This window comes from Delphinus delphis, chromosome 17 (assembly GCF_949987515.2).
Source record: "Delphinus delphis chromosome 17, mDelDel1.2, whole genome shotgun sequence".
NCBI lineage: Eukaryota > Metazoa > Chordata > Mammalia > Artiodactyla > Delphinidae > Delphinus > Delphinus delphis.
In genome coordinates, this window is record NC_082699.1 from 65,977,469 (window position 1) to 66,554,184 (window position 576,716).

The 576,716-nt window shown below is 43.4% G+C and overlaps 5 protein-coding genes and 1 long non-coding RNA gene across 11 annotated transcripts; 5 read left to right on the top strand and 1 right to left on the bottom strand.

Moving 5' to 3' along the window:
* Positions 1–34,376: 34,376 nt before the first annotated feature.
* On the top strand, positions 34,377–39,670 carry ZNF572 (zinc finger protein 572). Its single transcript, XM_060035304.1, has 2 exons — positions 34,377–34,455; positions 35,393–39,670. The coding sequence occupies exons 1-2, from the start codon at positions 34,377–34,379 to the stop codon at positions 36,901–36,903; spliced, it is 1,590 nt and encodes a 529-aa protein (XP_059891287.1). The 3' UTR covers positions 36,904–39,670.
* A 9,475-nt stretch (positions 39,671–49,145) lies between these two features.
* SQLE (squalene epoxidase) lies at positions 49,146–73,784 on the top strand. Its single transcript, XM_059995183.2, has 11 exons — positions 49,146–50,344; positions 53,852–54,104; positions 60,644–60,824; positions 62,302–62,398; positions 63,331–63,444; positions 63,525–63,696; positions 65,526–65,621; positions 70,019–70,161; positions 70,626–70,722; positions 72,391–72,478; positions 73,179–73,784. The coding sequence occupies exons 1-11, from the start codon at positions 50,054–50,056 to the stop codon at positions 73,369–73,371; spliced, it is 1,725 nt and encodes a 574-aa protein (XP_059851166.1). The 5' UTR covers positions 49,146–50,053; the 3' UTR covers positions 73,372–73,784.
* On the bottom strand, positions 72,441–128,185 carry WASHC5 (WASH complex subunit 5). Of its 4 annotated transcripts, none has more exons than XR_009516650.1 (30): positions 128,057–128,184; positions 122,464–122,774; positions 121,848–121,993; positions 121,083–121,167; positions 120,363–120,463; positions 118,140–118,332; positions 115,706–115,858; positions 114,115–114,228; positions 112,481–112,652; positions 107,955–108,082; positions 106,716–106,845; positions 102,752–102,864; positions 101,093–101,259; positions 100,940–101,015; positions 99,726–99,836; positions 98,628–98,768; positions 97,498–97,578; positions 93,886–93,987; positions 92,967–93,146; positions 91,576–91,700; positions 88,720–88,882; positions 88,233–88,335; positions 88,065–88,144; positions 85,577–85,680; positions 84,665–84,794; positions 83,117–83,213; positions 79,652–79,805; positions 78,751–78,838; positions 74,613–76,013; positions 72,441–72,549 (listed from the first exon to the last, which is right to left on the bottom strand). XR_009516650.1 is itself a non-coding variant. In XM_059995182.1 (30 exons), the coding sequence occupies exons 3-30, from the start codon at positions 122,647–122,649 to the stop codon at positions 75,957–75,959; spliced, it is 3,480 nt and encodes a 1,159-aa protein (XP_059851165.1). In that variant the 5' UTR covers positions 122,650–122,774; positions 127,657–127,823; positions 128,057–128,185; the 3' UTR covers positions 73,896–75,956. The 4 variants fall into 4 exon arrangements, 3 of the variants coding, with proteins under 3 accessions (XP_059851165.1, XP_059851164.1, XP_059851162.1); XM_059995182.1 differs by lacking the exon at positions 72,441–72,549 and adding an exon at positions 127,657–127,823 and having other exon boundaries at positions 73,896–76,013; positions 128,057–128,185; XM_059995181.1 differs by lacking the exon at positions 72,441–72,549 and adding an exon at positions 124,509–124,711 and having other exon boundaries at positions 73,896–76,013; positions 128,057–128,181.
* Positions 128,186–128,264: 79 nt separating this feature from the next.
* Positions 128,265–352,769, top strand: NSMCE2 (NSE2 (MMS21) homolog, SMC5-SMC6 complex SUMO ligase). Of its 3 annotated transcripts, XM_059995184.1 has the most exons (8): positions 128,267–128,401; positions 135,453–135,623; positions 177,093–177,199; positions 205,835–205,988; positions 247,225–247,305; positions 344,424–344,524; positions 344,936–345,042; positions 352,426–352,769. In XM_059995184.1, exons 2-8 carry the CDS (start codon positions 135,467–135,469, stop codon positions 352,538–352,540), a joined length of 822 nt encoding a protein of 273 aa, XP_059851167.1. In that variant the 5' UTR covers positions 128,267–128,401; positions 135,453–135,466; the 3' UTR covers positions 352,541–352,769. The 3 variants fall into 3 exon arrangements, with proteins under 3 accessions (XP_059851168.1, XP_059851167.1, XP_059851169.1); XM_059995186.1 differs by lacking the exon at positions 247,225–247,305 and having other exon boundaries at positions 128,268–128,401; XM_059995185.1 differs by lacking the exons at positions 247,225–247,305; positions 344,424–344,524; positions 344,936–345,042; positions 352,426–352,769 and adding exons at positions 215,377–215,411; positions 293,591–294,083 and having other exon boundaries at positions 128,265–128,401.
* Positions 352,770–366,184: 13,415 nt separating this feature from the next.
* LOC132440379 (uncharacterized) lies at positions 366,185–368,171 on the top strand. Its single transcript, XR_009522556.1, has 4 exons — positions 366,185–366,407; positions 367,521–367,641; positions 367,754–367,811; positions 368,051–368,171. It is a non-coding gene; the product is annotated as an uncharacterized lncRNA (long non-coding RNA).
* Positions 368,172–403,688: 35,517 nt separating this feature from the next.
* Positions 403,689–412,001, top strand: TRIB1 (tribbles pseudokinase 1). The gene is made up of 3 exons (XM_059995187.1): positions 403,689–404,917; positions 406,956–407,248; positions 409,784–412,001. Exons 1-3 carry the CDS (start codon positions 404,558–404,560, stop codon positions 410,247–410,249), a joined length of 1,119 nt encoding a protein of 372 aa, XP_059851170.1. The 5' UTR covers positions 403,689–404,557; the 3' UTR covers positions 410,250–412,001.
* Positions 412,002–576,716: the final 164,715 nt, after the last annotated feature.

Sequence of the window (576,716 nt, forward strand, 5' to 3'; positions counted from 1 at the left end):
CTTTGTCCCAAGCAAACTGCCTCGCCCCAGTTATTTCCTTATCAAGGACATCCTCATTCATGGTGACATGAAGGCTTCTTGGCAGGCACATTTATCCCCAGAGATGACCCCTTCATTAGAAGTCAAATTTAGATTGGCCCTCAATCACATGGGAGAAGTCAGCCATAGGGTTGGAGACCTTGAAAACTTGGCATTGAGTCATGTCCTGCGTCAGTCTTTCTTCTCCATTGACTGCAGAGACTCTTAGTGCCTGGGACAGACCTTTACATATAATAGTCACTCAGATACTTCAATTACTACGGATAGAAGTTTTTGATTTTAGGTATACACAGCAGTGTTCATAGTATGGTAACTTTTGTATAAGAAAGGGGGTAATAAATATAAGTAAATATGCATATAAGCATGTATAAACACATATTTGCTTATATTTCCAAAAAGAAACAATGAAAGGATAACCCCCAAACTAATGAAAACGGTTATCACAGAGGAAAGAGAGGGAACAGGGTAGAGAGATGAAATTGAAACTTCTTCGGCAGTACCAGTTTCAATGTTATGTTTTATATGATTAAAAAACAAAATTGAACTTAAAAAAAAAACCCAACTACCTGGCTACCTGTTTTGACTGTGGAACGATGTAAATGTTTTACATAAGTTTAAAAACTATTAAACAAGTAAAAAGCAATGTCTAAAAGCTGAAAACCGCTGAAATAAACAAACCTAACTATATATCAAGTTGCTGTCATAGTCACACAGAGAAAAGAGAGTAACTTCAGAAGACTGTAAACTCTGTTTTGGCTGTATATCCCTTGAGCAGTAGTCTTTAGCTTGGGGCACTTTTGCTCCTCCCCGTCCAGTGGATATTTGGCAATGTCTGGGGACATTTTTGGTTGTCACAACTGAAGGACTGCTACTGGCCTCTAAGTGGGTAGAGGGTAGGGGTTACGATGCACAGGGATATTCTTAAATAAAGATAAAGAATATATCGTAAAGGCAAAAAGAACTAAAAGTTGTCTTTTCAAGATCACCATATCAATGTTCTACTAACAATATAGGTGTTGAAATGTTTATAGGTACATTGTAAGATAAAGCACGTAAGTGATTATGTCATTGTCATTAGGTTTCAAGATTTTGAGCATAAAAGAAAGAGACACAAGTACAAAATCAGAGGCATTAAGTTAAAATGCTATAATCTAGATGCTACCAGAAAACTACTAGAGCTAATCAATGAATTTGGTAAAGTAGCAGGATACAAAATTAATGCACAGAAATCTCTGGCATTCCTATACACTAATGATGAAAAATCTGAAAGTGAAATCAAGAAAACACTCCCATTTACCATTGCAACAAAAAGAATAAAATATCTAGGAATAAACCTACCTAAGGAGACAAAAGACCTGTATGCAGAAAATTATAAGACACTGATGAAAGAAATTGAAGATGATACAAATAGATGGAGAGATATACCATGTTCTTGGATTGGAAGAATCAACATTGTGAAAATGACTCTGCTACCCAAAGCAATCTACAGATTCAATGCAATCCCTATCAAACTACCACTCTCATTTTTCACAGAACTAGAACAAAAAATTTCACAATTTGTATGGAAACACAAAAGAACCCGAATAGCCAAAGCAATCTTGAGAACAAAAAACGGAGCTGGAGGAATCAGGCTCCCTGACTTCAGACTATACTACAAAGCTTCTGTAATCAAGACAGTATGGTACTGGCACAAAACAGAAATATAGATCAACGGAAAAGGATAGAAAGCCCAGAGATAAACCCACGCACATATGGTCACCTTATCTTTGATAAAGGAGGCAGGAATGTACAGTGGAGAAAGGACAGCCTCTTCAATAAGTGGTGCTGGGAAAACTGGAGAGGTACATGGAAAGGTATGAGATTAGATCACTCCCTAACACCATACACAAAAATAAGCTCAAAATGGATTAAAGGCCTAAGGTTAAGGCCAGAAACTATCAAACTCTTAGAGGAAAACATAGGCAGAACACTCTATGACATAAATCACAGCAAGATCCTTTTTGACCCACTTCCTAGAGAAATGAAAATAAAACCAAAAATAAACAAATGGGACCTAATGAAACTTCAAAGCTTTTGCACAGCAAAGGAAACCATAAACAAGACCAAAAGACAACCCTCAGAATGGGAGAAAATATTTGCAAATGAAGCAACTGACAAAGGATTAATCTCCAAAATTTATAAGAAGCTCATGCAGCTCAATAACAAAAAACAAACAACCCAATCCAAAAATGGGCAGAAGACCTAAATAGACACTTCTCCAAAGAAGATATACAGACTGCCAACAAACACATGAAAGAATGCTCAACATCATTAATCATTAGAGAAATGCAAGTCAAAACTACAATGAGATATCATCTCACACCAGTCAGAATAGCCATCATCAAAAAATCTAGAAACAATAAATGCTGGAGAGGGTGTGGAGAAAAGGGAACACTCTTGCACTGTTGGTGGGAATGTGAATTGGTACAGCCACTATGGAGAACAGTATGGAGTTTCCTTAAAAAACTAAAAATAGAATTACCATATGACCCAGCAATCCCACTACTGGGCATATACCCTGAGAAAACCATAATTCAAAAAGAGTCATGTACCAAAATGTTCATTGCAGCTCTATTTACAATAGCCTGGAGATGGAAACAATCTAAGTGTCCATCATCGGATGAATGGATAAAGAAGATGTGGCACATATATACAATGGAATACTCAGCCATAAAAAGAAACGAAATTGAGCTATTTGTAATGAGGTGGATAGACCTAGAGTCTGTCATACAGAGTGAAGTAAGTCATAAAGAGAAAGACAAATACCGTATGCTAACACATATATATGGAATTTAAGAAAAAAAAATGTCATGAAGAACCTAGGGGTAAGACAGGAATAAAGACACAGACCTACTAGAGAATGGACTTGAGAATATGGGGAGGGGGAAGGGTAAGCTGTGACAAAGCGAGAGAGAGGCATGGACATATCTACACTACCAACTGTAAGGTAGATAGCTAGTGGGAAGCAGCCGCATAGCACAGGGAGATCAGCTCGGTGCTTTGTGATCACCTAGAGGGGTGGGATAGGGAGGGTGGGAGGGAGGGAGACGCAAGAGGGAAGAGATATGGGAACATATGTATATGTATAACTGATTCACTTTGTTATAAAGCAGAAACTAACGCACCATTGTAAAGCAATTATAGTCCAGTAAAGATATTAAAAAAAATAAAATAAAGAGATGAGGTTTTATAAAATATATATTTTCTTTAGAAAACATTTAATGTATAGAAAATACATCATTTTCCCTCCAAATCAAATAAATATCTATCATTGAGAAAAAAATGCTATAATCTTAAATGTTCCTATGCCTGGTGTCTCAGTGGTCCTTGGCTTTTCTGTCTCCACTGGGCAGCTCATCCTCCAGGGCCCCTCCAAAGTGGGTTTTGGGTTCACAGCAGAGTGGTCTCAGGGTGTAGACAAACTTCTTACAAAGTGGCTGGCATCCAAGAGGCAGACAGCAAAGCCCCCAGGCCAGTTACGACTATGCCTGAGCATGACCCAGCTTCTCTTCCACTGGGTTCTATTAGTCAAAGCAGCCCCAAGGCTTCCTGGTTTCAAGGAGGTGGTGAAACACGCTCCACCTCTTGATGGAGGGCCGGCAAGGTCGTGGCACAGAAGAGTGTGCAGGATGGGAGGTACTGTGTGGCCAACTTAAAAAAAACATGATCAATGATGACGAGGCAGGGCCCAGCCTCCCCACTGGTGGCTACAAACAGGGCTTCTGAATCCAGGCACCTCAAGGAATGGCAAATTCCCAACCCACTTGACTTGGAAATTGGTAAATTTCCAATCTACCTGACATTAGCTTATCAACCCATTCAGATTCATCAAGAATCTTCCTCAGGCTTCCCTGGTGGCACAGTGGTTAAGAATCCGCCTGCCAATGCAGGGGACACAGGTTCGAGCCCTGGTCCAGGAAGATCCCACAGGTCGTGGAGCAACTAAGCCTGTGTTCCACCATTACTGAGCCTGTGCTCTAGAGCCCGCGAGCCACAACTACTGAAGCCCGTGCGCCTAGAGCCCCTGCTCCACAACAAGAGAAGCCACCGCAGTGAGAAGCCCATGCACCACAACGAAGAGTAGCCCCCGCTCGCCGCAACTAGAGAAGGCCCGTGCGGCAACAAAGACCCAGAACTCTGAGTTACTCCTGATTTCCAGACACAACTCCATTTCCTCTGAGGGCAGTGTCGCGGACCTGAGAGAGGAAATCCACAGCAACCTGTGCACTGGAGGATGCTGAGCTTGGAAATCCCAAACCAGGAAATCCCCAAACCAGGTTTTCTTCCTGATCTGAATCCTCACGGTGAATGCTGCCTGCAGGCTGCTGATGAGGGGGAAGGGGCAGGGACAGAAAACCATCGCTCACAATGTCTCAGCGACTGTACTGCCCCTGCTCCACTCTGCTTTCTGGCCCACATCTGCCTCTCAGTCATCCCGCTGGTGGGAGTGGGGAGAGAAGACAAAACGCTGGAAAACAAGCAAGATGGGTACTCGGGGAACTCAGGAAAGGTGGGTGCAGGAAGGATGGTGGGATGGAGGGACACAACTTTAAAGGAACAATGTTGTCCAAGTGCTTTATCATCCCGGCAGCCACTCAACCCCGTGGAGACCAGCAACTTTGTCGGTGTAGTGCTCATGCTGGGAAAGTTCTAGGGATGAATATATGGGTGAAGGGAAGAGCCAGCTGGAGAAAGTGGGATCATTTGGGGGAGCGGAGGGACTGTCGACAGGTGTGGGGTGCAGGCCCAACACTCCCCAGTGGGGCTGGTGTGGAAGATGGCCGGCCTCTGCCCTTCACCCATATATTCACCTCCCTCCAGGGGTAAAAGCTTTAACTTTAGCCGTGCTTACTTCCTGCCAAGCCCAGCACCTCTCTTTCAGCCCCACACTCAGAGGCTCACCCCTGGCCCCGATCAGAGTAAGCACAGGAGCATGAGGGACTCTTTTGGAGAGGGAGGCAAAGAGAAGGCAGCTGAAGAGGAGAGAGGAGCTTCAGTGTGAGCTTCGTGCAGCTCGGGGGCAGGATCGGGGGCAGGACCGTGGGCAGGAACATAGCACACACAACTGGACCAGCGTCAGTTTTGGAGAGTGAATGGTGCTCTTTTGTCTCCATGTGGTTTCCACCCTGGCCTTCTCTGGCTCTCCCTAGTAACAGTGAACTCTTGGTAAGGGGAAGTTGAAGAGTTATAGCCTGAGTTTTAACAAATATTATTAAGTGAAACTAAAAGTAGTAGTTCCACCCACCCAGGTCCTGAAGAGCACTGTTGCCTTAGCTTGTGGCCAGATGTCCCGGGTATCTTTCATTTTTTGCTTGCCAGCTATACCTTCCCCTTTGCACCTGATAGCACCTCCCTCAGTTTCTTTTGGGAAGCTGACTCTTTTGCCCTTTATGTGGTCCTAGCCAGGTCCCCTAATCATGATGCTTTACGCTCTGGTACATAAATGACTCAGGCTAACCAAAGAGCTCCATCTCCTGGGCATAATGGCTGCTTCCATGTGGGCATGTGACATAATCTGGGTCAATCAGGAACTACCCTAAGATTTCATGCATGGATGCTGGAAGAGATCATGTGCAACCTCCTCCAAAAGCTGTCAGGACTCTATAAGCTTAGGAAAGTTGGTGAAACTTGCCTGAATGAGAATAAACCCAGAGGACTGCACAGCTGAGAGATGGGACAGTGAGAGAGGGAGAGGAATCTGACGACACATGTGAGTCCCTAGTGGGGACTCTAAGGAGCTTTAGCAGAAAACTAAGGCTTTGTCGCAAGCCTTTCTCAAGCACCGCTATCCAGAGTTCTCTGCCAGAGCTAAGGATGCTGCCTTTCCACTTAAGCTTCTTTGTTCTGCTGGATTCAGGACAGTTGCACTTAGATTGAGACACGGGGGCTAGGCAGAGCATGGGGGTCAGTAAACAAAGTGTTCAGGCTAAGCCTATGCTAAATCAGATCTTGGCTATAGTTATCTGCACATGAAGTGAATTGGAAGGAAATAGACTAAAGCCTACCTGGGGTTTCTTGGGGAATTTTATTGCCTGGGAAACTACCATTCTGCCCTTACAAAGCCCTTGACCCAGAAGCAGGTCTAGGCTCCAACCCCACACCTGCAGGAAGGAACTGTGTCCTCAAGAGGGACATGACCTTGAATGCTGTTTCACATGAACCAGGCAGATGCTTCCAAAGGGAAAAGTCAAAGGCCACGGAGCGTGTCAGCCAAGGGAGGTTCCCATGAAGAGCAGAACCAGGGTTGCCAGATGGACCCACCAAGCGACTCACTCACTGGCAGAGATGAGTCTTTCCAGTCCCTGCCTGGTATGATTTGATCATTGCTATGGCCCAGCGACTCGTGTGTTTTCTTTTCATCCCCCTTCTGAGTGGGACTTACTATTGCAGTTTTCCTCTTCCTCTGCAGCCATTGTCTATTGGGTGTTGGAAGAGTTGCAGGGAGATCACTTGTCTCTTCAAGTTGTTGTGACACCAGGAGCTACACCTGGCCCTGACTGCTTGTCACTCAGGAGCTCCTGGTCTTTGAGCTGAATCAAAACACTTGGGATTTGGGGCTTGTCTCCCTTAGACAAGGGGTAGATGTGTCTCTGTGTGAGGAGTGCCTGCAAACACTTGGTGACCAAAAGCATGGGTGGTGGCAGAACCCTTAGGCACCACCCAGTGCTAGTTCTTCCCTTCTTTTAGACTCATAAGAAGACTCTTGATTCTTGGGTGCCTGGCCAGCATACTTCCAGCCTCCCTTGCTGCTACGTGTGGTCAAGTTCCCAAACGAAAATGAGCGGAAATGATAAAAACAACTTCTGGGTCATGCCCTTAAAAGGAAGAGGCATATCTCCCTTCCCCTTCCCTTACCCCACCCTGCTGCTGGAATTCAGATGTACCTGGGAGCCATTTTGGACCATGCAGAGTAAGGGTGATCCTAGGAACAGCCGATTCTGTGTCCAAATTTCAGAACCTATAGAAACTCGGCTGACCAGAACAGAATCTTTTCATTTTTGAGGCTTTTATAAATTCAGCAACTCTGTCTGGGAAAGTATAGAAATCATATCCTATAAAAATTACTGTAATACTGGAAAGGTATAAAAGTGTTAGCCTTGGGAAGCTATAAAACTAAAAGTAAAGATTACAATGAAGAAAATAAACAAATTTAAATTCCTCGTATTAGCACTTTTACTACTGGTTTTAATAATGCAAGTGTATGCAGCTTTTCAGATGGGCTACCTATGGGCTACCAGTAAGATACCTTTCTTGTTCTCACTCTTGCTTTCCATCTCTCTGTAACATTCCTCATAGAATTAGCCAAATATACTGAATGTTATCGGAAGTCTGGGGCCATAAAGAGCTGGATATGTAGCTAAACACATCTGTAGTTCAGCTCTTACCCCCAGAACTCCCAAAAGAAATGTGTCCCTCCAGTACTATCTCCAGGGTAGGAGACTGACAGAGTTAAGGAGCTCATTTCCAAGGCACCACAGCCTCTGCTGTGGGAGTATATCATCATTTCAGGAAGAATGTATACCAACAATCCAGGCACTCAGTTGAAAATATGCTTGTAGACCTCCTCTTAGTTTGCGGTACGCGGGCCTCTCACTGCTGTGGCCTCTCCCGTTGCGGAGCACAGGCTCTGGACGTGCAGGCTCAGCGGCCATGGCTCACGGGCCCAGCCGCTCCGCGGCATGTGGGATCCTCCCGGACTGGGGCACGAACCCATGTCCCCTGCATCGGCAGGCGGACTCTCAACCACTGCGCCACCAGGGAAGCCCTCTTCTCTTAGTTTTTGAGCCATATATCAGCAGCAAGTCCGCTCCTTGTACAAGAGGAGGTGGAAACAGTAGTTTCCCTCACATCTATGAGTAGTATCTCCCCTCTGGCTTTCCAGTGTCTCAGAAAACATTTCCCTGGAGTATAATCATTTCTGTAATCAAAGTGACATGCTGTGCGTGTGCTGTCTCCTTCATAAGGTGTTTAGAGCACGTAAAAGAATCTGATTTACTAGATTCATAGTTTTAATTATTTGTTTATATAACAGCTTGATTACAAATTTGAAATCAATGTTTAAAAGTCAGGGGAAATTTAATGTTAATTTTTAATGCTTTAGTTGATTATGTGTAAATAGTGAATAAATATTTAGAAGTGTGAATGCTAAATATTAAAAGAAATGTTGTTTTAGAGGTTAATGAGTTAGTACATGCATTAAATAAAAGACAGCTGAACTTTTCTGTCTATTAATAGCCACGCAGACATTATTGCTATGCCTAGCCAAGAATAGGTGTTATAAAAGCTAGTTTATTAACTTTTGAATTTCAGTCTCCTTATCTGTACAGGCAAGGGGTTGGACTCCATCATTACTAAGGTTTCATCCATCTCTAAGATACTGTATTATTAAAATTCAGGAACTCTTTTGCTCATATTTATACCAGATTTTTACCATCCCAGAACAGTCAACCACACAGATACATGGAAGTCAGATCCTCCACAACAACTTACACCTCCAGCATGCCTTTCGTTCTTTTATAATATCACAGCTACCTCTGTGTAAATAGACTGTCAGCGTTTCGTCAAGGCACATGGCTCATTGATAGGTTTGCCAGGCACACTCACAATCAAAACTCAGCCAGTCTCGTGACCAGCTTCAGCACGTCTTGGCTGCTGTCAGTAAACTTCTTATTCTGTGCGCTAGCTTCCCACAGCAATGGAAGAGAACAGAACTGCCCACTTCTTCTGACATGTTCCATCAAATTTTTACAAAGGTTGAACATTTGAATAGTGCTTCACTGTTTACAGAGCAACTTCCCTTTCTCACAATTACCCTTGTTTTATAGATGAAGTAAAACTCAGAGAGGTCACATGACTCCTCAAAATCTCACAGCTAGTAAGTAGCAGGGCAGGACTCGGACCCATGTAAGTCTGACTTTAAGCCCAATGGCTTTTCCATAAAAATAGCCCCAACTGATAGCAACATCTGTGGACCACATAAGGTGGTCATGAAAGCTGTTTTCCCATTTGCTAAAATAGAAACACTGAGTAACACTCATTCCAGTATCTCCTCTCCACTATATTAGTTCTTGGCCAAGGTTGTCTTTAAAGGCTGGACAGAAGGAAAAAAAACACCTGTGGTTTCAATTAAAGTGTATCAATCAATAAAGAGAACTAAGAGGAACTCCAAAATGTTGGTGCCTTTCTGCCTGCTGCCTGTGCCTGGTGCTTAGCTCTGTTATAGCACCATGGAGGAGTGTATTTTTTCCTTCCAACTGTTAATTGCCAACTGCTAACTGCTAACTGACCAAGGTTGCCTTGCTGATATCACGCCTGGTCATGTGACCTGCTTTGGCCAATGAAATGGGAGCAGAAGTGATATGTACCAGGTACCAGCAGAAGCTTTGAAGAGCTACTCTCTTATTTCCACTCTCTCTCTTTTCCCTCTGTCATGAGATCAGCATCTTCTAGACACAGGCTTCTCCTACTAGCATGGTCCCATAATGAAGATGTGGAGCAGAGTTTTAGGCAACCTATAAAGATCAAGTAATGTGATAAACCCTATAGTTGATTTATAATGTTGTGTTAATTTCTGCTGTATAGCAAAGTGACTCAGTTATACATATATATGTTCTTTTTCATATTCTTTTCCATTATGGTGTATCACAGGATATTGAATATAATGCCCTGTGCTATACAGTAGGACCTTGTTGTTTATCCATCCTATATATACTAGTTTGCATCTACTAATCCCAAACTCCCAGTCTTTCCCTCCCTCACCCCCCCACCCCACCCCTTGACAACCACAAGTCTGTTCTCTATGTCTGTGAGTTTGTTTTGTAGGTATGTTCATTTGTGTCATATTTCAGCTTCCACATATAAATAATATCATACGGTATTTGTGTTTCTCTTTCTGACTTATTTTGGCAAGCCAGGATTTGAATGTTGAGATGGAATTCCACCTTTTAAGGTGGCTGAACAGCAGAAAGATACTACTTTCCCAAGGAGATGAGAAGCAGTGGCTGTTTTCTGTACACTTGTTCTAGGACAGGCTTGTGGCCAGAAGTGGGAATGAGCCTGGACAGTGAGGATGGGCACTGCCCAGTGTCCCAGCAGATGGCTGCCCTCCGATTCCAGAGCCTTGGCCAGCAGCCCATCTCTCTTCACGCCATGACCTATTTTTGCTCACTCACTTAGCTCTCTGGCCTATTTCTTTCCTGAAGAATTATTTCATAACCTTTGCTGAGTAACTACCACATGCTGAGCCTAGCATTCGTGAACTTGGAGATGGAAAAAAAAATGTATCTTCAAATGATGCAGAGCAATATTCTCAATCCAGGTAGAAAAATCAGAAGGAAAATTAAGAAGATTCTTGGACCTTCCCTTTCCCTTGCATTCAGGTTGGCTCCTTTTTACTTGGTATGCCTCAGATGGTGACAGTCAGAGGGCATCCTTACTTGGTATGCCTCAGATGGTGACAGATCATCAGCGATTGGGGGCCTGGATTGCTAGACCCGCTTTTCAGCTGGTTCCTCTGCATCCAGAAATTTCCACAACCTATTAGGTTAAAATCTTTCTCGACCCTGCTTTTCAGCGTTGCATCTTAAGTACGTCAAGCTGGTTTCCCATTGCCAATAAAACCCACTGTCCCTGCCGGGTCCTGCTGCCAAAATCAAAGAGTGAGTCAAAGAGTGTTGGTAAGTGATATAGAGGTGTTAATTTGGCAATGTGATTGGATACTGTTGGAAGAGCTGAGCTATAAGATGCTGGGACAGAGGGGCTGCCTATACAACTAAATGGGTGTCATTAGACGTAAAAGCTCCCTTTTTCTCTCCTTTCTGTTTCTCAAGTGCAAACCTGCTGGTTCTGGTGTTTCTTCCTTTTCTGTTTGTTTGTTTGTTTTGCTGTAGGCCTCCTACCCTACTCCTCAAGGTGTCTTATCTCTGGCTCCACCTTATTGCCTTATTCTCCAAAGAGAAATCCATGAATCTTAGGATTTTATAGAACGTAAGGTTAGAAAAACAGCAAACATAGGGAAGTTGAAAATCTCACAAATTTCTTATGGACATGGCCTCTTGTTGTTAGCTCTTGGCTCCCTCACAAATGTTGATTGGAAGCCCAGTTGGACCAGGACTCAGCTCTGAAGGTGGGGCTCACTCACAGTCACTCTCCTGGCCTGACTACCACCCTGGGATTTCAACATCCAAATCAGAATGTCTTACTCCCCCTGCTGGAAACTCCCCAGGCTTCCCGGTGCTTAGAGCAAGCTCTGCACTCCTTTACCTGGGCCTCCAGGCCCTTCAGGATTTGGATTCTGTTCCTCCAGCCTCATCTTTACCACTCTCCTCTTCATCCTGTACTCCACCCGATCTGGTCCTCTTGCTGTGCTTTGAACACCTCCAAGTCTCTGCACCACAGGAGCTTTGCACAGGCTAGTCCTTGTCCCTAGAACACTGCCATCTGTAAGGATGATTCCTTCTCATCTGTGGGTCTCAGCTGAGACAGCTAAATGCAATATGTGATTCTGAACTGGATTCTTTTGTTGGCATCACTGACATAACTTGAGTAGAGTTCTGAGAATTAGATAGTAGTCATTATCAATGTTAATGTCCTGATTTTAACACCTATATTTTGGTTATGTAGAAAAATTACTGAAAAATCATACTGACAAAGAGAGGTGATTGCGGTAGCTTGTCTCCAGCATGGCTGGCCACCACTAATTCTTTCTCCCCTATACATGCAAGCCAGAGTTGCAGCCTGCTCTCTTAAATGTGCTCCCTTAAATGTGTCCTGACTTATGACTGTTTTGATCAACAGAATACTACTGAAGTCAGGCTGTGTGACTTCTGAGGCTAGGTCCCAAGGAGTCTTGCAGCTTCTGCCTGTGTCTCTCAGAATGCTTGCTCTGAGGGAAGCCAACTGCTATGTAAGAAGTGTGAGTACCCTGAAACCACCATGCTGTGAGGAAGCCCAAGCTAGTCACATGGAAGGATCAGGTAGAAAAAGATGCCCTCTGACTGTCACCATCTGAGGCATACCAAGTAAGAACTGCCCCACTGAGCCCATCAGGCCCAGGACTCTGAAAGATAATAATAACTTGTTTTAACCACTATGTTTTGGGTTTGTTACACATTTGTATATAACAAGAACAGTGGTTATATTTGAATGGTAATGGAACTATGATATATATAAGCTTCTTGTTTCTCTCCCTCTCTCTCTTTTCTTCTTTTTTTGCATTAAGCATTTATTAAATTTATAATTAAAGAAAACACTTATTTTCCCCTAGCACTTTGGGTTAAGAGTAGCATTACCTAGTGTACCTCCCAAGATATGGCTGTATCCACTAGGCAGAATGAATTACTCACCGTGATATCCATAGTATCTAACACAATGGATGGATACAGCAGATGCTTCGTATTTGTTGAATAATTGATGTATGGGCAGCACATTGAATACATTCCTTCAGGATAAAAGGCTGTTTATTTATTCATCCATTTAGTTACTTAGAAAGATTTATGTTAGTCTGGCATCATGCTTTTTCTTTTTTTTACAATTAGTTCAATGCTCTCTTTAAAAGATCTCTTTAAAGGAGCTTAAAGACACCAAAAAGTGAGGCCATGTGTTTAAGGTATGATTTATCGTCTCTTCCCCCCTATACATTTATATCTCCATGTGATTTTCTCCTCTGCTTCCTTCTATAACTTCTACTCTATGTGGACATTTTGCCACCATACCTCTCCCTTTGTACATGTCTAAGAAAAGGTAGCACAAAAAAATAAAATTATAAACCAATCTCTTTTAGGAATAAAACTTAGATGAAATACCAACAGCTCAATTAAATCAATATATAAACAGACTAATACTTATGATCAAGTAGGATTAATTTCAAGAATACAAGGGTAACATAACATTAGAAAATTGGTTAATATTAATGAGTATGTTTCATAGATCAAAGGAGAAAAATGTGATCATCCTAATTTAAAAAAAAATTCTTAGTAAACTGTATCTTGAGGAATACTTCCTTAACATCATAAAAATTAATATTGAACACTTACTGGGATATAGTACAGTGCATTAAGTTTTAGGGACTAAAACATTAAATAAGACAAGTTTCTGCTTTCAAGAACGTGAAGCATGTACTATTGATCACAAAACATTACCAGTCTCCTTTTTCTGCAAGTGGACCTTTGATCTCATAACTGGGAATTAATCCAATAGATATATTTCAAATTAAGATATTTTCATAATGTTTACTGCAGTATAATTTTTAGTAACAAAATCTCTTAACCTTAATGTCCAATAATAGGGGGATAGTTATGGAAATTTCTTCATATTAGCTCAATGGAATATTATGCATTCATTAATAAGTTTCATTCAGTACCCACAATGTGCCAACAACCTACCACATAGACTAAATTAGTTCAAAGACAATGTAGTAATGTTGAACACTGTATATTGCAGTAAAACTAGTTGTAAAAAGTATAAGAGAGTTTCTCAGCATTTTGGATCAGATAATTCTTTGTTGGCGGGTGTGGGTTTGTCCTGTGCATTGCAGGTTGTTTAGCAACATCCCTGGCCTCTACCAGCAGGTCAGTAGCACACCCTCCTGCTTAGCTTTGACAACCAAAAATGTCTCCACACAGTGCCAAATGTCTCCCGGGGAGCAAATTTGCCTTTGATCAAGTATAATACATATTCAACATATAACACAATTTTCCATATATAGTTTTGTCTACAACTATATAAAAACCTATATGTAAATAAACAATGAGGGAATAATACTTGCTATGATTATTGATGGAATTCTGGTTGTAATTTCTTTTCTCAGACTTTCTAATTATTTTAGCAGTAGATACAGCCCTTTTTTTTTTTTTTTTTTTTTTTTTTATGGCTGTGTTGGGTCTTCGTTTCTATGCGAGGGCTTTCTCTAGTTGCGGCGAGTGGGGGCCACTCTTCATTGCGGTGTGCGGCCCTCTCACTGTCGTGGCCTCTCTTGTTGCGGAGCACAGGCTCCAGACGCGCAGGCTCAGTAATTGTGGCTCACGGGCCTAGTTGCTCCACGGCATGTGGGATCTTCCCAGACCAGGGCTCGAATCCATGTCCCCTGCATTGGCAGGCAGATTCTCAACCACTGAGCCACCAGGGAAGCCCAATACAGCCCATTTTTAAGATGTGCCTTTTGAACAGATTTAGGAAGAGCTTTCAGTCCAGGAACAGCAGTACTCGGTGGCAGTGCCAATTCACCTTGGTGGGTGGATGTGTGGTCTTAATTTCCCTTATGTATCCTCTGAGTTCTAGCACTCCACAAAGTGCCTTTGGCTAGCTGTACATCTCCCTACATGTGTGTATCAGGACCACCAATTTCTGCTTATAGCAGTTCCCAGATGACTTGGTCTATAATTTCTGGTGCACCTTTGATACCAGCTGTGATGGTTAGTTTTGTGTCAACTCAGTTGGGCTACAGGGTGTCTAGATATTTGGCCAAACATTTTTCTGGGTGTTTCTATGAGGGTAATTTTGGATAAGATTAACTTTTAAATCAATAGACTGAGTGAATCAGATTTCCCTCTATAATGTGTGTGGACCTCATCCAATCAGTTGAAGGCCTGAATTGAACAAAAAGGCTGACCCTCACCTGAGTAAGAGAGAATTCTCCTACCTGACAGACTTGAACTAGGACATTGGTGTTTTTCCCATCTTAGACCCAAACTGAAACTTGGACGCAAACTCGGGTCTTCCTAGGTTCCAGGTCTTTGGACTGAGACTGGAACTAAAGCATTGGCTCTTCTGGGTCTCCACCTTGCTGAATCCGTCTGCAGATCTTGGGACTTGTCAGCCATCAGGACCAGCAGGTGATAGTTACAGAGATAGATAGATAGATAGATAGATATAGATTTGTTATAATATAAGGAATTTATTTGTTTTATTTATTTATTTGCATACTATTTACATACTATCTCCTGTTTCTCTGGAGAACCCTGACTAATACACCAGCAAAGTTTCACCTCCAGGTCCAAACTGGGCCTTTCCAGAGAAGTCCAAACAAGATGTCACCAGCCTTGTAAATTCATCAGAATCAAACACGAGCCCCCAATAGTCTGGTTTCCATGTCTAATTCTCAAAAGGCTTTGACCTTGGGGGATTTCCCTGGTGGCGCAGTGGTTAAGAATCCGCCTGCCAATGCAGGGGACACGGGTTCGAGCCCTGGTCCAGGAAGATCCCACGTGCCACAGAGCAACTAAGCCTATGGCCACAGCTACTGAGCCTGCGCTCTATAGCCCACAAGCCACAACTACTGAGCCCGTGTGCTGCAACTACTGAGGCCTGCATGCTTAGAGCCCATGCTCCACAACAAGAGAAGCCACCGCAATGAGAAGCCCGCCCACTGCAATGAAGAGTAGCCCCTTCTCGCCACAACTAGAGAAAGCCCGGACGCAGCAACAAAGACGCAACGCAGCCAAAAATTAATTAATTAATTTTAAAAAAAGGCTCTGACCTTGGGCTGGCCCACCATGTTGCTTATCACTACTCAGATCTGACCTTTCTCAATGGGTGAACCCACACTAAGCCTTTGTGCTCAAGGGCAAAGGTAACCTTTCCCTTTGCTGCTTCTTTTACTCTAAAGACATGATTTTGGCAAACTGTCTACATATACCCTAGAAACAACCTCAACTTTCTTTTGTATTGATTTCACTTCTCCACTTTCAGTGTTGGAAAATGATGGAAATCGGCAATCAGCAAGAGACAGCAATGCCCTGCTGTGTGACTGAGAGAGGACAATTCTCTCCTAGCCCACTGAGCTTTTTTTTTTTTTTTTTTTAGAAATGCAGCAAAAATGTATTCTGACAGATGCCTTTGGCTCCCTTTGCAAACACAGCTATATAGAGTAGGCTCAAAAAAGTGACAGGGGGCTTCCCTGGTGGCGCAGCGGTTGAGAGTCCGCCTGCCGATGCAGGGGACACGGGTTCATGTCCCGGTCCGGGAGGATCCCACATGCCGCGGAGCGGCTGGGCCCGTGAGCCATGGCCGCTGAGCCTGCGCGTCCGGAGCCTGTGCTCCGCAACGGGAGAGGCCACAACAGTGAGAGGCCCGCATACCGCAAAAAAAAAGTGACAGGATGTTGCTTTAACTGCACTGGTGATGGAGAATGAGTTAGATAGGACACAGCATACACTGACACAACAATCACCCATCACAACTGTGGCCTTAGGATGCCCATGAGCTTTTGGAGGCAGGCAAACTTGCTTCAAGTTTCCATATATCTAAGTGTTCCCAGACTATGTGTCTTTGTGACACAGTAGGGAGTTGTTACCAACCCGTCTCCTTTGCCCACCTCACAGCAAGCCAAACGCTGAGATGCTGAAGTTCATAGCTGAGAAAGAGTTTATTCACAAGGCAGCCAAGAGACGAGACAGGAGAACAAGTCTCATATCCACCTCCCCGGCGAGGAACTTGAGATATTTATGGAATAAAGAAGCAGGCTGGTCTTAGGCACGGGGAAGGGGGATTGGAGGTAGGGAAAAGGTGAGGTAATTGGTGTCCTAAGCAGACATACCTGGGTTACATACTTCTTCATGGGACACATGTTCAAAATTAGAGGCACTTAGCATGATCTGAGGGTGAAGTTTTCAGCCCTCTGACTTCAAAAGGTCATTCATTGGACAGCTGCACAGGCCCAGTTTTGTGATCAGTGGGTCCAAGCAGTGTTGGCTGGCTGGAACTGGGCAGCAGCTGATTACAGGTTCCTGGAAAACAACTTAAGCCTCCTCCTGCCCCATTACTATAGTGACCCATACGTCAGAGGCATTGTCTATAAGGGTGGTTAAGAAGTCTGGTGACCTCTTTGACATAAATCACAGCAAGATCTTTTTTGACCCACCTCCTAGAGTAATGGAAATAAAATCAAAAATAAACAAATGAGACCTAATGAAACTTAAAAGCTTTTCCACAGCAAAGGAAACCATAAACAAGACAAAAAGACAACCCTCAGAATGGGAGAAAATATTTGCAAAGGAAGCAACTGAGAAAGGATTAATCTCCTCTTTCAGCTCATGCAGCTCAATATCAAAAAAAAAAGAAAAAAATAGACATTTCTCCAAAGAAGTTATACAGATTGCCAATAAACACATGAAAAAATGCTCAACATTACTAATCATTAGAGAAATGCAAATCAAAACCACAGTGAGGTTATCACCTCACACCAGTCAGAACGGCCATCATCAAAAAATCTACAAACAATAAATGCTAGAGAGGGTGTGGAGAAAAGGGAACCCTCTTGCACTGTTGGTGGGAATGTAAATTGATACAGCCACCATGGAGAACAGTATGGAAGTTCCTTAAAAAAGTAAAACTAAAACTACCATACGACCCAGCAATCCCACTACTGGGCACACACCCTGAGAAAACCATAATTCAAAAAAGTCATGCACCACAATGTTCATTGCAGCTCTATTTACAATAGCCAGGACATGGAAGCAACCCAAGTGTCCACTGACAGATGATTGGATAAAGAAGATGTGGCACATATATACAATGGAATATTACTCAGCCATGAAAAGGAACTAAACTGAGTTATTTGTAGTGAGGTGGATGGACCTAGAGTCTGTCATACAGAGTGATGTAACTCAGAGAAAAACAAATACCGTATGCTAACACATATATATGGAATCTACAAAAAGGGTACTGATGAACCTAGTGGCAGAGCAGGAATAAAGACACAGACGTAGAGAATGGACTTGAGGACCCGGGGAGGGGGAAGGGCAAGCTGGGTCGAAGTGAGAGAGTGGCATGGACATATAGACACTACCACATGTAAAATGGATGGCTAGTGGGAAGCTGCTGCATAGCACAGGGAGGTCAGCTCAATGCTTTGTGACGACCTAGAGGGGTGGGATAGGGAGAATGGGAGGGAGGCTCAAGAGGGAGGGGATGTGGGGATATATGTATACTTACAGCTGATTCACTTTGTTGTACAACAGAAACTAACACAACATTGTAAAGCAATTATACTCCAATAAAGATATTTTTTTAAAAAAGGAAGGATAAACTCAAAAAAAAAAGTCTGATGATATATTACTTAGGCTTCATGAAGCTCGGAGGGTATGCACTTAAAGAAAAGGAAAAACAAGTAAAGCAGGCTTAATTAGTAAAGGCAGGTTACAAGCAGAGTAGTTTTTAACAAGCTCTTCCATTATCTGCTGTTCTGTAAGACACACCTGAGGACTTCTGTTAAGGCACCAGCTTCTGTTAACCCTATGGGATATGGTTCCAAAGTCTGTACTTACATGCTAAAATTATGGGATCATAGGACTGAAGATATTGTTCTTAGCTGAACCCAAAGAATTCTGACCAGGGTCATGCTGTTGAAACAGGCTGGGTAACAATGGAACATAAACATAGCCAACCCATGCTTAATTTTCTTCTCTGTCAAATCTGGGCAACCTATTTTGTAGGGTGTTTGTGAGAATCAAATGAAATAATAATAACAGGGATAATAGAAAATACTTACATAGTACTTATTACATGCCAGGCACTGTTTTAAGCACTTTTACATGTATGAACTTATAGCAGTAGTAAAAAATTAAAAATTATAAAAGCATTCTGCAAAAGTAACATGGTTAGTATTAGAAGCATAATTACTAATCAGTGTTATCTTGCACTTTTGCATAAGTAACTATATCCAGAAGCAAGTTCTTGCCATAACAAATATTGCAGTGACCACTGAGATACTAATGGTGACCAGGAAACAAAATGATCTAGCCAGCCAGATGTGGCAGCCTATCCTCACTCTAGGAAGCCTCATGGCCTTAACCACATGCTAGAATCTGCCTTTCCCAGCAGAAGGGCACAGACACTGATAATACCCAAGCTGCTTGCTGCCCAGCTGTCAGACCATACGTTGTCCAGGTTGTCCTTTTTGACTGTTTTCACCAGCTCTTACTCTCTGTCCTGTAGAAGCCATGTCATCTTTCCTTTCTTTATTCTTCATTGCATCTCCCAAGTACTGGTCATCTTTCTTGAGCTTTGGGGTCCAAACTGATCAGACACAGTGGCACAAAACAAAGAGAGAACTGGTTTCTTATTGACCCAACCAGGTCTGTTTTTTGAACTGTGTTACTCAGAACTGAAAAGGCAGTAACTTTCAAAAAAAGATGAAGATTTATGTCTCTTGCTGAAGAAAAAAATGAGCAGGGCAGTGTGCAGTGTACCTGTCGCCTCTGCCTCTTCCCACTGATTAAGGTCAACATTCATCCAAGTATTCCTGAGACAGCCCTGGTTTCCAGTTATTGTCTCAGAATAATTATTCATAGAGCTTCTCTCACTTTCTGAAGTGTACTGGTTTGGGCAATAAATCATATGTTTACTTTATTGATGAACCACCGTGGAGTGCTGCATCCTGTTGTAGCGCGAGACATGCTAAGAGTAGGGGCTGGAAGACCAGGGCTCTAGACCCACCTACACCACTGGGCCATGGGCTTGGGCAACTCACTTACCCTCTCAGAACCTCAGTTTTCCTGTCTGCAAAATGGACATGGTTCCTGCTCTGTTCTCTTCGCAAACTTGCAATGAGGAATAGGTGGCATTTTGGTATGAAAGTACTTGATCAGCTTTGCACTACCACACAGATGAAAGTTCTTTTTATGATGACAATATAGATCAGATTATTTCATCCTGTTATCTAATACCTCACTAGGAGTTTTCTCCTTCATGCAGATGAAGAGAATCCATTTTAGAATAGGGACTGTCATAGGTAACAACTGACTTGTTCTGCACATGAACTTGACATTATGCAGGTGTCACATTGTAAAATGCCACACCCTTTGTGGATTTCCCCTCCCCCCTTTCCTCTCCCACCCTAATAAAGAGTCACCATGTAATTCATCCCAAAGGACATGGTTGATCTTTCTGGATACTAATAAACAAAGAACTTGATGGTCCCAATCCTTTGTGAAAATTCACATTCTTGGTCATTTGTCCTGATGTTTCCTAAGACATTTATTCTTTTGTGGCAAAGAAAAATCTCAACACCGATTGCCAAACGTTGGTGATCTGAATACACAGGATTTCCTGATGGAATTGTTTTCTGGTGCAGAATCCTATCTTCACCTTTTCACCCGTATGCGCTTCCCACAGAGATGGTGGACAAGGAGGTATGACTTCCTTCAGGGACATGACAGGCTTGTCTGGGCAGCTCCACTAGGACTTAGGACCCATGAGGTTCCACTATTGAGAAGGAGTCACCATTCATGGAATACATCCCCAGCTTTGCTTACCAGAAGCAGGCAGGCACCCAGGGCATCAGCTTTATTTTATCTGTACTTTCTGAACAATTAGTGGCCCAGTGCCATTAGAGATGTCGTTTGTCACACTATAAACTTTGCAAAAGGAAGCAAACATGGAGAGCAGAACAATGAACAGTAAGTCAGAGATGCTCCTTCCTTAGATCTTTCAGGATGCGATTTAATGAAGTCAGTTCTCAGGATTTCATCTACAAGTAGAGAAATCCAGTGAATGAATTCAAAAGCTTTAAAGATATCCTCTCAAGTTGAAGTGTTTCTTCTTCTCCTTCTTTAGATGTGAAAGAGAGATGAAGAGGAAAGAAAACGCATTCATTCATTCAATAAATATTTATTGAGCTTCCAGGTACGTTTTTGATGCTGGGAATACAGTAGTAATTAAATAGGCAAAGAACTGCCTCGTGCAGTTAACATTCTAGTCAAAGAGAAAGGGGAAAAGCAAAGAAACAAGTACAAAACAGAATGTCAGGTAACAGTAAGTGACTGGGGTGCAATTGTTAGACAGGGGTGCCAGGGAAGGACAGAGTGGGTAATAACTCCGTGCTTTGACTGAGTCCCAAACCAGGCCCTTGATATGCTAAAGGACTTTAAATAATCCTCTCTCAAAACAAGAGCTTGGTAAAGAACGCAATTATTGTCTTGCAGCAAAGTCTTATTTTTGAATGTCAAAAGCTAAATATTACCCCAGTCTGTCTCTTTGTAGTCCCTCAACAATAAGTCGTGATATCCCCCCCAAGCAGATGAATGGCTCAGGTGAACTGAAAAAAAAGGTAAAATGCATAAGCACGTGAATAATTTGCATAAGCACCCTCATAATTTCTAAGCTCCTACTGAGCCGCAGACACTATGCCAGCTCCTGACAGAACAATGTAAATAAGAAACGGTGCTTTGCCTCAAAGACAAGTCTCATGGAGTCATCTATAAGATGAAGAGCTGGGACCAGATCGGTGTTTCTGAACAGGATGCTTTTGCATTTGGGACAGGACAAATTTTTGGTGTGTAGAATCTACCATCCTGTACTGTGTAGGGCATTTAGCATTCCTATCCCTTGCATTCTTAGTTTGCTAGGGCTGCCATAACAAAATACCACAGACTGGATGGCTTAAACATCAGAAATTTATTTCTCACCATTCTGGAGTCTGCAAGTCCAAAACCAAGGTGTCAACAGGTTTGATTTCTCCTGAGGCCCCTCTCCTTGGCTTGCAGATGGCCATCTTCTTGCTATGTCCTCCCATGGCCTTTTCTTTGTACACTTGCATCCCTGGTATTTGTCCCTTCTTCTTATAAGGACGTTAGGATTAGGGTCCCACCTTTATGACCTCATTTAAATTACCTCCGTAAAGCCCTGTTTCCAAATACAGTCACATCAGGGGGGTTAGGGTTTCAAAGCATGAAATTTGAGGGGACACAATTCAGTTCATAGCAATTGGCCAACTAACTACTGGTAGCACCAACCAAAGATAGTCAAATATATTCTCACATATTCTCAAATGTCTTCTAGACTCCTAAGAGGAATTCCTGTTCTGTGTTCTACAATGCTGAGGATTTCCACATCTACTTTACATAGTTACAAATACCTGTTTGCCTGCCAATTTTGGCTCTCATTTTCTGATGACTGGGAGATGGTTCTCTGAGAAAAGTGCTTTCTTAACCAACTTCAGTAGAAATGTAATGCAGTACTTATATCATTAAGTAAAGCTGATAATATCAACTCTCTTTCAGAGTTTGCCAGCCCTAAATTCATATACTATTAAACACAGGCAGATAGACTTAAAGTGTTATTTATATAGTGCCTCCCTAGACTGAATACATTTTTTTTGACAAATGAATATCATAAAAGTCAATAGCATCTGTTTTGAGATCTAAAGCAAAAAGTATTTAATGAGGAGTGTAGAGGGAGGAAGAGTCTCAGGGGAATAAAATGTGAGTTCTAGATAGAAGGAGAAGACAAAGCATGACCCTCCGGCCAGCTGAAGTTAAGACATTAAACATGGTGACCAGGAAGTCTTTTGCATGTGATTTCCATATTAATACCAGCCCCATGTATCGAGTAGTTACAGTGCCAAGCGTGGTAATATGAACGTTCCATATATGCTCTTATTTGATTTAATATTGTTAAAAGCCAATTAAAATATAAGGATATTTCTGCAGCTCTTCACTCTTCCTCAACGTCCCCCTTCCCCCTCCATACACACACCTCTTGATCCAGTTTGGAGACAGAGATACCATGAATGAGAATGATGGTACACTGGCCTAGGAAAGTGACAGTGGGAGAGCTGAGAAGTGGACATATTTGAGACTCATTTAGGAGGTGGGATCAGCAGAATTTAGTGACTTTGGGTTGTTTACGGGCTAAGGGAAAATGAATAGTCCAAGATGGTGCCCGGGACAACTTTTTGCCAGGGGCTGGCATACACTGCAGAATAAAATACTGGAGAAGGAATGGGTTCAGGAATTCAAAAGAGATCTATAGGGCTGCCATTGGGCAGGAAAGATTTTGTTGAGGGCCTTCACTCCCTCTGCTTCCTAGGGGCTTTGTAATTATCTTAAGCTCTTTGTGTCAGTTTCCTCAAAATGCGAAAAGCTGGAATACTCATTCCTACATCATACAGGATGGTTGTGAGGATGAGGTGAGAGAACATACGTGACAGTGTCTGGGGCATGGAAGGCATTGATCAAATATTCTTCTTCACCTTCTTTCTTCCTGCCAACTCTGGGTCTGTGATTCTACAGATACCCTCGAGTACATCAGCATCTGTAGGGATGGGCTGAGACACAAAGGGTAAAATGCAGAGGCTGGATGAGGTAACATCTGGTATATTGGAAGATCAATCTGAAATTAGAGTTCAGGTGAAGAGTGGTATCCAAAAAGAGCAAGTGGAAAAATGTCCCAAAGAAATTATGCTGCTTTCACAGTTCTGACTGGTAACCACTCTGCTTTCCAGAATTTGGTGTATTTAGAAATGAATGAAGTACCCTTAGCCACAGACCAGGTTTCATAATGTGTACTCACACCTCAGATTTCCAAACGGTGTCCTCCTCTTCTAGGTTCCTGCATAATTTGAGACCAATTTTCCAGCTTTCTACACTGTACAGCTCTGTGGCTCTAAGAACTAGCGTGCACCTCCATAGCCAGGAATGAGGCCTGCTTCTTCTTGATCTTCTGTCTTCTGGAGGAAAATTGGTTTGCAGTAGGGTAGGGGCCAAGATGAGAACACTGCAGACAACTAACCGTAGAGAAAATCTAGCCAAAGAGGAGAGGTCAGACCCTTAATATTCTGGAGACTCTCTCTCTCTGTGTGTGTGTCTCTCTCTCTGCTTCTCCCTCTGTCTCTGTCTGTCTGTCTCTCTCTCCAGTATTTAATTCCAAATGGTTCATATTAGAAAGTATCCATGCTCATAATCCACTCAGGTTTATTTTTGTTAAATCTAATTGTTACAAATAGCACCTTATGTTTGCACAAATATTCTTTGAGATTACACAGGGATGGGTTAATCTGCAGCATAATTTATATTCTGTGGCAGGCTCACCAAACAGCTGCCTCTGGAGCCACCTGCTGACACAGTTTAGGATCCCGAGCATTTAATGTGACTAAGGAAAGAGTCATCCGGGCTAACATGAGAGAGGCACAATCTACACCCTGCTCTCTTGATCCCCTTGACTTACTGTAACACCAGAAGCAAATCCATACAGACATTTCTTTCCCCTCGCAACCCACACACCCAACCCTCCCACCCACCTTCAAAAAAGATGTTGCAATTTCCTTGGTATCTATTTCAATAAGGCAGTCCTCTGTAGTGGGAGTCTATGGTTCTTGGGCTTCCGATATCTTTGGTGCTCTGTGCCAGCTCCTACTCCTTCCCTAAGCTGAGTCTCTCCTCCATTAAACTCCACCTCAGAGGTGCTGAGGTACTTGGAGCAGTGATTGTTTCAGTAGAAAACCTCTGCACATACTCCCAGGCCAAATAATGCCAGGAGAAGTGGGAAGGGGAATGACAAAGAAAAGGAGCCAAAGATCTGCTGAAAGCACCAGAAAGCCCACCACTAAAAGTAATGAGGATAATCCTCAGGATGGAGAAGATGGTACCCAAGTTACTTTGGCTTAGAGTAGTTCAATTTCTTAGTAAAGAGTCACAAATCTTGTATGTGAGGCAAAGAATTTAATGATTAGGACATTACACTGCTACTCACCACATGGCTGTGTACCGTCTGCCAATCAGTGATTCCATCATTTAAAGCACCTTCTCTTTTAAAATGCAAATATCCCTGCAAAGGTTAAAACCTGACAGTGGACAATTTAGTGTGAGCTGTTCTGATCATACAATCAGATCAACACTGTATTAGTCAACAAAATACCATATACTCAGTGGTTATGGTTCTGGAGGTTGAAAGTCTGAGATCAGGGTGCCAGCGTGGTCCGGTTCTGGTGAGAGCTTTCTTCTTGGCCTGCAGGTGGCTGCCTTCTGACTGTGTCCTCACATGGTGTGGAGAGAGAGGGAGTGGGGTGGGGGGAGAGAGAGATATCAATCTTTGGTGTCTTATAAGGGCATTAATCCCATGAAGGTCCCATTCTCATGACCTCATCTCAACCTAGTTACTTCCTGAAGGCCCCATGGCCAAATACCATCACATTGGGGGTTATGGCTTCAACATACGAATGAAGCGGGGGGGCACAATTCACTCCATAGCAAGTACCAAGTTTATCTCTCAGGCACAGGAAAAGAGGAGAGAGGATTTTTTTCCCTGGTGGTGGTGGTGGTGGTGATGGTGATAGTGGTGGAGAATCAGCAGTGGTGGGACACTTTTCACCATCTTAGGCAAGCAGGAGGATGCAGGGAAAGAGGGTGGGATTTGTAGGCAGGAAGGTTCCTGTTGTATAACAAAGAATTTGGCTGGTCTTTGTCCCCAGATCCTGGGAGGGAGCCTCTAAATACTTGGAATTTCCCAAGTGATAGGCGTGTCCCCTTGGACCACACCTGAGTTTATGCTAATGAGGAAACTCCTGATAGGACCCTAGAGAGCTTATGCAAATGAGATGGTTCAGGGTGGGGTTTGGCACACTGAGGAAGACCAACTATGTGATTAGAGGGTTAGGGCTTTTAACCACATGATATCAGTACAACCTCAGAGAGGGGAAGGGGGCTGGAGATTGAGTTTAACCACATGAGCACTAATTTAATCTGTCATGCCTACATAATGAGAAGCCAATAAAACATCTGGACACTGAAGCTCAGACAAGCTTCCTTGGTTAACAATACTCTGTGTATTTTTACACACTGATGTGTCAGGAGGGTGATGTGTCCTGACTCCACGGAGAGAGAACACAGAAGCTCCATGTCTGGGGCCCTCCCAGAACCTCACCTTATGCATCTCTGCTTTTGGCAGGTTCTGATTTGTGTCCTTTTGCTATAATAAAACTGTAATAGCAAGTATAGCTCTTTCCTGAGTTCTGTAAGTCATTCTAGTGAATTATTGAAGCTGAGGGGATAGTGGGAACCCTAAACTTAGTCAGAAGTGCTGGTGACCCCCTAATTTGGGACTGGTGTCTTGAAATAAAGGCAGTTTTGTGGATGACTAAGCCCTTTACGTGTGAAGTTTGGCCTGACTTGTAATTATATTCTGTGTATTACAAGTGTCAGTGTTGCAACTCACCAAGCAAAAAATGGCCAATTACACTTGTAATTTTGCTGAAGGTCTCAATGGGGCAGTTGTTTCACTGGAAATGAGCCTGGGTTCAACTTAAAGGTGCCACTGATCACACCTGGCCATAAACATCAAACTCCCCTAAGAGAGCCTCCTTCCCCAGTCTGCCTCTCAGGTTAGTCATTTTCCCTTTCCCTTTCCTCTCCAACTCTGTACCACACCCAATGGGAGAGAAAAAATTTGATGAGAAGAAAAAAGGGAAGATATGGCCAAAGCCCTAACCCCTCTCCCCTACCCCATGCCTCCACTACTTTCACCCTCCACTGCTAGGTTACAATGTGTTGGCGACTGTGGTGTTAGTGGATTCCGTATCAAACAACAAGAGATCACAAATGTTCACAAGGATGCGAAAAAAAGGGGACCTTTTTACTTTGTTGATGAGAATGAAAACTCGTGGAAAACAGTATGGAGGTTCCTCAAGAAATTAAAAATAGAACTACCATTTGATCCAGCACCTCCACTTCTGGGTATATATCCAAAGTCAATGAAATCACTATCTTGAAGACATATCAGTACTTCCATGTTCATGGCAGACAGTTTTAACTGTTATTCTCATTGGTTCTGGTGCCTGGGAACAGCCACGGTTGAAGAAAGGCAGAAGCTCACTTGACTAGTCCCCTATATCAGCCAGCCAGGGGTCAGGGCAATCTATTCAAACTCCTGTTCAAGTTGACCCTCTCAGGAAGTCAACAGCAGGTAACACTAAATATTTGTTGAATAAATGAGTGAAAGAACAGAGGAAATAAGAGAAATGAGAGGAGAAATAAAAGAACTGGATAAGTTTTTCAAGCTTCAAAATAGGATATGCCCTCAATGCCTTCCAGATCTTGTATCCTAAGGAGTTAATTTAACCATTCAATATTCCCTGCCTCCTACTGTGCTGTGTGCTTGGAATATAAGAATGAGACAGGATTCCTGTGCTCAGAGAGCTCACCTGTTCACCTGGTTAAAGACATCTACACAGCCTGCTGCATCATAAGACAATATGGTAAGCAAATTCATTCATTTATTCATTCTTGAATCCATTTCAAGATGTTTACTGGATGCCATCCTCAAGAAGCTTGTAGCTATAGAAGAAAAGCCATTCTTTTCTGCTCCCCACATTCCTGCAGCCCCATAATATAAGAACTTCCATTTTTTTTTTGGAAATAGCAGAAAGTATCTTCTGCTCTTTATACCCCTGCCTCAATCCTTACCCCTTACTCATCTATGGGGTCAGGAAAAGCAACTTATTTGAGAGGTGAGATAGGGCAGAAAAGACTGAACATGTGTGTGTTGTTCAACCCACCATGGGCTAAGATTTTCCTGTTCATTTTTCACTTGCTCTCTGCTTCTTGTGCATATGATCAGTAACATTTCTGGGCAGGGTTTTTCTGCCTTGCAACTGGGAGAGTAAGCCCATCTAATGCACGGGAAGACATAGAAAACCTTGGACCCAAGGCCAAAGTCTTGGGTCCAAGAAAATACATGATAAAGAGGTCTTGGGAATCCCCAAATTTTACTGGCAGGAAACAGGCTATGAAAACTACTCAGCCACAAACATGGGCTACTGTTCAAGGGAACCAGAATATGACACCCCAAAATATGCCTCTTTGACATAAAAATTGTTTTAAGCTGAAGGCAGTTAAGAAAGAGCAAAGGTAAAAAAAAAGCTCTCTCTACGCCCCTCCTTTTCTGCTGAAAGGCAGGATATAAATTCTCCTTCACTGGAGATGACTCTAGACTCTTATCAGTACCAGAGGAATCTACAAACAAACCTTACTCCATTAGGTTCCTCCCATATATTTACTTTTTCACAGTTCGCTGCCCTTCGAAGCCTAAACTGCTTTCCTTTGTCTTATCATTTCTCTACTGATTTATTGTGCTTTGTTGAAGATGCTATGTAAGCCAGAGATCTACGCCATCTCTTTGAGTTACTCTTTCCTTGAGTCTCTCCCGTGTATATATGAAATGTACATATTAATAAACTTCTATTTATTTTTATTTTGTTAATCTGTTTGCTTTTTTGTTTTGTTTCATTTTTGTTTTTGTTACAGAGGGCCCAGCTGAGAACTTAGAAGGGGAGAAGAAAAATGTGTTTTTCCCCTCTCCTACACTGGCAACAAGATAATATCTAAATTTTAGGACCTTTCTGTTCAGTCTCATTTCTGGCCACCATGCTCTTCCTACTGAATGCCAAACTGTTTGTGGTTCTCAGAACACAGCTTGTTCTTTCACACCCCTGTGCCTTACTCTCCCCCACAATGTCACTGCTCCTGGCATCCCTACCCTCATCACTCTCCCCAACTCCCATCTGTCTGTGCAGAAAACGTCCACTCCTCATTTCAGCTCAAGTTTCATCTCCCAAGTTCAGCCTCCTCTGAGTCTGTGCCTTTCAGTCCCAGCTGACATATTACTTTCAGAAATCTTGAGGCTTTTGTTATGTCAACATATATTTCGCTCACACTATTAGACAAAAGCAACACCCACAAATCATGAAATAACCTGCTTCCACCTTGGCCTCTTTGATGGTTGCTGCGGGCAAGGCCCTAGAGACTCTTAGAGAGAAGCTCTTCAATACAAACCCTTAAGATCCTTAAAAGGTCTTTTGTAATTTGCTGACCCTTATTTAGACTATATTTTTTTCCCTAGGAGCACCTGATATTTGAACATTTCCCAGAAGCTATTTCTTAATTTTAACATGTTCTCCATCTGGAGAGGCTGAGATGAGAAAAGAAATTTTTTTCAAATGCAGCAGGTTCTAACTCCTGTATATTCAAGGGCTGGTACTTTTAACTTATCTCTCTTCTCTCACATTTTATCACAGGCAGCAAGAAGAGGCCATGTGGCACTTTTAATATTTTATCTTGAAATCTCTTTAGCTAGAACAAGGGTCAGCAAAATACTACTGATGGGTAGGCTGTCCATTTCTTTGTAACTAAAGTATTATTGGAACACACTGGTGCCTATTTGCCAATTTTGTAGACTCGTGCCTTCGTGAGGAGTTGAGTAGCTCCTCAGACTTGAAATAATTACTATCTGGCCCTTTACAAAATGAGTTTGCTGACTCCTGACCAAGATTGTTTAGTCCACTAGGTATATTTCTTATTTTCGATGTTGGCACAGATGACAGTGTTGCCAAATTTCTTCCACTACATAACAAGGACCTCTTTCCTCCATCTTCCACTTCTCCTCATTTCCCTTTAAACCCTCACTGACAATCTCCTCAAGATCCTTAGTCTTCCACTAACACTGCTCAAGGACCTTCCCTTTTCTGCTTGCCACCTGTTTCCATAGGCAATATCACATGTTTTGGGTTTTTGTTAAAAGTAGTACCACTCTTCAATGTACTAAATGTATTCTGATTGTCCATAGCTGCATAACAATTCATTCCAAAACCTAGGAGCTTTGAGTAAAAATAATCATTTTATGACTTCCTCTCATAGTTCTGGAGGAAGACTGGACTCTGCTGGTTGTTCTCACTTGGGGTCTCATGTGGTTGCGGTATGATGTTGGTTGGAGCTGAAGTCATTTAAAGTCTTTCTCACTCAAGCCAGAATAGCTTCACGTGGCTTCTCCAAGTGACCTGGGCTTCCTTGCAGCATGGTGGCTGGGTTCTAAGAGCAGGCATCGCAAGAGAATAAGAATAAGTCACATTTCGTCACTTCCCTCACACTCCACAGTTTGAGACAGTTGTACAGGATTACTCAGTTCAAGGAGAGGAGACACAGAAGCCATCACTGGATATAAGGAGTGTCAACATCACCTTGCAAAAATAACATGTAGTTTGGGATACACTGTGGTGACCATCTTGGGAAAATACAGTGCTACACACCCTGCTAGTCATCTACAAGAAATGTCATATTTCTCTACTTTTCCAAATCGTGGTTTGCCTTGGTGCACCCCACTGACAAGGGTTGGTGGAAAGTTCAAATTCACTCCTGTTCTTGTCTTCCTTTGGAGTTAAACTAGAGCTCTGAGTCTTTGTACAAACCGGAAATTTTGAGTAAAGTCTTTTTCTGTCCAGTGGTTGGTGTTGACAGATTGCCATGGCCAGAGTACTCAGTTAGAAGGCAAGCAGCACTGTTCATTCAGCACCTAACTCGGACTGTGGTGCTGGCCACAGCCACCTTACATGTATCACTCAGCCATCCTCCCATTGGGAATTCTGTCTCCAAGCTAGCCAAAGGTCTCTGCCACTCAGTGGAACTTCTATAAACTTTGTCCATGTGTCCCCAACCTTAAATCCATCTCTGTAGCTTCCTTACTAGTAGCTTTCATCCTTAGTTAGTTTCCATTGCAGAGAACAGAATCTCCTTGATTTGACATAAGGAGAAGATTTGCTATAACCATTAAATGGCTTTTGGAATCCTTGGGAGGGCTGAAGAAACAGATTGGGGGCTGAGTTTTCAGGAATGCCTCTCAAAACTGCTGCTTCGGGACTTCCTTGGCGGTCCAGTAGTTAAGACTCCCCCTTCCAATGCAGGGGGTGCAGGTTCGATCCCCGGTCGGGGAGCTAAGATCCCACATGCCTTGCTGCCAAAAAAACAAAACATAAAACAGAAGCAATATTGTAACAAATTCAAAAAAGATTTGAAAAATGGTCCATATCAAACAAAAACAAAAACCCTGCTGCTTCAGCTACTGCCATTACTTCAGATAAGTCTGGTAAATGTAATTTTAGCTTTCTGACTATATTAGTTTGCTTGGGCTGCCATAAAAAAAAAACCATAGGGGCTTCCCTGGTGGCGCAGTGGTTGAGAGTCCGCCTGCCGATGCAGGGCACATGGGTTCGTGCCCCGGTCCGGGAAGATCCCACATGCCGCGGAGCGGCTGGGCCCGTGAGCCATGGCTGCTGAGTCGGCCAGTCCGGAGCCTGTGCTCCGCAACGGGAGAGGGCACAACAGTGAGAGGCCCGCGTACCGCAAAAAAAAAAAAAAGGAAAACTGAAGGACTGTTTTGGTGTGGAGGTGGGAGAGTCAAGGGTTTTGTTGATAGTGTAAGGCAGGGGTCCCCAACCCCTGGGCGGCAGATGGGTACCGGTCAGTGGCCTTTTAGGAACTGGGCGGCACAGCAGGAGGTGAGAGGCAGGCGGACGAGCAAGCTTCCTCGGCTGCTCCCCATCGCTGCCATTATCGCCTGAACCATCCCTCCCCCCAACCCCGTGGACAAATTGTCTTCCACGAAACCAGTCCCTGGTGCCCAAAGGGTTGGGGACCACTGGTGTAAGGATCCCATGAAGGTGGGAAGTAAAGTGACTGGTAGTAGAGGGCTCATTTTCAGTGCCAAGCACCAAGGCTCTGTTGTGATAGGAAGGAAGGAAGAGATGGTTGCCGTGCGTACTTAGTAGACTTGCATGTTTGATGTGCGGGAGATGACGGCTTCTGTTTTCTCTGTAATGAAAGAGGAGAGTTTAACTGCTTCTCTAAGTGTTATTCATAATGTTGCCTCCTAAACTAATTGTTTTATATGTGGATGGATGCCTTAGCTCTCTCACTGTTTCACAGGTAGCTAAATATACCTCCTAGTTCACAGCAGTGGGAACACACAGAAGGCGCTTAAAATACTCGCTTCATTTTAATTCTAATGATGATGAGAAATCTAATGATGGCAAAGAAAAGTATAAGCTCCAGTTGGGCCCCTATGATAAGGCGCCTGATAAGCGTGAGGGATGAGAATCAGAGTTGGCAAAAGACAAAGGCCACAAGGAAGAGAAATCCACCAGGACGCTCCTTCTTGTCCGGTAACCTAAGGGTTAAGACCAACGAGAACGAGCCATCACTGTTTCCTAGAGAGGCCCCAGCAAGCCCGCTGGGGGAGATGGGGGTACTTCCTGTTTCTGTCTTCCGGGTTTGAGAGGTTAGGAACGTGGGTTGGTGGGGTCAGAAGCAGAGGGGTCGCTTAATTCCGGGACGGCTGGGCTTGCTGGGGATGCGGGGCGCCTTGTGTGTAACCCCCAGCACAGTGAGTTCCTTCTCGGGTGGAAGGGAGCCGAGGGCTGCGGGCCAGAGGAGCGAAGATGCGCCGCCCAGAAGAGGGATGTCAGTCCCGGAGAGGGATGCGGTTGCTGTGAGGGGCGAAGGCCCAGCCAGCATCTCTTGCTGCACGGGCAGCTGCGCCAGCCTCGCCTGCGGGGTCCCTTGAAGGACCGTGTCGACTGGAGATGATCTGCTCCCCTGGAGCTCACCCCGTAGTGCACCCCCGCCTGTGCTCCCTGCCAGCGCTTCTTAAAGCTAAGCTTCAGGCAGTGCATTTTCTTTGGAAGTCTTTTTAATCCAAAGCACTGCCCCATCGTAATCACCTCTTTGCTCTAGGAGAGTGAAAACAGCCTTTCTCTGTGGAGTGACATTTTTTAAAAATTATTTTAATTTTTTTTGGCTGTGTTGAGTTTTCATTGCTGAGCACGGGCTTTCTCTAGTTGCGGCCAGTGGGGGCTACTCTTAATTGCAGCGTGCGGGCTTCTCATTGCGTTGGCTTCTCTTGTTGCAGAGCACGGGCTCTGGGCGTGTGGGCTTCAGGAGTTGCAGCACGTGGGCTCAGTAGTTGTGGATCGCAGGTTCAGTAGTTGTGGCTCGCAGGCTCAGTTGCTCCGTGGCATGTGGGATCTTCACGGACCAGGTCCTGAACCCATGTTCCCTGCATTGGCAGGTGGATTCTTAACCACTGAGCCACCAGGGAAGTCCCTGGAATGACATATTTAGGACAGCCTCTTAATACCATTTATGGCCTTGAGTTTGCTACCCTTTTGCTGAGAAGAACCTGAGGGCTCTTCTGTTACCAAAATTAATAGTTTCTTAGCAGGGAAAATGGTAGCATGTGTATGTTACCCAGACTCTTGCTTCTTTTGTAAAGACTTTGATAGAAATACGTAACTCAGATGGCAAGACATATTACTCCATTTGAACAACTTTCCTTTTTTTTTTTTTGCATTCAGGTGTATGTTTTTTCCCCCACTTAAACACTGGGCATATTTGTAATTTAGACAAGTTTCTTTTAGACTGAGGGTGCTTAGAGAATGCCAGCTTCCTTTGGCATAAGGTCTAGGGATGTGAATTGGCTTTCTAAAAACACAGTCAATATAGGAATTCCCTGGTGGTCCAGTGGTTAGGGCTTGGCGATTTCACTGCTGGGGCCAGGTGTGGAGAGTGGTGGTGGAAGTCAATATATTCCAAAATAAAGATCCTGATCATTTGCAGGTTGGGGTTATGCCCAGCTCTGCTTTCTGCTCTAGTTGTTTACTGTATCAGATAAGAATGTTGAAGTCAGTGTCCAAACAGGTTTGGGACTGAATCCTGCTCTACTACTTTCTGGTTGTGTGTCCTTGGGAAAGTTTCGTAATGTCTATTTTGTTCACCTACAGCATGCTGGTATCTGTTTATACACTTCAGAGGGCTGTTGTAAGAATTAAATGAGACACGTGTAAGGTATTTAGTTCACTGCATGCCACATAATAGGCAGTAATAGGGTGAAAATGATAAGTACACCATCTTTTGTTTTCCAAATGTGTGCCTTCTTTTAAGCTCCCATTTTTCCTGAATTGTGCTATTCTTTATATCCTGAAATGCCAAGTCCATGTATAACTGCCTTCCAGTGAAAGGTCACATTTCCAGTCCCATAAAGGAGCTCAGGGATTGTAGTTGTGTCCAGAAGATAAAGTTTAGGCTGAAAAGGATATTGTGATTATGATAGAGAGGAAGAGGCAAGGAAGAGTTTCCTCGTTGGCCTCCCTTTTATGTTTAGAGATTATTGGCTATAGTTATTCTAGCCCTACCTTGTCTTAATTTCTTGTTACTAGTTAAGTAAATCCTAACTTTCTTTTGAAATTGACTTCAAAGGTTTCATCCTTCTGTCAAGGACCCACTTATTCTTTGTAAACTAAACAGGGTGCTTTCTCTTTAGCTGCTTCTTATACCTGCCTATTGATTCCTTAATGTCTTATTGTTGGTGCCTTTTCCAAAAAACTACTTCATTTTTTCAATTAAAAGTGTTTCTAAATTCCAAGTGGACAGTGAGTATTAGTATTCATTCTGTTTTTGAAGCTTGATCCTCAGACTTTAATGTGAAGGTTTAATTTTTAAATTATTTCCCTAGGAAAGGTAAATCAGGTAAACTCGTAATTCTAAATACTTGCATCTGAGATAAGATTTTCTAAAAGAATTTCTAAGGCCCATGTTTCTTATTTTTAGTATGGTCCACAGAACATTCTATGCTTACAGTTGTTATGTTGCAGTAGTTGGAGAGGAAAGAAGAAGAAGAAATGTTAACAAATGCCTTCAAGCATAACCTGTTTCCTTCCACAGGATTTCTGATCCCTAACCTGACTGTGAGTGACCATTGTGATGGAACAAGAGCAAAAACTGTTGGTCTCAGATTCTAATGGCTTCACAGAGAGGGAGAGTTTGAAAAGCACTTTTACAGGTGAGGGATCAAGAAGATCTGAATCCTTTGGAAATTCGTTATCCAATGCACTGTAGAATGTGTAGAAAGATCAGGGCATTAGAATGAGACAGACTTTAATTTGATTCCCTACTCTGTCACTTCCAAGCTATGAAAACTCCTACAGCCTCAGTTTTCTCATCCTTAAGAAAAGTGAATAATAATATCTGTCTCACATATTTTTTAGGATTAATGATACACTATATGTAAAGTTACTGTTCTTGCTAAGTAGTGGGTATCATTGTTATTTCTATGTTTGCTTAGGTTTAAAAAGAAATTTTTTTAATTAATTTATTTTTGGTTGCGTTGGGTCTTCGTTGTTGCACACGGGCTTCCTCTAGTTGCGGCGAGTGGGGGCTACTTTTCATTGCATTGCATGGGCTTCTCATTGTGGTGGCTTCTCTTGTTGCAGAGCACGGGCCCTAGTCGTGCAGGCTTAAGTAGTTGTGGTGCACGGGCTTAGTTGCTCCATGGCATGTGGAATCTTCCCAGACCAGGGCTCGAACCTGTGTCCCCTGCATTGGCAGGCGGATTCTTAACCACTGCACCACCAGGGAAGCCCCTGTTAACATGCTCAGATTTTAACTAAGGTTTTATCTAGTTTTCACCTCAGAGAGTGTTCTATTCATCTTCTCCCTTACTTTTTTCTATTAAGTCTTTATTTTTAGCTTGATATCCCTTGTGGCAATCGGTGAGAACTATTCAGATACCTTATTAGTGTTGTTGTAAGTACAAAACGTTCGTCTACTTGGTGAACACATAGAGTAAAAGAATTAAAACTAGCTATAAAAACTTTTTTTCATATAAAATAGTTTACGAGGTTTGAGTTTGTTATTCCCTCTCTTTCACCATGATTCAGAATTTCTTTCCCGTGGCAGAGACTAGCGAATGTGTTTAGACTATTTGTTTTTTCTTGCAGGAGATGAAAGTAAGAATAATTTGGAAACTGTTCAACACAGTAACTCTAAGGCAGATAAAGAGAGAGCCTCAAAATGGTCTAAAAGTGATGGCCCACAAAATTGTAAGCATGAGGACACAAAAAAAATGCCATTGACATGGTCCCAGGGACGTGAAACTGAGTGTGATGATTCCTGTGAGAATGATGGCAACTTGGAGAATCAGGGAAATTCTACAGGAAAAGAGGAGGAAAAACCCAATCACTGGGAATGGGACCCAGGACAACATACCAGGGCTGCCATCCAGCAGACTTCATCCTTTGGGGACAAACCTTACAAATGTTCTGAATGTTGGAAAAGCTTCAATAATAGTTCTCATCTTCGAACTCACCAGAGGACCCACTCAGGAGAAAAACCTTATAAATGTTCTGAGTGTGGGAAATGCTTCAGTAACAGCTCTCACCTGATTCAGCATCTGAGAACACACACAGGCGAGAAGCCCTATCAGTGTGGTGAATGTGGGAAAAGCTTCAGCAACACCTCCCATCTTATTATCCATGAAAGAACTCACACGGGAGAGAAACCCTATAAATGTCCTGAGTGTGGGAAGAGTTTCAGTAGCAGCTCTCACCTTATTCAGCATCACAGATCACATACAGGTGAAAAACCATATGAATGTCCGGTTTGTGGGAAATGCTTCAGCCACAGTTATGTCCTAGTAGAACATCAGAGGACCCACACTGGAGAAAAACCTTATAAGTGCCCCGACTGTGGGAAGAGTTTTAGTCAGAGTTCTAGTCTGATTCGCCACCAGCGGACACACACAGGTGAGAAGCCCTACAAATGTCCTGAGTGTGGAAAAAGCTTTGGTTGCAATTCTACTCTAATAAAGCATCAGAGAATACATACAGGAGAAAAACCCTATCAGTGTACAGAATGTGGGAAGAATTTCAGTCGAAGTTCAAACCTTATTACACACCGGAAGATGCACACAGGTGAGAAATCCTATGAAACGTCTGAATATGAAGAAAGTTTGAGTCAGAACTGCAGTGTGATAGACGAATGCCGAATCCAGCCAGGAGAGAAACCATATAAATGTTGTGAATGTGGAAAGAGTTTTGGCCTTAGCTCCCACCTCATAAGACATCAGAGAACACATACAGGAGAAAAACCTTACAGATGTTCTGAATGTTGGAAAACTTTTAGTCAGAGTTCCACCCTGGTGATTCACCAAAGGACGCACACAGGAGAGAAACCTTATAAATGTCCTGACTGTGGTGAGTGCTTCAGTCAAAGCTTTAACCTTATCAGGCATCGGAGGACCCATGTAGGAGAAAAACCTTACAAATGTACTGACTGTGAGAAATGCTTCAGCAGAAGTGCCTACCTCATTCAGCATCAGAAAATTCATATAGAAAAGTCTTCTGCATCTCCTGAAGTTGAAGATTTTCCTCATGACTGGACTTGGAAAAACTGTTCTGGGGAAATGGCTCTTATCTCTTCATTTTCAGTCCCAAATTCATCTCCCTCCTGAGTCCCAAAGTCTGTTTTGTTTCCTTTCTTTTCTTATCGGAGCATTACAATTAAGGTGTTCTCTGATCACAGGGTTATAAAATTTCTTTGGTTTGTTTGCCAAAACATTTGGGAAAAGTCAACCTCCCACCTTAGAGGTTGGGAAGACCCAGATCATCGGGTCATTGGATCTGCCCAGTGAGAGATACTGCCAATGATGGAGAGAAAGAAGAATATTTTTTATTTAAGGTAAGATAGGAATAGCTTCAAAGAAAAACATGGAGAGAAATCTTGGGAGTCTGAAGATGAGATTGTCATTGAATTTCCTTATTTCCTGTTGCCTGATTGGGTAGCAACAAATCATTTCTGTCCTCGGGGATTTACCCAGAGAAAGGTTCATTTTGAACAAATAATGTGATTTCCTGGCTATTTTGTTGGGTCTTAAGGAAGAAAAGACTAATTTTTTTTTTCTAATGTGTTTTTATTTGCTGAAAATTAACTTTTACAGTATCTGGAACTGCACTGCCTGGTACAATAGCCACTAGCCACGTATGGATATTTAAGTTTAAATTAAAATGAAATGAAATTTAAAATTGACTTCCGTAGTCACAGAAACCACTTGCTGAGTGCTCAGTAGCCAAACATGACTGGTGGCTGCTGTATTAAATATCACAAATAGTTCTTTCAAGATCATCATTCTTGACAGATCTAGTTCCTATAAGACTGTAAGAAACATGCTCTGGGGTTTCCGCTCTCCAAGAGGAATTTCAATATAGAATAGAAATGGTATAGAGTTGTTTTTATTTTTTTAACTTTGGCCACGCTGTGTGGCTTGTGGGATCTTAATTCCCTGACCAGGGATTGAACCTGCGTCCTCGGCAGTGAAAGTGTGGAATCCTAACCACTGGACTTCCAGGGAATTCCCTGGGATAGAGTTTTGAAGGTACTCAGGCCAAAAATTGGCTATTCTGATGATTGTATGTTTTATATTCAGCCATCTCAGTCATCTAGTGACGTGATCCCATTGTCTGGGCCAAAGCCAGATTAGGACGTAGGATTCTTGAATTCTATTTTAAGGTTTCCTGTCAAATGGTCCTTTCCCCTCAGTTTTACTATTCTATAAGTCCTCATCAGATCAGAAACTGGGTTCTTTTTCTAATAATTAACTCACTGAGTCTGAGCCAGTGTCCAGGGACAGTTTGCCATTGGAGCCCCAAATTCCTTAGTTCCAGCCTTGACAATTTTCTTTTGCCCTTTGGCTTATGTGGTGTGTGGATCTGGTAACTGAGACATAATCCTCCCTGCTCGTCTGTCCAATGGGAATGGTGCTTTGTAAAGTATTAAGATATTCCCTATGCCCCCACCTCCAGTTCTTCCTGCAGTGCAAAAGGTAGATGTACAGGAAGGTCAGGACTTGCCTAGGATTTCATCTTTTTTTTTGGAGTCAAAAATATATTTTATGAAGAATAGGTAGAGATGAATATTAGGAATGTGGAGCCAGAGGGGCCAATTACAGCTGCTGCAAAGGGCTATAGATACTGGTGGGTAGCTGAATTGCATGGGGATTATTTCTTTCGTGATTGTGGTGCTCCTGATACTGGTGAGGCAATTGTGTCTTTCTATATTGTGATAGGATTTAAAAATGAAGCAAAAGCTAACAATTAAAAGTATTCAAGAAGTCTTTGGGGGTGATTTTCTGCTTTCCGAAAGGGGGAGAATATTATTGGGCATCATTGGCTTTAATGTGACCCTTACCTAAGCATACTTTTACCTATGTGTGTTACGTAGTATTACCCAAATTGTCTTTAATATCTGAGGATAAGTGTTCATAGTATTTTTTACCACAGACAACTGAGTTTGATTAATGTTTGATAAGAGTTTGATTAACGATCAGTTGCAAGGCAGTAGCTGATGAGGTGGTGCGCAATCATCGATCCCAGTATGTATGGCAAGTAACCACTCTGAACCCGTTTCCTCATCTGTAAAGCAGAGATAATGCCTAGCTTGTGGGGTTTCGGTAAGGGTTAAATAAATGTTTGTAAAGCAGCTAGCCCAGTGCTTAAAATATAATGGGTCTAAATGTAATTGTTTATTATTAATGGAAACAAATTGAAAAATATCCTCCACACATTTCAGAAGCAGCAGTACAGCCCCAAGCTTTCCTACTTGGGGATTCTTTGTGACAAACCTCAGGAACTCTGAGGAATAAGGTAGTATAAAAACACAAGACTGTATTGTGTTTTAAGTTTGCAGACTGTTGAAAACACTTTTATTTGATTCAGCTAATTGAATTTTCTTGTTGTTCATGAAACAAAGGATTTTAAGTTTAAGTTAGGAAAGAACAAAACAGCAAGTTCAATTTCAGTTAATTTGCATCTGAAAGAGATTAACAGTTGGTACAATTTATGTCTTATCACCATCCCTACACTATGTTTTATGACTGCCCGCAATTATATAAAACCCACTCCACAAACCTCAAATATCTGTAGGAGCATAGACATTCACATTTTAGATGGGTTAAGATGGGCTTTATTAGTAAAACAATTTGTCAAGAATCATTGTCTCTTTGGATTAAAAATTAGGAAAGCAGAAGAGAGATTTGTCACTTACCATGGAGACTTTAACATAGTCAAATTTAATCCTATTTGATGCCTTTGCCTCACTTTCATTAATCAGCAAATACGTTCTTTGTTTAGCTCCCAAAGAAGTAAATATTCTGTATTCTCTATTTTTCTTGCCAGCACAAAGGATTCAACACCTGATTAAATAAAGCATTCTTTTTTACAAGTGATGTGTTTCATAGTTTCTTTTTAATTAAAAAGAAGACTCTTTCCTATATTCATTTTTTCGTACTCAGAGTGAGGGTTTGTATATTTTTTCCCTATAGTGGAGTGGGGAAATTCATGTTAATGCATATATTCACAAATATAGCAGGGAACTCACTCCCCAGCTGCTTTATAGCCTACAAGGAGGTATGCAAACGTATGTCTCTATTAAGTACCTGAGATAAAAGTTTGCTTCCATCATTCTAAGCCATTGAAGTTTGATCTACCAAATGGTCTTCTCCTTGGTGCTGTAGAAGTTTCCTTATTGATGGTGAGAGGTAGTAGAGTATGGTATGTGACAATTGCTCCTTATACATTAGTCCCACATATTCACCTTTGCCCATATCTCAGTTTCTGGTAATCATTGTAGTGATAAAACTCATTGCTTTTTATTCTGTATTTGAGTTTGTGTAATTCCTTTCAAGCAGCATAATCATTCATTCAACGAAAATTTACCTGATGCCTAATATGTGTCTAGCAGAGGTCAAATGACAGTAGGAGGGACAGATGTAAGGATAGGTTAATAGTAGGAAAATGTGCAGCTTTTCAGATGACTCCTTTCTCCTTGCCAACTCCTAAATTATATTTATTATGCTGAACCCTCCATCTTCAGATTTAATAATTTGATAATCTGAGGAACTAGAGGTAACTGTAGATTAAAGTGGGTTAGGTCTGCTCTGAAAATGCAAGCTTGGTGAAGTTTGACACAATACTTTGCACATAGTGGTGCTCAATAGTTACTGAGTGGGTGTCATGTGCTTATATGTTTTATGGTAATGTCCAAGAGTATGTCCTTCCAGGATGGGTGTTTCTACTAGACTGTCAACTCCTTGAGTCAGAGAATGGACTTCATTTTTTGTAATCCCAGAGCCTGACAAAAAGCCTGGCATGTGAAGTGTTTGTTGGTTTTGGTTGAAGGGTATTCACCAATGGATAAAGTCTACTGGATTAGGCTGTATAGTCTCAGTGTCCCCCTGGGCCCTATAACACCATTGCTTGCCCAGTTCACAGAGGCTGGGGCTGACTTGGAAATGAAAGTGACTGTCCTAGGAAGCTGGGCCTATCCTCACACTAACACTAGAGGACCCTAAAATGTCCCAATTGTTCAGAATCCTATGGAAGTAAGACCCTGGGCTTTTGATTCAGACTGTCTAGGAGGGGTTTAAAACTTGTTTCAAATTCATGTTTCAGTCACTTACTAGCTTTGTACTGTGTACTCACCTTGTAAGATTTGGTAAGCAGTGAATGAGGTGAGATACCTGACATAGAATAGGTGCTAAGGAAATGTTTTTCTTCCCTGTTCACCCTCATTTGCTCATAATTTTGCCAAGTGTAGGCTCTAGGCGTGGAAATGTTCAATCATTTTTCGGATTGATTGTTTCTATGTTTCTAAATTAAAGATATTAAGAACATTTAGTTCATGGCTTTGTTGTGAGGGTCAGTGAGATAATATATGTATAATATGCTTAGCAATGCTGATACCTAGTAATCACTCAATATTAGCTATTGTTACCATCATAAAGTGGCTCGAGACCACAATGGGTCTTTGGATTATCTTTGAAGTTAACCTCAGAGACAATCAAGTCAAGGCTAAGGATGGTCCAAATGCTTGCTTGTAAAGATAAAAGATGGAAACAGAATCTTGGTAATCATGACATAGTGGACACATAGTCACTTACAAGCAGAGGTAGCTTATGGGTGCTAAGATAGCTAGCTTGCTGATCTAACATTGCTTAATTGGTAAAATCAGTAGATATTCTAGGATCTGACACAGTGAGGGATGAAGTGGAAGCTTTGGTTGAAAAGGGATCATGATTAATTTTGACCCATGCTAAGTCATATGGATAAATGGTCAGATTAAAGAAAATATTGACTAGACTGACAAACACAGGTGAGAAAAATTTCCCCTTAAAAATAGCTTACTTTCTGATCATTAAATTGTACTTCTTTGTATATTTTACCATTAGCAAGTATTAATGTAGGAAATACATAAAAGTATGAAGACCAAAATACAAATGACCCATAATCATTTTCTCCAGAGATCATTCACCATGGAAGTTCTGGAATCTCCCAGTAACCTCTTTTCTGAGCATGTATCTGAATAAATATTTTTACAAAATGGATAATATGGACTATGTATATAGTATTGTCTTGATTTTTTCCTAATCATATAATTTTCCAACTAATTGTTTTAAATTAGTTATGAGGTTTTTAATGGCTTGATAATATTACACTGAATGATGTACCATAACAATTTAAGTGTTCTGACGTTGTATGTTTATATCGTTTCCTGTAATTTGCTATTAAAAATAATACTTTTTTGAATAGGTTTTTTTTGGCTGTTTTTGTTTTGGTATTGTGGTTGTGATTGTTTGGTTTTGCTTTTTTGCTTTTTGTTGGTGTACAAATCTTACTGTCCATCTCCTTTCTTAGAGTGAATTCCTAGAAGTAAGATTATTGAGTCAAAGGGCATAAACGTTTTTAAAGGTATATTACTTCATTGCTTTTCAGAAATATGTATCAATTAAAATTGCCCCAATGAAATAATTTTGTTAAACATCTTATGGAGGTAATGGGGGAGATAAACATGTAATTCAAGACAAATACATCTGATTGATGAAAACCTTTTTTTAAGGCAGCTTCTTTGGATATGGATAATCTTTTTCCTTTTTTTTTTTTTTTTCTCATCCCTCTTACCCTGTCTTGGGTTAGGATCAGCTGAGACTCACTTTGGGTTGAAACACTTTAAGAACTGCTTGGTGATATGAAACTGGAAATCAATTACAAGAAGAAAACTGGAAAAGTAAAAAACACCTCACAAACACATGGAGACTAGAAACATGCTACTAAACAATCAGTGGGTCAACAAAGAAATCAAAGAGACAGATGAAAATGGAAACACAACTTTCTGAAATCTATGGGACACAGCAAAGGCAGTTCTAAGGGAGAAGTTCATAAAGATACAGGTCTACCTCAAGAAACAAGAAAAATATCAATCTAAATTAACATTAAAGGAACTAGAAGAAGAGTAAGCAAAGCCTAAAGTTAGTAGAAGGAAGGAAATAATAAAGATCAGAGTGGAAATAGATGAAATAGAGACTAATAAAACAATAGAAAAGATCAGTGAAACTAAGAGTCGGTTCTTTGAAAAGAAACAAACTTGACATGTCTTTAGCGAGGCTCATCAAGAAAAAGAGAGAGCCTAAATAAATAAAATCAGAAATGAATGAGGAGAAATTACAACCAATACCACAGAAATACAAAGGATCATAACAGAATTCCTTGAACAATTATATGCCAACAAATTAGACAACAAAGAAGAAATGGATAAATCTCTGGAAATATATAATCTTCCAAGACTGACTCATGAGGAAATAGAAAATCTTAATAGACCAATTATTAGTAATGAAATTGAATCAGTAATATAAAAACTTCCAACAAGCAAAAGTCCAGGTCCAGATGGCTTCAAAGGTGAATTCTACCAAACATTTAAAGAAGAGCTATTACCTATCCTTCTCAAATTATTACAGAAAATTGAAGAGGAAGGAATATTTCCAAACTCATAGTACAAGGCCAGCATTACGCTGATACCAAAACCAAAGACATAACAAAAAAAGAAAATTACAGAGTAATATCCCTGATGAACATAGATGCAAAAATCCTCAACAAAGGGACTTCCCTGGTGGTGCAGTGGTTAAGAATCCACCTTCCAATGCAAGGGTTTGATCACTGGTCAGGGAACTAGATCCCACATGCATGCCACAACTAAGAGTTTGCAAGCCACAACTAAGGAGCCCACTGGTCTCAATTAAGGAGCACATGTGCCACAATGAATGAGCCAGTGAGCCTCAACTAAGGATACCACCTGCTGCAACTAAGAAATAAATAATTTTTAAAAATCCTCTACAAAATATTAGCAAACCAAATTCAACAATACTTTAAAAAGATCATACACCACGATCAAGTGGGATTCATTACAGTGATGCAAAAGTGGTTTAACATCCACAAGTCAGTCAACATGATACATCACATTAAGAAAACAAAGGATAAAAATCATGTGATCACCTCAATAGATGCAGAAAAAGCATTTGAAAAAATTTAACATCCATTTATGATAAAAACAAAGTGGATATGGAGGGAACATACCTCAACATAATAAAGGCCATATGTGACAGACCCACAGCTAACATCATACTCAACAGTGAAAAGCTGAAAGCTTTAAGAGCAGGAATGAGACAAGAATGCCCATGCTCATCACTTTTTATTAAACATAATGTTACAAGTCCTAGCCACAGCAATTAGTCAAAAAAAAAAAAAAAGGCATCCAGATTGGAAAGGAAAAAGTAAAACTGTCACTATTTGCAGAAGACATAATACTATATACAGAAAACCCCAAAGACCCCACCAAAAAAAACTATTAGAACTAGTAAATGAATTCTGTAAAGTTGCAGGATACAGTATTAATATACTGAAATCTATTGCATTTCTATGCACTAATAACAGACTATCAGAAAGAGAAATTAAGAAAATCCCATTTATAATTGCATCAAAAAGAATAAAATACCTAGGAATAAATTTAACCAAGGAGGTGAAAGACCTATGCTCTCAAAATTATAATGAGGAAAGAAAGGTAACACAAATAAATGGAAAGATATACCATGCTCATGTATTGGAAGAATCAATATCAATAAAATGTCCATACTACCCAAAGCAATCTACAAATTCAATGCAATCCCTATCAAAATACCAATGGCATTTTTCACAGTAGTAGAACAAATAATCCTAAAATTTCTGTGGAACAACAAAAGACCCCAAATAGCCAAGCAATCTTGAGAAAGAAGAGCAAAGTTGGAGGTATCATGCTCCCAGACCTGAAACTATACCACAAATTTATAGTAATCAAAACAGGATGGTATTGGCACTAGAACAGGCACATAGATCAATGAAGCAGAATAGAGAGCCCAGAAATTAACCCACACTCATATGGTCAATTAATCTATGACAAAGGAAGCAAGAATATACAATGGGGAAAAGACAGTCTCTTTGATAAATAGTGTTAGGAAAACAAGACAGCTACATGCAAAAGAATGAAATTGGACCTCTTTGTTACACCATACACAAAAAAAAGAAGAAGAAAAAAGAAAACAAATGGATTAAAGACTTAAAGGTACAAACTGAACCCATGAAACTCCATGAAGAAAACATAGTAATCTCTTTGACCTTGGTCTTAGCAATATATTTTTTTAAAATATGCCTCCTTAGGCAAGGGCAACAAAGTAAAAATTTAAAAATGGGACTACAGCAAACTAAAAAGCTTTAGCACAGAAAAGGAAATCACCAACAAAACAAAAAGGCAAACTCCTGAATGGGAGAAGATATTTGCAAATGATATATTTGATAAGGGGTTGATATCCAAAGTATACAAAGAACTCATACATCTCAACATCAAAAAAACAACAGCCCAATTTAAAAAAATGGGCACAGGACCTGAATAGACATTTTTTCTGAAGAAGACATACAGATAGCCAGCAGGCACATGAAAAGATGTTCAGTATCACTAATCATTAGGGTAATGCAAATCAAAACCACAATGAGATATCTCCTCACACCTGTTAGAATGGCTATTATCAAAAAGACAAGAAACAAATGTTGGTGAGGATGTGGAGAAAAAGGAACACTTGTGCACTGTTGGTGGGAGTGTAAATTGGTGCAGCCACTGTGGAAAATAGTGTGGAAGTTCCTCAATAAACTAAAAATAGAACTACCATGTAACCAGCAATTCAACTTCTGGGTATTTATCCCAAGAAAATGAAAAGATTTTCATCAGGGGCTTTGATTTGCCTGAACAGAAGAACTGCTTGAACCTTTATTGAAGCCATTTTGGTTTGCATAAGCAACCAAAGAGTTTGCCCAGAAGCTGGGCAAATCTGTGCAGAAGATCAAGAGTTTCACCAAGTCCTTGGATTTGCTGCAAATGACAAGATTTCATTCTTTTTTTATGGCTGAGTAATATTCCATTGCATATATACCACATCTTTATCCATTCACCTATCAATGGACCCTTAGGTTGTTTCCATATCTTGGCTATTGTAAATAGTGCTGCAGTGAACATAGGGGTACATATATCTTTTCAAATTAGTATTTTCACTTTTCTGGATGGATCTGGAGGGTATTATGCTAAGTGAAATACAGGCATACTTCATTTTGTTGTGCTTCACAGATAATTGCATTTTTTACTAATTGAATACTTGTGGCAACCTTTCATCAAGCAAATCTATCATCACCATTATTTCAACAGCATTTTCTCCCTTCATGTCACTGTGTCACATTTTGGTAATTCTCACAATATTTCAAACTTTTTCACTATTAATATATTTGCTTTGGTCATCTGTGATCTTTGATGTTACTGTTGCAAAAAGACTACAGAGATGATTAAATGACGGAATGAAAAGATCAAATGTGCTTTTTGTTTGTTTTAAAGGTTAACTGAATATTTACCTTAAAGGAGAAAAAAAAATGCATTCTAGTCAAACATTCCTAGATTCCTAAGCCAGATTTCCTGGGCTTGGATTCAGGCTCTGGTACGTATTAGCTACGTTACCAGTTCTCTGTACCTCAGTTTCCTTGTTTGTAAAATGGGGCTAAAAATAGTACCTGCCTGATAGTGTGGTTGTGAGGACAAAATTAGCTAATGTACAAAAAGAAGTTTTAGAATGCTGTGCATACTATAAAAGTGTCAGCTCTTGTCATGATTACGAAAGTATTATTACTTTCTGCCAGTAAGTGGGTGATTTTGTGTCATATTTTGTTGCCTTCACTTCAGGGTTGAGTGACAGATTTTTGTTTTGGAATCAGTGCAGCCAGGCCAACATTCAAACATACTTAAGTGATGGTTATATAGCATTTAATTCAGTTCAGAAAGTATAGGCATTCAGAACGTGCCTTATGCTAGGTATCACAAATGCTCTTCTTGCCCCCAGTTTGGAAGTGTATCTTTGACCGTACACAATGAAGAACGTGACTTTCAAAGGATTAAAAAGTTATCTACTTAGGGAATTCCTTGGTGGTCCAGTGGTTAGGACTATGCACTTCCACTGCAGTGGGCATGGGTTGGATCCCTGGTCAGGGAACTAAGATCCTGCGTGTCGTGGACAAAAAAAAAAAAAGTTACCTACTTAATATGAAAAAAATCCTCTTATGATAATCTCTAGTACAGGGTAATCAAGTAACAATCATCCTGGTCATAGTTGTATTCTCTTCTACAAGATTCAGCTGGCCAAGCTGTCTGTCATTTTAGCAGTATAGGAACTCACAGATACCAACAAGCAGTTTATTGAAGAATTATCTTCAGGAAAACGATTTCCCACACGTTAAATTGATTTTCCTTTCTTGAGTTGTTTTTAATTTGATGTGTATTTCAAGCAGCTGAATTTGTTACCAGTGAGGAATGTCAAGGAAAAAATCAAAGTTTTGGTTTTATAATGGGGAAAAGTTAAAGAAGTTATTGATTAAGAGTATTGGGGGGCTTCCCTGGTGGTGCAGTGGTTGAGAGTCCGCCTGCCTTTGCAGGGGACAAGGGTTCGTGCCCCGGTCCGGGAAGATCCCACATGCCGCGGAACGGCTGGGCCCGTGAGCTATGGCCGCTGGGCCTGCGCATCCGGAGCCTGTGCTCCGCAACGGGAGAGGGCACAACAGTGAGAGGCCCGCGTATCGCAAAAAAAAGTATTGGGGAAACACAAGATTTGGAGACCAGGAGTTTAACTTTTGGTTTCATCACTTATAAACTGATTTGGCCAAGCCACTTAACCTCTTTGTTTCATATTTGTTATTTTTTAAATCACAGTGGTTTTGAGTGTTAGATGATGCCTGTGAAAGCGTTTTGACACATAATTATTTCATTAGCAGATAAAACATAATATTTGGGGTAAAAAATGATAAGTACTACACTTACATAAACTCAGTAAACTGCAAGGAACTTTAGATTTCATGAAGACCTTGCCCTCTCCCTTCAGAGGCTGACTGATTTGACTTGTGCAAGGTCACAAAGCTGGTTAGTGGCAGCCAGAATATAGGTCTCCTGATACTAGTCACCTGGCCTTCCTGCTACACCACTGTCATTCATCATTCATTCATTCATTTTTATGGACGATAAATTAAACGCAAAATATTGTGCCAGGTGCTGTGGGTGATTCTGATTTATCAGATAGATCCTCCTTCTCTCAAGGAACATAGGAGCTAGTGGGGTAATAACCGTAAGTGTATAGTCAGAGATTGGGATGATAAGGTATGAATAAACTATTATGTGACCTGGTGAGGATCAATGGAGACTTGGTAGAAGAGGTGACAATTCAGTCGTGCTCCAAATGGCAGAAAGGATTTGTACATGTCTTAGGGTTTAAAATAGGCAGTCCGGGGTTACAATAAGGTGAGCAAAGGCCTCAGTAAATTCTAGGAAGTTTCATTTTTTCATAACAAGGGCCATCTCTCACCCTGCGAATCTTGTAGATTGTATTGTTCCCAACAGAATGCTTGCCCTGGAGACAATTCATGTAACTTGCCCGGTGGCCTTGCTTGATTCACTCCAGGACGAGTGAAGGGCTGCTTCCCGTTTCCATGGTTCCCTGCCCACCCACTTTCTCAGGGCACTTACGACACATCTCTATTTATTTTACTTCTTTGCCCCGCACCCTCCTCCCTGTTTCTGATGTTAAGAGAACAAGGGCTACGCGCACAGTGTATCTTCAGCCTGAGTACAGTGACAAGTGCACAGCTGCCCGACAATTTGGGGTGAAGGAAGGGAACACCTGGCATATCCTCTCCTTTCTTCCTCCAGCAAACGCCTGCCTACTCCTTCTAGATTCAGCTGTGAACGTCACGTTCTCCATGCACCTGTAGCTGTTTCTACCGCCTCCCAGCACACAGTAGGCACAGGACAGAAAGCCTGTGTCTGATTCCTCTCTGTGACACCTGGGCCTGGCAGGTAGTAAGCGTTCCACAAATGCTCGCCGGATGAATGGAGACCTTCCGACATTAGGCGGCGGATCTACGGCGGGGTTTCCTTGGAACCAGCTCCACCTCTTTCCGGGTAGAATCCCAGCGGCTGGGACCGCGGCACTCAGGGCATCACCCCCTCCAGCCATACTGCCTCCCGAGCCAGCCAATATCTTCCCATCCGCCCAACGGGCGGCGGGCCCCCATCCCCACGCCCCCACCCCACTCCACGCAACCTCGTCCCAGCTCCTCTCTGGGCGGCACCTCGCGGGCCGCGCCGCCTACGATTGGCCAAACACGGCATAGCGCCATCTCGGCCTACGGCGCGGTGCGCGCCGTCATTGGTTGGCGGAGGCGGAGGGCGGTGAAGGTGGGCGGGGCCCCGTCCTCTGGTCCCTGGCCCAGGCCTAGCCCATCCTCCGCGGAGGTGCACTGGGCCTGGCCAGCAACTAGGGCTCCAGGCGGTTACTCTGGTTACTGCCGAAGCGCCGCGCTGGAAGGCTGCCGCCGCCCGCGAGGGATGCTGGTGAGGAGTCCGTCGGGAGCCCCCGCCGCCGCCGCCGCCGCCGCCGCCCCCGCCGCCGCCGCCGCCGCCGCCGCCGCTGCCCTCTAAGGGTAGCGCTGTGGAAACTGCCGTGCAGCGGCTGGAAGGTTCGGGGGCTGGTGCCTCGGGAGCCGCGGTGAGGGGGAGGTCTCGAGGTAGGGGCTGCGCTTCCCTGCCCTAGAGCCGCAGTCTCCAGTCCGAGGCCATCTTTGGTGGGCTTAGGCGGTCCCGGCGAGAGAGGACGCTCACTCCTCACCGCCGCAGCCCTTGGCGCTTTCCTACCCGGCTGGGCCATCGCTGTCGGACGAGGCGAAGCCGCATTTTTCCCAACGCGAGATATTTCTTTGATGTTTCTCCCCCTGTTCCTCTTCTGAAAGGGCACCTGCTGCTGGTGAGAGAGAAGAGCAATTTTACTGCACGACGAGCCAGCAACAAAATTTAGAACATCATCCGGAATAGCCCCCAGGACCCTCCTCGCCTTCCAGGAAAAAAAAAGGGGGTGGGGAAATACATGGATTGCTTGAAAGGGGAGAGCCTGGTCGGAAGCTGTTGGAGCAGATTTTTAAATACTGTTTTTTAAATCCTGGAGAACGTTCCCCTCTTCTGATACTTTTATACTAACTTTATGTGATTTTGTAAATTAGTCCGATTTGAATTGTAATCCTGTGACGGTGTTTACTGGACTTTGGCCGGTCCCCCGTGCTACTTTTGGCAACACCTTTTGGGGAGAACATCTAAACACCAAAACCCTACCAGAAAAGATCGGATCTGAACATTGATTGACCCGGTGTCACCGAAGAAGCCTTTAAACCATGTGGACTTTTCTTGGCATTGCCACTTTCACCTATTTTTATAAGAAATGCGGAGACTTCGTCTCTCTGGCCAACAAGGAGCTCTTGCTGTGCGTGCTGGTGTTCCTGTCGCTGGGGCTGGTGCTGTCCTATCGCTGTCGCTACCGGAACGGGGCCCTCCTCGGGCGCCAGCAGAGCGGCTCCCAGTTCGCGGTCTTCTCGGATATTCTGTCAGCCTTGCCTTTCATTGGCTTCTTCTGGGCCAAATCCCCCCCTGGATCAGAAAATAAAGAGCAGCTCGGGTCTAGGAGGGTAGGTTGAATTCCAAGTGGGCAAATGAATGAGTGTGTTATATTAAAATTAGGACTGGGGTTACTCAAATGTAAATATTCTAATTTAAAGGGCGAAAGGCTGCAGGTTAGATACTGTGGTAGGAATTCTCATATAGCTGGGGTTTTTTTTTTTGTTTGTTTGTTTTAAAAGCTCTTGACTGTTCCTTGGCTAAATCCTTGAGGCTCTTAGGAATGATTGAAAAACCTTTGTTTCATTTAGTGTTGGTGGTGCCAATGCTAAATAAAATTGGTTTGATTATGGATGTTGATTTGATGATGAAAGTTGAAATGTTTGAATCACTAGGACAGAATCACCATCTGTGTTGGAAAAAAATATTTTTTTAATTTAAATCCTTTGGTAAGGATTATGTTTGAACCTGGGAAGAAAGAAACCCGCTGCAGGTTAAGTCTGTGGCTTATAAGAAGGGACAGCTGCCTGGGGAAAGTCACAGAACAGTGGCAAGAGCTGGCAGAGTAAAATGCTGTGTTTTAAAGTTTTAGGCAAAACACCCTCCCCTCCCCAAGTCTGCGGAGCCTTGAGTAAATCAAGGTCCTAAATCAAGAGACTAATGTGTGCAGTTCAGCCATGTTCCTAAATCAAAGGTGGGTCTTCAAATACACGTGAAGTTATGATGATCCCTGCAAAGACAGCAGAGGAGGACAGTGGTGGGAGATGAGGGGGGGAAGGTTGTTGAGGTCAGAACATTTCGGATTTGTTGCCCTTGGGTGTTTATACTTTTTCCCAAGAGCACTGGAGGATTCTAAGTATGGGAGTAATGATATTTGATTTTTACTTTTTAAGAAGCACATTCCAGTTTCTGTGTGGAGAATGGATTGTAGGAGTACAAGAGTGGAAGCAGGGATGTGGGGTGAGAGACTCCAGCAGTAGGCCAAGTAAGGGACGACTGTGACTTGACGTTAGGGTGCGTGGCCTACAGAATAATTCACTCTTTTTGGGCTCTGGATCCACATCACTTTCCTGTATCTGCAGTACAGATCAGCACGGTTTGCAGAAGAGGGGGGGCTTGGTTTAGAAGTTTTGCTTCACCACTGCTGACTGTGAGACCTTTGGCAAATTGCTTAGTTTCTGTAAGGATCCGTTGCCTCTTTTAGGTGGGAACAGCACTAACCTTGCTGGTAGTTATAGCGAATTGAATGAGTTAATGTTTGCAAAATGCCTGGTTCATAACTGTGATAAATAGTAGCTATTAACATTAGTCTAAAGGTAGTCTCCGTTAGGAACCTTTGGAGTGGTGCTGAATTCAGTGATAGGGTGGGTGTGGGTTGGAGGAATGGGAGGGGAGGGAAAGGGAATCTTAAATCCTCAAATTGACGTCTTTGGTGTCTTTGTCTGAGATAATGTCCCTCGAGGTCGCTGAGCACTAGTCCAGGTGGCTGGAATGTCGTTATACCACAGAGAAATTTGGGGGTAGGAAATCGGATTACCAGCAGTCACTATTGGTTCCACTCTGTGAACACCTCAGGCTTTCTGCTTATTTCCTAAATACCTGGGAATTGGTAGACTGTAATGAGTACTAAGTTCCCATTAGTGGGAGCTACTAATCTACTGACCAGGCTCTGAAAGACGTAACTTTCTCCAGAGTTCTCCTTCCAGGATTGTGTGTGTGTGTGTTTAACAGGGAAAATTTAGGAAGAATAACTAACAACAAATGGCTAAGATGACAAAAGGGGCTTTTCTTGCTCTCTGAACAGTAATTTAAATATAGACAGTTGCTCTGGCCATTAAGAAATACTGAGAGTAAGAGTAGACTCTATTGTGAAAAGATAATTTCTCTAAGAGAAATTATAAAAAAGTAGAATGGACAGGAAGGCCCCAGTCCATTATACAGGCTGAATGAATATTAGAATCACAGAGAATTAAAATTCTAAAGGATTTTAGGTTTTATCTCCTTCCTTTTTTATTAAAACCCTGTCAAAATGGCATTAAAACCCCATCAAAATTGCATTTAGTCTTAATCGATAAGGTCAGAGAACTCAAGGAAGATGGTTCCTTGCAACTCTGAATCTGAAATGTATTCATATTTGTGAATCCACATACCAAGAAAAAATACTTATTACAGTATTGAACTGGTACTTCCCTGGCGGTCCAGTGGTTAAGATTCTGTGCTTCCAATGCAGGGGACGAGGGTTCAGTCCCTGGTGCAGGAACTAAGATCACACATGTGCAGCACACACGGCTAAAAACAAAACAAAAAATATTGAATTATTCTTTAAAAAAAGAAGTAACAGGCACTGTTATGCTCAGTGGGCATACATCTCTCAAAACAGGCTTTTTCATCTTCTTATAATCAAAGTAAAGGTTTTTACTGTCAGCCCAACGAGTGATAGGTTTGTTTGTCCTTATTCCTAAACTGCAGGGCCACTTGTTTGACTAGGTTCTCTTAAGAGTATCAGGATAGGGGGAAAGGAAGGTAATTTAAATATATTCTTTTTTTTTTAAAAATATATTCTTATATGTAAGGACTAAAATTGTGAACAGGTCGAATCCCAAGGGACAGAATGAGTTATTCTCTTGGAATTTTACGATAAATATTCTCAATAGATCAATAGCCAGGATTTGACAGTCTTTTTGTTATATAAAAGTGATTTTAGATTAAGGTAGATTTTTCAGATGAAAATCCAGAGGGAGAAAATAGAGATGAATTGTTGAAATATCTACAGGGTGCTGAATAATTTGCAACATGAAGTCATATCAGAAATTGTGTATGGGATTCCCTGGTGGCGCAGTGGTTAAGAATCCGCCTGCCAATGGGACACGGGTTTGAGCCCTGGCCCGGGAAGATCCCACATGCCGCGGAGCAACTAAGCCCGTGCGCCACAACTACTAAGCCTGTGCTCTAGAGCCTGCAAGCCACAGCTACTGAGCCCGTGTGCCACAACTACTGAAGCCCGCACACCTAGAGCCCGTGCTCCACAACAAGAGAAGCCACTGCGATGAGGAGCCCGCGCACCGCAACGAAGAGTAGCCCCACTCACCACAGCTAGAGAAAGCCCGCGCGCAGCAATGAAGACCAAATGCAGCCAAAAATAAAATAAAATAAATAAATCAATTAAAAAAAAAGTTGTACATGATTTGCATCTGGTAGATGCTCAGTATATATTTGAAGCATTGAGTAATTAATGATAGAATTTTCCCTGTAAGTCTTTGAAGCCCCTTGTAAACATTTTTTATGTTTGGCCTATTATGGATTTATAAATATGTGACAGCATTTTCTAAATATGTCTGAATGATGGAATACACGTTTAATTTTATTGGGATATTATTATACGTTTTTGTTTAACCAATATTTTGATATCGTTTTTTATATATGATCTGGATTTAAAAACATAACAGTTCATTTGGTTTGATAATGTTTAGGGTATAGTTTTTACCTAAGATGCAAATGTCCAGTGTGTCTATATAGTAGTAGTATGATTTAAAGATAACAAATGTGGCTACATAATTCACTTTTTTTTTTTAAAACAGTGCAAAAAAGGAACCAGTATTTCAGAAACAACCTTAATAGGAGCAACTGCCTCTACGTTGATATCTTCTCAAAATGATCCAGAAATTATCATCGTGGGGTCTGGTGTACTCGGCTCTGCTTTGGCGGCAGTGCTTTCCAGAGATGGAAGAAAGGTGACGGTAATTGAGAGAGATTTAAAAGAGCCTGACAGGATACTCGGAGAATTTCTGCAGCCAGGCGGTTATCATGTCCTTAAAGACCTGGGTCTTGAAGGTAGGTTCATAGTGATTTTTAGGAGTTATGTGGCATAAGCAAGCACTCCTTGCTATGACTGGTAAAAAGGTATTCCATTTTATTTTCATGTATAAAAGTTACTCTATTCATTTACCAACAAATTTGCATGAAAATGAGAGCAAAGGAGAAAATAAGCATGAGGAAATATGAAGTAGCCTTAGTGAGATAAATGAAGTGGCTAAAACATTGTAATGGTCAAAATTGAAGACTGGAAAACCAGAATGAGGACATGAAATTTGGTGAAAGGTGAAGGGAACTATCATTTGTAGAGTGCATATGATGTACCTGTTATGGAACCTTTTTTTTAAAGCATCATTCATCCATTAACCCAGTGCTTTTTAAACACTACTCATTTAGGAAATACTTATATTTGCTGTATGCTTTGTATGAGGTGCTGTACTGGGTGCCAAGGCTATACCGGTGAACAAGACAGATCAGCTATCTACTCTTGGGAATCAAAGTATAAATCTAGGCCCAGGCTGTGAACTGAGAAGAGCTGGCTTGGTATGTAGGGTAGGCAGTACGTTGTAGTAATTACCAGCATTGGTTCTGGCACTAGATTGCCTGGGTTTGACTACCACCTCAGATACATAAAAAGCTGTGTGATCTTGGCTAAGTTACTTAACCTCCCGTGTATTCGTTTCCTCACCTGTAAAACTGGCACACTTAAAACAGTCCTTGTCTCATCGTTTAAGAGGATTAATTGAATTCATAAAGACAAAGCATTCAGAACAGTTCCTGGTATGTAGTAAGCACGATGTGAATGTTTGCTATTTTATTCAATGAACTGAAAAGGAGACCGATGTCGCCAGAAAGTATTGGGTAATGGGGAAAGGAGAGTGGCTTGAGATTAAGGTTGGAGAGGTAGGCAGCTGCCAGGTCATGCAGGGCTTTGAAGGCAGTGGAGCAGGAATATGACAGCATCCTGTTTACGCTTCTATAAAGGCTTCAGACCTTTGACAGCTACTCACAATGACAGACACACCTTACATCCTGACTCAGTACCTACAAACATACCTAAATCAGACTGAAATTTTACTTTTTAAATACTTGTCATGATTTTACCCAAGTATACAATTCACAGCTCGAAAGTCACTTCACAGTTTACCGCTGAGTCACATCCTGCAGTTTGTAGAAAGCTGTTTTAAAAGAATGTGTGGATATGGTGTGGTGAATAGCCTCCAAGACTGTGGTGGTGCGGTAGCAAGAGTCAACTCAAGGAGTCTGGTGGGAGCTCATTGCTAAGTCCAAATGACAGATGATGGTGATTTGGACTAGTATGGTAGAGAGGATGTAAAGAGAATTGGACAGATTCATGACCAAATTAAGAGGCAGGAATGGCATGATTTACTAAAGGATTGATGTGAGGTGTGAGAGAGGGGGTATTAAAAAGTGATTCCTAGGTTTTGATTTGAGCAACTCGTAGATGGCGGTGCTGTTTGCTGATAAGAAGACCTAGAGAGGAACAGGCACTGGGAGGAAGTTGGGAGACCTGTTGAGATATCCAAGTGGAGATGTCAAGTTGAATATATGAATCTCGAGTGCAGAGGAGTGAGTGATTTGAGCTGGCTGGAGTAGACATTTCAGAGATGTCAGCATATTGGTAATACATAAAAGCCACAGCAGTGATGGAGACCAGCTAAGGAGAGTGTGCAGGGAGAAAAGAGAGGACAGAATAAACCAAGTCCTGGGAAACTGATGTTCAGAGATTGGGTAAAAGAAGAGGAGCTTGCCAGGGAGACTGAGCGGGAGCCGGCAGAGTGGCAGAAAAGAGCCAGGAGAGTTTGGTGTCCTTAATCCAAGAGAGGAAAATGTTTCTAGCTGGAGGGGACGGGTACGTATCAGGAAAGGAAAGGAGCCATGCCATGGTTTGCTAATGAAGGGTCAGGTAAGATGAGTGTAGAGAAAGGGCCATTGGATTTGGCCATTTGGAGGTTGCTTGTGACATTGACGGTGTTTTGGTGGAGTTGTGTAGATGAAACCTAGACTGAAGTGAGTGGGAGATTAAAAAATTTGAGACTAGAGAACTACTCTCGAGGAGTTTTTCTCTAACAGAATACAGAAACGGTAGAGGTGAGATGCAGATGTGAGGATAAAGGAGGGTTTTTTTTTTAATTAATTTATATTTGGCTGCATTGGGTCTTTGTTGTGGTACGCGGGCTTCCCATTGTGGTGGCTTCTCTTGTTGCAGAGCACGGGCTCTAGGCGGTGGGCTTCAGTAGTTGTGGTGTGTGGGCTCAGTAGTTGTGGTGCACGGGCTTAGCTGCTCCGCGGCATGTGGGATCTTCCCAGACCAGGGCTCAAACCCGCGTCCCCTGAACTGGCAGGCGGATTCTTAGCCACTGCGCCACCAGGGAAGTCCCCAAAGGAGGGGTATTTTGATACTAGATAGAGCATGTTTGTGTGGTGACAGAGAAGGTAAAGTTGAGAGGGAGGCGACTAAAGGGGTTACATTCATTGCTTCATTTAACAAATATTTATTAAGCATTGGCCGTATTGTAAGTACTGTTCTGGGTGCTGAGGCTACAGTAGTGAACAAAACAAAGATTCCAGCCCTCATAGAGCACACATTCTAGTTGCTAGTGTAGAGGGTGGTGATAAAAGATGAATAAATACAATTTAGAGTATATATTATGGTTATAAGGGCTTTAGAGAAGAATCAGAAAAGGGACATAGGGAGTTGAGGGTGGCGTGTAATTTTAAATAATGAAGTGGGAGAAGGGAAAGGCTCGCTGAGAAGATGACATTTGAGTAAAGGACTGAAGGTGGTGAAGGAGTTAGGGCTACCTGGAGGAAAGGACTCTCTCTCCAGGCAGAGAGAGAATCAAGGGGAAAAGCCTGGTGGGAGGAGTGAGCCTGGCCTCTTTGAAGAGCAAGGAAGGAGAATCGTGTTGACTTGAGTGGTGTGAGTTATAGAGAAAAGGTCAGATGGGCAATGGGGGCTGGATTCCACTGTGGTCCACTATATGGATTTGGCTTTTACTCCAAAGGGAAGCCACTGGAGAATTTTAAGAAGAGGAGTTATTAGATTTCACATTTTAGAAGTATGATTAGAAATATTATTTTAAAATATTCTTGTTATTGTGTAGAAAAAAGAGTAGATCATAAAGTGGCAAGTCAGAAGCAGGGAGACCTGTTAGAGATTATTGCGGAATCAGTGAGAGTTGTTGGCTTGGACTAGGGTCGTAGCCGTAGAGGTGGGGGAAGTGGTCACATTCTGGGAACATATTTATCTTCGGAAGGAAGAGTCAGTAGGACCGGCTGATGGATCAGATGTGAGGGATGAGAGAAAGAGAGGAGTCATGGTATTTAAATGAGACTAGACGACATTGCCAAGAAGAGGTGCAGGACGACCCCTGGGGTACTGTAACGTATAGAGGTCAGTGAGGTGAGCCGGAGCCAAAAAAGACAACCGAGAAGGAGCAGGTGAGGAGGAAAAGCAAAAGACTGCAGGGCTCTGGACCCAAGTGGAGAGAGTGCATTGTGAGGAAGGGAGGTCCACCTCTGTCCTTTTAAGTTTCCTAACCACCACCCTTCATGAGATGGTCACTTGAGGCAGATGTGACAGTATCCTGAGACAGGATTTTGTTACCTTTATCGTTGAACATCAGGCAACTGGAAATGCCCTCAGACTAATGACTGGACTTAGAATCATTTAGAAATCCAGCCTCAGGGGATATGTCCAAGGTTGTGGCAGCAAACATCAATGGGTTCTTATGGGTAGTTCGTGTAAGGGTGAGGAGAGCCGTGCAAGAGGGAGGGGAGCCACTGAGGTATTTTAGCCAGTCCACGCATCATGCATACCTTTAGTATCATAGCAAGAGTCCTTTTTAACATTCATTATGCTATCAGTTCCCCCTCAGGTGTGATGAGCTATGGATAATAGAAGCCCTTGAAATAGTTACTTTTCGGAGTGTGGACTTTTAATATAATACTGACTGACCCATCCTGGTGTGTGGGTTTTTAATAAGTGAATTGATTGCCCTTTGGCTTAAGCTTAATATCTAGAACTCTTCAAATGAATACATTATAATTTAAATGCTGTATCTTTATAATAAGTCTCATTATCCAGTGGGGAACCTCCTCCTCACCTCACTTTCTTTAGGATTATCTTGACTTTTCTTGGCCTTTTTGCTTTTCTGTATATAAAATTTAGAATCAGGTTTCAATTCCCATGAAAACAAACCCTGTCAAGATTAAGACTGAAATAGCATTAAATGTCTAGCTCAGGTTTAGAAAAATTGTCTTGGACTTCCTATCCATGAATGTGGTATACTCTCCATTCAGTTAGGTCTTGAGTGTATTTAAATAAAATGTCATAAATTTTGTTTGTCTTTTGTTATATTTACTCCTTGACTCTGATTTATATTTGGACTTCCATAAGTGATACCTATTTTATTATGCACTGTATACTCATTTTGAGGTTCAGACTTCACACCAGGTCATGGTACAAAGTTATGATTGGATTTCTTATGGATGACTCCACCCATGGCCTATGGTAGATGGCTTACTTCCATGCCATGTCTCAGGGCGTTGAATTGATTTTTTCTGGTCTCTGTCGTATTGACAAGAAATTTACGTATGGTGCCAAGTTCCAACGTCCATTGCCTGTGGGGGCCCCTACCTCCTATCCAGGAGTGGCCCTTATAACTCCAGCCTTTTAGGCTTGTGGTTCTGATGCCCTTATGCTATTGCCTTTAAAACTTGCTCACTGGTTTGACTTTGAAGTTGCTTTTCATTTATTGCATATGCAGTTTTTTTGTTGGTTTTGTTTTTTAGCTTGCCTTTTCATAGAAAGCAATTCTGCATTTTTCAATGTGGAAGAGTTTTCCATGCCAGTTTATCTGATATGTTGATAGTAGTAGTCTAATATTGGAGCTATATGGTTAATAGTTAGTGACAGCTCTAAGTCCCATCACTGTCTTCAAAGTTATTAACTATCTAGTATTTGTGAAGCCTGAATTTCATTAAGGTTTAGGGTGCCATCTTCCTGCCTGCTTAAGGAAGTAAAAGTGCCAAAGTCTGTCATGTTTGATTTCATCAATAAAGTAGAAAGAGAGAGAAAGATTTTTCAAGAAATCTTAAATTAGACCTTGTTTATATACTTGACTTAGGATAATTTACCCAAGGAAAAATTTTACTGTGCTACTATATACTTTTCACATCGTCTATATACTTTTCACATTGTCTGTTGTGTTCTAAATTGGACAGTTTTAGCATTTAAAGTTCTTCCATAATATAATTTTGGCTTAAGAAAAACAAGCTATCTCAGTAGCTGACAAAACAAAAGTAGAAATACTAGATGGGCTTTAAACATTTAGGTCAGTAAAGACTGGCAAAGAGATCCAAAGTGAATACACTGCTAACTGGAAGCTTTTAGGATGTATGTGTACTTTTCTCTGAATGAATTTTAACTGGAATAATTTAGAAACCATACCAAAAAATTAACTTACTTTGGTCCTAGGTCAGATGTGTGACAAGTATTCATCCAGCTTGTCCCTGACTGGACTTTAAGTGTGACTAAAAAGCATATCAGAAACTGATTTCTTTTGATCTTAGCATAGATGTGTGATAAAAATTGTTTTATAAAAACAATTTTTAAAGTTTTAAATTTTAAAAGTTTTCCTTTCATCAGAAATGAAGTTATTTTAATGTACTTAATCCTAATATATTTTAATGTATTTAAATATATATTATGTGACTATTTTAATATACATGCTAAAGTCCACTTTTTCACAGAAACGTATTTCCAATACTGTTAACCATTCTTTAGCATAATTTTAAGCCTGTACATAGTATTTTCTCAGTTCATACTTAATAACATACTTTACCTAACTTAGATTCATATTTAGGTTGTTTACAGTTATTCTTATTAGAGGTAACACTGTGGTGAACCTGTTTTTGTATATACCTTTAATAATTATTAAAAATATGAATTATATCTTTAGGATGAATATCTTAGATGGATTACAAGACTAAAATTATTATATCAAAGGATGCTAACTTCTTCATGGTTCTTGATAATTATTGCTGTACTTATTTTCTAAAATGTTATTACTTTATAATATGACCAGTAATGTATAAATTTATCCATTTTATCTTTATCTCACTAGCAATTTTGAGAGATTTGGTGTCTTATTGTTTCAGTTTTATTTGATTTTTTTAAATCAAGTTTTGAACATTTTTCCTGATATGTTCAATGTTTCTGTACTGCTTAGTGTGAATCATCTATACACTTTTACCCATCATTGTTAGGGTCTTAATATTTTTCCTATGAATTTTAATGAATGAATTTTATATGTAAATATTTACCTTTTGTGATATTATGAATTTGCTAAGACTTGTCTTCCAGAAGCATTAAGATTTCTGAAATAGTTATAGTAATGTCCAGTTCTCCAGTTGGTATCATAGCTTTATGAACAAAGAAACTCATTTTCAATGGTCCATGTCCTCTTGGTGCCTAGTGTAACTCTGGGTATATTACAAAATTGATTTTTTTGACCTGAATTGTTTTGCAGATACAGTGGAAGGTATTGATGCCCAGGTTGTAAATGGCTACATAATTCATGATCAGGAGAGCAAATCAGAGGTTCAGATTCCTTTCCCTCTGTCAGAAAACAGTCATGTGCAGAGTGGAAGAGCTTTCCATCATGGAAGGTTCATCATGAGTCTCCGGAAAGCAGCTATGGCCGAGCCCAAGTAAGACTACAGCTTCAAATACATGATGTTAAAGAAACACATTTAAACTTGGCCTTCCTACAAATACTATTTTATACATTTTCATAAGTGTTTGGGTATGGGTTAGAACATAGCTATTATACTAAAATAAACCATAAGTTAGAAGAATGTTAGCTCTTCAATGCCTTTGTTAAGAGTATCATATAACCTTCCTTTGAATGACATAGAACTACTGAGAATTTTCCTTTGACTAAATATGTGATCTTTTATGTGGTTGGAATTTAGAGGATATAGTTGTTGTAATTAAGGTTTAAGTTCATATGTGCCCATTTGGGAGTTGGGGTTTGTGGTTATGGTACTTTTTATTAAAAGTCAGGTTAGAGAACTTCAAGAGAAGATCCCTGTTCCGTTCATATTAAGGACCTAGACTGACAGAACTGGCTGCTTCTCTCTCTCTTTTTATTGAGCTATAGTTGATGTACAATATTATGTAAGTTACAGGTGTATAGTATAATGATTCACAATTTTTAAAGGGCTTCTCTTAATTATTAACTTATATTTGTCTCTAGCCCTATGCATTATAATGGAGGTTTAAGTTTTAAACATGAGAACCCTCATGTCATTGGCAAAGGCTTAAGTGTTGACAAAGCAAGTGAAATGAGTGGATTATTCTTAGAACTGAAAGAATTTGATATCTATGGAAGTAGAATATGTTCATTGTAGAAAAATGGAAAAATACTCAGAAATATAAAGAAGATTGTAAAAATTATCCATGATCCTTCTAACTAGAAGTAACTACTCTGAATAATTTGGTAGATAAGTTCCAATTCCATGTATGAATTTGTGTGGGTATGTAAAATTTTTCTGCATGTATTTTATTTTTTAATGAATGAGATAAAACCTCATGTTACTTTTTAAAATGCTTTTAAAAAAATCATTACATTAGTAATATGTATTCCATTTTAAGAAATTAGAAAATTAAGGGCTTCCCTGGTGGCACAGTGGTTAAGAATCCGCCTGCCAATGCAGGGGACACGGATTCAAGCCCTGGTCTGGGAAGGTCCCACATGCCGCAGAGCAACTAAGCCCGTGCACCACAGCTAGTGAGCCTGCGTGCCACAACTACTGAAGCCCGCACGCCTAGAGCCCGTGCTCAGCAACAAGAGAAGCCACCGCAGTGAGAAGCCCACACACCTCAACGAAGAGTAGCCCCCGCTCGCCGCAACTACAGTAAGCCCGCGCACAGCAACGAAGACCCAACACAGCCAAAATTAAAATAAATTTTAAAAAAGAAAGAAATTAGAAAATTGAAACCACACCAATTCTAAAACCCGTTAATGATCCTTTTACTTTTCGTCATTCCAGACCTTTTTCTATGTACATGTGTGTCCAGTTTACATGGGTAAACTCAAGATAAGGAAAAGGGAATTTTTCATTCCTTATTTAAATTGTTCAGTTATGCTACCAGAGAATTTATTTCTGTTTATTTATCTTTTAGCACAAAGTTTATTGAGGGCACTGTGCTGCAGTTACTAGAAGAAGATGATGCTGTGATGGGAGTTCAGTACAGGGATAAAGAGACTGGAGACATCAAGGTGAGATATATCAAATATTAGCTCTTCCTAAGAGATTTTTATTTTCTTTTTCTCCTACTCCTTTAAAAAAGTAGGCTCACCAATTTATTATTCATCAGAGGGACCAAGATCTCAGCCCTCTGCACCAAACTGAACACATTGTTCTTTAGAGCACTTCAGAATGCCGTTCAAATAACTTCAGAAACAAACACCACGATTTTAACTGTATTAAAAACTGAAATGAGAAATGTACCCTAGGAGAGAAGCAGAGGGGAACTGGAAAATGCAAAAAGGAAGGATTCAGCATAAAAGAAATAAGTAGAATAAAATATTGTTTAAGTAAGAAAGGCAAAAAGTAAGAGAATGTCTGGGGAAATAGCAGAATAAAATAGTTTGCTCCTGTTGGTTTAGTAAAGAAGGGAAAGTCCAAGGCTTATCTGTTGATTCTTCCCAGCTGCTCCATAGGGTAACCACGTCCTAGGAATTATACTCTAATGGGGGCAATTACAAGATAATATAAATACATACATCTACATGTACAAAAATTCTTCTAAGCCCTAGCCACTAACTGAAAGCACTATGTGAAGTTAGAAAATTCTAGAATAAAAGAATGTGGTTAGTCCTTGGAATTTGTAATGAGATTCAATCCTCTATGGGCTGTGCTTGCTTTGTAGCAGTTTCCCCCAGTGTCCATCAAAGTAGCTTAATCTCAGATGGTTTGGATGGTAGGGCTTTGGAGGAAGGTGATCCTCAGGGACTCAAGGGGAAGGGTCTCTAAAGATTGGTCGTGCATTACCTTCAGCCCGTGTAACAGCTCCTTCAATAGCATTATCTTCAAATACTCTGTAATGCCCCATAATGTATTTAAATTTGTTCATGTACCTTTTAAAAGAATGTCCTTTTCACCGTGTACTTCTAACCATTTAGCTGAGTATTCTTTGTTTTTGTTGTAGGAACTCCATGCTCCATTGACCGTTGTTGCAGATGGACTTTTTTCCAAGTTCAGGAAAAACCTGGTCGCCAATAAAGTTTCCGTTTCTTCACATTTTGTTGGCTTCCTTATGAAGGTACCATAGGAATGCAATTGTAGGAAATAAAAGCAACTTGAAACTTGAAAATTATTAAAATATTTTATTTGTTTTTCTAGAATGCACCACAGTTTAAAGCAAATCATGCTGAACTTATTTTAGCTAATCCGAGTCCAGTTCTCATCTACCAGATTTCACCTAATGAAACTCGAGTACTTGTTGATGTCCGAGGAGAAATGCCAAGGAATTTAAGAGAATACATGACTGAAAACATTTACCCACAATTACCTGGTAAGAAATAGTATTTCACTGCCATTGTAATCTACTGTCTGCAAGCAAGTCTCACAAAAGGCCCTTCATTTCCAGTTCTCACTGAAGCTTTGTCTAAATTAGGCCAAAGATAAGGATGGCAGGTGAAAAATTCATCCAGTCAGCTACACTGGAGCTGAATGAACTATTTAAACTAGCACATAAAAAAATCTCCAAGTAAAAAAAATAGTTTCAATGTATTTTTTCTTAGTAATAATTAGTTTTCTGAATAATCATTAATAGTGGCATATATGGTATTTTTTAAGGTAGTCTGGATAGCAGTCTAGGTATGTGAATTCTTGAAATAGCTCTTACACTTAATTACTTCTTGTGCTTGGTTTTTGTAGAAATGATAGCTACCATATATTGAATGTCTACCATATAAGAGGTGTTTTACAAACATAATTGAATGTCTACACAACTACCCTATGAGGTAGGCATTATCATGATCCCCATTTTACAGATGAGGAAACTAAGATTCAGAGAGGTTACTTAGCTTCTCCAAATACAAACCTTTAGTAAGTGGCAGAGCCAAGGTGGAAAGCAGGTCTGTCTAGCTCATACATCTCTGACCTCAGAACATGAGGGCTATAAGGGGTCTTTCAGACATCTTTGTAAAACACTCATTAAAATTATTATTTTTTGAGAATAGGAAGATGTAAGAAAGAAATATAAACAAATTATTAAGAATATTGATAAAATTGAAGGGAAACCCTGCTTGCCAGTTATGATATGATTACAGTAATAGCACATTATCCTTGGTATGAGTACGTTTTATTTAAATATTATGTTTTTTAAGTTATTTTTTAAATTAAGCAAAGTTTTTTTTTGCAAAGTTATTTTTTAAACTAAGTGAAAGCACTCTTTAATAATTAATGGAATATTAACAGAAATTAAGGTATACATGGACCAATTTAGATTTTTAACAATGACATTTTCAGCACTTCAATACATTTTCACTCAGTTAAGGCATTTTTTAAGCTTTCAGATGGAAAGAATGAGTTATGCATATTTAGGAAAAGGATAGTTAATAATGTGATAGTTTTAGCATTTTTTTCTTTTATATAGATTTTTTCCCCCCAGTCCGAAACTTAGTTGCAGCAGACTGCCCTGTGTAATTTTATGCTCAAATTAGCTAAGTTATGGAAATTCTACTCATTGTAGGAAGGAATAGTTTCAGCATAGGCATTCTGCTCCTATATTCCCAGATTACGAATTGTATGAAAAGAAAGTTTATTTTCTATGCAGGTAGAAGCACAAAACTTTAAAACTGGGAAGTATCTCAGAGATAAGCTAATCCAACTGTTTCATTTCTAGATGAAGAAACTAAAGCTCAGAAAGGTAGTGCTCTATACACCTTACCCTTTTTCTACTGTACATACCCTCCTGCTGTTTGTGAATTGGTGGTATATTTCATCTGATCTTATAGAATATGGTGGTGACAGTAAATTAGGCGTTAAATATATGATACCTAGCATTTAACATTTGGAAGAGAGGTGGGTGGTTTTTCTCCCTGTCTCATCTCATCTGGATTTGCTTCACTTTTCCTGAAGTTTTCTGGTTCACCCAGCTCTATGTTTATCTACTTACATTAATTTTCTCTTAGATTCCTTAGTAATTCCTTAGCTTGAATAACTAGGTGCTTAATGAACAATTTTAGTAATAATTAGTTCTTGATTTTTCGCAAGGAATATATGTAACAACCATAACAGATGTGTAGCAGGTATTTGTTTATTCTTGATAAGAAAATGTGGTAACTTGAAATTGGAATGTTATAAACCATTTATTTGGTGGGGTGGGCTTTACTGCAGATCACCTCAAAGAACCATTCCTAGAAGCCACTCAGAATTCTCGTTTGAGGTCGATGCCAGCAAGCTTCCTCCCTTCTTCACCAGTAAACAAACAAGGTATTATTTTATTGGACTGATTTTATAAAAGATATTCCAAATATTCAGATTCATTACTCCAAATGACATGTATGTGGTACAATTTGTAACATGTGGTACGGAAACTTGATTACTGTGGATTAATGCATTAGTAATACCAAAATTAGTTTTGTATCTATTATTTAATATTCAGTACATATAGGTCACTGTTCTAGTTATTGGAGATACAACAGTTAATTAAATACAGTCCTTAATCTAGAGAAGGCAGTTTTCTAGTGAGAGATATAGATATAATTTCAGAACACTGATCATAAATGCTGTAATGAAAGCCCACTCATGGTACCCCAGATTCACTGCGAAGGGGTGGGGTGTACAAGGCAGGGAGGGGAGCCTGTGAACTGGGAAGGGTGATTAGGGAAGACATTGCTCTGGAAACAAAGCTGGACTTGGGGCACGGAGGGTGAGTGGGAGCTCATCAGGTGGACAGTGAGATGAGGGACTTTTTCTTTTTTTTTTGGCTGCGTTGGGTCTTCATTGCTGCCCACGGGCTTTCTCTAGTTGCGGCGAGCGGGAGCTGCTCTTTGTTGCGGTGCACGGGCTTCTCACTGCGGTGGCTTCTCTTGTGGAGCACGGGCTCTTGGCGCGCGGGCTTCAGTAGTTGCAGCACGTGGGCTCAGTAGTTGTGGCACGCAGGGTCAGTAGTTGTGGTGCACGGGCTTAGTTGCTCCGTGGCATGTGGGATCTTCCCGGACCAGGGATTGAACCCACGTCCCCTGCACTGGCAGGTGGATTCTTAACCACTGTGCCACCAGGGAGGTCTCGAGAGATGAGGAACTTCTAAGTAGGCAGAACAACATCTACAAAAGCTAGGATGGCCGAGAAATGGTGGCACTTAAGTGAACTCAAGGAGCTTCCTATGGCTGGAGCATAGGATAGGTGTCAGAGTGGTAGAAAGGTAAGATATTTATTTAAAGTTTAGTTTTAATCCTATAGACGATGGAAAGTCATTGAAAAGTTCTCTTTTATAATAGCTTTATTGAGATATAATTCACAAATCATATAGTTCACCCATTTAAAGTGTACAGTTCACTACTTTTTAGTATATTCATAGGTCTATGCAACCATCACCACAATTAATTTTAGAACATTTTTATCACACCAGAAAGAAACCCTGTACCCATTAGCAGTCACTCCTCTTTTCCTCCCAGTCCCCAGGCAACCATTAATTTACCTTCTGTCTCTATAGGTTTGCCTCTTCTGGATATTTCCTATAAATGGAATCATATAATATGATCCTTTGTAACTGGCTTCTTTGAGGTTCATCCATGTAACATGTATCAGTCCTTCATTTGCTTTTATGGCCAAGTAATATTCCATGTATGGATATGTCAGTACCACATTTTGACTATCCATTCATCAATTGGTAGACATTTGGGTTGTTTCTACTTTTGGTTCATACCTGTGTATGGGTTGTTGTGTGGACATTTATTTTTATTTTTCTTGGGTATATACCTAGGAGTTATTGCTGGGTCTTAGGGTAACTCTGTTGAATGCTTTGAGCAACTGCCAAACTGTTTTCCGAAGTGTCTAACCCATCTTACGTTTCCATGAACAATGTATGAGGGTTCCGATTTCTCCAGATCCTTGACATTGGTTATTATCTGCCTTTTTGCTCATAGTATCCTAGTAGATGTGAAGTGATATCTCACTGTGATTTTGATTTGTATTTCTCTGATGGATAATGATGTTGAACATATTTTCATGTGCTTATTGGCCATTTGTGTATCTTCTTTGGAGAAGTGTCTGTTCAGACTTTGCACATTTTTTAACTGGGTAAATTTTAAAAAATGTATTAAGTTCTAAGAATTCTTTATTCTAGATATAAATCCCTTATTAGATATGATTTGCAAAGTTTTTCTCTCATTCCATGGATTGTCATTTTGGTTTCCTTGATGGTGTTCTTTGAAGTTTTTAATTTTCATGAAGTCCAGTTTATCTGGTTTTTTCTTTTGTCACTTTTGATGTCATATGTAAAGTCTTTGCTCAACCCAAAGTCATGAAGATTTACTCCTATATTTTCTTCTACGAGTTTTATAGCTTTAGCTTTTACATGTAGGTGTTTTGATTCATTTGAGTTACATTTTATGTATGGTGTGAGGAAGGGGTTCAGCTTCTTTTGTATGTGGTTATCCAGTTGCACCAGCCCCATATGATGAAAAGACTATTCCCTATTGAAGTGCCTTGGCAGTCTTGTCAAAATTTGACTGTAAATGTTAAGAGTTTATTTCTTTCAACAGTATTTTGTAGTTTTCAGAGAGTAAGTTTCACATTTTTGTTAAATTTATTCCTAAGTATTTTACTCCTTTTCATGCTATTATAAGTGGACTTATTTTCATTTTAAGATTCTTCATTGCTAGTGTATAGAAAAACATTGACTTTTGCATATTTAACTTGTATCTTGAAGCCTTGCTGCATTCATTTATTAGTTCTAATAGTTCATTGAAAAGTTTTAAACAAGGTAGTGGCATGACTAGAGTTTTGTTTCAAAGATACTACTCTGATATGTTGTGGAAGGTGGTTTGGAGGAAAGTTCAGACTAAAGCCTATAGTAAGGCTATTTAATTATTCCATGTAAATGATGATGAAGGGCCTGAACTAGGGTGTGGCAATAAAAATGGAAGGTAGAGAATGGATTTGGGTAGCATCTAAGATGAAGAATGCATGAAACTCAGTGATTAATGGTAGTAAGAAACAGTGAGGTCTCTTGATGGATCCCAGGTTTCAGGCTTAGATAATTTTGCCACCTATTTGCTGACATCGGAAATATAGGGAAAAGTGTGTAAGTTTAGGGAAGTGTGGAGAGATGATGAGTTCACTTTTGGACATAGTGTGAAGGGCTGGGAGGTCATTTGAATGGCCAGGTGGAGCCCCACTGAAAACAGGAGTGTGGAGCCCTGAGGAGAGGTGTGAACGGGAGCTGTCGATATACTGTGGCTCCTGAACATAAACAGCTGTCATTTGCTATGGAGAAACATGCATCATAAACTACCAGTCGTATGAACAAACTATACTGCAAAGCACAATGAAAGCCAGTGCCAAACTGATATAAACAGCATGCTGTGAGAACATATCCTAGTTGGTGGGACTGGTAATGTTCCATGGAGAAAGAGGAATAAAAGCTGGTTATAGTTCGTGGTTTTTAGTGAAGGTGTTAGACTAATACATAAAAAACTTGGATTAATATTTAGAATATACCTTTTCATAAATTAATATATATTATGTGTATTCTATAATTAGTTATAAATGTAGTATATTGTGACATTACAGAAAAAAGTTATCCATAATTCTGCCACCTTGCCACTATTATTATGGTTGGCTATTTCTCTCAGAGACAAAATTAAATAAATACTTTGTTTAACTGTCCCTCTAAGTCATAGGTCATTAGCCAGGCTGACAACTGATGGGAACCTTAGTCAGGAGCTTGGTCAGGAGGTGTATCTCGAGTCAAAGTGCAGAGCTTTCTGCTTCCGTAGCTTTGTTTTTAAGGGGGCCTAATTTTCAGCTAAGATTCAATCAAGGCTTATTCTCCTAAATTAACTTCTGATGGTTTTGGAATATCTGCCTATTCCCTTGGAACCATACAGACATCTCTCTATAACATGCTGGCAGCAAATATTACTGTGAAACGTCAACGACCTCTTGATTTTTTTCCCTTGTGGAAGGCTTGCTGTTTATGCATGGATGCCTGTACATTCTTTGTTTTTTCGTGGAAGAGGCCTTATAAATATTTTGACATTGTTTGACTTAATCTTAGGGTCACATGTGAGCTTTTTTTTTTTTTAAAGAAGATGTTGGGGGTAGGAGTTTATTAATTATTTATTTATTTTTGGCTGTGTTGGGTCTTCGTTTCTGTGCGAGGGCTTTCTCTAGTTGCGGCGAGCGGGGGCCACTCTTCATCGCGGTGCGCGGGCCTCTCACTATCGTGGCCTCTCTTGTTGCGGAGCACGGGCTCCAGACGCGCAGGCTCAGTAGTTGTGGCTCACGGGCCTAGTTGCTCCACGGCATGTGGGATCGTCCCAGACCAGGGCTCGAACCCGTGTCCCCTGCATTAGCAGGCAGATTCTCAACCACTGCGCCACCAGGGAAGCCCATACATGTGAGCTTCTTGAGAGCAGGGACCATGTTCTTGTTCTCACTGTATCCCCAGGGTCTGGCACATATTAGTTACCCAATAAATATTAATTGAATCAACTCTTGAATTTTTGCCTGAATAAATTTTAGTCATGATTTAGTCCCTTGTATTTTCACATTCTCATTTACTAGCTCACATTCAAAATGTTTATAAATTACCAGAGTAGTCTTTTTGTCTTAAAGGATGCTCCAGGATGATGTTATAATCTACTTTCTCTCTTTTATAGGTGTTCTTCTTTTGGGAGATGCTTATAACATGAGGCATCCTCTTACTGGAGGAGGAATGACTGTTGTTTTTAATGATATAAAACTATGGAGAAAATTGCTAAAGGGTATCCCTGACCTTTATGATGATGCAGCTGTTTTCCAGGTAAGATATTATTCTTTGACAAAAATGTCACAAAACCGATTTTTTGGGGGGGGCCTAAGAGGAATGGGGCTTTGAAGGGGAGGTCTGTACCTAGGAGCCTGGTCCTTAGTAGTGATTCTTAAGCAGTCTTGTTCAGGATTAAGAACTTGACTTGTAACCTGTGAATCTTTTAGAATCTCTGTATTTGGATATTATATAACATTGGATTACATGGGCCACTTAGCTTCAGAGATGTAACTCATTGCTCTGGAGATTTTTTTTTTTGGTGGGTGTGTAAATGTTGAACAAGGCATAATTACTGTACAACAGTCCTCAGGATAACTATCAGTTTAGGGGATTATAAACATCAGTTTGTGCTCTCTCTCTCCCTCTCCCCCCTTACCCTTCCTTCCTTCTTCCCTCCCTCCCTCTCTCCCTTTCTTCCTTCCCTTTACCATATAATAAGTGATCTTTTTCCTTTTCAGGCCAAAAAATCATTCTATTGGACAAGAAAAACGTCTCATTCCTTTGTTGTGAATATCCTTGCTCAGGCTCTTTATGAATTATTTTCTGCCACAGATGGTAAGTGCAGATATCTTTAAAAGAATATTGCTGAAGTGCAGGGTTTTAGCACAGGAAGGGAACTTAATTACAAAAAAGTTAGTGATTAGGCCAGAACTAGAAATGTTTCCTGAGTTTGCTAACTTCCAAGTTGGTAGTCCTTTTTGACTCAGCCCTTGAGCAAGACTTTTTCTAATCATCATGTATCCACCACTTTGTGTGGAAGGCTGTTGCTTCCGGAGACAGCCTTAACAGCAATACCTCACTAATGTGTCATTATTCACCCCTCTGGTCCAAATCAGATGCATAAGATTGCGATGCAAATCTTATGCAAATGCATGAGACTGTGATGGAAGATCTTTCTGGCCATGAATTAAAAGGCAATATAGTTGTTAATCTTTTTCTTCCTGAACACTAGTTTCAATTTCTTTTCAAAGTTGTATTTTGTAAAATGAATATGAGCTTCATATCAAGCCTAGATTTTGTTAAAGTGCACAAGCAGAAATATTCCCACGCTTTTGTTTTTGTTTCCATATGAGGTGATGGTCAATCTATACGTTAAGGAAAACATGACTAAGCGGAAACAGTGGTAGAAATGGAGGAAAAGGCATCTGTGCCACCTCCCAACCATGGCCGTGTACAAATTAGTGAGTGGTAGGTTAGTAAAACTAGACCTTTAGGTTTTCAAGAATAAATATAACTTGAATCTCATTACCTCAGGTGTTTACAACAAAGCTATTTCTATGACCTGGCTGAGGCCCTAGTGGTCTATGCTTTGGTGATCTGATTACAAAGGATGATACAGTACAAATACTTCCTGCAGAGTCTCTAGCCATCGTTCTTGCTAAAAGAAAAGACAACTTACTGTGATATGCCAAGCAAATCTCTTTTGCTAGTTGAGCATGGAAGTTACAGTGGCTGGTTGGGCAAGAAAAGAACTAAATTTGGAGTGTTTCTAAGCTCTTCTTTCTAAGCTTTTCTAAGCTCTTGAGTTTCGTACATGATGAGTTTGAATCTGCTGACAAAACAACATTAAAAAAGTTATGAAATAGTGGAGGAGGAATGAGCTTTATTGGAGTAAAACGTTACCTGTTGTACCCTTTTTCATCTTTTGTGAAGAACAATCTAGACATACTTGAGAAGAACATTGGTTCTGTACTATTAAAAAGGTTATTGATTGATTATATTATGTTGTGAGGGTTTAATGAATTATTTTGAAAAGTATAAAAAATGTACACATATAAGGCATTATTACTCTTCACAGCTGTTCTTTTTACTTGATAATTTACTGCTCAGAGATATGGATCAGGCATCTTAGAGACTGGGAATCTGGTTTCTAGAACTGTGTTTTTATAAGAAAAGTGTTTACAAGAAAGTAGTTTGCATCATTTAATGAATTTACAACACAGTCAAGGAAATAGCTTTTAAATAACTAACTTCTAAGACCTGCATGTTTAGTAATTATTTACTAGCAGAAAAAGTTTATTCACACTTAAATTACTATGTGTAATGTGACTTATGAAATTTAAAGGAAATCTTGGGTTGCTGAAATGCCAGCACTAGATTTTTTAGAAATTATCTGTAAGGTGTAATAAATGTTACACATTCATTTTTTTCTGACATTTCATTAATACCCAACATAAATGTGTGGATAATTTGATCGGGAGTAATTTTTAACTTTTATTTTAGATTCCCTACATCAACTAAGAAAAGCGTGTTTTCTTTACTTCAAACTTGGTGGAGAATGTGTTGCTGGTCCAGTTGGGCTGCTTTCTGTGTAAGTTGTTTCGATGACACAGAGGAAACGGGTGTTCCAGGTTTTCTTAGGACAGTTGGGTTTATGAGTGACTGCAAGCGCCATTTTATAATCCAGTAGCATCCCAAACAAAACGTAGCCCAGAGAAATGAAAACAGGCAATAGTTAGTGCTGCATTTTTGTTCTAGGAAACAGGGTTGATTCTATGGGAACCATGATCAACAGAAGTTTATACTTAGAATTTAATTCTGTTGGGACTCATGAAACTCAGTAACAGTTCTGATGGTGCAGACATACGTAGAATTATTCTTGGAAAGTCTGCAAAATGAAATTCTTTAAGACTTTTCCCCTTCGTCTGCTATCTGAATGTCAACACTGTTATCTTTTGAAACATCTAGACTCAACAAGCCAGGCAATCCAGCTATTTCAGACCGAGATCTCAAGACTAGTGAGAGAAACAGCTCAAAACAGACAATTTAATAAACGAAGAGGAGGTACTGGCTTCTCTGACAGGGGTGAAGTCTAAGTAGTTTCTTGTAAGAAAAAAAAATTTTTTAATTTGTCCCTTAGTTGGCAGATGCAAGCTTATAAAGTCCCCTAAAATGTGGAGTGTGTGTTTACCTTTACAGATGATACATAATTGGAACCTCTTTATGAGTCAACTTTCATTTCCAGGTCTTACTTATATATATATACTTTTTATCTTTCCTATTTATTACAGATTGACTCCTAATCCTCTGGTTTTAATCGGACACTTCTTTGCCGTTGCAGCCTATGCCACATATTTTTGCTTTAAATCAGAACCTTGGATTACAAAACCCCGAGCCATTTTCAGTAGCGGTGCTGTATTGTACAGAGCGTGTTCTGTAATATTTCCTCTAATTTACTCAGAAATGAAGTACTTGGTTCATTAAGCTTAAAGGGGAACCATCTGTGAATGAATACTGGGAACTTGCCAAGTCTGAAGAGACTTGGAAGAGATGTACATAGCACAGTACTATACCTCTTTTAAAGTGGGAACTCTTGGACCAAGATTGGGATTAATTTGTTTTTGAAGTTATTTGTATATAAACATGTAAATATATACTTTAGTTTGCAATTTCAAATGAAGGGTACAATAAGATAGATATGTAAAAGAAATGATTGTTACCGTAAATTAGTGCTAACACTGAGGAACTGCAGTTTGTCTTTTGAATTCAGTATTTGGGATGAGTTATTGTGGGGCATGCAAATAAAATGAAGAACGAACTCTCATGTCTTTTTGCCTCGTGCTGTGGACTTCTTTACGTAACTTCATGAAAAAGAAACTAAAGTGGGATGGAAAATGCGGAGGGAAACCTATTCTGTTAAATAACTCCTGACGCTGGGGAAGTTGCCTTAATATCTCTGGACCTTATTTTCCTCATCTATCCACCTGTCTTTCCTCACTTATGCAATTGGATAAGGTTATTTTCTGAGTTCTTAGAAAATATCACATTTATATGGAAAGGCAATCGAGGGCTTTATATAAATTCCACTGTGTAACATTAATAAGCCAGGCTAGGCTTATTTCAAGAAACAGTGAATGAACAAATAAGCACTTGCAATATCTGGCATAATGCCTTAAAATCAGTCAGACTTTACTGAGGTTACAGTACATTTGAAGAGATTATGGACATTCAGAAGGGTATCATGAGACTTAAGTAAATCCCCAAATATCACTAAAGTAAATTGCTTCCATTAAAAGAGCAGTAAAATACAACCAGGAATTTTAAGTAACTACTTCAGATTCTAACGATTAGAGCTAAAATTTTATTTATAAAATAAAGCTTTTATAATTAACATTTCTCTTGTTCAACTTTTAAGTTGAAATTTTTTCAGTTGAGGAAATTTTTCACCAGCCAGATCACTTCGCCTTGTTTTAGCACAGTGTATGTGGACTCATTTGCTTGGTTTTGTGAAATTCCCCTCTGATAAATCATACACTTCAACTGTCTGGTTAAAAATACACTTTCTTAGATCTCACCATTTTATTAGCAGCTGGCTTTCTATGCGGGGAACATTTTCACAGAGAACTAAAGCTCTCATTTCATGCAGTTACTGCAGTGCATCTGATTACAAATGAGAAACAGCAAGATAGTTCTGAGAAGTGGACGTACGATGGCCACAGACTTACCGGCTGAGTTCACGTGTCAGCTTCGGTGGGTGAGACTCCCAAACTCCTTACATGCCAGGCAACTTGCAGTTCACTTTTAAAATTCCTCCCTGGGTTTCCACCAAGCTGGGCTGATAAGCCTTCTGCTTCCCTCTGCTGACTAGATGCTTTTTAAAATCCTTTCTACAATGATGGTGAAATGAAGCATATAAAGTCATTTTTTTTCTCTTCCAGTATCTTAGGATTTGAGACCTTCTGACAAAAGAAATAACTTATCATAAAATCAGAAAACTGAAGGGAACCAGAGAAATCATTAGCCCTGATTTTATAGATGATGCCAGTAGGCTACCTTGGGACAAAGTTTAACTAGTGGCAGAATCAGGACTCAAGCTTTGCCTCCTGACTACAAATTAATGCTGCTTTTCTTACTATCTGCTAACTGACTGTCAAGCACATTTCAGATACTGGGTGTTTTTTGTTTGTTTCTTTTGCTTGTACCTCTCCTCTCCAGAGGACATAGCTATACAGTCAGAGTTAAAACACCTTTCTTGCTCTTATCCAAATCGCCACAGGAGGATGGCAGCTCCTCTTTCAGGGTAATTTTCATTCAGAAGTGATTTAGGATTTTGGAGGATTTAAAAGCTAATGGCTAAGCTGTTATAAAAAAAAAAAAGGGAGTGGGGACTTGGGGTGGGGCTCAGGGCTTGCTGAGGAAGGAGCAGCTGAAGTTGGGGAGTCCTACAGAAGGGCTGCAGGGAACCCCCAAGGTATCTGGATTGGAAGAGGACATTGAGCCTCAGACATGAACAAACTTCCATGGTACGTGGTCCACGGATTGCATGGTCTCTGCATCTGCTACTAGTCTCTCTGGTCACCATGTGCCTGCCAGCCTGTCGTGGATGTGACCATGGACACAACACTGGACCTACCAGGCTCCTCTCTTACCTTCCAGACAAGGTTTTTTGCAGGGTGAATATGTGGTTTTTGAATCATAGGCAGAAGGATGACTTTGGGTACTGGCAGTACTATTTTACTGAAAATCTGGAGTTGCACAAATAGTTCTCTAGAACATAAAACTAAATGGATTTATACACAACAATTACACTCAGCATTTATAAGAGGCAGTACAAAATGTGTTCTGCTTCTACATGATATAAATTGTATATAATACCATGATTTAAACAATATTAATTAATTAGTTCCGTGAAATACATCTTACTCAGAACGTCTGACTTTTCCCACAATAAAGGGAAAAAATGCAGTTCTTTGAGCAGTCGGGTTTCTTTTCATTTCCAAGTTCATTTTAGTGACGGTGGGAAGATTTAAGGATAATCCTTCCACTGAAGACGCAGAAGTCAAAAAACGTCACAGGACTGTTCTGAACTCATCAAAAATGAAATTAGGCACGTGTGCTTCAGCAACCTAAAAAAAATAAGAGTTAACTTTCATAGTGTTATAAGAAGCAATTCAAATTTTTCCATATGAAAATTAATGACATGAAGACATCCTATGGAGCAAGGTGAATCACAGGGAAATACTGGGCCACTAATTGAAACCGCCACCTTCTGCTTCTGGTGTCCTACTGCTGGTGTCTAATTTCTTGGCACTGCTGACACCTGAAGGGATGCTATACAGCTCCCTGTCCCCCCACCCCCACCCCAGACGTGAGCTCCTTGGCTCTTAAAGGCACTTGGATCTGCAAGGATGCACATGCCTCTGGGAAGTACTAAGAAGTAGTCTCAGGTCACCTCATAATTAACTGATGGCCAACCTCAGTCACTTGCCAGAACGGGACATCTGGCAAGTGACTGAGGCCAGAGGAGGAAGACCCTCAAAGGCAGGCATTCCTTAATTGTGCTGGGGAAGCCCTCAGAGGGGTGGAACGGGGTAAATGGGGTGGAATGTAGAACTAGGTGATCTCCAAGCACTGGAAATTGGTAGTCTTTAAGAGCAGTATTTAATTTTTTTCTGACTATAAAGTTATCACCTGCTAATTAGAGAAAATTTAGCAAATGTAGAGAAGTATAAAAAAGGAATAATCTCTAATCTCAATTCCTTACGAGAAAACTAAAACTGCTAATTATTTTGTATCAAATTCTTCCAGTTTACACACACTCACACACACACTCAAAACTAGAATCACATAATTTTCTGTCCTTCTGCTAAATTTTATGTTCTGAATATCCTTACATGTACATCTTGGTGAACTTTTGCATATATACCCAGCAGGTAAATTTCTAGCAGTGGAATTGCTGGGATCAGTAAGATATTACAAAAGTTTTTTAAATAGATAAAGTCAAATTGCCCTCTCCAGAGATAAGCAAATTTACATTCCCATTGATAGTACTGCGAAGTCCCATTTCTTTGAAACTTTCCCAAGCACTGGGCGCCCAACATTTTACTTTTTACCCATTTTACTGTTACTTTGATTCATGTCCCTTTAACGTAAGGTTGAACATCTTCACAAATGTTTACTGGCCACTTGTATTTCTTTTCCTGAAAACTGCCTGTTTCCTGAAAACTCCTTTTTTTTTTTTTCGGTTGGATTGATTATCTTTTTCTTATTGATCTAGAAGAGCACACTATAAGTTAGAAAAAAAAAGTTCTTTTGTTAATAGTTTTCCCAATTTTTTAAAAAAAATTTTGAGACATCTGACAGAGAATTGTTTCATTACATTCAGCACTTATAAGAGATGAAATCTCTAAATCCTTTGTGGCTTCCTCCTTTGGTGTTATATATAGGATGTTCCGCTTTAGCCTAAGTTCTATGAATTTTTTTTTTTTTTCAGTACACGGGCCTCTCACTGTTGTGGCCGCTCCCGTTGTGGAGCACAGGCTCCAGACGCGCAGGCCCAGCGGCCATGGCTCACGGGCCCAGCCGCTCCGCGGCATGTGGGATCTTCCCGGACCAGGGCATGAACCTGTGTCCCCTGCATCGGCAGGCGGACTCAACCACTGCGCAACCAGGGAAGCCCAGTTCTATGAAATTTAAAAAAATTCTAACCCCCCTCCAAGTTATAAACATTATCTGGGATTTTGATTATAACTGCAATAAGATTATAAACTAGAAAGAACTAATACTTGAGTTTCCTCATTCAGAAATGTGGACTTCAAAATTTTATAGTTTTTTCCTAAATATTCTTTCATATCTCTTACAGAGTTTATTATTCTTGGCTATGTTATTTCCTTGCTAATTCTGTCAATAGGATCTTTTTCACATTATAGTTTTGAATTGGTTATTAGTGTATTCACTTTGTATATTATGTAATCAGCTTACTTTCTGAATTCTTATTGTTTTAATAGTTTTCCACAAGTTTCTATCGGGTATTCAAGGAAGACAAATTCATTCTCAATAAAACAAATCTGTCTTCTTTTCATGATGCATTTTAAATCTTTCATTTCCTATTCTATTGTCTGGAACCTGTACAACAAAAGCAGCAGTGAGCATCAGCATCACCATGTAACTCTTATCGTCCTGACCTTGATGAGAATGCCAGTAGCACTTAGAATTAAGTCTGACCTTGCTAGTTAATTTTAAAAGCGTCATCTTTGGTTTTTGTTATAAAAAAGTAACTTTGATTCCTAACCTACTAATTTTTCAAAATCAGAATGGCTTTTCAGCATCTATTGAAGGTTTTTTTATATTTCAGGGTCAAGCTCTCCACTCTCAACTAAAACTTACCAAAGTGGAATTACTACTGAGAAAATAAAAGAGTATCTTAGGAGGTGGAAAGTAATCTGTCATTTTTGGAAACGGTGGTTGTATAGCACTTCAACCATGGTGTGAACTTAGCCAAACTTGCTGTGGGAAGCAGGTTACTGTAGAGATGAAAAATGAAGCACACAATCATTCTCTACCCCGACCCCTTAAGGAATTCTCCCCTGGAGCTCATCTTAGCTCCTCCTCAACAGGCTGAGCTGCAGACCGGGGCAAGAAGAGGGAGGAAGCTGTGTTCAACCCTGTCTTCTCGCAAAGCACTGAACACGTGGAGGAGGAGGGAACATCTTAGAGCCGAGCCGGGGGTAGAGCAGGGCGAGGGGCTCAGAGGTGTCCACTGGGAATGAGCCTCTGGACTTCACTCCTCATGGGTCCAAGGCCATGCTTCATACCATCTTTCTACAAAAAGGGCATTAATATTGTTCTTTATCTACTGCTTACCCTCCTGGGTAGCTTTGTGTACCGAACATAATCCTCCAGAAACAGAAGGGCACCCACAACATCTGCAGGCATTTCTGGTATCTTCTGGCTGCAACAGAGAACAGTCTGGATCGGTTAACTGCTTTGTACACAGTGGACCCTCAGTCAAAATACTGAAAGACTAAAAAAACAACAGATGACTAAATGAAGCCAAAGTAGAGGCAAATCTACAGCACCTCCTCCTGAGTCACAGCAAGCCAGATCTTGCTGGCCTGTCTTCAGAACACAGCCCGGAGGATGGAATCAAACTTCTCTGAACGGCCTACACGGGGCTGCACCACATGGTGCCTGCTGATCCTTTAGGGTAGCGGAGAAGGAGACTCAGGACCCAGCATCTCATGCAAATAACTTGTTTCTATCCCAGAAAAGCCACATTTGGGGTGGGGGAGGGGAGAACTAAAGGTTTACAAGCTTTATATCACGTAGGAACTTCCGTGCAATTCGTTCCATTACACACCAGGAACTCGGGCTATGCTGCCCACGAGGTGCTCCCTGACACTCCACTGGAGGGTGGAGCCATCCCTGGGCAGTGGCCCAGTGGGAGGACACGGGCTCACTGAGGTCTGAGCACAGTGTCCAGGATGCAGAGGGGCAGGCCTGTACTTTCTCCCCACGGAGCTTGCTGATGGTGGTTATGACGCATTCACAGTGCGTGCTCCCAGGGCTCCTCGGCAGAGTGACTAAGGATGGGCACACCTTTAATTGCCCCAAACAAGGAGATGTGCCCCGACCTGCTTTACAGAGCCAGGTGAGCAGTCAGTTCCTGTCTCTACTAGGGGGATGATAAGAGGAATTTGCCATGCGAGGTTCCCAGCCCATTCTGTAACATCAATTCCATTTTTTCCTGGTTGGCCTTCTGTACCTTGTACACTGCTCCACTGTGGAGCGGATAAACTGGCCGATCAATGCCAGGAACTGTTCTGTGTACCGGGAATGAAACTGCTTCAGCAGGGTGAGCAGTCCCAGCACGAGTGGCGGCCAATCCACAGGGTCGGCAGGTTTTCGGCAGACCATGCCTGCAAGGACCGACAAATTACAAATTACCACCAAGCAAACTGCTTGCCTTAGGCAACATTCATTTAGTATGAATGTTCGTGAATGTCAAAATGTCTGGGGCCCATATCACCACTGGCAGATGATTACGTGAGGGAATGATAATCCAGGACTACATTTTGAATTAGGCCCAGGATTTGGTGGAGGCTTCTAGTGGTCTGAAGGATTCAACATCCTAAAATGGGTACTAATTTTTATAATTACCATCACTGTTTCTTCTGGATTATATAATTAATGGATGCAACTGTAGAAAATTTAAAGATATAGATAAACGTAAATGAGGAAATAAAAATTGCCTAGAATCGGCTTCTGTTAATGGCAGCATGGCATACTAAATACCTTGAAGTACTCTCTTAAATGAAAACATTCAAAATGCTGGATAAGATTTTAAAAGTATCTTTAAACACAAGGTTAAATGTTACACAAGAAAAGAACGTGCAGAAATCAGGACAGTCGAAGAAGGAAATATGTCAAGTGAATGAGTGCCAAAGCTGGCCTTTTCACTAAGGATTTCTGCCCAAATCTGGAGACCTTGACCTTCTGCCTGAATGGCTGTATGGGGAACAGGAGACAGACCACAATGTTGAAAACAAAACAAAACAAAAGGACGTGGGTTCGAGCCCTGGTCCGGGAAGATCCCACATGCTGTGGAGCAGCTAAGCCCGTGCGCCACAACTACTAAGCCTGTGCTCTAGCGCCCGTGAGCCACAACTAGTGAGCCCGCATGCCACAACTACTGAAGTCCGCACGCCTAGAGCCCATGCTCTGCAACAAGAGAAGCCACTGCAATGAGAAGCCCGTGCACCGCAACCAAGAGTAGCCCCTTCTCGCCACAACTAGAGAAAGCCCGTGCGCAGCAACAAAGACCCAACACAGCCAAAAATAAAAATAAATTAATTAATTTTTTAAAAAAGGCAACCAGCCCAATTTAAAAATAGGCAAAAGACTTGAACAGACACTTAACAAAGAAAAATATAAAGAAACAAACAAAAAAGATATAAAGAACGGCCAAAAAGCACTTGAAAAAGTGCTCAACATCATTAATCATCAGGGAAAGGCAAGTTAAAACTATAATGAGATACCATACACACTCATTAGAATGGTTCAAATTAAAAAGACTGAGATGGCCAAATGCTGATGGGCTGTAAAATGGTACAACCACTTTGCGAAAAGGATTGGCAGTTGATTAAAAGTTAAAACTGGTCAGACAGACCCGCAGATCCCATATTTGGGTTTTTGTGAAGACTGGAAAAACTTACTTAAGATGCCAAAACAAGTTACCTAACCCAGGCCTTGGCAATTCCAAATTACTCAATGCCCACTGCAAAAGACTCTAGCCATACTCAGAACATGGAGAAGTAATCCTTTCCAGGTGGAGAACAAAAGTGATGTTTACAACAAAAACTTCCTCTGAATGAGCACCACAGAGATTCTTCCTTAAAAGACCAAGGCAGGCGTGCGTTTCTCAGATCAGTCTTGAGAACAATGCTTACAAGGTTAAATAAATGTTTTTAGGGTCCACAAACATGCCGATGTTCCTTCCTCAGTCCTGCTTTTCTTTAATTTGATCCCCGACTTAACACATCAGCCTAATTCATGAAAAGTACTGTAGCCAGGGGACTTCTCTGGTGGTAGAGTGGGCACAATGCAGGGGGCACAGGTTTGATCCCTGGCCAGGGAACTAGATCCGCAACTAAGAAGTCAGCATGCCGCAACTAAGAAGTCAGCATGCCACAACTGAAGAGTCTGCATGCCGCAACTAAAAAGTTCCCACATGCCGCAATGAAGATCCCACGTGCTGCAACTAAGACCCAGATGGCCAAAATAAATAAATAAATATTAAAAAAAAAAAAAAGAACTGTAGTCAGGTATACATACATTTCTAAGACACTTAACAGTTTTGTTCTGTTTTGTTTAAAGATCTGGGAATTCTGATCTTCCACTATCACTATTTCACTGGAATAGTGACATATTTCCCATAAGGAGTTGTATAATCAAGGAGCCTGACCATAACCATACATGCAATGAAAGAAATATTACCTAAGAACGAGACCACTTAACAAACCGTCTTAATGAAAACAAGGTATCTTCATGCACTGACAATTCACCATTATAAAGAAGCATATATTCTTATTTTGTAATAACACAGGGACAAGAGAGGGAGGTCATGAATCTCTGAATCTTGAGATGAACTTTTAAGTCCATCTTGGGATGGTTCTTTACATTGATTTTGACCAACATACAGAAAAGGATCCAGCATCAGATAAGCATTTGCTCTGTGAGAGGTAATGTCATAGGTATTTTTGAAATCTGCTTGGCCTGAGAGGTTAAGTAACTTGGCCAAAGTCACACAGGTGATAAGTCATGAAGCCAGAATCCAAACACACACGTGTTCCCTCCCTCTTATGGCAAGGACTTACTGGGCGCCACCATGCCCTGCATTCTGTGGCTGTAACAGGTATTGTTATTGGGGCTGTGTCTGGAATCAAGGAATCTTTTTGAATGAGGGAATAAAAACCTTACAGAGAATCCACATCTTTATCCTAAAAAAAAACCTTTTGGAATAGGAAGGGAAATACTTGAAGGAAGAAATATATTTTGGAATTGCTGGTTAAAAAAAGTATATGGTTACATTCATGGAAAAGCTCTTACAATACTTTCAGAGTAAATTAAACTCTACAGCAGACTCTAAAAATCTCTACTTAGATATAAAGTTTGGAGACAGAGGAAATACCCGGGAATCTTATAAAAATGTTCAGGATAAAGTCAATGACAAAAAAACATTGGGTTATATCCTTGGACAGGACAAATATACTGATAGCCTTTGGTATCTATTGTTTGTATCAAGTATTTTCAAAAATAAAGTACTGGATATCCCTGGATTAGTCTCCTGTATGTAACCATATTTTTACTCTTCATACCAAAGTTCCAGATACACAGTAGGCCCATGACACTTGCTGAAAGAACATTAACCAAAAAGAAGTTTCTTTCCCACCATAATCAGCTCCTTAAAGAAGAGAGAGAAGCAAAGGTCCCACACATTTTACAAGTTGGATAATCAGCCACTGTAAATTAAAGGTGGATTATACTTGGTTGATATTAAATCCACCGTCTGCATCATATTTCAGAGGCCCAAAGACATGGATTTTATAAACACGCAATTAACTATGAAAGACCTCATGTGTGACATAGCATTCTATACCAAGAGCTGTTTGGTTAGATGTTAATCTACCGTTATTGTTCCTTACTGCAAAGAATAAATGTCATACAGTACCTAGGTTTTTGCTGTACTGAAGTTTTGGCAACTGGGCGATCAAAAATAGAAAGTTGACAACCGGGAAGTAGGGTAAGCGCTTTGTTGTTATGTATATCTGGAAAGAGAAGGGAAGAGATGGGCTCTTCACATCACACAATACCACAGAATACACTTTCAAAGGGAAGCTGCCATTTATTTGTTTGCTCTTCTGACTGCTGAAAACTAGGATGGTTCCATTAACTTGCTGCCTTCAGAGTTTTATTTACCACTGACCATTCCCCCACCAAACAGATACCCACTTGACAATTAGCCCTGTTGGGATGGGAACAATTTTGCTTAGATTAGCAGTTACCTCCCCCCTGAATCCTGTTAATGTCAGCAACAAAAGGAGGGGAGAAAAAGGCGATGAGCAAGAAAGTCAAGGCAAAGCTGGAAGGAGGGCAGAGGGAGGGAAAGAGAAAGAGGGAGAAAGAAAGAAGGAAAGACCCGCAGAGCAGTGCGTGGCGGCGTGTAAGCAGGAAGCAAGCAGACGTCTCTTTGTCCAGTGGCTTTCCCGCAGGCAATGCCACAGAGCGGTCTCTGGATGTAGCATCACCCCAGTTCACGGGGCAGAGAAGTACAGTCAGAACACACCCAGCCGTCTCCCTCCTCCCTGTTGGACCGGTTCCCTGGGAGGTGGGGTGGCATCCTGGCCAGGAGCGCCCGCTCTGGTCAGACTGCCAGGCTCCATTGCTGGCTAGTGTGGAGCCCTGGGAAGTTATCAACCTCTGAGCCTCAGGATCCTCCCCCAACAAGGGCACATTTAAGGGACTGCTTTGAGATCAAGTGACAGCACCCATCGTGGGGTTAACACAGTGCTTGGCACATAATTACAAAATGTTAGGTGCTACTTAGGTTCATAATTTTTTACCCCAAACCCAGGGGATTGTATAGATTTCAGAATTTCATATTACAATAAAGATTTTAGAAAGGTAATATAGAGTCTAGGGTAACAACCTGTAATGAAAGTTATCAGTATTTCGGCATCAAAACATGAAAATTCACAGGAGTATAAACAGCCGCAAGTCAGTTTGGGACAGGTTTTGGCACCAAGTGAGATCTGGCACCAACTTGTGGAAAAAACTTTCAGTTCTCAGAGGTTTATGGAGATCAGAATTGCAGAAAAGGACTTGTGGCCCCAGACTGTGATTGTGATTACTGTCAGCCACAGAGGGAAGTATCTTTGGGCAAGAAGGATCAATGCCACCATTTAGCTGCAGTTCAAATACCAACCCGCAGAGAAACCTAAAACACATCTCCTATAGATATAGCGCTTTTCACTTTTCAACGAGTTCTGACAAACACTGTATCACTTGATTCCCACAGCCCTGAATGAGGCAGGGACGGTGTGATTATCCTCATATTACACGTGGGAAACGGGAGCCCAGAAAGGGCAGGAACTCAAGAGAAGGGAGGTTCCAGGATGGGAACCAGGTCCTCCCAGTACCTGAGCACAGCAATCTGGGCCAGATGGCCTTAGGTACCACACTATCCCCCACCACACCGTCATATATTTTAATCGTTAACCTTGTTCAGTGGGTTGTGGATGCCAGCTGCCTCCAGGTAGGCTGTGATTTCATATAAGAGTGTGTTATCTTCTTTGGGGTAAGGAAGTGAAGGGTCCTGGTAGTGGGCTTCGATATCTGCTAGGAGAGCCCTAGATGAAGGTGAAGGAAAACAAAAACAAAAACAAAAACAACAGTGATAAACATTAGAGATAAAATGAATCTAGACAACAGTTAATACAAGCTATGATCTTCCAGGGATCCAGTGTCCTCACCTGTAAAACAAGGGCTTGATCCTTCTAATTCTCAATTTCCATACCTGTCATTGGTTACAAATGGAAAATTTGACCTAGAATTACATTATCTTTTGGAGTTCACCCAAATCAAATGCTTTCACCATTCAAAGTTTTATGAATTGACTGAACTGTTTTCACTACCTACTTTGTCAAAAGCACTGACTTTGTGACCAAGAAGCACAGATTATTTATCTTTAAGCAGGAGGCTCGAAAAGAGAGCAAGCTGAAGGAGAGGTAAAGGGTGTGGCTGTGCACCGGGATGCGTTCTCACAGCCACACCCAGGCAGCGGTTGCACCCGCCCTCAGAAGAATTAGTGACTCAGTCCTGTGGAAAGCCAGGAGTGGATTTTGGTAATAATTGCCTTCTCAGTCTGTGCAAGTACCTAGCATGGTGTCTGGTGTGTATTAAGTGATCAATATATGTTGGCTGAATAAATGAATCTATCAAAAAAAAGAAAAAAAAAAGAGAGACAGACCAAGACAGATTTGATTACCTATGGGAAGAAAGCCTGTAAATTCAGAGAGCCTTCTCACTCAAGAAGAACTTAAAAGAGCAGGTATTGAACAAGAAACTGGAATGCTAATCGATGATGAACAATCCAGGCCCACAGCTGGCTGTTTCAAATGCCGGCACTTACTTATTGAGATTCTCCAAAGCAGCTGCCAGATGTTTGGAGTCAAAACGACAAGAATAATTTAATTCATTGGCAATCTGTTGTCTCAGAATCTGCATCTGCCCAACCTGTGAACAAGCAAGAGAGAGAACAGGTAAACTACACAAGGATTTCAAACAGATAGCGAGGAGACAAACAAAAAGATGACGAGCTTTTATTGGAAGGATCACAACATTCTAAAGAAAAATTCAAGGATTTCCTGGACTGCCTTTATGGCTAAGGCCAGCATCATCCCTAACGGAGCAGAGGACCCTTCAAGAAATGTCTGGAGAGATTCCTGTACACCAACTTCAAAATAGCCCTGATGTCTAACAGTTTACAAAGTGATCCATTAATGCTCAATTGTCCATGGATTAAAGGTGTGTGTTTTGAAGCTCTATTTTTGATCTTTTGGAATAAATTCTCCATGTTCAGTACCCACTAATGAGAAGCCCTACTTCCTTTATTTGTCCTAAACTGAAATTTCTCAAGTCCTAAGGATGTCATTTCACTCTAATATTCGGTCAATATAAGCCTGTCTACATCACTCAGGATTACAGATCAAGAAATAATCTAGGTAATAAAATAATCTACATACAATCTTCCAAGAAGGCCCTTCTAACACTGATAACCCCGAATCCGGAGGTTCTTAACCTTTTGTTGGCACCTTGGACCTCTTAAGGAATCTAGCGAAGACTATGGACATTGTCTCAGAATAATTCTTTTGAATGTACGAAATAAAACATACAGGATAACAATGGAAGCCAATTGTAACAAAATGTAATTCGCAAGCTATTAAAAGAATGGATTTGTGACCTGGAGTTATGCTAACACAGTGGATCAACCATTGTAATTTCCAAGTAATGATGAGCATAAAGGATATTTGGAGGTATCCATGGCGACTGTCAGGTGTTAGGGAACTATCTTTGGGTCAGTTTGAGGTAAGAGTTCAGCTGGCTCTGACAAGTTCAATTTGTTGGTATCATAAAGTCAACAGTATACCCTAACTTTTTATGCAGTAAATTCCTTCTCTTTTCTAGAAAAGCTATCCCTAAAAGATTAGCAAAGGGGAGAGGAGGAATACGAAGGGAGGTTGTTTAGTAATGATGGCAACAATAAAGAAGAAATGAACACATTTCCTCTGAGTTGTTGGGAGCAGAGAAAGGAAAAAAAAGAGTGGTCTTCTCTAAGAGTGAAGAAAAGGTATCATTTAGATCAATGGACTTTATAACAGTTAAAAGTGTCAAACGACCTCAAATGTACTACCTTCGACCACTATTCTTATGAGGCTACTCTACTTATGTCAAGAAAATAAAAGTGAATCCAAAAAAATGCTATTTGTAAGTAAGAAACCTTTTATTAACAGAAAACTATTATTATTTAAAAATTAGAATAGGGCAAGGCCAAGAAAACAGTGGGTTCTTCCAGGCCACTCAAAAATGTCCCTCCAACCTTGTCTCTGCCCATATAATTCCTTGCTTAATTCTAGATAGTCTATGTCAAGGATTCCCTAGAAAATACCAATCTGGAAATGGAAACAGAAATAAATGCAGTTTTATGTAACTTGTTCTTATTTAAATAAGATACTGGAGAGGTTAACGAGCCTGGGAGGTGATAAGCTCATTCTACCTATTTGTTCGCCTATTAGAGAGCTCTGGACTGTCACTCTTTCTCTCTGTGATTTCTCTAGAGCTGCAATGACCAAGAGAGCAGCCACTGGCTGCCTGTGGTTGTTTAAATTTAAACAATTAAAATGAAATAAAATTTGAAATTCAGGTCCTCACTCCCCACAAGCCACGTTCTAAGCGTCCAACAGCTCCATGTGGATAGTGGCTGCTGTCACTGTTGAAAAGCACAAGTATTTCCATGCTGTTCCAGATTATTATGCCCATTTAGTGACTGCAGGTTCCCTAATTCAAGACAAAAAGACAAATTGGTCCTTGGGGGTTTTAATGTAAAGATCAGTGATTTAGACCCAAGACTTGGCTACTATTGAATTACCAGCAATTATTGATACAACTAACAGTGGTCCATAATAGTCACTGGGAAACCTCCAAAGCCTCTTCTAAGCATCTCTGTAATCTCTCTTGGCTTCCTACAGAGGTGAGACTCAGGCCAGTCCAGATGAGGGTGGCAAACTGACAGCAACTCATTAATGAACTTGTTACATAAGGATGGAGTATAGCTGAGGGAGGAAAACTTCTATTTCCTTCTGTGAAAGCACCTCTTGCCAAAAGTCATTTCAAAATGAAAGTTTTCTTCAGTGAAAGAAAAACAATGAATAGGCCAATGAAAAGCACAGTCAAGAACAGCCAAAGATCAAAAGAACTTAGAAATAATGACAAACTGAAATGTTGTGTTTTTGTTTTGATGGCCAAAGAAAGAAAAGTGGCTTTCTTTGGGCAACCAAGTTACAAGAAAATAATAATTAAAAAACCATAGCCTTGCTTCTCCCCTCTCTCCCACGACATACCTTCATGATAGCTTCCAGATAAGCGGTCCATATCTTCTGTGTTTTGGCAATGGCAGAAAAATAAATTTTATTCGAATTTGCTGAAAGGTTAAAATATGATTTTCTATTTAGTAACTTTGGAAAGGCTACAGTGTTCTCTCTACCTCAGCCTCGTTTTAGAACACTTACCTACAATGCTTTTTAGGGGGCTGATGGCATTCATGAGGGTTTTTAAAGTATCCTGCACAGTTCTGTCTCTCAAGATAATTTTCTGAAACATGCTGAGGAAATTCTAAAACAAGAAGGCATGATCGAAGAGCAAAACATAATGAATAAATACTCCAGTTAACTAAAATGCTATGCAGAACACAAACTAGCTGCATTCACACAACGCTACAAATAGGATGACGGGGAAGCAGCAACTTCCAGTTCCCATCAGAAACACCCGTTAGGAGGAGTTGCTGGTTTCCAAGATGAAATTCACAAGAACAGTCTACCCATAAAAATACTATGCTGGCCAAAGAAACTCCAGTTTATTCTCAGTTCTTATCTATTTAACAGGAGTCATATACACATGCCTGATATCAGTCTAGGAAAGCACGAAAGAAAGGTTAAACGAACTACTCTCTTCTCCGCCAGGGTAGCAGAAAACACGCACGAATGCCAAAAAGCTCACCTGTAACTCTTTGACAATCATGAAGCACAGAAGCCTGTCTAACCCATTCAGACCGAAAGTCCCCAAGGTGTTCTGGATTTCTGAGAAGAGGCGGCTGCTGGTCACCTCTTGATGGGTTTTCATATCATACCAAGTGTTCAGCTGGTCAATGTGGCATGTCATTCTAAAACAAAAACAAAACAAACTCAAAACCCAAAAGCAGCTCAGAATTCATCCTGAAGGGATGTGGGATGCAACAGGATTAGGGGCATTGGATAGGAAGAACAATGGTTTCATGATTTGTGCTTTAATAACCTCTGCATCTAGGCACCCAAGACATCTCACGGTGAACGTTCACTGGGCCAGGAAGGCAAAATTCAGTTAAATCACCTCTTCCTGCCCTTGCTATGTGACCAGTTGGACTGCTTCATTTCCACTGGGTTGGGCTGCTGTTTGGAGTCCTGTCTTGAGGACAAGGCTAGATTCGGCCATCAGCCTGGAAGGCTTTAGAGCCCTGTTGTCTCTCTGGAGGGTCTTTCTTTAAATATCCAGAGACTAGGGACAAAACACAGTCTTGTGTCATTTCCAATTAGGTAAGAAAGGAACTTCGAATCCTTGTGTCCTCACATCTGAGACTATGATGACAAAGCCATTTCCTCTTTCCTCCCAGTTCTGGTCATTGACCAGCGATTCCCTTTTAGACTCAGGAGTGTGACGATGGCAATGATAACAACCAACAATGTTTACCGAGCGCTTCCTATGTGTCAGGCACTGGGCCAAGACCTTTCCGTGTGCTCACACTTCATCCTCAGAATAGCTGTGATGTACGAGCTGTTTGACCTTCATTTTATAGATGAAATAACCGAGGCTTCCAATACCATACCCATAACCACCATTTTAATGGTTCTCAAATGTTGGCGTACGGACCTTAAATCACTGGTAGAGCATGTTAAAAAACAGACGCCCAGATCCCATTTCTGGAGAGTTGGATTGGGTAGGTCTGGGGTGGAGTCCCAGCCTCTACCTTCAACAGCCTCCACAAAATAATATGCCCTCAATCCTAAGAGCCAATACATATCTTTACTGAAATGAGGCTTGGCAGGGAATTAAAAGAGGCTCAGGAGCTAGGGAATTTTAAATTTGGAAGTAAATGGAAGAACAAGATGACTTCCAGAGCCACAGTCTACTTTCAGGCCTCAGTGTCCTGCTTCCAGCGCTCAGTGCTGGCACTTTGAATGTGTCAGTTGAGAGGCTCCCAATTTTGATGATGAAATCATATACGACATGGAAATCCCAATCATGCTTAATCCTTTCTGCCAGTATTAACACGGCACTAGGTGAGTCAGGCGGACAGTTTTCTAGGAGGGCTTCGGTGACCAACCCATGGGTGCCCAAGAGGAGTCACAGAGCGTTTCGGATCATTTACGCTTTCTGGCCCATGAGGCATAGACGGAACTCATTTCTGCTGAAGGTGACATCTGGTTTGTGAAGCTTCATAAGTTTCGAAGGACAAAATCAGCCTGAATTTGAAGGTAGTATAAAGAAGACGTGTGATACGGACATTCAACTTACACAAAACCAACTATGCACGCACAGCTGAACTGAAAAGAAGAGAAATCATCTTTCCGTGGGTAAGCACACCAGGCGGAATGGCTGAACAAGCACGACCCAGGGGTGAACATAAGACAGCAGGCAGGAGCCTGCTTTCCCCTTGGTTGGGCTTAGTACCAACTGCTTCATCAGAGGCTCAACTGAAAAAAAATGAGGAAAACTAGCTCAGCTGGACTTCTGAGACAGGCAGCGTCAAGCCTCCACTGTGGTGCCCACCTGAAATATTCTCAGGGCTGTTTTGATTATGAGATTTTCACCCATGTGACTGTATATAAACTGTAAGTCATGGCTGCAAGTCTGCCCTTGAATGACACATGCTTTAACAGTTGGGTTCCAGAGTCAGAGCACCCGATGTGTATTCTGGGTCCACTGTTTATTAACTTCTGGGCAAGTGATTGAGCTTTTCTGTGTCTCAGTTACTTTGATTTAACGTGGGACGAATAACAACGCCTACCCCTTAAGACTGCTGTGATGAGTAAGTGAAGGGATGTGTGCCAGGGGCTAGGAAGAGTGCACAAGGTGCGTGCTCAAGAAATGCTGGTCCTGGGACTTCCCTGGTGGCGCAGTGGATAAGACTCTGCGATCCCAATGCAGGGGGGGCCCAGGGTCGATCCCTCGTCAGGGAACTAGATCCTACGTGCACCGCAACTAAGAGTTCACATGTCGAAACTAAGGAGCTGGTGAGCCACAACTAAGGAGCCCGCATGCCGCAACTAAGGAGCCCACGTGCTGCAACTAAGGGGCCTGCCTGCCGCAACTAAGACCTGGTGCAACCAAATAAATAAATATTAAAAAAAAAATTCTGGTCCTTATGCAGAAGTGCCTGGGTGGGGCTAAGAAACAAGGAGGTCATCTTAAAAGGTCAGGGCATGAGCTGGCAAGTGCAAGAGCCAGTGACTGCAATGCAGGAGTGTGCCATAGGTACACAGGCACAGAGGAGCAATTTGGAATTTTAAAAGTTTTAATTAAACCAGAGAGTCCACAAACCCAAGTGAGTAAAATGTCAGCTGGAAAGCAAGAGAAGCAGACTAAAATAAGAGGTGGCCGAACAGACCTTATAATTGTTTTCATCTTATGTCTTTGGACTGGGGTCTCCTCAGTCACACTGAGGAAAACATGCAGTCTCGGAAAAAGTGAAGTTAACAAACCCATTAGAAAGGCTCTGATTGTGGCAGGAACAAGGGTGTGATCTAAGTAGATGTGATATACGTTTAGAGAGACACTGTCCATGGCGTTCAAAGCCCAGTGGAATTCAGATACACCTACTTTGGGTCCGTGATCCGCAAGATTTCTCTGCAGAGTCTACCAATAAATGTTACGGACTCATCCACAGGGGTAAACTTTGGTATTGGAATATGTGTGGACTGGTACATACTTTGCCAGTCTTGAATCTAGAAAAAAAAAAAAAAGAACCCCAAGAACATAAATATTTAGTACATCTTTGATAAGGTAACCTACTTATCCTTTCCTCACATAGTTTTACAAAGACAATGTTGCATGAACAGTGAATATAAATGCTCCTTGATTTTGAAGAAGAAATTTTTAAAATTGTATTAATAGCCTCTCAGAAATGCCACATATAATATATATAAAAAAAGAAATATCTGTGAAAAAGTGCAGTGATTGAGGAGAAGTGGAAAAAGACAAGAATTTCTGGCTTTCTGTCTTATAAGTTAACATGTATCAATGTAATAATAAAATCAAAAATATAAGGCTGGAAGATACATAATCTTTTGAAAATGTCACCTGAATCATGTCAGTCACCTAATTAAAAACTTGCAGAGTGGCTCCTTGTTAACTACCAACTAAAATCAATCTTCTCAGCTGTGACACTTAAGAATTTGGTGCTCAAGTAACCCAATAAAAAAACAGACATGGGGTTCCCCTGGTGGTGCAGTGCTTGGGAGTCTGCCTACCGATGCAGGGGACACGGGTTCGTGCCCCGGTCCGGGAAGATCCCACATGCCGCGGAGCGGCTGGGCCCGTGAGCCATGGCCGCTGGGCCTGCGCGTCCAGAGCCTGTGCTCCGCAATGGGGGAGGCCACAACAGTGAGAGGTCCGCGTACCGCAAAAAAAAAACAAAAACAAAAAAAAAACCCAAAAAAAACCCACAATGAGATGCCATTTACACACACTGGGATGGCTATAATTTAAAAAAAAAAAAAAGGTAATTAACAAGTGTTGGCGAGGATGTGGAAAAACTAGAACCCTCAGACACTACTGGTGGGAATGAACAAATGGTGCAGGTACTGTGGGAAACAGTTTGGTGGTTTATAAGTTAAATGCAGAATTACTAAATGACCCAGCAATTCTGCTCTTAGGCATACACTCTGATCAAACCCAGCTGACCTCCTAACTCTTTGGAACTCCTGATCACTCGAGTTATAACGACTACACTAGACAGCTTCATTCTGTAGCCATTTAATTAATTAAGTCTGCTTTCTCCTTAGGACAGTAAATTCCGAGAGGTGAGGTGTCATATAAACTTTTCTGTGACCCTCACAGCTTCTGAAGGTATTCGTGACTGGGTAGTGGTTACTGATTTTTAGTAACTATTGAAATAAACTTTGTTGTTGGCATTTCTGAGCTTTGGGGCACGTACGGGGCATGTGAGAAGTAACAAATAGAGTCAAGCATATTAAAATCTATTTAGATACCTTTGTTCTTAGGAAGTTATTACACTCTTGTTCCACATTGTAATTTATAATACGAGATACTTCTTCCTGCCAAATCTTCAGACCGTAAATGTTGACATAGTCCTGAATGTATTCAAAAGAACGATGGAACCCATCCATGGTAGCTCCCAGCTCTTTCAGCTTTGGCATCAGTTCACTTGGCTGTGCATAATAAGAAACAGAAACCTATTATATTGGCATAGACTGTCACCCCCTAATACCTACATTAGACTTTAAAGGATACCCCAAGTGAGAGACCGCAGTGATGGTTTGGGACAGCTCTGGAAATACTCATTTCCTACCTCATCTAGGAGGAATGGTAATTTATGCCAGACATCCAGCAAAGAATAGATTTCATTCATTTGGAAAGAAAGCCTCATATAAAAGAATATATAAAAACTGAATGTCAGTGATTTCTCTCATATCATTTGATGACTCTAATCTTAAGAGTTAAAACATTTTAAATTGAAGTTACTGATGTGAAAGGTACTCTAGATGTAAATTTCGGGCCTATTCTTTTTCTCTTGAGAAAAATGACCATATTCCCAGAAAGATCAAGCAAAAGAAAAAATTACAGCCTTTATAGTGCCAATCTGTTTTACGTTTAACAAATTCTTTTCACTATGAGAAGGAACCTGGAATCACAAACATCAGTTTAATTCTTAAACTTGGGGATCAACAGGTGAAGGAAAGGACTGGTTTTAAAAAGGATTTTCTTATAATATGAATGGATTATAATGTAGGATCAAAAAACATATCAATTGACTGTACTGAACATGATATAGTAGATATATGTTAGAAGGTAGGAAAGGTCTTGTTCATAACAGTTAAAAATGGTGTTCTAGAACATTTTGCAAGGCGAGTAGAGGGAAAGGACAGACCCACTTTGGTGATCTGGTACCTTGGCTCGAGGGTTGAAGATCAATCCCCTATGAAGAGCAAAAGCCACACGCTTAACCAGCTCCTTCCTTATTCCATCCTCCAGCAGTTGTTTTGGGTCCACCTAAGTGCAAATCGAAAAGCAATAAATTCCAGAAAGGAAAAGTTCAGTCCTGAAGAAATCGGAGGAAAGATAGTTTCCAGAGTCCGTAAGGGAGCACTTTCCTATCTCATTACTTGACAATCAGGATTTCTTTTTTGATTTTGTGCAGCTTGGATAGAATTATTAAAACCTGTCACCTCTGTAAGACTTGGTTTATCTCAGTAAAATTCATGATAATTTTACAACATGACATTTCAAAGATGGTGGGTATGGAAAGTTTTAAACTGCCTCACATTTTAATCATTTCATTAAAAGTTAAAAGTGCCTCTTCTCATCACAGGAGGAGGTGGGAGATTGAAGGGCCTGCATCTGAAGTCAGTGCACATGTCTCCTATGGAAGTTATCTGAGGGCACCTATAGTCATATGAGCAAAATCAAGTTTGGGGTTGGACCACTGAAGATTTAACAATTCTCTTTTCTTTCAGCATTCTTGGGATGCTGTTAGTAATTAGGAGATAAAACAGGAAAGCAACTCTGCTATCTAACTATATAGCTTATTTTGCTGATTCTTTTTTTCTGTAATGAGAAAGCTTTTGTTATTCCCTAAAAAAGTCTCCTGTCAAATCCATAAAACATCAAATAGTTTTAACACACTCCTTTGAATTCCCTAAGACTTGTTTCTTTTACTTTTAAATTTGTCAAGAGCTATTATTTTAAAAGTTATAAAGACAACTGATGTGTTCCATCTGGGTTTGATAATATTTAAATTTCAAGGAAGATAACTGGAATGAAAAAGTTGCTGAAAATACAAAAGCCAGAGGAACTTGTTGGACTACAGCGTGACCATGCAATCAGTAAGAGCCAGACTGTGTAGAGATAACAGGTCAAAGGCCCTGGGTTCTTCAATAGACAAATTGTAAGGAAAGAAAAGAATGAGGGAGAAATCTGAGGAGTAAATCAGCCTTAAAAGACGTATATTTTTTGAATTGCAAGACTGAACCAGAGTGTCCAGAAATTTATTTTTGGATAATAAAACTAAACAGAGAGACTAGGAGTAGGTCAAGGCCCATGAGGAGGATCCTGCGGTGGGAGCTGTGGCTGAATTATATCTCTGGGCTTGAGAGGTGGTGAGAATGAGTGGTCTTTACTTTATAATAACCGATCAAGCTACATAATTGTTTCTGTAGCTTTCAGCAACTGTGCTCTATTTTACAAGAGAAAGGTAAATTATAAATAAACATAGTCAATGAGAACAAAATCAAAGAAGTAACATTAAGTTTCCAAAGAAATATTCCTTATAAAAACAGATTTAGTGGAAAAGAGTTAAATGTTTTATGAATCTCATGGTCTTAAATGGCTCTACCCAATTCTTCCTAGACTTCCACCAATCTGTGGAGTGCTCCCAGGGAAGGGAAAGACCCCTTCACACAGCCCCTTCCTCGCAGTTCTGTCCACACCCCCTGTGGTTAACAACAGTTAATAGTTTTCATATGGATCCTCCAGACCGTCCTCTGTTAATTTATATACGTATTTGTCCTTAAATATATTTAATTTAAAAAACTATATGGGATCATAATACATACATATACATACACACACTGTTCTGCAATTGCTTTTTTCACTTTACGTTTTGGAAATCTCCTAGTGGCAAGTTACTTTTGAATGGCAGCAAAGCAATCCACAGTATGAATGCACCATGATATATTTAGCCATTCTCTTACTCATAAAATGTCTAGGTTATTTCTATTTTTTTGGCTACATCTAACAATGAACATTATATGTATATCCCTGTGTATATCTCACTTGTTTTAAGTCATATTAACTAAAGTGATTTTAAACTCTTTGTAAGGGTTTGAAATAGATCCTCAACATTCAAAGGTTAAAGATTAGTGAAAGCCACAGGATCCCACAAAAAGCCCTGAGTTGTTAAACTGGCAGAGACAGTCTACTAAGTTTGAATGAGGTCAAGATGATATTCCCTCTGCTTTTATTATCTGAAAGATTCTGGCAAAAGGCTTACATTTTTCTTAAGCAATCCTTTCTTTGATAATTATTGCTAATTACTAGGTTTTATTACATCCTACTGGTCACTTTGCATTTAAGACTAACCTGGTCCTAGGATTTATCATCATTTAAGGATGAGTTAGGAGTGATAACCTGTGTGTGTACTCTCTGAATATCAACTGAATTAAACTGGCACCAGGCCTCAAGCATGTTTAATAGAATCTATTAATATTCCAGGACTACAATGGTATTTCTTTAACACATTTCCAGAAACCACATGGTAAAGTTCTGTTTCTATTTAGGTTCATTTCCTATATTTTCTTGGATTTCATTAACACAAATGTTATATCGATGAAAATTTTTTTAAAAATCGGAAATGTTAAGATTTTGCTGATATCAGACAAATGGAAAAATAAATAAAAGCACCATGAACTGTGTGACTGGGTCACATCACATCACTAGTCATTTTAGGATTACAAATTAAAACAGCAATGAGATACCACCTTAGACCCCTTTGGAGAACAAAATTTAGGAAGTGGATAATGGCAAGTATTGGCAAAAATGGGGGAAGATACACAGGAAACAAGTCATGTGAGGAGGCACTCTGGCATTATTGAGACTAACTAAGTACAAATGTGCCCTAAGACTCAGTGACCCACTCCTGGGCAAGCAGATTTCAGAGCAATTCTTATACAGGTCTGTGCTAGGAACAGGTTCAGAGATGCTCATCTTGACACTGTTTATGATAACAGGAAGCACAGGTGTGAAAATGAGTGGCATAGGTGTCTGTGCCCTGGGGAACAGTTAAGTAAAATGTGGAATTCTCTGCAGCAGCAAGAAGTAACCAACTACCTGATCCACAGCAACATAAATTAACTTCAAAGCAGTAACTAGTGAGAAAAGTTGGAAAAAGAATGAGACTTAGAGAAGAATATGATTTAGATAAATCAAAACCATATGCATACATAAAATAACACCACTTGCTAAAAATAAGGATACTTGCATATTTATGGAAAGAAATCAAACATACAGAGTGGATGCTATGAGGCATGGGAATGGGCGTGGGCATCCAGGAGAAGAGAAGGAAAAAAAATAAGAGAGGAGCTTGCATGCCTCAGTGATGGCAATGGCCTGTGGTCAGAGGGGTACAATGATCTCAGCTCTCTGCACCTGGAGTGCGGTATAAAAATACTAAAAAGAAAGAAAGGCTGCAGGCAGGGAAGGGAGAAACAGTGACTGAGCGAGCTACTTTGCCTAAGGGAATTGAACTATTTTGTTTTCTTTGTTATTACAAAAATTCAATAAAACAGATTTTTGTTAGAGTTAAGGAACTCCTGGGTGTTATGAAAAATAAAGATTATAATGCTGTCTTTTCCTCTGTCAATGAGTAAAGTGAAGATGTGAAAGCTGCATGTGAAACAGCAAGAGGCATAAGATGGTAACACTACCCCACAGGATAAATTCTGCAATAATGCAAAGGACGAAGACTTACTACGGGGCCACAAAGGCCAGCATTAAGACCATTACCTTGATGATGCCGACCAAAGTTGTTTTCATCATTAAGATGCCTTCAGTAAAAATGGAAATAGCATGAGTAAGCTTGGCAACCTTTAACAAAGAAAAAGAGGTTAATGAAGTACTTCTCATAAACGACCCATCACTTCTATGGGAAGCTAAAATAATTGACTGACAGTTCTGGAATGGGCAAAGACAAGAGAAGCAGCGTGCAGCTTTAGGACACCTGTGTATACACGTCCTGGTCAGAAATGAGGTTCTGTGGTGTTGACCACTGTTAGACATACTGGGTGACTGAGTCAGAAGACGTTAAATCGTTCTTTACCCTTTGACCAATCATTTCCCCTTCTTTGGGCCTCAGCATTTCACGCATAAGATGAAAGCAGGACTCAGTGATATGGATGATCCCTTCCAAAAAGAAAAGGCTCAAGGGGATTCTGAGAAGGTAATCTCCTACTGCCATCCACATTCTTTTCAAACAACACCAGGAGACATTGGTAAGGTTGACTGAGGCTATACTTTTGAGTTAGAATCAATGTAGAAATTCTGAGCTTGACAATCTCAATTCCTGATGTAACTTTTGGAGCTGTGTCAGAGGATATGAAATTGATGCTTGTTATCACATTTTCAAATTTCACTTGATTTTATTTTTCACATCTTTAAGTTCAGGGAAAAAGAAAAGCAGAGGTGTTTTGGGAAGAACAATTTCTGAGGCTGCTTAACTGTGGAGCGGCCTTAAAAGTCTGGCTGCAAGAAGTGGTTCACGGAATATGGATTACTTTGAGCCACTGATTTTGTGTACAAAGCAGGAACCTGAATGGGAAAAGTCTAGGCAATGTAGCCCAAAGAGAAAAAAGGTTGATGTGCTGAGACTATTCAAAAGAAAAGTAACCAGCTGAGCTCTACTCCCTCTGAGAACATTCTGGCAGGCGAGGCCGTGAATGACACCAGGTCAAGTTAACGAATGAAGGTATAATTGCACTAAAATGGCAAAACCTGGTTATTGTTGAGAGTGTGGAAAAAGATCAATAAACCAGAATTGATCTGGTGGTCCTGGGGATATGGCAGGTGACACGGACCTGTGCTATTTCATGGTTTGGGGGTTTCAAAATCAAAAGGCAGAAGTCAAAGGGACACAGCACCTCATATCGTGGGCCAAGCTGGGCATAGTCCCTCAGCTTGTCCTTGTCCAGCCGGGTCGGCACTTCAATGATATCGTGGGTCTGAAGCTTTATGATCTTTAGAAGGGAAGTAAACATGCTTTCCGGAATGATTTGCAAAACCTTTAATGAAAGGGAAAAGAGAAAAAAACAAACGAACCTCTATTTTATTTCTTAGCTGGTAAATGGTATGATGACAGTAAGCACAGTGCCCGTGTATATGAACAGCCCTTCGTCTGCAGGAAGGGCTGCTAAGGGCCTCACAAGAGCTATTTTAACAACTGCTCTCAGGCACAGGGCTACTTTCCTTCAAACATTAATTGCTCACAGGATATAGAGCTAATTCTCATAGAAATGATGCAAAGGATGTATCATTTCCACATTACAAGTTTCTAAAAGGTTGAGGTTCAGAGATGTTAAGTAACTTGGCTGTAAAGCCCTCAGCTAGGATGTGACACAGGAAAATTTTGAATCCAGGCCTGTCTGGCTCTATGCTACACCATAAGTTGTTGAAGCAAGGACCAAAATGCTCCTGAAAACTTTGATTAAGTTCCAACTAGAATGTGCTGGATCTAGATCTGGCTCTTTTACCAACTATGACTTTGAAGAAGTCACCAAGATCTCTGTTTCTCCATCTCTACGCCTATAAAATGGGGGCTAATACCATCAGCATTTAAAAAATAGGTATGAAAGTTCTTTGAAAGTAAAAACACAGCTGCACACCCACAGTACTGGTAAGAATAAGTTTATTTTCAGGTATTGCAAATTTCTGGAATTAAATTAAGAATAAGGGAAAGGTATACAACACTACTATGTATAAAACAGATAAATAACAAGGACCTGCTGCAGGGAACTATATTCAATGTCTTGAAATAACCTATATATATGTAAAACTGAAGCACTTTCCTGTACACCTGAGGCTAACACAACATTGTAAATTAACTATACTTCAATTAAAAAAAAAAGGATAAGGGAAAGGAACACAGGTGTACTTTTTTCAGGGTCCCAAGCACATCGTTTGTATTTAAAACAGCAGTTAGTTTGCCATTAAAATAAACATCATCTTGATGCATTTCTTACCTTTCTCACATAGGACACCAATTCGCCAGAATAATATTGAGATACACTGAGAAGGTCAGGGCTATTTGCTTGATTAATACGAAGAAGGGGCAGGTCAAGGGCAGAGGCAAGCTGGAAGGAAAATAAGATGTATCTGTTTCTCTGTTTCAAAAAGTCCTAGAAATCTCTCTTTTTCCAGAAACAGTAACATACAACAAAACTCTTGGGCTTTGCCCAAAAGAGAGCAACTACTGAACTTCATCAGTGTCATTCACAGTTTCTGACAAGATACAATTTTTTAAAGCGACAGTCATCTGCTACGGCAGTGGTTCTCAAATTGTGGTCCCTGGACCAGCAGCAACAGCATCACCTGAAACCTTGTCAGAGATGCTGATTCTCTGCCCCACGCAGATTTACTTAATCAGAAACTCCGGGGCTGGGGCCCAGCAATCTGGGCTGTGACAAGCCTTCCAGGTGATTCTCCTGCATGCTCAAATTTGAGCCACTGAGCTACAGAAGGCAGCTACTCCTCTATGGAAATCAGACATTCTGATTGATGGACTACCATACTGAGTCTAATCTAAGATGACACGGCTTGTAAGAAGTGCCATTATTTTATGCACTGCTCAAAAAGAAAAAACATGCCGACAACTATGATATGCCATCAATTATACAACACATCCCAATTACAGAGATGTTAAAATATGAAAGTGCACCTCAGAATTGATATATATGGTAATTCCATCAGAAGACACTGAGTAAATTATTTGTTCATTTATCACGAAATGAAATTACCTTGAGAGAAGGGCCAATCTATGCCCGTGTTGTTTAACATTATTCCCTAACCTTTAGAGGAGATCCTAGATTGTAGCAGAGGCTCAACAAGAATTTTTTTAAATGAATAAAAGGATTTTATTCATGTCTAGGGAATAAAGGACCCATAGGACACACATTTTTAGTATCCTGTAAAACTTTAAAAAAATCTATTTCTTCATTTAAAAACAATTTTCTCTAAGACACTCTAACTTCTATTATTAATTCAAACTTTATTTCTGGCATCTTTTGCAACTATGCTCTCATGAAAAACTTCCTAACAATTTTCAGTCTATAAAAATACTTAAATTAACCAACTTTCTAAAAGGGTGAAATCTTGAACTGAATTAATGAATGAGGTAATAATGAAGGCCAACTCTTCCCTAGTAACTGAGAATGCAATCTCACTGTTATCTGCTTACCTTTAGGAATGTAGCTCTGAGTTTAGTGACCATGGATGGGTTTACCCTTATGCTCTCTTGCATGATAGATGTGAAACTGTAAAAAGAGATAAATAGTAAGGAAACATTCATAATGGCCTTCATTGAGGACAAATGCCAGGCTGTCCATGTTACCTGTCAATTAACTGCCAAGCAAAAGAAAGGTCCCCAACGATCTGCATTGTGATCAGGACCTCCTCTTTAATGTTAATGGTTCGGATCATTTGGTGGAGAAACTTGCGAGTATCAGCAAGAAATTGACACACTTGCAGATTTGATTCCAACTGGTGAAATTCTTGAACCTGAGTTACATAAACACACTGGATTTTAAAATTCTGAATGGCCTGTATAGTGTCCACTTTTCCTTGAAAACACTTCCAATAAAGCGCACTACTTACTAAGAATGTCTTGGCAAAATTTTAATTTCAAATTATAATTTCAGAAATGTATAAGCCAAGTCAGAAAACAATGCATAATTTCTGAGATTAGAAAATGTTCCACAATTTCTTATCCTGTACATATATGACGTAATAAGCAAATATTCCCATTTTCCATTTCAGTATCAATAAACATGTATTGAAAAATCCTTCTAAGTCTGAAAATTTGCAGGATTGTTAAAAAACAAAATAAGTCACATCACAACCAAGGTGCTGGCACTTGCACATCTTTAAGTTCTTTTGATGGGCTCTTTAAAACAAAATAATGATTCCACAGCGTTTTGACATTTTAAGTACATAATTCAAGGGGCCTGGGCTATATGTCAAAAGAAATAATGCAAAAGAGAAAAAGTATCAGAGATTTACAAAGTTGCTTATAGTGGTACTATAGACTAGAAAATCCAAAAAACAACCAAAATAGAAATAGCACAAGTGAGCAATTGTTCTGGAATAGCTAGGGAAACTGGCATGCTAACAATGGAGCATTATACTGTGTTGCTATAATAGTGGCCATCCTAAAATCCTTGCAAAAGTAAGAAAGAGCCTATAAGAAAGTCTTGCAAGTGAAAAAAGTCTTAATGTATACTTATATCAATTGGAAAGGGTTCCAGACGAGGATGGATGTTGTTTCATATAATCTATATGTTTATTGTTCTGATGCTTTTGTTTATTTTCCTGGTTAAACATACAATTAAACTTTTAAGAGTGTGGAGGTATAGGAATTCCCTGGTGGTTAGGATTTGGCGCTTTTACTGCTGTGGCCTGGGTTCAATCCCAGGTCGGGGAACTGAGATCCCGCAAGCCACGTGGTGTGGTCAAAATTTTAAAAATAAAAAAAAAAAAGGAGTGTGGAGGTATAATTCCTTTTTTTTGTACAATCATTTTTAAGTAGATAAAAGGAAACTTTTTTTCAGAAAAAATACATCACTTTAAAAGCATATGATCGTTATACAACTATTCTCATTTTTGTGTATCCATCCCTTTCCAGGTTTTCTCCCCAAGGCACACACTTTTTACAAACCTAAAAGTAGCGCATACAGTGCAATTTTGTTTTTGCTTTTACCTCCTTACCACAGTTTTCCCAATGTTTCTATACTGTCTTCATAATTTTTTTTCCAAGACTACATGTTCCTGCAAATTGAAGTATCATAATTTTTACTACCATTCTCTTTATTATTGTCATTTAATTATTTTCGCAATTTTAGGGCACTGCATATAATATTACAGTGAACACATTAATTTATATTGCTTTTGCTTCTGATAAAATATTCTCTTAATTTCCAGGAGCAGACTCCTGGGTAGGTCAAAAAATATGATTCATGATCCGAGAACTGTCATTTAAAAAGACTTGCCTTACCTCTTCCAAAGCCTGTATTAGTTGCACAGTTTTTCTGCCCGCAGCAGTAGAATCATCATAATTTAAAGACAATATTTGTTTTGAGATCTCTCTGAACCAAGCTTGAAGATTTTCTATTAATACAGAAACAAGAAAAGACTACTGAAATCCCAGAATTCCTGCAGTGGTGGCTTTGAATTTAATTAAGTAATCCTTTACAAATCTAGCTCTTAGTCACAGAGCTTTTACTATGTACCTAACATTGGTCTTAGGAATTTTCCAAACAATAACAACAAAAATGCCTCGGGCATGTGACCTAGTAGAAGAGATGAAACTTTCTATATAAATAGCTTAGTTTATAACACCTGGCAGAAAAGGGTTAAAGGCCCAAGTTTTGGGTGGGCCAAAAAGTGCCTTTGGTTTTTTAAGTAAAAATAAAAGACACATTTTTCATTTTCACCAAGAACTTTATTGAACAATGTAATCACACTTCTGTTCCACTACTTTCTGCCAATTTTCAGGCAACTTCACAATTCCATCTTCCCAGAACTTTCTATGTTTTTGAGCAAAGAACTGTTCCAGGTGCCTTTTACAGTCTTCCAGGGAACTGAAATTTTTTCCATTAAGAGAATTTTGTAAAGACCGAAATAAAGGGAAATCCAAAGGTGCAATGCCAGGTGAATACGGCAGATGAATCAGAACTTCCCAGCCAAGCTGTAACAGTTTTTGCCTGGTCATCAAAGAAACATATGGTCTTGAGTTATCCTGATGGAAGATTATGCGCTTTCTGTTGACTAATTCTGGACACTTTTCGTCGAGTGCCACATTCAGTTAGTCTAATTGGGAGCAGTACTTGCTGGCATTAATCATTTGGTTTTCCAGAAGGAGCTCATAATAGAAGACTCCCTTCCAATCCCACCATATACACAACATCACCTTCTTTGGATGAAGACCGGCCTTTGGTGTGGTTGGTGGTGGTTCATTTCGCTTGCCCCACGATCTCTTCCATTCCACATTATTATACAGTATCCACTTTTCATTGCCCATCACAATTTGTTTTAAAAACGGAACGTTTTCATTACATTTCAGTAGAGAATTGTATGTGGAAATATGGTCAAGAAAGTTCTTTTTGCTTCACTTATGTGGAACCCAAATATCAAAGCGATTCACATAACCAAGCTGGTGCAAATGACTTTCAACTTTTTTTGTTTTAAATTGATTTATTTTTGGCTGCCTTGAGTCTTCGTTGCTGCGCGTGGGCTTTCTCTAGTTGCGGTGAGCGGGGGCTACTCTTCGTTGTGGTGCACAGGCTTCTCACTGCGGTGGCTTCTCTTGTTGCGGAGCACGGGCTCTAGGAGCACGGGCTTCAGTAGTTGTGGCACATGGGCTCAGCAGTTGTGGCTAGCGGGCTCTAGAGTGCAGGCTCAGCAGTTGTGGCGCACGGGCTTAGCTGCTCTGTGGCATGTGGGATCTTCCCGGACCAGGGCTGGAACCCATGTCCCCTGCATTGGCAGGTGGATTCTTAAGCACTGCACCACCAGGGAAGCCCAGACTTTCAACTCTTGATTTGGATATTTTGAGTATGTCGGCTATCTCCCGTGTGGTAAAACGTTGATTGTTCTCAATTATTGTTTCCATTTGATTGCTATTGAACCAACTGGTCTACCTGACTGCGGAGCATCATCCAGAGAGAAATCTCCAGCACGGAACTCTGCAAACCACTTTTGACACGTTCGATCAGCCACAGTACCTTCTCCATAACTGCACAAACCTTTTTGTGCGTTTCAGTTGTGTTTTATACCTTTCTTGAAACATAATATGCCACAAATGTTGTTTTTCTTCCATCTTCAATATTAAAATGGCTATTCAAAAATTCACCAATTTGTATGTGTTTTTTTAAATGCATGCTGATGTGACAGGTGTCACATACAATCTAACAAAATTGTTTCAAATGAAGTTAAAGACAACTAAGTGCTACTAGAGCCACCTTACGGGAAAAACTGAACAAACCTTTTGGCCCACCCAATAAATGTTGTAAACTGATGTGTGCAAAGACAGTAGTGCAGGTGGGGAGGAGTCAGAAAGGAAGTGAAGGATGTGACACAGAGTTAAGAGGATGGGTAGAGGTCTGGACAGGCAGAGGGAGGGAGAGGGAAAATCTGTCCCTAGATGAAAAGACAGACATGAGCAGAGGCTTTGGGGCAAAATGACAATGGCGCGTCTTGGAGGGCAAAGAGGGACCAACATGCAGGAGAGTGAAGTGTGAGTGGTGAGTTGTGGGGAGTCTGAATGGATTAGGTGGCGCCATTTGCTAACCAGCCAGGCATTTCTCAAGGCAGAGATGGGGAAGGCCGTTAACATGCTCTGAGGACCCTCAGTGAATCAGGCCAAGTTTTAAGCTTAGTCTCATTTAATTTTCACAAAAATCTATGGAGTAGGAATTAAAAGCCATTTCTCAGATGAGGAAGCTGATGCCCAGAGATATTAAGAACCCTCTGCTGCGTCACACAGTTACTAAATGGAAGAGCCAGGACGTGCAAACCGTCAAAGGCTTCGCTCTTTTCACTTCACCAAGTTGATTCTGTAAAGGTTTTTTGTTTTATCAATGGAATGATTTCACTTTAATAAAAGCACTTAAGGGCTTATAATCTATTTTAAGAATTGACATAAAGAATTAGCTATAATTTTAAAGATTTTTTGTAGGACTGAGGGACAGCTATGGAGTAGCTAAAAGAACATAGGAGGTAATTAGTGAGATACAGGCTCTGGACCTTTGCTACCCTCGGCAAGTGATTATAAAATAATAAAGATGTTTATCTCACAGGGTTCTAAGGATCAAATGAGAAATATCTGTGAAAGTACTTCCTAACTGAAATATGCTATAGAGCCAAAAAAGTATAAGATATTGTTTTGAATAAGCTTTGAAACATTGCTGGTATTTATAAGAACTTAAAAGAGACTAGAATACAGATTAATGTGTCTGATTAGACAACTAATCTGGTTAGATTGGTCCTGGTGATTCTTTGTTTTTTAGATACAATATGCTGACCTGCAAAACATGTTGCCAATTTATATCACACCACTAAAAACTGCTCTAGTTTTTCCAATAGGAATATTAATGAAATTTGGACATATTTTTTGACCAGCAACAAATAAATCAAATACAATAGTCATAAGCTTGTATTAACAATAGTGAAGCTTTTTAAAATAAAAATCTATATTATTCATCAATTCTACTGTATAATTAACTTTATCGGAAATAAATTCGACAGTTAAAACAAATATTAAGCATCAAAAAAAATAATTTGTCACCTTAAAATTCAGAATGGCTTTTCAGGGGCAATTTGAAAGGATCCTATCTATAGGACAGGAGCCTTCAAAAATTTGAAGTGATACCACAATTTTCCTACAGATAAAATTTCCTAAAAGAGGCAAGATTAAAATTGTTAAAGTAAAACTTGAGCTATGTTGTTTCAAAACAGTCTGCAGGTCCCCACTTGTGCCACTAGATGGCAGATGCGTCAGTGAAGAAGAACCAAATAGGACTGAACACAAGACTCTTAAGATATCATTTATGTTAGCAGTTGGTAATATTCTTGGGTGAAGTATCCTGAGAAGATCATGAAAGTTATGCCCCCATCCCCATGCACATAAAATTACACACTAATGACACACCAGTTCTGCATACTATGGTGGTAGGGGGAGGATATGACTCTATAAAATACTATTGTATTTATGAACCGGAGTACAAGAACCCATGATTTAGCCCAACCTCTTACTTCAAAGATAAGAAACCTGAAGTCCAGAGAGAATATGAGATTGCCCAAGGGAGCACAAGGCTAGAGCAACCAAAACTAAACTTCTGATCTTCATTAGCAACATCCCAGCATACAATGAGGACACAGTAATGACTTTTTACTCTGCTAGTTTCTAATAATCTGTGTATACTTTTCAAACACACCAATAACTCCTCTTCAGCAATTACCATTTTTCTCCACTCTGGTTAGGGGTTTCACTCCTGAAAAGACATCAGCAAGCTCCGTCATCCGCTCTGAGCCCTCCTTCTTGTAATGTTCCCATTTGGCCTGCTTTTCTGAAAGCATTTGCTTGAACATCTGTTGAAGAGACAGAAGAGATTTACTGATTTAAGAGAAAATCCAGCTTAGGCAGTTTACTAAGAAAGCCTGAGCGAAACCCAATTTATTATAAAAATAGGTGCCTGACATCAGTCTGATGCCACCTCTTAAGCATTACTACTTTATACAAATTGGGGGGCAAAAGCTAGACCATCTCTAAGACAGTGGCTCTCAGACCAACTGAGGCAAGGCGAGTGTTGGTTCTGAATTGGCATTAATGTCTAGGGCTAGTTCCTGAGGCCACCTGATCCAAACCCCCAAAGTTACTTTTACAGAACCTGGACATTCCCAGGCGTCTGTGATTTTTATTATGTCCATAGAGGCTTTTTTAGGAGTAAGAGACCAAGCCCAGAATTTCCTTGACTGAACTCAAATCCTCAAGGTCCTTAGGTCAACCTTGTTAAAATGCAAACTACCACCCTACTTAGGCCCTTTCCAACAGGTTCTCGTGGCTTTTAAGATGAAGACTAACACCCCGCAAGGCCCAGCGCAGGCTGCCCACCTGTCAACCTCACTTCCTACCACCTTTCTCTTGCATTCTCTCCCCTGCAGCCAACTGGTCTCTCAGATCCTTGAACTGGCCAGGCTCTTCCCTACCCAAGAGGACTTAGACATAATCTGTCCTCTCGCTGGGATGTTCTTCATCATGCTCCCCCATCTTTGTCTTAGCTAACTAACAGGTTCCTTCCTCAGCTCCCTTCTGAAACTCTTGCTTCTCTTCTCAGGGAAGCTGTCAAAGCTAGGACAGGATCCTTTATTTTAGGTACCCAGAGACCTATGTTCCTCTCCTATAGAGCGTATACCTGCTTTTACTCATTTTCATTTGTGTAATTCTCTGATTACTGTCCGCATGCCTCATTAGACTGTAACTTCCACCATCTGGTGCATTTTTTCCTATCACTGTATCCCTAATGACAGTAGGCACTAAATGCTTGTTGTTTAATCCTGTTCTTTCCTATAAGAATGATCCCAGACAGCTAGAATCTGTAGCCTGAATCAGAGACACAGCTATAAAATCCTAATCTTTAAAAAAATTTTTAAGCATAAAAAAACTAAGACTTTGGTGATTATTCATTCAATATTTTTACCTCTTTGAGTATAAACTCAAATTGTGCAGTATCCAACAGCAATTGAAAGAGGATCTTGGGATTGTACCTAGAGTCTGTTAGAATCTGGTCCTTGATTTGACGAAGGCGTTTGTTGTTTGGGTCACAGGCTAGACATGGGAGAAAAAGAGTTTCCAATTTATTAAATGTGTAGAAAATATCTATAATAAATAAGATGAATTCTTAAATACTTTCATTTCCCTTTTAAGCATTTAAAAAGTAATAAGCAAAATGTATATCAATAATAGGTAGTAAAATAAATTATATTACACCTATGCTATGGAGTATGCACAACTGAACGGTTAAATATGACATTGAATCTGACATGGAATGTCATCGTGATGTATTGTTGAATGAAAAAAGCAAACTGAACACAGTGTTGCCAAATTTTTTAAGCGTTGTGTGGGTGGTTTATTATCGATTGTCCAATATGATGGGTCGAGCCTTTTGGCACCATTTCCTAAGTGCGTGGCCTCCTTGTGTCCTGTTTGAAGCTGCTTTTGTTTTAAGCATTGATCTCTGCCATTCAACTATGGACAGGTGTGCAGAAAAGATTTAACACAGCAGGCCCAAGACTGCCGTCTTCAAAAAGGCTTGTTGGCAAGGCCGGCTCTTGGTTGGCATTAGGGAATGTGGATTTTGGAAGAGTTCCCACCATGTTGAGAACTGGTAAGAATGGCCCACCATGCTTTAACTCTTTGTACAATGTGGTTTATTATGAACACCTGCTTTCCTCTGGGAGTTTGGAATTTTGTTACCTGCCAGGTAGAGGCTGCCTTGATGAGCCCCCAATAAAATCCTGGGCACTGAGTTTCTAATGAGTTTCCCTGGTTGGCAACATTTCACACATACTGCCACAACTCATTGCTAGGGGAATTAAATGCATCCTGTGTGACTCCATCAGGAGAGAACTCTTAAAAGCTTGTGCCTGGTTTCCTCTGGACTTCACCTCAGGCACCTTTTCCCTCTGCTGATTTTGCTTTCTATCTTTTTCCTGTTACAAACCATCGCCATAAATACTACTATATGCCGAGTCTAGTAAAGCATTGAACCTGGGGTGGTCTTGGGGACCACTGATACGACAGGGAAGCAGGGTTACCCACACAAAGATGTGGCACCTCCAAACAGGAAGAACCAGACCTGAGACCATTCTGCTCTTTGTAAAGGCATGACTGGCACTCAGAGCTTTCTGGATTATCCACCACCTAGACCCCTCTCAGCCAGAGAGCTTATGGCTACTAGGCCAAGTTCACAAAATTAGGCAGTGATGACCCAGGGATAAGACACCAGATGTCTTGATTCCCTGATCAGCATCTCAGTTGCCAAGCTAAATCATTTCAAATAAAATAAACATTATGTTTTAAAAGTATATAGGATAAAAAATACTGATATATGCTGAAATTGGTTTACGGGGTCAATTATTTATGTAAGAAAGAAAAATAAAATAGGATAAGGTAAAATGTTTACAAGTAAAAGCTACTTAGATTGCAAATAAAGTCAAAATAAAAACTTTAAGACAATAAACACTGTCAGAAAGTTCACAGCTGATAAGGTACAAGGACCCTGATAGTTGCTCTAATATCACCCGTGCTCATTCCTGCCTTCCAAGCCCTCCCATCAGCATCTTAGGAGGTCCGGCATGTACAGAACGACCATGCTTTCCGAGCACATGTCAGTGGTGTTTTTGGTGCTTCAGGCACGGTGAAGCCTGAGCAAGGCTATTTTACATATTGATTTCCAAGTTACTCCATCGGAAAGAGACTCATGACAACCTGGAGGAGGGCTCAGTTTTCATGGGAAACTGCAGAGTTCTGATTTACCATGCATTCTCCAGAACTCCCTAGGAAGAAATATATTGGCACTGATGACACTGATCACACAGAGACAATTTTTCAGCTTCTTGTTTGCCTAACTTAAAAAAAAAAAACAAACTTGGAAGGGGTTCCACTTGTCTTTATATTAACTCTAATTCAACAAGAAACCTTCTGATACTAATTTGCTTTCATTTTTGCACAGGAGACATCACTGTGCATTAACAATTAGCTGCAGAGAGTTAACAGGAGGGAATACGAGAAATCTGCGCCTTCCTTTCTGCACGCCATGGCCAAAACACCATGAAAGCTAAATAAGCAGTTACTTTCCCCACATATGACTCACAGCCAGATACACAAATCATTTGATTCTTGTAAACTCTGACCTTGTGCAATCAGGTCAGACAATTGCCAGCTCAGAAATGGAAACAGATGTGGCCGAAAAGCAGAGAACCTGGCAAGCCTAGGCTGTCCCTGGCAGGGGCACAAATCCAGGAGACCGCTGGCTTCCAGAATGTAGGCACGGCTGTCAGGCACAGTTGTCGAGAAGACAAAGAGGAGGCTGAGTCACTAGAAACCCACAGTTGCCTTTACGACAGGATAAAGAGAGGGCTCAAATTGTTTATATGCTTCAGAATGTAAGACTTTTGGTAAAGAAGATTACAAGCTGAGTCAACGTAGTAAAATCCTCAAATTAGGACTGGATTTCATGTTAAACATAAACTCGACTAATTAAAGACTAGTCCACTAGATGATTCGGCCCTGTATTCATGCTGAGAGTAAACTGGAGAGAGATCTAGGCCAAGAATTGAAATGATGAAAAAAACAAAACTGGAAAGCAGCATTTGTGGGAAAGATTTAAGAAGCTGGAGATTTCTGGTGTGAAGAGGGAAGGCTGAAGAGAAATTCCACATTTTCAAAGAGATGAAGGATGAAGAAGTCCACCTGCTGTTCTCACTGCTGACCACTCACAGGATGCGGAGACAGGCGGCAGCTAGAGGAAGCGTCAAGGGCATCTTGCCTGGACGGTTTGGGAGACGGGGCTACTGTGTTACCGAGGTAGGCTGCAAGATTATCTGGCGTGTGGACAGTTTTTCTTTGAGAGACACAGTCTTACTTGAAAGAACAAGGAGGTGTTGAAAGTGGGACCAGGGTAGGTGCTCCAGGAAAGTTAGCTGAGTGAAAAACAAAAAGCAGAGGCTTGGCTTTCCAGAGCTGCTAAATGACACCACTCTTAGGGGAAGGAGTGTGCAGCTCTGGAGGAGGGAACTCTTTAGTAATTAATATTGATCGAGCATTTACTAAGTATGAGGACTGGGTCAGCTCCGAATAAGCTCAGGTATTAGTCCAACCTACTTAATTTTGTACTATTAAACCAGGGGTTTTAAACTCATGGGTTTAGGGAATTCCCTGGCGGTCCAGTGGTTAGGACTCTGCAATTTCACTGCCACAGGCCCGGGTTCAGTCCCTGGTTGGGGAGCTAGGATTCTGAAAGCCGTGCGGCAGAAAAGCTCCTGAGTCTGATGGCTAATAGGGTCTCAGAGAGGGTCATGACCCAGAAAAGATTAAGACCCCATCTACCATAATTAAGCACCCGGGTCTAGTCAGTTCCTCAGCAAAATGCAGCCATGTTTCTCTGTCCTTCCAAAATCATACTTTTCTTCCATCATTTCCCCAGACTAGAATTTCTTCTGCTTTTTACTATAAAATCCTATCAAGGGCTAGTCAGTTCCTGTCTCCTCTGTGGAGCCTTGTTAGACCACCTCTGCCCTTCTACCCCAAGCAATGTTTCTCTTCTTCTCTGGGCTCCGGACTCAAATCCTACCAACTATTTTACACATCTGGCTGTTAGGTGCTGCCCTGGCCCTTGTATTAGTTTCCTATTGCAGCTGTAACAAATTACCATAAACTCAGTGGCCTAAAAATGACACAAATTTATTCTCTCACAGTTCCAGAGGTGAGAAATCGGAATGGGTTTCACTAGGCTAAAATCAAGGTAGCAGCAGGGCTGTGTTCTTTTTTGGAGGCTCCAGGGGAAAACAGTTTTTTTGTCTTTTCCAGCATCTAGAAGCTGCCTGTACTCCTTTGCTTGTGGCCCTTTCCATCTTTAAAGCCAGCAATGGTCTACTGAGTCTTTTTCATGATGCCATCTGTCTAGTTCTGACTCTTCTGCTTCCAGAAGAGTCCAGTTTAAGGATATCCCAGTTTAAGGACACTTGTAATTATGCTGGGCCCACTGGGATAATCTCCTTTCTTTAAGGTCAGCTAATTAGCAACATGAATTCCATCTGCAACTTGAATCCCCCTTTGCCATGTAATTTAACATGCCCACAGGTTCCAGGGACTAGACCATGGACATTTTTGGGAGGGTGGGGTGGGAAGCCATTATTCTGCCTACTACAGATCTGCAGCTATACTTTTTCATATGTAGACATCTGATCTCCTCAGTCTGACCAGTGACAAGCTCCTCAAACTTGGGAGGTAAATTTCCTCATATTCCCAAGCACCTAACAGGACCTGACACAGGGGCTGTTCAGGTGGGCCACTGCTTTATCCAAATTGACACAAAAATGACTAACTTAGAAAAGCAGCTTGATTCTCATTGGAGGGCTAAACCACTTTGCATCACGCAGCAGATCTGGGTTCGGACGGCTATATAGGGATGAATACAGATGGTCACACCTTTTCGTGTGTTACCTGAGTCTGCGGTATGAAGCATCAGCCATCGAATGGTGACATTGCAGTCTCTCAGGCAGTTCAGAAGCCTCGGGATGTTATCCAGAACCAGATCCTCCCTCAAACAACCTTCTTTCAGGAACTGCTGCGCTTGTGCGTGCGCCCTTTCGCTGACAGTAGCGTATCTGCTTGCCTGTGAAAAGAAAAAAAGACCTGAATTACATTTCAGAGAAAGAGAGAATCACTTATCTTGAAAGTGAATCACACTCAAAAGAATCCCTCGACAAATAGTAACATTTCTATATGAGACAAACAGCACACGGACTGTAGTTGATAAGGCTCAAAGGCAAGTGGCTTATTGGATATTTTTGAAAAGAGCACTGGACTTAGAATTGAGAGACTAACATCTAGAAATATTGGTGTGACTTTGGATTTAACCTCTGAGTACTGGTCTCTTCAAACGTAAACTGGAGAACTGGAGTCGCTGGCTCCTGGTGTCGCTTCTATTCGTAACTTGGATGGAAAGAGACACAAAGGCAGAAGCTAAATTGACCATTCTTCCTATTATTATCGACTAACAAGGCAGAGCAGAGCAGAAATACTCAAAAGGTGAGTTTCTACATATAAAAGCTTAACAAAAGAAATACATCTCAGCATATCAAAACTGACCAGCCTTTTTGGAAATTTGGTCATTCTGCTTTACCTAAAGCAAGAGTTAAATGGTAAACATCATCAACCTAGTCAGGTTAGTTTAAAACAACCACAAGATGTGGCACTGGAAGCCTCTGAAGAACTTCTTGCAATGTCATGAACGAGAAGATGTGATTTTTGGAAAGGAATTTCAGTCATGAAAAATTAACGCTCTGGGGCCAGTAAGTATGGGAGCGCCACTTTCTCTAATATATCTCTAGGGGATGTGCCAAAACTGAAATTATTTTGTGCATTATTTATGGAATTCAATTTGCTTGAATAAAACACGCTGAAGTTCCTTGAGTCAGTATTATTCTATGCACATTTGGAAACTCAAAAACTCAGACAGATAGGCTGAGGAAGATAATCACTGTTTAGAAATAGCAAGTATGCTCCCCAATAAAAAGATTTTATTTTGATTCTTCTGTTTACTCAGATATTTATTTCCTTTTGCCCTGGGTTCTCATCAGAGACAGAATATAGCCATTTCAACTTTAAGGAGATGCCTGTCTTTAGTCTTGTTGCTTACTTCACACACCCGAAATGATGAGCTTAAATTACAGTGAAAGGGTGTATTGTCCACATCCAGTTACCATCTTCAACACTCATCCTACTGATGAAAACATTAAAATTCTTGCTACTAGTGAAGGGAGCTCTGTCCATGAGGACAGTCTTTGAGCAGGAGTAAATGAAGTCACCTGGGGCCAGATGTCACACTGGTTCATTTTAGGGTGTTGACTCTTCCTCAGGATCCAAGTCTCCAATTTATACGGCCCACATAAGTTAAAATTCTACAATTACCTCTCTTATTCCGATGTGCAAAATTCACCTTTCATTAATCATTGCACTAAAATGTCTATGTGGGCATCTTCCAAATCGCTTAGGAAATCTCCTTAGCTCGTTTCCTACGCCATTAAAGCTGGTGTGCAGTTGTTTGAGAATCCTCCCGATTAGCCAGAACCTACCTGTTCTCTGACGTTTGAAAGGTCCAGGGTATTGTTTAAAGCAGTTTTTGCAGCTTTGTAGGGTTCCCAAGCATCTGCTAGATTAACTGTGATCCCCATGTAAATACTAATTACCTGAAAGAAAAGACAATCGTTCAGTATTTGTTAAATATCTACTCGCTTCAAGGCAAGGGGCTGGGAAAATACAAAGTTATAGAAGACATCACCCACTCCTTCAAGTTTAAATGCCGTTCCAGTGAAAAACCAAGATTTTCCAAATATACAGGGAAGTGGTTTTCCTTATGAGCACTTGGGAACAAGAGTGACTATTAAATGTTGCCATTCATGGGAAAATAACTAAAACAAGGTTTTCCTTTCAAACTGCTATGTGTAGGATTCCTTGGATGAACAAAAATGAAAGGGGAAAGAAAAGTAGATACTTTGACTGGAGCAGGGGTTTTCCCAAACATTTTCATCTCACCTTTATACTCTTAAAATCAAACTAAACTTGTCCCCCAAATTTCTGTGAGCAGAGTGGCATTGTGTTTCACATTCATTCTTTTTAAAATTATATGCAGTCCCTCTTTATCCCTATTAATATTCTCCTTTAAAACTCTTTATGGTCTAATATTTTCTCACTAGCTTTTTATTGGTTGGTATTTGGCTGGCATATCTTTTATTTTATTTATTTATTTTTAAAAATTCCTTTATTTTCAGCGTGCCAGGGTGCTTTTCCAGGAATGTATCTTGTAAGTATCATGTAATTGGACTTTGACCTTCCTTAATACTAAAAGTGTTTCTGAGTATAGCATTATGGACAGAACCTCTTTGTTACGCTTAGGCAAACGAAGCCAGACTCTCGGAACTTTCCTCTTGGCTACTCAACTCCCAGCACATGGGTATGATTCATTTGTGGATAGGAAGCATCATCTCCTAATTGTAGGCTGCTCTTCTCCCCAGTAAAGCTCCTCATTCAGGCCCCTCATAATAGCTGGTAAGAAGTGAAATAAAATCTGCTCCCTGAGGACGTGATCCAATTCACTGTCCTCTGTTAAAACCTCTACGTGCAAAGAAAACATTTCATACATATTAAGTACAATGTCAGTCTTAAACCTTTAAGAATTAATATTTTTAAGTGAAATAACGTTTAAAAAGTTACAAGCACATCCTTGCAGTAATGTAAACCTTGGCCCCATTAACATTAGCTTATAGATAAAACTTACTATAAATGTGCAATTCCTATTCACAAAGTGACAAGTTAGGTAAATTCTGCTAGCTTAGATTCATAAAATAGAAAAGAATAAAGAAATGCTTATGTAACTTAGTTGAATCTCAGTAGCTAAAGCGAGATACATTTTAACACGAGGTTTTACCTTGAGACTATCCATTTAAAGAAAAAAAACACAAATGGAAGCTTCAGGAAATTTTACTGACTGATTTATTCCTTCCTGATTTATAAAATTCTCGACAGGCTTAAAGTAATTTTACTTAAGTGAGTTTACGTTTCATTATTTCAACATTATGACCTTTGGATTACAGGCCAAAAGAATGGAAAAATCAGTTCTCCGGCAAGCTTATCATAGAGAAAAAAAAGACTAATAGCAATACTTGCCCAATTATCTGGAAAGTATTTATCCACTATCTCTCTCATTTTTGCTTGATGGGTATGAAGAATGGAAGGCTCAAAGTAGAGAATTACATACAACATGGCGGCCTGATTTGCCAGAGCTGTGCTCCGATGTTCTGGCAATGGATATGCTGAGACCTGCAAGACAGAGACCAGACCAGGAGAGGCAGATGTTAGCAACAGCTGAACTTACATGTGCCAAATAAATGACCTAGTTCTAGGACACATCAGCCTCTCAAAAGTCCGTGTCCTTTGAGGATCCCGGGCACTGGAAACAATTCTCGGATTATGGCATTGGGAACCAGGGCCTTCTTTCTTTATCTCTAGCCACATGACATTCTCTTGACTATCCTTGACTCTGCTGCAATTCTAACTCTTTTCCCTAAAAAAAGAAAAAAAATGTAACCCTGCGTCTCCCACTAGTTGTCCATTTCTGAGTCTCTCCCATCACAGACAAGCTCTTAGGACTGACAGATTCCACACTCACTGGTGCTCTCACCTCCTGTTTATTCTTCAACTCACTGACATTTGATCTCCACCATTACCTCAATGGAACTCCCTAGGGCCACTCATAACCTCACAGTCAGCTAGTTCAATGGACTCTTTTCAGCACTCTCACTTAAATTCTCTGAGGAATGAAATTCTCTCCTCCTCTGGTTTCCCAGACACCACTCTCTCTTCTCAGTCTGCATGCTTTGTGCTCTGCTTCTCTCTGTCTTTCATATGCTGCTGAGTCCCAGGGCTCCATTGCCTCATGTATTAGGAATCTCTGGCTCCACGTAGTACATGGCGCCTCGAGGACCATGAGCAGAAAGGGAGGAAATTATTACAAGGACAGACACAGCAATGCCTCATGGAGCCTGCGGGCAGGAATGTGGTCGGGTCCTGGGATGGGCCTGGAGCTTCGAACCAGAAAGCCTTCACTGTTTCTCCCCTGGATGTGTTTGCTCAACTTTTCTCTCTCTCCAGACTGTTCTCTATCACATGGCAGAATGAGGCTGCCCAAACTCCAAGTCTTGCATGTTGTGGGTAAACCCATGTCCAGAAATTGTTTCTCAGGCCCAATTCCAAATTACCTGGAGACAGGGAATCTGATCCATCTTGTGTCAAGTGACTGGCCCTGGTCCAATCAGCTAGGGACAGAGGAGGTGGAGGGTAGAGAGAGGGGTGGACACACAGCACAACCACAGCTCAACCCCGGTGTTAATAGAGGTCACAGGGCAAGGAGAAAATTGAAACACACTCCCTTGAGATATGGACAAAATGGACCGCCTAAGAGGCAGAAGAGTTAATAGAAGGGTTAATGAGAGGCAGTAAAGAAACAGCGTGGGCTTTGAAGTCATACAGGCCTGCATTCAAATTATGGTTCTGCTGCCTACTTATGTGATGTTGTGAAAATTATGTAAGCTCTCCAAGCCTTATTTTTCTCAACAGCAACATGAGAATAGTGCTGTCTATTTTGAAAGACTATTGTGAAAAATAGAGAAAACAGTATTTGAAAAAAACCTCCTATGATTCTGGTTCATGTTGAATTCTCAATAAATGGCAACAAATATTATGGAGACCTGGTATCTGCAGGTAGCTCCTCATTTTGAGTTGTCTTAAAAAACCAAACAAAACAAATAACAACCAAAAACTCTTTATTTACACTTAACATGTTCATACAAAAAACTAGCAGGCTACCTAAGAACTATACAGAACAGGTGTGCTCTGTAATAAATGATATCCAGTTATCACAGGTCCAACTCTTTACTCTCTTCTAGTAAGAAAAAATATATATAATACCTAAAATTATGTTTTCTTTAGGAAAATGAAGTCAAATGGTAACTTTCTCTGGTACCATTTTGAGTGAGTGAATGGTACACATACTAGAGAGGAAAGTGAGCCTTTCCAACCCTGCTCATGCTGCCTCATTTGCCTGGGCTGTCCGGATATCCCCTTTGTCACCTGTTGCAATCTTGCTGCCCCTGTCATGTGCCTCACAACACTCTGCACTTCCCCTAAGATAACACCCATCTGGCTTTACTGGAATTCTTTTGTCTGTCTTCTTTCTTCAGCTACAAGCTCTTTATGAGTAGGGACCAGGGCCTGCCTTCTTCAGCAATGGATCCCCAGCACCAAGCACACGGACAGCCACATACTGCACACTCAGCAATCATTTCTCAACTGAACGCCTAAAAGAATGCATCTTCTTTCCAAAAAAGCTCAAATCTCATCTCCTCCTTGAAATCTCTAATACTGCCCTAATTAATATCCCTCTTTCCTTAACAATTCCAAGGCACAACTCAGAAAGTTTTAAATAGTTTCTAGCTGCTTTTACTCTTCTGAGGAAGGAGAAAAGAAAGGAGCAATTGAGGAGGAAGGTGAAATCAGTCTTTTAAACTATTAGGACAGATTTAAAAATAGACTTAATCCCCACCTGGTTGTAAATATCATCAGATCTTAGCCGACCGATGACCATGCTGATGAAGGTCTCGTTGATAGGCACCCTCTGGAAGTAACTCTCAGGATAGTTGGGTGGTCTTTTGGCTCCTGGTTGGCTGGAATAACCTGTACTTCGAAGCAGCTTACAAATATCATCCATATTCGAATCAGCAGAAGATCGAGCAGCACTGAGCCGTGTTTACAATGGGAAATAAAGGGCCAAAGAAACCGCATATATTAGAAATGCAAAGTCCAGCAAAGCAGAAGAATTTCAGTATAACTTAACTTTATATAATTTTAGATATGACTGTAGGTCAACTTATATCCCTAAAATTCAAAATTATATTTTCAAAAAGCCTGTTGTAATATACCAAACTGATAAGATGGGTTCCTGTATGTATGTACAGTTTTATGTGAAGGTCCATGATCCGTTTCCCTAAAATCCTTGGGGCTGGATTTGTTTCAGAATACAGCGTTTTTCAAATATAAGAAAGTAATGATACATATATCATGTACGATATAATACTCCAGCAGGGTCTTAGATGGCATTCCATGATCAAGATATATTAATATTTCTACAATAAAATTTATGAACATTCACACAAGTGAGATAAATAAAGACTGTCTATAGCCTCATGTCTGCTCCAGTCAGGTGCTGACTCCAAAAGATTTCAAGTTAGGTCAGGTTTGCTGCCAACGTAGTTGCTCTGTATGCATGTTGTGCATGTGTGTATGTTCATATATTTTTGTCAGAGTTCTTTGGATTTCAAAACTGTGGATAAAGAATGTGAACCTGCACCAATTTTCATAAATTTAAACAATAATTTTTAAAAAGTCTATCAATTTCAAGTGGGATATACCAACTGTTTTCTTGGTAAGATGTACCTTCTACAGAGATTTAAGCAGAACATCTATGATTTTTCTGGTGGCTTGAAGTAGTAATCCCCCAAAGAGACTCAATCTTAGACTTGAAGATGACCTCCTATCTGATGTAAGAACCTCCTTTACTACTGCTCTGACTTGTAATTGTTCAGTGTCTCTTCAGTAGTGGATCCTCACATTCTAATGAATTAGCCATTATACCCTAAGGGACAAAGCCGGATTGTCAAAGCTGGGCTTGATTAGCAGATTTTTTTCTTCTTCTTCATGTTTTTTATGGTTTTTGTTTTTCCAGGTACTTTCAGAAATAGAGGCAAGACCATTCATAGCCCATTTTAAAAAACATGGATGGTCAAACTGATGTGAATGAATTACGCATGCTGGTGGATACTCTCCTCACATCCTGATAAAGCTAAAGGAACAGGCCAGCTGAGTAGCCTAATTTATTGCTGAGAAGGCGGCAGTACCAAGTGTGGCTGAAAATACAACATCCCCAAACAATCCCTCTCTGTTGAGGATCTGCCTTTTTGCCCTATTTATTTTGTCCTAATTTGTAAGTCTGAAAATGTTAATTCTAGCCTGCACATCTTTAGCCCAAGTTCCTGACTCCTGCTTATTGACTGTTTCTTCCCCGAATCTTGATTATTTCTGACATTGACCCTGTATCCAGATTCTGACTCATTTATTTAACAAATTGAAAACTGTACATTAGGGACTGAAATCACAGCTGGTTAAGGTGGGTCCTGTTTTTAAGACCCTGCTTCTTGAAGTCATAGCTCTGTAAAGACACATGTAACACATGGTTGGGATGTGCGTTACTGTTTGTTCTGTTTTTGGTTCTACATATACATGGGTAAGAATTCACTTTCAACCTGGCCCTGAATGATAACTTTTCAAAATGTATCAACCTGAAAATGATAACAGAAAACTCATTCATTTCCTTACATCTGCCAAGGAGTAGTATTTGAAAACTTAAAAAAAAAATTCATTAGACTGCCAAAATTCCCAAATTAATCTTTCAGGTAAGGAAAATTCACATTCCTTTTAAAAAAAAACTGAGGTATCATGATGGACATGATAAGCTATATATCGCTAATAATCTATAATAAATTACTCTATATATACTAGATTATATGACATATAATCTATTATAATGATGATATGAAACACAGATTGTTATATTTCTACATTATGTATTATACTTAGAAGTGATAAGAATCTTACACTTTTGCATTCTAGATCATATTGCTGCTGTTCACAATAAAAGGAGGATGGAAACCTACACTGTACTTTACCAATAGCAGTGCTTTTGGAGGGTGTAGTCTTAGCCCAGGGATACCTGTATCGATAGTAAGAAACGAGCATTCTCTCTCTGATTTCTCCTTCAATCTTTTGGTCGATGACCAGGAGCATAACTCCATATAAGTACAGTGCTTCACACTATGACGAGAAAAAGACAACAGCCAAGTTCACAGGAGTACACATGCTTATGGAGTGAAGCTGATAATGTGTAAAAGGATCACTCTGCTCTGGTTCCTCCTAAAAACTTTACATTACAAGGAGAATGCAGGTTCCCCCCAAAGGGTTCTCACCTTCTGTACAGAATGAGCTTCGAAAAGTTTATGCAAAATAAAGTTTAATTTACAATGACTATCTTTCAGTTGGTCTATTTTTCATATTTTGCTTGGGATACCAAAATGGAATCCCAACATTATGAATACATAATAAGTCATTCACTTATTTAACAAACATTTCTTAAGTGATCATGATGTACTAGGTACCAGGCTAGATGTCTGGGATGCAAAAGATAAAGAAGATAGGATTGTTACACTGAGGAAGCTCATAACCTGCACATAATCTTTATTCACTTGTAGCTCTGCTCAAAGTCTACTATGTTCTAAATTCAGACAAAGACCTGCCAGTTAGAAGATAATTATCAGTTTATTTTGCTTCTCCTTAAAGAAGGATACACTGTATGTATTTGTGACTTACAGGAAAAAAAGTAACGCTAAGTTTGACATTCTTGATTTTTAAATTTTAAGTGGTCACTACTACTTACTAGAAGTTGTTTTCCATCTTCATTGAGAAGCACCGTTTCTAAGGTTTGCTGAATATAAACACCTTCATTGAGATCATCTAGATATCTAGAAATGAAACCCCAGAGCAAGTTATTCATTGATAATAAAAATGTTAATATCTCTGAAGAAGGACAGTAAAGATTTTTAAAAGATTAGGCAAGATACCAGGCATTCTGGCCTTCAAATAGTTTGTGGCCATTCATGCTCTTAGGAATAGATTGGTGAGCAGGAACTCATAGTGATCAGGGCCACAGATTATTTATGGCCACTCCAAGTAAAAGGAATATTCCATAGTCCTGATTTACGAATTACAGATATCTTGGGAATAATGGCATAAAAACATGGACTAGTTTAAAAGCTAATGAATAATGAATTCTTATGGGCTAGAAGGAAGACAATATTGTCTGGTCAGGGATAAGAAGGAAGGCTATGGTTACCAACGCTACAAAAATAAGTTCCTTTTTTTTTCCACTTCTCATATATAATAAACTAAATTAGGATCAAGATTGAAAGCCAACTGACTTGGTACAAAGCAAGATGATTATAATCCTTAACAAGAGCAGGAAATAATATTAAAACTCTAAAATACTTAAGATGACTAGTGCCACAGGAAGGAAAAGATAATTATCCATGGTATGAGCTAGTAAATTTCTTAGTAACTCAGAAAGATATACACGTTCTAGTCCATCCCTTCTCCCTCTCCACTATTTACTATCAAAATAAGCTATGACTAAATTAGTCAATACCTGTTTAAGTCTACAATATATTTATGCACACTTTGAAATGCTAAATAAAATCTGGTCACAATTTCTGTGTTGTTTTCCCGAAACTCTTCATCTAAATCCTGTAGCTCTGGCTTAGCTTCCAGTTTGCTTTCCCATAATTCTGGACCCTAAGAAGAAAAACACATTTATGTGAAACATCAAGAAAAGAGTCACAAACCAATAGAATTATTGGTAACAATTTCAAAACAGTCTTTTAAAAATTTGTTCTTATGCCTCAAAAGGGATATCAAAAATTGAAAGCAGAGGAACAGAAAGTAATGAAGATCTCAGAAGCACAGATATAAAATCCCTTTGAAAGAAATGGACTTGAATTGCAACAATTGACATGCTTTTAAGTGTGGGGTACTTCAATGTGAAACACATTATACCAAAGTTATCTTTTTAAGATTTGATTATATTGTGTTAGGGCTTCCACACAGTATATTATTTTAAAGTTAGTTGATACTAAATTTGGTTGAAAAGCTTTTCTTTTTAACTCCTTCTCCATAATTACTTAACCTCTCAGAGTCTCCTGGTTTCCAAGGAAAGCATGCTTTTGTAGAAAAGACTGGTAAGAAAAGCTGTTGAGGAAGATTACCTTAAAATAGCTGAAATCAAATATGATATCTCCGTATTTCTGTTGATCAGCTCGGTCTTTTAACCTGAATACAGCAGGAATAAACTCAGAGAGCCTCAGAAGTTCAGCAATGATGGCATTGCCACAGGAAACAATTCTTAGGATTGCTTGGCCACAGAGGTTATTCTCAGCCAAAAAGTCCAACATCGTGAGGATAATCAACTACTCTGTGCCCGGCCACAGGAAAATGTGTAACTGGCTTCAGAGCTGGGGTCTGTAAATCATCAGATGAAACCAGGTCTGCAGATATACTGGCCGCTCCATTAAAGGACCTGTATCCCCCCCCCAAAAAAAGTATGAAAATCTCCATTTTTTTAAGGAACCACGTGAAACACACACACAATATTTTTCTTCCAAACTCACTGAAAAAAATTTGTAACACATAATGAGTTCTGATATGGAGGGAGGGCATTTAATTTCCACTCTTCATGTTTTCCTTGTAGAGGAACTTTGCTAAATTGCTACTCTTGGCCTCTTTCTCAACACTTTATTCACTTCTCTCCATGAGAAAAGACTTGATGTAGCTGATCCCTGAGCTTGTGAGAAGGTTCCAAGGTGCCCTACATTGGGAACAGATTATTAAATTTTCCTTACAGGAATTGTACCACTTCTTTTACCTTTGGGAAAAGATAACTATGTCCTAAAATCTACTAGAATTAGATGAGGGAACAACCTTTAAAAATGTTTTTTTCAGGGGATTCCCTGGCAGTGCAGTGGTTAGGACTCTGTGCTTTTACTGCTGAGGGCCTGGGTTCAATCCCTGGTTGGGAAACTAAGATCCCACAAGCTGCGCGGCACAGCCAAAAAAAAAAGAAAAAAAAAGTTTTTTTCATATGTCAAGTATGGGAGGTCCTGTTATTGAGACTAATATATGCCTGAGAAATGTGACAGGGTGACTCTAAAAGTAAGGACAACTATTTCATACTAAGCAGTGGAGAAGTTCTGATTAGGAATGTATCTTCAAATGATATCATCAAAACTTCTGACAATAAGTTTTATGCTTAACAAAATTGAGAGTAAAGTTGCAGAAACTCTGTACTCAATGGACAAACCAAGAACAAGTCAAAAGCTGGCTTCATCAAATCGTGATTTCGATAATACAGTGTTTTGTACTCCACAGTTGTCTTTCATAGTATGAGCTTTAAATGGGTAATTTTTGCAAAAAATTTCCAAGGCATCATGCATTTTTCCAGAGGGCCTCCCAATTCTTTTTCACCTCATTATCTTTTGAAGTGTTAATTGTGTCATCATCTTTGTTGCATTTCTCTCCTCTAATTGTTAATTTAGCTAGGTCATCATTTGTGAACTTCATGGAAGCCTAAATTATTTTTCAACTTCATAAAGGCCTGTGACTTCCCAACATTTGCACTTTCACTTGGCATTGGGATCCTGCTCTATCAACATGATGTCAACAATTAAGAAAACTGACCAAGAGACTTCCCTTGTAGTCCCGTGGTTAAGACTCTGTGCTCCCAGTGCAGGGGACACAGGTTCGATCCCTGCTTCGGGAACTAAGATCCCCACATGCTGCATGGCCTGGCCAAAAAAAAAAAAAAAAAAAGACTGACCAAAAAGAAAAGTAAGAATTTAATGACCAAATAGACAGCTTTGGACAAGGATAGCTGAATGAGGACTAATGTTACAAGTGGTCAGTTTATTAAGATGTTTACATCAATGCCACTTTTGAGTTCCTCTGTAGCCACAGCAAAACATTCCTCAATGCCTGTCACACATTTTTAAAGTTCACCCACGTGATGAGCTACCTACTGTAGGTATCTATTACCTGGAAGCTCTGTATAACCCTTCAGGGTTTTCTTTTTTCCTTTTGGAAGTTTCTATCATTGACTCACAATTTGGAAATGTCTTCATTTACTGGGATGCTGTGGCAGCAACTGCTGGCTCCTCAACAGTACTTCCCACTCACCTACTCCTTTCTTATTCTAGAGGACAAAACATTCAGATCCTCACTTTCCCTCCCTTGAAGCCAGGTTAGACATGCGACTCACTTGTGACCGATGAGATAGAAGAAGTCTATGGCAGAACTTTTAGGAAATGTTTTTTTTTCTCCAGCTACAAGGAGAGAGGCATGTCAAGAGAAATTTCTCTTGTTGCTCCGGCTATCCCCCTTCTTCTTGCCTTTGAGTGTGGTCCAATGAATATTTGATGCCTGAAGCTGCAGTAGCCACCTTGAGACCATGAGGTAACAGGCCTAAGAGAAAAAACGCCAAGAACCTGCAGACTGTGGTGCGGAAGGAAAGAATCTAAATTCTTATTGATGTTACTGATTCCTTGATTCAACTGTGGCACTACCTACCTCTGTAATCCTTGTTAAATGGACTGCTTTTATGGTTTACCTAATGTTAATTGGGTTCTGGATTATATGCAGGTGAAAGCATTTCCAATGATACAGATTCACTTACTCAACAAATATCTACCCAGTGCCTACTATGTGCCAAGCACTGTTTTAGGACCTGAGGCTACCGTAGTGACCACAACTAACTTCCTGCTTTCATGAAGCCTACATACTATTGGGAGTGGGAAAGAGATAAACAAATAAACATATTACATATCAGGCTTTGATAACGCTGTAAAGAAAAGCATGACAAAGGGATGGAGCGTGTGTTATTTTACATACAGGAGAGTGTAAAAGCCTCTCTGGTAAGATGATATTTGAGCAGAGGCCAGAGCAAGTGAGGGATCAAGCAGTAAGGGTATCTATAGCCCCTAAGATGGTCCCCAATGACCTCCACCTTCCTATTCATTCCCTGAGTGTGACTTACTGTCTCCCATCTAAGGAAGGGAATAGGGCAGATGTGAAAGATGCCATTTCTGAAATGAGATTGCAAAAAAGACTGTGACCTCTGGCTTGGGAGCCCTTTCCAGCGTGTGTGTCTTGGGAGAAGCAAGTTGTTAGGTTGTGAGACAGCCCTGTGGAGGAGCCCTTGGGACGATGGAGAAGTCTGCCAACCACCACTTGAGTGAGCTGGAAAATAGATCCCCCCAACCCCAGTTTGTGTTCACAGCACAGCAACCTCCCAAGAGCCCCTGAGCCAAAGGCACCCAGCTAAGCCACATAGCTGATTCCTGACCACAAATGTTAATAAGACAATAAATGCTTATTGTTTTATAGCCACTAGGTTTGAGGGTAATTTGTTAGTTTACTGATAGTGATCTAAGAGAAGGGCATTCCAGGAAGGGGTTACAAGTAAGTACTACAGGACAGAAGCAGAGATAGGGGAGGTGGAGTTGGGTCCCATAGCAGAGATTACTGAGAAGCCACTACAGTTGTCCACAACTCTCTCTCATGAGGGTTGTGTATAATACACATTAAGGCATAAATTAGTAACAACTGTGTTCAGTTTTCTCTGTGATGCTTGCTTGTTAAGACACGTTGATCTCTAATAGGCTGAATTTCAGATAATTTCATTCCATTTTTCCCACTGAAACGGACTGCCTTGGAAAATAAGACAAGTGAGAAAATAAAGGAAAATGAGAACAAAAGTCACCTGAAGTCCTCTGAAGACCACTAAACTAACCCAGGTCTCAGGAGGATGAAACTTTAGACTCAATTCAGAGGAGGTAAGGCTATGATGAACAGGTCTAACTGCTACCATTTGGGTATCAAGATAGGACAGACAACGTGGCCAAAGAGAAAACAGCTTAAAGCAAGTCAACATGACCTGCCTTCTTTCCCAACGAACAGACAGACAGATATACTCGGCGCCTGCACGCACGTGGTCAGGGAGGCTTAGGCCTGGGATAATGACTTAAGTCAAAATTCTTGTGTGTCCAAGTCTTATTTTAATCCTTTTTACCTAAGAGTTACACTGCAGGCAACTTTCAAAATATTATTTGGCTAAAGTCTTTGGTAAATAGCCTCACTGTTGGCTGAAAAACTGGTCCTAAAGAACAGAATCTAAGAAGCATAATTAAAGATGCCTAATCATGTTGCAGTGAACTCAGAGGTAGGTGGCTTTATAAAAGATGTTAAGACTTAGTTGAGATTAAAAAAAAAATTCACTCTAGAATGAGATGCAAATAAACATGGTAGAAGAAGCTATATTAAATCTTCCTTTTTTTTTAAATTGGGGTATAGTTGCTTTACAATGTTGTGTTAGTTTATGCTGTTCAGAGAAGTGACTCAGCTATATGTATACATATATCCCCTAACTCCCTCTTTTTTGGATTTCCTTCCCATTTAGGTCACCACAGAGCACTGAGTAGAGTTCCCTGTACTATATAGCAGGTTCTCATTAGTTATCTATGTTATACATATTATTGTATATATGTCAATCCTAATCTCCCAGTTCATCTCTCCCCCGCCCCCAACAAATCTTCCTTTTAGAGGTTCTGCTGGTGCTAGGGATGAAGACAACTCATAAAGACCAGCTTTCTCAGTAGAGGCTCTCTTACTATTTGACATGCAATGAAACCAGAGATCCCACTCAATTTCCTAATTTTGTTTTTACAAGGCACCCAGAAAAGTGGTTGTAACTTCATTTTCAAGAATTTGGTACGGAATTATGATTTTTAGTTTGGAAAGTAATCCTAGACAAAAGACAACATGCTTTCAAGAATAAAGCATGGCAACATCATACCAATTACCCAATGAGTACAGAACTGAATTCTGAAAATTAAATTGCCCTGGGAAGAACCAATCTTTATCCTACTCAGAGGACAAAAGAAGATTGATCTATTTTAATCCTTTTATAAAACCTCAGCTCCATAAAGAAAGAAGCACTGGTCTCCACCAATCCGTTATCAGGAACAAACTATAGCGGTTGTTGATCAAAAGGGACCGGCATATCTCTTCCAGAAAAGTTCTAAAATAAGCCTAATCACTCTAGTCTGAGAATCCTGAAAAAGAAAGAAAAACCGGAAGGTGTTCCCTGTTATGGGCAAAGGCAGTAAAGCCTCTCTCTCCCCCTTCTCCCAGCAACTCCTAGGCTGGAGGAAGCTCCACGCGCTTGGAATCAGTCAATCAGGAGACCCAGTTCCATTACCGGCTCTGTGTTTTTTAGTTTTTTTAACTGTACGACCACAGACAAATTAGGACCCTCGAAACCATTTTTTGAAATTCAAAGGACTTTGGCATGTCGTACATAGGTGGGGGAATTAAGGTGCAGAGAGGAGCAATGATTTGCCCAAACTCACAGCCCGTGGTAGAACTGGAATTCAAACCCGGGTCCGTCAGACCGTAGAAGTTTCCACCAACCACTCAGGTTTCTGGAGAGTAAATGGAGAAATGACGACGCCCACAGAACACTGCTCCCGGAAACTTGGAAGGCTCAGATGCAGACTAAGCAGCTGAACATCACTTCCTAAAGCGCCAAAGAGGTGTGGAAAATTGTTTCCACCTGAGTGGAGGAGATGCAGAGCCTGGACTGCAGCAGCAGCTCCAGGAAAACCCTCAGTCCTCCACGCCAGGCTCCCCCATCCAGACCCCACCCCATGCCGCAGAAGCCCCCACCAAGGCCAGCGCGGCCCAGCCCTGGGGCGGGGGAGGGGACGGAGGACGTGAAGGAGTGGGCGCGCGCACACCGCCCCTACTCACCTGTCACGCGGGCCGCGCCAGGGCGCACGCGCAGGGCCGGCGGTCGCACGCGGAGTCAGCGCCCCGGCCACCACCCCTCCGTCTCCGCAGGGGTTCCCTTCTACCCCCAGCCCTTATCCACAGCCGGCCAGACCCCGGCTTCCGCCCGGGGCTCCCTCAGCCGTCACATGACAAAAGGGCGGAGAGCGGGGCGGGGCGTCATGTGACCACTCGCCGGCGACGACTGATGACGCCTGAGCCCGCGCTCGCCGTTTCAGCGACAGGGGAAGGGAGTTAAGGAAGTAGTTGGGGGTCCTGGTGTGGGGAGTCTGGGCGCAGCCAGACGGAGCTACATCGGGCAGCCAGGTAAGGCAAGAGCGGAGCATGGCGATGGGGAGGGTGATGGGAGGTGCTGCCTCCCTCTCGGGCTCTTCGCCGGTGCCGCGAGCTACGGTCTGTGGACCTGTGTTATGGTCCTGGTTCTTTTCACGCCACAGCAATGAGGCTGGGGCGGTTTACCTCCCTCTCCAAGACGCCATCTCTCCATCCTTGGGCTCTATGTGTGTGGGGCAAAGATCACGAATTCTTTTTTTATTTTTTATTGAAATATAGTTGATTTACAATGTGTTAATTTCAGGTGTACAGCAAAGTGATTCAGGTAAATATATATGTATACTTATATATATATAGAGAGAGAGAGTGATTTAGGTAAATGTGTATATATATATTCTTTTTCAGATTCTTTTCCTTTATAGGTTATTAAGATATTGAATATAGGTTCCCGTGCTATACAGTAGGACCTTGTTTTGCCTATTTTATATATCGTAGTGTGAGATCACGAATTCTTGATCTAAATAAATCTGGTTTGAGCCGGCTTTCAAAGCAGGGCCTTGGGCAGATCGTTTAAATAAACTCTCTGGGCGTCAGTTTCCTTTTCTCTCCTATAAATGGTTGTGAGGATTAACCATAATGAGAACGAATTGTAGGGGCACCAGTTTATGGCTTGCCATAGGGAACCTAGAAATGGTGGTTTCCGTTATTGATGTAGCTCTGCCAAATCTTTATTGGTCACCTATTTTGTGTGAAGAGCTGTTCTATGTTATGTGGAATCTGTCAGAATTCTAGTTTAAGTTGCTCCCAGGGTGAAAGAGTGGCAGATATGGGAGCAAGTAGTTATGATGGTTTTTAAAATAGAACGGGGTGGGGGGGGGGGAGGGGGAGAGAGAGAGAGAGAGAGGGATAGTGGTAGCATGAAGGAGAGAACAAGCAACTGAGAGGGCTTCATAAAGATGTAACCTTGCATATTGGAAAAGAAGATACAGTTATGGCTGAACTTGTATAGGGCCCTGTGGATTTAAAGGAGGTCAGCACAGTATCTAAATTATTTGCTCTGTGCATACCACTTGTACAGAAAGATGAGAGGAGTATTTTTATTTTTATATTAGCTAATAATTGGCCTCACCTACAGAGAATCTTATAAACCTGCTCTGATCTGAATGTTTGTGTCCTCCTCCTACCCCCACCCCCCAATTCCTAAAGCCAGTGTGATGGTATTAAGAGGTAGAGCCTTTGGGAAGAGCTTAGGTCACGAGGATGGAGCCCTGCTAATAGGCTTAATACCTTTATAAAAGAGGCTCCAGAGAGCTCCCTTGCCCCTTCTACCATGTGAAGACACAGAGCTAGAAGGCCCTGGCCATGAATCACCAGAAGAGGGTCTTCACCAGAATGCGACTATGCTGGTGCCTTGACCTTTGGACTTCCCAACCTCCAGAACTGTGAGAAATGTTTTTGTCGTTTATACGTTACTGTGTCTGGTATTTTGTTACAGCGGCACCAACAGACAAAGACAAGGCCTGTTAGGGAAGGCAACATAACATGCTAGGGAAAAGCTCAGGAAGTGCATAACCTTGTTTTAAACTTTCTTTGAGACCATAGGTACAGAGAACAAAACAGTCACAGTTCCCTGGGGAAGGCTCCAAAGGGGGTTAGTTTAAACCAGGGTTTCTCAACCACTGCACTGTTGACATTTGGTGCCAAATAATTCTTTGCTGTGCGGGGCTGTCCTGTGAATTATGTACTTAGCTGTACTTAGTGGGAGAAATAGGGAAAAGTGCGTTTAGTCCATCTTTCACCTCCAGCCATTCTCTTTGCTCCTCGATCTGAGTCGTTCCTCTTGATAGTGCAGAATTAACAGACGAATGTTTTCCCCACCTCTCTGCAAGTGTAAAGTTTCACTGGAGTAATGTGAATTTTGCATTCATATAAGGATGGCTACCATGTAGCAGACACTTTACATTTATCCTGGATTACATTAATCCTTATATACACTGTGTCGTAGTCAGCTCAGGCTGCTATTAAAAGAATACCATAGACTGGTGGCTTAAACAACAGAAATTTATTTCTCACAGATTTGGAGACTGGAAGTTGGGGACCATGGTGCTGGTATGGTTGGATACTGGTGAGGGCTCTCTTCCTGGTTCGTAGACAGCCACCTTACTGTATCTTTTCATGGTGGACAGATAGAGCAAACCCTGGTGTCTCTTCCTCTTCTAATGACACTAATCCCATCATGAGGGCTCCCCCCTCATTTAAACTTAATCAACTCCCAAAGGCTCCATCTCTATATGTCATCACATTGGGAGTTAGGGTAAACATAAATTTGGGGGGGACAAAGTTACCTCAGTGTTCTCCATACTTGAATTATTTGGGGTGCTTCATAAAAATACAGTTTCCTCAGTGTCCACTAGAGACTGATTCAATAGGTCTGAGATAGTATCCATTAATAACTGTATTTTTAGTAAGTATTTCAACTGATTCTTAAGATCAGACAAGTTTGAGAAAACTACAAAATTTAATTTAGGGGACTTCCCTGGTGGCGTAGTGATTGAGAATCAGCCTGCCAATGCAAGGGACGCGGGTTCGAACCCTGGTCCAGGAAGATCCCACATGCCGCGGGGCAACTAAGCCCCCGCTCCACAACTACTGAGCCCGTGTGCCACAACTACTGAGCCTGTGCTCTAGAGCCCGCGCTCCACAACAAGAGAAGCCACCGTAATGAGAAGCCCGGGCACCACAACGAATAGTAGCCCCCATTCACCGCAACTAGAGAAAGCCCACGCACAACGACGAAGACCCAACGCAGCCAAAAATAAATAAATAATAAATAAATTTATTTTAAAAAATTTAATTTATTCTTATAATAATGCTGTGAGATAGATGTGATTATCTCCTTTTTACACGGGAGCTAACTGAAGATAGAGAAGTTAAGCAACTCAACCAGAGTGATGCAGTTTTAAGTGGGGTGGACAAGGTGGAATTTCCAGGCATTCGTGTCCAAGGTCAGTTCACTTATGCACTATTCTGTATTGCTGCTCACAGTATTGTATGATTAACTTGATGGTAATATTTGCTCTCATTGTAAAAGATTATATGCCAGACATTATTCTGAGTGTTTTGTTATACGTATGAACTCATTCAGTCCTCCCAGTAATCCTTGAAGTTGGCACTGGATCATGCCCATGTTGCAGAAAGGAAAAGTGAAGCATTGAGAGGTTAAATAACTTGCCTAAAGTTATTCAGCTACTTAATTGGCAAAATCAGGCTTCGAGCGCATGTAGTCTGGCTCCAGAGGCTACAGTGTTTAACCCCTACTAGAGTTTTTAGTCATTAACCCCTACTGGTATCACCTCCATATTCTACTCTATAATGTAACTAATGTTTATTTTTAATATAAACGTGTTTCATGTTATCTTTAAGTAAAATTAATATTCCAGGAAGATATATCATGTTCATACTGTGGCTTTACTCCATCTGGCTTACCCCCTGGTGTGTGTGTGTGTGTGTGTGTGTGTGTGTGTGTGTATACACTTTGATAATTGTGTTTCCAGAACAGTGCTATCCAATGCAGTAGCCATTAGGCACATGTGGCTATTTAAAATTTTTTTTGATTTTGCATTATTTTAATATAGCAAAGCATTGACAAGAATAATAAATAGGCAACTTATTTGATAAATTTGGTTTTATAAAAATATTTGTTGAACAGAGTTGCTTGAAAAGAGGCAAAAAGACAGTATGTAAAAATATTAGTGATGAAATATTTACATATATTTCAAAAATTAGAATAGAAAATATTCTCCATCTAGAAGCATTACTTCTGAGATTACCAGGTTCCCTGGCACCTGTAGTGTTTCACAATTTAAAAAAATCATGGTCTTCAGAGAAGAGTCATATGAAGGTGTCAACAGTTTCACATTCATATCATGACATGCAGTTTTGAAGAGAATCACGGGAAATTCTATGAAAAATTAAAATAATAAGACCACATTGAGATAATATATCTTCAGAAAAATACTAGTGTCATAGTATTAAAGACAGAGATGGCTAATAAACTGATTAATGAATGTAAATATGTACCAAGAATAACAGTTTCTTTTTTTTTTAAAGTTTTGGTAATCAATATAAAAAGATTTCTAAATCTGTTTTAATGCATGTAGATATATGTTACTATTAGTTTTTAAAAGTGTAGTTGACTTCCAATATGGCTATTTAAATCGATTAAAATTAAATAAAATTTAAAACTCAGTCACGCTAATCACATCAATAGTCATGCTATTATGACTCTCAGTAACCACTGCTAATCAATAGTCACACGTGCCTAATAGCTTCTGTATTGGACAGTGCAGATTATAGAAGATTTTTGTCATGGCAGAAAGTTCTATTAGACAGTGCTGCTCTAGACAATTTAGACTTACACTAGAATCAAGATTGACTAGAAAACTGAATTCTTGAACCATATCATTTGATCTTTGCAGGATTGTGTTTTTTGAGTAACAGTTGGTGTTACAATAGGTATACCCCCAAATCTAAATGGCTTTGCACAATTGAAGTTTTTTATTTCTTTCATGCATGGAGCCTGATTGGTGGGCAGTTTTCCTCCAAGCAGTGAAGTAGGAACCTAGGCTCCTTCCATTTGGTGGTTCTCTATCTTCAGTATGTGGCTTCTAAGGTCATTGCTTGCCTGTTTCAACCTGACAAATGGGAAAGAGTGTGGAGATAGAGTGCCATTTTCATGCATGGGGCTGGAAATGGCTTCTGTTTCACTGCCTTGAATTCAATCATACTGCCACACCTAACTGCAAGGAAGGCTGCAAACTGTGGTCTAGCTGTACGAGCAGGTTGAAGAGGAAATGGGTTTGGTGGGCACTGAGCTGGAATCTGCCACACGTGTCCTGTCCTTAGCTTACCTTGAGACATAATCTAAGAAACAGTCCTCAGAAGCTTACTATTACTGTATCGTAAGAATATTATTAAGGACATTTTTCAGTATGATTCTTATTATCTCATACGTGATGATCCGTGCTGCCTTGATTGCCATGGAAAGCCTTATTTTTCTTGAGTTCTTGGCGTACTTTATGGAGAAAGAGAATTCTGTAGTTTTCACTTTTTGTTTTGCTTGTCAGGAAATCTCATAGCCAAATTTGTATTTACAAATATAGTGCTGTGTAGAATCATAAAGAATCCTAAAGCTTATATGATTACATTCTAAATTTTCTCATGTACTTGGTTTTCCCTTTAATCTGTTTTTTGGTCCTGATTTTTATGAATTTACATATTTTCCATCTTATTGCATATGTTTGTGTTTATATTGTGTTAACCATCCCAACTTGTTTGGTGTAATAAAGTGAGATTGTAAATAAATACTGTCTTTCACCAAAACACACATATTCAAAACACCATTATTGTTGTTTTTTTAAAATTTTTTTTTATTGAGGTATAGTTGTTTTACAATGTCATGATAGTTTCTACTGTACAGTGAAGTAGAGTTCCCTGTGCTATACAGCAGGTTCTCATTAGTTATCTACTTTATACATATTAGTGTGTATATGTCAACCTCAGTCTCCCAGTTCATCCCACCCACCCCCCCACTGCTTCTCCCCTTGTCATTATTGGTTTTTCATTCATATACATGGTCATGTCTTCTCTCAGTGTGAAATTTTAACACCACAGAAACTCCCAGAAGATAACATAATGAGAACCCTTGTTCCATCATCTGGGTTTTAACATCTGTAACATTTTGCCATATTTGCTTCAGGTCTTGATTTTTAAGATCATTTAAAGAAAAAAAACAGATAAAGTTAAAGTCCCTGGACCTAAAAGGTCTACCTGGACCTTTATCCTTCATTAAGACCCTCTATGCTATGTTCCAAAAAATACTTGCTGAATATTTGTTAATTGAATGATTTGAATTGATGACGAGTTGTATTGTGGATGTTTGTAGTAGACGAACACCTCAAAAATAGAAATTAACATCTTAAACATCTTCTCTGTGACCTTCCCTTTTTATACCCTGTGTCATTTTTAATGAATCTAATGATTGACAGGCCTACTTGTTAAATGAATGGGTGAATTTAATGAAAAGGGACCAATAATTGAGAAACTCCTGTAGTAATCCAGTTGTGAGGTAAACATGGTGGCAGTGGAGAGGATTGGAAGGGCCACAGATACTAGGCAGCTCAGAGACAGTCAAGCAATCTGTCCATGGTCACTCAGCAGTACAGTGGCAGAACCTGAATTCATGCTGTATCAGTATGGTTATGAGAAAATACCTTTTTTGCTACCATACAGCCTTTCCTCTAAGCCTGTGTAAATTCTCTCCACTTTTCTGGATGGTTTCAGTGGACTGAATTTCAGGTGGTTTGTGAATTAAGCAAAGATGTCTTTTTGTAGGGAGCTTTACATAAGTAGTCCAAAGCTTAAAGAGTTGTTGATTGAAGATACAGATTAGGGAGTGTTTTAATATGAAGATAATAATTGAAACTATTACAGTGGGTGAGCTACCAGAAGATAAGAATTTACAGAAAAATTCTATTTTTTTCTTAAACAGAATCTGGGATCTCACCAAGTCTATAAATCTTAGAACCCAGAGGAACTGTCAGAAATAAAAGTTTTCTTATAGTTTTCAGAATTCAATATGTATATGTGTCAGATAAGTTAAAAATTACAGGTTTTCAAAATTCTCCCTTATTAAACTATTTTATTGCTACTATTTTCATTTTTTTGGAAGAATGCTTTATATGAGCAATGTACTTTTTCTGACACACTTATGTTTTAGGTTTTTAGGAACTGTGCCGTTGTTGAATTCTTCAGAGAATCAGGGAATCTTTTGGAAGAGGGTGTTCTCCCTCCTTTATATACTGAAGTACATCTTCTTTATTTATTGAAATTCATCTATTGTGTTTGGTGGCCCAGATGATGGGACAATGCTTTGATATCCTTTCAAGTGATATAGAATGTAGATAATTGTGTAGCACTTGTGGGATATTGGATACATTCATATGGATGTTTATAGTGGTTCTGTTTTCCTATGCAGTTATTATTCTTATTCATAAATTTTGTTTCATTGTGTTTGAAAACTTAGGTAATAATTTCAAGATGCCAGGGCGTTCCACTTCAAGTTCAGGTTCAACTGGTTTTATATCCTTCAGTGGTGTAGAATCTGCACTCTCCTCCTTGAAAAACTTCCAGTCCTGCATCAGCTCTGGAATGGACACAGCTTATAGTGTTGCTTTGGGTCTTGTGGAAACTCAGAGTAAGTAATAATTAAAATTTATTTCTTTTGTGTCTATTTTGATGTAACCCTGAGTGGTGGCATTGCTCTAGGGATGCAAGATACCGCTCACCTTTTGGGTAACCTTGGGACAATCATTTAATCCCTCTGGGCATCTGTTTTCTCATCTTCTTTTACATACCACATAGTGATGTACTGCGGATAAGATGAGATTGACTCATTCATATGTGTTCAGACCCCCATGAGCCACTAGAGACTGCACTAGAAATTTATGGGCTGAAACATGAAGGTATCTGACCTCAAGGAACATACAATCAAAAGTATGTGACATTTGTGGGACTTCCCTGGTGGCGCAGTGGTTAAGAATCTGCCTGCCAATGTGGGAGACATGGGTTCGATCCCTGGTCCAGGAAGATTCCACATGCTGCTGAGCAACTAAGCCTGTGCTTCACAACTACTAAGCCTGCACTCTAGAGCCTGTGAGCCACAACTACTGAGCCCACACACCGCAACTGCTGAAGCCTGAGTGCCTAGAGCACATGCTCCACAACAAGAGAAGCCACCGCAATGAGAAGCCTGCGCACTGCAACGAAGAGTAGCCCCTGCTCGCCGCAACTAGAGAAAGCCTGCGTCTAGCAACAAAGACCCAACACAGCCAAAAAAAAAAAAAGTATGTGACATTTGTGAACTGTACAGTATACAGCATTATGATAGTTATTTTCCAGTAATTGAACTATATTTTGTTCATGCTTAATTACTCAGTAGACAGACCAAGCCGATGCTAGGGGTACTGGTAAAAGAAGGCCTCTACAAAAGATGAGAAAAGTTCAGTCTTGCTGCACTTGACCACAATTTTTTGATGAGAAGATCTAGAAAGATGTTATTTGCTTTGTTTGGGTTAAATTTGTTTTTATTTTATATTATATATGGAAGCAGGGGAGCAACATAATCGTTTTGTTTTCCTTTTAATATCACTGTTTTTTCAGCAATTTGATGGTGATGTGCCTTGGTGTGATTTTCTTTATTTATTCTGCCTGGTGTTCTTCGAGCTTTATGGATTTGTAGGCTTACAGTTTTGATCAAATTTGGAAAAAAATTCTGCTGCTATTTCTCTCCCCTCTCTTCTCCTTCTGGGGCTCCAATTACATGTATGTTAGGCTGCTTGGTAATGCCTCATAAGTCACTGAGGCTCTGGTGATTTTTTTCAAGTCTTTTTTTCTCTCTGACTTTAGTATGAATAGTTTCTTTTGCTGTGTCTTCAAGTTCATTAGTCCTGTCTTCTCAAGTGTCTAATTGACTAAATCTATCCAGGGAATTTTTAATTTCAGAGACTGTATTTTTCAGCTCTAGAAGACATGAAAAAGAATTAAATGGAATCTTATTTCTCTCCTCATTATGCTCATGTTTTCCTCTGTATGCTTGAGCACATGGAGCGTATTTATAATAGCTACTTTAATATCCTGTCTGCTAATTCTGGCATCTCTGTTGCCACTTGTGTGTATTATGTTGTTGAGTTTGGGGATTTTGTCATCTTCTTTTAAAGAGTATTGACCTTTGTTTTGGTTGGCAGCTAAGTAATTTGTGGATTAGGCTGATCCATCCCAGACTTGTTGTTAAACTTCCTTAGGGCAGGTCTAGTGTAGCTTTACTTTAGGGCTACTTTAGCCTTGTTACAAAGCTTGCTCTTTGTGGAGTCTCTGTTGATTGCCCAGAGAGTTCAACGAAAAAGCTCTACTCTGCTGGATGGAATCTGAATGCCTTCCAGTCCTGCGTAAATTCTGGGAATTGTTCACTTCACAGCTCCCAGCAGTTGTTCCTCAGCAGCTTAGGATTCAGCATCAGACTCAAGGGGATCTCTGTGCAGATCCCTCATGGGCTTTCCCTGCATGCCCCCTTCTGTCTTGCAAAACGCCTGCTACTCATCCTCCCTGAACTCCAGTCTCTCTCTTCTCAGTCCTTTAAGACTGCTGTGCTCCTCTTGGATTCCTCCTCCATTTTGCAAGCAAGAGGGCAATTGGAGGACTTACCTCACTTGCTTTCCTTTTCGCAGGCATCCCAGTTCTGCTCTGCCTATTGTCCCACTGCCTGAAAGCCGTTGCTTCATATATTTTGTCCAGCCTTATAGTCACTCATGGCAGAAAGGCCAGTTCCATACTAGATATTCATTCACAGGTGGCAGCAGAAGTCACCCATCATCTTTAGTGGGTGGCCTCTAAGGGTCTTACCCCTGTCCAGCCTGATTTGTAGTCTCTTTTTGATGGTGTTGGATATTCGGCTTTGGTAGGTAGTCCTGGGTAAACTCATACTAAGATCTTAAATCATAAGAGAGAAGGGCTGGTACGTAACCTCCTGGAGGATTGTAGTCAGTTTTTTTCAGGATTTGCTTTGAAGGCTTCTTAGTATGTTTGATGCCGAGTTCATTTTTGTTTGTTTTTGTTTTATTTTTTTAAAATAAGTATATTTTGATGCAAAATGCAGCATCTGTTTCATTTAAAAAGAAATATAAGCATTGTTTTTTGAAAGATTCATGCTCTAAAGCAGGGATTGGCAAAGTTTTTCCATGAGGGGTCAGATAGCAAATGTTTTCAGTTTTGTGGGCCATGTGGTCTCTGTCGCAACTCCTCTGTTGCAGGTCTGACAATTATTATAAAAATAGTTTTGACCCTGTGGACCTTGTGGAAGGGTCTTGGGGACCACCTCCTGAGAACTGCTTATGAACCTGAATTGGAGTGCTTATGAGCAACACTTTGGTGACAGGAGAAACTCCCTACAGAGAGGATGCCTAGGGTGACCCCCACTGGAGTAATAGAGCAAGAGCTTGTTAGGAGAGCAGTTTTCTTGTGACGCCCGACTGAGGTGCCGTCTGAGGACCCAGAGAGTAGAAAAACACCTGGTATTTAAGTAAATTTGAAAGTAACTCAGCCTCTAACAGTAGATGAAAGACTTTTAGGAGACAGAGCCCATATTGCTACTTAATTGCAGGATTTGGAATCAGCCTGATACGGTCTCTAGTCCCAGTTCCAGCTTTAGTTCTATAACTTGCTCAAAGATAGGTAATTTCTTTGAACTTCTAATTTTTTATCTGTGAAATAGAGATAAAAATGCCCATTTTATAAGGTTGTTGGGGTTAATAAGATAGTATATGCAAAGTGCTGTTAGTGTAGTGTTTATTCAATAACTGTCAAAAAGTATAGGCAGCAATTAGAAATTTAAGGGTCAGAGCTTAGAAGAAGGGCCTGTGATGTGAAGAGGGGAGCAAAGGTGGATGAGTTTGGAGTCTATTTAAGGCTTTTGGTTTGCGTGCAGCTAAATCAGTAATTCATGTTAGCCAACACTACAATGATTAATAAAGGTTTCTTCCTTCAGGTTGTTTACAGTTTAGCTGGGAAGCAAGACATATACATGCTGTTCAAACATTAAGTGAACACTGAGGGCCTAAACATTGAACATTAAGGTCCTGAAAGAAGTTAGGACTTTATTATTGGATGGTTTAAAGTAGAGGAGGAATGTGGCAAGATCCAGGTCTAGAAAGATAACCTCATGGCAATACTGAGGATGCTGCGGAGGATGGAGATACCTCAAGTAGCTAATGAAGTTATTTCAGTAGCTCAGGTGGAAAAAGTAAGTTCAGCTAAGATATTATAGTTGAGGTGAAGAGGATTCGATTTGTGTGCTTTGTGTCTTATATTATGCCCCTACATTGAGATATAGGCAGGATAGTGTAATGTAAGAGTGCAGAGCTTTGTGTACAGAATGCCTGGGTTCTTGTCCCAGCTCCATCACTTATTATTTTTGTGTCCTTGGACAAGTTTTGTAACCTCTGTTTTAGATTTCTGATTTGTAAATGGCATTATTGTGGGGATTAAATGAGATAATACTTACAAATTACATAGAGCAGTCATTAATACTTAATAAGTGCTCAGTAAATGTTAGCTATCATTTAGTCATTTGGTTTGCATTTGAGTTGACTATTTTCTTGGGCAATAGTCCATGGACTGGGAGAAATTAAAGTGCAGAAGAGCAAGTGGGAAAGTCCATCAACTATCTTCAGAGCAGAAATACTCCCTTTTCTTCTTAGCCTTATAAGATTAGACACACTTTCTGTTGACCTTTCGGGTTGCCCAGTTTCATCACAAATTAGAATGAATTTTGACAAAATAGGTGGTAACAATCACTTGGGGATCATTTTCTCACTTTGCACTGTAATTCTCTTGTCACTATATTATTAAATTATTCGTGGAGGGGATTCCTGCTGCCGAGAACTTGGGTGGTGATGTGTTTCGTTTTGTTTCCTGTTGGTTGCATATTCCTATACAGGTGCTTGTCCCTATTCAACTTTCTAGCATATTTGAAATTATCACCTTTCCTCGTGTTACGATACAGCTTATGGTGTCTGGGCAATTAGACTCTTGCTGCCACCCTATCTATTAGTTTTTCTCTGAATTTATTGGTATTCTAGTAATTCTTTATTTGAACTAACTGGGAAATGAAATTTGTTACGTTAGGAGATTTTTCAGATAACCAGAGCTTATTTTTCAGATTTTAAAGTTTATTATGTACTTTTCTGTCTTCTTAAGCAGAATGTACTGACCTAATTTATCAGAGCTGTAGGTATCAACATCATCTTTAAGCAACTGAATTTTCATAAGCCCTTTAAGTTTAGTCAAGTAAATTTGAGGAATGGCCCTTCCCTAAAATGTTAGTGTACCTCAGGGTTGCGTCCTCTCGTCCTGCCTCTGTGTCAGGGTGTGTCTTCAGGTGGCCTTCAGAGGTTTGGTTAACATTCTGCGATTCCATGGAAAATGTATGTGCCTGAGGATTGACAGTTCTTATCAGATTCTTGCTGAATATTTGTGAGGAACGTTTGGAAGAAAAGAGTAAAAGGATGTATATTTAAATTGCCCAAGGGTCCAGTAGATGAGAAAACTGTTGGAGAGCTTCTGGATTTTACTCTCTATATTGCTTTTCTTTCTGTGACTTGCTGAAAGAAACAGAGCAGAGAGACTTCAGTTATTATGGTCAGGCAGGTAATTGGATGTTTGTTGAACTATTCTGAGGTACGGTGATGATAATGATGGCCATAATGATCAAAAGATGATAATAGCTGGATTGGTTACACACGTCAAATGTGTGCAGGCGCTGTGCTGTTTTCACAAGTGATATCTCACTTGGTCCTAACTAATCCTTCAAAGTAAGGACTGTTGTTATCCCCACTGGGTACATGAGCCACTGAGGCTTAGCGAAGTTAAGTGCTCTCCAAAGGTCACACAGTTACTAAGTAAGTGGTGGGAGTTGAGATTTGAGCATAAGGGACTTGACTGCAGTTTCTGCCCTTAACAATTACACTTTATTGAAAATTGATTGTGTTTGTCTAATGGCATTTGCAGCAATTGGATAATATTGAAATAACATTTAGTGGTATTTAGCTCAGAAAATTTTGGTTATTTTGTTGAGGTTAACATTATCTGATTTTTCTTTTTTGTCCCTCTTCTTCTTCCTTTCCTTCTCCCTTTTGAATTCCGAAATGAGGTTGCATGCTTTTTCTTAAACAGCCCATCAGCTTTTGTCCTATTCTGCTAGTGAAGTTCTCAATGACTTCCCTTGGACATTCACACGTTCCCTGGACTTTAGTGTCTTCTACTTGTAAAGGCAGAGTTGAGTCTGGTCGTGGAAGGAAGAAGCTGGGAACTTTTGGGGTCATTGTACTGACCGTAGTCTCTTTCTGGACTTGTTGTAATGTTAGGAAAATCAGTTCCTTTTTGGTTAAGTGATGGCTGTCAGGTGTCCTCTCCGTTGCAGCCAGTTGCAGTCCTGACTGATAGAAGTGATACAGTGAATTGATTGAATGATAGTCTGTTCTTTCATGTATCCAGAATTTGTATTCTCATTAAGAATCATCATCTTTTTAAACCCGATTCCTTTTTTTCTCACCTTGGTCTCCACCTAGGCAATAAACAGAGCTTTCACTTTGTGACAGTTACTTTAGAGTTAATGATGAATAAAGAACAGCCATCAGAGTTAAAAATTACATGGCCTTAGAAATTTGTGCTTCTCATGAATAACTGAACTTTCAGATTTGCAAACCTTAAGCATTCAGTTGAGTGCATACTTCTGAATCTGGAGGCTTCGGTGGGTAATATTCTAGTTTTTCCCCTGATATAAGGCATTCTAAAAATCTAAAAATTTGAGGGATAGAGAGAAAAAGAAAAAGAAAATTATGAACACCCATAACCCTATCACCCATCACCTAATTTTATGAAAAAGGAGTAATTATTTTACTTAAATCTTTTATGTTAAATTTATTTTGAAAATTACTTAATGGTTTGAGAAGCCAGCACGTACTGACCTCACATTCTCAAGACTTCTTTTCTTAGGAAGATCCACATTATGGATTTTCATTATGCTGTAATAAATTTCTCCATCTAGAGAACTGCTTCTTATAGCCAGGACTCTAGTTAAAGTGGGAAGGTTTCTTTTTGGCCTTGCTCTTATACTTTATTCCATAATTATGTTATTGAGTAGAAGCAGTAATTAGAAGAAAGTAATAATAGTGGGGTGGTGGCCACAAAGACAATAAAAATAACAACCATAAGAAGCCAATGTTTGTATTTCTTATATAGCTTTTAAAGCTGGAGTCAATTATAAAAGCAAAATGTTATTATAACTTAAATAAATGAAGGCCATTGAAAATTATGGTATCTGTAGTGTTAAAAGTATAAAGGCATTGCCTACAGAGTAGTAAAAATCCAGCTCTCTCAAAAAGCTCAGTTGTTTTGCCTATATCTTCATATTTCCCAGGTGTAAGGAAAAGCTGCACTGTTTCTACTCTGCCACTCACAGCGCTTGTGACACTTCTAGCTCCACTTCCCACTCCAAGCAATTCTCCAATTCTCCAACTGGGTGTCCTACAATTCAATTCAATTCTGATACTATTTACCTGGAGTTAGTGTCAGATCTCACAGGTTAAGCGCTCAGTCCCATGAGACTGCCCCCACTGCCCTTGGGTTCTATAATTTGCTAGAGCAGCTCACAGAACTCAGGGAAACAGTTTATCTACTAGATTACCGATTTATTATAAAAAACTACATCACAGGAACAGCCAGATGGAAGAGATGCAAAGGGCAAGGTAAGTGGGAAGGGGCGCGAGCTTCCATGCCCTCTCCAAGCTTGCCTCACTGCCAGCACCTCCGTGTGTTCACCGACCTGGAAGCTCTCTGAACCCTGCCCCTTTGGGTTTTTATGGAGGCGTCATTCAGTACCCACGCACGCGCAATTAGATCATTGGCCACTAGTGATTGAGTCAATCTCCAGCCCTCTAATCATGTGGTTGGCTTCCATGGCAACCAGCCCCCATCTTGAGGCTATCCAGATAACCCCTAGCCACCAGTCATCTCATTAGAATACAAAAAGACTTTGATCACTTTGATGATTCCAAGGGCTTTAGGGGCAGAGACCAAATATATATTTCTTCCTATTATGTCACACCAGGACTGTGTGTGTTTGTTCATTGTAGTGGCATTATTTGTAGACTCTACAGTTAATCAAGTGAAAAGAACTTCTGATGAAATACATTTTTGGAGGAGATTGAAATATGCTAACAAAAAGAATCACAGGGAAAATTTTCACAATGATGTATATATTAGGGCAGTGCAATAAAGTGAGAAAACAGCCTTGTAACATCTATTAAGGCCCACAAAAAGATTTACCAGAATAAAATTTCCTGTTCCTTTTCCTCAATCCCTCTTCTTTGTCATCAGCAGTATTCATATTGATAATCCATTAATGCCATTTTGAGGCTGAAAGGAACCTTAGCACTTAGGTATCTCTGATGCTTTTACTCACTGGTTCTTACTTCAAGGAATGGGAGCTTTTCAGAATGAGTGAGGTTTGTCAGCCTCTAGGGTTGGGCAGAGAATAGGAATGAGGAAGTGGGGGTGTGTGACAGCCCTCCATTCTGCTCCCTTACTGGTTATGAGTACAAAATGAGTACATTCCCTCTCTTCTTAACATTAATAAAATTTAGACTTGCTTTCAAATTGTGCTCAGGAAGTTGCCTGTGAGCACAGGATCTGAAAATCTGAGCATGTGTTTTGTCTGGCGCGATTAGGTGCTTGAAATTTAGAAGGGCAACATGTCCTCTTCTCAGAATCTCTAACCCTTTGCCCTGCTTGATTTTTCCCCCTACTACTTAACGTCACCCCACCTTCTCACATACTGTATCATTGGTATAGTTATTTGGTTTGTTGCCTGTCTGCCCTGTACGTAAGCACCGTGACTGCAGGGATTTTTGCCAGGTGCCTCTAATTCCCCCGCCCTCGCCCCTGCTGTTGCCTCTATCAGCACTTGGTATATAGAAGGCACTCAAGAAGTGAATGAATATATTTAAAACCTAGTAGGCAAATTAATATAAAAATTTCCTCTAATTGAGTATCTAGCTCATTTATATATGCACACAGGTTCATATCCATGGATCCATATATCCACTCCATCCCTGTATAGACCCCATCTGTATAGCCATATATGCATAGTGTATATACAGTAGTGGGTGGTTTTGCCCTCAGGGCACCTTTGGCAACGTCTGGAGACATTTCTGGTTGTCACAACTTAGAGGCAGGTGGTGAGTGTGCTACTGGTCTCTACCAGCCTCTAGGTGTTTAGGTGTCGCTAAATATCCCACAATGCATAGGACAGCCCCTGGGCAACATCCAGCCTGAAATGTCAGCAGTGCTGAGGCAGAGGAACTGTGATATACACATATGCACATACATGTTCATTAACTCTGGTAAAAGGAAAATATTGTTTTTCACCCAGAGAGGTTTTGAAATTTGCCTAGTAGAAAGCATAGGCAATACTAGGGGTTCTTCAGGTAAATAATACCTGAACTTTTATTGTATGTACTGCTTGCTGGAAGTTAGGGATTTTTCCCTGTTTTCAGAGGTTCTTCATGTTCTCCTTATATTTTATATTTCTTTTTTGTGTTTATTGTATTTCCCTGTCTGGTCTGTAAGGTCCTTGAGGGTAGGATTCATCTATAGTCATCCTCATACCCCACCTTCAGAGCCTGGCAGAGGGCTTTATACATTTTAGGTCGTCTGCAAATGCTTATTGATGAATCAGTCAATCAATCAGTCAAGTAATTAAGGAATTTGGGTGTTGGGTTGAAGCAGCCATAGGAGGAGAATTAACCCCACTCACAGAAATGGGCAAATGCCACAAATCAAGCTGTTCTCATCAACTGGAGAGCTGGTCTTTCAGGTTACCACCATGCCACGGGGCATTTCTCACATTGGAACATACTTGCATTTGGTAGATACGGTTGGTAAAAGACTCCAAAGGTTACAAAGCCTGAATGCTGGGGCAACTTCAAGGTCAGCCTTTTCCTCAGCTGGTGAGATTCCTGGTACTGTTGACTTGTGTCTTCGAAATATGTGTGAGATGTTGCTATTAAATGTATCACTACCATAATTGTATTGTTTAGTCTTGACCTGGGAACATGCCTCACCTTCTGATGTAAGCGTTTCTCAAAGTGTTGAAGTGGGTGAGGAAAAGAGCCGCCAGAGCTGACTATAGGCAGATACTATTAAATAAAGGTGCGTGCGGTGAAAATCACTGAAAGAGGTAGCCTTATCCTCACTCTACAGATGGGAAAATGAGGCTCACTGAATTGAAGTAACTTACCATAGGGCACACACCGAAGTGGCAGCCAGGGAATTTGAATTTGAAACCAGTTTGGCCTGATTTCAGCCCCTTGACCTAGATTAATCTGGCGCCCCTTTCTCTTTCTGATGGCCCTCAGTTGATGGCAGTAATCCTTTCTAGCTGTGATGTGAGAGGCATTTTTTGGGGTATATTTTCTCTACTTCTTATTGCAATTATATGAGGTTTTACATCTTTTTTTACAAATGAGAAAATTTTAAATTCAAAATATTAATTAGTGAACAGTTGAGCATTTGAACTGGCAAAGTAGTATGGCACTTAGCCCCATGCAGTGGCTCAGCACAGATTCGTCTTTGCAATGATAGTGACAACGAGGAAAGTTCTTTGTAACAAATCAGTTCCAAGATTTTTTTCTCGTGTTTAAAAAATTATTATTATTTACATTTTGCTTTTGACCCATCTTTCTGTGACATATTTTTATGAACTCACTTGTGGGTAGAGGGAAGGTTTGAAGAGAAAAAGGAAAGAAGAGTTTTGTCAGAAACTCATCCTATTGTGGGCATTTGCTCTTAAAATGTTAGAATTAAATAGTTGGTCTCTGTGGATATCTAAATTTATATCTTGAAAGGACAAAATCAAAATTAATCAATAGAGCAAGTCTTTGAAATTTCTTTATATTTTATGCCGCCGATATTAATGTCTGTGATGTTACCTGTCATATTGGAGGCTTGGTTTTGCATGGTTAGCCTCTCAGAGTTGATTTTTTTCTCTTAACTGGTAAGTTTGCCGTTTAAGCCATGGAGTAAGGGATGGTATATACTTAATTGTGACTGTGTGGACCAGTGGCCATACGGGGCATATATCTCATGACCCAGTTTTCTTACTTCAAGCATATAACTTTTTAATTATGAATAAATAGATATTTATTAAAAGGGTTTTTTTGGGCTTCCCTGGTGGCGCAGTGGTTGAGAGTCCGCCTGCCGATGCAGGGGACGTGGGTTCGAGCCCCGGTCCGGGAAAATCCCACGTGCCACGGAGCGGCTGGGCCCATGAGCCATGGCTGCTGAGCCCGTGCATCCGGAGCCTGTGCTCCACAACGGGAGAGGCCACAACAGTGAGAGGCCTGCAAACATCTAGGTGCATTATGGGACTTTTCTTACTCAACCTCAGTTTAAGTTGTTATTTAAAGTAACCAAGTTCTCCTCTAAGACCTAAATAGAAAATAAACAGTTTAGCAAGGAATCAAGAAAAAGATTTTTCTCTTTTCTCTTGATGACTTTATAACATAGTTGCACAGGAATCATTAGGGTAGGTGACTCAATTTAAAAATCACTAGTGTTCTACCTCCTTGGCTTTTCATGTGTTCCCCCTTTTCAGATGAGCCCCCTTAAATGCCATAACCTAATATCCTGATACCAATAAATGCCTTTTCTTTGTTTCACAGGGCTTTTTGCTTTTTTATTGTATTTTTGTTTTGTTAATGTGTTTGGTCTTTAGAAATTAGAAATTGAGCACTTTTGTTCATTGATGAACCTAAGTTTTAAAGACTTTGCACTTAATTTTTGTGTAAGGACTGATTAATCCAGTGGTTCTTAAACATGGGAGGGAACCACTTAGAGGGCTTGTTGAAACAGATTGCCGGGCCCCACTGCTAAAGTTTCAGTAGATCTAGAATGAGGCCAAAAATTTGCACTTCTAATGAGTTCTCTGGTGGCTGATGCTACTGGTTCAGGGACCACACTTTGAGAACCCTGGTCTAATCATTTCGCCTTTGACAGGAGAAACCTATGCCACTAGGTGGCACCAAAACACTTCTTATGAGGTAGCCACTGGGGCCTTACTGATCTGTGTGTGTTGATTGCGGGGTTCAGAATTGTGTAAGAAGTACAGTCACTACATTATTGGAATCTAGTAGCTTGGAGCCTGAATTATTCCATATATCTAAAAATACAAAAATTGTGCTGTTTCTATCAGACCAGAAAAACTGTAGGGCTATTAGGATCACAACATTTTAAGATCAGCTCTTCCAGGAATGAGGACTAGACCGCTCATTTCCACTAGCTTTATTTCTAGTTATCCCGGTTACTCAGTTCATTTACCAGCAATAGATGCAGGCCCTGTCACAAAATAGAAAGATACATCTCATATTTATTATTTATTATTCTGAGTTAGTGATCTTGATTTTTGTTGTTGATAACATTTAAAAGCCACTTTAAATTCTATCAGTGGGCCAAATGTATGGGGCACAATTTTGGGATATTAAAAAGTGTGAAATGTATTTTCCTCTCCTATTGACTTCCTTAGTCAGAAAGTTGAGTAGTTTCCTTTTTGAGAGCTACGGAGAGGAAAGTTTGAGCTGTTGTTGGCCTCACCTCACCTCACCTCACCTCACCTCCTGTTATGGTGCACTCTCACTCCGTAAATTTCCAACTATTCCAACACCTCCAGATTTTCTTTCTTCCCCAGACTGTAAAAACCTGAAGGTTGGCTTGGTTTCTGCACATGATGGAATGTGTGGAAATAATTGCTTGCTGTACTCTCCTGTTTGCTAAGCTCCCATCCACATTGGGATGTCCCTTTTTGAAATAGTAAATGAGTCATATGTTAGTTTTTAAAACAGAATACGTATAGTACCTAAATACTGCCAGGGTTTTTCTAGATGCTTGCGAATAATATTTGTGTTGATTCTATTTTTTCTTTTTCATTTCTTTTCTTTTCTTTTTTTTAAACCTTTGGAGCAGAGGCATGGGTTAGGTTTCAGTGACCTAATAGGTATGAAAATGACTACTACGGGAGAAACTGAAGTGGAGTCACTCGAACAGATTTTAAAATTAGACTAGCACTTTATCATATATCTTTGATCACTGAAAAGAATTAAGACTAGTTTAATTCTAGGCAAAGATGACAATTCATGGCAGAAGTAGCACAGGCTTTAGGATCGTTTTTGAAACATTAGATCCTTTTTAAAAGAAATAAAAGTTTGTCTTTCCCTAAGCAGAAAGGAACTTTTATTAGGTTGGTGATTAACAGGTGAAACCAATGTGATTATTCTAGAGATTTTTTTATTATCCAGACCTATTTCTCTCTCTTTCTGTACTTCATACCTGAAATTAAGTGTGTGTTCTGGGGGCTTCCCTGGTGGCGCAGTGGTTGAGAGTCCGCCTGCCAAAGTAGGGGACACGGGTTTGTGCCCCGGTCGGGGAAGATCCCACATGCCGCGGAGCCTGCACGTCCGGAGCCTGTGCTCCGCAATGGGAGAGGCCACAACAGTGAGAGGCCCGCGCACCCCCCCTGCCAAAAAAAAAAAAAAAAAATGTGTTCTGTATAAATGTAATGTGTTATTTGTATGTAGCAGCACTGTCCAATAAAAATATAATGTGAGCCACATGCATAATTTAAAATTTTCTACTATCCTTATTACAAAATGTGAGAAAAAAGAAGAGGAATTAATTTTAGTAATATATTATTTAATCTAATGTGTCTAAAATATTACCTCGACTTGTAATCGTTATGAAAATTGAGTTATTTTTATACTTACATTCTGTTCTCAGTCCGGACTAGCCTCATTTCATATGCTTAATAGCTACACGTGGGAAATGGCAGAGGGCGTTTCACTTTTCAGTGACTATCAGAGGAGGGCAAAAAATTGTAATGGTAGTTAAATCATTTAGTTTTGCAGCTTTTTAGCAGTTTTGGTGAATATTCACATTGAAACTTTGAACCAGTTGGTAAAACAAGATAATACTATCTATTGATTTCTTTTCCTTTTTTTTTTTTGTACTTGTCAGTCCTTTACCGCTGGCATGATTGGTATTTTAGGTTTTTCCCAAAATTGTTTAACCCCCTTAAAATCACTTACTTCTCCAGATCCTATTAATATTTGCCTCTTCTTGAAATGTCGCATCCCAATTTGACTCCATACCTACAGTACTTCCATATTTTGTAACTGATGTGGTAAATTAGTTTCTTGCTAGTGTTGAGCAAGCTAGAGAGGCTAAACCTCTTAACTTCAGCCAGAATATACTGGTTGCTGTAATCAATTAGGCCTGTCAGCAGTTGACCTTGGAAATGCTAATTTGCTTATCCCTGGGTTCTGCTTCAGGCACTGCCTTTCCCTCTGTGGGTGGGAGTTATGAACCCAGTTTGGAGAAGAACTAGAGGCCCTTGGGGCAAGCTCCAAACGGATGTGCTTCTTGCTTCACTTTTGCATGTGACCAAGTTGCAAGAGGCATTCCTTGCATGAATTTCTTTGAAGACCTTTTAAAGTCGGCACTTACGCCTAGACAGAAGTTGAGAGGAAGCTTCATTGACATTTGGATCTGCCCTTCCCCTGCATTCTAGCACCATCTGCCATAATGAAGTTGATTAAAAATGAATCCATTACTATTTCATTATATCCCTTGATGGGATTTTACTTATGATAAGTAACCTAGCTTTTTAATCCTTCCCAGTTAATTGTTCCATTTTTTATGGCTAAATAATATTCCACTCTTTGGATATACCACATTTTGTATATGCATTCATCAGTTGATAGACACTGGATTGTTATTATTAATAAATTATTATTCGGATGTTATTAAGAAATGCTACTCTGAACATTTGTGTACAAATTGGAATCTCATTGTGGTTTTGATTTGCATTTCCCTAATGGACAGTGATGTGAAGCTTCTTTTCATGTGCTTACTGGACATTTGTGTATCTTCTTTGGAGAAATGTCTATGCAGATCCTTTGCCCATTTCTGTTTTTGAGTTATAAGAGTCTTTATATATTCTAGATACAAGTCCATTATCAAATATATGATTTGTAATTTTTTCGCCTTCTGTGAGTTGTCTTTTTACTTTCTTGATAGTGTTCTTTGAAGCATAGAAGTTTTTTATTTGAGGAAGTCCAGTCATCTGTTTTTCCTTTGTTCCCCGTGTTTTTGGTGTCATACCTAAGAATCCATTGCCAAATCTAACGTCATGCAAATTTATTGCTAATTTTTTCCTAGGAGTTTTATAGCTCTAGCTATTATATTTAGATCATTTTGAATTAATTTTGTATATGGTTTAAGTTAGTGGTCCAATTTCATTCTTTTGCATGTGGCTATGCAGTTGTCCCAGCACCATTCCTTCCCCACTGAATAGTCTTGGTACCTCCTTGTTGAAAATCAGATGACCATTGACACACAAGTTTATTTTTGGACTCTCCATTAATTGTATTCCATTGATAGAATTCTGTATGCCTATCCTTATGCCTGTACCACACTGTCTTGTAGCTGTTGCTTTGTAGTAAGTTTTGAAGTTGAGAAGTGTAGTCCTCCAACTTTGCTCTTCTTTTTAAAAATTGTTTTGGGTCTTTGGGGTCTCTTGTAATTCTGTATGAATTTTAGGATCAGCCTGTCCGTTTCTAAAACGAAGCCAGCTGGGATTCTGATGAGATTGCATTTATTTAGATCTTATTTAAGTTCTTTCAACAGTGTTTTCAGAATATTAGTTGTACGTTTCTTCTGTTAATTTATTCTAAAACATTTTATTCTTTTTGATGCCATTGTAAATGGAATTACTTTCTTAATTTCATTTTCATATTCATTGCAAGTGTATAAAATCGAGCTTGTATCCTGCAACCTTGCTGAACTCGTGTGTGCGTGTGTGTGTGCGTATGTGTGTGTATTTTTTTTAGTGGATTCCTTAGGATTTTCTTCATGCAAGGTCACGTCATCTGTGAATAGAGATAGTTTTATTTTTTCCTTTCCAATCTATTAGCTTTTTATTTCTTTTTCTTGCCTGACGCTAGAACCTGCAGTAAGTTATTTACTGAATACAAGTGGCAGGAACAGACATCCTTATCTTGTTCCTAATCTTAGGGCAAAAGAAAAGTCTTTCATCATTAAGTGTAATGTTCTCTGGAGGACTCCCTTCCTCCTGCAGTGTCCTTGCAGCACCCTCTATTGAGAAAGGTTAACATTACGCTCACTGTAAGGAGAAATGCTTAAAGCAATTTCATTCATTATCACAGAGCATGTATAAAAAGATAAATTTTGGGCTTCCCTGGTGGCGCAGTGGTTGAGAGTCTGCCTGCCGATGCAGCGGACACGGGTTCGTGCCCCAGTCTGGGAAGATCCCACATGCCGCGGAGCAGCTGGGCGCATGAGCCATGGCCGCTGAGCCTGCGCGTCCGGAGCCTGTGCTCCACAACGGGAGAGGCCACAACAGTGAGAGGCCCACTTCAAATAAAAAAATAAAAAAATTAAAAAAATTAAAAAAAAGATAAATTTTGAGCTGAGAGGCAATAAATTGATTAACTGGCACAGCACACAAATAAGCAAGTGGAATAAAGCTTTAAAAGGGCTGTGATAGAAACCTGTGTGCAGGAATCAATGGGGGCATGATGGAGTTAATAGTAGATTCTAGCTGAGGACCTTTAGGAGAAATTTCATGCCGAAAATGATGACCAAAAGATGAATAGTGTCTCCTATAGAATGGGAGAGGGTATCTCTGAGGAAAGCAAAGGTGAGAAGTAGTCCAAAGAACTTGGTATCAAGATCTGTGAAGGATCTGGGGTTTTTACCCTACATGGACGCTATCAAGTTAGCCTGCCACAGTTTCATGGATGCTGGCGGAAGACAGGAGACTCCTAGGTAAGAGACAAAGGCCTTTCTTGTTGTACATCAAGCCATGTGAGTATTATGGTCCTGTAGGTTCACTCCCAATCCGAGTCCTTACAGGGGTGGTATGGAAGAGCCCAGGGCGATACTGTGGTGGGCTTGGGTTGGAGCTGAGGAACCTTGAGCTTGGGGAACCCAGATTTTTATAATGGGCAGTAAACCTGGCTGACTTTTGCTCTGGAGGAAGACATTATCTTTATTACACTGCCCTTTGCTTTGGAGGGAGACACTATCTAGTCTTCCAAAGCTTTGTTCATTATGCAAACATCCTTGAAAAGATAGGCTGGAACAAAAGGGCAGTGCATGCTTCTGCAAGATGTTCAGAGGTGTATGAGACCCGTGAAGAATTGTTTCCCAATGCCTGGCAGATTCAGGGAGATGCAAGTAGTTCAGACTGAAGATTATCTTCAGTTTGGGCCTTTCTAAGATTTTTACCACCATGTGTTATAGCTTTAGTACTATCACATCCAGAAGATGTCGTACATCTCACAATATAGTAATAAGGCCTTGGTTACTGCCAGGTTCCTTTCTTCTTTCCCTTTTTTCCCTAATGGGCAGCAAAATACTTTGGTTGGCTAGGCAGACTTTAAGGACCAGTTCTGGAATCAAGTAAACTGGGTTCAGGCTCGGCTATGCTAGTTAATAACATAGTGACTTTAGGTTTTGGTTTCCTCTTCTGTAAAATAGGGGATAATATTGTAAAATAGGAACTAATATCTAATGAATGTTTAATTATGTGCCCACAAACATCTCCCTTATTCCCACCTTATTTAGGGTTGATGTGAGAATTGAATAATATGTTTAAAGTGCTCTCCACAATGCTTGGCACGTAACACTCACATTTTATTGGTCAATTACCTTTTTTTATTAAACACATACTAACTCTTATTTTTATTTATTTATTTATTAGTATCAGCTATAGTTTTAATTCAGTCTCCAAAGAGTCCAAAGAGCTATTTTTATTAGATCTTTTTTTTTTTTAATTGAGGTGTAGTTGATTTACAATGTTGTGTTAGTTTGGGGTCAATTACTTTTTGACCAATACAAATAACAACCAAAAAATGTGGGTTTTTGTAGTTATTTGGGCCCTTTGCAGAGTAGAAAGGTGGATACTTTGGAGCTCTTGGTTGAGAATTAGTATTGTATAAAGTTAGTATTGTACAAATTTAATATTGTACAAATAGCCCTGAGTTAAAAATGCAAGTTCTGTTATCTACTAGCTGTCTAAGTTTGAACCAGTTACTTCATTTCTTTGAGCTTCCTTTTTTGTGTGTGTAAAATATGGCCAATATCTCCTTTTCCTAGTTCAAAACAGTTTATATGCTTTGTCATATGCCGGATCTACTTCTCACCTTGGCTGGTCAGCCTGTAAACACGTACTTCAACTATAAAGAGAATAAGTGAAAAAATGACTTTAAAGTATATACCTTCCTATTGGGATGGAGAATGGCACTGAGAGTGTGTGTTGAGTGAGGGCCAAGTGTGTTTGTGAGCGGGAGGGGGAGAGGGAGTATGGGCATTACCTTCTTAGTAGGAAAAAAGTGACATCTATGATGATTTCGGAAGCAGAAATGTGTTCTAGTTTCAGAAAAATTAGTATGGGATTTAATTTCAAGCAAAAAGGATCAGAGCTCCTTTGGGACAGACTAAAATAGACATTTAAACTAGTTACAAAGAAAGGTTATGTAAACTGTTACATAGAGGATGCAGTTTTTGTTAGTGCCCTCTACTCTCTTAGAATGGAGACTTCCAGAGTCCTTAGGTAGTTTTGGAGTTTGTTGAATTTGAAAGAATTGCCCTATATCTGCCTTATCTTTCCAAAGAGCACTATGCACTTGTGTTTAGATACTTACTAATTGGGAAGCGAAATACCAATACTAGTCCGGTAACGAATCCTACCAGATTCACATACCAAATTCCTATAATACCCAGAAGGCTTCTCATAGACCCAGAGGGCTGTCAGAGATTACCATGCAGGTCTAAGAGATGTTTCACATGCTCAACTGTGAAGCACTTTCTTTTCTTTACTGTTTTATTTTTTGGTTAACTGATTGTATGTTCCATTAATATTCCTCTCATTCAGGTATTTAATGAATGTTTGCATTTTCACTCCAATGATATTGTTTTTACATCTCATCCTTACCATTCTTGGCAATATCACCGGTGGGGGAACATCTCAAAACATAATCAAGGGCTTCCCTGGTGGCGCAGTGGTTGAGAGTCCGCCTGCCGATGCAGGGGACACGGGTTCGTGCCCCGGTCCGGGAAGATCCCACGTGCCACGGAGCGGCTGGGCCCGTGAGCCATGGCCGCTGAGCCTGCGCGTCCGGAGCCTGTGCTCCGCAACGGGAGAGGCCACAACAGTGAGAGGCCCGCGTACCGCAAAAAAAAAAAAAAAAAAAAAAAAAAAACCATAATCAAAATCCTTCACATAATCTGTCCCTCACATTTTAGTACAGTTATAGCACAAGTGGAACAGATGACTGCCGTGTGAATAGGGATTTTAATATACTTTTGTTCTATATTTAATGCTTTTAATTGGTCGCAATTGAGCACCACGGGAGTAGATTTCTCAAAAGAACCTTCAAAAAATACGTTTGCCCAGATTTGAATTATCAGTTAGAGTTTAACAGGTGACTGATTTAACTTCTCTTTTTCATTAAGAGTACATTTTAACTCTGGATCTGGAAAAGAAATGAGGTTTTAAGAGATAGGACAGGCACTCATACATTTATTAGAGGTATTGAGTATTTCTCATGTGCTGTATAACTACTCTCCAATGATGGCCCCCAGCAAGTCTTCCCATGCTGTGATTGCATGCTATTCCTCATATCAAGAGATGGAGCTTACTGGGGTAGTTTGTTAAGGAGCAAGAGATGAAATTGGTACCAGGAGTACAGTTTAAACCCACATTGGCATATGCCCTTATTGCTGTAAAACAAGCTACCTTGAAACTTAATGTGTTAAAACTGTAAACTTTCTTTTGTTACTGTCTCATGATTCAGTGGGTTGACTGAACTGGGCTGGGAGGTTCTTCTGCTCCATGTGAGGTCAGTTAAGATGACAGCCATTTGGGGGCTCGACTGGGTTAGAATTTGCAAGGTGGCTCCCTTACATGGCTGGCAGTTGGTTCTGACTGTTAGCTGGATGCTCAACTGGAGTTATTGACCAGAGCCTTAGGGTTCTCCTTCACGTAGCCTCTCCACATGGTTTGGGTTTCTTCCAGCACAGTAGCTGTTCCCAGGGGAAGGAAGCAGAAGCTGCCAGACCTGTTAAGATGTGGGCTCAGAAGTTCCAGAACATCACTTCTACTGTGTCTAATAAGTCAAAACAGTCACAGGACCAGCCTCAATTTATGGATAGAGAAAATAAACTCTACATATCAGTTAGGGGGTAGTGTTCATGTGAGGGCCGAAAGGATTAATACTTCCTGTGCTAGGTGTTGCCAATATAGCAGTGACTAAAATAGACCTGGCATTTGTGTACTGAGCAGAGGCTGGAGAGAATAGGAGAGGGCCAGAACAGGGGTAGAAGGCTCTCATAAGTCAAATTAGAGTTTGCACTTCTATCTTTCGGGCAGTGAGAAGCTGTTAAAAAGTTTTTAAAATCGGAATAAGATAATTTGTATTTTGCATTAATTCTCTGGCTATAATGTGGGAAATGGCTTCCTAGGAATGAGCCTAGAACAGGAGGCTGTTGGGGTCCCAGGCATTAGATAGTAGTGACTTGGACTAGGAAGGTGGCATGGGGTCTGGGCAGATTCATAAGAGACAAAGGAGGGATGATTGATGAAATTCAGTGATCTACTGAATATGGAGATTAAGGGAAAGGAAGGAGTCAACAATGATACTCAAATTTCTGACTGAAGCATCCCCGTTAAGAAAGGCCCGGTTTGGGCTTCCCTGGTGGCGCAGCAGTTGAGAGTCCGCCTGCCGATGCAGGGGACATGGGTTCGTGCCCCGGTCCGGGAAGATCCCACATGCCGCGGAGCGGCTGGGCCCGTGAGCCATGGCCGCTGAGCCTGCGTGTCCGGAGCCTGTTGCTCTGCAACGGGAGAGGCCACAACAGTGAGAGGCCCGTGTACCGCAAAAAAAAAAGAAAAGAAAAGAAAGGCCCAGTTTTCTAGCCTGGTGGCCATTATTTTGCTATTGCTGTGGGAACAACTTACCACAAACTTAGTGGCTTAAAACAACACAAATGTATTATCTTACAGAGCTGGAGGTTAGAAGTCTGCAATGGGTCTCCCTGGGCTAAAATCCAGCTGTCAGAAGGGCTGTGTTCCTTTGCGGAGGCTGTAGGGCAGAGTCATTTTCTCGTCTCTCTCAGTTTCTAGAGGCTGCTCATACTCCTTCCATCTTCCAGGTCAGCAATGGCCAGTCAGGTCTTTCTCATCCCACATCACTGTGACATTGACTCTCCTGCTTTTCTCTTTCACTAATAGAGACCCCTGTGATTATATTAGGTGCACCCAGAGTAACCCAAGATAATGTATCTCCCCATCTCAAGGTCAGTTGATTAGTAACCTTAATTCTCTCTTTGCACGTAACATACATACTGACAGGTTCTGGGGATTAGGAAATGGACATCTTTGGGGGGCTGTTATTCTGCCTCTGACAAATGGGAACTGGCAGACAAATTTTGGGGGGGAAATGAAGTCAGTTTTAGACATGTCTCCCGAGTAGAGATGACCAATAAGCAGTTGGTCTTTGAGTTCAAAGTAAAGGTAGGATTTGGAAATAGCCTACATGTGGGATTTGAAGCTATGAAATATATATTTGTTTCTGAGCATATGTTAACTGAAAAGAGGGCCTGGGCCAGCATTCTGGGGGGGTTGGTGCGAACAGATGAGATTGAGGAGGAGCTACTGGAGGGTTAGGAGCAAATCTAGCAGGATTTGGTTTCAAGGAGGTTGTTGTATCTTTGCCTGGAAAGGATCCTTAAACATCTCTTTTAACCTACTTCTATTACAGATCAGGAAACTGAGGCCCAGAGAGATGAAATAACATGTCTAAGATAGTTGAACTAGTTGACAGATTTGCTTCTTGATTCCTGCTTCAGTTTGCTTGCCACACTGCAACCTGAGTCTGTTTAATCTTTTTATTTTGAAGATGGTGTTGAGAAAAGATTCCGCCTGTGTGTGTGTGTATGTGTTTCGCTGGGATTCTGAATACCAAGAGAGAAAGTTGCAGTAATAATGTTATCTAGCTAATGCCTTAATTATATGCAAGTAAATTCTTTATACCAAATAACAACAGTTAAGAATTATTTTTTTAATCATGTAGACTTTTCTAAGTGTAGCTTCACCTCTTTGGGCAGTCTCTCTTTCACCTCATTTTGTGTGTACATGCTCGCTCTCTCTAAATAAACTTTTTATTTTGGAATAATTTTAGGTTTACGAAAAGTTGCAGATAGCGCAGAGAGTTCCCATATACACTCACCCAGGTCTCCCAGTTGTTAAGATCTTACATTTCCATGGTATGTTTGTCAGAACTAAGAAACAACATTGGTACATTACTATTGACTAAACCAAATAGGAAATTCCAGACTTTGTGGATTTCACTAAGTCTTTTTTCAAGACATTGTCCAGGATCCAGTCCTGGCTATCATATTGCATTTAGTCACCATTTGCATTTAGTCACCGTCTCCTTAGTCACTTCTTCATCTGTTTCTTTTTTTCATTTTTTCTTGGTTTTTATAACCTTGACAATTTTGAGGAATCCTGGTTAGATTTTCTGTAGAATGTCCCTCAATTTGGGTTTGTTATGATTAGATCTGGGTTATGTGGTTTTGGCAAGAAGACCACAGAAGTCTAGTGCCCTTCTCATCACATGATACCAGGGGATACATGTCATCAACATGATTTACTGGTGATACTGACCTTCATCACCTGGCCCCAGTAGTGTTTATCAGGTTTCTTTACTGCAAAGTTACTTTTTTTTTTTTCTCCTTCTACATACTGTTTTTTGGAAGCAAGTCTAACTCTACCCACACTCAAGCGGGGAGAGTTAAGCTCCACCTCCTAGAGGGACAAATAGCAACATAAATTATTTGGAATTCTTTTATAGAGAATTGTATTTTCCCTGTCCCAGCCCCCAAATCAGCTGTTTCTCCAAGGAGTTCTGGTTCCTTATATCGGAAAATGGTATTTAGAAACTAAGATCTGGGCTCTGGGTGTGCTTGTTGCTACCAGAATGTCACTGCTTCTAGGTCCTTTCAGCAGCAGAGTTAGGAAGTATATGTATGGATACTAACACATGTGTACACACATAACTGTCATTATTTCTGTATCTATCCATCTGCATTTATATTAAGGTAACCATGTGTTCATACTGACGTCTTCAACTCTAACCTGGTACCACGTGCTTAAATTGTAGTAGTATTCTTCCCTTGTTTATCTGTAACTTCCTTCTTCAATGTTAAGAGATCTGGTTCCCACTACCCACCATCCGTTTACTTATTTGTTTACCCCAATATACATGTAAAGCAGTTTCAGAATTATTAACCCATACCTCCATGATGGACAGCTTCATCAGCTAGCATACAATGCTTATGTACAGTTCTTCTTGTCTTTAGTGTTAACAGTTTTCAGTCAAAACACCGTTCAAGGTTACGTGGGTCAGCTCCTTTTCCCCCCCACTTCCTTCAGTGAGCTTATTATGTCAAACATTTGTAATACAGTTAAATTCCTTTGTCATAGTCTACATTCCATCCCAGGATGCTTCTGATCCCTGATTGTTGCTTTCTTGTTGTTTTTGTATGCATTAAGGTTTTGTGAGTTAAATTCATATAGGTTTTGACACTGCAGTCTCTGTCTGAAAATGTGTGCTATACTGAAGACATGTTTGCTGACAGTAGTGTTGGAAGTGTTATTCTGAGACCAGGGCTATGAATGAGACCGTAGTCACGTTTGTAGGTCAGCATCCAGGGTTAATGAGTCTACCGTGTTCAGAGGTCAGGAATAGCCTGTATATCAGGAGCCATCAATAGTCACAGGTTTGGAGGTGGTGGGGTTTAGAGGATTAGGCAGATCTCAAATACAAGGTAAAGAGTTATGTTATGTCATTGAATCAGGACACAGATATTGGAACTTAAAGTGATGGCAAATGGAATCTACATGAAAGGACCATATTAGGTGTATGTGGTACACAGCCAACAGGAGCAGCACTGTGGTAGCTGCTGTGAGTTCTGAAATGGAAAGAATGCTTGGAGATTTAAGTACTTGAAGGGAGACATTCTTTCTCTTTGAAACCCGTACAGAAATGTTTCTCAAACTGTAGTCCTCAGCAGCCTGTCTTAGAAACAACTGGGATGCTTATTTAAAATTGCAGAATTGGAGCTTCTGAAAGCAGAGCACGGGAATCTGTATTTTAAAAAAGTATCCCAAGCAATTCTGATACATCCTGAAGTTTGAGAACCTCTCCTCCTGTAGTGAGGGTGAGATGCCTTGCACAAAGTAGCTGTATACTTGTGTTTACAAAGTGAATTGCACATGAGTTCTCATGCCTTCTGATCAGAGAGCCAACTTCGCAAGTAATGTTAATACAAATACCTAATGCTTATTGAGTGTTCATTCTGTGCTAAGTGCTTTCAGAAGATTAGCTCATTTAAGTTGTATGGAGAAGATACTATTATTATCCTCTTAACAGAAGATTGATAAAATTAAGGTTTAGGAAGTTTGAATAACCTCCTCAAGATGACAAATAATTCTTAAGTGGTAGATTCAGAATTCATACCCAGGCATTCTGCCTCCAGAGTCCATGTTGTTAATGATGTTTGAAATCTCTGCTTTTAGGAGTTCATGCCAGCCATCCCCATAGTTTCAGAGATAAATTAACCCATCTAAGAAAGAATAAGAGACTGTTAAAGTCACACTACCATTTTGGTGCTTCAACAACTAAAAGTTTGCATGTGTTCATATTTTACTGTTTATATTCAGTGTTAGAGTTATATTCCTGAATCCTGAGAAGAGGCATGTATCCTAAAACAATTTTAAAACTGTTTAAAAATACTTAAAATAATTTGACAGTGTCACATGAATGTAAAAGTACAGTACACAGAGGATAAGAGTAAGATCACAGATGTATAGATTCTTAGACCTGAAATGGACCTTAAGGTCATCAACTCTCTCTTATAGTGAGGGAACTGAGACCCAGAAAGATGAAATTATTAACTCAAAGTCACTGAGCAAATTATCGACAGCCCCAGTTGTCCTGATTCAGTTCAAGACCATATCCACTTTCATTCTGTTTCTTGAGTATCTTTATGAAACAATTAAAAATTTTATAACTAGCATTATTTTTCAAGTACATTCCATTTAGATGAACCTAATTAAAAGTTGCACAGGTGTTCACTGGGGGTGACAATTCGTGGCTGAAATTAGAAGCAAATCTTGTAAATTTGCAAGGAATGTTGGATGCAGTTGCAAAAATAGATGTGAATAAATGACTGCGATATTTAAGTAGAAAAGTTTTTTGCGGTACGCGGGCCCCTCACCGCCGTGGACTCTCCCGCCGCGGAGCACAGGCTCCGGACGCGCAGGCGCAGCGGCCATGGCTCACGGGCCAAGCCGCTACGCGGCACGCGGGATCCCCCCGGACTGGGGCACGAACCCACGTCCCCTGCATCGGCAGGCGGACCCTCAACCACTGCGTCACCAGGGAAGCCCGAAAAGTTTGTTTTAAAACAAAGGCTTTTGTAGAATGCATTATTTATGGGATCTTACATTCAGTTCTAGTCTTCTAGCTTAATAAAGGGCCAAAAATAATTCAGGAGTATAAAAATAGGAAAACAGCTGGCTGAGTTATAGATTTGTTGAAAACATGGATTTGAAGTAACGTTTCCTTTTTTGTCTTAAAAATTCTTTGAATTCAGAAAGAATCTCAGAGAAAAGCAATTTATCATTTTAACTTTAAAACAAGGCTTCCCTGGTGGCGCAGTGGTTGAGAGTCCGCCTGCCAATGCAAGGGACACAGGTTCGTGCCCCAGTCCAGGAGGATCCCACATGCCACGGAGCGGCTGGGCCCGTGGGCCATGGCCACTGGGCCTGTGCGTCTGGAGCCTGTGCTCCGCAACGGGAGACGCTGCGGCAGTGAGAGGCCCGCGTACCGCAAAAAACAAAACAAAACAAAAAAACGTTAGAACAATGCATCTCAAATTTTACCAGGCTTCAGCATCACCTGGAGGGCTTGTTAAAATACAGATTGCTGGTCCCCTCCTCAGAGTTTCCAATTCAGTTGTCTGGTGTCAGACCTGAGAGTTTGCATTTCTGACAAGTTCCGGGGAGATGCTGATGCTGATGTCAGGCAACCACTCTTTGAGAACACTGAAGTCAAGAAAATGATTTACAATAAAAAGCAATCATACTCCAGTGAGGTAATTACAGACTAAAAGCTGGTCTCTTCGATATCTGTTACGTAAAAGATTTCTGTTGATTCATGTTTCTATATTTTACTAGTAAAACCATAACGATGACACTGAGAGACATAATGTTATGAGGTCCCTTCTGAGTCACTATGATAAAATTAAATTATATTAAATGTGGTTTAAATTATATGGTTAAGTGTACTTTTTTGGTAATACAGTTGTCTGAAAATTAGGAATCTGTGTGTGGAGTATATTAAGGGAATACTTTAGTCATTCCATATGCTCACCAACACTTGGTCTGGGTACTCTTTAGCCATTCTGTTAGATACGCAGTGGTATCTTACAGTGTTTTAATTTGCATTTCCCGGGTGACTGATACTGTTAAGTACCTTTTCGTGTGTTTATTTGGCGTTCATCTCTGGTGAAGCGTCTATTCAAATCTTGTTTCCAGTTGTTTGGAGCTGTTTTTTATTTTATTATTTTTTTTGAGTTTTGAGAGTTCTTTTTGTATTCTGAATACAGTTCTTTATCAGATATATGATTTGTGATACCTTCTCACAGTCTGAGCTCTTAACAGATTATTTTGAAGAGCAGAAGTTTTACGTTTTGATGGCATCCAGTTTATCAACTTGCTGTCGTATGGATTGTGCTTTTGGTTTTGTATCTAAGAAATCTTTGCCTAACCCAAGTTCCCAAAGATTTTCTTTATAATTTTTCTAAAAGGTTTATAGTTTTACATTTAAGTCTGTGATCCATTCTGACTAAATTTTTGTATGTGGTGTAAGGTAGGGGGTATAGATCAAAGTTTCTTTTCCTGGTTTTTTTCTTTTTGCATATGATAGCCAGTTGTCCCTGCATCATTTGTTGAAAAGACTATCCTTTCTCCACTAAATTGCATTTGCTTCTTTGTCAGATCGGTTGTCCATATATGTTGTATGTTTGTACTTCTGGACTCTGTTTTATTCTGTTGGTCAGTCTTTATCCCAATACCATGCTACCTGGATTACTAAAGCTTTATAACAAGTCTGGAAATTGGATAGTGTTAGTCCTCCAACTTTGTCGTTTTCAAGGTTCTTTTGGCTATTCTAGGTCCTTTGCATTTCCATATAGATTTTAGAATTAGTTTGTCAATTTCTACAAAAGGTCTGCAGAGATTTTGATATTGTGTGCCCTGCAGCCTGGAAACTCCCTCAAGATAGTAAGATGGGCCAACTATAGGTCTCATCTCATATGGTTCCAATCACTCTCCTTCCTTCTTCCTTGCATAAGTCTGTTGTCTTGCAAACCACTTTTCTTTTTTTTGTTGTTTTGTTTGTTTGTTTGTTTGTGGTACACGGGCCTCTCACTGTTGCGGCCTCTCCCATTGCGGAGCACAGGCTCTGGACGCGCAGGCTCAGCGGCCATGGCTCATGGCCCCAGCTGCTCCGTGGCATGTGGGATCTTCCCGGACCGGGGCATGAACCCATGTCCCCTGCATCGTCAGGCGGACTCTCAACCACTGCACCACCAGGGAAGCCCCTCATTTGTTTTTATTTTGAATTTTTTGGGTGTTTCAGGCAGGAGAATAAATTTGGTTCCCGTTATTCTATCTTGGCCAGAAGTGGAAGTACTATGGTAGACTTTTGATAAACAAGAGTAACGTCACTTGTACTTGAGAATTTGTTAACAATATGGGAAAAGGATTAGAGGGGAAAAGATATTGGAAAAGGAAATCATTAAGGAAGCAAACCAATAATATGAGAAAGAAACAATAAAGATTGAAATTAAGGCAGCTGTAGTTGGAAAGGAGATAATAGTTGACTTGAGCAGGCAGAATTGATCGAACTAGGGAACCAGTTAAATGTATTATGTGCTAAAGAGAGGAGTCAAGATGACTTCAGGGATTAGGTCTTGTATGTGGTTTATTTGAGTTTGGATGCAGAGACTGAGTGCCTGTATGTGGGATGTGATTGATTGGACCCTCCCATTTTATAAATACTACTGCAGCGTTGCAGAGCCACTTAGTTACTCATTTAATATTAATAGTTCTTTATTTCTTACTTTGCAGTTCATTGTAATTGTCATCCAGAAACCGATACAGTAGTGGGAGATAATTCCCATTACAGAAGTAGTTTACTTCATCCAGCAAAGAGTTCTCTGAGACATTTCTAGTCAGTTTAGGTGTTTATAGATTATTATTTCTTTGATAAAGAGGCTTTTTTTTTGAACTCTTGAATTTTATTTATTTTTTTATACAACAGGTTCTTTTTTTTTTTTAAGCAGGTTCTTATTAGTTATCCATTTTATACACGTGAGTGTATACATGTCAATCCCAATCTCCCAGTTCATCCCGCCACCACCACTTCTGTGACTTTCCCCCCTTGGTGTCCATACATTTGTTTTCTACATCTGTAGGCTTTTAAAGAAGGCAAGACAGAAACAGTATTTGGAGTCACTACTGATTTAAGTCAGGCAAAGTGAAAATAAAACATCTTAGAAATGATGAGATAAGTAATGAGAAAAATAAGAATGACCTTATAAAATCTCTGAGACATCTTTTCAGGATCTTGTACTACGCAGAGGTACAAACATAAGGAAAAATGCTGATTAGATGGGACAGTTACTATAATGCTTGTAGTAAATTATGATAGACTTATTTTCTGGAGCTGTCAGTGATTTAAGATTGATTTGCCATTGTTTTCATGAAATCAAATATATGTTACCTCCCAAAAATAATTAACATAGCAATTATCCTCCAACAGATAGGAATGTGGAATACAGTTGTTCCCTCTTGTGATTGTGGCCCTTCCACTCTTAAAGAAACGTTTCTCAGACGAAATACTTCTCATTTAGACCAACACTTGAGAGTTAGGTAAATGACAGAGATTACAGTCCCTGTCACCATAGGTCTTATGATCTAATAAACTTCTTATCATATCTCCTTGAACTTAAATTTATAGTTTTTGAGGACTTAATTTCTGTTTAATTAAAGTGTTCCTTAATTAACTTTCTATTTAAAAGTAGGCTGACCCCATTTGTAATTTTTTTCTTGGTTTAAATTTATTTGAAATGAGTACAGTGATATGCTGGTCTAAGGTAGTTGCTATTCATTAACCTTATTTTGAGTAGCCATCTCATTTTATGAACTTACTTGATGTTTTTGTTCTTGATCATCCTAGTTTCTCTCCACTCCCCCATCCCCTGTTTTGTTGTTGTTGTTTGGTTTTGTTTGTTTGTTTGTTTTTGACCAGAGCGACTGCCCTGATACAGTAGGGATGCTTTCTGCATAGATCTTAGGAAGGCATTCGGCAAAGTCTTATGACATGGAAATGGGTTATGCCAAAAGGATGATGATTACTGATGATAACTGCAGTTAGAGGAATGGACTCTGTTATTTAATCGACCCTGATTTGCATCTTCCCTCTGCAGCTTGTTACTTGTATGATGTTGCTTCAAGGTACTTAACCTCTCTGAGCCCATTTTTTTCCTTCCATCAAAGGAATGACAGTGTCTTATCCACAGTTATTGCAAGGATTGAATGAAATGATGCATGTAAATTGCTTAGCATAATGTCTGACACATAGTAAATGCTCAGTAAATGTTAGCTATTATTTTATTTAACTTCTTGGGAAAAAAACTAAGGTAAGGTTGTCAAATTTATGGATCACAGAAAATAGGGGAGGCTACCTGATATTTAGATGACATTTTGAAATTCAGAAAGACCTCCACCTCCTGAATAAAATGGAGTAACAGCTTTCAGAAACATGAAATTTGACAATCTTAAGTTTTGAATCTTTAATTGAAAAATTCAGTGGTACTAATATAGGAAGGGAGAGGTCTGGCTTAATAGCAGTTCCTGTTGAGTTTTTTGTTTTGTTTTTAATTGACAAGGTCAACCCAGGATCACAGTGGTACACATATAATAATAGTATTATCATAGTCTTAATTGGTTAGCCTGTGGCTGTAATTATCGTTTTTTTTATTCCGGAGTCCATCTTTAAAAAGAGACACTGGTACATGAAGCCTGTTTAAATGAAGGCAGTAACTTGAAGGAACTTGATGATCATTATTTATTCTGATGAAGCAAAGACTCGAAGAGTAGGAGATATTTAATAGCCACCTTCAATAGTCCTTCATATCTTCGAAGGACTGTGAGCTGGAAAAGTTGACTCTGTGGCCCAGCAGGTGGCTCTTCTGTAGCTCTGGAGTTGAGGACTGGGGTTCAAGTTCTACTGACATTGAGGCATGACTTCAGTGGCATCACTTAACTTCTCTGAGCCTCAATTTCCTCAACCGTAGAAAACAGAAAGTAAAATAACTCTACACGGAGGTTATGAGGTATAAATGAGTGAATGTGTGTGAAAGAGCAATTCAGATTTATTGTTGTCATTGCCTAGAATTATTCTAGGGAGGCCCTGAATCAGCTCTCTCTTTGGACCAACTCTAATAATTAGAACCGCTCAGCAGAGGAATAAGCTTTCCCATAATACCAAGAGCCAAACAAAGGCCACATAGTTATATCAGGGCTTTTTAGAAATTTTTGTGTAGAGTGGAAATTTGTAAGAGTTCCTTGAGGGAAGGTACAGTGTTTATCTTGTTCACTGCTCTCTCCAGGGCACCCAACACAGCGCCAGGCACATGGTCTGTGTTTCGTAGGTATTTGTTCAATGAGTGAATGGAAGTTCCCCCATTAACACTCATTGTATTCTTTGTTTAGCACTACTCTTTTCTTGTATTTAATGTCTGTGTTCTTTTCACAGCTGTTCTTCTTTGCCTTTATGTTATTTTAGAATGGATATTTTGACTAAATATCAAAGCATACTTTGACTAAACTGAAGCAGCCACTCATGGTTCTTTCTATTCAGGCACATTTACTGGCTACTAGGGCACAGAGAGAATACTGATATGATTTTCAGTGTCAGGCATTGTGAGATTTGTCTTTCTCCAAGGATGGCCATTTTAAATTTCTTATTTCTCTGTTTCTGTAAGTATCTTAATTTCTGTAGACCTTTTAAGAGAGAATGCCTTATACGTAGAATATTTCCATGGGATTGCATTCCCAGGCACCTCATAACAATGATTGTCTCTGGAGAGAGAATTTGGGGATTGGAGACACCACATTATTGTTCTGTTTGAATTTTTCAACCATGTGCTTAATTACTTTCTTAACTATATGCCCTATTACTTTGCAAAAGTGAAGTGACTCGATGACTCCATAATTCAATAGATACTAGACCATTTGAATAAGCTTTTCAGAGAATTTACGCTTATATCTCTTTGCTAAGTTTTTCATTGGGCAGTTTGTCTTTTTCTTGCCTCACTGTGTTTTTTATTTTTTTTAATAGATACTAGCTTAAGTGAAATAGGTTTGTATTGGGGAATATTGCAAAGTACACATAGTTAACAGTAAAATAGCATTCTTTTATTTAGGGTCCACTATGTTTAAGACATCCTGTTGGGTGCTTTACCTACATTCTCATTAAATGTTTTCAATGTTCACATGAGGTTTAAGCCTTACTTCCTTTGGTCTTTGCTGCCATAAATTCATGCCAGAGCTTTGATGTTGAACCAGAAGTCAAAGCCAGGCTTTGTTTCTTAAGCCTCCTGGGCCTTCAGCCCTCCCACTGTAACTAAAACATGGGCATAGTCAAGGATTTGAAAACCAGAGAGAAATGGCTGTCATTGAAATTAAATATGTTGGCTGGAATGCTGCTGTAAATACTGCTTGCTGCCTTGAATTCACTGTTTCTTTCCAGTCTGCCAGGGATTAGATAGGAACAAATGGACAGGAAGGGTATAGAAAAGGATTTAAATCATGTAAAAGACAGACTTGACCTTGAAGATTCGAGGGGCTTGTAATAGCTAGCCAAAAGAGGTCTGTGGATATGTTTTACAATGATTGATGCCCATAGCCTGAGATTCGTAGTGCTGTTGGTGACTGATAGAGACTAGATTGTATCCAGAGATTGAGTTCTAAGTTTAATTCTTTTTTTTTTTTTTAAATTTTATTTATTTATTTATGGCTGTGTTGGGTCTTCGTTTCTGTGCGAGGGCTTTCTCTAGTTGTGGCAAGCGAGGGCCACTCTTCATCGTGGTGCGCAGGCCTCTCGCTATCGCGGCCTCTCTTGTTGCGGAGCACAGGCTCCAGACGCGCAGGCTCAGTAGTTGTGGCTCACGGGCCCAGCTGCTCCGCAGCATGTGGGATCTTCCCAGACCAGGGCTCGAACCTGTGTCTCCTGCATTGGCAGGCAGATTCTCAACCACTGTGCCACCAGGGAAGCCCTATAAGTTTAATTCTTCATAGAATTTACTTCAAGCAATATTTTGAGTTATACCTTTACTATGGTGGTTTATACACATTCTAAGGAAATATCTATCTATATAATGAAAGATGGTCTCCATTGCTTTGGGGTAGAATTGTTTAAGTCAGTCAGTCAGTCTCTCCTTCACTTTCTCTCACTCTTAAAAGAAGGTAATGTTTAGGAGAATTTCTTTAGCCAGAGAACCGATTATTCATTATTCCATGACTGTTGCATGAAGTGCGTTTTACTTATTTCTATGTGGTAGTTCAGACACTACTGCACATGCCTTCCATGCTTCAGGCCAGACCTGAGGGCAATTCCTAAGTCTACCACTTACTAACTGTGTGACTTGGGACAAATGATTTAGCCCTAGGGAGCATCGGTTTCCTTATCTTGAAATGATGTTTACTAATACCGACTTCACGCTGTTGCGACAAAGGATGAGTAGTGAGTTCATCGTGCGTAGTCAGTGTGCAGTGAAGATTTAATCTATGCCCTCTCTGTTCATTCCCAGGGTTTTTGTTTGACCATTTAAACTGTAAATCAGCCTAGGTGGAGAGGACCCAGGGCATTTATTTAGCCTCTGCACAAGCCGGTAAACAACTAATGCACACTACCTTTCCAGACACATTCACCCCCTCACTTGTTAAACCTGTTAAACCTTCTGTGGGCAGGCTTAGCTACTCCTTCTTGCTTCTAAGCATTTTCCCCTCTGCCTGGCCTGTAGTAAGTGCTCAGTAAGCATTTGCTAGGTAAGTGAGTTTCTGGACAGTAGTGTGTGGGTGGGTAGGATAGCGGATTGTTGACAAAGCTTCTCATAGAGCGTTGCAGTCTTGTGAGTTTAACTTCATGCTTTGGTCTCTAGTTAGTAGAAACAGCTGAGAGAGTTAAAGAGATGATCTTCACTTGATTCTTTTTGGTTCTATGGGCAAAGTGCTTTCAGCATTTAGACGAACTACATTTGCAGAGTAGTTATCCATTCTGTAATAATTATAATGGCAGATAACATTTTGTCAGTGCATACTGTGGGCCAGGCCCTGTGCTGATCATTTTAGCTACATTTTCTCACTTAGTCATGTTGTGAGTTAGATACTGTCATTGCACCCATTATACAGAAGAGGAAACTGAGACTCCAAGTTACGTGCCAAAGACTACACAGCTAGCAAGTAACATAACCTAGATTTGAATGTAAATGGACTCCAGAGCTGGCTTTTTGAGTTACTGTATTATACAACTTCCCTCTTCTGTATGACTATGATAAGAAAATTGTATAGGGGATAAAGATGATTATAAAGGTCAATATTTCACAAAGATTTCCCCCATATTCACTGAGCTTATAAAAGAGCCAGTTGCTTCCTAGTTTGTGTCATAAACTGTTACACTTTTCACTATTATTTCTGGTGGGAGGCAGTTATATAATGTGGATTCAATTTTAATTTTACCACACTAATATCTGTGTGGAGGAATAATGGGGACTAAAGTACGGGGTAGTGAGAAGTAAGCAAGTTTCTATTAAATATTGCTCAAGCAGTGAATAAGTCATTAAATTTGACTTCTGATGAATATATAATGATTGCTTAATACTAGGCTGCCAGGAAAAACATACACACACCCACTCATAGAGGAAGGTGTGTGTGTAATATATATTGCTTGAGATAGTTGGAGCTATATTTTAAAAGTGGAAGGGGTTTTTTTTCCACAGAAGGAGGGAGAGGCAATATGCTTTATACTGCCATTTATTTGAGTTCATCCAAAAAGAAGAAATTTCTTGCTTATAAAATATAGAAGAATCAAGTTTTAATTTGAAGAGATTAGGAAATATTTATTCCCTGTTTCAGAAAGTAAAAATCTCCCTATGTGCCACCTATTCTAGGAAATTTAAAACATAAATCAGGCGATTCCTGGCCTCCTCTCCTTCCTTCCTCCTTTCCAAAACGGACACATATACTTTATGGCACTGAGAATTTATCAGATCCTTCTGAGTGTGTGATTCATGTGGAATTGGAGTCACAACCCCAGAAGAACACTAAATGACTGCTTTGTCTGAAAGGTTTGGTATATTACTAATAAAATGCATGGAGTTGAATTTATTCAACTATATATAATTGGTATTGTTCCTGTTCAGACATGCCTGTGTATGACTTTGTAGAATAAAAAACACCTGCTTCTGCGGTTTTTGTTTGGTTAGGACAAAATCTCAGGAAACAACTTGACCATGGGCAAAACTGCAGTTGAATCAGGGACAGAAAGTTGGAAAGAATAAGTAGATGAAATTTGTCTTGAGGGTGTGCCGCCTGAACACATACACCTGCACACGTGTCCTCGTTGTAAAGGTAAAGAGGGCTTATGGACCAAGAAGGCGTGAAGCGTCTGGTCCTATTCTGGAGCTTAGGGAGAATTCTGGAAAACGACCCTGTGGCTGAAATCATAGGCAACAGCAGAGCAAAGGAAAAAGACATCCAGTAGTGTAGAGAGGGAGCCTAGAGATAAAGCTGGGATGGACATGCTAGGGGAAGGAGGAGGACAGGTGTCTTCATCTTCATGTTTGTTTCACTGAAGGCAGTTCTGCTGGACTTGAAGGACGTTGAGGGAACTTATTTGGCTCTGGGTCCTGTGTGCTCCCGGACCTGCTTCAGCTGTGCTTCCCAAACCTTAGGGCTAGGCCTCAGGGAAGAGAATTTATTTCTCTCCAGTGCATGGCTTAGGCTGCTCCTCAGGACATCTGTGGCTTGGGAGGGGCCTTACTTAGAATAGTTGGTCAAGAAGCTGCATCTCTTAGTGGCATCAGTTACCTTCCATTCTTGCTGAACTGGTTGCTGGTATGGAAGAAAAGCTTGACTGGCCTGTTGACCATGCCCATCTGGACTTGGGGAAGCCAAGATAAAGAATCTTCTTTATCCCCATTTTTTAACCAGTAGCCAAGAAAGTGGCATTATGTGGAGCAAATAAGTTGGGAATAGACACTAGACAATCTTGGAACTCACCCTGGATAAACTCTCATGAGTCTGAACTGTGCTACATAAGAATTACCATATTGTTAAAGGCTTACTACCTATTGATACCTTGTTTAGCCACAGGGGACCTGAAATTTGTCTCACCTGAGTCTGCCTACATCTGTGAAAATAGCTAGTCTCCTCCCTTGCTCTCCTCTCTCAGACCTCCCTCTTCTCCCTCATTTTGCCCGTCTTTCACTTTTGAGACAACCCGCATTGATTGCTAGTTTCCATATAATTGTTTTGCTTTCGTAAGTGTTCCTGCCTCAGCCATTATCTTCCTCTCATTGAAGTCTCATGAATTTTAAGTTGAATTTGATTGCAACACTAAATCACCCATTTCTGCTTAATGTTCTTTATGTAACATGTACCTTTAATGCCTTATTCAGCACTTCAAAATGAAAGAATAGTAATAGTTCTCATATTGCTGTTAGTGCGTTCTGACATTGAATAACAGGTGACATGTCTAATGATCAGCGTGGCTGCCTAGATTGCATAATTACAGGTTTGTTTGACTTTAGGAGGATCATATGCAGGCCAACTGCATCCATTCAGATACTTCTTATGTTAGATAAATATCAGAGCACTTCAGTCTAAAAAGAGGTCCTCTTTCAGCGATTATCACTCTTTAGTTTTCTAGGGCTTGCCAATGAACAGGAAAAAACAAAATGAAACAGAAGCCATCCTTAAAGAATGGGTTTAATTCTGTGGCCCTTCCTGGTCTAAATGACACTTTGTAAGTTCTTCAGGTCCTGTTAGCAGCGCATGGTGTTTGGGATAGCGCTGAGCAGGGTCACTGGTACAGACAAGGCACGTTTGCCACGCTACTGGCATCCTTACAGAAGCAGTTATAATTGTTTAATACAAATCAAAGATTATCTGTGCCCTCTGGACTTAATTTGCTGGGGCAGGGGTTAGGGGGACATATTTCAGCGAGTTATTGAACTAACTTCTTGGAGCAGTTTCTTAATCGGTGTGCCAGATGTGTCACATCGGTCCCACCGAGTCTCCGAGCTCTCCCCAGGAGACCTCCCCACATATTTATTGGCTTGTAAATGAATGTTCAAGTGTATCACTTAGGTTCATTTGATTAACACAAGCAAGGATTGATTATAATAAATTAATGCTCCTTGAATGGCACATTGAAGAAAGGAGAATATTCCTAGACTCCCAGACCCTGCTTGGCCAGGGGAGGACAGTCAAAGACACGGGTAATAGAAATGGTTTTGACACTGGGCTCCACTCAGAAGTACCTCTGCATGTGAAGCCTTCCAGGGCTCTTCCCTTCCCCTGAAACAGTTCTCTGTTGCTGCCCTTGCATGGCTGCTACTTCCATCTCTGTTGTTGCTGGTGCTCTTGGCCTGGTACAGGTTGACTTGCCAGCTGCTAGAGCTGACTTAGTTATTCTCCTAGCATTCAGTGGGTGACTTGGTTACTTTTATACGCCTCCAGTTTGCCTTGCTGATGGGAAAGATCACTCTCTTCACCAGTGTTAAAACTTAGCAATCTTCTAAAAGGGGAAGATGATTTTCTTTTTGTTATCGGTTTCCTCTACTAAGGAATTTGGGAAAGCTTTTCCCAAATGTGATCGGACCGGGCCCAATCACATCTGAGTGGCTGGCCAGTGTCCTACTTGGAACAGACCACCGGGAGCTGAGATGAAGCTCAGGGCCATGACTTGCCCCCCAGTCCCCCCCACCCCAAGGGTTTGTTCCCTGGATATCCATGGAGGAGTTGGAGGTGCTTGTCCTTCTCACGTTTAAGCACCTTTTAGCACAGGAGGCTAGTGTACATACTTTGCAGCTAGAAGGTCTGAGTTGGAGGCCTAGCTCAGCCACTCACTACCGTTGTGTCCTTGAGCAGGTGACTTCAACTGCTTGGTGCTTTGGTTTTCTCATATATAAAGTGGAGCTAAAACTACCTTTCTCTTAATGCTGCTGTGAGGTTTAATGTAAACACAGTACGCTAAGTAGTCTTGGCTCATAATAAAGTGCTTACCAATTGTTAGGTACAGCTATTATTATTATGTATATATATTTTATCATTGCAGTTACTTTTTGGCTTGCAGAGGTGTGCTACAGTAATATTTGCCTCTCTGAGATTGGTCATTCTGTGAATTTTAACATCATTTTTGTAATCTCCCCCCCACACTCAGCGCTGGTGCCAACCTTTTTCCTGTGGAAAAATCACACTGAAAATAGGCAAATAAGTTTATATTACATGTCTTCTTTGCATTTTAATTCAATTGAATATCAGAGGCAGGACAATTTTTAGTTTGGTGAAAGTTTAATTTTCAAATTTATTATATGATGGCCATATAAGAATATTGAAGGAAGAGTTCCTATAGTTCTTTGTTGGATCCATCATTCTTGCCCTCAAATGGATTAAAGTCTGTTTGGAAAAATGAGACAAATTCATATAAGAAAACAAGATTGTTTATGTTTCAAAGTGCCAAAGTATCAAGTATAGTTGTTAAGATAAATTAAGTGAGATCCTTCTAGGCTGGCAGAGTTTAAAAGCAGGTAGGGCCTGAGCTCAGCCCTTGAAGGATGTGTAGGATTTGGTTGGTGTGGATTTTTAGGAGGGCTTTCCCTGTGAGAGTGGGAGAATTTTGGTAGTGGGATTATATACCGTGGAATAAAGGAGCAGGGAACCTCTAGCTGGTCAGTCTCTCTGCACCTCCCCAACGCCCCAGCCACTTTTTAGTCAACAGCCAGCTCCCTGTTGATGTGTTTATCCCTCTTTTCCTCCTGAGTTCTTCAGGGCTTTATTTAGCCTTTTTCATGCAACACTATGCTCTTTCCCCACCTCAGTTCTTTAGTGGAACAGGACACATTCCCTGTGCCTTCCTTTGCCTGGTATTTCTGAAACATGAACACAAATAACATACTTAGAAAGAGGCTTTATTGTAATAATAAGGGAGACAGGGGTTAACAACTACTTGATACGGATGTTCTCATGACCTCTCTTCCAGATGCCATTGTGGGAGTCTGTTGTCTTCCGTCTCTAGTCTCTCCAAACCCTTCTCCCCAGCAGATGAAAACATTGACTTGAGCCTGAAGTTATCTGACTGAGCATCACTTCCAGGTGTGGTGTGGCGTGGTTCTCGGTTCTTCTCAGGAGTAGCTTCCTGCTCTCTTCTGGTGTTTTCCCTTTGTCGCCTCAGGCTGCACTATTCATCACTTAGGTTCTTTAGCTTGTCCCAACATTCTTGGGCCCTGGAGCCTTAGCTGAGGCTGCATGTCCACAGTTGGCCTCCTCAGGTACTTCCCTTAGGCTTCCTGCCATCAAATACTGGCAGCCATCGCTCACGTTCTCCTTTGCAGGGAAGGTCTCCTTGGCCTTGTATTTGAAATTGTTATCTGGTTCAAGTCTGGCTATGTCTATGGACCTTGATAATGAGAATCATCATCCTGCTTACTCTGGAAACTTTAATGTCGAAGGCATATTTCTAAGTGCTTTAAAAAATTAACTCATTTAATTCCAGAGGGGGGTTGCCAACATTATGTCAATTCCTACTGATTTAAGCCCCTGACACATTTTTATTTCTCATACTTGAAAGACTTTTGCTGCTGATACATCCTTTAGTGAGTTTCTGTTTAGGTTGAAGTTGCCACTAATTATTGCACTTTTGATAAAGCAGTTTATGCTGTTAGTCTCTGCTCAGGTTACCAGCTTGACCCACTTTTTCAATGGTCCCAGTATCAGAATCTATTACACATAATATATACTGATTCCACTAAGAAAAGGAAAAACACACACACACACACATCATCATTTCCTTTAACTAGATAAGGTTTGTGTGAAACCAGGGGCCTATTTTTCTTTCTTTCTTCTTTTTTTCATTATTTTAAATGGGAAAAAATTAAATTACAGGCCAACCCCAAACCCCTAACCAATTTACTTAAATGTAACTATATACAGTAAAATGCCTGTATAAGTCACAACCCATCATTATTAGGATATAAATTGTTTAAAATTCTCTTCCTGATCATCAAGCAATTAATAGGATTTTTAACAAACATTTGTTGTATATATGGCAATAGATACACGTTGGTACCAGCAACAGCTAAGCAACATGTCTCTTTCATTGATGTTTGGAGATTTTCAAACGGTCTAACAATTTTTTATGGAATATGACTTGAGACCTTTCTCATATACCACTTTGTTAAAAATGTATTTAATTTGGGGAATGTAAATACAAATTTTTCTTATATAAACATTGCCCCTTCCCACTCCTCAAAAAAAAAAAAAAAAAGCTTATATTGAGGGATATGTATATTCTGTGAAGTCTGGGTGTTACCAGCCAAGAGATATTCTACCAGAAGCGTGTTAACCCAGAAGATATTTTATGGAGTGTGTTTATAATTGACTACTGTAAAACTAAAGCATAATTTAGAAGTCCAGGAAAATCATTTTTTAAAAGCCAGATGTAAGTGGGTTTTATATTATTTCATGACTTAGAGATGAACTGTTGTACTGTTCTTCAGAGTGGACAAGAAATACTGCCATTTGTCTGAGCCAAGTTATTTGAATGAAGAGTCTTTGAGTGTGTGCATCCCCTAATATGATTTAAGGACTCCAGTTTTATTTTCATTTCTTTCAGCTTTTTTAGTGTTAACGTTTTTATTATCCTGTGTTCTCTATCTTTTCCCGATCTATTATTAAATTGTGTGTCTAGAGCTTAAAAAAAAAGTTTAAAATCACTTTGAAGAATATTATCTTGCTTTTCCAATCTACTAGTTGCTTTCTATAGTCTCCTGTTTCCTGAGGGTCTTTTAATTTTTAAATATAGTAAGTATAGTTGTTTCATGCTCTGACTGATATCTGAAACATTTGGGAATCTGTTTCTGCTGATTTTTACTCTTTTTGGCTTGTTTTCTTGTGTTTTTCCTTGTAAGGTTTTTGTTTTGTTTTTATTTTTTGTCCCCTGTAATCTACTCATTATCCTTAACAATTATTTGTAGGGTTATTTGAGGCCTCAGATACAAGTGTCTTTTCCAGAGGGGAGTACGTGTGGGTACTTTCATTGTGAGACCACCTCCTACCAACATCAGAGCTCAGGTTCCCAGCACCACTCAGGTGAGGGGAACCCAGGCTGCAAACCCAGGCTGTGGCTTGTTGATACAGTTTTTCAGAAACATGTTTGTTTTCTCTCTCCCTCTTCCCTCTGTTCTGCTCAGTGGCCAAGGCCAACCTCCCTGCAGCCTGGAGGAGCAGAGTGGGATTACTTACGGTTCATCTTTATTCTGATGAGTGGGGACCCAGTTTACTGGGGGAGGGTATGCAACTTTGATTTCCTGTGTTCAGCTTCTCTTTTTTGGTTTTCCCTAATTTTGCCCTGGTTGTTTCTTACTATCTTGTGACCCTTTTGTTTTTAAGGAGATTACTCTTTTTCCTGTTTTATCCAATCATTTTACTTATTTATTTATTTTTATAAATTTATTTATTCATTTATTTCTGGCTGTGTTGGGTCTTGGTTGCTGCGTGCGGGCTTTCTCTAGTTGTGGTGAGCGGGGGGCTACTCCTCACTGCCGTGCACCGGCTTCTCATTGTTGTGGCTTCTCTTGTTGCAGAGCACGGGCTCTAGGTGCACGGGCTTCAGTAGTTGTGGCACATGGGCTCAGTAGTTGTGGCTCACAAGCTCTAGAGCGCAGGCTCAGTAGTTGTGGTGCACAGGCTTAGTTTCTCTGCGGCATGTGGGATCTTCCCCGACTAGGTCCCGAACCCGTGTCCCCTGCATTGGCAGGCGGATTCTTAACTACTGAGCCACCAGAGAAGCCCTCCAGTCATTTTAGTTGTCTTCAGTAGGAGGATTGGTCCACATAACCCAACCTACCATTACTAGAAGTGGAAATCTTCCTTATTTGATTTTTAACAATACTACAAGGTTCATGTGCAGATATATAAGTGGGCTGCTTCAATGGATGAGGGAACTGAGGCTGAGAAAAGTGTAGTGGTTGATTTAAGATTGTCCAGGTAGGTGGCACAGCCTGGAACTCCTGAGTCTGAGTCTACATTTCCACCTTTGAGACTTTTTCTACTGGGTGTCTTCTTCGAATTTTGAATGAAGCAGCCATATATTGAAGGCATTTTTTAAAATATGCAATACCTTTACAAAATCATTTAGATAGACCATTGATTGATAAATTATGTTGGTACAGCTTTTTCCAAATACGGCATTTTTTGTTGTTGTTGTTGTTGGGGGGTAGGAGTTTATTAATTTATTTAAATTTTTGCTGTGTTGGGTCTTCGTTTCTGTGCGAGGGCTTTCTCTAGTTGTGGCAAGCGGGAGCCGCTCTTCATCGCATTGCGCGGGCCTCTCACTATCGCGGCCTCTCGTTGCAGAGCACAGGCTCCAGACGCGCAGGCTCAGTAGTTGTGGCTCACGGGCCTGGTTGCTCCGCGGCATGTGGGATCCTCCCAGACCAGGGCTCGAATCCGTGTGTCCCGCACTAGCAGGCAGACTCTCAACCACTGCGCCACCAGGGAAGCCCCAAATATGGCATTTTAAATGGAAAATGATCATTGCTTTCCTTTCTTTTTCAGCTGAAGTGAGTAGTGAATACAGTATGGATAAGGCAATGGTTGAATTTGCAATGATGGATCGGGAACTAAACCATTATTTAAAGGCTGTTCAATCTACAATAAACCATGTAAGTTTATACCACTCACCTAGTTATATTTGGTTACAGCTCACTGACTTAGAAACACAAATCAAAATTCTTTTCTAACCTTTAATAATTTCTTATCCTTACTGTAGTAGCTATTAATCTCTTCTTAATCAGGAAGTTCATAGAATAGGAATCTTAAATATTTTCCCAGATAGGCCACCTAGGTTTAATTAGGATATTACATCTGTTTTAGATTTCCTTGCATTTTCTGGTCTCGAATTTTTTAGTCTAAGCCTCCTTCGAATGTGAGTAGTTTTTTATAAAATGCTACAAATTGCGTAGGACTTGTTTTTATTGTTATATTTGCTTAAGCATACAATTTAGACCAGGTTTAGTTACTCATTCTCCAGCTTTAACGAATATGCAGCTATTGCAAAATTCATAGAATCAGATAATAGGGAGAGGTTTTAGAGCAAGGTTACAAATAGAGAAGCGTGGCCTTTTGGTTTTTCCAGAAGCCAAACTTGTCTTTGTTGGCTCCAGCATGTCACAGGAACAACACATAAGGCAGTTAAGGTGGGAACATAGCAACATCCTTTTCAGCAGTACTGTGTTGAGCAAGAAATGAGCAGTATGATTGCAGTAATGTTTCTGAGAAGTGCTTTGTCCTCTGAGCAGTGGAAACTCCCCTTTGAACTGATTTCATATACCTGTGTAATAGGATGTCTTGTACTTCTGGTTTCTTTATTTGCTTTTTCTTACTTATATCTATGGGAAAATTCCAAAAATAAAATGCTTTACAAGATTGGCTACTATTCAGTGGGAGATAAATTTTTGAATATGGTTTAATACTTAAGCTATAGTTAAATGGGTATATATGTTCATGGTTATATGCAGTTTTTCTGTTCTTTTCTTTCTTTAAAATTTTTTTTCTGTTTTTTTTTTAATGGTTAATATTTATTAAGTGTAGCAGTTGTGACTAACTTAAGAATGTCTGCTTATATCCAAGTAATGCACTCATTCAACTTGTACATTTCTGGTGTTTCTAACCATTGTGACTGTCTTGGGACTGTGAATATTCCTTCCATAGGAAAATATGAAAATGATGTCATGTTAGATTCTTAAACTAGATAGCAAAGCACTTAGACCAGAGGTTTTCAACTCCAGCTGACCCCTAGAAACAGCCAGTCCCTACCCTACACTAAAGAGATTCTGATTTCATTGATCTGGAGAAGGATTGGGGCACCAGTATTTTTTAAAAACCCATTCTGTTATGTATCCAATGTTGAAAACCACTGCCTTAAAAGAACAAGGCTGACTTTATAGAATAAAGTGTGTTTGTTACCAAAGATCAGAGTTAGGCTTATTGTATAGATCAGTCCTGCCTTGACGCTTACATTCTATGGAGGTTATTTGATAGGCTTTTCTATCTTTAACCTTGATGTTTTGCAAATATAACAGCACGATGTACATTATAGATAAGAAAACAGATTTTGGAAGTTGAAGAACTTAATGTGGATTTTTTTTCTATTAAACCCTAGGATTCGCAGATATGTAAGGTATTTTTACGTGAAGAATTGGACTTTTCCCCCTTCAAAAAACTGAGTCATAAAAAAAGAAAAAGCAACCCTCACCCTCATGCACATTCAGTAGTTAATAGCATTTCTTTCATCCTGAGGCCTCATCCCATTACACCCACCCTACTAATCAGGAAAGAATATAATTGAAGTTTTATCCAGCTTTTCAGCTCTAACCTTACGCTAGAGTATGGAGTAACTTGGATTTAGTGATTCTAATGCTTGTCGGGAAGGTCCCTGGTCTTTAATAAGAGAACACATGTTTATTGCGTTTTTTTCTCATGCAAAGTTGTGCTCTCTATATAAGCTTGATATGAGACCAAGAATAGCAAATCATAGTTTAATAAGATTTCTAAGACCTAAAACCATATAGAGACATAGTGGGGATGTGACCATTATTTTAAGGGGAATATTTTACCCTCTTTATATACTGTGTACTCTTTACATAGTATGGACATTTATGGACATTGCTATCTTATTGCCTGTTTTGATGAGGAATAAAGAATGAACAGCAGATTCAGAGAGTCCAGAATGGTATAGCTGTTCTGTGCTATAGAAATAGCAGTGGTCTAGGGATCAGAAATTCTTCCAACCCTGGTGCTTCCATTTTCTAAGTTATGATCCTGGGTCAAGAAACTTAACCTCTTGGAATCTCGTGTTCTTCATCTATAAGGTTCTTGGCCTGCCTATTTCACAAGATTATTATGTGAATCAGATTAGATATTGTGTATCAAACACTTTGACATTCATAAAATTTGATGGAGATAAAGATACTATGTTATTACAAACCCAGATTTCCAAACATACTCCTGAGGAAGGTGGAACTGGATCTTTCTTAACGAGTACTTTGCTCACTTTATTTCAGGGCTTTGAAATAAAACTTTTATTGGCTTTGACCTGTCCTCCCTTGGAATTCAGGAATCATATAGGATTAGCTATAAGCTGGTAAAGTTTACAGTATGAGGTCTTTATGATCTCTAAAGCAAAGAAATTGTTTTAAGTCAGATTATTAGGAAAGAATACAGAAAATAGGAGCCCCTGTTGAATCTCGTTTCACTTCTGCTCTGTCATAGACTTTTAAGAGCTGCAGTACTTCCATTCCTGTATCATTTGCCAAGATTCTCATCCACCCCGTGGTCTTTCTGTTTATGAATTTTCACATAGTCATAGAAAGTTAAAAAAAAATTTGTCATCATCAAAGAGCATTAAAGTTTATCATTTAAATAAAGATCTCGCTCCTGCTCTCACCTTCACAGAATTCTGAAGGTTATACACCGCTGAAAAGGTTTTAGAAGTTTACTTTGGAACCTTAGATGTGGTTCAATTTACCAACAATCCCTGGGAAGTCCCTTTGGCATCCAACAGAAGCTCTCAGATTGCCTTTCTTTGTCCTTTAAGAAAATAGAGCTGCTAGAGCTGAAGAATAGAGCTGAAGACTTTATTTGGAATCAGTATTTATTTCAGCGCTCTGAAACTTAAAAAAAAAAAAAAATGGGACTTTGTCCCAGCTGTTTTGTAGAGGGAATATCATGCAGTGAGCACCTAAGGGGGGAAAAAAAATTCCCAGACAGTCTATAAGTTATTTATAAAAACTTCCAGGATAAGTGGGTTATATACCTGTCACAACTCTTTAAAACATGTAGAACCGTAAACAGAATTTCTGTATGAACTCTTTGGAGACTTTCAGTCATGAGACCACACGTGATGAAAGTGTTTTGAAAGGTATAAAATGGCACATAGATATGCTATGATACACTTACTTCTTTTATTGCTGTTACTGCTGAGGAAAAACTTCTCTCAGTTTCATGTTGAGAACAGAGTGATGTTCTGAACATTCTTTTGATGACCTAACGTTCCCTTCCTTGATTTCTAAGCTTTTACTATTTGAGTATCTTGAAGGGGCACATTCACTGAACAAATATTTTCTAAACATCCGTGTGCCAGGTTACTTCTAGGTGCAAGAAAGAGGAGGTCAATCAGCAAAGCCCATATGATCTCACCTTCAGAATGTCTGAAGCCTAGAGAGGGAGACAAACATTTAACAAAGAACAATACAGATGTTATTTAATGATTGTTGTGCTGTGTACTACAAAGGGAAAATAAAGTTTTCAAGGAGTTAATAACTCAGGGGGCATATCAGCTGGGAGGGGGGAGTGGGTTGGTGGTTAGGGGACTCCTTCCTGATGAAGTGATATTGAATCTAAGATGAAAGTCAAATGAGCCTCAACATGGGGATCATGATATATAACTTCCCTGTCTATGTGACTTTTGCATGAAATGGAAGCATCTTTTTTTTTTCCTCAGTGTCAGAGTTTCAGAGTGCCTTGATCAATCCAAAGGCTTAATTTGAGAAAATTAAGCCAGAGAAAGCCGATTTTTATACATAGAAAGTTTAAAGTCTATAGAGTAGTTGAGTAACCTACCTAAGGTTGGTCGAGGATTCATTCATCCACAGATGTGAGCGGCTACCATGTGCCAGGAACTGTGCTTATTAAAGCAAGTTATGGCAGTAGTTGATTTAAGAATAATTTCATTACCAGTATTCTGCTTCTCAAGCCAGTTCACTGGTCAAATGGGTTATCCCTCTTGAAGTGAGACTCTTTATCATGTATTGAATAAACAGTGGTAATACTGTGTATTTCTGGTTCTGGATTTATGTGGTGGTTTTAAACTAAACATGGAGTCCATCGTGGGCTTCAGATTCCAGAGGGTGGGCACCAGCTTAATTCAAGGAATCTTCAAATCTATTCTCAGGTATGTGTTTTTTCAAATAAGAGATGATAAAGCGTCCACCACTATCGTTGGGGTGGTCTTTGCAACTTTTTATAGTGTTAATTCTCATAGTGAGAAAGGATGGGCCCCCTGAAGCTAAATGACAAATGACCTAACAGGGTCAGATTAGTTGCAGATAATATTAGCAGTCAGTGGTAAAATATATATTTCCTGTGCTTTTTGATGAGCAGCCTAGTCCTAGAGTTTAGCAAAAATAACTAAAGCTTAGGATTCACATTATACTTTGCATTTTCTTTATCATGATACTTAATAGTGCAATTTTACTGCAACAAACTTCAAATCTTAAAAGAATTGTCACATTTTACCTGTATATGGTTCTTTTAGTAGGTGCTACCTTAGCATCTTACTTTATGGAAAATCCAGAGTGTTGTATTTTCTTCACCTTCCTCTATTACTCTGTTTTGGGCTACATGCATCTTAGAGATTATCTAAGATTTGGAAGCATTTGAATCAGATTGCTGCCACATATTTGTTGTGTGCGTGTGTGTTTTTTTAAATAAATTTATTTATTTTTATTTTTGGCTGCGTTGGGTCTTTGTTGCTGCATAGGCTTTCTCCAGTTGCGGTGAGCGGGGGCTGCTCTTCATTGCGGTACGTGGGCTTCTCATTGTGGTGGCTTCTCTTGTTGCAGAGCACGGGCTCTAGGCGCGTGGGCTTCACTAGTTGTGGCACGCGGGCTTAGTAGTTGTGGCTCACGGGCTCTAGAGCACAGGCTCAGTAGTGGTGGTGCACGGGCTTAGTTGCTCCTCGGCATGTGGGATCTTCCCGGACCAGGGCTCGAACCCGTGTCCCCTGCATTGGCAGGCGGATTCTTAATCACTGTGCTACCAGGGAAGTCCCTGTTGCGTTTTTTTAAATCAGTTTTTTATAACAGTTCCTACCAAAAGCGTAGGGAGGGAGGATATTTTTCTTCTTAACCTAACAGGGGCAGTTAGTTGCTGGATCGGTTTATTGTGTTGTTTCTTATAAATCTGTTCATGGATATGTCCTGTGTACTGTGACTTTTACTTGCTAAGCTAACCTGAACATTTAGTCTGCATTTTAAAAGTAGCGTGTTGAGAGTTAGCAGAGTGGAAGTATACCTCACGTAAGTTGTTGAAACCAACACAATCTCAGATATAATAAAAGAACAAGGTGGGTCAAAGGTATAGCTTACCTCAGCCTTGACATTATGCAACTAGTTTAGAATGTTTTTAATATCACTTCCCTATGCCTCTTCACCCTTCACCCTTCACCAACTGGTAAGCTTTGCCTTTTGTAAGTCTTATTTTAAAGTTACCTTAACATCTTCTGCTTTAACATGAAATCTTATGAGCTATCTTGTAAGTTGGGAGTTACTATTTTAGTTATACCAGATTTGGGGAGCATTTCTCACTTAGAAAGCTAAAAATTTATAGTATCGGAAGAAAGTTCCAGGGCAAAGGATGTGATTTATCGGCCATCACCATCTTCTGACTGCATCTAAGAATGCATCTCACATTGTGAATCATTGACAAAAGAGAAAGGAGGGTAAATTTGTTTGGGATTATGACAGTTGAGGACAGAAGATTCCTGAGCATGAGAGAAATGACTGTTGTCAGCAGAATAGCAAGAAGGTGAGAGAGGACAGTGGAATTAGTGAGAATCTCTTGGAGCCAAGTGGGAAAGTACTGTGGAATCCCCCTCTTCTCCACTGCCTGCCCTCCATGGTGGTGTGTGGTCTCTTAACACCTTTCCTGTCAAAGTTAACAGATGCTCCACATATAAGCCTTTTCATCTGTAGAAATATTGCCCAGATGTGGAAATTAACCAGGGAGGAAAAAAGTTGATGTAGGTATTCACTCTTCAGCCTCTTGGCCCTGGAATGTATGATTACTGGTAATTAATTTCTATTCCGTTCCTTTAGAACTCCCTCTGTAGTTATTCCGAAATTAAGGTTGTGTTTGGTAGCATTTTTTCTAATGCTAACAGAGAGAGTTAGGTCTGGATATAGTATTTCACTAATTGAGTTGTCTCTATAGGAAAGAATCCAGATATAAATCTCTTAGGTTACCAAGTGAAGTAGCTACTAATAGGTGAACATTCTGGTCTTGTGCCATATTAAGACTTCTTATCGTGGGTAGTTTATAGAAATCCATCTTCGTGTTTTGTAGGTACTAAGTGTTGGATTTTATTCATAATTATAAAAACGTTTACACTCTGCTGGGTCTTAATGAGCCTCTAATGCAGCATTTTCAGAAGTTTGCTCTGTAATACTAATTAATCACGATGTGAGTCAGTATAATAGGAAAAAAGGATTTTGTGGTCAAATAAGTTTGGGGAGTGCTTGATTAAAAGAATTTCCTTAAAGACTCCAAAGCCCTTAATATGCTTTTATGCACTGTGATTCTCCAAAGGAGGAATATTTAGTAATTTCCTAACCTTACTTGAAAACCTCTTTGGGGGAAGGACTGGAACTCTACAGAACCCAGTTTGGAAAACGCTTCTGTAGTCTCCATCCCTGTACCTTACAGAAGAGGCTAAAAGATGGATTCAGCAGTTTGTGGTAGAGTTTTTGTGACATCCAGGGAACTGGGGAGTATATCAAACCCCCTACCTAAAATAGACCTACAAGATGTTTCTATGCAGAAGATCAGGAAAGGGCCAGGCCTCTGAAAAGACTATGTGTTATTCCAACAGTGAAAGAGAGGAAAGAAAAGTTTTTTAAAACATTCAGTGGTTGCTTGGCTATGTCTCTTTGAAGCAAACAAGACCCCCGGTGTGGGGTATTGGTTCAGGAAAGTGGAAAGAAGGAAAAGTTTTCAAGGAAATGAAGAGAGGAGGGGATAGTTTAGGTAGAAAGGACGCAGCAGCAGTGTGGACAGAAAAAAGCATACAGACTTTGAAAGACCTGGTTCAGCACAACTCTCAATGCTTATTGAACACCTTGGCCTCAGTGGTACTGGGCAATTCTGGCAGGTAACTCCTTGAATTTTTTTTTTTTTTTTTTTTTTTTTGGCTGTGCCACGCGGCATGTGGGATCTTAGTTACCTGACCAGGGATCGAACCCACGCCCCCTGCAGTGGGAGCTCGGAGTCTTAACCACTGGACCGCCAGGGAAGTCCCACTTGAATTATTTAAATGATGTGAATGTTCTTTAATATAGCAAACTCCTGCTTATTTCTGACGTTGGGCATAGTCCGTATGTAGCATCAAACCCTTATTTTAGATAATCACTTGAGCCTCCTTCCATGTCAAACTTTTCACCGTACTTGATAAGTATTAAAGATCTTGAGATGTTGGCCATTCCCCACTATCTAGCAGTGGTGCTCATGGGCAGTGAAAGAGTGTAGGCTAACTGCAGAAGAGAGATGGGAAAATAGTTTGAACTACGGAATGGATCACCAAATGTTAAGATTCACTGTAAAATGAATGCATTTGCAGAGTGTGGAGTTGAAAGCAGTTGCTTGTTTATTAATCTCATAATTAAACTGTTCAGTTAGTGCCAATAGTATGCTTAGTCTAATGAAGGGACAAAAGCCTCTTGACATGTGTTTATAAAATAGCTACAAAATAGTACTAACAGTGAAATAGTTTGACACAGACAATAAAAACATGCTTAAGAAATTCAGAGTAAGGGAGAAGAGCCTTTGCTTAAATTCCGGCTTTTCTACCCTCTAACTCTGAGCCTCAATTTCTTCTTAAAGTGGGGGTGATAGAATATAGGTCAGAGAGTTCTGGAAACGATGAAAAGTGATAGCATGAAAGCACCTAAAACAGTTCTGTCAAGACTCGTTTATAAAGTTGCCCAGAGAGTTCTGTAAAGGAGAAGTCATTTCCTTTGATCAAATTTAAATAGTATCTGAAGAGGAAATTTGAGTTAAAATTTAGACAGTAGAGTAGGCTGCAGGAAACCGTTGGGAAAGAGCAGAGATGATTATGTCCTTGAGAGGTTGAAGGAAGGGCTTCTTTCCTTAGAAGGAGTCTTCTGGTAATGGGGGCAGAGAGGATGTTGGGGGGAAGTTGGTGCTCATACTGTTGTAAGCCAAAAGGATTGGGCAGAATATGGGGGAGCAGGCCAGTGAGATGCATGGCATTTGGCCAGTTGGATGTGAAGTCCCCTGATCAATAAGTCTACTTCTGTCTGCAGCAATGAGAAAGAGATTGCTCCCTTTAACATATGCTAGTTAGGGCTTCCCTGGTGGTGCAGTGGTTGAGAGTCTGCCTGCCGATGCAGGGGATGCAGGTTTGTGTCCCGATCCGGGAAGATCCCACATGCCACGGAGCGGCTGGGCCCGTGAGCCATGGCCGCTGAGCCTGCGCGTCCGGAGCCTGTGCTCCACAATGGGAGAGGCCACAACAGGGAGAGGCCCACGTACCGCAAAAAAAAAAAAAACATATGCTAGTTAATGGCAATGGAGGGGGAGCCACACTAGAGATACAGACCAGACAACTAAGTGAAAACTTTGGTAATTCACGAATAACATTTGATGTTTTCTAAAGTAAACAAAAATTACTTAAAGATGTAAGCAAGATAGTTCAATAAATAGCATAATTATATATACCCAAGTGCACAGAGAGAAATATTTCTTCACTTACATTTCCATCTTTAAATAATATTTTTTTATTAGTAGCACCCATTTGAACAAATATTGGGAGAGAAAAATGTGTTGGATTTACCCCTCTGATGTATCATATGCAAGTTGTCAGCTCTGTTTCAATTGTGTAATCTGTATGAATCGTTGACAAATGAAAGAAAAGAAAGTGTATAAATGGAGAGACTGTAAATGAATTTAATTTTTCAAGCCCTGTGTGAGTTTGCAGTTGTCCTGGTAAGGAAAGCTCTTTCATTCTGAAGTGGAGCCAGTGCCCAGTGAACTGTCATTGAGAGAATGGTGAGGATTTCTTTTCATTCTGTTTCTCCCTTAAAGCATCAAGCTTCTAGCAATAGTGACTTTCATTCTTTTGTGTCATGGCCAGCCTGATATTTTTAACCACTTGAACTTTCTGAAATTTCATTTCTTTTTGGGCTTTTTTTCCCCCTAATTTATTTTTATTTTTGGCTGCCCTGGGTCTTCATTGCTGCGCGCGCAGGCTTTCTCTAGCTGTGGCGAACGGGAGTTACTCTTCCTTGCGGGGCGCAGGCTTCTCATTGCAGTGGCTTCTCTTGTTGCGGAGCACGGGCTCTAGGTGCGCGGGCTTCAGTAGTTGTGGCTCGCGGTCTCTAGAGCGCAGGCTCAGTAGTCGTGGCGCAGGGGCTTAGCTGCTCCGTGGCATGTGGGGTTTTCCTGGACCAGGGATCAAACCCATGTCCCTTGCATTGGCAGACGGATTCTTAACCACTGCGCCACCAGGGAAGTCCCATCCTCTTTTTTTTTTTTAAGGGAAATTTGTGTTACATAATATAGGATTCTTTAAAATAGTGAAAATCCTTATGTGCTGTCCTCACCAAATCAATTTATTTCTTCTCTCCTTTATTTCATCTTAAAATAATCATTCAATTATCTTCTAATAGAAAATGATATTTTGGACTTCCCTGGTCGTCCAGTGGTTAAGAATCCACCTGGCAATGCAGGGGACACGGGTTCGATCCCTGGTCTGGGAAGATCCCACATGCTGTGGAGCGACAAAGCCCACGTGCCACAGCTACGGAGCCCACGTGCTGCAACTACTGAGCCCGCATGCTGCACAACGAAGAATAGACCCCACTCGCTGCAACTAGAGAAAGCCCGCGCACAGCAACGAAGACCCAGCACAGCCCCCCCCCCAAATTAGTTAATTAATTAATTAAAAAAGAAAATGATATTTAGAAAGACCAAGTCATTGTTACTTAAAATTTAAAACAGTAACCAGGAATAGTTTAATACGATTGCATCACATGACTGATTTCCAGACGTCCTGACTTGCTTGCTTTTTACTTTCTCCTTGGCTGACACGCAGGGGTCTCACATGCTTCAATGCCTTCCAGTTGTCTCATCTATTTGTGATTCTTGGAATGTTACTGGTAGTGAGGAGCAAACCCTCTCCACCCATCAGGTTACTCTCTGTCACCCTGAGGTTTATTTTAGCCCCTACCATGACACAGAAGCCAGTAAAACCACATGAAATGCTAAATCAGAGCTCTAAATGGACTAAATGCTGGGTGTATTCAGAGCATCCCTCTTACAAAATCAGAAATTAAATATGGCTCATGAGGTATAGTTACACAGTGTTTTAAAAAGCCTAAGCAAAAATATCATATGCTCAATTTTTTCTTAGAAGAAATAATTAACATATTACTTAAAGCACCTATAAATAATATAGATGAAATTAGAACATGTCATGCCACATTTTCTATAATAGTAATGGTATTGCTCTGCCAGAATGTGGAATGAAAATGTTTTGGCTTTGTAAGGTAAAGGGTGTATGATCCCATTACAATAGTAAATTGTTTGGTGTTACTGTTCAGTTTAATTATTGTGGTTTTTTCTACACCTATCTACTGAAAAGCTGTGTTGACCTTAAGCACGTTTGCAAAATGACCTAGTAATATCTGCACCTACCTATGACAGAGCAAGTTCTTGATTAAGAAATGAGATAACCTATGTGAAAGCACTTGAGAGGTAGAAGTGCTATATAAAGGCAAAGGCTCATTGTTCTGTCCTGTTAACTTTTAACTTCTTTCTCTTGTCTCGAGAATGTCCACCACATGCTGATTTAAACTGGTGAACTCTTCTAAACCTCCTAAATTCAGAATAAATGGTAGTAGGTGACTTGTGTTTTGTTTCCTCATGTTTATTTTCTCATGCCACAGCTTAAACTGGAAGGAAAAAATGTGTAAGTTTTACACTCACCTTTTGTCCTTAATTTAGTCATCCTTTTGGTAAATGCTTATTTCTGCCCCCCCCCCCGCCCGCCCCCTGGCCCCAAGAGTTTTGCAAAAATCTCATGTAACAGTTCAACAAGTGACTAATGTAGATTGGGCTTGCTTAGTCTCTGAGTCACTTTATTATGAAACACTTAAACTTGAACATCTATCTGTAACAATGAGGAAATAATATAAAACAATTTATACTTTCTGATCTTATGGTTTTAGTGACTAACTCATCAGGCAACAATGAAGAAGGAAATTAATGAAAATTCACAATGTCAGACGAAATTAGACAAAAAGGTCTCAGTAAATCATAATCACCTTCACTTCCTTTCCCCCTTTTCTCAACAGTTGATGTTTCATTGATAAGAGCGTTGGGCTGGGAAATAAAGATCTGACTTCTAATCCTTGTTCTGCCAGGCTATGACCTTGGACAAGTCACGGAAACTTCTGTGCTTCAGCTTCCTCATTTCTAAAATGAGGAATAATGCTATTTGCCCTACATACCTCACTGGGCAATTGTAGATAAAATCAGATTATAAATAGGAATGTGTTGTGATACTGCCCCCCCCCCCCAAAAAAGTGAAAGGTGGTATATGGTTATGATGTCCTGACTGTCCCCATCTGACATCTCATATCTGAATGGCCACAGGCCCAAAGCGTGAAAGAGACTGCCTGAATATGCCAAAGAGGATCAGAAGGGAGTCTCTGTTAGCTCTTGGAACTGGAAAGAAATAAGATACATTCCCAGTGTGTGGATTTCTGAATTGAATCATGAAATACAATTTCCCATAGAAATAACATTCAGTGGCTAGGTTTCCAGGCTAGCCAATTTTTAAAAAAATGATATAATCATAAATAGTTCATTGTGATCCAATTTCTATAAACTGTAACAAAGCCCGTTTGTGGTATTGGTTTCAGTTTGGTGTTTCAGATGTTCTGGAGGACCTAGCCTATTGGATGATAATGAATTCACTTCTCCTCTGGCTTCCCCAGTTACTTGATATTTGCCTACAGGCTGTTGATGGTTTACTTAAACCAGATTTGGAAATATCGGTCTCTACTTCAGTCCCCTGGCCCTTTGACTAAAAGAATCTGAAGCCAACTTTCTTTGCCCTGGGTAAGGGATGAGGAGCCTTCTGGGATCCCTGACCTCTTTAATGATCACAGTAACCTTTCAAGTTAGGTAAGGTGGATGATGGACTCTGAGCCTCAGGAAGGTTAAGGGTCATACGCAGGTCACATGCTTAGTCTTAAGAGGTGAGATTGAATCTTGGTTTTTTGATATGTCATTCAAGGCTCTCTTCATGACATCTCCATACCTCAAGACAGATGTAGTGGGACTTCCCTGGCAGTCCAGTGGTTAAGACTTTGCCTTCCAATGCAGGGGGTGCAGGTTCAATCCCTGGCGGGGGAGCTAAGATCCCACATGACTCAGGGCCAAAAAACCAAAACATAAAACAGAAGCAATATTGCAGCAAATTCAATAAAGACTTTAAAAATGGTCCACATCAAAAAAAAACAAAATCTTAAAAAAAAAAATATATATATATATATATATATATATACATATATAAAAGATGTAGTTCATTGAATTCACTTTGAATTGTAGTTTTAGTTGGGAGAAAGAGTGTTTTTGTGTAGTCTTGGTTATAAAATATGCTTATGATCTTATACATATCTAACTGTAAATTTCCCAAAGGTAAAATTTTAGTCAGTGAAAAAGACTCTTCACACTGATTTGACATGCATAGGGAGGGATTCTGTTAATATTAAAGAACTGCTTGAGGAAAAGAATATTGTTATATGGAACTGTTATATTAAAAGATGGAATAGTCAGTCTTTCCATAATAATAGTAAGCCTAGCTAACATTTCTCTAGTGCTTGCTATGTGCCGGGCATTGTTGAGGAACTTTTTTCTTCTTGCCAGCTTAGACTACAGATTTGCTCATGATTAGTTTTTAGAAGCAGGGAGGAAGAAGTCTCTCTGTGGAAGAAGGCAGTGAAATGGTCAGTAAGTGGCATGTCATGGAACATGTAAAGGATGTTTCACTGGGGTAGTGGAAATAATACTGCAGCTGGAATCAGAAGACGTAGCTTCATCCTTGCTCCTCCACTGCCTAGCTGTGTGACACTGTGCTAGTGACCTGTCCTCTTAGAACCTTCAGCTTCCTTATTTGTAAAAAGAGGATAATGATACCTCATGGGACTATTGCGAGGATTAAGTGTGATACTGTAGGTAAAGTTCTTAACTACGCGTGCCCTCACAGGAAGTGAGGTTTTATGTAGTAGGCATTGAGAGAATATTAATTGCTTCTTTTAATCTCCGTGCACAATGTGTTTGTGAATTTAAGTTGGAGAACAGACTATGAAACCTGGTTTATAAATTTTTAAATATCATCCAATTTAAAGATGGTATTTTCCTTTGACTGCTGCCTTCTTTAGTGCTTCAGGGTAACGTGCAGGGAATCAAGGAAAACAGGTTATGCCTAGAAGATCTGGGTTTTACAGGGTGGCCACCAAGTCTGGAAACATAGGTGAATATGCAATAAATGGCTTAATGATATAATATTATAGCCCACTATGAAATCGTATTGTCTCTGCCTTCAGACTTGGTGGCCACCTTGTAGTTTTAGCTTTGTTATCTGTTCGGTGTTCCATTCAAGGAAATTATTTACTCTCTCTGGCAGTGAGAATCAAATTATATAAATTATTCTCACGAGTGCTCTATGTACTATGAAGCACCTGTTTATTTTTTTCTTGTGGTACAGTGGCTTTTGATTAGATAAGATGGAGAGAATTCATTTTCATTTACTCAGGAAATTTTTCTCATAGGTGACAAAATGGAAGGTGAAAATCAGTTTGATAGCTTTAGTAGTGGGAAATAATTTCAAATGAAAGGAAGCCATATGAATTATAGAGAAGGCAACATCAGAGAATTTGATAGGTGGCTAGATGGGAATGAATGGAGTAGATAAAGGATAAGGAGCATTAATAAACCGCTGGATTATTAGTAATTCCACAGTCTTTACTGTGTCGGGTGAGATGTGATAACTGAGAGAACGATCCGGCCTTGTATCCTTGGATTGCCCTCATTCTGTGCTATGGATATGTGGTATGATACAAAGACAAGGGATTTGAAATCAAACTTACTGTTTATCAGAATGTTAGAAGATAACTTATGGATTTTTAAAAAATGTAAAAATAGATATTTTTACATTTAGATATAGATAGTTATAAGCAAAATAGATGTAAGCAAATAGATATAAGCAAAAATAGATATTTTGCTTCTTTCTTTTTCAGGCCCTATAGTCACATTAAATGGGTTTTCTGATGGAAACTTGGCAAGAACAGAGGGAAGAAAACAATTAGCATTTCTCTTTGGTTACAACAGAAATGGTGAATTTGTTCCTTTGGTTATTCAGATCCTCTAGTTCATGGAGGGAGTTACTGGAGGACCCAGGAAAGACATGGAACGTGAGAGAGAAGTTCTTCTTGTCCTCACGTCAGTGAGCGTGTGATGGGTTGGGTACTCCTCAATGGCCCAGGTGCCAAAGGCTGGTCTTCTGGTCTCGAATGCTCCACGAAACGGAGCACTGCTGCCCCGTTCTCCTCCCAGGTCTTTTGCTTTCTTCAGGAGAGAGAGCACCAAGTGTGTATATCCCTTCCCCTATCATCTCCCCTCCACACACACTCACACACACACAGACTGGAGCAAGAGATACTTCTTTCATTGTTCAGATTCTAAAGCAAAATAAGCTTCAGTATCACCAACCACTGCTGAGCTGAATGGAAAAGTTTATCTAAATGAGTATAAGAAAATCAAGATCCCCAGTAGTTAGGACTTTCCTTAGGAGCCTTGATTTTGATGGATGTAACAGAAAATAAGCAGGTAGGGGAGGGACTATATAATACAGGCTTTGTGCATTGAGAACTGCATTGAGAGAATTGCTAAGTCAGTCCTAAAGCAAAGAGGTTTTGAAAGGAATTATGCTAGAAGGGTGGGAATAGTTTAGATATGAAAAAAAAATCAGTGAAATTCATTTTTGTAAAGCACATGTTTTTCCCATTAGAGAAGCAAACATTGGGACCGTTTTCCCAGTTCCATGTCCTTGAGGAGGTGAGAGCAAGAAAGGGTAGAACCTTAATCCTTGACAGTAAAGTATACGCCATCTGGGAAACTTCTCCTTGACTATCATTTTGTCAGTGTTGAAACTAACCTGAAAGTCAGTTTGGTTGTCCAAAGGTCTCCTTAATCATGTACTTAGAATATTTCATTAGATAAACATTACCTGGCTTATCGTGTCAAAAACTGTTGGAAGAAATTTTGAAATCACTAATCGATAGATTTAGTTTCTACAGAGCATTTATTCGTTTATTTATTTGGGGACTGCTCCTGAGTTTAAGCCACCCTTCTTAAGAATATAACGTCTGTGTCACAAACTCATGACGATTGTGGTAAATATCGACACTGAACACAGTTCTTTGTGTAAATACTAAGGTATGCTTAAAAGGTCCCTTTGACAGGCTCTCAGGAATTTCTGCATTTATAAACTGCATTTAGTGCAGAGAAAGGAAACATTGGGAGAGGAGAGGAAGAAAAGGAAAAAGACTGTAGTTCTTTTCTCCCCGTTCCTGTTTTTCAAAATGCACAGTGCACTCCGAGGCCATTGGTTCCATGTGGCTTCAAGCTTTCAACCCCCTGTCTCCTTGTTACCTTGCCCTGCCTGTCTGACATCACATAAGACGTGGTGCACTGAGAATAGAGCTTTTTTTTCTTTTAAGTGCCTAGTGTGTTTAACACTGTACTAGGTACCTTGTATGCATCACCATGTATCCTCACAACAGCTGGGAACGGTGGGTACCATAACATTCTTGTCTTGTGTAGATGAGGAAGCTGAGGCTGAATGAGTTGAGGGAATGGCCCTAGGTTACAAACCTGGTGAAAAATCCAGAGGACATTGTTCAGTCATTCCCTTATTTGACTTTGCTATTATGGAGGACTCCCTCCTGTTCGAATTGTTATGTTCCCTTAACTTTCATGACAACACACGCCTGACTTTTCTTCTTGCTTCCGGCCACTTCTCCAGAGTCTGCCGGTGGACCCTGCTTCACCTCTCCAGCCATAAAATCTTGGTATTCCTACCTGTTCTTTGACTCTTTTGTCTTCTTTGCGCTCTCTTCTTGAGCTTTTAACTTGAATTACTGTCTTTGTGCTGCCGAGTCCCAAATCCATATTTCCATTCCAGAGCATGAGTCTGAGAATCACACACATGAATTCAATCATCTATTTGATCTCTCGCTTCAGTGTGCTTCTTAAATTCAGCAACTCAGAGAGTTTTCCCCTTGATTTTCTTCTGAGATTCTGTAACTGAGGAAATGGCGATATCCTCCCCCACAGTTGCCCACATCAGAAACCTGGTTATTATCCTCCCTTCTCCTAGCTCCTCATAGCTCGCATTCCATCACCAGATTTTACTGATTCTCAAATGAGGTTGCCTGCCTCATCCCCATTTTCACAATCTCCACTCTCCCATGAATAGTTTGCTGCATGAAGTTTTGCTTTCTTCTAGTATGTTTTCTAGCTAGTAGCCCAAAAACTGTTTCTAAATTGGAAATCTGATTATTTTGCCTGCCTTTTTCACAACTCTGCCCTCTTCACTTATTCCTTATTACTTTCAGGATTAAATTCAGACGTCTTTACCTGGTCTGTAACCCTGCTTAACTTGGTAGCCTCATTTTTTACCATTCTTTTATGCTAGTTCTTGGCATGTTCTCTTGCTTCTGGGCTTAGTACACATTATTCTTTCTGCTGGGAGTGCTCTTCTCTCACTTTCAAATAGGTAACTCCTTCCTGCCCTTCATAAACTTAGTCTAGCTCTTTTTCAACAGCCCTCCCTGACATCACCCGGTCTCTGTTCGCCAAATGTATCTTGTGCTCTCATAACACCAAACACTTAGTCGTTTTTCATAGCGTTTGTTAACTATAACCCTATCGTCTCTCCAAAACCATGTCTCAGATATACAGCTGTCTTCTTTTCATTCCCACTTCATTTCATTCCCATAGGCATTTCACTTTTAACCTTCCCAAACCAGCTGTTCCTCCAGACTTCCCCATCTCAGGAAATGGCAACTGTACCATTTCATCTAGAGAGGCCAAACCCAGAGTTGTCCTAAGTTCCTTAATGTGTCACAGCCCATATCCAGTTCATCAATAAAGCCTATTGTTTCTACCTTCAAAATATAGTTAGAATCTGACCACCTCTTGCTACTTGCTACGTCTTGCTACCCTAATGTGGGCCGTTGTCTCCTTTTGCCTAGATGAATGCAGTAGCCTACTAACTGGTCTGCTTCTAACTGGTCTCCTGCTTCTGCCCTTCCTCCCCTAAAATCTATTCTCATCATAATAGCCAGAGTGATCCTATAAAAAAGAAAACCAGGTCTTCTCACTCCTCTGCTCAAAACCTTCCCATCTCTCTTAGCCTAGAGGCTAAAGGCCCCACGTTGACCTCCCTGGCCTGGCCCCCTTACTCCATCTTCACTTCTGACCTCATCTCGTACCACTCCACCCTGCCCTTTTTAATTTTCTTCAGGTCTCTGTTCCAGTGTCATCTTTTCAGTGAAGCCTTCCCTAACCATCCATCATACAGGAACTCACCTACCCCACCCTGTTTAACTGTTCTCGATAGCACTTATTACCATCCAGCTAATTATATCTTTTCTGACTGTTTTTCTCAACTAGAACTAAAAGTCTGTGAGGGCAGAGCCTTGGTCTCTGTTTACCACTGTATTCCCAGCATCTAGCGCAGTGCATGACCCCTAGTGGGCACTCAGTAACTCTGTAGTGAAGTCTAAGAAGAAGTTGTCATGGATTTAGTAGTTTTGCAGACATGCCAATCCAGCGAGTCCCAGATCCCATGATGAGCATTTCCAGTGCTTGTAGTTACACCACTCCTTTCCTCAGTTTCCCAATCTGTAACATAGGGATGTTCTTACCACTCAGGTTGTTTGTTTGTTTGTTTGGGGAAGATTAAATAAAATATCCCTGTGGAGTGCTTAGCTCAGTACCTTGCCCATAATAAACTATAAATTGAGAGCAGTTGTTGCTACTGATACTCCGCTAATTCTTATTAGAAGACCACGTTTAATTGGTTATCCATTAGATTTTAAATTCAGCTGTATCTTAAACTTGCTATTGTGATAATAATGATAGTGTGGTTGCCAGAGGCGAGGGGAGGGGATGAAGGAGGGGGATTGGGTGAAAGTGCTCAGAAGTGCTCAGACTTTCAGGTGTAAGATAAATAAGTTCTGGGGATGTAATGTAAAATAATAATAATGATAGCAATGCTAGTTATTAATAATAGGAGCAATTATCATTTGAGTGCTTACTGAGTGCCAGGAAGTATTCTATAAGTCAACACTTGTCAGTAGAACTTTCTGCGGTAATGGAAATGTTCTATATCTGCACTGTAAAAAGGTAGCCACTAGCTACGTGTGGCTTTTGAGCCCTTGGAATGTGACAGTGTGAGGAACTAAATTTTATTTAATTTTAATTAATTTAGGTTTGAATAACCACATGTGGCTAGTGGCTACCGTATTTGCGTTTCAAAGCTCTAAATTCTTTAAGTGCATTAATCCATTTAGCATTCGTGAAATGCAAAGACTTTGGTAGAGTTATAGAGGGGGAGGTCAAGTTTCTGAGAGGTTGCCCAAGTTTTCACAGCTTGTATGAGGCAGAGCTGGGATTTAAAGGTTAAATCCTTAGGTAATCTGGTTCCAAGGCACCTCCTTCATGTCATTCTCAAGAATTGAAGTCCCACAGGCCAAGGGCCAAGTTGACATGTCTGTGTTCTTGTTTCAGGGAAGCTGAGAAAGTGCATTTCTGGTTCCTGCCCCAGTGAGGTTATCACTCATAAGGTGGGAAATTGCCCAAACAGAGGAAAGGTTCAAAAGATTCTAGACCAGTATGGCTGCTCCGCCTCTGTATACAGTTTCCTTCCAGACTTATTAATCTTGCAAACCGTGCAACAAGAAAATGCTTCCTACTAACATATTGCAGCCCTCTCTCATAAAAGAGAAAAATATGCTCTGTCTTCCCCCCAAAGGGGGAAAGATGTAACGTCTTAAGTTACTGTTTCCAAGTCTAGGATATTTGGGCCACACTTACTCCTTTATGTCCATACTGTTCCATTATGGTACTCTGTAACTAGTGAGCCACCAGCTTACTTTTTATAAAATGTTAGGAGGAAAGGAAAGGGAGAAATTAGTTAAAAACATAAATATGTACATGTCAGACCAAGGAAGAAATATGACGGGATACTTAGCTTTTCCTATTGGTCCTGAACCATAGTTGGCATTTTAACTCCCTTCTCCAATACCCATTTCATGTTCACCGTCAACCAACTCCTGAATGAGGTAGGTTTTTATCTGGCTATAACACCTAGGCTTTCATTCCTGGGATATCTGTGTTCTTGATGGTTCTACCTGTATGGAGTTGTTACGGACTTTCATTATTTTTTACCACTAGACATGGCAAAACCAGGAGACAGTCCAGGTTCCAGATGCACACCTCCTTTTCCTCACTCTGTAGCAGCAATCCTGTTTACCCTTGATAATTCAGATTCAGTGCCCCAACCAGTTCTGTAACCTCACTTTTTGTCTGTCTAGTCAGTGTCATGAGAAGCTCAAAATTGCTAGGTTGCTGTTTAAGTTTCCAAATCAGTGAAGGCATTGTTGAGTCCCTTGGTGAAATCATTCTTCTCTTGAGTACTAAGACTATTAGACCAGCAGAACTCGAGTTGCAGCCATGGGAGAAAAAATGCAAGTTGGTCATTAGGTGTGATGAGGGGGAGAAGATTTACAACTCATTCTACTTTCATCCCTTGGTTCCTAGGTCCATGTGTTCTGACTATCAGAGAAACAATGTCACATATTATTCACTGGTTACAGGCATCCTGTGGGACATTAACCTCATGAGGCACTGTCTCCCAGGCAGCACTGGAACTGAATCTTCAGTAGATGATTTAGCATTTTAGGAGATCATCTTTCTGGATAATGGGGTACTTGGTGAGACCAGTATATCCTATTAGCATCAACCCATTGCTGTACTTTTTATTCTCAAATCTTGAGTGAGATACCATAATGATAAATAAGGCATTGAGTAATTCTGTAGATGACAGAGGCTTGGTGGACAGGAAAGGCAATTCCAAATTTCAGAATAAGTATCTTTTCATGTGAGAGCTAACAAATGACCACTGAAGGTTGAGGATATCTGCCTGAAGTCAAGTATGTTTTCATAAAATTAAGATGAGGTATAAAAGTTCATTCTGAGTTGGTACTTGGAGGCACATGCAAAGCAAAGTTAAGTTGAAAGGGAGTTTCTAACACAATTTCTAACAAACTTCCAAGGGGTGTTGGGATTATCAACTGAGATGATGATGTCAAGCTTAGCAGGTGCCAGTCATAGTAAGCATTCAGGAAATGTACAGTTGACCTTTGAACAGCAGGGGTTGGAAATGCAAGAGTCCACTTACACACAGATCTTTTTCAATAAATACACAGTTGGTTCTCTGTATTCACTGGTTTCGCAACCTGGATTCAATCAACCGTGGATCAAAATTTCCATCTGCAGTTGGTTAAATCTGCGGAAAGGAAACCTGCAAAATGGGAGGACCGACCATGCTGTACCATTTTATCTAAGGGACTTGAGCATCCTTAGATCTTGGTATATGTGGGGTCTCCTGGAACCAGTCCCCTGTGACTGCACTATTGTTTGTAAGGAAATGTGGTAAAATCAGTTAGCTAATTCAGGGCCCCCGCTTAGAGCTTGACTGCCCCTATTCATTCTTTCATTCTCTTCAAACAGTCCTCTGCCCCTCCCCCTCCCTCGCTCCCCCCACTCTAGACAGGTCCCAAATGTGCAAGTCCCCAGGGAAAAAAAGAAAGAAAGGGGGTTTGAATTAGTTGCAGCCATCTGTCACTGACTCAGTATGACCTTGGGCAAGACGCTTAACCTGTGAGCTGCCCGTTCCTCACATCTGTCAAATTGGGATAATGACACTTGGGTATATAAGGCTTTGAACCACTCAGATGAAAGATTTTGTGCAATTGCAAAGTGCTTGTTAATAACAACAATAAAAAATCCTCATCTCACCCTCCCCTCAGCATGACCTGTGTTTAAATAGAGCAGTGCCTAAAAAGATTGCCTATGAAATGATGTCCTCTATATTTCTGTGGTTACATGCTCTCCTACCATCTAATACGTTTCCTTCACAGCACTTCTCACAGCTGGTGATAGTGTATTTGTTTGACTCTTTGAATAGTACTGTTTTACTCCACTATACCCCAAACCCCATGAGACCAACAGGGACCAGGTTAGGCTGTTTACTGTTGAATCTCCAATGCCTAGCACAATGCCTGCATGTGGTAGGCATTTGGTAAATATTTATTAAATGGATGAATAAATGAATAAATAAATAAATAATGCATATTTCTATGAATTCTGCCCAGAGAAGGAAAGAAAGAAAGAAAGAAAGAGCAAACCACAACAGCAACAAAGCCCAGAGAGACAAATCAGAAGTTTGGTTCCTTTGCCCCCAGCCCACCCTCCCCAATATGGGAATCCTGTTACTGTACTGTATAAATATGCGACTCCTGTTGGTCATAATCTTATAGTGGGATTGGTGCCATGAGAAATTATTGGAGTAATTTTCAACGGCATAAATGTTTAGTAACAGATGCACATAGATGGCAGGTTGCCTCATTCAACTGCCATCTGTTAGACAACTGTCTATTCCAATAGGACTGGTCCATTAGAACTAGACCAATGGCACTTTCTCACAGGTTTAAGTTTATTCGTTTTCAATTTTTTTCTGAAAGGCTTGAAAGAGGAAAGATGTTTCCATGTCTGGTTGGCCACTGCCCAGTAATGGTGTATTACAACACCTTGGCAAACTGAGAAGTGCATTCAGTGTGTCATAATGTTCAACGAGGAAGTGTTCCCTCTTTGCTGTTTTTGTCAGAAGTCAAACTATATAATGGCACTAGGAAACTCACTCAACTACAAGTAACTGGGTCCAACAGAGTTCAGTGCAGATTGTGCAACTGACAACAGAAACGGGCATGAGATGAAGGGTATAATCCATGCTGGTCATCATTAGCGTGTGTGATATATGTATTTTTTTTTTAACAGGGCAAAGGCAGTGTAGTAAACTCTGTAGAAAATATAATGTGTCTCCATTGCAATTAGGTTATAGTCAGTGAAAGCATAATGATTCTTAGCCTGGACATGTCTTTCATTGAAAACTTTTCCAAGTTTTTTTGCTATATAAAGGTGGAGACAGTGTTGGCCTATATAAATTTACCCTGTGTATGACCAGTTGGGTTGGTGGTGTGTCGTAAGTGTGGGCCAACCTCCATAAATGTCTCAGTGCTTAGCATAATGCCTGGTACCCAGTTGGGGCTCTAAATATTTGTTGAATGAATGTTCTAGGACCAGCTGAGGCAATTCTCTCTGGATTCCCATGAAAGTAGGTCCCATAGCCTTAGATCAGACTGACTATGAATTAGAACTTGGAATACTTAACGTACGAAGCATAGTGCTTCTCTCTTTTATGTACCTATAATAAACTTCTAAAGGCTGTGTGATTTCCAAAATGTAAATCATCAGGTATATGTTATTTTGGGAGCTAAACATCTAACAGTGGCTGTTCTGGAGAGAGTAAATCCATCTGAGTCTTGGTTCAGTTACAAGAGTGACTAATTTTATACTAGATTCTCACATGATTCAAAAGTGTATGAATGACTCAGCCCATTTAATATCCTTAGCTCCTGTGATCTCCCCTCCCAGTGAAATAATAGCTATCAGGCAATAATGATAACTGGAGGAGGAGACCTTGACTTTGCCCTGTGGCAATAAAATAATACACTTTGAGTAATTGCGTATGTGTACAATGTTGTTTGAAAGAAATGAAGTGTATTATCATCATATAATTATTAAAAATTTTATTTTAAAGCATGTTGAAAATAATACATAGTTTCAGTATGGGTAAGGACCAAGTTTGCCATTAGTTCCTACCATTATTTCTTTTCCTAAAACATTGAGCCTCTGTTCATAGGGACAGAGCCACCACAGGTCTGACTTCATTGTTACAGTCAGCTCTGTGATTTGCCTTCCTTTGCTGACGTCAGAGAAATACTGCAGTCACAGGAGTGTTGGGTTCCTGTTAAATGCAGCTAAACATTCACAGTGATTTTGAGCTCAAACTGAGCAGTTAGTTGGAGAGTCTCTGGAACATTTGGCGATCTGTGTGTTCTGTCCTATCACTGCTCCATGTTTTTGAAACAATTCATTCAACAAAAATCTGTATATTTTGGAGTCAGCACTTTGTGCGTGTGCATCTGGGCTCTTGCTAAAGTCCTCAGTGAGACAATCATAGAGTCCAACGGACACTTCTCAATCCTTATTTAGCTTGACTTCAGTGCAGCATTTGGCAGATCTTGAAATGTCCTAGACTTTTGGGACACTTTCTTTTGGTTGTCTTCTTAACTCTTACACTTTTTCTTTCTAGACTCTTCTAGCTATCCCATAAATGTGATATTCTCCAGAGTTCTCTCTTTACTTTTATTTTGTTTCTGTTTATTTCATCTCCTTGGTAATCCCATTCATTTCCATGGTTTCCATTAAAATCCATACCCTGATTTCTCCACGTGGGTGTTCATGTCAGTCCACAGAGCTGCGAGCCTGGATATCCAGCCACCCTGGAGATATATATAATTATAAACACAACAATAACACTTACTCCTCATTGACTGTTCTCTGTGACAGATAGCTCATCAGTGCTGTATTGTTTCATCCCATCTCTTCCTCTCCACAACACTGTGAGGGAAATACTGTCATTATGTTCTATCTACAAGTGAGGAAATTAAGCTTAGATGCATTTAGTAACTTTTCTAAGGTCATTCAGTTAGCAAAGAGCCTAATTTTTAATCTCAAGTCTAGAGCCCAAGTTATTCATTAATACTTGGGATTAGCATGTCAGAATGGAATCCTTACTTTCCTCTTTCTTCCCCACACCCATCCTTCCCATTCTTCTCTGTCCTATTTGAAAGGACCATATTTCATTCCTAAAGTAGAAGTCTGGGAATTGCACTAAACCTCCAAAGATTGTGGATCACAATAGTACTTTGCTTTTTATGTCCAAAATATCTTGTTTGCGCTAAACAGAGGTTTCAAACTCCTGGCTTCAGGCTGATGTATTGTTTGGACTATACATTGTTTTAGAGACCAAAAAAAAAAAAAAAAAATAGGTGTCACAGAAATCTAGATTTGTAACTTTTCTTTAGAAACCTGGGCATGCTCTCTCACGTGGCAGCAGTGACCCGGAGCTGTGCAGCGGCTTCCTCTCACCTGGGGCTGTTGCCGGCTACTTTGACATGGTCCACACCACTGCCTGTTGTCCTACACTTCTTGGGGGTTTCCTCAGATCCTTGCGTGTCCAACCTTGTGGGCATTTATGAGCTCTGGTAAAGACTATTGTTGTGCTTTCGCAGCTGGTCTTCTCCCCTCTCTAGTTTTTGCCCTAGTACTTGAAGGATTTTCTCAAATGAAATCTGTTACTTGCTTTCTCTTAGTGTTTCTGATTTGTGTTTCCCCACTGGCTGCTTCTCAGTCCACAAACATGTTGAAAGCTCTATGCTAAAGTTGGAAGGAAAGAGTAAGAAAATTTAATGTCTACTGTGTACCGAGTTAAACACAAACATGGTGTAATTAAGTCTCCATGGCACTGACACGGGTGTTCCTGATTCCTAATGAAGTGAGAGAAACCCAAGGCCTAGAAGGACTGTCCCCAAATCCACAGCTTAGGGACCCAGACCTGCCTGATCCTGAGGTACATGTTCTTTCTCCTCCATCATGTCAGCTTCACTCCAAGCTACTGTTGACCTCTGTACAAATAAACAAGTGTCTTTTGCTGTCGCTTTCCCAAGATCTGCTTCCCATCTCTTTCTCCTTCCTTTGCTGCCAGACTTTGTTCACTTGCTCACACGTAACTCCGTTAGTCCCTCTTCTCATGTCACTACAGTAGAACTTGGTGTCCCTGTAATTCACTAGTTCATCAAGGTCATTTGAGCACCTACTGTACAACAGATAGTACACTGGGCACCAGTGAAATAATCCTTGCCCGAGAGAAGCTTTGCAAGCTAGTAGGTTGAAACAGATAAATAGTTCCAGTGCAGTGTACCAAGTACCTGGTAATTAAATCCAGTGGTTTCTTTTTTAGCCCTTATCTTACTTAAGCTCTCTTGCATCATTTTTTCCAAAGGACAAGCGTCTCTTAAGGAATTTTCTGTTTTCCTTTCTTCTTGGCATGCCTTACTCCTGGTTTTCTTCTTTGCTCTTTTTTTTTTTTTTCCTTAAGAGGTCCTTTTGCATTTCTCTTCTCTTTTTTCACATGCTCTCATTTTAAATTTAATTAGTTGCCCATATTAAATGTTAAAAATCTTGAGGTCATTATCAGTTTCTTGTCTTCCTCTCACAAAATGACTCAGCGATTCTGCTTCAAAAATAGTGTTACAGTTTGGTCAAGTTGCCTGCCCCTCTACCATTAGTTAACATAGTCCAATAACTTCTTTCTCCCTTCCTATCTTAGTGCATCCTCTATGCTTTAACTACAGCCGTCATTAAAAAAAAGAAAGAAAGAAATTTCTCATTGTATTATTACTTTATTCCTTAGAATATTTTAGTGTCTTTCCCTGCTGCCTATCAGGTCAGGCCTCATGTGCATAGCCTGGCTCCCAAAGCTATTCACCACCCTACTCCCAACCAACTTTTCTGGTCCTCTCTCCTGTTTAGCTACAAAGCTTAGCATGGAGAGGGCACTCACTGGGTAAGTAGGTAGTACTTAAAAACATGACCTTTTCTCTCCCCAGGGCAGTATTAAATTCTTTCTCTAAGTATGGTGTCCAATAAGTTTACTTCTCAGTAGTGTCTATCATTTAAAAATTATAATGGTGTAAAGATTAACAATCTGTTGGGTTGGCCAAAAAGTTCATTTGGGTTTTTCCATAAGATGTTATAAGCTATTTTTAAAATTCTGTTTTCAAAATTCTTTAGCCCAGTGTATGAACTGAACTGTGTTCCGCCAACATTCATTATGTTGAAGTCCTAACCCTTAATATCTCAGGATGTGTTTGGACATAGGGTCTTTAAAGAGATAATGAAAGTTAAAATGAGGTCATGGGGGTGTCTCATTTTAATCCAATGACTGGTCCTTTTAAGAAGAGAATATTTGGATACAGAGGGAAGACCGTGTCACAGGGAGAAGCTGGCCATCTGCAAGCCAAGGAAAGAAACCTCAGAAGAAGCCAACCCTGCTGTCACCTTGGTCTCAGATTTCTAGCCTCCAGAACTATGAGAAAATAAATTTCTGTTGTCTAAGTCACCTGGTCTGTGGTACTTTGTTATGACAGCCCTACCAAACTAATACACCCAGTGACTTAAAACTGAGGTTTTGTGTCTTGTATCTAGGAACTTTATCCGTAGGAAAGCGATGGACTGAGGATCTAATAGATCCTCTCCTCCCATCTCAAATTTCTTTGAGGTATTTTACATTTGTCCTAGGAGAAGAGGGCCATCCTTACCTTTTCCAGGCTAGGTAACACTTATGATCAACTAACTACTCAAAGAATGGCTTTTTTCTTTCCCCTTTTGGGATTATGTATCTATTTATCTTGAAGATACAAACGAAGCAGGAAACCATTAAAAATATAGTTTAATCCCCATTTATTGCATTGATTTAAACAGGTAGTGAGCTTAGTATTTTCCAGGCTCTCATTTTGATAGCTAGAGTACAGTAAGTTCTCTTTGCAATGGATAGCTATGCCAGCTGCAGCATCAAGTTTCCAGAGAAGATATTTGCCGCAGTGAATTTTATGTACTTTAGAGCAGTTCTCTCGAGGTTCTGCTGTGGGGGGAGAAAGTACTCTGAATCACTAAATTTGGTGTGTTCAGGTTTTCCTAGTCATACTTCAGGTTGCTGTGTTGTCAACCTCAAAATGCCTACCCTCTCCATCCCTCAACCCTGCACTCTTCTGCCCAGCTCCTCAGCTGTGGTGTAGTTGAACGAAGGAAATGAAGTATGCTGAGTGGGTTAGAGACTTTGTTGGAAGAGAACATCTGCATTTGTTGATAATCTGCTCAGATCAGATCTTCTCTGACCATTGCAGCTTAAATAATAATTTCATACTGATCGAAGACCTTGAGAAGGTTCACCTGTATGCCTGCTTGTGATGTCCCCCTTAACATCTCAGGTGGATGTGAGTTGACTTTATTTTATAAATCCAGAAAGAGAGCCCATAATTCTTTTCTAAAAACTCATAATTTATTTTCTGTATCTATCTACTCTGACCTCTTCATGCTGCTATCTTGAACTTGTTCTGTCCAGTGTAGAGGCAGAGGATAGCCAGTCACCGCATATAATAGCTCTTATTCTTGAGATATAAGGCATTATTAAATTGTCTTTCTACCTTCTCTAGCCAGACTGAGCTTTATTGGTTTTTTTAGGCTTACAGGACTTGGTTTAGATTTTTAATTATGTATAACTTGTCATTAAGGCCTCTCCATGTTTTTTCACACCTCTCTTTGATGGTGGATCCAGCACTGGTTGAGTTTCATCAGTACAATGAGTAGACAGTTCCTACACTCTGTACTTTAAATATGGATTTAGGCATTTTGGTTTCGTGCTTAATTTTCATTTTCGATTCAGCTAATTAAAATGCATAGCAATTGAACAAAAGAAGATTATCTAATTCTTTCCTCCATGACAAAAGCTAATCGAAGCAGAGGGCTTGCAGATCGTCTTTTGACTTTGAATGGTAAAGCACAATTCTTTCCACGTTTTTGCCTGTTTGAAAAATTTATAATAAAATATTGTGAGGGGTAAAAAAGAATAAAGATTGAGAGTTTAGCCTTGAACAGAATAGGGGCACTTTTTCCTTGTGGCAGCAGGTGGTGGAAGTTTAAGGTTGAAATCTTACCTGTTTTGTGAAGTAGGAGCCACACTCACCTGCTGGGACCAGGGGCCAGAGAAGAGGAGTGCTGAAGAGAATGAAGGATGGAATGAGCCCTCGGGAGGAAGGAGAGGGGACTGAACAGACCTAAGTAAAAGGAAGGAGCCATCATGGTCAAGTTCTGGTGAAGGTGGAGGACACAGTTGCACTGGTGTGAAATTTTTCCCCAGCAGTTGTCTGGACGCAGCAAGCTAGCAGGGCAATTGAAGGCATAGCTTAAGAAAGGAAACTATGGGATGGGATGAATGATTCCCTCTGCTGTTCACTAGCAGTCTGTTCTGGAACAAGTCCCAGCGTTTCTGGTTCTCTGTTGGGGGGAATTCTGTTTTCTACCTCATTGTACTTTTATTTGAATGAAATGAGAGAAAAGTACTGTTACAAGACTGTGTCATTGTTAACTTTTAACTAAAGTAACTTTATTGTCTTCCTCAGGTAAAAGAAAAGCGTCCAGAAGAAATACCCGATCTAAAATTATTAGTGGAGGAGAAGTTTTCGGCTTTACAGAATAAGAATTCTGACGCAGACTTTCAAAATAATGAGAAATTTACACAATTTAAACAACAGCTGAAAGAACTAAAGAAGCAATGTAAGTCAGCATGCTTTGCTTTGGTTTGGCTTTTTGAAATTAGGGAACTGACTGGATGAACAGTCCCAGAAATCTGATTTTATAGAGTTCGCTTATCTGCTTGGCTTGATCCTCTTTCTAAATTGCTTTTGTATTGTTGTTGCAATTCTGTATTTGGTCTAACTTTGGTTCACATCAGCCTGCCCATTTCTGAAAACCAACAGTTTCCACAAAGTGCTAAGAAAACTCCCCAGCAGGTAGAGAAAGTTACACTGTTATTGTCCCACTGCTGGGGAGGGAATTGGGAAAATAAAACTGAAAGCTATTTTATTAAAATAACGGTGGTGTTTTTTCACATTTTAAACTGCTGTGCCAAGCTTTAAAACAACCATACCTTGATTCTAGTTTTGCTGTTTTAGAGTAGCAGGAGCAGTGTCTTCTCAAATATGAGACCAGAATTCTCCTGATCCCTCTGTCTTGGTGGTAGTATAAATTCCATGTGAGCTTTGGATTCGTTGCCTTCCTAAGAAACTTTATTATACTCAGGTTTTTAATGAACATAATTTTGATTTAAAAATGACAGTGGAAAAAATTATTAGTTGTACCCAAAAAATCTTGTAGACAGTGTGGGCAGAAATATATATTTTCTATACAGTGAAGTACATATGTCCTTTTCTCCCCCCGTCTTTTTCCATATAGTCCACGTAACAATTTTATGTAATTTTATTGTTTTTACATTAGCATCAACTGTTGTTCTTTCTTTTAGGTTTGAGGCTCTTTTATTCCTTAAAGAATTGAGGCAAATAAAGTTTTTTTAAAACTTTAGTTTCATATCACCTTCATTTGTGCATACACATGGAACAGAAATGCATGATATATAAATTTACTTCGTGTTCATATTTGTACTTAGTATAGGGATTCATATTTTGAAATAGGCTTTCTTTTAAATATAAGCATTTTCTTTAAATTGATGCTGAGATCTCAAAAAATGACTGAGGAAGCTGCTTTACTTTTGTCTATTTTACAAATAAATTAAGTTTCACAATTTGGAATGTTTTGCAATCATGATAAGACTTTTGCTTTTACTGTAGATTTAAACAGTAAGCACTTTTTCCCACATTTTAAATCCGTTTTTTTGTTCTTCATTGAACAACACAGCTACCAAAATCTCCCTAATATAATTTGCACTGTTACCCCAAATGGGTAATAATCCCCCAAACTGGTAATAATTTGTTAGTGCCTTTCTGGTCTTAAGATGCTAGGGAATTGAAGTTTTGGTCTTGGTCAAAATAGCCAAATGTATTTTATTTTTCTACTTGGAGCCAGTAATCACAAATTATGGCAGATTTAGCATCCATCTGATCATAATTCTTGATTTTTTTAGATATTTTATAATACAGATTAAAGGACAAATACCCAAAAATAGAAATTTCTTCCCACTTTGTTATTGTTTACAAAGTTACTATTCCATAAGAGAAAACTATAAAGATCTTTAGAATCATATGCTCACGTGAAAACACTTTATAATTAAGGATATATAATTCAACAAAATGATTATTATTGGAATTATAGTTACTGTTTCTTTAATTCTCTCTAAAATGGGGGGTGAGGGAGAGGTTTCCCCAGGCCAGCAGTATATACATCATTTGTCTAGACAGTTAAAACTTACGACAGAGTAAACTTATATTGAAAGAAGAGCTCCCTTATGTAAGGTTTCCTTACATATGATAACACTAGAATTAAGACAGCTTTCCCTTTTATTTCTTCTACAGTAGTCTTTTAAAAAGTCTCAAATGGTAGAACAAGCAAAATATTAAGACTCTCTTAAGATGCCCTATAAGATGCGTATACTTTACTTGCAAAATATGATTTTTTTGTGCATTATTATTATTAACGCTATCAATTAAGCTTGCACCATGCCTACTGGATTTCCTTTCTTTAGATTTAACGCCAGTGAGGATGCTGATTAGCACCGGGCTCCTACAGTGTTTGTGGAGCCAAGTCAAAGGGACTGTGATTTATAAAGAGGCCAGTGAATCTGTTTATTTTGAGAGGTGTTCTGAAGGCAAAGAATTAGAATAGTAATTTTTTTAAAGATTGGAAAAGACAAGCCAGGGAGAGATACTTGCATCTAGTTGTCTATTTTGACAAAGGCTAAAGCGTTTTTATGGTCTGCACATAGCAGAAGAGTTCTTTCATGAAAATCACCCCACATTTTCACCAGATTTATTCTACGAGGACATAAATTGTATGGGATTAAATTTTACCAAATCAGGATTTAATGAAAGAAATGCCAGGAAACTCTCAGGTGGGGGAAGTCGAGAAGGAGATTGAAATGAGGCCGTCTGCCAGGTGCCCTGACCTAAGGACATGCTCCCACTCGGCCTAGGCGGCCCTGCCGGCAGGAATCCGTTCACCCCACTCTAGCTCAGCAGCCGGTTCTCAGACTGTCTGGTCTCAAGATCCCCTTACATCTGACAGTTTACTGAGGGCCCCCCAGACAGCTTTTGTTTCCATGGGTTATAGCTGTTGACATCTAATTCGAAATCAAAACTGAGGAATTTAAAAAATATTAATCCACTTCAAAAAATCGATCATATGCCCATTACATGTTAATACAAAGAACGTTATGACATAACGTTTATATATTTTCCAAACAAAGAAAAATTAGTGAGAAGATTGGCATTGTTTTCCATTTTTGCAAATCTCTTCAGTTTCTGGCTTAATGGAAGGCAGCTGGATCCTCGTATTTGCTCCTGCAGTCAGTCTGTTGTACACTGTTTTGGTTGAAGCGTACAAAGAAAATCTGGCTTCACATACAGGTAGTTGGACTTGCTGAAGGGATCTTGCAGACCACTTGAAGTTCTCACTTTGAAAACCACAGATTTAGGCCAGGGATCAGTAAATTAAGGCCCATCGGCCAAATCCAGCCTACCCCCTCTTTTTCTATGGCCTGCTAGCTAAGAATGTTTTTATTTTTTAATATGTTTTAATTGTTGGGGGAAAATGTCAAGAGAAGAATAATGTGTGACATGTGAAAATTATATAAAATTCAGATTTCAGTGTTCATAAGTAAATTTTTGTTGGAATATAGACACTCATTCATTTACATGTTGTCTGTGGGTGCTTTACACTATAATGGCAGAGGTGAGTTGTTACATCAGAGACCATTTGGCCCACAGAACTTATATTTACTATCTGGCTCTTCACTGAAAAAGTTTACCAACTCCTGGCCTAAACTAAAATCAGAAACAAGGGAAGGGTTTTGTTGTTGTTGTTGTTTTGTTGTTGTTGTTTTAACTTCAGATTTTTTTCATAAATACCATGCATTTGTCTCAGGTATATTCAGAACACCTTGTGTGCCTGCTGTGTATGAATCATTGCAGCTGGTGCTCTGAGATCAAAATAAGGTAGAGTCCCGGTACCTGGAGAAGACAATATATACAAATGTGAAATAACGTGAGAACCATGAAAACAAATATCCAATCAAAAGCAAAGACAAAATGTCAAAAACAAGTATTGGGTTGGCCAAAAAGTTCCTTTGGGTTTTTCCGTAAGATGTTATAGAATATTATATATTTCACAATATTATATAATGTAGGCCCTAATGGAGAGAGTCAGAATAGGAATGCAGATTTTATCTGTGTCAGTTGATAGGGGCTGCCTGGAACTGTGTGTTCAAAAAGATTCTGAGGCTGGGTTCGGGCCTAGCAGAAAAGAGTGTGCTGGAGGATTACGGTGGAAAAGAAGAGGAGCAGTACAGATATCTGGTATTTACCATCCCTAGAATATAAGGGTAACAGATACATTGTACTCATTTAAGAATATGCGTACTCTAAAGGTCAAATACTTCAGTTGCACACAGTAAGGTTTTTCAGTAGTTATTTGCATCTTATGGATATTGCCAGGCATTCAGTCCATCTTCTATGCATAAATTATTTTATCCCTGGGTACCCAGTGTCCTCTGTATTAGAGATACTATGTTGCCCCAACTTCACAGGATTATTACCAAGATTAAATGAGATAGTAGATCTTTGCAAACTCTGAAAGCTTACTTTAGACTTTATTATTGAGAAAGAGCTAGTACAGCATAGTGGAAAGAATATGAGTTTAGCAGCCAGAAGACCTGGGTTTGAATCACTTAATAAGTAAGTAGCCTGGTCTCCCTACCAATGCCACCCATTTTTCTTAGTTCTAATTCTTGGAGTCATGTAAATCGAGATTGTGATTGAAGATAATTTTTATACTTGGCGGTGGTAATGATAAATGAGCTAGGGAATAATTTCACAGAAAACTACTTCCCTAAATGGTAATCATGTTCTTACTAACCCAAGTTGTAAAATAAACAATATGACTTGGTTTAGGGCAGACAGAACCAGACTTTGTTACATGAAATTATTTTCATTTATCTGACCAATGTGTTCACATAATGTTCTCTCTTCCTTGCCTCTTTTACCTAAACAGTTTACACTATTACAACTCATGGTCTCCTGCAATTTTAACATCAGGAGAACTTAATTAGAATGTGCAGGCACCTCTATACAGACACTTTCTCAAGTCATCACGTAATCTTTTTGGCGTCCTTTATTCATTTACCCATTATATGATTAGCAGGCATCAGAAGCTTTAGTGTAGGTCATCAAGGCAGAAATTGAGGGCATTTGACAATAATTCATACTTAGAAACCCTTACAGTTTAAGGGCTTCACTTTGTGTTCAAAATAGAGTTTACTGTGAATCTGAGATCTTTAGTATTAAAATAAATTAATATGAAATGTAATTTTGATGGTACATTTAAATGTTATAAGAGCGGGCTTCCCTGGTGGCGCAGTAGTTGAGAGTCTGCCTGCCGATGCAGGGGACACGGGTTCATGCCCCGGTCAGGGAGGATCCCATGTGCCGTGCAGCGGCTGGGCCTGTGAGCCATGGCCGCTGAGCCTGCGCGTCCGGAGCCTGTGCTCCTCAATGGGAGAGGCCACAACAGTGAGAGGCCCACGTACCGCCAAAAAAAAAAAAAAAAAAAGTTATAAGAGCATGTCTTTTTTAATGCAAATTTGCTAATCTGAAGATGTTCACCACAAATTTAACAGTATATTTAGGTCATATAGGAGATATGCAGAATATAAGATACAGAGATATTTGAATCCATGAGTGAAACTCAGAAATCAATTTCAGTGATAATGATATTTGTATCCGGATATATCTATACAGACATAGGAATTTACACTGTAATCTTGTAATTATACGGGTTCACAGGAATTTACACTGTAATCTTGTATTTATATGGGTTCACAAAATTACTATGTACCTTCACTTGAAACATGCTCGTTATAGCTCTCAAAACTGATAAAATAGGGAGTGGCCATTCACTTCACAAAAGGATTCACCTCAAGGAACCCGTTAGATAGGGAGTTCTTAGGAACAATAGAATACCTTTACTTTACTGTTCCTTATGGGTTGCTTACCCCTTCCTTCAGCATCTATTCAAAGCCGCAGTGTAGTTCCATTGGGTAGGCACTTCCGTGTTTTGCCTACTGCTGTATTCCTTGAGGTCTAGGCACATGGAATGTATATAGCACGGATCCTTGATAGTCACAAGAGTCTTCAGGAGAACTGTCATATACTTGAGAGCTTAGGCTGTATTTAAAGGAGACCCCTGCCACCTGTGCCAGTCCCTTGTTGCTATGAGTGAGGGTGGACCCAGTGTTGCCAGATCTTCAGGTTCTTTTGGAAAACCCAGAAGCTTAGCTGATTATTTTTCAGTTACTAAATTTTAAAAACACTGTGCAAACTCAGTTTGCGATCTTTGATTTTGCCTTCTCATAATACCATTTTTCAGTGCCTTGTTATGCACTTAACGAGGGACATCAGCCTTAATTTGGCCAATTAACAGTAGATTATGATTTCTTCAGAGAAAGGGATGGTTTTGCTTCAACACACTTCAAGGTAAGGCCAGAATGTGTATTTGACATCATTTGGGAATGTGGAGTAGAAACCCAGTGGATTCTCTTGAAAAGCGGGTGGAGATTTTATGGTGAGGGGCCAGGTATGGGAGTCCCTAACCTACTTGCAGGTGAGCAGTGGAGGTATAGAAAAGATTAGCATCTTTGAAGATTGGGAAGTTGTGTGTGAGTTTTGAAGCCTGGAAGGAAAGAGATGAGGAAGAAACAAAGGTGGTGGTGCCAACAGGGAAAAGGGTTGTGCCTAGAAATCCGTTGGATGCATTTAAACTACGCCAGGTGTTGATCAACCTGACTTAATCCTGATCCCCTTCAACCTGTAAATTTCTTTGTTGTACAGCATAACTGTCTATCCAAACAACGTGTGTTGCTGGCCGGCAGTTAACCAAAGCCCAAGACCCTTTAAGGCAGGAACAGTTGCTTATTCATCTCTTTGTTTCTTTTGTTCCTCATCTAATCAGAGCTCAGGTAATATTTACAGAACAGAATTATTCAACTAGAAAAAGAGGGTCAGAACCTAGTTAAGGTAGTCTGATGATAAAACTTCTTTTCCCTTCAATACTGTGTCATCAGCAAAGAAGAAAAGAAGAGGAAGAAAATTAGCATGTATAGAGTTGGGATCTAAAATCAGCAGCAAAGGTTAACAACTTTTATTGTCTTTGAAAATTCTTTATTTTTTAAATTACTCAGAAAAGACATCATACATGACTTTGTGCTTATAACCCATTATAGTGATATGTTGGTGTAAATGTATAGTATATGTAGTAATACATAGATTTTAATACCAGCATATTATGGCATAATGCTATAATAGCAGCATAATGCTCAGGAATGGATGCTCACTTTTAGTGTGATTGCTTAGAACATTTAAGTAAATTTATACAAATTTAAGTTTGCTGGCTCTTCTATAGACATTTTTATCATCTCTGTGGCCCTCAGTTCATCTTCATTTTTTTCTTTGATGTTGACGACACCATCACCATTCATTTGCTGGAGGACCATTAATTGCTGAGAAATGCTAAAAAGTCGTAAGTTTCACAACAGAGATTGACTTTTTCAGGCTGTATTGCATTGCTGGCCTAAGGACTCATGCTCCTTGAGTGAAATTTATCCCTATGGTGATGTTTCATTCTCTGTGTATTTGCCTCTCTCCCTCTTCCTCTTTGAGTCATTCAGTCTGATTCTTTTGTGGCTCTCTCCTCCCTTCTGCTTTCTTTGTGTTTCCCACCCCATATGGTTTCTCTTTCCCGTAGGTCTTTACTTATGTAAGTGGTAGCTACGTGCTACCATTCCCGTCTTAATGATGAAGCAGCTTCAGAGAGATTAAGTGATATGCCCAAGGTTACAAAGCTAGTAAACAGTGGAACCAGAAGACAGGAGATGCCAAGGGTAGAGAGAGAGTATTAGGAAGAGGTGTAACTATCCTCTCTCTTCTGTTTCATAAAGTTATTTCCTAGGAATTTTTACATCTTAAAGCAGATTTGAGGTACCAAATAAATAATTAGTGAAGAAAAATATTAATTCAAATTAGATTGATTCTGTTGTGGTAGAGTTTTAGTCAGGGCATTAAGCTATCAGGGAGCTCTTTGGTAGTGAAAAATCGGCTTTTCTACGTGTGCATTGTAATAAACAATAAAGATGCCCATCTGCTCCGCCTTCACTCTAGATTTTTCCCTGGTCCTTTTGGAAAATAGTAATATTAGAAGTAATAACCAGGTTTTGTATAGTGCCTACTACGTACGGTATTTAATCAGTGCTTGTTGGATTAATGAATAACGTACAGGCATTGTTGGAGGGCCTACCTATGGAAGGGGTATGGAATTTGCATACTTTATATACATTATTATTTCTCACAAGGGGTATGGTATTTGCATACTTTATATACATTATTGTTTATTTCTCACAACTCTACAAGAGAACTGTACCCATTTTGTAGATTAGAAAATATGCAAAGAGAGGTAATATAACTTCCCTAAGATCATAAGTGCTGAAATTCAAACCCAGGTTTAGGTGACACCAAAGTTCATGTTCTTTCCCTTATATACCACACCAACTCTTGAAAACACTTGCATGTTTTTTCTCTTCTCTCAACTCAAGCATTTCACGCATCTTTAAAAATTGATGTGTCCTAGGACTCCTGAGTAGTGAAGAGTTTGTTTGGGTCTCCCAGATTATAGATCTACATTGATGTCCTCTGATGACACTGATGGAATCTGTTTCATCTAGCTGAGAGAGAATCTCTTGCTTAGTCACTTCCATTTAGAGATCAGGGAGTAGGATTCATCTCAGGCATCATATAGTACTTTGTATGTGCTTGATATTGCCTTCAAGGTAGCCCCTAGGGAAACACGTAGTAGCTGAAGCCCATTTTATAGATAAAGAAGGCAAGTGGTTTGGTCAAGGTCACAAAGTAAGTTACAGAGTGAGACTTGAAACTAAGTCCTCCTTTTCCAGATCCCAGTAAATAGTGCCTAAGAATGCCATTTCCGGTGTGAACAGTTGCCGTGCCTAGGGAGAGAGGAATAGGATATTTATTGCACCACAAGTTTAGAACAAATTCCAGGAAATGTATTTCAAGCATAACGGCAATAATCCCGTGCACATACATCATCCCTTTTAATCTTTGAGACATCCACGTGCGGGAGAGGAATGTGTGAAAAATGCAGGTTCTGTTTTTAGCAGACTGAATCCTGGAGGTGACATATTTACCCAGTGTCTCACAGTCAGGAGGTCACATGGATAACAAATACATCTCCGAGGAAACTGGGAAGCTTTAGAATGAGAGATGACTATAATTAAAGTTATTAGGGAAGAAAGATTGAGTTTATCAAGGGAGAAATGAGTCAGCAGCAAGTTTAAACAGACTGTGATCTATGGGTGTTTCTCTCCTGGTGGCTTATTTTGAGAGAGTGTGATGCCATCCGTGCCCAGAAAGCAGCCCGACCGAGAATAGGAGTAAATGTCCTAGGGACGATGCACATAATGCTTAAGAAAAGAATTGTCTTGTCCTGTCAAGTTACTAGTCCCTGAGGCTGGAAGATTGACGTGTTATAGTCGTTAGATTAGTATATAATGTGTACCCATCTGTAGTTGACACCCACCCCAGCCCAGCCCCTGGCAACCACTGTTCTTTGTTTTTTTTTTTCTTTTCTCCATATAGTTTTTACTTTTCCTGAATGTTGCATACATGGAATCATACAGGGTGTAGCCTTGTAAGTGGCTTTTTTTCACCGAGCAGAATGCATTTGAGTTTCGTCCACAGTTTGTTGTTGCGTTGCGTTGCTGAGTAGTATTCCATCATATAGATGTACCATAGTTCATCTGTTCATCTATCCAGTCATCAGTTGAAGGACATTTCAGTGGTTTCCAGCTTGGGGCCATTATGAATAAAGCTGTTATAAGCATTCACGTACAGGCTTTTATGTGAATATAAGTTTTAATTTCTCTTAGATAAATATCCAGGCATGGGACTGCTGGCTCCTATGGTGAGTATGCATTTAACTTATAAGAAACTGACAGACTGTTTCTGTTTTGTAAATAAGTTCATTTGTATCATTTTTTTAAAAATTAGATTCCACATATGAGTGGTATTGTATGATGTTTGTCTTTCTCTGTCTGACTTGCTTTACTTAGTATGAAGATGTCTGGGTCCATCCATGTTGCTGCAGGTGGCATTATTTTGTTCTTTTTTTGTGGCTGAGTAATATTCCATTGATTATTTTAAATTAAAGTTACTTAAGAAACAACCAGGGGAAGATGGACACGCTGACTTCCTTTGCCCCTCCCTGGAAGCAGGAAATAAATCTCCCACTTGAAGGGTACCCTCCCTATACCAGAGGTAGAAGGCATCCTTCTCACCAGAGATAGGGAATTTAGGGCCAAGAAAGTTGTGTAAAAACACCTTGTTACTCCTTCACTAACTTGCTACCCCAAGCCCAAACCCCTTTTACTTGTCATTTTCTCACAGATCTATTGTTTCCTTGTCTAAAAGGTATAAAAGCTGCCTGCTTGGGTGACTTCTTTGAGTCTTATTTTTATAGATTCCGTACATACAAAATTAAATTTGTTTTTCTCCTGCTAATCTGTCTTATGTCAACTTAGTTATTAGACCAGTCAAAGAACCTAGAAGGGAAGAAGAAAAGTTTTCCTCCCCTACAATACTTACATGAATTACTGAAAATTAAGATACTTTCCCAGTATTTGTAAGTTTCTTTTGATCTAGTCAGTAATCCTATCTTATTACGTTAGTCCATGAGAATTTATTCCTTATGCCTGTATGTTTGTTTATATTGATGATCAGCTTCTTAAGTGATTTATTAAATCATCTTTTTCACAGTCCTTTGTAGAATTTTCCTGGGGACTGATGTGAAATTTGGCAATATTTAATATCACAACTTTTTTTTCATCCCCTTTTGAAAAAATATTATGGTGACATTGGTAAATCTAAAGTCACCCAACACCTCTCTCTATATCCAGGATTTTTTTTAACACAAAGATTACTGACAATATTTCTTCAATTGTATCTGAAAGTTCACTCAATATATTTTACTTTAACACATTTTAAGTATCTAAGGATGACTTACTGTATCTTATCTTCATTAGACTTCAGCTCTCACTTAATAAAGTTTTAGAAACTTTAAAAAAGAAACTGGCAGACTGTTTTCCAATATGATACCCTCCTGCGTTCCTCTCTCAGTGTATGAGAGTTGTAGCTGCTGTGCCCCCTCACCAGCACTTGGGTTACTTTGGTTTTAATTTTAGGCATTCTAATAAGTATGTAATGTTATCTCATTGTGAATTTAATTTATGTTTTTCTAATGACCAGTGATATTGAGCATGAAGTTCATTTTTTATATTTAAATTTTTCATATAACGTTCATGTTTTTCTATTCATGTATCTCGAACATTTATCCTTTAATTCATTCAAGAATCATCATAGTTTGTGGCAGTGGTTCTCAAAGTCTGTTCCCACACCAGCAGCGTCAACATCACCTGGAAACTTATTAAAAACACAGATTTTCAGGTGCACTCAAGAGCTACTGAATTGGGAACTCTGGGGATGGGGCTGAAGTTTAACAAACCCTCCAGGTGATTCTCCACTAAGCCAGAGTTTGAGGACCATTAGTTTGCAGTAGTGGCACTTACCCATCACTGGATATCAGTATCAGCTGTGCACCTTAAAAATAAAATTAGAGCTCAGTCACCACCCCCCAGAGTTACAGATTTAGCTGGTGTCTGATGGGACTCCAGGCATTTTTTTTTTTAAGTCCTCCAGGCGATGCTGATGTACAATCAAGGTTGAAAATGATCTACCAAAGGTTGTTTAGCTAGGCATTGTAGAGGACACAAATCTGACTTCTAATTCCAGATTTCATGTAGCTTGTTGTCTAAAAGGGAAGATCCAAAAATACACAGCATAGACATAGGCACATATAAATTACTCAGCAATTATCTAATAAATTAAAGTGTACTTGGTGTCTTGGGTTTGAATGGAAACTATAATTCTCTATCTCAGAGCCTCAGTTTTGTACTCCATGTTGTACTTCACATTCATTCGTTCAACCAGTGTTTATTGAGTGTGATGGGAATGTAACAGTGAAGGAAATAGACAAGTCCCTGTGCTTATGGAGCTTACATTCTGGTCTTTGGCACCTAGTTAGCATCTACTCACTTTACAGAGTTTAGGTGGAATGCGGTACACATCTTAATAGCTCTAAAAAGAAGTTGTTGATTCATATGTGTAATTTGATAGCCTTAACGATCATATTTTCATATTTTTGTTATATTCAAGAATTGTCCTTCAGAGTTATTTGCCTTGTATTTGTTAATATTAGTCATGAAATCCTTTTTTCTTGATAACTTTTTAAAGTCATGTATTTAATCAGCTCCACTGATAACAATGTTAAGGGCAGAGACTGTCCAACCCATAGAAAGATCCTGGAATTTGGAATCAGAAAATATACATTCAGATTCTGGCTCAACCAAATAATAGTTTGTATTTTTGATCAAATCAATAGAATTTTACATTTCTGTAAAGTGTAGGTCACATAATAATGCTTCCTAGCCCACAGAGTTGTATAGGGATTAAACCAGATATTTTTAAATGAAAAGTGAAAGTGTTTTATAAACTGTAATATACTCCCCAAATATTAATTTCCTAATCTTTTTTTAACTTGCTTAAAGGCATAACTTTAATAATTTCTATTTCCAAAGTTATACATTTTATACATCATTAGCAGTTGGCATAAATCCTCAAGTGCAAGGAAACAAGCTCAGAGTGTTTTAGTCATTTCGTAAAAGTGTTAAGAGATTGTAATGAAGGATAAAATAGGCTGTCAAGTAGTTAAGGAATGTTCTGTCATTGACAAGGGTGTGAACAGAAAAATGTTGATAAGGTAACAAATCATTTTTCAGTACAATATTGGTTTTGGCAACCTTTTCTTGTTAGGGAGGCAGGGAGTGAAGTGTCAGGAACAGCCCTAGTCACATAATGAACCATGCTGCGTCTGGTGAAATGTATTCATCGTGAGTGGACGTAATGGAGCAGATGAAAAGGAGCTGCAGCTATTATGACTGTGTCCTGCATGAGTCTTTACTATATTAGGGATTCTCTTACAGGTACACTCTATGTTTAACTGCAGAGGATCTGCTTTGTGTTTGAACCTGGCTATTTAGCTTTTTTTTTTTTTAATCACCTGCTGACTTATTTCAAATTATATTTTTTAGTGAACTAGCACCTCTGTTACGCAGAACACTGGGCTAGGCAGCAGGACCACAGGCAAGTAATTAATGTCTTGGGAGTGAGAGAAAAAGGATACTGGTCACTTGAGATCACAGGGTCCTAGGACTTGACTCAAAGAACCTGGAGAGGAAATGAGAGTGGGGTGGAGGGGGTTGATGAAAGGTACTGAGTAGAGCTTTCCAAAATAAATGTAATCAGTCTATTTTTTAAAATAAAATAATAAAGTTTTCCAGGTCAGATAAATTAATCAGTTTTCTTTAGTATGGGGTGCTTAGTCTTCATCATGCAGTTTGCATTTGGTTGGAATGTCACCTGAGCCAGAGCAGCACTTGTCCACGGTGATTGGCGCTGTCCGCAGCGCCTAGGACAGCACCTGGCATGGAACCAGTGCTTCATGTATATTTGGGGAATGATTGAAGGATTGCAAAGTGGGGTTAAAACTTAGTTTATGGAAGCTTTTTTCCCCTCCGTGGGACAGATATTCCATGACAGATCCTGTGATGCACACTAGTCCTGGGAATGAGAGGACAGAGTAAGGTGTTGTGTCCCTTTTCATCAAGGTTGCTTTGGTAGGTCTGGGCAACAACCATGCTCTAAGTACAAAGTGTGGCTGCCAATTGGCTGGAGGTGTTCCCAGACTTTCTGGCAACCTTCCTTGCCCAGTTTGACCATTGGCTGCTTACTGGTAGAAGGTACTTCCTTCCTCTTTCCCTAGGGGGGGATACTATTCATTGACTTCAACTGCATAAAGCAGGAAACTTACAAGTTAGACTCAAGAATTTTTAATTCCTTCCCCCAACCATCAGGCTTAGTAACCTCCATCTCTCCTGTTCATGTGATAGCATTGACTTTTCCACCCACACATAAAACATTAAGTTGATGATGCTTCTTACATTCGATAGTAGTATAGAGTCAAGAAAATATAGTAGTTGCTTATTTAGGTATATTTTCCTTCTGCTTTAGAGGACAGTGGTTTTATTTTACATTAACCAAAAGTAGAAGCAGAAAATTATTCCTACAAAGAGATGAGTAAGAATTTTCAGCCAGTTAAGAAGATGTGCTATCTAGTCCCATTCCTAGAACCCTCTACCAAGCCCTTCTCCATTTCTTTCTGCTCTCACTGCTACTACTGCTCAATTTCCCATTTTACTCTCAGCCTACTTGCTCCCTGCTCCAGACTGGCCTCTTGTCAGTTTCTGCCAGAGTGATTGATCGTTGTAAAGTGTATATCTGGCCATGGTTGTCCACCATGTGGTCTTTCAGAGGCTCCCCCAACCCTCCTAGAATAAAGGCCCTTTTTACAACCAGGTTGTTTTGTTTTGTTTTGTTTTGTTCTACTTTTTCACCACTTTCCTCTATGCCCTTTGATCCCAACACTTGCAGTCCCCAGAAAGTATTGTGTTCTCTTTCACCTCCAGACCTTCACATTTACTAGATCTCTTCATGGAATATTCTGCTTATGATCCACCTCTCCCTTCACTTGGTTACAACAGAGTCTACCCTTCTGCCTTAATACAGATATCACTGACTTCTTGGAGTCTTCCCCACGGCAGAGTAAGTGCACAGGTATCATGTGAGACCTTTAAGAAGCTTTAATCTGAAGAGGGATATCTAATAGCAAAGATTAGGAAGGTTAGCATGTGAGATTATTTGGCAAGAGAGGAATTTGAAGTAAAGTTTATAGCGGCTTTGAAATAGGCTGATTGTTTTGTTTAAATAGTGTGCAAAATGGAAACCAATACTGAAATATCCTATTTATACTCTGATATTTGAACGTGTATGCATACTGTCCTTTAAAATAAAATATTCTGTGTTCACTGCTTTAGGCGATGGTGCATGCCAGCACAGACAAACTGACTGAAATATATTAACTTTCTCATCTTGACTGACTCATTTGACTTGAATAGCAAGTTCCCCCAGGACCCCACCTCTAAAAATAGAAAGTATATTATTATGTTTTCAGAATTCCAGGCTTTGAGAAGCAATAAGCTATTCTGGTTTTGCTATGATGGCCGTTGGCCTACAGCTGAATTCTGGTAATTGCACGAGCTGGAGACTAGAGTTTGAAGTTGGAGGAGAGGTGGAGGCCCCGAAGGGGCAGAAGGTTGGGAGAAGCGTGTTAAAATTATAGGTTATAAATACCAACAATGTAGTTATGAGAGGATCAAGCTTAAGCTTTGATAATACAATAATAATTTAAGATAACTATAATCAACTGAATATTAAAGGTACAGAATATATAGTGAGACTCTTTAAAACGTTTCTCTGGTAATTGTACTTTGGGGAATTAATTCTAATAAAATAACCCCCCAAAGCAAATTCTTTTATACAAAGATATTTCTCAGTGATATTCAGTAGGAAAACTTGGAACCCATCAAGAGATTTGAGGAAATCACTCATCTAAAAAATGAAACGTTAAGAAAATGCTTTATAATATAATATTAAATTTTAAAGCAGTATAAATATTGCATATGTATTGTGATTACCATTACTGGGTAGGAAAATACTGTAAGCCATGAACAGAAGTGGAAAAAGGCACAGGACATGATTACCAGCAAGTAATCCAGTTAGAGCATAAGTACCTGGGACATAAGATTACAAGGGTAAGTTGGGGCCGATTTATGGAGTTACTTGTTGCCTTAAATAGGATAGTTTAATTAGTAAGCCATGGGTTAGGGTTAGGGTTAGGCGCATTCAGTTTTTCATTAGGTGAGCCATCTGATTGTATTCAAACTGTAAGAAGATAAGTCTGGCTGTGGTATATAGGGTAAATTGGGGTGGGAAGAGGTCTTGTTACAGTGGTCCAGTTCGGTACTGAAGACATTCTTTTTTCTTTCTTTTTTTTTGGCTGCGTTGGGTCTTCATTGCTGTGCACGGGCTTTCTCTAGTTGCAGTGAGCGGCCTTCTCATTGTGGTGGCTTCTCTTGTTACGGAGTGCAGGCTTCGGTGGTATGGACTCTAGAGCGCAGGCTCAGTAGTTGTGGCACACGGGCTTAGTTTCTCCGCGGTATGTGGGATCTTCCCGGACCAGGGCCCGAACCCATGTCCCCTGCATCGGCAGGCGGATTCTTAACCACTGAGCCACCAGGGAAGCCCCCTGATGACATTCTGAATTACAGTGGGGCAATTGGAAAAGACATCGAACGCAGGAGGTGTAGTGGAAGTAAAATCTTTAGGACTTGTCCACTCGTTTAAAACAAGAATAGACGTAAGAGAATAAGGAGTTGAAGATGGCTCTGAGGTTTCTGGTTTGGGTAACTGGGGAAAAGATAATACCATGAAAAGCAGCAAGATGTCTCATGGAAGAGCTGGTCTTCAGGTGGGGAGGAAGACTCAATTGTCAAGTATATTGAGTTTAAGGGCCTAGGTTTTGGCATAGATCTTCAACAAATGGTTGGAAATGAGGAAAGCGCTGGTGTTAGACCGGGGCTAAGGAGAGGAGGAGCGAGGCTCTTCACACGTTCCTGAGCAACAGCTGGAGCTGTGGGAGTAGGTAACCCATGCAGGGGGAGGAGTCCAAGAGAGTCAAGGAGTGGAAGAAAAGGAGGAGCCAGCAAGGGATGCTCGGGTGGCTGAGAGGAGGACCAAGGGGCACATGGGCCAAAAACATTAAAGGGAGAAAGAGTGTCTCTTCTTGGTATCATTTTCTTACTTTAGTTGAATTTTCTGTTAACAAGGATGCACAAACTTCTCAGTCCTAGACCGAAAATTATTCATATTTTTCGTATTTCAAAATTCATAAACTAAATTCCATAATCTAATAAGATTGGGGGGCAGAATTAGCCATTGCTTTTGATTTTCTGTGTTTTTCCTTCTTGTTGGTAGTATTGATTAAGAGTTTGCTTCACTGCTTCTTTTGCCCCTCCCAGATAGGGGTGTTTAAAAATAAAGATTTTTATCCAATTTTGAAGCAAGAAACACATTGTGTAGTTTAAAAAAAAAATTCTCATGGTACATGAGGGGATGGAGATGAGTTGTATTCATTTATTAGATAATAGATTTTTTTTAATCAATCAAAAAGCTCACAATTACTTTTTAGTTAGAAATTGTGCTTTAATCATAATTGGAATATTTTATTCAATTATAATTAAACATATAAAAATGATTTGCATTGGCTCTAAAGTTCAAAACTGCTGTGGAATAACAATCGGCATTGTGACACCACGTAAGCGTTCAGTTTTAAAAAGTGGTGTTGGGTTTCCAGCACTCAGTCAGCTTTAGTTGTGGAATGAGCCACCCCAGAACTTAGTGACTTGACAAACCGTTCATTTGGATCCTGATACTGTGGATTGGTCACTTGGACTGGGCTTATCTAGGTGACTCTGCTGCTGGTCTGGCTGGGCTCACTCACACAGCTGCGGCCAGCTGCCTAGTTGACTTGGGGCTTCTTGGTCTAGGGCACCCTCAGTCAGCACAGCTTGTCCCCGCTTCATGCAGTCTCATCCTCCCGCAGATTAGTTCAGGTTTGTCCACAGAGTGGTAGAAGGGAGATAAGAGCAGAAGCAGAGGATCTCTTGAGGTCTCCGCTTGGAAATTGCACAGTGTAACTTTTGCTAGGCTATTAGTCAAAGCAATCGCCAGGCAGCCCAGATTCAAGGGATGGGAGAGTGGACACTGCTTCTTAATGGGAGGAGATAGAAAGTACTGTGGCCAGGTTTTCACTGTGTGTGTGTGTGTGTGTGTGTGTGTGTGTGTGTGTGTGTGTGTGTGTTACTAACCTCTCTTCTCAATATGCAACCCTCAAAATAAGGGGTAATTGAAGTAACCTCACTTTTTTGAGTCATCCCTTTGATCAGGGACGTGTTTATTCAGATATCAAAGCAACTGAAGAGATAATTTAGCATAAGTAAAATTTAATTACAACTGGTTTACTTACGTGGCATATGTTGATTATACATTCAACAAATTTATATTCAAAAATGGCTATTTAGTGCCTGGCATTAGGCCAGGTATCTAGGAATAGAGAAAAAAGAAATGTGGCATATTCTTTTGTTTCAAGAAGTTTGTATTCTTACAAAATGGGCAAAATTTATATCCATTCAATCCAACAAGCATTTATTATTGATGTGTCGAGGACTGGGCTTTAATCAAAGATAGTGCACACAGCTGGCTGTGACTTTGTCCTTTTAGTGGAGCAGAGAAACAGATACTTAAAATCACTGTGATTCAAAGCAAAGTAATAAGTGCCATGAGAGAAATATAAACTGAGTGCCGCCGAGTTAGAAAAAGAATAGGAGGCAAACGATCAAATGCCAGGATATGTGATTCATATAATTAACACCTGAGAAGGGAGAGAGCTTTGAAACCAGAGGGTGATGGCTTCATAGAGAAAATGAGTTTTGAACAAGACTTTGAAGAAGAGGTAGAATTTAAGTGGAGAGGTGAGAATCCTATTCAATTTAGGATTGAGTTGTGTTTTCCCAAGAAAGTAATTATTTAATTAAAGAGAGCCTTTTAAAGTGGCGGATATTAAAGAGCATGCGATAATACTGTAGAAAGACCCTGTAGAAAACATTGTGCTGGCAAGATGGCTGGCAATTTTTTTTTCCCTCCAGCTGTGCCGAGGCTTAATTTTCTTTCATCTGATATTTGTGTACCTTGGTTGGAAAACTGAGTAGAGAATATCTATTTTACTTTATAAGGGCTATGCACACTTCATTTTCACTGAGTAGTGCTCACTTTACTTATATATTGATTGGAAAAGTAGAAATAAATATCGTGTGTCCCTGCTGACAAGGAAATCCAAAATTAACAAAAGTAAGGAAACCCCCATTGAGTAAAGGGGACTGGTACTTCCTACAAGCATGTCTGGATCTGTTTAAGAGCTAAGTTGGTAGAAATTAATTGGGAATTTCCTTTCCTAAATTTGACAAGTAAATTTGCTTTTCAAACTTTCTGTTCTAGTTTGTTCTATTTAAACAATTTAAACTATTTTGAGGAGGATTGATTAAAATGCATTTTATTGGGGTTATGACTGAAGGCCTCTAAGTCAGAATCCCGCCATGTTAAAAAATGCATTTCATTTAATGCTAATTGAATAGTACAATATCTAAATATATACCAGTTGCCAAAGTGGTCAAAATAACTGTATAATTAACAATAGAGTCTAAGAATCATTATTTTAGTAAATCAGAGCCAGTATTTCACTGTTTAAATGGCATTTAAAATACATAAATCCCATTGTCTAGTCTCATTGCCTTGTCCTATGAAAGCAGTGACGCTTGACTAATACTAACTTGAACCTTACGATGTGATGAATTCGTATAGAATTTTTTGAAACTTTCCTACTACCACAGTTATTTTCAGTGATGAGAATTTTGAGAATTTATAGTAGCTTTTATTATTTCATTTATTTTAATAGCTGGAATGTGTTTTCATTTCAAAGAGAATGTATCACAGGGCTATTATATATTGAAAACGAGATAACACATGAAAGTATTTTGTAAACTGCAAAGTCCTATGCAGATATTTGTGAGATCATATTATTGTTCTGAGATTGGCACTTATTCTTTCAGGTTCGCTAATAGTAGTTCATAGCTTAGTTCTAGAGTCACACTTTTTGAGTTCAAGTCTGGGTTTAGCCCCTCACTAACTGTGTAACTATGGATAAGTTAAAAACAAAAAAAACTCTTTGTGCCTCAGTTTCTCTGTCTTTTAAAATGGTATACTACGAGTATATCCACTTCATAGGGTTGTTGTGAAGATTAAATGAATTAATATATGAAAGTCACTTAGAACAGTGTTTTGCACACTGTAAATGTTATATGTGTTAGCTGTTGTTTTCATCACCAGCATTATTACCACCGCATGATGTAGAATGGATAGATAATTGCTCTTAGATACATGCTAATCAGGTTTTTCTCTATGGAATTCTTCTCCTCTATGACCTGCAGTTTCATCAGATAGAGAGCTTACTGAGATCACGGACTGAGTCTCATCAATTTTCATGTCCTCAGCATCTAGCATAGTTCCTGGCTCATAGTAGACATTCAGTAACTGAATGGATTATATTATATAATCACACACATGACCTATTCAGAGAGAAGTACTATAGAAGGAGTGTGGGAAAGGGGGTAGCATTCAGTGTCTGTATACTGTTAGTCTCTCTTTCTGATCCACCTTCTCTTTGCAGAGAAAAAATGGTTTCCTCTCGTTCCTTTCTGCCTCTCCAGTCTGTCCTCCTGGAAGCCTCTGCAGCCTCACGTAGCCACTCCCCGTCAGGCTGATTTCACTACAGTGCCTTCTGTGGGAAAACTTTGATGACCACTGCTGCCCGAGATTGTCTCTTTTTTTCTATGCACTATATACATATATATTCCTGGCCTTTTTGACTGTTTTTATCTTTTGATTAGGTAATATATGCACATAGTGTAAAATAGACAAAGTACAAAAGACTGTGGTGAAAAGAAGGGTCTTTGCCTTCCTGAGAGGCAGTTACTATTGCCGCTTTCTTTTGTATCCCTGTTAGAAGTATGTGTATCTGTGTGAGTGTATATTGATGGTAGCATATTAGACACGCTGTTCTAGTTTGCTTTTTTTTTTTTTCACTTAAAAGATTTTGGATATTCTTCCATATCAGTACATTAGGGCTTCCTCATTCTTTTTATTGGCTACATAGCAGCTCGTAATTTTTAACCAGTCCCCTGATGGTGGGGATAATTGTTCTTTGTTACCGACATTACTGCAGTGGATATCCTTATGTATACAAAATTCCACACAAGTAGGTCTGTATCTGTAAGATGTGAATCCTGGGAAGTTACTGAGTCAATATATAAATTTAAAAAATTTTACTTTGGAGGACAAATTGCCCTTCATAAAGATTATATTAATTTAAATTCCCATCAAAAATGTATAGGAGAGCCCATTTCCAACATACTGGCCGACTCAGGTGTTATTAAACCTTTTGGTCTTTGCCATGTACATAACCCAGGGAAACTGCTCTTATTCTGCTTCATACCATTGGTTATCCTTTAGAACATTTCTGTCTATCTCCCATACGTTAGCAACTCTTTGCAATTTTGAATAATCTTATATTTTCATTGACTATGTTCCTTAACTTTTAGGAGAGTTCTACTTTCTGCTGTTCTATTCCACTGACATATACTTGTCAGACCACGTATCCCAAGTTTTGGCATGAAAAATACACTCATTCTTTCATGCATCTTTGCATTGTTTTCCCCCTCAGTTAGTTACATGTCATAGTGCTCTATGAATGTTATCCTAAGTGGGCAGAATCTACCTATTTATGTAAGTTATTTTATACTATTTCCTGCCTTTGTGTTAAATATTCTAATTAACATGACGGGTGTCTGTTACTATATATACAACTCATTCTCAGTACTCAAACCCTGCCTATTTACTAGTACTGGCTTTTACCTTGTCAGAGATGCTAACACAAATTCGCTTAAAGATACCAATAAGATTTTATGACTTATTTCCTGGTAGCCCTAGAGAGAGCCTTTCTGGGTCTACTCTGCAGAGCTGGGTGAGGTAGGTGGGAAGAATCTCATAAAAGATGCCTTTCTTGGGTAAAGGAGAAGCTCAGGGACTTGGCTGAGCTAATGGGCTGCCCCTGCAGAGCCGAGGCCATGAGAGCCGGGTAGCTGGGCAGGGAGGCCTAGTTCTTAACGAGGTTATCATGTGCACCCCTCCAGGCAGCAAGGTGAGAAGAGTAGAGCGGGCAGTGAAGTTGTTAGCCAGGCTGAAGTTTGAGGCAGGGAAGGATTCAGGTAAGTGGTTCAGTATCAAACCATTGAAAGTCATTGCCAGGGAATGAATTATTTTGACAGCTTAGATAGTTTGGAAATTGGGGATTGTTGATCAGATACAGAGACACAGCGGGCTAGAAAGTACTGACTCACGGAATCAAACTAACTCCTTTATTAAAATAACATTTCTAACGGTGGGATGGGAGAGGTTTGTTGTATATAGCTGTAGAGTTTATTACACACTACACAAAAGCGCCTGGCTGAGGTGGCAAGGGGTGGCTAATCTCCAAGGCATGTGCCCCATGTGCCCGGAGGAATGTGTGCCTTTTTCTAATTCATCTGCTCATTTCAAATGCTCAGGGTAGGCAAGCAGAGACTTTGTTCCATTCGTCTCATGTCATGGACTCAAAGTGAAGAACATTCTCTAATCTGTTTTTAAAACTTCTGGGATCAAAGTGTAATAATATTTTCTGATCCAAAAATTGCTTTTGGCAGTAAATGATAACAACTGGTCATAGTTCAGTTCCCTTTTATAAAATGAGGATAGGAAAGAAGAGAACTTAAGTATTTGGCTTTAAAAGAGTAAACCCCTTTATGAAAAAGAAATCTGAGACATTTGTGCTCTTTTTTCTTTTTAAGCCTTTATTCTCATCCATACAATTTTCTTTTTTGAGAACACTGGCAGCAAAATGCATCAGGCCTTAGAAGAATGTCTTTTCAGCCTTCATAGGGTTATCTCCATCCCAACAGTGTAATGAAACTAGTCCTGTTATTAATTGCATCCTCACTTGGCCAAAGGGTTCACCATTCTGAAATGTGATTTGAATGCCCATATCCTTCCTAGGCCTAAGCTTCTCTCCGGTATTTTGATAAATAAACATTTTATGGGCTGGTTTGGCTCAAACTCGGTGTCTTAAACAATAGAGTCTACATAAGGCACTCATGCTGCCCCCTTTCTTTTCTCTGTCTCTGTCTCTGTCTCTATTCTCTGTCTCTGTGCTTCTCAGTCACAATTCTGACCATTCCCTTGTCTTATCTCTGGTGCACTTTAACTGTGTTTCCTTGGTAGCCCTTTAAGTTTGCAATTCTTGCTTTACATTTAGGATACCCTGTAATCATAGAATTAAAGCAGGAAATTAGAAGGTGGAATAAAAATCTGCCCCTAAGAGTTTAATAGAGAAGCATTTTACGCTGAATAAAGAACATTTTTATTTCTAGTTTTAAGAAATGTTTTTGAATATTTTCATTTCATACCAATATCATACCTCCAAGCACTCTTCATATTTAATTACCATTAGGCTGGGCTGGGCTTGATAGCCAGATAAACACAAGGTTGGTAGACAGAATTAGGGAACTATATCAAGGTTTAGAGTACCAAGGGTCAGTAGTAACCCGGTCACTTCCAGCCAGAATATACACAGACAGTGAGGTCAAGACAAGTCATAGGTCAGAGCAAGGTAGACAAACTGGGAAACCGTATTAGCATCCAGGGCCCATGGGAACAAGAGAACCCGGAATCTGGGCCTCTAGGGCACCAGGAAATACGTGAACATTAAAGGGATGAGATCAGAATTGGCAGAAAAAGAGGCTGGAACCAGGCAAAGAGGCTGAGTGGCGGGGGCCCAGGGTCCAGACAAAGGGACTAAGGGTCCTGGATAAGGAAACAGATCACTGGGGAGTCAGTGCAGGGCACAACATGAAAGAAAGGAGTTTGCCACAGAGCATTTGTTTAGATTTTTCTTTTAATTAATCGACATTTTTTTTTTAAAGAGCAGATTTAGGGTTACAGAGAAACGGAGCACATAGTACAGAGATTTTTGCCTCGCCCCCGCAGCTACAATTTTTAACGTCTTGCGTATTCGTGTGGTCTGTCAGTTACAGTTGATGAACCGATATTAATACATTACTGTCAGCTGAAGTCCACCATTTACATTAGAACTCACTCTTTGTATTATATTGTTCTGTGGGGGGATTTGATGGTAGAATACGTATAACATGAAATCTGTCGTTCCAACATCTTTTCAGCGTGCAGTTGAATGGCGTTAAGTGCATTCACCTTGTTGTGCAACCATCACAACTGTCCATCTCTGGCACCTTGTCACTATCCCATAATGAAGCTATAGCCATTAAATGTTCCCATCCCCACCCCCAACCACTGGTAACCACTGTTCTGCTTTCTGTCTCTGTACATTTGACTGTTTTAGGTACCTCCTATAAGTAGAATTATGTAATACTTGTCTTTTTTGTGCCTGGCTTATTTCACTTAGCACAGTGTCTTCAAGGTCCATGTTGTAGCATGTAACAGAATTTCATTCCTTTTAAAGGCTGAATAAGATTCCATGGCCTGTATATACCACATTTTGTTTATCCGTTCATCCATCAATAAACACCGGGGTCGTTTCCACCGCAGGGCTGTAATGCTGCTAATGAACGTTGGTATACAAATATCTACTTATAAGTCCTGCTTTCAAGTCTTTACACCTAGAAGTAGAACTACTGGATCAAATGGTCAGTGGGTTTTTGACTAATGCATAATGTCTTGTATCCACCATTATAATACAAAGAATAGTTTCACTGCCCTGAAAATCTCATGCTTCAACTCTTCATCCCTCCCCATCTTTGCCTCTGCTTAAATGTTAGTATGCTCCTTCTGTGAAGATTTAGTTACTGTTTATATTCCTCTTAATATGGAACTTCCAAGTACAGATAAGTAGGATCCCTGGTATTGGTAGAGTTAGTGAAATCGGTGATCAAGGTTGTGAGGAAGCAAGAAATTCTGATAAATTGTTTTTCGACCCTTAGGCTTTTAGATTGTGAAAGTTACCTATACAGTAAACAGAGAGGTAACAAATACAGAGCTTTAGAATACATGGGTTTCAAATGAGATGTTTTGTAGGGATACAGGTTTGTAATTTATCTGTTTATTCCACAGAGACTTACTAAGTATCTACTCTATGTCAGGCCTTGCGCTAGATGCCTTCTGTGGGAATTAAGATGCCATTCACGCAAGCCAGACCTAACTGGTCAGCTTTTTGACTCAAAGGGACTGTCGTTGTGCCCAGTGCTGTCATTACTGGGTGCTTTGTGTGGCTGTTTTCCAGACTTGCCTTGCTCGGATTACCATTTCTCTATCTTCTCCAGTTGCTTTCTGACCTAGGCCTTTCCACTCTACTTTCTTTGTGCCGGTGACCAGTTAAATATAACAAACAAACAAACATCTACTGGGATATAACATGAAGAGGAGAAGGCTGGGTCCTTCAGGCGGCTGTGTTCATGGAAGCAGTGGTCTCCACATATTTCTGACTGTTCTCCCCCATCCGGAGGAGCATGCACCTCCTGATATTTTGTTCATTCATTTTTAATACACGGTCTGCATAATGGCGGTATATACATGATCAGTGAAACAAAGTTTTTTTCCCGCTCATTTTTTAGACAAAAGTTAATTTTGAATAAAAGTTCTAAGAGTTTGCATACTGGGGTGCATGCATCCTACTTTGGAAAGCTGGGCTGGGATAGCTAGCTGTAATATTTCTTTGCTGAGCAGAATAGCTAACCATGGTATACGACTGCAGCGTAGATTCTGTAGATAAAGCTGAGGATTCTAACAGCTATAAATAGACAGGCGGATTTAATTAGGGGAAGGTCCTGGCATCTATTTCGTAGTCACTGTGTTACTCAAGTGCAAGAACTCCATGTGCATTTGCAATAGAAATAGCATATTCTGAAAAACTGAAATTTTTTTTTAGATCAGTCAGATATTAGCCATTCATTTCTCAGAATGAGAATTTCAGATTCTTTCCATTATAGGTTATTACAAGATATTGACTATGGTTCCCTGTGCTATACAGCAGGTCCTTGTTGTTTATTTATATCATATACAGTGGTGCGTATCTGTTAATCCTAAACTCCTAATTTATCCCTCCCCCCGCTTTCCCCTTTGGTAACCATAAGTTTGTTTTCTATATCTGTGAGTCTGTTTCTGTTTGTAAATAAGTTCATTTGTATCCTTTTTTAAGATTACACACATAAATGATACATATGACATTAGTCTCTCTCTCTCTAACTTCCTTCACTTACTATGATAATCTCCAGATCCATTCATGTTGCTTCAAATGGCATTATTTCATTCTTTTTTATGGCTGAGGAATATTACGTTGTGTATATATACCACATCTTCTTTATCCATTCATCTGTCGATGGACACGTAGGTTGCTTCCATATCTTGACTATTGTTAATAGCACTGCTATGAACATTGGGGTGCATGTATCTTTTCGAATTAGAACAACCAGTATTCTTTAAACACCCTGTGAGTGTTCATATTACCAGACTCTGACCATTCACTGTGCATGATACTATATAATGATTCCATTTGGTATCTATAGTCCACATTTCCTCCTGGTTTTGCTAGATAATTTTTAAGCACTTTAGTCCCCTGTGGCTGCACCATCAGAGACATGTAAGTGGTTGTGACTCAAATAAAATATTACAAGATATTGAATATAGTTCCCTGTGCTATACAGTAGGTCCTTGTTGTTTATTTATAAACAACAAGGAGCCAAATAAAATCCATGAACAACAATCCACTAAAGGTACCTTAATGGTACAAACTTTTAAATGAATCATGAATAGTATCCTTTCTGTGTAGTTGGCTATTAGGGTTCTGGAGGGGCAGATAGACAGAAGGAGATGAAAGAACAGCCTAAGTTGCATTTAGTGTTTCCAGTGTTCCAAAGCCTGGCTATAAATGAAAGATGAGCATTCCTACTTAATTTATCTGGCTAGATTCCTGTGCCTAATGGCTGCATATATACCATAAACACTGTGAAGAAGCAACCATGGAAACACTTGTTTTCTTGTTGGGCTAAATTTACTCTGGGTTGAATATTAACACAGTGCCTGGCAGTACTTTAAAAGCAAAAATAGCTTAAGCGTGACTCACTCTGAGTCATTTACTGCTAGTGTGGCTATACTGCCTAGAGCTTGACATTGAACAAGTTGGCAGCCTGTATTGCTACATTTTTTTCTAGGAACTCTGAACACATTTCATTCTTGTGAATTCGCTTGTGCAAGATATTAAATAGAGTAATATGTTTATTTTGTTTCAAAGTCAAATGAATTTGAGAATGGTGAAACTAAAGTATTTTTCTTGGGCTTTCTGGAAAAGCCAGATTCTCAGAATTCTCCTGTGGTTAAGGACTTACTTTATTTTATAAAGAATTAATAAAATGCTTAATAGATGCTTGGGCTTTTCTGATCGAAAACATCAGACTGCCATGAAAATCATTGCAAAAAAACAAGCTTAAGTTGTACCAAGTTGGATTCATTAATTTTCCGACATTACTTGACAAGATGGATTGTGCCATTCAGAAAGCTTTTTCTTTTACTTTTTCTTACTGCTGCTTCTAAAAAAAAAAAAAGTACGGTGAGGCATGCAGCCTTGGAGTTTAGTTGGGTGTATGACTGTAAACTTCTCTCTTGTTATTAAAGGTTATATAATGGGAAGTTCATTGGTTTTGAAAGGCAGACCAAACCCACCCACAGGATTTCTATTGGCCCTTTAAATGCATTGCATGCCTTTCCCTGGGTAACCCGTGTGGTTGAGAAAGGAGTGAGTGGCTTGTTGGCTCACTGCAGGAAAGCCTCTGAAGGTTGAGTTGATCTCATCTGGGCTGGGGTTAGGAATGGCTGGGAATCTAAAACTATATATATGAGGATGGTTTTCCCTTGATGTTGCAATCTTTACTTTAACATGTTTTTGTGTTTAGTTTCTGGAGTTGCCTAACAATATAATTTCAATTGAGGCTTGGTTTCAGCTCTTTTATTATAAACTGTGGGGAACAGGATTTTTTTTTTTTTTCTATTGAAGGGCACTGTCACTATGCCTTAGGATTTCAATGATTTGTATAGAAAGACAGCCTAAAACCAAAATGAGCCTAAGCTAATGATTGATATTTGAAATTGTTTTACCATAAAATTCTTACATGAGGAGATGTAACTCTGGCAGAGAATTTCAACATAGTTGCATAAATGGTGCTTCATATTACAACTTGTTCTGTACTTGACTTCATTGAAATTAATAAAAGGACCTCTTTCAGAAGGATCTGGTGAGTTAGCATCATTATTTAGGAAAAAAAAAAAAAAAAGGAAAGGACTTACTCATAATGTATCCTGTGTTGCTAAGTTTGCAAAGTTAGCTATCTCAACCACACCCAAAAAGCCCTTTCAGAAGACTGAAATCCACTTATTCATTTACGCTGGCTTAGAATTTTCTTCCCAGTAAAGTAAAACATGAAAGAGCTGAGATCGATGTGAAATTTCCCTGAGATACATAACGATTTCATGAAGAACTAACATTTGGAAATGGAGTTGCTGCCAAGTCCTGAATCTAATAATGTAGTTCCTTATTCTGTGGTTAAAGAGATCCTTTAAAGCAGGGCTTTCCGACTTGGGCCTTATGGGTGCTAAAAATATCCCCAAGGTGCTTTTTGTACCCCAAAGGAGTACCATCGCCCTGCCCTAGATCTAGAGGAGAGAATGCCAGGCCTGCTATAGCCTTCCCTGTGTCTTGGTCATGTGGTCCCTCTGCTGCTACATTTTGGCGGCATATAAATGAGTTAGTGATGTGTATGGCTTGAAAATTAGTTCAGCAAGGTTTAGTTAACCAGCCCTTTCTGGGTTGTAAACTGAAAGGGCCTAGTCTAAATGAGTCTCAGCACAGCCCAGTAGCCACTCTGTTATTATGCAGTTACATAGATGTGTCTTTTTCCATAGAAATGTATGAATTAAAACAACATAAAGACTTCAGTCAGGGTCTAGCATAAAGTAGGCACTTACTAAAAGCTCACTAGATCTGCATTTATTTATACGGCAAATATTACAGCCTTATTTGATCCACAAAGCTTTGTTCCTTTTCTTTCATTCATTCCTGTACTCAGACATTTATGAGCTCTTATTATATGCTGGAAACTGTAAGATATTTGAGACAAAAAATTAGTAAGCCTTCAAGAAGTACATTCTTAACTTGGAAAGGCAGGTGTACAAGTTATTAAATACATTAGTCATATGCTTTCTTTTTTTTTAAGTGTAGATACAAGGATGTTGTTACCTTGCAGTAGTAACATTTTTTTTTTAAACCAGTGACAATCATTGACCTTCTTTGAGCACTTCCTGTGTAGCCAGCCCTGTTCAAGGTGCTGTGAGCTGGGTGGTGGTATGATCTCCATTTTACAGAGTAGGATATTGAGTTGAGCAATTTGCCCAACTTCATATTCATGATTCAAACCCAGAAAATCTGGCTTCAGAGTCCATGCCCTTAGCCATTACGTAAACTGCCTCTTGTTGACTGCCTTTGTTGAGGAAAAAGAAAGAACTCTTTAGAAGTAGGAGAAAACGGGAAGTCAGCACACCAGTGATAATATGATCTCTTTTGTGAGATTTTTCTTTTTTAATTAGTGATTGTTTTGGAGTACTTTTGTAAAATCTATTGCTAAAACGAAGTGGCTTCATAAGTGGGCTACATCTGAGAGAGATGGACTGCTTACCCAGCATTACCTTTCTTAGGCTATATGTGCTGATCCCTAAAATGAGCTGAGTCTGAGAAACTAATGTTCTTTCACATTACCTCAGAGACTAAAATCAGCTCTTAAACCAGTGTTGGTTTCTGCCGTTCAGAGAGGCACCGTGGGGCAGTGCCTGGAAACAACTCAGCTAACAGGAAAGCCTTTTCCTTCAATGGAAGGCAGTGCCGCTGCTCATCTTGCGGCTCTTTTAAGCTCTCTGACAACCTCCTTCTGTCCCTTCAACTCCATTCACCTCAAACCCGACAATTCCGTTTTTATAGTCAACACTACTAACCAGTTATTCAGAGCCCTGCAGCTCTTGTTTCTTCCTTGGCCCTGTCTCAGTTCCTGAGAGCTGCAAGAGAAGTGGAAGAAGTAAAAATCACCAGCCCACCCTGTTCCCGTAACCAGTAGTTTGCCAGCATCCCCTGCAACGCAGGGTCTAAAGGTACAGTGAGGGAAGAAGTTTCTCCAGGAAGGTCCCTGATAGTTAATATTTGTTTCGTATTGTGCTTTGGGGTACATTTGTTTTTATTTAGTAAGATGCTCCCTTTCTTATTTCTTGGTACATTTTACAAGGAAGTGTTCTCTTAACATGGGAGCAAATCATACGTCTTTGCTGAACAGAGCTGTTTGCAAGGACACTTGAGTTTTCACTAGAGGGGGCATAGCCTTTGGCAGTTGTAAACAGGTTATCATACTGTTTGGTGAGGTATAAAATAACACACCTTAACTAGGGATTGAATGCATTTCCTGGTACAATATTAGCATTTTCTTATTTTTCAAGTAATGATTTCCAAATGATTTTTTAATAGACTTGTTCCAGTTTTATCAAAGTATATCCTTCAGTCTCTGAAGTTACCCCCACTCAGCACCCACGTATGTAACACTTTATCTACACTTTCGATTCAGTACAACCTTTATATTTATTTGTAAAAAAGAATACATAAAATTTTCTTCAAGAAAACCAGAATCAAGCATTTTGTCTTGAGCTTTTCCTTGGCACATTAAACTGCCACATTGGGAGTCGAGGTGATGTACTTTGGAAATAAATGCATTCCTACCCTGAGGACATTATGATTTTTGACTAAATATTCTCGTGGCCCAGTCTTTGTGTGTTCTTTGTTTGAAACATGTCCGATCCTGGCGTTTTAAAATAACATTTTATAAATTTGCCAGGAAAGGAAGGTGACCATACAATTAGCAGAGGGTAAATTCTAATCATGGGACATTCGCGTGGGTCGTTTGTACTTGAAGACAGTGCATCCTTTGTGATTGAAGATAGTGCAAATGAGGACACCGGGTGGCCAGGAACAGAAAGTGGGGAGGTGAACAGCTGCTCTGTCTATGCTGTGCCCCCTCATACCTGCAGCCGGGGTCAGTTCTAGATGTTATCCTCTAAGCTTGGGGACCTTGAGGGTTTGGGCAGCCAGTTTGGGCATTGCAGAGTGCTCCAGTGTTTTTCTAGGTTTCCACTTCCTGGCTCCTGGAGAAAGGAATGCCACTTGTCAGAGAGGGAGTAGGAGTGACTCTTGAGAATAAAAGTGTGGTTTTGGAAGTGAAGTTGGGGGGCGTAGAAAAGAGGGAGAAGCAGAGGAATAAACACGAATGGGGGAGAAACTTTAGGGAGGAAGACAGTGGAGAGGAAGAGACAACTTTCCCTCTCCCCCTTCCACAATCTGATTATTTCCACTTTCTCCCTTAGCTTCCGCTTTTCCCTGCCCCTTCAGTGACACTGCCCTCCGAAACCTGTTCCCTCCTCCCTCTGTGTCATCTGTTTGTGTCCTTCCCAGTCCCCCCCCCACCACCTCTATCAGCTTCCTTTTAGTGGCCCCTTCCCACTTTGCAGAGGGCTCCACCAGGGAGCGCCACATTCACGGCCACAGCTGGTGCAGCCGAAATCACTCAGGGTCTCTTTTAGAATCAGCCTTCACTACCCAGCAAGCTTAACCAACCTTTCAGGTTCCCTTCACGGCAGAATGAACCCCTGTACTCACCCTCGTCCATCTTCCAGTCGGGTTGGACAGTCTCCAGATCTGTGAGACGCGAGATAGGAGAGGACCTTCCATGTCCTAGACATTGGGGTAGAGTTCTCCTTAACGGTGTCCGCATGGCTTCTGCAGGTAACGGTGAGGAAGCATGGGGATTCTCCCTCACCTGTGGAGAGGGTGACTACAGCTCAGACACAGCAAGTAGCGCGGCTGACAGGCGGCTGAGCTGGAGCTAACCGAGTCTCTCCCCATCCAGAGCTGGTGCTTTGCTGCCTACTGAATGACCAGTCAGATGTTTACTTACTCCGCTTTCTGTTTAGAATTCAGGAAAACTTCTCTTCATATCTTTTTCTAAACTACAGCATTAACTCTCGGTGTTTGATCATGTCTACAGAAATATGTTGCAATTAATATTAAGAAGCAGGAAGTCTTTTACTGGGCTAATAACTGTTTTAGTATTTGCAAATCTGGTTAAGCTTTAATTAGAATTTCTTGACGTTCAATCCTTTTAAAAACTACTTTTCTAACTATACAAATGTATGTGTTGTAGGAAATTTAGATAATATAAAAGACAAAAAATAAAAATTGCCTGTAGTCCCACCACTTGGAGATAACCACATATTAATGTCTTCTGTATTTCCTTAGTCTTTTTTTTCTTATAAAATATGTCCTTGCAAGATTGGGATCCGTTTTGTGTTCTGATTATTTCACTCAGTATAGTGTGAGTTCATTAACTATTTGAAAATATGATTTTTAATTGATGTCTAATATTCCATTTATGTATGTATCATGATTTTCCTCTTCGAATCATTACCCTCTGTTAATATTCACTCACTAGTAGGCTGTCAGTGGATGACAATTGATATTATCAGTTTAATAGTTTAAAAATAATATCTTGTTCTTTGAGTGTGAAATGTCAAAAATTTACCATTTTTAAGTCATTTCTTTCTTGCTTTTAATTTATGTATTGTAAAGATTAAATAATAGTGTATTTTTCAGGTAGAAGTTGTTTTCTAAAAATTACTTCAAAAGTTGAGACAAGTGATTGGTGTTTTGTTCTGGTAAAAATTTACTCCTTTTGGAAATGTTGTGATACGTTTATTTGGCAGACCTTTATTAAATCCCTTCCAGTACAAGGTGTTAATTGCTGAGAATTAAAAGAAGAAAAGCATGCTTTCTGCCTTCAAGAAGCTTATAATTCATGCAGGTAACATATGTAAACATAAGTTTATATTTAATACAAATATAATAGTAATATTATAATGCAAAGAAATAAATATGAAAGTAAAGCTGTAAACAGTGTGCAGGGAGAACACGAAGGAAAAGTAGTTAATTCTGATCAGTGGAATAAAGGGAAGACTTCCTGGAAGAGTTGACATTTGAGCTGGGCATTGAGGCATGGGTAGAATTTCACTTGAGACGGCAGTAAAGGACATATGAGGCAGAGGGTGTAAAATATAATCAGAACCACAGGGGCCTGAGAGCGCATGTCATATTTGAGAGCAACATGTCTTGCAGATGGGTCGGTGTGTGATGTGCCAGGGTCATGGGGTCAGGTGTAATGGGAGCGAGGCAGAGGGCAGTAGAAGTAGTGAACCTAGAGCACGAAGGGATCAAACAATTGATGATCGATTAGTGTGTGTCTGGCTCTGTGTTACTTTCCTTCTCATACACAGATGATCGCATTTGATTTACGTAACAGTTTTGTGAGCTATTAATATCACCATTCGAAATGGAAATAAAAGGTCAGGGAGCCTAAGTGATTTCCCCCAAAGTCACAAAGCTCGTAAGAGGCGGGGCCAAAACTCAAACCTAGGCCTGAAAGTCATGCTTTTTTTCCCACTACTTTCCTAGGTTGAGCTAAGAGTATAGAAAGTTGTAAAAACTACATTCCAATGTTTGGAATATTGTGTACATAGTGCTTTTTTTCTTTTCTTTTTTTAATGAGTGATATTATCTGACTAGTGAAGATACTTCTAGTGGCAGAGCAAGGAATGAGTTGGAAAAAGATATTGCAAGAAGTGAGGCAAGATGGAAGACTCCTGCAGAAATCCCAGCAAGACATGGAGAAGCTGAGCTACTGAAGAGGTGGTGGAAATGGAGGGAAAAGAAGTGGAAGAGATTTTGAGAAAGAATGTAAGCCCTTAGTAGACTGATGGTCTGAAGGCAGTGAGGAGGCCTAGATTAGATTAGTTGTCTCAACTTTTTAAAAATCACATACTCTAAATAGTTAAATACTTTTGAGCATGAATCCAGTATGAAAGTTTTAATATTTAACCCCCTCTCCTGTGGATTTTTCTTGTGCATACTCATTTCAGGGATCACTGGAATTAACTAAGAAGAATGGGTGTTCTGGGAGGTTGGCAGGAGGAAAGAAAGGGTAGAAGCGAATTAGAGTTTGGTTTTGGACATGATGGGTTCAAGATGCCTAAAGTAGTGCAGTCCCTTGAAGATGCTTCATACAAAGTTGGAAGAGAGTCCTAAAGATTATAGAAGGAGAACAATACCAAGCTTATGTTCTGGTGGTTGATTGTTTTCGTGTTTTATCATTTGATTCTCAACTAAATATTTACAGAGTTTTGAAACTGTTATACTTGGTCTAAATTAAAGAGTATTCTTCACATAAATCTTTTGTGTAGTCTAAAACATGAAGGTCTTTTAGACTGTAGTTCATTCACCTATTTAGACTTCTCAGAATATTCAGGGGTATCAACCCTAAACGTGTCTTCCAAACAGAGATTCATCCAAAGCTCAGAATGTCTTTACAAATGGCTTATGCTTTTCAGTGACTTTCTCAAAACTATAATTTTCATTTCCTTCTGGCCATCGCTCTCTTACTGAGTTAATACCTATAAGGCCTAACCCAGAATACTTTCAATTTACTAAAACCCTCCAATTATATGATTAAAGGCACAAATGCTGGTTGATGTTTTTGGTTTGGTTCAGTTTGGTTTGATTTTAATTACGAATACGTCAGCCAACAAAATCTTTTATCATTGATATTCAAACCATGTTTCCCTTTGGGGAAGTAGGGATGAGAAACAGCTGTAGTTCCTCTACATTTCATGAAATCCAATTAACTTTTGTCTATTTTCTGCTCAGTGTCAATATCAGTATCCTTGATGAATATTTATTGAAGGCCCGAGGAATAGTAGCACTCCTGTAAGCTGAGCACATGCTGATGTGGAAAAGCACCTCTTCTCTTTTATTGCTTATTGGATAAAAGGCACAAAGGACTTGCCAGACTAGGTCACGTTCACAAAATGAGTCTTTGGTGCATTTGGGCAAAATAGATTCTCAGAACAAGTACCTGAAAATGGAAACCTTCCTATTGGAGGAAATGACAAAGCAAAATCGAATCGATGGGTCTCCCTGATCTTGACCCTGTCTCTGTTAGACAGCAGGGGGCAGCTGCATGAGATGTTAGTGCTTTTGCTGCCTCTTCTCTCCCCTGAGCTCTGTACACAGCAGCTACACAACTGCCTGGACGGACAGCAAATTTTTGAGACTCTGAGATACAAGATTAAGGCCTTGAACACAATCACAGTATAGATTTGTGGTTGATTAAAAATTACAGTATCTGATTTTACATCTCACACATATCATCCTGGTCTCTTGTTTTTAAGTCTTTCTTCCAGAGAATTTTTGAGAAAACAGATATTTAGGACTGTTAGTCACAGAGTAAACCTTACAGTCTCAGGATGTTTATAGTTGTTTTACAGGTAGTAGCAGGATGGTCCAGGAGACAGGAGGTGCTGTGCCACATAATGAAGAGTTAGTAAATATGAATGAGTGATTGCTGCCATCCCGTCAAGAAAACAACTTGTTTCTGTAGCTTTTCAGTGAGTTCACAGTCTGTTGCTGCTTTGTATTTGGCCAGCGTGCAACAGCACAATTATTGTAAGAGCAAAGTGATTAAAGCCTTTTAAGACCTTTATGACCTTTAAGACCTTTATGACCTGCCATTTTAATATCGATAAGTTCTCAGAGACTAACCTATTTCAGGCCCTTCTCTTTCCCTAGAACAGTTTTGTTTCCTTTTGTGTTGCCACAGAACTCTGATCATACTCATCCTGACACTTTTGCACACTGTAGGACACACCCACTAATGAATAATGAAATGTTCTAAGCAGTAACCCAATTGTAAAAGGTCGTGACCAGCATTTTATTAAAAAAGAAAAGATACTGAATAGGGTAGATTAAAAAATACCACAGTGTGAATCATGTATAGGAAGAGTAGTGTTTCATAAAACTTCTGTTTCACTTAAACATGTTTGTGTATCCTGGGTTTGTAATGGAAAATGTATTTCTTACTGTAGGTCATAGTTAAAATCCTGTTTTGAAAAACACTTCATTGTAGCATGAATCACGTCGTCATTTAATTGTTTTATAAATCTGTCCGCTTGAAAAAAGGAATTGCATTTTCTTTGTCTTTTAATTCCTAATACCTAGGACAGATCTGCCTGACACAGGTGTTTAGTAAATGTTTGTGGAATGAATGAAAGAAAGAAACGAAATTCACTTAACTTCTCTGAGCCTTGTATTTTTCATAAATTAGAATGTCACCCGCCAGATCTCAGAGTGTTAATGTGAAGAGCAGCTGAGATAATGGATGCGAGAGTGCTTTATGTAAGTACGATGTGCAGAATAAGGATTATTATCTGGCAAAAATTTTGTTATTGCTGGGCAGATAAGCCTCAGGAACTCCTGAAATCCTAAATCAGTGTTCTAAAGATGACATCTTTATTGCAGCACTATTAATAGTACTGTATTATCATCCCTTTTTAGGTAAAAAGTTAGGAGACAATCTTCAAAAATTAAGTATGTGCCTTTTCTTTTTATTTTTAAAGTTTTTATTATGGAACAGTTCAACATACAAAGTAGACACAAAAGATGGGCCTCTGTGCACTCAGCTCTACCTTCAACCAAGCAGTAGCAACTTGAGCCAATTTCGTTTCATCTGCATCCTTTCCTATCTCCCCCTTTCCACGTTACTGTGAAGCAAAGATGCATTTCTTTTCTTCTCTCCCATTCCTCTCTCTTCCCCGACCCTCCTCCCTCTTTTGCTTACCTTTTCAAGTATGTAGAAATATTCTTAACATTCTTTTAAAATAGAATCATTAGTACCAAGCAATGCAGGTTGGGAGTTTAGACTAAAGTACTGTGGTACCGTGTGTGAATGAGCTATTCTCTGACAGGAACTAGCAGGTAAACAAGATATTTTATTTCCCAAGATTTTCATCCGATGGTGACCAACTCCATTGCAAAACAATGATCACATTCCAGAGTCCTAAGTAGTTCTGGAGGCTTAGTTACACAATCACCAACTCTGTCATCTTCTTCAGAAATGTGACCTTACAGCAAAGTAAGGAGTCTGAAGTATGACAGGTCACTTTTTAAGTTTTTTGAAGTTTTGTTTTCTATCATGTAATAATCCTCAAGCTTTTGACCTCTAGCTAGGCAACAAAAAGTATCCAGCTGAAACTTTTGGAATACTGTTAAAACTATAATAAACTGTGCTTTAAGACTACAGCCCAGGGTTATAACATGCCACTCAGCAGTTAAAATCCACTTGGAATCCAGAAAAGAATTTTTAAAGCATCACTTATATTAGTTTATATTGATCTTTGTTTGATTTTTATAATTTTGTGATTTGGCCCTTAATGTGATAAAAATACAAATCCACATAATTTTAAACCCTAAAGATATTTAATTCTGTCAAATTTTATTTGCCTAGAATTTTTCTTCCTTAAAGTCAAATGTAGAGTTTGTTTTGATTTTGAACAAGGTATTGCTAAGTTTTGCCCACTGCAACCATTGAATAGTCAGAAACTTTGCATGTCTCAATTGTTTTGAGGTTTTATGTGTTCTTGAAAAAATGTTTCCAAAATAAAATGAATATAAATGCACTTTTATTTTAAAATATTTCAAGCCATATTTGTACTAATACAAGGAGGTTGCCTTATACCCAAGAGGGGAGGGTTGTGGGTTGAGAGTGACAGAGAGATGGAGGAGGTGAAACTCACCTGGTAAGAATGTCACAACTCCAAAAATGTTGTAGATTGCACATCTAGGTCAGGTTCTGTCAGGGACATCACCATTCTTCCAGTCTTCCCTGATGGAAACCAAGACGAAGTCTTTATCTTTTCCTCTTTCATTCTCTACATCCAATAAATAGATCTTTATTGATTACTTATTTAGAAAAATCTCCGGGCTTTATCTTTTCCATTCCCGCGACCAGGGCATCAGTTCTGATCTTTATGAGTGTACATCTGGACAATTAGCATTTGAGAAGAAATGAACCGATCCATTTTGACCATGCCATTGTATGTACATTTAATTATTAAAACAGTCCTGTGAGGTAGGACAGTTATCTGCATTTTTCAGATTGTATAAACTAGGTAAGCTCTTTCAAGTATATGATATTGCTAAGGAATCTCCTTGCTCTGAGTCTTTCTCCCCCTGTAATGCATTCTGTGCAAGAATACCAAGATGGTCTCCCTAAAATGTGACTCTTAATTTAATAACTTACTTAGTAAAACCAATAGTTACTGATCTAGCACTTTACAAATTACCAGGGACGTTTCACGTTTGATTTCATTCTACACAGACTAGTCCATGAGGTTAATGTTACTCATATTAGTACTTCATAAAGTAACCTGTAATGACTTCTGTTTCCCATCACGCCAATTTTAAACTCTTAATATTAATGACATTCTACATTTATGCCCTGGCTCTACATCCATTTAATCCTGCCTCTTAATGTAAACTGGAGTTAGCTTTAGCCAGGTGAATGCACTTCTTTATGGTCCTCTCTGGGTACCATTCTAATTTCTCCCCTGACGTCTGCTCGCAGCACAACTCTTGTTCACCAAGCCCACTTTCCCCCCACTCCTGCCCTCTAACTTAAACTCTACCAGTCCTGCAGGACCTGTTTCAAGTCCTACCTTTTCAAAGAAGCCTTCCCCAATAATGTCTGTCTTCCTGGATGTTTTTAGTTCTTGATATCCTTTGTCGTATATGTTTGCCCTTGAATAGAATTTTAAAAATTTCCCCTAACTATAAAAGTAGTATATGCTTCACGTACAAATATTATATAGGATGTTTGAAAGGGAAAAGATCACTCCTGGCTTCCCAATTCCAGTCTGTAGAACTAATGTGTCTTTAGGGTCGTATTTCTGTGTATAAGCAAGAATATCCACAGGCACATACACACACACACACACACACACACACACACACACACCCCTATTTACACACATGGAGATAGCTATAGATTTAGATGTATTTTACGCACCTACACCATCCTACAGCATTTTTTTTCCCACTTAACGATATATCTTGGAAGTCTCTTCATGTCAGTGAATATAAGTGATTTCATTTAAACATATATCTTTATTGCCTCAAATTGTTTCATGTCAATTGTTTTATACCTATACATCTGATCTTCCCTCACAAAAAGAAAATGGAAACTCCTCAAGGGCAGGAGTAATTACACATTCATTCTCTTTTCCAATCCTTTACTCTTTGTTCTTTGTACATTTATTGCATATTTCACTATTCATACTGTGGGAAATCCAAGATATTTACTTCTCATAACCCCTAAGGAGTTAAGATCTAGTAGATAAGAATCTACATTTATACACAGAACTGTAACACAGGAAGAAATTGAGAAGTGACACCAATTTTTGTTACTGGAAATATGGCTGATTAAGTTATTTGAACAAATTATCTTGCTGAAAATTATTGAAACTGTTGAATATGTATAAGAAAACATCCTCAGAGCAGCAAAGACCTGAAAATCTAAGGAACCATAAGGAAAAGCAAGAGTTCAGCGAGGTTTTTTTTTTTTTTTTTTTTTAGGGTTAGGGTATTTATTTATTTATTTTTTACGTCAGCGAGAGTTCTTTAGAGAACTAAAGCTGCTTTTACCCTGAGGACATTTGCTGATCCAGGCAAATTTGGACTTTGCCTGCCTCACGGGTAGTAAAACTACACAGAAAGCTTGTAAATGGCTAACATAAAATTTAGCGTTTTGGGGGCGGTGCAGAGTTTCTGGGGTACTCAGAATTCTCTGTTTATTGACCTGGTGGGAGCTCTGTGGGGTAATTTATTTTCCAAACTGAGCGTATTTGTTTTGTGTACTTTTCTGTATACTTGTTATAATTTATAAGCAAAAATTAAACATAAAAGAACAAGTTATAAAACAATAATATGATCTCACATGTGTGTATATTACATAAATGTATATGTGCATATATTATATAAATAGAATGTGTAATATATAAATTTCACACATTGATAAAATATAGAAATTTATGTTTATATATGCGTAAAAATATGTGTGTTTGGGGGATGCAAAAGTTTGTGTGTGTGTACGCTTTTCAAATACAGAGAAAAAGATGTGAAAGAGTATTCTCCAACTACTGAAGACAACCTCGAGAGGTAGAATGGGGGGAGGGGGGAAGCGAGAAAGGAACTTACTACAGTTTGTGCTTCAAACCACTGCTGTTACATTTTTTTTTTTTTTTTTCCGGTATGCGGGGCTCTCACTGTTGTGGCCTCTCCCGTTGCGGAGCACAGGCTCCGGACGCGCAGGCTCAGCGGCCATGGCTCACGGGCCCAGCCACTCCGCGGCACGTGGGATCTTCCCGGACCGGGGCACGAACCCGTGTCCCCCGCATCGGCAGGCGGACTCTCAACCACTGCGCCACCAGGGAAGCCCTGTTGTTACTTTTTTAAAATAATCATTATTATTTAGTATATTTTAGAAATAGATTTAAAAAAAAATGGCTTCTGTCTCTGCCCCTTATATATAAAAGTATGCTTTCCACCGGGCTCCATACCACTTGGCAAAGTACCTTTTTTTCTTTTTTTTTAAATGTCTTGTTCCTTTGCTAGACTGTAAGCTCTTAAAGGGAACAAGACAATTTTTATCTTTGTAGTTCTTATATCTAGTTAATCCTGGTATATAGGAGAGGATCTATAAATGCTAGTGAAAAATGAATTAAAAGTATACCTTAAGAAGAACTTAGGGCTATAGGTGTCCAGTAGATGTGTTTCCTTAGAGGCTCTTGTTACACTTTTGAATATTATTTTGTATCTGGCACAGCAGTGGGCATAAAGTTGGCACAGTGAATACAGGTCGATTTGAATTTAACTGACACTTTGTGGAACCTGTAGGCAAATGTGGAGTCTACCATGTCGTGCCCCTCTTGATCCCAGAAAGCTGGAAAATGAAAATACTCTCTGAAAATTAAACTAAGAAATTAACAGCTAATAGATTAAAGCCAAGGGAGGCAATGTGATCTTACGAGACATAAAGACTCCTTGGGCAGAAAGATTTGACTGTAACCTAATTGAGGGTATTGACGTCTTTAAAACACACAAACATATAAAATGTCCATCAGAAGGGCATTTTCTCTGTCTCCAAAACAGAGAAAAAGAAAAGCTATTAATGTAATTGTCATGATACCTAACAAAGCACTGTCTGACCAGTAGCACCTGCCAGGTTGAGGCAAGCATCCAACCTGCCTGGCAGGTGGATAACCCTGTGGTACAGAGCTGCAGAGCCTCATGCCATTTTGCACTGGAATCCTGCATAATTAACTCCACTTGCTCTGCTTCCGTGCACACCAAGCTTCCCTCTGGTAATTTGCCTTCCCAAGGAGATAATTCACTATCAGGCTGGTACAGACTGATGCAGATTCAGTATGCCTGATTCTTCTGGTGTCCACTGTAAATAATAAAGTCGCCTTCTTTTTTTTAATACATCAGTGTCTTGTGAGTTTTCTTAGCATGAGTCTGCATTCCTGGGTCCAGTCAATGAGAATCGGGTATCAGAGTCTGCAAAGCCCATCAAGGTAAATACTACCTTGTGGGCATCTGATGGAGCGGACTGCTGGATTTCCCAGGTGGTACCCATCCGTGTCGTCTTGCTCCATGTTCCCTTTCCATTCCACACTTCACCAGAAAAAGTCTTCCCGGAAGTAACATGTTAAGAACATCTTAATAATGTGCACATTTCAGCTAGAGTGTACCAAATAATATTATGTCAATGACAGTAGACCCTTATCCTCTGGGTGAGTGTTATCTGTTTGGTTTTGTAAATTTCACACCTGTACGGATGAATGGAATGTATATTGTAGATGTCACATGGTGAGGACCCCCAACAACTCATATCCAGTTCTGGCTTCACAGCCTCTTCTGGCTTCACTTCTGGCTCTCATCTCATTGTCAGCATTGATCCTGGCGTCATACTCAAGCCACTTCCTAACCTGGGTCTCTCTTGCAGCAGTGAAACCTAAAGAAGATGGAGGACACAATGATTTCGACCAGATTAAGGATAAGGATGCAAGTAGAGCAGGCAATGGACGAGGTTATAGAATTTTTTTCTTCCATTCTCATCTTTCTCTCTTTCCTCAAAATAGTCCCGGTAGCATTTGAAAGGGTTTCAGAATCCCACACACTGCTATGGAAAAAATAAAGCACAATTTCTCAGTGCCATGTTCCGCTTACCTATTTCAAAAAATCATTAACAGCAGTGTCTTGCCAAAAAGGATATCAGAGTAGATAACAGGGCAAAACTCAACTACAACTCTTAAGTGAATCCTGGAATTTTTTTAAAATTGATTCTTGCATCAAATAAGTACACGGTTAGGTGGCACTTTGATAAATGGTAATTTTTCCCCTTTCTCTCCTGTTCCTCCCCTTTCACCCCAACTTCCAGCCAGAATAATTGATCACTAAATTTCACCATACATTTATCAGGGATGTACCCAGAGCAATCCTCGTTATCAATCTGATTTAAAATAATATATCTTTTATTAGTAGATTAGGACCTCACAAAGATTTCAGATAGCGCAGGTAAATATAGAATCTTTAAAAGACTTATTTTGTACAAACTTGGTTCTTTGAAACTATTGTTTTGACAATCACAATTTTGTCCATTTTATACAGTGGAGTTCTGCAGCAAAGTAAGACACTATTGGATTATTGTGTTAAATTCATGAGGCTCCTGTATCTGTATATTACTCAGAGCTGTTCTTGTAGACTGATGTTAGATGGGATGGGGATGAATTGCTTTATAGGTTTGTGGGCCATTCCTGATTATTTAGAGGCTGATTAACCAGTCAATGAATTCTTCAGGCCTTTTGACCAAATTCACCATCCTCTGGCTTTCATTTTCTTTGGATGAAAGATGATGCTACTGAGGAAAGGGTCCATTTTTCATCCCCACGTGAGCAAGGTTTGTTTCACAGCCAGAGGCAGCTTGAATGTAAGATCAGGTTTACACTGTGTACCCTACGGTATTGGAAGTTAGGCTGGGTAGCATCGAAACACTCAAAATCAAGCCTATCGTCACCTCTGAAGTACTTGTCCTACTTTAGTAGATTAGTAACAACATGTTATGACATGAAAGTTTGCATTTTCTAAAGCAAAACAGGCAGTATAGTATGTTATATGGTGATATGTGGAAATACCACCCCCCCCAAAATAAAAAGAAAGAAAGGAAAATCATATTCCCTAGCTTCATTAAATGTTAAATTAGTGGGGAGAGGCTGACCGTAGTCAACATTTATAAAAAACACCTACAACTCTCAAAACTACCTGTATTTTTCAGAACTTAAGTACATTTCCTTACTTTACCAAAGTGCATGATATCTTGGCAAGATTCTTGCAAATTTTGAAGTGCATAAATTACCCTGAATAAAGACAAAGGAGCAGAGTGAGCCAGAGACAGATGGTCACCTGAATAGTAATGAGCATTTGACCTACTCCTCTCCCTGCCCCTCTTTTCTCATAAGCCCAGGCCGCTGCCTTCCTTTTTTCTTTCTTTCCTTCTGTTGAAGGTCAGTGTCTAGACAGGGATTCACTGGACAGAACTGCAAAGACAACTAGAGTGGTGGGACAGAACTATCCTGAAGTTAGGCAGCGTTATGGCAAGCTGAAGATGCAATTTTCAAAACTACAGATATCTTCAGACTTTGACATCCTTTGTGATGAAGCGCTAACCTTTCACACGCTGACTGCGTAAGGACCGTATATAAAATGGCAGAGTAGACAGAATTTCTTTTTCATTCTCTGTTCTACCTTTCTAAATTCTTTTTCTGGCATCCTCTGGTTTTCTTCAGTCCTCCTGCAGCTGTCTAACTTCTCTGATTCTTGTCCCTTTTCAGTAAAAGGTTCACCATAAGGCTTGATATCATTAAGTCAGTCTCTGGGTATATTTGTCTGTGTTGTGTGTATGTATCAACATTTTGTTTTTGTTTGTTTGTAATATAATTTAGAATATTCCTTTCTAACCAAATAAACTCCAACGGTAATATTTCTTAAGTTTCTAGAATTATTGACTCCTTAGGCAGTCTGAAAGTTACCCTCAAAAATGTATATACACATAGAATGTTGGGTACAATTTCATGGTGTTCATGCCCTCTTCGTACCTGTTTATGGATCCCAACTGGGTTCAGAATCCCTGTCCCATGATGAAAATTCCAGTTATCTACTTGCATGGTCACTGGTGATATTTGAAAATATATTCATTCACCAGATGCTCATCGAATGCCTACTCTGTGCCAGGAACTCTGCAGGGCATTGAGATACAGTGACCAGGACACTGGCGCACCCGTCAAAATTTACAGTGTAGCTGAGGAGACAGACAAGTAAACAGACAACTACAATACAGAATAGGTGCAGCAGCAGGGAAAGTACAGGATACTTCAGAGAGCACGTAAGATGAATGTTTAATTCAGTTTTGGGGCATCAAGAAATTCTCTTTACAATGATACCTGAGTTGTTCTTCTAAGTAGAAGGAATGCTATGTACATAGTCAAGAGAATTATAGACTTATATGCCTGTTGAGAACTTTACGTTTGATATTAAAGGGCCTTAAGTTGAGGGATGATAAGTACTGCTATAACTGAAAAAGATAACTGACTGTAGCATGGAGAATGGGTTGGGGGAAGCAGGACTGGAGGCTAGGAGACTTCAGTAGTAACCAGTAGACACTAATAGTGACCTTAACAGTGCCGGTGAAAAGAAGAGGATGAGTTGAAAGGATATGAATTAGAAACCACAGAATTTAGTGATTGAATTAATTCCTTCAACAAATATTTGTTGTGCTGCTGTCTGTTGGACACTTTGTGAGGTATGGTGGTGAATTGTAGAGACACCATCTCTGTCTTCAAGTCTAGTAGTCATGACCTCCAGGCTTCTGGATTGGACAGTTCAGTGGATGGTGATGCTGTCCTCCAGAGATGGAACAGACGTGTCTCCGACTGAAGGTCCCTAGACAGGAGAAGTGCTTCTTCAAGCTATAAGTGCACCTGCTGAGATCCCAGGATGTCCCTGCAGTTGTGAATTGCTGTGTCTAATGAGAGACGTTACTGATGGTAGAATGTTTCCATATGAACAGTATTTGGGGAGAGACTTGAGAACCACTGATAGAGATGACAGTTGGAGCCAGGAAGTGGATGAGATTACCCAGAAAGAGTGTATTGAGTGAGAGGAGAGGAAGGGTGAGGATTGGACCTGGCAAAACAATGGAGAAAGAAGAGGAACCCAGTGAGAAAGCCAGGAGTATGTAAAGTGTGTTCCTAGATGGAGCCAGTGGAACAGATGGGAGGAGTAGCAGTATGGCAGCAGCAGTCAGCATCAGGGTAGGCTTCTGGTTCAAGATGATGACCTGAGCTTACAAATTACATTTCACACGTTCACCACCACCTTAGCTAAAGGGAATCATGAATCTTCACATCACAGGTAGCCAGCAGAAAATAATGAAATTTTATGCTATGTGAATTATATCTCAAGAAAGCTGTTATTAAGTGAAGAGAATAATAATGATGAAGAATTCAATCTTTAAATATATTCTAACAAAATTGTTGTATTTAAAAAAAGAATAAACTATAAGCATCACATGTGTGCGGGTGGGGTAGAGTGGAGTGAGGGAGAAGATGTTATCCACAAAAGAAGGAGAATACATTTGTATCCAGTTACCTGGTAGCACTATATATGCAAAAAGCAACAGAGCATCACCTTAGACATCCAGGGGAAAGGGTTGTTACTCAAATTTTACGGCCAGCTGAGGCATCTTTTCTTGAAAGGGCATCAGAAAGGTCATCTTTGATATTGAATGATTTGCGGAATATCCCACTCATGTACTTGCCCTGGAAAAAAGAAAATTATGCGAAGACATGCAAGCACCAAATAAGTAATTAGCAAGAATAAAGAACCTGATAAGGGGAAGAAATGATAGTAGGGTATTTTTTTCTTAAAGTGGTAGCGAATTAATTGTGAATAAGAGTTGTTAATATAGTAGTAAGCCATAATACTAATGATAAATGAGTCCTCAGAAAAGAATTATGTAACAGACTAATAATAATGGGGATCTGTGATTATAAAGTGTTTCAACAATTTGGCAAGCAGAAGGAAGATGGAAGAGTGCAAGGAGATTCCAGAAACTGTTACTTTCTTATTGGCATCTATTAAGAAGTACAGGATATGGTGGTGCAGTGGTTAAGACTCCATGCTCCCAATAGAGGGGGCCTGGGTTCGATCCCTGGTCCAGGAACTAGATCCCACACACATGCCGCAACTAAGAGTTCGCATACCACAACTAAGGAGCCGGCGAGCCGCAACTAAGACCCAGCACAACCAAATAAAAAAATATTTTTTAAAAAGGAAGAAATACAGGATAAAGAAAGTAAAGTCAAGCAGTACTTGAGTAGAAATAGGATGAATAACTTCCGAATCAATTGGCTAAGAATGAGGGGGAAAGCAAAAGTTTTGGAAGCATAAAAAACAGAATATAGTTTTAAATTAAAACTGAACTTATTACCACACAGTGACTACGCTGTTCTGTTAAATGACAAGGATTCGCTTTTTTAAAGAAATCCAACTATAATATGATCCTGAGGCACACCTTTAAAAGGAAAAATGAGAGGTCTGTAACCATAGATGCAGAGGGAATTTTTAAAAAATAGATTTGAAAGGAGTAATATGTTTAACCTTATGACAATGAATTAAATCTGCAAAATGAATGACTGAAAATAGATTTAAAACAAAAAATAACCAAAATTGACTCAAAATGGCCAAAATTGTGAATGACGTTTACAAAAAGAAGATTAAAAGAAAGATTCTTTGCTCCCCAAATGTGCAAATCCTAGACATATTAATTGTTAAATTCTGTCAGATCTTAAAGGAACGGATATTTTCTGTGCTAGTTAATCTATTTTAAAGCGTGGGAAAATACAGAACATTTCCCAGTTTATTTTAGGAAACTAGGATGACTTATGACCAAATTCCGTGTTTTGTCTTTTTCTTAAAAGTTAAGAACACTTTCACATAAAACTAGATATATGAAATCTTAAGTCAAATATTAGCAAATAAAATCTGGCAGCGTATTGAAAGAACTGTACATATGATAAATTTGGATTTGTTTCAATAATGTAGCATTTATCATTAGAAAATCAATTAATTAGTAATCATGTTGAGGTCAAAAGAGGAAATCCTCTTCCAGCCATTTATTTCTATGAGCCAAGCATTACTCTGGTGATCCAGCAGTGAACCGAAGCAACCAAGCCCCTTTCTCTGTGAAACATAAGTTCCGCTGAGAGAACAGTAAGAAATAAACAGACAGATATTGTAATAAGCACATGTAAAATTTTGGTGTGTGACAGATTTTCAAATCAGTGGGGGAAAGTTGGCTTATTCAAGAAAAACATTTGGAACCATTGATAATGTTTTAGTGACACTACTTTAAATCCAAAGTTTATATTTTACATTAAAATACATTCCAGATGAATTGAAGGTTTTAATGTTAAAAATTGAAGCCGAACTATCAGAAGAAGTAATCAATGAATATTTATATTGCCTCATATTCTGTTAGACCTTTTCAATCATGTCAGAAGGAAAAGTGCTTGGAAAGATTAACGAGCAGAAGGATAACGTCGCTCTGTTTCTGAGACGATAAGGACAAAAGCAACTGCTTCAAACTTGCAAACATTCAGCAAAGCATAACATTTGGAAGATGTATTTGAAAGTTTTATATACAAAAAACTGAAAGTTCAAGGGGTAAAACCCAACATTATTACTTAATACATTAAGTTTTTGCAGCCAAAGTCCAGCTGTACTAATAAGACTCACGAACATTTTTCAAGTGCTTCTTGCAAGCTAGATGTTGTTCTGATGCTTTACATGTATTATCTTACGTAGTGCTCACAACAATCATCTGAAATAGGTACAGGTAGTATTTTACGTATTTTACAGGTATGGATGCAGAGACACAGGAAGGTCGTAGTAGCCTGCCCGAGAGCACCCAGCTAATAACTGGCAGAATCAGCTTTGCAACCCAGTCTAGGGCCAGAGTCTACTTTCCTAACGAAAGTAGGAAAGTAGACATGTTGTACCAAACAAGTCTCTTAATTTTCTTATTTGTTAAAATCATCAAAAAAAAAAAGATTCAGGGAGGAGATAAATTTAACTTAATCTGTGTGAAGAATAAATTTGGATGATAGTTTTTCAACTCACAGCTGAAAATCCACTGGGAACTTGTGAGGAATACTTTTCTCACATATATGCAGTCTGTGCTGGAAGGTCTTTGTGGCAAGTGTTTAGAACTGAAGTTTTGTTCAGTTGCCAAAATAACTTCCAGAAAAATCACTTTGGAGAATTTTTGAGTAAAATATTTCCCTGTTTACTCCAAAACAAATTAGTGGACTTTGAATGGCACTCATTTCATCCACATATATTTGCAAGGCTGGTTTTTCTCCATCCGTGACTGTGAAAGCAAAGTGGTTTGATCAGCATGGCCCATGTCAAATTCTCTTTCCCACACCACTTAGGTTAGAAGGCAAACATTTTCATCAAGCAAAAATACTCAGTGCTTATGTTGATCAGAGCTTTTAAGCAAAAATTTTTTTTCCCTCAACATCAAACAAACACCCAACTCAATTAAAAAATGGGCAGAGGACTGAGTAGACATTTTTCCAAAGAAGACATACAGATGGACAAGAGGCACATGAAAAGATGCTCATCACTAATCATCAGAGAAATACAAATCAAAACCACAATGAGACATCCCCTCACACCCGTCAGACTGGTTGTTATCCAAAAGACAACAAAAAACAAATGCTGGAGAGGATGTGGAGTAAAGGGAAGCCTGTGCACTCTTGGTGGGGATGTAAACTGGTGCAACCAGTAGGGAGGTTCTTCATAAAATTAAAATCAAACTACAATATGATCCAGCAGTTCCACTTCTGGGTATTTTTCTGAAGAAAACAAAAACACTGGTTCGAAAAGATATATGCACTCCTATGTTTATTGCAGCATTCTTTACAATCGCCAAGATATGGAAGCAACCTAAGTGTCCATTAGTAGATGAATGGATAAAGAAATTACATACACACACACATGTATAATGGAATGTTAATCAGCCATAAAAAGAATGAAATCTTGCCATTTGCAACAACATGAATGGACCAAGTGAAATAAGTCAGACAGAGAAAGACAAATGCTGTATGATTTCACTTACATGTAGAATCTAAAAAAAACAAATGAACAAACATAACTAAACAGAAACAGACTCATAGATACAGAGAACAAACAGGTGGTTGCTAGAGGGTTCGGGTGTGGGGGAATGAATTAAATAGATGAGGGAGATTTAGAGGTACGAAATTCCAGTTACAAAATAAATGAGTCACGGGGATGAAATGTACAGCATAAGGAATACAGTCAGTAATATTGTAATAACTTTGTATGGTGACAGGTGGTAACTAGACTTATCGTGGTAATCCTTTTGTAACGTATAGAAATAGTGAATCGCTATGTTGTACACCTGGAACTAACATAGTATTGTAGGTCAGTTCTACTTCAATTTAAAAACATGGTTCCCCCAAATCTGCCATTGTTTTAATATTTTAAGTTTGGGATTTAAAAATATATATTTTAAACATTAAAGGCAGGATTGAGATTTTTAAGTTTAGTTAAAGGTGGCATGGACTTTTTTTTTTTTTTTTTTTTTTAAATTTTTATTTATTTATTTATTTTTGCTGTGTTGGGTCTTCGTCTCCATGCGAGGGCTTTCTCTAGTTGCGGCAAGTGGGGGCCACTCTTCATCGCGGTGCGCGGGCCTCTCACTGTTGCGGCCTCTGTTGCGGAGCACAGGCTCCAGACGCGCAGGCTCAGTAGTTGTGGCTCACGGACCTAGTTGTTCCGCGGCATGTGGGATCTTCCCAGACCAGGGCTCGAACCCGTGTCCCCTGCATCAGCAGGCAGATTCTCAACCACTGCGCCACCAGGGAAGCCCGGTGGCATGGACTTTTAAAAAACATTGAGAAACTATTTTATATGTATGCTTATTGGTATGGAAATGTGAAGATGCTCACAATGGATTTTTCAAAAACAGCAAGCCTTCTACATCCTCTCAGATTTTTCTAGCTCTCTAACTAATCTGAAAAGGACTGAGATGCTGTTGGAATCTCATGATACTATTGAATTTCTATTTATCCTTCTCTTTTTAAAGAGTGTAGTGTCTCTCTATTGATTGCTGTTGAAATGTTTATAGCATAAGTCTATTATTTCCTTATTGTGGATGAACATTTATTAATTAAAAATAACCCTCTTGGGGCTTCCCTGGTGGCGCAGTGGTTGAGAGTCCGCCTGCCGATGCAGGGGACACGGATTCGTGCCCCGGCTCGGGAGGATCCCACGTGCCGCGGAGCGGCTGGGCCCGTGAGCCATGGCCGCGGAGCCTGCGCGTCCGGAGCCTGTGGTCCGCAACGGGAGAGGCCACAACACTGAGAGGCCCGCGTACTGCAAAAAAAAATAGAAAAATAAATAACCCTCTTTTACTTTTTTCACTTTTATTCTCATGAATTGAGGTTTATCTGAAATTATTATAGCTATAATTTCTTCTGATTATCACTTGTCATGTCACTTCCAAACATTTATTAGTTTTTATCTTTTAAATCAGTCTGAATCTTGATCTTTTTTTTTTTTTTTTTTTTTTTTTTTTTTTTTTGTGGTACGCGGGCTTCTCACTGTTGTGGCCTCTGCCGTTGCTGACCACAGGCTCCGGACACGCAGGCTCAGCAGCCATGGCTTACGGGCCCAGCCGCTCCGCGGCATGTGGGATCTTCCCGGACCAGGGCACGAACCCGTGTCCCCTGCATCGGCAGGCGGATTCTCAACCACTGCGCCACCAGGGAAGCCCTGAATCTTGATCTTTAAATAGTGAGGTTTACATTGACAGTTGACAACAATGTTATTTATAACATCAATATTAGCCTACATATACTAAATGTTTATGTATATTATAATAAAAGTATATACAATATGACCCCCCAATTTTATAGAATAGACTTAAATCTCTGATATGCCATATGGAAAAGAATCTAACTCACAGCTATTAAAAGTGGTTATCTTCGATGTTGAAACTACAAGTGGTTTAAATTTTTATATATATGTTCAAAGTTTTTGTGGTAAAAAGGTTTTGTTTCCTAATTTTAAAAAGTTTAATAAGGGACTAAGACAGTAAACTATAGGACAAAGACAAATGTCAACAGCTATCTTATACTCCAGCCATACCCATTAGAAAGTATAATGGGAGGGAGGGACAAAATTAACAAGCAGAGAACCCAATTCTCGATAATAATATAAAATGCCAGAAATGAGCTTAAGAAATATGTAGATCTTTTCAAAAAACAAACTTAAATTTTTCTGAGGTACTTGGAGCAATGGGAAATTATATCACAGGCCTCAATAGGAAGACAGTGTTTTTTATTTATTTTATTTTAAATATTTATTTATTTATTTTTGGCTGCGTTGGGTCTTTGCTGTGCGTGGGCTTTTTCTAGCTGCGGCGAGTGGGGGCTGCTCTTTGTTGTGGTGCGCGGGCTTCTCGTTGCAGTGGCTTCTCTTGCTGCAGAGCACGGGCTCTAGGCACGCGGGCTTCAGTAGTTGTGGCACACGGGCTCTAGAGCACAGGCTCAGTAGTTGTGGCACATGGGCTTTGTTGCTCCGCGGCATGTGGGATCTTCCCGGACCAGGGCTCGAACCTGTGTCCCCTGCATTGGCAGGCAGATTCCCAACCACTGCACCACCAGGGAAGCCCCAAGACAGTGTTTTTGTTTTTGATGTTGGGGGTAGGAGTTTATTAATTAATTTATTTATTTTTGCTGTGTTGGGTCTTGGTTTCTGTGCGAGGGCTTTGTCTGGTTGTGGCAAGCGGAGGCCACCCTTCATCAAGGTGCGCGGGCCTCTCGCTATTCACGGCCTCTCATTGCGGAGCACAGGCTCCAGACGCGCAGGCTCAGCAGCTGTGGTTCACGGGCCTAGTTGCTCCGCGGCATGTGGGATCCTCCCAGACCAGGGCTCAAACCCGTGTCCCCTGCACTAGCAGGCAGACTCTCAACCACTGTGCCACCAGGGAAGCCCCGAGACAGTGTTTTTTAAATGGGAGAGACTTGAACATGTTTAAATTCTAATGCAAAAAAGAAGAAACTTAAATTTTTCACACAAGGGAAGGAATGATATTTCTTCAAGTAGCATCAGTGGCATTTGGTGCCTGAGTAGACCTTGAATAAAAGCAGGAGGTAGTGATATTTCCAAATTTCTAACTTAGGTTCCTAGGCAGAAGAGGATATCATTAACTAATAACAGCTGAATAGCAACCGTTTATTGAGGGCTTATTAGGTATTAGACAATGTGATAGTTATTTTCATAAGTTAGCTGATTTAATCTTTACCACCATCTGAAAGTTATTAACCCCACTCTAGATAAAGAAGCAGACTTTTTGAGCAAGGATAGATCAATCGCCTAAAGTCTGACAGAAGGCTAAGTGTCAGAGCTGAGATCTGAACTTGGACCTATAGTCTAAAGTCTTTTCTTCCTACAGTATACTCCACTATGCCTTCGCCACCAGGCAGAACCCAGAAGGAGAAGCAGGCTTTGGGTTAGGACCATGAGTTTGTTTTTTTAACATATTGAGCTTAAGAGATTAACACAATATCAGTTTGGAGGGAAACCATTGGAAATACAGTCTGGAGTCTGGAGAAAGACTCAGCTACAGATATCCTTACCAGAAAATGGTTGAACCCTTGCAGATAGCTGAGATTGCCCAAGGGGAGGGAGTAGTCAGCAAAAAAGAGGATGGAACTAATTCTGGGAACACCAACCTTTAAGAAGCAAGTAAAGAGAAGCTAATGTATGAAACTGGAAAGGGATGCTTAATAGAAGAAAGAGGAACAAGCGGGTAAAATAAACACGCTGTACTTCATCAGTTTTAAGACAAGCGTTTTTGTATTTTAATATCTCTAAGATTGGCATATGTCTTATCATCATCTTATAATTGATGGATTTTTTTTTTTTTTTTGCTTACTGTATAAAATAATGGGGCATTTTATAACTGAAGGAATACATTTGACCCTTGAAAGCACAGGTTTGAGCTGCATGGGTCCACTTACACTTGGATTTTCACCTGGACAGGGGGTCGGTGCCCCCAACCCCGACACTGTTCAAGGGTCAACTGTATTTTAATGTGGTAGTTAACAGTCAATTAAAAATCAGTTGTGTTTATCCATTTCTAAATTATTTTATAATGAAAGCATATGTTTCACCTGTATAGCTTATATAAACAGTGCATAAATTAGATTAAATGGATAGTTAAACGTGGAGTGAGCAGTTCAGAGGTTCAGGACTCAAGCCCTGGAGCAGAGCAGGGCTGTTCAAATCATCCTCACCTATCCCTTGGGCAAATCTCTTTACTGTCTTAAGCCTTGCTTTTCTTACCTGTAAAACAAGGATTCACAAATGATACCTGTTTCTAAAGATTGTTGTGAGGAGTAAATGAAAAATACACATAAAGCACTTAACATTGTGCCTGACAAATGAGTAAGCTGTCAGTCAACTGTAGCTATCATTACTGTATTCTGTATTGCTGTTTCAGGTTGCGAAGAAATAACTGTCCTTCTGTTCCCACCCCAGGGTACTCCCACATCTCTTTAAGTAAAGCTACGTTCCATCTGAAGTAGACAAATATGTTGGAAGCTTATGTAAGCTCCATGTTGCCTTGTCTTGAAGAATGTTCAACTGTTACCTGCTAGAGAATTTGAATTAGCAGGTGTACACAGATTCTGAACCATTTTGTGCCCAACCCAAAGCCTTGCTTATAGTTGGTATATAAAGTACTGTGATAATGATTAACCCCGAGGAGCAGCCTTTCTTTTTGCTCTAAACAAAAAAGATGCAGCCTTTGTGGATGGGTGTTTGGGAATTCCTGCAATATGTCTCAAATGGCTTGCAAGAGGTTTATGTTTTTCTTTTTTTTTTTTCCAGTTTATCTCTGATCTGTTCCTGGGGATCTTGTCGTTTCTCAGATGTTGTATTGGGCAAGATGTAGTCACTGCATAAACATTGGGTAGGAAGTGCAAATAATGTTATAAATATACCTCTTAGTTTGTGTAGTAAACCAGCATCCCGTGTGATTTATCTTTATTATTTATTTATTGCTAAATTAGCATTGTGCCCTTCCTCCACATTGCTTAAAGTGCAGTCATATAGGCAGTCTGATTTACAAGGTAATTGCATTTAGGAAGTTACATTTTAAATGTTCTGCTAGGCAGGGAAAGAACTCTGAGGGAAAAAAAAATTCATTCCTTTGGGGAAAACTGATAACTACTTTCTTGGTAAAATGCTTCTATGTATTCAGTGAATTGACAATTCCCACCATTTTTTTTTTTTTTTTTTGGTAGTTGTAGTCATTATAACTTCTATAAGATTATCTAGTGTTTTGGAAGCTCCTGAGAAAGCCTAGAAGAAATTAAATATTTTCAGGTCTAACTGTGTGTTTCTAAAGCTATAATTAGTTATCTCTCTGTATTCAACAAATTAATTTTTTTTAATTTGCTCAAAATTCAACTTTTAGAATTAGGCTTGTGATTTGAACCGTATTAATGTCAAATTATATCATTTCCTTTGACTTTAATAATTACATTTAATAATTCAAACTCGAACACCTCAGTTCACATTTGTGTTTGCATCAGTCATGTTTAGATGCCTAATAATTAGGGTCTTAGGCATTCTTCCATATTCTGTTTAATGTCTAGATGCATGTCAGTGCATAGTATTTGAGTCATCGGTGTGCCACAAAACATTTTACCAAGACACATAGTGCATCATCAAATGATTGAATTACACTGATAGCTGTAAATGGGACACAATTTGCAAAAGTAAATAGTGTCCTCCTTTAAAAGAAAGAAAACTAACAGTGCTCATCACTCAGACTCCAAGGTTTAATTAACTCTGACTTGCTAAAGGAAAGAAAGTGAGCAAATAAATAGCATGTACATCCCACAAATAATAAATTATGAATCATTGCTATTTTTTATATAACTGACCCACACAGAATCTTTGCCATATTCTTTTGTCTATGCGCCTCAGGTTTTTTGTTTGTTTTGGTTTGATTTGGTTAGGTAAAGTGAAAGACTATGATTTGACTAGATTATAAATCCCTCCAACTTCTAAAATGCTGTAGGACTGATTTCCTTTGAGCCTTGTTCCTGTTGCTAATTGATGTGGTTGAGTGGTCTGGAATCGGCCTCCTTGGTGCAAGTTATTGTGAAGTTCTGTGAAGGTAGCTTGGTCCAGGAATGAATGTATTCATTCAACAGACACATGGCATGACCGTGAGTCCTAAAGGAGCTCATGGTCCAATAGAAGAGTCAGATGGTTTTAAAACATGGCCCCCCCCAAATTCTTTGACACTCTTCCTGTCAAAAGTTAGAGCTCTACCTACCCCCTACCCCCACCCCACCCCCTTGAATCTGGGCCCTGTGACTACCTGAAGATAGATTATAGCAGAAGTCTATTCTGTTTCTACTCAGAAACTATATCAGTTTCTGGGCCCAGGCCTTAAGAAACTAGCAGCTTCCACTTCCTGTCTCTTGGAACACTCACTCTTGGAACCCAGCTACCATGCTGTGAAGAAGCCTAAATGGCCCTGTGGAAAGACCCAGGTGGAGAGGAACTAACAGGCAACACCTGCTTGTCAGTGCTATGAATGAAACATCTTGGGAGTAGATTCTCCGGCTTCGGGAGAGCTGCCCTGGCTGACACTGAGTGGAGCAAAGACAAGCCATTCTCACGGAGCCCTGCTCAAATTGAAGATTTGTGAGCAAAATACGTGACTCATGTGTTCAGCCACCAAGTGTTTTTTGTCAGAACAAGGAAGTAGACGTGCAAGCAATTTTGAAGCAATGTAGAGTTACAGTGATGGCAACGTGCACCGGGTATCACAGGAACACTGAAGAGAGACACCTAATCCTTCTATCAAGGAAGACCTGCTCAGGACGATGACAAGTCAACTGAGTCTTGAGTGAGGAAGGGTTAGCCAGGTCAGGGGAGAAAGGGTTCGGTGTTCTGGGCAGAAGGGAAAACAGTGTGACGAGAAGCAGAGGCACGAAGCAGCGTGGTGTGCATGAAGAGTTATGAGCATTGAGTGTTGCTGGAGCACAAAGCTGGGAATGGGAAGTACAGATGAAGTAGCCAGGGAGGTGGGCAAAGTTTGAATCATGGCAGGCTGCCAATGAAGGCATACTGTAACCAGACAATTTGGTGTTTCTGTTATTGTTCTAGGTGATACCAGAGCAATCTGATCAGAGTTTGTGTTTTAGACAGATCCTTCTACCACCATGGAGAAAATAGGTTAGAGGGTTTTGAAACTGGGAGCAGGAAAATCCGTTAGGTGGTCATTGCAGCAGTGTAGACAAGGACAGGGAGGCCTGAATTAACACTACAGTGGTGGCGATGGGGAAGAGAAAGCAGATTCAAGAAATATTTAGGGGGTTAAAAAAAAGAAGAAGTATTTAGGAGACAGAAAGGATAACACTCAGTAACCATGGAGAGAAAGGGCAAAGGGAGACTTAGATTTCTAAGTTAGGCGACCAGCTAGATGCCAGTGCCACAGAAGGGAGCAAAGGAGAGCATAAGGAAGACTATACAAGTCAAAAATTAAGAGATTTAAACTATAAAGATTTGGCAGTCACTGTCACAGATGGTAGTTGAAATTATTAAATGGATGAGGTCCTAGGGATGAAGCTCTAGGAGTACCTTGAGATTTAAAAGATGGTCAAAGGAAAAGGAGCTCACAACAGATTTGAGGGGAAAAAATAATCCAAGAAGTTCCAGGAGAACCAAGAAAGAGTTGTCTCAGAAACCAAATGAGTAGAGTTTCAAGGAGGGGATTATCTTGTGTGTCAGATGTCATCAGCCAGTCGAGTAAGATGAGGATAGATGAGAAGTCATTGATGACTTTAACCAGGCAGGGCAAAGCCATGTATCAATGGTTAAGTGAATGGGAAGTAAAAAAGGTCACAGATGGTACAGCCAAGGGATGAAGCGTAATTGGAGAAGAACACAGGGACATGAGAGCGTTTGGTGGTGCTGCTGCTGCGGCTGGTGGTTTTAGGAGGATAGAAAATAGGTAAATTTCCAAGGGGCTCATGCCAGTAAAGGGGAGGAAGTTGAAGAGAGAAGAAGAAGAAAGTGTGAGGGCTGAATCGGGAGATTGGGATTGACATATACACACTACTACACATAAAGTACGTAACTTTAAGGACCTACTGTGTAGCACAGGGAACTCTTCTCAATACTCTGTAATGACCTATATGGGACAAGAATCTAAAAAAGAGTGGATATGTGTATAGGTACAACTGATTCACTTTGCTGTACAGCAGAAGCTAACACAACATTATAAATCAACTAGACTCGAATAAAAATATTTTTTAAAAAAAAAGAAGAAGAAGAAGGTGTGATTCATGCAGTAACATCCAGTTGGAGGTAAAGAGGCATAGGGTCAAGGACAGTCCTTTGAGACTGGAGGAATACCATAAGCATAGATGTACGTGGTGTTATATGAGTTGGACAGGGCTGCCACGAGCTTTGCAGTGGGGTGCCAGGGACCTTGGTTGGGTCTCCCCAGAGAATTGTAGAACAGCAGCATTTTAGTCCTTGCTGGTCTGCTCCTGTTACAGCAGCTCCCACAAATTTTTAACGGTAATAATTATCAAGAAAATAGTAACTTCTGTTAATATGGGCTTTGTAGTTTCTAAATTGGTGCTCTCAACAACTGTGAAAGAAAGATGGATCATGTCATTCCAGTTTATAGACTAGAAAGTGGGAATCTCAGGGGTTAAGGTCATGCTGCTAGTTAGTGGCTGAGATGATAATAGAAATCAGATCCTCTGACTCCTAACCTTTTTCACCTATGCCACACTGCTGTTTTGAAGCTAAAACTAGATTGGGTTCATCGAATCCAACCTCCCCTTTTACAGATGAAACAACTGAGTCAGCAGCCTGGTAAAGTGAAAAGAATGTGGATACTGCGGGTCAGGTTTTCTGGGCAGCCAACTCTGAGGTGGAGATGAGTGTGGAGAAGTTAGTCAGGGAGTGCTCTGGGGATGAGCACCCCTGGAAGGGAAACGAAGGAAGCAGGACTGGGCAGGGGGAACAGGCAGGCTGTGATGATACAGCCTCAGCAGAAGCTTCAGCCGACCTGCAGGGAGTTCTGAAGATGGATGACCCTTCAGAGCTGTCCTGAGTGGGGGAAATGGGGCCAGGCCTTTATACCTTACTGATCGGCCATTGGATGCTGGTCACCCCAGAAAGGGGGCATAATCTTGGGCAAGGTGATTCTCTTCAGCTAAAGTGGTCCCCAAAGGAGACTGAGAGCAGAGAGCTTTCTGCCAGCATTACTCCCGGCTCCCTCATTCCTAAGGAGCATCTTTGGGGTCAGCCACCCATGGGTTTGAATCCTGTCTCTGCTGCTCCCTAGCCGCTCTGTTCGCTAGTTAATGTTAGGCAGATTCTGGGTAAGCTTCTTTAACCCTCAGGATCCTCTCCTGTAAAATAGAAAAAAAAATAATGTGAGAACTCACTAAGCCTTGATTTCCTTATTTGTGAAACAGGAAGATAATTGAACCATCCTTTGGGGGAAAGTTGTTAAGAGGATCCAATGAGATTATAAAGTTACCAGAGTACCTGCCACTTTTAGGAAATTAGTTGTTATTATCACACCGTAGCTCGGTGCCAGATACATAATACTTGCCGTGAAAGTTGCTCCATAAATATTTTATTTAAAAATGTTCCAGAAAGACTCAGTGACTTCCTAGAGGCCAAAGTCAGGGCTGGAATGCATCGTACTACACTACTCTCGGGTTTAGGCTTCAAATCTGGGAATATGGGAGGAGATACCTCTACGGTGAGTCAGAGTGTGACTGTGGAAGGAAGTGGGCCCTTGAATGTGACTTTACCTGGGAGAGTCATTGCTTTGGCTAAGTCACTGGTGGTAGCCCAGTGTGCAGATGTGTTTTTCAGAATGGAACCAAGAGGGTAAAATTAAAGATGAAGTCATCTGAGTAGCAGCACCTCAGCAAAACAGCACTGTGGCAAAAAGATGATTATAGTGTGGTTACTTTGATTCATTGGGGCTAAATATAATATCTAATAGTATATATATATACACACACACTACAGATAGTATATATATATAGTGTATATATATGCCATATATATGTATACATACAGTATATATCTACAGTGTATATGCCATATGTGTGTGTGTGTGTGTGTGTGTGTGTGTGTGTATATATATATGTATGTATGTATGCCATTTTTGTGCATCCCCAGCAGATCTGTATTCCAGTCCTGTGAGCTCCCTCACTTACTGGCTTCTGGACCAGGGATAATTCACTCTCCCTCTCTGGGCTTGAGTTTCCTGTATAAAATAAGGATTTGGGTCTAGGAGAGCCCCATCCTATTCTCTCATGGTCTAGTTCTTTACTTCCAAGTATACCACACTGCACAGGTACGTTAAGTCAAGTCAAAGCAAGGCTGCTATTAGCCCATAGATGAATAATCTTACTCCACAGGTACAGGGGAGCATAAGGTGCTGAGGACGGCTGCAGACAAAAGCGCTGGCAAAGAAATCCTAATATTTACATTTTAGTGAAGAAGGGGAGAAAAAATCTCTGTTTTATGAGTCAACCCAAGTACTCCATAGTCATCGCAGAATTATGTTCTTACCTGCAATTTTTTGTGGAATTATCCCAATTAGTTTGACGTTTATTGACAGTCACCATTGTGCTGGATACTGTGCAGAGCAAGTGTATGTAAGCTGCACCCCAGCTTTGTTAATCTGGGGAGAGCATGCAAGGGTGATGCAGTTCACAAGGTTGGAAATGCTGCACTTCTGGTTTTCTATCAGAAAACCATGTTAGGTGTTCAAATGTAGTCTAGATCCAAAATCATAGAGCCTTCATTGTTTCTGCAAGCATCTGTTTTTCCCTTTTTCAGTTTGGCTGCTGTGCTCTGCTGTTAACTATTTTCATGTAATTGGGTTTATGACAAGTAGCTTTTGAAATATTGGCAACTAAACTCTCATTGGAGATTCCTCACACTGAAGGGCTTTGAATGTAACTCTTTTGTTATTATCTTGAATTCTGGAAATTTAATCTGTATACTTACACTTTTGAATTTTTTCTTGCCTGACCCATTATACATTTTCACAGAACAAATATTTAATCCGTACGATTTTGGAACCAAGGGATTTAGAGATTAGCTTTGAAAATGGGTCAGGGAAAACCGTCTACTTTGGTTTAAAACTAATCAGGTACAGAAGTTAAAAAAAGCAGTTTAGAAGCTTTTGAAAAGCATTTGTGAAATCAATTTTATGTAATTTTATGAAAGCTGCTGTCTGTATAGCTGATGTATGAGTCAAACCTTCACTTAGTCTGGCCACTCCTCCTCCATCCACTTATTATTATTCATCCATCCTTTTATTATTACTTTTTTTTGGTCATGCCACACTGCACAGCATGTGGGATCTTAATTCCCTGACCAGGGATTGAACCCATGCCCCCTGCATTGGAAGCACGGAGTCTTAACCACTGGACTGCCAGGGAAGTCCCATCCATCCGTTGTTTATTCTTTCATTCAACAAATATTCCTCTAGACACCTGGGGTAACAGATGAATAAGACAGCCAGGGTTTACTATGTGCCAGTTCTGTGCCAGGTACTTTGAAGCCTGGGGACTCAATGCTTATAGCTCCACAGTCTGGTGTAATGGATGAGCCATTTACTGAGAATCCAGTTGTTTTCCTAAACTTACTGGTAAGCTGTGTGACTTTAGGTAGGGCCCATTCTGTGTCCGTTTCCTCATCTCTGAAGTGATAATGCTCACCCTATTTATTTTATAGCTTTGGTGAAAGAAATAAAATAGTGATTTTGAAAGAGCTTTGAAAAAAAGTATCAGGCATTATATAAAGACAAGTAGTAATTTTGAGACCATGGTAGTGGTTGTGATCATTTTGTTGCCTCTTTGAAAAGGGCTGAGGATGAGTACATATTTATTTATCTAGTTTCTCCGGAACTAGATCTGTATGTTTATGACGGTCAGCCTTAGCAAAAATGTCCAGTTGGTCCTATAACGTTTGGGGAGGTCTTTTCTCTTAGACATTGGAATGCCCACTTATCCCTGTTGGATCATGGAATAAATCATCATATGGGGAAACTAAAAAATTACTTCTAGCTTCATGTTTGATTTACTGTTAGGTTTTAGGTCTACCGTGTTTATGTTCTGGAATGCAACAAGAGGTCTGATCTTTCCTAGAGCAAACCCAATCCTAGATGCACTCAAGAATCCCTCTCAAATATTAGCTCTAGAGTATGGAGAGATTTTTGCGTTTTACTCACTGCTGTCTCCCCAGTGCCTAGAACAGTGCTTAACAACTCACACTCACTAAAGTTATTCTTAATGAGTGAAAGCCTCAGTCTACCTACCATGTAGTGTTCTGGTACTCTGATACCCCCAGCTAGATGGCTTTTTGAAGGCAAGGGCTGTACTTTGTCTCTGTATTTCCAGTGTCTGGCACATATTTGATGTTTAGATGCTGGTCAAATGAACACATGGACAAGTATAACCCAGGGCCATGATGGATGCCCCAAGATCAGGACTTCCCAGTCTCTCCCTTGAGTAAGCCCTGAAAGCAAGAATGGGACTTAGTCCCAGCAAGTCTGAGGCATAGCCCAAATGGCCTGCTACAACTGTGGAATTTCACTGAAGTTTTTTTTTTTTAATCTTCATTTTATGTTCACTGTAGACTTTTTATTCCATTCATGTTCTGTACAGACTTTGCTCTTGAGTGAAGTTTCTTAAATAATGAAAATGGTGTATGGTCATAAGGACAAACAGTACCATCCATGTCTCCGTCTATGGGAGGAGAGTGCATAGGACTATATGGACGTGTAAATGATCTTTTTCTTTTAAGATTTTGTTTTTCTTAAGTGTGTATCAGAGGGTCCTCCTCTATAGTTGGGAAGAACAGAAAAAGAAAACTCTTTCCATCTGATCATTTTCCTTTTTTTTTCTTTTATCAACTTTTTCCAGACAGAATTTTTTTATTTATTTATTTTTTTATTTTTGGTTGTGTTGGGTCTTCATTGCTGTGCACAGACTTTCTCTAGTTGCGGTGAGCTGGGGCTACTCTTCTTTCCGGTGCATAGGCCTCTCATTGCAGTGGCTTCTCTTGTTGCCAAGCACGGGCTCCAGGCGTGCGGGCTTCAGTAGTTGTGGCACGTGGGCTCAGTAGTTGTGGCTCCCGGGCTCTAGAGCGCAGGCTCAGTAGTTGTGGCACACGGGCTTAGTTGCTCCGCAGCATGTGGGGTCTTCCCGGACCAGGGCTCGAACCCGTGTCCCCTGCATTGGCAGAGGACCAGGGCTCAAACCCATGTCCCCTGCATTGGCAGGCAGATTCTTAACCACTGCACCATGAGGGAAGTCCCTGATCATTTTCCTTACACTTGGCCTTACTTCTGAACAATTTATGGGCATCCTAGAGAATTTCAGGTCCAGTATACCTGTTAGGGACACACAAAAAAGGAAAGTGCTGGGAGTTTAAGATTAGAAATAGAAGGAAAAATAAAAGACAGAGCAGCAATAGACTTGTTTTCTTTCCAATTAAGTCTTAGCAGAGGTAAAGGGAGTTGAGGGCAAGGAAACAGACCTTGGAATTATACTCCAGTGTTTATTCAGAAGGATGAGGAGAGATGTTTCTGGGAATATCATAGGATAAAAGCCTCTGATTCATAAATAAAGACATTGAATATTTACTTTGCAGAAGAGACACAGAAGCAGAAAGGGGTCCCTTTCCTAAGCATATGTTGTTTTTATTGCTTTACTTTAATGAGTATAGATCTGTATAGGGGCTTTTATTCTTATGGTATTTTAATGGAAGATTGTGAAAAATGAGGCCAGAAGTTCAGGAGCAAACTGCTGAGGGAGTTGAAAGCTAGTCTAAGAAGTCAATACTTTATCTTATAAAGGTGATATTGAACTACAGAAGAACTTTTGAGTGGGGAAGGGCCTAGTCAAATTAATATTTTTAGAAGTTTAACCTGGTGGCATTATGGAGGAAAGAGAAGAAACTGGAGATAGGAAGAGTGCTTACTTGTGTGTTAAAACAAGTATCTTTGAGCAGTATTTTTTTGGTTGGTAAGGTTAGAAAAGCAAGTAAAGGGTGGTTGTGAGATATGTGACAGAGGACACTGGAATTAGGCACTGGGACTTAACATTGGTTGTTAGAAGGAGGAAGAGGTTAAAGAAAAAGGACCCCAAGTTTTTAGCATGAGTGCCATAAATAATGGTCAATCTATTACCAAAAAATGCAAAAGGAACCATTTGGGGTGTGAAGGAAAAGATGGTATATTCAGTTTCAAGCATGTTTTCTTTGAAGCAGCGGTGTGATGAGCAATTAGTATATCCCTTAGGTTGTGGAGGGTACAGACTTGGAACTGGGAAAGCAAGTCAAGGCTAAAAGTGAATTATTTAGAAGTTGTGTATCCAGATAGAATATTGGTGTTTTAGCAGGAACAACACAGAGGGCTGAGATGGACACACATCCATTGGCTAAAAATGGGAAGAAGTATCATAGGAGGTATGGTCTGAGATGGAGGAGGTGCAAGGTCCCATAGTCTTGCAGGAGCCAACGGAGGAAGTAATTTCAGGAAGAATGATGTGGCCAGCAGTGCCAGAGCCTGCAGATCAAAACTAATGAGTAATCACAGGAGTCATCTTGAGCTTAGAAGATGAAAACTGAGATCCAGGAGGAGGAAGAGTGTCAAAAAGTGGGAAGCTAAAATAAGAGGTGATTCTCTTGGATGACCATTGCGTGAACTTTACCTGACGTTAACTCGATGGATGACACTGTTCCTGGATGACTAGTGGACAAGTAAATCTCTCATGTTTGATCAATTTCAAAGACTTTTTAAAAATTGGCAGATATTGGGGAGAGAGCATGTCTTATTTTTTATGTATTTTTAAGTGTCATAATTCTCCTTTTTATTTCCACAAAATAGGAGCTTCTTGTGCACAGCTGTCTTTGCTCATTCTCCAAAATGAATTAAGATAGATTTGGTGCTCTTACTTTAAGTAAGAGAAGCTGGTTTATGTATGACTGATTTGGTTTTATGGGTCCAGTAGCATTCCAGAGCCAGGAAGTAAGATGCTGTTTGTCATTCACTTTTTCTCCTATATCTGGGGAGCAAACAAAACCATACCACTTTAAAATTATACTCTTCTGTATGCCACTCAGTATTTGATTAATGTATTTCCTGTTCCTGTCAAAACTTCAATGAAGAGTTTTTTTTTTTTTTTACAGCAGGGGTTCTGATAGGTGTGAACATTCTATGATCACAGCTTCCTACAAAATCATTAAGACTGTAGTATTATGCTTTGAGTGTTTGCTTCTTGGCAATAGTTCATGGAATCTGACCAAATCTAAAAGCTTAAAGGGCAAACTTGAATCATTGAGGTCTGTCTTGCAAAGGATAACTTAGTTCAATTGAGTCTTAATAACAAGATACTCTGAATCAGTTATCATCATCATCATCTGTATTTAAAAACATCAATCAAATTAGTTGCTCAAGAGCCTTTTACCAAGCTGAGAGCGTAACAAAAAAAGTCGACATAACTGGTTACCATGTCCTCTGGAAACCTTTCAGTCAGTCATTCATTTAACATTTATTGGGTACATATGTAGTTTATGGCAGGCTGAGGTAAAGGCCAGCCACTGCCCTTAGGGTTCTTCAGGACCAGTATCTTTACAAGTAACCAGAGTATCATTATAGTGTAGTAGATGTAGTAGCAGTAAGCAGCGAGCCAGCTATAAAGGAGAGAGTGACTAGAGGATCATAGGAGAGAGGTCAAAAAATGAAGTTGGAGACAGTGTAGAAAAATTCTTTTATCACTTGCAAAAGAATCTGAATTTTTTCATGAAAACAGTGGTGTGTGTTGAATTGTTTTATACAGAAGCAAATCCTGATTAGCATTGTGTTACCTGTGGGGTAGGATGACCAATCAGTTGAAGGGGGAGGGAAAACTGGAGGCAGGAACACGGATCTAAGACTGTTGTAGTCATTGCGGTAAGTGAGGAGGGTCTCATTTAAGGCACTATCAAGATGGGCCAAGAGGGAAGTAATTGAATTGGGGAGAGATTTGGGAGAGGGCAGTAACTGGTTGGATGGAAGAAATGGGGAGACAGGGTAGAGTCAAGGACAAGTTTCCAACTTAAATTCCCCAGGCAATGGGGGGGGGGGGCAGGGACAAAAGACAGAGGTGTCAGCCTTTGGCTATCTCTGACAGGAGGGAGATTACAGCCAATGCGTCATCCAAGGCTGATTCAGTCCCTGACATGAATCCTACCTGTTCATCGTTGAAACCAATGATGAAATGACTTTGGCCTCTTAAAACTGAGACCTTTGGAACAGTGCTGAATAGGTATGAATCAAGTTTCAAAGGTAGGAGCCTTAGCGTTCCTACATCAAGGTTCTGGAGAGTGTGTAAAAGTGCTTGCTTTTACTGCAGTGGGACACTCTTCTGATAGTGGCTTTCGGTCCTCCTTCTTAATACTCTGTAATCATATGTACGTTTTACGTTTCACCTTTCACCTTGATGATGATTATTATACTTAGCACTTTGTATCTTCAAAGAATTCAACCACATTGAATAATTAATCTGCATAATATCCCTGTGAGTTAGTAGGTGGGGATTATTGCCCCATTTTCCAGATGGGAAAACACAGAGAGATACTCTGTGACTTGCCCAAGGCTATATAGTCTCACATTGACAGAACTGATATGTGAGTCTTCAGCTGCCTTTATCTTATCGTACTCATACTACAAGTTTATTGTCATTCTTAACCTATTAGACTATGTTTGTCACTTCACTTATTCAAAAATCTTAGCATTTAGACCTAGAAAAGGGCAGGATACAGGAAAGAGTGAAAGTGGCAAAATGACTAAGCCCTGCATGTGGGTGGTGGGAGGGCAGGGGTTACTGGGAATAGTAATTATAACCAAGTCTCAACTCCACTGTAGCCAGGGAAAGAATTTCCATTTTCCAATGACATGCAGTGAAGCGACATCATTTCAGCTAACAGACCAGCCAGGCATTGTGTCAGGGAGTCTCCTGTGGCCTTTGGTGTAACACTATACACAGCAGCAAGAAAACAGTTATTGTAGAAATTGTGTTTTTTATATAAATATAAAACTGTTGGGCTTCCCTGGTGGCACAGTGGTTAAGAATCCGCCTGCCAATGCAGGGGACACGGGTTCGAGCCCTGGTCTGGGAAGATTCCCACATGCCACGGGGCAACTAAGCCCATGCGCCACAACTACTGAGCCTGCGCTCTAGAGCCCGCGTGCCACAACTACTGAAGCCTGCGTGCCTAGAGCCCGTGCTCCGCAGCAAGAGAAGCCACCGCAATGAGAAGCCCGCGCACCGTAACTAAGAGTAGCCCCGGCTCGCCGCAACTAGAGGAAGCCCGTGCACGGCAACGAAGATCCAACACAGCCAAAAATAAATAAAATAAAATAAATAAATTTTTTTAAAAAAGAAAAAATACCAAAAAACCGTGTGGTGTGGTGGAAAGAAAACTGACTTTTCAGCTAGAGCTAGACAGACCTGGGTTGAAATCTCTTCCAAAACGGAGCTGGATGACACTGGGCCAGATCCTTATCCCACAGCAGTGTAAGAAGGATTAGATGATGATGTATGTCAGCTGCCTGGCATGGAACCTGACAATTAGGGCTTCATTAATGGCTGCTGTTATTTTTATTCTCATTCAGAGACAAGATGTAATGCTCTAAGGGCCTTTTGATTTTTCTGTTGAATGACTGGACCAGGTAAATTCAACTCTTGAGGAATGACAGCTTCTTAAGGAAGCCAGTGAAACATTTTGATAATGAGTCAACTAGACACAGTATCACCCCTTGTTCACCGACAAATATGGGAAGGTAATTTCGGTAGGTCAGTCATCAGTGTGTGCCTTCCAAAACATTATAGTCATGTTACAGTAAACTTTATATTTGTTGCGTCACAAAGATTTATTGAAGTGATAAAAGTTATTATGGAAAACAGTGTGCAGTAACTATGGTAACAGTTATTTGATCTCACAGTAATTGACTAAGCATTTAGTTGCACAATACTTGCACAATGCCTTCCTGGTTAGTTCATTAAACAAAATTAGCTTTTGTTTGAACTGCCTTTCTACAGTGTCCTAAATTTGATTTTAGTTCAAAAGAATTGGAAAGTGTATTTTAAAACTACCTTTCCAACTTACAGTTTAGGGACGTATTTGAGGTTGCAACTGGTTTTTATTTAATTCTTTATTTATACCACAGTATGATTGTGATTCATCAGCTCATCCTCTGAAGTGTCTTTCAGTTTAGTAGAGTGGGCTAGGAAATGCGTGGTGAAGTTAAGAGACCAGTTTCTGAATTCAGGCCCTGTTTCTGACTCATTGTGGATCGGGGTCAGCTGGTGCCCTTCCCGTGACTTAGTTTCTATACCTGTGAAATTGGGTTGCTGCATTTTAAGTGTTAGAATCCTGAGATCTCGTGAATGTGGCCATTTCTTGGTAACCTGCTGGTCCTCTGACCACCTACCTGGAGCTAGTAGGGGCCCAGGTGTTCTCAGGTACACCCCCCCCACACCCCGGCCCCAGGTGCCTCTGCTGCCCTGACTAGCATAACTCATGCTGCATTCAGGTTCCTCTCCTTCTGCAAGATGGATTGTACAGCAGATGAGTCACCGAAATGATGTCATTCTCAAAGGACTTCCAGAGCTCTTGAGACCAGGGCCTCTCAAACTGTGTTCAAGAAAGGCATATCTACTCTACCCCCCTCCCCACTCACCCCCAATATACAGGCAAAGCGTAACCCATACTGTTTGGCAGGTGAGAGATCCTGAGCACAAAGGAAAGCTTCAAGCTTTCAACGTTTCAAAACAAAAATAATGAAAATGAAACCAAAAAATGCTTTAACTTATTTACTAAAATTGAGAGGTAAAATTCCAAAGTAAATGTAGGGTTTTTAAAAATTCAGTGAAAGTTCCTTGTATTAATTTCATTTTAATTCCTGTCAACGTAGTGATTTTATTTTTAGTTCAGTTAATTGTTTAAAGACAAGACTAGCTTTTAAAAACTAGTTGCTTTTTGAGTTGTGAGGCAAGCTCTTCTCTCAATTGACTGGATGTCACTACCAGTTTTCCATTGGGCAGATGTTTCAGGGGCCACGACATTTCCAGTTCTGTGCATATTTATTGGCCTAATTAGTTTGATTTCTATATAGGATAAATGCATCTTTAGTTTATCACTGACTAGGGTTAGAATTCTAATGATAAGAATCTACTTGTGCTTGGTTGGTCATGAAAGTTTTTTGGCCAGTCTGCGTACAATAAAAGTAATAAATGAATGATAAGTTATCCCAGGTGGCTTCAGCACCTGACTCACTTATTTTTTTTTCCCCCATCTGTCCCATTTTTGCTTTTATCCTGTATGATTTTGGCATCTACGCTGGAAGGACTCTTCACACCTCTCTTCTCTTGCACATATGCTTCCTTCTTCAAAGAATAATATTTTTCATTCCATTTAGAAAAAATTTTTGATGTTCTTTGATGCAACTCTCATTGCAGCTTCTGTGAAACTTGCCCCTATTTCTCTCCCACCCTGTTCCCTGTCCCCTGACTCTCCCATGTCATTTGTACCTAATTCTTGGGGCATACTTCACATCGTACCTTATAACTTTGGGTTAAAAGCAATCTTCCTTTGAGTTAAAAACAAACTCCCCCAGAGGTAAACCACTCCTTATTCCTCCCCGTATCTTCCCATGGTATCCAACATGTAAGACCATGCCCATGGACAGCCAGCCAATGAATTAGCTTCATTCTATTGGAAGACCTAGTATTTTTTTTAACATCTTTATTGGAGCATAATTGCTTTACAATGTTGTGTTAGTTTCTGCTGTATAACAAACTGAATCAGCTATATGTATACATATATCCCCTTATCTCCTCCCTCTTGCGACTCCCTCCCACCCTCCCTATCCCACGGCTCTAGGTGGTCACAAAGCACCGAGCTGATCTCACTGTGCGATGCAGCTTCTTCCCACTAGCTATCTGTTTTACGTTTGGTAGTGTATATATGTCCATGCCACTCTCTCACTTCGTCCCAGCTTACCCTTCCCCATCCCCATGTCCTCAAGTCCATTCTCTTACATCTGCGTCTTTATTCCTGTCCTGCCCCTAGAAGACCTAGTATCTGAACACAGGACTCTCTGTCTCCAGAACCCAACCTCTTTCACTTTTTCTAATCCATTGGCTCCGTTTTGGTGACTTAGCCCAACATGAATTCCACACTAAGCCAATTCATTAAAGCAGTCACCACCACCCTATATTCCTTTGATCTCTTGGTCTTCTGTGCTATCCGTCAGCCAGAGGTCTCCCTCCCCCTCTGGGTCTCCTGTCCTGCTCTAGTGCTCTGGATCTCTGCTAAAGAAATCACACAGATTCTTCCAGACATGGCTTTTTACAAAGACAGGCCGCCCAGTTTATTTAGACAGAGAATGTCCAACCCACCCCCAGCCCCTGCAGTACCTACGGTGACATTGACAGTCATGAGCACATTCTCGATACAGCCTTCCAGGAAGCCAGTACCGATTGATGAGAATTGAGGTAGGAAACAAAACCTATTTGTCACTCTGATCCACTCCCTGACTTGCTGCTGCTGAGTCATTTTCCCACTCTCCTCTGTTAGTCTTACCACTAACGAAGGAACTTAACAAGATAAAACCCTCCTCCTCCTTACTCCTGAAAAACTGGGTGACTGATTGTTTTCTTTTTTTTTTTTTTTGCGGTATGCGGGCCTCTCACTGTTGTGGCCTCTCCCGTTGCGGAGCACAGGCTCCGGACGCGCAGGCTCAGCGGCCATGGCTCGTGGGCCCAGCCACTCTGCGGCATGTGGGATCTTCCCGGACCGGGGCACGAACCCGTGTCCCCTGCATCGGCAGGGGGACTTTCAACCACTGCGCCACCAGGGAAGCCCCTGATTGTTTTCTGGACACACCTTTTCCTTGCTTTTGCTCTCACTGCTTCTTCTATGTGGCCCATCTTCCTCCTATCACTGTCGGTAGTATAATTAGTAACAGAGTAGTCCCGTTTTATTGTAAGTTTCATGAAGGCAAACTCATGTGTATTGTCCCTCATTGTCTACACGGTGCCTGATAGAATACACATGGTAGAAACTCAGCGAGCATCTGAATAAAGAAAGAAGGAAAGAAAAACGGAAGGAAGGATGGATTTGGCACAGGTAGTGTACTGCACATATATCTTTTCATTTCCTTTAATGACCCAGAGAAGTCAGTATTATTAGCTCTATTCCAGATGAAAAGATGGAAGCTCACAGAAGTGATTCTGCTAGTAAATGGAAGAACCTGTGAAATGTCTTTCACAGACCTGCCCAATTGCCGTCTCCTCTGGAATGCCTTTTATTATCCCTTCAGCCATGGCCACAGCTCTACACACATGTAGGGGACCCCATCCACATAGATGACACTGTGAATGGCGCCCCCTGGAGTTGTGCCATTTGGTGGCTCTGGTGATAGCTCCCTCCTCTTTGTTTTCATGGTACTTGAGGTCTTTCTAACAACAGTTTTCACACTCTGCCTTACATCCTATATTAAAGTCCTGTTCCCCTACTAGGCGATGAATTCCTTGCGGGGCGGGAAAGTGCTTTCTGCATCTGTGTCTCCTGTTGGACGTCCGCAGAGTGGCTGTTGAATGGTCGGACATCCTGTCTGCTGGTTTACTGAATTTGAACTTCTGTGACATGAGCTCTATCAGCCATCCTCTTCCTCCCTCTGCGCTCCCTCCCTCTATGCTCACCCTGTATCTTTCCTGCCAGTTCCCGAGGAAGGCATCTCCTCCTCAGATGGCCTCTCTCTAGCTATTACGGTCAAGGCCATCACAGTACTCATTAACCGCTAGGGGCACAATGACTAAACGCTATTGTACTTTTCAAGAACCTCAAAAATGTTGGCGATCTCAAAAGAAAAATTATTGGCTCTAAAACACAAAAAAGTACAGGATCAAAAATAAGTGTTAAAGCAAACAAATATAAAACCAAATATTTTGTCATCCTCATAAAATGTTAAATTTAGCAGTGATTACTGAGAAGTCATAGCAAACTATAAATGAGTAGCCGATGGCCAAATAATTTAAAAAACAAGACTACAAAAATTCTTGCAAAACTATTTTGGCAATAAAATTATTTTTAATTTGGGTTATGAATACAACTTTTAGTATGGTTGATACGATGTGTTTTTTTGCTGGGGGGAGGGTTCCAAAAATTAAACATACTTGAGATCTTAAAAATAAAGCATCTGGGTTTACAATGCTACGCACATAGCCCTAGAAGTATTTGCTGGATTTTAATTGATTGCAGTTAAATGATGGTGGTTTTGTTGTTATGGAGGGAAGGAAGCATGAATATTTTGTTATCTTACTTTTATTCTGTTTTGTTCTACTTTATCTTATTGATGAAAAGAAAAAGAAAGTGAAGGGAATTCTCCCGTCTTATGCAGAATGAGTGCCACATTCCTATGTAGATACTCAGCAATCTTTGGGACTCTCAGGTGGTACCAGTAAGAGCTTCCTGAATGCTCTGTCCTGGCCCTGCTCTCAGGTTTACTTGCCATCCTGTCTGGTTCCTTCTGAGAATAGGAAGTCCAGGGCGGCACAGAAGTCTTGAGGGCAGAAGGCTGGAGTTAATGAAGCAAGGGGATGGTGAGGCCAGGATGTGGGAGCAGCCGGGGAGCAGAAGTAACACGCCATACTAACACATGTGGGAACTGACCTCTCCCCTTGCCCGTCACCGTCAGGGTAACTCAAAGTGCTGACCTGAACCACTGTTTTAGATGCTGATTATGCAGCGACCCTGTGGACAGTATGGTAGAGGCATTTCGTCAGCAATGAGTGAGACAGGCTGGGACCTGGGACACCCTTTGCTGCAGTGCTGCAATGCTTGCACCCAGACACAATTCTTCTCAAGCACCAAAATACAAAGAAACTGTATGGGACTAAAAATAACTGCGTGCATGCACAGTTGGGACAAATTCTGGACCCAAAAGATACAAAAAGACCAAAAAACCGAACTGCCATTTTGAGGGGCCTGTAGCAAAAGCAGGGTGTCAGGAGCCAAAGCAGGGTACTGAGCATGCCCCCCTGCACACACCACCACCAGAGGAGTGAGCAGACCACCTAAGCCATGTCTCTGGCCCAAGCCCCGGACACACCCCTACCCTCTCCTCACATAAGGAACAAGCTCGCCACCCCTTCAGGGAGCAAGCAAGCCAGGGAACCTGTTGTTTGTTCTCGCTCCCTGCTGCTGCAGCAGCGGCCCCAATAAAGCCTGGCCTGAATTTCTTGTCTGGCCTCTATTCAATTTCTGTTGATTGGAGGAAGGCCAAGAACCCTGGTCGGTAACATGAGTGTTGAATATTTAAAAGTTAGGTAGATTTTTTTTTTTTTACGGCACGCGGGCCTCTCACTGTTGTGGCCTCTCCCGTTGCGGAGCACAGGCTCCGGACACGCAGGCTCAGCGGCCATGGCTCACGGGCCCAGCCACTCCGCGGCATGTGGGATCTTCCCGGACCGGGGCACGAACCCGCATCCCCTGCATCGGCAGGCGGACTCTCAACCACTGTGCCACCAGGGAAGCCCTTAGGTAGATTTTTGACATGCTTTTGCTTAGATCAGGAGGGGTATTTTTCTTTTTCTTTTTGTTTTTCTTTTTTGGATGTTCTTTTGTTTTTCATTGTGTAATATAAATTGCCATCCTAGAAGCTGATATTCGCTTTAACTTGTTCAAAAACTGCTGTAGACCTTCATAGCTTTCACTAGCTATTCCTAATGTTCGTATGTTATTAAGCTGGAGGTTCATACCTAGTATTACCCCCCTGCTAAATCTCTAGCAAGGATTCAACTCACAGTGAGAACCAGGCTGTGATTGGAACTGAGGAACAGGCAGCTGGAGGTCAGAGCCATAGTCCAAGGTGAAAATGTAAAGCCTATTACATGCATTGAGTATAGTTATTAGAATACACCGACTATAACCACCATGAAAGGAGTTGTTTTTTTTTTTAAAATAAGTGGATTCATGTGATCTACCATCACTGAAAGTTTATAGTTGCCAGTTAAATACATATGTATTTTTCAAAGGAAATCATCAAAAAGGACATTCCACTCTTTTTACAAAGCTATTTTCTGGGTAAATATTTTGATAGATGTGGTTCAGTGCACCTGGGAGCCCGAGGCAATGAGCACAGATGCAGTGCTGAGATAGATCAAGGGTCTTTTTTTTTCTCCCCGTGTATATTGCAAATGGTTGATTGTGGTGGCATGAACGTTAAACATTTTCTTTGCCACTGTCAGAAGAGTAGTTTCCTTGCGAAAAATGGTCTTATTATTTAAGAATGATAATGACCATGCTAAGAGTTCTCTCAAATAAATTTACAACGGAGTATATGACAATTCAAGCATTTTGTTGAGTAAGATGCCTAATTAGAATCAAGTTACTAGACTGGAATGAGTAAAGTCTGCTAAACTTGTACCAGATACAGCCTAAGTGTTTAGGGTTGGAACGTTTACCAGCTGTAAGGCCTGAAAGATACATTAAGAGGGGAAGATTGCTACTTTGGTTTTTCTTTTTTTCTTTTCTTTTTTCTTTTTTTTGAAGCTTAGAGTTGAAACACTAAGCAGGGTTAAATCATAACTTATAATTTATTAAAATAATCAAGTACGCCATCCAACTTTGTTGTTAGCAAATAAACATACACATTTAAAATGGTGGCTGCTTGGGGACTTCCCTGGTGGTCCAGTGGCTAAGACTCCGTGCTCCCAAGCAGGGGACCTGGGTTCAATCCCTGGTCAGGGAGCTAGGTCCCGCGTGCTGCAACTAAAGTGCAACTAAGACCCGATGCAACCATATAAGTAAATAAATATTTTTTTAATCTTAAAATAAAATGTTGGCTGCTTGCCTATCTTCTCAGTAAATCAGTTGTGTGAAGTGACATTTTTAAATTGTAACACTTTGTTTTTCCTTTGAGCTAAAGTCTTGGCTTTCATCAGCCTTAAAAAAATTTGCCCTTGTGAAGGTGGCATTGTTTATTTGCAGAAAGATGACATAGTACACCCAGCACAGTCTTCTATACTCTTCATAAATTAGCAAGCAATGGCTTGAACTCTATACCAAGAGCATGTATTTCATTTGTCACTTTTTGTTTTCCTGCTGGAGTATAAGTTCCTTGAGGGCAGGAACTGTCTTTATGTCCTCATGTAGAGGTGGTTGAATAAATGTTGAAGTACTTACTGCTAAGAAGGTGACAGTTTTCTTGAATACCTTAAAAGCTATCCAGGAAACAAATGGTAAAGATGATTTTTTTGAAGAAACCAAGAAAAACCAAGGTTTCTTTCTTAGCAACACAAGCAGGAACATGGGTCATGTGAGTTAGTTAAAGGAGTCACACTTCTTCCAGTCCACCTTTGCTGGAAGTTGGTTCATTGTAAACTTAGTCTTGTGTTTCTGTTGGAGAAAAATAGGTCCAAACATTCCCTCAGAGAAAGCCTACATAAATGCAGCAACTGAATTTGATTTTCCAAAGAGTATTTCTAAACTGATGAAATGTCCTTTTAAAACCATTTACCTAAAATGTTCTGTGATTGCAACATCTGCTAAGCCTATTATGTTCTTTTATTAAACAGTTTTATTGTTCTGTGTGCAAACTGCTTATTCAAAGCAATAAAGCAGAGTTGACTGCAGACTTTCTAACAAGCAGGATTTTTTTTTTAACAGTGAAAGAAACTGCATATTCCCTATCATTATACATGGTATTAAAACAAAAAATCCTATTCAGAAAGGATTCTGTTAACCTCCGTAAGAAAAAGAAGGTCTCTATTTGAAGTCTAGCTGATTATAATATAAAATGTTACCGAATATGTAATTCTAGCAGTGCTTTTGGCTCCTTAAATGTTTCTTTAGGTTTTTGTTTGGGACCTAGACAGGAGAAATCACTTAAATGTCTGTAGTTTCTTTTTTTTGTTTTGTTTTTTTTAATATATTTATTTATTTATTTTTGGCTGCGTTGGGTCTTCGTTGCTGAGCATGGGCTTTCTCTAGTTGCAGCGAGCAGGGGCTACTGTTCGTTGCGGTGCACGGGCTTCTCATTGCAGTGGCTTCTCTTGTTGCGGAGCATGTTGGCGCGCGGGCTTCAGTAGTTGCAGCATGCGGGCTCTGGGCATGCATGCTTCAGTAGTTGCGGCACGTGGGCTCAGTAGTTGCGGCTCCGGGCTCTAGAGCACAGGCTCAGCAGTTGTGGTGCACGGGCTTAGTTGCTCCGCGGCATGCGGGATCTTCCCAGATTAGGGCTCGAACCCGTGTCCCCTGCATTAGCAGGCGGATTCTTAACCACTGAGCCACCAGGAAAGTCCTGTAGATTCTTTAACTAAGGCACAGAATTCAATAGTAATTCACTGACTAATTGAGGAAATATTTTTACTACATTATAAAATCCAAAATTTGGTAAGGGAAATCTCACTTTATCCTGATGTAGTTTATCTGTAACTATATTTGAATTGAATAGACATGTTTAATTTAAGACTTTCTCAAATGCATACTTGCCTCCCTGGCTGCTGCTCTACTAAGCTCCAGTCTTCCTAAATAGTAGCACAACTGCAGAGACCACAGAATTTTTCAGGAAGAAAATCCTGCCCACCCAGAAGGGGTCAGTAAGTGCAAATGTCAACATTTTGCCTATAACCCATGTGACAATTATAAGCAGATTAAGGTGGCCTTAAAAAAGAATCGGAGCTTTGACCGGTGACAGCCTTTCTTCCTTAAAACACGTGAGTGAGATATAGTTAGCTATTTGCCCACACTGTGCAGAGCACTGCAAAACAACAGCATGGGCCATTTGACCTGGAGCCAATGAAAGGACGCTAGCCCAATTTGTAACTTTTGTGATGGTGCCGTAACGCTGGAGACATTCTAGTTTTGGAGACAACGAAACTAAGTGGAGAGAGAGCTGTCGGATTATCTGCAGCAAAGATGAAATCTCAGTCACTAAATGACTAAAATTTCAATGTACTTTACAGCAAGGCCGGCAGAGTAGTCTGTTGGGTATATCAAAAGGGTGATTTAGAATCTTAGAAGGCTCTGATGCCCTTCCAAATCTTCCTTCACACTCTATCTAGCTCACAGTTTACAAACTCAGGACCCTATAGGGGCCAAGGAGGAAAGTAAATGGGTAGAGCTGGTCCCATTGAAATTGGCGAGCTAGAGAATAGATGCCCAGTTAGTGGCAGAATTTGCAGTTTTTCTAGAGAATTTGAAAATTGGGACTTTTCAATGAAATCTCTTAATTTTTAAATACTGGCTGTTGATTGGAAATTTAAAAGGAATATGTAGCCGAACAAAACTTGTCTGCAGGCAGTATGTGATTGGTGCGTATTACCTCTGCTTCACTAATTTCCTTGGTTTGAGAGGCAGAACTTACCCTGTTGATTTGGGGCTTTTGTCTCTTAATTTTAAAACACAGATATAACCCTAAGAAAGTCAGCACTTCGGTATGTCAATGAAGACTTGGTAATTTCCATTGAATTCCACTCAGCACACAGTTACTATGCATCGTCTATAGATCATACGTTGTGCTCAGGCACTGACAATGATGACAGCAGTGCTCTACAGCCCACGCCTTCAAAGTGTCTGTCCTCTGTGCAAGAGCAGGAGACCTGTGTTACGTAGGACTTGGAGCCCCAGTGTAGAACCGTGTGAGGCAGCCCCGGACTCTCCTTCTTGCAAAATTTTTACCTACATTATGGATGGAAATTATGAGAACACTTTTGATGAGGGCAGCTATGCCGTTGTAGGAAGGCCATCTAGCATAGCTGTTGAAAGAGCAAGTCATAAAGCAAACTACCTGAATTAGAATCTTGATTGTGCATCTTGATAGTTGTGTGACCTTGGGCATATTCTGTAATCTCTCTGTGGTCTCACTTTACACATCTGTAAGTGGGGATCGTAATACCATCTATATCACCAAGTTATTATGATGATGAAATAAGGTAATGTTATACGTAAAGCTCTTAGCACAATGCCTGACACGTAGTAAATTATTAACTGCTGCTACTATTGTTGTATTTAATTTGAAAAGCACTGAACTCAGAATCAAGAGAACTGTGTTTAGGCACCCACTCTGCCTCTTTCAGTAGCTGTGACCAACTAGAAATCAGTCAACCTCTGTGAATATCAGTAAGATTAGGATAATGTGAAGATTAAATGTAATTATGTATTATAACACATACACAGATGACAAGTATTATTTCATAGTGGGAAAGGGCCGTCCACATAACAGCATGGGGAGGGGACACAGCACAATCCATGTGTAGATCGTAAGGGAACCCAAGGCCGATTTTGCCTAGTTTTCAAAAAAAAATTTTTTTTTTTTACTTTGGGGTACTTCCACTTTGTAAAAAAATACCCCCTTGAGAGAATATTTCCCCAAACCTCACAACTCCTTTATTCAACTTGCTTTAGAAGAGTTCCAAACTGTGCCTAAGACTGAGGATGACATGAAGATGCAGAGCCAAGGCTGTAATCCACATGAGGGCATGAGAGGTCTGGCAGAGGCTCAGTATATTGAGACCAACCAATCCTTGTCTCAGAAATGAGGAAACAGGATTAGAGATTCCACCCATATCCGGAACTGTTGAACCAGTGATTTTTGTACCACCCCCAAGATACTTAGATTCAGTTGTTTTTAGGATTTCAGCTGTCTCTCTGACTTCCCACGTTTTTGAAGACAGCTTTCAAGTTTGTTTTGATATCCTTAAATGTCTTGGGGAAAAAATGACATAGTGGATATGGGGGCACCTGCAGAGCTTCTGTGCCATGCTCAATGGATGTGACTTGAATCTGAATCTAAAGAGAAGACTTTCCTGCATCACTTTATTCTGTGATAATACTAGTGTAACTACTAACAACAACAGCAACAAAAAGTGTAGTACCACAGTCCAGGGAGCACTTTCTTTTTGTTTTGTGAAAAATAAAAAATAGCTTAATACAACCAAGTGAGGCTAGATAGATCAGAACAGTGAAAACCCTGTTCCCGTCTTGGAGCTTGTGGAAAGAGAGCCTCATTTGTACATATTCTTTTTATAGCTAATGTGCTAATGGGCTCAGAGATAACACCTGTGTAATTTATTTTTAAAAATCTTACTGAAATCTCCCTATCGGTAAGATTCTAGGAAAGAATAGCAACAGCTGGCCTCACATCTGCTTGAACGATGCCATGTGAAAAGGATTCTAAATATAGTTGGAATTGGGGTCAAATGTATGTCTATGCTGTACTACGAAGTATCAATGGAACTAGATCTGAAGGAGCTATCATTAAAATAACCTAGAACTAAAATGGTATGATTTTCTCTGGAAAGCACCAAATATTTATCTTAAGCAATCTTTGCTTAAGGTAGCAAACTTGAAATATAACTGGTCCATTCCCATTTGCCAGATGGAGAGAAATACCAGAGCTTAGAGGAGTAAAAATAATCACATCAGCCCAAGAACATAGCTTTTTATAAGCTATTTTTCATCACATTGGATAGCTCAAGAATGCCTTGTTTCTATTTTTCTCAGCCCTTGAATTTTATAGCACCTGAGTTAGCAACTCTCAACATCCTTACTTCCTTCCCTCTCTTTCTCTCTCCCTCCCTTTCTTTCCTTTTTTCCTTCCTTCCTTCAACAGATATTTCTTAAATACCCACTCTGTGCTGAGTAATTTATTACACCCCGAGGAGCCAGAGAAAAAAAAGATAGATACAGTTTTTACTCTCAACAGAGTGTTTAAGTGACATAGTAGATTTTATACTTTAAAGATGGAGGCTTAGATAACACTGTACTTGTACTTACTTACTCTTAGTAAGTATCAATAAATAACAGCTATATGTGGGGCTTCTCTGGTGGCGCAGTGGTTGAGAGTCTGCCTGCCGATGCAGGGGACACGGGTTCGTGCCCCGGTCCGGGAAGATCCCACATGCCGCGGAGCAGCTGGGCCCGTGAACCGTGGCCGCTGAGCCTGCGTGTCCGGAGCCTGTGCTCCGCAACAGGAGAGGCCACAACAGTGAGAGGCCCGCGTACCGCAAAAAAAAACCAAACAGCTATATGTGAAAAGAATGCAAGATTCTATGAAACCTGTAACAACAGGTCCAATATAATAGCTACTATTTATGGAACACTTACAATATGCCAGGAATTCCATACACACACACACACACATACACACACACACACACACACACACACACCCTTACATAGATACTTACCCAGTGTTGTGTTTAATTATTACAACGTTCTAAGGGTAGATGTTATTATCCCAATTTACAGATGAGGAAACTGAAGCTCGGTGAGGTTGGATTGTCCAAGATTATATGGTTAATAAGTGACTGAGCCAGGATTCAAACCCAGCTCTGTCTTGACTAAAATTTGAGCCATTAACCATTAAGATGCACTTTGAAGTCTTATTTGTACAGTCTCCATTGCCTGTTGTTGTATGCTGACCCCAGACACCCTGCCACTAGTAGCACTAGTTTCCCCACCCTCCAGTGCCTGGAGTAACTAATTTGTACTTCCCTTCCCTAACCTTCTGGTTCTCAGAATCACAGAGCTACCAGAAAATCAAAAGGAATTAATCATCAGCAAAAGTTGAAGGTCTTTGCTTTAACAGTTACTTTCCTTTGTATTGATACATGACTTTACAGTGGTAATGACAAAAACTATTCAATGGGCGATCTCTTCCAGATTTGCACAATTTTCAGAGACTCCAAATAACATCATCATATGTACCTCATGCACCGTATATTTGCATAGAGCATTATGTTTTATAAGACACTTTCATGTCTAAGAACGTGCTTAAGCCTCACATTCTGGGCTACAGCATCATCCTGGCCTAGAACACAGAAATTGCTCCAAAGTCAGTAGTTTCTAGCAAAGCTGAGACTGAGATCTGACTCCTTCACCTCCTAACAAAATCATGTTTGTGTAGTGACTGTAATCCCCTGGATGGAGGGATAGTTATCATTGTGTATCCCAGAACTTCAGGAGACACCGATGAGGTAAACTTTCTCTCCTCTCACTACCTGAGTGCTTCTCTGTAGGGCTTTATTGAGCATGTAAGAAACTTTCAGACTGATAAGATACAGAGTTTGTCTCTTGCTCTCTGATGTTGCTTCAAGCCCAGTGTCACTGTTTCACGCCTGATCTGTTGCTTCCCACAGATGCCTGACCCTACGACATATTGCTTGACAACTCTCCCGGCTAGAGACAGTTAGAAGCTAAAATTTGTTAACATGGATTACGTAATTAGGACAACTTTCTCCTCCGGGACCTTTTCCTTCAGTTATGTCTCTTCCGCAGTATCATTAGTCTCTCCGTCTCTGCCGGCTTTCCTCTCAGCCTGGGGACCCACTCGAGTCTCTCCATCTTTACCTTTACAATGATTGATAGAGAGAGAGAGGCCGAGATCATCCTGCATTTGCTGATGCATCTTCCATTGCTTCCCCTTCTCCAGCGAGCTGCTTAAAAGCGTGGTCTGAGTACCCAGGGGCCCCTTCCTCTCTTCTTTCACTCCTCTGTCACGACAACCTGGTCTCCTCCACCGCGCCAGTGCACAAATCTCCAGCAACCTGCAGATTGCACGGATTTTTAGTCTGTATCTTACTGAGTTTCTTTGCTTCGTTTCAAATCTTAATGCTGACGACTTAATGCTGCTAGAAGTGCATTGCCTCTTACTTCATCTCCTTTGTTGAGCTTCCTGACCCCTCTGCCTTCAACTAAAATAATATTTTTTAGGATTGTGTCTCTGGCTGCTTGCCGCCCTCTCTACTGACTTCCCTTGTGTTATTTCAGTTATTGTCACCCCCACCACCACCACCTTTATGCTGCCGGGTGACATCTCCAGCCAAAGTCCTGCCCTATTACCCTTCTCTCCACTTGGGTGACGCAGCACTGCAGCTTCAACATGGCCTTTTATCTTCAAAAATCAGCTTTTCCTCCTGCAATTCAAGTAAAAAACGTTGAGTCTTAATAGACCAGCTCCCCTCCTTCACTCCCAGTAATTACATCTCAATTATTTTGCCTCCTAGATCATTTCTCAAATCTGCTCTCTCCCTATGCCCTGGTCCTTTCTCCTGGCATTTGTCTTATGTTCTTCCTTGTGTCTGAAATGCTTCTCTCACTTTTGTTTTTATTATTGTTAACGTGGTTAGTGTCTTCTTACTCATTCTTAAAGACCCATTATAAGCCTTATTGCCCCTTTACTTTATGTACATATCTGTCTTAACACTCTCCAGATACCGTTTATCTGTCTTCCCCACTAGGCTGAGCTTCTTTAGTACAAATACGATTCCCTAGTCTTATTCATCATCATGCCCCCAGAGACTACAACCTAAAACTTGCTAAGGACTCAATACATATTTGTTGAACTGAATCAAACTTTCTAGAGCAATCGGAACACGTGAACAGCATTGGGAACAGGAGCTTTGGAGGAAAATATAGACAGTTATCCCAAGCACCTTGTTCGTGCAGCTCTTACAGGACTACTGGATACTAACATGTAGACCCTCTTCTCTCCCCCATCTTTGCCTTGTACATGAACTTTATATGCTCCTTTCTCTTAGCACATCTGTCTGTGCCTCTACTCGTAGTCTGCCTGGCTCCTGCTTATTCTCTTGGGCTCAGCTCAAAGGCCGACCTCAGGGTGGATTAGATGCCTCTCATCTGTGCTGGTATGTCTAGCATGGCACTTAGCAGAGGGCATTACGGTTTCCTGTTTCCTTGTCCATCTTTCCCAGTAAACGGTGAGCTCATTTAGGACAGAGACCAAGTCTTACTCCTTAACGTTCACAGTGCCTGACGTATCTCTGAGGAATAATGAGAGAATACACTTTAAAAGTAGATGTTTGTGGGTGTGCCGTTTTGAAATCTCTCAAGTATATCCATCCCTTTCCCTGCATATCCCCCTGCCCCAAATACAAAGCTTAAGTTTCTTTTCTTGAGTAAGACCTTAAAGCCATGTATTTTAGGTGTGTTCAAATTCTGGTGTCTCCAGTAAACAGTTGTTAATCAGACTAGCTGATCAACTACTGAGCTTAAATCAAAACATTCATTATCAAAGCCTTTTTGTTTATGAGTACAAATACACCATTGATGTTTATAAGAAGAATTATTTTCTGCCCTGAATGTTAACTAGCCACAAAAGCTGGTGTACACATGTGATAGTGTTTTTCACAGAGTTTAAAGAATGTTGGCCTTTGATGTTCTGCCCTTGAATGGAAATGAGCCTACTTTTTAAAATCACTGGTGAGGAAAATGGGAAACTTCTAGGCAAACACCTTAGAAGCATTGTTAGCATTCGTAAGTATTAAAATCCAACAGATGCATTGTGTATAACATAGGGGAAAATCTACTTTTTTGGAGAATAGCTCCTATGTCTTATGCTATGAAAATGAATGAGATTAAATAGAATATTAATATTTCATATTAAATAGAAATGTCTCAGTTAAGACATGATTGAAAGCAAAAGACCCTAACACAAAATAGCTTTAGTGAAAAAAAAAAAAAAGCTACAAGGAAGTAAGGGTGTTTCATGGGAAAAGGGATGAGAACCAAAATATGAAGTGGGCTCTTTAGGTCTTCCTCAGACCATAAAATCTCCCATCTCTACTGCTTTACATGACTTGCTTCTTTTTTCTCTCTCTCTCTAGACTAGCTTTCTCAGTTTCCCTGGCCATCTGGCGGAAGATGGCCACGGCATAGCCTTCTAAGTCATATATCCTCTTTCAGTTCAGCTGAAGAGCTCAGACTGAATTAGAATCTCTCAGTTCCAATTCCAGACTCTTAGAAGAGAGATGTTGTTCTATATAGCATAGGCCAGAAGTTCACTGTGGTCAAGGAGACAGAGCCATGTGATACATACCTGGTTACCTTGGCACCCATATGAATGCAGAAAGAGGCAATTCTCAGGCAGGATGGGCCATTACGGGCTAGACAGACAACCCTGACTAGGACCCAAAACCAAGGAAGCATGAAGTGAAAAGTACAACATAGTAGCACTCATCCCAGTATATATCATTTATAAGCTTATTGCCTGTTTCCTCTACCAAACTATATGCACCTTGAGGCCAGGTACTATATCTTAATTATGTTTAATCTTAATCTTCAGTTATGTTTAATCCTAGTACCTGGAGCAATGCCTGACAATAGGCATTCAGTTAATATTTACTGGATGAACAGAAACAGATATAAGTTCTGCCTTCATGGGAATTACAGTCTGGTAATGAAAGCAGGCAATAAGCAAACAAGCAAATAAAAAGCTATATGGTAGTAAAAGCATTAAAAACATTTTAAGAAGGGGAGAGAGAGAAAGGAGTAGTTAGTGAGCAAGAATAGAAACTTTCAGAAGGTCGTTGATGGTGTTAAAACCCAAAGTAGCTATATACCAACTTTGTTTATTCATCCCAAGAGGCTGGAGACAATAATCATAAAAGATTCCATTTACATTTCGTTCCATTTATAACTTTAATACACACAAAGAAATTGTGGTTTATATTAAATACATGGGCTACTAAAAGATTGCTATAAAGAACTATGTGAAGAATTATAAATAAATGTGCTTAGTGTTTGCTGATAGCTTTTAATTTTTATTTGACAATTTGTGATTGTTCAACTGCTAACTCAGAACTTGATATAATTATAAAACAGTTCTCTGAGATGGTGAGTGATTAATCAAGTGCACAATTAGAGATATACTTTGGCCAGCTCTGCAAAGAGATCTGGATTAAGATTACAAATAATCCAATGCAAAAGACATGTTCTCTAAAGAAGAATCTGGCAGGATCAGATGATGATCTTTCAATCATATCCACAAAACACCAGGATGTGTTTTGTGGATATGACTGAAAGATTGTATCCAGTGATTTTAGTGATAGTAAAAGAGACTAAAGGAGAAGGGATGTAGGAAATGTGTTTTATTAGTATGCTTGTTGCCAGTATTTAACAGAGAAAGAACTATTCTGGAAGCAAACCAGCTCCCCTAAACAATAACTAACAAAGCCTTTACCTAGCTATATTAATTAGAGTAACTAACAGGTGCTTCTGTATAAACAGCTACAGAACCCCAGTGGCTTATTACTGTGTATTTTTCCCTATGTAAAGTTCAATGCAGATTGGATTGGGACAGAATGGATCTGGTCCGTAAAGTTACTCAAGGACCCAGGCTCTTTCCATCTTGTGGCTCCTTCTGAGTCCCCTCCATTAAGGCTGGTCCATGGAGAAAGAGTGAGATTGGGCCAGATCTAGACAAGGAAGTGCACATCACTTCCACTCACATTTCATTGAGTAGGACTGCGTCACATGTACCACACCTACCTATGGAAAGGCTGGAAAGACATACAGTTAGGGACCCAAGAGGAAGAGGAGAATGTGGATATAGGTGAACATTCCCAGTGTCTACCACACTAGCAATATGTGGAACCATGGGGAAAAAAATGTCATGAAAAAGCCCTTTGGGGCTTCCCTGGTGGAGCAGTGGTTAAGAATCAGCCTGTCAATGCAGGGAAGATCCAGGAAGATCGTACATGCCACAGAGCAACTAAGCCCGTGCTCCACAACTGCTGAGCCTGCACTCTAGAGCCCACGAGCCACAACTGCTGAGTCCGCGTGCCGCAACTACTGAAGCCCACAGGCCCTAGGGCCCATGCTCCGCAACAAGAGAAGCCATCGCAATGAGAAGCCTGCGCACCGCAACTAGAGAAAGCCCGCGTGCAGCAATGAAGACCCAACACAGCCAAAAATAATAGATAAATTAAAATAAATAATTTTTTTTAAAAAAGCCCTTTGTATTTCCAAAAGAATTTTGTTAATAAAATTTAAAATTTTTTCGAACAAGTTGTCTTAAAAAAGAAAAAAAATAGGAATTTAGGAACTGTCACTCAAAAGCTTCATACCACTGGTATTATCATTGGCTTCTATAGGCCACTTATGTGCTTCCCTGTCAGTGATGGAAAATCCAGAAGAAAATGAAGACCATACAGATTCTGAAAAGTACCATATCTAATCACAGTGTGGTAGTTCTCGTCCTTCCGCCCAAAGCACAATTATGATTGTGACATACCCATCAAATAATATCATCTCCTCCAGGAGGGTTTTACAACATGAAAAACAAAATTTAACTGTTGGCAGGTCATACTTGCTTAAAACCTGGAGTAGCATTTCCCAGCCAGAAATTTGGGAAAGAATGAGATTCCATAGTTTTACTTTGACCTGTCCCAGTAGGGCTGGCTTATATCTGATACCATATGCTCCTCTCTATGATAACAGTAGCTATGCCTGAGTTCTGTTTCAGGGATTCTGTAAATCTAAATTCTATTACAGTTATAGCTTACACTATTGAGATTCGCTAGATTCCAGGCATCATTTGAGGTACTTTACATCTTCATAGAAATTCCTGTGGCCTGTACTACAATTATTCTCATTTTGCAAATAGTGAAACTGAGGTACAGAGATGTCAGCAAGGAGCAGAACTCGAATTTAAATGCAAGCAGACTAGCTCCAGAGCTCATCCTCTTAAACACTAGGCTAGAGTATAGGAAAACCCAAAATAACAACCGCAAAAGACCACCTGAGGATTTCCTGACAATAAATAGGAAATAAGAGTACTGTCCCACCTTGTACACTCAGGGGTCTTGTCTGATAATACACATTGGAAGTAACCCCTGCCCAGGAAGTTCCAGATTTTATTCAGGAAAAGGCAACCCAGGCAAATGAAGAGCATGAATCTTTTTGTAACCAGGAATGACTGACTAAAATTTGGGAGACAGGATTGCATTTTAGATGCCCCAGATTTAATTTGGCATATAGCTGTATTGGTGCCGATAGGCTTTCCCCATGTAGGGTAAAGCATTCTTGGTTTGATTTTTATTTACCAACTCCAGTTGGTTATTTTTAAATGTATTTGAATTCCATTCAATAAATCATAGTTGAGCATCCACTATGTGGAAAGCTTTAGGCTAATTATTGCAGGGAATACAAACAGGAGGGATGCTTAATCAGCAAGGATACTGATTTGTAGAGGTAGCAGGATTATCTTAAACATTAGTGAGGTCTCTGAAACTCTGAAGGCCATTATTTAGGTCTTGAGCCTTTAGCTGATAGGTTACACGCTGACTGTTGTGCCAGAAGTCACCCTTGCTGTAGTTAGATGACCATATTTCCTTCGTCTGATGTGTTAATATTCCTTTTTTTTAACAGCTTTATTGGATATAATTCACCTATCATACAGTTCACCCATTTAAAGTACACAATGCAGTGGCTTTTAGAATATATTCACAGAGTTGTGAAACCAAGCACAATCAATTTGAGAACATTTTCAAAAAGAAGCCCTGTATCCATTAGCTTCACTTCCCATTTTCCTCCAACCCCCTCAGCTCTAGGCAGCCACTAATCTACTTTCTGTCTTTAATAGATTTACTTCTTCTGGCCATTTCATATAAATACGCATATGTGGTCTTTTGTGACTGGCTTCTTTCACTTAGCATAATGTTTTCAAGGTCCATGCATGCTGTAGCGTGAATCAGAACTTCATTCTTTTTAGTGCTGAATAACATTCCATTGTAGGGATAGAACACATTTTATTTATCCATTCATCAATTGATGGTCATTTGAGTTGTATCTAATTTTTGGCTGTTATGAATAATGCTGCTATGAACATTCGTGTACAAGTGGACATATGTTTTCATTTTCATTTCTCGTGGTATTTGGGAGTGTAAATGCTGGGTCATATGGTAACTCTATGTTTATCCTTTTTAGGAACTTCCAGACTGTTTTCCAAAGCGACTACGCCATTTTACACTCCCACCAGCAATGTGTGAGGGTTCCAATCGCTTCACGTCCTCGCCGACACTTGTTATTATCTGTCTCTTTGATTGTAGCCATCCTAGTGGTTGCGAATTGGTATCTCATTGTTTTGATGTGTGTTTCCCTGACGGATTAATATTGTAATATTTATTTTACCAACCTAAGACAAAAGCTTCAATCTTATGCTTTCTTATGCACATAACGGAAACTGCCTTACATTACTGGCTTGACTTTCTAAAACAAAACCATTGTTCTATGCAAGATGAATGTCATTTATGGGGTTTGAGTTACACCTGGAAGAATACAACGTGAAATGACATGGAATTCAGATTATGAACTCATATGGGAAATTTGTTTTGCAGGATGAATTCATTCACAGTGTTTTGAGACCTTTATCTAAGCTACTCAAGTACTCTTATGTGACATTTGCTGGATAATCTAGACAGCACTTTGGTTAAATCCACAGTGTGATGTCATCCAGTAAACGCTTGAAAGTGGAGATGCATGTCTCCTCTGGTTTTATCAGTCTAGATTAGCAGTGTGGTTCACAGCACAGTGAACTTTTCTCCTCTGTGATCCATCAGTCTGTCTCTCATTGTGGGCCAATAAGCTGTCACCTGAAGCTACTTAAAATAGGTTGGACTTTCTTGAATGTCATGTTGCTGTGATGACATTGGGGTTTGGCTGCAGAAGAGGGGAAGCACTGTTTTATGACTTTTGGTTGCTTCCATATCCCTTGTTTCCAGTAAAAGCACTGTGATTTTTAGCCTTTGCTTATATGCCTAGACTTTACTCTGTACCAGTTGTACCTTTCGTCTCTTTACCTATTGAGGCTCCTGCTGTGGTTATCTTTGTCTTTCTGTCAAAGAAAAAAAAATGAGGGGCTTAGAAGGTATCAGGGTTTCACCATCTTGATTTCGCCAGTTAGCAGATATGTTAAAAAGAACATCCCCAAAGGCCATTTGGTGAGAAAAGAAAAAAATAAAAAGTTGATCAGAATGAGAGGATGCTTTCTTCAGAGGTCTCAGGATCCCTCAGAAAGCATCCCCCAAAAAAGAGACCCCCCCCAAAAAAAGAGACCCCAATGGCCTGATCATCCTCCCTGACCCATAGAGAGAATGACCACATAGATCCAGATTCTCCCCGTTAGGCTCTACATGCCTGTTTCCAGTTAGCACATCTTGGAGAAGGTCTGGGAGGAACAAAGGAGGGAAGGAGAGAAAAAGAACTATGAGTGGGTAATTAATCCGTTCATAATATATCATCATATGTTCTGCTTTATTTGTTCCTTAACTTTTTTTTTTTTTTTTTTTGAGGTACGTGGGCCTCTCACTGTTGTGGCCTCTCCTGTTGCGGAGCGCAGGCTCAGCGGCCATGGCTCACGGGCCCAGCCGCTCCGCGGCATGTGGGATCTTCCCGGACCAGGGCACGAACCTGTGTCCCCTGCATCGGCAGGTGGACTCTCAACCACTGCGCCACCAGGGAAGCCCTGTTCCTTAACTTTTAATATGCATTTTTGTAGCTTGGTTTGGGGTGGAGGAGGGGAGATTGGAAGTATCAGCCAGGCTTATGGGCAGAGCTTGAATTTTGCCTCCCCCCAAAATAAAGGGAAGTAATAACTTTATACATTTAGAGAGCTGGGTATGTTTGTTTGTTGAAGCTTTAGTAAATTCCATTTTGAGCATTCTATTAATTAAAATATTATTTTGACTAAAACTTAAGCATATGATGACCCAATGATAATTGTTGCCTCTAATGAAGATCTTAAACTACCCCATATCCGTGCCCATGTGCCTTTAGAAGTATAGAAGAAGAACTAAAGAGTGTTTATTAAAGTAAGAATTATAGTTTAGAGCCTTATTTTTGCAAATAATTAGCCCTTGAGTAATAAAACATAATGCTGGCTAGCACTCATTGAGCATTGATTTATGTGCTAGTGTATACTATAGCTTTACATAGATTATCTCATTTAATTCCTTCCATAGCCCTCTGCAATAGGTACTGTTATTATATCCCCATTTTACAAACTGAGGTTTAATGAAATTTAGTGCCTGCCTTATCCAGAGCTCGCACCCTGAGCTCTCCAACAAACGACTTCCCCTGTGTACATGCCATATTAATGAGTACTATAGCCCCCCCCTTCCCTCAACCAAATCACATACTAGAAATAGCGGGAGGTGGGTAGAGGGTTGGGCAATGGAGAAATGTGAGAGAGAATATGAATGAATGAATGAATGAATGGGATAGCAGACCTCAAATAGGGAAGAAAATTGATGAGTTTTGCTGTAGTAGAGTTTGTTTTTTTGTTTTTATTTTTGTCATGGTAGTTTTTATTAAAGCTTTTAAGATTCCTTTTCCCTCTTTCACATTCTTGCACACAAACGTGGAGCAATAACTGCTTAGGAGAGGCAAACCCAAGGCTGGTTATTTCTATAGGAAAAGGCGAGGTGTATCTTCCATGGAACAAAAATGGATCAGAGATTTTGCTTGCTCTTTTCTGTTAAGAAATTAGAATAAAAAAGAATATTATACTGGTTTTCCTTCAGAAAGCCACGCACCTCTGATTACCTATTTTGCATAGAAAATATAGGGTATATTTTAAAATTCAGGAAGCATTTTGTTTGTCATTGCAAGCATAAAGTTATTTATAGTCACTTATTTAATTAAATTACTATGATCACTTCGCTGGGCCATTTTACTGTGATATCCTAAAATCAATGAATTAATTAACATCTCTCACATTCACTCTCTCTCTCTCTCTCTCTCTCTCTCACACACACACACACACACACACACACAACGCTTCCTACACACCCATTTTTAACAGCCTCTATTTCATACCATTCATGCTTTTTACTCAAGGTGTGTCTGAGTATGAAGTAGCTGAAGTAAGATTCCTATAAAAATGGCTTGCCAAAAGGCAGCTCTTGCTGAGGGCTTCCCTGGTGGCTCAGTGGTTGAGAGTCCGCCTGCCGATGCAGGGGACGCAGGTTCGTGCCCCAGTCCGGGAGGATCCCACATGCCGCGGAGCGGCTGGGCCCGTGAGCCATGGCCTCTGAGCCTGCGCGTCCGGAGCCTGTGCTCCGCAACAGGAGAGGCCACCACAGTGAGAGGCCCACGTACCTCAAAAAAAAAAAAAAAAAAGGCAGCTCTTTAAGCCAATAATCTCCTCCAGTGTAAAAGAGACTCCCTAGAGTTTATCTCACCCAGCCCTCCCCCTCTCCTGCGAAGGTAGCCCTTTTTTAATCTGCTCTATAAAATCTCCACTAAGTAGTCATCTTTGATTGAGGTACCTCCTGGGACAGGAAGCTCCTTCCATTTTCAGGAAGTTCTAAGTGGTGAAAATGATTTCCTTTGTTGAACCAAATGTTGTGTTCTCTGATACCTGCTTTTCTCACCACTAACCTTTCTGGAATGAAACAGGGTGCAAACTAGGGTGGAATATCTTAATTAACAAACATTTATTTGTTATTTACAATAGGCAATTATGAAATGCTTCAAAATAGTAATATGTGTACTTTGTAACATTAACCGTTGATGTGGGAGAAAAAGCACGGGCTTTGAAGTCAGATAAGAGCAAAAATGATGCTGACCGTATGCACTGTTGTAAGCACTTTCTATAAGTTAACTCAATTAATCCTGACCACAGCCCTCTGAAATACGTACTACTGATGTCCCCGTTTCTACAGATGAGAAGATTGAGACACAGAATTAAGAAACTTGCTCAAAGTCACCGGGCCAGTAAGTGTCAGAGCCGGCATTTGAAATCAGGCATTCTGGCCGCAGAAACCCCTCTCTCAGCCCCTAGACTCTGCTGACTCAGCCAGAGCATCTAGTCCTGCGGCAGTACCTTATAAGCCAGGCGATGCAGGGAGTTTCCTTAAACCGCCTTCACTTTAGTTTCCTCATCTCTAAAAATGGGCAAGATTATTATAAGAATTAAATGGAATACCATTGAACATGACCAGTGGTTCTTAACATCTGTGAGTTTGGTTTTGCTTTTTTTTTTTTTTTTTTAAATACTTTGTGGTATGTGGTTTGCTGTCACCGGTTTGAGACTCATGTCAACATTGCTTCAGAATAAGCAGGGTGGGTTTTTTTTTTTAAATTAATCTTCTTGATAACTACAGAATTCATTACAGAATTAGTCAGCATGGGTAGGATTAAGTTTGGGGTGATATTAAAGAGTCTGACTTCATAATCCCAAGGGGGTTGTTCCTCGGATACTTAAAATGCACTTCCTTGCTCCATTTATCGCTGAAATATTTATCTGCGTGGATACTCAAGGCAGCACATTTCATGAATAGCTGATGCTAGTAAGAAGGAGTGTGTCGTTATTTTTCCCTCTATTTCATAGCTCCTTTACTCTGACCCAGTGAACTATTCTGAAAGCAAACCTTTAAAAATATGAATAGCATCACCTGCAAATATTTTGAATTTTAAATCTGTACACGGTGAGACTCAGGAGGTTATAAATATTTTGGTTAAGGGGGGTATATCATAAGTGTTGGCTGAATCACGAGGTAATGTATCCTTGTGCTGCCTTTTTTTGAAAGAGAAAGGAAGACCCCTAGAGAAAATATCACAACTCCTTTTATGCATTTATTTAAGGAGACTTAGGGGCTAATTAATTTCATCGAGAACAGCTGGAGAACTTTTGAGTGTATGGCAAGAGAATGCCATGTAGTTTGAAGACTGTTACTCTGACCCCAGAGTCATGCTTTTCTTGAACTGTAACTGGGTCACTTCAGGGGCTTTGTCATTCAGATCTCACTCCAAGCCAGATCGAAGATAACAAGGCAGATTCAGAGATGTCAGAGGTCGTGGTATCTCAGTAGAGTGACGCTGTTCTGTTCAACAGTCATCTGTTGAATTTAGTCATTAGGCACTGCGGAGACAAGCATGCAGTGGACACTGTCCCCGCACTCAAGTGTCCAGTCTGTGGGGAAGGCGGGAACAGGTGGTTTCAGTGCAGTTCAGCACACCTTACGGTGGAGGGAGATACTAGGTGCTTTGAGAGTAGAGAGGAGGGTCACCTAATCTAGCCTGGGGGAGGGGGCGTGGGCGTGAGGATGGGGCTCATCCAGGAAGGCCTCCTGGGCATGGAGTGCTGAGATGAGTCGTAAGGGTGGATTAGCACGTGCCAGGTGACAAATAATGTCCTGACTCACTGACTTCAAATCGTATCTTTATTTGACTGTTACAGAAAAAATTCATTTCTGTGTCTCAATGATTAGCTGATTTTGTGAAGTATAAGTTATAAGAAAACAACAAAACCAGTTGGGCCTTTTGGTCCCTGAAATGAACAGTCTGCGTTACCCATTTGGCCTGACCTCCTCCATCGTAACTGGAGCAGGATTGGCTGGGGAGTGCGCTGGAACTCCAGCGGCACAGGCTGGTGGAAAGGGGGCCCTGGGGAGATCGCCCGCCTGTATGGCTGGCAGCCCAAGGGAATTGTAGAATCAGCCAGAGTCGGACAGCATCATTCAAAGTAGTCATCAGCCCTGAAGGTTGGTCCCTTGGCCAAAAGTAATAGTAGGCAGTGGCTCCTGACAGGCAGCCTACATCCCTTATTACCTTGGTGACCTTCAGCAAATTCCTTCGCCTCTCAGTGCTTTGTTTTCGCTCAAGTAAGGACTAGTAATGGGGGTGAGGATTAAAGGAACTAATTCATAGAAAGCACTTGGGACAGTTTCTTGTTCGCTGTTAGTGGACAGAGTCCAGTTCTCTCTGAAGGGGACCTAAACGTATCGGTACCTGTGCAGTTCAGTGAGGTATTTAGTGCTGAGCTTGAATTCTCTACGGGGTATTGGTTGACCATCCAAGGCAATTTATTCATTCATCATTCACTCAACACATACCTGCTGGATGTTTCCTAGGTGCCAGGCACTGCTCTGAGCACCTGGGGAAAAAATGAGAGGAATCAGTCCATGCAAAGGAAGAGTCCTAGAATGTTCCAGGAATGGCCAAGAGGGCCATGTGGAATGAGCAAGGAGAAGCAATATAGGAAATGAGATCAGAGTGGCAACAAGGGGCAGATCTCACAGAGCCTCACAGACCATTGTGAAGACTTTGAGGTCAAAGTCAAAATGGAGTGAGAACTAGAAGGAATTATAACAACAACTGCTGTTTACAGAGCTTGTAGAAGTGCTTCACCTGTGTTATCTGATTCGATCAGAGAGAGAGAACAGATTAGAATGATGATGTAAGGCAAACGACACTGTCCCCAGCGAAGAATCTGAGCTAAGTGGGGCTAGGGGGGCTGCCTGGAGCAGTATTGGAACCCAAATCCGTGTGACTTCATGATACTCTGCTGTAATTGAATGAGCGTATGGATGTGTTTGCCACCAGATTGGTTGTAGCAAGACTGATTTCAGCATCTACTTGACCACTCCACAAGACCAGTGCCCAGGAACTGGGGAGAAACTCGGTGTCCGTGCTTTCAAAGGACTTCAGAAATCAGGGACAGAGAATCGGAGTGCACAGCGCTCCCACACAGAAGTGCTTTTCCGGGACACCAAGCAGTAGGACACAATGTCGGAGCTCCAGCCTCACACTTCCCAGCGACTTCGGTTTCTCCAATGGATGCTGTAAATGTGGTCACTCCACATTTAAAGACCCTGGTGTGAGTGAATGCTTTTTTTTTTTTTTTTTTGCGTGGTACGCGGGCCTCAAACTGCTGTGGCCTGTCCCGTTGTCGAGCACAGGCCTCGGACGCGCAGGCTCAGCGGCCATGGCTCAGCGGCCATGGCTCACGGGCCCAGCCACTCCACGGCATGTGGGATCTTCCCGGACCGGGGCACGAACCCGTGTCCCCTGCATCGGCAGGCGGACTCTCAACCACTGCGCCACCAGGGAAGCCCTGAGTGAATGCTTTTTAAGGGCAGGGCAGGGTAGAATCAAAACCCAAAATACCAAAGGTTCAACTTCCTGTTCCTAACCACATTAGACCAGAAAATGAGGCAGCTTTCAGAGCAGGCGTCCCCACCCATGAACCTGCAGTTCAGCTTTGACTCACAGGAACCTGTGGGAACTCAGACTCCTTACTCTGAAAGAAGTTGTTCTCAACTGAATGGACACCCCCAAAGTCAGGTTGAGTGTTCAAGACCAAACTGCAGTGCAGAACGTAAAGGACAAACAGAAGTCTTGTTGGGAATGAGATCATTTCTTTTGCAATTTGTGAGACCAAATAATGACCTACGCAATCAGCTTCTTAATTCATATTCAGCTATTTTGAAATCAGTGATGATTCTTTAAGGAGGTGAACTGTAAGATAAAGAAGAGGAGGTTAATTTTTTCCAAGTGTATAAATTAGCCACCTAATATGTGCAAATTAAGTCGTCTCTGCCCCCCTCCAGCTGTTTGGGAGGGACAGATAATGTTCAATTATGGTGCACTCTATCTAGGTGTTCTGTTAGCCATATATTTCAATTGCTGTACATAGATTCAGCTGTTCACACTCAGCAAAAATGGAGACAAGGACTACAGTGAAATAGTACAGGTGATGCCCATCAACTACTTAAGCTTATATCAGCCAAAGAAACAGCACTCTTTCCAACACGGAAAGAGAAATTGTTCCGCTTTTCTAAGAGATGGTCAAGTTGGCTTTGAGTCATATGAAACTTTTATTTTATATTTGACTTTAGAGTTCATTCTCTAGATAAGTTGTGAATTCATTGTACTGACACATATACAGGCCAGAATCAAACCTGATTGTGAATTCCAGTCTCTGACAAGATTTAGACACAGGCAAATTGTTTGACTTCCATTAGTGGCTAGTGAATAGCCTCATTTTCCAAATTTATTTTTTTCATTAAATAATGGCATTGTTGTGATGAGTAAGTGAAAAATATATATAAAGATCCCGACAAGTCATCTTGTGTAAGTGATAGTTCCACCCCGTTCGTAAGAAGTGTAGATGGATGTGGATTGTACCTCTGGGAGCCAGTGAAGGTTTTTAGGCTGGGGAGTGACATGATTCATGTAGGTTTTAAGGAAGATGACTTTGGTGTCACTGTGATGTGTGAGCTAAATATAGAGAGACCTAAAGCAAGGAAATGAATGAGCAAATAAATGGTGACAAAGACAAGGGCCTGGGTGAAGGCTGTGTCAGCCGAGATGCAGGACGAACCCAGATTGGAGAGGTTTTAAACATAGGATTGAGAGAACTTGGGGACTATTTGAATCAAGGGGGAGTAGAAGGGTCATCAGAAGTAAAGGATGACTTTGAAGTTTTCTAGCTTATGGAGATACTGAATTAACTAGTATCTATTTTACGTTTGGTAGTGTCTATATGTCCATGCCACTCTCTCACTTTGTCCCAGCTTACCCTTCCCCCTCCCCGTATCCTCAAGTCCGTGCTCTAGTAGGTCTGTGTCTTTATTCCCGTCTTACCCCTAGGTTCTTTATGACATTTTTTTTCTTAGATTTGAGCTAAGGAATTTAATACATCATTTGATTTAGTCATCATGCCGACTTTATGGAGTAGGTAACATCGAGCGATGTGACAGTTGTAAAAATTTAGACTCAGAGAAGCCCGATGCTGTACGACCAGTCAGTGTATCCCTAGGATTGGAATGTGGATTTTTCTGACACCAAAGCCTCGCTTGAAACTGCAGCAAGAAACAGGCCTTTACTGCAGAGAAGGGGAAATGGAGTAGGGTTGGGAGGGTGAAGATAAAACTTAGTTCTGGAAACGTTAACCTTGAGTCACTTATGTCAGGCAGAGATATCTTGAGGGCAGTTGGAAAATCAGGCCTGTAGCTCAGGGGAGGGGGTGGGGGGAGATAAAGAAATTTGTGCGTTGTCGGCATATGGTTGGCGTGGGGGAGTGAATGAGGTCACGCAGCAAGGGATGTATAGTTAAAGAGAAACAGACCCTAAGGAAATGAAGGTGAGACGTTGAACGCTCACCTAGTTTAGGAGTTCAGAAACACTCATATACCTAGATGCAGTGGAATTTTTTCTGGCCAAAGTATAGCACTGTGCTCTGGTGTATAAATTTGACTGCCTTTTATTTTTCATTAGTTAGGTATTGAGTGTCACTATGTGTCAGTCATTATTAGAAGTTGGTCCCTGCCTTCACAGAGCTTGTAGTCTAGTAGAGAGCCATAAATGAAAAAGCAATTAAAGAGTAACAGGTCATTATCAAGTACAGTATAGGTTTCTGTGTTATTATAGAATGCTCTTTTAGAGTCCTGTGAAAGATTGGTTCCAAAGCTAGACTTGGGGGTCAGTAGCCAAGGAATTAGGATCACAGGTCGTGATACGGAATAAGTTTATAATTAAGAAACAATTGCTGGACCTAAAAATAACTAAAGATTATCTCTGCGGAAATGCTTGAGAATGATTACAAGAAAATTTGAGATCATATGTACTGAAATTAATTTGTTTACAGGTTATACAGGAAGCTGGGTTTTTTAGGTGTGTAAGGCAAAAATTAAATCTACAAAAGATGACTTCTGCAAGTCTTTGAGGCAGGCTGAGGCACCATCTCTAAGTCAGTCTCCCACAGACAGTTTTTTCTCAAGGGTTGCAGTTTTTTTTTCAGGTGAGCACCAGATGAAGTCGTCGGCTTGCCATGAGGAGCCGTTACACTAGAAAACACATATCTTTTAATCACAGACTTGCACTCCACACAGCAAGACCTGCACAGCACGGGAGGCACACGGGGAGCTAGCACCACCGAGAGAGAGCCGGCTGCTGCCGCCGCCCCCGGCCCCTTCTGGGACCCCGCTGTCCAATCTAAATCCTGTCTCTGTCTCTTTCTCCTCCCCACGATGCTTGAATCTCTGCACATAAAATGATATGATGCACTCCACTGTAACAAATATTGAGAGTCAAATGGGCACACTGAAATTTCTTAGATTTTTTTTTCCTGGATGTATAATTGCTCTGACACCTGCATAAAATGTGGAAATAGAAAATTTATTTTCCATCAGAACAGGAAATTACTAAGCCTTCATATTGTACCGTAAGTAGCTCAGTCTCAAATTACAGCCTTTACCTTGATATTCATTCCTCCTTTGGAGAGGTTATTTGCATAATGGTTAAGAGCACAGCCCTGGAGTCAGACTGTCTAGGTTTGAATTCCTAGTCCACCGGTCACTGACTTTGTGACCTTGGGCAAGCTACTTAACCTCTCTGTGCTTCAGTTTCCACATGTGTAAAATGAGGGTAATAATAATACCTACATCCTTAGGGTTATGTGAGGAATATAAGTTAATATATATAAAGCACTTAGAACTGTACCTGGCATATACATAGTAAGCATGTGTACCTGGCATATGTAGTGAGCAATCCATAAAGGTTTGGTGTTAGTGTTATTACTGTATTATGCTAGTGGATAAAACAGCATTTTAAGATGGTAGCCAGGGCTTCCCTGGTGGCGCAGTGGTTGAGAGTCCGCCTGCCGATGCAGGGGATACGGGTTCATGCCCTGGTCTGGGAAGACCCCACATGTCGCGGAGCGGCTGGGCCCATGAGCCATGGCCGCTGAGCCTGCGCGTCCGGAGCCTGTGCTCCACAACGGGAGAGGCCACAACAGTGAGAGGCCCGCGTACCGCAAAAAAAAAAAGATGGTAGCCAGGCCAGTGAGGATAGATTTCCCCAACCCACTGCAAATCAGTCACAGGTCAGCTCTCCTTTCACTTAGTGTGGAGGGAAGAGTCCAGCATTTATCTCCTCTTATTCTCTTTCAACACTGAGGATCAATGGTCCATGGTAGAACTAACTGAGAGGGTAGTCAATTTCAAGCCCCATAGCCAGAGACAAGGAACTCTCTCTCCTTTAAAATAGAAACCTCCTTCCTTCCAAACACATGTGCAATGGCTATGTTTAGAAATCTTCCAGGAGCAGGATGGGAAGATAGCTGAAGGCATGGTATATGGAGTGGTGCCTCGTGTATGATAAGGAAGATGGGCAGCCAGCCAACCAGCCATCGTGCTGTCTCTGTTCCGTAGTGTGTTGTCAGATCAGAAGGGGGATATGACTCTTTTCTCTCTAGCTGAACTTTTCTGTCAATCCTACTGAGCTGCCAACTGAAAGCCCCTGGTTGCCACAGTTCTTGGGCTCCTTTGTCTCAGAGCAGCAGAGAACAAATCGTAGATTTTTAAACAGGTGGTATGAGCTCCAGCTTGGAGTCAGCTTCACACCTCATATTGTGAAGCGACAGAGCATCTCCCTGCTAAACCCCTTCCCTAACTTGCCCTAAGATCCTCTGATACTGACCTCCTTACAACAGGAAGCTGCAAAGCTGTACACTTGATATAGTTAGTAGAATAAAATCATCAACTTCTTGGACTTATTTCTAAAACCCCACACAGTGGAGTTATAAAGGGCCTTTTGACCAAGCAACAGTGTAGTTTACTCCCTGGAGGATGTGTCAGATCTTGTTTCCTTTTAACTGCTTAAGGGTTAAAAACCATTACTGTGGTCACAGAGGTCAGACAGCAGAGTGTGTGAGCTGGATCCAGCCCCCAGATGTGTTTGCTTTGGCCCACATAGTTGCATATACATATATCAGTTAGTTGCAACATAAAAAATTGGGAGATTTCACATAGCAATCCACATTTCCAACTTTTTATTTTAAATGTGCCAGATCTGACAACGCTGGGTCTTCCCTCCTTCCCATGGGGAACAGTTTGCCTGAGTGGGAGAGCTGCCCCCGTCGGCCCCTCCACTTTGCAGGGTCCCCTCCTGGCCCACATCCTTTACTCTTGCTCATTTCCTAGCCCCAGAGGCGTTGACATTTATAAATCTCTTAGAGCCTGGTGCCATTTTCTTCACAATATAATCCCAAATGAAAAGGGAAAAATCTTCTCATTACATTCCATGACCCAAATGTAACAAGATGCTAAATACTGAGTCTCGGGCCTTTGCTCTCTGATTTAAGACGAAGAATCACAAGTAAAACATTCATTGTGTCATTTATTTAAAAATCACACAGTTGAAAATTATCCTTGCCTGATGTTTTTCCTGAGCCAGAGAACAGTCCTTTTGTCCTCTAACCTTTTTCATGGTAGCATTTTATGCTGTTCTGGTTACTACCAGTAATACGGGCTAAACCACAACCCAAAGTTGAACCCTCCGGCCTTGTCCTTAGTCCTCTCCTTTTGGCTGCTGAGAGATTTGAGGTTATAGGCTGGCTCTGGGGAAGAGAACGTGGAGATCTAGAGGGGAAATAAGGTACACGTTTTGCTTCCACTGAGTCATGGGGCCACATAACACAAAGGTGATGTATGCCGAAGTATTTGTAAATTGCTTTTACTGGGAAGTCATTTGCCTCTCTCTCTTTCCGAGCTACATGGCTAGCCCTTCCCGCATGGTTCTGCAGGGCCCCCCCCACCCCCGCCATTCAGGCGAGCATACTTCAGTTGCTGAAATCTGCCCCAGCTCGAATTCTTCTTCCTTTGTACCACTTCTTTATTCTGAAGATGGAACGAACGAAGAGTACATTTCTTGTACCACCTGCCAGCCACCTGAGGGCAATTAGAGCGTGGTAACATGAGGCCAGCGCACAGCAGTCCATGAAAGAATTGTGTCATGGAAGTACAAAGCACAGTTATTACTGTGCAGAAGTTTAATCAGTTTGCAAAAATGCATTGAACACTGGGCGCTTTGGATAAAGAAGTCATATGTGAATATTAGTCATTCATTCCATTGTCATCACTGTTTCAGTTTACCATAGAGATGTTTTATTAGTTCGTTTAAATTCCCATGACTCCAATTTCACATGAGGTCGTGGACTCCTCAACTGAAAAGTTTTTAGTAGCTTTGGTAGGTCTGAAATTTTGGAGTATTGAGCAAGGCCTACAATGAGCTAGAACATGATCTAATAAGATTGGACTGTCAAAACAAGAAGCACCAGTCTGTGATTACAAGGTTTTTAAGAAGAAAATGTTAAACCTCTGCTGTGAGAACCTCAGAAAGATAATAAAACAGGTTGGAAGCCAGTTTCTTTTTCATTTCTACTCTGATAGGTGGGACATCGCCCTATTTAAGCAGCAACAAAGGCAGTGGAATGAAGTGTGATTAAACAGAAACAATAGATAGTATCTTTCTATTGGGAAACTCTAATTGTGTAATCAGTAGGATGAAGCATCAGAAAATACTTGAAACATTTTGTTAGAGCCCCAAAGGATACTCAGAGAGGCTAGCTCCAAAATGCCCAAATAGAGAAGATACATCACTACTGGTTAATAACTCAGATTGGAGTCAGAAGTGAGTTCCATTCCCAGGCCTCCACTGTGAGATTTGAGGCAAGTTATGCAACCTTTTTGCTCCTCAATTTTTTTTTAAGCCCTAAAATGGGAATTGGAACATTATAGAATTGCCATGGGGATTAAAAAGAGCTAATGTGTGGAGACTTCTTGGGGCAGTACCTAGTAAATGATGAGTGCCCAATGAGTGACAGCAATTGCTATTTGGTTACATGGAAATTCGCAATCACTTTTTATTTTGGATATTCAATATGGTTTTCGAAATAAAGGCCGACACCATAGTTTATTTCTAAGTTTTCCATAATTATGTTTAAATCCCCAGTCGCTCTCAGCCCCTTTCCTTAGTTTTGCGTATACTTACCAGTATCTCGTTCATTCTCCAGTCATTTTTCACTCTCGGCCAATACCATTCTAATGAGTAAATGCTTAAGATCCAATCTGAATGGAGGTTTAGGCTGACTCTGGGACTGAGTCACTGATTTATTTCAGCGTTCAGGAGCTTTTCTTTTTTTGTTTCCTGTTCATTTACTGAAGATTATAATTTTTGCGTCATTCCTTCTGCTGAATTACAGTGTAGCAAATGACAGAATGCTTATGAAATGCCTTGTGTTTGTAATCACTTACAATAAAGCCTTAATAGAGAGTATAGTTTATTGATGAATTTATATAGACTACAAGGGGGAAAACCCATTGCTTGTGGTGTTCTCATCTCTAATATGTTACATAATTACTACAACTGAAAGTAATTGATTTTACCAGATTCTCTGGGGGTCAGAGTTACATCCTGGTCGTTATTACCTTCAAACTATCTTCTTTTTGTAACTTGGGGGAGGATTTTGTTCTGGGGTCCCTACTGCTGTAGCATTTGCCCTTTCAGAGAACTTTGATCTGAACACCCACAGCTAGAGGCGGAAGCAGATCATTCCTTTCCTCTACCAACTAATAGAAACCTTGACGAAAAGGGCGCTCCTCAATTCTGGATGAAATTAGGCATCAAATAAGAATTCCCTTTAGCTCAGTTCTTTGCTTCATTTAAAACCCAGAGTCTTTGTAGAAGTCTAGGGGGGAAAAAAGTACACAAATTGTTATTTCATTTTTCCCATAAAATCTCCAAAGAAGGGAATCTTATTTTCACCTTAGACTCTCAGAAACATGGACAATAGAACCAGTTCATTGCTCCAACATAGTTTATGATGTCACCAGAAATTCCTGATAAAACTGTCAGCATGAGTATGCCATTCAATTCATAAACCATGCTTTATTCGTGCTTTGTTGTGTAATATGTCAGCATTTCCCCTTTCTTTCCTGTAAACTGTAACTTTTCTGGTGATTGGCATTTAAAGTCTTTTCCTGATTAAGGAGTTGTCAGCTGAAATCATCAGGGATTTCCCCTTAGCTGTTTTGAAAGAAGTCTGAAGAATTTAATGTGTTGCTTGGAAATTAAGAAATTTGGAATGGTTTGTGTGAATCTCAATGGTGAAATAGAATCAAGAGAGGATTGTTTTTCTTGAAAATAAGATAGAGTTACAGAAGGAATTAGAAAAACTTTAGAAATAATCAAGTCTTTAAAACATTTAATAAACTGTAATTATCTGTGTTCTGTGCTTTTCAAAAGATGTACTTATTACACTTTAGGAGCTATTCTGAAATAGAAACATTAAAATAAAATTTCAGATGCTTGGAAAGTGGTTTCTTAATTTAATTTCCTGGTTTACTTGGAGTTAACAGAAATCTTTTTTGTTTTAAGACATTGTTAGAAAACTTTCTGAAGTGTCAAGCCATGTTGCATCCATAGTGCCACCAGAACGAGGATGGTGACTGGAGTTGTATTAAATATACTAGACAGGACAGAAGGAAACAGATCTGTTTCAGGCACAAGGGTTATGTAATGAGCTTTCTGCCCAGTGACAGGATGGGGTGGGGTGAGTAGGAGACAGCTGGTTGGTGTGATAAAGAGTGGGGGACCTGTTTGAGAAGAGTGGTTAGGGAAAGCCTCTCAGAGGAAGTGACTCGAGCTGAAACAGAAGGAATCGTCAGGGATAGAGCACAGGGAAGAACTCAGCAGGTACAAAGGAAAAGGAAACAGCATGTACAAAGGCCCTGGGGCTGGAGTGAATTGTTCCGGAAACAGTGAGGAGGCAGATGTAGCTGGAGCATAAGGCAGGAGGGGTGAGGTAGGACCTGAAAGGTAGGAAGGGGCAGCTCTGGGAGAAAAGAATTAGCAGTTGTGTTCATTTTATGAAAGCTTCTTACTAGTGTGTTTCAGAATTATCCCAACTCTAAATATGGCATGTGAAAAACACTTTGAAGAAATAGTAAAAAGCCTGTATGCCAACTCTGAGCCAGCTACAACTTCCAGATTTGTGTTTGATGACAGATAGGCTGTACTCTTAGCTGTAAAGAGCAGGACCTCGTGACTTGCCAGCTACACCTCTCTTGTCGTCATCAACTTCCACATAAACTAAGGACACCGAAGCAAATCCTCAAAATCAGTTTTGCTTTGTGACTGCTCTTCTGCATTCACCCCAAACCCCAGCATTTGTGCTACCTGTGCCCCCTGTAGTTAGGAATAATTTCCTAACGCCCCCTGTTCCTTCACAGACAAAGTGGGGCACAGCCAAGTGTGACGACAAACAAAGGGGAAACCCCACAACTTTACTCTCCTTCTCTCAACAGGTTAGAGACATTGGTTTTGCAGGACAAAATGAAAAATCCAAGAGACCCAAAATGATAGACCCAAGATTCAATTTACCAGCAATTACCAATACCAAATAGTGGCAGAAAGCGACTGATGCTTTCTTACTCTCGTCTTCCAACAAATACCTCCTGGGGAGCCCTGTGTGAGCAGCTTACTATACCACATTTCTAGTTATTTAGAATAGTGGAAAGTGAAAAAGATTGGCATGTGGTATTCAAAGGCATGGGGTATTCAAAGACTGGTATTTGAATAGGGTAGCAAACATACAGAGATTTGAGTTGGATGGATGTAGGAGATGATTTGTTCAAAATACTTTAGCAACTAGAAGCAAAGCTTTTAATGCCTGAGTGGATATTCGGAGCAGCAGGCCAACTCTTCTGTGCCATTAAAAGCTCATACAGATTCCATAAATCAGGAACGTGCCTTTCTAAGCTTGCAGTTTCCTTTCAAGGAGACTTGCATTTTTAGACACTCAATCCCTCCCTGAAAATAAGCCAGCCCAGCCCAGGTAGTGGTTGTCTGCCAGTTGTCTTTCTTACGCCTTTGGAAGTGGGGCTGTGATCCTGGCAGTTGCTTTCTTTTCAGTAGCAAGTGCTGTATAGGGACCTGTGGGCTTTCTTTTAAGCTACTGAGTTCCTTCATTGTACACCATGCCTGAGCACTGTGCTAGCTATTGGTGATAACCGTGATTAAATAAGATGCTAGATGGGGTCTAGTTGGAGAAATGGGCAGAGTGTGAGAAGTACTATAGGAGCAGAGGTGTAAGCAAAGTGGTATGTAAGGGCAGAGTGAGAGCAACTGATTCAAGAAGGGAGGTGAGAATCAAGGAGGGCCTCAGAGGAGTAAGTAGACTCACATGGATGAGTTTAAAGGAAGAAGATATAATTAGGCACAGGAAATCACATGAGCCAAGACAGACACAGAAGAATGACCATGCATAGCATGTTCCTTCATCATTGACTTTTCTCATGTGACTAGACCTTTTTCCTTTTTCCTTTTAGAGTGTGCGTTGGGAGCAGATAGAAGGAGAGTTACAGGGATAGAGGGACTGGGACAAGCAGAGTGGAGGAGTGTAGGGGTCGGGAGCTCCACATACGAGGAATATATGAGGTTTAGAGTCAAAAAGACCTGGATGGCCCGTAGGCGGTTCCCTTACCTCAGAACTCCAGTTGCCACATCAACAATGTGGGAAAGCTTCTATCTGGGTTCCTCTGAAGATGAAATGAGGTGCATAGTCTATAGCATAATCTGTAGAATAATCAAGGGCTGGACTTGGAGTCAGAAAGACCTGTGTTCAAATCACGCTGCCTTCTTGTGTTACCTGAGTAATTGTGCATGTCCCTGACCCTCAGTTTTCTCACCTGTACAATGGGAATAATATTATCCTCCTCATGGACTTAAGAGGATTCAATTAGCTAATTCATGGAAAGTGCTTATTAGGACAGTGCTGGCTACACGATAAGCATTAAATGTTAGCTGTCCTCCTCCTTCACCACCACATGTCATAGACCCTCACAAAGTTTAGCTCATTTCCCCTACAGAAGTATAATGGTTTGCAGTTTTCAGTCCCTTGGTAATTTATTCACTCTGACTATGCTGAGAGAGAACTTGGCCTGTTTAGCAATTATATTTCCTCGGAAGGGGTCTTCCTTTCAGGCCTCACTGCATTCATTTTCCTTTGTTGGACAGTAGCCTCATTTTTGCCAAATGCCTGATGGTGACAGGTGTCATCCCCAGGCAATAAATAGCGTACTTTCTTCTCGGATTCTACTCTCCTGGTTTGGTAGTTTCTACACAGTTTTACTACCTTTGACAGCACATGCTTAAGCTGAGTACAACTCAACTATATATATCTAAGCTCAATATTGTAGTAAGCATATGGCCCAAGGCCCTGCTTTCAAGTGGCTGACTACCTGGTTGGGAAAATAGAACTTACAGAAAACAATTAGGCAATTTTATCAAGAAAGTATGACAAGGTACAAAGTCTATTCTAAATATGTTTATGACACTGACAGTAAGTACATTGGTCATGGGGGGCAGGGTGGGGACAGCGGGGGAGAAGTTGCTGGAGTTTTTAGGGGAGGCACCAGGCTTTAGGAACTATCTTATAACCAACCAACATGTCTGAAAATAACCATCAGTTTTGGTTTCATATCATCCCTCCAGCTTCCCAGCAAACCCTAAAGATGAGTCCATCCTGGGAAAAATAAGACTATGATTTAAAGCCAGTGATTCCCCAAAAGATCCCTTTTTTATACCTCTAGTCTCCTCCATGCTTTGAAATTCTTGTTTACCAAACTGTATTTATAAGTAATAATCTGTATTTTCTGTGTTTTATTAATCAAAGACAGTTGCCCAACAGAGATCTTAATCAGCATAAGAAACAGGAACTCAGTATAGCAAACTGTTATCTAATTTCAGTTTACTGAGGAAAAAAAAAAAAAAACTAAACTGTCTCACTTATTAATTATGAGTTTAGGATATAAACTCCTGTTACTGTCATGTACATGTGTATATCCAGGAGCTATGAAAATTCCAGAAACCATAGAGGAAAAGATTGATAACTTGGACTACATAAAAAAAAAATTGAAAATTACTCATGGCAAAACAACAACAACAACCTGAGGAAAGTCAAAGAGAAACCATCAACTGACTGAAGGGGAAAATTGTAATTCATATGGTAGAAGATTAATTTCCTGCACAAGTTCTTACAAATCAGTAGGAAAATGAAAAATCAATTTTCTAAAAATTCAAAGGACATAAATAGTTCCAGAAAAAGGAGTACTGGTCACCAGTAAGCATATAATAAGATGTTTAACCTTGCAAAAGAAATGAAAATAAAATCACTTTTTTGCCTATCAAAGTGGTAAAGATGTACACATTTGATAATACTCAGTGTCATAGAGTATATGGAAAAGTAGGCATTCTCAAAAACTGTCAGTAGGAGTATTGATTGTAAAACCTTTTTGGAGGGCAGTTTGGCAAAATCATTTGCACTTAAAATGCACCTACCATTTAACCTAACAAAAACACCTTAGATAATTTATTCAACAAATAAATCCACTCACAGAACCAAAGGTATGTATGCAGTGATGTATATTGCCACATCTATTATATCAGCCAAAAACTAGAAGTAAGACTTCAGCTTCTGATCAAGATGAGGCAACACAGACCACATTTACCTCCACCTGACCTCCACCTGAAACTTTAAAAAAGAAAAAAAAAAAAAGGATAAATTATATGAAATAATAGCTCCTAAGACGTACATCACACATCAGAAAGCAATGATCTTTGAAGACAGGAAAAGAAAATGAACCCCTGATTGCTCCAGCTCACTGCTTGGAGAGAGTCTCCAGGCCATAGTACAAGAAGCAGAATATAGGCAGATCCCTGTTGTCGGCCTTATTGGAGGAGATGTAGCTCAAAGTCCAAGGAAGCCAAGATAGTTAGTCTAGAGTAGAGAGCTGCGCAAAGACAGAAACTTGGAGAGCTGAGGAGGTCTCCCTTGAGTATTGAGTACAGAGGAGTGAATGCATATGAGGAAATGACCCAAGGCCAGAGAAAGAAAAATCTAAAGGATCAGAGAGAACAGTGCCTGGAACTCACAGAGGGATGGGAATAATGTCTGTTCTCAACAGCCAGAAAGGACAAAATTTCATATTTCAGGGGTATTATTAAAGTCTTGCCTCAATAGTGGAGCAAAAATTAACCATAGATGAAACACAGCTCTGGTCGCCCTGAACAATCTCAAAAGCAAGATCCCAGAGGACAAAACTGTTTCCAGTTAATTTAACTGCATCCCAGAACAAAACTCAAGAATGTTTATAAGAAGACAAAAATAAATGTCACCCCACAATGCTTGGCATCCAGTCAAAAATTAGCAGGCAAGCATAGTAGCAAAAAAAGACAACCCATAATGAGGGGGGAAAAAATCAATCCATTGAAACTGATCCAGAAATAGCATAGATATAAAAATAGGTAGGCAAGGGTATTAAAATAATTGCTATGACTGCATTCCATATGTTCAGAAGGCTAGAGGAAAGATTGCCCATATTAAGTAAGGAGATACATCTTTTTACATCTTTTTAAAGACACAGACTAAACTTCTAGAGATGAAACCTACAATGGCTAAGATTATTTTAAGGAAGGAGGGAGGGAGGAAGGAAGGAAGGAAAGAAAAGAGCGCTGTATGGGATTAACAACAACACAGACTTTGCAGAAGAAAAGACTAATGAACTGGATGACATAGCAATGAAAACTATCCAAAATCAAACACACACACACACACACACACACACAAGACTTTAAAAAAGTGAAAAGGGTACCAGTGAACTGTGGGAAAATTTCAAGGAGTCATATGTATGTGTCATTGAGGTTCCCAAATGAGAGGAGAGAGATAGGAAGACTAAAAAAATATTTAAGGAAATAATGACTGAAATTTTTCCAAATTTGTTGAACGCTATAAACTCATAGATCCAAATTCAACAAACCCCAAGCACAAGAACACATGAAGGAAACTACACCAAGGCATGTTGTAATCAAATTGCTTAAAATAAGTGATAAAGAGAAAAATCTTAAAAGCAACAAGAGTGGGAAAGGATGCATTGCATACAAATCAACAAATATAAAGATGACAGCACATTTCTCATTAAAAAAAAAAACAAGCTAAAAAACAGTGGAGCAAAATATTTAAAGTACTGCAAGGAAAAAGACTGTCACTCTAAAATTCTTAAAAATATCTTAAAATATCTTTAAAAAATGATGAAATAAAGACTTTTTCAGACACAAAATATGAAAGAATTCATCAGCAGTACCTGCATTACAAGAAATGTTAAAGGAAATCCTTCAAGGGAAAAGAAAATGATACCAAATGTAAAGCTGGTTCTACATACAAAAAAATAAAGAGCACCATAAATGATAGCTATATAGGTATATATCAACATTTTTTCCTTATTATTTTAACCTCTTTAATCATTAACTTTTTTAAATAAATTTTTTTATTTTTATCTTTGGCTGCATTGGGTCTTCGTTGCTGCGTGCGGCCTTTCTCTAGTTGCGGCAAGCGGGGGCTACTCTTCGTTGCAGTGCATGGGCTTCTCATTGCAGTGGCTTCTCTTGTTGTGGAGCCCAGGCTATAGTTGTACAGGCTTCAGTAGTTGTGGCACGTAGGCTCAGTTGTTGTGGCACACGGGCTTAGTTGAGCTGAGTTGTACTCAGCTTAATCCACGGCATGTGGGATCTTCCTGGACCAGGGCTCGAACCCATGTCCCCAGCATTGACAAGCGGATTCTTAACCACTGTGCCACCAGGGAAGTCCCTAATCGTTAACTTTTTAAAGCAGAAATAACAACAATGTTTATATCAGATGTAGAAATAGAATATAGAATATATGACAATAGCACAAAGGCCAGGAGGGGAGAAATGGAAGTATACTCTTTTAATTCTCTTATAGTATAGATGGAGTAGTATAGTAGTATCATTTGAAGGTAGACTGTGATAAGTTAAAGATATGTACTATAATCTAAAACAACCACTAAAATACCACAACAAAGGATTATAGCTAATAAGCCTACAAAGAAGATAAGGTGGAATCATAAGGAATACTCAATTAATCCAAAAGTTACTAGCACCCATTCCCCTCCCCCCCAGAAAAAAGAAAAAGAGGAAAGAAGTAATAAAGAATGGATGGGACAAATAGAAAACAAATAGCAAGATGGTGGGTTTGAACTCAGTCATATCAATACTCATTAAATATAAGTGGTCTAAGCATAGCAGTCAATAGACAGGGATTATCAGACTAGATATAGAAGTAGACTCCAACTATATACTATCTATAAGAGACTCACTTTAAAAAAAAACAAAAAGAAAATCACTTTAAATATAAAGACACAAATAGACTAAAAGTAAAAGAATGGAAGCACATGCTGACACTAATCAAGAGAAAACTGATGTGACTATATTAATTAGAGAAAGTAGATTTCACAGCAAAGAATATTACCAGGGATAAAGAGAGTCATTTTATAATGTGAAAGAGGTCAGTTCATCAAGAGGGCATACATTGATGCATCTAATAAAAAAGCTTCAAAATTATTGAAACAAAAACTGATAGAACCGCAGGGAAAAATAGGTGAATTCGCAATTATAGTCAGAGATTTCACAACAACTGATAGGCAAGTACTCCAAAAATCGGTAAGGATATAGAAAACTACCACCAAATTTCACCTAATTGACATTTATAGAACTTTCCACCTAACAACAGCAGTTGTTACTTTTCAAGTAACAACTTTTCAAGTGCATATGCGGTATTTACTAAAAGAGACCATGTCTCAATAAAATTAAAGGATTCAAGTTACAAAAGTATGTTCTCTGACCACCATGGAATAAGTTAGAAATCAGTAACAGAAAGATATCTGGAAAGTTTCTAAATATTTGGAAACTAAATACGTCTAAATAACCTGTAGTCAAAGAGATCAAAGGGAAATTTAAAAGGATTTTGAGCTAAATGAAATGAAAACATAACATCAAAATATATGGAGTGCAGCTAAAGCAATAGAGAGAAATTTGTAGCATTAGACACCTGCTCATGTTAGAAAAGAAGGAAGTTCTCAAATCAGTCACCTCAGTTTCCATGTTAAAAATTGGAAAAGAAGAACAAATGAAATCAAAGATAACCAGATGAAAGAAAAAATAAAGATCAGAGTGGAAATTAGTCAAATAGAAATTAGATAATCAGTAGAAAAACTCAGTGAAACTAAAAGCAGTTTGTTTGAGAAATCGACGCAATTGATATACCTCTAGCCAGACCAAGGAGGAAAAAACAAAGCAAAACAGAAAGATTCTATTAATTACTAGTATCTGGAATGAGAGATGTTACATCAACATAAGCATTACACATGTTAGAAGGATAAGTGAATATTATGAACAGCTTTATGTCAATTAATCCAACACCATAGATGAAATGGACACATTCCTTTAAAGCCTCAAACTACCAAAGCTCACTTATGAAGAAATAGATACCTTAAATAGTGCTGCATCTATTACAGAAATTTAATTGCAGTTAAAAAAAAAAAATTCCACAAAGAAAACTCCAGGCCAAGATGGCTTCATGATGAATTTTACCAAATATTTAAGGAAGAAATAATACCAATCCTACACAAACTTTTACAGAAAATCAAAAAAGAAAATACTGGGACTTCCCAGTGGTGCAGTGGTTAAGAATCCGCCTGCCAATGCAGAGGACATGGGTTCAAGCCCTGGTCCGGAAGATCCCACATGCCGCGGAGCAACTAAGCCCGTGCGCCACAACTACTGAGCCTGCACTCTAGAGCTCTCGAGCCACGACTGCTGAGCCCGTGTGCCACAACTATTGAAGCCCACGCGCCTAGAGCCCGTGCTCCGCAACAAGAGAAGCCACCGCGTGAGAAGCCCGTGCACCGCAACGAAGAGTAGCCCCCGCTTACCGCAACTAGAGAAAGCCTGCGTGCAGCAACAAAGACCCAACACAGCCCCCCAAAATTAAATAAATAAATAAATAATTTAAAAAAAAATACTACCCAACACATTCTTTGAGGTCAGCATTACCCAGATACCAAAAACAGTTATTACAAGAAAGCTACAAATAAAATATTCCTCATAAACATAGATACAAAAATTCTAAACAAATTTTTAGCAAATGGAATCCAAATATATATTAAAAAGATAATACATCATGACCAAGTAGAATTTATTTCAGAAATGCAAATTTAGTTTAACATTTGAAAATTGATCAGTGTAATTTACCATATTAATGGATCAATAGATGTGGAAAAAGCATTTGACAAAATCCAATATTGATTCTAGATAAAAGCTCTCAGCAAACTAAGAATAGACGGGACCTTCTTAAACCTAAGAATGGTGTTTATGAAAAACCTGTAGCTAAAATCATAGTTTGTGGTTAAAAAAAAAAACTGAAAGCTTGTCCTCTCAGGAAACAAGCAAGGATGTCTACCCTCACCACTTCTATTCAGCATTGTACTGGGTATTCTAACAGTGCAATAAGGTGAGAAAAAGCATAAAAAGCATCTAGATTGGAAAGAAACTAGTAAAACTCTTTATTTGAAGATGACATGATCATCTGTGCAGGAGATCCAATGGAATCTCCAAAAAAGCTACTAGAACCAGTAAGTGAGTTTAGCAGATATGCAGGATACAGGATCAATAAACAGAAATTATATTTCTAAATACCGACAATAAACTATCAGAAATTGGAAATTATTAAATGCCATTTATAGTATCAAAAAATATGAAGTACCTATAAATGTATCTGACAAAAGTGTGCAAGAGCTGTCCACTAAATACTACAAAACACTGCCGAGAGAAGCCAAAGAAGACCTAAATAAATGGAGAGACACACCATGTAAATGAGCTGGAAGACTCAATTTACTTAAGTCGTTTCTCACCAAATTGATCTGTTGATTCAGGCAACCCCAATCAAAATCCCAAGTTTTTTGGTGGGGAGAGGAGGGAGAGGGCGTGGATATTGACAAGCTTGTTCTGAAATTCATTTGGAAATGCGGAGGACCTAGAGCAGCCAAAATAACTGGGAAAACTGAGGAACAAATTTAGAGAAGTTATTCTATCTGACTTCAAGACTTTTAAAGCTATAGTAATCAAGAAAATGTAGTAAGATAGACACAGTTAAACAAATTAGTGGAACAGAATAGGGTCCAGAAGTAGACCCATATAGAGGCAACCAATTAATTCTCCACAAACATGCAAAAACAATTCAGTGAAGAAAGGATAGTCTTTTTCAACAAGTGGTCCTATAGCAATTGACTATCCATATGTTTAAAAAAATAAACTTTGAAAAGATATTGAAATGGACAGAACGTATTGAAGTGAACACTTAAAATATGCTGGTGACAAATAAGTACATGTGAAGTCTCTTTAGTCATTAGGGAAATACAGATTAAAATCATAATGAGATATCACCACACACCTATTAGGATGGCTAAAATTTAAAAACAAAACAAGACAAAACTGACCAAGTGGTAGCAAGGATATGGAGTATGTCAGTCTCTTACACAGCTGATGGGACTGTAAAATGATACAACCACTTTGGAAAACAATTCAACAGTTTAGTTAATGTATACCTACCATATGATCCAGCCATCCCATTCCTAGGTATTACACAAAAGCATTGGAAACATATGTCCATACAAAGACTTCTAGTACACAGATGTTCATAACAGCTTTATTTGTAGTCATTCAAAACTGGAAATAATCTAAATGTCCATCAACTGATGAATGGATAAACATTCTATGGTATATCCATAGAATGTAAGACTGCTCAGCAAAAAAGCAGGAACAAACTTTTGATATATGCAGCAAGGAGCCAGGAATTAAAAAAAAAAAAGCACATACTATATGATTCTTTATATAAAATTCTTTGCAGTGCAAATTGATCTAAAATGGCAGAAAATGGATCAGCTGTTGCCTGGGAGTGGGGAGTGGGAAGGCATGGAAGGAAGGGATAACCCAGGGCAAAAGGAAATTTGGGGAATGATTGATTCACTATCTTGATTGTGGTGATGGTTTCACGGATACATACCTATGTCAAACTTATCAAATTATACACTTTAAATATTTGTTCGTTGCATGTCAGTTATACCTCAGTAAAAGAGGGAGACAGGAAGCTACTTAAATGTTATTTATTAGGGGATTCATTAAGTGAATTCTAGATACCTATAAAATAAAATATTAAGCAGCTATTTTTAAAAATGAAGTCAACTTGTGTGTGCCAATATGAAATGATCCCCAAATATGTTATTAGATGTAAAAATCAAGGTGCAAAACAATATATATATATTTTTTTAAGGTTATTTCTTTTATTTATTTTTGGCTGCATTGTGTCTCTGTTGCTGCACGTGGGCTTTCTCTAGTTGCGGTGAGCGGGGGCTACTCTTCGTTGCGGTGCACATGCTTCTCGTTGGGGTGGCTTCTCATGCTGCGGAGCACGGGCTCTAGGTGCACAGGCTTCAGTAATTGTGGCACACGGGCTCAGTAGTTGTGGCTCGCGGGCTCTAGAGCGCAGGCTCAATAGTTGACGCACGGGCTTAGTTGCCCTGCGGCATGTGGGATCTTCCTGGACCAGGGCTCAAACCCGTGTCCCCTGCATCGGCAGGCGGATTCTTAACCACTGCGCCACCGGGGAAGCCCCCAACAATATATATTAACATATATATGGTTCTCTTTTGAATGAACAGTAGACACGTGTGTGTGTGTGTGTGTATGTGTGTGTGTGTGTGTGTAAGGGATTTCTTGAAGTATACACAACAACCTAACAGTAGTTATTTCTGAGGACTGGAATTGTGGGTTGTGGACAGGGAGGGAGTCTTTTATTTCTCATTTTATTCACTTCTGTTGAGTTTTTAACCATATGCATGCATAATTTTTTAAAATAAGCCTAAAAAGAAAACTCTGGTTTAAAAGAGAGAAAGAGAAAGGAAAGGGAAAAACAAAAATGGGGAATTAATTACCAACTGAAAAATACTTGTTTTTTATTCCTTTGAACCATTACAGAATGTTGCCTTTAAAGGAGACTTTAAAGATTATTCCGGGTTAAGAAATTGATTTTATGGGTTTGTCCGAAATAACTTAAATATTTTATGCCTCATTTCTTGGTCAAGTTGAAAGCAAGAGAGTATTATTTTTCAAAAGGCCCTTTCATTGAGCTAAAAAACAAACTTCTTAGTATTGTGTGCGAGGGACAGCTATATTACAAGAAAGCAGGTGCAGAAGTAAGGAGGTTGGGGGTATATTTTATACAGGTATTGGGCATAGAATGTCCAGAAATAAAAGGTGTTGAAAGTAATATTTCTTTAGGAATATTATAGATTGGAACGTTTGACCTGAAGGACTCATTTCTCCAATATGGAAATATAGGTATATAATTGTCAAAGAATTTAGAGGCAAAACTGTATTAGGTAACTAATTATCATAGGGATTATTACAAATGGGTCTAACAAAGGTTCTCAACATCTCTAAATGGGTCTGAATGGATTATAAATAGATAATCTGGGAACTCCCTTTGAATCTTTTGAGATTAGTATGTATTAAAGAGCTCCTCCTCAATAAACGGTTGCCTATTTGTGAACTGTTCTAATTATGGGTGAGGTTTTCCAGCACAGGGAAATACATTTTTAAAAACTGTGTGCTTTAGTGAAAGTAACTTTTAAGGAAATAGCACTGGTCATTTTTTCAAGTTTGTCACTTTTAAGAGGCAAACATCCCCCAAAGACCCTTCACTGGCCCTTTTCTACAGATTCTTTTGATCTTTTTAAAAATTCTCACATTGAAATTGACTGTCAGAATCATGTCTGCAAGTAGCATGTTCTAAACCCAATGGTAGAGACCTTCGTGATGCATCTGTCTTTACAAGTGATTCCTAAGCTGTTTATAAGATCATGCATTAATGCAAGGGTGAAGTGGAGCTAAGTATAATAATGATATTCCCCATTTAAAGATCAATTTCCATGCCTGTCGCATCAGCTTCTAGTGAAAAGAAAATAAACGTGTGTAAAAGCACACGGAGAGCTATGAACCTGTGAATGCCTGAGCACCTCAAGAGCCGGAACTGGGTTCTGTGCCCGGCAAAGGGGTATCTTGATGCACATTTTCATTGGAGAGATTCGGGGTGCTGAGCCCTGTTGGTTTGGTAACTTGATTAGCTGCCAGGCCAGAAGTGGTGATGAGTAGGTCTCTCCTGAAAGCCCAACTCAGGGATTTTCAAAATGTGGTCTTGAGGATCGTCCATATGATTCAGAGGCTGGTGCACAGACTCTCAACCTTACTGTTTGTTTTCTTATGTGAATCAGTGATAGGATATCCATCATCACTGTTTCATCAGAAACAGTATCAGCCTTTCCATTAATTCCAGTCAGCTGGGTTTCCATTTTCTTGTGGTTTTCCTCCTTCTTTTTAGTGACAGGGGAGTTACAGTCTTCAAATGTTATAGTTGGAAATAATATCCCAGGTCATCTAGTTCTAACCCTCTCATAGATGAGGAAATGTCTGGTTACTGCGTCAGCGAGACCTGAAGTCAGATCTCCTGACCCCAGCTCAGTGCCTTCTCTGCTACCTATGTCGTGCCTGTCCCCTCAGACAAACAGTCTGCAAGCCAAAGAAAAGTGAAGAGCATTGTTCAGACTCACCCAAGATTGAACTGTGAGTTTAGCTGCAGAGAAAACCACTCTTGAATCATGTTGCAGCATCAGGGATGTTCTCAGTAACGTTGCCACCTGGGAAACCAAGTCTGAAGTGTAGCAAGACCAGGCTGACCTCAATCCACAGCAGGGCATCCTTTCTTAATAGGTTCTCTCAGTGAGACAATAAAGATGTTCTTGGAAGTGTTTGAAAACCCAGCGCAGCCTTGCTGTTGCACCCCGGGTTCGTTCAGCCCGGGGAACTGCAGTAGCTCAGCACTGCAGGAACCCTAGGCTGTGTGCAGGGCTATTCAACTTGGCTCTTCCTTCAAAGCTGCCACAACGCCTTTGAATTGCCATTGTCTTTTAATATCCTGTTTCCTTTCTTTTTAGTTAACAAGAACATTTCCTTTTGAACAAATCCTGTGCTTTGTTTAGTTTGGAGTTAGGTGTTTATGTGGACTTCTACTTGGAATCCACATCAACCTTTGATTATAGACAACTTCATTGCCAGATGATCTTATTCTCCAGCAGTGCACCTGTCCGTCTTGTTCCACTGGACAAACTCAGAGTCTGGAGGCCCTTCCTTATCTTGTGACCCCATCACAGTATAGATACTGGTAACGAGTGTGGCCTCTTGGACCAGAATTGGGCAACTTTACCTCTCTGTGCCTCAGTTTCCTTGTCTGTAAAATGGGTATATTTGTAACCTGCCTCATAGAGTTGTAGTGAGACACATAATGAATTGGATTAATTCACACAGAGTGTTCACTTAGCACAGGGCATGGAACGCAGTGAACACTCAATAAAATGATGGGGGTAGAGGTAGTGATGGTGCTGATATTAGTAGTAAGAATGGTCATTATTAGCACTTCTCTCCAGACCCCTACAAAAGAACCACCGTTACCTAAACTGTTGACTTTGGGGCCAATGAGGTTAGGAGTTAGAGTCAAAAGTGGGTAAGCTGAACGGGGAGGAATGATGATGTAGGAACAGGAGTGGATGGGTTGCTTTAAGGATTTGGAGCATGTAGCTTTCAGAGGGGTGGAAATAAAGCTGCTCTCTTGCTAGGGAAAAGCAGAACTCGTTCTGTGACCCACCATGAGAAGTATGGCAATCTGCTCCACTGCCCTTTTGATAATCTCCTTGGGAAGGAAGGCTAGTCTCAGAGGAACACAGATCTGCTCCAGAGGTTTGAGTACTTCACGGACCAGTGATAAGCTGGCACCTGGAGGACTCTAGATTTAATTCCACGTCTAATGACATTCATTTCTTCAGCCTTGAATGTATACTAGGTGCTAAAGAAAACAGTTGAGATCTAACCCTTTAGAGTTTCACATCCCAACGAGAAGGGGCAGTCCACATGGGAAGCCTGCGGGTCTGGGATTTGGGTGAGTGGTGGGCGTCCTGACACTGGCCCTAAAGAGCACGAGGCCTTGAGCGCTCACCTCTCTCCAGGTCACATCTGTAAAGTGCGGGGTTTGAAGTAGATGACCACAGGCTCCTTTCAGTTTTAATGTAATACTGAGTCCACTAAAAGAGAAACCCAAACCTTGTTCCCCTTATGTGTTCGGTCTTTGAGTTTGTGCTGACACTCTCAGAGAGGGGGTAAAATGTCTTATATGTAAAGGAAGAAAGGTTTCTCATAATTTTGAACAAGTCATTAGGCTTCTATGACTGTTTCCTCACCTGTAAAAGGGTTATCAGTACCCAGGGCTCTCCCTCATATGGTGCCTCCTATGAACAGGAGATAATAAAAAGATTGTAAAATGCTGTGTAAATGTCAAGAGCCGTGTAATGGGAAAGAGTGACCTCAAATAGGGTAGGAAAACAGCACGCGAAAGACGAAAACTATAAATTTTCTTCTTCCTGAAGTTTAAAAAATATGTATTTTCTGCTTTGCTTTTTAACAGAAAACAACTGAATGCTTTTTGTACACTTTTCTATGAGTACTTTATAATAGCACAGTTTGGGGGCCGACCTTCAAAAATCGGACCGTGTTGTAAGAAGTTACTTCAACAGAATCCAAATTGGGTTTCAGAACCGAAATCCCCTTGGAAAGAATTTAAGACAGACTTATTGTATTTTTTTTTTTGAAGTATAGTTGGTGTATAATATTATGTAAGTTACAGGTGTATAGTATAGTGACCCACAGTTTTTAAAGGTTATACTCCACTTATAGTTATTATAAAATATTGGCTATATTCCCCGTTTTGTACAGTATATCCTTGCAGCTTATTTTATACATAATAGTTTTCATCCCGCACCCCTACCGTGCCCCTCCCCCTTCCCTCTCCCCACTGGTACCCACTAGTTTGTTACTGTATTTCAACTTCCAGTCAATAATGAAGTTGCAGCCTATAGTCTGGTCCACCTCTTGCAATCACAGGTTTATCTGCAGGGGTAAAATTTGGAAAGTTTAGAAAATGATGGAGGATGTCTGGTCTCTAGGGTGCTTCTTATAAGCCTCAGTCAGCTATGGCCTTTAGAAGGACAAATAATAGTTCCCTAATTCATTTATTTGTCACCTTTCTCTGAAGAGATCAAAGCTGCTTTGTGGACTTAAATCTATTTAATTCTCACAACATCCCTGCCACGTAAGTAGCTCCTATCACCCTCACTCTGCTGACATGGAACCCACAGCCAGATATGAAAACTGCCTTTTCAAGGGCACTCACACCATCAAACCAACATCAAGAATGGGAGGTGGATTCAGATTTTCTAAATTATATTTATTACCTTCTTTCCATTTGTCCAAATTCCTCTAAGTGAAGCACATCTGAGAATTCCATAGAAGACATACTTTTGTCTCCAATTCATAGATTCCTAGAAACCTGGCAGATTTGCTGAGCTTTCCTATTCAGTGTTGGATATTCTAGAATTTTTGACCTAAAGCTTATTAGATATTAAGGTCATGTTTGTAGTATTACGTGGTTTATGGAGTCAAATATACCAGGGTTTGGCTAGCTCTGTGAACTTCAGTTTTCAACCAAATGTGAATACTTGCATCAGAGTTGGTTCAGTGAAACGGAGTAATGTGTGTAAAATGCTTACCACAGGGCCTGGCACACATAATAAGCCTTCAGTAGATAAGAGCGCTCAGACTACAAAGCAAACCGATGCTTAGGTTCGTTCTTCCCTCGTCAATAAGGCTTTCGCTGAATCTTTAAGCTTTCGCCAAGCAGATCCAGATGTATTACAGGTTTTTGTTTTAAAAAGAAGCTTCTTATGCTGCTATAGCAAGCCTGTTGCCTTTTCCCATTCCTTTCAGCCTTTCAGGCTGGCTACGCAGGACTCGCTGCACTTTAGCTTGGATTTCTATCAAAACAAGGTTACCTCTTTACTGACCCTGTGAGTCTCATGAACCAACATTTGATTTCAAAATTCTTTGGGTTTTCTTGCATGTGGTAAGCTCCCATGTAATATGCTTGGAAATAGTCCAGTTTGGGTTCTCCTCAAGAGACAAAGAGAAGGATTAGATGATCTAATGGACCTTGGAACTTGGAAGAGACAAAGTTGTCTGAATGGAACGCTAAGCTGTGACGCCAGTGTCATAGGCATTTATAGCTGCCAGTGATCTTTGTTCCCATAGGGGGGCACATGCAGAAAATAAAGTGTACTGAGCCCCACTCCAGATCCATGGAATAAGGATCTCCAAGAGTGGGCCCAGGAGTCTAGATTTGTTTCTAATATTGTTTTCTTTGTGGTCCTGATACACTGCCAGGCTTGAGAACCACTGCTCAAGGCCATTTTCCAGATGAGGAAAGTAAGGCCCCAAAACTGCCACCTCCAAGATCACACACATGGCTAATGGCAGAAGCCTGCCTGGAACTCAGGTCTCCCTCCCCGTCAGTCTAGGGTTTTCCCACTACTCACTCGGACCCCTGGGTCCACTGGTGACTCCGGAGGAGTGGATGGAGCTGTCTGTGTCTGTACGTTCTCATCGGTGTTATAGAGATAAAAACTCCTGACCTTACAGGGCCATTGGGAGGTTAAATTAGTTAAAGGGTATTCAGTTCACTTGCTCTTCACTCCGAGCCTGTTCTTTAGACTGAAAGAGTGCTAAACTAAGCCATTTTGCAGAGAGGTCTGAGTCATCTAGTGGCAGCTGCCTGTGCCTCACGGGAGGTGCTTTGATCATTGTCATCTAAAATGCGTGTGTTAAGTACTGTCTGTGGCACCTCGCTCCAGGCTGTGCTACGTGAGTTACCCAGATAATGGTCTCTGCCCTTGAGAACAGTGCTGAGGCTAAGGGGCCTAAAGTTTATTCACACAGCAGCAGAACAACGCAGATAGGCAGATAGGCAGACAAGACTGGGCATCCGAATATACCGAATTCAGAGAATCTAATCTTTGAGCCTAGAGGGAGCTTGGAGACATCCAGTCTGCCTCCCTGGCTTAGACAAGTGAAGCGCCTTAGCCCAGGTCACATAGCAAGTCGGGAGCAGGTTACCTGATCTGACCAGCATTCTCCCCACGTCCCCCTGCTGGAGCAGAATTGTTTTTCTCAAGGGTTAGAAGGTAACAGTGTCTATTATATTTAATCAGGAAAGTTGGGAGCTGGCATTTCAAGGACATCTTGAGATGAGAGAGCTCAGAATGTGGGCATAGGGGATGGTGGGCAGAGTGTGTGTGAGAAGGATTGGGCCAAAAAGGATTATGAAATAACTTGAAACAATCTAGAAAGAAGTCTTGAAGCAGTAGATGAGGTTCTTGGGCATGTTTTGTCCCACAGAGGGAAGTCACGGTGGGATGGTGAAAGGAAGGTCAAACACTCAAAATTACTGCCACTAAAAGGTCTGGGATGGGGCGGGATGGAGTGGTTGGGTGATGGGAAGCAGATCTGGAGGTTTAAGAAAAATCTTTTCCCCCGTTTCTTGACAGCTGTCATATGTCGAGGCCCATATATAGCATTTTACGCAAAATGTTTTTATCCTCAGAGCCACCCTACCACACAGGTGTTGTTTTCCCATTTACAGATGAGGAAACACTCAGAAGGATTGGGTAACTCGTTCAAAAACACAGAAGTACTGAGGGAGGCAAGATTTAAGCTCATGTTGTCTCCTTCCGTGAGGTCTCTCTGAGAACACTGGGAGGAAAGTTATAGACATCCAGCCAGGAGGAAATTAAAATTGTCCCTTTTTGTCTGTAAACAAAGAAAGGAACAATAGAGGGGATATTGCACAGGCTGAGAGGTGGGAAACCAACACCAGCTCTTGGAGTAGTCTGAATTATGCCCCAGAGAGGACAAGTGGAACATGGCTAGAGGTTACTTATTTGTCAGATCATTAACATGGGACATGATACAGTGAGACAGAGGAGAGGAAGACTCACAGAAGAAAGATAAGCAGATGTCATATAAAATAAGAGTTACTGGGCTTCCCTGGTGGCGCAGTGGTTGAGAATCTGCCTGCCAATGCAGGGGACACGGGTTCGAGCCCTGGTCTGGGAGGATCCCACATGCTGCGGAGCAACTAGTCCCGTGAGCCACAACCACTGAGCCTGCGCGTCTGGAGCCTGTGCTCCGCAACAAGAGAGGCCGCGATAGTGAGACGCCCGCGCACCGCGATGAAGAATGGCCCCCGCTTGCCGCAACTAGAGAAAGCCCTCGCACAGAAACGAAAACCCAACACAGCAACAATAAATAAATTAATTAATAAACTCCTACCCCCAACATCTTCTTAAAAAAATAATAATAATAAATAAGAGTTACTGATGATTTAGGCTGTTTCAGATTGAGGACTAAGCATTGCTCAACTGAAGGGGAAAGTTCAAAGTGGGTAGGTTGGTTGATGTATCCTCTAAACAAATAATATAGTGGCACTGCGTGAGCTAGATCCTCAGAAAACATCATTTATGGCCCTGTGTGCATATGGCACTGTACTAAGACACTATAACAAGGAAGTGAATAGTCAGGACTAGGAAAATAACAAACTAGGAGAGGCCACATATAATCACACAGCACCTTGTAGTGGAGGGAGAAGAACAGGGAAAGTTAAGCCCTGACAGGACCTCAGTGCCAGGAAGAGGGGATCATTGAAGCGGTTTTGAAGAAGATATGAAAGAATTGAGGCAGAAAACAAAAGCAAACGCATCCAGTCTCCTGAAATCCAAGGGAAAAGAAAGGGAGAGAAGACCTGATGGGTGATTTACTATGTGCTGCGTACATTAAAGAATCAATTTCCTCAAATTAAATAAGGTATTCAGTTAAATTCTCAGTCCTCACAACAGTCCTGCCAGTTGAGTGTTGTCCCATTTTACAGACGAGGAAACTAAGGCTCTGAGAGGTGGTGCCTTTCCAGCCATCAGACAGCTAGGGGAGGCAGGATCCACCTAGATCTGACTCTGAGGCCCTTGCTCCTTCCTCACTGCCCCAGTCACAAGTTGGCTAGGAGATGGGGGGGACTGGTTATGTGCAGAGTCGGAAGCTATGAAAGGATGACGAGGATCAGAATGGATTCAGAGAAGTGAGGATGCTGGTGGTCTCGCTGAGTGAAACTGCTGTGGAACAGAAATGGGAGAAGTTGACCACAGGGAAATTCACGTGGTCGGGTTCACGGTTCATTTGCCATGTGTGGCATTTTACTGTCTGGAACGTGGAAGAGTAAATATTAGCTGCATCCAACTTGTGCTTTTGGAGAATGTGAGTTCCTTGTTTGAAAATGCTTTGCAAGCCACGTTTTAGTCTTTGGGCTCCCAGATCAGCACCTCTTCATATAATAGTTCCAAGAGAAATACTGGCTCCAATGTGTGGTTTTCATATTTTTAAACTGATGGTCCTGTTGGCTACCTAGACATTCACACCAGCAAGACATCTGGAAGTTATGGGAATCCTTTCCCCCAACTAATACAGTGATTTGGCCATCTATGTTCAGTAATGCCCCCAGGTCTGACCTCCTTGCCCTTTTCAATGACCGGTGGGCCACTTAATGTTTGTGAGATTATGGGTTTGTGTGAATTGCAACTAACTGGTGAAAAAATAATTATAATTTGGGGAAATGAGGTTTGTCTATATGAGGACTTTGTAATCTGGAGTATGAAAAGAAGAATGGGCAAATGTTTTGTTTTAAAAGTACCTAAGTGTCTGTGGCATAGTAAGAAAATGTATTTCAGCTACTGACTTAATTTCTGTTATTGTTGCTGGCTTATAGCCCTACTCCTCCTCTAAGTATGTGTCAGGTCTGAACATAATTCTTCTTTGTAGTCCATTGACTCTTGGAAAATAGTGCTGTGATTATAAGGCTTCCTGAATACTGTTTTCAACATGTTAGTAATAACCGCATTGTACCTATCTGCTATACTTGGGTAAACATCTCTGTTGCTCAATTTATACTTAACATTGGTCATAGTGAAACATGTTTTCATCACTTGAAATCCAAATTTTATTTGCTGGGTTAGTAATGGCCACTTATTTCTGTAACATAAATTAGGATGTTGTGCAAGTTTGGTTTGCAAATAGGTTGACTCTTGAAGGCAACAAGTTTGCCTTGGAATCAGTATGAAGAGTCATTTGAGTTGACTACCTAAATATTCATGAAAATCTTTGTTTTTTTGGTTTTCAGATAGTGGTAAACTTTGATAGTTATTATAAGGATAAAGGATTTAAAACCGGAATGGTTTTTTAAAACTATAGAGTCCACCTTCCTTCCTCTTCTCATTCCTTTATTTTTCAGGTTGGAGAAAGAACAATAGCGTAAGTGGCTTATGACCTCCCAAGTGGCAGAACCCAGAACTGTCAGTCATTCCCACTTACTATCCACCAAAGTACTGTTTTCCTCTCGTTGGCAAACAGTTCACTTGAAGGCACTGTGTTTTTCTACCCTAGATGTTGGGCTGGAAAAAAAAAGAAACTACCTTTTACATAAAAGCTCTTGAAAATGTTTCTCTTACATCAGATCAGCAGAACACAAAAGTTTCTTCCTGCCAAATTTCCCCAAGTCCTCTCTGCTTGAATTTTCTTCTCACTTTTCTTTTGAAAAACCGTGTTCCCTTTGCACTTAGGAAGAACGAATCTTATTTGTCCTGACAGCAGTATGCAAACATCTATTGCATCACAGTTCCCAAGCAGAGTAAAAAAACCAACAGTCCTTTTCTGAATTTCATTAGCAATGGCAGCAAACATTTCATCAGAACCTCAGAAGCAATCCAGAGAAGAAAAGAAAAATCAAGTTAGCAATTATATAGTTAACATTATACAAGATGAAAGCCTGCATTAGAAAACCCTGAGTGCTGTAAACTCTACTTTTGAATCTGCCTTCAGGCTGTCTGTCCTTTCAAAATATGGTGCCTGTTGGCAGGAGTAGGATTTGAAATGAAATTCATTACAGGAGTAATAAATACAGTGTGTATGGTGAAATTGAATGTTTATGGAAAAGGTTTTTTGATAAGGACCGAATCAAGCCATCACAATGCTCAAGACATCTTTGGATATGAAATCAGACCAAAGGTTTTTTAAGAGAGTCTCTGAAAACTTATTTATAGCTCTGTCCCTGAATTTGCAATTGACCTGAAGGGGCAAGGATGAGCCGACAACTGGGGAGAACACAGAGTACCTCATCACAAGATATAACTTCTCCTGAGAAATCTTGTCCAAAATGTTGCATGTTGATAATTCACATACGGAGAGGAAAATTTTTAACAAGCGCCCTGACACCTTGCTGCTCTGGAAGGGTCACTGCTTAGCGGTATCTGGTGTCATCCAGGTCTGCCTCATTCCCCCAGCATCCCTGAGCCAAGCACTTAGAGTTCTCCAAATGTACCTGGACCTCTCTTGCCTGTAGGCCTTGCGGGAGCTCCCCACCCTGCTTGGAATCCCCTTTCTCCTCTGGAAGCCATTGCTGAAGCTCATAGAGCTTATTCCACTGTATTTTAACGGCACTCTCTCCCCTGACACTAGACAGTGAGTCATTTAGGTCAGGAGCTCTGCTCGGCCTTACTGATGTTGGTGAACACAGGACCCGCCGAGATGACAGGTCCTCAGTTCATGGTGGTGGCTGGGTGGGTGGAAGAGGAAGAAGCAAGCAGACAGCCTCCTGGGTAGCTTACATTTTAGGATGCATTTAAATAATAATAATAGTAATAATAATAATACTGGGGAAATATCAGTAATATCAGAAAACCTGACTTTAGTATTGCTTCCTTTAGTGTAATAGACATAATAGGGTATCTGTGCATGTCACTGGAGTTGCTGCTCTTAAACCCATCCGCTGAGGATGATGGAATGGCAAGCATTGCTTTCTCTCACCTTTTCGCCTGTGTTCATCTTACCTCCTCTTCCTTCACGATTCTTCCCAGCATCACTGTCCCTCCTGCAGTCGTGTTTAGGAGCCTCCCGGTAAGCTCCCCCGGACCCCCTAAGCTCACGTCCATCCTGGTACTCAGCCCGCCAGGATAGAGTCATGTGTTTTCTGGTCCATTTCAACCCCTGGCCTTTGCATCCTCCGTGCCTAGGAAACAGGGGTGGTCAGCAGACATTTACTCAGTGAAAGTTACATGAATCATTCCTTGAGCCCCAAAATGAGGAAGAGAAAATAGATTTTCTTGACATTTTATTCCCAATCCATAAGCTTTCAATACTGTAGTCTCTTCTTACAACCTAAGGTTTAACCCTATTTAGGGCTACAACTTTCAGTTATCTGACAGCTGTGAGACCGCTACCAGACTGTCATCCTGGGTTAAAATTTGAAAGCTGATGCTCTTTACCGTGTCCTGACGATGATTAAGTTTAATTGCCATCTTTGTATTAATTCTGAAAAATAAATTAACTGAATTCGTTCTGAAAAATAAGAGAAACCAGTCGTATTTTTAGTATTTATTCCTTTCTAGTTTGCCATCATCTGTAAATCTCTTGTCAATTGAAGCACGTTTGACTGTATTCCATTATCCTCACTTGTTCTCACTTTGCCAGTCAATCTCCTTACAGGTTGAATCATATTTTTGGAATGAAATAGTCATAGGCTTTTTTATCATTAGCTATTTTACAATTTAATTTAGAAGAGGGAACAGAATGATAAAATTAAATACGAGAGGCCCTCTGTGTGTCATCAAGTAACCTCATCTACTTTTGGTAACAAAAATAAAATTCCCTTTAAATAATTTCTAGCTCGTTCTGAACCAACTCTGTACAGCTGAATGGCCTTCAGACTGTGTGAAGATTACGAGAGTACTCATCTCTCCCTCACGATGAGCCCAACCAAGTTTTTCCTGACAATTAAAATTTTCCTTTTCTTAATTTCATTCCATCACTCCTAATTATGACCCCTGTAATTAGTGTGCTGATTACCTCCCCGGCACAGTGTCTCTTCCTCCTTGATGTTCCCCCTTTATGGATTTTTAGCTTCCTCCGCTATTGGCGCCTGAGTTCCCTGCTACCTTTTCCCTCACAGGGCTGCTGGTTGAGGGACTCAGAGTGAGTCTTCCCCGGTCACTTAACCAGCTGTCTCACCACATTTGGCTTTTGTCTCAGTTTTCAGCTGAGGAAGAGAATTGTCCTCAGGGAAACCGGAGAGCTACTGTACAGCCTTGTCCTTCTGCGATGTTGGGGGATGTGTGCTCATGAGTCGATGCTGTCTCACTACTTCCTGCACAGTCCAGATCAGGTCCACACTCTAGGCTGGAGACTGGCTCAAACAGCATCACCCTCATTAGAAGCTCAGAAAGGTAGTTAGTTGAGATCTTCCAGTTTTTCTATAGAGTTTGTAAAGCAAGTTCTGAGAGCCATTTTGCTTCTTTCCTTCCTTCCTTCCTTCCTTTGTTTTGTCCCTCCTTACCATCTTTCACTCCCATTAGTGCTACCTTTTGGAGCTCGTGAATGTCCGTAGACTGTACACTGCAGCACTAGAACTTGGACCCCCCCAAAGGCTTTGAAAATGAACAAGATCAGCCAGTCGCCCTGCTTTGCGCTTTCAGAAACTGTCTCCAGGGTTCTCCTTCCTCATGATGTTCTTGTTACTGCCTGGGTGTATTTGTTAGGTTCTTTTTTCCAAAGAGGGCAAAACGTTTCATCTCATCTTCACTGTATCCTAATGAAATAGTTGAGAAGAGACAGTGTTCGCCTGAAGGAACTTCAACACCTATCCCCCAATTTATGGTAGTACCCCGTGGTACCTAGATCTAGACTTAACCCACCCCGCTGAAGTCCATGCCTTACAGAGCTCTTCTCTGGGTCTTGCGCAGAACCGCTTTTCTGCAGAAGAGCTAGGGGGTGAATGGTGTAATTTTTAAGCCACCCTTAAGATTGGATGCCAGGTATCAACCCTGAGCCCCTATCATGCGCCACGCACTGTGGTGCAGAGATGATGAGCAAAGGTGGTCCCTGTACTTGAGCGGCTTACACATTAGTCAGGGAGACAGTGGCAGAAACAGGTAATTACCGAGGATTTAAGTTTGGGAGGGATGGGGGAGCCCCTGAGTGAGAAGCTTTCCCAGAGGAAGGCAGTGGCCTTGGTGAGATTCTCTGTGTTTCTGCGTGGCCCAGCCACTGTCAGGCCCGCTTCTGCCTCCCTTAGCGAGCTCGCTCCTAATTGCCACCTGCCCTGGAGTATGTGAGCTCTCACTGGGAAAGAAAATTTATCCCTCCTGACATCTTTAGGTGAGAATAAGGAAAAGAGTAAATGCTAAGCATATTGTCAAGTGCTGTGAATGTCACTGGGCGAGGACGTTTTAAAAGTGTGATTTCTCCATGTTTACAAAACGAACAAATGACTCAGATCTATTGTACGCATTCACAAGAGCTGTGTCCTAAGCTGCTCCCGATTTTGAAGTCATGTGTCTTCTTCCTTTGCATGTGCGGAAGGTTTTATAGAGGTTGGAAGGGGGGTGGGGGGGACAGAAGGAAGGCTTGGCCACAGGACTTGGTTCTAGGTGTGTGAGCGCCGCCAGGGCCCTTCCTCGGGCTCTGTGGTGTGGAAGATGCCCCATACCCCTCACCCCTTGCTTCCTTTCTTCTTTCTCTCTCTCCTTCCTTCCCTCCCCCTCCCCCTTCCCCTCGACCTCCTCCCCATTCTCCTTCTCTTTCTCCATCTCTCTCTGTCTCTGTCATTTTTCTTCTTCCTCCCAGTTGGCAGGGATTTTTTTCCCCCTTTGGTATGTTTTCTGTTAGGCTAACTTCAGACAAGACCCTGAAAACTGAAAACAGATGTCGAGGTGGCGCAGAGCGTCTTGTGGGTTCATCACTCTCGGAAACCCCGACTGTCTCTGCGCACTTTGCAGGCTGGGAGCTGGGCTGCGTTTTGGGTGGCTTCGCTGACTTTGCGGCTGACAGGACTGTTGAGCCTCACTAGATCTGGTCCCTCGGGCTCTCACCTTTTTAAATTTCTTCCATATGGAATGCACTTTGGGGATTAGTCCCCTTTCTTTTTTTTTTTTCTTTCTTTCTTTTTTTTTTTTTTATTTTTCCTGCGGTACGCGGGCCTCTCACTGTTGTGGCCTCTCCTGTTGCGGAGCACAGGCTCCGGACGCGCAGGCTCAGCGGCCATGGCTCACGGGCCCAGCCGCTCCGCGGCATGTGGGATCTTCCCGGACCGGGGCACGAACCCGTGTCCCCTGCATCGGCAGGCGGACTCTCAACCACTGCACCACCAGGGAAGCCCTATTCCCCTTTCTTTTTTCTATTCTTTTTTTTTTCTTGTTTAAAAATGACTACACTGTGCCACCATAAAGAAGAATTTTTAAATAAATCAAAAATAAACCTTGAGACTCTTTATCAGATGCATGTAGAAAGGAAAAATAAGCATATTTAATTAATGCCAGATTCTGAGGCGTCTTGTAACTACCATGCTGGGTAAATCCTACGGAGTAACATACCTGATTAGACTTGAGGCCTGCCCTCACTTAGTAAGACAAATAATTCCCCCTTCACTGAGCTTTATCCCACAATGGACGTCTTCAGTGCCTCTTTACCTTTTATTGTCTGAAGATCAAAATTTATCATTTATTTCGAGAAGCTTTACAAAACAAAGTATGATATTGGTGCTGGCTTTATTCTGTTATTAAAGTCTTGCATTCTACACAGGAATTTCATTTTTGTTTTGTCTAGAGCTTCGAAATTAGAGGAGATGGAAGAGAAGATGTTATATAAATTACGTTGTGTTGGATTACCTTGTAGGGGAGCAGATAAGTTTGAAATATTACAACTGTCATTAGGATAATAAATCTTGAGTGTATCAGGGATGGAAATGGTGTCATAGTCCCTGTCTTACCCAAAGCTGAAGTGTTGCAGTTTTAAGGTTGAGCAATTAAAAATTGTAAAGCTCCTTTTTAAAATATTATGATCTCTAGACTTGATTTCGTTATCTGTTTCATTTTGACAAATTGAATAAACAAATCCATCCATCCCCATTGCCATGAGTCCTACTTTCTTCTTAAATATTACTTGGTCTCGTAAACAGTACTGGTTATAAAAAGTACAAATGAAATAATTATTCTTCAAAAATTAAAAAATGCCCTTGATTCCTTCTCTACTGCCAGTTCACATATACAGTAGTTATGCCACCAGGACACAGTGGACTGCAATATTTTGTCATATTTTCTTTCAGTCTTTTTTCTGTATACCATATTTAAGATTATTTAATCACACTACATATATAGTTTTAATTTCATTTTTTCTACCTCTTGTTATAAGCATTTTCTGATGATAAAGATTGTTCTTAATTTCTGTCAGATTTTGAGTGGTGATGTCACCATTCATTGAAATTCTCAGTCTGTCAGTCAAATATCTAGATTTCCCCAGTGTTTTTCTCTGTTATAAAAACTGCTGTACTTGAATGTCACTACATGTACACTCTGGCTAAACTCAATAGACTTAAGATGATTTACACATTTTTCATAACTGATGATTATTGTACTTTCCCCTGGGCAAGGGAATAGAATCAGAGATGATATAAAGACATAGTGTGGAATCGTTTGTTTCTTGGAATACGACCTCTATCATCCTGCCTTTTGGTAGTTTGCTTTTGCTTTTTGGTAGTTTGCTTTTGCATTCTCTTTTGGAACAGAGAATGGAGAGTGGAATGACCTAGACGGTGTAAAATGGCTCCCTTTCTGGAAAAAAGTAATTAGATCAAAGACCGGCTTGTCTTATTCTAAAATATTTGCCTACAGAACAGCCTTCTTTACTGTTTTCATCTTATTAGCACAGTCAGTTTATATATAACAATAATCAAAGCATTCTCTTGCTTTGGCAACCAGTCACTCAGTGAACATTTATTAAGTTCCAGCACCTTGCCTGGCTCCCTGAGAATATGAAGATAAATAAGGCAGAGCTCCTCCCCTCAAGGAATTCATAGTCTAATAGGGAAGATGGAGAAGTAAACAAATGATTACAGCATCTACAAAGATATTCTGGGGGCTGAAGGAGGTATCACCTCTGCTTTGGGGCTTCACGGAGGAAATACTTGAATTAGTTTAGTCTTGAAGTGTGGTCACAGATTGCTAGGGGAAGGGCTAGCAGAGAAGTAGAATAGCCTGGCAAGTGTGAGCAAACTGTAATGAGTTTGGGATGGATATGGGGAATGGGATTGAGGAGGGAGATGAAGATGCTCTGGGCCGACTAATGAAAAGTCTTGTTCTTGTGCTTAAGAGGCCATGGCTTTAGAAAGATGAGCTAGGGTGTAGAAGGAGGTTGGGGAGAGACTGAGGCAGAGAGATAAATAAAGAACTTTTGCAATATTCTAAATAGGAAGGCTGGGGACTTGAATTAGGACAGCAGCAGTGAGCATGAAAAAAGAAGGAGACAGAGTCAAGGTAGTTTAAAGATAGAGATTGGAAAGCGTATAGAAATAAGTTGCATCTACTGTGTTGGGTACCTGGAGAGGTGGTATTTGCAACCCTCTAAAATAAGGAAACATAAGATGGACCCAGATGGGATTTCTCACCTTCTGATCTTTGCTTGCTTCATACTCTTCCGTGGATCTAAACAATTGAGAGCTGTATACCTTCTCGATGCCGGCAAATCAGTTTTCCTATCATGTGGTTTTCTAGTTAATTGCCCAAAGCAAAGAAATAGAATGTGTGCATTCGGTGGTCTGCTTTTTCTTAGAAACCTAGAGATGGGCATCAACCTTCTCTGTACTTGCTTAACAAGTACTAAATGCATGTACTGAATTTGGGGATATTTTCAGTATTTATTGACTTAAAGTGGATATTGTATGACCAGATCTCAAAGGATTGGTTTTTGTCCCACCAGTAGAATGCCCCGGGTTCTGATTACTTTAAAACCCTCGTATTTTGACATACGACGTATTTTGACAGTATTTAAAGAAATGGAGGCAAATTAATACATGATGTCAGCTGAGGACAAAGAACGTGTCTAAAACAACAGCAGATAAATTAACAAGTGCGTGATAATGTGACAGGGTACATCTTATGAAAATCTCAGCTCATTTGGAGGTTATAAGCTGAAACTCTTTATTCAGTTTACTTTCAAGATCTTTAGAGGAGTTTGTTGAAAGAGCTGTGGAAGTGAAAGCGGCCAGGAAACTAAAGATGTTGATAGTGCCCGGTCAGCTAACTACACCTGGGCTAACTTAGGCCTCCCTCTGCCCTGGGCATGGAAGGGCTCATCCCATTCAGAATCCTGGGTCGAGCAATCTTGTGGTTTCTCTTTGGGTGAGTCCATAGCACATCGTTTTCATTTAATAGAGCATATATGTTGCAGGTACCCACTCTATGCTAGCTCCGTGGGAATTCTGAGTAATAATATTAATAATCATAACAATATTTATTGACCCCCCCTGCTATTTGCCAGACACCCTTCGAAGAATTTTTCATACATTAGTTCATTTAATCCTCATACAGCTCTGTGAAGTAAGTTCATTCTCTGTGAAGTAGACTGTAAACTCCACTTTACAGCTGAGAAGATGGAAACAGAAAAAGGTAAAGTAACTCACCCAGGAGCACCCAGCTGATAAAGTGATGGGACCAGGATTTAAACCCGGGCAAGCTGTCTCCGAGCCCATGTTCCTAAACGCGCTAATCCTCACTGCCTGAGTGTCCTTCCCTCTTCTTATCACACCTCCCTGGAGAGCCTGGCTTAGTCATCACTTTCTCAGGGAGGTTCACCTTGATTCCTCACCCCACCTTCCGAGATCTTCTAGGTTACTCTTCTTCTTTGTACAAAACATATTTGTTATTTCACTCCCTGCACAGAATATAAGTGTTTGTATCTGTCTCTCCCACCAGACGTGATTTTAATCCTCTTCATATCCATGGGCATTTGTGTAGTGTTTGGCACAGAGCAGGTGTTCCATGAATACAGCTTGAGTTGAGTTGTTTTGGCTTGAACACACAGTGCTTGTCCTCAAGGAGCTTTCAATCTACCTAGAAAAGAAGTTCCATCCACATGAAACAACTGAATAATGAAGCAATTTAAACTAAAAGCGTATGGTATATACAGTAGGTGTTATAGGATTGCAAAGGAAGGAGATTGGCTGCAGGGATTGGGTTAGGTTGAGTCTGGATGGGTTGGCTTGTGTCTGGTTGGACTGGATTGGATTGGATTGGGTTGGATTGAATTGTATTGGATATGTATAGCTTCTTCCAAATGTGTAGAATCTGAGATGAATGTTGACGATAGCTCACCGAAGAAGGGAGAGTACTGATCACAATGTTGACCTGAGGTAGCTGCGAATTAAGTGCTCATGGTTAAGGGGGCAGCAGAGTTGTTTCAGACAGTGTGAGCTGAAAGATCCTCCTCATTGTCACCGATCAGTTAGGAGCTCCTCAGAGAGGCTGACCCTGTTAGTTCCTGGGAGCTTCTTGCCACAGTATCTTGTATGTGCATAGCCCTCACAAGACTGCTTTGTGTTGTATTTGTCTGTCCTGTGTGACTGAACTCCCTGAGGGCAAGGATTATTTTTTGCCAATACCAAGCATACAACCTGGCACAAAGTAGTGATAAAAATAACCATAGCAGCAACAATTTACAGTTATATAGCATTGGTTTATAATAAAATATATACATGATAAATAACGTTTATCAGAACCTAACTATGTTCTATCCATTGTTCTGATTGTTAACTCAATCTACTTTTGGTGAATATTTTTTGCTGAAATTGTGTTTGTTGAATTTTTCTATCCTATGAAGAGTATAACACCTAGGAAATTTTTGATTCTGTAGGCCCTTTCTGGACATGATCTGCATTTTAATTCTGCAAAAGCTGTTCACACACAGAAGAGTCTTAGCTCTTAGCCAGTGCCAGAGAGTTTCAAAACTAGGATTCCCTCAATAGTAACTTGACCCAACCAAAGTGCTAGCATTCAGGGCAGGCCACTCATCCCAGGAAGAAACTAAGAAGCATTCAGGACAGGCCACTCATCCCAGGAAGAAAGTAAGAACAAGGCTAGATACCCATTAGTAGTAGAGTAGACCCCAAAACAACGGGCACGCACGCACGCACACACACACTCCTCTTAATTCCAAGCCAAAGAGACCGAGCCTGCTGACCCACTTCTTTTTCCGTTTGGAGTCTAAGACATGTCCGAGTTCACAGATGAGGCCACTCATAACCCCGCCTGTGGGCTGCTTGGTGGGGCAACAAGTCAGGAGTCGGCACAGACACATACGCAGACACTGTGACTGCAGAGCTTCCAACTTGGAATCAACCTTCTTTTGCAGGTGAGGGAGGGGATCTCCCAGGTACCAGCTGAGCTGCTCCAAATGCACTATCCCAGAACAGTGCAAGTAAAATAATCCAGGCAGCCCAATAAGCATTTCAGGCAGGCAACAAATATTTGTAAAATATTTGCTACTAACTTTTAAGGGAAAAGTGCTTTTAGAAAAATGTCTGAGGCTTAATTGAAAAAACACATAGCAATCAACTTTTATTCCCAGCTGACGTAAGACTGTCTGTCAGCCAAATTTGGGTTGCCTGAAGACAGACAAGTGACTAATACTAGGGCTGTGTGTGGCCAGGCCCAAGTGTATTTTCTGACCACAAAACCATGTCTGGATTCTCCTTTGTAATTACTACACAGCCTGTTATAATCGTAACACTTACATTTACTTGCTGCCTTTGACGTGGAATTCAGGGTCCAAGGCTGTACCCCAAGCTAGAGTGAAGTCCTCTCTGTTATTTGCCTAAAACCTGTAAAATCATTATTGTGTGAGACATGTGTGTGTGTCTGTGTCTGTGTGTGTCTGTGTGGCCGCATCTGTTAAATATGTTAAGTATATCCTTGTGAAAAGTATGCCCACTCCTGCCTTGTTGGATGAAGCACTTTACTAATGGGATGTCTATTGAACACCTACCACTACATGCCAAGGACATTTTAGAATCTAGGAAACAGCAATGAACAAGACAGTGAAGTAGAGAGAAGAAGAGAGGGAGACAGAGAAGACAGAGTAGAAGAGAGGGAGACAGACAAGAAAGTAGCCCTTAAAGAGATGCTCTGTGCAGTCACAACAGAGCGATGGGGTAGAGGAGGGCTGGTGTCTTCTTTCGTTTACGAGGTCAGAGAAGGCCTCTCCAAAGTGATAACATTGAAACCGACATTGTAAAATGACAAGAAGGAGTAGCACAAGCAAAGATCCGGAGGGCAGAACATCCCAGGCAGGTTAGGATAGCAGCCGAAGACGAGAGAGAGCTTGGCATGTTCAGAAGCAGAGGAAAGACCGGTGCGGCTCGAGCACGGTGGGTGAGAGGGGGACTGGTCAGAGGAGCTGGCTGTGTAGGCCCCTGTAAGAAGCAGGCGGGGGTGGAGGGGTGGAGGTCGTGCCCCCTGTAAGAAGCAGGGATTCTAGTTAGGAGGCTCCTGAAGAGGTCTGGGCAGAAGGCCATAGTGCTTTGGACTAAGATGCAGTAGAAATCGAGAAAAGAGGCTAGATTTCGATTTAGGGAATATAGTTGAGAACCAGTCAACAGAACTTGCCAGTGGTTTGGATGTGAGGAATGACGGGAAAGGAATAATCAAGAATGATTCCAGGGACCTCCCTGGCGGTCCAGTGGTTAAGACTCCACGCTCTCAATGCAGGGGGCACTGGTTCGATCCCTGGTTGGGGAGCTAAGATCCCGCATGCCTCACAGCACGGCCAAAATAAATAAGATAGGTAGGTAGATAGATAGATAGATAGATTCCAAAGGTTTGGGCTCAAGCACCTAGGAAGAGGATGACTGAGATGAGGATTTAGCTGTTCACTGACAGTCATCACTGACTAACCGTGAACCCACATCTTGGGATCCAATAAATGCCCTCCCCCACCTCCTAACCTCACATCACTGGGGAATATTCATAGACTTTTGGAAATCCTTGATTGTTTACCTAATTACTACTACAAGCATTTTCATGTCTTCTCCTTTTGATTTTTATTTAATGACATCAAAAAAAATCCCATTCAAGTTACTAACTCAGTCCTGATACCTCCCTCCTGGGTGCTCTGTAGATATTAGTTCCTGCCCAGGTTTCCCTCCTCAGCACTTCGCTTGGGTGCCCTGGGCCTCGGGCATGGATGTTAGGTGTGGGTCTGAGACCCATCTGGGCGGAAGCTGACAGCTGGCGCGTATACTTCTGACAGCATATGCCGTGTTTATGTGGATGGAAAACAGTGTGACTCATCATCTTGTTCTTCCTTTTTTAATCAGAAATTCTTTTTGAGATCTCTTGAATAACAAACGGATTGAATCTGCTTACTTCTTTATTATAATGGTGATATTTTCTACTTTTGCCTTAAAAATATTGTGGAGGCTTCAGTTTTCTTGTCTATTCAGTAGGAATAACAATAGAGTTGTTCTTCATGGGTGTTTTGTGCAGATTAAATGAAATAATGTATATAAAGTGCTTAGCATAGTAGCTGCTATGTAGCAGTCAGTAAACTTGAGGTATTATTAGTAATAAAGTAATAATCTGGGGGAGGGAGGGATGGCTCCCAGAACCTATACACTGGTTTTAGTATTCAAATTAAGCAGGCCAAGAAAGTAGAGCTATACATTGATTTACCGTACTAACTCCCTGCCTGACTTTGGACAAAACCTATAATGTCTTTGGATCTCCGTTTTCTCCAATAAATGAGGGAATAAGGATAAATAACCTCAGTTTAAAACTTTTGTGATTCTAGTAGACGATCTGTATTTTTTCTCTCCAATCTTCCTTTCAGCGGGCTTATCAAAAAGTTTTGTCTTTGGGCTTCCCTGGTGGCGCAGTGGTTGAGAGTCCGCCTGCCGATGCAGGGGACGTGGGTTCGTGTCCCGGTCCAGGAGGATCCTGCATGCCGCGGAGTGGCTGGGCCCGTGGGCCATGGCCTCTGGGCCTGCGCGTCCGGAGCCTGTGCTCCGCAGCGGGAGAGGCCACAGCAGTGAGAGGCCCGTGTACCGCAAAAAAAAAAAAAAAAAGTTTTGTCTTTTTGTATAGATTAGTGTAAGTGACATTTATTGCCAGATGTGACCTTTTGTTTTAGCACACTGTAGAATCCCAACGTTCATATCACTTTCTATAAATATAGATTTCGGGTGAGGAAATGTTCTAGCTCAAGAGAAGTTTAGCTGTTGCGGCTCTTTCTCTTTTTAGACTCTCGGTCCGTGGACTATTACTCACCATTGGCATTCTTTCCCAGTCTCACTTATGTCACCTTCTTCTTTCGTGATCGCTGCTGTTGATAGCCACCTACAGCTTCTAAGTTCCCCACTCAGCCTTCCCTAGTGGTTGGCATTGCATTTGAGTTGTGCTTTCTTGCTTCCTCTACTCTTTGAAATTTAAAAATAGAAAATTAAAAAAAAAAAAAAACCCACAGTCTTTCACATTGGCTGAACCCTGTTATTCATCCAACAGATTTTCTGGTGAATTCCACAGTATAACGTATGCAGTCAGAAATCTATCAGTTCAGAGGAAGCCCTGTGAGAAATGGACAAAGAGATACTTTTATTTTGACTGTCAAACGCACAATCAGAAATGGGCGGCAGCAGCCCGCAAGAGGAGGCTTTGGAAAGTGAATCAGAGAATCAGAATAGCTCTCAGCTCTGCTCCTTGACTTTTCTCCTTACCTGTCCAACTTTCCTGAACCATCGTGAAGAATAATTGGGTTGGGGCTTCCCTGGTGGCACAGTGGTTGAGAGTCCGCCTGCCGATGCAGGGGACGCGGGTTCATGCCCTGGTCCGGGAAGATCCCACATGCCGCGGAGCGGCTGGGCCCACGAGCCATGGCCGCTGAGCCTGTGCGTCCGGAGCCTGTGCTCCACAACGGGAGAGGCCAGAACAGTGAGAGGTCCGAGTACCGCAAAAAAAAAAAAAAAAAAAAAGAATCATTGGGTTGATAAGAGGACTCTTTTTTAAGAGTCTGACTCTTGTGCTATTCATACCAAAGACAGGTCCTGGGAAGCACAAAGACTCTTCATAGATCTAAGGAAAATTATTTCAGAAGCCGCAACTCACATCACAGCAAACATACTAAACTATGGCAACTTCCACATTAAATATAATTTTATTGCTGGCAAAATTTTTTGAAGATATTTTTACAATTTTGCTTTGGAAAACGGTTGGCTACAAGTAAGTGATTTAACCTATAATTGGCTATTAATTTCTCAGCAATTATCTTAGCATACTTGGGAATTATTAAATTAAAACCTAAATCCAGCGTATATATTGCTTCCAAAGGAAATATTTTTGATTACCAAATCAACAATTAATGAAGTTAACCCAACATTACATTTTGTAGACCTTTAAAATTATTTTCCGTTTTGTAGTTATCCTGTTTTGAAACCAGTAAATGGTTTTCAAGGTCTCAGACCTTTTTATCGGCCCTTGAAAAGCTGAAAGGCCCCAGGCATCATACCTTAATGACCAATGGTTAGAAAACGCTCTGTCTGGGAAATCCTAAGCTCTGAGGGCTTCACTCTTGCCTTCTTCAAGGAATAAGCGCTGTTTGGGGGACATTTCTCTAAGAAAATACAACAAGCTGGCATATAAATAGCACTAGTTGCTAAAACAAAGAGAAACCCCTACCAAAAAAACAGAGTAATTGGGGGCAGAATCCCTGGGTTTCAGCCATAAGTTCACTGGGTGACCTTGAACAAGTGCTCTGTGGCCCTTTTCCTGTCCCCAGTAGTACTTCTCCAGCATATACTTCATCTGGCCAAGGGGGAAGGCCAGGGCCAGCAGTTGTAGGAACTAAAAGATGTGCAGAACCATCTCAACTTAAGAAAAGGGTCTCCCTCACACATTAAAAGCGAGGCACTTTTTAATGTCTATATTCAATATTTTGCCAAAATGAAAGAAGGAAGGGAAGGGAGAAGAGAGAAAGGGAGGGGAAAAAGGAGGAGGAAGGACTACACTGTCACTGCACTGTCACACTTGTGTTTAAAACACTACTGATCTTTGATTTCAGTGCAGAATGACAAGTCTGCCTTCTCCAGAAGGAAAGGCTTTCATATGAGATTCTCTCAGTACCCCATTCAGAAGCCATCTATTATCTAGTTTCCCTTGGTGAGGGGCAAGGACCATGAAAAGAACACAGATATCAGAATCAAATAAGTTATATTCAAAGCTAGCCCTACCACTCATTTACTCAGCAGTTCCCAAAGTGTGGGCCAGGAACGCCTAGGGTACTCTGAGAGCCTTTCAGGGTACCCACAAGGTCAAAACTATCTTCATAATAATACTAAGATGTCATTTGCCCTTTTCACTCTCTTTCTTTTCATAAGTGAATTTTTCCAGAGGCTATGTGATGTGATATCACGACAGACCAGACACATATACACAGATATCAAAATCCAACTACCTTATGATGATCTTTGATAATATCTGAACTGGAATCTCCTCCAAATCTTTTAGAAAACTCCACTAATGGAATCTAGTTGAGAAACTGAAGGAAGAAAACTATAATATATAGTTCTTCTTCACTCATGAGTGAAGTTCTTCACTCATTAGGCCCTCTTCTTTCCTTGACCAAAGCCTACAAGCTTTTTGCTCCTTTATCAGGTACTGTGTCCTTTGATTTAATTTTATTCATCCCCCCAAATGAGAATAATTCCAATGAAGTATTCCCTGACTTTCGATGTACAATGGATTACTAGAGTTATATTTATTGCTCTGCCCTGCAGACCGTGATACTCACCTCTCTGCCACCATAGAAAGCATCAGAAACATCATTGTTGTTGGAAGTTGCCTCAAGGAGCCATTACACTATGGAGTGGATGGAAAGACACATTTTAGGATAAATATAATTTTGCTCACTTATTTTCATTCTTTGAAATTGTTTAAACTAGGCCTTCTTAAACCTCTAATCACTTCTTACTGGACAGAAATTAAATGTGTAGACATTATTTTTAGACTGGCGAAAAAATAAATATATAGTATGCAAACCGTGAAAAAAAAATCCAACTATCTTCTATTAAGCCACACATTAAAGATATTTTCACAAATGTAAAGCAATGCCACTCTTATCTCTAACTTGTTTTTGTTCTGGAAAATATAATTACTTTTAATTTTTTTAATGTCATTTATGTTCACATGTCATGGGGTTGTTCTTTTTAAATGAATTAATAAATACATGTTTTTAAATTCCTAAGTCTTAATGTCTAACATGGCAAATCTTGATAAATATAAACCACATTTTAAAAGTTTATTGGCATCCTCAATAATTTCTAAAAGTACAAAAGGGTTCTAAGACCAAAAAGTTTGAGAATCGCTGTATCGTCCAACAGTAACTATCATTTATTGAATGTGTCTTTGTGCCAGGAGCTATGCAGAGCACACTAAATTCTTCACCTCTTAATCTCTGCAATAAAGTTATAGAGACGTTAAAAACAGACCTCGCTAGCACGAGGTCTCACAGCTGGAAGTGACAAAGATAACCACGTCCTTCTGACTCCAAAGCCACATTCTTGATTAGTGAACAGTACTCCCTCACAAATTCACTCTCTGTAACTTTGAAAAAGTTATTTCGCTGCTCCAAATCTGTTTCCTTACCAAACATGGGCAGAGTCCTGCCTCCCCTGCAGAAGAGTCAATATGCATCCAGGCGCCTAGCACAGGGGCTAACACCAAAGAGACCCTTCCATCCCTTCCTGTCCTTGACATGTTAGACCAACGAGACTCAGCAACTTCCCTTTTTTCCCTCTAGATGGTCTTCAAGCAGACAGAGAGGCTGACGGCACAGAAGGAGTTGATGAAGATATGATTGTGACCCAAAGTCAGACCAACTTCATCTGCCCCATTACACAGGTACTGTTTTCTCCTCCTTCCCCTGAAAGAAAAAGCGATTCACTTCATAGAGGCAAAGGGTTCCTGTTTGCTTTCTGACTTCATTTCATGTCTAGAGTTGAGGAGGGAGGAAAGGAAAGGGATGAGAGTTGAAGAGTATACCTGGGAAAGAGTTTTCAGTCAGTGATGCCCTTAGGGATCTAGGAGTAAATTCCTGGCCCACAGGCCAAGTGTCATTGGTGCCACTGGTCTCCCTGCATTTTCTGATGTGGTCATTTGCCCTAGGAGTTATCTAGAGCCATGAGATGGGGAGGTTAAACCTCGGAAGCCCCAGGTCTAGGCAAACATAGTGCCAAATAATTGTTGGCTTGGAGAAGTTACTGGAAGCTGATCACTATCATTCCTGAAAGCCTGATGTCTCCTTGATTGCAGTTGGAAATGAAGAAGCCAGTGAAAAATAAAGTGTGTGGCCACACCTATGAAGAGGAAGCCATTGTTCGCATGATTGAGTCCAAGCACAGGCGGAAGAAAAAGGCCTGGTGAGTTGCCGCGGGAAGGGAAGTGACACCTTCCCAGCGGTGGTCAGTCCGAGGCAGTGCGTTCACGCTGGAGGAAAAGTCATTTAAACTTCTCCCCTGAAGTCCATTCAGCCGGAGGGATCGTGTCAACATGGAAAAACAGGACATGAGGGAACAAATTAGTAATCTGTTCAGGAAGAAACTAAAGGAGCTTCAACCACACCTTCAGAACATGAGAAAAAGGAATTGGATGTAATGTTAATCATTAGATAATAGGAATTTTTATGAATTTGTGCTGGAGCCTGAAAAAAATAGAGAACTGTGATACTGAGAGATTTCTTTTCCCCTTTCTATATGCACTTACCCAAAGAAGAAGGAATGGTTAAAAAAATAATTTTTTTTTTTTTTGCATCCTGCAATACAGGGAGTTTGTTTAAAAAAAATATTAAGTCATCATCCTAAGATAAGAGTTCGTATCCAGTTGGTCTTGATGATCAAGATTTGATTGTCCGGGAAAACCTTTCATATCTTTAATTACATAAATAACTTCCCAAATGGTTTAAGTAAATTCATGGATGACTGCAATGAGAAAAAAAATGTTAATTGGAATGTTTAGAGAATCTTTCTTTTATATATATATTTCTACCCCTTTCTCTCTCTCTCTCACGCACACACACACACACACACACATGCTCCAACCCTGGGGGACCATGGCTCAGTTCCTGTAATAACCTAGAAACCTGAGTTGGCTAGCCTAGCTTTGACTTGGTTGGCATTTCTTATGCTTTTATCACAGATTTGTCGAAGGAATGGAATTGCAGGTGTGACCAGTTCTCAATGGACTTGTGATAACAGTCCCTTTGATGTGTGGCTTGCTTCTCCATCACCCAGAAGTTTGCTGGTCCAGACCTAGAACTGGAATTCCCCACCACTCCTCATCTGGGTGTGGACTTAAAGATAGGGCATTTGAGACTGCAGATATCTTGACGGTCATTCAGTCAAGTAGTTTGCCCTATTTATTCTAGAAGAACTGCCTAATGATTACAAAATCGAGATTGTTTGAGCACATTTTTATCTGTTTTGACTTTCCAGCTTACAACTGAGATACCATATTTCCCTAAGGAACCTTTCATTTTCCCTTGTGAGTGTAATTTTCTTTGTTTCTGGACTTCTAAGGCTTCTTTTTCTCCTTTTTTCTATGTTTAGTCTCTGAAAAACAAAATTTTAATTTGTTGACATAATTGCTAAGAATAGGTATTCCCAGATAGTTCTATGTCACAGGTCTTCTTCCTTAAAGTTTGTGACATTCTCCTCTAGTCAGATTTGAAAAGGGCAGGCACTGATACAAAAGCACATTTCTCCCAAGTCCCAGGATGGCTGGGAGCAACTCCCAGAGCAGGCTCACATTTAAGTGCATCTTCTTGATTACATACTTTGATTTTCTAATGTCCTTTGCCTTTTTTGAATTGTAAATGATGTTTGGAAGCACTTGAGTAACACCCGTCATTTGGAAAAGGTGGGTATTTTTCTGTCGTACTTCTATAACTCGGGTGCAGATTCCGCAAACTCTGCAGGTTCTCATAGCTTAGTTAAGAACAGTTAAGTCCAAGTGGAGGAAGTCTGGAAGGATTACAGCGAAGGTACTATGTTTGCTGGGCCTTGAAAAATGAGAAGGATTTCAGAGAATGGTGAAGAAGACTCTTTCTAGCCAAGAGGCTCGCCCTATTCAGAGTCTGTTCCCCTTGGGGGATAGTAGGTACAGCAACAGTTATTGCATGTTAGCCGGTGATTAGAAGGATGCTCTGGACAATAGCAATAGGGGAATGGTGTATGTAAATTCTCTCTCTATTCTATACTCATTGTAGAGGGTGTTAAATGTCATGATTTCATTAGTTTCCTCATCTATAAATTGATGATAATAGTTGTAATTGCCTCATTGGTATGTTTGGAATTTGAATAAGATATATGTAGAGCACTTAAAGTACCTGTCACATGGTCAGTAAACTTTATCCCCCATCATCATTATCCTCATCATCATTCTTGCCACCATTATTCTGTAGGCATGAGAGAACACTGCAGGGTTTTGAGGGAATAAGGCGAGTCAACCTGGCTTTTAGGAAGTTACTCCAGTAGCAGTTCAAGAGATGGATGAATAAAGGCATGAGGTGAAGATGTCAATTCAGACGCTTTTGCAGTAGATTAAGTTACAGATAATGAGAGCTGGGATTGAGGCAGCAGTCATAGGTGGAGGGAAATGAGGAGGAACACGATCGTGGAGGTACGATGGACAGAATTTGGGAGCCGGAAGTTGAAGGGAACAAGTGGAAGGATGACTGACATTTCTAAACTGGGTGTCTAGAAGGATGGCGATGTCATTAGCCGACAGAGAGGTCGTAAGGGGAACACATTTAGGAAGGCATATAAGAGGCACAGTTTGGGTCATGCTAAGTTTGAGATCCTAGCAATACAGCCATCTGGAGGTATCCAGGAGGCACAGAAAATGTGGGTGTTTGAGCTCGGAGAGAGCTCTGAGTGTGAGATGTTGACTGTAAGGTTATCGATACAGAGGAGTCAGAGCAGCACAGGTACAGCTCTGGACCAGGTGTGACAGCCAGCTGAGAACCCCCAAGGACGGGACCTTGGCCTGGCTCTGAGCAATGCGAGGCCAGGATCCAGCTCTGCTCTGCTTACCGCGTTCCCCCAGCACCTAACATAGACCCACAAAAAAGCATTCTGCCATTTTGAAAGGGCAATCAAAGGAAGAAGACTCCAAGCAAGCAGTCTGAGACGTAGCCAGGAGAGAAGGGATGAGAGATAAGCGAGTTGGATATCACAGGAGCCAGTGCTGGAGTGCCAGGTACATTGTATTCGGCAACAGGTTAGAATCCAGGGCCTCTTCAAATCCTGCTCCAGAGGTTCCTGATTAAACGCGAATTAGTGTTGTTTCCCAGGACACAAGTTAGGGCGATGAGCAGTTCTGGCTTCCCTTTGTTTAGAAATGTCTATGACACATCCAGTCTGAGAAATCTCAGTTTTTCCTCCTTGTTGGTTCCAACTATGTTTTGTCAGACAGGAGTTCCAGTTACATTGTGTTACTGGCACTGACTCCATTTTAAAGTCTCCATTGTTGAGACTTTAGCCCTAACTGAATACAATAGTTAGAATAATTCCTTAAAACACATCTCTTAATAACCAGGCTGTTTATTATCTTACTAATAAAGCTGCCTTATGATTTTCATCTTAATAAAATATTTCCTGTTATCCATAGTCATTTCTTTCCTTTTTTGTTTAAGAACAGAGGCTATATTAACAAACAGTCACATTTAAGAGCACGGAGAGTACAATTAAGTTGAACAGAAAGGTGTCGTTGAATAGCAGAACTCCAGCATTGCGCTTGGAGGCCCTATTTTAACCATTTACCAACAAGTCCATTAACCTCTCAGAGCCTCAGTGTCTTCATCTGTAAAATGGAAATAGCGACATCTCACAGAATTTCAGGATCAAAGGAACAGTGGGGAATTCCAGTCTAGGCCTGGACCAGCAAATTTCTTGGCAGTGGAGAAGCAAAGCACTCAGGAGAAAGCTCTTTTTGGACTATAGCGCGCTGAACAAATAGCAGTCGGGTTATTGAGGTCAAGACTGTTCATGTTTGTATTACTTACCTCACTGCTTGGTGACACATTATTTTAGACTCAGAGGATGTAGGATAGAGTTACACTCTGTGTTTAGGTATGGTGGGAATCCATCCCACTCACATTTCCAGACCTGCTTTCTAGAGCTGGGCTGGACTTTGGAATTCTTGGGGCCCAGATCCAGGAGCTCGTCAGACCCAGAATCCTGTACTTTTGAGCTGATGCTGAGGCCTAGGGTCCCCAGAGCCTCTGGGGCCCTCTAAGACTCGGTCCCTTCACTCAGCAGACACTTACACGCTTGCCCGCTGCTGCAGTGGAATGTTCTGCCCTGTCCGTGACCCCAGTTCAGGACCCAGCCTCTCCTTCCAGGCCTGTAGGTCTGACTCTTTCACAGTAATGACACGAGAGCTTAAGACTGTGTGTTGCCACGCCTATCTTGCTCACCAGGATGTCGTGGGGATGAATGCACTAATGCTTATAGAGTGTTCTTTCTCCGGAGGAGGAGTGCCCTGATTCAGTATCATGTCATTATGACCTTGTCTTCTCCTCTTTAGTTTAGAAACTTGTGTTTGTTTAATTGAGACGGGGTGAGAAACAAGGTTCTCCTGCATCGACCTCTCCTCCGGGAAGCCTTCCCGGAACCCCCATTTGTGCTGCGCAAGGTGCCCCGCCCCTGTGCTCCCACAACGCCTGCCTCCTGCCAGCGTTGTAGGTGGGCCCGGCTCTTCTCCACAAGGTTCTAGAGAACAGAAGTTGTGTCCTAGAGCAGGAACCAGCTTATCGAGCACCTGAGTGAATTCCTGGACCGTTGTCGCACGCATCCTACTCATTCTCACAGCAACGCTATGCTCTGCCTTCCTAGAGGAAGAAACTGAGGCCCATTAATGACATCAGTTGCCCAGAGTGTCACAGCCAGGAGGCTTGAGCCCAGGTCTTTTTCACCCTTGAGCCTGTAGTGTCTTTAGGCCGTCTGGCTCCCGTTGGGAGGGCTTTTTGGTTAATACCTCTGTCCCCTGGGCTGATACCCTAAGTGAGCTCAGACCTCTTTGTCTGACACGGGTGGCCCTGGGTTAATGTGCACGCCAGCTCTGCAACTGACTGGTGTGGTTAATCCCATCACACATTCTCAGAATGCTCTCATTTACTGACTAAAACCACTGATGTCATCAGGAAGTCCTCCCCACCTCCCTCTCCACTTCCCTAAAGCAGCTTATTCACTGTCTGACTATTGGTATTAAAGACTTTGTTCTGTGAAGTGGGGGAGATTACAGCCTGGCAGTCAGTGAGAATGATCAGTGGGTTGATAAGCATTAACGGAGGGTCATCCCAGCCACCGACTTCAGGTTGCATTTCCATGTCATGGAAGTTGAAGTGATGAAAACTGCCTTTGCTGAAGTCAGGAAAGCGTCTGTATCCTTTTCATAATCTCACCTTATTTACTTTCATACTGAAAGAAAGAATTCACTTTGAGACAGCAGGGTGTTGTAAACCAGTGTAAAGCATTTCTCAAGCACCTCCAATCCTTCCCCTAACGCAAAGCCAAGTCATCATACCTGGGCCAAATCACCCCCATCGTCTTTCATGTGATTGCCTTTCTTTAATCACATTTTAACACATGTCCCCAGCCATACAGGACACATTTCAGTATTTTGAATATAAACGTTGTTAGCAAGCATACTATTCATTACATTGGTTAATGCTCCTCTAATATAAAGAGGCCTTGGGCCAGAAACAAAGACCAAGAGAAAGTATAACTTTTGTGTTGAACTGTGGAGCTTTCTACCGCTGGACAGATTGGAGCTCCCATGATCTGCTTTCTTCCCCTTCTGGTTTATAGCGTTTGTCTTGAATTTGCTCTTTTTGATCTGTGCTTTTTGGAGGGCTGTCTCAGATCACTGAGCCAGAGCTCTGTGTGGGGCAGGAGCCTATATTTGTATTTTACAGCTGGGTGCTTGGAACTAGCACAGGGCCAATCACATAAGAGGGTCAAATGAACGCACGAATGTGCGCCCGTCTGTGTTGGAGGTATGCAGTCTATAGACAGATCAGCAGCTTTCATCAGGAGACTGGGGATAGTCATAGGAGATGGTGAAGGGAATGAAAGCTATTGAGCACTGTGTTGCCTGGAGCCCCGTGAGATTGGGATTCTGCCCTATTGTAAATCTGAGGACACAGAGGCTCCAGAAGGTAAAGTGAGTTGCCGGTGGTCTCATAATGAGCAAGTAGGCATTGGGGTTAGAGTTCAGACCTAGGTTGGCTTGACTCCAAAACTGGGCACTCCACCAGAGTCTGGTTCATGTTGAGAAGAAATCAGGTGACTTCATCCAGCCCACTGCCTTCAGAGGAGACCACATGTAAACAGAACCGTGACTCACCCACTGATTTCTTCAGCCACAGCTTTTCCCCTGAGTCCCCATCAGCCCACTCAGTCTCTCCACTGCGAGGACTAGTGGGCATTTCAGAGGCAACATGTAGCAACCAGGACTCCTGCCTGACTCCATCCTCTCCCGGCTTTCCCGTTGTTTCCATGGAGATGAAGGGTATCACCATTCCCCTTCAGCTGGGGCCAGACTCTGCACAAAGCTCAGCTCTTTCCTTTACCCTCCACATTGGGTCCATCAGCAAGTCCCATAGGTTCTATTTCCGGTTGTATCCCAAGGCTGCTCACTGCTACATCCTCATCCAAGCTGCCCTCACTCTGCTGGCTGCTGCACAACCCCCCTCTCTCCCCTGCTTCCCCTCTGCCTGTGTTCTGTATTAAACAGCCAGAATCGTGTTTTCTAAATGTAAGCCAAACCCCATCCCTCCCCTATCTCCACCCCTCCATTGTTTTCACATTTGAAATAAAATCCAAAGCCCCACACGCCCTCCAACCAAGTCTCCAAATGCCCTCCCTCTTGCCCTGGGCATTCCAGCCACACTGACCTTGTTCTTACTCCGGGGCACCAAGCGGCTATCTCCTCGACTTCTACACGTGCTGCTGCCCCAGCCCGAGCCTCACGCAGCCCTTGTTCTAGATAAGACCTCCCAGTGAGCCTTGCCCTGACCCCCTCTAGATAAGCCCCTTAGCTCACACTCTCTCCCTTGACCCTGCTTTTTAGCCTTTGTAGCACTTAATGCCACGTGAACTCACAGCAAGCATCTATGCAGTTGAGTTAGCGAAGATCTGTCTCCCCCACTGCAAAGTGAGCGCTGTGAAGTGGGCATTGCCCTGCCCCCAGTGCTGGACAGGCCCTGGCTTAGTGAACAAATGACCCGGTGAACAAATGAATAAGCGCACATCGGTCCTGATTTTTTAAGTGTGCTCCTTTTTTGGTAAAATGTCCTCACGTAAACACTACTCAGCCGTAAAAAAGAATGAAATTTTGCCATTGGTAGCAACATGGATGGACTTGGAGGACGTTATGCTAAGTGAAATAAGTCAGAGAAAAACAAATACTGTGTGATATCACTTATCTGGGAATCTAAAAAATACAACAAACTAATAAAACAAAAAAGAAGCCAACTCACAGAGAACAAACTCGTGGCTCTCGGTGGGGAGAGGGAGGGGGAGGGGCAAGATAGGGGTGAGAAGAAAAACAAGGGGTTATTATGGGATTATATGAAATCACCTGTGTGAAACTTTTGAAAATTGTAAAACACTATAGAATTTAAAGAATCTTTCATTCAATTAAAAAAAAAATGCCCTCACTTAAATTCTTGCATGTGAGAGAAGTTTATGCTGAAGGCATTAAGGTGAAGCGGCCTGACTTGATTTTCTCATCCCTCACAGTTGCCCGAAAATTGGCTGTAGCCACACAGACGTGAGAATGTCTGATCTCATCCAGGACGAGGTGCTGAGAAGGGCGATTGAGAGCCACAAGAAAAAACGTCGTCAGTCTGACTAGGAAGACCACCTGCCTGCAGGGAACTCCGCAGCCTACCTCCTACCCCAGCCATCTGTAGAGAGGAATGCTTGTCAAAGCACTTCAGCTGGCTGCATAGCATACTTTGGGGTAAAATTGAAGGTTTTAGTGTATTTGAAAGCCTTTTTCTATGTTACAGTAAACATTCAAGCATATTATATTGTTTATTTTTAAGTGTTCTGCAGTTTTAAATAAAACTTTGATTATCTGCGTGTGCCCTATCTGTGCGCCTCCCGAGGTGTAAATGCTTCCAGTGGTAAAGCCTGGGTGGTGCTACGCTTCTCTATTTCTAATCCTTCAGACTGCTTTTTATTATAGTTTTCACCAAAAAAATGTCTTGCAAGGCATGTTTGAAATGCAAACACATAGAAACACCCCCAACTGCAAGCATTTTCTATCAGGATAGTAAAGAATAGCATGAGGGTGTAAAGCAAAGCCGGCTTCCTTACCTATATTTACTTTGTATATTGACAGTTCCAAATATGTAAATGCTTTTGTCATTCTGATGGGCACAGAATGCTCCAGTAGCTGGCTTATCAGTGCGATGATAATTGATGCCATAATGGAAACTTTGCTGCAGCCTGCTGAGATCCTGAAGCGTCATCGGAAGCAACCACATCCTGGCTGTTCTCTGCCTTGCTCCGTGGCTTTCGGTAAGTGGCTTCAGCCCCGTGGGGCTGGGGGGTCTTCAGCCACGACACAAAGATATTGAATAAGATGTTCTGTACTGTCCCTTCAGCCCCGAAAGTCTGTAGACTTATGACCAGCAGGGTCTTTAAATTGAATACCATTGATTTATATTCCATTTGTATAAAAAGTGCTAATCGATTCACAGTCTACATAGCAGCCTTTTATCAACTAGAATAATCAATTAAACCTACCAAAGCATACCCTGACTACACTAGGAAACCAAGAATAACTAATAATGGCTAACGTTTATTGAGCACTTACTGTACACCGGGTGCTATTCAAAGCACTTTACATATAAACTCCTATAATTTTCACAGCCTGATGAGAGAGGTACAGTTATCATTCCCACTTTATCGTTCCCACTAAATGAGGCACAGAGAAGTGGAGTGACCCGTGGAAAGTCACAGAGCTAGTAAGTGGCTGAGCTGGGATGGGAACTTAGATCATCTGGCCCCAGGGTCTGGATTCCTTTTTTTTTTTTTTTTTTTTTTGCGGTACACGGGCCTCTCACTGTTGTGGCCTCTCCCGTTGCGGAGCACAGGCTCCGGACGCACAGGCTCAGCAGCCATGACTCACGGGCCCAGCCGCTCCGCAGCATGTGGGATCTTCCCGGACCAGGGCACGAACCCGTGTCCCCTGCCTGGGCAGGCGGACTCTCAACCACTGCGCCACCAGGGAAGCCCTGGATTCTTAATCGTATGCTCTCCTCCTCCCTATCGATTTATTTAGAATCTAAAAATATACTCAGAGTCCACATTTAAAAATGGAACCTTTTGTAAATAAACAAGCATATACATGTTTGTGCAAAAAAAAAAGTTCACTAAAATGCAGGAAGTAACTGGATTTGATATCTAATAGGCAGTAAAGGCCATGAGATAATAACACATTTGAGTTTCAAAGCATAGTCTAAAATGGAGCAATTAATTTTGAAAACACTTTCATGAAATTCAGAAAGGAGTATGACATTCAGTTGTCTACAAGCTAATTTTGAGTTTCTTAAGATGCTTTACTTGAATCAGACTTCCAGAGGACATGATTATGTTTAAGCCAGAACAAACATACCTTTCATGGAATGTGATTCTTTTGTGAAATAATTTGTTTCCTAAACAGACAGGGGCAAAAGCATGAAATGCTTGCCCAAGGTTGGATTTGCATTTTCCCCTACTCTTTCTAAAGAGGGTTCCAGAATATTGGTGTGGACACTGATATCGGTTAGAAAAATGCAAACACCATTCTACTACGGAAAAGGTATTTGTATCCTGTGACATTTTTCCTTCTTTAGTCTCCAGAAACATATACTTGTCCAGCCAATTAACAAATTTGAAGTTTTATATAAAACTTATTTTTATCTTTGAAGATTCACCATTTGGTTGTCATTATCAATCTGGTATATTTGTTAAATTACCATTACAAGAGTTTTCCAAAAAAGTGAAACCTTTTCTTCAAATGAAATCGTATTTGTCTTACTGAGAAACCCAATAATAATATGACAGCTGGAAGGGGAGCAGTTCTAGTCAAAGAGGAGGTGGGAGTTCAATCCCCTTTTCCGCAGGGCAGCCCCAGTCTTATCTGAGATCACCCAAGGCCCCATGAGTGACATTTGAAAACTGCACCAGATATTGTAGCTAAATCATTTCTTTCGGATGCCTGGTTTAGGACTTGGATAATTGTGTGAACATGGCATTTTAAAAAAATTGCTAGTTCCTTTAAGAAATTTCCAATTGAGTAAGTTTAAAACATTACCACAAACTCCAAACAATCAGATGATTTCTCTCTCACCTTATATAGAAGTTCAAACATGGAGTGCCCAGTTTGAAGCAACTCCTGCTGGGAGCACTGCTCCCAACTGAACATGCCTCAACTCAAGTTTTCTGTGAGGACAGAGAGATTACAGGACTGGGGGAACCAAGGCCACTGGAAACTGATCGCTGGCCACACACCAGGCTCAGGTCTAAGTGCCTTAAACATATCACCTAAGTGAATCCTCCCTACAACCCTAGAGGGAAGCGTTATCGCCCCATTTTACAGATGAGGAAACTGAGGCTCGGGGTCATTAAGTCATTGGCCTGAGGTCACTGGCTTGTGAGTGGTGGTGGTAGAGCTTATACTGGGATGGAACCATGAGTGCAGAGGGAGTGCTCTCACCCACTGGGCTCCCACTGGGCTCCCTGCCCCAGGGCCGTAGAGGATGCATAAATGGTCAGCAGACCTGCACTTCTATCCCATCTTCCTTATTTCTGCTCCTGAGACCGCCATTTCCGGCGGGGGAGGAGGGGGGCACCGTTTTCCAGTCTCGGGTGCATTTTGCATAGCCCTGTGCTCCTCCCCTCGTCCCCTCTGCAAACACCCCACCAAGTCCAGGCCCTCCCTCCTGGCTTCGCACTTAGGCTGTTTTCTAGCCTTCCAGCTGGTCTCCCACCTCACAGCCGCCCCCTCCCATGTTAATCTACTAGAATACTGATTGGGTAATTCTATATCCTTTCCTACCGAATGAACTTCAGGCCTGGCCTTCAGGATTCTACCCACAGACCAGCCCCACTTCTGTCTCCCCAACACTTCAGTTCACCTGCTCTCTTCATGGCAGGGTTTCTTCCAGAAGTAATGGCATATTCCTAACCAGCACATGCAGATGACCTTGGGCAAGTCACTTTACTGATCCAGCCCTCAGATTTGTCACATAAGCCAAAAGGTTTGGACTTCTTGCCAAGGTTTTCTTAAACCCTAAGATTCCTCTTCAATGAATCAGTCCTATGCAAAGTATATGGCCCTTTTGAAGGAAAACAAGCTGACTTGGATATTAGAGTATATTTGAACCCAATGTGTATGTTGCATCTTTAAGTATTTATTCAGCAAACACTTTTTAAGGCCCACTTTATGCCATGTTTTGTGTTAGTCACTTTGGATACAAAAATATTCCTTCCAGAGCGCTTCTTGTCTAGTTGGGGTAGACAGAGATGTAAAAAAATAAATTGCATAAAGGCTTATGTGAGTGCCATGTTTGGGGAACAGTAGCACAAAGAAAGGAAATACAGGAAAATTATTGAGTAAGTAAAAATTGTGTTTTAGTAAATCAGGTCACAAGATTCAAAATAAGTTAATCAAAAGTTTGTGGAAAAAAAAAAAAAAAGTTTGTGAAACCTTCTGATTGGGATATGGGGGATAAATCCTGAGGGTGGATAACCCAGTGGTACTGGAAATCTGTTATGTTTTGGAAATCTGCCTTCTAGTGTCAAACTTTGTGGAAGGGGGTAACTATTCTGAAAGGAAGGCAGTTAAATCTGAGTGGGAACAGGAACTCTCATATATTGCTGGTGGAAATGCAAATTGGTGCAGTCACTGAAAAGTTTGGCTTTTAAAAAAAATGTTAAACATGAATTCACCCCACAACCCATCAATTCCAGTCCTGGGTATCTACCCGAGAGAAGTCAAAACTATGTTCGCACAAAGACTTGTGTGTAAATGTTCATGAGGAACATGCTTTATAATAGCAAAAAAGTGGAACCGATCCAGATATCCAACTGGTGAGTGGCTAAACAGAAGCGGTGGGTCCATACAAACGGAATACTATGTGGTTATAAAAAGGAATAAAGTATCAATGCTTGTAACATGGTTGAACATGATGCTGGTGAAAGGAGCCAGTCACAAAGATCAAATATTGTATGAATCCACTTACATGAAATGTCCAGAAAAGATAGCTCTATAAAGACAAAGTAGATTATTGGTGGCCTGAGGCTGGAGGTGAGGATGGAATTGCTTTGGGGTGAAGGAAATGTTCTAAAACCGGATTGTGGTGAGGATTACACAACTCTAGATTTATTAAAAGTCATCAAATCCAACACTTAAAACAGGTGAATTTTATGGGGTATAAATGATATAAATCAACTGAGGGGGGCACTGCTTTACAGGAGAGGGAGGGGAGGCCTTTCCTCCTGGTCATTTGAAAAGACGGGACAGCTGTAACAGCCATTGATGCCCCCAGTTCAGCTGGTAACCACATCTCTATCAATATTCTGAGAATCGATTTTGCATCTTAAAGATTAACGTGAAATAAAAAAGAGTTCTATTCAAGCCTCAAGAAATCCAAGAAAAAAGAAGCAATTACTTAAACAAAAAATCTGTTAAGGGTTAATGAGAGGATAAGATTAAATAGGATTGCTAACAATAAGGAACTTGATTTTACCTGTTTCTATGTCTTAATCTCCCAATTGTAGATTCATTTTATCCGCAGTGATCACTAATAGTAATCAATAGTTCTAATTAGCTACTTTTATTATTTTTTTAAGTATAATGGAGCGAAAACCCTGGCTAGTTCCTTTCTCTGTTCATCCTGCCATTGGGAAGGATGAAACTGAGTCTCCAAAAACGACCCCGTAACCATTTAGTGGTTGGCAGAATGACCCAAACTTATAACAAGACCATAAACGTTTATGACCACTAAAAGGAACATTTAGTGGGGATTTGTTTTCATGAACAAATACAGAATTTGTTTTAAAAGAAAAGGCAAGACACACTTACGAAAGGAAGCGCAGCCCAAGGACCATCCTCCGTCATAACCAGAATACAAACCAGAAGTGCAGTGCTGTTAAGAAAGAAGTCAGAAGGCTGCTGGAATGTACAGGAAAAGCTGCCGTTCAGAGTCAGGGAAGACTCTGGCCGTCAGGCTTTGCGTGGGCCCTGAGCTGATAACGGTCCCCACAGTTCACAAGGAATGCGGCGACACTGATGAGTCCAGAGATCAGCACAAACAAGGCTCAGGATGATGAAACGTGGATGCTATGCTGGAAGGCACTGGGATGTTTTTGCCCACGGAGAAAAAAAACTGAGGCTTCTGTTTTACACAAAACATGGGGCTTTTTGAAATATTGCAAGGACAATTGACAATAAGCTCCATAAGAGGGCCAGTTAAAAGTTCTTTGGTACTCAGAAGAAAAAAATTACTGTAAGCGTCTCAGCACAAGAGCTCTTATCCAGGAAACCATGGATCCCCAGGAGACTGTGAACAAAATTCAGAAGGTTTACAAATTAGTACGGGGAGAAAAAGGACATCTTTACTTTTACTAACCTCTGATCGGAATTTGATTCCCTACAATTACGAATGCAGGCAGTGAACGCCAGGAGAATTAGCAGTATCTGACTTCATCACCAATAAAAATGACACTTTCACATAGCATTCCTGCTGCTGTAAAGACAAATTTATACTCATCTCTTCTTTTAAAATACAGTACTTAGTTTGCTTCTGGCAATGATGGACTAACAGAAATTGGATTTACCTCCCACCTTTAACAACTAAAAACCTGAACAAAATATGTATGAAATTGTGGTTTTCAGACATTGGATGCTGCCCTTGCTTCCTGCCTAAAGAGTTCCCAGGCTACCGTCGAGGGAGAGGGACCTAGCTGGAGCCTGGAGGTCTGTCTGAGTTGAGGAGACAGAGTTGAAGATCAGGGAGGCCAAGTAGGTAGAATGCGCAGAGCAGAGAGCTGCTCAGAGATTGAGCTCTGAGACCAGCAGAGGGTCCCCCTGGAGTCTTCAGCTGAGTCATCATCAGCGCGTGCCTGTGAGGAAACTACCTGAGGCTGGGAAAGAACCTCCCAGAGGATCAGCGGGAACAAAAACCAGAGCTCACACAGGCCTAAGATGTTCCTTCTCCCACCAGCCAAAGTGGGGCAGAGTTAGCCCTGGACTAAAGGATGCATTTCTCTGCTTAACAGTGCTTATAAGCAAGCCTCAAAAGCAAGGGTAGGCAACTTTTTGTGTGAAGGGCCAGACAGTAAATATTCTCAGCTTTGCAGATCACTTGGTCTCTGTTGCAATCACTCAACTCTGCCATGGTAGCACGAAAGCAGCCACAGACAGTACGGAAATGAATGCTCGTGGCTGTGTGCCAATAAAACTTTATTTATAAACACTGAAAATTTAATCTAATACAATTTTCACATCACAAAGTATTCTCTTTGATTTTTTTCAACCATTTCAAAACAGAAAAACCTTCCTTAGCTCATGAGCCATACAAAAACAGAAAGGGAAGGCAGATTTGGTCCCTGGACTGCAGGTTGTTGACCTCTGATCAAAAATATTGAACTGTCTCTGATTAACAGTGTCCAGACAAAGGCTCAAAGATATTTAAAAGAATATAAAAGAAATAAAAAAGCCAGCACCCAGCAATGTCAAATTCACAATGTCTGGTATCCAGTGAAAAAGTTCCAGGCATGCAGTGAAGCAGGGAAATATGATCCATAATGAGGAGAGAAATTATTCAATAGAAATAGACCCAGAGATGACACAGATAATAGAATTAGTAGGCAAGGGCATTAAAAGAGCTATCGAAAAATATACTCCATGTGCTTTAGAAAGGTAGAGGAAAGCACAGAATGTTGTGGAGAGACATGGAAGATATAAAAATGGCTAAATCAAATTCCTAGAAATAAAAGAATATATCTGCAGTGAAAATTACACTGGGTGGGGGCTTCCCTGGTGGCGCAGTGATTGAGAGTCCGCCTGCCGATGCAGGGGACACGGGTTCGTGCCCCGGTCTGGGAAGATCCCACATGCCGCGGAGCAGCTGGGCCCGTGAGCCATGGCCGCTGAGCTTGCGTGTCCAAAGCCTGTGCTCCGCAATGGGAGAGGCCACAGCAGTGAGAGGCCTGCATACCGCCAAAAAAAAAAAAAAAAAAAAATTACACTGGGTGGGGTTAATAGCAGATTAGACACTGTAGTAGAAAAGATTAGTGGGGTTGAAGATACAGCAATAGAAACTATTCAGTGGAAACACAGGGAGAAAAAGGTCACAGTAAACAGGGCATCAGTGAGCTGAGGGACAGCATCAAGCAGACTGGCACACATGTATTTGGAGCCCCCAAAGGAAGGAAGATAGATAGGAAGCAGAAAAAGTGAAGAAATAAAACACAGTACTTGCTGAATCTGCTAGATCCCATTTACTGTGTTAAAAGAGAACCATATCTACGAGATCACAAATTCATTTTTCAAAATGGTTCCATAACTATATTTCAGTATTATTGGTTTCCTTTGTAATCTTATGCTTTCAAAAGCATTGTTCTAAACAGGGGTGGAACACTTCACTCAACCACCCAGGAGTCCAGGGCACGGTGAAGGTCTACAGCCCTGTGGACACTTGTACCTGTCTCTGTCGTGGCCCTCTCTCTCCCACAGTTCTGGGGCATCCTCTGGCGGGGTGTGCTGTATTCACACATCTCCAGCCCCTAACACAGAGCCTTGGCACCTCACAGATGCTCACTGATTAGTAAAGAGGACTTGGAAAAAAGAAGAATGTTCTCTATGTCCTTGGAAGATTAAATAAGAAGGAGTTTGCATAAATTAATGAAGGTAAAGTTTCTCCCAGACCCATGGTAGTTAGCATCTGTCAGAGTTCATCTGACACATTTCACATACATTATCCCATTAATCCTCCCAACTGCCCTGGATTCAGATAAGGAAACTGATGACCAAAGATGAAGTCTTTTCCCAGGTCTCTGAGCTTGTGAGTGATGGGGCCGGGGTTGGAACCAGAACCCCCAAAGCACATTCCCCTGTGTCAGGGCTGTGGTTTGACAGGAAAGAACTGCTGGGTGAAGGCAGACCAAGTCCTGGGCCAAACCATGAAGTAAGTGTGTGAAGTCCCTGAGGAACCAGCCTTAGTGGTTCAGATCCTCTCGGATGGAGTCCCCAGAGTCTTCTAACACTTGGGTCTAACTCGCTTTTATTAGGCCATGGGCCCTCAAGGAGGGGTGGTGGGTGGTGATGAATCAGATATTGTGAGAGGAGGTCCCAGCTCTTGGTCTTGCCTCAGCCTCTCACAAGATCTCTAACTTCCTTCAGAGGAGCCTTCAGGACGTCTTTCTTTATTCCGTTGGTAAGCAGTAGAGGGTGGGGTATCGCGAGGCTGTATTTGTTCAGGCTGCATGTCACCTCCATACAGCTTCGGAAGAGCACCGAGTTCTTGCAACCCGAGTCTGATTTCTATCCAAGACAAGTGTTTTCCTCCCCACTACCCTTCACCAAAATGAAAGATAAGCTCCCACATCACTGAAATGATTCTTCTGCTAGAGGTAGAAGTAATACTATGAATATGTAATTCAAGGTTGGCTGGAATACAATCCAGCAAAAGTGTGGAAACTTCTCAGAACCGAGGGTCAAGCTTCAGCACCCCTGGGTGTTGGAGATGGTGGTGAGAGCTTCCTTGCACTTTATCTCATGCTCTCCAGCTGCACTGGGTACCTTCTACCTTGTGACTTACTGTGGTGTCTCATCTCCCTCCCTCGACTGGGTTCTGAGGGTGGACTCCACATCTGGACCGTGTATATTCCCCAAGCTTCAAGGTTTCTCAAAGGGAGGTCCAGGAACACCTTTATCCAGGGATTTGAAAAGCTTGTTAAAAATGCAGATGACGACTGAGTCAGAATCCTGGGAGGCAGGTCCAGGAATCTGCGTTTTAACAAGTTCTCCAGCTGATTGTGATTCACACTTCACATGAGGACTGTAGACATCTGACATATAAGGAAAGGCCCAAATGAATTCATGCTGGGTTAATAAAGCCAAACAGAATGGCATGTATACACAGTAGAGCTGCAGCTATCTAAACACCACATTCTTATGTCAAAAGCTCAAAAAAAGACCGTAGGTAAATACAAAGAGTTGTACATCTTTTTCTTTCTTTACTTAAAAAAAAAAATCATCTGCTGAGTTGAAAGCTTGATGACCCACTTCATCCTGATTGTGCGTGTCCCGCCCTCCCTGCCAATTCAGATTTCACTGCAGACTATTTTTAATTGCCCCACTTGGTGGCAGCTGTTCATCTCTATCCCCCAGGGCCCCATATACTGTAAAGTCTCAATTAAACCAAAACAAACAAAAAACCCATCTTACTGGCTTTCCCTTACCAATCTAGCTTTCATGCACGTTGAAAGCTTGGAAATGGACTCATGTGGTTCCAGAGAGAGAAATCTCTAACCATCCCCTCATCTGGATCTAGGCTTGGTCCCTATGTTTGGCATGAATATCGGATTCTCCCAGAAAGTAGTGTTTCCCAAACGCCAATTGTTCCAGCTCCTCCGTTAGTTTTGCCACACTCTCATAACCTGTACTATCATTTGCTTAATTTTTTTACTTTAATCAAGCCAACTTAAAAAAAATGTTTAGCCTCCTCCTAAGTAATAGTATACATGAAATTGTGGGTTTGATGTGCTAAGTATCTTTTAAAACATATTAAAATAAATAGGTAATTCTTGAAATAAAAGAAATGGGTATCTTGAAGCAGCTACAATCATCCCGAGTGGCCCTTTGGGAAACTCTTGCACAGAGCGGGGCTAGGGGTCCAGGCCAGGGCCCAGAGCCTTCCCACACTCACCAGGGTTCTCTTAAGAACCACCCTCCACAGGCTGCCAGCATTGAAATCAAGTCCCTTGAGAGGACATTGACACCACTATGAAGCTCTGGTAATTAATCATCAAGACCTACCCGCCCGCCCACTGTGGTTGGGATTTCAGCAGGCACTGCAGAGAGATGGCCCGGGACCAGGTTTGTGCTGAGTTTCACATGAGAAGTGTGAGCCCAGGAACAGGGCTTTCTGGGCCCCTGGGGCTGCCTGGTCTGGTTCATGCCCCCAGCACTCAGCCAGGCATTCCTGCTTCTCCCCCGAGTCAGTAACCAGGAGCTTACCCACACATCCCATCTGTTTCCTGAAGGCAGGTGACATCCCTGCCAGCCGTGGAAGCTTCATAGGGAGAAACCAGCTCTTGGCACCCTAGAGCACTTGTATTCTACAAATCTTTTTCCTGCGGATCCGTGTTTGCCTTGGAGGCAACGTCCTGCATCTCACCACATGTCAGAGGTGACTGTTTAATACCAGCAAAAGAAAACAAGCTTCACACCGCACCGAGCTAAAGGTGAGGCGACAGCTGGCCGATGGTTGATGATTCACCCAGGTGGACACGGAACCGGAGGCGTGAAAGAGACCGCCACCCAGGGCCCACATCAAGTCACAGATGAGAACCCCAGCTTGGCTGCCCCCGGAGCGAAGAGGGATTGCAACATGTTTTTTGCTAACCTCAGCTCTGCAGAGCAGGGCACTCGGGGAGTGAGGTTTAGGGAAGTCAAGCATCCTTCGGCGTTTTTCCCAGAACAGCTGGGCTTGTCAGAAGACGCCAGTTCCAATTTCACTCTCTTTCTCACTAGCTCTGTGACCTCAGGTGACTCCATGAAGTCTGCTGTGTCTCTGTAGCTTCACCTGTGAAAAGGAGGTCTTACCCTCTGCTCTTGGGGCTGGCTGTCCAGAGCCAGGGGGACAGTGCATGTAGAAGGAATTAAGTACTAATGGTCGAAGCCTGGCTGGATGCTTGGGGAACCAGGGAAGCCTGCCTCAGCTCCTGTTCCTGCTTTCAAGACAGTTCATTTGAATGTGTGTGAATGAAGAAAATTAAATAATGCAAAGTACCAACCAATTTATAATGGGTTACCTGGGGGGCTGGGATTGGGGGGTTTGGACCAGGTTTGAGGATGGGGTAGTTCAGTTTTCTAAAATAAACATTCGTGTCTTTATAATTCATTACATCTTTTTTCAAGGGTAATTCTAGAGTCAAACTGTGCCACCAGCTCGGTGAGGCAGACACAGTCCTTCAGGATGTAAGGGGAGTGACAAAGCCCTGTGGGCATCAGTGGTCAGAAAAGACTTTGTGGACCGGGGAGACTCACCTTGGGCCATGAGGAAGGGACAAATTTGAATGGACGGGGGGGGAGCAAAGGTCATGGGCAGCAGCAGGAACAAATGCCCGATGTGGTCCCAGTGGGGCAGGAGTGAGGGGAGGTCGGGCGGATGGGAGCCCAGACTCCTACTGGGGACTTGAGCCCGCAGAGGGAGCCATTGGACGCGGGTCAATACGCATGTACTGTCCGAGTGCTCAAGGCCTGCAGCAAATACTAGGAATATTAGCACTTGGGGCAGTTAAGAGACAGCGGAGAAAGAAAACTCTCAGGTTTAAAGAGGGAGGGAAAAAGGTTCAAACCATAAGCAAAAAGACCCAGGGACAGTTAAACCACAGAACATGTAAAAAGAAGCTGTGCCCAGGGATTTAATAAAATTTCCACATCTTAAAAGTGCACTGGGTGGGGTCTGGGAAATGAAAAACAGTCATTTGTGTCATCCTTTTCTCCCCCAGGGAAACCAACTGAGAGCCACTCAAAGCTTGGGCTTTGGCTGATGGGGGAAGTGGCGAGGGAGCACAGATAAAATCTGACCCCTCCCCTCTCAGACCCAGGAGCTTTGCAGGAGATGCGCTTGGACCTCACAACGATGCCAGCTTGGCTGACACCTTCCAGGGGACACACAGGGCGTTGAGGGCTTCTGTCCTGGGCTGAGTCCCTGTCCAGGGCCCCAAGCCTGGCCTTGGGATTTGGCAAGAGTCCCTGACCTCTCAGCCTCCACCCATGAGATAACAGGACAAGAACCCCTCACACCCTCGAGCAGAGGTTGAAAGGGTGAAATGAGTCAGGGTACTGTTCTCTGTCCTTGTTGTTTATTCACAGCTCAGATAAGACACTTGGTCATGGCCATGGCTGTGAGACTGTTTCTTAGGGAGAAAGAGCGCTTTTTCTGTCAGTTCCCCCGCAGGCAGCCTCCCGTCTGGACTCTTGGTGCCGGGGCAAAGCCTGAAACTCTGGGAGGGATGCAGGAGTTAACAGGCTCCCCGGGGTAGCCTGGGAACCACCCCACTGGAGTTCCACCCAACAGATTTACCGAAAAATTCTTGACCAACGTCCGCGGGCTGGAGGTTCATGCCAAGGACTTAGCCAACGCTACCGCTTTGGATCTGCAAATCTGCCCTCTGAATTTGAACATGCAGTTGTTGAAATTTGTTTTCTGAACTATGTGTGTGTGCACACAATAGGAGGGATGTAAAAACACACACCCTTCTTACATATCGTCTGTTCTTGGAAATGCTATAGCCGTCTCCCGAGGGAACCCAGCAGTAGCAATTGCAGATCCCCGACCTAAGATTCTGAATTCCAGCTCTGCCGTTGACTAGATGTGTGCTTGGAGCAAGTTTCTTTATGGCCCTCGGCCTCAGTTTGCACATCTGTAAAATGGGGGGGGGGTGTTTGTGAGGATAAATAAGGGAATGTATGTGAAGTGTGAAGGTGGATCCTGGCACGTTATAAGTGCTCGATAAATAGGAGCTATTATGAGCAGTTTCCGTCCCATAAATCTTTATTGAGTACCTTCTATGTGCCCAACATCTAGGCGGTGAACAAAACAGACAAGAAGTGAGGGAGCTGGGCAATAAACAGGCAGAGGAGCAAAATGCATAGTGTGTGAATGATGACAAGGGCCGAGGAGAAAAACAGAGCAGGACCAGGGAAAAGTGTAGAAGTTGCAAATACGGTAATTAGGACAGGCCACAGGAGAACGTGCTGTTTAGGCAAAGACAGGGGAGAGGTGAGGAAGCCCTAGCCACGCGGATGCGGGTGTGAGGGAAGCGTGGTCCAGCGAGGGAGACCCCCACCGCTGCAGCAATGCCGCTACTGCTGCAGCCCTGGGCCTCCATGCCCGCTGGGCTTTGTGGGGGGGAGCTGCGTGCTGCTCGGGACTCTCCCCGGAAGGCTTTGTCTCAGCACCAGTTGTCTCCCTCAGGCCCATTCCATCTATTCCGTCCCATCAGTCTACGGCCTTCCCCATCACTCTGCCAGACAGAACGTTCCGCCTTCCCCGAAGCTCTGAGGCCCTCACCTGGCTGTGGCCTGCGCAGGTGCTACTCTGTTAGCCTGGACCCTTCCTTGCGCCCTCACCGCCCTTCCTTTCCACCTGCTAGCTCCTCCCCCAGCTCTCAGTCTGGCTGTTCTCTCCTCCACGAAGACTCTCCGCCCCTGTAAACCGCCCCCATCCCCGCCCCATCCCCGCCCCACCCCCGCCCCACCGGAGTCTGCGTGCGGTACCGTCTTTGGTTTCCCCCTGCAGCCTGCGCGGTCCCCATCCCAGCTTGGACACAGGGATGCGCTAGACTGTGGGTTCCTTCAGAGCAGGCTCTCGCGCTGCCATATGGCAGGGTATTTGTGAAAGGAGCGCAGGAAAGCCGGAAAATGTCTCCTCCCCCAGGGCCTCCAGCCTCTCTTGGGAGCTCCATCAGGACCAACCCCCTCTAGGCCTCAGGTAAAACTCAGCCCTTTGGGGTAGCGTACTTTGGGGGGGCATCTCCTTTTTCCTCCAGAAGCTTCCCGATAGTGTGGGTGGAGGAAGAAGCACAGTCTTCTCCAGTGGGGGAGTGGAGAGGGGGTGGGTCCTTCCTGGGTGGTTAATCAATTACATTGCCTCAGGATGGGGGGCGGGGGGTGGGGAGGACTGGTTCCAGGACCCCCGGGAATACCAGAATCTGAGGATGCTCAAGTCTCTTATATAGCACGGTACAGTATTTGCATATAACCTACGCACATCCTCCCGTACACTTTCAATCATCTCTAGATTATTTATAACACCTAATACAATGTAGATATAAATACGACGTAAATAGTTGTAAACACCATGTAAATGATATGTAAATAGCTGCCAGTGTGGCAAATTCAAGTTTTGCTTTTCAGAACTTCCCAGAACTTTTTTCCCCAAATATTTTCAATCTTTGGTTGGCTGCATCCACGGATACAGAACCCCTGGGAACTGTATCTTGTCCACAAACCAGCCGAGGGATTTTCTTAATCGCCATGGGTGACATGAAGGAAATTACAGAGTTCAGAATCATCTTGTCTTTTGTCGATATCAAGAGGAGCCCTGAGATGAGTGAAAATGGAAGCAAAAGCTCAGAAAAAATCTAGTGAAAAAACAGTGAGAGCGAGAAGAAACTAAGCCATGGGGAGTAGTTCTGTGAGCCGAGAACTGAGCTTTACTTCGGACCTGCCTCCGCCTGCCGAGGTCCTGAGCAGGCAGAGCTTGAAAGGTCCCTGTCCTAGCAGGGGGGTGAGGCGTGCATCCAAGTGGGTGCAGATGAGTCTCACGAAGGGCCCAGAAGGAGAGTGTCAGGTGGTGATATTGAGGCATTGATGTAATTTTTACTCCACCCTTCCTGGGGGGAGGGGGCGATGATGGATTTGTGGCCTCAGAAAGGGCTTCTGGAGAGATGTTCCTGCTGTTCTAAGTTGGAACATCAGAGGTCTCATTCCACGAAATGCTGAAGACCCAAGGAAGATGGGTTCCAGAACAAACTTGGATCTTGGTGACTGTGTGGTACACCAACCACAGGACCCTCCAGGACCAAGGCATTTGTTTCCGCAGCTGCCAGGAGCTCGAGCTGCAGACCTGAGGCCCTCTGCCTTCCCCGGGGCTGCTGGTTGACAGGGGATCACAAAGGGGCCAACTTTTTAAGGCCACCCCAGCTCCAGAGCCTTTGTTGCAGGTGCATTACTCATCTCCCTCTGCCCAGTGTGCTTCCTTCACCCCCCCGCCCCACAGATGTGGTTCCCAAGAATGCTCCCCACAGACTCCCCATATGCAAATCTCTGTCTCAGAAACTGCAGGGAACCTGACGCAAAGCAAAACCTGCATCTCTGAACTGTTACGTACACGGTGAGTCAATTCCATGAGGGATCCCACTGGCAGTGTGGGCTGGCCTGAGAACCCGTGGGACAGTCATTGGGTACCTGGGAGAAGGCGTTCAGAGAGCCACACAACTGACTTTTAATGGCCTTTGAGGACAGAGAGGGTCCAGGCCATCACTACTCCCTGGGGACATGTGGACCCTAGGATTTCCAAGCTGGAAAATTTTCTCTTTCTCTCTTTTTTTTTTTTTTGGCATTTCTATCCAGTGATCGGCAGCCTTCACCATCTGGAAGTCCTTCCTTACTTCAAATTGGAATCCCTCCTTCTGTGATGTATCCACATTTCCTCTCCCTTTTCCTCTATGGAGCTGTGTTCTTGCCAATAAAGAAAGTTAAAAGGGAACAAAGACATATGGTTTTCCTATTCAGACTGACACCCACAGTTTAGGAGAGTCAGAGGAAAGAGTTCAGAATAGGGCAACAGAAATACATTTGCATGGACGGCACCAACATCTGAAACTCATTTTTTAAAAAAGTAACCAAAACAGTGAGTTCTCCTTTTTGTCCCATTTATTAAATTCTGGAGTACTAAGAATATATTGGAGACCCTACTCAGAGGTGGCTTGGTACAGAGAGCTGTGGATTTGGAGATTGACATTATGCATTAAAAGCCTATTTGCCGGACTTCCCTGGTGGCACAGTGGTTAAGAATCCGCCTGCCAATGCAGGGGACACGGGTTCGAGCCCTGGTCCGGGAAGATCCCACATGCCATGGAGCAAGTAAGCCCGTGAGCCACAACTACTGAAGCCCGTGCACCTAGAGCCCGTGCTCCGCAATAAAAAAAAAGCCACCGCAGTGAGAAGGCCGTGCACCACAATGAAGAGTAGCCCCTGCTCGCTGCAACTAGAGAAAGCCCATGCGCAGCAACGAAGACCCAACGTAGCCAAAAATAAATAAATAAAACAAATAAATTTATTTTTAAAAAAAAGCCTATTTGCCATATTTGCCTATTTGCCACCTGCTAGCAAGGTGACCGTGGGAAAGGCTCTTTGCCTTTGAGCCTCAGTTTTCCTTATTGTACACCAGCTACACCTGCCTGGGTCACAGGCTTGTTGAGAGAGTTCAGCTGAGGGCATGAAAGAGCCCAGTAAACCAGGAAGCACTATTGTAGTGTGAAGAGTCAAGACTGAAATCCTGAACAATTCCTTGAGCAAAGTCCCACCACATCTTTTTTCTTTTTGAGAAATAGACAAACTAAAATTCGTATGGAAACGCAAAGGACCTAGAAGACCCAAACAATTTTGAAAAAGAGCAAAGTTGGAGGACTAATACTCCCTGATTTCAAGTCCTATTATAAAGCTACAGTAGTCAGGACAGGGTGGTATTGGCCTAATGATAGACAAATAGATCAATGGAACAAAAAGAGAATCCATAAACAGACCTACACATAGATGAATAACTAAATTTAAAAAAAGAACAAACAAGGGTGCAAATGCAGTTCTGTGGAGAAAGGATAGTCTTTTAAATAAATGGTTCTAGGACAATTGAATGTCCATATGCAAAAAAATGAACTTTGGACCATACCTTTTGCCATATACAAAATTTAACTCAGAATGGATCATAGGTCTAAATGTGAAACCTAAAACAATAACATTTTTAGAATAAAAAACATGGGAGAAAACCTTTGTGTCCTTGTGTGAGGCAAAGATTTCTTAATTGCAACCTCTAAAGTATAACCCATTAAATAAGTGGATAAATTGAACTTCATCAAAATTTTTAAACTTCTGCTTTTTAAAAGACACTATTAAGAGAATGGTAAGCCACGCCACAGACTTGGAAAAAATATTTGCAAATCATGCATCTGATAAAGGACTTGTATCCGGAATATGTAAAGAACTCTCAAAACTCAGTAATAAGAAAACAAACAAGTATAAAAAGTGGGCAAAAGATTTGAACAGATCTTTTATCGCCAAATACAGTAAACAGATGACAAGTGAGCAGGTTTGAAAGATGCACAATATCATTAATCATCAGAGAAATGCAAGTTAAAACCACAGTAAGATACCATGACTCATATATTAGAATGGTTGTCATGGACTAATGTTTGTGTCTCCCACAAATTCATATGTTGAAGTCCTAACCTCCAATGTGATGGTATTTGGAGATGGGGCCTTCAAGAGGTGATTAGAGTTAGATGAAGTCTTGAGGGTGGAGCCCCCATGATGGGATTGGGGCCCTTATAAAGGGATGAAGAGACCAGGGCTCGCTCTCTTGCTCTCTCTCTCTCTCACTCTCTCTCTGATGTTTGAGGACACAGTGAGAAGGCAGCTGTCTGCAAGCCAAGAAGAGAGTCCTTACCAGAACTGGTCCATGCTGGCACCTTGATCTCAGACTTCCAACCTCCAGAAGTGTAAGAAGATAAACTTGTGTTGTTTAAGACACCCAGTCTGTGGTATTTTGTTACGGCAGCCTGAGTGGACCAAGACAGTAGCTAAACTTAAAAAGACTGGCTAAAGGTTGTCAGGGCAGTGGGGCAGCTAGACCTTTCACACACGTGAGAATATAAACGGTGCAACCGTTCTGGAAAACAGTTAAGCCCTTTCTTACAAAGTTCAATCATACCTACTGCTATCTAGTCTTTCTCCTCCTAGGAATTTGCTCAAGAAAAATGAAAACATAGGCCCACACAGAGATTTGTCCACAAATATTCACAGCAACTATACTGGTAATCACCACAAGCTGGAAACAACCCAACTATCCATCCACGGGTGAATGGATAAACAAACTGGGGTGTCTCTATCACATGGAGTACCAGGGCCTTGGCCAGGGGTCCGTGGGGCGTCAGTGGGTCAGATGCGCAGCACTCAGGGTGGAGGCCTGAGGGTGATATTCCAGGGGGGCTGACTCTCTGACGTAGAGCTGGTCCAATCCTGCACACCAGGACCTCAGAGACCGCCAGGCACGGAGCAGAGGTGGCAGCTGGCGGAAGAGTCTGAAGCAGGAGTCTGAGTGCTGACCTGGCCACCGCTTGCCCTATGACCTCGAGCTGATCCCTGAATCTTTCTGGCACAACAGAAATGTGATTCTAACTCCACTTCCTTTGGGATTCCTCCTGACCCCCTGACCCTCCCATCAGAGCCTTCCCACGCTGGGCTGTGTCTGCCTTGTTATCGGGTTGCTCCCTCATGGCAGCGACCTGCTTGTTCACCAGCAGCTGGCACACAGTTGGTGCTCAACCCGTGTTTGCCAAGTGGTCGAAACAGCCGCTACGTGCTAGGCACTTGGCATGTGACAGTTCGTTTAATTTTCTAAACAGTCCTGCAATGTGGGTCTCATCGTCCCCACTTTAGAGATGAGAAAACTGAGCCTGAGTGAAATGACTGAAGTTATCCAGAGACACAGGGTTATTAAGAGGTGGTGCTGGAATTTGAACCCTGGCTCATTAGACTCCAAAGCTCCTGAGTTTGCTGCCCCACGGAGCTCCCCCAGCCTCTGAGGAGGGGACGACCTTGCCTGCCTTTCCCCCACCCCCACCGGCTGGACTCCATGAGACAGTCTAGAGAGTGCTTGGCGAGGCTCGCCTTGCCCCCAGCGGGGTTGCCCCTAAGAGAGCTTTGTGGCCGACGAGGGGGCGAGCTCACCCTGTGGAGCGCGGTGTGTAGGCCGGGTGGCCGGACTGGTTTGTGTTTGGGGTGTGCCACCCGTGAGCCTGGTTGGGTTTCTCGCAGGTTCCCACGGAGCTCAGCTTTTTCTGGGAGGTATCTGATGCTCTCTTCCTCGCTGGCTGACCGGGCAACGACTCCGCTCGCCCCTCTGGAGGCCTCAGTCTCCAGCCCGACCGAATTACTCAGGGGAAGTCAGAGCTCATCATTATTTGACTAATCCTCATGTGGCAACACACGGGCGACTGTTTTTTTAGCCAGAGGCAGGGCCCGGCCCGAGTGAGAGCTTTCTCCCTGCAGCTTTGCCCCGTCTGGGCCTGCAGGCTGAAAGCAGGGTGCTTCCTCCTTCCCAAACCCTGGGAACCTGCATCACCCCATGTATTAGTTTCCTAGGGCTGCTGTAACAAATTACTACAAATGTGGTGGCTTAAAACAACAGATGTTGATTCTCTCACTGTTCTGGAGGCCAGAAGTCCAAAGTCAAAGTCCCAGCAGGGCTCTAAGACTCCTTCCTCGGCTCTTCCAGCTTCTGGTGGTTCCAGGTATTCTTGCTTATTGGCTGCATCCCTCCAGCCTCTACCTCCATCTTCACATGGCCTTCTCCTCTCTCTCTCTCTCTTTTGTTTTCTTTTCCATTTCTTGTTTATTTTTTTATTGAAGTATAGAGTTGATTTACATATAAATTGTGTTAATTTCAGGTGTACAGCTAAGTGATTCAGTTTTTTATATATATATATATATATATATATATATATTTGTTTTCAGAGTCTTTTCCACTATAGGTTATAAAAAGGTACTGAATATAGTTCTCTGTGCTATACAGTATGACCTTGTTAGTTATGTATTTTATATATATATATATGCCTATCCGTTAATCCCAAACCCCTAATTTATCCCTCCCCCACCTTTCCCCTTTGGTAACCATAAATTTGTTTTCTATGTCTGTGAGTCTGTTTCTGTTTTGTGAATAAGTTCATTTGTATCATTTCCTCTCTGTCTCTTATAAGGACTCTTGTCATTGGATTTAGGACCTACTGGGATAATCCAAGATAATCTCATCTCAAGATGCTTAATTTAATAACATCTGCAAAGACCCTTTTTCCAAGTAATGCCACCTTCACAGGTTCCCAGTGGACAAATCTTTTTGGGGGGCCACCATTCAAGTTGCTGCGTCCCAGAAGTTGCCTCTGTCAGAGCCAGTTAATGGCACAGACGCTTCCCCCCTTGACGCTTCTCTCACTGTCCTTTCCTCTCCATTCCAACACTGCTGTCCTGTTCAGACTCGCTCTTCTATTGCTGGGACAGGTGCAGTAGACTTCTAACCTGCCCCATTTTCATCTCCTCCTCTCATTCTCTTCACTGCTCCAGGGGGGATTTTTCTAACCCTCAAATTACCCCGTATCATTCTTGCATTAGACACTTCAAAAGGACAAGTCCAATCTCCTTGGTGTGGTGTTTGAGGCCCTGAGCAGTGCTCAGCTTCTTGTCCAGGCCTCTGCCTACACCTTCCACTCTGACCCACCAAAGCTGTAAGGCCTTTAGACAAACTGTCCCCTCACCTTGAAATGCCTTTTATTTATGTTCAGTGCCCAGCAGACTGGCCAGAACCTCAGGGTGGTCTTCGCCAGCTCTTCCACATGTCCTGAGCACTTGTCACCCATCAGCGTTATCCACTGACATGCCCAGGGCCTCCCTCAATAGAGTTAGAGCTCCTTGGGAGCCAGAAGGGCACGGGCTTTACCTCTGTGGCCACCATCATGCCCAGCGCAAAGCTTAGCACAGGGCAGGCGCTGGTTAAGGGTCATGGTGAGTGACACAGTAATGGTGAGTCACTCAGAGGAAGAGACCCTGCTTAACTCATTGGTTTAATTCTGACAGCATCTTCTTTTCCCCCCCCGCACATCTTGGTTTTTTTTGGCTGAGCCATGAGGCTTGCAGGATCTTAGTTCCCCAACCAGGGATCGAACCCTAGCCCTTGGCAGTGAAAGCATGGAATCCTAACCACTGGACCGCCAGGATATTTCCCCCCCCCCCCCCACATCTTCAAGTTATAGGAATTGAGCTCCTACAATGCACAGTGGAGTTGCTTGAAAGAGCTTGCCTTTTGAAATCAGACATCACTATAAAGCCTCCTCGGTCACTTATTCTCTGTACAACCTGGGCAGGTCACTGGATTTTTTGGAGTCTTTACTTCCTCATCCGAAAACTGGGACTGATTTTGCCTCCCTCATAACACTGGCAATATAAACATAGCGTTACCATCTGACACAGAAATTCCACTCCTAGGTGTTTATCAAAGAGAAACGTGTCCACACAAAAACTGGTACACGAATGTTCACAGCAGCATAGTTTGTAATAGGCAAAAGGTGGAAACAACTCAAATGTCCATCAGTGGATGAATGGATAAACAAGAGAGTCTATCCATACAATGGAATATTACTCAGCAGTGAAAAGAAATGAGGTATGGATACATGCTACAACATGGTGAACCTTGTGCTACGCACAAGAAGCCAGCTACAGGGACTTCCCTGGTGGCGCAGTGGTTAAGAATCCGCCTGCCAATGCAGGGGGACAAGGGTTCGAGCCTGGTGCGGGAAGATCCCACATGCCGCAGAGCTACTAAGCCCGTGCGCCACAACTACTGAGCCCACGTGCCACAACTACTGAAGCCCGCACACCTCAACGAAGAGTAGCCCACGCTCTCTGCAACTAGAGAAAGCCCGCGAGCAAGACCCAATGCAGCCAAAAATAAATAAGTAAATTCATAATTGAAAACAAAAGAAACCAGCTACAAAAGACCACGTCCGATATGATTCCATTCATTTGAAATGTCCAGAATAAGCAAATCTATAGAGCCAGGGCCTGCTCCCCTACGGCTTCCTTACATACTTTTCCCCGAAGGTTTTACCAACCTACATAAGGGGCCCAGGGTTGGGCTATAGCAGATGTAACAGAGAGCCTCTGTCACCCTGGGCAGGTCACCTCCCTCTCCTGCCATCTACTTCCTCATTTGTAAAATAGGAATAATCATAGCTGCCTCAACCCTCGAGGAGATGGTGACAGGCGGATGGGATCGCAGAGTGAAAGGGCTTTAGAGCCCGTAATTACTATTTTTGATATGACTCCACTTTCCAGGGAAGTACCCAGGAAGACATCTGAGTGGGAATGTGACAGCTCCGTGTACCTGTCTGCTTGTTTCTCTATCTCTCCTCCAGTCTGTCGGCTCCACGGGGGCGAGGACTGTGCCTTTTGGGGTCATTAAAGGATGCTCAGTGCCTGGCATGGTGCCAGCACACAGGAGGTGCTGCAGAAATACTTGTGAGTAGAAGAAAACAGGAATGACTGGCAAAGAGGATTAAAAGAAGGAATAAAAATCGTATAATATGTCCAACGGGTGTCTACCCACCTCTCTGCTCACTCCTCCCCTGCCTGCGCCGTGAATGCCAGGGCCCCTCGCCTGCTTCATTCATTCACCAGCTCTTCGTTTGTTGGGCGCCCACCACAGGCTGAGCTGAGCTTGACACCAGTAGATGCTGCCAAAAGGTTTTCCTGAGCGGTTGTCCCCTTTCTCCAATGGATGCACATCCACCCTGCCCCACATACTCATCAGTGCCTGATGATACGCGCGCGCACGTACGCACACACACACACACACAGACACACATATTTTTTAGGCCGCTCCATGCAGCATGCGGGATCTTAGTTTCCCGACCAGGGATCGAACCCGTGCCCCCTGCATTGGGAGCACGGAGTCTTAACCGCTTGGACCCCCAGGGAAGTCCCAGCTCTTGATGATATTAATCCTCCCTTTCACTTGAACAATTCTAAAAGGCAACTTTTAAAAGGCGTGATGTTCTCTACTTTCTAATACTCATGAAAACAAACACAGAAATATGAAAAGGATCCATTCAAGCGCCACCTCGAATCAGGTGGTGCAGCCCTGGAGGGACACCTGCATCCCCTCTGAGGACCTGCCCCTCCCAGGCCCTCCCTTCTCCGCTCCATCCTCAGGGTCTCCCTGAGTCTCACCCACTCCCAGGCTGCAGGGATCGCCTACCATGCACTAGGCACCCTGGGGGCTCTGCACAACCCCAGCTCCGCCGCCAGCCCCCACCTCAGCTCAGGCTTTCCTGAGCTCTGGCTCTCACAGCAGACACCCAGGAGCTGCCGGCACAGTCCTGTGCAAACACAGGCAGACCTCGGAGGTATTGTGGTTTCGATTCCAGACCGCAGTGAAAAGAATATCTCAATAAAGCGGGTCACATGAAATTTTTGGTTTCCCAGTGCATATAAAAGTTATGTTTACACTATACTGTGTAATGCTCTTAGGTGTGCAATAGCATTATGTCTAAAAAAAAGCAATGTACATACCTTAATTTAAAAATACAAAACAAAAAAAAATAACAACAGTCACATCGAAGATCACTGATCCCAGATCACCGTGACAAATCTAATAACAAGGAAAAAGATGAAATATTGCGAGAATTACCAAAACGTGACACAGAGACACAAAGTGAGCAAACGCTGTTGGACTTGCTTGATGCAGGGTTGCCACAAGTCTTCAATTTGTAAAAAACACCGTATCTGCGAGGACGATAAAGCAAAGTGCAATAAAATGAGGCACACTGGTACCTCAAGGAGATTTTCATCTCCAGCCCCACCTTCCGACACAGTCTGGAAAACGGGCTTGCCCTCCAGGTGCGGAGTCAGTCTCTCAGCCCAGCCAGTCAGGAGCTGTGCCCCCCTGGGTCCCCTGCTCCTCCCTCGCCCCTCCCCACATGAGGCACCCAGATCCGGGTCCCCTCCTCTCAGACTACCCCCTTGCCAGTGCCACTGCCTTCATGGGATCCTTGCCCTCTCCTGCTGGCTGGCCTCTGACAGCAGCTCCTAAGGGGCCTCCCTGCTTCCAAGACTCCTACCCCTTTCTGTCCATTCCCTCGAGGCAGCCAGAGTTAGACCTAGAATCACAGATCTGGCCATCCACCCCTCCCTGCCTGTTTCCCAGGGCCCCTGGGACAAAGTCTACAACTTACACTGACACTCAGGCCCCTCCAAGTGTATCCCTCCCCCCTCCCCATTTTCTCCTGTTCCCCTCCCCCTCACTAAGCCAGCCGCGGTGCCTCCAAGGCTCTGCTCAGGCTGAGCCCTTTGCCTGGAATGCCCGTGCCAATCTCTGTGCGATAACCAGAATTCAGCTCAGCTATCACCTTCTCCAGGAAGCCTTCCCTGATCTCACCCTGCCTAAGCCCATCTCAGCTGGGTTTATTAGGTGGCCCTGCTCTGAGCCTCCAGGGCCCCCTGCTCCTCTCCACGCTCTACTGAGCTCATCTGCAGATGACTCCGGGGGCCTGGCTGTCCAGTCTGTCTCTATACCCCTGAGTCTGGCAGGTCGGCAGCGGCACTAAATTGAGCTGAAGCCCTCTCCTCTGTTCTGGGATCTGACCTTACGTAAGGCTCCAAGGCTGCCATGGCAGGAAACAGGTTGTCACCACGGCCTGAGGGACACCGGGGCCAGCCAGGAAGAGAGTGGTTTCTTGGGGGGAGGGGAGGCGGGGCGGTGGAGAGGGGCACCTTCTCACGTCCTTAGCAGCTAGCTGGAATGGCTCTGGGCGGGCAGGCGCCTGTGGGAAGTATGACTGGTATGCAGGCTCCTAGCTGCTCCCGCCCTCCCCCCTCCCCCTGCATCTCAGTTTACACAGGTCTGGCCCTGGGGGGCAGGGCTGGACCCCGCTCTCCCTGCCAGGCACTCTGAGGGGCAAGAATCCCCATTTTTCATGTTGTCACAGAAAAATGTCCACGATGCTTAGAATACCTACTCTACCTTCGTCCGAGGTGATGAACTGAGGCCACGTGGGCATGGTGGCCATGGGCACAGGGCAGTGGGGAGGGGTTTTGAGACTGCCCTGCTCTGGGGTCATCTCAGCCCCCATGGATGCTGGATGGGCGGCCTGGGCAAATTAAACGGAGACAAGAGAGTCCGGACCCTGCCGCTGGCCTTTGAGCTCTGGGCTAGGGACTTGCCACATCTTTCCTCATTTATCCTCACAAAGGAGCCCTAGGCGTTGGGTGATCATTTCAGGTTCAGGAAACTGGGTCAGAGAGGTTAAATCAGCTGCCCTGCTGGAAGAGGGCAGAAAAGACAGGGCCATCTGACTTTCAAGCTCTGTCCTTTTTTTTTTTTTTTTTTTGCGGTACTTGGGCCTCTCACTGCTGTGGCCTCTCCCGTCGTTGTGGAGCACAGGCTCAGCGGCCATGGCTCACGGGCCCAGCCGCTCCGCGGCATGTGGGATCTTCCCGGACCGGGGCACGAACCCGCGTCCCCTGCATCGTCAGGCGGACTCTCAACCGTGGCGCCACCAGGGAAGCCCCAAGCTCTGTCCTTTTTAATACGCTTTTTAAGTAAATAGGAATAAGGCTTCCCTGGTGGCGCAGTGGTTAAGAATCCACCTGCCAATGCAGGGGACACGGGTTCGAGCCCTGGTCCGGGAAGATCCCACATGCCAAGGAGCAACTAAGCCACAACTACTGAGCCTGTGCTCTAGAGCCTGCGAGCTACAACTACTGAGCCTGCGTGCCACAACTACTGAAGCCCGCACGCCTAGAGCCCGCGCACCGCAACAAAGAGTAGCCCCCGCTCTCTGCAGCAACGAAGACCCAACGCAGCCAAAAACAAATAAATAAATTTATAAAATTATTTAAAAATAAATAGGAATAGTGATAATATAGCCTTGTTAAAAACAACAGACTAGTATACATATCTGGGAAGAAGCAAAAAGCAAGCTTGGAATTTGAAGAGCTGTCATAAATTATTCCCTCAAGAAAGAATCTCCCAGCCCTCCCCCACCCCAGATTCATGTGGCCTACACCCCTGGCCCATCGGGGAATCTTCTCACGAGTCACTCAGTCAAGGCCTGCGCTCTGTGGCCGTCCCCCTTTCCCCTGTGACAGGAAGCTCCGGTTACCAGGGCCGTGGGCCATACTAGTTACCACCAGGGTCACATCACCTGGGATTCATGCGGTGTCAGGGAACAAGCCCAGCGCGCTCTGGGAACCTGGGCTGCTTGGTGACTCTGCCTCTACATGGGTAAGTCCTGTTACATCTCCTAGCCTCAGTTTCTGCAGAAATGGTGTGAGGTTCAAAGGCAGGGAAGCGTGGGTAAGCCCTTCGCAGACTGGAAAGTGATTGACAAGACCGGAAACGTACTGCTGTCATTATCACCGTTTGAGGCCCTGAATGCACTTTCTGGTTCCACCTGGCTTCCAGGAGGTTCCCTGGGAGTCTAACAGTGGCTCATCATTTAAGTGAAGGAAGGACAAAGTACTGATGTTCTCATAAGGTATTAGAAACACAGTTAATTGGGGAAATATGTAACTCATTCAGAGGACCACCTGGCCTGCCTCTGTCCGCCAGGTGGCTGAGCAATTGCTGGGCCTCTGAGCTGCTCAGGCCTGGGGTGCCCTGTGCCAGCTCAGCCACCAAAAGCAAGACGGACTAGTGTGTCTGGCACACAGCACCCAATACCTAGGGCCCAGTACACTTCTAGGGGCCCACGCAAATGGTTCAATTTTCATTTCTTTTAAAATCAGAAGAAAAAATGAATATGTCCATCATTATACCAAAGTGTTCATAAAATATAACATTAATTGCTAATTTATTTCATGGAGGAAGGGGCCCATGGAGGCAAACTACCTGAGGCCCATGGAAGTCACAGCGAGGTCCTGGCAGAGAGCAGTGTCTGGGGAACAAGGCGAGTCCTTTCCTGGTTTGGGACCACTCAGCTTGTGAAAGTGGTTTGCAGAAATGGTCCCAGTTCTTCTCGCTACAGAGGCAGCCTATTTTCCAGCCCTTGAATCTAGACTGGCACTCTCAGTTGCTTTGGACAATAGCTGTGGCGCAAGTGCCCTGGAGTGAGTTCTGAGCCTAGGCCTCCAGAGGTCCTGCAGCTTCCATTCTCTAGCTTTTGGAACCTCAGGACCACTGGGGGAATAATCCTGGGCTAGCCTGATGGGTGATGAGAGACATAGACTCAGCTTCTTTGTCACCCTGGCCACAGCCGGCCAATCCTTAGAATCAGAGCTGCCCAGCTGACTGTGGACACGGAGTATGACCAGCTGAGATGGACAGAAGAACGGTCTAGCTGAGCCTGGCCCAAAGTGCAGGCTCACAGAGCTGTTAGCTAAATAAATGCTCATTTTAAGCCACTACATTTAGGGGTGGTTTGTTATGCAACAAAAGCCTAATTAATGCAGCTGCCTTCTGCCCGGAGGAAGAACTTTTGAATGAGGAGGGGCGGGCTGTCATTCCATCTTCTAAGTGGGACAAAGCCTAAGGGGTCAACTAGACTAGTGTTGCCCAAAGGAAGTGCAATGTAAGCCACAGATGTGAGCGTGTGAGTAATTCTATTTTATTTTATTTTTTTGGTAGGGGGCTCTTTTTTTAATTGAAGTAGAGTTGATTTACAATGTTGTGTTAGTTTCAGGCGTACAGCAAAGCGATTCCGTTTTTTTTCCATAATAGGTTATTCAGATTCTTTTCCATTATAGGTTATTACAAGAGATTGAATATAGTTCCCTGTGCTCTACAGTAGGTCCTTGTTGGTTGTCTATTTTATATATAATAGTGTGTATCTGTTCATCCCAAACTCCTAATTTATCCCTCCCCCACCCCCTTTCCCCTTGGGTAACCGTAAGTTTGTTTTTCTAGGTCTGTGAGTCTGTTTCTCTTTTGTTAATAAGTTCATTTATATTGTTTTTTTAGATTCCAGCATATGTGTAATTTTAAATTGTCTAGGTGACATATTGTTAAAAGTACAAAGAAACAGGGAGATTAATTTTATTATTTATTTGTATTTTATGTTTTAGTTATGTAGAACTACATTCACTCAAATGGAAAGATGTCTATACAATAGTGGAAAAGGCAGGTTATTAAACAGAAGGAAGCCATAGCTATTTAAAAATTCTCCCCTCGAGTAATTCTAATTTTTAGTTTAGGTTTCGAACCACCCCCAAGTTGAGCCCCTTTCTTTCAGAGATGGGGCCAACTGAGGCCAAGAGAAGGGAAGTGACTTAGTACAAAAGCTAGGAGGAGGGCCAGGGCTCCCCAGCCCCCAGACCAAAGCTCTGTTTCCTAGACCCTTCCTCACTGAACCCGGAAAAGGAATGGGGGCCGAGGGCTTCCCTGGGTTTACAGAGCAGTAACTCTAAGGGAGCCAGCCCCTGAACTCAAGGTCAGGGGAATGAGCAAAGGGAAACGTGGGTGGCACTCCCTGATTTAAAGCTGAGATGAGCACTGTTATAATCCTTACTTTATTGATGGGGAAACTGAGGTACCATGTGGTTAAGTCACTTGCCAAGGTCACACAGCTGGAGAGGGGCAGTCATGACTTCAAGACAGGCAGGTCTCTGGAATCCTTACTGTCAAGTGTTCCCTAAAGCTACCCACATTCTTTCTTACCTTCTTTTCTCCCTTTTGGGCCGGGAGTACAGACACTCGTCTGCAGGAGGCGGTGGCTGTCGCGAGGGCTGAGAAGTGGGCCAGAGGAGAGTGAAGAGACAGGACCAGGGGGGCTTCACAGTTGCTGAACACTTGTGCTGGGCCAGGTAAGGTGCTGGGCGCCTTACGGCCACCATCTCATTCCGTCTCCCAGAGTTCAGGGTCAGTGGGAGGTTGGCGCTTTATCTCGCTTGACAGAAGAGCCGGGTGAGGCTCCCAGAAGTTAAGGATCTTGCTCTCCATACTGAGCTGCTGGGGGGCAGAGCTCAGAGGCTGCCTCTGAAGGGGCTACACAGGCCAGGGGCTCTAGGTGAGGCTCTGAGGGAGGTGGCCTCTGGCCTGCCCTTCTGTCTCCTCCTTCCCACCTGAGGCACCCAGCCATGGCTGAACACTGCTAGGGAGGGCAGAGAGCAACGGGGTGTATGCGCTGTAGGTGGCCTGTGCTGTCCCCACCAAGGGGCCCCTCCCTTGTCTCTCCCTGCTTCCTTCTTTCCACCACCATTCCAGTTAGCCTCCCTCCCTGCCTCCCTCCTTTCCTTTCTTCCTATCAACAAAGGATAACTGAGGATACACTGGTAGGTGAAATAGATGTGGCTGCTGGCCTGATGGCATTTGTAGTCTGGGGCAGTGGGGAGTGGGGGCAGGCACTAATCAAACAACTGCACAGATAATTTTCCTATGATGGTCAGTGACATAGAGGAACTGTGAACACTGGATGCTGGGCGCAGTGGTAACAGTGACTCAGCTAATTTAGTTTGGGGGTTCAGAGAGGTCTCTCTGGGGAAGGGACATTTCAGCTAAAACCTAAAGGATGAGTGGGAGTTGGGGGGGAGGAGAAATGGGCAGGTGGTGAGATGGAGACTTTCAGAAGCAGACTCAGCATGTGAAAGGCCGTGAGACAGAAAGTGGCTGCCACGTTTATATGGAGAAGGTGTGTCTGGAACATGACTAGGAGATGAAGTTAGAGTAGGAAGGGCACAGAGGCGTCCAGACTTTATTATATTTGACAGAGGTATTTGGTGAATGCTCTGAGAGGTAGCGTTAGGCCCCCCCATTGACGGTCCACTTTCCCTCCCCCTGGCTTCACTCTGAGCCATTGACCACTGGGGTCCAGCCAGGCGTGCTGTCCTTGATGTCTGTGTTTTTTGTGCCCACAGAGGGTGCACTGATTCATTCAAGTTCCCCCGCTCCAGGCAAGTGGCAGCACCTGCTCTGGAACCCAGGCTGCCTCGTTTAATTCCAGGGGCCACTCACATATGTGTCCCGCCTTGTGGGAGCAGGCTGTCGAGAGCCTCTGTAAATCTGGACTCATTTCTTCCTTCCCCAATGCAGTCGCATTGTCCGTGCCCGCAGGCCCTCCCTTGCTCCACAGATCTGTGCTCTCCGTCACTCCTGCTTCTCAAGCCTGCCCGACAACCTCCTTGGTTTCCCAAGTACCCTCTCTACTGCCCACAGAAGCGATTTCAAACTTCTCTCCTTGCCGTCAGGCTTCACAATTGCCTCGGCCCCAGTCCCCACTCTTGCATGTCTCCCCATGCCTGGCACACGGAGGGTGTTTGGAATATACTTTCAGGGCATCCCTGATTGCGGGGCAGAGGCCCCCTGCCTCTCTTCTTCTCTCTGCCCCGGATGAGGCGGACCTCAGGCCTCCTAGCTCCGGAAAGGGACACCTCCATGTTCCCAAGAATCCCCCCTCCTCTATCTGTGTCCCCTACTCAGGAACTGCTTCCTTTCTGTTCCGCAGTTACTCACACTTATTCTTATGCAGAGAGAGCAACAATGGACCGCAATTAACCTAGTGTTTCCTGCGAGGAGTTGGCTGAGGGCTGTGAGTCACCCTCAGGGCAGTGCCAGAGAAGGCTCAGCCTCCCCTGCCTCCCCGAGGGAGAGCGTGTTCAGACCCCACATCCTGCCTCTCCCCTGCGAAGAGAGGCAATACGGTGTGAGGAATGTAAGAGGTAAAACTCCAGCTTTGCAGCTAGATGGTTACTGATGCCCTAGGGCAAGTCCTAACTGTTCTTAGCAGCTGTGTCACCTTGGCCATTTAGCTTAACTACTCGGAAGCCGCTCAGGAGGGAGAGGCTGCAGAGCCCTCCTCACAGGGCTGGGTGAAGTCTGAGTGTCCTCATGCCCACAGAAGATCCGCCACATTGAGGGGCTCACGACAGGGAGTCTGTGCAGACATTGGCAAGGATGATGATGATGGATACGATGATGATGGTGGTGTTTGGAGCCATGCTCTGTAGATGTGGGAGGCCACCGGATGGCCTAGCGACCTCTGGGAATGTTCTCGATGCCTCCCCCCAAATCTGGCTTCTGCCCAGGCTCAGGGGACGCCATGGAAACAATGGCTGCTCTGGGGTAGGTGACTTGGGCCTCCTGGGCACTGCCCTTGAAAGGGATAGAAGCTGCCTAGGGGATGTGAAACGCCAGGCAAGTAGACTCCAGGGGCCGGTCAGAAGGCAAGGAGGAAAGAGCATCTCCTCGAGGGAAATCCCTGCTGCAGCCCCAAAAGAGAAAATGCAGGGGTGCCCACTCGCTATCTACCCAGGTGGTCCATAATCTCCCCCAATTCCCACCGAAGCATCCACTGGCCCTGGTGGTGTCACTTATTCTGGGCACACCCTCCCTGGGGCAATGACAGTTGAATCTCATCTCAGAGGGTGTATTTTGGGTGAAGATGGGAGATGCCTTAGTCTACCTCAGGGTTCCCTGCCCCTGACCTTAGGTTCCAGGCATGGAGAAGGAAAGAGAAATTGGCAAGAAGGTGGGCACGGCACATTTTTGAGCAGCTCAGCCCAAAATGTTTATTGTGTCCATTTCTCATTTGGACAACACTGCCACAAGCCCATTTTACAGAAGAGGAAACTGAGGCTTAGAAGTAGGGATTTGCACCGGTGACAGAACTTGGGCTGACCTCTGGCTTGTCCTACTCTAATGTTGATGGCAAAATTGAGCTCTAGCTTAACTCTCAATGAAATGACAGAAAAAAAATATTTAAAAACAAAACAAAAACACCCTCATATTCATTGGAGCTGTCCCCTTGAAATCCCAGTATTTTTTTTTTTTTTACTAAATACAATTTTATTTTTAAAATTTTCTTAAAAATTAAAAAATATTAATTTTTATCCTTTATTGAGACATCATTGACATACAACACTGTATAAGTTTGAAGTCTATAACATAATGACTTGACTTACATACATCATGGAATGATACCACAATAGGTTTAATGAACATTCATCATCTCATGAAGATACAACATTAAATAAATGGAAAAAAAATCTTCTTTTCCTTGTGATGAGAACTCTTAGGTTTTACTCTCCTAACAACTTTCAGTTATAACGGACAGCAGTGTGAATTATCTTTATCATGTTTACATCGCATCCCTAGTACTTGTTTATCTTACAACTGGAAGGTTGTACCTTTTGACCACCTTCTTCCAATCTCCCCTCCCCCACCTCCCACCTCTGGTAGAGACAAATCTGCCTCTTTTCCTATGAGTGAGTTTGTTTGTTTTTGAAGCATAACTGACCTGCGACACTATGTTAATTCCTGGTATACAGCAGAGTGATTCCATATTTCTATACGTTTCAAAATGATCACCATGATAATTCTAATTGCCATCTGTCACCATACAAAGATGCTGCATGAGTAGCGGCTATATTCCCCACACTGCACATTTCATACCCGTGACTCATTTATTTTGGAACTGTAAGTTTGTACCTCCTAACCTCCCTCACCTATTTCTCACTTCCTCCCACCCCACTCTCCTCTGAAAACCAGCTGTTTGTTCTCTGTATCTATGACTCTGTTTCTGTTTAGTTATGTTTGTTCATTTGTTTTGTTTTTCAGATTTCACATATAAGTGAAATCATACAGTATTTGTCTTTCTCTGTCTGACTTATTTCACTCGGCATAATATCCTCAGGGTCCTTCTATGTTGTCATGAATGGTAAGATTTTATTCTTTTTTATGGCTAATATTCCACTGTATGTACATAACACATCTTCTTTATCCATTTACCTATTAATGGACACTTAAGTCCCTCCCATATCTTGGCTATTGTAAATAATGCTGCAATGAACATAGGGGAGCATATATCTTTACAAATTAGTGTTATCATTTTCTTCAGATAAATATCCAAGAGTAGAATTGCTGGATGGTATAGTAGTTTTATTTTTAATTTTTTGAGGAATCTCCATATTCTTTTCCATAGCAGCTTACCAATTTACATTCCCACATTACATTACTAGGGTTCCCTTTTCTTCACATCCTCACCAGCACTTATTTGTTGTTTTTTGGATAATCGCCGTTCTGACAGGTGTGAGGTGGCGACTCATTGTGGTTTTGATTTGCATTTCCCTGATAATTAGTGATATTGAGCATCTTTTCATGTGCCTATTTGCCATCTGTATGTCTTTCTTTTTTACTTTTTAAAAAACTTTATCAGATTTTATTTTTTGCTTTGCTATTAAAATATTTTTATAAATATACTCTTCATATTTATTTTATATTTAAGAATCACTGTCAGTTCATTCACCATATTTTATTTTTAAAAAATTTTTGTCTGTGTTGGGTCTTCATTGCTGCGCGCAGGCTTGCTTTATTTGCGGCGAGTGAGGGCTACTCTTTGTTGCGGTGCACGGGCTTCTCATTGCAGTGGTTTCTCTTGTTGTGGAGCACGGGTTCTAGGCACGTGGGCTTCAATAATTGCAGCACTGCAGGCTCAGTAGTTGCGGCACATGGGCTCAGTAGCTGTGCCACAACAGGCTTAGTTGCTCCGCAGCACGGGGGATCTTCCAGGACCAGGGCTCAAACTCGTGTCCCCTGCATTGGCAGGCGGATTCTTATCCACTGTGCCACCAGGGAAGTCCCTTGCTATTTAAATTTGTTTTTAAATTTTATTTTACTTTTATCTTTTTCTTTTATTGGAGTATAATTGCTTTACAATGTTGTGTTAGTTTTTGCTATACAATGAAGTGAATCAGCTATATGTATACCCATATGCCCTCCCTCTCTCTTGAATTTTATCTATTTTTTAAGGAAATAAAATGTTAGAGTTTCAGCTATATACCCATTCCTTCTCCCTTCCCCCTCCCATGTTTATCTTCTTTTACTATACAGTATTTATCCATAAACAATTTATGTTTTATGTTTTGCAGTTCACATCAATGACATTATACACCACACATTATTTTGCACTTTGCTTCTTTTTACTTAACATGTTCGTGAAATATTTAGGTTTATGTGTAAGGACTTATTTCATTTACTTCATCTGCTATAAACGCACCCATCATATAACTAGAGTTTCTTTATCCACCCTTGATGGAGGTGTTGTTGCTTCTGCTCACACCCTTTAAAAATAGGGCTGCAGTGAAAATCTTTGTGCACACCTTCTCTTGTCTATGGGGAAGTTTCTCCAGGGTCTTGCAGCCTCCTTGAGGACAGAGATTATAGCCCCCCCCCCTCCCAGCCCTGTCTAGAAATGGGCACATAGCAGGTTCTGATATTTGGATGTTTATTTGTTTCATAAATTTATGTATTTATTTTTGGCTGCGTTGGCTCTTCATTGCTGCACGCGGGCTTTCTCTAGTTGCGGTGAGTGGGGGCAACTCCGTTGCAGTGCGTGGGCTTCTCATTGCAGTGGCTTCTCTTGTTGCGGAGCATGGGCTCTAGGCGTGCAGGCTTCAATAGTTGTGGCACGCAGGCTCAGTAGTTGTGGCGCACGGGCTTAGTTGCTCCGCGGCATGTGGGATCTTCCCAGACCAGGGCTTGAACCCGTGTCCCCTGCACTGGCAGGCGGATTCTTAACCACTGCGTCACCAGGGAAGCCCTGGATGTTTGTGTGTTGAATGAGTGAATTCAAGAAGTTCAAGACCACCCAGACAGCACACATAGGGCAAACTGTGCTAACTGCCTCTCTAAATCCCTTCCCTTTTCCTCGTTAACACAGCATGCCCGCCAAGTAGTGGATCGCCATTGGCCTAAACCAATCATAAGAATCCTGTTCCTGCTTTCCAGCTCCCCTAGTGGCTGGGAGTGGCCACGTGACCCAGTTCTGGCCAATGAGATTGAAAGGATGTCTGGATGGGCGTCTGTGGGTGGGCTTTGCTTTCCTGGTGAAAGGGGGCTCTGAGACTCTTCGCTGAAGATGGCCAGGACAGTATCCCCTGCTCCTGGACCCACACTGCTTTGCAATGTGACTTTGCTGCTCTTCCATCAAGAGGTGGAGTTTATTTCTCACCCCTGTGACTGGCCTTGTGACTTGCTTTGTTTGACCAAAATGTAAAGAGCATAACATTGTGGGACTTCCAAGGCTTTGAATTTCCAAGAACTTTGAAGCAAACTCTTGTTCTCTTGCTATTCTGAAACCACCATACAAGGAGGCCTCAGCAAGCCTCCTAGAGCAGGCAGGGGCTGGCAAACTATTCTTATAAAGGGCCAGACAGTAAATATTTTACTTGGTTTTTTTTGGCCGCACCTTGGCATGTGGGATCTTAGTTCCCTGACCAGAGATCGAACCCATGCCCCCTGCACTGGAAGCACAGAGTCTTAACTACTGGACTGCCAGGGAAGCCCCTAGATAGTAAATATTTTAGACTTTGTGGGCCATTCAGTCTCGGTCACAACTACTGTGCTGTTGTAGCGTGAAAGCAGATAATACGGAAAGGAATGTATGTTCCAATACAACCTTATTTGCAAAATCAGGCAGCGGAGGCATTTTTGGCTAACCTCTACCTTAGAGAATGAGAGAGCAGTGGAGGGAGATAGTTTCTTACTGCAGCTGTAATAAGTGACATAACACAAATTTACTATCATACAGTTCTGGAGGCTCCAAGTCCAAAATTGGTCTTACTAGGGTAAAATCAAGGTGTTGGCAGAGTTTGTTCTTTCTGGAAGTTTCAGGGAAGAATCCACTCCTTGCCTTTTCCAGCTTGTAGCGGCCACCCACATTCCTTGGGTAGTGGTCGCCTTTCGGCAGTGGCATCACTCTGACCTCTGCTTCCGTCATCACATATCCAATAGCCAGCATCAAGTACCAGATATTTGAGTTAGGCTCTCTTGGACAATATAGCCCCTACTGAGCCTTCAACTGACTGCTGTCACATGACTGAGCCCAATAGACCAGTAGGAGAACCGCTAGCTGGTCCCAGCCCAAACTCTGACCCTCAGAAACATGAGCTAATAAATAATTGTTGTTTCCAGCTACTAAGTTTTACAGTGGTGTTTTAAGTGACAATAAATGACTGATACAGAAATATTTGACACCAATAGTGCCACTGTTTTGTGCCCTTCCCTCCTTTTTCAGCCTTGAGGGTAGATGTGATATCTGGAGCTGCAGCAGCCATCTTGCAACTTGAGGGAAAGACCAACAGAATCACGGTGAGTATGGCTTTGACATCACTGTGCTGCCAAAATAACAACAGTCCTTGTTCAGTTTTGAATTTCTTTTTATGTGAGAAAATAAACCTGTATTTATGTAATACTATAATTCCAGCTACTTGCAAACTAAATAACATCTAACTAATACATGGCAAGTTGTCAGGCCTCTGAGGCAACTAGGAAAGAGTCAGGGATAGCTAAGAATTAAGAAGGCAGAAATGATGTTTGACGGGGGAATTTCGAAACCTGGGTCCCAGTCATGTTCGGTTCCTGCTTCTGAACCTTGACCTGCCATCAGCATAAACATCCGGAGAACCTCCTTCCAGTGGAGAGAACTTGGAAAGGACCCAAATGAGGAATGTCTGAAAGACACCTGGGTTCAGACTCACTGATGAGACTTGGAGCTCTTGTCCCTTGGCTGTGTCTTCTTGAAGAGAAGTGACTCAGGACAGTTACAAAACTCTGAGGCCCGTGTTTATTTACACTTGGACCCTTTCACTACTCTGGGCAGGAAGATTTCCAGCCTTAGGTTGTTCTCCCAAAGGAATTGTTGCTGGGACTGGGGAGTGGCCGGAAAGAAGCTGCACTTGACTCATAGCAAAGAGTCAATGGAGCACACAAGTGAAGGCCAGGTGGTTGTTTCAGCAGGAAACATCCCAAAGCAGGACCAGGGCCAGCCCAGGTCCCCTTCTGCTCCTTCCTTCTTCCTAGAAGGTTCCAATTCCATCTGTGAAGAACCCCCCTGCACTTCCTTCCAAACACACACACACTCACACACACACGCACACGCAAATGCACACGCACACTGGAAATTTGCTTTCTCTCCTTTCATCTACAAAAGCTCTTTTCTTCTCCATTTTGTAGATAACAACAACGGTTACTCATTAATGACTGCTTACCATAAGCCAGGCCTGTGCTAAGAGCCTCATTGGTATTACCTAAGCAAATCCTCACAGCAAGCCTGTAGGTGGGTTTAAAATTGCTCATTTGACAGATAAGGAAACGAACATAGTGAGGTTAAGTGACTTGTCCAAGGTCACACAGGCTGTAAGTAGCACAGCCAGGATTAAAATCCAGGCATTCTGATTCCAGAGCTCAGACTCTTAACCACAACCCTCTCTCACCTGCAGAGGAGGAAAGTAAGGCTCAGAGAGGTTAAGTAACCTGCCTGATGTTGCAGAGCCAAGATTTGCACTTGGGTCAGTCTGGCTACAGGTTCCTGTACTTGTTCTTACCCTGACATCCACCTCTGTTTGCCTCTGAACCCTCCTGACAGCATCACCCATCACCCCCAACTGTGGAGAAATGAGCACTAGACTCAGCGTGTGGAAGTCAGATTTGAGCCTTACTTCTGCCCTTTCCTCATCCTCTGACCTTGCGCAAACCGATGTTGTTGGCTGTAAATGGAGACTTGGGTTTGCCCCTCCCACCTGAGTGGACTTTGTTGATTAAATGTGATTAGGGGTGTGGAAGAATTGGATCAACTGTGGGGTTGGTGGTGGTGTTCTTGCTGTTTTTCTAACGCCCCAGCCTGGGGTAACTGTATTTCTGGACTAGCGTTTGACCTGCAGGGCCTTGTTCTGGCAGCCAGGTGAGTTTGGGGTTTCCTGATGCTGTGGGAAATTACCACCCTCCATAAAACACTCAGGAGTGCAAGGGGTTTGCAATCAGTTACTGCATCAGGAAGACTCTCTCTCGGTGGGACCATTTTACCCTCGTCCCCACCCAGGTGCTGGCTCAGCCAGCCGGAGCTGGGGCATTGTGGGGAAGGATATAGGTGCTTCCTCTCCCACCACCCAGACAGCGCCTGCAGCAGGACCAGCTGGACCTCGGATCTAACCCAAACACCCCCAGGAAAGTGCTGGTCCTCTGGGGGGATATGATGAGAACCGGGACACCGAAGCCAGCCTGGGAAGTGGGGTGGGGGACATGGATGGACTGGGTAGCAGCCCCCTGCCCCACCCCACCTCAGAGGGTCCTCAGTCCTGCCCTGCCACTAAGCAGCTGTGACACAGGGCAAGCAGCACGCCCTCTCTGAGCCTTGGGTTCCTCATCTGCAGAACGGGAGACAAATTCACCCGGATCCCATAGGGAGATCAATGTGTGTTTTCACCCTCACTTTTTATTTATTTCTTTATTTTCAGCTGCATTGGGCCTTCGTTGCTGTGTGCGGGCTCTAGAACACAGGCTCTGTAGTTGTGGCACACAGGCTTAGTTGCTCTGTGGCATGTGGGATCTTCCCGGACCAGGGTTCAAATCCCTGAACCCTCACTTTTTTTTTTTTTTTTTTTTGCGGTACGCGGGCCTCTCACTGTTGTGGCCTCTCCCGTTGCGGAGCACAGGCTCCGGACGCTCAGGCTCAGCGGCCATGGCTCACGGGCCCAGCCACTCCACGGCATGTGGGATCTTCCTGGACCGGGGCATGAACCCATGTCCCCTGCATCGGCAGGCAGACTCTCAACCACTGCGCCACTAGGGAAGCCCCACCCTCACTTTTTAAATTAAGTCCTCAGTAAGCTCTAGCCACAGTCATTGTTATTATTACTCTCTGACTCTGCCTGGCCTGTTTGATCCCAGCAGCACCATGGAAAACCCGCAGTTTCAGTCACCTCGGCCCTGCCACCATGACCTTGAGACCGTTCCTCTGACCTCCGTGAACCTTATTTTAGGGACGGGACTATACTCACCAAGTCTGTGGGTCAGTGGTATGAATTCAATGAGAAAATGGGTCTGGAGGGCCCGGCCCAGTGCCTGGCGCAGAGGAAATGCCCGTCAATGGTGGCCTTTATCATGAGTCCGGCTTGGATGGGACCCTAAGGGAAGCGGAGCTGGGGAACAGAGGAAGCGATTGTACAGAGGTGAGTGGGGGAGGGAGCCTCCCCGGGGGCGGGCAGTGACAGTCCTGGGCTGCCCGGGCCCAGCGCAGCCCTACTTCCACTTCGTTCTCTACAGGGGCATTCAACCTCTCAGCCTGGGAACAGCGAGGGAGGGAGCCCTTCCGCGATGCCGCACCGGACACCCTCAGGATTTTCCCATGCCCTCTGTTTGCTCGCAGGTTCCCGCCCGCGGGCTCGTAAAACGTTTTTAACCCTCTCCTGCCCCAGGAACTCTTTTCCCGCAAACATCATGAGGGACTGGACTTTCAGATGATAAAAGTCATCCCCGAAGGCAACGGGGAGGTCTTCCGAAGCACCAGCGGGCTAGGGCTGCCACTGTGCACGTCTCTTCCCACAATTCTGTGCTCAGTGGCCTCATGTGGGTCCTTCAGAATGGGCCACAGGGGAGTATTTACACCGTGGAAATCGGCAAATACTACAGCGCTGCACAGCTTATTAAACATTCACCGGCACCCCTCTGTCCCCCAGCAACTTGGAAATGAGGTTGACGTCGGAGTTAAAGTAGGATTGGTCTTCAGCGGAGGAAACCGGGGGGCAGACCATACAGGTGTGAGAGAAGAGTTGGGGGACCTTCGCCCCCTTCCCTGCCAAACTCCTAGCAAGGTCAACTGCGGTAAGTTCTAGAAAGAGAACTGGAGAGTGATGGTAGTTTGGGAAGCAGAAATCTAATGAGACAGTTGTCCTGATGTCTGTTTGGAGAAGGATGGCAGGGGGCTGGAGTGCACAGAAAGGGAGCTGGTCCGAGGACAGGGGTCAAGCAGCACCCGTGGCGTGGACGGCGGCCATGCTGTCTATCACTGGCATCGCCCTCTGTTCACTCGGCGTCCCTCCTATCAGCTTCCTTCTTCAGAACCCGACCCTCCCTCTCCCATGAGCTGTGTCTCACACCGACTGCACCCCGGGAGTGAACTGGATTGATCCATTCTGATTGCCAGGTGTACCAGTTAGCTAGAGCTACTGTGACAAAACACCACAGACCAGGTGGCTTAAACAGCAGAATCTTTTTTCTCACTGTTCCGGAGCTCAAAGTCCAAGATCAAGGTGTTGGCAAGTTTGCTTTGTTTTGAGCTCTCTCTCCTTAGCGTACAGGTGGCTACCACGTCCTCACATGGTCATCCCTTGGAATGTGTGTTATCTGTGTCCTAATCTTCTTTTCTTATAAGGACATCAGGCATATTGGATTAGGGCCCACCCATATGACCTCATTTTCACTTAATTACCTCTTTTAAGGCCCCATCTCCAGGTAAGGTCACAGTCTTCGGTACTGGGGATCAAGGACTTCAACATGTGAATTGGTGGATGTTGCAGGAGGTTGACCACAATTTAGCTTACGGCAGCAGTAACTGATTCAGAAATGGGCATATGGCCCAATTCAGGGCAATGGTATAAGAGAGGATGTCTGCTGGGGGTGGAGCGGGGGCTTCTGGGGAAACCCTCATCTCTCCTATGGGAGAGCACAGGGAGAGATGCTCTCTTCTTCCTTTGAAAACTGTCATGTTGGGATGTGATACCCAGGCCTGCTGGAGCCGACAATGAAGGTGGTACCTGGAACCCTCCAGGGCTGAGTCGGTGAATCAGCCAACCCTGGAATCGACCCAAAGTTGTCCTTTGGGTTTAAGCTGGTTTAAGTTAAGGTTTTGGTTACACCTGAAAAACACCCTAACTGCCATTTGAAGCAGAGATAGTCAGGGGTCCACCTACACCTACTCTCTCCATCTTCCTGGGCTCATGGCAGGACACATGTCATTTCTCAGCTTCCCTTGGAGTTGGGTGGGACCATGTGACCAAGTTCTCACCAATGGAACATGAATATGAACGCAGGTGCCCTCTCCAGGCTGTAGTGAGTGTGCCTCCTTCACCCGTTCCTCCCCTCTAGCCAGAGAGGACCTGATGTGGTTGAGACCTGGCCTTGACCATGTGGATGATGTGCTAGAGCCCCAGCATGGAGGGAACCTAGGTCCCTAAAAATCTGTCAATCAGTAATGGTCACCTCGGAAAGTTACAGGGGAGAGAAACAGCCTCTGTAACCTTCACACAGCTTCTTCCTGGCTATCTTTGGTAAAGCAGTAGAGCTTTGCTTTAACTAATACATCATCTTTATTCTAAGGTAGAGAGAGTTTTGCCAGAGCAAACTTGATGGTAAATGTTTCCTGCAGAGGACTTTCTTTCCCTTTAGGGTCAGAGATGGCTTCGAGCTACCCCGGCTGAAATAGACTTCTTAATACTGCCAAGTCCCCTTTGTGGATTCCATTTGTGCAAGTAAGTTTCCGATAATGTGGCTTCCTGTGGGCGGCTTGTCCAGGCAAAGGGAACGCTTTCATTGATCTGCTGATGCGTACATCCTGCTCTGCCGGATGCCTGCCTTTATCAATGTAGCTCTCACTATGTGTCAAGTTCACAGAACCCGGTTCAAGTGAATCTGCTTCTGACGTGTATCCAGACTCTACAAGGACAATGTCAGGTTCCAGAGCCTGGCCCATGAGGAGGCTTCTGGCAGAACTAATCTCTCCTTCCTGTGTGTCCCTCTTCTATTATCTATTTCATTTTGCTCAGACCACAGTGCTCTGTGCTACTGACTTCCTTCCCGTTCCACTGGGAACTCACAGAGGACAGGGCTGCACTCCACTACTGGTGTCTATCATGATGCCTAGTGCACAGGAGGAGCTCAGTAAGTATGGGCCCAATGAAGGCTGACTTTGGCCAAGGACAGAGATCCCTTCCCGAGCCCCAGTCCAGATTCACCCCAATATACAAAATAGGAATAGTCCCCAAAGGTCTTGAAACAAGTTTTGATAAGTTGAATTGTGTTTTACATGCACTAGGTAAGCCCTCCCTCAAACCCACAGGTGAAGCCATGTGTAATCTCACTCCATACCCATAGGTTAAGCAGAGGCACTTACTCTATGGTTCCCTCAAGAGAAATGGAGAGAGAGAGACTGTGAGGGAGGGAGGGAGAAGGAGAGAGAGAGAGAGAGAGAGAGAGAAAGAGAGAGAGAGAGAGAGGGAGAGGGAGAGGGAGAGAGGGAGAGATCAGGGAATGGAGCAGAGGAACAAGGGAGGACAAGTGCCTGGAGATGGTCCAACCTTGGGTTTGAACTCTGGCTCCCAGTCTTTCTAGCTGTGTGACTTTAAGCAAGTGACTTAGCCTCTCTTTCCTCAGCTGACAAGTGAAGATGATCATATCAATCTGTAGGGCTGTTGTGAGGATAAACGACATAACATATGCAAAGCACATAGAGTGGGTATCCAGCAGAGGTGGGTCTTCTTCTCCAATACAGGCAAATCATCTTTGACTGGACAGTCTCCCAGAGAAGGAGGTGGCCTGAACCCACAGGCTATGTGGACGACTACCCCTCTGCAATATTTCACAGAAAGCCAGACTTTTGTCTACCAGGTTTGCATAAGATGAGTTATAAAGTCTGCAAACCTCTTGACACCTGCCCCTACTGAATTTGCAGCTGCCAGTTAGACCAAAGGGGAAAGGACCTCCACGCTGGGAGCCGGCAGGCCTCTCTGCCACACTGCTGAGATGGCCCTCCCACCCCATGCAATTGCCGTGACCCCACGTGATCTGCCCCAGCCCCCTCCGCCCTTCAGTTCTTGCCTGCAGCCTTCCTCAGGAATACTGCAGAAGAGCCAAAGGCCTCGAGTTTTTTAAATGGAAATCCCAGAAACCAAACAGTCCTGTACACGGGGCCAGGCTTCCTTTGAGAATGAAGGGAGATGGGCTTGGCTGGCTGCCACCAGGGCCTCATTCAAGCTGAGTGAGGGAAAATGGTATGTTTGAAGAGGCAAGATGAATTACTTCAAAATAGCCTGAAGATCTCAGATCAGATCACGGTAGGGTGGAGCTTTTTTTTAATGAGAAAAGAAGCCCGTAGGGGGTGTGTGTGTGTGTGTGTGTGTGTGTGTGTGTGTGTGTGTGTGTGTGTGTGTGTGTGTGTGTGTGTGTGTGTGTGTGTGTGTGTGTGTGTGTGTGTGTGTGTGTGTGTGTGTGTGTGTGTGTGCTGTGAGGCAGAGCTAGCAAGGTCTGAGCACAGGGGCCTCCCCAAATCCTGGGAGATGCTCAAGGAGCTTATGGGGCAATTATCTGAGTTTTGAGAAAATGCCTTTTCCTTCCTGTCAGCTCAGCTCATGCTGATTCCGGCAGAAGAGAAGAAAGTGTCTCTAGGCAGTAGGGCCACCTGGTCGTGAAATCCAGCCTGCAGTCTGCTGGCCAAGCCCTCTGCCAGGTGTGGGGTTGTGACCCTCCGGAGGAGGGAGCTCCCTTTTCTCGTCAGCCTCTAGAGGTGTCCTATGGGCTGGTGAGGCCCTGCCTGTCAGACCTCCTAATTTATCCAGAACAGTTTCAGAATGTTATACTTGTCATCCATTGCTGTGTAACAGATCACCCTAAAACTTAGGGGGTAAATGATTCTGTGGGTCAGGAATTCAGAAAGGACAAGGTAAGGACGGCTCTTGTCTGCACTGTGATGTCTGGGGCCTCAGCTGGGAAGAAGGGTAGCTGAGGCTGGAGGATTCACCCCCAGGACGGCTTCCTTGCTCACCTGTCTGGCGCCTGGGCTGGGATAGCTGCAGGACAGTCTCAGCTGGGTCTTTCTTCTGGAGGGTCTACCAGTGTCCTCTCCAGCACAGTGTTCTCAGGGTAGACGGACTTCTTACCTAGCCACACAGCGTTCCAACTGCAAGTGTCCTCCAGAAAAAGACAGAGGCTGCGTGGACTTTTGTGACCCAACCTTGGAAGCCTCAGAGTGGCACTTTCGTTGTACCTGATTGGTCAAAGCAGTCCTGAGCCTGTCCAGATGCGAGAGACTCTGCCTCTCAATGAAAAAAGTGGCAAAGAAGTTGCAGCTATGTTTTTATAACTATCACAGTGGTCTTCTGGGCTGGGCAGACAGGAGGAAAGAGGGGCACCCCTTATACCTAGACTACCCCAGTCCCTCTGATGGGGAACTTCTGTTTCCAGGCTATGGGCCCTTCTCTTTTTTGCCATCTGGAGCGTCTCTTGGGAAAAGAGGATCTCAGGGGAGCACTTCTGAGGATGCAAGCTCAAAGAGCTCCAGGGGCCATGCTGCTAACATATATGTGAGGTGGCAAGTGTTAGGCAATAAGGAACAGTGGGGACTGTGGTAAACTAGACGGTGCATCATCACTGCAACGACCTACAAAACATGCTGCAGATTGGATCTGGCCTCTGGGCTTCTGATTTGTAACCCTTGACATTAAATAAAAGAATCAGTAGCAGAGATGGGGCCTCAGAGATACAAAGGCCAGTGGTTTTCAAACTCTTTTTCTCCAAAACAGTGGAAGCCTTTTCTCAAACACGATCTTACAGAAGCAGCATGACATGGAACATGTGATGGAAACTGGAATGGGCAGCCCAGAAGCCCACATCAGCTTCCCGCTCTCTTCTTTTTTTAAAATAAGTTTATATATTTATTGTTTGTTTATTTCTTGTTGGCTGTGTTGGGTCTTCATTGCTGCATGCTGGCTTTCTCTAGTTGTGGCGAGCGGGGACTACTCCTCGTTGCGGTGCGCGGGCTTCTCATTGCGGTGGCTTCTCTTGTTGCGGAGCATGGGCTCTAGGTGCACAGGCTTCAGTAGTTGTGGCTCGCGGGCTCTAGAGTGCAGGCTCAGTAGTTGTGGTGTAGGGGCTTAGTTGCTCCGCGGCATGTGGGATCTTCCCGGACCAAGGCTCGAACCCGTGTCCCCTGCACTGGCAGGTGGATTCTTAACCACTGTGCCACCAGGGAAGGCCTCCCGCTCTCTTCTTAAGTTACTGCCATGAAGCCCAGGGTTCCAAGGAACCCAGTCCGAGAACCACCCGTTTACCATCTTCGTGCAAAAAAGGAGAAAAGTGAGGCCCAAACTGGGGAAGTGACCTGTCCAAATCCACACTGTGAGCTAATGGCAAAGCCAGGCCTTGAACCCAGGTCTTTTCTGACATGAAGACCTATGCCTTTTCCACAGGCAATACAATGAATGCCTTACATGTGCAGGAAGCTTAATAGTCGACAAAGTGTTTTCACCTGTATTAGGACAACCTGCTGCCTTGTGTCTGTCCCCCAACCCCTTCCCAACCTACAGGTGATCTTGGTGAGGGCAAGCAGTTAAGGGCTGGGCCGGGGGAGGGAGGTGATTCCCCAGCCAAGTGGTAGAGAGGGTTAGCCATTGTCCATGTGCTGGAAGAATTAAAGCAAAAATGACCCAAGAACCAGTGGCCGGGGACAACTCACAGATGAAAGGTGCAGCAAATAACTCTGAAGAAAGTGAGGGGTGTTTCACCATCTCATCTAAGGCAGCTGTGGAGCTGTGCCCGCCCCTGGATCCGGGAAACTTCCAGCCTCTGTCCCTGAGAGGCTTCCAGTCCAGCCACCCTGACAAGTGCATGTAAACCCCGGACAGGCCATCATGGAGATAAGTAATAGATTGTCCATGGTCTTGCAAGGCCACCTTTTCTGTGAAGTCTGCCCTGATCCTTCCTTCCTCTCCCTGCCAAGTTATTCTCTGCCTTCTAGGCCATAGACTGCAGACATTTGTTTATATTTCTGTTTATTCTGCCTTTTCCACTAAGGCTCATTCTGGAAGGGCAGGGATTATGCGAATTACGGATCAGGTCACTGGAAGAGCTTTTTTTTTTTTTTTTTTTGCGGTACGCGGGCCTCTCACTGTTGTGGCCTCTCCCGTTGCGGAGCACAGGCTCCAGACGCACAGGCTCAGTGGCCATGGCTCACGGGCCCAGCTGCTCCGCGGCATGTGGGATCTTCCCGGACCGGGGCACGAACATGCGTCCCACGCATCGGCAGGCGGACTCCCAACCACTGCACCACCAGGGAAGCCCTGGAAGAGCATTTTAAAGGCAAAAGGCAGAAATGAGCATACGAGGAGGTGGGAGAGAAGGTGTTGGTGGAGCTCCCAGGAATCCGCCATGGGGACCAGTGCCTCTCTCTTAGGCCTGGGCGATCCAGCCCTGACCTGGCCCTCTGCCCGCTGCATCTGTCCCCACATGGCCAGGGTCTGTGCCTACATAGAGCCTGTACCTGCTGGCCTAGACCAAACTCCAGGTACCCAGGACTGGGGAATCCTCTGCCCCAATGCCCAGAACATGCTTCTAGGGTCCAAGAATTCTTTCCTGGGTCTATTTTCCCAACGTGACCTGCTGTGGGCACCTCTAGGACTGTGGGTGGTCAAGGAAGGGCCAAGGGCAGCACCACGGATGAAGATGTTGGCATGGCCAAGGTGTGCCCTGGAGATCTTACAGGGGGAAGGCAGGAGCTGGGCGGGGGAGAGAGAAGGGATATCAGGTCACAGACTCTCATTTTCACTTCCGTCCGGCCCCCCACAGATGTTAGGGGGAGGCCTGGATGACCTAAGGCTTCCTGTGTTCTTAAAATTAATAATTAAAAAAAAAAGAAAATTTAAAAAAAAGAAGTAATATGAAATCATCATGTTAAGGTCAGATTTGAGGCTCTATGAATGTTAATTTTCTATCTGTGTAAGTGAATGTTTGGTGGGGGAAGGGTAAGTTCTTATAAAGATTTTTACTGAACTAAAAAAAAAAAAAAGATGCAGGAGGAGAAATATATGGATAAACTTTCTCTTCATTGGGAGACTGGGTGGCATATAAAGCAGAAAGAGCCAGACTTGAGGTCAGCTGGATCAGGGTTCCGATTCTAACTGGCCGCCTTCCCGCTGCGTGATATTAGACAAGCTAATCGACTTCTCTGAGCCTTCCTGTGGATCTGTAAAATGGTGGTAATAACTAGTTTATGAGATAATTTTGAACGTTAAACAAGAAAATAGACAAGGTTCTACCATATGGGAGGAACTCAGTAAATGTTCATCTCTTTTCCAGTTTTTGGAACCTTATCGTAAACACTAATATTGTTTTTCTTAAATACGTCCCAATTTTTTTGGAATGGGTACGACATTCAGAACCTTCCTAATGGCGCTGCCAGGCGCCTACCTGGGCATGAATGAAAATGAATCAAGCCTGAGCTCATCAGTAGCCCAACTTTGTCCCCAAAAAATCAATACAGGTTTTCCCCACATTATGTAATATATGCTTTCCTGAGACATTGGAGGTAAATCAATTTTTTCCCCAGTTCAACATGTCATCCAGTGAGCATCCGGTGTCAGCTCAGCATTGTGCTGAGGCTACAAAGGGGACACACACATACACACACATGCACAACCAACTGTGATTCTTGCTTTCAAGTTTCCTGTATTTTTACCAAACCACACCACAAATGTGCCAGAGGAGCTTGCTAAATGACATCACATGGTAGACCCTTTTATAAAGCAAAGAACCCTTTTAAGACAGGAAGAATTACTATCCAATGCACATCCTATTTACTTATATATTTGTATTTGTCAATTTGAATTTTCATGGTAAAGGCCTTTTCCAACTCCAGCATATGGTAAACCGATAATGAATATTTGTTGACTAAATGAACAGAGTTCAGAATCAAGGCATGCCTGTATTTGATTATCATATTTGTGTGTGGGTAGGTAACTCATAAGGACAAATAGTTTATAGCTATTTGTTCCCATAAGGATCTTGCAGGGGAGGAAAAACAGGCCTTTGTTATGCCCATTTCACAGGTGAGGCAACTGAGGGCTATAAAGAGTAACTGACTTCCTCATATAAGTATCTGAAAAGTCTGATGGAAGTTCAGTCCAGACTTTGCCAGCAGGGAAAGCCCCAGCAATGAAGTCAGGAAAATTTTAGCTCACTTGTCCCCTTGGCTGACTTGATCTCAGGACCTGTCAAGAGTACATGTCTGTCCTCCCAGGCATGCAGGCTGGAGGCCCCCAAAGCTTCAGCCCTTTCTTTTTCCATATCCTTTTGCCTTCCCGGGCTAGACATTCAACTCTGAAATCTGTGCCCTATTCTCCAGTCCCCTGTCTTGGCCCAAATGCCTGTTCTCCATCCCTGTCTCTCATCTCAGGCCCTCCCTGTGGGTGACCCTCTGCCCTTGAGTATATTTGTTTGGTTGTCACTTACTAAGCCCCTCCTTTATAACGGACACTGGGCTGGGGGCTGGAGACACACGGCTGAATAAGACATGGCCTCTGCCCTCTGGAACACAGCTGAGTGGATAGTGCCATGAGAGAAAGCTAGATGGAGGACTCAACAGCACTTAGCAGGACATTTAAATTTGACTGCTGTGCAGGGGAAATCTGCGTGGAGTCTTGAAGGATGAATAGGAGTTCATCAGATTGGCAGTGGGAGGGGAGGGAATTCCAGTGGGAGGAAAGAGCACAGGCAAAAATGCAGAGGTGTGAATTAGTAAGATCTGTTTAGGGCCCTACCAGGAGCTGGCATGGGTATGTTGCTAGCGAGGAGACAAGAAAGGTGAGACTGGAATGGGAAGTAGGGCCAGGAAAGCGGGTGTTTGGATTTTATCATCTGAGGGTCCCTGCCAGGTTTTTAGGCCAGGGCCTGATGTGATCAAATTTAAATTTTAGAAAAAGTACTCTGATAGCAGTGTGGGGAATGGATTAAGGAGCTCAAGGATACATTTTGTTTTGTGCACCATTATATCTCCAGCAGCTAGTAGGTACACTGGCAGAGTAGGTGCCCTTGTATGTTGAAAGGGTGAATGAGTGATCCAGTTAGCAGCTTACTGCAGAAAACCAGAAGTGTCTGAACTAAGATCATGAGAGTAGAGAAGAGTGGATTGACATGGGAAAGGTACAGGGTTTGTATCAGTCAGGAAAATGGAACCCAGGCCAGGAAGTACAGTGGAAAAAAATTAAAGCGAGGAACTAGTTATGAAGGTATTGGAAGAGCAGAAACAAACATAGAACAAAACAACACAGTGTGCGGGGTGGGCCCAGAGGTTATCAACATCGTGAAGCTGCTTCCACCCTAGGGCAGGAGGGATGAAAGTTGTGTCACTTGATCCCAGGAGCCAGAGTGCCTAGAGCAAGCTCCGGCCAGGAAGAGGGAGGGGGTGCCTTGGTCGGGTCCCCCAGGAAGCCGACTGGAGATGGAGATTAGCATGCAGGAGGTTTATCAGGGAGTGCCTGTAGAAGGGGAGGGAAGGAATAGGACTGGCTGGAGAGAAGAGCTGTGCTGGAGGCAATCTCAAGGAAGAACTCAGTTGACCCTAAATGGGCGGCTGAAGCTGGGTTGCCCTTCAGAGTTGGCTCAAGTTCGGGCGAGGAGGCTGGACTCCACAATCACCTGTCATTGGATGTGGCCCTCCTGGGAAGGGAGTGTGAACTGGGGGAAGGTAGCCCTTCTCAGTTGAGGCAGGTTCCAAAACTCCCAAAAGGTGTTCCTAGCAGTCCCGGGGTGGAGGGTTGGGGGGGTGTGGGTGGATAAATCCTTCATTCCTGTAGGGAGATCTGGCAGCACATGGCAACAGCTACACAGAGGGGCTGGCTAGCGGGGCCTGGGCCACAGAGGAGGTGCAGCCAGTGCCCAAAGCAGCACCCTCCCATCTCCCTCCAGGGCCTCCCTCTGGGCAAAATGGGCTGTAAGCCAGTGGGCAAGGGAGCATGAGAAATAGTCTGCAAGGGGCAGCTCCAAGAAGCTGAGGAGGGGCGGCAGGGGGTGGCTGTGAGACCTAGCAGGTCTAGGATGGACCCAGTGACAACTGAGTGGGGGATAGGAAAACGGTGGATTCAAGGGGAAATGACTGCCAGGGATTCTGGCCCTGGGGATGGGTGGTGGTGATGCCTTTCTCTCAGAAGAGGCACTGAGGGAGATGCACACCTTGGAGGAAGATGCTGGTGGCCCATGCTGAGTTTGCCATCCAAGTGCTGATGCCCAGCTGGCAGCTCAATGGATCTTAAATAAATAGCACAAAATGAACTTGAAAGAAGGAAAACCTCTGGTGGGTTCTCGCCTGGTTACAGGATGAAGCGCAGCCTTCTCAGCAGGCATTGGAGCTTTTCACGTTTCCCCCAATGACACGTGCGGTGCAGGCTCCGGCTCCGGCCTTGCAGCCACCCTGGCCTCTTAAGCTGACCCTACCCTTCCCCACATCCCTGCCCTCCCCCCACCCCACCCCAGCAACTCGTTTACAATCCCACACATGCCCCCAGGTCTAATGCCTTCTAGAGGGAATCCTCCCTGACTTCTCTTTTCTCTGTACAAATTGTAATCTTCCCTGAGTTCCCACAAATGCTTAAGAGCTTGAATGCATTCAGTAGCTATTTGACCACAGCAAGTAACTTAACTTTGCAGGCTTCCTCTGTGTGAAAAAGGGCAAAAAATAACCCCACTGGGTGGCTGTAAAACTGCAGTGTGTGTAAAGTGCACGTTACAGACCTCAATTAATGTTAGCTATTATTACTAGTTTTCATCTTCTAATCCCTAGCGTCTAGTTTAGCAGATGCTTCATTAGTATTTGTTGAACGAATGGAGATTTGATATGGAAAAGGATTTATCCTTGGGGCTCGACCTGGTTTTAGAAAATGAAGTATTTAGCAGAAGTACAGAAGGGACTGTCTGATAACAGTTATCTATGTTGGGTGTCCAGGGACTCCAAATGGACCTGGTTCTCGAAAGAAAGAAAACCGACAGATTCTAGGTTGTTTTTTCACGGAGCTTTGTGCAGGGTTTGACACACATCTCGAGCTCACCCAAATCACGTTGCACGAGTGCATGCACACGCCCTGGCAGGGTTGCCCGGGTGTAGGCAGCATCACTGTCGGTGGCCAGGATGACTTAGCCTCCGCTCCCCGGCCACCACGGAACCGGGCTGGCCCCGGCGTCCTAGACCCTGCTGCGCGTGTGGAGGCTGGGGAGAGGGCAGGAATTCGGCGACGGCCACGTGGGCCCCTTCCGCCCTCTCCCCACATCCTTTGTTTCCCACCGGCCCCGGCTCAGGAAGCTCTTTCTGCGAGTCACCGCGAAGGGGCGGCCCGAGAGCCCGGAGGAGCTATTTCCGTGCAATCCGGGCGGGCGGCAGGCGCGGGAGGGGCGTGGAGGTGGAGGCAGCGCAGAAGGCCCAGTGTTTGCTCTTATTTCATCCAACAGAAGGTTCTATTTGTGGAAGCGAACAGACGCTGGGGATTAGAGCTGGGAGGGGGCGGGAAAAGGAAAAAAAAAGCCACATCCACTACCACGCGCAGGTCTTCCCCGGAACCACCGCGTGGGGGTGAATGAGTGATTCTGGAATTCATCACCTTCTCTCTCCTCCCTTCCTCCGGCTACCGCCGGGACTCGGCGACGCCCACGGCTCCAACCGGAGGTCCCAAGGCTTGGGGCACTGGGGGGATCCCCGGGGCAAGAGGTGTCACCCCGCGGCTGCAGCGAGCGGCGGGTGCTGAGAGCCCTGGTGCGCGCGCCCGCAGTCCATTGTGCTCGGAGTGAATGGGGAGCGCGCACCAATCAACGGTTGCTTCGCCCCCCACGGCCCCTCCCCTCCCGCCCACTTCCCCGGGACCCTGACGTCACGGGAACTTTTCCTCCGCCCCCTCCTCCGGCTTCTCGCGCTGAGCCCGCGGCCTGCGGGAGGGCGCGCGCCTCCTCCCGCCTAGACCGGCTCGGGGGGCGTGTGCGCGCGCAGGACACGCCACCTGCGCCGGAGCGCGCTCTGCCCGAAGCATCCCCAGCCGTCGGGCCACCCCCGTCGCCCCCGCCGGCCCAGCTGCACCTCCCCTCCGCTCCGGTGACTGCTCGCCCGGCGGCAGGGCCCGAGTCGTCGCAGCCACCTCATTGCACAACCCGGCTTCCCAACTGTTTACACAGCCCGGCCTGTGAGTGTATGTGTATACAGCGTGAGTCACCGGGAGGCGGAGGAGGTGGAGGAAAAGGAGAAGGAGGAGTGCACTGGCCGGGATCGGTGCGGCGCACACACTCACTCACACTCAGTTACCCTCTCCGAGCGCGTCTGTCTCGCGCACACTCACGCCGGGAGCCCGGAGCGCGTAGGATCCCGGGCGCCGCGGAAAAGTTGGTCCGGCTTTCGCTCCGACACTTCTTGCTTCGGGAAGTGCATTTGCTCCGTGGCTCCGCCGAGCCTGCGGAATCCTGTTCTCGCTGCTCCGGACCTCGGAGGCCGCCGCCGCCTCTGCTTCCCCGACTGTCGGCAGCCTCTACAACAATAGCGAGGCGCCCCGAGCCGGTACCCACGGGGATCCGGGGACCCGAACCGGCCTCCTTTCCCCGGACGCGCGGCCACCGTGGTCCTCGCGTGTACCGCGAGCGCCCGGGAGCGGCTCCGGCTTTGCCCCCCGTGGGGGCAGAACCAAGCTCCGTCTGCAACCTCCATCCCGCGGGCTGGAGTAAGTCGCGGCGCCGGCGCCGACCCAGTTGCACCTTCCCGCGCCGATCCGAGGACGTACAAAGCCGGGGCCGCCCCGGCCGGGGACGGGATGCGGGTCGGTCCTGTACGCTCTGCTATGAGCGGCGTCTCGCAGCCCCGCGCTCCGGCCTTGCTACTCCCGGTCGGCCGGGGCGCCCCGGCCAAACGCCTGCTGGACGCGGACGACGCGGCGGCCGTGGCGGCCAAGTGCCCACGTCTCTCCGAGTGCTCTAGCCCCCCGGACTACCTCAGCCCCCCTGGCTCTCCCTGCAGCCCGCAGCCTCCGCCCGCCGCTCCGGGGGCTGGCGGCGGCTCCGGGAGCGCGCCGGGGCCCAGCCGCATCGCCGACTACCTGCTGCTGCCCCTGGCCGAGCGCGAGCATGTGTCCCGGGCGCTGTGCCTCCACACCGGCCGCGAGCTGCGCTGCAAGGTAGGCACTCAGGGGGCCGGGACCCGGGACCCGGCGGGGGGTCGCGGGGTGAGGGGACCCGGTGGCAGGCAAAGGTGTTTGGGGTCTCGCCCGCCGTCGCCCGGGGGCCGAAGGTGCCGTCAGGACTTGGGCTTGGGGCAAGGCGGATAAGGGGGTTTGAGCCCGTTAAGGCAGCATTTGACCCGGGTCACCCTATTGGGGATTGAGGGGTTCGGATGGAGTGGTATAGTGGGGGCTTGGCGGTCGAGAGGAAGTGCGGTGCTCAGTTGCTTTACAACATCTATGTTATTTGCTTAGCGCCGAGTTTAGTGCGTGGCGTTCCACAGAAGTTGTGGAATTGATATGGATTCCAGGGCCATGCCATTCCCCCTTTCCCATTCTCCTCGCTTCCCCCGCCCCTCGTTCTGGAAGGACGCCCTGCTGTGGGTGCCTCCTTGGAGCTTGGAGCAGCTGGCAACTCTCTTGCTGGGGCTGCGAGGCACCCGGGCTCAGCCGTGGGTGGTAAGGGGGCGGGAAGTCCGTGTTGGGCTCCGGTCTTGGGGATTCCGGCTGGACCCCGCGCTGGAACCGGAACCCTGTCCTCCCCAGAGAGTAGTCTGAGAGGGTCTTCCAGCGAGGGCGGGGGGTATTTGGCCGGAATAGAAATGTTGGAAAGCCCACACCGACTAGGAACCCTCGCTTCCATTCATGTCTTGCTTTTCCGGCCCGCGATTTTCCTTTGAACATAAGGGGCTCCATCCTGGAGGGGATACAACTCTTGCAAACAGGATCCTCCGCACTCTCCTCCAGCGCCCATAGACGCAGAACATTCCCACAGGCCATGCACCCTTTGCGAGCTGGACACCCGGGCCTCAGACATCCCTGAGAAGCCTCCGGGCTGCTCGTTTTCACCGGAAACATAGGGTCACCCCTCAGTTTAAGTCGCTCTTTGGTTTTCCGCAACTCACCTGACCCCCCGAGCTCCCCTTCCCTGGCCTCGCTGCTGCCACCTACTGTCCGACCCGAACGAAACTTCACATGTGTGATCGAGCCCAGTTTAAAGGGGGGCAAAATCTTTTCTTCGTGGTGGCTGGGGAGCAGAGCTCAGAGGGTATGAGTGTGGGCTGGGGTGGGAGGAGGGGGGCAGCGGAAAGGTTTTTCGAGCTGGTGCCGGAGCAACCGAGCGTCAGAGGTGGGGTGGGTCTGGTCATTGTGCAACCCCTTCCAGTTCCTCCGAGCAGATAATAGCTGAATCCAGATGGTGACAGCCCGTGTGTCACCGTTTCCAGTTGAGTCTAGGATATGAGTAACCGGACTAAACAAAAGGCCCTTAAAGAGACCAGCCAGCTTCTTAGAGAAGATGCTACCCATGTCCCGAGTGAAAGTGAGGATGGGAGTTGGTGTGGGGGGGAGATAAGTAAACAAATGAAACCCCCCCCCAGAGGATCCCGTATCCCTCCTGTGGGAATTTTAACTCAAGACCGCTTATACCTGAGTCACAGCCTCGGCAGGTTCCTTAGGGCTGTGTTGACAGTCTTGCGCTTGGAGTCATCTGTTCCTTCTGAGTAGTGACAGAGCTGTACGTTCTCCAGTATGTTCTTCCACTTGGAGGCTGCAGAGTCACCATGTCCTGTGCTCTCTCTGGTCTGCAGGAGGTCATGCATTTCCAGAGGCTGCTCCTGGAGACCCCAGGGGGACCTCTATCAGCCACTTTGCACAGCATTACCTGCCAACGAGAAAGGGCCACAGAGGGTGGGGACTTAGGAGCTTAGCTCTCTGGAGCCGGAAGGCCATACCTAGAAGACTTCTTTCAAACCATCCATATGGTAGCTCTTTGGAGATTTGCTAGCCCTAGATGCTACTGCTTTTGGGTGTTAGGAGTAGCCCAGGCTGCATCAGGTGGGGCTGCAGAGCTAACAGGGGTTGCAGGAGGTTGGGGTAAATGAATGGAGCCTCACTTTCAACCAAAGCCCAGAGATTGAGAACTGCAGCCCAGCCCAGGATCTGGGAGGCAGCCTCTGCTTTTCTAGCCTCCTAAGTGATCCCCTTCTCTCTGCAGGTGTTTCCCATTAAACACTACCAGGACAGAATCCGGCCTTACATCCAGCTGCCCTCACACAGGAACATCACTGGCATTGTGGAAGTGATCCTTGGGGAAACCAAAGCCTATGTCTTCTTTGAGAGGGACTTTGGGGACATGCACTCCTACGTGCGCAGCCGGAAGAGGCTGCGGGAAGAGGAGGCTGCCCGGCTCTTCAAGCAGATCGTCTCTGCCGTTGCCCACTGCCACCAGTCAGCCATCGTGCTGGGGGACCTAAAGCTTAGGAAGTTTGTCTTCTCCACAGAGGAGAGGTGAGCGGCCTCCACAGCCTCTCCTGTGCCTTTTGACTCCAAAATGAGGGTGCAGGTCGAGCAGTTAGGTGCAGGGTGTTGGTTCAAAACAGCACCAAGGGCTCAGTTGTCCCAGAGTTAGTCTTTAGAAATCCTCTCTCCAGAGGGGCCAAAGCCAAAGTTGGTTATTCTGCACCCTTGTGGACGTGGCCTGGGGACACCTTGGTGCATCTGTGGGATGTCACGTGAGGACAGGATGCCCTCCCCGCTTCCACCCCAGGATCAGGTTTATTCCCCATCGTTGTCAGAAAGGTCAGTTCTCCTGGGGTACAAATGTCAGTCTGCCCTTCACAACATCCATTCCTAGAGGATGTCTTCAAATCCTTGTTTATACCGAGTGGGGTTTTTTTTCTTGTTTTTTTCCCCCCTGTTTATTTATTTATTTATTGCACCTAGTAAGTATCACAGAGCTGGTCAGACTGTCGTAGTTGCAGAAACCTATCCCTTTCCTTCACACCACACTCCTATTATGAGTCAGGCTTGGCCCCCAATATTTTCTCCCCATTCTCCGGTGACTTTTTAGACGTCTTGTTTGGATGCATCTTCAGAAGATAGCCACAGTTGAATGAGAAATGGAAGCTGGCTAGAATTGGTTGCTAAATATAGATCATGGCTTACCTCATGAAGAACAAGATGAGCTCGATAAGACAATAATGTGACATTAAGATTCAGAGTTGAGGTTTCAGTTGAGAATTCAGGAAGCCACAGGAGATAAACCTTACCTGATTTTAAGAGGTGGGCCACATCCCTTGTGGAAAGATTAAAAGCAATACCATTGTAGAATTGCACAGGTGGGTGTGTGTTACTTCGTTGTAGGTATTCATGCAGGGCTCACCCCACCTGTGCTTTTTTTACCCTTGACTTCAGGTCCTATGAAAAAGTATAGGGTTGAGTTGCCAGAAAGCATGGCTTTGTGTCTGACCTTGCAAGAGTCATTGGATCATACTGATTAGCAAAGAAAAGCAAAGTGTTGGTAATGAAGAAGTTTCCAATTCCTGGAACACTCTCCTTTGATATGGTGATGTATTTTCTGAAACACACCTTACACACCTCCTTGCTTACTGTTGAAATCTGCTATTGCACAGGCGAATGTCATGTGCGTGGAGTTTGGCAACCCGAGGGTTAAGCAATGACAGGCTGACGCTATTCGTGTAACCAGCACAGGTGCAGGGTTTTAGTACTACAGCAGCCAATCAGTGGCAGACAGTGTGGGTTGAGTCATATTTTCCGTTTACAGAACCAATGGGTATTTTACATAACGCCGGGAGGGGGGAGGTCAGGCTGAGGACATACTGAAGTTAGCACATGTATACTACACTCCAGGGAACAGGAAGGCAGGAAGAAGAAAAAAAAACAAAAAAGAACTAGACCTTTGAGAGGAAAAGGAATTGACCCAGTAGCCCGTACCAAATGTTTGCGTCTAACTTCGCAACGAGTGACTTACTGACACAGGGCTGTTTCAGAGAAGCTGGGGGGAGCATAAGTGACCACCATGTATTGGAGACTCCCCACATGGCTCTGGGCTTTGGGGGAGCCAGGAGGCTTGAGTGGCTGGATCTGAACAAGGAGGCACCTGCAGCTTCATCAGAGAGCCTTAACTAAAGATGTTTCAAACCTTAGTTGTTACCTGAAGAGATAAACCCTTACCTGAGTAAATGAGCTCAGGTATTGATGTGTCATCCTAGGGTGTGCGTGTGTGTGTGCGTGTGTGTGTGTGTGTGCATGTGTGTGTGTGTGCATGTGCACACATACGAGGGCGTTTTAGGGCTCCTGCATCTTTCAAATCCACCAGCTGCTTTTCTTTGTCCTTTCTGTCCAGGCTAAGCATTCTTTGCAATTAAACATCCCAATAAATGTAATTAACATTCCATGTACGTTTCCGGTCATGGCCGTCATGGCTTGGGCTCAGGTGGACAGAATCCCCTCTGTGTGTATATATCGCTGTGAACAGGAGTGCTAACAACCTGTGTGCAGTAACAGTGACCTTGGGCTCCGTGTTCTGTAATGTTCTGTAATGCCAAGCAACGGGTCCATGTAGCCCTGGCAGTCAGTGGCATGATAAGAGATAAGATCCACTTGTAGGATGCCCAGGCTCTCCCTGAAGCAGTAGGATAAACTGCTCTTCCCTGATAGCTTTTGGAGAAATGTCAGCATTCCCCTGAGACAGGCTCCCACTGCTGCAATGTGAACTTTGTAAATTGTGTAACCCCTATTAGGATATGTCTTATAAGCTGTAGCATAATGAATAGTATTTGGGGCTTTGCATCATACCCTCCACCCCAGGCTCTCTCTCAATACTTTGCTAATGTGTATTGCAGTTTGTATTGGTTTGTGAAATCCTGAGTCCTCCAGGGTGATGCAAGGCACTGCTAACTGGATGAAGGGGTAACTGGCATTCCTTGGGCCTTTGCGATGAGTACTTGTGGGCGCTATTATTGGGAAGGCCTTGGTTTTCATAGTAGCTGGAAGTAATGGCTTGTTTCCTCTCTCCTACAGAACCCAGCTCAGACTGGAAAGTCTAGAAGATACACACATAATTAAGGGAGAAGATGATGCTTTGTCAGACAAACACGGCTGCCCAGCCTACGTGAGCCCCGAGATTCTCAACACCACAGGGACCTACTCCGGAAAGGCGGCGGACGTTTGGAGCCTCGGGGTGATGCTCTACACCCTTTTGGTGGGACGCTACCCCTTCCATGACTCAGACCCCAGTGCCCTTTTCTCCAAAATCCGACGTGGACAGTTCTGCATTCCTGACCACATTTCCCCCAAAGCCAGGTGCCTCATTCGCAGCCTTCTGAGACGGGAGCCTTCAGAAAGACTCACTGCTCCAGAGATCTTACTCCATCCCTGGTTCGAGTCTGTCTTGGAGCCTGGGTACGTCGACTCAGAAATAGGAACTTCCGACCAGATTGTTCCAGAGTACCAGGAGGACAGTGACATCAGTTCCTTCTTCTGCTAATCCCCAAACCTCAGAAACCTCATAATTCTCACACATGGCATTTCCATTTCTAAAGATGGACAGGCCTTTCCTGCAGAGCTGTTTCCCTTAGTGAACCTTCGCCAGCTGTCCCTGTGTCAGATATGGGGGTTCCGCATCTTTTACAGGTGGCAAGGAGTGTGGATATCCTGCAGCATGTGATCAAGTGACATGAACATTCTAAAGGGAGAGGAAATGAATCGCACAATGGCATTTTGGGCAATAACCATATTTTTAACAGGGTGACAAATAATTTGGGCCAATAAACCTGCCGTCTTCGAACTTGTCTTCGGTAGCCAGACGTTTGCTACCCTAGCTTCTCTGATCGGAAAGTTGTTTTTTCTGGTTTGGTTTAACACTCACCCTTTCTTCATCTTTTTGGAGCAGACTGTTTCAGGGGCATAGGAGCCTGCCTGAACCACGAACCCAGAATTTCTCCTCCATTTCCTGCCAAGACCTCATTTGCACTAATGCCTTCTTTCTGACCTTGAAATGCGCCCTCCCATCCCTTCACTATAAAAGCACTTACCAGCTAACTGTGGAAAAGTATCATAAAAGATTCAAACTCCTGGCTATTTTAGAACTCTGAGCTCAGACAGAGAGACTGGAGACTTTTAACAAGAATTTGAGCACTTGGAAACCATTAGCTTTCTTGGTTCCCCTCAAATATGTTAGCATTTATCCTTTACTTTTTTCCCCAAGACCATCTCGGGGTGGAGCATTTTGTCTAGGAGGAGAAAGATAAGAAGGCTCTCCACTCCCTCTCCCAAGAGCAAATGTTAAACATCTTAGTGCTTCAGAGAAAGTGAATTTTGGATAGTCTTAGACGGTTCTCGGACTAACTTCCAGAATTATACTTTAACCACCGCCATGGGTATGGTCTGCAGTTTTGCATGACAGGTTGTGAATATTTTGGATGTGGTGTGGTTTATGAATACATCTGCATCATCAGTATCTGGGATGAAATAGCAAGCCCCAAATCTTTAAACTTGAAAGGGACGTTAAAAGTCATCTGGCCCAACTTCTTTCGTTTCTCTGCCACCTCCCAATGCAGAAATCCGCCCCCCGACACACAGCTTCTTTCACAGGTTGGGTCTGCAACCTCTTTTTGAATGCTTCCAGAGATGGGAACTCACTACCTACAAAAGATAGAGCTTAACAAAGAAACTGCAACTTGCATTAAAAAAACAAGTACAGATGAAATATCAGTAAATAGACAGTACTGAAATCAGGTGATTAAACGGGTAAACCAAACATACTGTATTTTGAGAAATGGCACAAAAACAGGCAGTCACTTTTAAGGGCTATGCCTAGGCAAACTACTAACATGCATTGTGAGAATACCGTGTATACCTCACGTACTGTGTACTTTGTACATATAGTGTACCTTTTATACATATGTCCGATTTTTTTGTTGTTGTTTTGGCTCTGACGCTTGTTCTGTTGTCTGTGTCTGTCTGAATAACCTGCGTGTCTAAGGCCACGTGAAATGTGAATGATCATTGGCAATATTACCTTGACAGAATCATGGGACTTGGAGAAGAGGGAGGACAGAAGCCTCTGTCCCACTAACGTTCTTGTGGTTGCTTGAATGTTGTATCTGTGATACATGACCCGGCTGAGGACTCTGGGCTGGCTGGGGCTTCGAAACACTAGATCCTTCCTGTACATGTGTATATATGTGAGACGGCTGTTTCTGACTTGTAGAGAAATTTTAATAAATCTGGTTTCGTAAATGGGTGCAGTGACTTTCTTTGGAGTCCAGTCCGCCACTGCCTGGTGCACTTTCACACCGAGGCTGCAAAGGTCTCTGGCATCAGGGCCTGGGATCTCGAGGAGGAGATGGAGAAGTAAACAGATGATGATTATTATGTGTGACCTTTGACAGCTGAGCCCATTCACTTTTTCCATTGAAGTGAGCAAATTCATTTTGATGGGTGAAACCAATTTGGTGAATCAGGTTGGTGAGGGCTATGGGTTGAATTTAGAGTCGAGAAACATTTCGAGAGGAGCATACATAAAAAAGCCTTGGGCTTCCCTGGTGGCGCAGTGGTTGGGAGTCCGCCTGCCGATGCAGGGGACGTGGGTTCGTGCCCCGGTCCGGGAGGATCCCGCGTGCCGCCAAGCGGCTAGGCCCGTGAGCCATGGCCGCTGAGCCTGCGCGTCCGGAGCCTGTGCTCCGCAACGGGAGAGGCCACAGCAGTGAGAGGCCCGCGTACCGCAAAAAAAAAAAAAAAAAAAAGCCTTGAGTTGTAAGAGTCCCTCTGACTTATGGTCCTTTTTAGTTCAGGGACCCTTGAGAATTTGATGAAAATCGTGGACACTTCTCAGAAAAATGTACATGTGTATCCAACAGAATTTTGTTGTAATTTCAGAGGTCCACATACATCCCTGAAGGCATCACAGGACTTCTGATGAGAACCAACCTCCCCCCTTACCTCCCCCATTAGACTTAATTAAAATGGCTGAGGCCCTTCCATGTTTCCTGTAAGTGTGAAAATGGAACTAAAGGATGGAAAACTGAAAGCAACATTATTTTGAATTACAAAGGCAGAGAAAGAAAGGATTTTGATTTGATTAGGTGTATAGCCTCACTATCACATCAGAATTTATTCTATATGAAGTCAGTTAGCATCCAGAGTGATTTTTTTTTTTTTTTTGCGGTACGCGGGCCTCTCACTGCTGTGGCCTCTTTCGTTGCGGAGCACAGGCTCCGGACGCGCAGGCCCAGCGGCCATGGCTCACTGGCCCAGCCGCTCCGTGGCATGTGGGATCTTCCCGGATCGGGGCACGAACCCGTGTCCCCTGCATCGGCAGGTGGACTCTCAACCACTGCGCCACCAGGGATGCCCCAGAGTGATTTTTAAAAAAATATTTTCATTGTTAAGTGTAACAAATATATAGAAAAATGCACGTAGAAGTGTGTGGCTCTGAATTTTCACGAAACAAACACACTGGCCTAACCTACAGTCAGGGCAAGGAAACAAAACACTGCCAGGACCCCAGGAGCCCCCTCCTACCCGTTTCAGTCCCTACCTGACACCTCCTCCAAGGGTTACTACCATGGGACAGAATTTTAACTCTAAGTTCTAATGGTAAAAGTTAGAATGAGGATTAAGTCATCACTCTGGGCTTAAATGAAAAGGCATACAGAGATTACAGGTGACACAGTTGCCCTTTCTAGGACTTAGGCTGAGATCACTCAGGAAAGAGACCTATGACACCAAAGTAAGTGCAACTCAGGCCTCGTGACCCAGGAACTTAAGAAACGGAAAAAGCACAAAGCAACACAAGGAATGGTCAGATGCCTGAGTAGCTAAGAGACTAGGAAGCTGGGAGTTGATCTAGGGCCATTCCACGAAGAAGACCCTTAAACCCCAAAGTTCCTGGGTCCTCAGAACATACACTGCAATTTCTCCCTGCCCTGATGAACCCAGGCGAGGCTCTGCACAACTCCTAGGGCACACAGAAGGCTAATACTTTGGACTTCACAGAACCTTTTAATCTAAGGATTTCAAAATACTTTGCAAGCAATTAAGGTTACAGCACCTTTTTGTACTGTCGTTGCATGAACAAAGTGGAGAGAAATATGGGTCAGGATTGGCCGGGGTGACACGTGATGCCACAAATCCATAAATTTAATCTCTTCAAAGGTTGGAACAAATCTGGGGCAATCACAACCAGTCACATTATAGAAGGTTGGAAGGAGAGTGTACCAGTACTGGTTAAAAGGCTGATCACTTTTATTTTCTCTTGTACCCTCAACATAAATCATTCAAGTAACATATCAATGACTGTTTATTCATATTGTACTTTCTAGAAGTTTTCACTCTTTTTCTCCCCTTTTCCTTCTCCCTCTCCTTCTCTCTCTCCTTTTATATTCACAGCAGCCAAGTGAAATAGGCAAGTCAAATATTATTTGCTCCATTTGATAGATGAGAAAACAGGCTCGAATGTCTTTCAGGAGCTACTTAGAAGTAAGCAGCTCAGGGCTGGGACATAAACTCAGGTCTTATACTCCTTGTCTAATGTTGCGGCTATGTCTGCACACGGCTGTTTAACTTCTTCTGGTAAGAATGACAACTGGAGAAGACGGTTCAAGACAAATACAGGTACTGAGATTTTAGCCCCCTCAAGGTCTTCACAGTGATTCAGTACCTCAGTTATAAATGTGGGGGCATTACTGAAGATGAGAGATATCCATTATTCAAAAAACATTTACAGTTTACCTACCATGTGCCAGGCACTGCGGTAGACCCTTGGGAAACAGAGACCAAGACTCAGTCATAGCTCAGTGAATAGAAAGCTCCATGAAGTTGGGGACTGTGACCGTCTTTGTCACCCCTGGCTCTCAGCACTCAGCTCAGTGCCTATCACAGGAAGGTGTCCAATACCAACATGGATGGATGAGTGGGTGGGTGAGTGGATGAGCGAATGGATGAGTGGGTGGGTGGGTGGATGAGTGGATGGACGAGTGGGTGGGTGAGTGGACGAGTGGGTGGGTGGGTGGACGAGTGGATGGACGAGTGGGTGGGTGAGTGGATGGACGAGTGGGTGGATGGATGTGTGGATGGATAAATGGAGGGATGTCCTCCAGCAGCTCAGAGCCTAATGGGCCTCCAAGTCAGAGAGCCGAGAGCACAGAAGCCGGGATCTTGTGACTGGGGTCTCTTCCTAGCTCTGAAGCTCTTCCACTATTTGACCTTGAACGAGCAGATCTGCCTCTCTGGCTCTCATTTGCTCATCTTTAAACAGGAGTGATACCCTTTGACTTCTTCGGCCTCTTCAGTTGGTATTCTGTGAAAAGAGAGTGATTCTGTGAAAACAGGGCCTACGATAATCTTCGTCAGAGGGACCATCGGAATAGCTTTATGCTTCCTTTTAAAACTAGTCACAGGCAGCGTGAAATTAGAATGAAAATTTCATACTGGATGAGAAAAAGCATTGTAGCAATGAAGATTATGGAACCGGCTTTTCAATATGACTTTGGCTCCCCTCCAAAAAAAAAAAAAAAGAGGAGTAGGATCTCACTACCAACCCCTGGGAACTGCCCATATGAGATTTCAGTGGATTCTTAAAGATCCCAGGAGCAGTCAGTGACTTACGGTTCCTAGAAGAGGTAGGAAAAGAGGAAGATGGTCTCTTTCACGAATATCACACCTCAGTCCTGCTTATGCTTGACAGTACGCGTCTCATTTTGTCTTCTCAGCAACCCTGTGAAGTGAATGATTTGTTCCTATTTAGCAGATATGGATGCCGAGACCTGGAGGCTGAACAGTGTGTCCAAATTCATGCAGTGGGTGGATGGGACTCGAACCCAGGCCTGTTTGACTCCAGATCTTTGCCTTTTCCAGTCCGGTGCTTTACACTTTGGGTTTGATGTGCTAGACCAGCAACATGATATCTTCTTTTTGGAGCAGCCATTGTGCTGGGAGATTTTTTGCCAGGAAGTGTACCATATGCTGGGTTACTCCTTGTTTTAGTCTATGATGTCTACTTGCTGATTCTTATCAACAGAGCCCTCATGGCGTACTAAGAGCTGTGCTAAGTGCTTCACGTGAATTGACAAATTACCTCACAGCACCCCTATAAAGCAATACTGGTATCATCCCCTTTTTATAGATAAAGAGACTGAGGTTCAGAGAGGGTGAGGGATTTATCCAAAGTCACACAGCACAGCATTCATCCAGAGCTCTTAACCACGAGGGCTTACTGCCTGTTGGTTTTTAGAACTGGGAGACTTCGTAAACGATTTAGTCCTAAATGCAATGTGGCATCCTGGAACAGGAAAAGGACGTTAATGAGAAAATGAGTGAAATCCAAATAAAGTCTGGATTTTAATTAGTAATAATGTGTCACTGTTGGTTTCTTAATTGGGACAAATGTACCACGGAAATGTAAAATGATAGGATCAGGGGAAACCGAGTGAGGGATATTCGGCAACTATCTGTACTATTTCTGCAACTTTTCTGTAAATCTAAAACTATTCCAAATAAAATGTTTATTATAAAAAAAAGATTTAGTCCACACTTACCCCATTTTAGGAGGGGACACCAAGGCTGAGAGTGGGGAAGCCACAGCCGCGCCTGCACCCTGCAGCTCAGCTTCCTGGGTGCAAGCTGGTGTGCTGTGTGTGACCTTCTAGAATGTGTCTGGACCCAAATGAGATCAATGTCGGGCACGTCCATGGAGTGAGCCAGAAAAATTTTGGACGTCAGACACGGCATTTTGAAAACATCGGTTCTGAGGTCTGTCCTTTCAGACAGTGACTACATGAGTGTCCCCAGCACTTTCCTCACCTGGCCGTCGCACTTGGTCAGCACAGCCCGGCGAGCCAGGCCCGTGGCTGTGCAGCTCAGTCATGATCTCAACTCCACGCCTCGTTAGCTAGAAGGCAGCAGGTGCATCCCCGGTAGAAGGCTGGACCGCGAGGGCCTGTGGGGTCAGGGTTCAAGTACACTCCAAACGGACTTCCCATCCCCGTTACACGCGAGGAGGCCTTTGGGAGGTGAAGAGCCACCAGACCCGCTCCCTGTGGAGCTGTAGCTGTCAGCAGCCGGGAGGCAGGTTCACCCACACTCCCCCCATTTTATGGATGGGGAAGCCAAGGCTGAGAGAGGGGGAAGAATAGCCGATTCGCAGCCAACGCTCGTCTCGTATTTGAAATTTTCTTTCTCAGTAGCTGCAGTCAGAGTTGGTGTCCAAGTTCTTGCCGATCAGCACCTTTCTCACTTCTTCACTGGGGAAGTGAATTTGTGGAGGACATTTCACGGACAGCCCCTGAACACTCAATATGCTTTCGACACACTGCTTGCTGTCCTGTGCCAAGTGTGAACACAGAAAGGGAATAATTAGAATGACTGTGATGATAGGAACCCACGTGTACTGACTACTCATACCTGCCCAGCACTGCCTCAGCCCTTTACAGGCATGGCCTCATTTCATTCTTATAACAACTCTGTGAGGAAGGCACTCTTATTTGTCCCATTTTACAGGTGGGTACAGGAAAACCCAGAGAGGGTAAGTAACTTGCTCAAGGTCACACAGCTAGTAAATGGGATCTGAACATAAGGAGTCTCATGCTAATGAATATGCTCTTAACGTGTGAGTGACCTGCTCCCCCATGGTGGCAGATGTTCATCTTTTATATTTATTCCCACAACTAAAGTCCTATCATGTCAGTAGGCCCTGAGCTCTCTTGGGGTAAAACACTTTATACTTCCCAGAGCTGGCAGGAAAGAGGAAAGAGCTTGAACTTCGGGGTGAGAGAGACCTGGTAGCAAATACCAGCTTCATAGCTAATTAGCTGTATGACCCAGACGAGTCACGTGACTGCTCCCTGCTTCAGTTGCAGTAATAATGCCACCTATCCCCAATGCTGTGGCGGTGAGGGTTACATGAAGTAAAGCTGTTCAGTGTCTAGGCCAAGGTGCCTTGTAGGTGGCTTGAAATTCAGGCAAATCCCTTCAAAGTAGAAAGAATCCAGGCTGGGAAGTCAGATGGATCTGGATTTGGATCCCAGCCTCCCTCTTTACTCGGTCTGTGGCCTTCAGCAAGTTGCAAAATCTTTCTGACGCATCATTTCCTCATCTGTAAAATGGGTACATAAAAATAAGTGTTTTGCAGAGCTGCAGGGCTGCAGGCAGGATCGGTGATAAAACACACAAAGGGCCTGGCCTGGGATTTCGGTCAGAGATTAGTGTTCCCATGTTCCCATTGTCATTATTACACGTCCCCCTCTCTCCTTTGTCATAACTGTTCTTTTCCTTCTGGCTTGCAGGCTTGCCAGGTCAGAGTGTTGACTGTTCTAGGGGGCAGCTTAGATGGGAGGGCCAGTCTCGGGGAGCAGGGCAGTGCCCAGAGCATTAGCCTTCTCACTACCTGCTTCCCCGGGGCGGGGGGGGGGGGGGGGCTGGTGACCTTGGCCTTAGTCAGTTCAAGTGAGCAGAGAGCAGTCTGGCTTCTCTGGCTTCGTCCAGCTGGCCAGCTCCTCCAGCGTCTCAGAAACCCACCTTGGGAGCCTGGGGGGACTTGAAACTGCCATTTCACAGATACCCAAGAGGCCTCACTGGGATCCCACAAGGAGAACAGGGATTAAAAAAATTAACCCATGCCTAGTTTCTGCAGAGGCAGAGGTAGCTTAGTTCTAGCCAGCAGGGTGGCAAAGGGAGGAGCGTGGAGTTGCAGAGGCCCAGGATTCGAAGTGCGGCTCTAGAACTGACCGCGGAGGGAACTCACCCACCTCAGCTTCGGTTGTCTTATCTGTGAAATGGGTTAGTGAGCATTCGCACTTCCTGAGATTGTGCAGTTTAGGTAAGATCATGCCCGTAAAACATTTCCCACATGCCTGCCATGTATCAAAGTCTCAACAGATGTTGGCTACCAACAACTGGGGTCAATGACGGCCAAAAGCAGAAAGTCAACTCATTAAAAAAATATGCTTAGTGGTGCTTCTCATGAGTGGGGTTGGGGATCTTGTTAAGATGCAGATTCTGTTCATCAGGGCTGGGTGGGGCCGGAGACTCTGCATTTGCAACCAGCTCCTGGGTGAAGCTGACGCTGTTGACCAATTAGGGCAACATGAGATTGCCACCCATTTTCAAACAGAGACCCGTTAAGTCTCAGTTAAGGTGAGGTCATTCCTGAAAATGGGTATATTTTGGGTAAATCCAGGAGAGGGGAGCGGCGAGGAACTAATATTACTGAGTAGCTGCTTGGCATTGGGTGTGTTGAATGAATCATCGCTTGCAATCCTCACGGCATCTGAGGGATATTATCATCTCCTTTGTACAGATGGGGAACGGAGACTCAGATGTTAAGTGCTCAAGGTCAAAAGGCTCACTAAAGACAGGACTGGGATATGGACTTGTCTGCCTGCCTCCAGTCCCATCACCTTTCTCAATCTCAGAGGCAACGGCCAGAGCCTGAGAACACAGCTGAAATAAGACCTTGGTTTCCCAGTTGGCAGAATGAGTGGCCTGTGTGTAAATGACCTCTAAGCTCCCTCCCCAGCCTCCTGTTGGAAGAGTTTGCCAGTCCGTGTGCTCTCTACTCTTACTCAGCATTCACTTGGCTGTATCCCCATGCTGCTTCCTTATTTGGTGCTGACGTTCTGGTTGCAGATGCATCAATGTCACCCTGTCAAGTTGGGAACACCAGCAGAGCTGCTGGACCCAGTCATCTTCCCAAGAGCTGGCCAAGGCGGTGCAGTGGTGATCAGAATAAACTCAGCACCCGGGCCAAAGAGAACATTCTTCCACACCCCAGAGATGAGGCTTTCGGTGTCCCTGCAGGTAGAGAAGGCCACTTGCGTCAACTGGAAGTCATGTGGGGTCCGGTTTCACCTGGAGCCCAGTCTTGGAGTCTTAACCCCGCAGGGCCTGGGTGTTAAAGGGTTTTGTTTGAACTCACACTTGGTGAGGCAGGCAGAGGCACCTACGTGCCTCAGGTGGGCTCACACATACCTCCTGGGCTCATAGAGCAGAGGTTCTGAGAACTGGGCAGGATTTTAGGAGCTAAAATCTCTGGGTTCAAATCCTGACTCTGCCACTTTCTAGTGTGTGACCTTGGGCAACTTATTTAATCTCCCTAGGCCTCCGTTTCCTCTTCTGTAAAATGGGGCTAACGGTAGTAGTTGTCTGATAGGGATGTGGTGAGAATTGAATGAATTAATACACGAACAGCCCTTAGAACAGTGTCTGGCACATGGCGAGCAAGCAGGCCATCTCCATAAAATGTGAAATCTGTCAGAGCAGGGACTTACCTGCTTTTATGGTTGGATACCTAGTACCTGGAAGAATGACTAGAGTGGTGGATGCTCATGAATATCTGTGCAGTGATTGAATCAGAGAGCTCTAGAGCGTGGTTTTCAAACTGTGTTCCAAGGAACGCTAGGGTGCCTGGGGCCACAGCATGGTGAGTTGGCGGGAGTGTGAGGGAGAAACACTTGAGAAGGCGTCAGCTCTGAGAAGTCAGAGCTTCTCCAATTTATGCGCTGGATCTATGGTTTCTACATAAAATGATATTTGGAGGAAGACTTTTGCAGCTCAAAAATTATTTGAAACTATCAATATCCAACATTTGGTCCCTAGACTGTCAGACTGCCCCGGGTGAGGGTTAAGAGTGCTGATTTCCTGACTCCACCAATGATCTGCTGAATCCCATTTTCTTGGGAAAGGACATGCCTTTTAAATCAATTTCTTAGGGGATTCCTATTCATGCTAATATCCAAAGAACACGCTTCAAATCATTTTACAAGTGGGGAAGTTGAGACCTTGTTAGGTGACGTGCCTGGCTCAGGGGCTCCCAGGCTGGTGTAAAGGTGTCTTAACTCCAAGACCAGTGCTCTTTTCATGCTGCAAATTCTGTGACTCTTAAACAGGTGAGGCCCTTGCAGAGACCCCTCCCAGGTTACGAGAAGGGGTGCTGGGAGGGAGACAGGACCGATCAACACTATCTCGGCCTTGTGGGAACTTTCTGCCTCTGGGAGCTTTGTTCTGCCCACACATACCGCAGGGCAGGCACGCAGCGGGTGTTGGAATGGAAGAAGGAGCAATTGAAAAAATGACATTCTTATGGAGAGATAGAAACAAAACGTGTGCAATGTAATGGCAGGTACTACTGAGATCTGGGAAGAAAGTAAAACTAGGTAAGGGATACAGAGTGATAGGTTGAGGGACTATTCTAGATAGAATGGGGACAGAAGGTCTTTTCTGAGGAGGTGACTTTGAATACAGACCCAAGGAATGTGGGAGATGGAGTCATCTAGTGGAAGAACATTCCAGATAAAGGGAACAGCAAGTGCAAAGGGCCTGAGACAGGAAAGTGCTTGCTGTGTTTGAGGACCTGCAAGGATTGAATGAGGCTTAAATGAAACAATGTGTGTAAATTTCATAGGATAGTGTCTGCTGCACGTTGACTGTTACAATTACTGGTGTCATTTTATCTTCATGATGAGGACAGGTTCCATCAGATTTGCATTTTATTTTATTCTACTTTCTGTTATTTAAAAGTCATATTCATTGAGGTATAATTTCCCTACAGTAAAATTGACCCTTGTCTAGTGTACACGTGGATGAGACTTGACAAATGCTTCTGCCTGTATGAGTCCCACCACAATAAAGATTTCAAACATTTCTATCACCACAAAAGTTCCCCTGTGCCTTTTGTAGTCACTCTCCTTGTTTATCCATAGCCCCTAACAATCATTAATCTGATTTCTGTCTCTAGAGATTTGGAATCATACAGATATAAATTTTTATGTCTACCTTCTTTCACTCGGCAAAATGCTTCTGAGATTTCTCTATGCTGTTGTATGTATCCTAGTTCGTTCTTTTTTTACTGCTAAGTAGTATTCCATTGTGTGGATGGAAACCTATTGTTTACCCCTTCACCAATTGAAGGACATCTGGGTTGTTTCCAATTTGGGCTTATTACGAGTAAAGTTGCCATCAACATTCATGTACATGTCTCTGTGTGAATGTATGTTTTCATTTCTCTTGGGTGAATACCTAGAAGTGGAATTGCTGGCTCATATGTTTGACTTGATAAGAAATCACTGAATTGCTTTTCAGAGTGGCCATACTGTTTTGCATCCCCATCAGCAATGTATGAGTGTTCCAGTTGCTCCACATCCTCACCAAGATTTTGTATTGTCAGTTAATTAGTTAATTAATCAATTAATTCATATTTTAGCCTTCCTAGTAGACGTGTAGTGGTAGCTTGCTGTGGTTCTAAATTTCACTTCCTTAATGTCTAGTGAGGTCTGGCATCTTTTCCAGTGCTTATCTGCCCTCTGCATCTCTTCTTTGCTGAACTGGTGAATCTGGTCAAGTATTTTGCCTAGTTTTCAGTTGGGATGTTTGTTTTCTTATTGAGTTGTAGGAATTCTTTTCATATTCCAGATGCAAGTTCTTTATCCAATACATGTTTTGCAAATACATAGTTCCTCCCTGAACATAACTTGTCTTTTCATGTTCTTAAAGAATGCTTTTTGAGGAGGTGAAGTTTTACATTTTTTTAAAGCCGAATTTACCACTTTTTTCTTTTATGCTTCATGTACTTTCTAAGAAAAGTTTTGCCTAGCTCAATGTTACAAAGATTCTATCCCGCATTTATTTTCTTGTAAAAGTTTTATCGTTTTAGGTTTTTTTTTTTTTTTTGCGGTACGCGGGCCTCTCACTGTTGTGGCTTCTCCCGTTGCGGAGCACAGGCTCCGGACGCGCAGGCCCAGCGGCCATGGCTCACGGGCCCAGTGGCTCTGCGGCATGTGGGATCCTCCTGGACCGGCGCACGAACCCATGTTCCCTGCATCGGCAGGCGGACCCTCCACCACTGCGCCACCAGGGAAGCTTCTCGTTTTAGGTTTTATATCTGGGTCAATGATCTATCTTGAGACTTTGAGTGAACTTTCATATATGATATGAATTAAAGGTCAAGGCTTTTTTTTTTTCTTCCATATTGATTGGCCAATAGTTTCAGCACCATTGGTTGAAAGATCTGCTTTACTGAAAGATATAAGGCTTTGCCCACCATTCCATGTACAATAGACTTTTTAGTCCAGTGTGAGTGATGATAGAGAAGGGGTGAAGGTACAGATTGGGGGGAGCGTCGTGTGAGAAGCGGAGCTCCAAGTCCCGTACCAGTGGCCCACATGGTAACGAACAGCAGGCATCTCCACGATGAAACCTCCAGCCCCGAAGCAGGGTGCAGGCCGGCCGGGGAAGTGCCTGGTCTGGTGTTTCTCTTAGTGTTTCTCAGAGATTTGCACTCATCTTGCGTAAACTGCGGATTAGGAAGGCATTAGGTAATGAGAGGGTGGCTGGAGTGTATTACACACCAGGCTGGCGTGAGGCCACGGAATGCAGCCTACGGGGACGGCCATGCTCAGCAAGTCAAACAGAGCTGGAACCTGGACGGGATGACTTCCCCTCTCCCTCATGCAGCCAGAAGGGAGCTTCTGCTGGGTCCGGCTGGTCTCTGGAGCCTCAGTGTCTCACAGCCTCAGGACGTGACTGTGGGACAGGAAGGTCCTGGGAGCTGCGTAATTCATTCCACTTTAAGAAGGAAGCGAGGAAAATATTGAGAAATTTAAGAGAAATGGACAAATGGACCAATACGGTTGGAGTCATTAGCATCCCTCTGTCACTGATAGATCAAGCCGGCAAAAAATCACATGAACATAGACATGATCCAACAAACTGATCTGATTAACATTACGGTGATATTAGCCTCATATAATGAATTAGGAAGTGTTACTCTGCTTTTATTTTCCGAAAAAATTATGGAGAATCTGTAGCCTTTCTTCCCTTTAATATTTGGTGTAATTTACTGGTGAAACCATCTAGGCCTGGTGATGTCTTTTTTGGAAGGTTTTGATTATTGACTCAATTTTAAAAATGAATATAGACTTATTAAAATTACCTATTAAAAAAAAAAAGAAGGAGGTATGGTGCAGAAGCTTTGCCTAGAGGAAAGTTAGCGACAAATAAAAATTCATTCCAGCCCTCCTGCTTGCACCGCCCCCTGCCCCAGTCCCTGCATTGCTGACCTCCCTCAGGACCACTCAGATGATTGATGCTCAAATATTTGGGGAGCATCTTGGACGAGCTCACAAATTCTCCCTTCATCTTATAGGATGAAGGCATGACCCCTGTTTACGTTCAAGCTGTGGAAGATGTGAATTCACGTGGTTAAAGGTAAAAAGGAAACTAATCTTCACTGAGGGTCTCCTCTGTGCCAGACACTATGTCGGGGGGTCCAGAGGTTATTGGATTTATTCCCACAGCAACTCGATGAGACCGAGATGGTCATCCTCATTCCTAAGGTGAAAACTGGTGCTCAGAGAGGTTAAGTAATTTACCCAAGATTGCACAGCTAGTAGTGTCAGAGCCAGGGTGTGCACTCAAGACTCTCGGACCCCAGAGCCTGTGTACTTTCACTAATCATGTTGCCACACTATGTACTAAGAACTCCTCTGGGGCCTGTGGGGGTCACAGAGGGGAAGGAGCCTCAGTGTCTAACTACAAGCCCTTGATGTCTGGTGAAGGGTGAACAGAAATAACTATGATATTGAAGTAATGCAGACAGTACCATGGTGCTCCGGGGGGTCTGGGTAGCATTTGTGGAGGAGGTGGCATGTCAGAGGGGTCTTGAAAGACAGAGGCCTGTATTCTGCAGATATGGGGCTGGGGAAGAAGACCCTGGAGGGAGAGAACAGTGGTAGGAATAATAACAGCACACCCAGCATTATTCTGTGCCAAGACCTGTCATGCCTTGCAAATCCAAACTCATTAAATCCTTAGATCAGTCCTAGGAGGTAGATACCATTATTATCTTTATTTTACGGTAGGTCAGAAAGGTTAAATAACTTGCCGGTGGTCACACAGCTGGTAGATGATAGAGCAGATATTAAACCCAGGCTCTGGAGGGGGAAGTGAAGTCAGCCAGGAGTGTCATATTTGCAGGGGCAGCAGGGCAGAGGGCCAGATTGAAAAGATAGGCTGGGGCTGGCTCCCAGAGAGTTCACACGCCAGGCTGGGGAGTCCGGCCTTTGTCCTGTGACCTTGGTGACCTCTGGGAGGCTTTGAGGTAGGGGAGTGATGTCAGCAACCTGTGTTCAGGCAGATGACTCTGGTAGAAGGGGATGCCCGAGAGGAAGCAAGATCGTAGGTTGGACAGGGGTTGGGAGGTTTCTGTCCTTACCCCGGGGGGCACAGATGGCTGCAGTCTGTATGAGGGTGGGGGAGGTGGGGGTGGGTGGCAGGGGGAGGGGACTTGCCCAGATGCAGGCCTGGCCTCTTATGCAGCGGGCGCTGAGTGGGAGGTGGATGAGCTGTGACATGTGCTCAGACCACGATGAACAGCAGTGTGGCATGAAAGGCTGTGCTGTGTGGTGTCCATGAAATGCCGTTGGAATCCTGGGCCTGGAGGTCAGACCCCTGGGCACTGGGCTGGCTGAAGGCAGCTTCAGGGCAGAGGACAGAGGGGGTCTCCCCAGAGGATGGACAGACGGAAGGAGGAAGCCATGCACAAGTGTTTCCACTGTCTTGATGGACTCATCTGCCCACTGGGGATGCTGCTACCTGCCTGCATCAGAGGGTTCACAGGCATGTTTTGAAGGCCAAATGAAACAATGCTTGTAAAGCACGTGGTGAATTATTATCTTGTGCCCACATACAAAAGGAGCTTGGTCCCCTGGGAAACTGGGGAGCAGCTGGTGGCTGTGGGAGTTGCTTCACTGGTCAGCAAACGCACTGGCTTCTGGTGACCTGGAAGGGGGCCTGCTTTGCCCTCTGATGACAGCAGGCTCACTCCCCTTTCTACAGGAGCAGTGACTGAAGGTGGACTTTTCACCTTGGAGCAGAGTAAACCTAGGCCAAATGGAGGTGCTCTCAGTCTTAATTCACCAAACCTGAAGGGCACTATGCCAGGGTGGAGGTGTGGCTGTGACTAGTGCCTGGTTCTTGTCTTCCCGAGGCTCTCAGTTTAGTGGCCCAGGTGTGATAGAGTATTCCTGTCCCCTTTGAGTAGGATTGCACATCATTGCCACGTTAAACACCCGTGTGGTCGTTTAACTTGCTTTGAACAATGAAATGTCAAAAGAATAAATGTGTATTACTTCTAGGTGGAAGTTTTAAAAGTCAACACCTTCGTTAATGTGTTTTTCTTTTCTCTCTCTCATGATGACCAGCAATGTCCCCAAAATGGGATGTACTGTCCAGTTGAGTTCCTGAGTGAAGCTGAACAGAGGGGCAACCAATCTGTGCTGGACAGATAGGGTGAGTGAGAAGTAAACCTGGGCTGTTGTAAGCCACTGAGAATCGGGTGCTCTTTGTTACTGCAGCATAACCTAGACCATCCTGACTAATACACCAGGAAACAGTCCACCATAGTGGTGAGGGAAGTGCTGGAAATGAAAAACATCGTGTTCCATGGGAACATAAAGGAGTAGAGGAGGGAACAAAGATTAACCCTGTAGGGAGAATTCTCTGATGGTTTCTTCTTTCGATCCGGTACTCATTTACTCCTTCCAAAATTTACTGAGGTAGAAAGCATTATCCTCATTTTTCAGGTAAGGAATTTTCAGCTCAGAGATGTTAGATTTCTCAGTATCATTCAGCTTGCCTTGCATGGAGACGGCATTCAAGTTTAGGTCTCCCTGCTACCTATACCCTGGACTTTTCTTCTTTTTTGTATTAATAATAGCTAACACCTTAATACACATTAATAATAGTAGCACCTCTCATGTGCAAGTGTCTGATGGTGTTCTAAGAGCTATGCATGAATGAACTCAGTTAATCCATATATCAACCCCATGAGTAGGTGTATTATAAACCATTTTATAGACAAGGAAACTGAGACCAAGTGACTTACCCCATGTCACACAGCTGGCATTTGAAGCCCAGAAGTCTGGCCCCAGAGTCCATGTTCTTAACCACTGTACTAGGCTCAGCCTGGTTCTTCTGTGCCCATGGGGGAGACAGAGGACCCCTGAAATAACTCCTCACTCTATGTGCTTTGTCTGGGTGATCTCGCCACCACCCATGGCTTCAACCATTGTATGCCAACTGTGTACTCAGACAGATCTTTTCCCACTTCTCATTAAACCTCCCTTCCTGGACGTCTGGTGCATATCACAAACAACCAGTTCCAGTCCTCGTAGGTCATCTTCAGGCTCCAATCAGCAAACTGTATCAAGTGATCCTTCTGCTGAAAATCCTGCCATGTCTTTTCAATGTCTTCCCTTAGTATTGGTGCCATGGCTGTTCCCCTGCCTCTTTCTCCAGTCTTTCTTTTTCCTCCTCCCTTTGCTGATCTTCTTTTCTAGAATATTCTTTTCTGACAGACTAACCCTTTAAGACTGAGGTCAATAGCAGCTTTACTTAGGATAGCCCCAAACTGGAAGCAGCCCAAGTGTCCATCAGTTGGTGAATGGATAAACCACCCGTGGTACGTCCATATGATAGAGTACAGCTGAGCAACAAAAAGGACTGTACACATACACAACAACGGGGATGACTCTCAGAGCCATGAGGCTAAATGAAAGGGACCAGAAACAAAAGCCTGTATGATTCCAGGAAGTTCTAGGAAAGGCAATACTATAATAACAAAACTCATCAGTGGTTTCCAGGGGTTGGGGGTGGAGAGGGCAGGGATTGCGTACAAAGATGCACAAAGGAAAGTTTTGGTTTTTTTGGAAAGAAGGAAGTAAAACGCTCTTTATTCACAGATAATGACCACGTATATAGAAAACCCTATGCAATCTGCAAAAGGACTCCTAGAACTAACAAAGGAAATTTTTTTTTTTTTTTTTTTGCGGTACGCGGGCCTCTCACTGTTGTGGCCTCTCCCGTTGCGGAGCACAGGCTCGGGACGCGCAGGCTCAGCGGCCATGGCTCACGGGCCCAGCCGCCCCGCGGCATGTGGGATCCTCCCGGACCGGGGCACGAACCCGCGTCCCCTGCATCGGCAGGCGGACCCCCAACCGCTGCGCCACCAGGGAAGCCCCCAAAGGAAATTTTTAAGGTGATAAAATTATTCTAGATCATGCTTGTGGTGGTGGTTACACAGGCGTATACATTTGTCAGACTCATAGAACAGTTAAAACAGATTATTTTACTTATGTAAATGACACCTTAATAAAGTTGATTTTTTAAAAAAACCTTATTCATGGGGTCTGGCCTGGGGAAGCCTTGCAGATCTCTATCTCTATACCCCAATCCTCCTCGTGCTGTATTTTCTCAGTCTGTTTTCAGACTCACATCACTTTTTCTGTTTTGTGTCTCACATTAGACTCTGAGCTCCCTGAGACGTATCTTGCACGATCACCATCACTGAGCACAGTGGCTCACACTCACCGGACACGCAAGGAGTATTTGGCTAAGGAAGAGCTGTTAGTGACTTGCCAAAAGTAACGCAGCCACCTGAAGAAACCTTTCCTTGCGTTCAGGATCCTATTCAAGCCCCCAATCACTTGGCTGGAAAAATCTCTGACCCAAATGCTGCAGGTTGTATCAAACCTCAGTTAACCAGCTCTCTGGTCTGAAGAGAGGTGAGAGCAGAGGGTGCAGATGGGGCCTGACCTCACATCACTGCACCTGGAGCAAACTCTGAGCAGAGGGTCTCTTGGTCACCGTCACACCCTCATCCCCTCCCTGGCCCAGCTGTCTATCATGCATCCTGGAATGTAACCAGAATCCCCAGGAGGGAAGGGACCTTATCTATCTTTCTCATAGATAGTTCTCGATGCTTGACCTGCAATAAAATGGCAACAGCTCTTCTAAATGACTGAATTGTCAAGTTTGGATACCTGGAATAAGCAAGTTGTTAGTTTGTAGCTAAACATATTAGAGTCATTTTAATTTCTGGAATGGGGGGCAGCCAAGGCAGGGGTCATTCTCCCATCCTACCCCCAGTTGTCTTTAAGCTTAAATGGTGGTCTGACGCTTTGGGGGTAAGAAACACAAGAGAGGTGGCGTCTCTGAGGTGTTAAAGTCTTGATGACCAGGTACATTTTGGAGGGGAGTCGTGAGTGGGACTGGGTTACTGACATTTTGGACAATGCTCTGTAGAAAAATTTTTAAAAAGAATTTCATTTTTTAAGGATAGTTTTAGAGTTACAGAAAAATTGCAATGATAGTCTGGAGAGTTCACATATATTCCACACCTAGTTTTCTCTATTAGTAATGTCTTAAATTAGAATGGGACTCTTTTCTTTTTCTTGTACAATTAATGAACCGATATTGATATATTATTAGCAACTAAAAATCCAAAGTTTATTTAGATCTCCTTAGGTTTTTTTTTTTGCGGTACGCGGGCCTGTCCCTGCTGTGTCCCCTGAGCCCCACCAGCTGACATCCTGTGCCAACTGTGAACAAGGCCATCTTAGATCATCCAGCCCCAGTCCAGATGCCAGAGATGTACAGTAGCAAAAGTAACTCCGACTGATACTAGCAGAAGATTCCAGCCCAAACTGTTGACCACAGAACCATGAGCTAGTAAAATGGCTGTGATTTTCAGACACTAATTTTTTTTTTTTTTGCGGTACGCGGGCCTCTCACTGTTGTGGCCTCTCCCGTTGTGGAGCACAGGCTCCGGACTTGCAGGCTCAGCGGCCATGGCTCATGGGCCCAGCCGCTCCGCGACATGTGGGATCCTCGTGGACTGGGGAACAAACCCGTGTCCCCTGCATCGGCAGGCAGACTGTCAACCATTGTGCCACCAGGAAAGCCCGAGATCTCCTTAGTTTTTAATCTAATGTCCTTTTCCTGTTCCAGGATTCCATCTAAGACAGCACATTCCATTTTTGTGTGTGTGTCTCCTTAGGCTCCTCTTGGCTATGATAGTTTCTTAAACCTTCTTTGTTTTTGATGACCTTTTGAGTTTGACCTTTTAACGAGGTTTGAGGAGTAACAGTCTGGTATTTTGTAGAATGTTCCTCCATTGGGGTTTGCTTGATGCTTTTCTCATGATCAGTCTGCAGTTAACGGGTTTTCGGGAGGAAGACCACGGAGGTAAAGGGTTGCGCTTATTTTTAAGATCTAAATTCAGTTAGTTTAGATGAAAATGTGTTGTGGTTGACACTATATGCTCGCAAAATTACCATGCTGATAAGAGATAAGAGAACCCGAACCCCAAACGAAAACAAAACAAAAAAATTACACATATTGTTTTGCACCTAATTTCACACACCCAACTCCCCACCAGCAAAGCAACAATTACTGCAATTTCTGGATCTTGATAACTTTTTCTAAATGGACTCAGAATGAACGAGGAAGCCATTGCCTTTCCCACCTGAGATCAAGCTCTTTCTTCTTCAGGGTTTTCTTTCTGAATGAATCTTCTTGGGATCAGAAGGTAGGGAAATCATTCTGTTCTCAAAGGTCTGCCCAGCCATGGAGCCCCTTACTTTCTCCCTTCCTTCCTCACACATTTATTAAGTTCCTGTTAGTAAGTTCCAGGAGATATGCTTGGGCTGAAAAGATGACCAAGCCCTAGCAGGACTGATGCCTGCAGAGAGTTGGGTTTGGAAGGAGGGACACACGATGAATGAAAGCTGTCACACCTTTCAGGTCCTGGGGAAGTAAGGATGTACCTGGGACTGGGTGACCCAGTGGAGGGGGGGTGTCATTCTTTGGGGTTTGTATAAAGCTTGCCAATCAAAAGAAATCGGGCAGCATAGGAAGTAAATAAAATGAGCATGTTAACGAGCAGGGTGGGCTCTGCTTGCCAGGGGCCAATGGAAGCAGGAGTTAGCAAGGACAGTCTCTCCCTGCATACCATCAGACTTTGGGTGAGCGAGAGATGCATTTCCCTTCCAAGTTCTGCCTGTGTGATGGCAAACAGTTTGCCTCGTACCCAAGCTGGCTTGCGGGAGGTAACCCAGTTTATCCAGAGGCAGCGCTATGTGGTACCAACCCCTAGTCCTTAAGTCCTTGGCTCTTTTCCACAAAGCTAATGTCAAAACAACCCCCGGGAGTGGGCAGCACACTGCTTTGCAAAATGTTATGGATCTTGAGCCAGAAGGTTTGGGTTCAAATGAAAATGAATGAAAATTGCCTCTATTTGGGGGCCTTCTTTCTCTACTAAAGAAGCTGTGTGTACGGTGTCATCCAATCCTCCTCACAGTATGAGATAATCATACTAATGGGAGTTACAAATTATTGAGCATTTATTTCGTGCTAGGGCTGTTTAAAGAGCTTGCTGCGGATGACCTCATTTCCTTTTCACAACAACCCTCCAAAGGCATACATCTCAAGCACGGAGCTCGATCAGTTTTTACCTCTGTGATCACCCAGCACCTAGATTAGGATACAGGACGTTTCCCAGCAGGCTCCCTCGTGTCCCCTCCCCTCTTCTCCTCACCCCCAAGTGACCACTCTTTTGACTTGTAGCACTGAAGACGAGTTGGACCCATTTAAAAAATTGTTTTTATTAGGGAGAAATTCATATAACAAAATTCACCACCTTAAAGTGCGCAATCCAGTGCCATTTAGTACATCCACACGGTTGTGCAACCAACAGCTCTATCTAGTTCCAAAACATTTTCAGCGCTCCGCAGGGAAACCCTACACTCATTAAGCAGCTGGCTCATATCTGAATACCGAATGTAATGAATCACACGCTGTGGCCTTTTGGGCTTGGCTTCTTTCTCCCCACATATGTTTATGAGGGTCAGAGTGTTGTGTGTGCCATGGGTACCAGTATCATCCCCATATTATAGATGAGGAAACCAAGGCCCAGAGAGGTTAAGTAACCTGCCCACGATCGCACAACTGTTACACAGTGGAGCTGTGACCCCTGGCAGTGTGGCCCCGGAACCCTGCTCCCGGAGCGTGCGCCATATTGCAGGAGAGGAAACCAGCTCCAGGGAGTGAGGTAATAAGCTGAGAGCAGCCAGCCAGGGTTTCAGCGAGATTCCTCTGACTGCAAAGACCAAGCTGTTGATAACTAGGCGACTTCCCCGTTGACTAGCTGTGTGACGTGGGGCACTTTTCTGGGCCTCAGTTTCCCAATCTCAGTAAAGCCTTCTGAACCTTCCTTGCTGGGCTGTGGGAGGTTGGCTGAGAGCCCTTGAAAACCTTGGGGCGCCTTACAAACCCAGGCATTAGGATTTAGTTGGCTCTGTGCTGTCGCGGTTCTTTGGGAACTTGGCAGGGGCTGGCCGGGCCCTCGAGGAGAGCTGGCACTGCTTGGGGCTGGGGCAGTGGGAGCCCAGCCCTTCCTGTTCTCTCTGAGCGCTTGTAGAGCTTTAGTATTTCCTGTGCTTGGCTCCGTCCAGAGTTATCGCGCCAAACCTTGAAAATCCAGGGTCTCTGCATGTAAGGAAGTTCACCTTCAGAAATATCCCTTCCCAGCCTGTGGCCTAGAATATACATCCTCTGGACAGGCCCTGCTGGAATTCCACAGGATGGCATTGTTTTCCTTATGAAGGTAATTATCTGTTGGTTCAGAAGTCAGATTGGGAGCAAAAAAGAAAGTCAAGGGCGTTTTTCTCATTAGCCCATACATACCACTTTATTCCCACTTTAAATGGCCATTTTTTTTTTTTTTTTTTTTTTTTTTGCGGTCGGTACGCGGGCCTCTCATTGTTGTGGCCTCTGCCGTTGCGGAGCACAGGCTTTGGACGCGCAGGCGCAGCGGCCATGGCTCACGGGCCCAGCCGCTCCGCGGCATGTGGGATCTTCCCGGACCGGGGCACGAACCCGTGTCCCCTGCATCGGCAGGCGGACTCTCAACCACTGCGCCACCAGGGACGCCCTAAATGTATCTTGAAATGAACAATTCCTTTAAACTCCATGTTTAACTGACCTTGAAAGAGGACCTGCCTTACAGATGCTTTAAAAATACTCAATTTTAGTACAGCAGAATTTTTGGCAAAGAGGTACGTTCTGAAGCAGGCTGATATATATATGAATGTGTTTCAGTTGTTCCTGTTTTGTTGAAAGGGCCTAACGCAGATGATATCAAGAAACCCACTATTTGTGCAATATTCCAAAAATATTTACTATATAGGGCAAATAAAATACTTGAAATAATCCTAAAACAGTTGTACCTGGGGCAGATGGCCTCTCAGGGTTTCTTCAGGCTTTATGGCTTCATAGTCTAAGGAAAAATTTTTAAAGTAGTTACTTGACCTGAGGGGACCCCATATTAGTTAGGGCTGTACTCTGAAAATTCAAATGATTATGATCTCTTAAGTACTATTTCACTCTGGGGAAGAGAAATGCCAGAATAAAACCAAAAAACCATCACCACAACGATGGAGAATTAAAATTGACCTGCCTGTTCTTTTCAATGCATATCTTACTAAGGTTTGGATCTTTTAAAATCACCTTATCAGTATAATTCTTTAGAGAATGTTAGGTCGTTCTCCTGCAAGGATAAAACTGCACAAACGCAGGACACCATGATTGGTTAATACGTACCTTGGTGTGTTTCACTTCGAGCCTTGCCATCCCTTAAGAATATTGTGGTGTGAATGTGTTCACTAGGCCTGCATAATAACTGACCTCTAGACCTGCTGAACTCTGCCACCTATGACAGTTCACACAGGTTAATACTGAATGTAAACTAAAATTACAATGAGAATTGTTGTATTCAATTTTTTTGGCTGTAATGCTTTTTGTGATTTTTAGAAAAGGAAGCACCTGTGTTACTTTATTACTGTAAAATTTTCTTAACCAAAATTTGGTGAATTTCACTAGTCAGTCTACCTCACATTTTGTTCATGATTCTAAATTGTCTTAAGTTGTGTCTACAGTATGTTCTTGGCCTTTAATTTGGTGAATGTATTAAAATTCTCTCCCACTCCCCACCCCAGAAAAAAAAAAAAAAAAAAGAAAGTCAAGGGACCAGGTGTGGGGCAGTGCTCTCCAAGGGGCTGGTGCTTTGTTGAAATGAGTCCCGTTATGTACCCAGGGCCAGAAAGGTCGCATATTATACAGAGCGGACTTTATACTGTCAATCCTATAAATGCAGAAAGTAATGTCATATCATGAAACATCATACTCCTGAATAACAGTTCTCATCACCCTGGGATTCCTGCGAAGTTTCCAGTATTCCTCTCAATCTGGTAGCCATTTCGTATGTACACTGGGAAAAATGAATCCAGGTTCTGGTGGCCTCATCGGTCTGCTCTAGTATTCCTTTGGGCACCAAGTCTTCCACTCTAGCCTTGCTTAAATCCCAACACTTCCCTTTCCAAGTGGTTTCTAAGGGGAAAAATAAAAAGAATGTTCCAGAAGGCTCTGCTGGCTCAGGGATGATTTGCCAGAGCAGTTTCCTGGATTACGACCTCTCCCCCCCATCAGCAAATCATGTGAAACCAACTCTCGTCAGCTGTAAACCCTGAATGTGGGAAAAAGAGCTGACACACAGGGCGGGTTTTCATAAAGTTGACATTTCTCATGAATAGCAAATTCCTGAATGTGGGCCGTTGACCAAGCTCAGGAATTCTCATTAGCTGGTGCTAATCAGGCATGACTCTGGCTGCGCCTGCTAAAATACTAAAGTGCTCTGTACGGGCTGCTGAGCCCTTTGCCTCCCTCGCGGCTCCGGCCCTCCTCAGGGACCCCCGCCACGCCACAATCCAGCAGCAAAAGGGTTAGTGCTGACCTGGCAAAGGCCTTCCAGACGAGGTCCAGCTGGGGTCTGCACCTCGTTTGGCTGGATCTGTGGCAAACTGGTGGGTAAATAAATTACACACCCCTCCTGGCTGTGGGGTAGCAGTTCCTTCCTCAGGCCCTGCAGAGACATAGGCTCGGGCCCCAGGCTTCTTCCTGCTTCCTGAGAATGAAACCTCTGATCCCCCCACTTCAGAGTTGAAGGACATCTAGGAAATGAGTAAAGCTGATTGTTTCCCATCCAGAAGCCCAGTCCCACCCCTCTCACATCCACACTCCCCAAACAGTCAACATTAGCTATTTTTTTTTCCTACCCTCATCTCTGTAGCATTTCCTGGTTTTCCCAAACAGAATTAGTCACTTCCTTCTCTGTGTTCCCATCACACTCAGAAGGCACCATATCTCTGTGGTCCAATTTTATTTTATGCACACTGTGATTTTTCTCCTATGGACATGTGAAAGCTTGTATTTCTTTTTCTCTTTTTGCTTTGGCTTCTGGGAAGCTCAAATCCTAATTTGTAGCTTCACACGGTCAAGGGATTGATGTGTATGTACTTTGTGAATTGACTCTCCCTGGCTTTATCTTACATTCAGCCTTTCTTTCCTCCATTTCTTTGTTTATATATATTTGGATTATCTCCATCTATGTGACCCGCTTCAAATTAAAAAACATTGTTTTGCATTATCAACTTAAATGAGGTATAATTTACATAAATAAAATGTATCCACCTTAAGTATATAGTTTGATGAGTGTGACAAATGTATACACCCATGTACCACCACTACAGTAACGACAGGGAACACATTTCTATCACGCAACATTCCCTTGTACCTGGTCCCAGCTACCGCTGATCAGCTTACAGCCACTGTATATCAGATTCACCTTTTCCTAGAGTTTCATATAAATGGAACCATACAGTATGTGGTCTTCTGTGCCTGGCTTTGTTCACTTGGCGTAATGCTTTTGAGATGCTTCCATGATTTTATGTATAGCAGCAGTGGTTCCTTTCTATTGCTTAGTGTTCCATTGTGTGGCTATATCATAATTTGTTTGTTCATTCTCCTGTTGATAGACATGTGAGCTATTTCCATTTCTGGGCTATTATGAATATAACTGCTCTATTTATATACAAGTTTGTATGTAGAAAATAAAAGACAGCTGATGTATTATTCAAGGTCCTCCAGAGAAACAGAGCCAATAGGATTTATCTCTCACCTATCTATCTGTCTATCTATCATCTATCTGTCATCTATTATTTATTTATTGAGATTGGCTCACATAATTATCTAAGCTCTCAAGTTCCTAGATCTGCAGCTGGCAAATTGGAGACCCAGGAAAGCTGATGTTTCAGTTTGAGTCTGAAGGCAGTAAAAAAAGTCGATGTCCTAGATCAAAGGCAGTCAGGCAGGAGGAATTCCCTCTCACTGGGGGAATGGTCAAGGTTTTGTTCTATTTAGGTCTTCAACTGATTGGACGAGGCCCACCAGCATTAGGGAGGGCAATCTGTTTTATTCAGTCTACCGATTTAAATGTTAATTGTATCCAACGACATCCTCACAGAAACAACCAGAATAATGTTTGACTAAGTATCTCTGGTCTAATCAAGGTGACATATCAAATCAGCCATCACAGCTGGTATCAGTAAACACACAAATAAACATAATCCAATTGGATTATGGATTTTGGCTTCAGGGCTTGCCTCCCTGAGTGGGCCTGTTTATCAATTAGAATACATTCATCTGTAGGTAATAGGAAGTCCAATACCAATGGCTGGAGTAAACAGATATTTTTTTCTCCTCACATGGCAAGAAGTTTGGAGGTGGGGGATGCTGGAATTGGTTCCCCTGTTTGATGGTGCCACCAGAGATCTGAGTTGTTTCTCCTCTTCATCTTCCACATCCTGCTGTGGTCTTATGGTTGCAGGATGCAAGGTCGCCATCCTGAGGCCTCAGGTTACAAGCAAGGCAGGGGAAAGGGGACTAGGGAAGCAGAAGGACTGGGAGACACAGCTGAATCTGTCCCCTCTTCTCAAGAAAGTAGAGGGCAGTTTCCCTGGCGGTCCAGTGGTTAGGACTCGGTGCTCTCACTGCTGTGGCCCAGGTTCAATCCCTGGTCAGGGAACTAAGATGACACAGCCAGGAAAAAAAAAAAAAAAAAGAGAGGGAGAAAGTAGAATCTTACCAGAAACCCCACCTGGGGGATTTCTCCTTATACCTCACTGGCCAGAAATGGGTCATGTTACCACCCTTAAGTTGCAGGAAATCAAGCATCAGGATTGTCATGTGTGGTTTGGTCCAGTCAAAGACACTTGGTTACCTCAAGTGAAATCAGAGCTTGGTAGCAGCAAGGAGTGTGGAGTGGGTATTGGGCAACAACTAACACGTCTGCCACTCATGAAATTCATCATCAATGCCTTCATGTGGTGCCTAGCACACAAGGGTGCCTAAGAAATGTGTGTTTGGTTGGGTTGATTTCAGAAGCACCCTGGTGGGGAGAGTTGGACCACAAATCAGAGAAACAGGGGTCTCCATCCCAGCCCTGCCGTTCCCCACTCTGTGATCTTGCGCAAGCCACTGAACTTTCCCAAAACTATTTCCCAATTCTGTGAAATGGGACTCATTCTTCCAAAATTAAGATAATGCCAGTGAAATCACTTTGCAAAGGACAAGACAGATATGAGTCAAAACCACTATTACTGTGGAACCCCAGAAGATTGAGCTTTCTCCTCAAATCTCAAATTCTCTGCCCCTCGTCCTGCCCTGCTGTACCTGACGGCCCATGAGGTTTCTCAGATTCCAGAGGGGATGGAGATAGTGTCCACCTCATGACTGGACTTCATCCTCGCTGCCTTCTGAGCAGCCCATGGACAAATACAGTGAGTCTCCAATCTTCCCCCCTGCTCTTAGCACCTTCTAGAGACTGGAGCTTCAGGTGGAATCCCCATGTATGCACTCACTCCTTGGGCCAGTGCCAGGTCACGGGGTCACCAGGGCTGTTTACTACCCTGACCTTGCTCCCTATCACTCAGGAGTCAATGTTGTGCAAGTTCATCCAACACCGCGTCCCCCCCGACCTCCGCCATGAATGGTTTCACCAAACACCGCAGTGGCCTGGGCTTCCCACACTCACCCAACAAACTCTTGGCTCCTGACGTCTTTCTGTAACTTTCTGTCCTTATCTTCTCCTTTTCCTTCCTGTGACATTTTAATGCGTCAAGCTCTTCCTGTCTTGACATTGTGACTTAACCCTACCGGCTTTAGCTTTTTTTTTTTTTAAGTTAATTAATTAATTTGGTTGCACTGGGTCTTAGCTGCAGTAGGCGGGCTCCTTAGTTGTGGCACATGGGCTCCTTAGCTGCGGCATGAGAACTCTTAGTTGCGGCATGCAAGTGGGATCTAGTTCCCTGACCAGGGATTGAACCCAGGCCCCCTGCACTGGAAGCACGAAGTCCCATCCACTGTGCCACGAGGGAAGTCCCAGTCCCGTGGCTTTAGCTTTTTAATTGTAGTTCCTTTTCTTTTCCCTCATTCTCAACTCATATATCCACCCACCTCAATCCACTACCTTCACCCCCATCACTTCCCTGAAATAAATAAGTTCCTGAGAGCCAAGCACCCTGGAGATGTGTTAGATCTTCTCTTCCTGGTGCTCTTTGTGGCATCCATATTTCCCGGGACACTTCTTGTCATTCTTCTTGTCTTCTTCAACTTTCACCCCATCCTCCAGCTGACCCTCGAGTGCTGGTGTATCCCCTGTTCTGACCTCACCCTGTTCCTCTTCTTGAAACACATGCAACCTAAACAGTTTCTTCTCCTTCCACTGTTGATGTTGCCCAGATCAATATTTCCAGCCCAGGTCTCCCATTTCAGAACACTCTTTACCTATATGGAAGCTGAATCACACAGAGGTTAAGTAATATGTCCATGTTCACAACTATGAAGGGGATGAGTATTTTTTCTTTCTTTCTTTTTTTTTTTAATTGAGGTGTAGGTGATTTACTATACTGTGTTACTTTCAGGTGTACAGAAAAGTGATTCAGTTATTTACACATATATATTTTTTTCAGATTATTTCCCATTACTGATTATTGTAAGATATTGAATATTGTTCCCTGTGTTAAACAGTAAATCCTTGTTGTTTATCTATTTTATATATAGTAGTTTTTATCTGTTAATCCCGCACTCCTAATTTATCCCTCCCCCTCCTCCCTTTCCCCTTTGGTAACCTTAACTTTATTTTCTATGTCTGTGAGTCTGTTTCTGTTTTGTAAATCAGTTCATTTTTATCATTTTTTTTTAGATTCCACATATAAGTGATATCATACAATATTTGTCTTTCTTTGTCTGACTTACTTCACTTAGTATGATATCTCTATGTCCATCCATGTTGCTGCAAATGGCAATATTTCATTCTTTTTACGGCTGAGTAGTATTCCATTGTGTATACACACCATATCTTCTTAAACCAGTTGTCTGCTGATGGACACTTAGGCTGTTTTCATGTCTTGGCTATTGTAAATAACACTGCTATGAACCCTGGGATGCATGTATTTTTTGGAATTAGAGTTTCAGTCTTTTCTGGATACATACCCAAGAGTGGGATTGCTCGATCATATGGTAGCTCTATGTTTAGTTTTTAAAGGAACCCCCATACTCTTTTCCATAGTGGCTGCACCAATTTACATTCGAAGGGGCTGAGTATTAACTCCAGTTGTTTATTTCACCGACTTGCTCGCAAACTGTCTGTAGGGGAAAGAAGAGACAAGGTACAGCAAGGGGACTCACATTTATTGAGGACTCACTGTGCGCCAGGGACTAACTGAGCTGGTCACCTTCTTGTCATTGCATGTACCCTTTTGTGATTTCATCAATCCATGTTTTATAGGTGAGGAACTGGGGGACCAGGGAGGTGGAATGCAGTGCCTCGGTCACAGCTGGTAAGTAGGGCAGCTTTTTAAAAAATTTTTTTAAATTATTATTATTTTTTAATTTATTTTGGCTGTGCTGGGTCTTCGTTCCTGTGCGAGGGCTTTCTCTAGTTGTGGCAAGCGGGGGCCACTCTTCATCGCGGTGCGCGGGCCTCTCACTATCGTGGCCTCTCTTGTTGCGGAGCACAGGCTCCAGACGCGCAGGCTCAGTAGTTGTGGCTCGCGGGCCTAGTTGCTCTGTGGCATGTGGGATCCTCCCAGACCAGGGCTCGAACCCGTGTCCCCTGGATTAGCAGGCAGATTCTCAACCACTGCGCCACCAGGGAAGCCCCAGTAGGGCAGCTTTACCTCATGCCTCCTGACACCAAAGTTCGGGCACTCTCTTTTTCATTACCCTGTGTATCTCTTTCTTTAAAAATCCAGATTTAGACAGATGGCCTTTTAGTTCCAGTGAGTCCAGACCATGTGACCTTTTATGCCATCTTTTGGGATGAGGCCCTGATGGGAATGGCTGCAGAATGGAGGCATAACACAGCAGCAGGCACAGACACTGTCTCGAATTAGCCCGGGTCAGCAGTTGCAGTCTTGGCAGCCACGTAATGTCAACCCTGAAATTCCTTGGACAGGCTCCAGTGGGCTCCACAGCCAGCAGGACACTGCGAGAGCCATGGGAAATCTGCTATCTACTGTCGGGCCTTCCTGTTAAACTGGGACTCAAATTGTTCCAGAATTATCTGGCTGGTTGTAACTGCAGGGGAAAGAATGAGTTAATCCTCCTGTCTGGGCTGTTCGCAAGAAGCTGTGTGCTTTGCTTATTAAAGTCTGCCCAACGTGGGAGGGAATAAATGGCCCTTCCAGGAGGGAGCCTCCTGAAGCAGTAGAAATCATTTTCTCTCGGTCAAGTGCAGGTCGGGGGTTGGAGACCTGCCCACAGGTTTAAAATAGTTGGTGCCAGGCCTGTGGATCTTGTCTGCTGTGTTCTGTTCATTTAACAAGACTCCCTTCTCTCTTACCTCCTTAATCAGGCTTCTCCTGAGAGAGTCTTGTGCTCACAAAACTTCTGAACTGCCTTTTCAAATTGCCCTAATTTTTTCTTTCTCATTTGGTGGTGGTTACTGTCATAAACACAAATTTCAGAAAGTCACAACACACCAAATGAAAACCCAGCCACTCCCTCACTCCCCCGCCAAAGTAAATCTGATGTGTAAATTTAACCTTCTAAAAACATCCAATTTCATCTTGCAGAGAAAGCTCTCTAGATGAGGTGTAAACACAATTTTAAATCATAAAAAAAAAAAAATGACAGAACAGAAAACACAAACCATAAAAAAAAATGATAAATTCTACTTCATCAAAATGAAAACATATGCCCTTTGAAAGATAGTATTAAGGAAATGAGATGATAAGCCACAATCTGGGAGAAAATATTTGCAAGACAAACAATCTAATTAAGAAATGGTCAAAAAATTTGTTAATAAACACTTTACCAAAGATCATGTACAAATGTCCAGTAGGTGCATAAAAAGACGCTCTGCACTGTTAGTCATCGGTGAAATGTGAATAAAAACCAAAGTGAAGTACTAATACACAGACACTGGAATGACTAAAGTTAAAAAGACTGACAATGCCAACTGGAATTCTTGCACATTGCTGGTAAGAATGCAAAATGGAATGACTGCATTTTATTTTTAAGATGGTAAAAAAAAAAAGTGCTATATTTAGAATTAGCCAACTGGACTCAGCTTAGATGATCCCATTTTTTTTGCAACATCCAAAATATTGTAGGGAGGGATCAAATGCACACTGTCTTCGCACCATGAGACCTGGTCAGAGTGTTGGCTTTGGCCAGCCCAGGTAATAGAGCTTCTTTTTTTTTTTTTTTTCTGTACGCGGGCCTCTCACTGCTGTGGCCTCTCCCATTGCGGGACACAGGGTCTGGACGTGCAGGCTCAGCGGCCATGGCTCACGGGTCCAGCCACTCCGTGACATGTGGGATCTTCCTGGACCGGGTCACGAACCCGTGTCCCCTGCATTGTCAGGCGGACTCTCAACCACTGCGCCACCAGGGAAGCCCAGTAGAGCTTCTTTACAGCGTTGTTTGGTCTCACGGTTATTGACCTTGATATCCATGATGAGCACCAGTGTGAACTTGATCTTCTTGGCCAACTTCATGGTCAGGGTGCCTGATGATGGCAAATGGTCAAGCTTGTTTCTCCTGGGGATGCTCTTCCTTAGTTAGTTGGGCTGCCTCTGGGCCACAGTGTCGTGGGCCGCTGGAAGGTAAGTGACATATGGCTCTTCATGGTTTTGGTGGCTTTAGACATATTTCAGCACTGTCTTCCTGGTCGTTAGAGCCTTTGCTTTGGATTGGGTTTTGGTAGAAACAAGGGCTTCTTTTTTCACTTTTGGTGCCATCTTTGTAAAAATCTGGGAAACAACCTTGGAAAACACTTTGGCACTTTCTTTTCTTTTCTTTTTTTTTTTTTTTTAACATCTTTATTGGGGTATAGTTGCTTTACAATGGTGTGTTAGTTTCTGCTTTATAACCAAGTGAATCAGCTATACATATGCATCTGTCCCCATATCTCTTCCCTCTTGCGTCTCCCTTGGCACTTTCTTATGAAAGTAAACAAATACTTTCTGTCTGATCCATCAGTCCTTAGAGAAATGAAAGTATAAGTCCACACATATACCTGTATGTGAATATTCACAGCAGCTGTACTCGTAACAGCCCTAACCTGGAAACAGCTGGTGAACAGACAAACAAATAGTGGTACCTCCATGCACCGGAATACTACTCAGCAAAGGAATAAACTCCTGATGTAAGCAACAACACGGGAAGATCTGAAAATCATTACACTTAGTGAAAGAAGCCAGACTTCAAAGGCCACACATGTGATTCCAAAAGTACAGAGACAGAAATCAGGTGAATCGTTGTCAGGGGCTGGGGAAAGAGGGACGAGAAGGAGATTGACTGCCAGAAAGCCCAGGAGACCTTCTGGGAATGACAGAAATATTCTATATCTTGATTGTGTTAATGGGTACGTGACTGCATTTGTCAAAACTCATGAAGCTATACTCTCTCTCTTTTTTTTTTTTTTTTGCTGCGTAGGGTCTTCGTTGCTGCGCGCGGGCTTTCTCTAGTTGTGGCGAGCGGGGGCTACTCCTTGTTGCGGTGCGCAGGCTTCTCATTGCGGTGGCTTTTCTTGTTGCGGAGCACGGGCTCTAGGCACGCAGGCTTCAGTAGTTGCAGCATGTGGGCTCAGTAGTTGTGTCTTGTGGGCTCTAGAGCGCAGGCTCAGTAGTTTTGGTGCATGGACTTAGTTGCTCTGCGACAAGTGGGATCCTCCCAGACCAGGGATCGAACCCATGTCCCTTGTGTTGGCAGGCGGACTCCTAACCACTGTACCACCAGGGAAGTCACTGTACTCTTAAGAAAGATCAATTTTGTTGCATGTAACTAATGCCTCAGTAAACCTGGCTAAATGTGAGTCATGAAAGTTATTTTGAGCACAGGCTTTAAAATTGGTGGGTCTGGATTTGAACCCCTGCATTCCCACATGTTATCTTTGTGACACTGGACAGATGTCTTGACCTCTTCGTGTGTCCATTGCTACATTTATAAAATGGAGTGTATTGGTTGGGATAGGCTAACTGCTGTAACAAATAGGCCCCAAATGGGTCATAATTCAAGAAAGGGTTTTTGGTTACATTACAGTCTAGGGTGGTTCCAAGTTGGTGCTGGCTGTTCTCCATGCAGTCACCTGGGGACGCTGGCTTCCAGTGGTTTTGTCGTCTTACAGATGTAGCTTCTAAGGTCACCCTGGGGGTCATTTTAGCCACCCATTCAACCAGAAGTTGAAGAGTACATGGAGGTCTCATGGGCCAGGCCTGAGTTATACCTCTATTCATGTTACGGTGGAGAGAACTCAGTCACATGCCACACCTAGCTGCTGGGAAATGTAGTCTAGCTGTGTGCCCAGGGTGAAGAGAAGAACATGGGTTTTGGTGAGCAGCAAGCGGACTGGGCTAAAAGGATATGGCATATAGCATCCCACTAAGGGCAAGATGGTTGGTATGAATGTCAGTCATAACATCTCCATAATATTATCCCAGCCTCAATAATAATTATAATTTATATTATAGAACAGGGCCCCCAGACTCAAATGGCCACAGGACCAAGAATATAAAATAATTGTGAGTTTGGACTGGGTTATAAAAATAGGGAGTGGTGAAGTCTAGAGCTGAGCTGGAGAGACAATATCCTGTCTAATGGCCTATTGACTCCCCCAGATCGTAAACCCCTGTGTTGGGTGAACAAAATGCATCTGTAAAGTACCTATAGTGACTTACAACAAAGTCTCATATTCACAACAAAGTCTCGTATTCTGCAGATGCTCGATGGTCCGCCAGGGAGGCAGATTCTGTTTGTGAGTCGGCTTCCAAAATCCATTCTTCCATTTGTCCTGTTGTGAGAATCGTGGCTGGGCACATAGATGGACAGCTAGATTGCCTTTCCCAGCATTCTTAGCAGTTTGGTGTGGCCACGGGCCTGAGTGGTTGCCAGTGGAAGTGATGGGTGCCATTTGTAGGTCTGAGACTTGAGTTACTTGAAAACTCTTCTTTACTCTGGCAACTGGAACCCAGCTGTGATGGTGACCCAACTTGGACCAGGCAGACAGCAATGATATTCTAGTCTAGGGGATGGTGGAACAATAGGACATAGGAGCCTGGGTCCCTGAATGACCAGGTGGAGCAGAGCCTCACTGCTGACCTGGACAGCTCATCTCAGGACTGTTTCATGAAACAGAAGCCTCCATATTATTTAAGCCATTGCAATTTTGGACTTCCTTGTTACAGCAGCCCAGTCTTCACCTGATTGATATGGTCAGACCCATTTGCTAAATGCCTTGCCTGTCTCACCAGCTTTATTGTTTCTGTAATTCTAATCCAGACTTCAGCTAAATTCAAAGTCACTACCATGTCAGAGGCCTTCGGACTTGCTCATGGATAGTCAAAACTACTGACTGTGGAAAATATCAAACATCCAATCAATCAGTCAGTCAATCAATCAATCAAAGAACATGTTTAGAAATTGTTTATTTTCAGCTTAGGAACAAGAAGAATGCATCTCAGGAAAAGGAAAGGGGAAGGAAACTCCTCTACTGAGCCTGTCTCATGGGCCAGGTGATGGACTAGGCATTTACAGATGTAATCCCAGGTTCTGACCACATAACTGCTGTTACTTTACATTGCAGATGAAGAAATTGTGGTTCAGAGAGATAAAGTAGCTTGGTCAATACATGGCATGGAGTTGAGGGAATGGGCTCAAACCGTGGTTGCATAAAGGAAATGGGCCTTGTACTGGCTGCGAGGTGCCCTTAACCTTTTGCAGACTCCCTCTTGGAGATGGGAGCTCAAGGAAGCCTGGATGTTTATGAGGGCAGGTGAGCAGAGCTTCCCAAATTGTAAACCTGATCATGTCATTCTCTTGTTTACAACCCTTCAACAGGCCCTCATGGCCTTCCAGATAAAACCCCAAATTCTTACCGGCTTGGCAACCAAGACTTCAGTCACCTGACCTCTATTTTCTAGCCTCACCCATCATCATGTGCTTCTTGTACTGTTCACAGGGAACAGTTCTTTGTTCCCTTGCCTCCTGCCCTGACTGTCCACTCTTCCCCAACCCCCTCCCCTTTGCTGACTTCCATATGTTGCAAGATGCAGACGTCACCTCCTCCAGGCAGCCCTCTCTCCCAAAAAACCCTCTGTTCCTGCTGGGTTCATGCTCCCGCTCTGTGCTCTCTCAGAGCCGTTGATTGGCTGCGTGGCCCCATGTATATTGTGTAACCTATCTGAGTCTCAGTTTCTGCAGCTGTAAAATGGCTGTGATGGGAACTGTATGGACAACACAGAGATGTTGAGAGGTGGAGAGAGGTCATGTCCGTGGAGCTCTCGGTGTAGTGGCTTGCTCGGAGGATGCTCTCAGCCTGTCAACCACTCAGCACTCTTTAGTGTAGTTCTCTCCTTAAGCATCTGCCTCCTGCAGGAGATTGGAAAGGACTTGAAGGCCCCAGTAGCACTGTATCTCCAGCATCTCGCCCAGGGCAGGACACAGCAGTGATCACTAAAGGTTGTGCAGAAGCCAACACCTAGGAGCTTCTCTGGCTCTTTTCAGGGAAGGCCCTGTAGAGTAATGATGTGACTGACTTATTTGGTGGAGTGGTTACCAGCATCTGTGCTTTGAAGATATGCAGGGACCTGCCCGAGGCCATGCAGACGGTATTTGACAGAACAAGGACTTTTGTCCTCTGTGCGGCCACCTGATTGACTAAGGGAAGGAGGTGTTTTGTTTTGGAGTGGGAAGGAGAGGGGACAAAGAAAGCACCAGACCCGCCACTTTATTTTGTTCTCAGCAGCTCGCGTCTGAGACGCAAAGCCCTGGGAGAGCAAGTTCACGTGCATTAGAGCAATGCCAGCCCTCACCATGCCCCGGTCCCAGTGTTCTGAAAAACTCTCTATGGCGCTCTCTTGTTTATCTGCCCAGAGATCCTTTTGGGTTGGAACTATTTTAATCTCCATTTTACAGATGAGGAAACTGAGGTTAAGTAACTTGCTGAGGTCACTCTTTGTAAGGAGCAGGGCTGGAATTCAAGCACAGGCCGTGGGACCTGAAGCCCACACGTGACCCTCTGTGCAATGCTGTCCCAGGCTTTCCAACCCAAGTTACATCAGTTACTCAGCACATCTCTCCCAGGCACCTCCTGGCAAAGGCATTATGCTAATACAGAGATGCAATGATTCCCAGAGGAGGGAATAAAGGAAAGCTACACACAATCACTGGCCATCGCTGACATTGATGAGGTATTTACCGTGTGTTATGTGCTATTCTAGAGACTGTGCACGTGTTAGACTTATTTAATTCTCACAGGTAACCTTTGTGATAGGTGCTAGGGTTAATCCCCATTTTACAGCTCAGGAAACTGAGGTTTATAGCTTGCATAAGAATGCATAGCTCCTAAATGGTTGAGCCTGCATTTGCACCCAGGCTATTACCCCATGCAGCTTTGCAGGGTGCAGTCATGCTGTGGGTAGCATTTGGAATGGGCTTTGAAAGAGAAAAGGTCAAGGGGAGATGCATGCAGCTGGGTACCAATGAGTAGGTATCCAGTAAACCCTTCCCACCCCGAAGTCAGTTCATATGGTAATCCACGACCCAGGGCTGATAACATCTCTGGGAACACCCATGAGAAACTGAGCGCAATAGTTGAGCAATGCAGCTTCATCTCTTGGGAAATGGAAAAATCTGGAAACGGAGGTTCTGGGAATTTGGCAGAGCCGCAGGTCTGAGAGTCCCTTCCATTTTCTCCCTCTAGCCTCAATTTACCTTGCCTGTTTCTCCACCTCTGAGCCTTTTCTGTTGCCTATGAAACTTACTCTCCCCTCCCCCTGCCCCTCCAGTTCCCGTCTGCCCTTTAAGGTCCCTCACTGCTTGTGACAGTTGTATGCCCTCCCTCCCTCCCCGGGGCAGAGCCAGCAGGCTGTGGGCACCTTTATCCACATCATTCTTGAAGGGCCAGCTGAGCCCTGGGTAATATATGGGGTGTGGAGGCAGACCCACCTGCACTGACACTGGTAGAGAAATTAAGCTAGTGACTTAGCTAGTCCTGGATTTGCCCAGGATTAAAGGTTCAGAGAGGGAGAGTAAATCTCCTTAGGTCACGTGGAGAATTATTAGAGAATTCCTTTCCTGGTTCTGCTTAACTAATCTGAGCCTTTAAAATGGGGAGAGTGATACCTTCAGGGGTGGCATTTCCCTCCGTGCTCAGTCTATGAGGAAATTAGCCCTACTCCCCACCCACCCCTTTGTCTTTGCAGATTTACGAAAAGTTTCCTACCACTTCTTTTATGAAGTGGTAGGAAACTAGAGGTCAGAGGATCTTGCTTAGAGCATTTCAGTAAGCCTGGGAGTGTCTTGCCCATATAAAAATGCTCAAAAGATGTTGGTTAACAAAACGGCCTTTCAAAGAATGTCCAGAGCCCAAGCAGAGTCCAGAATCCCTGGGGCTGTTTTGGCATTTCAGCTGCCATGTCAGAACAGTACCCTTGTGGTGCACAGGGGTCGGCTTTCCGGAAAAACCTGTTCTGGGGACAGAGACCAGCCCAGGGGAACAGGGTGTTAGGCAGCCATCCCAGAGTGAGACCCCATTTATCTTTGTGCAGCTGGTTGGAAGGGAGCTGAATAATCATTTACGTGCTCGTTGTGACAGGCACCTGGGCCCCAGGTAGAGACAGGTGGCCTCGGGTGGCCTGGGTATTAATGTGGCTAATTAGGTAGATTGCTTCACTGGGAGATGGGAGAGATGATGGGGCCCTGGGAGTCGCAGTGGGAAGGCAGCCCTTGTGGGACCCAGCCCTCGGTGTGCTCATCGATGTGCTGTTTGGGAAAACTGGGGCGCCCCAGCCAGTTCCTGAGATGGCTGATCCCCACAGCTGCTCTCTGTGACAGTCTGCGTCTCCGGGATGATCTTGGCATGGCTGCAGAGGGAGAGATGGGCCCTCCGGGAAGGAGAAACTCTGGGGCCAGGTAGAGTGGCGCTGACAGATGGCTTGATAATGATCAAAAGGTACACCTCCCAGGTCAGGAGGGAAATGCCGCCCCCTGGAAGTAGGGAAAAGAAGAAACTTGCCAAGGACAAGTCCTTGTAGGGTATTTGATCCCAGAGAAGGGCAAGTGTGTTTTCACTATTGATCTGGGCTTGATCTTATTTCTAGCTCCGAAGAGAATAAAAGTGTAGGCTCTATTTCCTGTTCTCTATGGCTGGAATTGGCCACACCTATAAAGTTCTGTGAAGACTAGTGACACACCAGCTTATGCTGGAGCTTTAAAATAAAAAAAAAAAGATAGAGAAAACCAAAGATCAGTGTCGTTCACGAAACTACCGACTTCACTTTACAGTGAGTAAGCAACTACAAATTGGCAAAACAAACCCAGTCCATTTCCCTGTATCTCTGCCCTCATCGTAGGGGCTCCAACCCCAGAGAGTCTTCTACTTAAAGATAGCAGTTTGGAGATCTGAGCAAACCCAGCCCAAGAGCAAGTCAGTGTGACTTAGTTAGTCAAGTGGAAATAAGCCAAAACTTTGGGAAGAGTCTTAAACACAGCTCTCAGGAAACCAAGTGGTGTATCTCCCACCTATTTTAAAAATGTGTCCCCCGGTTTTTGTGAACACCTATGACTTTGGGAAGCATTTGCTGTGTTTATGTATTAAAAGCTTTTTACAAGTTCTGAGAGAACACTGAATTTGGTGAGAGTGTCATTTCTTGGTGTTTTGGGGGGATGGGAGTGAGGGTGAGGGATGGGCAAACCAATGTGACCTTGGCATTTCCTCTTTTTGAGCTGGAGAGCCTGTTACTTTTCAGGAATAAGGCTCTGATTCTTTATCATGCTAAACTGGAAAAGTGTTTCTCCTTCCCTTGTAGATTCTTCCCTCTCTTGCTGTTTGATGAGACAAAATGTAATTCAAGCACAGTTCTTGGTCCACAGTAGGTGTCTAATAAATGGTAGATCTCTTTCTGGCTCTCTTTTAGTGCCTTTCTCTCCTGGTTGTCATGACAACATATCCCTCCCCCGCCATTGATTATAACATGCTGTTTTGATTTAGTAACAGCCTTTATTTATTTATCTATCTCTTTATTTATTTATTGGCAAGGTTGGTGTGTGTGGTGGGGACAAATGTTGACTGCAAGGGGTACCCTGATTCCCTCAGTGTTAGCATTTGAAAACAAAAAGCGAATCTTAGAATTGAAGGGAATCACTAGCTTATCTGAACGGACTCAGGAGCAACACGGCTCAGAAAAAGAAGCACAGGGTCAAGGCACTAGGCAGCGTTTGATGAAGCTGACCATGTCTGCCATCGGGAGATGCTTCTTCCTTTGGCTTCCAGGAAGCACTTTCTCTCTCTCTCTCTCTCTCTCTCTCTCTCTCTCTCTCTCACACACACACACACACACACACACACACTCTCTTTCTCTCTCTCAAAAGGAAAATTTCCCCACTGTTATTATGATATAATTGACATGTAACATTGTGTAAGTTTAAGGTGTACAATGCAGTGGTTTGATACATGTATCTAATGTGAAATTTACCAGAATAAGGTTAGTAAACACATCCTTCACCTCACATAATTACCTTTTTTTATGCTCAGAACTTTTACGACCTCTCTCATAGTAACTTTCAAGTGTACAGTACTATATTGTTAACTACAGTCACCATGCTGTGCATTAGATCCCCAGAACTTATTCGTCTTCTAACTGGAAGTTTGTACCTTTTGATCACTTTCACCTCTTTTCCCCACCTCCCTATCCCAGCAACCATCAGTCTGTTCTGTTTCTGACTTGGGTTTTCTTAGATTCCACATGTGAGTGAGATCATGCAGTATTTGTCTTTCTCGGGCTTGTTTCATGTAGTATAATACCCTCAAGTTTCACCCATGTGGCAAATGGAAGGATTTCCTTTTTTAATGGCTAAATATATTCCATTGAATCTTTATTCATTCATCCATTGATGGACGCTTAGGTTGTTTCTATGCCTTGTCTATTCTAAATATACTGCAGTGAAATGGGAGTGCAGATATCTCTTCGAGTTAATGATTTCATGTCAGCAGTGGAAATATAGTCAGCAGTGGAATTGTTGGATCCTATGGTAGTTCTGTTTTTAATTTCTTTTTTTTTTTATAAATTTATTTATTTTGGGCTGTGTTGGGTCTTCGTTTCTGTGCGAGGGCTTTCTCTAGTTGCAGTGAGCGGGGGCCACTCTTCATCGCGGTGCGCGGGCCTCTCACTGTCGCTGCCTCTCTTGTTGCGGAGCACAGGCTCCAGATGCGCAGGCTCAGTAGTTGTGGCTCACGGGCCCAGTTGCTCCACGGCATGTGGGATCCTCCCAGACCAGGGCTTGAACCCGTGTCCCCTGCATTGGCAGGCAGATTCTCAACCACTGCACCACCAGGGAAGCCCCTGTTTTTAATTTCTTGAGGAACCTCTATACTGTTTTCCATACTGGCTGTACCAATTTACATTCCCACCAACGGTGGGAAAAAAAAGGGCTTCCTTTTCTCCACACCCTCACCAGCATCCATTATCTCGTGTCTTTTTCATAAGAGCCATTCTAACACATATGAGGTTGTATCTCATTGTGGTTTTACTTGCATTTCCCTCATTAGTAACAGTGAGAACCTTTTCACATCCCTCTTGACCGTTCGTACAATTTCTTTGGACAGATGTCTCTTCAAGTCCTCTGCCCATTTCTCAATAGAATTATTTGTTTTTCACTTACTCACTGAAGGTGCCCTAGAGGCACGGCCAAGGATACCTATCTAAGACGGCTGCCCAGTTTCCTCTCCAGTGATTCCCTTTTCTACGTGGGGTTCGGGGCTGGTCGGGATGCTCTGGCAGTGTGGGGGGTGTTCAGGTGGCCGGCCAGGACCCAGGGGCCTTCTCCTGGCCTCCCGACGGATGGCTGGGGCCCTCTCTGCCACACCCCTGGACTCTTTTTTGAAACACATAGAAAAGGGTCAGGAAGATGGGTTCTCCTCAGGCTGAGGGTGTTTACTGGGTCAGGCGGACTGATTGCAAAATGGAGATTGGGAAAGGATGAGTGGGGGGCAGGGCCCAGGATCTCAGGGCTGTGGTTGGACCCCAGCAGACCCTCCAGAAACAGCCAAGTGCCCTGCCAGCTGCAGAGACAGGTGATCCTCAGATGCCACTGCTTCCAAGGGCAGCCGACGTCTAAGTGCTCGGTAGAGCCCACAGCCCAGGTCACGCCAGGCTTAACGCACCTAGAGTGACACCTGGCACAGAGTGTTCAAGCCGTGTTAGCTGTTGTGATTACTAAGAACCCTGTGCCTGGCGTTGCTAGGCTCTGCCTCCACTAGAACAGGGCCCTCTGCGCCCTGCCTCTTCCCTTGGTGACTGGCCTCACCATCCACCCAGGAGGGTGGAACGGGTCCTCTGGACATCCTGAGAGGGGCAGGAAGGGCTCTCAGGCCCTAACCTAGCTGCCAGACAAGACCTGACCTGTTCCCTTTAAGACCACATGTCCGTTAGGCCGTTTGCTGAACCCTACACCAAGCAGGTTAACATGTGTTCCCACATCCCAGAAATGGGGTTACTGAAATGGCAACAACACACACAGACCAATGGTGGCAGCGGGAGGTGGCAGAGGGCCCTCTCAGCAGCTAAGAGGCCTGGACTTTCGTACCGATCACATAACTTTGCACCTTAGTTTTCCCATTATGGTGAGCACAGTTCCCGCTGAATCCTTCCGAGGGGTCTTGGAAAGCATCAGATGGAGTGAGGGGCAGAAGGTGAAGGTTGAACTCCAAGCTCTGCCATTTATTAACTTTGTACCTTTGAACAAGTGACTTATATCCTCCCCCAGCCTCAGGGCTCCTTCCTGTACAATGGGAATTATCATACCAACCACTGGGGTTGCAGACTCTGATCACAGCATTCACGTGAGGAGGGTGAAGGGCACAGTCAGGGCCTGAAATGGGCATCCGTGTGGGCTTGCATGCTCTACAGCACCCCCCGGGAAATGGGGAGTCCTCATGCTGTCTTCATACGGATTGAAGAGCCAGCAGGGTGTAAGGTCTTGCTTTGCGCTGTGCTTAGAACCTTCCTGGAGAGACTGTCCTAGGCCAGATACCCAGGCCGACGTTGCACAGTAAACAATAGTCAGTTAAGATGGCTCTGGAGCCAGGCTGCTTGGGTTCCAATCCCAGCTCCGTTTCTTCCTAGCTGTGTGCCGTTGGGCAAGTCAGTGAACCTCTCTGTACCTTATTTCCTAATCTCTGAAGTGGGGATGATAGCAGTATCCTCTTCTTGGGTTATTTTGAGGATTGAAATGAGTTAATTTCAGAGCACTTAGAGTAGGGTCACATCAGTGCTTATAAGTAAAATAAATTACCACCTATCCTGTGCCCTTCCTGAAGCCCCGACCCCCTGTGTCTGGCCACTGTCAGGAAGTGAGGACACAGGGAGAAAGCAGGCTTCGATGTCCCTCATCCTCAAATGATTAGGTGAGAAGAAAGGAGGAAGGTCAAAACCACCTGCTTGCTTTGGGCTTCATCTAAAGTGAGAAGTGAGGTCTGCTTTCTGCACCTACCACTTTGGTGAACATCTGTCTTTCGGCAACAGGTAACCAGAAACCAGAACTGGTCAAACCAGGGCACCTGCCCTGCACCCCCCTTCCCCCTCCCCCTCCTGACCCCTGGTTATAAGCTCTGCTGGCCCTCTGTCCAGGCAGGCGGAAAACACTTCCATAAAGCACAAAGCAGGAGGTCCCATGCCCAGACCCCACGGACTGGCCTCAGGTGGACAGAGCACTGGACTTGGAGCCCACAGAGCTGGCTCTGGGTCTGGGTGTAGCTTTGGTTCTGGGGCAAAGTCTTAAAAGCTCCCTGAGCTTCAGTCTGCCCTTTGGTAGAATAGGGACTGTCATGAATACACGTCAGAGACAATAGAGGCAAACGTGTGTTGTAAATAGGGAAGCTCAGAACAGTGGGTAAGGGATTATCATTGAGTAGAGCTGCCAGTGCGACTGGCAACTTCCACCAGGAGATTCCTGCACAGCCTGTCCTGGGTGCGGGGAGTGGGGGTGTCCAGACTCAGCTAATGGTGTAGAGTCTCAGGAGAACCCCACATGCTTGTGGAGCTTGGTCGGCAGGAGACCGGCTGTGGGCACTAGAGGTGCGGCCACATCCCCTACCTGAGACAAGAGTTCTTATCTGGTTTCTGTCACTGTGGGGCTTTGGCAGGTGGTCACTTTCCTTCTCTGGGCCCTGGTTTCATCTTCTGTGAAATGAGAGGATGGTGGCAGGAAGCAGCACTGTGTGGCAAGCTATAGACCGACTAGGTAATGTATGTGAAATACTTTTGCAAACTCTATGGGCTACAACATAGAAATAGTGCTGGCTGGACATTTGGGCTCTAGTCCGGCCTCTGGAGCAAGCATGCTGCGTGACTTTGGGCGAGTCACTTCTCTCTGAGCCTTGTTTTCTTCATCTATGAACTGAGCATCTGGGGCTGGATCAGTAGTTCCAAACCAGCTACACATTAGAATCCACTTGGGGGACGGGTATAAAGACACAGACGTCCCACCCCTTCCCAGACCAACTCAGTCAGAATATCTGCGTGGGGCATCAGGATAATTTCCCAGCTACCCGTTTGTTGCCAATGCTTGGCCAAGGTTGGGACCATCTGTCTGGTTGATCGGGAGGGGCCCCTTCTGGCTTAAGCTTGCTAGATTTCTTGGAAGTTGGTGAGATATGGTGGTCACAAGTGTCACCAACACTGGGGCCGCCATCCTCCCTGCTGAGAAGCAGGGATTCTAGCCCAGCTGCAGAGCATCTGTCCTCACCTCACCTCTGGCTGTGCACTAGAATTTCCTCGTGGAGTTTTTCAAAAACTTCCCTAACTGGGCACCGCCGAGAGCAGAGAATACAATATTTGGGGGCAGGACCTCCCTATTGTGAAAGAGCCTCCCAGGTGGTTCTAATGTGCAGCTCGAGTTGAGAGCCACTGGTTTAAAAAGGGCCAGTGGACCGGAGAAACAGAGACCCCCTACCTCCTGGCCCCTTCCTTTCCCTGCCCGGGGTGCTCCCCCCGGATGGTGTGCTCTGAGTGAGGCAGGTGGTCTAGAGGTTAAGGGCATGGACTCTGAAGCCAGGTGGGCTGGAGAATTCCAACTCTACCTCTTCATTGGCTGTGTGACTGGGTTCAAATTATGCGACTGCTCTGAGCCTCCGTTCCCCAATTTGTAAGCTGGGGCTTGTGGCAATACCCACCTCATGGAGCTGTGGAGACTGAAGGAGGTAATGCACGGAAGGTCTACAGAATAGGGCTTGGCACGCAGTGCATGATGGCTCTAATATGGGAGCAGGGGCTGAGTCTTGTTCACTCCAGACCCTCGAGTTAGAGTCCAGTAGCCCCAGCAGTGACCTGTTAGGTTGGATTAACCAGAAGCCTCTCTATAAACGATAGGCTCATAGCCCATATTTCTAGAGTTCCTTCCTTGATCTTTTTTCCCTAAAAGCTTGTTAGCTAATTCGGCAGTTCTTTACCCTGACTGTGGATCAGAATCACTGGGAGAGCTTTTGAAGATGCAGATCACCAGGCCTAACCCTCCCACTGCCCCACCCCTAATGAGTTCTTATTTAGCAGGTCTTAGGTGTGGCCCAGGAATTTGGGATTTGGAAATGCCTCTCAAGGGACTTTCACGTTCAGCCAGGGCAGAGAAACGCCGCCCTTGATGTGAGTCTGTCGACTTACCTCTGCACGCGCACACACGGATCAGAGGAAAGTTGCCAGTCTGGGAGTCTGGATTTTTGATTCAGAAAATATAACTTTGCCAAACTATTTTCTAATGGTGAGGAAATTTTTCCATGGAGCCGTTTATATTGGGTTGGCCAAAAAGTTCATTTGGGTTTTTCCGTACCATCGTATGGAAAAACCCAAGTGAACTTTTTGGCCAACCCAATATTTTCTCACCTTGTGGTAGATTGAAAAACAGATTTTGCAGCAACTCCCATCAAGAGGAAGAGTGTATTTCGCGATTCCTTGAACCCGAGCTGGTTCTGGGGAGTCGCTTTGACCAGCAGAACGTGGCAGAAGTGTGGTTGTGTGAGCTCTGGAGCCCAGGCATCTGGATGCTTTGTGGCTTTCACCTTCGCCCCTTGGGATGCTCCCCTGAGAACCCCCGTGTAAGGCAGCCAGTTCACCGACTGGAGGATGGGAAGCCACACGGAGGAGAAATGAGGTGCCCCAGACAACAGCCAGCACCATCTTGCAGACTCTTGCTCTTCCATCAGGAAGACCATCTTGGACCTTCCACTCCACTGGCCGTTCAGCGGACCCAGACAAAACCAACCGAGGAGCTGTCTAGCCGACCAGCAGAAGCGTGAGAAATCATCAGTCATTGTTTCAAGCTGCCATGTTTTGGCCTGATTTGTTACATAACAATAGATGCCTGAGATACATCTTATCCACCCCTTTCAACTCAGGATTTCTATCATCAGGACAGGTCCCCAGAATAAGGGGCAAAATTGATGGACTGGAACAAAACTTACCCCTAACCCCCTGGGGTTTGAACCTGGCTCCCAAGTCTAGCCCAACATGCTAAACAGCCCAGAGGAGGCCCACATGGGGGCTACTGGGGCCAAGGTGATGCAGACCCCAACTGGCCTGTTCACCTGTGGAAGCCTCATCCTGTAGGTGGCCTGAGGCTCCAGCTGTCCCCACCAACCTCTGACTGCGCTGTAGCAATATCCATTCTATGGCCCCAGAGCCTTGGGAAACCCTGGCGCAATCATGAATGAGTTAAATGCTATCTGATCAGAAGCCAGAGGGCCTGTTTTCATTTTCAAAACTCCGTGTGTCAGTGACTCTAATGCAATGTCCAGCAATGTCTTGAGCAAGTGACCGGCAGGGGACATAGGATGCTATTTACTCAAGATAGTCCCATCACGCAAAAGCAACTTGCCTAACCGGGTTTGTAAGCGATTGTTACGAGACCACCATTGCAACAGGGATGGCCTTGGGTGATGGTCTCAGGAAGGGGCCGATCCCTTCCCCCAGGCCAAATTTGGGGCCATCTCTCTGTTTTTGGAATCCTCGGGGCCTGGGTTTCTGGCAAAGAGCAGAGAAAAAGGGTGATTGGGAAATCCCACGTGGATGTGGAATGGTCCTTTTAAGGATGGGTGCCCTGGGGAAGAAAGCTTCATGCTTCTTCATGGTCCCTCTCCCCAGCCCCTTGGATTCTGCCTCCGTTTCTCCAAATTCCAAATGCAGTTTTCCTTCCTGAGAGCCAGTCGCGCACACCTTGCTGTTTTGGTCTTCCAGTTTACAAATCCTCTGTTCCCTCTGCCGGTGGAAATGCAGAGCTTTCCCCCAACTTCTCTTACTTCCAGGTGGAGTCTCCATCCTGCACCTCGTCATCCTCAGTGTGAGTCTTAGACCATCTCTTTGCTCCGTACCCCCCAAATCCCCAAGATCTTGAAACTTTAGGAGATGCTCTTGAAGATCTTCTGGGGCTCACAGGGAGGAGCCCCGTCTTCTCCCCTATCCCCCACCCCCCCATCCCCTGCTCGCTCCCAAGTCTTACTATTTCTAAGGCAAAACACCTCTCTCTTACTGGTCTTCCCCTGCAAATCCCCTCCCAGGCTCACCCTGCCTCGCAAGTACCCATCAAGGTATTTATAATTCCCCCCTCCTCACACACCCCAAACAAAAACAGCTCTCTCCTTCAGAGAAATCCTGGCGTCAGCTTTCATTTATACACTTTTTCTGTCTTTACTCCATGGATTGAGATTATAACTGGGCAAGACCTTTTAACCCGGGATCTCCAACTCCCCAGCCATTTGCCTATCTCAGCTTTCAGGAGGGTGAAGGCAGATGTCTCGGGGGGAGGTGAGACATTTCTGCCACTGAATGCCTGTCCCCTGTCGCCGTACCTAAATGCCCACATGCACCAGGTGCTCTTCTCAGTGTTTTATATAATCTCTTTGAATTTGCAAAGCAGTCTTAGGAGGTAGATACTATTAGTATCCAGATTTTACAGTGATACACAGCTGAGACAGAAAGTTAGTAACTTGCCCAAGACCATGTAACTCGGAAGCGATGGCACAGGGATCCTGCCCTGGTGCTGTCCTGGTCTCTGGCCCCCTCTTTGGGGCTTTCTGGCCTGGGTCTGTGCCTGCAGGCCAGTTCTCTCTTAGCAATCAGAGCTGTGGGTGGGTGACAAGACTGCGCTGTAGGTGGGTAGAAGTTCAGGATGTGGATTGGAAGGGATGGGGTGTCCAGTGGTGAAATGCTGCGGGCAGGTGGGCTTGCCACCAACCTCTTGCCGTTGCACCCCAAGGGCAGTAACAAATCCTGCCGTCTTCGGGGCGGTGGCCTTGCAGAACAGGGTGCTGTGTCTGCGGGTTTGGACTCTTCCTCCTCTTTCCCCCATTCGTCCGTTCCCCATCAAAGCGAGTGAGCCACTCAGCTACTTCAAAGCCCTTTGCAACTCAGGTTGCTCACCGTGATGGAGGGATGTTCCCTGAGAGTCTCTCTTGGCCCCTGGAGGCATTGCCCAACACCATGTTTGTCAAATGATCGACATGGTCCGGTGTTTTGAAATAAAGTTCTTAAAGAGAAGGCAAAAGTTTTTTTTGTTTGTTTGTTTTTTTCCCCACAGAGGAGAATTTCTCTGCACTGCGGGAGGGGTGCATGATCTCAGATAGATAAAGAAACCTGTCCTAACTCAGAAAATACAAACGTGATTAGACTCTCCATTGGCCTTTGGGAGAAAGCATTTTTCTTCCCAGAGCAGCTGAATGATGGGAAGTTTATAAAGCAGTTTATAAAGCTTGGGGGCTGGGGATGGTGAGGGAAGAGGTGATTACCGCGGGCTGAATGGTGGGAAGGCGGAGGAGGGGAGTGGATGATGGGATGAGCTGTTCGGCTCCCTGTGGAGAAAGGCATGTGATTTAAGGGTGTGTGCGTGTACTGGGTGCTGGGGTTAGGGTGGGCTGCTTGGTGTATTGTGGGAAGCGGGAGAGTGATTATGTGGGTCAGTAGTATTAAGGGATGGTGCTAGGGTGGGGCCTGGGGGTATATATGTGTTTTGGCTGGAGTGTAGGATTATGACTCGAAGAGTGTATTAACAGTGTGTTGGGCAACAGGTAACAGAAAACTCAACCCATAGCAGCTTCAATAAGGGGATTATTTTTCTCACAGAACAAGAAGTCTGGAGGTGGGCGGGCAAGAGGTGGTACAGAAACTCAACGGTGTCATCCAGGTCCAGGCTTTTTTGATCTTCGCGCTCTGCCATCTCGGTGTGTGGACTTTCAGCCTTCTGGGTACGAGGTGGGCATCGTGCCCATTGGCCAGGCAGGAGGAAGGAGCAAGAGATCACACCAGCTGGGGCTGTTTACTTTTTATTAGGAAAGTCATAAACTTTCCCAGATGCATCCTCACTTCCCAGCAAACTTCTGCTTATATTTCACCCGTCACGACTGTGCCACATGGTAACCCCTTAACAGCAAGGGAGATGGGGAAGTTGGTTATTTGGTTTTCCCACCTATCTACTAGAGGAGGACGTGGGAGAAGGAGGCGGGTGTGGCTGTGGATCGGCCCAACTCCAGCGCTGCCCCAAATGGGAGACTGAAATGCTGTGGGGACGGGTTGCAGTGGAGGTAAGAGGGTAGTTGGGAAGGTGGTCCAGCAGAAGGAACATGACCTTTTTGTTCAGACATCATGCAGTCATGGAGTTCTTGGCAAGCTGCTTGCCTTTTCTAAGCTCTGGTTTCCATGTGCGTCTGCTCCGTCCTTTCAGGACACGTGCGCTGCTCTGTGTAAATGCCCAGCACGGCACCCAGCACTCAGTTGGTGCCTGGCCGAGGGGATTTTTGTTATAACCTGTGTGAATGTATATGAGGAGTGGGGTTTAGCAAGGAGGGGAGGGATGCTCAGTGTCTGCTCCCCCATCCCTGTCTTGATCAAAAACTTGCTCTCGTGTTCAGCTTTAAGGTGCAGGTCCCTCTGTGTTTGTGTTTCAGGCAGGGTTTCTCAAAAGAGCTTGTGGGGTGGGTAGGGGGTGGCGTTTGGCCCCTTCAGGGCAGAGGCCCACAGAGGAGACAGCCGGGAGGGGTGAGGTATGGGAGCTGGGGCTGGATGCACCCCTTCTTAAGAAGAAGTGAGTGTGAGGCAGGCTGTCAGGCCTGTCCTCATGGTTCCATCGAGGAACCCTAGAACGTGGATGTCATCAACCGCATTCTCAACACGAGGAAGCTGAGACTCAGAGAGGGGAAGTTCATTGTTCAGGATGCCACAGTTTGGGGTTTATGTGGGACCTGGAGGGCAGAGGAAAACCCAGGGCGTCCTGGAGCGTGGGGGTGGGTGGAGAATCAGCCGGGGCTGGGCCTCCTGGCGCAGGTGGGTGTGGGAGACTGTGTGTGAGAAGGTGGGCTCCCAGCTTCCCAGCAGCAGGCCAGGCAGAGACTGAAGGGCACTGAGGTGATGAAAGCTTTGTGACTCATTTCTACCTGGCCCACTGGCGTTTCCACCTGAGCGCTCTGGAGGCCAAGCAGCCCCGGGGGTGCAAGGGTTGGGGGGCTCCGGGTATCTTTCCAAGGCCTCCCCCTCCCCCCACCAGGGCTGATCATTTAGGGGCTTTTGTCCTTGAGCCTTTGCATATGTCATTCTGGCTCTCAGCTCGCCTTCTCTCCTCCCCACTGATGGCTGCTTTCACAAAAGTGGCCCAAGCCTTGCCTCCTCCAGGAAGCCTTCTCTGGTTGCCCCCACCCACCACACACTCCTGCTACCCATCAGCGCTTAGAGGGCATTTGGCTTCTGCAGGTGGGTCCTGCTTTACACAGTATGAAGGTGCAGTTGCTCAGAGAAGACAAATAAAGGGGAGGACTGTTCTTCACTTTACAAACGAGCCAGTCAAGTATCAATCACACACTAGAAAATGATTCGGTGTGAGGAAATTAGAGTTAAGCCCAGGCTACTCCTAAGGCCTACAATGAAGGGCACATGTGTTCAGTTTCAATCATTTACATGTTTTATTTTTTCAAAACCAGTTGAATTCACTTCCCCTCCCCCTTTCTCCTTTTGATGGGAAAAAACATAAAAATAACACCAAAGATTTCTTTTTTTGGAAAATAGAGAAAAAAAACCTCTCCACCCATCAGCCCTCTTATTTTTGAACATTCCAGTCTCTGTTCACATGCATATCAACTTAAATAGCTGCAACTGTGGAACTTTGACTTGACTGCTGGGCTCTGAGCTTCCTGAAAGGAAGCAGAGACCGATGTCATTCACCTGACCGCCAGCAGAGTGCCAGCCGGTGGCAGACACAGGATACAAGGGTTATTGTTACTGTCGCTATCACTCCTAGCTTGGTTGAGTCAGAGGTTGAGATCACTGCCCTCCTTTGGCAAGTTGAAGCCACCCCCTCCCTCATTTGATCCTCACAACAATCTGGCAGGTTAGGTGTTATTCCCTTCGTTTTACACAAGAGGAAAGCCGCTTACCTGCCCAGAATTTCAGAATTACAAAGTGGCCGAGCTGAGATTTGAACCTAGGACCTTTGAGTTTAGAGCCCATAGTTCTGTCATTGCGCTAGGGTGCAGCACTACTCTCATTTGGGGCTAGATATTCTTGGCTGTGTGGGGCTGTCCTGTGCGTTGTAAGACGCTGAGTAGCATCCCTGGGCTCTACTTGCTAAATGCCAGTAGCGCTCTCACCCCCACCCACTGTGACAACTAAACATGTTTCCAGACGTTGGCAAATGTCCTCCAAGGGACAAAATACCCCAGGACTGAGAACCACCGCAATACAGTAAAGATTAGCAGACCGTGCTGCCTTTCTCTGATGTCCTTTCCCAGGGTTTAGGGCGGCATATATACAGCAGGTGCCAATCCATGGGGCGGCCTGCTAGGGCCCCTTGCTGTCTGGGTTTGTGGTTGGTCCAAAGGCAGGTCCAGGCTGTGTAAGAGGCACGGAAATGAGGATTTGTGTCCAGTCTCTGGCTCAACCCATGGGTGGCTGCAGCATCTCTTGGCACCCTTTCTAAGAATTTGGGGTTTGCCTGTCCCTCACTGCACCCAGATGTGTTTGGGAGACTCATACTTACGGGGTGAGTCCTGGGCTGCTGCTAGCACTGCCCGCAGCACTGGACAGATTAGGAAAATGCACCCCTTCCTTAGCCCTGTCACAGGGCACAAGGCTTGGTGAACAGAACCTGGGCTGGATTCCCGCCTCCGCACACCCTCTCAGATGCTGTTGAAGAGTCCACAACCTATACAACCTTTCACAGCAGCCCCGACGTAGAGGCTCTTTCTCCCCTTCCACCCCATGAAGGCAGAGCCTCAATAATGGAAGCTCACGGATGACTTTTGACCTAAGACTCGACCTTTTCCTCCCCCAGCTTTGCCCTGGACTTGCTCATTTATTCACTCAACAAACACGTTAAGCATCTGTTTTGTGCAAAGGACACATTTAGAAACTTGGGTTTGGAGCATCAGAAATGAGGTAGTACGTTGTAGCGTGGTGATTCTCAAAGTCTGGTTCGGGACCCTTGCAGGGGTTCTGTAAGATCCTAGGATTTTCCCTATAGACTTTAATCCAAACAGCGTATTGCACAATCCTGAATGTAGGAGCAGAGGCGGAAGCTCAGCTGTCTTCTCTTAAGCTCAGCATTAAAGAGGTTGGCCAGATGTAAAACAGTGCCACCCTTCTCAGTAATTCTTGTCTTGTTTTGGAAAATAGGGTTATTTTTCATGAAAAGGTATTATTTATGTTAAAGTAAAATGGGTTTCTTGTTATTTTAGGTGAATTAATAAAGATGAAAAATTTTTAAGTTTTAATTTCTAATGGAGCAAATATCAGTAGATAGAACCCACAAAAATGAAACCTCACTGGGGGCCTCGGTGATTGTTAAGACACTAAAGAGGGCCTGAGGCCAAAAGTCTGGGGACTCCTCATGTGGTGACAGAGCCCTGGGCTTGGAGGCCTGGACTTCAATACCAGCCCGGTTCTTTTTTTTTTTTTTTTTTTTTTTTGCGGTACGCGGGCCTCTCACTGTTGTGGCCCCTCCCATTGCGGAGCACAGGCTCCGAACGCGCAGGCGCAGCGGCCATGGCTCACGGGCCCAGCCGCTCCGCGGTATGTGGGAGCTTCCCGGACGGGGGCACGAACCCGCGTCCCCTGCATCGGCAGGTGGACTCTCAACCACTGCGCCACCAGGGAAGCCCACCAGCCCGGTTCTTCATTAGCTGGTTGTGAACTTTGGGCAAGTCCCTTAAATTTTCGGAGCTTCAGTTTTCTCATCTGTAAAACGGGAGCCCAATGGCCTCCTCAGACGGTGATTGTGAGAATTTCGGCTCACTTGCTGGAACCCGTGGTCTGTTGAAGGTGCTACTGGTCCTGGAGGTGAGCTGAAGGTCGTGTGGAGGTGCTCAAGGGGGAGGTGTTGCGTGGACACCACCATGGGGGGGTGGGTACCAGCCTCCCCTGCAAGGTAAATATGTGAGGATTGGGAAAGGTGGTCAAAGGAAAGGAATTCAGTTTGTGAAATAGCTTCAAAGGGGAATTGGAGGCAATGTGTTTTGCCTTTGATTATTTTGATGGTAACCACTGTTGAGTTTTGTAAACTGCTACTTACGGTCTCTCCCTCTCTTTTCAACGGACAGAGAGGCCTTCTCAGGGTGCAGCTACCTGCCCTTGCTGGGGTCCATTCAGGGGAGGCGACCACCATGTCTGCCGGCACACAGCCCTGGAAGTGGCTTCAGAGAAGTCCAAAGACCCAGAGCGCCAAGAGGGGACCAGACGTTAGTCCTGACCAGGCAACTGACGTGGAGCTTCACGACCGCACATGCCATCTTGGGGCAGCAAAATGACCCTTCCACCAGCCTGTCATGGTACTGAATTTCCACCACATGAGATTTCTTCTTTGGGCTATGGTTCTTTTTTTTTAATTAATTAATTTATTTTTGGCTGCGTTGGGTCTTCGTTGCTGCACGTGGGCTTTCTCTAGTTGCGGCGAGTGGGGGCTACTCTTCGTTGCGGTGTGCGGGCTTCTCGTTGTGGTGGCTTCTCTTGTTGCAGAACACGGGCTCTAGAGCGCAGGCTCAGTAGTTGTGGCGCGTGGGCTTAGTTGTGGCATGTGGGATCTTCCCGGACCAGGGCTGGAACCCGTGTCCCCTGCATTGGCAGGCAGATTCTTAACCACTGCGCTACCAGGGGAGCCCTGGGCTATGGTCCTTACTTACCAGAAAACTTCTACCAAAGTATGAATAACTTGTCACCAGCCAACGAATGCCTCATGGTGGCCTTATTTATTTGATAACAGAAAGCCAGGCTTTGGGGTTATGAGCTGGAGAATAGGTAAGTTTTAAATGTCACGGGCCCTATCGAGTTTCCAGCCTCTATGTCTTGGCTTTTCCTTCTCCTGGGGCCCCTGAGACCCAGCCCTGGGGTTAGGACCACTTCTGTTCTGGACATGATGGGTCGCAAATCTTTAAGTCTAAGCACCAGGGACTTAGCATCCTTTCTCTTGTCCCTCAGCTCCCTTTTGTCTTATTTTTCCCAATTCTGGTTCAAGTCTTTCATGACCTCCACCTAACGAGGCTCTACTTGCCTAAATACCAAGAAATGTCAAATTGGAAACTTGTAGGGTGATAACTGGGAGCTTGTGTTGGCCCTGAGATCTCTATCCTCATCCTGATGATGCCGTTTCCCTACTGCCCTTCTAATGAATTCCTGGTGGCTTCGTTAAGGCCTCTAGTGGGTGCATTTGACATCGTAACACTCCCTCTCCCAGATGTCCACATCCTAATTCCTGGAATTTGTGAATATGTTGCCTCACCTGGCAAAGGGACTTTGCAGATGAGATTAAGTGAAGGCTCTTGAGATGGGAGATTATCCTGGATTATCCGGAGGGCCTGATAGAATCACAAGTGTCCTTAGAATAGGGAGGCAGGAGAGTCAGAGGAAGAGAAGGAGAGGTGATGATGGATGCAGAGGTTGAGCTGATGCGATTGCTGGCTTTGAGGGTGGAGGAAGAAAGAGGCCATGGGCCAAGGAGTGCAGGTGGCTTCCGAAGCTGGAAAAGGCAAGCAGATGGATTCTCTCCTCGAATTTCCAGGAAGGAACACGATCCCGCTCGTTTAGCCCCTTGAAGCCCATTTTGGACTTCTGACTTCTGGAACTGTAATAGAATAAATTTGTGTTGGTTTAAGCTGGTAAGTCTGTGGTGATTCGTTACAGTAAAAATAGGAAACAAATATAGTTGGGAATAAGGACCGTCAGAAGCTGAGAAAGTGGTAGGTAGATACCCCTCAGGATGCAGGGAGATGTCCTAGTATAAATAACGCATGGGTTCTACCGTCTAGGAGTTTACAGTCTAGCAGTGGGACCCAGACTTAAGGCAAAGGACTCCAGCGAGAGGCGCAGAGTGATGAGCGCTAGAGTGAAGCTGCAGATCAAGGGCAGGTGACAGAGATGCGGCTTCTGGTCAGTGAGTTCCTGGGAGGAGTCCTATAAGAGGTGACATTTGAGTTGGTCCTTAAGGGAAGGATAAGATTCCCGCAAATGGGCAGAGGGAACAGCACGAATGATGGCACAGAAGTGGGAGAGCAGAGTATGAATTTAGAACCCAGGGCAGAGTTGGGTTTGGAGTCAGTGATTTTCTATCAGGATGTCTGGCTATAAGCAACAGACAACCTCAAGTCCTTTCATACAGAAGAAGCCCCGAAGTAGGGAGTGTCCAGGTTGGCCAATATGGTGCCTCGACTGCCTGGCCAGGGACCCCTGTTCTTTCCCTTCCCTGTTCTGCCACCGTCATCTCACAGGGTTTGCCTTGGCCACGGCTCTTCACCGCAGGAGGGCTGCTGGTAATTCAGGGACCTAGTACAGACATGACAGTGTCTAGCAGAGGACGGGGGACTGTTTCTGTGTCTTCACATGAATGTCTACTGATCAGCAAAGAAACCTTCCCTAGAAGTTGCCACTCCTCTTTTCCTCTGCATGTTTCCAAGGCCAGAATTTTATCTCCTGCTTACCCGCAAGAGGACTAGTTTAGGGAAGCATGTGTGTAGAAGAGAATAGACTATCAAACAACATTTGGGTTCTGTTAGCTAGGAAGATGGGGAGATGCATTTTGGATCAGCAACCCAAAGTGTGTGCCACGAGGGATGTGGAATTGGGGATGAGTGAGGAAGGGTGGGGAGGACTTAGATGCCGAGCGGGCATATTGTCAGTTCATTTCCCTGGGTTTGGGGAGCCATGGAAGGTTGTAGAGCGAGGGTGTGACCTGACCAAAGCTGAGCTTTAGAGAGATCACTCTGGCATTGTCATGGAGTGAAGAAGGGTGTCCCTGGAGGCTGAGAGACAAGTTGGGAAGCTAATGCAATCCATGTAAGAGGGCAGTGGGAGTGAAAAGGAGAGAATGGAAGTGAGAGGCATCATGGGAGCAGAACGGCTGGAACTCAAAGGCTGATCCCATTTCTCCCCGCGTCTAATCCATCACCAATCTTGCTGGCACGGATCTCTGCATTTTCATAGCTGATGCCCTACTTCAGGTTTCCTGCTTCTCCTGCCAGGCTTACCACCCTCCTTGCTTCCTTTTTGCTTTCCTCTAATCTAGGGTGTCTCAAGCTGAGCACTGTCAACATTCTGGGTAAGACAACTCTTTGTTGCAGGGGGTGGGCTGTCCTGTGCCCTGTAGACAGCCCTGTAGATAGTCCACTACCTGCTGGACTCAAGCTGAGGGGCTGAACCAGAAAACCACTGAGGGGCTGTTTCTTGGGAGGGTCTGAAATCTGGCAGGTCAAGTGAAGGTAGTTTTTGTGACCAGAGACATTGTGTGGAATGTGACAGTCTGAGGAGTAATGCATCTGAAAGCTGCAAGTTATCCTTGTGCCTTTAGAGAAGACACCGCTGGGTGTGTGTAAGAGTGCTTGGGGTCTGAACACAGGTGGGAAGTTCTCTCTGATACAAACAGACCTCACAGTTGTGAACGCCTGCTGGCTTTTGTACCAGCTGTGTGGCCTTGGGCACCTCAGTTCATGTCTCGGAGCCTCATTTTTACCATCTATAAAATGGGTATACATATACATACCCTCTACTAAGTGAGGCATATTTTATGCAGTTGCAATTCAGTTAATGACAGTGTATATAAAATGCCTGGCAAGTCCTAAGGGCTCAACAGGTGAATAAATGGAAACTGTTATTGGTACTTAATCTCACTTCAGCAGGGAGTCTTTGCACCCTGCCCTGGAGCTCCTTCAGCTGTGTGTGCACGTGTGTGTGTGTGTGTGTGTGTGTGTGTGTGTGTGAGGGTGGCAGTCCGGGAAGGTGGCTGCAATGTCTGCAGGCCCTTACTCCTGGGGTAGTCAGGGCCCTCCTGATAGCTCGGCTGCCCCGCCTGCCCAGATCACAGACACCTCACCCCAGGTGGTTAGAGACAACCAGTTGGGAGTGGTTTGGTTTTTTCACAATGGCAGTTTCCTGAAAGTCACCCTGACCCTGGGCTGGGGATTTCTGGGTACCGGCCAAGGGGGGAAACATAGAAAGAGGAAGACACTTCCTGTTAGAAAGCAGAGGGCTGGGAGGTGAAGCAAGGGGAGCAGGGAACCCGGGCCCCAGAATTGAGGGGGGGACTGTGGACGAGCCTCAGCAGATGCCCGGGATCCTCACGGCCCTGTAGCGGGAGGGGCTGGCGTGGCCTCCCATGGCCGGATCTGACCGGGTCTGGCCAGCTCTGCCCAGATTGGCCCGCAGACCTCTCCCTGTCTCTGTCCTCGTCCCATCCAGTTTGGGGCACTGCCTTTCTCTGCCCTCACAGAGGTTGCTGCTCCTCTTTGGCGCCCTCCTGGCTCTCAGACCCTGGACCGGCTGCTTTCGAACCTACTTAGAAAAAGAAGGAAGGAACCTGAGGGCTTCCCTCCCAGAGAGGCCACCACCCAGCGAGGCCAAGCCGCATGCGGTGGTTCCTTCTGGCTTCCCTGAAACTCCAGGAACGGGGGGCCTCCTGGCTGTGCAACACCCCTCCTCTGCCCGTCCCCATCCCACGGAGCCCTCTGCCGTCCTGGGCTGCCCCGGGCTCCTTCTCTGCAGGGAATATTAAACATCTGTAAGAGTCCCCAGCTTGCCCAATCGCAATGGACAGAAACTACCACAAACCCTCCGGAGGTGACCGGACCAGCTGACTGCTCGCCTGCTCTTTCCTCCCTTTTCTCGGTACCCAGATTCCACCTGCTCACCCTCTTTTGCAGCTGCCTGTTGGCCTGGGGATTCTGAACAGGTTTTAGTACCCCCTGAGCCTCAGTTTCTGAACCTGTCAGATGGACATGTAATACTAACAACCACCTTTCAGGGCTGACATGACCATCCAGTGACTAAATCTCCTCTCACATCAGAGGCTCGTGGCTCACGTGACCACGTGTCCCAGTTTGCCTGGGACAGCCGGGTTTACGCCCGTTGTCCTAGTGTCATTATTAATAGCCGTCACTTCTACTCTCAAAAGTGTCCCCGTTTGGACACTAAATGACACAGCCATGGTCCATTCCCTCTCCTCACTGCTGGAGTCCCTCTTCCCTCCACCAAGGGTAGGCTGGGTTCTTGCCCCAGCTCTGCCGCCAAGCCCAGTATGGCCTCGGACAAGCCACCCCCCTGAGCCTCTGTGTCCCCCGCTGTGGGGCTACTGTCGTCCGCCATCCAGAGGGCCCGGGGGTGTGCTGTTCTGCTCTGTGCCCCCAGGGCCTGGCACACAGGAGGTGCTTCTCTGGCCGGATGGCGGATCTGCTCTGACTGGAGAAGCCGCCTGTACCTCACCTCTCGCTCACAGTGATGCTGGTCCCTGAGTCAGGGCCGGCAGGAGCCTGTGGTCAGCGCCCCAGGGTCACCCGCTCGCCTCCAGGCCACCCCACCCCAGGCGGGGCGCAGGCCCTTGATTCCAGCTGCTCCACACTTGCTGCCCTGAGTTCTCTGAGCACCTGTTTCCTCAGCCTCAAGCTGGGAGATTGGGCAAGACGGTGTGTCAGGCCGTTGCCAACTCAAGCTGGGTTTCTGGCCGCAGGGGCCACATGTCGTGACAGGCTTGCGGGGTACCGAGACCACGGTCTGGACCCTGGCTCTGCCCCTCGGTCAGGGTGTGATCTCGGGCAGGTCGCTTATCCTCCTGGGCCGCCATTTCCTCAAGTGAACGACAGGGAAATCTTACTTAGGCTGTGGGGTAGAGCCCAGGAGAGGCCGTGCTAGGTGTGCACAGTGCTGGGGGCCCAAGTAGGCACTTGACACACACTTGTCCCTCCCGCCAGAAAATGCTTGTGACAAGAATGCAGTTCTCTCTCCCCTCCCCCTTCCTCTGACAGCTCCCCTGGGCAGGGAAGGCAGGACCACTGTCCCCAGCTGGACGATGGGAACCTGGTCCCCCTTCACCACACGTTATCTCAGTCCAGAGAGGTGTGACACGTGGCCTAACAACTATGTAACATTTTACCAAGAGGAGAAAGTCCACAAACCACTGTCATGGAAAGTGTCCAGTGTGGACCTGATTGGCAGCCTCACCCATCACACTGATTTCTCAGGGAGGAAGCAGGACGGTCCGGGTGCACGTTTCCTGAGCACCTACTAGGTGCTGGCATTTGCACTCATGTGATGCCACCTCATCTCACTACGACTCCGGGAAGCAGCTGTTGTTCCTCGCATTTCAGGACGAAGCCTGAAGAGCTTGCCTTGCCCAAGCCCGTCTAACTTCTTCTCAGCAGACTTGCTGGGGAGACTTGAACCCGGGCGTGTGTATCACCTAAGGCCAAATACCTTCCACCACCTTCCCCATCTGGGTCCCCCAGACCTTCGTTCCATCCCCCTCTCTGTCACAAAGGTGCTTGCCTCTTGGGATGCCTCAGTTTCCTCCCTCCCCATCAGCTGAGACCTTCCTCCCACCTACTTCTCAAGAATGCTTTGAAGATGAATCAGAGTGTGTTTTCCCAAAGCTCCCAGGGCCCTCTGGGGCCTCACCAGGGCAGCGTGTTTTTAGCTAAAGCACAATTACAGCAGCAGTGCAGCCGTAATGAGCGCTCTCCAAGCATCCTGTTGCCGAGGCAAGTGGCAGGCATCATTAGTCCCATTTTAGAGATGGGAAAGCCGAGGCCGGGATTATCATTTGTGACCTGCCCATGGTGCCACGATGAGTCAGCTGAGGAGGCTCCCTGCAGCCTCCTCCCTTTGTTCCCTTTCCCTCTGGAGAAAAGGAGGGTCAGAGAGAATTGCCACCCCTGGGAATGTTGGGCTCTTCTTTGGAAAGGGAAGGGGTACAGCCATACTCAGTGGCTCCAGCCCAACCTAGGGTGGGGTTGGAGAAAAATGAGGATGGGGGTGGTGGTGCCCAGGATCCTCTTCCTCACTGGACTCGGGCCCCCGGTGGTAGAGCTGGGACAGTGTCCCCCAAGTTTCTCCAGCTGTTACTTTGAGGCTAAGACCATGGCCAAGGTGGTGATGGTGGTGGTGGTGGGGATGGTGGTGTATGTGTCCTGGTTCTTCTAGCCTGAAGGGGAAGAAACTGATGTGGAGGAGGGAGGCGGGGAGGGAGGCAAAGAACTCCCATTTGCTCAGTGCCTTTCATATGCCACACACTTTACATCTCATCCCCATTCTACAGTGAGGAAACTGAGGCCAGAGGGATGAAGCATTTCATATGAGTTGCGCAGCAGGTGAAAAGCAGAGCTGGGATTTCAATCCAGGCTTATTTAGCTGGAAAGCAGTTGTTTTGGAAGCAGCCTGCCCTGCCTCTTTGGGAGAGGTGGCTTCTACACAGGGTTGGCTTCAAGCTTGTGTGACTTTTGTGATCACACAGGACCCTGCACTCACAGGGACCCTGCCCTTGGTGTAATTGGTCCTGCTGTCACCATCCTTGAAATTCTTAATAATTTTTGAACAAGGGACCCTGCAAATGGTTGGCCAGTCCTGGGTCTATGCACAAAAGGTTATGGGACCCGATGCCCCTAACTTGCAGAAGGCTTTGGGCTGGTCACTTCCACTAAGTGTCCCTATCTGCACTGTAGGAGGCCGGGTGAAAGGTCAGGCCTCGAGAGCATCCCATTCACAGGGCCTGAGCTGCGGACGCCTGGGGAGGACCTCTTGTGGGAAGAAGGACCCCGATGGCGATAGAAGCTGGGGTTCAGCCTGGGAGGACCTGGTACCTGGTAGAGCTTTAGAGAGGCTGACAGGTGCTGGAGACCAAAGAAAAGGGACACATAAGCCCTCTGGGATGCTGTGGGCTGGTGGAGGGCCTTACTTCAGCTATTAGTGCAGAAAGTCACTGAGAAACTGTTGACATGCATTGTCGTGACTCTGATGGTCAGAACCGGATGGGAGGCGTGACCAACTTTTTCTTTCAAATAAACACACTTGGACTATTTTCAAAGTTGTCACCAGAGGAGACTGTGGACATATTCCAAAGATGTCACTGGAGGGGCTTCTGTGCCCTGAGCACATCCCAGCTGACTGCCTCTGGTTTTAGCGGCATCTGTGGTGGGTGGATGGTTCCATGTGAGTTCTGACTCTTACTCACAGCCTCCCATCTCCGGCACTGGACACGTGACTCTCTGATTTCTCTCTTGGCCCCAGTTGGAGTCTCCCACTCAGCTCCCCTGGTGCAGGGGCAGCCCAGAGGTCAGAGGTCCCCGAAGACTCTGGTTCCTGTGCCTACCGGGGCCACTTTGAAATCACATGTTTGTATTGACTTTTCCTCCTTTTCTGATTCATTCCCCTCACCTCTCATTCTGGCGTCTCGGGGCTACCTCCTAAATAAACTGCGCTTACCTTTGTCCTCGTCTGAGGCTCTGTTTTGGAGGAACAGAAGCCGAAATAGGTGGTATCGCTTACAGCATTGTCAGTCTCTCTTCTGGACTGCCTTTTGGAAGCTGAGCCCTGATCTTTTGTATCTCCTCGAACGGGGCAAACCTTTCATCTTCCAGGAGGGGGAGATTTCTGCCAGCAGCCAAACATGATCCAGAGCAAAGCTTGGCTTCGAGGTGGGCGATAAATCACATTTGGTGTGGAGTGGGGCTGGGTGGAGGCCCCAGCAGAGGACTGGCCTTTGCCAAGACTTGGCTTTGAGTCTGATCTTGGTTGTGCCTTTGCTGTGTGATCTTGGGCCAGTGACTTGACTTCTCTGGGACCCAGGGGCTTCATCTGGAAGATGAAAGGCAGTAGCACTCAGCTCCCAGATTTGCTGTGAGGATCGAGCCTATCTGTGCTATCATTTTGTGACTGAAAAACAGCTGTACATACACAAGTTATGATTGGTTGAAAACAAGATGATGGCAGCAGTTCAAGAGGTTGGGGCCAGTAAATTGTGAAGACCAGTTCCCCATGGGAGTCTGAACACATTTGATCAGTGTGAACATCATTGGAAGGGCCTCCTAAGAGGCTTCTGGGCCAAGACAACTATTTTCTAGTTGTGGTCGTCCTGGTATGCTGGTTACGAAGCAGCCCTTTGTCCTCTGTGGGCGAGCCTTGGAGACACTGTTTGTACAGAGAAACGGTCTGGGTTCTGAGCTTGCCTTGTGCACGTTCGTGAACTAGTTCTTGAAGAGAAACATGTGACCCCAGGGCTTGGCAGACGATGCGCTGCTCTGGTGGGTGTGGGTCGGGGCCTTGGTGTCGGTGTGAACACCACACTGGGGTTGTCCATCTGTTCAGCAGATATTTTTATTGAGCAGTTGCTGTGTTCCAGTCCCTCTGCTGTTGCTGGGGGTATAGCAGGAAGCCCCGGCCCTTCTTGGGCCACATTCTAATCGAGGATAAAGGGATAAACAAATACAGACATAAGGTCAGGTTGTGCCGTGAAGGAAGATAAAGCGAAGCGAGAAAATGGAGAGGCACCAAGGCACTGATTCTGACTTAGAATCCTGAGGGATTGGGTTAAAGGTAGGGGTAACAGGCAGTGCAAAGGCCCAGAGGTGAGAGAAGGAGAGAGGAGAGAGTCAGGGAGAGGGAGGAAGAGAGGCGGAGGAGATTAGGAGAGAAAGAGGGAGAGAGAGGAGGTAAAGTGAGAGGACTCAGGAGAGGTGAGGAGGACACGGGGAGGCCAGATCACGGAGGGCTCTGTAGGCCAAGGGAAAGTTCAAGTCCAGCGACTCCTCATGTGCAAAGTGAGGGCTTGGACTCGGCAAGTAGTTTTCAACTCTAAAATGTCTGGTTTTCCAAAGCACCGATGCCCAGGCCCTACCCAGCATCTCTGGAGATGGGGCCTGAGCATCTGTGTTTATTACAACTGCCCCCCACCCCGCCCCCCACCCCAGGTGATTCTCTGGGCAGCCAGAGTCAAAAACCCACTGGACCAAAAGGGCTTCAGGGCCCGCAGGAGGAGCTCCTGATGGGGCCGCCTCCCTCCCTTCTGCCCCTTCTGGCGTCCTCCTTAGGACCAGCTTCAGCCTCGGCCAGCCGCCTGCCTCCCCCGTCAAACATCCTGATCTGCAGGAAGAGAAGATCAGCCGTGTCAGGTCCTTCTTCCTATCCACAGACCCCGAGACCAGAGGGCACAGGCCAGCGGCCACCCTTGGCCTCGGGAGGTTTTGTTTACGGTGCACATTTCACTTCAACAGGGCTGCACAGCTGCAGTCTTGCCTCACTGCCGTTGCCAGCAGTGGGGGTCGGCCTTCACCCCGCCTGCTAGTTTCTCAAGTTCCTCTTTTGGGCATGTGCCTGCCCCTCCGTGTTCCCGTGGCTGCGTGGAAGTGGACTGAGGCCCAGAGGGTGACTAAGAGGGGAAGCCCCTGTGCCGAGGCTCCCAGAGGCTCCTGGATTGCGTAAGGGCTATTTCTGAGGCGATTGCAGACGATCTGATGAATCATAGCAAACACACATGGCTCCGGTGGTGGGGACAATCCTTCCTCACGAAGCTGTGGAAAGCGGAGCTTCTCAAAATGAATCAGCAGCCCTGAACACCACGTCTGTGGGAAGAGGATGAGGGTGCGAATTACACATTTCCAAAGTGTAGGGGTGCGGCCTCTGGGGCATGGGAGCGGGGGCTGCAGGGACCCAAGTCTGTGGTTTCCTCCGTGACTCAAAAGGCATCCCTCGCCCACCTGAGCCCACCACTGGAATCTAGCGGCACTCCATCATGGAACAAAGTCTCTTGCACTTACCAAGGAGGTGAAGACTGGAGGAAATCCGAGGAGGTGTCGCCAGTGTAGCTGCTTGATGGAGACACACAGGCTTTGGATCCAGAAACCCCAGAGGCCTCCCCTTGACTGGGTGGCCCATGTGAGAAGTTCTTGACCATGAAGAGAAGGCTCAAACCATTCCTGTCAGGAGATGGGGAGGCCCTCCCTGCTCCCCCAAGCTCAGAGGAGTGTGAGCTGAGGGGCAGAGATGTGTGCTGGTTGGGGCCTCACACTTTAGAGTTAGACAATACTGGGTTTGAGGTCCAATTCCAATATGGCGACTTGGTGCATGTGCCCAGACATAGCTGAGCCTCATCTTTCTCATTTGTAAAATCAGGAAATAATATCTGCCTGGAAAGACTGTTAATAAGGACCCATGAGGATTGCATGAGGCAACAGGACGTAGATGCTAAGAACTTGGACTCTACAGCCAGGGGTTTAAGTCCTTGCTCTGCTACCGTGTGTCCTTAGGCAGGTGACTTAACTGTTCTGTGCCCCAGTTTCCTCATCTATAAATGGGGATGATATAATAATAGCATCTTCCTCATAACTGATATAATAAATAAGCTAATATATGTAAAATTGAAAGAAGGATGCCTGGTACATAATGAGTTCTCAGTAAGTGCTAGGTATCATTATATAAAGTGATTATCAGAGCACGTTATCATAAATTAATTACAGCCAGAGCTCAAGAAAGTGTAGTTGTCATTCATTATCATCATTACTTTCTTTCCAGAGAGCTGAAGTGAATTTGGGTAAAAGCTGGGAGGTGCATCGGAGAGAAGAAAACCTGAAGTTAGGAACAAACAATCCTAAACTTTGTATGGAACCACAAAAAACCCTGAATAGTCAAAGCAATCTTGAGAAAGAAGAACAAAGCTGGAAGCATAATGCCCCTGATCTCAAACTATATTACAAAGCTATAGTAACTAAAAGAGTATGGTAATTAACATAAAAACAGATACATAGATCCATGGAACGGAACAGAGAGCACAGGAATAAACCCATGCATATATGGCCAATAAATTTTTGACATGGGAACCAAAAATATACAATGGGGAAAGGACAGTCTTTTCAATAAGTGGTTTTGGGAAAATTGGACGGCCACATGCAAAAGAATGAAACTGGATCACTATGTTACACCATATACAAAAATTAACTCGAAATGGATTAGAGACTTGAATGTAAGACCTGAAACCATAAAATTCCTAGAAGAAAACATGGGGGTAAGATCCTTTGAAATAGGTCTTGGTGATAATTGTTTGTGTCTGACACTAAAAGCAAAAGCAACAAAAACAAAAATAACAAGTAGGACTATATCAACTTAAAAGCTTCTGCGCAGCAAAGGAAATCATCAACAAAATGAAAAGGCAGCCTATGGAATGGGAGAAAGTAATTGCAAATCATATGTCTGATAAGGGCCGAGTATGCAAAATATATAAAAAAACTCATACAATTAAGTAGCAAAACCCCAAACAATCTGATTAAAAAATAGAGGCCCTGAATAGACATTTTCCCAAAGAAGACATACGATGGCCAACAGATACATGAAAAGATGCTCAACATCACTAATCATCAGGGAAATGCAAATCGAAACCACAGTGAGATATCACCTTGCATCTATTAGAATGGCTATTATCAAGAAGACAAGAGGGAGTTCCCTGGTGGTCCAGTGGTTAAGACTTCATGCTCCCAATGCAGGGGGCCCAGGTTTGATCCCTGGTCAGGGAACTAGATACTGCATGCTGCAACTAAGAGCCCACATGCTGCAACTAAAAGATCCCGCACGCCACAGTGAAGGTCTCACACGAGGCAATGAAGATCCTGTGTGCTGCAACTAAGACCCAGCACAGCCAAATAAATAAATAAATATTAAAAAGAAAAGAAGACAAGAAATAAGTGTTGGCGAGGATATAGAGAAAAGGGAACCATAGTACACCATTGATGGGAATGTAAACTGGTGTAACTACTATGGAAAACAATATGGAGGTTCCTAGAAAAATTAAAAATAGAACTACCATATGATCCAGCAATTCTACTTCTGGGTATTTACCTGAAGAAAATAAAAATACTAATTTTAAAAGATATATGCACCCCCATGTTCGTTGCAGCATTATTTACAATAGCCAAGATATGAAAACAAAGTGTCCATTGATGGATAAGTGGATAGAGAATATGTTACACACACACACACACACACACACACACAATGGAATATTAGCCATAAAAAGAATGAAATTTTGCCATTTGCGACACCGTGGATGAACCTTGAGGGCATTGTAAGTGAAATAAGTCAGACAAAGAAAGACAAATACTGAATGATCTCTGTTATATATGGTATCTAAAAAACAAATAAACAAAACCCCAAACAAACAAAGCTCAAAGACACAGAGAACAGATTGGGGGTTGCAAGAGGTGGGCGGTGAGAGAGATGGGTAAACTTTTTTTTTTTTTAGTTTAAATACATTGAATAAAAAAAAATCTGAAGTCAGGAAGACTGTGGAAGTCAGACTTTGGGGTTCCTTTATAATTCTGCTTGGTTTTGTCCAAAGCAGAGGGGCACTTTGCGATTAGCTGGATAGTGGGAGAAAGACAAGGGGGAGAATCTGCCTTAGAGAAGACTGGAGTTCCAGGGTGACAACATTTATCTCTCTGCAAAGATGAAACAACTTCGCAGAGTGCCCAATCCATACTGCGCAGAGAAGAGCCTGGAGGTACTTCAGCAGTCCGCCCAGCCCCACGGCAGAGTCAACCGTTGAGGTTCAGATGAGAGTTTTCACTCATACGTTTGTCCGAACAGCACGCAATATTTATGGGGCAATAGCTGAAAATTCGAGAGGTTTTCTTCTGTGGTTGTTGCTGGTGGACATGTTTCCCTTACAGACATGCTGTTTGTAGGATCTGAGGTTCTGGTTTGTGACTCTTGTGTGCATAAGCTTGACACCTGGGCTTGAGGTTAACCTAATTTCTGTAACTAGAATATCCTAATAGAATGGTTCTCACCCCCGGATGCAAATTTGAATCACATGAAAAGCTTTAAAAAATAATGGCGCTTGGGCCCCTTGCCAGACCAATTGAGTCTGAATGGCCATGGGTAGGTTCAGGCATTGTATGGTTTAAAAGCTCCCTGGGTGGTTCCAACGTGCATTGAGGGTTGAAAAGCCACTGTTCCAGTCCATCTGCTGCTCTGAATTGATTTTTTTTTTCTGCTTCCTTTCATCTTGAACTACCTGCCCCATCCCACCCCACCCCGCCCCATCTCACTCCATTCCATTTTTTCCCTTTTATGTTCCACTCCACTCCACTTTATTTTATTGTGAGCCATTCTACTTGAATACATTCCAATGAGATCGATTGGTTGAATGATTCAATCATACAAAAATTATTTATGGGAGGCCTATCGTATACCTGATACGAGACTAGGAAGGGCAGACAACAGCAGGAAGCAGGAAAGGACGAGGTTCCTGCTCTCCTGGAATTAGAAAGGGAAACAAGCCAATAAATACAGGATATTTACAGATGGAGATTAAAAAAAAATTAGGGAAGAGGGTGTGAGAGTGATGGGTGGTCAGAGAAGGTGACATCTGAGCAGAGACCTGAATGAAATGAGAAAGCTGCCATAAGGTTATAGAAAGTTCTAGAAAAAGAAAAGAAATGAGGCCTGAGAAGGGAACACTTTCCCTTCCAGTTCATTCTATTCCACACATTACATTTCATTCTTTTATTTATTATCTACCCTATTCCAATCCTTTAAATGCTCTCCTAGATCATTATTTCAGTCCTAATTCGTTTCTTTTGACTTGGCTTAACCAACTGGGTTACTAGTCTAATATCAGGTAACAGGTAGAGATGCAATGATTGCTAATTTGGAGGTCAGCCAGTGGAGATGGCGCTGTCTCACTGCGGGGCTCAGCCCAAGTCTGGACAGATGTTCTGCCTGATGACCAGGTTCAGGTTTAGAAAGAAATTAGAAATTGGTTGCCGCAGATACACTTCCCCATGTGTAGCCTGCTGATCTCATGAATTTTTTGTGTCATGATGTACGCCAAATATAGGGCCTTAGTAGACATCATAAACCCATTTGGATTCAAAATACGTGCCTCATTTTCTCACCTGCCACAGTGTCTGAAATTGCCTTCTTTGGGTCTCTTAGTGGGAGGCCTTCTAGAGATGAGCAGGTTTAATGGGATTCAGTTAGTCTATTAGAGTCCCTTGGGATCTTGCATGGACTAGGATCCTGAGGGAATGGGACATAGGGCAGGCGTGTTAGTCTGCTCAGGCGACCATAACAAAATACCATAGACAGGGTGACTTAAGCAATAGACACTTAACTTCTCACAGTTCTGGAGGCTGGAAGTCCAAGATCAAGGTGCTGGCAGATTTGGGGTCTGGTGGGGGCTCTCCTCCTGTCTTGCTGATGGTGGCCTTCTCACCGTGTCCTCACACGGCAGGAAGAGAGACAGAGAGCTTTGGTCTCTTCAGCTCTTCTTATGAGCACACTAATCTCATCGGGGAGGCCTCATGACCTCATGTGAACCTACTCACCTCCCCAAGGTCTCACCTCCAAATACCATGGCATTGGGGATTAGGACTTCAACATATGAATTTTAGGGGAAACATAAACATTCAGTCCATAACAAAAGGCAAGATTTGATTAGAGAGAAGAAAGACCTAAGACCTGGTAAAGTAGGGGACATATCCCAGGATAGTATGAGGGCCCTGAGGCTGTGGACATGGGGTGAACAGGGAAGGCCAGGGCCATACATGGTACATCAGTGTTCTGCCGAGGGCCAGGCTGATACCTTGTGTGGCAATTTTAAGACAAGTCTGCAAACTCATTGATATACATCCCATTGAGAGGTGAGGTTTATGTTTCTCCCTGCCCCATACCTTTTTTTTTTTTTTTTTTTTTTTGCGGTACGCGGGCCTCTCACTGTTGTGGCCTCTCCCGTTGCGGAGCACAGGCTCCAGACGCGCAGGCTTAGTGGCCATGGCTCACGGGCCCAGCTGCTCCGCGGCATGTGGGATCTTCCCGGACCGGGGCACAAACCTGTGTCCCCTGCATCGGCAGGCGGACTCTCAACCACTGTGCCACCAGGGAAGCCCTCCCTGCCCCATATCTTAAATCTGAGCTAGCCTTAGTGACTCACTTGTAAGCAGTAGAATGCAGTAGGGGTTTTGCCACATGATTTCCAAGGCTAGATCATAAAAGCCCATGGAGCTTCTGCCTGGTTCTCTTGGGTCACTTGCTCTGGAGGAAGCCAGCTGGTATGTAAAAAGTCTGAGACTGCCACGCTGGAGAGGCACATCTGTGCACCTAGCCCCAAACCAGCCTCGACCACCAGCCATCTTGGACTGAGTCTGGATGCGACTGAGCAACCCGGGATGTCCAACCCCACCAAGCCTTCAGATGACTGTAACCCTAGCCGGCATTGACTCCACTCTCATAAGGGACCTGAAACAAGAACCGCCCAGTCAAGCCATTGCTGGGTTCTCAACCCACAAAATCATGAGCAAGAGAAAATGGCGGTTCTTTTATACCACTGAGTGTTGGGGTAATTTATTTCATAGCAATAGTAACCAGAACGCCTTGCACCTCGCCAGCTCTCTGCAGCCCACGGTGATGGACCAAACATCCAGAAAAATGACAACAGCAGCACACAACAGGTTGCCCCAGGTAGTTGGAGGGGAGAGGGAAGAATAAAAAGGGGCATATAGACAGATGCAAACTATTACATATAGAATGGATAAACAACAAGGTCCTACTGTATAGCACGGAACTGTATTCAATATCCTGTGATAAAACATAATGGAAAAGAATATAAAAAGGAATGTATATATATGTATAACTGAATCACTTTGCTGTACAGCAGAAATTAACACATTGTAAATCAACCGTACTTCAACTATACTTCAATAATATAACTATACTTATAGAAAAAAGAACTTGTAGACTTGGAAATGATTTTAGAGATTAACTTGTCCGACACCTTTCCTTTGAGAGGCTGACAGGAAGTGACTTGCCCCAGGTCACCAGGATTGTAGGTGAGAGATCTAAGGACTGGAAACCAGGTTCCCAAATCCAGACTCCTACTTTCCTTCTTCAGATTTTGTGGGTCAATACAGGGCTTTGGGGATAAGGGGATGGTAAGGCGGTTGGTTCTGGTTTCCTTGGAACGAGTTTGGATGTCACTAAATGAAACACTAGCCTAGACCTCCCTGGAAGTGACTCCTCTTGGAATCCTTTGCCTAGAATGTTCCCCCTCTGTCCATCCCTGCATCTCTGGATCCTCCCAGGCCATCTTCTTTCTGATGCATTCAATGATTTAATGTATAAATATTCGTCAGGTACTTCTTATATGCCAAGGGCTGTACTGGAGTCTGGAGCTCGCTTGTGGGGCAAGGTAAACGTGGACCCTGCCCTCAGGAGCCACCCTGACCTCCCCACTTGGAAAAAACAGCTCACATGTGAAACTCCAGCCCTGTTGTTTTCACTCTGCGTAGGACACCACCCCTCTGTGTAATAACTGGATTTGTGACTCATCTCTGGAATCGAAGCTCCTCCAGGGCAGGATTAGTGCCGGTTGGTGGATGTCTCTTCTAAAGCATGTGGCTCAGTACCTGACCCAGCTGCCCTGGCTGCTCTGTCAGGTAGTGAGTTCCCTGTCACCGTCAGAGTGTGTGTGGGAGGACTAGGGTATCAGAGGGTTAGACAGGGAGCCTCATCCCTCTAGTGGAGAGCCTTGGTTCCTTATGTGATATTGTAATGGCACCTGCCATATACTGAATGCTCACTGTGTCCTGGTGTGGTGCTTTGGGGTTTATATACATTTAATCCTCACATCCAGGAGGTGGTATTGTTTTAATATCCACACCTGCCCCAGCTGGGAAGTTGCTCCATCAGCCAGGCCTCTCATTATTTTAGGATGTGTTGATTCATTTACTTCCATTCTTGAAGTACAAGGGCATTGATGTGTTTCCAAAATTGGATGCAGGGCAGGTGGTTGTAATAGGAGCCGGAAGATGAGAGAGGAGAGGAGAGGACAGCTCTTTCTCTGCCTTTTCAAGTTGTGGGTCAGAGAACATCAAAGCAGGCAGAGTCTCCTTAGATGTCACCTGATCCAGCCCCCTAATTTTATAGATGAGGAAACTGAGGCCCAGAGAGGAGAAGGGAAGCCATGATGGTCCCTCTCCTTCAGCTGGGTTCTGTTGGCAAGTGAAGGGGTGCAGGCTACTGTGGTCAGTAAAGGTGCCCCACACAAGGTCTTCCTCCACCCCCAGAGAAAGGAAGGTTTAGGGCAAGGCAACCATGCTGCCGTCTGGGACTCACACACACACACCACAGCCTCATGCAAGAAGGAACAAGACTGGGCTTTCCAAACCAATGCAAGTTAGGTTTCTCCAGCCAAAGCGGAGGGCAGAGTCACGGAAAAGATGCACAGTTCTTACTCAGACTAGAAACATTGGCAATGACCCTGGCTGGCGTTCTCAGCCCGTTCGGAGCCAGAACTTCAGGGTGAGAGTAATAGAGAGCTTTTTCCTGGGCTGCTGTTGGCAAGGCATGTGGGCAAGTCACAGGCAGAATTGGCCCCCAAATAAATAAGACCAGGTTGCCTGGGCTTGAGCAAACCCACAGTAAGAAGGATCCGTAGAACATCTGAGCTGGAGGGAGCCTTGAGAACATCTTACTCAGTGGTTCCCCAAATGGGTGGGTTCCACGGCACCTTAGATATTCCCATCCCCTTCACCTGGGGCAGATCTGCTGCAGGGATATACATTGTGGTTCTCCTACTAAGGTTTGCCATAAACTCCAAGCAGCATTTTTTTTCCCCTTAGATTTGCCCTAATACCATAGGGTCTGCCAGGGCTTAAACTGTAACCGTGTGTACGGTAACCAGAATCTGCTGCATAGCGCTTCTTGGCTGCAGGCTCCATTCAAAGTTGGCAGTCTTCTGTGTCACTTAGAAATTGGTTCGGAGCATTATTCTCTTAAAAAAATATATAACTAAATAAGATCTACTGCAAATAATGAAAAATGTAGTACAGATACATCAAACATAATTATAGCCACAACATTTTCCTTGCGAAAAATACAACTCTTAGGGAAATAAAATGTACAATTGAAAAATTTTCCAAAGGAAAAACACCTTAAAGGAAAATACTTTTCTTTGAGATAGGGAAAAGAGTATGTCATTGTTTTTTCATCAAGATGTAATCTGACACAAAAAGCAGTCACAGAATTGCACCAATTCCATATCCATTTTTCTGAACATGTTAAGAATAAAAGGAGTTTACAAAGCAGAACACACTTTCTGAATTTTACACTTTAAATTGATGATATTCTCCTACAAAATGTCACATCACACCAGATCTGTTTACAGACTGTACAATACTTTTCGTTTTGTGGCCCGACATGAATATGAACATATGGTTTCTGCCACCTCTCTCTCATTCTGGTGTTCGTCAGAGTCAGGAAAAAATAATGAAGTCACTGAAGTGTTATCTCTCTAGCAATAAAGAAGAAAATATATTTAGTGCATGCCTCATCATTTGTCAAGAAACATTTCTGAAAAATAAAACTCATTTACCCAGTGGTTTACAGAATAGAAAAAGCATTCGCTAGGAAATGCTAAATCCTAGTGGATGATTAGCTGAATGTGCTCACTCCAGAACCTGAAGAGGCTTTCCAGGTGTTGTGCTTTTGTCTGAGTGGTGGGGATGCCCTGGCCTTTCCCAGAACCCATTACAACTGATGTGGCAGGACCCTGCATCTTCGTGGGTTTTATCGCCCATCCTCTGGAGTGCTTGTGTCTTATAGAGACCTCCAAGGTACTTGCCACGTCTTACTCATCACTTACTGATTAACAGGAAGTCATTAATGTGGTTGACCAATGTGCCGTTCTGTGGAACGTCCAGATGGTCCAAACTGCTACTACAGAGTGTAGAGGAGTCAATGTAGCCCTAGGGGAAGACTGTCCATGTAGCGTGTTGTCCGTTCTACACAGGTGTCAGCTGCTCCTGGTCTACCTTCCTGAGATACATTTGAAGGAATACCTTCATCAGCTTAGCTCAGTGGCCACACTCCAGCCCAGGCTGTTACCCCGCTCAGTAGAGATACTGCATACAGCACAACAATTGCAATCAGAGCTGCTACTTGGTTGTGACAGCCTCTGAATCCTTCTAGGGTATTTTTAGTGGCCCGACTAACAAATTAAATGGAGCTATGGTGGGAACTACCATCTCTATATCCTTTAGATCTGTAAGGGTGGCATTAATCTTTCCCTGATGTAATACTGAGTTTGATTTACTCTCTTAGCTGGTGGGGGTAGAGTGGGGGGTGATGGAGGCAGTTCCAGAAGTTTCTACCTGCCCTTCCCCTGCTATGACTGTTCTGACTCACAGGCCAAGGAAACTATACGGAAGTTCTGCCAACTATCAAGTATGTCCATCCTGGTTGTATCTTTAGGGACTGATGAAATGACCACTGGGTGATAGGTCTGAGTCTGGACTCCATTTCTTACCCGGCCCCCTGGACCTTCTCATTCTAACAGGGGCCAAGGTAATATTTTGTATTAACTCAGACCTTATATCCAACAGTCCTTAAAATTCCTGGATATTTTCCTTTCTGGAGTGAAACCCTGGAGGTCACTTTGACAGGGTGGTGCAGGGTTCTTCTTCCTGGGGGGCTGCTTTTTCCTTTGGTCAATAGATTCCGTGTCTGAAAATGGGCTCAGGTCTGGGAACTTGGCAAGAGATCCTGATTCTTGATTTTTTCTGGTTGCATAGATTGAGCAATTGCTCATCTAACTTGTCTTTAGGGATGCCGTGTTCTATTAATCATTTCCATGGCTGTCCTGTGACTTTTGCTGCTCCTTTACAATATTTGTGTTCACGTCCCTTCTGACGGCACATCTGGCGTCTATCATTTCGGGGTCCTATCATTCCCATTCCTTTCTGGGAAGCCTAGCAGACCCAGTGTTTTCTGGCGGAATAAGGTTATAACTTGGCCTTAGATATGGGTTTGGCAGTCAGGAGGTAAGGTGGGCCTCTAACTGAGTGGGAGATGGGGGCATATGTTTTCTTGCAGCACAGAGAAGGGGAGATAACTTTCTGTAACCTTTTAAAGCCAAGCAGGAGTGTTTGTATTTAGTAGGAGTCCTGGACCACTTCTGAAGGCTTAGAGAGTTCTGGAGAGTCTGGGGGCCTCAAGGTTCTTGAGTGCATCCACGTTCATGTTCCTATTCCAGGTCTCAGGGCCCCACTTCTTTCGAATGAAAGCTCTGACCTTCGCATAACAGCATTGCCAGGGTTGAGACTTTTCTGGTGCTCTGTTGCCCTTATGATGAAGACCCGGGCCTGAGTCTCAGCCTTTTCTATCTTCTGACTGCAGGAGATGAAGGCTCTTTAGATGTTGCCAAAGAGGCCCTCTGACGTTGACATTTTGGAGAGCCAACCAATTTTATTGTCATTATAATTAGTACCTTATCTAAACCTCTCCAGAGCCTGAGATTTTGCACCTACGAGTTCATTCCCTTCCGCAGGTAACCCATCCCAGTTTGTCACCAGTGAAAACCTTCACGTTTCCACTGTTTCATCACCCCAAGGGCTGTGCTTACTCAGCTTACTCCCAACCTGTCCCAGGGCCAGAGCACTTATTGTCAGCCAGCTGGTGAATGGGTGAATCAAAGTCCCATCTTAATCTGCTTCTTTAGACCACCCACTTCTGGTATCAACTCTCTGAAGTCAGACACTCTGGGAAATCGATTCTGGGACAGAAATTTGAATTCAGGGTGTTTCATGCGGAGTGCTTTGGGGACCAGCACCTGCAGGGATGAAGCATATAGGATTGGCAGAGGGAGATGTTGAATTCTGGTGCAGTTGCCAGGGAGGCCTCAGTCAGTCCCATGGGGAACTCTGAAACTGAGCTGGCCCTGCAGAGTTGTCCCAAATTAAGGCCTTGGAGGTTCTCCATTGACCAGCGGTGGGCTGCTCACAGGATGGGATGATCACTCCGGGTGAGGCAGTACCCTTCAATGAAGAACAATTTCTGGGGAGGGATGATAACTCCTGGGTGAGTGAGGGCCTCAGTCCTAAAGCGTGGTCTGGGCAGAGACCATAGCGTCCACTACAGCAGTGGCTCTCAAAGTGTGGTCCCCAAACCAGCCACATCACCATCACCTGGGAACTTGTTAGAGATGCAAACTCTCTGGCCCTACCCTAGACCTGCTGACTCAGAAACTCCGGGTGTAAGATCCAGCAGCCTGTGTTTTAATAAACCTTCCCGGTTAGTTTGATGCAGTGGAAGTTCGAGTTCCATGGTACTACAGGGGGAGGATCCAGCAGGTCATTTATGAAGAAAAATCCTTCTGCCCTAGTTCAGTTTCAAAGGACATTCCGAGAGGCACATCTGATGGTGGGAAGTAGATACAGAGTGATATCTATGTATAAATGTTTTCCTTGATCTACTTTTTAAAATGTGTTCACATGTTTCTCAATGGACTGAGCCATGAGGGCAACTGACTCATTTGTTGCCTCACCTGCTTGGGTCCTGAGGTGTCTCCCAAAGAAAGTTCCAGCAATTTTCAGGAAGAACCTGGGTCCTGAGCAGCTTAGGTGTCTAGGAATATTGACGTAAATCAGAAGCATTTCCACTGAAGCAACAGCCCAGTAGAAAGGGTGTGGGCTTTGGCATCAGGAGAACCTGGGTTTAGAGCCTGGTGGACCCTAGGAGACCATGTTTCCTTTCTTGTCTGTGAAAAAATGGAGTTGATGTGAAGAGTAAGAGGACACCACACGCAGTAAGTGCTAAACATGTGAGCTCCACTTTCGTTTCCAGCGTCCCATGTTCTAGTTTCTGCCCTGCCGTAGCCACTCTGTGTGATCTTGGGCACATGCGGTCCCATCTCTGGGCTGTCCCCCATTGACAGAGCAGAGGGCATTGATCTGTTCAAGTGCCTATGAGTGGGAGTCCTGTTGGTCACGCTTGTCCTCCAGGCATTCGGGACCAGGAAGGGAAGAGTCCTCCAGGGTGTTGAAAATCTCCCTTTGAATACAGTCCTAGCTCCTGCCCTGGCCTAGGAGGCCCTGCCTTCGTGATCTGGAGTCTGGAAGCTTCTCAGAACTGCCCTCCTCCTCGTGCTATGTGCTCCAGACACACACGGTCCCTTCCTGTTTTTGAGCAAGCCAGCCTTTCCCCCATTTTATAGCCTCTGCATTTCCAGCCCCCTCTTCTGGAACATTCCACCCCAGTTCCTCGCATGGCTGCCTCCTTCTCATCTTCTGGGCCTCTGCTCATTGTCACCTCCTCAGAGAAGCCTTCCCTAATCTCCCCACTATCCTCAGAGAAGCCTTCCCTAATCTCCCCACTAACTCAGTACCCTCTCCCCTGCCTCAGTTACTATGGCCCTGGCCCATCTGTTTCCCGCAAAGCATTTTTCACAACCTGAAGCTCTCTTGCTTTGTTTTGTTGTGAGTTTACTCAGCTATCAGCTGTGCTGTCCACTCGAATGTACAGCTCTGTGAGGCTGGAAACTCTAATCTGGCCTGACTCATGACAGTGTCTCCAGCTGTGACCCTAGCACACAGTCAGTGGTCAAAAAATATTTTTGAATGGGTGAGGGAGTGGAAATGTTCCTGGGAACTCAGCCTGGCTCCTCTCTCTGTTTCTCTGTCTCTCCTTGACCAGCCTGCCTTGGCTCTCCTCACTGAGAAATGGGTTTCAACAGGCAGGCCCATTTCCTCACGTCACCCCATTGCTGCACCTGTGGCTTTTGCCATCCAGACTCAGGAACCAATGGGAGGTGCTGGATGGGCTGGGCCTGGCTCTGCTGCCTCGGGGGCCCCCTCCCAGCTTCTCAGGTCTCAGAGGCCAGGGGAGAGACAGCCAAGCGAAAAAGGGGCTGGACTTGGCTTTGCCCGCCAACGAACCAGCAAACACACACAGAGCATCTGGTTTTGAATTTCAGTGAGGATGTGTCAGCAGAGCCTGGGTTACGCCAGTCTGGGGTGGGTGGGGAGGGAGATGGAGGGGGGTTATGTCACTGGTGAGGTGTGGTGGTGTAACGTACAGTGACAACATCAGCCAGGCCCGGATGTGGTGTCAACAAACACAGCACGAGCAGCGCTGCTGGCCGGGAGGTGGGGAAGTGTTGGGTGACCCCTCAGGGAAGGGAAGAGAAATGGTACTTTCCTGGGCAGGTGGACCAGATGCCAGGTGCTTTCACATGAGAATTCCATGAGGATTCTTACATCAGCCAGGCAGGGCTCATATTCCTGATGCCACTTTTGTAGGTAAGGAAATTGAGTTTATTGAAGAAACATGTCCAAGGTCATTTGACCCGGGTATAGAGGGGGATCAGAGGTAGTTCTCAACCCAGCTTCGTTCCCCTCTTCTTAGGGACTCTGGGTGGACATGGTGGCCCACAAAGTTCTCAACTCATAGAGCACACATCCCAATCCCACCAGTTTTTCCCAGGCTTCTTTGACCTTCCCTGGGACGAATCCTTCATGTTCCCTTATATTTCCAGCTACTGTAGTTGACACATGTGAAGTTGCTGGCTTTGTAGGTCACAAGCAGCTGAATTGTTGCAATTTCACATAGTTTAGCCTAACTCTTTCACCCTTCCACCTGCTAGCAGAGTTCCTTCCCCTTGTACCTGTCCCTTAAAAGACTACGGGCTTACAGAGGGCAGGGCCTCAAAGGGCACTGGAGTTGGTGGGCTTTGGATGGATGGGGGAAGAAGATGCTCTTGGGAGAGAAAGGAAGGAAATTTTTATTTACCAAGTGTCTTCTATGTGCTGGCTTTCTGGATGCTTCTACACATATTCTTCTTCAGTCTCCACTAGAGCACCACGAAGTAGGTCTGATTGTCTCCACATTATAGAAGAGGAAACTAAAGTTCCAAGAGTTTAAGTGCCTTTTGATGGACCACACAGCTTAGGGAATGGCAGAGCTGGACTTAAGACCAGGCTCATCTAACTCAAGAGTAAAGTTCTTTTCACATGAAGAACCTTGATATTTGAAGGACGCCATCAAGGGCAGATTTTAGTACCATGTATTGCAAGCAGGAGGCTATCTAATTATCCGTCTGCTTATTCATTTCATTTATAAGAATTCTTACGATGTGTAGGACACTAAAACAGCCCTGGTTATTGGTCTCATAGAGGCCATAATTTAGTTCCTTAGTTTTCCTCTAAGAAGCTATGAATCTACTCATCATTCACTCACTGATACATCAGTCCATTCAGCCATCCATCACACCCATCCATCTGTCCATCATTCATATAGTCATTCAATTGACTCACATATTTATGCATTCATTTTTTCACATGCTCAATCATATACTCATTTAATTGCTTTGTTACTCTTTCCTCTCATTTATTCCTTCAAGCTCTTAGAAGTTTATTCTTTAATACACCCTGATTCACTCTTCTATTTTCTTTCTGCCTTTGTTGGTCCATTTAATGATATCTAATTCATTTACTCATTCACTCACTCTCACATTCATTCATTTCTTTCAACCGTTTACTCATGAACCATCTATGAAGTCTGTTCTGTGTTCTGGGACCCTGTCATCTCTGAGTTTCACAGGGAGGCTGTTGCTGTCCCGGTCTTCTTTGATAAGCCAGTGAAAAAGAGTCCTCTGTGGTGTGTATCTAGCGGGAGCCTCCAGGAGCTGTGGAGGTCAAGGGCACGTACTACAGCCCATCCAGTACAGTTCCTGATCTGGGGAGCCTCTCTGGAAAGGTGACAGTCTTCACACAAAGCGTCACATAAGAAGTGATGGACTGAGAGATGCTGCCAGCTTTCAGCTTTCTGTCTTTCCTCCCCTCCCACAGAGAAGACTCTCCTAAAGTATTTGGTCTTCCCCGACTCTGAACAGGGGCTGAGGAGTGACTGGCAGGGTGGAAGCAATGCCTAGGGAGATAGAAGCCTGTTCCATGAGTCTTATCTCAAGCCTGTGTGGCAGCTGAAGACAGAAGCCACAAGAAGAGGAGGAGCTTGGCGTCGATCTCATCAGCAACTGTTTATTTTGTACTTATTTGAGGATGGGGGCAAGGTAGGGAACGGGACTGAGTTGCAGAAGGAATTTAGAGTTGATACCTGGAAGAATTCCCAGCATCAATGCTGTAAAGGGAGATACTGCAGCTGCTTTTCATCCTGTACAATACTACAATACTCATGGACGGGTCTTCAGTACGTGCTTACTGAATACGCAGGACTAGTTATCTGGAGACAGGTCAAAAGCTTCCCTCTGCTCTTCATTCCCTCTGGGGCCATTTCTTCTCTAGATTTCACTCCTCTGAGCCTCTGTGTGTTCATCAACCTCGTAGGATTATGGTGAGGATTAAATGCCACAGTGTGTGAAAGTGACTAATCTGGCCAATGCCTTCCACCGAGTATGTGTTGAGAAATATCTGTGGCATCTGAATTCTGGAAGTCCTGTGCCCCATAGTAGTCCAGTCAAAATAGACCCAGGAAGTCATTAGCATGTTTTAATTTATGGGGGCAAAGAATGTTTATTCACTTTGGTTATTAGCTAGCATGTTTTGGAGTGAGACGGAGCCGGGAAATATTTAGAGCTGGGTGTGGGGTGGGGAGTAGCTTTGGGAGGAAGAAGAAAGAATAGACTTGGAAGAGTCAGTAAAGATGTTAGGGGAACACTTTATCCACCTTCTGGCCCAGTAATAGGAGAGGGTTGGGAGAAAAAAAAATAGCCATTGAAAAATTGTAAACATCTTTCCCCCACTTTGTGTACCTCTGCTTCCTGGACTGTCCTCCTCCGTGGCAGAAGAGGTTCCAGTCAGTTCCAGTTATCAATAGCATCTCCCCTTTCTTGGCCACACTTATCATCACTTGTAGAACGTCTGTTATTCCTGCTGCATTGTGAGCTCCTTGGAGCACCTAGCATAGGGCCTTGCCCATAATGGACATTTTGAAAATAGTTATTCAGTGAATAAATAAGAAGATGGATGAGACTTTCTTTAGATCACTACAAGGAATTGTGCTACCTGCATCTTTGAGAGAAAGGAAAGCAAGTTAAGTTTTTTCAGAATGATGCCACGTGGGATTCTGAGTGACAAGATACAATCTAAATATCTGGGTTTGATGTTTGCCCTTTTGTCTTGACAAATATGATGATAGCAAAATGATGACCAGCAAGGGCTTTAGAGTCGGATGCTGTGGACTTGAATCTTGGCCCTTGTGCTGAGTACCCTGAGGCAAGGTCTTTACCTTGTCTAAGCCTCAGTTTCCTTATCTGTACAATGAGCACATTAATAGCACCACGTATAGTGGAGTGGTTAAGTGTAGACTCTAGAACAGGACTTCGGAATTCAAATACCAATTTTACCACTTAGAAGCAGTGAAATCTTGTGCAAGTAATTTATTCTCATCATCTTCATCTTCAAAATAGAGATAATTATACTATTTACCTTATAGGGCTGCTGGGAGGATTAAATGAGTAAATATCACTGGCATCTTAGATGGATGCATCATGGTGCTGTGCATATGCTCCTGCCAATCACTGTGGTCTGAGCAGCCAGCCCACTGTAGCCAGGGCTGCAGGGCGAGAGTTAGAGGTGAGAGGAGGGGAAACAGACCTTGAGGTCCCTGCCGGGAGTTCCTGTGCACTGGGGCAGCCCAGGCTTCCCCTGTTCTCCCCGTAGCATCCTGCTGCCAAACTGACTTGCTCTGGCTTTTGTTGGATGGCTCGGTTCTGGCTCACTGTCAGCCTTCAGGCAAGGCAGTTTGCTTCACCTGGGCAAGTTGCAACCATCTGGGCTGAGCCTCTCTGGTGACTATACAAGGGACAGGTCTGGGTCGGGCAGGCAAGTAGGTCTGATGAGGACGATGGGGCAGTTTCTGGGGACACCACCTTGTAGGGAATCGGGGCTTTCCCTCCAGGGCTTGGGCATGGGCAAGGGAAAGAAGGGTGGGGACCCGTACGCCCTGAACGTGATAGACCTCTCTGAATATCAGTGAGAGAGAGCAGGACAGAGTCACAAAAGGAGGCGTATCCTCCTGTTTCCATGTGCCCAGGGCTTGTGAGAAATGAGGCAGTACTCTTGCTTGCCACCCCCCTAACATGAACTTCTCCAGGCATTCCCCTTTGGTGTCTGGAGGGTTCTGTGGGAGAGGAAATTTTGTCAAGAAGAGGAGGCGATAATCACTTAGCTTTGGTGACGTTGGGTACAGGTGATGACATGTGGGTATCAGGGAGGGAAGGGCCCAGGACGGAGCAAGAGGCTGGATGAAGTAGCCCATGCTCACATTGTGCGGGAGGAGAGCTACGAGAACCCACTCCTTCCTGAAAAGTATCCCCAGCGTGTGAGTACGTATGTGTATGTCTTTACTCCCAAGTCCAAATTTTCTGGCTATAATAATGATATTTTGAACACACCGGGCACTGTGAATCCACCTCCCAGGAAAAGAATAGTTGATTTGGTTTGGCTATTTCTAATCTGAAAACAATAAAAAAAAAAAAAAAAAAGGAAGAAAGAAAAGAAAAGAGAAAGAAAAAAAGGAAGAAAAAGAAAGAAAGTCACACGAGGACAATTCTTTCTGTTACAACTGTAGGATATTGCTACATTGCCATAATTTGTGTTTTTTGATTTGTTTTTTGATTGATTCATTCATTGAGCAAACATTTAGTGAATGCCTGAGACGAGTCAGTTGCTAAGAATAAGGGGCATATAGTAATGAAACAGAGGGTTCCTGGCTTCGAGAAACTCCCCAGGTAGTAAACAAGCAAATGCTTATGATATGAAACATTTGCTTGAGTCGCTTGATCTTCATAACATCCCTTTGAAGTAGGCATTGTTATCTCTTTCATAGATAATGAAACTGAGACTCCAAGAGGTGAAGCAACAAGGGTACATAGAGAGGACTATGGGAGTGCAGAATGGTTTCCACCTGGGAGTAGAGTCTGGAAAAGCCTTGGGCGGGGTGGCCTTTGAGCGTCGAGATGTAGGCAGAGCTGGCCTGTCGCAGGTGGAGAGCAGAGGCAGCCAGCTCTGGAACTTGGGGCACAGCCCAGGCAATGGTGAGGAGAGGGTTAGCTGCTCACAGAGCAGCCAGGGAGGCTGTTGGCTAAGACTGAGGCCCTGGGACCTTCCAGTGGGAGAAGTTCAATTCCATGAAAACAGGTCAACACCCTAGTCATACGAGGAATAGTCATTGCAAAGATGAATCGCATGGAGTTGCACAACTCCAATGGCATGAGCAGCTGTGTGAGGAGGAATAGCTCAGCCCTGGGGAGAGCATAAGCAAGTCTCCTCTAAGCAAATCAGCTCAGCCAACATGGGCCTCGAGTCCATGGAAGCCAAGGCGGCCTCTAGAGAAAGCCAGCTGTAAGGCAGAGGGTTCAACAGAGGCTGTGGCCTCCATTGCCCATTTGTTCATTCTGCAAATATTTACTGAGTACCTACTACGTGCCAGAGGCTATGCTAAGAGAGAATTATGACACCATCTGTACAATCAAGAATTCAGTCTAGTGAACGGATGGACCAGAAAACAGTAGATTACTGTAATGATACAGTAATGAGCTCTTGCTATATGTCAGGCATTGTTTTACGTGCCTTGCGTGTATTAACTCTTGGGGTTTTTTGTTTTGTTTTGTTTTGTTTTTTTTGCGGTACGCGGGCCTCTCACCACTGCGGCCCCTCCCGCTGCGGAGCACAGGCTCCGGACGCGCAGGCTCAGCGGCCACGGCTCACGGGCCCAGCCACTACGAGGCATGTGGGGTCCTCCCGGACCGGGGCACGAACCCGTGTCCCCTGCATCGGCAGGCGGACTCTCAACCACTGCGCCACCAGGGAAGCCTTAACTCTTGGGTTTTTTACAACAGGCTGGTTATGTTGTTATTCATATTTTGCAGAGGCAGAGATGGGGACATAGAGAGATGAAGCTACTTGCTCAAGGTCACAGAGCTCATACATAAGAGGCGGAGCCAAGATTTAAACCCAGGCCGACTGGCTCCAGAGCCCAGGCTTTGAACCACAGGGCTGGATCACCTCTTGCGCATACCACCAAATCAACTATTTATTCAGAGGCAGCACAGGATGCTACAAGAGCCCAGAGAAAGGGTTCCCGCTGCAGCTGGTGGAGAGGGGGCAGGAAGGACTTCCTGGAGGAAATGAGACCACATGGAGGTCTGAAGGATGGTGGTGGCCGCCCAGGCTGCGGAGAGGTTGTGGGAAAGATCTAGGCAGTGGAGGGGAACCAGAAAAAGCTGCTGGTAATAGGGAACACAGACTGAGAGGAACCCATTCCGGCTGCAGGGCAGGAGGGGCGAGGGTCTGGGGTGGAGGACGAGAGAGGCATGGGTCATGGTTGGAGAGGAGCTGGAAGTGGCTCCCTCTGGCCTGGTGCTACCCTGGGTTCCCAAGAACCCCAGGGACTGTAAGCATATCAGTCATACACTGGCCCACCCAGAGGCCCGATTGCCTTCTTGTAAATAAACAGTCCCTTGCACAAATCCCTGCACATCGAGTGACAAAGGTACATACTGAGGCCTTTCCCTTAGGACATCAAGGATGCAATGACTTCGCCTTTTTGAAATTCAGTTTCATCATCTATAAAGTGGGATTTTGTAATAATCCCAGACAAAGTGGAGCCTGATAGGACGTTTGTGGGGGACCCAGATCCCTTACCCTTGTTTTCAGCAGATTTCCATGTGAGGGAAACTTCACCAAAGAAGTGAAGCCCTCTGGGAGATTTTAGAGCAACAGCTTTCAGATGCAGGTTTCCAAAAATCTCTGAACATGCAGGAATATGCTAATAAAAACAACATGATGATTTCTATTGTGTCACCATCCTCTCCCAGGATGGTGTCCAATTGTTATCAGGGTAGCGTGCCTTCAGACTTAGAGTTCAGATTCGGATGTCAGCCGTAACAGTCTACCAGGCTGGATGAGTAATTCTGATAGGTGAGATTGGATCCATCCAACCCCATCTGCCTCTCATCTTGCATGGTCACTTTCTCCAAACACCACTGGTTCCTTCCTTCGAGGTCCATCAATTTGGTCACTGAGTCATTCTTAATAACCATCAAGGGCTAGTGCCCTTCACAGTATGTTTTAAGATGATGTGGAAGAAGAATAAGTACCCCTGCTTGGTCTGGCAATTGGAACTGAAACAAAATGCAATGGTTCGGGACATGTGTAGCATTCTCATGAAGACCACGTGGAGTCACCCGTGTTGGTTATGTTGATGCAGACGTGAAGAAAATGAAACTTTGTATCATCCTTAGGAAAATGAAGCTGTGGGACCGTATGTACATCATATGTACATCTATATTCTTGAAAAATGTTGCTTGCCGTTTCATTTAATGCTTTATTCCATATAGGTACATATTCATATATATACATATACAAAACCTCAAAAGAGTTTTTTTGTGCTCATGTTCATAAAATATATATTTAAATTTAATAACTAAGAATCAAATTCTTAGTAAATAAACAACACTGTTATATTGTTTTCTGAAAGAAAAAGGATTTAAATTCCCAAGATATTTTTTCTTCCAGGATTTTTTGGTACTCATTTGAAAGGATGATTTTTAAACTCTGAAACCCTCTCTGATTATTTTTTGGCATGATTCTTCTACCCCGTCCTGAAGAGTTTTGAAATGTTTATCGCTTTACACAGATGATAAATCATGAAGAAAGAAAAAAAGAAGTGATTATAGATAAGTTTATTTTGCAGCCCTTGGAAAGAATTCCTGAAATACTTAATATGTATTAGACAAAAGATAAATTCAAAGTTGGAAGTTAACCTCAGTACCTTGCTCAGTTTATCAGACACTTGATCTTTTAAGAATCACTTTATACAGTCTCCTAAATTCTGTAATCTCTGAAAAGATGTTAAACCCAAATGAACACAAATCACCATATTGGATAGCCCAAAGACATTTTCACAGAATAACACAGCTTCCTGCCTGTTGCACCTTCACTCTGCATGGAAATGCTTTGAAAAAAATCATCAGCTTTTTCTCATATGCATGAGTTGATAGTATTGAGAGCTTTTCGGAGTTCTTTTATTTCTCGATCTCACATCAAAACTTATTACTACCGAGTCTCAAACTTTGCCGTCGCCTTGTGTGTATGAAATGCTTGGCTCTCTTTTCACCAGCGTTGCTGCAAATCCATTCAGTTTTCTGCTCCTGTTAGCAACTCTGTGATAGGCCTGGCCAGGAATTTTGTTCAGATCAACTCCATGCTGCAAATCCGTTTTTGCAACCATGTGCAAATTGGTTCCAGTTTTCCCTTCAACCTTAATGCGTCCTAACAGCCTGTCTTTGTTTATGTTGGGCCTTGAGGTCTTCTTGGATCTCTGCTGCACAAGATGACAAGTCTTCCTTCATTGCCCTGCCAGGAGGCTCATCACACATTATTGACGAAGCCGAGGAAACACTGATCTCATTCTTACGCCTTGAAACATTTCATTCTTCATTGTTCTTTGAAAGATTTCATTTAAAAAATGAAATCACTTTTATAGTGATCAACTAGGAAACTCCTCAGGCCAGGTAAGTCCTCTGAGGGCAGGGCCTTTGGCCTGTTTTCAAAAAATTTTCTATTTTTGCACAGCTTGACACACAGTAGGTACTTATTATATATTTATGGAATGAACAAATGAAGTTTTTCTTTTCTTTCATGGTTCACTCTGATTTCAGATATACCCGCCAATACTCCCAATTTCCAGGGAACATAGATTGGTATATTATTTTTATTTATTTATTTTAAAAATTTACTTATTTATTTTTGGCTGTGTTGGGTCTTCGTTGCTGTGCGTGGGCTTTCTCTAGTTGCAGTGAGCGGGGGCTACTCTTCGTTGCGGTGCGCGGGCTTCTCATTGCGGTGGCTTCTCTTGTTGCGGGGCACGGGCTCTAGGCACGCGGGCTTCGGTAGTTGTGGCACGTGGGCTCAGTAGTTGTGGCTTGCGGGCTCTAGAGAGCAGTCTCAGTAGTTGTGGCGCACAGGCTTAGGTGCTCCGCGGCATGTGGGATCTTCCCGGACCAGGGCTTGAACCTGTGTCCCTCACATTGGTGGGCGGATTCTTAACCACTGAGCCACCAGGAAAGCCCGAGAGCAAGTTTTATAATTTTTAAAAAATTTTCTCACAGAGCCAGAGTGCTGGCAGGAGTTTTTAAAAAGTATGCTGGGACAACAGGCAGGACAGCACCTAGGCCTGTGAAAATGTCATCATCAGTTGACGTCTGTCAATATGCTCATAGTTCTTATTTGCTACGGTGATGAAAATTAGGTTAATACTGCTGTGGATCGAATATAACTGTGACGTACAATTTCACAGTTAGGAACTGATTTCATATAACCATAACAACAAAATAGTTACCTTTATTGAGTATTTACTATGCACCAGGAACTGTACTAGACTCTTTGCATGGGTTATCTCATTTAATCCCAATGCCAGCCCTACCAGAGGGGCACTTTGACTGTTCCCAGTTAGCTGTGCCTTAGAGACACTATGGGCTTTGCCAAAGATCACAGAGTTAGCACCTGTGAAGCTAGTGTGTGTGTTTCTGATGGGCACAATTTTCTTTTCTTTGGAAAAATGTCATTGGGGGAGAGAGTAGGGTGAAGAACAGGGAGACTTCAACTCTAAATAGACACTTCACTGTATCCAGTAGCCTAACCCCTTGTTATGCCCTGAATTGGCCCCTTCTTCTGCAAAGATTAAAAAAACCAGAAAGTTCCAACCTGGTTGTGGGGGGTGAAGCTTTGGTGGCAGCAGGAGTGGAATCAAAAGGCCGTCAGTTATACCCTGGGCAGTCAGGGAAAGGGAGGCTAAGGGAGGGGAAGACGTTGGAAGAGCTGTCGGCAGTGTTGCAGCTTGGTCGGGATTTGGGCAAGCTGAGAGATTTAGAAAGCTGTCTTATTTAGGACTTATCAGTAGAGTGTTCACCCATGTTCTCGGAGCGTAGCACGTCTTCAGTGGGAAGAGAACACTCAGAAAAGATGCTCTAAGAGGGTATTAATCAGGGTTCTGCAGAGAAACAGAATCATTAGGATATATATTGATAGATGGAAAGAGATTAATTATAAGGGATCAGCTCACATGATATGGAAACTGAGAGGGTCCATGATCTTCTATCCGCAGACTGGAGACTCAGAAAGCTGGTGGTTCCAGTCCAAACTCAAAGGCCTGTGAACCAGAGAAGCCAATGGTATAATTCATAGTCTGAATCTGAACGCTTGAGAACCAGGTGTGCCGAGGCCTGAGGGCAGGAGAAGATGGACATCTCAGCTCAAGCAGAGAGAGCAAAATCGCCTTTCCTCTACCATTTTGTTCTATTCGAATTCTCAGCAGATTGGATGATACCCACCTGCACTGAGGGGCGTGATCTTCTTAGTCTATCGATTTAAGTGCTAATGTGAGAAACACCCTCCCGGACACACCCTGAATAATGTTTTATCAGCTCTCTGGGCATTTCTTAGTCCAGTCAACTTGACACATAAAATTAACCATCACAAATCACAAGATGCTGGTCAGGCACTGCTGCTTTGCAGGGAATCTTGTGTGTACGAGAGTTTTTCCAAGAATAACACCAACTACCACTTGGTGATTACCATGCTGGTCACCCTACGACCACCCTGCAATACAACTGTCTCCATCAGCTCCACTTTGTAGATGAGAAACTCAGCACTGAGAGAGGTAAAGTGATTTGCCCAAAGTCACATAGCTAAGAAGAGGCAGATTCAGGATTGAGAGACAATGCAGAAGAAATCCTGGTGATTGGCAGGCATGCATCTTGTTTAGTTCTTTACTGACTGGTAACTGGCCAGGGTGTGGCCAGACTCGGGTCGACTGAGGTGAAGCAGGTAGGAGCTAATGACCTTTGTTTCTTTAGCACAGGGTGTAATAAGCCTTAGTTTCACTACTGGTAATTAATAGGAGTAACTGCTTAGACCTGGATTGTTAAAAAGCACTTTGACATCTGTCATTACATTTAATCCAGGCAAGTCTGTGATGTAGGTCTGTTTATTACAGATGAAGAAGCTGAAGCTGGAGTTCCTTCCAGGTTCACGTTCCTGTGAGTTGAGATATCCGAGCCAGGCCCAAAGAGGGCAAATCTATCAAATATGGTTAAGAGCAGTAATCTGAGGCCGACTGCTTGGGTTGGAGCCCTGGTCCTCCCACTTCCCAGCTGTATGGCTGGAGGAGAGGTAAGGGGAGAAGACAGGATTTGGGAAACGGGGAGAGGGTTTTCCGGGCAGGGAGAAAGGGGGCCTACCTAAAATAGGGAGGGGCAGTGGGGGCCATTGGTTAAGAAGCGTCTCGGAACCATTTATGGGCACTTGATGTTGCCTCTTATTAACTTGGGACCTCAGATGCCTGAAGTGGGGTCACTTAAACCCGTCTCTTGGGGTGTTGGTGGTGAGCATCAAATGGAAGAAAAGAGCTGAGCCCAGTGCGCAGCCTGAGTGTGAGCTCCATGCCACGCAGGCATTGTTACCGTGGTGGCTGAAATGGAGGAGAGCTGTAGAAGCTGGCCTGGGTGACAGTTTGAAGCTGTTGGTGCCTGAGGCCCAGGGGTGTCTCAGGGACAGCCCTTGGGGAGGGGCGATGAGATGCAAATGCCCCTTCAGAAGACAAACCTGGGCTGGAATCACTAAGCCTGTGACCCACCATCAGAATGGCCACCACAACTAAGGCTTCTTTCCAGGAGGCTGTGGACACAGAGCTCCTGGAGTCCCTTTCTTTCCCTCTCCTCTCCTGCAGGCATCTTCACGGCCTTTATTCATTCTTGGCAGGACGGGCGGCATCATTTGTGGAGCCCAGTGTAAAACAGGAGCAGGAGGCCCCTTGTTCAAAATTATTAAGAATTTCAAGATGGCGACAGTAGGACATTGAACCAAGTGGGGGGACATTTCTGAGCACAGGACCCTGTGCAGCTGTACAGACCACACAGGGCCATGAAGCCGGCCCTGACTCTTGGCCCTACCTGTCTCCTCCTGGACACCTGAATAAACTCTGAAAACCTCAGGGTGCCTGCGAGGCACCCTGGACCACACATCAGATAAATGGGCATTGGGGAACGTCCACTCCTTAATATATTCTCTCTTTAATCATTTATTAAATGCACAGGGAGGCATCGGCAAGACCAATATTTCCTTCGAGAAATTCAGTGTCTAGTGGGAGACATAAATGCACATATACAAACACAGTAATTAACCAATTAATTATTCATTCATCTAGTCAACACACAGTTATTACTACATATCACGTGCCAGGCATCAGAGATACGGAAATGAATCCAATACCGTTAAGAGTATAGCATTTGAGGCCATGCTGTTGAGGTTAGAATCGTGCTTCTAGAACTTTCTGGCTGTACGACCTTGGGCGAGTTACCGAACCTCTCTGGTCCTTAGGCTCCTCATCTGTAACATGAGGATAATCATAGTAGTTTCCTTGTAGAATTGTTGTGAGGATTAAATGAGTTAATCCTCATGCTAAATGACCTAACATGAGAAGATTTTCAAACAGCGCCCAGCACACAGGGCATGCTATGTAAGTTATTTACTCAAGATATTAAAAGTCTAGTGGCAGAGAATCACACACACACACAATACACACAGTGATTAATTTAACAAATAGCTAATCACATCTGCCCTGTTCCGGGCTTTGTGTGTGGCACTGGTTGGGGGAGGAGGGGTATAAGGAAAAGCAAGATGTGGTCTCTTTCCTAACCCTCACCCCGAGCCTACAGTCCTGTGGGCGTGTGACAGCAGACCAGCACCCTGTTATGACAAAAACACTGTTTCAAAATGCGTTATTATTACTTCTCTATTTCATGCTTCATATAATGGTGTGGGGAGAGCAGATGTGCAGTGGGGGGTTGACAAGGTGCTTGGAGAGTGCAAAGCAAAGTACCACCCAGTGGTGAGGGAGCAAGAGAGGGGTCAGCGGGTGTGGACTAGTGTCCCTTCTTCATCAGGGACCCTGCTGTCATGTGGAACAGACGCAGCCTTGGGCCTCTGGCAGCGTGAATGGCAAGACAGAGCAGAGCGCAGCCCCATATTTGGCCAGGGAGAAGTGCACTTCACTACACGCCCTCTGACTCACCCTCCCACCCAGCAGCGGGGGGGCTGAGTTCACAGGCCCTCTGACTCAGGCACTATGGGGTGTCCTGTCTGACAGCGGGCAGGGGAGGAGACTGTCCTGTGTCCCGAGCTTCCATCCCTCAGTCGGCCCCTCCTCCCTTCGTCAGCCTCTGCTCTCTCTGTTGCATGCATGTGGGATGTTTCACCTGCCCTGGAGCCCCTTTCCACGGAGCCACCCCCATCCAGAAACAGATTCTACAGGAGCTGACTTCTCCGTGGTGAATTTCACCCCAGCCTCACCTCGCATAGTGAGCTAGGAGGTGCTGTGGTTTGGATGGGTGGGTGAAGTCACCTGTCAGGGGAGACAGGTGGGAAAGGGTGGGAAACAGCAGAGATCTGGGTGCTCTGTGTGACCTGGGGCTGCTCACTGCACCTCTCTGGGCCTCTCTGCGAATGAGTCTCCGAGGAGACAGGAGCTGTCCAGAAGAGACAGCTTAGTTTGCTCACATGCTAATGAGCCGCTGTCTTCTGGCCTCATGCCTCTCAATGTGTGGTCCCTGGAAATGCAGCATCGACATCACCTTGGAGCTTGTCAGAAATGCAGAATCCCGGGCCCCACCCGGACCCACTGAATCAGAACCTGCCTCATCTCCCGATGATTCACGTGCACATTGAAGTTTGAGTCTATTGGGCAGAGGTGTGTCCTGGGCACCTTCAAAACGCCCCAGATGACTCACAGGTGCAGGCGCCCTGCTCTAGTGCATCGGGACGATGAAGCCGGGTCCCACACTCCAGTAACTGCACACAACATCTGGTCAGGCACAGAAATGAGCCCAGCAGGCTGGGGTGAGGGCACGTGACAGCTGGTGTATGTGGTGGGCTGTTGCCAAGGGGACAGGGCCCAGCAGCTGTTGTCACTATGCCTGAATGCATACCCTGATCTCCCCAAAGTATAGCTCTTATTAAGATATGTCATCTAATTTTTAAATGTTGGCTCAATATTATTTCAGAATACTGTATGGTTCAAATAGAATGGGCTGGATGTGGCCTGAGGGCTGCTGGTTTGTAACCTCTGTCCACTGCCCTGGTTTGTCTGGGACTGTCCTGGCTTTAGCGCTGAAAGTTGAGCATCTTTGAAAGCCTCTCAGTCCCAACCAGGGCCAACCAGGATGCTAGGTCTTGGTGCAGTGCAGCTTACTGGTTTAGGAGTGTCGATTTTGGAGCTATTTTCCCCAGTGTGAATCCTGGCTCTGTCGCTCACTTGTTGTGTGACCTTGGTCACATCACTTAATCTCTATATGCCCTAATCCCTTCATTAGTGAAATGCAGATAATAAGATAGCCTACCTCATAGGCTGGTTGTGAGAATGAAATGAATTCATATACCCAGAGTGCTCGGAACAGTACCCGGCATTCAGCAAATGCTATGTGAAGGTTAGCTATTATTATTTGATGACTGGATGCTCAGTGTAAACCATCTAACTCCACTAGGTTTAAAAGTATCCCAGAGGGCTTCCCTGGTGGTTGGGGGTCTGCCTGCCAATGCAGGGGACACGGGTTTGTGCCCCGGCCCGGGAGGACCCCACGTGCCGCAGAGCGGCTGGGCCCATGGGCTGTGGCCACTGGGCCTGCGCGTCCGGAGCCTGTGCTCCATGGCGGGAGAGGCCCCAGCAGTGAGAGGCCCGCGTACCACAAAAAAAACCCAACCCAACCAAACCAAAGCAAAAAAGTATCCCAGAGCACGTGCTGTGATGTGATAAAAATGAGAGATCTGGATACAGAAGACCTGGTCTTGACAGGGCTCAGGTCTACCCCTATGAGCTGTGTGACCTTGGGCAGCTCGCTTGACTTCTCTGGGCCTCATTGCCTTGGTTAAGTTGGAATAATCACACCTATGTTCAGGAATGCTGTGAGGAACAAATGAGGTGATGTGTGTGAATGTGAGACCCACCTGGCAGAGGTGTGTTCTTGTTAGAGAGGTTGATGCTGCTGCTTCATGCTTCAGAAATGTCCAAAAGAAAAGGTTCAGGGTGATTTTTAAGAAATGAATTCATTGTAAAGATATGTAAATGTTTCAAGAAATTTAATGAATCACTTAATACTACTGGTTGTATCATCTCAAAAGGAAGTCAAATATATATTATATTAGGGTAAACTTCAGCTGTGTTTGTGGTCAGAAAACTAGAGCCCTTATTATAATATAATATTGTATAATATATAAAATATTATACACAAGAATATAATATATAAAATATAATATTCTTGTGTCTGTTGTCCTCCACAAAAGGCTGCCCTCAAGTTGATATACTTTTATTTTTAAAAGAGACTCTTTGTGAATAGTTTGTGGTGATTTTGCTGCAGGTTCTTCGCTTTTTTTTTTCATTTGAAAAATCACATATGGTTGAGCACTTTGTTTAGAAGCCATGTGACTAAAGTAACTTGTATTGGTTATCCGTCGTTGCATGACAAACCATGAACCACCCTAAAATTTAGTGGCCTGAAATAACAGCTGTCTGTTCAGCTCATGATCCTGTCAGGTGGTTCTCTCGTTGAGGTCGGGCTTGGATGATCTTGGCTGCACCGGCTCATGTGTCTGTGGTCAGTCTAGTCTCAGATGGCGGGAGTGGATTGCCTGTCTCTCATCATTCAGCTGGCGAGTCTGGGCTTCTTCATATGTTGTTAGGGCTCCAAGACCCCCAGTGTGCAAATGCTTTTCAAGCCATAATTTTGTCATGCTTGCTACTTTTCCATTGGTCAAAACCAAACCACAGGGCTGAGTCCGGAGACAGTGTTGGGAGAGCACTACCAAAGAGCAGAGATCCAAGAACTGGGGCAATGACTGAAGTTCAGCCTATCTTATAATTTTAAATGAAGAAAAGATCAACTTGTATATACAAGTTATACAGTATATATGCAGTCTTGTATATTTCCAAGACTATATTTTCTCTTTCAGAAGACTGGAGACAAATTCCAGAAAAAATGAAAAAAACTTTGAATTGACTATGATGGTGCCAGTAAACAATTAAAATGTTTACTTTTCCTCTTGTTTTACATTTGAATGTTTTTGCTGTTTTCTGCTTTTTCCAGGTATCAGGCTCCTTGCAAAACATTTGTTGGAGAAAAGTATGATTTAAAAAGGATAAATCCTTCATAATCCTGTCATCCCAGAGACAACATCTATTAACAGTTTGGTATATACTTTTTCAGTTTCTTTTCCTGTGTATGTAGTAGCAAATGCAACATATATTTTCTTTGACAGGGATTCATTCATTCAACAGTGACTTATTGGAATGCACCTATGCATTGATGGATACATATTGGTGAACAAAACAGCAAAGTCCCTGCTGAAATAAGATAATATCATAAAGATAAAAAGCAATTTGTCTCTTTCCCTCATACTTAACATGTCTAAATGTCAGTCCATGAGAGGGTAACTGCCACGTAGTTAATGCAATGCTTATTTTGTGACGGGCACTGGGGTAAGGACTTTGTATACATTATTTCATTCTAATACTCATTAGAACCCAATGAAGAACGTACTATCATGATTTTCATTTTATGCGGAGGAAATTTAGCAGAGAGATGTTAGGGAACACAGCACAGCCAGTAGGTGGTGGAGCCAGAATCTGAACCAGATCTAACATCTGGTTCCAAAGCCCAAACTCCTAACCACTTTACCCAACTGTTAGTTGCTTCCAGTAGAGCTACCTCTTCCTGTAGGGGTTGCATACTATTTCATTATGAGAGCATTTTAAAATCATAAGTATTCCAAGTGTGTATTTGCTGTGGTTAAAACTACCCATCCATCCTTATTGTCCCGTGAGCTGGACGTATTTTGCTGGAAAGCTCTTCCCTTCCTTCTTCCTTGTAATTAACTTCTATTCATCCTCAAAACCCTTTGCAGATAGCACCTCCTTCAGAAAGTCTTCTTTCTAGGTGCCGTCCTCTATGGTCCCATAATTTTCAGGACTTTTCTCAATCGTAACACTGATTTTTCCCCCGTTGCCAACATTTATTTGGCTAGCTCCCTCACCTGACAATGGGCTACTAGAAGGCAAGGTCCCTACGTTACTTTCCTTTGTGGATCTATGTAATCCCAGCACCTAGCGCTTGCTTGGGGTATAATAAACCCTTATCAATATTAATTAAATAAATTCATAATTGGACTTTGTATCCAGGGCACAAATTTTAATATTCTATTAAAATTAATTAACAGAGATAAATTACAGGTGGATAAACCAGTAAATTAATGTTCATTATGGAAATAACATATGTACATGGTAAAAATTCAAAAGCGAAGGATGTACCGATGAAAAAATAATTCTTCCACTTTAGATCTTCAATTCTACTTCCCAGAGGTAATCGCCTTCAACAGTTTTTATGTATTACTTTCCAATTTTCCATGTATGTAATCCACACCTGTCTAAATAGCCTCTTAAAAATATCACAGATGGTAGCCTACTGTGACATTTTGCATCTGGACTTTCTCAATTTATTGTGGATGTCTTTCCATATCAACAGAACTGGTCTACTTTTTAAAGGTAAACACACAATAGTCAGTTATAGAAATTGTGCCGTATTTAGTTCAGCTGATCCTTACAAATGGGCTTTTCATTTGTTTCTAGCTTTTTGCCTGCTGAGTTTTACTATTACAACATTTGCTACTGTGAACATTCTCGTATGCTCTATTTTGCTTTCATATTTGAATTTACTGTGTGGTCCAAATAGAAAAAGAAATGGAATTAAGAAAAAAACTAACTCCAATACAAATGTAGTAGAGAAAAGGGCTATAGAAAAGAAATTGCACCGAGGGCCAGTACTGAACTCCATGCTTGAAGTTCACCTTTGCAGAGAATATGTAGCCTTTCATCTGCCTGTGTTTGAACCCCTTCCAAATTTTGAGAGTTATGGGTACTTGGTGGGATCAAGGCCCTGCAACAAAAGATAATGGGGCTGAGGCTCCCTCCCTGCCTCTAGGCAATGCTGCTGCTGGACTGTGAAGTTTAGGGTCTACAGGGTGTGGGATAAAGACACAGGGAAGATTGGAAGTTACCCTCAGGGAGATGGGATGCCCATCAGGACCCCAAACCGCCCAGGGTCCTGCCTTTGCTTTGGCCTCTGCCTGGAATGGTGGGCTCACCTTCCCATCCAGGGGAGCGCCTACCCATCCTTCTTCTTCTTTTTTTTTTTTTTTGCGTGGGCCTCTCACTGTTGTGGCCTCTCCCGTTGCGGAGCACAGGCTCCGGACGCGCAGGCTCAGCGGCCATGGCTCACGGGCCCAGCCGCTCTGCAGCATGAGGGATCTTCCCGGACCGGGGCACGAACCCGTGTCCCCTGCATCGGCAGGCGGACTCTCAACCACTGCGCCACCAGGGAAGCCCCCGCTGTTGACTTTTGACTTTGTCTCTCTGATCAGGGTAACTGCCAAGTTCAGAGGGGTCTGCTTTCTTCTGATCTGCCAGCCTTACCTTCACGCTAGAAATGGAGTTCCTCATATTCATTCATAGATTTTTTTTTTCATGGCTAATTATTGAGCGAATACCTGGCACCAGCCTGGGCACCAGGGATACAGAGACAGGGTCCATATCCTTGAGAAGATTCCTACTTGGTGGGGCAAAAAAATGTACCCCAACACTGTCTGTTGGGGGGAATGAAGGGGTTGAAGAAGGGAGTGAGAGGTCTAGAGTCCTAAATAGTGCTATAGGTCTGGAAGAGCTTTTTAATAATCTTTTAAAAAATTGTTACTTTACTCCATGATAGGGGTAACTAAACTCTTAAGTTTCTTTGTTTTGGCTGGAATTAAATCATCCATGCAGGGTGTCAAATGCTTAGATTCGCTGTTGATGACATCTTGGGCATTTCTGGAACACGATGAGCAGATCAAAACCATGGTGCCAATGTGAGCGTGTCCAGTTGTAGATCACACACACACACAACACACATGCACACACACACACCCTTGATTAAGAAGAAGTGGGGAAATATATTTGTTATTACTCAATAAGTGCAGTTTGTTTGTTTGACAAAATCTTTCAAAACATGAAGTCCAAAGGGAAAACTTATGAAAGGGGCCCTTGAGAATGAAAAGTGTGGGAATCACTGATGTAATCCAGTTGTCTGATGGAAAACTTGATTCTCAATAACTCCACCAATGATCAGCCTCTGTTTGCCTTCTTGCAGTGACAGGGAACTCACGACTCCCTGAGGCCAGGCTGGGCAGATGCCTCACCTAGGTTCAAGGCCCTTGGTTTTACCCCTCCCCACCCCACACGTGCTATCTAGTTTCGGCGCTGCCCAGCTTTCTTCCCAGCTCTGTTGTTAATGGCTGTGTCCTTTGGGCAGCTTTGTTATAGGCTTCGATTCTCAAAATTGTCACGTTCATGATGACGGGATTAGACCATGTTGGGCATGGCAGAGACTGCTGAAGTCCACCAACGTCTAGTTCTCCCTGGGCACGTAAATAAGACACATTTTCCAGCCCCCTTTGCATCTAGGAGATGTCATGTAACTTACTTTGCCCAACGGAGTGTAGGTGGAAGTCATCTCTGACATTTCCAGGCTTGGCTGTTCACACTATAAAATATCCCACAGCATGATCTTCCAGGCTTTCACCATCTCCCATGCCTGGATGATTCCAGGTTGGCTTGGAAGCCACATAATGGTGGAGACACAATATGAAAGCAAACTAGGTCCCTGAGTCACCCTTTTACAGCACAGCCTCTTGACCAGAAACGTCATCATTGGACTTTGTGAGATGAGAACTAAAACTTTTATGATGTTAGGACACTGAGATTTGGAGGTTGTTCATAACAGCTGTCAACGTTAATTATACTGACAGACCAAAAATAACTCATTCCTTCTCTTCTTGAATTCAGAACCAAAAAAGAGATGGAGATAAAAATATCAACTTTTTAACTGATAAAAGTTGGGTTGAAGGATGTGGCACAAGTATGTGATTGGGCTCCCTGGAGTCAGACAGACTTGGCCACCCCTTCAGTGGAAACTGAACATCCTACAGGCACATCCTAAGGTGGATCTTATTTTTGTTTTTGTTGTTGGGGGTAGGAGTTTATTAATTTATTTACTTATTTCGGCTGTGTTGGGTCTTCGTTTCTGTGCAAGGGCTCTCTCCAGTTGCGGCAAGCGGGAGCCACTCTCCATCGCGGTGCGCGGGCCTCTCACTGTCGTGGCCTCTCCTGTTGTGGAGCACAGGCTCCAGACGCGCAGGCTCAGTAGTTGTGGCTCACGGGCCCAGCCGCTCTGCGGCATGTGGGATGCCCCCAGACCAGGGCTCGAACCCGCGTCCCCCTCACTAGCAGGCAGACTCTCAACCACTGCACCACCAGGGAAGCCCCTAAGGTGGATCTTAAAGAGAGAGAACGCAGAAGGGCTTATCTGTTTCTGCTCTCAGACTCACTCCACCTCTCATGAGGAGTGAGCCTTGTGCGGAAATGAGGTAGGAAACGTTACCCCAAATAAGATCCCTCCGCATGGAACCTTGAGGCCAGGAAACTGATGTTCCCACCAAGGTCCTTCCCAGACATAAGTTCATGAGTATCTGTAAGTGTAAGCCTCCTAGGGTCAGGAGCCACAGCCCCTCCGTGTGCCTCCCCCCATGGCACCTAACACAATGCCGGGCACAGACAGGATGCTGAGCTAAGACTTCTGATTGACTGGTGACACCTCATGAGCATATGTGACATTTTCCCCACTGGGTGACTCCAGAAGGAGCAGAAATTGCTGTGGTTTGACCCCTCACACTGCCAGTCCTTGCCTAACCCAACAATTTGAGAGTGTGAAAGGCCACGGTGATGACCCAATCCTTCCTTGGGGAGATACCAGCACTCTCCTCCTGCCCACCAAGCCCCGTGCTGGGCAAGGCACTTGACCCTGCTGAGTTCCTCCTGGCCAGCCCATTGCCCTGGGGGTCAGTGGGTATGTCTGAATCTTACTATTGGTTGTTAGTTCCTGAAGTCAGGGACTGAATCTTATTCAAGGTATCATTGACAAGTACCTTTAGTAAGTAGTGTTTGAAAAAAGATAGGGACTTATTTTTCTCTCTGCTAAAATATGTCTGGGTTAAGAAGACAAGCCTGGAATGACAACTGTGACATCACTGATGTTCCAGGCTCCTTTTATCTGTGTGGTTTACCATTTACCATCCTTAGCTCATGGCTCCCAACCTCAAGGTTTTGTTTGTTTGTTTGTTTTGACCGAGCCTCGCGGCTTTTGGGATTAGTTCCCCGACCCGACCAGGGATTGAACCCGGGTCCCCTGCCGTGGAAGCATGGAGTCCTACCCCTGGACTGCCAGGGAATTTCCCCATCTTCAAGGTTGACTTATGGTTATAAGATAGTCATGGCAGTCTCAGCCCTTATGTCCACATTCCAGGTAGCAAGAAAGAGAAGGGACAAAGATACATAAGGTCGCCTAGACAAGTCCACTTATTCTTTCGAGGAGTCTTCCTGGAAGTACCACCCAACAAAGAAAGCCTATGTAACACCAGCCAGCATATAACCAAATGGTCATATCTCTCTACAAGGGTACCTGGGAAATAGAGCTTTTCAGCTCGTTCCATTGCTTCCTGAACAAAATCAGGATTGTGTTACTAAGGGAGAAGAAGAGGGGGGATAAAGGCAGGCAACCCAGTGTCCCCGCCTCACCCATTTCTGTACCCTTGCAGCACTGACCACACAGTGGGTATGTCTATGTTTCACTCGTCCATTATTTCTACCAAAAAATATTCACTGAGGGCTTCCCTGGTGGCGCAGTTGTTGAGAGTCCGCCTGCCGATGCAGGGGACACGGGTTCGTGCCCCAGTCCGGGAAGATCCCACATGCCGCAGAGCAACTGGGCCCGTGAGCCATGGCCACTGAGCCTGCGCCTCCGGAGCCTGTGCTCCGCAACGGGAGAGGCCACGACAGTGAGAGGCCCGCGTACCGCAAAAAGAAACAAAAAAACAAAAACAAAAAACAAAAATATTCACTGAATCTACTCAGGGCAAGGCATATATCTATACACTGAGGAAAAGAACAATACAAGATAAACAAATAAAAGTATAATCTAATATTAGGTACTTATACAAGAAGCAAAATAAAGCAGGGCCAGGTGGAGGTACGGGGGACAATGTTAGCTCGAGTGGTCAAGGGTGGCCTTTCATCTGAATGAAGCAAGGAAGTAAGGCAGGCAGGGCTCTGGGGGAAGAATGCTCCCCGAAGAAACCCTGGAGGTGCTGGAGTACGCTTGGCAAGGTGCAGAACAGATGCCAACGTGAAGTGGTTAGGAACCAGACTGTGTCTGACCGTGTAGGCCTTGATAGGGACTTTGACATTTCTCCTTAGAGTGAGGGGGGTGATAGGAGACACCAAGCTGGGGATGGATATGCTCCTATTCAACTTGCCTGTCCTCTCTCATATCTTCCTCTGACCATCCAGTAGACATACGTTAGTCCCCCTCATTCTAGCCACCATATTGTTTTTTTCTCTCTAGAGTGCAGTGTGGATAATTTCTTAAGATTTTTTTTTTTTTACTAGTTTTCCCTTTCCCACTAATTGCTAAAACATTGTTTCAGCAATCCATTGGGTTTCTAGTTTTAATTGTAATTAAAATTTCTAATTTTAATTATTATACTTTCTCATTTCTAGAAGTTCTATCTGGTTCTTTTCCAAACATGCTTGGTTGGTTTCTTATTCCTTTATCACTCGTTCAAATCTCTCTTTTATTTCATTATCTGCATGATTGCTTTCTATGTTGTATCTATTAATATGTTGTATCTATTAATTCCAACATCTGCAGAACCATCGTTTGTTGATCTGCTGCTTCTCACTTACGAAGTTTTGTTTATTAGTGTGTTTTCGATTCTTGATTGTGAGTTTATGCTCCTTGGAACAGTATCTGTGGCCATTCTTTTTTTTTTTTTGCGGTGCGCGGGCCTCTCACTGTTGTGGCCTCTCCTGTTGCGGAGCACAGGCTCTGGACGCGCAGGCTCAGCGGCCACGGCTCACGGGCCCAGCCGCTCCGTGGCATGTGGGATCTTCCCGGACCGGGGCACGAACCCGCGTCCCCTGCATCGGCAGGCGGACCCCCAACCACTGCGCCACCAGGGAAGCCAAAGAAAGGGTATTTTTAAACCTTAAGAGAGCAAGAAAAATGTGTTCTTAAGGTGTATGACAATGCTTTGAACAGGGCAGTGTTTTATAAAAACGCTACATGATAAAATCCATTGCTCTCACTTCTTTTACATTCCTTAGTGTGTGGCCAGTGTCCCTGAAGCCCTGGAAAGACCGATGGCCCCTTGTTGGGAGAGGATGAAGAGGACTCAAGGATCACACAGGAGAGTTGGATTTAAGCCCCTTCAGGCGTATTTGCTCAAGGGGATGGATGGATGGTTGGAAGAGGGGCTACAACTAGGACAAACACATGAGACAGTGCCCTTGTACTTGCTGCTCAGAACTGCTCTGGTTTGGATGCTACATGATGTGCTCACCTTGGCTGTTGGCCCCTGTGCCGGAGGAGCACCTGGGCACGGGCTGCTCTGTCGGGAGAATCTTTTCAGTGAGTCTATGTGACACTGTCTGTAAAGGGCCTTCCTAGGACTTGACAAGCAGAGCGTTCTGGGTAAATGGCCGTTATTTTTATCCAGGCCATCTAGAAAAAGCACTATCTTCCGAGTCTTCAGATTTTGGATGGAATCCTTGTATATTAGGGCTTTGACCTGAGGTGTGTTACTTAAATTCTCTGAGCCCAAGTTTCTTAGCTGTCAAGTAGAGTCAATGAAACCTTTCTCACAGATTGTTTGGAAGCAGAAATCAAATACAACAGTGTTTAATAGTAGGTGTAAAGTACTTCACTTGGTGCCAGGCACACGGTAGGTACTCAAAAAATAACCACCTTGCAGTCCTTCCTCCCTCCCTCCCTCCCACCCTCCCCCCTTCCTTCCTTCCCTCCTTCCTTTTCCCTGCTGTCCTGCCTTTCTGCCTTCTGCAGATGGATGGAATGTCTAGCCTCTGGATCCCAATCGCTTAGGTACCTCCCTAGGCCCAGCTGGGGGAACGTTCCAGATTGGCAAGGAGAGATTCAGCTATGTCAAAGTGTCTCCCTTTCCTGTTAAGAAAGTCTTGTTTGAGTAATATCTTGGTCGGTTTGGGGTGCTGTAACAAAATACCACAGATTGGGTGCTAATAAACCATAGCAAGTCTGGAGGCTGGGAACCCCAAGGTCATGGTGCTGGCATATTCAGTGAGATGGCCGCTGAGGGTTCAGTTCCTGGTTCAAGAAGGGACAGTGCTTTCTCTCTGTGTCCTCCATGGTGGAAGGGGCAAGGGATCTCCCTGGAGCCTGTTTTATGAAAGGACTAATCCCATTCATGAAGGCTCCACTCTCAGGCCCTAAGCACCTCCTAATAGCCCACCTCCTAATACTATCATCTTTGGAATTTAGAATCTCAACGTATGAGTTTGGGGAGGAGACACAAACATTCAGACCATAGCAAGCACATTCTGTACTAAAACTATAGGTGTCCCTGCTAAGAAGTTAAGTATGAAGATGCAGAAGGTGCAGAAAACACAAACTTCTATTCTCAAGGGGCTTGAAGCTTCCCTGGGTCCAAACATCAGTTCACGCTCGAAACTGTCCAAAAACGTTTTCAGCTGGAGTTCCCGAGGAGGATAAATGCTCTCTTCATCCCTAATTTTTATCCCTTATATTGTATGGACTTCTAAATATGACCATTCAGTTCGGCACCCAATTGAGGACAAGAATATTGGTTCTTGGAGCATAAGCTGAGGAGTCTTTTCGGGTTCTTAGCTACTCTGAGCGACTCTTTGGGCCTCAGTAAATGTCTTTTGCTTGGTTCATGAAGAGGTTGCCCCTAAGTTCATGGCTTGAGAAGAGATGTTGAGTTAGGGGTCGGCTGAAACCAGAAAATTATTCCTGGAAGGGAGATACTGTTGAGCTGGTGTTTGAAAGGAAGGTAGACTGGGGTCAGCGGGGAGGGTGGGAACAGAACCCTGCTGGAATCCCCCACATCTGGCTCACTCTCCCTGGCCAGTGCTGGTGTTTCGCCTGGTACCCCGGCAACACTTCACAAACACTACTTGAAGTCATCCTCTGAGGCCTGGTTCACTATTCGCTTCTTCTGAATCCTCCTGGGATTGCCTAGACAGGACAAGTCACTCCTCCGTCTGGGCTCCCAGGATCCGTACACACTGCGGCATCCATCATATTGGATAGTAATTATCCGTGGGCTCCAGACAAAGAAGTTCTCGAGGGCAGAGGCTATGTCCTTACACCTCTTGCCCCAGATCCTGATACTTGTGGAGTAACTGAGAACTGCGGGTCAGCCTGTCTGGCACTGGTAGTGGTCAGGGGGGTCTTGAGGAATTAGGGACTAGCTGAATACCAGGGACCACTGAGTATCAGGCTCCAGGGCTACGACCTGCTTGACAGTAACTCTGTTCCACATTTCCCAGAGACTGTTCTCGTAATACACAGGCAGCGTGCCCAAGCCATGCTCTGACTAGTTTCTAAGACAAGTTAAATCTTTCCTTTTGGGACAATTCCCTCAGCAGGGCAGTTGAGCGTGCTTCTTTGACAACCGTAGCTTTCCCAGTCCTGATTGTTGGGTCATTTCCCGCTCGTTTCCTCGTGGCCCCTCACAGCAGGCCGATGATGCTTGGCTGGGCATCTGGGCTTCTGACAGGTGAAGAGATGATCTCCATCTTCCCAGCTCTGGGTGTGGAAGACAGCTCCATCCCCAGCCCCGCCCACAGTGCCTGTGCACGGCTGTGATGGAAATTGGTTCCTCATCCAGCAGATCTCAGTGGTGGTTGGGAAGTGCTTGTCAGAAGAGGGAGTTGTGTCATTGTTGGTAAGTGGATGGAAGCCAGGCTGCAGATGAGACCACAGTCTTCCCAGGGCCCTTGCTTGCCAGCCTGATGGAAGGACAGTGTCCGCTTCAGAGAGCCTGGGCATTATATGCCTTGGCTGGACCGAGTTTCACCAGATGAGGGTCATGGAGGTATACCCTAGGATGGCCAGACAATAGAAGGTGGGAATGTCTGTGGAGAATTCACAGTCCTTGGCAGTCCCCATCTGCACGATGGTGCCTTTTAACCCTTCAAGTCCTTCTCAAAACACCTGGGGCGTGAACATGATTTCTGACACATGAGTTTGTAAATTAACATCAACCTGAGTCATCTCAACAACCTCTACCCTGCACATGATCTGTGGGGAGCCTGAGATTTGAACCTCGGGAGTCCTTTCTGCTGAATTCTTTGACTTGGGGATGCACAAAGGGTCTCCCTGTGATATATATGTCCAGAGGGGGGTACACAGATGATTTAAATCTCTCACTGAAAATGGAAGCACAAATTTAGTTGAGCAGCAGAATAGAGGTGCGTAGCAAGAGCACTGGATCAGGGGTCAATTCCAACTTTGTGAACTTGGGCTAATCATGTCATTTTCTTTTGTTATGTTTCTAAAATTCATTGAATAATATTAATATAGTATTTAAATGTGTCATGAACTATTTTTTGCGCTTTATAAATATTAACTCATTTAATCTTTATAATAATCCATGGCATACATATAATTATTAAATTCATTTTATAGATGAGGCAAGTGAAGGACAGAAATGCTCAGTAACTTGCCCAAGGTCACACAGCTAATAAGCAGTGGAGTAAGTCTGAGCTCTCCTGGATCTCAGAATCCTCATCTGTAAAACAGGGATAAAATTTGTTACCCTTCCCATCTCAGCATTTAGTTCCTTTGTGCTCCCACAGAGCTTCACTTGTACCACTGTGATTATTGGAATGAAATCCCATTAAAATATAAGGTGGAGGAGGGCTTGGCTCTGCACTTTGTTCACTGATCACTGGTACAAATGAGTAGGAGTCCCTGACGCGTAGTCGGCACTCATAAGATGCTGAATGAATGAACGAATTGACCCCATCACTCTGGGTTGTGATGAGAGGGACTCGGCTATTCCCCAAACTTGGCTTTTTGAAGGATGGACTGTGTCTTATTTATCTGTGGGTCTCTAGACCCCAACCTATTCCTGGCACGGGCAGATGCTCACACTGAATGAATGAAGCCACATCACTGCTCTTTGCCTTAGGTAGGAACCTGTCCATTAGTCATGAAGTCATGAGAACCCTGAAATGCCATAAGCCAGTGGACATTGACACCTGTGAGCTATGGAGTTATCTTCTGTGGTGAAAAAAGATAAGGTGGAAGAAATGGGGTTCTTTCAATTACTGTGCAATAAATCACTCCCAAGTGTAGTGACTTAAAACAACAAAGGTTTATTATTTCTCCCCATAGTTGGGCAATTTTTTGCTCTACGTGGTGTAACCGAGGTTAGTCAAGTAACTATAGTCAGCTGGCTTTTGCCGGGGGCAGGAACGTCCAAGGTGACCTCTCATCCTCAGGCCCTCTCTCCTCCATGTGGTTTCTCGTCATTCATCATCCAGCTTGGTTTCTCTACAGTCTAGCAGCTGCCTTCTAAGAAGCAGGAGGCTGAGCTCTCCAAACTCTTAAGATCAGGCTCAGAAGTCCCAGGATGTCCTCTCTACCACGTTCGGTTGAGCAAAGCAAATCACAAGGCCAGACCAGAGTCAAGGGGAAGGAAAATAGACTCCACCTCTTGCTGTGGGAGCAGAATGTATGTACTGACAAGGGAGAAACTATTGGCGGCCATACTGGAGACTCTGCCACAGGGGTGAACGAGGAGTGGTGACAGGAACCCTTTATTATCCTCATGCAAATGAGCAGCTGCTCAGGGTTAAGCTGTGGTTTGCCTGCCAGAAAACAACTGGTTTCATACTCAGGTGATACTCTGGGATATTCAAACTTCCCATCCTGCCCCGGGAGGTCTGAGCTGACCAGGCTCTTAAAAAATATCAAAGTTTTTCTTCTTCTTTTCCGGGTGGTGAAACGGAGGCAGGGAGAGAAGTGACATGTGCACTGCACACCAGAAGTCAGAGGGCTACTCTTGCCAAGTGGTTAAGAGTGTGGCTCTTGGGTTCTAATGGTTTTGCCACCAAAATTACTGGACAGGTCATATAATATTGTTGGACCTCTACCTCCTTATTTGTTTGACGTGGGTAATAATGCCTTCTTTATAGGGGTGAATGGATAATGGTGAATAGCATGAGTTCTGAAGCCAGACTGCTGAGTTCAAAAGCCTGGTTCTTCTCTTTACCTGCTATGTTACCTTGGGATAAACACTTACTTGCTCTATGCCTCAGTTTTCTCTTCTGTAAAGTGGGGATAATAATAATACTTGTTGTGTAGAGTTGTGAGGATCCGATGAGTGTAAAAATACAGAGGCATCTAGAACAATGGCCGGCACATGCTTCACAATCAATGGATACTATCTATAATTATCAGAGTGTTTCTAGGAAAATTAAAATGAAATAATGCTTGCAAAAGCCTAGTGTATGCCTTGCGCATAGTAAGTGTAGCTATTAATGGTGGGAAAATGAGCTCCTTTGTCCAATTCCCCTCTAACCATTCTTGCATTCAGGAAACTTTGGAGCAAACAGTCCCAATCTCTCTCTTTAATTGTTCTGCAAGCGACAAGCTTTGCTATTCATTGTGCTGCTGTTTACTGGTAGGCAGGGAGACTGTGCCTTTCAAACAGAAATAGGCTTTACCTTCTCCCCTTCCTGCATGTTCCCACTTCCTGCTTCCCCATAGGGAGTCCACTCCAGAGGAGTCCTCCCACTGGAGGAGCCATACTTCTTTCTGTCTCTCTGTCCTGGCCTCACCTCTGCCTGGGCAGATAAGTTCCAGAGACACCTGGGATTCAATATCTGCTTTGACCATTACTGGTTTGTCATTATGACTGTAGCTCAGTGTCCTCACCTGTATAATGGGAATAACAACAGCCCTAACCTTGTAGAATTAAAGAGGTGATATTGGAAGAATTAAATGAGACGATGTACATAAGAAGGGCTTATCTCGTGCCTGGCATAGAGCAAGTGGTCAACAGTAGTTAGTGGATTATGGTTGCTGTTACTGTTATGTGTATTCCAAGGCCCAGCTAAAATGCTCCCTCTTCCAGGAAGCCTTCCTGAGCTTCTCCAAGTGGAAATTAGCATTTTCTTCTCCTGGGCTTTCTTTTCATCATTTCTCTAGTTTTTTGAAATCATGTTTCCCTTTCAACAATAAATTAGAATAATCAAGAAGTGAGTCTTCTCCATAATGGTAAGCTCAGAGATGAGGTTTTGTGCTGGAATCAGCCCTTGAGCTTTACTGGTCCACCTCAGGTCTGGGCACAGAGGAGGTGCTTAAGCCATATCCAGGACAAGTATCCATGATATCATTTACAACTCTATGTGTGTAGGTATTAATATGTGTGTATATTAATAGAGTACCTACTATGTGCTAGGCTGAGTTCTAGGGGCTAAAATGAACCCATTCCTTCCCCATCTTCCCTCTTCGGCCTCACACGCCCTTTCGGCTGCCCTTTTGTGATCGCTTTATCTCTTTCAAGCTGCTCAGGCTGGTTGCTTTAGTTTGACCTCACTTGCAGTAAACTGTTGGGGGTGGAGGAACACCCTGTGCCTTCTCCAGGGCGGGAGGGAGAGCTCAAGCGTCTTACAGCCGAGTAGCTCTGAGCCTCCTCTTCCTCCCCTGGAAAATGTAGTTCAGGACGCTTCACTCCCGGGGTCTTGACCCTTCCTGTATATAATGACTATCCTCTAGCTATGGCTGGGAGCAGTTTTGTGGCCCTGAAATTCGCTGCAGGTTTTGCAGGTGTCCTAAAAGGAGGGGCCCCGCTGGAAATTTAACTTGGGCAAAATTTCATTCTCTTCTTTAGTGAGGAAGTTGCCAGGTATATCAGAGAACAGGCAGAAAACCAAGGCCAGCTTCCCTGAGCAGGGAAGGGACATAACAAGTAGCCCTCATGCTCTTGAGAGAAGGATAAAAAGATGTTTCCCTATCTGGAAATTTAAAAGATGGAAGGTGTTCCCTGCAGTGCTCGTGGGGCCTGGAGAAAGGGGTTTGTGAGGGGTGGAAAGCAGTATCAGTCCTGACTTAGTGTTCCTGTTGTCTTCTTATACCCTGGGAACTAGCTGAGTATGAGAAAATAAATTAGGAGAATCATACTTTAAGAGCTCTCATGGGGTCCTGTCTGTGGGTTGGGGACTTGGTTTTGACATTTGTGTGTATCCACGAAATTACGGAGGCATGAGTTTCAACAGTGACCCTGTGTGGTGGTAGGCATTCGCGGCCAAGAATCGGGGCAGTTTGTAAACTGAACAGACTCCAGTTCCTTTGTGACTGGTGAAGGCGAGGACTCAGTTTTGTTTTTCCCCAGGGCTTTGGGACAATTTTGTTGGGAAGGGAGGAAACCTCCAGAGGGAGATGCTGGACTTTCTGCTTTTAATATAGATGTGTGCTTAAGAGATTAATTAGAAAAGTCAGTGGAATGTGACCGTATTTATGCTCTGAGTTTATGGAGCGATTCGTACCAGTTACATTAATTATCCCAGAGGGCATTGTGAAATGCTAAGAGAGATTTGGTCTTCATTTTTTTTTTTTTAATATTTGAGTATTTATTTAACTCGATCAGTTCTGTAACTGACATATATTACACACCAGCTAGCAGAATGCTGTTGGCCTGAATACTGCAAAATGCCTGTTATCAACATGACATATTAAGAAAATTTTCAGACTCAAAAGCAACAATATTAGGCTAAACAGGGGTACTTTTGATAGCTCAAACACAATTCTTTTTTCTTTTTTTATTTTATTTATCTTTTATGCAGGTTCTCATTAGTTACCCATTTTATACATATTAGTGTATATGTCAATCCCAATCTTCCACTTCATCACAGCACCACCCCACCACTGCTTTCCCCGCTTCGTGTCCGTATGTTTGTTCTCTACATCTGTGTCTCAATTTCTGCCCTGCAAACTGGTTCATCTGTACCATTTTTCTAGGTTCTACATATATGCGTTAATATACGATATTTGTTTTTCTCTTTCTGACTCACTTCACTCTGTATGACAGTCTCTAGATCCATCCACGTCTCTACAAATGACCCAATTTTGTTCCTTTTTATGGCTGAGTAATATTCCATTGTATATATGTACCACATCTTCTTTATCCATTAGTCTGTCAATGGACATTTAGGTTGCTTCCATGACCTGGCTATTGTACATTGGGGTGCATGGGTCTTTTTGAATTATGGTTTTCTCTGGGTATATGTCCAGTGGTGGGATTGCCGGGTCATATGGTAATTCTATTTTTAGTTTTTTAAGGAACCTCCATACTGTTCTCCATAGTGCCTGTATCAATTTACATTCCCACCAACAGTGCAAGAGGGTTCCCTTTTCTCCACACCCTCTCCAGCATTTGTTGTTTGTAGATTTTCTGATGATGCCCATTCTAACTGGTGTGAGGTGATACCTCATTGTAGTTTTGATTTGCATTTCTCTAATAATTAGTGATGTTGAGCAGCTGTTCATGTGCTTCTTGACCATCTGTATGTCTTCTTTGGAGAAATGTCTAGTTAGGTCTTCTGCCCATTTTTGGATTGGGTTGTTTGTTTCTTTAATATTGAGCTTCATGAGCTGTTTATATATTTTGGAGATTAATCCTTTGTCCGTTGACTCATTTGCAAATATTTTCTCCCATTCTGAGGGTTGTCTTTTCGTCTTGCTTATGGTTTCCTTTGCTGTGCAAAAGCTTTAAAGTTTCATTAGGTCCCATTTGTTTATTTTTGTTTTTATTTCCATTACTCTAGGAGGTGGATCAGAAAAGATCTTGCTGTGATTTATGTCAAAGATGCAAACACAATTCTTGCTTTGAATATATTTGATATTTTGCTGCTTTTATTAAAGAGTGTGTTTGTGGCACACACTTTATACATAACATATATATATATATATATAGTTTTAAAAATTTTGACAGAAATGAATACATTTCAAAGACCACAGTTACATTGTGAAGATTTATTCCCTAAGGGCAGAAAACACATGTAATGTTCTTTTTTTTTTTTAACATCTTTATTGGAGTATAATTGCTTTACAAGGGTGTATTAGTTTCTGCTGGATAACGATGTGAATCAGCTATGCGTATACATATATCCCCATATCTCCTCCCTCTTGCACCTCCCTCCCTCCCACCCTCCCTATCCCACCCCTCTAGGTGGTCCTAGAGCACCGAGCTGATCTCCTCATGCGATGAGGCTGCTTCCCACTAGCTAGAGAGATTTGGTCTTAATTAACTTTTGTTTTTAGGATTATGGGATGAATAGTTCTTTGAGGGCAGGGGATAGTCTGTTTCCTGGGAATGGAGGCAGTGAAGGAAAATGTATGTTTGGGATCCAGTCAGAAGACTGGTTAGTCCAGATCACAGAGCCTGTCAGAGGCAACAGGGGGAGAAGTTGAAGTCCAGGTTACTTCCGGGCCGTGGAAGGCCTTGGGTACCTTGCTAAGGGGTCTAGAGTAGCTCAGCTACCTGGCGTGACTGCGCGGGGCTTGGAGGCTGAAGGAGCCGTGTGTCCTGAGGGCTGGTGCATCTCCAAGAGGGCCGCCCACCTGGGCCTTCCGGCCTGTCAGCCCTCAAACTCCTTATCCACCAACCGTTCTCAAAAAACAGCCAACGCGGCAGCTCCGGGTGGCCAGGATTGCGACACCAAATGTGTTTGTTCCCCGTGTTTGTGAAATACCTCAGAGGCACCGTTCCAGTCCCACCTGACTAGTTTTCTGATTGCTACACGGCTCTGGCTTTATCTGCCAATACTCAACCGGGGCTGACTGGTCAGAGATTTTGAGATGTTTGTGGGTTCAGAACTTGAGACCTCATTTCTGTCTGCCTGAGTGAGGAGATTTTTACCTTTCTGAAGCTTCTGAATATCACTGGTTGGGCTTGGAGGCAGTGCTGGTGCCCTGGAGTGAGTCGTGTGACCTTGGGCCAGTCACTTGACCTCTCTGAGCTTTTGTCCCTTCAACTGCATGAAGAGGATAATAATCCCTATCTCGCAGGATTGTAACCCGTAAAGCATACCTCCAGATGAAAGGTCAGGATACCAGTTCACTCGCCAGGCTTCCCGTCCCTACAGGTCATTGCAAGCAAAGTTGACCTCAAATTTCTAAGTCGTTAAAATTCAATCTTGCATTTAATTCTTGCAAATGAATTACTGTCGATCTTGGAGAGCAGGTAGAAGAGGCCTGGCTAATATCTAACTTAATGGGAACTCAGAAGTCCCTGGAAATGGCTCAAGAATATGATCAGTGGTACTTGGCCCAAGGAAGGGGGCTGCAAGAGGCATGTGACATAATACATCATTTCATCCTTCAACCTCCTTCTACCAAAGAGGGGAAAAAACTGAAGTTGGGGAGGGGAAGGGCTAAGAATTATTGGGCTTCTATTATGTGCCGAGCACCAAGAGAGTCAGAGAGTAGTTTTGCATATATTTTCTCATTTTGTCATCTAAGAACCTTTGTCAACCCTAAGAAGGAGGCAGCATTGTCCCCAAATAACAATCACTCATTTAATAAATATTTACTGAGTGGTTATCAGGTTCTAGGCATTGCTCTAGGAGTTAGAACATATGAGAAAACTGAGGCTCAGAGAGGTGACATGATTTGCTCAAAGTCGCACAGCTTGTATGTGGCCGATCAGGATAAGATCCCATCTCTTTTGAGACTTATTCCACGGTTGTTTTCATTCCGGGATTCTGTACAGACACAGATGCACAGATATGCACACACATTCACATACACACACAAACACATCTGCACTCACATGCACACACCTGCACACACACACATACACACTCACACACCATTCAATGTACAAGTACTCACACTGCACTCGTGCTCACATACAAACATATATACACACATGCAGACAAATACACCCACAGGTACACACACACACACACACACACCATTCTAGCACACAAACACAGATGCGTACATACTCGCACATATATTCACACACACCATTGCATTCGTTGCGAAGGATTTTTTTTTTAAACTGCTGGAATCTGTTACTATTTCAGGTTGGTAATGTTGCAGCTGCCCCAGTCCCCGAAGCTTCCTTCTCATCCCAACCTCAGCTTCTCTGCCACCACTGCACACTCAGGTTCAAGTTGACACCTTGCAGCTGGGTGTCCCCAGCCCCAGCACCCACCTCCCCTGCTCTCTCACGCATGTGCCAAGCACCTGCGAAGGCCTCTTGCAAGTATTTCGTCATGCCTCGGGGCGGGGATGCATCCATTTTTGTTTCAACATTTTGCTTCCACCTGGCATTTTCTTGGCCAGTGAAGCGGTGAAGTAACTCACTGTGATGCTGGCGGCAGTGAAGGAGGGAAGACGTGCTGTGGTCTGTAGAGTGTTGGTGGGACCACAGCAAGTCTGATCTGTAGTCCTTAGTGATCCCCCGGGAGGCAGGCTGGGCTGCTGGCTTTAGCTCAGCTCATCAGAGGAGGCAACTCAGACTCTTCAGAATATCTCATCCTCCAGGCAACTCCAGGTGGGGCTGGTAGAATTTGAGAAATTTTGGCAATTTCCATGCCTCGGGCCCTGGAGAGTGCCAAGAGGGTCACCTTATACGACTCATCTGTTTTCCTGTGGTATCGGGGTCTCTATGTATCCAAAGCGCCTTTGCCTCTCCCATCAAAGGATCTTGAAAATGTGCTTAAGGACTCCAAGCAATCATGGAAACCTTTGGACCCAGGGTCTAGCATTTACCCGCTCCCTGGCCATTTGGCCATGTCGCCCAATTGGATGGGTTTGCTAGAGGCAGGCCGTTGAGTTCAAACACTCATAAAAAACAATTCCAAGGCATATTCTGTAGACAACCGGGAATGGAATGGTTTAGCCATGTACACTTTATCGGGGACAGGTTCACTGGAACACACATACACACACACCCCTACTGGAGAAGATAAAATAGAAAGATGGCAACGGGAGATCCAGGGGTGATGGTGCTGTGCGAGAACACTGCCCAGTGAGAAAGGGAACCGAGTACCCAGGTGCCTTATGGGCATGGGGCCAGACTTTGGGATTGTTCAGTGATAAAGACATGGAATTCTGGAGGTGGGGCTCTCTTGCACTTGAGCTGATAGTCTTATATGGTGATGACTTATGATTAGGTCTTATGTTGTAACCAGACCATAAACCCTTAGCGCACAGGGATCAGGGCTGAAGCACAGTTTCCCTCTCCTGTACCACCTAACTCAGACCCTTGTGGGGAGAGAGTGTTCAGTCAGTACAGGGAAGGAAAGGAGGCTGGGCTGCACTTGTACGTCGCTGTGTCATGTTCACCACCCTTTACAGTGAGTCAACCCGTCTGGTGGTTGAGCTCGCCTTCAGGCATGAGGGCCCCTCACCTCCCTCACCTGGCGTCCTTGTGTAGCCCAGTGTCAGGCCCTGGTGAGCTGTCTTCTTAGCAGGGGAGGTGAGGGTGACGCGCTCAGAGCAGAGGGCAGCCCACGGGCTGCAGTGGACTTACCGAAGCCTCGTCGCGTTCGGACGACACGTCCTACGGCGCCGTGAAGAGGAGTGTCTCCTCGTGTTACAGATGCCCAGGGAGGCCTTCTCGGAGCACATGGGACTAAGGGGGGCTTCCGGTCAGAAGACAGGAGGCTGGGCCAGGCAAGGGGATGGGGCACAGGCCAAAGAGCAGCACGTGGGGCTCATTCATTCACCCCAAAAATACTTCACGGAGCCCTACTCTGTGCCAGGTACTGTTGCAGCCTTGGGGAGCAGAGCAGGGAACAAGTCCAGTCCACAAAGTTGTGCGGGAGCTGGATAGTGAACAAATATGACAAGTGAGGAAAGCATGAGCTGGAAGAGGACGCAGGGTCGGGGCAGTGCTGAACGGCTGGACAGGGGATGGACAGGGGACGGGAGGCAGGAAGCGGGTGGGCGAGGGCGGAACCCTGAAGGATGAGGGCTCAGCCTGGAAATGGGAGGAGTGGCAAGCAGTGTTCCAAGCATGAAGCTCCAGGGGCAGAAAGAGGTTAGTTAGCTCCTGCAAGACACTTGAAGTCTTGTGTGGCCAGAGTGAAGGGGGTCCAGGGTGGGGTGGGAACGAGACTGGGGTGGGAAGGTAGGAGTAGGGGGTGGGTAGGGCCAGAAAGAGGCCACACAGAACCTTCTGGGCCACGATGAGGATATGGGCTTCATAGAAAGCATCTAAGCAAGAGATGCTATTGACTTGAACTAGAGTGCGGATGGCTTAGAGGGGAGATGGGGCAGCACGGTGAATGATTTAGGAAGGTCCTACTCCCCAGAAGGTTTTCCGCAGGGTTGCTTCCGGCTCTGCCCTTTTATGATCTCACTCTGTGCCGGCCCTGGTTCTTGTGCAGGAGGCCCAGGCTCTGCCAGGAGCCCCCCTCCTCCCTGCAGCCCCCCACCCACCACCTGCTCCTGCTTTCTCCCATGGCGACCCCTGCCCTCGTCCTGCTCTGCACCAGACGCCCCATCACTCTACCCCGAGGAGCCTGCAGCTCCCCTTCCCTCTGCCTAAGCCCCTCACTGCTGTCCTCAGTCAGACCCCTGAGTTTTCCAGTAAGAGCCAGGGTCCCTCTGAACCTGCTTCTCCTCTTACTAACTGGGCAGCCTGGGTGCTCCGCATCTCAGTGTCTTCAGGAGAAAAAGAGAAATGGCAGCAGCACCTCCGAGGGCTGTTGGGAGGGTTTCCTAAGTGGCTGCTAAGAAAACACCTCACCTGGGCCATAACCTCTGCTGTTCTTAGAGTCCTGGCCTAAGAGGCCCTTCCCAACCTGCCCCTTCCTCTGCATTCAGCCTCCTTTCTGTCCCTCCTCCCAGCTCCCCCACCTCCCCAGCCCCAAGCACACCGATTTCTTCCTTCCCCACGCACTCTCCCACTGTTCCCTCTGCCGGCAGTGCCCTTGCTTCCCCAAACAGCCTGAGGCCCGGCCCACGTTTGTTTCCTCTGGGCAACCATCCTCAGGCTTGGACAGCAAGCCCCGGCTTGAAGGTAGATATAATTCTTCCTTCCGCCTTGTCTCCCCATCACTTGGGGGCATTGCCTTATTACAGTATGCATTGGGACGTATTTCTTTGGTTGTTTCGGGGGCAGTCTCCCCTCGTAGGTGTGTTTCCTGGGGGCGGGGATGTGTGTATCCACCTTGGCGCTCAGAGGACTCCACACAGAGCCCGGTGCATGGTACAATGAGTAGAGCTGGCTGGGCGAATGAATGAAAGGCCCTGGTGCACTCGTCTGCTTGAAGGCAAGGACTGTGTCTAACTAATCTATGTTTCCCCAGTGCCTGGCACCCAGTAGGACTTGACTAAATTCTCCTGGTCCTTAGTTGAAGGATAGATAAGGCAGCTGGGGGCAGACGCTTGAAGCAGAAAAGGTATGAGGCACCGAGGGGAAAGGTAACGTGGACAATGGAGTTGGGGGCCAAGGGATGATTCCAAACCTCTGTGGGGAGGCCCTGGGGGCCGGGGAGCTGAGGGGTCCCCGGAGGCTCAGCCTCTCCTTCCTAGCTACGTAGGGGGAGGAGACCCTAGCCAGCCCGGAGGGGAGTAGGAACATGTCAAAATGACTCTTGGAATATTTCATGGGCTTCTCTGTTAATAATAAAAATGAAATTATATTAAAATTCCAATCATATGTGGGTTGCAGGACAGGTTAATGATTCTTCATGTAGGTAGATGGGTGCCCCTTTAATGGAGGCAGGTAATGACTGTGGTGATAATACTCTGGCTCTGTTTATGGTTTCTTTCTCCCGAGGAGCTCAAAGCACTTTCCCTTCCTATCTCACCTCTCTTCCCAACTTCCCAGGGAAGTGGTTCTTATTACCCCCTTTCTTGGGTGTCTGGGTGCAGTGACTCACCCCTTGGCTCTGGAGCTCACCTCCTACTCCCCCGGCCTTGGCAGGGCCCTCGGGCCTCTCCCTCCCTGGCTCTGGGCCTGGAGCACCCCATTTCCTGGAAGACCAAGAAGGCCTGGCTCACTGTGAAGGGCCCTCTGGACTGCAGGGCAGGGCAGGGCGAGGGAGAGTTGAGGCACCAGAGAAAGCAGAGGGAGTGGGGGAGGGAGGACTTGCAGAGAAAATGGGAGGTGCTGAGAAGGCTGGACAGTAGACTCGCGAGCGTCACGAGAGCGGGAACCATGTCCTGTTTCTCTTTCTGTCTCCTGGACCAAGCATAGTGCTAGGCATGTTGCGTGACACATGGAAATAACCAAGAGATCAGCCAAGACCCAGCTGAAACGCCACCTCTTCCAGGCAGTCTTCCTTGGTTCCTCCACAGTGTCAGCACGAGACTCTCACAGCCCTTGGAGCCCCTCCTTACCCTTCTTCTCAGCAGCTCTGTGTTAGAGATCACTGTTGATGTGTCAGCCACCCCCACTCAGGTGTCAGCTCCCAGACCAGGCATGCGTCTGACTCATCCCATCACCCTAAGGCTTTTACTCAGTAGGCCTACACATAAAGGGATCCCGGTGATCCTGGGCAGTGAGATCAGAAAGACCCGGAGTCAAAGCTCGCCTCTGCCTCTCACCAGCTGTGGCTCGCAAGCCCCTTGACCTCTAGGAGCATCCCCTGCCTCGTCACAGTGTGAAGCTGAGAAAAGCCCACTTTGCCGGGTAGCGGCCAGGTTAACCACGGGGACACTGCTCGTCACCTAGCAGGTGCTCAGTATTTATTTCTTATGATTAATTTTAGGTTTGGTGGTTCTTAGCCCTGGTTTCACATCAGACCTGCCCTTCTCAGGAATAGGCACGCTTGGAACCTCCCTGAGAAATCCCGAGCCGGGGCACAGGGCCAAGGCATCTGCTTTTGAAAACAGTTCCTCTGGTTCTTCTGATGTCAAGAGTCTGAATGTTCATCAAATGGGACATGCGATTGAATATAAAGTGGTTCAGAGGTCACTGCACTGACGTCTCTGGTTTCTAGAGTCCAGTGAAGGGATGGGAGGAACTCCTGGGTAAAATGGAACCAAGGTGGCTGACCCGTGGAGGTAGTTTATTAAACGGTGAGAGGAAGCTCACCCCGACTCTGCCTCCTACTAGCTCTGTGCCCCAGTGAGCTCTCTGCCTTCTCTGAACTTCATCTTGCTGCCTTCGGGGGACACGGAGTCCTAAGTGCTGATTTCTTCAGCGAGGATTCTCCGTGTTTTTATTTTATTTTATTTTTTAACGAATTAATTTATTTTATTTATTTTTGGCTGCGTTGGGTCTTCTTTGCTGTGCACGGGCTTTCTCTAGTTGTGGCCAGCAGGGGCTACTCTTCGTTGCGGTGCGCGGGCTTCTCATTGCGGTGGCTTCTCTTGTTGCGGGGCACGGGCTCTAGAGCGCAGGCTCAGTAGTTGTGGCTCACGGGCCCAGCCACTCCGCAGCATGTGGGATCTTCCCGGACCAGGGCTCGAATCCGTGTCCCCTGCACTGGCAGGCATATTCTTAACCACTGCGCCACCAGGGAAGTCCCAGGTGTCATTTTCAACAGTTGTGATAACCAGCTCCATTTTACAGGTGAGAAAACTGAGGCTCAGAGAAGTGAGTGTTCCCAAAGGCAGAGAGCATTTTGGTGGTGGCAGGATCCGCATCGGTCTGTCTGACTCTTATATCTGCTTCTTTGCTTTCCTCCACTATGTTTACGACTGGAGGAAAGCAAAGAGGACGACTGTCCCAGAGCATTCGGGTTTATTTAGATTACCTGTGGAGGGGTCTCCCGAATCTTCCCCCAGGGGAGGCAGACACCTCCCCTTTCCCAGAAACAGGCCACTCTCAGTGTTTCAGAAGCTGGAAGCCGTCAGGGCGTGGCTTCCTCTCATCACAGTGGGCGATGGAGCTTGTTCTCAGGCTCCTGATCGGAAGCTGGAAGCGTCTCTTAGCAGGCGGGACCTGGGGTGACGGCCCTGAGTGGGTGATTGTTTTTGCTACTAATCAGGGAGGGTGGACAGGTCTGAAGTCTCAAAAGGCACGGATTTCCAGCCTGGGTATCACCCAGGAGATTCAAAGGGCAGGATTGCGCAAGGGCGAGCGCCACTTGGGTCCAGAAAACAAGACAGCCTTCTTTTCTGTGAAAGATGAGTGAATCAGCTTTCCAAGAACCCAAGCCATTCTCTGTTCTCCCACACATCCCACAGGCTCAGAGGGATGGCCTTGCCAGGGCAGAGTGGAGCAGGGAAGATGAGGCGATGACAGTAGGGTTATGCCCCGTCTTCCTCCCTTCCTGGATGAGGGGCGAGGAGCTCAGAGGATTAGCCTGGGAATGGCTCCATCACACATGCCAACGCTTCCCAGGCCTGCCATTTCCACAGGTTATTCCACACAAGCAGGACTGGGTACGGAGGCTGGCATGGGGAGGATTACTCTGCCCAAGGCGCAGAAGTGAGGGGTGTACAAGCCACAGAGACCACGGCAGAGAAGAGACTTCCATCTCTCAATTCCATCTTCCCCACCTGGTGTCAACAGGCTTCAAAGTCTGAGGTCTGGGTTCAAGTACCAGCTCTACCCCTTGCGTTCCTCCTCTGCTACCCACCCCCCAGCTGTCCTACCTCACAGCAACATTGACCAAGTCATTCCAACCTGCCTGAGCCTTCGTTTGCTCATCTGTGCTGTGAGGATAACATTACCTGCCTCTCCGAGTTGAGAATGATCAAGCAGATCAAACAAAAGAGGTGGCCTGGGTTTAAATCATAGCTCTGAGCTTCGTCACTAACCCACCTGGCCACACTTACCCCCTCTAAGCCTCAGTCTGATTATCTATAAATTGCTCCCCCTCACGGAGCTGTTATAAGATACGGTGCCCAGCAAGAGTGCCAATTGCCTTCTCTTTGCATCCTTATTTCCTCATGATTTTGCCAGGAAAAGAGATTTGGATCTGAAAACGTCAAATCACTCCAGGGACTGGTCTTTTCTGAGTCCCATAAAATGGGATAAGAATAGAATGTGTCTCATAGAGTTGTTATGAGGTTAACTGACATGCTACGAGCACCGTGCTAGGCCGTGCCCAACACATGGGAAGCCCCCTGGAAAGGTCAGCTTTGTGGCTGGCTGTGTATAGTTCTTTTTGCTGGTGATGGAGCCTTGGTCCAAGGGGTCAGAGTTGACCCTGAGTGACAGATCTAGGCAGTGACAGTCCAGGGTGATTAGGCAGTAGTAGCTGGGCTCCTTACTGAGCCTCCAGGAACAGTGTGGGCATCTTGTAACAGAGGCCACCTCTGTCCTGGACCTGTCCTGGAGATTGTATGAAAGAGAGATGTCCATGACTGTTGGATGCTCCTACACTTTTTCATGGCCAAGGAATCAGGTGAGGGCAGTGGCGGGCAGGCTGCGGTCCTTTAGTGGATACTGAGAGGCTGGGAGGCACCTTCCATGGTGTGGGGCACTGGGCACGTGGCAGGGTCCCAGAGGACCCCTGCCCTGGGAGCTCAGCCACTGGTCTGTGGCCAGTGGCTGACTGGATGCTCAGGGCGCACAGGGGAAGGAGGAAGGTCAGAGGAGGTTCGTGGAGGAGGTGACATTTGAGCCAGGCCTTTTAGGTGGAGGTGATGGAGAAAGCAGTTGTCCCCGCTTCCTCATCTTCCACTCATTTCTCCTCTCCACCCACTGCAGTCTGGCTTCTGCCAGGTCATCACCGACCTTCTTGTGGCAAATCCAATGGATGCATCACAGCCTCCTCTTAACTAACGTGGGGTCACCTTTCACTTCCCCCTTGACGGCTGCTTCTCCCCTGCCTCCCCCGCTGTTCCTTCTAAATTTCCCTGTTACCATCTATCTACTATCCATCCATCCATCCATCCTCCCATCCATTTATTTATTCTCTCTCCTATATCTATCTATCTATCTATCTACCTACCTATCATCTATTTACCTACCTCTATCATCTCTGTAATTAAGGAGAGTTTAATGAAGCCATTGTTTACAAGAGTAAGGGAGGATTAAGGGAATCCAACAGGAAGTAGTACAGCGTGCTAGGCTGAATAATCTCAAAGAGCTATTGTTAACCCTAGACTTGAAGGCCGAGTGAGTATAGCTATGAGAGGGGACTTCCTGTTAGCTGCTTCGACAGAGAGACACAGCCACCCAGGGGTGTAAATACCCCCGGCTCTTCTCCCACCCTTGGGTGACTTCACAAAGGTCAGCCTCCCGTGCCCCTTACGTGCTGATGTTGGCCTGTTGCTCTGTCTGACCCCCCACTCCCTTCCTCTACATTCTCAACCTGAGGACCCTCCACTGCCCAATGGCTGATGCCCCCAGATTGCTTTCTCGGGCAGAGATTTCTCTCCTGACCTCCTGAACACGCAACTATCTGCTTACTGGACATCTCTGGCTGTCCTTTAAGCGTCTCAAACTCAGCATGTCCTCAGTAGAACTCATGGTCTTCCCTTAAACTGTTTGTCTTATATATTCCCTGCCTGCGTGAACGGTCTGCCTGACTCCTGGCCCTCCTTTCCTGTCCACATCCCTCACCGAGTCCTGCCAAATTCACACCCAGACATTTGACATGTGCAGCCCCCTCTCCATCCCCTCCCCACCCTCTCCCTTGCTTAGGCCCTCTTCATCTCTCCCTGGATTATGACAATTATTTCTTAATTAACTTCCAACTTATATCTCACATCCTTGTGGCAGGTGCTACTAGTCACCTCTTAAGGTCTATTAACTCTCCCTTCTTAGTTAAAGAACCCCAATTTTTAGTTAGCTACATAGCCAGTGATCTAAAAGACAAGATCTGGGGGTTCCCTGGCAGTCCAGTGGCTGGGACTCTGCGCTTTCACAGCAGAGGGCACGGGTTCAGTCCCTGGCTGGGGAGCTGGGATCCTGTGGGCTGCGGTGTGGCCAAAATAAATAAAATAAATAAATAAATAAATTTAAAAGACAACATTAGCCAGCCTCTCTTGCAGCTAGGAATGACCAGGAACCGAAGTTTTGGCCAAGAAGATAGAAGCAGAAGTGTCAAGTGGAAGGGCTGGGAAGTTTCCTTAAAGTGGAGAGGGAGCATTCTTCTTTCTCCTGGCTCTTTGCTGCTGCTTGGAACACGGATCTGATGGCTGAAGCTCTAATAGCTACCTCGGGCCATTTAGAGCATGGCCTTCCATAGCTGGAGGAAGGCCCTTCACATGTACATCAGCCCTAAATCACTATTTCTGGACTTCTTCAGTGCAAGGGTGAAAGCAATATCTCACCTGATTAAGCCACTATTATTTTTTGTTTTTCTGTTATTTGCAACAAAACACGATTCTCACCATGCACCTTGTACCTGGGACATTGTTGCAGATGCTTCTGTGGCCCCCTGCCCCACACCTCCCTTGAACCACCTGATTTCAGCACAGCTATGAGGACAGCTACACGCATACCTGAGTGTCCTATTTCAAACTTTCAGGGCTTCTTCAAAACCAGAGAAGGCCCATCAACCCCGGCCAAGGAACAACCTGGAAGAATGTTATGGGAGGGGAGGCAGTTCATGCGTCTTGGAGGCTGCCCTCAAACAGTGGGGACTCAAAGTTGGCGACAATATGAAGTTCATTAACGGTGTCTCCGAGTGTGCCCAGCAGGACCGGTCCTAGCTTCCCACAGAGATAACCTGCGCAATAATGCACCCTCCACTGTATTTTCCCCAAATCCCTAGCTCACTCTCCTCCTCTTGTCACTGCTTCCTGGGGTCACCTTGCAAATAAACCACCTCCACTCATATTCTTGCCTCAGGCTCTGGTGCTGGGGGAACCAACAGGGTTCCCTCTAAAATGCAGTTCTGTTTGTGCCTCTTGCATTTCCAGCTCCATCCCTGAGCCCACAGACTCCTAGAGATGGTACAGCTCCTCCGCCTGTTCCATGCGGCCCCTTCAGCTCTGGTCACTTCCTCCCCAGAAGCCCCGTCCCTTGCCTCTTGGCCTGTGTGCCCTTTGCTCCTGCTGTGTCAAGCCATAAGCAACTCCATGCTCTTGTGCCTTCTCACAGACTGGAACATTCCTTACCTTCCCCCACTGCAAAGGCTCACATGCCCTTCACCATTCTGCTCACATGTCTCATCTTCTGGAAAGCCCTCCCTGACCCCCCAGGTTCAGCTGGCGCTGCCCTACGTCCAGGGTCTTACTCTTCGCTGACATCACACTCAAGCTGGCTAATTAACTTCTTCTACTTTGTCTTCTTTCTAGAGCAGAGACGTTACACACCCCATGCGGTTTTATATCCTGGGCTGAACGCTGAGTCGGGACAGAGCTGCAGCTCAGCGTTTGCTGACTGGCAGCGTGAGCAGAGACAGGACGAGGGGGAGCAAGGCGCAGAGAGGACACGTGTGTGGTCCATCCCTAGACTGATAAGTGGTCCACACCCGAGGCCCCTCACTGTAGCATCCCTTTTCTTCAAGATTTGAGCTCCTGTCTTTTCCTCCTCAACACCTACGGTCTATTGTTTGGCCAACACCCACTTGCTCTTAAGCCAGACTGACTCTGCTCAGGTGCTTTCCTTTACCTGAATTACTCCACCCCCCAGGCCCCACCCACCCAGGAGTATTTCCCTGCCCTTCAAGGCCATATCAAGTATGCCTGCAACCATAAGCCCTTTCCTGTGCCTTGTACAATGTGGGTTCTTAGGAAAGCTTGTTGTGTTGGGTGGGGTGAAGGGAATGTACGTATGTAACCAATATTTACATAGGGCTTAGTATATTCTAGGCACTATCCACGTGCTGTACGCATATCAACTAATTTAATATACAGAACAATTTTTATAAAGAAGGCTTTGCTATGGTCCCCATTTTATAGATGATAAAACTGAGGCACAGAGAGACTAAGTCACTTTTCTAAGGTTGCACAGATAGAAAGGATTTGAACATGAGCAATTTGGCCCCAAGGCCTATGCTCCCAACTGGGGGCCAAGGCAAAAGGCTTTGATGGTCACACGGAGGAGGATGGACTTTTTTGGGAGGCATGGAGAGCCGTGGGAGGGCTTTGAGTTTGCACAGTGTGGACAGACTGAGGGGGTCCCTGGACAGTCTTTTTTTAATTAATTAATTAATTTATTTTTGGCTGCATTGGGTCCTCATTGCTGCACGTGGGCTTTCTCTAGTTGAGGCGAGTGGGGGCTACTCTTCATTGCAGTGTGTGGGTTTCTCACTGTGGTGGCTTCTCTTGTTGTGGAGCACAGGCTCTAGGGTGTGCGGGCTTCAGTAGCTGTGGCACGCAGGCTCAGTAGCTGTAGCTCGCGGGCTCTAGAGCACAGGCTCAGTAGTTGCGGCGCACGGGCTTAGTTGCTCCGTGGCATGTGGGATCTTCCCGGACCAGGGCTCGAACCCATGTCCCCTGCATTGTCAGGCAGATTCTTAACCACTGCGCCACCAGGGAAGTCCCAGAGAGTCTTGTACTATACAGACATGAGCTGCCCTGCCCTGGGCTGTGCAGGCTTGAAGGGGCTATGAAACAGGGGCTGCGGGGCTGCCCTCCAGGCTCCCAGGACAGCGGGGGTGACTTGCAGCTTCTGGGAAGCCTTTGACCAACTGAAGCAGAGCACGTCGGGTGGCGAGGGGCTCTTGTTTTACTGACGTTCTGGGTTGGAAAAGAATGTCAAATGCTTGGTATTTTGATCAAATTCCCCTTCTGGGAGCTCTCAGGTTGAGCCTGGGTGACCAGGGGCAGCTTGCAGAAATCCCACAGGTAGCTGGGGACTGCTCCAGAGGCCTGGGCTTCAGGTAAGGTAGGAGAGTTCCTGGCAGGGAATCTGCTTCTGGCTCCCACCAGCCTCCCCTCTGTTCTGCCTTGGTGGCTGGCTGGGAGCTCAAAGTAGCAAAGATGGTATTTGCAAATGGATGTGCAGTCACAGAAAGACCCCTGGACCAGCAGTCAGGAGCTTTGACTGGCTTTGTGGGGTGATTTGGGTGGTAAGCCAATTCCCCTCTGTGGGCCTCAAGTCTCCCCATCTGTGAAATGCCAGTGTTGAGCTAAATACTCATGAAAGTCTTTCCCAGCCTGATCTTTAGTGATTCGAGCTGCATACGGGTCACCTGGGTGGGCAGGAGGAAAGAGGGGAACTGGGGTACGTTATGGGCTGAATTGTATCTCCCCCCAATCCCTATGTTGAAGTCTTAAACCCCCAGGACCTCAGAATGTGACTGTATTTGGAGATAGAGTCTTTTTTATTTATTTTTATTTTTTTAAAATTTATCTTTGGCCGCATCGGGTCTTGGTTGCAGCTCGTGGGCTCTTTCATTGCGTCTTTGTGGCGCACAGGCTTCTCTCTAGCTGTGGTGCGGGGGCTCCTTGGCATGTGGGACCTTAGTTCCCCAACCAGGGATTAAACCCACGTCCCCTGCATTGGAAGGTGGATTCTTAGCCACTGGACCACCAGGGAAGTCCCTGGAGATAGGGTCTTAAAGAGGTGATTAAGCAAGCTGTGCAGCGTGGCCAAGGAAAAAAAAAAAGTGATTAAGGTCATTGGGTTGGGCTCTGACCCAACCTGACTAGTGTCCTTATAAGAAGACGAGACTGGGGGCTTCCCTGGTGGCTCAGTGGTTGAGAATCCGCCTGCCAAGGCAGGGGACATGGAATCGAGCCCTGGTCTGGGAAGATCCCACATGCTGCGGAGCAACTGGGCCCGTGAGCCACAACTGCTGAAGCCCGCGCACCTAGAGCCCATGCTCCGCGACAAGAGAGGCCACCGCAAGTAGAAGCCTGTGCACCGCAGTGAAGAGCGGCCCCGCTCGCCGCAACTAGAGAAAGCCCTCGCACAGCAACAAAGATCCAATGCAGCCAAAAATAAATACCTAAATAAATTAATTTTTAAAAAATCTTAAAAAAAAAAAAGAAGAGGAGACTGGGACACAGACACGCACACACAGAGGGATGACCATGTGAAGACACTAGAAGAAGACATCCATCTACAAGCCAAGTAGAGAGACCCCAGAAGAATCCGCCTGCCGACAACACTTTGATCTTGGACTTCCATCTTCCAGGATCGTGAGAAAATAAAAATTTCTGTTGCTTAAGCCACCCAGTCTGTAGTCCTTTTTTGTGACAATCCTAACAAATTGTTACAGGGTGACACCATTGGCTGATTCCCCAGCACTGTCCCCCAACCATGATATCTGGGTCCTCGTGGGGTCCTGCTAAACCAAACATGAAAGGAGTTCAGGCAAGACAAAGGGAGGGGTTCAGTGTAGGTCACCTTGGACACCGTGTGTTGAACCTGCTGTGTTGTCAGGGCTGGATGATGAAGGCTAGCCCTGCCCTCAAGGACCTCCTAATCCTACAAGGAGATAACATATAGCTTGTCCAGTGGGAGTCCTTCAGTGATGAAAATACACACCATGCAGATGCAGGCCTGGAAAGGGAATAATTCACAGTCCGGGATGACTTCACAGAAGACATGCTTCGAAAGGTCAGCCATGGTGCCCACCAACCAGAGAGTGGAGGGAAGAACGTTTCAGGCAGAGGGATCAGCATGTGCAAAGGCACAGAGGCACACGTGATTCCACGAGGGGAGTTAGATATGATACTGGAGGGCAAGACTGGGCTGGATCAGACAGCCCACCATGGAGGCTGGGCTTTATCCTGTTAGGAGGGGTTGACGCTGTATTTCAACATCAGAGGGAATATGACTTCTAAGCTTGGAGCTCTGGAGCCAGACCACCTGGGTCTCAGCAGCGCTAGTTGGGTGACCCCAGGCAGGTTACTGAACCTCTTGGAACCTCAGTGTTCTCCTCTGCAAAAAGATGTTGATAATGGTACCTACCTTGCGGAGGTGCTACGAAGCTGAAGTTGATTAAACACCTACAACATCCTTTGAACAGTGCCTGACAGGGGGATGGCTCTTAACACCCTCTGGCTTGTCAGCTCAGCCTCGGATTTCACACCTGCTCTCCTACGTGGTGGCTGACAAGATGATTTCATCAACCTTTTCTGCTCGGCACAGCGGGGAGTGAGGTCCGTGTAAGAAATCAATCATCACAAACGGGAACTGGGAACTGAGAGGTTCGGAGCCTCCTGGAAATGCAAGGAGAACTTGCCAGGATGCATCAGTGTGGGATTCCAGGAGGCCTAGCCCTCAGAGGGACACCCTCTGTGGCCTCACAGGTCTGTGACGTGTGTGGGGGAAGGAACCGAAAAGGGGACCTGAAAGATGTGTTTTCTCAGAAACAGGCAAAGGGAGCAGCAGGGGTGGAGGGGCAGCATCTCGGAGGCCCCAAGGAGCAGATTTGCTGCCCATCAGGGCTGAGAGGTCCTGAGAGGTTACCTGGCCTGTGGAGGCCACGGTGGCAGCCGCTGGACCAACTTTGACATGAAGACTTGCTTAGTTTCAGTTTACAGTGTTTGATAAGATTTAAAGATGCAAAGAGTTACCATCTCCTTTTAATGCAAGACTTTTTTTTTTTTTTTTTTTTATGTTACGCGGGCCTCTCACTGTTGTGGCCTCTCGCGTTGTGGAGCACAGGCTCCGGACGCGCCGGCTCAGCGGCCATGGCTCATGGGCCCAGCCGCTCCGCGGCATGTGGGATCTTCCCAGACCGGGGCACAAACCCGTGTCTCCTGCATCGGCAGGCGGAGTCTCAACCACTGCGCCACCAGGGAAGCCCGACTTTTTTTTTTTTTTTTTTTTTTTAACAAAAATCCATTTTGACTCCTTTCACCCGTCTCTCCCACCCTACTCCCAGCGTCTGGCAACCCTTGACCTGTTCTCTATATGTAGGAGCTTGCTTTTCTGTTTTGTTTTGTTTTGTTTCAGATTCTGCATATAAATGAGATCATACGGTATATGTCTTTCTGTGTCTGAATTATTTCACTCAGCCTAATGCCCTCCAGGACCATCCAGGTGGTCGTAAATGGCATGTCCAGCTTTGGTGAAAATCAGAATATCTGGCAACAGTAGGCCGGAATTCCCATGCGACAAGTGTCAGTGGGAGTTGAATGGTAGATGCCCCCTATTAGGTTTCCTTGGCCCATTTTCTTTCCCTGCACTGTCCCAGTAGGCACTTGTATGTCAGATTACCAAGTTTAAGGCCAATAGTCTCATTTTACAGCTGGGAAGCCTGAGATGCAGAGCGGGGACGTGACATGAACTTTATGAGAACGATCAAGCTTGGATGAGACCCCAGGTCTCCTAACACTCAACCACACGTTCTGTGCCTCTGGTTTTCTTCCTTTGCCTCAGTGCCCTGATGGGAAGGACAGAGGAGCAAGGGGACATGGTCTGCTCTTAGCTCTAATCGATAACAATTTTAATAACAATAGTCACCATCTATTAAAAGTCTACAAAGTATTAGGGGCTTTGCACACATTTAATCCTCATAAAAACCCTGGAAAGTAAATATTATTATTCCAGTTTTTCAGATGAGGACACTGGGACTCAGAAAGGTTAAAACAAGCTTGCCTAAGGTCACTGGGGCACTGTGTGGTAGAGCTGGGCCTTGAACTTGTGGTCTAACTGACCCTAAAGCTCTACAGCCTTGGTGCAGGTCTGTTATGAATCGAGGGCCAGGTTAGGCTCTGGAAGATGCAAAACTTGGAAAGTGTTGGAAATCACAGTCTGAGTGGGTTGCCAGTGACCAATTTGGACAGTTGAGGGCACATCAGGGGAGGTTTTGAGTTGTTGCGTGTCCTGTGGGCTTCAGTGGGAGAGGGGGGATTGACCCCCTCCCTGGGACTGCCCTTCCCTTCCCTCTCATGTGTTCCCCATCACGGAGGGGAAGGCACCTAGCAAGGAGAGTTGGAGGACCCAGCCAGGGTTCGGGAAGCAGGAAGTATTTGTGTGTAGAGAAGGCTTTCCCTTTGTCCAGATACCCTAACATCTCTGTGCTGGGTTAATGGCCCTGGCTGAGGGCTCCTCGGCATTGTGAACTGAACTTGAACGTGGCAGTTGTGACTTGGCTGTGAGGCTTCCTTTCGTTTGTCTGTCTCCTTCTATAGATTTTCGGCTCCCCTTGGCCGGGGCCCACACCCCTTCTATGTCCGTATCCCCGTCACGTGGTTCGGTGCTTGATTTACGTCAGACACACAATGACTGTGCGTCTCTGGAATGAACGAATGAATGATGAGGGATACGGGGATGAGGGATATGGGGGATAACATCATTTCTTCTCTCTGGGTTTAGTCTGCTGGGATTTGAATCTTGGCTTGACACTTCTAACTGAGCGAGTTGGACAAGTTATCCTCTCTGGCCCTCAGTTTCTACATCTGTAAAGTGGAGATGATAATTAATCACACTTATCTCATCTTTGATTGTTGGAATTGATATATTACCCATAAAGTACTCAGTGACTACAATATCTTGTACTGTGTTGTCTAATCTAGAACCACTAGTCACGTGTGGCTATTTAAATAAACTAAAATTAAAAATTCAGTTCATCTATTGCACTAGCCACCTTTCAAGTGCACAATAGCCACGTGTGGCTAGTGGCTACCCTATTGGACATCACAGATACAGAACATTTCCATCATCACAGAAAGTTCTAGAATATAGTAAGCTACTACCATTCTTATTGTCATTGCTTCTCTCTCTCAGCTCAAGGTGGAGCAAATTACCGGGGCTCTCTCCAGCACTAAAGGGGGAGATCTGCCCTTCTGGCAGACCAGGCTGAGGCCACACCTTGCTTGTACCCTCTCCCTGGAATGCCTTCCCCCTGCCCTTCACCTGGTGACATTCCACTTGTGCCGATACCCGGGCATCAGGCTTTGAGATGCCTCCAAATGGGAGAACCCGACGTAAGCGCCCTCCCCTCCTCCATGAGGCTAGACTCTCTTCAAGGGTCTGGACTGGGTTTTATTCACCCCTCTGTCTCCAGTGCCTGGCATCCGGCAAACACTCAAAATGACTTTGTTGGGGAATGAAGAGGCTGTGCCGAAAGGTTTCCAAGACAGTGCGTTTGCTCAGCCTTGTGGCTGCATCAACGGGTTTCACGTCATGTGACTTACAGTGTGGAAGAGAAAGCAGCTCCGAAGCAGGCCAGGTGGGCGGCCAGGAGGCATGAGCTCGGCTTTCGTGAATGATGGTGGCCACGAGGGAAGTGACCGAAAACCCAGGCGAGAGGTAAAGGGAAGGTGGATGGACAGGCTTCAGCACGCCCCTGGTTGGGGTGGGACAAGCCACTAGCATCACTTTGTTTCTGTTACAGTGTCCCCATTTGTCTTCATTTTTGACCTGTACTGATGGAGTCTGGGGAAATGAAAGTTAAATAGAATCAAATATCTTTTAGTCCATAACCCTAAAGACTCTTCAGTTTGGTTTCTCTCATCACTGGGGATTATTTCTTTTACAGGCGTGTGTTCTTTGCCAAGTCTGTATTGTTTCAAGGAGAAGTGGGTCCAGACACTTCTTGAAAGGTAAACTGCTGTATTTAACTTGAGGTAATCAGGTTCATCCCCTTTAATCAACCCACCGATCTAGAGGCCCGTATGGGGGGAGAGATGTAGCTTTTGCTCTCTGTGGTTATTGGAAGTCACCCCTGCTTCCAGTCCGCTCCGCCTCAGATCTCTACCTGGCCCACCCTGGCTTCAGTGCCTTCCCCGGTTCACTCCCCTTTGACCTCAGGGCAAACCCTAACTTAACGTCAGGGTCCACATGACCCTTCCACAGCTGACCTCCCTCCTGCCAACAGCCTCACTCAACTTTCTGTTTTCCTAGCCATCCAGCTCTCCATCACCCCTGGGACTTTGCACATGCTCTCTCTGCTTCTTGGTTCATTGTGCCTCTGCCTTCTTATCTGGCAGACTCCTACTTCTTTGTGAGGCCTCGGCTTAGACGTCACTTCTCTACACCTGCCCCATCCCCCCACCCCGGGACTCCCACGGTGAGCTGGTCCATACCTGCCACCTATATTACAACTCCCAGCTGAGGCCCTGACTGCTGGCCAGACTGTAAGCTCCAGGCAGGCAAGGCTGCGACTGTCTCATTAATGATTGTCTACTCAGTGTCTAGACGGAGGCACAGAGGGTGCTTGGTTAATACTTGTTGAATGCGTCAAAAAGGTGCATTAATGAATGTCATCATCAAGTTCGTAAGCCAATCTCTGATTACGGGTTCTGAGAATCTTGAAAATGCTTTTAAAGTTGAATGTTGAAATGACTTACTCATCACAAGGGTTTATTCATTTATTTGTCCAAAAAAGATAAAATTATACTCATGGCTTTGTATTCTTTCGCTTTTACACCATAAAAGTTAATAGCGTGGACTTTAGAGCCAGACTTGCCTGGATTTGAACTTCTGCTCTGCCATTTAGAAGCTGCGTGACGTCTGGCAAATCACTTAATTCGTCTGGACCCCACTTTCCTCATCTGTAAGATGGGAATGCTAATATTACTTATCTAGTGAGGTTGTTGTGAAGATTAAATTAGATTACATTTGTAAAGAGCTTAAAACAACCCCTAACACAGAGTTGATAGATGTACTATATGAAATTTATTAAATAAAGAATAAATTTCATAAACAATATGGAGGTTTATTAGATGATAACCTCCTCTCAGAGTGAAGCTTTGGCATGGTCCCAGCACAAGGCAAAGTCATGACAGAAGTCAAGTTCATTGTCAGCATGTGACAATCCTGTTCCTACTCCTTTTGTACCCGCTGTGGTATCTCGTCCTGCTTGTAACTCCCAGAAGTTTCATCTTCTCCACCTTCTCCACCTGACAACTGCTTTCAGATCTGCTAAAAGGCCAATCATACTCTAGTGTAAATGACTTCTGGGGTTTAATGTGCCTCCTCTCCAAAATTACTGTCTTAACATGAAGTGTCCTGATTTCAGGAATCCAGGAGGGCGGGAAGCATATGTTATACATGTTCTACACGTCCAAGTGCAGCAGATCTTGGTCAGCCTTATTTGTCACGTCTCCCAGAATAAGGAGTCAAGAGTGGGAGGGTTAGAACCACGGAACTTAACGCTGAGAATCTGGGAGACGCATTGGGAGGAGAGAGCCAAGTGCCACAGGGCCAGACCGAGCTGGTCTAGCTCTTCCGGAGTGAATAATTGCCCCAGAGACTGTGCGATCTACAAAGCCTAAACGCACCACTGTTTAATAACAGGGATGAGCTTAAAATAAAAAATCAGAATCCAGGCTAGCCCAGACCGCCCCTTGAAGGTTATGGAGCCCTCAGATGCCATGTGACCTGACCTCAAAGGAGAGCTGTGGTTTCAGGGTCAGTGTGACAGGAGCCAAAGATTTAGAAAGCAGAGCTCCGTGTGGGACCCACAGCAGGAGGCCACCTGGAGTCCGTAAATGACACCATAGTTTGAAGTTACATGCAATCAAAGGAAAAAAAAAAAAACAAGAAAAGAAAGAAAGAAAAAGAAAACGAAACCACTTAAAATTTTTGGGACAACATCTCTTGCCAAACTTTTTTGTAAAGACACAAACCACCTGAAGCCGATGAAGATAAAAAGGAAAGTGGCGGCCAGGTCTGCTCTGAGGGAAGATGGCAGCCTCTTGGATTTCAGCTTCTGTTGATCTTTGCATAAACAAGGTGACTTCCAGGCGGGGGTGGCCTTCTCTGTAACAGCCAACCCGCTGACCAAGATTTGGGCCTTTCAGTGTCCCCATTCTTCCAGCCTGGAAGTGCCCCTTCATTTGGGGCCTTGCTGGGTAACTTACTTTGTGCTGTCACAAGGGTCTCAGTTAATCCTCATGATTGCTACCAGGGTGGCATGAATTATTAGACCCATTTTATGGACAGGGTAACACTGAGTTTCAGAAAGGTGACCTGGCTTGCTCAAGGTCAGGGGGTAAGGAACTGGCAGAGGCAAGCTCAGAACACAGACCTCTGTTTTGCCATTTGGCCTCGAAAGTGCAGATGGGAGGGAAAGAGGAAGGCATGCCTGACTTTAGGGAGGGCTGGGAGCCTTAATAATGACGTCACCTGGAGTTTGTTCAATGTGTCTGTGATACCACGCACAGGCTCTGGAACAAAAGAACAAGAACTCAAATCCCAGATCGATGTCCTTCTAGCGGTGTGAACTTGGACAAGTTACTAAACATGTTTGAGCCTCTGCTTCCTCATCTGTAAAATGGGGATGATAGTAGGACCTGCTTTATGAGGCTGTGGAGGGGACTGAATGAGCCAAAGCAGGTAAAAGGCTTAGAGCCACTCTGGGCACACCGTGAGTGTTAGCTTTATTACAACATCCTGTCACAGAAGCTCTTTTGTTTTGGGTTTTATGATGAAAGGGAGTTCTCTATTTTTATTTCTATTTTACAGATGATGAAATGAGGCACAGAGAAGTTAAGGTGTTTGTAAAGAAGCAGAGCTGTGGGTTGATTTTGATGCTAAACCCGCATTGCTCCTGGCTTGTTTGATTAGTCCCCTGCACCAAAGTTCTTGAGATTTCCATCCCAGGTGTCTTGTTAGGAGCTGCACCAGGACCAACACTGAGCAGAATCACGGCCAGGGTATCAGCATCCGTGGACTTTCTGCCCAATTCCTAGTTAGTGGAAGCCTCCAACCTCCCCTCCCAGGTACTGTTCTTCCGCACTAGGCTGCTCTGCACCCATGGATGTGAACTGGTTCCCAATTCAAGTGAATATTAACCGCCCCCTCAGCAGTCAGGAGGCTATGGCAGTGGACCAGACGAGTGCTGACAATACCTTGGACCGGGGCGGAGGTGGTGGTGATGGATGGGTTTGATTTAGGAGGTGAAAATAGACTGTCTAGGCACTGCGATAGGCACTGGAGGTACAAAGATTAAACCCATCTTTAAGGGTCTTACAGTCTAAAAAGAGGGAGGTGTACATGTAACAGATACATACACACAAGTGCCACTGGCTCTGATGGCATGACTGTGGACATGGCCACAATTCTTTGGCTTGTGCTCTATCCACCTCTTTGAGATGTTACTTCCTAGCCCCTCCTATCAAGAGACTGAGGTTATTTTCCTACCCCTTGGATCTGGACTGGTCTTGTGAGGTGCTTTGTCAATAAAATGTGATGGAAGGGATGCTGTACCAGTTTTGAGCCTAGGTCTCAACTGTCCTTGTGTGCTTCCACCATCTCTAGGAAACTTGCTGAGCTTCTAGAAGAATAAACCCAGGTTAACCTCCCTGATGATAAAAGACACACAGCCCTGTTATCTCTGCCACCTTCACTTATAGAAGGTCAACTACCAAGTATGCAATAAGCATCTTAGACCAGCTGACCTTTAGGCATCTGGCCAGCTGACCACAGATGCATGAGTGAGTTCGGCCAAGATCAGTGGAGCCCAACCCAGATGAGCAGATTGTTTGAGCCAACTCATAGACTCGTGAACCATGACAGATGCTTATTGCTCAAAGCAGGGATTGGCAAACTATGGCCTGTGGGCCAGCCAGCTCTCTGTTTTTGTAAATAAAACTTTATTAGAATACGGTCATGCCCATTTATTTATTGTTTAGTTTCTTTTGAGCTACAAAGGCAGAGTGAATAATTGCAACAGAGACTGTGTGATCTATAAAGCCTAAAATATTTGCTATGTGTCACTTTAAGAAAATGTCTTCTGACAGCTGGTTTGAAGCCATTGAGTTTGGGAGTGCTTTGTTACACAGCGATAACAACTGATACATAAGTGCTGTGACAAAGGGACTGGTGGGAACACAAAGGAAGAATTATTAGTTATCCATTGACCATGAGTTGGAATGGTTGGGAAAGGCTCTGTAGAGGAAGTGATGATACATGTGTCCTGAGTTTAGTGTAACCTTGGACCTAGAGGGAAATGATGAGGAAATCAAGGGTCAGAATGATTGTGACCAGGCCAGTCACGTGACAGGTCTCCTGGTTCCTGTTCAGGGACTTTTCCCCTTGTTCAAGTAGGCAGTTTAACATTTTGGGTAAGAGGAAGCTCCATGGGGCCAGACAGAGCTGGTCTAGCTCTTCCATTTCTGAGATGTGTGATCTTGGGCACCGTAATTTCTCAATAACTTAGTTTCCTTATCCATAAAATGGGGAAAATAATACTAATCTCATAGAGTTGTTGTGAAATTAAATGAGTTGATGGGCACAGGTATATCACTTTATGATTATAAAGAAAGCTGCAGGGATAAAGACAGCTTAGACGTCCTTGTCATGAGACTTTCCCTTTTAACCAGGGAGAGAGATTTCAGCTAAAGGTAAGTTGCTCTAGTGCTGGAATTTCTGGTGGGAAGGATGGTTTGGAACCCATGAAACCTATACCACTTGGGACTACCTGGGGACACCCACCACCAACAGCTTCTTGGGGCCCCCGTTCTGGGCTGTCCACTCTCTGTTTCACAGCCCACTACAAATGGTGGAAGAGCCTGTGGGCTCAGGAGGTTCAGTCACTTTGTACTTATCTCTAAGTTCCTGTTTCTCTGGGCAGGGATTGAGCCAATTCACATGCCTGTTTAGAGGATGAGGGCAAACAAAGGGTGTCGAGCCAAATGCCAGACAGAGGTCCTTTGAGCATCCGCTGCATGCCAGGCCCTGTGCTGGGCTCTGGGGATCAGGAGAGGTCAGAGAGGGTCTTCCCAGAACTCAGAGTCCACTGTGGGAGGTGGACCAGAAAGCAGATGTCTCTAACACAAGGTACTAAATGTCAAGGCAGAGGGGAACCTGGGGCTCCCAGCGGGGGCACAGCTTAGCTCGGGGCTCAGGAAATGACATTCAGGGTCAGCCTGAGCTGAGTCTTCCAGCGAAAGTAGAAGTTTGCTGGAGTGAGACTGAGGGGGAGCGGTGTTCCAGGCACAGGAAACAGCATGAGCAAAGGCAGAGCGATGGGACAGCACAGCCTGTGCAAGACATGACAGGGACCTGGTGTTGCCTGGCACGGAGTCTGAGTAAAGAAAGATAAGGTGAGGGAGGCCAGCAGAGTAAGCAGGACTTAACATCTCACAGTCACTGAGAAGACTGAGACACAGAGGGACCTGGCAGGAGGGTGACAGGGTAAGTAGGCAGCGTAAGGGATGGCAGGGACCCTGTCCATGGGCCACCATAATAGGTGATGGTTTCCATTTTCTTGGCCCCCAGGAAGGGCAGGGAGTAAGGAAGTTTCCAGCATCATCTGGGGCCATTCACCTCTGAAGCCCACTGTGGTTTCACCATCGGGTTACATTCTATTTCTTACTAAACCTAAGAGGAGATTGTATCATGTTGCTTCATAACGTAGGGGGGACATGGAAGGCGCTGATAAACTGTGTTGAGTGTGTGAGTTGACGATGGGGGAAACAAAGAGGAGGTGGAGACACCCCATCTTGTGCCGTGTGGTTCCAAGAGGTGACAGTCAGGGTCTAGGGACAAGGCCAGTCTTCAGAGCTCAGAGGAGACGTTTGGTAAGCATTTGGAAATCCTTTCTGTTCTTCCAGATGAATGAAGAAGTGAATCCAAACCTGGAAGTGGCAATTAAAAAAAAAAGTCCCATCATCACTTTGGGAGCTGAGATGTCCAAGTGTCACAAAAGAGAATTTCTCAATGAGGAACTGGCCAGCAAGGCAGAAAAATACCCTTTAAAAATACTTCCTGCTAGAAGTCAAATGGTAGGCAAACAAGAGTTGCACCATCAATGCAGTGTCCTTCTGGGGTCATTTTCTGAGTTTCGAGTAGGTTGGTTTCTACAGACCCAGCATTTTGTTTCCCCATCACCAGCTCCCCCAAACTCTAGCCACAGAGTTGGAACTTCCAGGTGATCAGCTTGGGCTGGCATTGATGGGGTAATTGATGATCAGTCAGTAGGCAGTGAGGAGGGAGGCAAGCGCTTCCCTGATTATTTTAGAGTCAGAGTGACCCAGGGCATTGGAAGACCTGAGCTCCATTCCTCTGCCCTCACCCTGACTTGTGGGGACCATCTCAGATCAGCGAAGAGCAATTCCACTTTGTACCTAGTAACCTTGGGTTGGAGACCACCGATGTGCAGAACTCATAATCTCCCACTCACATGGAGACTGTAGGAAGAGTTCCACTACCCCTCCACTATCCCACTATAAGTCACTATTCCTTAACCTCCCATCACCGGGCAGGCCCTGTGCTAGGCTCAGGGATGGAGAACTTGGTGGTTGAAGGCATGGCCCGCTGAGTTAGGCTCATTTGGGCTGGATCCCTGGCTCTGCCCCTCACTAGTTGAGTCACCTTGGGAAAGCTATGAACATTTTTTAGCCTCAGTTTCCATATCTGAAAAAATAGGGATGGGCAAACTTACCCCATAGGGAGTAAATGATACCATGAATGCAAAGGGCTTAAGACACGCTTGGCACATAGTAAGAACTCAGTCGGAGTGTGTATGTGTGTGTGTGTGTGATTTAAGCACATTCAGTTGGTGCTTGTGCTGAGTATTGACAGAGCAGCTTGTGGACCCTGGGAGCTGGGGCTGCAGGATGCCTGGTAAGCATTTATTCAGTTCTAGTCTGTGCCGGGCTCTGTACCAAGCAGCGGGAAAACTCTGAACGGTTATGAAACAGTCACCGCTGCCGGGTCTTCTCCGCGGTTCACCAGATCCACTCCCTGCCCTGCTCTGTGCCCTGGAGGCCGACCCTGCCAACTGCACCCCTCAGCTCCCTAGCCACCTGTCTTCTGGAGGGCCCTGGCAGGAGACCAGAGGGCAGAAGGAGAGAGAGGTTAGCATCTTTCATGGCAGCTGTGCTTCTCCACCATGGTGGTTCCCATCACTCTCTCCGAAGCCTCCAGTACCACGATCGCCTCCCTCTGTTCCTTCAGGGGGCGTCGTGGCTTCACACTGCTGCTGGCCCCGGGGGCCTCAGCTCCAGCCCACGTCTGTAAGTGGTCCCTCCGTCGAATGCTCTCCATCTGCACCATCTGGGGTAAGTTCTGTTTTCTGCTGGCACCCTTATGGGTGCACCTAACGTTATTATGGATGCTTTTTTAGGCTGAAGTTTCCTCTTCTTAGGATGAACTCCCAGCTCCCCCACCTTGATTTCATCTCTTGGGCATAAGCGAAGTAGCAAATCAGCAGGCTAGAGACTCGTTGAGGTTGGCCTCACCTTGGGAGATTCTCGGTTTGGCTTTCAGTTTTCTTGCCTGCTCTGGGGTGGCGGTCAGCTCTGGGTGGTTTCGGGGTGCTCTCCACTCTGAGGAGGAGAAGGGGGAAGATCAGCAACTGCACCCAGCTGTGCCTGCCAGGGGCACCCGCTGGCAGCTGGCAGCAGCTCCCAGTTCCTTCTTCTGCGCCCCTCCCTCCCCTCCCCACATTACTCAGCCCCTGCTTTCTGCCTTCTCTCTCCCTCTGCCCACGATGCCCAAAGGAGCCTAATAGTTCATTCTCTTATGCAGTAGATCTGCATAGAACACCTACTGTATGCCTGGTCCTGGTCTAAGCAATGAAGGTACATCACCAATAAGACAAGCAATGCCCCTGCCCTCATTTATATTCTAGTGGGAAGAGATAGATAACAGACAGAGATGTACGATCCTAATTTGTCAGGTGATGTTTAGATAAAAAGTAAAGTGGGTTGAGGAGGTTAGGAAGATTATGGGATGGGGTATGGGAGCTATTTTATAAAGGTGCTCATGGAAGGGGTCACTGAGAAGGAGAGGGAGGGGTCCCTGCAGATGTACTGGGGAGAGTGCACCAGGCAGAGGGGACAGGAGGGACGAATGCCTGGGGGAGGGAACGTGCTGCCCGGTGTATTCCAGGAAGAGGGCTGGAGGGGAGTGCAGTGAATGAGGAGGGGAGAGGGGCAGGTGAGGTCAGAGAGGCATGGGAACGGATCCTGTAAGGCCTCAAAGGCCGCAGGGGTACCTGTGGGTTTTGCACTGAGTGAAATGGGAAACCTGGGGAGGAACAGGGAAGGGATGGAGATTGAAGGATGCCTCTGGCTGTCGAGTGGAGAACACAGGAGGCAGAGTGGAAGCAGGGAACCAGAAAGGGACCATCACAGTGACAATAAAACCCATCCCTACCGCCACCACCACTGTATCCACCGGAACCCAGTCCAGTTTAGGCAATCTGCCCAAGGTCCTATTGTTCTCACAATCAACAACATCGTTATCACCCCACCTGCTGTGTGAGCTTATGGAAATTATTTTTTCTATCTGACATTCAATTTCCCCATCCCTAAAATACAGATAATAATATCTACCTTTCAGGGTTGCTGTGAGGATTTATATCACTCGCAAACCGTATCCTCATAGAAAGTGATGTGATAACTGTTCTTCCCATCACCTATAACTGAGGCAGTAACTTGTCTCCTACCCCCTTCATCCTCTACGGGTGTGGAGGTCATCTGACTTGGAGCCTGGTTCCTGGTGGGTGTATAGGGACTGTTATCATTGGAATGATAAGATGTCGAGCCCTTCTCCTCTGAAACCAGGCTGTGATTGACAGGTGTCCATCAAGGTGTAGATGGCAGACCCTGGAGTTGTTCAGAGCAGCCAGGAGGGCTGGTGGATTGGGCTGGTCAGAGAAGCTTCCTCAGAGAATGTGGGACTGGAGACATGAATTGGAGGGACATCACGGGGGAATTATTGGGTTGGCCAAAAAGATCGTTCAGGTTTTTCTGTAAGATGTTATGGAAAACCCCGAACGAACTTTTTGGCCAGCCCCAATATTTTGTGGCTCTAAGAAATTAAAGTCTGTTAAATCCACGTATTAAGAGTTCCCATCCCATGCCTATGGGGCGGCTGGCTCCAGGTCAGGTGCGGCTCCCCGCAGCAGGGGCTTGGGGTCAGGAAGCGCTGGCTCTGGATCCTCTCTGTGCTGATTACCAGCTTGTCATTAACCTCTCTGAATATTTTTAAAAACAAGGATAACGACACCTAGCACATGAGCTTGATAGGAAGATAAAATAAGTGAGATGTTGATGGCAAACATTCTTCAAAGGCTGCATGGCAGTGGACAAAAGTGAATCACAGTTATTCTTTCCATTATCCATGGCCAAGCACGCTTGCACTGCTGTGATGAAATGGCCCAATAGAGCACCGTTTGAGTTTGGATCGTTCTCCCAAGCAGCTGTCCTCTGCTCTCCTCGAACACATGCCCATTCCTACCATCCTCACGTCTCTCTAAAGACTCACTTCCTCCCCAGGAGCCTGCGCAGTCAGGGAAAGTGTACCCATTGTTTTCTGTGTCACTGAAGGGAGGTTGCTTCTTCCCCTTACCTCTCCCTTGCCATGTGACCTGGGGGAAACGACTTTTTCTTTCTGGGCCCCGTTTCCTTGTCCGCAAAATAAAGATATTTCTCTGGATGACCTCTCAGGTACCCCTTAGCTCTGAGTCTGTGAGTCTATGTATTTTCAAGAAAAAAAAAAAGAAACAAAACTAAGCAAAAAATTGACATTACCACTTTAAGACGAGAATAATCAAGACTACCTTTACTTGCTAGAAGCCAGACACTGTTCATTTCATTGCTCATTTAATCCTCACAAGAATTCTAAAAGGTCTGTGTTGTTCTACTTCCCAGGCACAGAGAGGTTAGGTTTCTTGCCTCAGATCACACAGCATGCACGTGGTGTGACTGAGCTTTATCCTCAGCCATTGTCCTCCACAGGTCACGCTAGTAACCCAGAGCCTTGGACCATTTCCATTCTCTCCTCCATTGTTTCGGAGTCAACATGAAACACCACCAAGAGCTGGTTGTATCTTTCTTACACCCCATCTAGCCTGTAACTCTATTTACCTAATATTGTCACGTTAGTTACACTTTACTGTTTCCCAGAAAGTTGGGGCTGGGCTGGAAGAATATCCTGAGATGTTTAATACTTGGGTCTTCATGTTGTTAGATGATGCGTGCATCCTACATTCTAAATAATTGTAATTATAGCTGATATTTATTGAGCGCTTACTGAATATGGGATCCATTCCAAGAACTGTACCTATGTTAACACTTTCAATTCTCACATCCCCCCTGTCTGGTGAGGTGGTCCTCTTATCATCTACATTTTGCGGATGAGGAAATGAAAGCACAGAGCATGGGCAGAGTAGTGTGCTTCCATCACACAGAGAGTGCGAGGCATAAACTCAGGCTGTCTGGCTGCAGACACCAGTCTCTCACCCACTTCACTTTACTGTCTTTCTCAAGATAGCCTCCTCTGGAAAGGAATTCTATGGAATGTTTTTAGAAATTCTATCATAAAAAGGTCCCATGGCCAAATAAGTTTCTAAAAGTAGGGTTAAATAAAATGAAATGACTTCCTTTACCTTTGGATTCTTCAGAGTCTTGCATAAGCAAATGATGATCAGGCTCTTTAAAAGCAGGACAGAGCAGGTGCACTGGTTAAACTCATTTGATCATGGGGATTCTTTACTTCTGGTGGATCAGCTCAAGACATATTCTGTGAAAATCAGTTCTAAAGGAATTGCAGGTGGGAAGTTTTTGGGGGAGGAGTCAAGTTCCAGATTCTCACTAGCCCTCCCCCATTCTAGTTCTCCCTCAAATATCCCACCATCACTTCACCACCGACTCCACTGACCCTGCAGTGCACCTAGCATGTGGCCAGGAAAAAACAAACTTATGTATTGAATCTCTGAAAATTCAAGTTCACTTTCAGTGCACCACACTGGCAATTTGCCAGTTACAGAATCCCTTTTTTAAAAGTAAATAATTTCTGACTTACTTCACTCTGTATGAGTCTCTAGGCCCATCCACGTCTCTACAAATGACCCAATTTCATTCCTTTCTATGGCTGAGTAATCTTCTATTGTATATATGTACCACATCTTATTTATCCATTCGTCTGTCGATGGACATTTAGGTTGCTTCCATGACCTGGCTGTTGTAAATAGAGCTGCAATGAACACTGGGGTGCGTGTGTTAACGCATGTATGTGGAATCTAGAAAAATGGTACAGATGAATCGGTTTGCAAGGCAGAAATAGAGACACAGATGTAGAGGACAAATGTATGGACACCAAGGGGGAGAAATGGGGGGTGGGGGGGTGGGATGAATTGGGAGATTGGGATTGACATATATACACTAATATGTATAAAATAGATAACTAATAAGAACCTGCTGTACAGCACAGGGGACTCCACTTCTCTGTACAGTAGAAACTAACACAACATTGTAAAACAACTATACACCAATTTAAAAAAAACCCTTAAAAAATAAAAATAAATAATTTCTGGCAGAGCAGATCATTACTCCTAAGTGATTCACAGTCTTGGTAGATCGGGATTTTCATGGCATAGGTTTTTTAAAGAGAGGCACTTCTGGATTTTCTTGTGTGGATGGGAGGGAAAGTGGGATGGGCAGGGAATGGCAGCACAGGGCGTGGAAGCCAAGGGAGTAGAAACTGTGGTTTTCCCCCAAAGTTGCACAAAATAATAATAAGACTTCTGCTTTTCATCTACTCTGGGTGGCGATTGGGGAATCCAGCAGCTTGCTTGAGAGGACAGAGTGGATTAAGTTGGAGGGCAGTCTAATTGTTAAATCTTAGGAAGTCTTGGTTGTCTAACCTGTTGGCCTTTCTTGCTCATAGCATCTGCTGACTCTCCTCCTCATGCTTCAACTCTGGGATGCGAGATTTTCTCCTCGTGTTGTCTCATTTTGTCAATTTCCAATTCCATTCTGGAAACGGTTGTCAAGCACCTACGTGGGCTTGCTATGAGCCAGGCGTATGGGTTTAGTGCCCATTAATCCATGCATGAATTCCAGGCCCTGGAGATAAGAGAGTTGACTAAACAAGGTCTCTGCTATGGAGGAAAACTCATTTAGTAGACAAATAAGGCAGATACACAGCAGATCATAAATTTCGGCAGAATGTAAGGGCCACCAGAGTTGGACAAACACCAAGGTATGAGAGATTGTACCTAGGTGGTATGGTAAGGGCATTCTGGAAAATTTTCTTGGTAGCGGTGGCAATGGAGTTGAGCTTTGAAAGATGAGTAGAGTGTAGCTACACAGAGAAGGTAGAGGGGAAGACCTTCTCAGGGAGGGAACAGTCTGAGCCTGGAGAAGGACTTAAGAAAGTCCACAGAGAGTGTTAATTAGTTTGCCAGCAGTAAAGTGCGCTAGGTTTACGTTCCTTTGCTGTTTCTATGACAACCAGTGATGCCTCATATGTTAGATGCCCCCCACATTGGGGGCAACAATTGAAAGCTTTCCAGGTAAGACAGTTTCTAAAGAGCCCAGATAACTTATTTAACCTCTTGGTACCTCGATGTTTTCATCAGCAGATGGGGATAAAGTCCTTATCTCATGAGGTTAAGATAAGGATTAAGAGTGAATGATGTATGTAAAGCTTTAGAACTATTTATTGAGCACCTAATAAATGCTCAATAAATATTAATTATTATTATTGTTGTTGTTGTTATTGAATGCTTAAAGATTTCAATAAATAAGCTTGAACATACCATGAGATCTCTAGGGTTAGGTATACTTAATTACTTCTGCATCTTGGGCATTTACCAGTTTCTGAGCTGGCAGTTTTCAGTAAATGTCTTTCAGATGACTTGAATGGTTGAATGAGTAAACATGAGGAAAATATCCCTTCTCTCTAGGATGCACGTGCCTTTTATCCTTGAGGCTCCGGACACCAGACCCCAGCCTGGGTGGGAAGACCCACCCCCCCCAACTTCCTCATCCTCCCACACACAGTACCGGGCCAGCCCTTTATCTTCATGTGCATCTTCTGTGAGTTACTCTCGGGTAAAGAAGAACATTTGACCGCGGTTTAGAAAGATTGCCTTACACAATCTCCCGGTTCCCTAGATGGGGCTTTGCTGAGCTGACAGAATGGACACAGAAGAGCTAACTATTTTTAGGATGAGCTAGAAAGATTAGAACTTTGCTCTCTCCTCAAATATCAAACCTGCAATCTGTAGGAATCCAAACAGGAATTATGGGGGAATTGGATGTGGGGAGTTATTCATTGTGCTCCTATTGCCTAAAATTCCCACGTAAAAATAACAATAGACCATTGGTGTTGGAGTGACAACTGTATGTCAGGCACTGGCTAAGTGCTTTACATGCACTATATTGTTTCATTCGTACAGCAACCTCATGAGATTGGTGTCAATCTCCCTATTTTGCAGATAGGAAAACGGAGGCATAGAGAATTAACTGTCTTGACCAAAGCCACAGAAGGAGGGTTAGTGAAGCTGGAATTCCATCCCTGGTCTGTCTGGCTTCAAGACCCATGCTTTCCATGAGGATTCAAATGACAGTGACACAAATCAAAACAAAGAGGAGAAAACAAACTCAGCCTCCTGGCTGAAGAATGAAATCATGGATTGGTTGAGTGCATAATTTTCCTGGGTAGAACCGCAGACGTGCAGAAGAGAAAGTCGGGGGTTCTGTCTCTGGGGAGCTCACGTCCTAATAAGGGCTATGTAAGGACTTTTTCCTGTTTCTCGTCTGCCCAGACCTCTCATTCTCCTGTTGGGATCTCCCTTTCCCTCATTGCATGCCACACTGTGGGGCTTGCTCACCAGCGTTCCTGCGGTCCTCTGGCCAAGGGGTAGGTGTTTGCCTCAAACTGGAAAATCAGACTATGGGAAAGCAAATTATGACTCAAGAACTTCAAATGGCTGGAGCTGAGTGATCCGGTTGGCAGCACCCTGAGGATACCTGCATATTAGTTCCCGCCAGCTGACTGACCAGCTTTTCCCTCTTTTCCTGAGAGCTTCCTTGTGCCAGATAATATAGGCTGGTTCACTCGGCACACATCCCAACTCCAATCAAACTATGCTTTCTCTATTCTGGAAGGTGGAAATCTCAAAGCTCACTTTCCCAGGCTCCCTCGCAGTTTGGGATGGCTGCGTGGCTTAGCCAATGAGATGCAAGTGTGCATCTGCTGGGGATGTCTCTCCCCTTTCTCTTTCTTCCTACTGGGTTTTAAGAAAGACATGATGGTTGGAGCTGTAGCAGATAAGTTATGAGCATGAGGAAAAAGTGAAGAGACATCAGCCCTGCTTAGTGACATCAGGCAACACCTCCCCTTTGGATCTCTTGCTGAGAACCCCTCCCTGTTTTAAACCACTATGTTTAGGGGTTCTGTTACTTGTAGCCAAATGTACCCCTTGACTGATGTGGAATCTGCATTTTTTTAATAGGGAGGGTGCTTGAGGTAGGCAGAATTTCTTGACACAACCCAAAATACCCTAATTGATACAGGGAAGGGAGGAAAGTACAAAGCAAACCACAACATCAGGGCAAATGCAATATGCTCTCCTGGAGGGAAGAGCTGTCACAATACCAATTCATGTTGACATAGTCTGTGATGTTTTTCTAAGCATTTTCCCACACATTGTTTCCTTCGACCTTCTCAGCCACCCCGTAAAGTACAAATTATTCTTATACCCGTCTTATAAATCTCGGAGTTTGAGTACTATGGAAGTGAAGAAAGGGAAGTGATTAATTCTAGCTGGAGAAACTGGCAGCCTCAGGAAGAGGCTGGTCTTGAGCTGGGGTTTGAAGGATGAACAGACTTTTGATAAATGGAGGAAGCAGTAGGAAGGGCATTGCTGGCTAAAGTGAGAACCATAAAGCTTAGAGGCACGAGAGGCCTGGGTGAGTCTGGCAAACATGGCTGGTGCTCAGGGGAACCTGAGAAGCATGTAGAGGAGGTAGGCTTGGAAAAGCCCGCAGGGGCCAGATGATAAAGATCTGTTGTGTTGGCAGCCTCTTTGGGTTGCAGAGGCATTCAAATAACTTCAACTAACGGGTAATTGTGAGGGTACGTATAGGAATAAAGGAGCTTCCAGAATTCAGGCCAAACTTCTTGGGGAATCAGGAATACACCACAACCAGCATCACAGAAGGAACACAATCCTCAGGACAGCCGGGCCTCACCGAGGATGGAAGGTAGTTGGATACCATAAAATTGCTCAGGACAGACCCCACCTCTTGTAACTGAGTTATCTTCCACTTAGTAGCAAAAATTCACTGGGTTCCTACCCTAGAGCTTTGACATTAAGATGAAACTTTTTTGTGTCCAATTCTCTGTGTGTATCTTCTCTTTAAATTCTTGAGTGTGTATTGGCTAGGATGGGATAGTCTCTGCTGTGATAACAGGTAAACCCTGGAAATCTTGTGGCTTTATACAATTATACAAGCATCTCCTGGAACACACGGTCACCAAAGTCTCTCATGGAGGAGAAGAGAGTGACAAAGGAGGGGCACTAGTTCTTAACATCCTTGCTTCTTATCTTCACAATACGTTGATCAGAAGTAGTTACATGGCCCCATCTAACTGCAAGAGATGCTGGGAAAGGCAGGGAGCAGAGAGTCCTTGACAAGCATGAACTCTCTTGATATGAAGCTGGGATGGGTTTGGTCGCTTATCCTCATCTCCATTAGTAAAGCACTCATGCCAGGGAGTCTTAGTCTCTTTGGGCTGCTATAACAAAAATATCATAGACTGGGTGGCTTAAACAGTAAGCTTTTATTTCCCACAGTTCTGGAGGCTGGAAGTCCAAGATGGAGGTACCAGCAGATTGGATGTCTGGTGAAGGGGTGTCTGATTCCTAGACATTTTCTGGCTGTGTCCTTGAATAGCAGAGAGAGCAAGAGAGCAAAGCCCTCACCTCCAAGTACCATCACACTGGGGGTTAGGGGGTTAGTTCTAGAGTGTGTGCTTCAGGCAGTGCTTGATCCAGCGGTTAGGTGAAAGATGCCCCTGAAGACCTCTCTCTGTTTCTTCACTCTGCCTACTATGATATCAGTTTCCTTTAATGCTGGCTCTCTTTCTGCTTGCAGTATGGCTTCCAGCACTTCCTTGGTTATGTACTTTGTTTGTATCATATCCAGATAGAGACGGAAAATGATTTTTCTCCTTTGTTTTAAGCACACATCCTGCGATTCACTCTCATCAGTTCAGTTTAGATCAATGCCTACCCTTGGACCAATCACTGTTTGCAGGTAGGTGGACTTCAGTGGTTGGCTTAGCCAAGGTCCCACTTCTGAGATGGGAGGTAGCGTCAGCTTTCCCAGAGTGCTATCGATGGAAATCAGTGGGAAGAGAGAACAGGAAGGAGGCCTGGGGAGGCACCACACTGCCCATGTTATGCCTTCCCTCGTCATCTTTTTTTATCTCCTCTATGCTCTATGCCTCTTTTAATAGTGAAGGATCTTAAGTTGAGCTTTGGGGTGCAAGTGCGAGGTCTTTGTTCTGCTAAGGAAGGACTCTGGCCTTCCTTAAAGGTGGCCTTTCACTCGTGGGGAAACTGAGGCTCAGAAAGGAGAATCGCTGGTTCTGGGCCCCAGAGTCATGGAGCCCCAATTTCCTCTGATACTTCTAGAAACTTCTCCTCTCTGGGACTCAGTTTCCCTCTCTGTAAGATGAACTAGCTTCTTTGGCTCTGAGTTTGCCGGTGAAGCAAGTAGGAGTTAGCTGGAGAGCTTGTAGAAAACACACCTGCCCAGCTCACCCAGAAATTGTGACGCATCTGGAGAAAAGCATGGTGGGTACATGCATTTTGAACAAGCTTCTCGGGTCACGCTGAGCCGCAGCCTCTACCACTCTGAAACCCCTCTGTGGGGAACCTCCCGCTCTGGCCCCAAGACCTCTGAACCTGGTCTTCCCGTGGGCTCCAGGACTGAGAGAAAGGGCAAGGCAGTGGGTGTCCCAGGGGACCCTACCTCCTGTGACCCAACCACGGAAGGAAGACAAGAGACCCGGGTGTGCTGGTGAGGGCTCAGAGCACCGAGCCAGGAATTTACCAGGATGCTGCTGGCCAACCATGCTGTTCTGATGCCCTGGGCAATGTCATCATGCCGGGATGCCACACACCTGCCAGAGCCATTTGGCCGATGAGGGGAGGCTGTGAGGCCAGGGGCACTGGTCCTTTTCCTTCCCACCCACCTTATAAGTTACTGGATGTTTCTGGAAGGAACAGGTTTTAGAAAGAGGACTGAAATTCGAGGGAAGACCCCAGGATCCAGTCCACGTGCTGCCACCTGGGCACTCCGTGACCCCCAGCCACTGTAAGACTCGATCGCCTCATCTGCAAAGGAGGGCTAGTGGCCCCTGTCCAGCTCTCTTCTTCCCCAAGACACGAGGATTTCAAAGGCAGTGACGCGATGTAGTGAAAGGACTGGGTCCACAATGCACACGTTAGAGGATTATTATTATTATTGTTAAAAATAACAGATGGTTTTGAAGTTGGAACCTGGAGGCTCCTGCAGAATTCAGCCACTGCCGGCCGGCTGCTACCTTTCAGATAGAGATGAAGATATGAGAGGCAGAGAGGAAAAGCTGCTCCTGGAGCCTTCTTTCCTGAGACCTCGTTGTCTCCTTTTTCCCTTTGAGGCCTGCAGGGGATCTGGGAGGCTTCCAACTTAGACAGCGCTACCTGATGGAATAATGCACCTGTCAGCACCTCCAGAGAGATAACTGGCTGGGTTGGGGAAACAGAAGCCCAGCACACGAAGGGTGGCTCTCCGCCCCACCCTCCGCCCTACCTGTGGCCTCGTGGGTTCTCAGGCTCCTGAGCGCCAGTCATTCAGGTGTTCTTGCTGTTTCTCACCTGTAACGCTGCTAACTTGGTATTGGAGATGAAATCCACCCACATTTCTTTCATTTAAATCCATGTCTTTAGCACAGACATTGCTACTGTAAACGTAAACCCCACTCACTTGCAGGATGAGGTGTGATCGTTAAAATAAAAGTGTGGACATCCTAACAAAAGGGATCTCAGGTCCTTCCTGGGGGTTCTGCTCCACACCTTGGGGAGCCCTGAACCTGCAGACACCGTCGGTGCTTCAGGAGCACCCGCAGGTGTCAAGATCCCTGCTCGGTGTGTTTACACTCATGGGACAACAAACTCATTCGATCCAAGCCTTGGGGCCCCTTGACGGGTGACGCAGCCAAGGCTCAAGGAGAGATCAAGTGACTTTCCCAAGGTTCCCAGCCAGGAAATGGCAGGACTGGGGATCAGAGTGGATCCTGGGACCCCAGGTCCAACATAAGTGGCATCCCTGGTAGCATTTGGCACTGGGCTTGACACAATGGTGGCCAAGAGGGAGTTTTTGAATGAGGAAGGCAACCTCGGAGAAGCGGGGTGCTACAGTTGAAGGAACACGAGATTAGAACATAAACGTAGATGTTCTAGAACGTCTATTTGGATCAGTGGCTTTCCAGGGGTGTTTGTGAACCCTCTCCCTCCTCCTGAGGGCCAGTTGAGGGGCTGAAATGATGGGGGTTCAATATTTCTATTTTTTCTTTATCAAGAGCAGGTTCTCCTGGCAAACATTTTATATTGTGATTTCGAGTAAGATTTCATTGGAGAAAGAAGAAAAAAAGATTCCTTTGCTAAAACCAGGTTGGAAGAGCTCTGTTTTACATGGCCTTCAAGGCTCCCCCAAATCTCATCATCCGTGGTTTTGTAATTCTAGTGTGGCTGCTACCCCTTCCTGGCTGGACAGTGTTGGATGAGTCATTTAGCGTTCTGAGTCTCAGTGCCTTTATCTTTAAAATGGGCACAAGGAGAGAACCACTACCTAGTTCCCAGAGTTATTATGTGGATGTGCTCTCAGAAGAGCAAAGGATTCTGCAGGAGTATGGGATTGGGGAAGTCGTGCAATCATCGAACACTTAGGTCGTGGCTCTGGTCTGCACTCTGGCTAAATGCTGAAGATGCAAAGAACCGTTGGGCACAAAGTGTAGTAGGAAATAGATAAACACAGGCACACAGCCTCCCAGAAAAGAAATAAATAAGCAGGAGGTTTTAATGCAAAAGTGATGTGTGCCCTGACGTAAGCATGGTGGAGGGTGATCCCACCCAGCCTGGTGATGGGATGGCAGGAGGGGGTGGGGACTGTAGGAAAGTGACACCTAGCTTGAGTCTTAAAGCAGATGCAAACACAATAGTGATACTGGGTGTATATATTTCATTCACATGGGATTTTAGTCACACAGAGTTAAGATTTCTGAGGTTCCACTTCCCCTTTTGTGCAAGGATCTTATAGAGACAAAAGTAAATGCAAAGCATACTATTGGATCAATGTTATGGACTCTGTTAATGAGTTGTGCCGCACCCTTTTTGCAAACAAGTGTTATTCAAGCAACAAATGTGCTAGGCCCTGTCCTCTTGAGAAAACTCAGCACACTTTCAGAAGCATCCCCTGTGAGAGCCTAGAGGTTCCTCTGAGTGCCTCGTGTCCAATAACATGTTTGCGCAGATGAGAAGCTTCTCCAGTGCAAACATGGACCTGGGGGAGGTGAGATGTCTTTACCAAGGTCAGGAAGTACAGGGGGCAGGTTTAGGTCTGGGGTTTCCTCAGACCACACGCTCTGAGGGCTCTGGAATGGGAGTGGCCGTGAGTACAGGGGACACGCCCAGGTCTGCCCTGTGAGGGCCAGAGGTTGAGTCCTTCATGGATTTCATCCAACAATGGGTGCATGTGTCTATGTCAATTAAGTGAGCTGCGTGCTGAGGGTACAGAGATGAATAAAGTACTCTCCTTGCCTTGAGGAGCTCATAGGACAAAGAGATGTAGAGTGTCAATTCAAATTCACGATCAGTGCCAGTGGAATAACGTGCAAAGTTCTTTGAGAGCAGTATTTGCCTGTGAAGGGTTGGAAAAGACACAGGCTTTAAAACCAGGCACACTTGGGTTTCAATCCCAGGTCTGCCACTCGATGTGAGACATTGGGAAAGTTACTTAACCTCTCTGAGCCTCAGTTTCTCTATCTAGAAAATGGAGAGAGTAACAACCTACCTGTGGGCATTGGTGGATGAAGAGTATAACATTGAGATACAACTGGTAAAGTGCCTGGCTCACTCGGTGCACAGAGACAATCATCACTATCGACTGTCAGCACTCAGGCAAGACAACCACCTTCTCCACTTCTCCAGAAGCTTTGAATGTTCTCATCTGCACCGGTGATGGAAGTGAAATGTGCTTTGTAAAACCATGACACACTAAGCAATTGTGAATTGTCGCTCTTCGTCTCCTTAGCCAGTCCTAACTGCGGTAGAGAAGGTGATGTAGCAGGGTGGTTTGTCAGAGTCCAGTGAGTGACTGCGGGCTGGAAGCCACGGCAGCCTCTCTGATCTTGTGCTCCCTCCCCCACTGCCGTCCAGAGCCTCCAGACATTTCCTCCCCAGCCTCTGAAACCTAAACGTATTTGGACCAGGATGGGCAGATCCTGAGCTTGGTTTTTTTGTTTATCAGTCCTTCTGCTGGGAGGGGGGACTTGCCATCAGGCCTGAGAAAAAAGTCAGGAGTGCTTGGAATGCAATTGCAAAAGAGGTTACAAGAGCCTGGCAAAAATGCTGAAATCAAGTGATGTCGAGAGGTTTTGTTATTTTTGAAAAAATGACTCATTCTGAGAAACCCTAACGGCCTCACAGAACGTTCACCTAGTTGCCTGTATGTATAACCCAGAGCCCACTGCAGAGAAAAACAAATCCTGTTGTCACAGCTGAGGGAGAGGATGGTGGGAGCAGTGAGGGTTGGCGGTGGGAATCAGGAGGACCGTTTGATGGAGGAAGCGTTTACAGGTGACTCCTGCCCTCTGTGTGGACCCTTTTAATTTCCCAAGGCCTTTTCCCCAAATTGCATCGTTTCAGTCATCACCAGAGCATCCCCTTGGAGGTAACTTGTGTTCTTTGGATTGACCTGAGCTGGCCAGGGGAGGGATGGTTGTTCCCGTTTGACATGCAAAGGAAGTCGGTGCCCAGAGAGCTTGAGCTATTTCCGCAAGTTGAGGGATGTGGGGAGAGAAGGTGAGAGAGGAAGAGGAGGAGGAAACCCATGAATGAGAATGAAAATGAGAACCTGTCTCGTGGAGAAACACTGTGAAGGGCTGGTTTCAGCGAGGGCACCTGTTGGCCTCCCCACGGTGGGATGCTCAGGAGAGCACGGGATCAAGAGTTAGCAGGTGGGCTTTTGCTCCACGCCTGTCCTTAACCAAATGCGTGTCTTTGGGGAAACTTGTCTCTTTACCAATTCTCCACTTCCTATCTGTAGAGGCATGGGGGCGGAGGGGAGTCGAACAAACTCAGAGCTTCTAAAATCTACTAGGCGTAAGAACATTCTGGAACACTTGTTATTATACCAATTGCTGGATCCTTCCCCAGAAATTATGATTCCGAAGATCTGGGGAAGGGCCAGGGAATCTGCATTGCTTCCAAGCTCCCCAGTGGGACTGCTGACTGGTCATGGTCCCAACTTTGAGTCTCCTGGGGCTGGATGATCTTGAATGACCCTGTTGTTTCTGCTGTTCAGTGATTCAAAACACTCAACAACTCCTGGTCATTGGGAACTGAGCCAGGTGTGGGAAATTAAAAAAAAAAAGGAACTAGACATGGTTTCTGCCTTCTGTGTCTAGCACTCTAGGTGGGGATACAGACAGGACAATGGATCCCATTATCACACAGGGTACATGCGGGACATGCAGAGGTGGGAGTGGTCAGCTGCCCGTGGGAGTCAGGTAGGGCTTCAAGGAGGAGGGTGCTGGGTGAGCCTTTGGGCCTAAGTTGTCACTAACTGGGACGATGTGTTGGGGGACGACCCTGGGCGGAGAGCAGTACAGGCTGTTTTATATACTCCACAGAGAAAGCGCTGGCTAAGTGCTCTTTGCATGTGCTCTTTTGCTGCTCAGAACCATCTTCCAGCTCTGCCCTCTGGGAGCCACCAACTACAGCTGCAGCTGTTCCCCATCTGCCTGGAGGGCCCGGGGAAATCAGGGGAGGGGGCTCCTGCTAGGCCAGCATCCCTGGGGACCACAGTGAGGTATAACATATACAACCCCCCCCCACTGCCACACACACAGTTGCTCCTCATTATTTGTGAATTCTGTATTTGTAAATTTGCCTACTTGCTAATATTTGCTTGTAACCCCCCAATCTATATTCATGGCTCTTTCACAATCATTTGTGGTCATGTGCAGAGCAGTGAAAACATTTGACTCACCCAACCCTCCTGTCCCCACCTGAACAGTGCGCTGCCTTCTTGTTTCAGCTCTTGTATTGTAAACAAGGGTCCCTTTTGTAGTCTATTTAATGCCATCTTTTGAGCATTTTTGTACATCTTTTGGGTGATTTTGCTGTTTAACATCGCCCCCAAGCATAGTGCCTCGTGCTGTGTAGTGTCCTAAGCACAGGAGGCTGTGAGGGGCCTTATGGGGAATATAGGTGTATTAGCTCAGCTTCTTTCAGGCGTGGGTTATAGTGTTGTTGGCCATGAGCTCAGTGTTAATGAATCAACAATACATACTAAATAAAGTGTCTTGAAACAGAAACATATTGATATATAAAGCAAGGTTATGCTACTGATGGGTTGATGAAAATGTTGTGACCAGAGGCTCATAGGAACCTAACCTATGTCCCGTAGGAACAGTGGTACAGCTTTAACTAATTCAGTGGTCATGGCAACTTTATAGAACATCACTACGGTTCCATGAATAATGAGAATTTGTGTGTGTGTGTGTGTGTGTGTGTGTGTGTGTGTGTCTGTGCAGGTGCGTGCGCCGTGAAGCTACTGCCAAGTATTTCTTTTGCTCAGTATGACAAGTTAGTATGTTTAACAAGACAATTCAGAGTTGCAGCAAGAATTTAATAAAATCCCAACATCTAGGTAATTTTGGAAGCTTTCTTACTAATCCTAACTGGTAGCGATCCTTATCCAATGTAGCCATCTCCTCTTCTGCCTAGATTTGAGCAAAAGGCTTCTTTCTATTCACCCTGAACTTATCCTCAGCTTCAACACCCAGCTGAATTCACAACATCTCACCAACTTGGTTCAGATACAAATTTACATGTAACAGACCTTGGTGTCACAATGTACCTGAATGCAACTTCAATATAGATCATAGGACCGTATTAAATTGGATATCATTTTGGCTTTACCCCTATGATTCTGACACCAGTTTGGACATGTGTTTTTTCCCACACCACCAAGTAATTCTCCGAGACACCATCTGGATGTCCTGCATTTTAACTAAATTCTGACACTATCTACTGCTATCTGAGGTGGTATCAGATCTCACAGGCTAAGGGCTCAGTCCCACAAGACTGCCCCCACTTCAGATGTTTATTGCAAGTCCAGGTTGTTACCTGTGCTCCTGACAGACTGGCAATAAATCGGAGGTTCCCATGACCCCGTCCTTGGGGGGATTAATTTGCCAGAGTGGTTCACAGAACTCCGGAAATCAGTTCAATCACTAGATTACAGGTTTATTACAAAGAATATTAAAGGATATGAATCAACAGCCAGATGAAGAGACAGGTAGGGTGAAATCCCAAATGCGGGAGCTTCTGTGGAGTTTGGGGGCCACCACTGTGGCACGTGGAGGAGTTCTGGTTCATCAACCCGGAAGCTCTCCAAAAGCCCATCCTTTTGGATTTTTATGGCGGTTTCAGGATGTCAGAACAATTAATTAAATCATTGGCCTTCCGCCACAGAACTCAATCTCCAGCCCTTCTCCCCGCCCCCGAGGCTGGAGGGTGGGGCTGAAATTTCCAACCCCGTAATCACTTGGCTGGTTTCCCTGGCAACCAGCCCCCATCCTTAGGTGAAGTAGGGGCTTTCCAAAAGTTACCTCACTTAAATAACAAAAGACACCTTGATCACTCTCTTCACTTAGGAAATTCCAAGAGTTTTAGGACTGCTGTGTAAGGAACCAGGATGAAATCACAGTCACATTTGTGCTACGTAATTCCTGCACTTAGTAGACCGATTAAATTTTTTTATTGAAAAAAACTAGTGTCATTTTAATTTTTTCTGATTTACTAGTAGTTTACATTCCTCTGATGTCATTCTTTTTTTAAATTAATTTTTATTGGAGTATAGTTGCTTTACAATGTTTTGTTAGTTTCTTCTGTACAGCAAAGTGAATCAGCTATCTGTATACTTATATCTCCTCTTTTTTGGATTTCCTTCCCATTTAGGTCACCACAGAGTATTGGGTAGAGTTCCCTGTGCTATACAGTCTGTTCTCATTAGTTATCTATTTTATACATATTAGTGTATATATGTCAATCCCACTCTCCCAATTCAGCCCACTCCCCCTTCCCCGCTTGGTATCCAAACTGTCTTCGAGCATCTATTCAACATCGGTGCACAGACAGCCAAGATTTTGGCAGCAGTATCCATACGTCTGTTCTCTACGTCTGTGCCTCTAGTTCTGCTTTGCAAAGTTCATCTGTATCATTTTTCTAGATTCCACATATAAGCGATATTCTACCATAGTTGTTTTTCTCTTTCTGACTGACTTCACTCTGTATGACACAGACTGATTACATTTTTTGCCATGGGGGGAGAGCTGGTTCATGGGATTGAGGAGCTCTCCTTGGTTGGGGACCCTGGACTCCGGGGCAGGGAAACCGCTGTGCAGGGACAGCCCAAGTCCCTGCAGGCTCAGGCAGGAAGTCCCGCTCACGTGCTTTCCCCACCCTGTCCCTCACTTCCAGGCCCAGCCCTCCACCCTGTCCCCTAGGCCACGTCAACCCTTTCTAACTTATTTCTGGAAAATGTGCTGAGAACAGGAAAGGCCCCTTCATGGGGTTGGGATTGGATGTGATTTCCCTGGGAACCAGGACTGAGGGGCTCCGCAGCCTTCCCAGACCGTGAAATCCCTGCCTCTCACCGGAGGGGCGGCGCTGGAGGGAGTCCGGAGGTGCCCCCCTGCCTCTGACTCCTCCCCGTGGGGCCGGGGGCGGGGCCTTGCCGGCCAGCGGAGCGAAAGGAAGCACTGAGGCTGAAGGAGCGAGGCGGCTGGCTGGCATCCCGCACAAACACGCTCCGTCACTGTAAATTATTTACGCGCCATATGGAGGCCGGACAGGCTCCTTGACCGACACGTTAATGAGAAGCCCGAGGATCCTCCCTTGGCCGGGATTCCTGGGGGCTGGGGGGCGAGTGGAGAGGACATCCCCCTGATTGAAAACCTGCAGTGAGTCCCCATCTTCTGCAGGAACAGTCTGAACTCCATAGCCCAGCACTCAAGGCCTCTTTCAAGACGCAGCTCTGACACCTGCCCGCCCCCCGCTTCAGGCAGGGCGGCGTCTCACTGCCCTGCACACTGTTCTCACCCCCAGACCTCTGTGTCATGTGCTCTCTCCCCAGACCCCCGGGCCCCCAGTCCCTTCTGCTTCTCAGCATCAGCATCCTTAAAGGCACAGCTCAGACGTCACCGCCTCTGCGTGGCCTCCCCTCTCACCCACTGGAGGGTGAACTTGCTCCTTCCTCATGCCCCCCTAGCCCTGCGCATCCTCCTTAGCAGCGTGGCCTCTGGTCTGAAATGAGACATCAGCTGCATCCTTTGCTGAGAAATCTTGTTTCCTCAAGTAGAACTAGAGACAACGATGGTCTCTGCGTAGAGCTCTGTGGGGAGGATCGAATATACAGCCAGCTTTACACAGTGCTCTGCACCCACCAATCACACCATGGATGAGAATTCCTCATTCTTCTTCTTATTATTAATATAGGACTGTTTTCCTCTGTTGTAATCACTTTCCTCATAAGCCTCACTCTTACTAGACTCTACCCTACTGGAGTGCAGTGGCCATGGTCTTATTCATCTCTGTTAAAAAACAAAATTCAACTGAGTAAATGTGAAGATCTAATTGGCCTTACTCAAAGACTCATGAATCAGGCAGCATGCCATCCAGTAAACAAACAGGTACTCCAAGGCGTTGGACCAAATGAAAGGTTTTTATAGGCAGAAGGAGGGGCAAAAAGGTTTCTGCAAAGGAAAAGAAAAGATGATTTCAGGGCAGAACGTCTTCTTTTGGGAACAGGGACCAGCAGGGGTCTGCGTCATGCAGACTGACTCTTCTTCCTTTGGGGGAGGGATGGAGAAGGCCCCTGTGACAGATTACCTCATTGGTGCTGACCAGAAAATTCCAGACTGGCTGATTAAGATTACATTTTGGGGAAAGGTCAAAATTGCAATTAAGTCAGGTTTTATTTATTTTTAAATTTTTATTTATTTATTTAATTTATTTATTTTTGGCTGCATTGGGTCTTCACTGTGGTGCACGGGCTTCTTATTGCAGTGGCTTCTCTAGTTGTGGAGCACGGGCTCTAGAGCGCAGGCTCAGTAGTCGTGGAGCATGGGCTTAGTTGCTACGCAGCATATGGGATCTTCCTGGACCAGGGCTCGAACCCATGTCCCCTGCATTGGCAGGCGGATTCTTAACCACTGCGCCACCAGGGAAGCCTTAAGTCATGTTTTAAATCCAGATTTGGTATCGTGAAATTTAGCACAAGCAACCCCGTTTTGGGCCTGCGGTTTTCTCTTTAATATCTCTTAACGCTCTGCTTCTAGCCCAGTGCCTGACACTTAGTAGGTGTTCAATAAAGAGTATATTTTCAATGGTAGCGCACATGTATAATATCCAACATCTGCTGAGTGCTTACTATCGCCAGTGCTTGGCACACAGCAGGTGCTCAATAAAGGAAAATGCAACTGGATTTCAACAACGTGAGCATGTATTGAGGACCTACCAGGTACCAAGGGCTAGATATGCAAGATATGTGTGTGTGTGGGGAACAGCTAAAGGTCAGGACGCCTGTGTATAGAGACTGCCAATAAGAGATAGGAAGATGCCAGTGTGACACTTTCATCAGCTTTTCTATTCATTAAGGCATTTGTTGTGCCAGGCTCTGGGGAGACAGAGATGAATAAAATGCACTCCTGGTCCTTCAGGAGACCTGACTGGGTACATAAAACTTACGACACAGGCAGATGACTGCTGTTCTAGAGGCATGAACAAGGTGGGCTCTGGGCTTAGGGGACAGAACCACTGGATTGAGAATCAGTTTGTAAAGGAAGGGGGTGGGGGAGCTGGATGAGATGGGCTGTGCCTTTGCACGTGCTGGTCCTTTTGCCTGGGACATCTCTCCTTATCCTGCCTGCCTCAGATGACGTGTCCTCTCCTCAGGGGATCCCCTCGGAAAGCCCACGTCCTCATCACTCTATCATTACACCTTGTTCATTTCTTCTCAAGCACTAGCCATAGTCCTTAGTGAATTAAAGGCACGGAAGGAAAGGCAATGTTATTTCTTGAACACCTACTATGTGCCAGGCACTGGGCTCTTCAACTGACAAACATTTAATTTGCCCGATGCTCCAGGAGCGTCCATATTATTTTCCTCATTTCAAAGACTACTAAAGAGACTCCAAGAGGGCAAATGCCTTTGCCCAGGGTCACTGGCCAGGAAGTGGTGGAACTGGATTTGGAATCCAGGGCCGGCTGTCTCCCCGCATCCACAGAGCTTTCATGGCACCGGGAGAGGCCAAGTAGGCAAGAAGGGAAACGGAATGATTCGTTTACTGCCCCAGGCATTTTCAGCAACAAGTAAGTGATTTCCCTCATTCCCAGTCTGCCCTTTAAGCAGAGGCTTGGCAGCTGGGCGCCAGGCTGCAGAAAAACAGGTCTTCTCCTTAACTCAGCAGCACCACCTGCAGGATCTGAGTGAACCCTGCAATAAAAAGATCAGGAGCTAGAGGTGGGAGGGGATCCTGGAGAAGGGACCTGAGACGTCACCTAAAGACCTTTGATCTTAAAAAGGAGCAGATTGAGACAAAGACAGGAACTTACTCAAAGTCACACTGTTAGTGATGTCAGATTTGAAGCTGTATCTCTCCTGACTCCCAGTTCAGTACCCTCTTCCCTCCCACCCTCCCTTCTTCCTCTCCACCTCCCTCCGCCCCCCTCACTTTCATTCTCTGTGTTTCTCCTCTTTCTTTCTTTCTCTCTCTCTCATTCAGTAAGCATTAACTGAGCACTCAATATGTCTTGGGCATATTCATTCTGGTGGGATATAAATATCGATAGTTAAAATGTGCCTTTTAGGATTAATGTTTAATTATGGATTAATTGCCATGAACAATGTACTTTATCATTACAACTAAGACTTACATTACTGTGTACCAGGCACTAGGCTAAAGCATGATCTCAGTGGGTCCTCACAGGTGAGGACACTAAGGCTTGGAGAGGTTTACGCATGTGCCCAGCATGGTCCGGTAGTTGCGGAGCAGGGATTCAAACCCATATCCTTCTGACCTCAGAGCCAGAGATCTTCATCACTCTGTTGTATTTACTCTTTAAAGTGTCCAAGGTTAGTTCAAGAAGAATCCATACTCTAATTAGGATGCTGCTGCTATTTAAAATAATTACTTATTTCCTGTCTCAGTGGGGTGCTGACTCTCTTCTCAAATTCGTTGCTTCTGAAATCCCTAGGAGTTTATATGGACGTTCTACTCTGTACCAGGCACTGTGCTAGGTGCTAGGAACACAGTGGTGACTGTAATTCAGCTAGAACCTTGTGGCCCTGTAGATGTCAGTCTTAAGACATAGCAATTGGCAAGCTATTCTAATAGAAGCACGGCACAACTCCAGGGGGCGCCATTCATACTGCCGCTGATGGAATGACACCTGAATTGGGCAGTGTGCTGCCTGTGTGACTATATGGTGACACTGACCCAGTGGGATTGGGAACAAGGGACAGGGGCGCAGGGGAGAGGGATGGGGACCAATCACTTCCGCCTTTGCAGGTAGGGGAGCTTCACGGCAGAGGGCACTGGAGTGTGAACGCTGCCAAAGTTGTGCAGACTTGGATTTCCTGTTCTCTTCAACTGGGAAGTAGGGTTAAGTTTTGAGGAAATTTGTCTCTGCCTTTCGACCTGTAGAGCAGAAAGTGTATTTCAGTTTCCATTTTTGCATTAGCTCCCGAGTTGCATTTTGTTTTAAGTTCCTGGGAAATTTGCCCTCATTCTCACTTTTGGGTGGATGGGTAGTTTCTTTCTGGGCGGTTGGTTGCTTAAATTGGAGCTCACCGATTGCAGGGGGCGTGTCGAAAACAGGAAGATCAAGTATGGGCAACCTTGTAGCTGTTTAAGGAATTCTCTGCCCAAACCACAGGACAGTGACCCCACAGTGGCCCCAGAGAACGGGAGCCTTCATCTCACAGGTAACAGCACCCCTCTCTCCACATCTCCCCTCATTCTCCTCACTATCTAAGAGCACTTTGTGTGTGTGTGCAAATTTTACTTTATTGCACTTAGAGTAGAAAAACAAAAGGCAATGTTTTTCATTTTCCAAATATAAAATGATTTCATAATAATGACTATATTTTAAAATAATCAATCAGTCAATTAATTAATTAATTTTTGGCTGCGTTGGGTCTTCGTTGCTGCGCGTGGGCTTTCTCTAGTTGCGGCGAGTGGGGACTACTCTTCGTTGCGGTGCACGGGCTTCTCACTGCGGTGGCTTCTCTGTTGCGGAGCACGGGCTCTAGGCATGCGGGCTTCAGTAGTGGCTCGCGGGCTTAGTTGCTCCGAGACAGGTGGGATTTTCCCGGACCAGGGCTGGAACCCGTGTCCCCTGCATTGGCAGAATAATGACTACACTTTGAAGATGCTAATTCAGACCCCACTAGGGAGGGCATGGTGACAATCACAGGATTTGGTTGGGCCAGTTACTAGAACGGTGCCGAGGGTGCAAAGGTGTTAAAAAAAAGAACCTGCTTCCAGCCCTCTGGGAGCTCTTACTCTGTGGCTGACCCTGCAGCCACAGGAATGACCACTGTGGGAAAGTCTGGCAGTGATGAAGGAGGAGTGATGAAGCAGGAGGTTCCCACCCCCAGGACCCCTTTAATGGCAGAGCTAGGAGATGGGGGAGAGACTCTCTTCTGTTCTGCCCTGGGAGAAAGATGCTCACCAGCCTCCTGATTTCACATTAATTCAGAGAAGGAAGGTTCCTTTCTTCCCATGTGGTGGGCTAAACATCCGGACTGGGACCACAGTCAGCCAAGATAGCCTTGTTTCTATGGGAAAACGAGTTCTCAGGTCCGAACAATCATCTTAGCAATCAACTATTGCAGTACATCCCTTTGTTAAGCTGAAGCCCCTCTGCTAGTCATCATTGTAAGGTTAATGCTGTGAAAAAAGCTACGAACTAGGAATTCAGACGCCTGGGTTTCGGCTGCCCCTAGCCAGCTGATTCTGGGCAAGTCACGTCATTTTCCTCTCTGAGGCCTCGCCTGTGGAATGAGGGATTGGGCCAGATGAATTCCCATGCTCTTTTGGAGTCTGAGTCTTTGGGACTTCTGAGTCTCCTTGTTATGTTACTTTCATTTCTAGCATATTATTGCATTTCTGGCTAAATAGACTGCTTCTTTGGTCCAGGGCTTGTTGGCTTCAGTTCCATTTGTCATTCCTGTGTCAGCTGGTTTCTAGCTGGGTCCGGCCAACGGGAGGCACTGGACAATTATTGAAGGGCATTGGGAAGGGAGAAACCAGGGCATTTCTCACCCCCCCAGCTGCTTTCAGAAGTATCTGGCAGAGGTTGCATTTCTTCCTTGCCTCTGGCTCCCACTATGGTTCCAGCTTCTTATAGGGCGACCCCAGGCCTTAGGTTGTTATGGTCCTGCCTCCTTCCTCTATCCCTCCAGCTAAGGGATTTCCTGCTATTATTATTATTATTTTTAAAATTTATTTTATTTAATTTTGGCCGTGCTGGGTCTTTGTTGCTGCGCGCGGGCTTTCTCTAGTTGCGAGCGGGGGCTACTCGTCCTTGCGGTGCGCGGGCTTCTCATTGCGGTGGCTTCTCTTGTTGTGGAGCACAGGCTCTATGCACGCGGGCTTCAGTAATTGTGGCTCATGGGCTCAGTAGTTGTGGCTCACAGGCTCTAGAGCGCAGGCTCAGTAGTCGTGGCGCACGGGCTTAATTGCTCCGCGGCATGTGGGATCTTCCCGGACCAGGGCTTGAACCCGTGTCCCCTGCATTGGCAGGCGGATTCTTTTTTTTTTTTTTTTTTTTGCGGTACGTGGGCCTCTCACTGTTGTGGCCTCTCCCACTGCGGAGCACAGGCTCCGGACGCGCAGGCTCAGCGGCCATGGCTCACGGGCCCAGCTGCTCCGCGGCACGTGGGATCCTCCCGGACTGGGGCATGAACCCGTGTCCCCTGCATCGTCAGGCGGACTCTCAACCACTGTGCCACCAGGGAAGCCCCGGCAGGCGGATTCTTAACCACTGCACCACCAGGGAAGCCCTTCTTGCTATTACTAATCTCTGGGTCACCCCCATTATTTTCTGGTGGGCTTTCCAGCCCTTCCATCACCTGTGGAACCCACTTCCTATATTAATTTCTCCTGGTTCCAAATACTTAGAGTGGTTTCTAGTCACTTGGTTGGACTTTGACTGAGCCTTTCAAAGTTTTGTTGGCTTTACCTTGTAACAGCCAGCAATAAAGATGATGATGATATAATGTGGATGATTATAACCCCTTACTTGGGCTATAACCTCACATATTACAAAGCTTTCACTCGGGTTCTGTAATCTGAGTCTCACAGTAACAGTGTGATGTAAGAAAGGCATTTATCATGAATTCTACTTTACAGAAGAGGAAATGATCTCACAGAGCTCAGACAGCTGGGGAGTCTTGATAGAGCTGGTATCAGAACCCAAGGCTTTTGATTTCTCATCCAGCTTTCTGTCCCTCTCTTTTTCATCATTATCCCACTCACCCCACTGGAATGGTGACTTAATGTTGGTCTTTTAGGATGCTGTTTTCTAAAGCGTGGGGCACAAACCATCAGTTGAGGGTGTATTAATTATCTATTGCTGTGTAACAAATGACCCCTACACTTCATGGTTTAAAACAGCATCATTTATTATTTTGGAAATGGTCCATGCATGCATTGATGCTTTCTCCATTCCACATTTTCTGGGTTGATTGTTCTTGGAGCTGGACCAAGAGTGGGTTGAGCTTTGAGGAAGGGGAAGGCTTTGAGATTGTACTTTCCAACAGTTGGAGATGGGGCCTGGCTGTGGTGTGATGATGAGTTGGCTGACATGCAGCCCCGAATACACAGGCTTCTGCCCTCGGCAGACCCGGCCCAAAAAGCAGCCTGTAACCAAGGGACGGGGCAAGTGGAGGAAGCATAAACTTATTTCTATTCAACTCATTAAATAGGAAAGACCACTGTGTCTTTCTCTCCATCCATATTCGTCACCTCTGTACTGTAGGGACTTATAAAACCATTAGGAAGAAAATGATTTTATATTCCTAAGCCCTCAGGGATCAAAGATTGGGGGAAGGGTCAGGGTCACCATCTCCATCACATCCATCACTTTGTCACCGTCAATAAATATTTATATTTACCCATGCTCACCTCGTGCTATTCTCTTCCTCCCTGCCAAGGCTCTCACCTCAGTTATTTCTGGAAGTCCCAGGGGATGGCTCATGTGTACATGTGAACTCCGTCCTTCTGGCTCCCATGTAGTGTTTACTCTTCCTTTGTCATCTCCAGCTTTCTGCTCTGATGTCTACAGCCAAGTTTTGGTGGCCCTTGCCAAGGCTGGTGTGACTGGTATCTGTATCGGGGCTACTGTCTCCATCCAGCATCTCACTGTGTTCCTGACAACCTGAGGAGAATGCCTATCTCTGTTTGCATCTTGTCTGCAAGACAAGGCCACCTTGCCTCTTAATAGACAAGGAGATTTTAATGGAATAATTCTAATTTTTGTTTGCTTCGGTTTCAACCTCTCTGCTCACAGGTTCTGGGTCAAGCTCCAAGATGTAAAGAGGCTATTGAGAAATTTCTGAGCCATTGCACTCAAGCTGTCCCTTTGTTTTCTGCATTGCCCCACTTATCTCCTTGGAACAGTGCCCCAACGCTCTTCTTTTAGGATGACGTTTACTAAGGTATTGGGCACAAACCATTGGTGAGGGGTGTGTTAGTTATCTATTGCTGTGTAACAAATTATTCCAATACTTAGTGGCTTCAAACAGCATCATTTAGTATCTCATAGCTTTATCTGGGTCAGGAATCCAAGAGAGGCTTAACTGGGTCCTCTGGCTCTGGGACTCTCACGTGGCTGAAGTCTTCTTAAGGCTTGACTGGGAAGGTTCTGCTTTCTAGTTCGCTCCTACGGTTGTTGGCAGGATTTAGTTTCTTGCACTGAGGGCCTCAGTTCCTCAGGAGCTGTTGGCTGGAGGCCCTCCTTGGTTCCTTGCCATGTGGATCCCTCCATAGAGCATCACACAACACAGCACTGGCTTCATCAAAATGAACAAGTGAGAGGAAGAGAGACTGCAAACGAGACAGGAGTCACAGTCTCTTGCAATCTCGTCTTGGAATTGACATCCCATCACTTTTTTTCCTATTAATAAGAAACAAGTAACTAGGTTCAGCCCACAATCAGGAGGGGATTATACAAGGGTTGAATAACAGGAGATGAGAAGTAAACGACCATGATAGATGAGCCCACGTGGCAAGGAGCTGTGGGTACCTCTTGGATCTGAGGAGAGCCTCTAGCTGGCAGCCGGCACGCAGCCAGGACCCTCAGTGAGACAGCCACCGGAAATGAGTTCTGCCAACAACCTGCACGAACTTGGAAGTCGGTTCTTTCCCAGTGGAGGAGTCTCCAGGTGAGAACGCATTCCAGCGGACACCTGGATTGTAGCCTGGTGGACCCTAAGCAGAGAACCCAGTTAAGCAATGCCTGAATTCCTGACTGTGAGGAAATAAATATGTGCTGTTTTTAGCCTCTAAGTTTGTGGTAACATGTTGCACAGCAATAGAAAAAAGCTAATTCACCTCCTCTAAGACACATGTGAAAATCTAGAAAACATTTCAGGGCACAGCAAATTTGACTATATAATTTTGTTTAACAGCTGTTGTTAGGTTCCAAATATTTTTGAAATATTCAGAAGGACAAAACCCTCAAATACAATTTTAACAAATCTTGGTGGAAAATCAGTCTGTCAAGGGACAACTTAACCACATCTGCAGAGCTGAGTAAAGGGTACTTATTTGATACAGATGAGGAATGCAACTAGGAGGAGGACATTCTTTGAATAAGTCATTGAGAAGATGCCTTTCCTCAGCTAAGAGAAGATTTCTGAAGATTGTGCAGGAAAAAGATGAGAGGGTACATTGATTTTTTTTCCTTTTAAGTCTGTGATCTGGAAAAAAAAGGATGAAAGAGAATGGCGGGAAGTTGACACTGAGTGGGCCAAAAAGCAGCTGTCTCTTGGCCTTGGAGAGTCTAATTAATTTATTTCTGAGAGCTCGGCACTGGCTGGTCACAGGCTTTGGAAGGACTCACATCGTATGCATGGCTGGGGCTGGTATGACTAGTGAGCAAGGCCCTGACCTTGATTTAACTGGTGGTCGGCATTAGGGGAGTCTGTTGAGACAGAGACATTGTAACCAGGGGTTTTATTCATTTTAGACTTGCTCCATATCATATTTCAGTGCCAGTGTCTGCCTAATTTAATATTAAGAGTTAAATGATTTGTGCACTTTTAGTATAACAACTATTTTTCATTGAAGAATCTGTCTTAGTTTGGGTGCTCCCGAAAGCAGACCCCAGGCAGAGATTTGGGTGCCAGCAGTCAATACGGAGGTGATCTGAGGAAGCTTCCTTAGGGGAGTAAGGCAGTCATCCAGGGAAAGGCGGAAGCCAGTGAAGGTGCGCGAATGAGTCAGTTGTCACTGTGGGCTCCTGGGATTCAGTTGTGCTAGGGACTCTTTAAGAGGCAGTATTGGCTGATCTCGAAATCGCTGCACTGAGGGATGAGGTAACTGGGGTATTTATTTACTAATTCTTGTCCTGTATTAGTTGAGGGTCACTCATGGAAGCATTATCTCCCTGGCCTGCCCTGAGAGAGGGGGGTGCACTCCTGTGGCCGAGAAAGAGCTCAGACCAAGAGATGTAGGGGTTTGGAGTAAGAAGGCAGAGGAGTGTATGGGAACTGTCACCAAACTGCCGGTGACCTGCGGGATGAGCTGATGGGATGAGGGTAGGACGTTGGCGTGTATGAAGTGCAACAGTGATATCCAAAAAGAATGGGAGCCTACAATAGGACATGCCTTTTCAAGCATATTGAGTAACCGGGCTCATTTGGAGAGTCAGCCTTCCAGGTCTGGAAACACTATAAAACTGACTCAAGCCAAGATGCTATTGCAGTTAGGGACCACAACTGCACATGCCACCTTGTCTCAGAAGCCCAGCCTCTGGCCTCTCTTTGTTAGCTGCCTTTAATTTGTTGGACCCTGGACCTGTGGATGACCAGGTGGCAATGACAAGACAAGGGAAGTACAAGGCAGGACCCCAGAAAGAATTTTGAGGCCATGACAAGCCAGACGCATCTCTGTGACTCTTAGAGCATTCTTGCTGTAACAGGTATCCTTTCCATTAAGAGTAATGAGTCATCTCTTGTTTAAAACATGGCAAGTAGCTGAGATTATTAAGAGTAAAAATGAACTTCCTTGTCCCGGAAGGGAAGGAATTGGTCAAACACTAAGATTTGAACTTAATAGCCAGACTATGAGAATGAAGAATTACTTTTCAAACTCAGATCACTCATGTGAGCAATGCTATTAATAATTGCTAACATTTATTGAATGGTTACCACATGCTGGGCTTTCTGCTATGCTTTTTATGTGCCTGACCTCACCGACTCCTCACAATAACACAATGAGAGAGGTATTCTGTATATCTCCAGTTCATATATGTGGGAAGTGGGACTTAGGTTAAGTACCTTGCCTAGGTCCTGGGAATAGCAAGGGCGGAACTGGGATCTGAAGTCAGGTACGACTTTATGAACTTGAGAAGTTCTGTAAGATGACCGCTAAGATTGAGTATGCCCTCTAAAACGGTTTGTGTATAGGTGGGCCAAGGGGTAACTGGGTTGTTATTTAGGTTGGGGGCCTGGGTTTCATAAACTGCTAATGTGAGAAGACCATCAAGACGTCTTGATGTTGCCAAGGGCAGACGCCAAGTCGCCGTGTATTCATGGAAGTGTCCGTGGGTGCTAAATGGTTGGAATAGACCCTGTGGACCACTCCCTGCCCTAACATCCCAAGTGTGGGTCCAGACCTCCCAGGAGCGTCCAGCCTCCATGGAGTGGGAGGCTCTGGAGTAATGATATCCTGGGAATTGGGTGACTGTGATGCTTATTTGGGGTTCCACCCTTTGCTGGCTGTTTGACTTCAGCCAAGGGACTTAGTCACCAGGGAAACTACTTTTCTCATCTGTAAAATGAAGATTATGAGACCTGACTCTTGCCTTCCTCACAGGGAGGGCAGGAAGCTTCCTGAGATCACCTCACCAGAGTCTTTTGATCTGCTTGAGAGCATCCTGCTTAATTGCCCAGCCAGGCACTCGAGCAGCTGGGTGAACGTTTTATGACCCGAGATTCCCACAGCCCATTATCCACATGCTCCCAGAAGCCCTCTGAGGTTTTCAATGAGAGATTTGGCTGGCGAAGGTTCTGCCAGGCCATGAGCAGAGATTTCTCAGAGCCTTAGTCATGGAATAGGCGGTTTCCCAGGGAAGCTCTTGCCAAGGCTTCCATTTATTCATGTAGTATTTCTTAAGAGCTCCGATGCACACATGGCGATTTCTCACCCCTCCCCAGGCTTGTCCACAGCAGTCATCTCTGGTGTCGTGGAATCCTGCCAACTCTCAAGGACAACTCTTGGCCAGTTTAGCCAGAGCCTGGATGTGCTCTGTGCCCTCTGGTTCCAGCTTTTAAAAGGCTTCTTCAAGAGAGTAGTCTGTCCACCTCCTCACTTCTTGTCTGGACCATCACAAAAGCCTCCTAAGGACTCTCCCTGCCTCCAGCCCCGCTCTCTCTCTGTCTGCCACACTACATCCCGACGCACAGGAGGGATTGCTTCCCTCCTCGAAACCCATCAATCCTTCCCCATTGGCCACGTGGTAAAAATGGAACAAATTGACCTGGCACTGAAAGCCCTGCTCTAACTCGAAAGCTGGCCCCCCCATTTCCTTTCTTTCCCCATTTCTCCTCTCTTTCTATGGTCAGTTCATTGATTAAGTTTGCCATTCTACTTTATTCGCTTATCACCTCCTATGTGCCAGGAGCTGCATTACACTCTGGGGAACAATGTGAGAGCCCTGTTGTCATGGGGCTCACGGCCTCCTGGGAGATACAGACACGCACACTGGTGAGTGCCGGCCGTGCAGTTGGGTGAGTGCCGTAACATGGGAAATGGAGGGTCAGCTGGAGGGAGCCCATTGGAGGGGAGCCTGATCTTCCTGGGGTGAGGGTACGATATCTAGCACTCAAGATGGTTAGGATGCAGACTGACAGAGTCAGGTGTGGACGGTGGGAGCGGAAAGCGTGCCCCATCAAGAGTGACTCTGGTGTGAAAGAGGGCGCAGGAAGTTGGGGAGACTGACACAACTATGGCAGTTCACGGCTTGGGAAGCAGCCCAGTTTCTGAAGGTCCTGGTGAGCCTTGCCTGGACCTTTTCCTGGAAGAAAAGGAATCGGAAGCAGGTTGTGGTCTCCGCCGTCCTTGCTGCGCAGGCTGGCAGGTACTCTCAGACTCTCAGGCCTTCGCCAGGGCTGGTGTTTCTCCCTCACGGCCCCTCCCTCCTTTCCCCACCTCTCCCTGTTCTCCTCCGGCTGTGGTTCTACCCATCTTTCATGGGTCCCTTCAAATGCCATCTGGATCTGGGATCAGTATTCATTGTTCCTTCCTCTGGACACTTTGAGTCCATCACTGGTATGTTACTGTTTATTGTATTCCACCTTATATTTTATGTCAGTTGCACCTGTTTTTCTCCCTCACAGGACTGAAAGTTCCTTAAAGGGCATATTAACCTTGGAATATTTACTTCTGCATTTCCCACAGCACTTAGCATACAATGCTTTGAGCCAGGCTTTCCTCAAGCTCCAGTTCCTCTGCTTATTAGCAACGTGATCTTGGACGAGTTACTTTATCTGTGAGACCTCGAGTTGTCTCATCTATAGAACGGGGATCTTGATTTTTATTGCACAAGGTAATTGTGAGGCTCACCTGGTTAGCACTCAATAAGCATAAGTTGCCCTCCTCGCTCCTCTGTTCTCTAGCTCATAAAGATTGCTGCAACATCTTGGGAAAGCATCCCTAAGGGAGGGGTACCTCACTTTTCCTGTGGGTCCAGAGGAAGTGTCTGGTGCCCAGGTGAGATCCCATCTGCACTGGTTTGCTGAGTACCTGGGCAGAAAGGCAGGATATCAACATCATCGGTGGAGCCTTGTTTATCAGTGGTGGGCGACACCACCCAATTCTAATCTGATCATTATTATTTTTTTTAACACCTTCCATGGAACACTCATCCTTAATGTAAACAAAAAGAAAATGCTGGAAAGGAATCGCAAAACAAATTAAATCATGTGCGTTTCCTTGTCTAGGATTATGCCCTAAACCAAGGTAGGCTCCCAGGGAGAGGAGAAACAGCGGTCTGCCTATGAGTCTTTCCCTTTTCTACCTGGTCGCTGCTCAGCCTGTGTAAGGAATCTGTACTCTGAGACAACAAGGGTCATTGTCATGGCCCTGGTCATCCTTGACAGCACCATCAGCAGCAGGTTGCTTCTTCCCCTCATCACTGCCATTTGGTGGGGGGGCGGCAGGGCAGAGCCCCACCTCCTATGCCATTCTCTGGAGCCCTCATCTGCATACATATTCTCAAAAGTCCCAGTCCTGCGTTTGTACAAACTTGATTCTCACTGCAACCCTGCGAGGCAGGTTGAACAACTGCCATTATCTTCATCAGTGAGGAATCCAGTTGCAGAGGAGTCAGGTGACTTGCCCAAGTGATGGCACGAGCCTGGAGAGGAGAGGGGGCCTGCAGGGCTGGGGCTGAGACTCAGGTGGCTTGAGCCTGAAGAGGGTCGTTCGAAAGTGAGGACAGCCTTGTTTCTGGGTAGCCAGCCTTGGTTCCTCCTGATATAATGGTGTCTGAGGAATTTTTTTAAAGCACCAGGGAAAGCCAATTCCTTTTTCTACCTCCTTTTGGTACTTGGAACTCCCACTGTGTGCCTGGGACATCGAAGTGTTGGCTGCATGAATAAAGATTGAAGGAGCACATGAAGAATAAAAAGAAGGTAAGAGTTTGCC

Coding starts and splice junctions, on each gene's coding strand:
- NSMCE2 (XM_059995184.1), top strand. CDS start 135,467: ATGCCAGGGCGTTCCACTTCAAGTTCAGGTTCAACTGGTTTTATATCC. Junction 177,200..205,834: donor TTCAATCTACAATAAACCAT/GTAAGTTTATAC, acceptor TGTCTTCCTCAG/GTAAAAGAAAAGCGTCCAGA. Junction 345,043..352,425: donor AGGCGGAAGAAAAAGGCCTG/GTGAGTTGCCGC, acceptor CATCCCTCACAG/TTGCCCGAAAATTGGCTGTA.
- WASHC5 (XM_059995182.1), bottom strand. CDS start 122,649: ATGTTGGACTTTTTGGCTGAGAATAACCTCTGTGGCCAAGCAATCCTA. Junction 118,333..120,362: donor GTTTCTTACTATCGATACAG/GTATCCCTGGGC, acceptor AACACGGCTCAG/TGCTGCTCGATCTTCTGCTG. Junction 98,769..99,725: donor TGGTGTCCTATGTGAGAAAG/GTAAGAAATGCA, acceptor CTTTCATTAAAG/GTTTTGCAAATCATTCCGGA.
- TRIB1 (XM_059995187.1), top strand. CDS start 404,558: ATGCGGGTCGGTCCTGTACGCTCTGCTATGAGCGGCGTCTCGCAGCCC. Junction 404,918..406,955: donor GCCGCGAGCTGCGCTGCAAG/GTAGGCACTCAG, acceptor TTCTCTCTGCAG/GTGTTTCCCATTAAACACTA. Junction 407,249..409,783: donor GTCTTCTCCACAGAGGAGAG/GTGAGCGGCCTC, acceptor TCTCTCCTACAG/AACCCAGCTCAGACTGGAAA.
- SQLE (XM_059995183.2), top strand. CDS start 50,054: ATGTGGACTTTTCTTGGCATTGCCACTTTCACCTATTTTTATAAGAAA. Junction 65,622..70,018: donor TTCACCAGTAAACAAACAAG/GTATTATTTTAT, acceptor TCTCTTTTATAG/GTGTTCTTCTTTTGGGAGAT. Junction 70,162..70,625: donor ATGATGCAGCTGTTTTCCAG/GTAAGATATTAT, acceptor TTTCCTTTTCAG/GCCAAAAAATCATTCTATTG.
- ZNF572 (XM_060035304.1), top strand. CDS start 34,377: ATGGAACAAGAGCAAAAACTGTTGGTCTCAGATTCTAATGGCTTCACA. Junction 34,456..35,392: donor TTTGAAAAGCACTTTTACAG/GTGAGGGATCAA, acceptor TTTTTCTTGCAG/GAGATGAAAGTAAGAATAAT.